We start from the raw sequence: 546,628 nt of genomic DNA, 5'->3' as shown, positions 1-546,628 counted from the left end.
ACCTTCCATCCTGCAGGAGGGACCCCATAAGGCTAAGACCCAGACTCTGAGGCGGGGTTGCTGGCTGGCTCACGCAGGTATATCTGAGGGGTAGCCACAATGTTGATTCTGGGAGTTCAAAAATGCGTATCAGAAGCTGGAGCCAATTGCCAAGGCCGGAACCTACTGCCAGGGGTAGGGTGGGCACCGGGCAGGAGCAGGAAGCTGCCTGGGACAAGGCCCCCTCGCCCAGCCTGCAGCCTCCCTCTCTCCTACTGGCAGAGCCTGTCTTCCTGCTGGCAAAGCAGAAATGTGGCTTGTAGAGTCCCAGCCCAGCGACACCGAGCAGGGCAGAGAAGGGCACCTTGGAAGTGGGGGGGTCAGTAACCTAATAGCCAGCCCAGTCCAGGTGTCTTCCCTTTTGAAATTCTAGAATGCCACTATGTGCCAGGCACTGGGGATAGGCCAGTAAATAAGACAAAATCCCTTTCCTTGTGGCAACCGCATTTTAGTGGGGGAGGGCTGCTTGGACCATGGACAAGCAAACAAATTCAGGAGGTAGAGAATTTAAGAGCCTGAAAACACTCTGAAGCGAATGGTGGCCAGTCGTTGTTTTCTAACCAGCAGGACAGAGCCCTCTCAAGCTCACTGAACAGCTAGTAATAGAACTGCCACTAAGAAGAAAAGGCAGACTCCATGGGGGTCACAGGCTGGGGGCTGTATGTGGATGACCCCGGTCGTGTAACAAACTCATGGCTTTGGTACCATTATGTATTATACCCATTTACAGGTGAGGAAGTGGAGGCTCTGTCAGATTTGGTGATTCTTGCCTGGGGAGGAGGTCAAATCAAAGGGACTGGTGACCGATTATAGGAAAGTCTGGGGCATGGAAGGGAATCAAAAGCCACCAGCAGGTCTAGAAACAGCACAGGAAAGGTATAAAGAGGGTGAAGTCTGGGGAGGGGGACGGTGACAGATTTCTGTCTTGAGGAGAGAAACATACAGCCGGTAGATGCAAATGAAAGTGAGGAACTCAGGAGAGAAGGTAGGCGCTGGAATTCACATAAATAAATGATTTTTGTGGCTGTTCGGGAAGAAAATAAATGTGGCATCCCAGCAGACCCAAAATATTAGCATTTAAATACAGGCTTACACAGGTGGGTAAAAAGGCAATTTCCTAGGAATTAAATCAGATTTTATCTTTCCGCTAAGTCTTGGAAAAATTCGTTCTGCTCCAGGGTGGCCCTCCGGGAGGATTCGCCTTGCTCCTGCGGCACACAGCTCCAAGTTTCTTCTTAACAGGCCTCCCTGTCTTGTCCCCACTATAATTATGAGAAAATGATGCCTAAGAGGTGAGAGAAATTCATCAGCACCTTGGCTGGAGGTGCTCAGGCTCATCTGAGCTGAGGGCAGGGCGCCTGAGGTTGGGAACTTGATGCCCTCTGCGTGCGATGGTGCCAGCAGGTCTACAGTCCCGGCTGGGGGCTGGAAGAACCAATTCCACAGCTGGTTTTGCTACACACTGGCAGGTGGGTGGGTGGGGGGTTGTGCAGCTGCAGGTACTTCCACAGGGAAAAATGGCAAGAGACCGAGTTGATCCTTGAGGCCACCTCTCCTCCCTCTGGTGTCCCCAAATGCTTCCCCATCACTACCCATCGACATGTCCTGCCCAGTGCCATCTTCTGCCCCATTGCACACCATGCTCAGAACTGGACTTAGTCCTGGGGCACCATGGGGCCCCCTTTATTGTGTAATCATGGAACAAGAAGATCCATTTTAAACTGGACACCAAAGGCCATAGGTAGGGTGCTGACTGACCAACAGAAAGCCCTAGAAGACAGACTAATTTATGTCTCATGGCTGCTTCTCCCTCTCCCTCCCAGAGTCACTGCAAGCAGGACACAGCCCCCGAAGGGCAGAGGTTAGGGCTGAAGTCCCAATTCCTAGATTTAATTGACTCTGGAAGCTTTTCGTTCTTTTTTCTTACTTTCCCATCAAAATATACCTGTCTTCTGTCCTGGGTCCTCAGGGCCCCACTCTTTGCAAATGGCACAGCTGGCTTCTCCCATTTTCTCTATCTCAACAAACCACCATATCAGCCTCCCAGGACACCCCTGGGAGTCATTCTTGACTCCCTCCTCCCCCTCTTCCCTTTTGTATTAGTTTCCTGTGGCTGCTGTAACAAATGACCTCAAACTGAGTGGCTTAAAGGAACAAAAATTCAGTCTCTTACAGTTCTGGAGGCCAGAAGTCTGAGATCAGGAAGTTGATAGGGTTGGTTCCTTCCCGAGGCGCTGGGAAGAATGCGTCCCATGTCCCTCTCCTAGCCTCCCATGGCTGCCTGCATTCCTTGGCTTGTAGACACGTTACCCATCTCTGCCTTAATCTTCACGTGGTCTTCCTGAGTCTGTGTCTCTGCTTTCTCTTCTTATGAGGACAACAGTCATTGGAATAGGGCCACCCTAATCCAGCATGACCACAGCTTAATTTTATCTAATTACTTCTGCAAAGACCCTATTTCCAAATAAGGTCACATTCTGAGGTTCCTGGTGGACATGAATTTTGGGGGGCAACTATTCATCCAAGTTTCCCTCTATCCAAGTGATCCCCAGCTCCCGTCACTTCTACTTCCTTAGTATTTATGTCTCAGATCGACCCATTTCTCTCAATAAATCTGCCTGTCACCCCCTCACTTACATTCTACCAAGGACTTCCCACTACCCTCAAAATAATGCCTGAGCTGCTTGGCAGCACTTTTGAGGCCCCTGGTGCTACCACCCAGTTTATCTCTCCCAGCTCATCTCACATAGGACACACAATTGTGTCGATTCCCATATAATAGGGACTCTATTGTGTGTCTGTTTAATGTTGGCCTCTCCCACTGGATAAAAAGTACCCAAGAGAAAAGAACTGGGGAGCTTCTCTTTTGTTTTCTATCCCCAGGCCTGACACACAGGAACAGTGAATGAACCCCACTCCCCCTCAGATCCCAGCACAGTGCTGGACGCAGGGCTTGCTGAGAACTCTGATGATGGGGAGAATGGCCTCTGACCCTGGAGTGATGCTGAGACACAGAGGAAGGGAGACCAAGGCTTTGGCACCCACAGAGGTGAACCGCTCATCGGGTGTGTGCACATAAACCAGTTATTCCAACTCCCTGAGCCTCTGTTTCCTTATCTTTAAAATAAGAATAAGACCCCAACTATCACAATCAATGCTGGCATTAAACAGGCAGGTGACCAGCTGTCCTGGCTTCCCAAAACGGAGGGGATTCCAGGACACTTTCAGTGCTAACATCAGAGCACTGCTGGGTCACTCTACGGGGACAGCACAGACAGAGACTCTCCCCTGCACAGAGCAGCGGCCTCGCCAACAATGATAACGAGGCCAGAGAGCCTGCGTTTTTAACCTACATTCTACGCTACCTTCAGATTCTGGGTCACTTGTATTTTATAGTTTACTACGTATACTTTCACAAATGACCCCAAATCCTTTGTGGCACCAGGAGGGTGTCAGAAATAGTAAAGGAGTGATTAGTCGTGGGGGCTCAGTCCCTTTTGCTTCGATGGTTCCTGATCCTCTCCCACCAGTCAGGGTCTTGTCCCCCAAGACCTGGTCATAGGAGGGCTGATCCTGATGTTCACAGCCATGCCAGACTGACCTGTCCCCTATACCTTTAAGGCCACCCACCAAGAAAAGGGGAGAATGGTCACATAACCAGGGCCAAACCACAGGCAGCTCTGGGTCTAAGTCAGAACAATCATTCTAGAAATCCATCCAGAGACAGTGACAGAGGGAACTTGGAGAGGAAGCGTTTATCAGTTAATAAGAGTCCCTTTAAGCATTTATCCTCATATCAGTAATTACATCAGTGCCTGAGGGGCCGGCAGAGTCCTGGGTGGCTGAAGGGGAAGGGGGGAGACAGTGGGGTGTTTGCATCAGGGTCTGCGATGGGGTGCTGAGTCGTGTGCCCAGTGCCTCCGATGTGAAACCAACTCAACTCGTAGAGGAAATTCAAGTTCAGTGCCAAGCTGGCTTGTTCCAGGAGGAAGGAGGGGCAATAGGCATGCCAGAGGGGACCCTGTGGCTTTTTGGGTAGGTTGTGTCATTTTTCTCCATCTAGCCTGTAAGCTTGCTTCTGGCAGGGACGGCACAGACACCCCCCTGCCCAGGCCCCCTCCCCAGGTGATCTCTGCTTCAGGATGGCAATACCTTTTACTTCCACGTCACCTGAACATTCCTATGAGCAGAGCAGCCACGACCAGACCCCATTGCCTGCCTAAGCCTCAGTTTCCTTGTCTGTGATGTGGCTGTAAATAGCTTCCAGGTTAGGCACATCCACACGAGGAGAGAATGAAATAACACATGAGAACTGGATTCCTACATTTCGAATGGCGAGCGTTAGGTGGTCTGCTGGCTAAGAGGCAGTGCCGAGGGATGGCTCAAAACCCAGTTCCTACACCTCCTAGTGATGTGACTTCAGACAAGGTAAACCTCCTAAGCCTCAGTTTCCCCACCTATAAAATGAGGGCAATGACAGCACATATATCATATATGCCATTAAAAATGGATGTAAGGATCTGGCATAAAACAAGGGCTCAAATAATGGCAGCTATTATTATTTGCAGGGGCTGTTGTTATTGTTATAATGTTGACCACAGAGCCCACTATACAGATGAATAACTTGAGATCCATGACTGGCCCCTCCAGGATGTTCTGATCCCACATGGAATTACCTAGAGCCTGGCATTACTGTGAGTCTCACCCCCTTACCCATAAGCTCCATTCATATCTCTGGTCTCTGTCTCTGGCGAAGAGTCTGAGAGCTGGATGTCCTTGGGCTTCAGAGGTTCTAGAGCAGGGGAACAAAGGACCAGACACAATGGGCCTGGAGGGGTTTCCAGAGTCCCCTCGCTTCTATGGCTTCAGCTTAGGTTGGAAAGGGTATACATCCTGAGTCCTCCAAAGTGTCAATGAACTAAGTCATCCCAGGACAACCTTCATTAGGACTTGCCACGTAGATGGGAAAATGTTTGAGTTTGATTCCCTGACTCCCGGTTGGGGAGCTAAGACACCTCAAAAATCACCGTGTGGAGAACCCTGAGAGGCATGACCCTTGCCGCTGCCTTCAACATCGCCCCCTACGGCAGCATCCCGTATGAAGGGGGGGCCCAGAGATAAATAAAAATGTAGTGGGGAGAAGGAAGCTATTATGCCATCAGCTGACACCTAAACCCTTTAGGAAAGGGATTGTCTTAGTGAGGTATGGGTCCTGAATGTCACCTTGATGGCTGTGGTTGACAGAAGACATAGAAACATCTAAACCTCTGTGTTGTAGGAACAAGCAGAAATTTGGGATTGGAGACTACTGAAGAGGGCTTAGGAAGGGGGAGAGGGAGGCTGGCCTCAGGGTATCAGAAAGAGCCTAAGGACTTAGGAAGATAGATGTCTAATATTCACTTAGGTTGTCTGTGTGGCTAGGAAGTAAAATCCTGTCCCCTCTAACCTCCCATGAGGTTGGCTACACACAAGAGACTTGTCAGATTTTAAAAATAAAAGAGAAAATTAAAAGAAGGGATGGAATCACAAATTCAAATGGATTTGATGAGAATAGGACCAGGACACATAGGAAACCAAGCAGGCCCCTAAACAAGCCTAATTTAGTGCAAGCAGGTGCTCAGAGGGTCCCGTGACAGGGCAAGACGCTAGCCTGCCTCTACCCCTCCCCCCAACATCTACTTACAGCAAAGAGATTGAGGGAGGCAGGGACCACTGCTTGGTGGGGGACATTCTTGCAAAATGTCTTAAAATGTAAGGTATCTCTGCTCACTTCTGGGTTTCAAACCTAATCAAAGTACTACACCAGCATGCACACTACACTTTCCAAAGCGCTTCCCATCTTTTGTGCCTTTTAACCTCAGCATTTTGTTTCAATTTTCAGAAAAGGAGACTACAGCCTTGAGAGGTCATTGGACTGGTTTAGAGTGACACCGGCCAGGGTCTGCTTCCCACTGCTGTTGGGACCTCTGCTGACTCAGCAGAGCTCAGGAAGCTGTTTGCAATGGTTTGCTAATCATAAGTGGCTCAGAAAATACTATGCGGTGGCTTCCCGTACCCCTCAACCTGCTCCCCCATCAGAGAAGAGTCTCAGCAGGACCCACCAACTACACAGTCCCAGGAACCCAGACACAGGGACAGGCGATGGGAGAGGCCCGGCTGCGGCCTTGACAATGAGACCCACCACCTATCAAGGAGGCAGGACAGTGGCGGTCAGACCTGTAGGCTCCGGACGCAGACGATTTGGTTTCCAAATCTCCCCCGCCGAGACGTGATTGCCAGGAGCCCAGGAACCTCGTCTGTCCTGTGGACCACAAAATCCCCGGTGCCTAGAATAGCGCCTGGCCTGCAGAGCGCAGTCAATATTTTATGAATAAACCAGTGGCTCCGACCTCACTGCCTCTTTCACCTTGTGCCAGGTGCTTCATCTGAGTCAGCTCCCTCCTCTGGGACCCGGGACGAAAGCGCACTCACCAGGCAGGGCGGCGGTGAAGCTGGGGGTCGGCACTGCGCCTGGTGCACCGGTACCTGCAGCACCTGCAGCACCTGCAGCGCCTGCAGCACCTGCAGCACCTGCAGCACCTGCAGCTGCCCAGCAGCCACCCCCGCTCCGCGGGCCTCCGCACGGCGCACGTGCGCACGTTTGCGTGCGCGTGCACATGCCTGTGCGTGTGTGCGTGGCGTGCATGTGCTCGCACGAGTACATGTGCATGTCCGTGCACACGTTTACACACAATCTCAGGTTGTCCTTGCAGGAGGACGGCTCCGTGACCGTCTTACTTTTACGGCTGAGGACACTGAGGCACAGAAGCGCTGCAGCGCGTCCAGCGCTGTTTTGCAGCGAACGGTGGGAGAGGCAGGTTTTTTAAGCCCAGTCTGACTCCACAGCTCTGCACGTAAAGCTCAGAAACTGCTTGCTCAGAGCCCCTCTGCAAACAACACGGTGCTGTCTTGGGTCGTTTTCTGCAGAGGACTAGGCAGGTCTCCAGGAATCCTTTTCTGCTTCTGACACGCACCTTGGAAGCCCGTGCCCACTGGCACCCCAGCGAGGATGAACTGAGCTGGCCAAGGAGGCGATGACCAATCCCTGAGTGTGGAGCCTGGAGCCAGCCTTGCATCTTGCTGCCACGAGGAAACAGGATGGGCTCGAGGCGTTTACAGCCCACCCCAGGGGCCCTCAGCCTTCGGTCCCCTGGAATCTTCCAGGCTCCTAGCCCGCAGATGCCAGTGCCCACGCCCAGTAGCAGACGCTGATTCCGTAGGTCTGGGGTGAGGCTTTGGCACATGAACCTTTGACAAGCACCCTGGGTAATTCTGTGCAAGTGCTCTTTCTACTTTGGGAAATTTGTGGAAATAAAAAAAGCTCTTCCAACTAATTATGTTCCCCAGGGTTATCTGTTAACCAGGAGGGAAGGGGAGAGCAGGCCATTTTGGCTTTTCAAGAAAGGGGGAAATGCCAAAGAGTCATCAGTCTATGGGTAAGTCCCCCACCCACCCACTGCCAGTTCCCCACCCCCACTGCCCCTCCACTGTGGCATATCCACCCAGGGAAGTGCTGAGTCAGCTCTGAGGCAGCCACCCAACCCTTTGGGGCACGGAACATTAGCTCACATAAAGGCATGGAGTCAGAAATCTGAGCTCCTTCCTGTGTCCAACTCCTCCACCCCCCCTTTGCTTCCACTGGAAAAAAGAAAATTGCCAACTAATTGCTCCTTGAAAACCCCTGCTGGTCCTCAGTCATTTCTTGCTTGCTGAGATTATAATTAGGGAATCAGTAAATTTAAATAGAAAATCCATGAGCAGCACAGAGCCATCATTTTTCAAACACTGCTCTTTGCACCCTGCCAGTGGCACTCATATGTGGTTGTGAACAGAAGCGGCAGGTGAGGCCCGAGTCAGGTGGGGACCCAACTCCGGGAGAGCACAGCCCTGGGCTCTTCTACGAAGGAGCAGCAGCAACAGTGTGGGTAAGTGTTTGCCACATGCTGGAGGCTTGGACAGGGGGCTTTCTAAGTCCTATTTTATAACATCCATCCTGGTTTTATTCCCATTTAATAGATGGGGAAGTGAAGACTCAGAGAGACATTGGCTTGCCCAAGGTCACACAGTAAATGACAGAAAAGGGGCTTAAAGCTCCAACAGTCTAAGCCCTCAACCTATGCATTTTGTCCTGAAATGTGACTGCTTTCCCAATGTCCCAGATCTGAGAAAATTCCAGGTTGTCTGGTCCCTCTTCTCCCCCCCCCCCCAAGTCTGGATGCAACACAGCCTTGCCTGGGCCTTGCCTGGCCTTGTCTTCTCTCCACAAGTCAAGGTGCAGCTCCTGCTGGGGCTGGGAGAGAGCAAGAAAATTCTGCTCGTCCCTTGAACTGTGGCTTCTCTCTGGACTGATAATACCGCCTCCCTTCCCTGGATCCTCACAATAGAATTCTCTGGGCAGGAGGACACATAGCATCACCTCTGTCTCCACTTTAGAGACAAGGAATTAGAAGAAACTTATTTGTGATTTTTCAAAATTTAAGAACTGTCCCACTTCTTCCTTTCCCTTTATTGTTAAGATTTTTGGTCTCTCTCCTCACTAGTCTCTCTGTCTCTGTCTCTCTGTGTCTTGTTCTGCCTCCCTCTTTCCCTCTGTGCTTCTGTCTTTGTTTCTTGGCTTGGGAACACCTGAGTAGGTTAATCCCAGAAGTCAGGAGACACCTGAGACCCCCTCCTTTCCTCCCCTCCCCCCGCGGAGCCCCTTTGTTCAGAGCTGCACGCTGCCTGGGCCCAGCACCAGCCCAGCACCTCTGCGAGGGCAGCCCTTGCATGTACCACTGTAATTCCCCGGCCTCAGAAGCTCACAGCTAAGCCTCTCTCCGCGTGTCCCTGAATGTAAATAAGCATCATCCCCAGCTGGAAAGGGCGGGATCATAAATTGGCTGTGTTTCTGCGAAGCAAAACTTTTTAACCAGAAAATCGTGCACCCTTACCTTCCGGCCTGGAGTGAGGAGAAATGACAGGGGCCAGAGGACAGGGAGAGTGGGAGGGAGAGGAAAGGAGCTAGCAGAGGGCAGGGGGAGGGCGATGGGCAGGGAGGGGGCTGCAGAGGGCCCGAGAGAGTCAGACCTCTCTCTCGTACCGGTTTTCCATTTTACTGACAGATAAACTGAGGCTGCAGGAAACTCAATAGCAATACTGGGAGTGGGCAGTTTCCTCCATAGTTAACACCAGTGCAGCAAGGGCAGGGAGAGAGGTCCCAGAGCTCCCTGAGCCCCAGGAACTGGAGAACCACATCCTGTGGACGGAACTGACCTGGCCTCCGGGTGCAGACCTGCTGTTCTGCTGATTTAGCTCCATGTGCCAAGTGCACCGGGGCATCTGCAGAGTTCCAGAGAAACAGCAGGTCTCCAAGGACGCCAACACCATCACTGAATGCTTGTTCGTTTCGGTTTCGGGGTCCACCCCATGAACAGCACCCGGACCAGCTTGGCTACAAGAGGAAGGGTTGTTGCAGTAATCTCAGCAGGAATCGGTGGTGTTGCTTACGGGTGTAGGAGGAGCTCGGACCCTTTCCCCAGCCTCACCGTGTAAGGGATGGGGGAACCCTGGGCGAAGAGGGCTCCGGCCCGAGCACATTGCCTGCATCTCCTGGCACAACCCGCAGTGCAGGTTCTCAAAGTAGTAACACCAGGATCTTGCCGGCACCTGGGCCGCCCAGGGCTCAGAAGCTAATGGGGCTTTCAGCTTCGCCTCTGGGGAAAAGCCATCATGGCTGAGGAGCTTTTCTCTAGCCGTGGACCTGGAGGCAGGAAGGGGAGAGCAGAGAGTGATGCTGCTCTGCCCCCTACCGGGGAAACACAGCACGATCTCAGTGCAGCTGAGGGCCCGGGAGCAGGGCCTCAGGTTCCTGGGCTTCAGGTGATACAAGTAGAAACCCTGGTCAGCGCCAAGCCTTGGGAGCGGGGAACTTTCTGAGACATCTCAGCCCGGCGGGTAGAGTGGGAAGCCAGTGACCGGGACTCTGGAGTCAGTGGCCCTGACGTGTGCTCACCCCAGGAGGCATTCTGTAATTGGGTCGTTTTCTGATAGGACCTCGCTACGAGTGTCTGCTTGTCACATGCCGTCTTCTCCTAAAAGTCAGGGGTAGGCGGGCGTCTGCCTCACCCCGGGGTCAGCGGAGTGTCTTGTTTCCTGGTCACCTGGGAGTCTCCCGGCTTGGCTGCCCAGTGTCGTTTTGTGCTGTCCTGTTGGTTGGGATTGATACCCATCCACCTGCCCACCTTGGGTGTCAGTGACCGGCAGAAGCCCTCTGTGCCTGAGATAGGTGCTGGGCCCCTGGGGGTGCTGGACAGGCCCCTCTGGTCATCAGCACGGCCCTGTGGTGGCTTCCATATGGCCCGGGATGGAAGGGCCACAGTCGGAGCTGACCCCCATGGCAGCGCTCACAGTCGGAGCCGTGGCTGCCTTCAGAGCCCATTGGCTTCGCTCGGTTTGTCTCTCTCCTCCCTGTCCTTTCAAGGGTGGCGGGCGGGCTGCAGGTGGATCGCAAGGACAGGACAGTATTTCCAGCTGAGAAAGGAGAGAGAATGGAAGACGCCTGGATCCAGCCTTCCTGGAGACTCCTCCTCCCCATCCTCTGAGGAGCCTTGGGGACACCCCTCGTGGATTCTGGGGAGTCCCGTGCCCAGCGGGCACCTCCCCCTGCTACCATGATGCTCCACGGACAAGAGCCTCTTCCCACTTCTTTGCTTAGTCTGAGCCGATTGGAGGAAAAAAGACAACACTGTGGGAGTGACAGGCCTCACCATGTCCCCAAGGACATGCACCCAGAGGACTAGGCAGAGGGGCTGGCAAGCAGGGCTGGGGCTGTGCCATGGAGTTCTCCTTGATTTTCTCCCCAAATCAGCAGCCCTGGAGGAAAATTTGCAAGTGCCATAACCAGCTTCCCTTCCCCCACCCCTTCCCTCTGCACATAAGTGTGAATACACACACACACACACACACACACACACACACACACACACACACTTTCCTCCCCACCCACTGGGCAGTCCTGGATAGACTGCTCTGAGGAGCCCACACCATTCATATTAGCCCCCATTTCCCACACTCCCCCCCCCCATTCCACAGAGCACCAACCCCCACCCGGGAACACGGAACTTCACAGGAAAAGGGTGCCCTAGCCCCACAGATTGCTGACTGTGCCCTTTGGCAGCCATGGTGCAGACATGGGAATTTCCCTCGAGGCCGGGCCCACATCCCCTTCTCTGCACCCCTTTTAGTTTCCAAGAGCGAGAGGAGGTCCTATCCCCAAAATGAAAGACTTTCTTGTGACTCACCCTGGGCCCTGCTGGGTGAGAAATCAGCTTCCTGGGGTGGGGGTGGGGGTGGAGTCTGGAACTGGGGCCAGGGGATGTGTGTGTGCAAGTGTGCACATGTGTGCACGCGCGCGTGTGTGTGTGTGTTTCACAGCTGGCTTCCTAGTAAAACACGGCAACTTTCTGAACTGAGTTCTCCCAGGACCAGAGCTTTCAGAACATTCACTCCCAAACCATCAATGCCCCTTCCCGATGGTCCTGTGTGGGCAAAAGTCTGTTAGGACATTCTCTAAAGGGGAAAGAAAAAGAAATATGACAACCAAAAGCAATGCAGCCACATGAAACCGAGTTACCTGCTCCCACTGGAAGTCTAGAAAGGAAAGAGTATTTTGTGGGGCACGGACAAGGGGCCTGCACCCCAGTCTGCAGCTCTCCCCTCCTGGCTTTCGACAGCCTTGGAGAGGCCACACGCCTCTGCCCTGGGCCTCTGGTTTTCAGATGCAGTTTTGTTGGGAGTTACAATTGGGATTGTCACTGGATCTTGAGGAAACAAGAAGTGAATCAGTTTCAATTTTTGTTTTGCTTTTGTTTTTTTTTTTTTTTGGTTGTTTGCTATTGTCACAACAGGAAATATCAACTTGGATATAACAAAATGGGGAACCGACACTCACCACATGATCTTGGCCCCGAGTTGAGAACAGGCTGCTTTCTCATAGTACAACTCAACTCTTAGGCGACCAGGCCATTACTTGTTTAATGCGAGAAGGGAATGCAAATAAGGTTTGCAGAAACCTATGATGTCACCAAACTGTCTTATTTATTCTCTCCCCAAACTTTCCACATGTCGTGCTGGGGAAACTGAGGCTGAGAGCTGAAGTGGCTTTTCATACATGTAGCGATGAATGCTAGAGAAAGGATTCGAAATCTGGTCTATTGCCAAGCTTCTGCATTTTCCAGGTCCTCACACTGCCCCCGCTCTCTGGCTCTCACCCTCAGCCCTTGTCTACGGCTTCACTCTTCACCCAGGATCCCTGAGGGATTGGGAGTCAGTCCCGGCCCAGGAGGTAAGGGCTAGCCCTGGGCTGTTTCCAGGCGAGGCGGCTGTCTGTCCCTTCGCCCTGATTCTGAGACAGGGACTGGGGCCAAGGTGGTCGCCTCGGTTTGTCCAATAACAATGCGCAGGAAGATCAGAATAGGAACTGTCTTACCTGACACCAGGCGGTCAGAGGAGAGGACCAGGTAAAGGTGGTGCTGAGGGCTCAGTGCAGATGTGCCACAGACAAACTAAATTCACATCAATGCACACACATTGGGTTTCTGTATTTGCTCACCCCTTCATTCACTAGTCAATTACTTATGCCTGTAATTCACTTTGAATCTCTAGACTTCTTTCCACGGCCTACAGGAGGCTGCATACTCCCATCCCCGTGGGCCTCTCACCTCACCTCCATCCCCCACCCCCAGCTTACTCTGATCTTTTCTGTTTCTTAAATACACAAAGCCCATTCCCACGCCAGGAGTCTCCGCCCCTCTTTCTTTGGCTGTTCCTTTCTTACCATTTGGGTCTCATCACTGATGCCACCTTCTGGTAAGGTGACCTGACCATTCCTTCTAAAATGGCACCCTCTGTGACATCACTCTGGTTAATTTACTTTACAGGACACCGGTCTTGCCTATTTGCTTCGTTTATTTCCATTTCCTATGCCCCCCACTAGAATATAGCATTAGTGAGAACAGGGCTCTCACCTGTCTTGATCTTCTCTGTCTCCACAGAGCCTGGGAAAGTGGCTGGCACACTGAGGACATCCAGAAATATTCACTGAATGGAGGAGTGGATGGGTGGGTGGATGGATGTGCAAATGGATGGATGGATGGATGGATGGGTGGATGGGTGGATGATGGATGGATGCACAGATGGATAGAGGTGCCTACTATGTACCAGGTCCAAGTGGAGATGCAGAGATGAATAAAAAGCTGTCTCTTTGTTCAAAGAGTTCACTGTGAAGTAAGGGAGACCTTCTATAGTCAGGTAGATGTGACCAGGTAGAGCATATGTCCTGGGAGAAGAAAGAAGCACATTTTGGGTAGGAAGGAGAAGGGATCCATTTTCACTGATGGATAGAATCTGGAAATGTTCTGCAAGGAGGTGACACTTTGAGCCATGAAGGATAAATGGCGATTATTCAGGTGATCAACGAATTTAAAAGCCTTTCCTGGAGCCCAGGGAAAGGCAAAGAGACTGAACACAGTCTTATATAGCCTGGAAACTGCAGGCTGTTTGGTGTGATGGGACATGGGGTATGAAAACTCTTGTTTTGTTTGCTGCTATATAGCTCCAGTGTTTTACATCTAGTTACTCTATTATTGGCACTCAATAACAGTACTCAAGAATTATTTGTTGAGGAAAGAAACAAAGGAAAGCATGGTGAGAAGTCAGCCTGGCAAGGTTGACGGGAGTTGGGTGATGCTAGGCTAAGGAATTTAGACCTCAGCGGGAGGCCAATGGGAAGTCAGAGAAGGGTTGATGAGTCGTGCTTCTGATAGTCATCTGCTGCAACATAGAAATGTGTTGGGGAAAGTCTAGGCTGAAGCAGGAAGGGGGAGACTATGCAGAGTTTCAGACGAGAGATGCTGAGGGTCTGAGCCACGTGAAGACGGTTGATAGGAGACACTCCAGAGATTTGAGGAAGAGATGCCAGAAGGCATCCTTGATTCCCTGTGGACGGGAAAAGGAAGGAGGGAATGGAAGGAGAGGAAGGCTCCCAGGTCTTTAGCTAGAGTTACTAGATACTAGTCACTGAAATACACTATTATAGGGTGAGGGAAGGGGTGGGGTACACCATGAAGCTAATGAAGTTTATGTCTCAGGACCCATCACTTTTATGGGCCACTTTTATGACCCTAACCCTGATTTTGTATTCACTCTTATTTTTATTAAAGAGCCCCTTTCTCCCTAATTATAGAAGCTTCAGGCTCCACCAAGCCTGGATCCTCTTCTGGTACCATAGGGGAAAACTGGAGGGAAGAGATCATTTAAGTGTCATTTGGGACGTGTTGAGTTCGAGGGGCATGAAGAACCTCCAGGCGGAGATGTTCTGCGAGGAGCATAGTGTGGTGATTAGAGCAGGGTCCGGGTTTGAACCTCGGCCTCAAGCTGTGTGAACTTGGGCATGTTGTTTGATCTCTCTGTGCTCAGTAAAATGGGATGGTAATAATAGTGCCCTTTCTAGGGTTGTTGTAAAGATCAGATGAGACGATGCATATAAAGTGCTTAAGCGGTGCCTAACGCTTAGTAGGTCCTCCACACAAGTTGCATGTCAGCTGTCAGTATTACGTGGGGAAGTGCAGGTCTGGGCGCCCTCAGAGCCATGGGCCTTCAGAGCTGGACCGTGCAGGAAGCGAGTGCTAGGGCTCGATAAGGCCAGGACAGGGCTCTGAGACTCGCCGGGCGCCAGAGAAAGGGGAACCGGCCAGGGAACTACAAGGGTCAGCTGGGGGGAGCAGGGGGGCCTGGGAGCCAGAGGAGGGGAGAACCGCCCACGGGCACTTGGCGCTTGGGCACCTCGGGGAAATCGCCGTGAGCTGGTCGGGGGCTCCATGCGGAGCTGGGCGCCGAGGAATGAATGGGGGCGCAGGGGGCGCGTGGGGATTGCCCCCCAAGAACCCCGGCCCAGGGGGAGCAGAGGCAGAGAGAGGGCCCGGGGGCCGCCGGGCTTGCCTTTGGAGGACATGGCTCGTGGCTGAAAGTTGAAACCCACATGCCTTGGGGGCTGTGAGGAGGTGTCGGTGGAGGCCAGAGGATGGGGAAGGAAGGGAGGAACTGCTGGGAAAATACGAATGTGCTGGAGGAATGAGGGAGGCGGGGGGCATCGGGAGGAGCCAGCCCCAGGTCGCCGGGGAGTCTGGGAGGAAGGGCTGGGGGGGGGTATAAATAAGCTTGTGGGTGGGAGGACAGGAGGTGGGGGAGTTCTGCTGATGACCTCGGCTGCGTTTTTCACTGACGTGGGAGAAAGGTCATCTGTGGGAAAATGTAAATATCTGACATCTCTCCCACTGTGGGGCATTCAGGAGAAACTGTGATTAAGAAACTTAAAATCTCAAGGGGGAAACCGACATTGATCGTGAAGTTGTTATCCTTTTACATTGTTTTATATGGAGTAATACACAGCTTACCACGTGAGGACAGCCTAGGAGGCCACTTGCATGTCTTTGTTAATACAACACACATCGTTTTAATTTACCTTCCTTTGCTTGCTAGCTGCTTGAAGCATCTCAGGATCTCCCCACCCTGCAGTTTAAACAGAATGCCTACGAATTAATTTTTTTAATTATGAATTAGTTCACACACAACAAAGTGGGAGGCATTTTACAGTGAGCGCTTTGGCTGTGACAGTTCCTTAGACTTTCCTTGGTTTTGATGGCCTTGAGCGTGTGAGGAGTAATGATCAGGCGCGTTGTAGGATGTCCCTCAATTGAGATTTGTCTGATAATTTTCTTTTTAAAAAAATTAATTAATTTTTCCAGCTTTATTGAGGTATGATGGACAGAGCGTACTGTGTAAGTTCAAGGTGTACGGTGTGATGTTTGATTCACTTACATACTGTGAAACAATCACCGTTGTAGTGTTAGGTTAACACCTACATCACCTCAAATAATTATCAGTGTTTTAACGGTGAGAACATTTAAGATCTACTCTGCTAGCAACTTTCAAGTGCACAATACAGTATTGTTAACTATAATCACCATGGTGTACATTAGATTCCCCAGAACTTATTCACCTTATAAATGGAAGTTTTTACCTTTTGACCACCTTCATCATTTCATTGTCCCCCACCCCACCCACCTCTGGAACTGCCATTCTAGTCTCTTTCTGTAAGTAGGGTATTTTTAGATTCTACATATAAGTGAGAACACACAGTATTTGTCTTTCTCTGTCTGACTTATTCCATTTAGCATAATGCCCTCGAGGTCCATCCATGTTGTCACAAATGACAGCACCCCCTGCTTTTTTATGGCTGAGTAATATTCCATTGGATATATATTCCACATCTTCTTTATCCTTCCATCTGTAGACAGTCAGGGCTGTGCCCAGGTCTTATCTATTGTAGACATGATGATTTCTTGAGATTAGACAGGGGCTATAAGATTTTGGAAGAAAGACAACAGAGGTAAAATGCCATTCAGATCGCATCACATGGAGGGACACTGTCACTGTTGACCGTGGATGTTGGTCTCCAGCGCCTGGCTGGGGTGGTTCTCATCAGGTTTCCCCTCTGTACAGGTCTCTCTCTTTTTCCCTTTCCACGTGTACTCACTGAAAGGAAATCCCTTTGCTCAGCCCACATGTAAAGAGTGGGGAGTTAACCTCACCTACTTTAGGACACGCTTTGCCTGCAAACACACTTTTGCCCATGCCCATGGCTTACCACCAGCCAGACTTTCGATTTTATAACTCATGGGCTCCCCAGAGCTTCCCTTTATATAATCAGAAAAACCTCAACTAGCCTCTACCACTTGTTCATTAGTCACTGGACCAGGGAAGCCTATCTCTCTCACCCAGGCTTGATCTTGCTGAGACTTGTAGATAAAGGACAGATGGCCAAGAGCAAGCGGAAGCTTAGAGATCAGCCATCTCAACCAGAGAGGTGAGACCCAGAAGATTCGGCCCCTTGGGCTGACGCATCTAGGACTAGACTGTGGCCTGAGACTCCCCAGAGGTCCTTCCCACTGTGCTGGAGTCTCGCATTTCAGACCATCATGCTTTTGTCTTTTTTAACATCAACCACAGTTACTTCTATTTATTTACTATTTTATTTTAATTGAATTAATTTTTTCACTTCAAAAAGCCTTTTCCTGTTTCTGAGCGGTATCACCTGGATTCACATGTTAAATGGGCTAATCCTACTTTTCTGACACAGGGCCATACGTGTGTGTGCACACACACAATGCTTACAGTTTTAAAAAGTGTGCGTTCGTCTGTGCTCTTACTCAGAGTTTCGCCACACCTGGTGAATTTGCACAATGCCGAGCTGCCATTCTGTGTGGGCCTGAATTTGGCTGCATTAAATTCACAACTCAGGAAATTCTGGTGTGCAGGCCTTAGAGAGGAAACTAAACCAAAGATTATATACTGTTTTTAGATACCAGAGCTCCAGAGCCAGCTTCGCCCAGCCTGGACAGGTATTTGCTGATACATGAATTCTCTAAGAGGGGAGCTTTTTGCTCAAGAACTCTAACCCAGACCTCACCTTCTTTATCTGTAAACGGGTTAATAATCCTTCGAGTCCAAACTAGGCTCTTGGTAGTAAGCAGCAGAAACTACATTAAACAGCAAATGGCCTGCATTCAAGAGCTCTGGGGGCTCAAAGAATTGATGGAGATGCGAACAGGCTTGAAGGTGGACAGGCTTGGAAAGTGGGCAGTGGCCTCGGGATCTCAGAGGGCCAGACTGCAGGACCACCCAGCAGGTTCCCTCCTGGGAGCCAGGTGGTGAATTTGGGTGCCTCCTGCTGCTCCAGCGGGACCCAAGTCTTTCTTTGCATCATGTGTTCAAAGCTGGGACAGAATGTCTGACTGACTGAGTCAACAGAGGGAAAGGGTGGGGGGAAGTCAACTGCTTTGGGTCTACAGTGTAACCCACACTCCTTCCACTGTGATGGCACTGAGGGGCGTGCTCCCCAAGGGAAGGAGGGTGGTGACACAGGCCAGCCAAAAGGGGCAACCGGCCCTTACGTGGACCTTTTCAACTTGTTTTGAGAATTTGAATAATTGGTACAAAGTTCCTGATAGAGTGCCTGGTACCCAAATTATTAATTCTGTGGCCTGGGCAGATATTTGGAAACCTGTAAGGAGAGGGGAAAAGAGGAACTCTTACATGAAATGAAATGAAAAATGAAATGAAATGAAATGAAATGAAATGAAATGAAAGAGCAGTCATCTTTCCCAGAGGACTGGAAAGAACCGGCCCAGGACTATGCATTAATTGCTCCCTCCTTTCCAGGCCAAGCCGCCAGCTACGAGCACATGGCTTTGCAGACAGGCCATGGCCAAAGGACATCAAAATGGGAAAGAGCACACTCCCCCTCACCCCGTGAATAACTGCTGTAGTGCCGGAGACGTTGGTCTAGGATGGAAAGAAAAACATAACATCATAGCAGAAGGTTTACAATGAAGTGTTAACCTTGTCAAAAGACCCAAGACCACGTTCGCTCTGGATAGAGAAGAAATGTTGCTTCAGTTAGTGTTTTGAACATAAAAGAAAAAATTGGCATCATTGTTTCAGGAAATCCCCAAATATCCAGTGTATGGTGACCTTCTGGCATTTCTAAGGCCCGTTTGCAGTCTAGGGAGCAGCTAGCTGGAAGAATTACCTGGGAGTTTGCTGATGGGACAGGCCCCTAGGACCCGCCTGGAGAGCTAAGAGACTTGGTCAGACCCAAGCACCCGCACTTCCCCCAAGCTCCCCAGCCAGGGAGCCTCTGCCCTGGTGGCCGAGGGGAAGGCTTGCTAGGCTAAGCTTTGTGAAAACAGGGCCTGTTAAGCCAAATAAACTTTCACAGGAAATGTAAATAAACACTGAATTACAAAACATAAAATGTAGTAAATATTTAAGGAAATTAACCCATATGAGTCTCTATTCCCATGAGAATAGATGTTAGAAATCATTCTTAGCAGTTTAACAGGCTCTTAAGGACCTCAACTAAACAACTTGTTCTATTGGCTCAAATTATTGTGCCTATTTCATAACAATTCTAGCTACTCTGTGTGAAGGCCCCCTTGATACCCCTGCTATGGGTTTTACACACTTGATTATTACATTTAATTCCCAATAAACCCCATCAGGATGCAATATTATGATTCCATTTCACTGCTGAGAAAACAGGCTCAGCGAGGTCTTGCCCAAGTCAAGGACAGGATTCAAACTCAAGTCTTAGCTACTCCAGAGTTAGTAACCTCCATGCTGTGTTTGATAGGACCATCATAGCATTTCTTTAATCCTTGATTGTTCTAAGTATGAACACTGATGTTCTCATGGGCCATCCCTGGCATAGGCCAGATTCATTGAGGTATCTCTGGGGCTTTTCCAAGGTAGGCATTGGAGCCAACTGCATGGCCTGCCATCCACCATCCTGGTGAAAACAGGTTACGTGAACACAGCCTTGGCAGGAGGAAATGCCACAGAATGACAATACACACCTTGTGCCCGGCTGGCAGGAGCCACGATTGAGGCTCTCTTGGTAGATAGAGGACAGTGGGATGAGATGTAGCAAAATCATTAAAGTTCATATCCTTGACCTAGCAAGTCTGCATCTAGCAATTTATCCTAAAGAAATAATCATGTCTATATACAGCAGTTCAGCTCAAAGAATGGTCATAACAGTGAAATTGTTTATAACAGTGAAATCTGGACTCAAGTTGTTTATAGCAGTGAAATTTGGAGCCAAGTAACCAAATATAGGGAATTATTGACATAAATTCTAGTATCTTCATACCACAGGACACTTACTGCCATTTAAAAAAGCTGCCTTAGGATGATACTAACCACATGGAACGCTGTTCACAATACGTTTCATATATAAAAAAAAGAAGTTCTAAAGAATTGTATGAAGAGTGTGATCCCATTTTGACAGTGTAAAAACTTTTTTAAAAGGAAATAAAATTTTAAGTGTTTAAGTGTTTACTTTTTATTATTGTTGTTTCTTGCTTGTATTTTATTAATATTTCCATAATATTTTTTTGCCTCTGTAGATAGAAAAATACTAACTTTGTTCAAACAAAATAAAGTAGGAAGTTAACAGACAACCTGAAAGGATTTGGGTGGTGCGTGTGAATGAAGCCGCCATCTGGCTGTCCCTCAGACCCCCGCCTTCTGACTGGCTCAGGGCCCTAGACAGTGCCAGGGAGCCACCACGTTCTAAACAGGAGTCTCGGCATAGTCCCTAGAGATGCATAAACCCTCACATGTTGTTTCTGTTATGTCATAGGACTTCTGGTTTCCCTGCCCGCAATAAAAGCGTGTTCTCGACACACGTGCCTTGGGCCTCCAGCCCTGACTGAGCCCATAGGTCCCCCCAGTAGGGCTTTTTAGGAGAAATCAAAGGGGAAGCTGAAGAGTCACCAAATCTGGAAGGATTCCCACTTGCCAGACAGAAATGGAAATGAGCGCATGGTCTGGTTTCCCAGGGTCTAGACGGCAGGGCGGCAGAAGCCTTGAACTTGGGCCAGTTTGGCTTCTTAAGGGTCACTCATTCCTCTGTGCCAGGCACCCCTGTCACTCCTGCCCTCAATGAGACACCTTCCAGTGGGAGAGTTGAGAGGTCACAGGGCCACTCCTGGTTGGTGCTACATGAAGGGTGGGTGTGCCACCCCAGGATGTACTTGGGAAGGACCCTCACCCCCATTTGGAGGCTCAGGTGTGTTCCCAGGGAGGTGATGCTCAGCTCTGACGGGGAGCAGAGTTAGGAGGGGACTTTCCACCTTCTCAGAGCAGAGACAGGATAATGTCCTCAGCCTATATCACGAGCCATGTGAAGGGATTCTACGGTCACTTTCTGGGAAAGTGGGGTCTGGAACTCTGAGTGTGGTTGCAGGGCCCTAGAGCCCTCGTCAGGTGACCAGAAAAGACCTGAGAAGAGCCTGGAGGAGTCATTCCCTAAGCCCAGGGGCGGACAAGGCAACCAAACTCAAAGCCAGGCATTAGGTCTCACCTGGGGAGAGATGAGGTGTGTGTGCAGCTGTTGACAGAGGGGGGGGCATGGGAGGTGGGGAACCAGCTGCTCAGGGAGCAGTGGAGGGGGCAAGGGGTGCAGCTTGGGGAGGGGCCCCCAGGTGGAGCTCTAGGCAGCTGTTTTAGCTGCTGCTACCGGCCCTGTGATTGTGATTTATGGTTCCTCAGCCTTTGGGGTCATAGGAATACCTATAGGGGCCCAACCAGGCACAATGGGAAAAAAGGGAACAGAACAGGGACAAGGGTAGGATAAGAGCTGCTTGATATTAAACCTAAAAGGGGGATGGTAAACTGCTACTTAATAAACTAACAGGGGAGATGGTATATTGCTACTTAATAAACAAGGGCTGGCGATGAGGACCTAAGATGCCTGTACATGGCCTGGTTAAAGAGACCCACACCACCCTGTGACTTTCCCCAAGGTCACCATGCGCCTCCCCACCCTCCTGAGGGCCTCAAGTCCACAGACTCCAAGTCTCCCAGGGAAGTGTTTCCTTCCAGCTGTATTTGGCTTCCATCAGCACGAAGTAACCTGCCCCAGCCACCCACTGGAGAAGACCTTCTCCCCTGAGCTCACTCATGCTGGCTTGTTCCGATGTGTCCACAGCACTTATCCCTGCTGAAAATGGCCTTGGTGTAGCACTTCTCGTTCCTTGTTTTCTCTCCTGCTGTTCTCTAAGGGTGGGACCTGGTCCGCCTTGTTCATCTTGTTCACATAGTACTTAGAATGGTGCCTGGCACATAGTATGGCTTTGATTAAAAAAATTGCTGAATGAATGAATGAATGATGAATGAATGAATGAATGAATGAATGGTGTTTATGTCTGGAGAAAAGGAAACAAGCTCCAGAATCGGACCCAGGGAGACCCTAGGATTGAGCCCAACTCCACCTCTTACCCATGGGGTAATGTTTGAGCCCCATGCCCTGATTTGTAAAATAGACTATGCGAGGATTGCGGATTTGCAAAGTGCCTAATATAAAATAAGTGTTCTAATTTGTAGTTTAAAAATTTTACTATTATAATAAAGAATATGGAGGAGATTTTGCTGTTACACCAGAGATGGGATGGAGTAAGAGTACAGAATGGCCAGTAGGCGAGCTGGAGAAATGCCCCCCAAATGGGTCAGGGAGGGGAGGCGGGAAGGAGAGGCAGGAGGGAGTCTCTCTGCTCTCCAGAGCAGATCCAGTGAGGTTCTTCAGGGCAGTCCCTGGGCAGATACCAGAGCAAACTGCATGACCCCCATTGTCACTCAGTAATACGTATGTTTTGGGCAGGGTGCTCATCTTATCTCACTGTCCCCCCAGCCACAAGCAACACCTTTGCATCTCACTGTGCTCACTGCCCTCACACAGAAACCAGGCTGGGCATCGTGGCTTCCTGTTCCGTTTCTTTCATATGATGCAGATGACTATCCGGATATTGCAGTTGAGCTGGGCCTGCAGAAAAAGGGAAAGTTCAGCCCAACTGAAGAGCTCATTTTGGAGAAAATGGGGAAGAGAATAGAGACATAGCTGGGTCAAGGGAAAGGAGACGATTGAACACAAGGAGCTCCAAGAATAAAGGGGAAACTTACATGAGGTGGTGGGGAGGAGAGGAGAGCATAGGATTGTGGTGGGGAGGCCGAGGCTCCTATACAGGCTCTGACACAGGCTATTGTGTGGCTTTAGGAGAATGACTTCCCCTCTCTGGGCTTCAATGTTCTCAAGTATCACCTGTTTTCCTTCCTTCTCTATATCATTCATTCATTGATTCAAAAATATTTCGCAAGCCCTTGGTTTGTGCTGGGCATTGCTGCAGGTGCTAGGGATTCAGTACTCAATGTTTGTTAATTATCACCATCATTGTCATTACCATCGTCATTATGAGGCTCCATAAGAGTAGGGAGTTTGTCTGTCGTTCACTGGTGAATTCCCATTATCTAGAACATTCTTGGCGCATAGGTGGTGCTCAATAACTATTTGCTGAATGAATGAAATAAGTGAATTAAGTTGAATGTGGGACTTGGATAAGGCTCAGTTGTCACAAACTCAAACTCTTTTGGCGGCTTGGTAGGGAATATCAATGAGTGGAGGGGGTGGGGTAACATAATGGGAAGGAGCAAGCGCTATGACAAACTGAAGAGGACACACCTCAGGTAGGGCTTTTGAAGTCATTTTTCAGCGGTGAGGACAGTGGAGAGGAGCACTGTGGTCCAAACAGGAAGGCCACAGCTAAAGGACACCCATGAGAGCCATCCTGGAGGACTTGTTCAATCCATAATTATAAGTCACTTGTTCTAGTTCCCAGGGGTTCAACTCTCAATACACCACAGTCTCGATCGATAAGCGTCCTTTCTGTGCAAAGCCATCTAGGACCAGGGCTCAGAAAACCATGCCATAGACAGTGCTGAATGAAGACATGTCCGTTCATGTTCCCACTGCGGGCACATCTCTCCAGGGAAACGGAATGGTGTCTCAGAGATTACATGCACTCAAAGAATAAATAAATAAACAGAAACTAAAGAAATAAAATGTGCCTCGCTTGAGAAAGAGGAACATCAGCCTGAGAAGTGGCCAGGGAGTTAACCACCGTGACAGAGAAAGGGCTAAGCACAATGCCCTGTGTCTAGAAGGAAGTTTTTCTTGCCTGGGGTTTGGGTTTTGAAGACAGCACCTGCAGTTCACTTTCTTGAGCTCACTCTGGGCATCAGTTTTTGTCTTGAATAGAGCAGTAGGCAAAACGGCTCCCACCACTTAAATTGCTATACCCTTCTCTCCTCCTGGCCATGTGCAGTTGTGTTTATGTGAGGCATACGTGCTTATGATGTGAATGTCGCGCTGGTGGGGACCTTCCCGACATTAGTTCACCTGCATTGGCCTTCTGCCAATGCCTGGACAGCGGCATTAGTCCTGTTCTCCGAATCAGAGTCCTTAGCATGAGTGACACCTATGTGATTGTGGTTACCTCCCAGCCACTGATTAGGTCATGGGGGTCCTTCCAACTTAAAAAATTGTGTCATTTGATGATCCTAAATTGGAAGTGGCTCACAGGTATTCCACAGCCAACACATGGTAGGTTTGGCTCGCCTGACTTTTTTTAAAGTTATTTGATACATTGGTCTTCTATTGCTGCCGTAACAAATCACCCTAAACTAGTGACGAGGAACAGCACAGAATCATTACCTCACACTTCTGGAGGTTGAAAATCTGACACAGGCCTCACTATACTAAAAGAGAGGGCTGCGTTCCTTCCTGAAGGGTCTAGGAAAGAATCCTGCTCCCTGCCTTTCCCAGCTGCTAGAGGCCGCCCACATTCCTTAGCTCGCAGCCTCCTTCAGACCATCAACATTGCATCTCTCTGAGCCTTTCTTCCATATTCACATCTCCCACTGACTCTTCTGCTTCCCTCTTCCATTTATAAGCACTCTTGTGATTATATTGGGGCCACTCAGATATTCCAGGATGATCTCCCTATTTTAAGGCCAGCACAATAGAAACCTCAATTCGCCTTTGCCATGTAACCAAACATATTCACAGATTCTAGGTTATGACATTGACAGCATTTCCTTTTTTTAAAAACATCAAACCTAGCTTTTTAGCTACTTATAAGCAAAGATCTAGCACTACTGGGCTGATTCTCGCACTAGCAGCCCTCATAATATGGCAACAATCAGCTCGAAGTGAGCGACTCCCTGTTTGCCCAGTCCCCACACCTCCGTAGCATCTTCCTGACTGATGCCCAGGGTAAGTTGCCATTTCTCATCCTATTGGATTGTTTTTCCTACCAGGCTTGCTTTACTCACTTGCATTTCCCCTTGGCCTGATGAGCCTATGAGCTCGCAGTACCTCTTGTTAATTCTTAGGGAAGCTCAGCTCTACCACTTTTGCCATCTGTCTACATCAGAAATGTTACAGAGCAGTATATGCAACTGATTTCCACCCACATGTGACAAGGAAAAGGGGAGCTCGCTGTTACACGCGACCCAGGGAACCCACAGCAATGGAGAACTAACTGTTCCTCTGGGCTGGTCCTTGGGGAAGAGTGAATGGGTCAGATATGTTCACAACAGTGAAAAAATGCCAGAGGATCACCCTCTATGCAGGCCTTCGTGCTTGCACTTTTATTTCACTGAATCCTCACAACCACTCAATGAAGTTGATGCTATATTTAGCCTCCCTCACCCCACTCTGGAAACGGTGACACAGAGAAGTTAACTAAGTTGTCCAAGGTCACACAGCAGGAGTGTAACAGAGTTGGAATTCAAACATGTGATTCTGACTCCAGAGTCTGAGTCTTGACTCCTAGAGGTTCTGTCTTTAGAAAGAGAGAATCGTCTATGGTTTCAAGCTTTTGAGGGGTTGCACTTGGAATGAAAAGCTGGACCAGAAGGATCATTCCAGCAGGCCTCCAGAATGAACCTGAGTTCCTCTGAGCTCCCAGGTTTATACAGGAAACCAGTGAAACAGGAACAAAGGCCCCTCTTAGAGGATGCTGCAGCTCAGGGGAATTCTGGCCTTGAAGTCACCTAAGTGAGACTTCCTAAGTCATGACTCCGGCAGTCTTCGAGGATAGGTGCATGCAGGAGGGCCTGAAACTCCATAACAGATGACAAGGAACAATGGGAGGGGTGAGGAGGAGGGAGAGGAGCTGGTGGTGAGAATCTGCCACTTCTCTTGGCTTTTCACACATTAGATTGAGAGCTGTGAACCTGTGAACCGCCCTGGCTTAAGATAAAGTGGACCCTCCAGTTCTGGTAAGGGCTGGATAAGCTAGCCTCTGAGGAAGCCCATCAGATGGCTGGGAATCAGCAGCCGCTGGGCTCATGGCCGAGTACTCGAATGTGCCCTCCCTGCCACATGCACCCAGTGGGGGATCAAGCTCGAAATGTGGGTATATGCCCTGACCGAGAATTAAACTGGCTACCTTTCAGTGCACAGGACAAATTAAATTAGAGAAAAAACAAGAATCATTATTTTAGAAACACTCAAAGGCAAAATATCCTTTCTTTTATAGCCTAATAATACATATGGCATGACCTGGTCTAGGTAAATACCAGTCACTCACCTAGTAAAATTTCTATCCTTGGAAACTACATCTTCAGTGGAAGGAGTCTTAGCATCAGACAAGTCTGGTTTCAAATAGCACATTCCACCTCTGATTATCTGTGAGGCCTTGGGCATCATTTTTTCTCCCAGGCCTCTCTCTGTAACCTGTAAAATGGGTATGTAGTTTCTATCTCCCTTTCAAAAAGAGCAGTCAGAAGAATCACATGATACAATAGGTGTGAGAATTTAGCATTTATTTTCCCCAAACCCTTGAGGCCCCCTGGAAGGGTTGGGTAGATGTTTTCTAGATGCATCTTCTCCCGAAGCCCCTACCCCACTCCTCCTCGGGGACTCACTGTCCTTGTCTCCCCTCCACATTGCCAGCAACATGTGTGCTCAGGGGAAAGCCCTGACACCTGTGCCCAGTGAGGTACAAGGAACTGGTGAGGCTGAGCCAGGGGCCCCTCCTTCGACAGTGTACTGGGAGATGCACTCTGTCTGGGTCAGAAGTCTACAAGGCCAGGTAAAAACTGGTGGGCAGAGCACTGATATTCTCAAGGCAGGTAATGCAACCAACAGAGGGAGCTCCACAAATAGCGAGGAGGCCACCAGCACCAGGCCACCGGTGGGGCAGGAAACTCCAGACCAACAGTCATCAGCAAAGTGGACAAGCCAAGACTGAAGGGACAAATCATGCAAGTGGAACAGGTGGAAAGGCACCAGTCCTGAGTTGGCATGCCTGCCTGTATTCCCAGCTGTAGGAACTGGGGCAAGTGAATCGCAGTCTCTTGGCATCGGTAAGACTAGAGCGTTGCTGTTACGCGCAGGGCTTTTGTGAGGATCCATCGTGCTAAGAGGCAGAAAGAGCTGGACCCATGCTGGGCTGCTGGGCTTGCTGGTCAAACCTCCACCTCATCTTAGGGGTGCACACACTTCTTGGGCCCACAGCTCTTCCTCGGAGGCGCAGCTCGAAGAGGCCACAGTGGCCTCTGCTGGGCTGCAGGTAAAATGGTTTTGACTTTTCTCGACGCCCCCCCCCCCACCTCTTCCTTGCTCCAGCTTGCCCAGAGAAGGGGGCGAGCTCTTTTCTATGGAGCTGAGGAGCCTCCTTCCCCTCTCCTGACCCCTGCCCATACCCACACCCACCCACCCTTGCGGGCAGCCGGGGAGTTTCCCTTGGAGCAGAGCCGCCGGGGACAGGGTGCCCACGTACAAAATAGGGCAGCGAGGAAGGGAGGCTGGGCAGGAAGCCCAAATAAGCACTTCCGACCACCCACCCTCGAGCTGACGCGCCTCAGCCAACACAGAAGAGACAGAGAGGCAGGGAGAGGGGATGAAAAACATATAGTTTTTGAAAATGATGAAATTGTCAGCTCTGAGGAAATGGAAAATATTGCTCCTTGCAGCCTGGCCTGTGGCAGCTGCTTCAGGCTTTTGTCATGCTTATCCCAGGACAAGGAGGGGAGGACTGTCCCGTCTGGGGAGGGAGGTGGGCCTGTGGCCGTGGGGGACAGCGCAGTGTGGCTTGCACGAGCCCTTCCCCCTGCCCCCACCCCACAGCCTCCAGGAGGCTGGTCAGGAGGGAAGCCGCACAGCGGGCCTGTCCCTCCCCGCACAGGGCTCCGAGGCAGTCACCGACTCTGCGCCTCAGTGCAGGGCTGCCGTGTGTGGAGCTGCCCGGCCAGGGGCACAGTCCGCACCTTCCTGGCTCCCCTCCTGTGCGGGTGGAGCCCTCTGCCATCGGGAGGATGCCACACAGATGGTGCTTCTACTGCCAGCCTCAGAGAATGGAGGTGACAGTCCTTGTTCCCTCTGCAGGCAAACCCACACAGGCCCAGAGGAAGTTCTAATAGCAGTCACCTCACCATAAAATGTTGGTGAAGGCGACCCTGCAGTGCCCCAAGTGGGCCACATGCCACCAGCTTTTCCTCTGCCCTCCAGCCAACACCCTCTTTCAAATTACATCCAAAGCAGCACTCTCCCACCTGCCCCCTAACGCAGGTACCTCTCCTAAGAGGGTCAACAAAGTCCCTCCTTTCCATTCTCTCCTGCTCCCTGCGTGATACTTTCTTCCCCAGCCCACACCCGGCCTAGGCTCCCATGTCCCTTTCAGTGACCTGCTGATTTTCCTCACCTATAAAATTAGCTGTGACTAAGACAGTCATCCACCCCATGGATCTTGAGATTCTGCTGTGGGTTAGCAGGAAACAGAGGGGTCCTCAAGTCTGGATGGGGTGGGGTGGGCAGGGAGGATATTGGGGTGATCCCCCTCTGGGGTGCAGTGTGCCGCACCTGGATCTATTTTTGTCCCTCATATTGAAATATCCAACTCATCACTCCCTGCAAGTATTTCTTTTTTGTCCACAGGCTCTGATGCACTTTTAAGATGCCTGTCCCTGAGCCCTGTCCCTGTGTCCTCGCGTGAGGCTGCTGTTACTGTGTTCAGGGACTATTTGACCTGTCCTAACCCTGAGATATAGATTATAGAGCCTAAGAAGGCCTCTGCTAACCTATCAGTTTGCTCCTTTATGAGTTTTGGGTTTCTTCATCTGGCCGGGGAAGAGAGAGTTAGGGGAAGGTTGCACCGGGAGGGTCCCCCCAGGCCACAGCTTGACATCATGGCACTTAGCTGCTCCCCACTCTGCTCTGCTTCATGTTTGAGGCCGAGACCAATGCTCTTTAGGGAATGGGTGTGAGTTGGCCCAGCCTTCACACTGCAGCATCCCATCTGCTGTGGCCTGCACCGGAGGCTGCGATTGTCCCTGCCCATTTTACAGGTGTGAAGCCTGAGGCTGGGCCAACGAGCAGGCCTGCAAAGGGTCACACTGGTCCTCCTGGCTCCTGAGCCTCTCCAGGGCTAACTGGTCCTGCCCCTGCAGCTTCTGGAACCCTCTGGCCAGAGACAGGAGATGTGAAACTTGTGAGCATTGGGAAATCCCCAGGGACAGGGAAGAGGAGAGGCTCCGGGCCGGAAGCAGCCAGCTTCCTCTGGTGTCACCTGTCGCCACTTGCCCAACCGCCCTTTGAGGAATGGGCCTGCTGCCTTATGGGAGGGGCACCAGAGGCCTACCTCCTGGAAAGGGCTGTATCTTCTTCTTAGCTTAGCCATAGTAACAACCTCACTTGCTCTCCGTGGGAGGCAGAAGGACAGAGTGGAAACGGCGCAGGCTCTGAGACAGAGGTGGGTTTGAATCCCTCCTCCGGCTTAGGCAATTTATGGAACGCCTCAGAGCCTAGGTGGCACAGAGGAAAAGGACAGTGGACTCGGAGGGGCTCGGGGGCAAGTAGCTTTACCTCCCTGGGCCTCAGTTTTCCCTTCTGCAAAGGAGTAGTAATGGCACCAACAATTAAATAAGAGAATTAGTGCCAAGTCCTCAGCCCCTCCGGGCACACAGGAAGGACTCCATGTGTCGTGTCTGTGATGATTCTTAGCGTCATCATCACTGTCACCAGGTTTCTTGATTGCTGTGTCCCTCTTCTGCGTGGGCTCCATGGATTGTCCATCTCGGCCACATTTATTGGTCATTCCTCCCCCAAAGCTTAATATTTAGCTATATCTTAATTCCAACTTTTGTAGCTTTTCACTCTCCTGAGTGGGGGAGTGAACATAATTTTTAAAAAAATGCTTCTACTTCCAGGGATGATCTTGAATGATCCTTTCCACAGGTATGGTGTGTTTTCTGCGCTCATGAAATACACCCCAGCACACACACGCACCACACACACACACAATGCCTTCCCTCTGCTCCGCTTTCCGGGACCCTGCTAAATCCCAGCTAATTCCATGACACCTCCGATCACTCTACTTGGAAGTGAGTTTTCTCTCTCTCCCTCTGTTTTCAAATGGCTTTTTGAAAATCCTGAGCTCTTCTTCTGGTGATTGGGAAAGTGAAGCGGCCTCTCCTGCCAGCCGGGGGGCTTTTGCACAGCACACTCAGTTACGCTGGGAGCTCCCAGGTCCAGGCCCTGCGAGGACTGCTTGGCCTGGGCTGCCTCAATTGATGCCCCAGCTCCCTGTGAGGCGAGGATGACTCCAGCTCAGATGTATGGACCACTTCCATAAAGGTGCCGGGCCTGGGGTTCAGTGCAGATCTCACTGAAGCTCGCTGCCGCTTGGCAAGGCTGGAGCATCATAGTGACAGTGGGGCTCCTTAGATTCTACATGAGATGGAAACGGTGCATGGCCACTGCTACCTTTGGAAAAGCAGGGCATGGAAACCGTCATACGAGAAATCGAGCCTGGTGTGCCCTGTGCAGCCCCTTTCCCAGCCCTGGGTGCCCAGCTCGCTCACTCACTCGCTCGCTCACTCACTCGCTCGCTCACTCACTCACTCGCTCGCTCATTCACTCACTCACTCATTCACTCGCTCGCTCACTCACTCGCTCACTCATTCACTCACTCACTCATTCACTCACTCACTCACTCACTCATTCACTCACTCACTCATTCACTCACTCACTCACTCACTCATTCACTCACTCACTCACTCGCTCGCTCGCTCGCTCACGGAGCATCCTCTGGTAGTCACCCGAGGGAGGCAGCTGAAGGAATCTCAACTTTTTCCTTCGGAGAGAGACTGAGGGGTGGTTGGAAAACATGAAAAGGCCATGCCCCTTCCCCGCACAATTCACTGATGTGGGAGATTGTCTATATTTTAGGTCAACTGTCAAAACAGATTATCATCTGCAAAGACCCAGTCAAGCAGGACTGTGGTGTAGACCTGTGGGTGCCAGGAGCTTTAATAGAAACATACTTGGACTCACACTGGAGTCTAAGTCCGCTTCATCGCCACTCCCACTGGGCTGGGGGGCCTGGACCTGTGGGGAATTACCAAGGCTGTCGCTGTCCCTGCCTCTCCAGTCGCGGTGCTGGGCTTCCTTGTTTACTAATTTAGGGCCCAGCAGAGGAAGTGGTAAAGGAAACTTGCTGAGTCGTTTTCTGAGAAGAGACCATATTTGTTCGCGGAGGAAGCATTGCTTTCTGGGATCTGGCTGCACAGAAAGACGTTGGCCCTACCAGTCTGTCCCAGAGGGGAACGGGGAACGGGAAGAACCCAGGGCACCTCCGCGCTCTGGGTTGGGGTCTCCTTCCATGGGCACCGCGCCCAGGCCCAGCTTGTGAGCCTCCTCCCAGGACAGCAGCCATGGCTTTGAGGAACGTGCCCTTCCGCTCCGAGGTCCTGGCCTGGGACCCCGACAGCCTCGCGGACTATTTCAGGAAGGTGAGCCTTGCTGTTAGTTGGTGGTGGGGCTGGCAGTGCCCTCGGTGGGCTGGACAGAGCTTGACAATGGAACCTGGGCCGAACATGAGAGGCATAAAAGATAGCAGTGAACTTCCAGCTCACGGCAGCCTCCCCAGTTGAGCAAGTGCCATTAGATATGACCTACAGCCCTGAGCGCTCCCACAGTGAGATCTGGGGAGAGGGGAGGCCCTCAAATGAATGTGGACCTGCCATGTGCCAGGGCTTGAGTTTGCGCTCTCTAGGCACTGTCCCATTCCCACTTTCCAGCACTGCTCAATACTGTTTGTCCCCTGCTCAGCTGCAAAATCAGCTCAGGGAGGTCAAATGGCCCAAAGCCCCAGGGACTGCATGTGACAAAGGCAAGATTCAGGTTGCCTGTCTGGTTTCAAAGTCCATGCTCTGAGATGGAGACCTGCTATAACCCCCGGTGAAATCAAGGGGACTTATTAGAAAGGGAGGAATGGAGCCCTGGGGGTGGGGGAAGGGAAGCAGACTAGGCCGGTGAAGGCTGTGCTAAGCAATGCCGAAGGAAGCGTCCGCCAGTCACTGCTCACGACCCTGAACGAAGGCTCCTCAAGCCCTGCGTGGGACAGAGCCTCACTGGAGCTTTCTGAGAGCCTTGAGAGGCAGGGCAGAAAACCGATGTGAGCCCATGTTATAGGTAGGGAAACTGAGGCTCCTGCAGAGGAAGAGGCTGAGCCAGGAGGGTCAGAGGCTGAGCTGCGGCACAGCTGAGACCAGTTGTCCTGCCTCCCCATGCTTGGTATCTGCTGGCGGGGCCATAGGTCACATATCTGATCCCAAGCCACTTGACTCAGTTAGGGACCTCTGTCCCTGTCCAAGGGATACAGTGTCTTGTGAGGGACATATGACCTTCTTACACCCCCATCTGAGGAGGTTGGCACCAAATTCAGACAATACTCCAGCCTGTCATATGAATGAGATTTTAAAGTCAAGGCCTTAAGATCATTAAGCCAACTTTCTGTCATTCCTGGGGTAGAACAGGCTCCCGAGGGCACAGAGGCAAACCTGGGCTCTGTGGGCTCTGTGTGGTACCAAGGTGTTTACCGTCCCAACTGCTGTCCCCCAGCCCGAAGAAGAAAAGCCTAAAACGTTGATTCAGGTGGGGCACGATGGGGGCACAGACCACAGACGCTGCTATTTGCTGCCTTTTGTGTGTCGCCTTTCTGTTCTTTTTCCCTCTAAAAGGTCATAGTCAACTTAGGTTTCAGCATTGTGGGTGCAAAGACGGTTGAGACAATTGACTCTTGAAGGGTATTTCTAAATACTTTTCTTTAAGGTAGACCAAGTGAACCAGGGCAACCAGGGGAATTTGCCAAGATGCTCTCGAGTGGCATGTTAGCTCAATAAAGAAAGGAGAGGATTGGGAACTAGGGAGGGAAACCAGGGGACAGGCTGCGAGGCACAGAGAGGCTCAATCTCCAATGGGAGAGGGAGAATGCACACCCCAGTCCAGCTACAGAAGAATCCCCTCTGCACAGGGAGATGGACGCCAGGTCAGAGATGATTCAGGGGGAAGGGTCTCTGCCTGAGCTGGGGAAAGGGAGAACTTTCTTCTTGGAAATCCCAAACCCTGGGACAAGTCCACAGCAGCCAAATAGGCTTCCCCTCCCAGCATAAAAGAACTGAAGGTGGAAACAAGGAGACTGAAGGGCCTCTGTGATCTGGATGTCGCCCCAGAGACTCAGATAAACACCCTTCAGATCCTGAGCACTTCAGTCCCAAGTGAACTACCACGGAGTTATTTGGGGATGGATCTTAGCCATCAAATCTCCTATTTAAAAGAGTGGCAGGTGTGATTTCTAATGAAGCATTGATATCAGGCCCCCCCTTGGAGACACCTCCCCAGCCAGCTCTGGAGTCAGACATACCTCGGTTTGAATCCTGGTTGTGCTACTTGCCAGCTTGGTGACCTTGCCTTAGTTCCTTGACCACTCTGTGCCTCAGGGTCCTCATCAGTATAACAGAGATACTAACATTAACTACCCTCATGGGATTGTTGGGGGAATTAAAGGCAGTTGGGAGGCATTCAGCAGAGAGAGGGGGCAACTGATGTCTGAACTTCCATTTTTCCTGCCCTAGTCGCTGTACCCTAGCTGGGTGCCCAGGCAGACCATAGCTCACCCTCTGTCTGGAACGCAAGCCTGAGGAGGACTTTGGTCATGTTTTGTATTCCTTTAATCCCTCCGATTCCTTGTGATTGGCAGGCAAGCATCTCTGGGCCATGGAGTGGGGAAGGCACTGGCTCAGAGCCGTGATTTCTAATCCCAGCCGTGTTCCCAGCTCACTGTGGGACTTCAGGCCTCAGACGTAGGCCTCTCTGGGCCCCAGTTTCCCCATGGACAACACCAGGTACCTGCTCTAAACCAGTGCCAACCAACGCTGGGTGCTCATAAAAGTCATCTAAGTGTTTGCTAAAATTATAGATTCTAGCCACCAAGCCCAGGTATTATTGGATCAAAATCAAACTTCTAGGCAGGCTGCAGTCTGCAAAGCTGTCTATCGAGAGTTGAGGTCAGCACTTTGTAAAATCAGGTTCATCTGACAGTGACTACGGTGAAAGCGATGACTCGAGGGCAGTTGACTCTTCCAAGAACCACTTATAGCCCAGAGCACGGAGATAAGAGGGACGCCCGGGGCTCCCCAGATGCTGCTTGCTTTCCACGTTGACCTCTAACTCAGCTTTTTCCAAGCTTTCTAATAGTTTTCCTACCCTTTCAAGCCATGAGGTTATAACTGTGCTTACTTTTTAGTCTCGTTGGCTGTGAGACAAGGCCATGATTTTAAATTCGTACCAAAAGAAGGCTGCCACAAACTGTGACACTCACACTTGTGGGGAGAACCCAGGATCCTCAAGGGCAAACATTTAACCTCACCTACTCCATCCCCAGACATCACACTAGAGACACTTCCAGTGCAGTTCACATGCTGTTGAAGACACGGCGGCTCAGGCACCTGACAGGACTGTCGATTGATGTGACTCTTTAGGAAACCCCAAAAAATGATTATTCCCGTTAACCCTGTAACTCTATTTTGAGAATCTAACTTAAACAATGTCTCTTAAGTAGAAGAAAACAAAACTGGATGTGAAAGAATGTCCGTACTGTCCTATATTTTGATCTGGATGGTGTATTAAGCTGCACTTAAATTCATTCACTTTTGCCCTGGCCAGTTTGCTCAGTGGTTAGAACGTCAGCCCGTGGACTGAATGGTCGTGGGTTCGATTCCCAGTCAATGGCATGTATCTTGGTTGCAGGTTCAATCCCCAGCCCTGGTTGGGGCACGATTGGGAGGCAACTAATCGAGGTGTCTCTCTCACATTGATTCTTCTCTCTCTTTCTCTCTCTCTCTCTCCCTCTCCCCCCTCTTCCCTCCCTTTCACTCTCTTGAAAAAATCAATGGAAAAAAACCCCCCATATCCTCTAGTGAGGATTTTAAAAAAGAATAAATAAATAAATTTATTCACTTCACTTAGCTGTAAGTTATAATGTTATTGACAACTATGGGACCGTTCCTGACAGAGACATTAAAGCCTTTTTCTGAAACCAGATCATCACCTCTGTCACCTACTACCTGTGGCGCTTCTGGCAGGTTCCTTGACCCTCTGTGCCTTTGACTCTCCATCTGGAAAATGTCAGAATTAAATGACTTCGATTGTTTAAATACTTAGAACAGAGCCTGCCGCAGAGCAAGCGCTGGGTAATTTTTAGCAGTTGCTATTATCATTACTGGAGCAGCAGTTTGGTAAACCACCTAGATGTTTAGCAACAAGGGAACAATGAAACTAATGTTTAAAATAAGTTTGCAGCAGCAGGAGGCGGTGCTTATATTATCACTTTAAGGTAATTTTAAGAGAAAAAGGCTCCCAAGATCGGATATAGATTATAAGCTCAATTATGTTTAGCCACACGCTCAGAGTAAGAGCATTGAAGGGAACACACTGCCATGGTCCCCAAGCTAGCTTTGGGCGGCGAGACAACGGATGCGATTTCTTTGCCGCTTTCTGCCCCTCCGCTTGCCTGCGGAGCACGGCGGCCCCCTGTAGCGAGAAGACACCCTCTTTCTAAGGGGTTGGCCCCGAAGCCTCGGACCGAGGCAGGTTCTCCATTTTAGAGGGTCCCTGGAGGTTAGTGAAAGCAGGACTGGGGAGGGGACAGGCCCGTGGGAGGCAGGGGAGGGAGCGGGGAGTCTGGCTAGCCACAAGTACCACAAATTGCTGAGCTTCTGGGGCAGGCAGGGGAGGGGACCCAATGGCATGAGCCAGCTGCACTGACAGCACCTTCCTCTGCTCTGCGCAGCTGAACTACAAAGACTGTGAAAAGGCGGTGAAGAAGCATCACATCGACGGGCCACGGTTTTTGGTGAGTGCCGCCGGTCTGACACACAGGAGCCACGGCTGCTCTGGGCCTTAACCACCCCGGCAGGGGCAGCCGCCTCCTCTGTCCCTGAGGGTGCCCAGGGTCAATGCCTGTCTGCGGGGTCCCCGCACGACCCTTTGCCTTCTTCAGAGGTTCTGCACGGATGCCCCTCTCATCGCCTCTCAGGATCCTTCCAGTTAGGGCACCGCCCAGCTCTTCCACTGATACCAATGTATATCCCAGAGTCAACGTATAAAGAAGAAATCCAAGTATAGTTAAAACCACACACACACCTTGAAAATCTACTCAAACCCCACCCATACTTGGAGAAGTCCAAGTCCAAGGGGCAAAGAGACCAGGTGGGAGAACAGATGGATTCCCTTTTCCCATCTCTCATTCTGGGGAACATGGTCACGGAGTGGGATAAAGAGTGGGATCGCCCTCATTATTTCAGTTACATCTCTCTTTCTCGCTACTAAGTTAGCATGGTTTTGTGCCAGTTAAACACATGGATATGGCTCCCTCCACTCCACTCCACTGCGAGCTGCTGCAAGCGCAGCCTAGGATAGAGCTGTCTATTCGGGCTGAGCCGTCGGATGGAAGGGACGCAGGCCTCATGGTGGGGACAGAGGCACTGGGTGCTGGTTGGGGATGTGATCTGAGCATTTCCCCTGAAATGACACCTGAGCCAATGGGTAAGAGAGACCCTGACTATACAGATACATCTCCAATCTGCTTGAATCCCATCAGTGATGATGGGCTCACTATCACCTAGAGTCATTTGTCCCTTTCTGGGCAGCTCTCAAGTCTCATGCTGAGACCAAACCTATGTCCCTGTGGGTCTGAGTTTTGCTTTCATGTGCCATGTAGGACATGTTTACTCACTGTCCCACATATACCTGTTAGTCACTGACCCATCCATTCACTTGACAAGCATGTTTCTGAGTTCCTTTTAAACACCAGACATTCCATGTGCTGGGAACATAGGGGTGGTTAAGGTGTAACTTCTGCCTTCCAGAAGCTTGTTTTACAGGGGAAAGGGACCTTTAGGCAGCTCCGACCACCTCGTTTGCAATTGAGGAACAATGCACAGCGGTGTGACGGGACTTGTTTTGGGTCACACACCTGGCAACTGGACTCGAGCACACATTTAATGTGATCTAACACTGCAGGAGTTTTTAACAATGCTACTTCTTCATACTGAGCTTTGCCCCAATAGAATTCCTGGAGTTTTGTTGTTGTTGCAAATTGCTGCTAAACCTGAATGTTTCCTTCTGGTGCCTTTAGCACTGAGAACAGAGAAATATTGGGGCTGAGTGGGAAGGGGTGCGACATCTTTGAGGATGGTCCTGGTTGCAGCCCTGAAGCCCTGGCTCACCTTGAATAAGCACTTGCTCTCTATGAGCCTCCCCTGGCCTCCTCCTCTGTTAGCCGAGCACATTGGACTGGGTGATGGTCCCTTCTGGCCCTGAGTCCCCCAACACTCCCCTTGTGAGTTTCAGGCCTGTTAGGACAGGGTTGTTTCCTAGGCTAACAAATGGTATCTGAGCAGATTTGTCTCCTCTGCTCCACTCTCTGGGGCCTGGCAGACATGCTGCATATTCTGATCATTGTATAAATGGAGAAGTAGAAAGAGGGGCACTCGGAGCCAGGAAAGCAGGGGGCAGAACCCAGTGTCTGCCCCAGCAGCTGGGGTATCTAAAGGCAGCTTCTGTTGAAATCGACCCTCCACCCCAGGTGCTTTGGGCACAATGTGAGCTCTGACCTGAGCTCTAATCTCTATCACTCCTTCTGGCTTTATAATGTCCTGGACCACTCTGCTACTGAAGGCAGAAGTGGAAGGCCTTGTCGTTTCCCCTCCCTCTCTCTCTCCCTCCCCCCTCCCTTCCCTCTCCCCTTCCCTCCCCCCTCCCTTCCCTCCCCCCTTCCCCCTTTCCCCCCCTTCTCCCCTTCCCCCTTTCCCCCCTTCCCCCCTTCCCCCCTTCCCCCCTTCCCCCCTTCCCTCCTTCCTTCCTTCCTTCCTTCCTTCCTTCCTTCCTTCCTTCCTTCCTTCCTTCCTTCCTTCCTTCCTTCCTTCCTTCCTTCCTCTCTGTCGGCGGAGGGGGTGGGTCAGTCAGGGCTCCCCGGCCAGGAACAGATGAGCCCCTCAAGCACACTGTAGGGCTAGCCCCTGCCAGCGGGGCTCACGGGTCATGCCAGCCGTGCCCCCTGGGCAGCCACAACCCCCAGGTGTCTCCCATCCCAGGGGGAGGAAAAGCAGGACACTCACTAACCTCTGAGAGCCAGCCAGACCTCAGCTGCTTGCTCCCGGGGGTAGAATTACTCACCTACCTCCCCCTTTTTCACTTATATATGGTGTTCAACGGGGTGTGAAACACACGATATGCATCATCTCCTTCAATCCTCAAGGCCCCTGAAGGGCGGCCCTTATTATTAAAATGATTCCCATTTTACAGGCTCGGCAGCTGAGGCTCAGGGATGCTAAGTGTGTGCTCCATAGCAGACACCTGCTAATGCATGAACCAAAACTCAAGCCCGGCCTGGCTCCCGAGTCCTGCCCAGCATCTGGCCTCAGAAAGTGAAGGGGCCCCTTTGTGAGCTCAGCATCGGTTCTATGGAGAGTGTGCCCACACTCCTTTCTGTTCCCAATATTGGCACCCCCGCCTCTCCTCCCCTCCAGCAAAGGCTACCTGGGGCCTCAAAGGGCTTGGACAGGAGAGAAAACAAGCTTGTAGGAAGAAAATTGACCACCGATGCCGTAGAGCAGGGTTCCAACCCTGGCTCTGACGCCTGCAAGCTGAAATTCCCTTAACGCCCCAGGCCTCAGCTTTCTCATCTGTAAAATGGGAATGCTGGTAGCTCCCCCATCACAGGGTGGGGGTGAAGGCCAATCAAGGTGCTGTGAGGCAGAGGTCCAGTTCTTCACACATGTTACTTCTTCCTTCTGTCCCTTCTCGGCTTCCTCAGGAAAGACACTTTATTGCATCCCCATATCTGGAGAATTCTATCAGTAAGCCTGGTGAAAGAGGCTTGGGGTGTGATGCTGGGATAAGGGCACAGATCCCTTCTCTGGTCTGGCTTCTCACAGCTGCTCAGCTCATACCGAGAGTGAGGGGGCCCTGAAGTCGGGGGCGAGGGTCTCAGGCAGGAGGTGGGCACAACATGCCAGATTCAGCCCACAAAACAAATTCTGTTTGGTCCACAATTTAGCTCTCGCAGTGTTTGTTTAAGTTAAAATTACTGGTCAGTAGAACTCAGGAAATTTCACCTAAAATCCAGATGTGGGTATTCCCTTTGAAAAAGTAGACCTGGCAACACCAGGCCTACAGGCTTATACACAACATCTAGAAGCTGCCCACCTTGAGTGGGTGGGCAGGGGGTACTCTTCAGGGTGCCGCAGTCCCCACCACTCCCTATTGTCATACCTGACTCTACCCCGCTGGCCCAGAGCCCTGTCTGTGTGTTGTAACCTGCTGGTGTCTTCATTTCAGAACCTGACAGAAAATGACATTCAGAAGTTCCCTAAGCTCCGGGTGCCGTAAGTACTCCCCCGATTCCTTGAGTGGTTTGGGGAACAGAGGTCGGAATGGGGAGTAATTCGGGGGGAGCTGAGTTAGCGATCTCTCACTGTTGGTTTGAAACAGGAAAGCGAGGAGGAAGAGTGAAGGCCGGGGGAGGGTGTGGGGAGGAGAAGTTCCACGATGGGCTGGGAAAAGGAACTAGCGGATCAGCCCAGCTGGCATGCTGTCTGCTCTTGCCAAAGACGAGCCCATCTGAGCCATGTTTTTGTTTCCTCTCTCCCCAGAGGGGTGGCTTGGGCCTGTGAAAATACCTCCAGAGTCAAGCGACCCGAGGTTTCGTTGCGGCGTCATCACTGACTCAGGGGTTGCTTAAGTTTTCTGGACCTTGGTTTCGAGCGCAGTAAAATGAGAGAGTTGGGCCGTATGGAGAACTGTGAGGAACACCATTTTGTCTGTCAATACTGACCGCTTGGGAACGGCAGTCAGGGCCCTGGGTGGCAAAGGATCCTGAGGGGGCTGATCCATTCCTGAAGTCTGGTGTGGGTGCTGAAATGGGAAGTTCAGTGTGCCTGTTCTGCCATGTGTGCCCCGTCCCTCTAGTAAAGTCCCATATCCTCAAATACTTCCAGGAACCAGGCAGGTGATATAAATGTGTAAAATGAGCCAGGCTGAAAAATACAAAACCCTATTGATTTTTTTTTTTTTTCCATTTTACCACCTTTGAATAAAATATAGGTGTGGAGAAGTATTTCTCCACTATAAGAAAAATAATAGGACAATTGTGATGATAAAATAGGTAATCAACACAAAGCATCATTGGTGGTGACAAAAGGGAGTGGTGGGGATTGTGGCAAAGCAGAGTTATGTTCTCCACCCACAGAGAGCAGTGACTACTCAGCTCCAGTCAATGTGGAGCCAAGGATGCTCGATCTTTGAATTTACCAAAAATAGCTAGATATATTTGGTCTATGTAATGTATCTCGATTTTTAAATGTTGGCTGAGATATTGTTGAATATTTTGAAAGTCTGAGTAAACATATCTATGAGCTAGATTTAGCCTGGGGAACACTAGTTTGAGACCTGTACTTTGGACATTCTCTGAGGTTTTTTCTCTTGCTCCAACGGTCACAGAGCTCACAATAATAAAAGGGAAGTGGGCCAATGGAGTAGGAGGTCGGGAGGTCTCTGAGTGAGTAGGACTGCTAGAGAGGCCAGTTAAGGAAAATAGGACTCTCAGGTTTCCCTCATCTGAAAGGGTGAAGAAAAACAAGGACAGGGATTTGCTTTTTGTGCTGCCTGTCTCCAGGGGCAAGTGTTGTTAAGGAATGCTTATTCTTCCTAAGGGTGTTCTCTAACTACATATGGCTCTATAAACACAAATGAAATGAGAACTTTAGTTCCTCAGATACTAGCCACATTTCAAGGGCTGATTGCCACCTAAAACTGGCGACTTCCATATTGGTGTGTGCAGAAAGAATGTTTCTATGCTTACAGAAATGTGATGCTCTAGAAAAAAATGCCATAGTTCTGTATAAAAAAACAACAATACACAGGGGTCAGAATTGGTGGCTAGAGCCAGCCTACAGACATGGTAGGTTTGATCCACACAGTATTTTAAAATCAAAGAATGTTTCACAAAATCCAGCCTCCTTAGAAACAAATGGAAGCTTTGCCCAGGGCTCATGTTATACTGTGGGACAGTTAGCTGAATCCCAGTGTCTACTGCCCTGTTTAGATGGGGTATGTGCTCCCCAGTTCACCATTGTCCCCACCAATCTCTAAGGTACTTGAATCATTCCTTTTGTACAAAGGGAGACTTTGAATTTCTGACCAACAAAAAGTAACGAGACCAGATTTAACCTGCAATAACCAGACAAAAGATATGAAGCAGTAGTTTTCTGGGCGTGGGGCATCAGACCATGAGAGATGGAAAGCAAATGTGGTCTCCATGATTGCTCCCTGCTTTGAGGGAGTCTCCAGGCCAAGGCACAGAAGGCAGGGAACACAGGTGGAGTCTATTGAACTCCTCGAGTTGAGGAGACAGGGATGAGGGTCGGAAGTCCAGAGTTCACTGAATGGGTATCAGAGAAGAGAGAGCTGCGCTGAGAAAATGTCCTGGAGAACTGCAGGGGTCCGTCTCCAGCAGAGTTCTGATCTGAGCAGGCATGTAAGGGGACTACCTGAAAAGAACCACCTCACATTAGAGGTAATAGCATCCAGCCCCAGGGTGCCTGTTTCTATCAGCCAGACTGCAAAAACGTCCAATTCATAGTCACTGGGGAGAGTGCACAGAAAGGCCTGCCTCAGTGGCAGGGAATAATTAGCCCTAGTGCAAAAAATGTCTGTCCCTACCTAGTGAATTAAGAGCAAGACTGAGAAAAATAATTAAACTGCCTCCAAGTAATTTAACTGCATCCCGAAACAAAACTCAGAAATACTTATAGAGCCCAGCCAGCATGGCTCAGTGGTTGAGCGCTGACCTATGAACCAGGAGGTCATGGTTTGATTCCCGGTCAGGGCACATGCCCGGGTTGCTGGCTCGATCCCCCACTAAGGGGCTGTGCTGGAGGCAGCCGATCAATGACTCTCTCTCATCATTGCTGTTTCTATCTCCCTTCCTCTCTCTGAAATCAATTAAAAAAATTAAAAAAAAAACAACTTATAGGAATGCAAAAACATCCATCACCCAAATCAGAGATGAGTAGGTGTTCAAATAAGCAGAAAAGTCTGACCTATAATAAGCAGAAGAACCATTGTATCAAAACTGACCCATAACCGACACAGATAGTAGAATTGGCAGACAAGGGCAGTATAACTGTAGTCCATATATTCAGAAAGTTAAGTTGAGGCATGAGAAATACAAAAGGACCCACACAGAACCTTCTAGAGATAAAAACTATAATGTCTGGGATGAGAAATTCATTGCTTGGGATTAATAGCAGATTAGACACCAAAGAAGAAAATATTAGTAAACATGAAGACACAGCAATAGAAACTACCCAAAATGAAACACATTGTTTTATTAAAATAAGTGATGAAAACACATTTATTTATTAAAATAAAACAATGAAAAGAGCATCAGGGAACTGCAGGAAACTTCCAGTAGCCTAACAGATGTGGAATTAAAGTCCAAAGGAGAGGAATGAGTGTGGCGAGAGCCTACCTCAAAGGGTCAGTAGGAAATAATGGGGAAATTATAAAATGCACAGAGAAGGGTTAGCTATTCTAATTATTTTATGCACACTCCCCATGAACACAATATCACATTTGTACTAATTATTCTACGCTGGTAAAGGGGGAGGGTGAAAGAAAAAAAAGGCCTGGGCTTTGGAGCAAGGGAGAGCCAGGTTCCGCAGCGGGCTCTGCCTCCTCCCAGCTGTGGACCCTGGGCCTCCGCTTCCTCATCTGCAGGGGGGCAGCCCACAGAAGCTGCCTGCTGGTGTCCTTGGCACATATCCATAGTCAGTACTTAGTCATTTGAATCCCTTGTATGTAGATTCATTTCCCACGATTACTACCCGAAAGGACTGTGAAGAAGATGCTGTGTTTATGTGCAACAGACCGAAACCAGATTACAGTCCCCTGACTCTATTTCCTGTCCCAAGATGAAAAGAATCAGTATTAAGCAGGTTTTGTCAGAATGTGGATTCTGGTGAGGAGGCTTCCTCTGTCTGCAGATGTGGTCAGTCTCTCAGGACACAGTTTTTCCCAGAGGCTCCTGAATTCTGTAATGGGGGCCGGCTTTGAAATAGGAAAATGGAGCCTCCGCATAGAGGGCCTTGCTCAAAACCAAGCACAGCTGAGCAGGAGCTGGATAAAATGGCAGATTACATGTTGAAGTCTGCCGATGCCCATTGGGAGGTTATTTTTAAAAACCATATTATAAGTTTTATATTTAACTCCATAGGGAGGGCCAAGGCCTTGCCTGAGGTCATAGGGTAGGCTCTGGGTGTAGACTGGCCCTCTGTGCTTCTAACACCACCAGGAGAAGCCTCTGACTGATGGAGAAATCAGACTGGCCCCCACCATGCAGCAAACTGGGGTGCGACTGGGCTGGAACTGGTCACGGCAGGGTTCCACCCACTGCAATGGCCTAGCTTCCTGTTGGAGGGTTCAGCCCCTCTTCCTGAACCAGTTAATCCCTAACATGAGGCAAAGCAGAGAGAACTAGTCTACAGGCTGTCTAGCCCCCTCCACCTCGGTCCCTGGTTCTGAGTGAGGCCTGAGGTTTGTGGGAAGGAGGGGGAATGAGTCACCTCCGGCCACTCACTGTCACTTGGTCCTCTGGGGGTGTGGGAGTGGAGGACAACTTACAAGGTTTGCACACAGAGGAAGCCACCGCCTTCCTGCCCTGTCCCCCAGCCTGGCCACCCTGTCCCCTCGCACCCCAGCACGGTCCCAGCTGGCTAGGAAGGTGTCCTCTGAGGCCTGCCGAAGGAGGGGAACCCTAGGAGCCCAAGTTTTGCTGCAAACCAGGGCGGCAGGCCCTACTCTGCTTTCTCAGCTCTTTGCTTGTCTTCTGCTGGGGCCTGTGGTTTGGCATTTCCTTCCTTAGCCTCTAGCCTGGCTGCTGAAGATACTGGTAAGAAGTGATACCTCGGAGAGCACGAGGTGCCTCCAGGATCAAAGCCACATTGGGGCCCAGCCAGGGTCTGTGGGCTGGGGGCGGTGAGGTGCAGGCCGGCCCCACCTGCTTCAGGTCACTGCTGAAAGGTCACCTCGGGCGAGGCCTGCTCCTTCTCAGCTGCAAAGCACCCTCCCAGGCACCTGTCCCCTCCCCTACTCCCCTCCCCTTCCCCACCATGGCCTGTTTGTATACACAGGTCTTATCTAGAATTTCACTTCCTTAAATGTTCCTTGTGTGTTGTTAGTCTCTCTTCACCCGTGTGATGCTCCTGAAGAGCAGGGAGCTCTGTTTTGTGCACTGAGGTGCCTTGAGCGCCCAGCTGCATTCCTGGCACTTGGAAGGGGTGGCACATGGTTGAATGAAGGGGGGACCGGTAGTGTCTGCAGCAGCCCCTACCTCCAACCTGACAGGACACCAACAAGCCTCCCGTCTGTAGGAATCCCCCAGTCAGAGGAGGGAGGACAGGGCTCCCCTTAGCTTCTCAAAGCAATCACTGAAAGGAAATGAACCATGTCACAGGTGACACATATCACAGGTGACAGTCAGAGGCCACTGGGAAGCCCCAGCTGGTTTTAAGTACCTCCCCTTCTGGGAAGTCAGTGAATGTGAAATTCCAGCGATGACGTGACTGGAGATTAAACACTGCCCTCTCTCCCCGGTCCTCTTAAGTCCCCACTGCCTTGATCACAATTAGTTTAGCTGTCAATCTAATGAGGGAGGAGGGCTTGGGAGCTTGAAGCGGGGGTCTGGGGTCTGGGACGGCCATGGCCACGAGGGAAGCAGGAAGCGGTGGGTGCTAAGGGGGCTGCCTTTCTAAACCGGCAATTGTGTCCTGGGCCAGGCTCGCTCCCCTGAGACACTCAGCAGAGGGCATGTCGATCCTGGTCATGCTCAGATGGGCACGGCTCATAGTGCTCACTGCAAATGGGCACGAACACAGGGTGTGGTGTGTGAAGTGTGCTGGCCTGGAAATTGGGGAGCCCAGCTTCTGTGTTGTGGGGAAAGGGGTGCCCTTTGTCACTTAACCCACAGGTGGGCCCATCCCTTTCTTTATCTGGGCATCTGTAAAATGACATTAGACCAGATCATCTCTGAGGCTCCTCTCCGCCGCCCCAAAGCCCTAGGAAACAGCCTGTTCACTCCCTTGGTCTCAGCAGTGGGAACTAAGGGAGGCTGCCGTCCCGTGTCCTGAGGGTTCGAGACAGCCCAGGAACAGGCGCCTATTTTAGGGCCTGCTTGTGGTGCGGTCCTGCCGGAGGGAGAGGTCCCTCCCTGGCCTGGCGTGTGGGGATTTGCTAGGTCACAGCACCCAGAATCGAGGAGTACCTCCAAGGGTCCTGGCCACGGCTGGCCTCAGAGCATGGGTGACCGAGGGAGTCTCCCACCCCGTAGCCTGTTCCTTGACTGAGAACACTTCTGGTTTTTATAAGGACCCATGTCACTGAGGAGGAGGCAGGCAGGGGAGCCTGGAGGGAGACGCAGGCTAGGGAACGGCCCCCGGAGCTCCTGTCAGGCGTTAGGCAGCGAGCAGTTGATTCTTAGGGGTGACTGGAGGAGTCCTGGAAGCCAGACATCACTGCAAGGCTCCAACCCGAGTCAGGGCGCCTCAGCCCCAGGGATGCCAGCCCGACACAATACAGGGTGGTCTCCACACCACACGGCGGCAGGATGCTAGAGAAGGGGGGGCCGGGTGTGAACCCACAAGTCCTCATGGAGGGCCCGGGGCTAGACTGAGGAGGCTGAGCCAGACACCGCGGGCTTCCTGGGCAGGAGCACGGCTGGCAGGGGCATGACGGTGACAAGTTCTGGGGGGAAGTGAGGAGCAGAGGACCCCCCCACCCCGGACTGGCTGGAGGCCAGAGGAGGGGGCCGGTGTAGGTTGGCCCAGGAGCCTGCCTAAGGTCAAATGGGTCAAGGAAGGGCAGGTGTCAGCGGGAAGGTGGGGCCCGATGGCCCTGCCGCCTGCCTTACCTGTCCCTTCAACTCGCAGGATCCTCAGTAAGCTGAGTCAAGAAATCAACAAGAACGAGGAGAGGAGGAGCATTTTCGCGCCGCGCAGGTGAGCGGCCTGGCCCGTGTAGACAGCGAGCCGCAAGGGCTTTGCAGACCCTTTGGGCCTCAAACGGGTGGTGCGGAACCGGTTCGGCCCAGTTTTCCATCAGTGTCCCTTCAGTCCCGGGGCCTCGAAGCTGGTGCCCAGGAGGGGGCTGTTCCCTCTCCCTACACTGCCCCCGCTCCTGGGTCTAGGACTGGACAGCAAGGCAGTCACAGCTGCCAGCGCCACCACCAGTAGCTTTGGTGGTTTCTAGTATTTGGGGCAGTCTGGCCCTAGTTGCCAAGCAACAAGGACATGAGTCCTGGGTGGTGAGGCATCCTCTCCACTGGGGGAGGTTTGAGGGAAGAGGGAGCCCCCTGAAGTGAGTAAGGCCATTAATGCGACGCTGTTTGCCTTTGCAGGCCCCAGGTCCATCGGTTTCCTGAAGAAACAGGTAAGGGTCTAGGGGTGACAGTGACAGCTTCAGAAGGGGGCAGGTACTTCAGTTCATCTGCTGGTTCCTAGGGCTCCTTGGGTGGCACACAGGTGGCCTTATTCATTTGCCTGTCAGCAGTTCTTACCCAGAAAAGGGCTTGGGTCCCGACTGAGGGGAGGAGAGATGTCACCATGCAAGCACGTGGCTTATGGCCCTTGCCCAGCGGGAACACAGTGAGGAGCTCTGGGCAGGGGCTGGGGGATGGAAGAGCCCAGACTTTGGCTGAGCACCCGAGTGGAGCCAGCCCCATGCTCTGAGTCTTAAGGCAGTTTTTCAGCTGTTACATCACACGAACTTTGAGGCGCTCTTGTGACTCATACGTGGGGAGGGTAAGCCCCGCTCTGCCGTGCGGTCGAGCGAGCCCCTCGGGGAGACGGTCTAGAGCTGACCCTCGGGGCTGCAGGAGGTAGGACGGGGCTGCAGCAGCAGTGACGCGGGAGGCGCCCGGCAGGAGGGCTGCTTTCCTTGCTTTCTAGGGCTTCCTGGGTACTAATGGTGGCATCTCCCCCACAGAAAGCCACATGGAAGACAACGGCGGCTGGTCGTCCTTTGTAAGTCTGGGGGGCTGCTCCCCGGCGGTGCCCGGGGTGCCTTGTAGTAAGGAGCCAGGCCCCTCGCAAGACAGTTTACCCACCATGGGTCAGAAAGCGGGCTGGCGAAGGCCAGAGGGCGCCTACCCGGTGGCCACCCGCGTGGCCTGGCTCACCCACCCGCCTCTGCTCCTCCGGCGCATCAGGTGCTGGGCCTGTGGGTCACAACCTGCAGACCGCACTTACCCACCATTCCCACCGCAGCGGGGGCCCCCCAGCCCCTCCCCTGCATCGAAGTCGCTTGTCTCACGCACACAAGCCCCCCTGGGCCTGGGGAAACAGTGGGAATTAGATTTCAGCATCGACCTTTAGCCCTGACAAGACCCATCCAGTTGGGTTTTATATTTGAGGGGTCACAGTGATCCCGTTGAGATTCTAATGAGCTCTGCACACCCCTGCCCCTTAGGCCCCATAAACAGATCTTGACGAAGGTCCCAAGGTCACAACTTGCTGGAACTGTGAGACTGTCATCCCCATCCTCAGTGTTCTCATCTGTAAAGTGGGCATGACCATCTTGGTGCTGCTTGTTCCCAAGCAAGTGCCACCTTGAAGGTGGGCAGAGGGAGAGTAGACACAGGCACGTTGATGCCGAGGAGCCTCGACCAACTGCCCTGTCCCTGTCCCTGTCCTTGTCCCTGTCTCTGCTGGCAGGAAGAAGATGACTATGAAAGTCCCAATGACGATCAGGATGGGGAGGATGACGGTGACTACGAGTCCCCCAATGAGGGCGACGAGGCGCCCTTGGAAGACGATGCTGACTATGAGCCACCCCCCTCCAATGATGAGGAAGCGCTGCAGAACTCCATCCTGCCCGCCAAGCCGTTCTCCAACTGCAACTCCATGTACATCGGTAAGGGCCCGGCCCCGGCCTCGGCCCCAGTCCCGGCCCCTGGCCCCCGGCCCCCGGCCCCTAGCCCCCAGCCCCCGGCTATACACGGGAGGCCGATGCTCACATAGCAGCAGGCTTTACGTGCTGACGCCAGCTTTGGGCAACTGACTCCACCTCTCTGGGCCTCAGTTTCCTCAGCTGCAAGATGGGATAATAGTACATCCGCATGGGTTTGCTGTGAGGACTACTAATATTGCAGATGAACCACTGCCTGAGATGGCCAATACCAGCATTGAACTGCCTCTTGAGGGTACTTGGCAGCAATAACTCACTTTGTGTGTTCCTTAGGTGCTCAGGAAGACTTTCCTGTTTCTTCCCGTTTTTGACCAACTCATAGTTATGTGGCACAACTACCCACAGACTGTCAGAATGAACATAACCACATTGAGTAGAGCTTGAGCAGAACATCAAATCATTTTAAACAGTATTTAAAATTTTCATTGTCTCTCTACTTCTGTCAGCCCATTTATCATTCATTCATTCATTCAACAAACATCACTGATCTCCTACTAAGAGCCGGGCATCCTTCTAAATGCTGAAAGTTGAGGTTATCAGGAAATAAGACTAGCCCGCTCCTCATGGGGCTTACATTCAGTAGGGGTGGTGACAGAAAACAGGCACGTGCACACTCGCTTAACAGGATGCCAAGGAGTAAGCCTGAAAGTTGATGATCAGTATCACAAAAAATTAACACCACGAATCCTTTAGCTATACAACACTTTGCGATTTTAAAGCCCTTTCATAAACTCTGTGTCAACATTTTATTTTGTGTTTTTAATTACTCTGTGTGATAGGGCACCAACTACCAAGTCTTTTTTTATATCTAGGGAAACTGAAGCCCAGAGACAAAACAGATAACTAAGTTGTTGAGTACCTCGGATGTGTCGATTATGAACATACAGAGTGAACAAGACAGTCCTCACCCTAAATAATTCATAGTCCAGTGGGTGAGACAACATCAAGTGAATGAGTTATGTTGAATTAAAACATGATATATACTCAGGAAGACAAGTGTGGGAGATGAGACTGGGGTGTATGCCTAGTCTGGGCTTGATTCCCTGAGGATGTGATGTTTAAGCTGAATGCTAAAGGATGAGTAGGGGCGGGGCTAGAGTAGATGAGGGAAAGGAAGAGCATTTTAAGCAGTAGAAAGGCCGTGCAAAGGTCCTGAGGTTGGCAGGAGAATGGGGTATCAGAGGAGCTGAAAGGCGGCCAGTGTGGGCGGAGTGGCATGAGGTTAGACCTGGGTTGCCTACATTCTAAGCCCCATCCTCCATAGACAGGTAGTACCTCTCGGGGGCTGGGACTAGGGTGAGGCGAGAGAGACCCCTAGGGCACAAAATGTAAGGAGGCCAGCACTTGCAGTCCTGGCCAGGCCTTTCCTTGTCAAAGGGGTGGAGCCACAGTCAGCCTGAACACCTGCCTCAGGGATACTTCTGTAATGAACAGAAGAATGTGAGTTGCTGCCCAGGGCAAGTCCTAGTTAACCAAAGAGTCTGTGATTTGGTAGCAGGAGCTGAACCAGCTCCTCCCTTTAAGGGAAGAGATGAGTAAAAGGAGGAAGTAGGAGGGGGCAGAACAGCCCAGAGCATTGGTGAGGGGAAGGAGAATGCAGAGCAGGATCTCCAGGAGCCGTGAGTGCCAGTTCAACCCTGCCCAGGCAGCTGGGCTAGCTCGTGTGTGCCAGTTTGACCCTGCCCAGGCAGCTGGCCATGCTCGTGTGTGTATGTGTGTCTGATTCCCCACCGCTTGTAACCCAGGTATGACACGTCCCTGCCACCGCTGAGGCTGGTGCTGGTGCTGGGGGCAGTCTGTGGGATCCAGGGCCCCTGGAGCCCCGAGGTGCATGGAACTGGGTGCACGATCTGCTCCTGGAAACCCCTGAGCATGGCCCACACTTGCCTCGGCTTAGCATTTCTCCTTTCATTTCAATGTGCTTGTGTTTTCCAGACCGGCCCCTCTCGGGGAAATCCCCACAGCAGCCGCCCGTGCCCCCCCAGAGACCGATGGCTGTCCTCCCTCCCCCACCAGCCGGCCGGAGCCACACGGTAGGCCTCCCCACTCTATCCTGGCAATTTTTTGTCCCCTCCAAAGATTTCCTCTGCCAGAGAGAAAACAAGATGATAAACATGTTTATCTAATTCTAACCAGTAAGACAGGATTATATGTAGGCTGGGAAAATGCAAACCCAAGTACTCAGAGTGTTGTGTTTTTGGGGGGAGGGGAAATAATAGTGATTTTTATTCGTGTCATAATGCTTATTTGTATTTTCTTTTTTACCATAAACAATGTAAACTAATTGTATAATAAAAAGTCTCCCACTTTTGAAATAAGTGGAAACTGTAAAATACACTCTAAGAGAACTGAGTTGAGTCAATGGCACCTCCTGGTATTCCAGGTGCCAAGTCACCTTTGCTCTCCTGCAAAAAAAGACGTGTGCCACCTGCTGGCCAATGCCGGAAATTCCGCGGGCAAACACCCGGAGACTAAGGTTTATGATGAACCCAGTGAACCCAGGAAGAAAGAGAGGCAGCAACTCCCTTTCCTCTCTCTCCAAGCTCACAGGCCCAGGTCCTGGGGGCCCAATCGAGCACCCAGAGAGACCCCAAGAAGTTCAGGATCAGGAGTCAGTAGCTGGAAATGTGTTCTCTTCATGCATTACCTGAGCACTCTAACAGCTATGGAAATAGAGAAAAGTGAACAGATTCAGATGTGTTTGGGAGATGAAGACACCGGGACCTGCTGATATGTTGTAAATACTTCCTAACACTTGTTTTTCTCCAAGCAGCCACTCCCCACACCCCAGCCTAACCACGAAGAGCCCAGCAGAAGCAGAACCCCCAAAACAGCAAAGAGTAAGTACCACTTTCTCTGGCCCACAGCGCCCCACCCCCAGCCAAGCACAGTCTTCTTTCAATTGACTTCAGTATTTTCCCTTCCAGTCCCTGCTCCTTCGATAGATAGAAGCACAAAGCCTCCCCTCGATCGCTCGTTGGCTCCATTTGACAGAGAGCCCTTCACACTAGGTTGGTATCGTTCGTCTTTGATGCAGAATAGCAATGGCCAACGTTTATAGAGTGCTTACTGCATGCTTTTCGCACACACCGTCTCATCTAACTAACACCACAGCACTGCAAAGTGGGGGCGTTAGAAACACCCTCATTTTACAGATGAGGAAACAGAGGCATGAAGAGGTAACTTCCCAAGATCACTCAGCTACCACGTAGAGACCCAAACCCAGGTCTGCCTGATGCAGAGCTCCTGCCCTTAGCCCTGGGCTGGGCCTGCTTCTCCACGGGGCCATCTGTGTCCACACCTCTCACTGTCCTCCCGAAGGCAATGCAGGTGGCATCGTGGCGCACCTGGAGGGCCTGGGCTGAGGGGCAAGAGGTTTGGGAGACCTGCCTTCAGCCACCTTGGTTGCTATTCAGCAGCTCACTGGCCATAGGGACCTTGCTTTTTCAGAACTTTCTCCTTACTTGTAAGGTGGGTGTTCCAGGAGGAGAAAATGCTTTATAAAACTCCAATGTGCTACCCAAATGGCAGGGTTACTTTGTTATTGTGCGTGTGCAGCTGACCGGACTGTGGGTATCCGGCGGTCCTTTTCCCCAGAATTGACCTAGAGTATTCTTGGATTGCAGCTACCTCCACGTGAAGCTATTTTCAGTTCAATTCTAAAACTAAGCTACCATTTACTGAGCACCTACTATGGGCCCAGTGAACTACCCACCAAAATGCTTTACCTATATTATCTCTGACCCTCACGCCAATCCAGCACAGGGGTGCGTTACTATTCCCACTTTGCAGGTGATGAAACGGCTCAGAGAGGTTGAGTCATCTCCCCAAATCTGTGTAAGTAGGTACAGGATTGAAACTCATGTCTTTCTGACTTCAGAGTGGGTGCTTGTTCCCACCACAGCCTCCTGCCATTGAAGACACTGGATTTTCCTCCTGTGGACTAGAGGGTCCTGGGGAAGGAGCCCCCTGGAGGGATAAGGAGTCTGCAAGCCCAGCCCTTCCTTAGCTGCACTCTGAGAAAGGCGTTAACCTTCCGTGGCCTCAGTCTCCTCTTCTGTCGGTTCTCGGCTTTGAGGCTGCAGTTTGCTGCTGTTTTCCTGACAGGGCTTCAAGGCTCTGCTGAGTCACGCACGCAGGGCTGTGTCCCTGTTTCCCTTTAGAAAGGCCCACGCAGGGGGTCGTGCAAATTACATGAAAAGGAAGACAGACGTCTGACCTCAGGCTCCAGCCTGCTTACTACTGTGAGCTGAAGCTTCGAAAAACTGGAATACTGACATCAAATCCTCAGTCACCTTCTAAGCTAAAGCCAACCTTTTAAAATATTTTATTTTCCTTTGGTGACCTTTATTGACAATACCAGCTCTTCCCTCAAAGGTACTCCCTCGTCCATGATGTTTTGGGAGAGCTAACCTCTTACAAAGCTCAGACTCCTCACAGGAGACTCCTAATATGCCCAGAGAATTTGCATAAATCAGTGGATTTTTAAAAGAGAAAATCTATTCAGGCCTAAATATACAAATCTAAGTTTTCTGGTCATCCCTTTAAGATAGGGTTTTCATTCCAAACCAGTTTTATGAATGATCAAATTTTTACACTACCATGACCCTCTCCCACTAGGCAGTGGGTTCTTCCCAGTGGGACACGATTCTTAAGCCCTACTCTGAGCCTGGCGTGTCCTCAGTCTTTAGAAAATAAATCACCTCCAGGTGGACATTTCGTCATTCACTGCAGGGTGGTAGCCGCCAGGGGGCGGGAGGGAGGCGAAGGAGCGAGCTCTCTCACACGGCCGCGGGCCGGGCCTCCATGTGAGGCGTCGCCCGATTCTTGCAGCAAACCTGTGCAGTCTTCACCCACAAGCCCATTTTACAGGAGAGGAAACCGAGACTCCAAGGCCTTAAATAACTTGTTCAGGGTCATATAGGATTTGCTTCCAGACCTGCTTGAATCCAGTTAAGTAATACTTGTAATACACTGAAGACATAGGACATATCCACCCTAGGGGACTTGAGACAGAATGAAAAAGAAATGGCTTGAGTAACTTTGCAATGCAGAGTTCTCAGGTGCATCTGATATTTGATCAGGGGAGCCTGCATGTCATCTGCTCCAAGAGGAAAAGTGAAAGCAAGAAAGCAAGGGAGGGAGAAGGGGGAGGGAGGGGGGGAGGGAGGGAAGAAGGAAGGAGGGAGGGAGGGAGGGAGGAAGGAAAGAAGCAGGGAAGGAAGGAGGGAGGGAAGATGGAAGGAGGGAGGGAGGGAGGGAAGGAAGAAGGGAGAAGGGAGGGAGGAGGAAGGAAGGAGGAAGGAATGAGGAAGGAAGGAAGGAAAGAAGGAGGAAGGAAGGAGGAGGGAAGGAGGGAGGGAGGAGGGAGGAAGGAAGGAGGAAGGAAGGAAAGAAGGAGGAAGGAAGGAAGGAAAGAAGGAGGAAGGAAGGAGGAGAGAAGGAGGGAGGAAGGAAGGAGGAAGGAGGGAGGGAGGAGGGAGGAAGGAGGAAGGAAGGAGGAAGGAGGGAGGAAGGAAGGAGGAAGGAAGGAGGGAAGGAAGGAAGGAGGGAGGAAGGGAGGAGGAAGGAGAGAAGGAGGAAGGAGAGAAGGAGGAAGGAAGGAGGAAGGAGGAAGGAAAGAAGGAGGAAGGAAGGAAGGAAAGAAGGAGGAAGGAGGAAGGAAGGAGAGAGGGAGGGAGGGAGGGAGGGAGGGAGGGAGGAAGGAAGGAAGGAAGGAAGGAAGGAAGGAAGGAAGGAAGGAAGGAAGGAAGGAAAGAAGGAGGAAGGAAGGAAGGAAAGAAGGAGGAAGGAAGGAAGGAAAGAAGGAGGAAGGAGGGAGGGAGGGAGGGAGGGAGGGAGGGAGGGAGGAAGGAAGGAAGGAAGGAAGGAAGGAAAGAAGGAGGGAGGAAGGAGGAAGGAAGGAAGGAAAGAAGGAGGAAGGAAGGAAGGAAAGAAGGAGGAAGGAGGAAGGAGGGAGGGAGGGAGGGAGGGAGGGAGGGAGGAAGGAAGGAAGGAAGGAAGGAAAGAAGGAGGAAGGAAGGAGGAAGGAAGGAAGGAAGGAAGGAAGGAAGGAAGGAAAGAAGGAAAGAAGGAGGAAGGAAGGAGGAAGGAAGGAAGGAAAGAAGGAAGGAAGGAAGGAAGGAAGGAAGGAAGGAGGAGGGAAGGAAGAAGGAAGGAAGGAAGGAAGGAAGGAAGGAAGGAAGGAAGGAAGGAAGGAGGAGGGAAGGAAGAAGGAAGGAAGGAGGAGGGAAGGAAAGAAGGAGGAAGAAAGGAGGAAGGAAGGAGGAAGGAAGGAGGGAGGGAGGAAGGAAAGAAGGAAAGAGGGAGGGAGGGAGGAAAGAAGGAAAGAGGGAGGGAGGGAGGGAGGGAGGGAGGCAGGGAAGAAGGGAGGTAGGAGGAGGAAGGAAGGAGGAGAGAAGGAGGGAGGGAGGAGGGAGGAAGGAAGGAGGAAGGAGGGAGGGAGGAGGGAGGAAGGAGGAAGGAAGGAGGAAGGAGGGAGGAAGGAAGGAGGAAGGAAGGAGGGAAGGAAGGAAGGAGGGAGGAAGGGAGGAGGAAGGAGAGAAGGAGGAAGGAAGGAGGAAGGAAGGAAGGAAAGAAGGAGGAAGGAAGGAGGAAGGAAGGAAGGAAAGAAGGAGGAAGGAAGGAAGGAAAGAAGGAGGAAGGAGGAAGGAGGGAGGGAGGGAGGGAGGGAGGGAGGGAGGGAGGAAGGAAGGAAGGAAGGAAGGAAGGAAAGAAGGAGGAAGGAAGGAGGAAGGAAGGAAGGAAAGAAGGAGGAAGGAAGGAAGGAAAGAAGGAGGAAGGAGGAAGGAGGGAGGGAGGGAGGGAGGGAGGGAGGGAGGGAGGGAGGAAGGAAGGAAGGAAGGAAGGAAGGAAGGAAGGAAGGAAGGAGGAGGGAAGGAAGAAGGAAGGAAGGAGGAGGGAAGGAAAGAAGGAGGAAGAAAGGAGGAAGGAAGGAGGAAGGAAGGAGGGAGGGAGGAAGGAAAGAAGGAAAGAGGGAGGGAGGGAGGAAAGAAGGAAAGAGGGAGGGAGGGAGGAAAGAAGGAAAGAGGGAGGGAGGGAGGGAGGGAGGGAGGAAAGAAGGAAAGAGGGAGGGAGGGAGGCAGGGAAGAAGGGAGGTGGGAGGAGGAAGGAAGGAGGAAGGAAGGAGGGAGGAAGGAAGGAGGGAGGGAAGGAGAGAAAGAAAGACCAGCCAACCAAAACCAAAACCAAAACAAAGTGACTTGCGGCCCACTAGCAGAATCTTCTGAAACCCTCTTCCCAAGTTAAATTTTTTTCCAGCAACTTAGTGTAATTAATACTCTATGTAATGTCAAATGTACCAAAGGATTTGAAAAAAATTAACCCCTTCGTGGCGAAGGGGTTTATTTCAGATACAAAGATAAACTTGGGCTTTGCCAAGGACCTCTTGACCAACAAAGAGGGATGAACCCCCCAAAGACATCCAATCCTTTCTATCATCTGTTACCTGAAATGACCTGTGGAAAAGCAGCACAGAATCCGGGATACTATTTGTATGTGCACAATGCTGTGTCACCTTGGGCAAATCACTCAGTTTCTCTGGGCCTGTAAAATCAGGTCTCAAGTCTATGGTACTTCATGGCTCAAACACAATCAGCCCCCAGGGGAACTCGGTTCAGTTTCATCAAACTGAGTTTTAATGCCTGATGCTTAGCTGCTAAAGGCCAGAACTCAGCGCCTGACTGCTGTTTGTCATTTACAGGAAAGAAACCCGTGTTTTCTGACAAGGTGAGCTCTTTTCCTGTCTGGTTGTGTTTGCTTTCATTTCTGTCGTGTCTCATATCTTACACGCCTTCCCTCCTGTCTTGCAGCCCTCGCCCGCCACAGGAAGGTGAGTGCTCCCTTGTCTGTGGGAGGGAACTGGTCTCCCTGGGGCTCTGGTCTGTATCTCACGCATCCTTTCTCTCAACCCTGCAGGCCTCACGGGGAGCATTTACCCAAGATACAAAAGCCTCCTTTACCACCGACCACAGAGAGACACGACAGAAGTAGCCCCCTGCCAGGGAAGAAGCCACCTATGCCAAAGTAACTGTCCTCTGCTGCCTGAGCTTGCCATTGCGTGGATGCCCCCAAGCACCTGCCTAGTGGTAGCTTCACGTAGGAACCGGAATCCTGGGCGATTCCCAGCAGGAGTGGCTCGTTTGCCACCGTGGCTGGAGGACTGTTCAGGCTCCTTAGGCTGAATGTAAAGTCCCATTAGAAGAAAATGGCCATCTGGCCAAGAAAGGAGCGGAGAGATGGTTAATTGGGAGTGTGGGTGTGAGTGCCATTTGTGGAGACCTTGTCCTCAACCAGTCACATTTGTGCTGCATTTTGCTTCCCTCACGGGGCACGGGAGCTGGACCTGGCATTTCAGTTTCCATACAGATGGCAAAGAGGAAATGCTTGAGGGAGGTGTGTAGGTCACCTCCAACCCTGGTTCATAACAGCAGAATCCCAAGGGTTGCTCACTTTGCTAGAAAGTTTTGGGGGCCTACCTACCAAATGGTACAAATGCATTTGGGGTCAGGCCTAACCCCGCCACTTACTAAGGACATAGCCAAGTCTTCAGTTAATCTGAATAATCCGAAGCTGTAACTCTGACCCCGGCTTGGCCAGCTTGAGGATTCAATCCCGGCCAGGGTTAGGTACACCTAAAAGCCTCAGTGATTGAGTTAACATTTTAATGGAATATTTTAAAAGACTGAAACGCATGCAAAAAATATCATGATAAGCAAAATACCAGAATTTTAAATAAACACGGGGTGAGATGGCGTGTGAGGCATCCAGGCCTCCCACTGTCCCCCCCGCATCCCTCTCTGTAAGGACAGGATGCGGGCCCAGGCGTGCAGCCGCCTGCCATTGCTCTAAGGCAGCTGTCACCAAATCTGCTGGACTAGCTCGCGCATCTGGGCAAAGTCCCATTTGCTTGGTTAAACATCTATTCAATGGAATGTAATAGCTACTAAAGAGTTAGTTTGCTGACTAAACCCTTTTTTTGTCTGTAATTACTTGCTCCAGCAGCTGAGCAGAATAAAGGTCTGCCTAGCTCAGCTCCCAATGAAAGAACTGAGTCACCAGACCTCCCCCACTGCCTCTCCTCGACTTTCTGCTGGGCTTGGGGTTTTTTCTTTGCTTCCCACTTTATCATGGCTCAATGGGTTTGATTTCTCATTATTAGATTAAGTGAAACAATCTATATTCTGAGGCCGGCTCTTTGAAACTCTTCATACTCAGTTCTTTCTCTTGGTCCTAATTCATTTCAGGCATGCGTGGGGACCAGACAGAAGAGACGATGTAAGTACACGATGTCACTCGGTGAACACCTAGCACAGGGAAAACCAGTGCGGGCTCCATGGAGGTGGGGGCTCCCTCTGTCCCTGCCTTCTTTGAGGTCCAGCCCCAGAGCCAAGCCTGCACACAGTGGGCTCCCCAATCCTGTGCCTCTTGGGGCCTCCATCTGTCCTGCCTGCCCACCGGGCTGTGTGCGTAGGTCCTGCCCCTCTGAGAGCTCCCAAGGCAGCTGGGTGAATAGCAGTCCTGTCACCAGGTGGCACATAGCAAGGGAGAGACTCAGGGTAGAGTGTCCTCCACGCTGGTTTGTATTAAGGAATCATAGACCACTCAGCGAGTTCTACTGCTTCCTACAATATATTTATTAGGGAGCTGCACACTGCTAAAGCGAAACAGGGACATTTTGATGGTTGAGGAATAGTGTTTTGACGACAGGTTAATATCTTTGTTTTCTTTCCTTTAGCAGGATGAAGATGACGGTATGTTCATCTCCTTACAACTTATATCTCACCCCTTCATCTTTCTGCTCAGGCATTCAAATGAAACTATTTAGTACCAAAACCCCATAAAGCCAATTCTATTTGTTAAATTAGTATTAAATAGACATATATCAGTTGGTATACTCCATAACTATAATAAAATGGCATTGTTTGGCCAGCCCACCAAAGAGAACTATTAAGTTCATGTGAATCAGTGCAAATTACTTAGTAGTATAGCAAATTAAAAATGGCATGTACGATTTGATAGAAACATTTTTTATGCCCTCTCATGCATACAGGTAAAAGAGTCATCAACTACAGAAGAAGGGGAGAGCTTAAAATCTGGCTTTCATAAAACAAAACTTGTGAATCATTTCTGAAATTCATATGGTTTCCAATTGACAATTTTCTGCCAAGTTAGCATTTCAAAAATGAAAAAAATAAATGTGTATTACAGGGAATGACATAGATTATCAGCATTTTAAATGCTTTCTAAGGTGAAAAGTCATCTAGAAAGGCCTTGGGACGTGGGGCTCCATCCTACCACCTCCTAATTACATTTGACCCTTTTTGGATTTTTTGTATCTCTCTTTAGACTAGTTGTTTCTAATGGAGGAGCAGTTCTGGAATGTCCTATGACACTTAGATCCTGACAATCTGCTTTAGTTTTTCTTCTTTCCCACAGTGCATCAAAGACCTTTGCCTCAGCCAACACTGCTCGCCATGAGCTCCAACACTTTCCCTTCAAGATCTGCCAAGCCATCGCCCAAGCACTCCCTCCCATCGTCCCACATGTCCGGAGCATTCTCAGAGAGGTTTGTGGCAATGTCCTTAAGAGCTAACTTAACATCTGGCTCCATGGCTACCGAGCTAATGTCAGGAAGGTTGAAGAAGAAAGAAAGCAGCCAGTAGGGTCAGACATTGACCAAGCTAATCACAAAAGAACCACGTGTCTTAAGCCACTGGTGTCCTCTAAGTCTGTGCTTGGGGTCAGATGGGTACAGAATAGAGTGCCCCACAGTCGCCCCAAAGAATGGATTCTTTGGCAGGAAATGGGGCATATTTTCACTTTGTGAGTTAAAACAACCATTCAAGAAACCCAGTTATTTAAGTACTTGAGAGTTCACCCTGCGTCTTGGGTTAGGAGATGGAGAAAACCTACCTTGCACTTGGCAGATGCTAAGAGTTCACTGCACAGGCTCTACCCCGCAGGTCCTTTGTCCCAATAGCAGTGGCATATCTCAGGGCCCACGACGAGGCTGTCCAGAGGCATGAACAGGAAAAAACTCAGGTCATTTCTCTCTCAACAAGCCCACAGGATGCCTCCTGGTGACCCCCAAGACCTCCAGCCCTTTGGACTTACTCATTCCTTTAATATGCAAAGGGAGAGGCCCAGACCCACCCTAAATACAAGAGGAAACTCAACCACCAGCGTGACCCTTCCGCCCCTGCCAAGCATGTGGAAGGATTCTCAGTTGTTTCCAGCTTCCTTGGGTGGCTCTCGCTCTGATTTTCTGCTGCTGCTTCTCTCCCTTCTAGCTGTTCCTTCCTCTGCCCCGTGTGCCATTTCCCACGCCGCTTCACCCCACGCCGGGCCTCAGCCCTGGCCTTCATTCTTGCACAGTGCCGCTCGCAGGAGACTGCTGAGTGGAGCGGGCTTGAACGGAAGGTTTGGGCTGATGGGTGGGGGCCCTGCGGCTCAGCATGGAGCAGATGGCATTTAGGGGCCCCCGAAGCCATTACCATCTGCTGTCACTCCAGCTGGTCTCTGTCACTCACCCACCCTCTCCTTGTCCATTAGGCCCTGGGGGTTCCCTCCTCCCCAACGCCATGCCCATTGCTGTGTTTGCCTAACCAGAGACAGGTCCTCTCCCCAGAGGACTTCTGCCGCTCGCCAAACTCAAAAGCCCCATACTACAGCCAACTCCATAAAGTGGCTTTTCAATGCCCTTCGCACTCGTTGCTTGTTTTGTTTCTCGGTTTGTGAAGCTTGTGAGGCTTTGGGACGGTAGGTAGTGAGAGGTGGAGCATTTCCAGCCGGGCTTCCCTAATGCAGCCTCCCGCCGGGCTCCTCGCCCCAACTGAAACCTCGCTCTCTGTCTCCGCAGTGGCAGCAGCTTCCCGCAGAGCGCCTCCCTGCCGCCCTCCTTCTCTCAAGGTCTGTATCTGGGACCCAGGGGCCACTGCAGGCCACAGGCCTTCACAGCCGGGTTGCCAACCCCACCCACAGTCTCTTGGCAAAGGTCCTGTTGTTTCCTAAAGGCATCTGACCTCCTCCCCCAGCAGCTGAGTCAGTGTCTGCAGTGAGCCAAGGGCTGCTGGAATGGTAGGGAAGCACACGAAACATCACACACGCACACACACACACACACTCTTCCTCGGGAAGGTGGCCTTGGCCTTAACCTCCCCAAAGAGAGCTATCTGAGCTGCTGTTTTTATACCGTGCTCGGGATAGGGCTTGGCTTTCTCTAGTGTTAGTTTCCACTAGGAATCTGTACTTGAGCCACAAACTGAGGAGCATGTTTAAAATACAGATTCAGAGCACCGACCCCCAAGGTTCCAGTTCGGTAGGTCTGTGAGGACGTGCATTTTAGATACTCTCTCCTCCCGGTGTTCAGTGAGTGAACAGCAGATAGCAAACTCTGCTTCTAAAAGCTAACAACATTCTCAAGGTAATTCCACCTTGTCTTGGGCAACTGACATTTCTTTTTGTGAACAAGGTAAGAATAGAATTATCTTTATTCCTGCCTTGTCACCTCATCGGTGGTTGGGAATCCATCCTGGGGGGTGCTGGAGTCTATGAAAGACCTGTCTCTTGAATATTGTTTCTGATGATCACATTAAAGTGACTGTGACTTTTTCACCAATAGAGCTAGTCACTGTATATTCTGTAACACACACATTGAAGGAACTACTCGAATTTGTGGTATTGCTCTTAAAACCTCAGTGACATGGCTACAGAACAATGCGTGAGCAGCCCTTGTGGTTTTGAACAGGTCCAAATATTCTTGGAGCTATGGCCTCTTGAAATGTTAATCGATGGAAACAATTGCAAGGGCATTTTGGGGGGAAATGTGTTATGACAGAAGTGAGGGCTTACAGTAAGTTAACTTCAAAACGCTATACTCTGAAGGTCCTGGCAGCAGACCGCCTCCCAGAGCGGAAGGCAGGAACTTCTCCCTGCCAGTCCCAAGCAAACCTTGGCCATCCCCGGGCGAAGAAGAGGTAATAGCACATGTGCTTTCATTTAATTTAATTTTCCCCCAGCAAATGAATCATCGTAAACTCCCATTGAATATTCTTTTGTACTTTTATCTTCTATTGGCCTTAATTTTTTTTAAGTGAAAATAATTAAAAGGGAGGGTCCAGGTGAAAAATATGTTCTTTTTCCTTGGTGCTCTCACGGACCTCTCCAGTGGCGAATGTGTGTTGTGCCTTCAACGAGTAACATAATCCTGATTTTACCTGCTTTCTGGCTTATGACCTTGAGTCAGTCCCTTAACTGCTTGTTAATTCAGTCTTTTCATTAAGTATATTATTATATTAAACTGAAGAAATTATTTGATTGGAGGCTCCATTACATAAGGCAGGCTACCTTCCAAACCAGCATCAGGATAAGAAGCATTCACACGAAGGCTCTTCTACTTAGCCCCATCTGAATGACCCTATATTCAAATCAGGAAAACAAATGTTCCAGACTTCATGGAATTGAGGTGGTGATTTATGGAAATGATCACTTGGAGGCTTTTATTTTTACTCACACAAGTAACTGCAAAATTTATTCCGTTTTAAAAAATTTACATTTTCAGAATTCATTAAACCAAGATTGGTACGTTTCTTATGTTACCCGGCCGGAGGCAGAAGCTGCTCTTAGAAGGATAAACCAGGTACTGTGCTCAAGTCTATTTTGAAGTAGTTATAAATATTAACAGATGAGAAAAGGGAACTGGCTTTTACTGAGTACCAGCTGTGGGCTAGGAGTTCTGCTGGGTTCATGCTGTTACCGAGGGTACCCATTAGTGCCACCTTCACACCCACCAGCAGTGGGAGCAAGGGCCCTGGGAAAAAGTCAAATTAAGGCAGCCATTTGGCTGGCAGAATCGCTGATTTTAATATCAATTTTGGCTGGCAGAATTGCAGATTTTATCACCAAAAAGGCCTGTCTTGTCATAGGAATTATACAGTGTCAAAAGAATACTCTCCCCCAAATTTCCAACATCTTACCCGTTCCATCTTCCCCTTAATACTCAGTTGCCATTCACATCGATGTGAAGAGGTCATATCCAGAGAGACAGCAGCAACTTTTTGCCCTTTCCCCTAGAAATAAATGAACCTTGACCTTAAACCTATTATGTCAGAGAGGAGAAAGCGAAGACCCTTCATCTTTCACGTCTCGAGTCTACAACAGTGGTTCTCAACCTTAACTGCACCTTTAAATCACCTGGGAGTTTTTTAAAAATTCTGATTGCTGGATCTCACCTGGAGAGGTTCTAATTGACTTAGTGAGGACGCTGTGGGCTCTGGGAGACTTCAAAACTCTCCAGATCATTCTAAAGTGAAGCCCAGGCTCTGAATCACTGGTCCCTCCGTGTATTTTTCAAAAGAGATGTTCTAGCCGAAATTTACTCATTAACTTGGAATGAAAAGAACAAAGGGAAGCTATTAATGCAGATCGATGGCTATTTAAAGCCATCCTGATTCAATACACAAAGAGAGAGTAGTTTAAGTTCGTCCTTTCTACTTAATTCTATTTTAATATCAGATCTTTACAGTATTAATATTATATAGTAATAACTTACGGAATAAAAATTTGAAGTGTAGGATGAATCACAACACTATTTTAGTAAATATCAGAAAAAAATACAGACGGTCCACATTCAGTTTTGCTAAGGTATGAAACACTTCACCTGGAGATCACAAGGTTTACAAAAGTGCATGAATCTCATAGGCATTTGGGTGTTTTCTGACTTTGACTGTGGAAAAAGGGGCTAGAAAATTAGCGCCCAGGAGTAGGAAGATATATCCCTAGTTACCCAATCAAGTCCTTATTTTATCTGGCCCTTTATCCACTCAGCCACCTACTATTTGTTTTATTTCTGAAAAGGGGATTCCTTTTCATCAAGAGACTCTAGAGGTCGACTTGGAAATTTCTCTGATGATCTTTCTGCTGCCTCCTTTTTGATAACCAGGAAATCCATGACACATGGGATTTTAGCTGTTTGGGGAATTGAATGTCCATTGACTTGTGACTGATAGCTTTCCAGATCCCTAGAGACTTGTTCACTTCTTTTATAGGCAACAGAAGTGTTGGCTTTTATGGCTCCCATCATTACAAGCATTTTTCCTTTTAGGATGGCACTTTTCTGGTTAGAGACAGCTCGAAGAAAACAGTAACCAATCCGTACGTCCTCATGGTGTTATACAAAGATAAGGTTTACAACATCCAGATCCGTTACCTGGAGGAAAGCCAAGTTTACATGTTGGGAACTGGACTCCGAGGGAAGGAGGTAAGGAATTCCAATTGCAATATTGCCCCCAAGTTCTCTCTCTCTTTTATAAAAAATATGTATTTATTGATCTCAGAGAGAAGAAGGGAGAGGGAGAGAGAGATAGAAACATCATTGATGAGAGAGTCATTGGTCGGCTGCCTCCTGCACGCCCCCAATGTGGATAGAGCCTGAAACCCCAGCATGTGTCCTGATCTGGAATTGAACTCTGACCTCCTGGTTCATGGGTTGATGCTCTACCACTGAGCCATGCAGCTGGGATCCTCCAATTCTCTTTTTATGCCTCTCTGCATAGCTACCAACATGGAACTTTGCTGTAATGTTCTTTGAAGGTCCATACTGTATGGCAACTTTAGAGTTAATCACTTTAGTGCAACCCTTTATTTACTGAAAGGAAATAAAACAAAATGTTAACAGTAGCTACCTCTGACATAGGAATCTTTCTTAAATCAAAAATCACATGTAATTTTTGAAATCAGAAAATATATATTTAAACTTTTCAAGAGAGCCAGTTAGATGGTGTCAAAGGCAAGTCCCTTCATCAGTCACCTCTGTGACATAATTTCAATGTAAGACTGCAGTGTATTTATAAGGCTGCACTTTAAATCGACAAATAGAATACTTGTTGTGGTCATTCAGATACTTGGTTCATTTCTTATTAAAAATGGAGGTTTGCCCAGCCGGGCGTGGCTCAGCAGTTGAGCGTCGACCTAGGAACCAGGCGATCGAGGTTCGATTTCCATTCCCAGTCAGGGCACGTGCCAGGGTTGCGGGCTCCATCCCCAGTCAGGAGGCATCTGATTATGACTCTCTCATCATTGATGTTTCTATCTCTCTCTCTCCCTCTCCTTTCCTCTCTCTGTAATCAATAAAGATATATTAAAAAAGAAAAAAATGGAGGTTTGGCTAATCAAAGTGGCCAAACTGCCAAAGACATTTTCCTTTGTTCAGCTGAGATTTATACCAGTCATTTTTTGGGTGGTAATCAGACTGGTATGAAGAAAGCCTTTCAGGGCTGCTTTTTGCAAAGGAAACTAAGAGTTAAAGGTAACGGTGCCTAGCAGAGTAGTCTTAGAGGAAGTGCATGATGCTGTCCAGAGTGCCTAAGAGACTTCTGACCCAGGTCTAGAAGGAAGGATGGGGTTTTTCCCAGTCTGGCCATCAGGAGTAGGATGATCCAGGCAATGAATGCAGACTTAACCACAGAGCCAGGGTGAGTGTGGGGGTAGCAGTGGGAGTGCAGCAGAGAGATCATGAAAGAACTGCTATGCCACGCTACCAATGTCCCCTACAGACACCAGGGACACTGGCCCGATTCCTTTCACTTCCACACACTATTAATGATTGACATACAGAAACCAAAATAAAAAATACCAAGAGAGTAATAATAAGGCATAGGTATCATAATTAGATCCCCTATATATGACCCACTATATGAGGTTAAAAAATATATATATTACAGTCATAAGATATGTATAGTTAACTACATATAGTCATATTTGGTCACATATATATAGTCTTTTATCATCCATAATTTATTGGATGTTGGTGAGGAATTATTTTTTTCAAAGTTCTACAGCAGAAATCATTAAAATATTTGCCATATTTTACAATCTTTAAAATCAAAATCCTCATAACTTCAAGAGGTAGGATATTATGCAGATTTAAAAAAGCAACCGAGGGAGGAATCCATGCTGCCTGCTCGAGTGTTGATTGGCCTGTCTCGGCTCTTCCAGGACTTTCTGTCCGTGTCAGACATTATCGACTACTTCCGGAAGATGCCGCTGCTGCTCATCGACGGGAAGAACCGAGGCTCCAGGTACCAGTGCACGCTGACGCACTCGGCTGGCCACCGCAGCAAGTAGGCTGAGCAGCAAGCCCTCCCCGACCGTCACCAGCGCGGGGACACTGGCCAACCTGTGGCTGGACAAACACTTTGGACTGAATCCAACCCTGCAGCATGAACACGACGGTTTGGCCCTTCCACTTTAAAAAGTGTTTGAAATGAAGACCGTCAAGTGTCCCATAATTTATTTATTCTTCTTCGGTGTTTGTAAAGTGCACAAGTGATAATGGTCACACTTGAACTCTAGTCGTGCACTGTATAATTCATCCAAATAATGTGCATTTTTGATACCCATTTCAAAGCGCAGTTTACATGGCTACGAAAATAATTTGGGGCAAGTTTCAACACACTTAAACAGTAATAGTTTTGATATCATGTAAACATAAAACTAATATTTTGGATAGCCAAACCTTGTCAGTGGCAATCATCAGTTTTATATGTATAATTTGAAACCTACTAAAATTAACTTTCTCAGCAGCAATAATTTAAAAGGCTTCAAAAACATTTCATCTTTTCTTCTTTGGTGTTTCTTTTTGTTGGGGGACTTTTGTATACTTTTTTATGAAAAGGTAAATGCATGTTGGAATAACTTCCCGGGATTAAAATTAATTTGCCTTTTGCTTTACTTTTGGGTTCCTAAAACAACTTTATTGACTTTATTGCTTAGTCCATACTGTTATCTTTTGTTTTCAAGCAAACTTCATCTACAAACGCCAAAAGGAAACATTTTCAATTTAGAGATGGGGTTTTGGTGTCAGATACAGCTGGATTTAAGTACATTAGATCTCAACACCCACATCCCACCTCCTCTACCCCCCACCCAGCCCCAAGAACATGTCAAGTGATGCAGATTTTACCAAAGTCTCCCTGGGTAGATGAAAAAGCAATAGATATATCCAGAAAAACTTGCTCAGAATTTCTGGCTAGATCATCTTTCTTCTACCTCTTTTATCCCCCGACAACTGTCATAAAGCCCCCTCCTCACCCTTCTCAGAAAAGCTTTATAAATCCTGCAAAGCAATGCAGCTCTTCCTTCTTTCTATCTCAGTTAACAACTGGTAGGCATTTTGTAGAACAAAACCCTGGCATTCGGTGGTTCTTCAGGTTTTCCCTTTTGGGCCCTTGGTTGTTATTTCACAGCTTTTATTAAAAATTGTTGGTTTCTCTGTTTAATCTACAAGTTTTCTGAGTGGCAAAGAATTATCTTGCAGCTTCATCTTCATGAGCTAATATTACATGGAAGGGGTCTAGGAAGGCACTGGGTTCAAACGACAATGTGCTGTGATGAGTGTGTGGATACTTTTAACCAATGACGATAAAAAAGATGTTTCACAAAACTTCATCCTTACAAACCAAAGTTCTCAATTTAGGGTCCAGAACTTGGGAGATTTAAAGCTTGGGAGATGAAAAGCCTGCATTTATTTACATGTGTGCTCAGCAAGCGTTTGTTCAGTGCCTGCTGTGTGCTAAACACAGAGGCTGAATCAGAGGGGCTCTTCCCTCTGGGGATCTGTACCCGACGCTGTCTGTACACCCGAGCTGTCCGCTGCTGTCCCTCTACCCCGTCCTGTCTTGTGGAGGAAGCTGGTCCACAACAGGAGAGGATGAGGCCAATGCACAGAAACAGAACCAGGATAGAGACAGTGATCAGTTGGTAGAGTTCCTGACAGCTACTTCATCCGTGGACTTCCACGTCACATGACCCAACACCCGCTTCAGTTAGCTCGAATGCTGGCACCTGCTACCAGGAGAGGTCTTATTAATGCAAACTCATACCACCCATTTATAACTCAGTGACGCTCCTTCAGCCTGAGCCAAATTCAAGCATTAAGGTGAATGGTGAGCAGTGCACATGGCCAGTTTCCTATGTCATACACTTGCCATTAGTGAAGTAAATTAGCCACTGAAATATTAAAACAATACAACAGCCTTCAGGAACATAAACGATTATAACTCAACATATTTTATTCAATATATTAGTAAGCTCAGTTTTCCCAGGTATGTGTTAATTCAACAATACATAGCTATAAATTCACAACAGGTAAGAAGTTAGGGAGAAAACCTGTTAGAAGCAAGGGAGAAGTCTGGTAGTGTCAGCTCTTCGAAGAGGGACTTGTTTCTTTCTGTTCCCCTGAAGTCACCTGCCTTCGCAGGACGATGAAAATATAGGGTAAGGCCACACAGCAGTAACTGGGAGATCTCTGTGTAAAGCAGAACAACAGAAGGATGCTATTGCAGCAAGCATGTCCTAGGCAACCACTGTTACTTTCAGTAGCTATTTCCTAATTCTTGATTTAGTTTTAAGTTTTCTTTTAAGTGATCAAGCCACAATTTAGGTGTGCTCACTGTGACTTCAAGTCAAATGTATATACTACAAAACAAGCATGACAAAAATTTACTAGAAGGGTTCTTCAGCCCAACTTGTCAGCTATCTTACTAAACTGCAACTTGATTTATGAAAATCTGATTTATACTTTTCTAAACTTACCACTTTTATGTTATACATGTACACATTATAAAGAATCACATAGGTCTATAAGGCATGTTACAAAAACTAGCAGTTTTTACCCAGAGGCAACAACTTTTAACTTTTTTAGCTCATTTTGTTTCTATTGTTTTTGTTGTTTTGTGTGTGATGTGGAGTTTCTTGTTTATTTTGAGGTGGGGGCTGGAATTACCTCCATCTCTAAATGACATGCATATTTTATTTTTTCAATTTTAGGTATTACCTATCTGCTTCTGATTACAGAAGCCTAAGATATAACTCTTTTCCCTCACACCCAAAATACTTGAATACAATTTTTGCCAGCTCAATATTTTATGTGTAAAATTTATGATTACATATTCTTCACAGCAGAGTCTTGTGATATGACATTTCCCTTCTTTTAGCTACAGCCCAACCATAGTTAATAATTTCTCTTTTCATTGCTTACCATAAATATATCCAAAATTCCCCCAGTTGGGTAAACCTCCTCTCCATACAGTCACGTGCCTTAGCCACTCTCTAGCTGAACCTCTCTCCTCTCTGAGAGCTTCATGGCCTGCTCTAGACTGTTCTCCAGGACTCTGTGCAGCTCGCATCTCGGGAGCTCCCTTCACCATTACCCTAGGGACTGCTTTCACCCTTCCCTCTAGAGCACCCTTTTTCCGGAACCTCATGTCTTTCTCTTTTTGGTCTGCTGCCATGTTTGGTGGAACACAACCTTAGTAACTTCCTGAGGGGGAAATTATATGTCTGAAAATTTGTCTCTACACCAGTGCTTCATGGATTGATGATGGAAATCTGGGTTGGAAATCATGTTTCTTCAGATTTCCAAGGGCAATGCTGCGCTTTCTTCCAACTTCCAGTGCTGCTATTGAGAATTTTCAAGATTCTAACTCTTAATTGTTGTGTCTCTTCAGAAACTCTGAGATCTGTTGTTCTTTCATCGTTCTGAAGTCTCAGTGTTGTATTTTGGTGTGTGTCTATTTTCACCCATTGTTTGGGCTGTTTCACTGTAAAAACTCATATCCTTCAACGATGGAAGAGTTCCTCAGATTATTTCTTTAATGACTTCCTTCCTGTCCATTGTCTATGTTCTTCTAACACTCCTAGTTGTTGGGCTTCATTGCCTGATTTAACATTTTCCACCCTAAAACTTTTTTTTTGGCTCTATAGGGTATTTTCTTCATTTTTATCTTTAACCCTTCTACAGAGTCTATTATTTATTGCATTTTTAATTTCTAAGAGCTCCCTTCTGTTCTCTAAATATTTTTTATAGTTTCATGTTCCTTTTTCATGGACATAGCATTTTCTCTGTGGATATTAGAGTTTCTTGGGGTGTTCATTTCCCTTCATGGTTAGTGTTTCTTCCTCCTTGATTAAATCTATTTATCGGTTCTGTCTCTGCTTTTTGTATTAGATGCTTTCCTCAAATATCTTGCTGTGCCATAGGTGTTTGTTCAGAATTGAGACCATGGCACTAGAAAGAACACACGAAGCTCTATGCCCGAGGGGGGGAACCTGGGCTATCAGTATTTTTAGGTCTTTTCTCTTACACTGGTTGTATTCCTGAAAGAAAAATCTGTTTGAGGGGGTATAAATCAGGTTGCCAATGTTTTATAACCAAATGGGAAGAGAAAGCTACGGGTAAACTTTATGCCCTCGTTTTTAGTACAGTACTCTGCCCCTCAACTTGTGGCTAGTGGCTCCAGGCCAGAGATCCCTTGTTTTACCTTCTCCAGGCATAAACCTTGCATCTTCTGTCACAGAGAAACAGTTGTCCAGTTAGGTAGAGGGGGAAAGAGTCCTTAGGGGTCTAGAACTTCTTAAAGATTTAACCAGTCCTCCTGTTCTTAGCTCCACCTCCACCCCTACTTCCAGAGGATTCTGGTGCTACCATGCTTCAAGTTTTGGGGGCTATTTCTTGGCTTTACCCAGCTAGCTCACAGTTCAGAGTTTTGGACTTTAGGGTTTCAATTTCCTTCTTTGCTTCCATTTGCTTTCTGTTCTGTTAGTTAACACTTTTCGAGAGCTCTTTTGTCTTATAAATTTTAGTCTGTTTAAAATCACTTTAACTCTCAGGTCTGCCAACGACTAATTGTTTGTGAAAGTTATAAAGTTAGTTAACCTCTCCATATCTGTTTCTGTACCTGTAAATGCCAATGTAATATTTCCTACCACTCAAGGTTGTTCTGACAATTGAGTCCATTTATATAAAGCTCTTTGAAGAATATCTGGATTGTGGTAAATGTATGTGTTATCTATTGACATTATTATTTTGGGGGGAAGTGGGGTAAACAGAGTGTTCATTTAATCTTCTGTGTTTACTAGAAGCCTGCCCTCCTCCAAGTCTACAAAAGTCCCTTGTATCCTAACCGCCTGACCTACCCCATAACTTTTCAGGAACACATATATCATATTTATTATTTCTATTTTATTTCGTGAGAGAATAATCTCCAAACTAGAACAGTTAGATGATCAAGTTTGGGAGGAATTTTTCCAAATGAGTGCAAGCATCCAATACCAATTATTCGCTTAGTAAACATTTCCCAAGAACTATTACATCAAGGCACCATGTTAACTGCCAGGAATACCTTTAAAAAGCTTCCAGTTGAGCAGATAGGACAGGGAAGTAAACATGCAATTACAACATAGTGTGAGAAATGATATGAAAAGGAAGAAGAGATAACATGCTGGCTTAAAGAAAGTTTTCCAACCTCAGTAACCCTGACTAATACAGGATAGTAAGTAGCAGTTAACCTGGTGGCATGGAGGAGGAATGTTGTAGTGGGCATTTCAGGAGATGCACGTGTTAAGGTACAGATGCAAAAAAAGAGCAGCTATGTAGATATACACACAGTTCAGCATGGCTGGAGCATAGGACATGCAGGGGGAAAATAGGACAAGAGATTGGATAGATGGGCTGGGGCCTGGTCTCAAGAGGTCTTATAGTCCATTCAAGGAGGTTCGGACTGTATTTTGAAGACAACAGTGAACCAATGGGAGTTTTCAGCAGGTTTACATTTTAGAAAGCTAAGCCTTGCTATAGAGTTGAGATTGGTTTTAGAGATGATGGATTAAGCAAACCTAACCAGATCTCTATATCAGACTCCTTAGTGCCTTTGCTAACATGTATTGTAAATTTGTGATATACAGAGCATGATACACTTCCAAACTTAATCCCAGAAGAATGCAGGCTCCACTGTTATTGCATCCATCTATTAAGAGCTCTTAAGATGGCAGGGTTCACTGAGCAAAGTCTGGGAAATGCTGCCCTGGGAAGAACAGGTAGAAACAGCTTAACAGGCACTATGTGGTGCCTAACAAACAGCCACCCTGCTCCTCTTCTTGGTGGCACAATCTGACTCCATTTGTGGTGATCCTCTCCTCCCAGCTCCAGCAGTCAGTTCTGACTACTCAACACTGTTCTTGGCAGTCCTCTTGCCCTTGGAAATGGCTACTGCAGACAGTCGCCTTTGATGCATATCTGGCCAATGAAAGGAAAGGGGAAATGTACTGGAGGGATCTGGGAAAGGCTATATAGAGTCACAGGCAGAGACAGTGTCTGTACATGGCCAAGTCTGCAGGTAATGACCAAGAGGAGTGATGAACAGAGTGACCATAACAGAGTAAAAAATACAGAAAGAACCCAGTACCCAACAAAGTCTTTAAAACTCTGACTCAACTTTAGGGCTACCCCACCTTGAGTATTGTTATTTTCCTTACTGTACAAGTCATGTTAAGCTGGTTTTTTTTTTACAGGTCACTGAAGACCTCATAGCTGACACAAAGCCTATTTTCAAATATCCAAGAGTTGTCAAAAGAACTACATAATCAATGAAGTTTTCATGGTTAGAAGTAACACTAGCAGGTAAAAGGAATAGGGGAACAGGTTTCAGCTAGTCCATAAGGAGCAACTGTCTTAAAATGGAATAGGTTGACTGGTGGGATAGGGTGTTCAATCATGGAAATTTTACATGAATATGTCTGTGAGATGAGTAACTAAACATAGTGACCTATGAAGTATAGTACAACTCTATGAATCTGTTTAAAATGAAAAGTCCTTAACTCACAGAATCAAACAAACTTACAATCTTTGTCTTGCAAGGAATCTCAGAGGCTTAGTGAGGATTAATGGATAAAGACACCGAATTTTGCAAAATGTGACATCGTTGTATAATCATTTGTTGAAAGGAAGAAAGGGCAGTAATTTAGAGAGGTTAGTAAGACAACATTGTTGTTAGTGTCAACAACAGCTTGTTTTAATGTCAAGGATCGGAATTCAAATCTGCTAACTCCTAGATAAATCAATGTTCACACATAATTCATCTTTAGAGATCTAGTTCACATCATAATGTAAGCATTTAAGAAACAGAAAATCCTAATTAGTGGGCAAAAGTCACTAATACCCCAGCAGAAGCAAAAAATGGCTCTACTATTTATTTTATAACAATGACATGCAAACATTTTAACTTAGTGATTCCATACTTACCATTTATCTTCTTCAACTCCAAAGAAATTTTATTAATGTTTTTAATTATAGCTTCCACGTTTAGCCTCTGGTCAGAAACATCACTATTCAACATCTGATTTGAAAAGAGAAACAAAAACAATGTATAAATATGAAGTATTTATTCCTATTATTAAAATACTTAAACTTTCAGTACTTATAAAAGGAAAGCCTGTTATTTCAGAACTGAAATAACTGAAATAATAGGCTTTCTAAATCGTTAGAATTCTAACATAAGAAGACCTCAACTTGTTAATATTTTCTCAACTGAAAACACCTCCAACTGGAATTCTTAGAATGAGGTTTCTTCTTTAATGGAACCATTTCTGCAAGATGGGGCCCTTACAGAGGCGATGCAGATGTCCCCTTTTCAGAAAGCCTCAGCACTTTTAAACTACCTTACAACTTAGCCTTCGTATAAGATCTTCTCTAATTTTCTTTACAAGTAAGTCAGTGTCTTTCTCTCACTTATTGAGTGACAGGGTCCACGTCCAATTTCTATAAATAATAAAATTCAAAATAAGATTCAACTGTAATTCATTGACTAAGAGGATGGCAAAATGATCCCTTCTAAGTTAGCTACGGAAATCAGGCCAACCTAATTCCACATTTGAATTTTGGGCCAGTGAAATCCGCAAATCAACACGTGGCTACATTATACAGACTACATATATTTAAACAACTGCGTCAGAAACAAATACGCAGGTGGTTCACTGGAAACTAACCTTAGCCTTTCAAATCTCTCAAAACGACCTGAAAGCTGAACCACCATCAGCACAGGCCACTCCAGCGACCTGCAAGGTGGGCTGTGACGAGGCCACTATGTGACTTGTCCAAAATAATGAAATCAAACTCACCTTGAAGTTATTTCCTTGACTCCGCCTTTTTCCTGAGTCAGAGGGATTGATCCTATTTCTCTCACTCACTTCGGAGCCACTGCGAAGGAAATAAAAACTTTGTTTTCAGGACAATGAATAAAATGCACTTTGCATCCACCCACCGGCCCACAGGGGCCAAAACGGGGAATGGCAGCTCCCTCAGGTGTGCACACCAAAAGGTGCAGGTCCGAGGGGAAAGGAAAGGTCATGCAAAAATAAAGGGGGCCGCTGAGGATGGTGGGACTAACTTTAAAAGGAGCAATGAATGGGGGAAAAAAGAAAAAGAAAAAAAAAGAACAAGCCGGAAGTAGAAACTAAATGGGTAGAGAAATGCCCACGAGAGTTGACCGTCCCACTGGGGTCTGGTTACCCGGGCTCTTAAGCACTCATAGGGGGGTGGCCAGCAGGGCTGGGACTGAACCCCACTTTACTGGACAGAGGCCAGGTCTGCCTCGGCCTCCCCCGCGGCGCGTGGTCAGGACATTCATCCGAGGCAGGAGGTGGGGAGCGGGGACCAGGCTTTGGAGCGCGCTGGGGGGAAGGGTGGGTCACAGGCCCAGACCTACACCCAAGGCGCTAACCCCGCAGCCAGGAGGCCCGCACCTGTCAGCCGTTACTGTCCCTGCGGCCTGCACTGTAACCGTCACCTCCTCCTTCTCCGCCATATTTACACCCGGCACGAGCCCCGGGCCGCGGGGGGCCCGCCCAACCGCCACTTGGGGCCTGAAAATGGCGCCCTGGGCAGCAGCCTCGAAGTTTCCTCAGTCGTCACTCGCAAACCTATGGGGACAATGTAAACCGCCCTCAGTGTGACCCTGTGGAAAACCTCTGGGCCCCCTCCCCTGCCCTCGGCCAGCCAACCGCCCTGCCGCGCCCCACACAACCACCCCCGCGAGGGGCTTGGGCCTCGATGCCCATTAGTTTCAGCGCTCAAGATAGACCCTGAGGTAGGATGGAAATTTCAACAGGCTCACCGTCCAGGCCCCAAGCCGGATTCGGATTACTTAAAACCGAGTAACATGGCGGGGACCCACAGGGCCAACGGTCACCGAAGCTCTGACCCCTAGAGGGGGCCAGCGGACGGAAAAGGGAGACCGGACTTCCTGATTGGCCAGCTGCTCTGCCTGATGCATTCTGGGAATTGTAGTTCCAGACGAGGCCCCGTGGAAAGGTTCTAGGTGATGCGCTGAAAGTGACTGGAGCTGCTGTGCAGAGAGAGAGGGAGGGAAGCAGGAAGGGAAAGGTGCTGACATTCCTCGCCTCCTATGTGCCAGTCACTGTGCTAGATGCTTTACAGGCTTCGTCTGCATTTAATTTTCACAGCATAGGAGTGTGGTTAGGGCCAGACTCTGGACTGAAAGTGCTGGGGTTTGAGTCCTACCGCATCACTTGTTTAGCTATAGAGAGGCTGGGGAGCGCTTTAATCATTCAGGGTCCAAATGTCCCCATCCATCATATGCAGATAATAATAACTGCCTTCTAGTGTTCCTTCGAGGGTTAAGTGAGATAATACATCAACAGCGCTTGGCAGGCGATGTGCACCATAAATGTGAGCTATTATCATTCCTATAAATTTTTATGGATGAGCAATGAGTACAGATGAGCTGAGAGATGTTCACTGGTTTCTTGCCAAAGAGAGACCTTGGGATTCCAGCCATCTTTGCTGGATTCTGAGGGGAATCTCTGCAGCTACCATCTTTGGGGCTGACTCAGACTTTTCTTGGTTCCCCTAGGACATGCCTTAGACTTGATGAGGACCTCACACCTCCAATATCAGCTTCTATACAAGCCTTTGTCTTCTCTGAGCCTCACCTGTAACACACACCAGCCTCCTGAGCCAGTCCCTTCCTGACAGCCCACAGCACAGAGTCTGTCATTTAATTCATATCCAGTTACCTTCAGTTTAACACAAGAATTTGTTGCCTGATGCAGAGTTAGATAGAGGGGAGGGGTACAGGAGAACTGAGCTTCAGTCCTCAGGATAGCTAGCCAGGTAATCTTGGAAAAGAGTACCTTCCTTTCTCTGAACCTGTTTCCTCATCTGTTTTCTTGTGAAAGGGATGGGCTAGATCAATGTTTCCTAAATTTTACTCATATAGGACCTCTGTGTACCAGCTATTTCATTATTATTATAATATTTTAAATTTACTTGCTTTTAAAATTTAAGTCTATTTCAAAAGGTTGATATCACAAATGTAAATGGAAGGAAATATAAACAGAAGGTAATAGGAAAAATAAAGACAATGAATAGATATTCTTGCTTCCCGATAGCTATGATCCTGCAGCCTGATCTTCTTTGTTAAAATGGGTTCTTACTGCACGTTAGAGAAGTGTGAAGGGTAGTTTGGCACAAACCAAGACTTTCTTATTAGGACTACAAGAGTAGGAAGGGGAATAACTCTCACTATGTGATCCCAGGATTTTTAGTGCCTGTGTATCGTATAAAAACATGGCTCATATCCCTAGTGGGATAGGGTCCCACACTTTGCAGAACCTAAGATCAGGTGCTCTCTAATATCCTGTCCCTTTCTAAGACTCCTTCATTCTCCATGCGCTATGGGTGCCTTCCAAAACTCACCTCAATCCTGGAGGGAGTCTTCCCGAATCAACCCTACCCAACTCCTCAGTTTCATAGTCTCTCTGCCAATGCTTCCCTCACTCAACATTCGACCTGTGGATGCTTGCTAGTGTCAGGCTCTTGCATTTTCTTATTTCTGATATGTACACTGAGCATTTTTCATCTAATTCTTCAAGTGCTAAGTAAAGGAGAAAAAAAGAGGCACAGAAGGTCAGAAAATACACATTCTTTGAACACTCGCTGTGTATCATATATTATGCTAGAAGCTTTTGTCTTCTGCCCGGCCGGTGTGGCTCAGCAGTTGAGCATCAACCTATGATCCAGGACACCGGTTAGATTCCCGGTCAGGGCACATGCCCGGGTTGTGGGCTCGATCCCCAGTAGGGGATGTGCAGGAGGCAGCCGATCAGTGACTCTCTGTCATCATTGATGTTTCCATCTCTCTCTCCCTTCTTCTCTCTGAAATTCATAAAGGCATATTAAAAAAAAAAAAAAAAAAAAAGAAGCCACTTTCATCTTCTGACAACTCTCTGAGGTGGCTGTTATAACCGTGGTTATATGGAAAACAAAGCTCAAGCTCAGAGAGCTTAGTGCCTGCTCAGGGGCACAAGAACCAGAATCAGATCCTGTCTGTGCAACTCCAGAGCCGCCTTTTCTTTTCTCTGTGACAGGTGGTCTCCTGGACCAGGATACAATCTGCCAAGACAGTAAACAAGTGCATCCTGGCTCCACAATGTTTGGGGCTTCACAGACCACTGAACTTGAACAGACCAGTGCTGACGCACACACAGGTACAAACACGGAGTGACCAACACTGGGGAAGCAACAATTATTTCATGAACTAGAGACATTAACAAAACAAAAATAACTGCCATCACTGTTTTCTAAAAGCAAGGATAATTTCATAGCAAAAAGGAAGGCAGAAGGAAAAGGAAGGAAGGTCATAGTAATTTCAGAATAAGACAGGCTTAACAGGAATCTTAATGGATGTGGCTTTTATTTACCCCCTTATAGGATGCAGACTAGTTAAAACTTCACCTCAGATCTGCAGGATTCTGGATGTGTTGTTGGAAACTCCCCAGAGATAACAGCAGAAGAAAATAAGATGTTTAAGAGAAGCAGGGTAAACAGCAGTAGGTGGGTGGAGATGGCATTAAGACTGAGAACCCTGAAAATGGGCGATGCTGGGGGCTGGGCTGAGTAGGAGGTGCTGTCCCTGGAGCCCCGTCTTCCCCATCACCTTGAACCCATTCGCAGGGTCCAGCACGTGTTCGCAGGGTCCAGCACGTGTTTGCAGGGCCTGCTTGGGCTCAGCTGCCTGCCTATTAGGATTCTGCTCATGGGACTTCAGATAGATTCTGAAGATCTTTCACCCATCCAGAGCGCTGATTACTTCTTATGAGTAGATTCAAACCACTATAACTTGGGAAAGATCATTATTAAACATTTTTAAAAAGAAGAATCAACTTCGTGTTCATTTAAAATAAGTGTTTTAAGTGTGGGGGGGTCTGAACTCAGAAAAACATACATTGCAATAATGTATAGTATCTTCCTTCATAAAAATGTCTGGGAGCGATGATGACTACTTATTGTGGTGTTTTTCCCCCTCAAGCAATTATAGATTCCTTTTTTCCTCCTAAGAAATTAAAACTTTAAATGCAGGATCTGCTGCTTAACACTTGGGACTGTTACAAATGAGGCCCTAAAAAAAAAATCTATCTCCCTTAATAAGCTTGCAAATACAACACTTTGCTGGAGCCCAGCACAGGTTGTAGCTGTGGATTCTAATGTTAATCAAATAAAGGAAATTAAAAAGCTGGTAAGTTCCCCCATAAAGAGAAAAGCTATTACGGAACAACAAGGAGATTAAGCGTTTTATGGAACCGGGTGTGAGTGCCTCAGCTAGTTTTATTACGAATTCTTGACATTAAAGTCTTCATTTCCAGGAAAACCAATTGAGCAAATTATCTCACTCTTCCACTTGTTAGAGCCCCCATTCCCACCCTCTCCCCGCTCCTTATCAATTAGCAGTGCTGGGCTCTGCGCCTGCACCCCGCTTCCTGCTGGAGGCTCTGACTTTTGCTTCCTCTAACCCTTGGGCACCCAAATTTGGGAGGTAAGGAGCAGTTGCCTGGGTCATTACCTAAGAGCATGACCAGTGTAGGAAAGATCAAGGAAATTCCCTTGTGTCAGAGCAATACCTCCCCCCAGCCCATCACACACAGGGAGCAAGAGAGCATGTGACTTTTGCCACCATGGGCTAAACTGAAAGTTGGATTCCCTGCCCACTGTCATCTTTAAGTAGCTGATGTTACAATGGGCAGAGCCATTTCCTTTTTCCCCTGAAGAAACATTCTGAACTACAGAAAGAGGTTTTTAAGGAAAATCCAAATTGCTTGCTGCAAAAATGTTTTCACTTCTAATTGAGAAAACACGGGAAAGAAGAAAAATCCTGCCATTTGCGACAGTGTGGATGGACCTGGAGGGTGTTACGTTAAGTGACATAAGTCAGAAAAAGACAAAAGTCAAAGAAAGACCCCTTGATCTCACTTATATGTGAAATCTAAAAACCTTGAACTCATAGAAACAGAGAGGAGAGTGTGGGGGAAGTGGGAAGATGCTGGCCAAGGGGTACAAACTTTCAATGTTAAGAGGAGTAAGTTCCAGAAATCTAGTATACAGCATGGTGACTATAGTTTACACTGGATTGTGTACCTGAGAGCTGCTGTGGGAGCAGAGCTTCATGTTCTCTCCACGGCAACAACAGCAACAACAACAAAATGGCAATAGTGTGAAATCAAGGGTGTGTTAGCTAACCCTACTGTGGTTAACACTTCACGATACGTACGCATATCACATCATCACATTACACCTTAAACTTACCCAACCTTATAAGTCAATTGTATCTCGATAAAGCCGGGGGTGGTGGTGGGGAGAAATGACAGCTCTGTACCAACATTTCCCTCTAAACTAGGAAGCCACCCAAGCAGATTTGCCAGATAAAATACAGGACACCCCGTTAAATTTGAATTTGAGGTAAACAACAGATAATTTTTTTTTACTGCAAGCAGTCCTGAATATTGTATGGCACATGCATATATTAAACATGTATGTATTTATCTAAGATTTACATTGAACCGGGAATCTGGTTGTACTGTTATTTGCCGCATCTGGCAACACTACACCCCGAACGCTTCAGCCACGAAAAGAGAAGCGTGTGCTCCGCAGGCTTGTAGGTTCAGGAGGGACCGAAGCCAAAAGAACACCGACGTTTCCCAGCGTGACGTCCAAAATAATAAAACACACACACTCACTGCGCCAGGATGAGGCTCTCCTTCCTTCAGCGTTCCTGTAATGCAAGAAAGGAACAAGTCTCAGAAAACAGATGGACCAGCGCCGGCAATATGCAGCAGGGCGCCGCTTGGACGGCCGCCTGCTGTGCCTGCTCGTCTGAAAACCGTCTCTGCCCGCCCGGCTGTGCGGAGCACGCCTTCAGCCAGCCGGGTGCATTCATAGCACAAGTTGTGTTTGTTTCCAGAGGTCCTCCAATCAGGGAGCACCCTCTGTCCCCAAATAAAATATGTTTCTAATTCTAACGTGTCAGCCCTCCATCCCCCAATACTTCCCCTGTTTATTAAAGACATAGATCCTGATCAGACGTTTCTCCCTCTGGACATGGCCCCCGACTCCCATCCTCACCCTCACCAGTCAGCCATGCAGTGAAAAATGAGCGTGTTTGGGGGAAAAAACATATTATGTTCATGATGTCAACTACAATGGAATATAAGTGTGTGCTCACCTTTTGTAATGAAAGAAATGTATATGTGCATAAAAGCAAGTTTGGAAAAACATTCACCAAGACGTTAACAACGATGGTCTCTGAGTGCTGAGATTTATGGGTCATTTCATTTCTTTGCATTTCTTTATCTAGCCTAGCTGTAACTTTAGTCCCAGCCCTCTTCTCTATGTTTTAATCTCTCCAGGGCATTTCTCAGGGTGGTGCAACATCAACTGCTTTAAAGCAGAGCTTCTCAAACTTTGCAATGCACAGTTTCTTAGGGAGTTTGGGAAAATGCAGATTCTGGGGCCCAGCCCGATGACTCTAATTTAGTGCATCTAAGATAGAGCTCCTGGAATCTGCATTTTAAATTTCTCTTTCATCCATTTTAACCTCTAGGGACTGTGGGCCATGCTTTGAGGAATGCAGTACTGACTTACAGCTTCTACAAGTCTCAAATGGATGACCATAGCGGAAACTTATCTGAACAGCTACTGATGCCAGAATTTAGTCATTTAAAAAAAATTATATACATATATAATATACATATTATGTATAATATACTATATATATCTATATATAATTTTCAAGCATAAATCAGAACCACTTAATTTTCATTTAAGAGAAGAAAGTGTCTCCCCCCCCCACCCCCCTGCCCCCCAGCACAGCAGCAAACAGACTCAATGTCTGCTTGATTCTTGGAGATGGGCACTCCAGCTTCAAGTTCTTCCTAGTTTAGGTCTTCATTTCTCCTGCTTCCTAGCCTTTTTGTTTGCACATAGTAAGTGCTCAGTAAGTCTCAGGAATGGTTGAGTTGGCCTGTTACAGTGGCATCCTGGAAAGTCAAAGGAACTGAGGTGACATCAGCACCTGCGGGCATTCAGCAGGGCTCCACAGCAGGAGCCTCATCCTCCTGGCCTGTGAGCCCCTGGAGGAGGGGCCACCCATGCTGTGTAAGGAGATGCCCATAAGCCACAGCATCCTGAGCGCTGGGTACCCCCTTCTCATTCTGGCACACAGGCCCAAGATCCAAGAAGCGACTTACAGCTGTCCCAGGGCGCAGCCACAAGCCTGCAAGTGCCAAAGCAGCCTGGGCTGTGTGGCCAAGATTATGAAGCTCTGGTCCATGATTTTAAAAAACACACACAAAGAAGCAACTATCTTGGCTGCGGATCATCACTTGAATAAAAATCAAATGACTTAGGATCTGTCCAAATGAAGGATGTTTTAATACTTTGTGTGTAAAAACACTGATATTCTGCTGCTTTTTTATTAGCCAGATTTTATTATTTTTCAGAATCTTGTCGGCATAATCATTTTACGGGTGGATAGAATATTTGGCCCTGCCCCTGCAGGAGTTCTTTCACAGCAATTACCTTGTGGCACTTTTGCTGTAATTAGGTTTTCGCCAAGGATTTTTCCCCGGGTCTGTGTAATAAATGAAATATGACCAGAATTTAAATTTGTCAATTACAAGCAAGCATAGTGCGTAAACACACAACAGAGCCATGAATTCCAAACCACAGGCTTGGAATTGCTGAGGGGCAGATGCTCTGAAAATTAAAATGGAAATCAAACTAGTGACTGGCGAGTGAAAAGTGGCCCCCAAAGAACACAGATCTCCCCAAACACTATGCATGGTTCTCCCCAACAATGCAAGCCCTTGGTTACAAATTCGTCGGCATAAAAAGGACAAATCGCGGAGTAAGCGGTGGATTTGTGGTAATCTACGCAGGGCTCTGATCTCCTGCCCTTTGAATTCCTGTGTTTCTTGAGGCCAGATCAAAAGGATTTTGGCCATGGTGGGCCAGAGCCTCACTGCATTATGTAGTCTGTTGGTGACGTTCTCTCTGAGAGGCTCAGAGACAGACAGATGTGAGCACAGGCCCGCGGTCCCCAAGCAGCTACTGTCTTCGCAGACCTGACTTCAATCATTGCTCCTGTGGGGCCCTCTGCCGGCCATTTCTTGTATAGGGGAAACTTCCAAAAGTCTGCACTGTTGAGGACCCTGACAAATAATTTATTTCATTGAACCGACCACAAAACAAAAGCAAATATTTTGAACTTGCATATATAAGAAGCCCTAGGCAAAAGGAAAGGAACTCACAGTTTTTAAACTGACTGAGTACGTGCATTTATTCATGTGACAAATCTTGATTTTTCTCCGCTTGTCAGTCACCACATTTTAGACAGATAGTGGGGAGCCCATCCAACAGACCTCTCACTATCATGGAGCTCATGGTCTGGGGGAGGAGGTGGGCTGGAACCCATAAATCATCCAAATACATATTAAGTGACTATTTAATTCCACAGTGTCCAGGAAGGGGATATGTCACGGTAGGGCATGCGACTTGGCAGGGGCAACTTTTAGGGAGGGCTTCCCTGAGGCAGGGACATTCTGGTTGAGATCAGGAGAGAAGAGCCTTCCAGTCAGAGGGAGCGGCATGTTCAAGGGCCCTGCAGCAAGCACAGGCTGGCAGGTGGGAAGGCTTTCGAGAACAGCCTGCCAGGCTGGAGTTCAGAGAGAGGGGGGAGCCTAGGGCAAGAGGAGGCTGAAGGAGGGGGCAGGGCCGCACCATGCCAGGGTCATGGAGACCGTGTCGAGGCTTCTGGTGTCTCCTGACACCTGTGGGAAGCCACTAGGGCTCTTGAGTTGGTGAGGGATGGGAATGGTGGTGGTTGATATGCTCATATTGGTGGTTTGGAAAGATGCCACTGGCTTCATGGTGGAGGTCAGATTGAAAGAGGGAATGGACAGGTGCAGGCCATCTAGTCGGGGGGCTAATGCGACAATTGATGTGAGAGATGGCAGTGCCATCTACAATGGTGGCAGAAGAGATGGAAATGAGATGAGAAAGTATTTAGTAGGTGGAACCAGCACAGACTTGGTGGTGGATGACACGTGGCGATTAGGCAAGGCCTACATTATCTCACTTAATTTTTAGAGTCTTAGATAATAGCACTATCCCCATTTCATACATGAGGAAACAGGCTCAGAGAGGCTGAGTTTGGGCTTGAGATCATTCAGCTGGGAAGCGGCCAGTCCATGTGCTTGCTAATCCCCTGTAGTGTCTCTGAGGCCACATGGTATTTACTTAGAAACCGTCTCCCTCACATCCTCTCAATGTACCTTCTACATTCTTTAAACCACCCAAAGTGTTTGCACTATTTGTTTCCCTGCCTTTCTTTCCTGCTAAAGTGTGAGCTTGTTGAGTCTTGGGCTTTACCTGCCCCTGTATTGTCCACACTTAATCCAGCGCCTGGCTCAGAGTGGGAACCTGGGGAGTGTTTGTTGAGTGAATAAGAAACTTTCCCCAGTCTTCCACAGCAGGGAGCCATCTGCAGGGCAAAGTCTGTTTTCAACAACAATCTCACTGGCCTAATTGTCCATTGCCTCGGGACCACAGTTTTGGGATTTTTGCTGGAATGCTCAAAAAGGACTTTCCAAAAGGATCTGGAAGTTTCTAGTAGCCTAGCATAGTTAAATGCCTATAGGCTTTGGAACCCGGTGGCTCTGGATTTAAGTCCTAGCTCCTCAGTTTATAGGCTACGCATCATAAAGTTACGGATCCTCTCTGAGCAGTCAGTGTCCTCGGGTGTAAAATGAGGATAATTTAAGTTTCGCTCAGTAGGGCCGTTGTGGAGATTGCATCTGATTATCTGTGCAAAGGGCCTGGCACATTCATATATCAGTTCCCTGTTTGGGTAGAAAAGGGTTAAGGGCTCATGGCTCCCAAGACCGTGGACGGGGCTGGGGATTTCTCTCCAGGTAGCCTCGAAGTTCCTGTCACTTACTGGCCCCTCTTCCTATGGTTTATTCTGGAATGACAAAAGAGGAGGTTGGCCCTGGGTCTACCTGACAAGCTGACAGATGTTCCCTACAGCAGCTTTCAACAACTTTCATAATCACCATCGTCATCACTATTATATTCTTTATGATCTACGGTGTGAGCCTCCAAGCCTCTGGGCACGATCATGGAGTAAGAATGGAATTAATAAATCGGATCAGGTCCCTGCTCCATTCATGGCTCTGACAAAATTAAAGATGAGACAGGTAGGAGAGCCTGAGCCAACAGTGTCTGGAAGCAGAGGCCCCCGAGGACTCCCAGAAAACACCAAGTCCTTCCATTCCAGTTCAGACCCATTTGAAGTAAGGAACCCAGGACTGTGGGATCGTATGTGCATGGGTTCGAATCCTGGCTGCACTGCTTACTTCTATTAGCTGAGCAAATGGCTCAGGGTCACACAACTGGTTGTTTGCAGAACTGGATTCAGATAAAAATCTGAACCCGCAGCCTGTGGCTTTTAGCCACTGTAGAAGGGGAAACATAATGTTCCCTCTGCTCTTCTAACTTACTGGCTCAGATCCCTGTAGTCAAACACAGATGAACAAAAGACAACCCAAAAGTCGATTAACATTGTTAAAAAATACAACTGAATACAGTTTAAAGTTTTCGTTGGCTGCCTTCAATGACTCATGAATCGGCAGCGTCCAATCCCGCAGACAGAAAGGAGCTCTGAGGGGCTGGACAGAAGGAAAGTCTTGCAGGCAGGGAGCAGGAACAAGGGAGCTGGGCTGGGGGGGTTTGGGGGGGCTGGCTACTGCAAAGCTACTTTTCCTTCAGGGGATGGCGCGGGTCTGCAAGGCAGGTTATCCATCTAGTGCTGACCAAGTGATTCCTGACTGGTTTAAGATTCCATTTCTCAGAAAGCCAAACTGTAATTAAGCCTTGATTTGGTGACGTGAGGCTTAGCATAAGTGACTCCATTTTGGGCCTGTTGTCTTGTTTTTAACAACATGCATACCTCGTGTTTAGGTGGGAGATACCCGAGAAACTGAGTCGTTCCCCAGGATGGCCCAGGCTACCCTTATATACCATCTTCCACTAAACTAAAGCCAAAAGAAAGATGTTGGGGAGGGGAGGGGAGAGGAGGCCAGTTAAGGAGGTAACAGGCACAGTAAACAAGGAGATTTGCTGTGCAGATTTAAGGCAGCACCTCTCTGGGTACAGAGAGGGAGATGCTTACAAGGGGAGGCTTCCTTTATGAATATACATGTCCTTACAAAAGGGTAACCTCTGCTCTATTTTCATAGCTTTTCCTATATCTGCAGCTGCTCAAAAAATAGTCAGCTCAAAATAATTCTTGTGCCAAAAAGGCATATTTTGGAATGGCATGTTCTCTTAGCCTTCACCGTTGTATTATATTGTATATGAACATAGGATGGCATGTTACAGTTGCTTAAATATTTACTGCACAACTATGAGATCCTTAAAACAAATGCCTGGTATAAAGGAGATGCTCAATAGATGCATGCTGGCAAATATACGGATCACAGGAAAAAGCATCTTAGAGAAACAGATCTGAAGACTTTCATGAACCATCAAATTCACTATATAGGAGAAATTTGTGCAGGGCATGGGGCCATCTCTCAAACCTTGTTCCCCCCGAAGCCCTGAGATCCTCGGGGGAAACCCCACATCACACGTGGCTGCTTTTCACGGAGGAGAGTGGTTTTGACCGTAGGAGAGTTTCCCCGAATGTGCTGCAGAGCGACGTGGGGCGAGACGAGGGAGTGGGCAGAGGCGGGGCTCCCCGACTGCGTCCCCCGCCTTGCTCTGCTCATGGCTGACCCCCGGAGACAGCAGGTTCAGAGGCCCCGGGGCCGGGTGGCAACCGGCCGCATGCCACTCGGTAAGCTCTGGGGTGCTTGCCGTGGTCAAAGCCAGAAAATGCCAGGGGACGTGGCGTTGCAAAGCCCCTGTGGCCGCAAACACCCTCTCCAGTGTCGATCCTGCGCTTTCTAACATTTCCAGGCTTAAATCTTATCATGTTCAATTGATTATTTTTAACGTAATTTTTTCCTAGTTGCAAAGCCAAAACCATCGTGGAAGACTCAAGACAAGCACCCAAAAAAAGAACAACAACAAAACAACCCCCGTGATCTCCCCGTGGGGAATATAACATTCACGCAAAAGCCCCCCAGCCTCTCCCCGAATCTCCGTTGCACAGTTTTTAACAAAGGATTATTCCTTCAGATACCCTTATGCTTAAGAAAAGGGGAAGAAAAAAATTCTTTTGTGAACCCTTCCAGAAAGTACCCAAGGAATCCCTGTTATGTAAACTCAGGCCTTCTGTTCAAAACTGTCCGAAGTCATTTGTTGCTATAGCAACGTTTGGCCCCAGAGCCCAATAAACAAGCGTCCTGACTCCAGCCTTCAAGCAGGAGCCCCATTATCTCTCTCAGAGCTCTTCAGGGGGCTCATTCTGCCAAGGCTATTCATTTAAATTAGCAGCTCCCTTCCAATTTCTCTTGCTTCATACTGAGACTCGCCAGGGGCTGAAAAAGCAGTCAGGGCAATAAATTTAGATGCTAAAGGTTGGGGACAGCACTGCTCTGGTTGGCGGCCTTCTGGGGACCCGCTCTCTGTCTTTGCTGGGCACACAGTTTTGCATCTTGGATGCAAAGCAAGGTTAGATTTCAGGCTTAATGGGTACAATCCTATCACAGTGACAATTCAGACACTACCATATTGAACCAACCCCATGGAACTTTTCTGAACTAAAAGTACGGAGAAAATCTCACAGAGAACATTCTGGAAAGCTTTGTAGTGCTAGGGAGAGTTGCAGAATATTATAGCCAAAGGGCTGAGGGAAGACATTCTAAGTGCTTACTATGCATTATTTCACTGGATTCTGACAGCAATCCCATAGGGACAGGCAGCATTTTTCTTCTTTTCCTGTTTTATAAATAAGAGAGCGGAGGCTTGGAGGTTAAGTGACTCGCCAAGGTCCCTGAGCAGAGAGTGGTAGAGCTGGTTTCACATTCACGCTGTGTCTACCTCAGAGCCTGCTCTCTTGACACGGTTGTACAATGCCTTGAAGGACAGGAATAGGCATGTATGGAGTGCTAGGGATTTTATACATGTTGTGTAAATGTCATGATTGGCCTGGGTAGACCTTATCATTTCCATTTGCCAGATAGGAAAGCTGAGACCCAGACTTGGGTGGGCCCAAGGTCGTCCAGTGACCTGCGGTGCAGTGGGATGAACTCATGGCTGCCTGGCTTCAGGCCTGTGGGATCTTCTATACAGCATGGCCTTGTGTCTAAAAACCAGTAAGCACAGTGTCCTCTTTTTATGAGTGAGGAGACAGAGGCCTGGAAATACTGAGTGGCTTACCGAAGGCCGTCTCTCACAATACCTCACTCCAGCCTGACCGGGGACATGGAAGAGAGTTCCTTTGCTCTGAGCTTGGTTTGGCCTTGCCAACAGCCCCTCCTCAAGGGGCAAGTCCTGGGCTGTCTGCAAAGCAGCTTCACTTGAAGGGGGCTTGTTTACTGAGGGGTTACAGTGCAGTCCTGGGCCAGGCTGCTCTGTTGCTGGCCATCTCTTCTCCCTAACCCGGCTTTGTCAAGCCTTACATCCGGGGAACCTCATCATAGAGGGAGCCTCAAAGGGGTTCCTTGGAAGGATATTTCTGATGTTAGGGCCTATTTTTACCTGCTCCCTGGCACTGGGTTACTGAGCTTGGTGGTATCTCTTCCAGAGGTCACAGCTCCTGTCTGTCAGGCTCTCCAATGACCTCTTGTTCCAGGTTCTGGTGACTGCTCTGTCCTCTGGTCCCATCAGACTAGGGCTAGAAAGGGGGCTTTCAGCTGGGGGCCCTGCCCTGTAACTTTCTTCTTTATCCGATCTTGCCCACAGTTTTGTAAACTGTCTCTCCAATAAGCCCTTCTCGAATTATCTACTTAGATTGTTTTTTATTTGTACTCTAACCAAAAATTTAAAAGGCTTGTTTGTCATTGCTTTTGGATCCCCTGGAGGACCATCCAAGGAAAATTGGTTAGTGATATGAACTATTTCCCCACCAGGCCCACCAGGCCCACTAGGCCACCCTGGGGCTCTTGAACCACTCACCCATCTCACCCACGGGTCCCGGGTCTCCCCGACGGGTCCCGGGTCTCCCGTGACCAGTGTGCAGCATGGCTAGAGCTCGTGTGCGTGTGAATTAGTGGAAAGAAGTTCAGGCACTAGGCCCGGACAGGTTTGGGTTGGAATCCTGCGCCTGCCACTCACTTAGGTGTGTGAATTCAGGTGCCCGTGTAAGTGCCCCGAGTCTCAGTTTCTTCATTGTGAATACACTGTGAAAAACACTTGGACTCAGGGCATGGAAATGGAAGGTATTTCAATTATATTTAAGATTTTATTCTTTACCCTAGAGGAGCTTCTACTATGCTCGGGATGATAAAATGCATATTTCTAAAATACCTGTGATTGGGTTTAATAGTTACTAGCAAGTATAGGGCACTCCTACTGATTAAAGTTCTTCAGTGATTACATTTTTGAGCTCTCTAATCAAATTATGGGTGGCTGCCTTTGACTTAAGTATTGATCTAATCAAAAGCTAATTTCTTTTCTTCTTTTTTTTCCTTGGAAGGGACTATGCTGAGGTTGGCAGTCAGATGAGCAAAAAAGAACAGGCCAATTCATGCCAGTGGAGCTGCCCCTGGCTGCTTTATTACACTTAAGAGAGAGCAATGGCCCTGGCAAGTGCTTTTGCCATTCCGGTCTACTCTGTGCAGTTCCTGTGGCTCAATTCTTCACCACAGCTGAGAAAGCCCTTCAAGACCTGGGCCAGCCGGCCAGCCCCACCTCTCACCTCTCCAGCCCATCTGCCCAATAATCTGCCACCCCCAGACATCTCAGGTTGCTGGTCATGGCTCTGTCTTCGCCCTCCATGCCCTCCTCTCCTGCTGTTCCCCCCTTGTCCCCTGGCTGGAAGTTACTCTTGTCTTCCGCTGCAAAGATAACAGCTCCCTGGGGTGCTAAGCAGCGCTTCCCAAAGGGCTGGTCCTTGGCAGGTGCCAGTTTGCAAACTGTTACTGGTCCGCCGTGAGACAAACATAAAAACAGCAATTCAACAGGAATTTATGCCTGTTGAATCTAGTAATAAGCTTGTGCTATTATTTTGTATAACTTTGTTTTTTAATTTTCATTTTTATTACATTTTACAAAAGCACTGGTGTGTGAAGGAGCAGAGAGTTTGAGAAGCACCGCTGCAGGCTGAAGTTCCCGACCCTTCCCTTGGCTTGGTTGCCTGCGGCCCCTCCCCAGGCCCCCTTCCTCCCATGGCTCCTTTTCAAACATTCCCGCTCCCACTCGCTTCCTACCTTGAGCCTTCAGAGGTGCCCTTCCCCCTGCCAGCGTCTCTTTCCATCCTGCCTCCATTTAGCCCCCTGCTCTCAGCTACCTGTGGCGGCTCAAGCGTGACTTCCTCGGCCAGGCCTCCCAGCACGTCCCGGGCCCTGGGCACTGCTGGGATTCCTGTAACACCTGCCCTCCCGCTTCCCTCCCGCACCTGAGCCCAACTGGGGAGTTTGCTGGGAGTGCCACTGTTTAATGCTAGACCTCCCTGATCGCCCCAACTATAAGCTCCATGAAGACAGGTATCATCATACTAGCCTGGTTTCCAGTGAGATGCCCGGCACATAGTAGGTACTCAGTAGACATTTTTTTGGCTCATTGGTTGACTGAGGAAATATATGATCAACAGAACAAAAAAGATCACCAACCATTCTAGCAAACTATCTGCCCTGCTTTGGTCAGAGTTGCTCATTCCATCTTCCTGATCCCTCCTAGGCCTTAATAAACCTTTTTAAAAAATAGCATTTCTGCTAATATATACTCTTAAACAGTAGGGCTTTGGCATCAGGGAGAAATGAGTTTAAATCCCAGCTCCTCCACCAACCAGCTGTACTAACTTAGGCAAGTAATTTGAAGTCTCTGAGGCTCAGTCTTTCTCATCTGTGAACTGGATATATAAACACATACCTCGCAGGACTGATGGAGGGTTAGATGAGACAGTGCAATTTTAAAACACCAAGCAGAGTGGGGCAGAGTAGATGCTCAATTAATATGAGTTCTTTCCTCCTCTTGTTTCCCTCCCTACTCCGTGCGACTCCTGGAGGCGTGGCCTTTCTTATCACGGTACCTCTGGAGCATGAGACACAGCAGGCAGTAAATGCAAGTGTGTTGAGTGAATGAATTAATAATTATGAACTTGCGATTATTAAATTGTTGAATAAAAAATAATTATACCAAGTGATCAGTGTTTTCAGTTTCTAAATCTACAAAATGGGGACAATAACCTTCAGCAAATAAAGTGTATAAGTGCTTAGCACATAAGTGTTCGATTAGTCATTGTTATTATTATTAATAATAATAAATCAGATGGTATCCCCAAATCCTCAGCACCCAGTTCGTCTGCAAACAAACCAACAAGCACACTAATGAAGGCCGTGAACAGCGGTCCGGCTGGATTCTTTCCAGAGCGTGGTGAGGGGTGTAAATGAAACCTCCCGCTGGCTCGGGGTCCAGCTCAGGTTCTAATGCTAAAGCGAGTCGGTCTGTAGTCAGAAGTGACAGCAGGGGGTGCTCTTTCCCTAGTAAAGAGACTGCAGAACTTGAGAAAGTTCAGCGGGGTTGGAGCTTCAGCAAGTTTCTTGGAGCCGAGACTGTGAAGGTTCTGAACAGAAATCTGTTGACCGACACTCCTGAGTCCGGGGCATCAGCCTCTTTTTGTCTTTGGCTGGCTTTGCGACAGTGGGCTAGTCACTTACCCTCTTGTGCATCCTCAGCTTAAAGGGAGGCTGTCAGTTGTGTGGCTGAAGGAGGGCGAGAAGCAGAGAATGGCCCCTGACACCTCAGGGGCCCTTCCCGCCGTATTTGGGCCCAGCTTCCCCACCAGCCCATACTGGGGGCGGGGGCGGAGATCTGCACACCTGTATCACCTCCTCCAGAAGCCTTCCTTAGCCCTGTGGTCGGTTTTAGGTGCCCCACTGCGTGCTCAGTCCTGACATTTTCTACCATCACACTCAACCCACTGAGCTGTCATCAGCTCTTTACCTGCCTGTTTCCTTCTTTGGACTATGCCATAGATTCTCAAGGACAGAGACAGGTTATTCATTTCTGTGCCTTCAGCACAGGGCTTGGCTCAGAAAAGGCGCTCTGGGAATGTGTGATGAATGAATGAATGAATGAAAACAAGGCTTGGGAAAGTAGCTAATATGCTGACTAATAAATAAGGATCTAAAAAATGATGATAGTCAATATCAGGAGTTGTGGAAAGAAACAAAATAAACTGTATTCAGATTCAGTGTAAGTCCTGCTCCCATTCTAAGTCATCAGCTGGACAAGGAAGGGATGAGCCAGCGCTGGCCTGACAGAGCCCGTGTGTGTGTGTGTGTGTGTGTGTGTGTGTGTGTGTTGGGGGCAGCCGGTAGAGACAGACCCAGGATGGAGAGGGGAGGTGTTAGGAGACTAGAAGTGGAATCTTCAACAGAATTAGCAGGAGGACAGTGTCCGCCGGAGCATGGAAGATGCAGCTCTTTCCATAGTCTGCTCTGGTTCGTCACCTCTGGAGTCCAGGGATGTGAGAGGAAGTTACCGTACTGGGCAGGGGCCAGGGTAAGGCGAGAAAGGCGCCCAGGGTGCGGAAGATAAAGAAGCCCTCACACCCAGGCCCCTGCAAGCGCAGGATGGGCACCTGAGACCTGGGGCTTCCTCCGTGTTGCAACCTGGCCCCTCTCCTCTTCACCCTGGTCCTCACCTGGGTCCTTAGAGAAAGCTCCGAGCAGGGAGGAGGGCCGAATGTGCGAGGGATGTTGCCTAGGAGACGAGAAAACTCCGGGTGCTCACTCTTCTCAAATATTTCAATCTTTTTTACCTCCCCAGGGCCTCTGCTTAGTCTGCCTTTCCTGCTCCAATCTGCCTGACAAAATGATACTCATCCATCATGGCTCAATCAAATGTTACCCTCCTTTCTCTTCTGGAAGAATCACTTAAACATGCTCACCTGCCCATTAAAAGTGCCTTTTAATTGTATGGTATTTGATGCCGGTTATTATGATTACTTCTATCTTATTCTATATTTGAACAGCTCCTCATAAAATAAGTTACCTTTAACTTGGCCATAACTGGCCTATCGTTCTTAGAAGCATTCTTACTATTGGAAATGAGATTTCACCTCCTGGCGTAGAGAAAAGCCTGTGTTTCTTTTCGTCTTTATACAGGACTTGAAAGTCAAGGACCTTTGTGGAATCAATTTTAGGGATTTGCCAGAGAGGGCTGCAAACTGTTTATCAAATTCTCATCGATTTCTCCCCCGTAGGAATCGCCAACTACAGAGACAGAACAAAAAGGCTTTGCCTTCTGCCTTCCTCCTGCCCTCCTGGACAGATTATCTTGGAAACAAAAATGCAGAAATAAATACACACGTTTATGGACCCCAAGGCTCTGCGGTTCAATCTATAATTTTCTCTTCTGTTTAGGCTGATCACAAAGTACTGTGATTTCACTTTATTTAATAAACAGTATGAGGCACTGTTTACAAATATCTACTCGTTTAATCTTCTTATGTGAATCTCTGAGGCAGAGACTTTTATGAGCCCCATGCTGCAGATGACAGAACAAAACTGAGGCACAGAGAGGTAAAGAATTTGCTCAAGGCTGTGGGGCTACGGGGCCGGCTCTGAGGGCGTGTGGCTAACCACGGTGTATGTTGCCTCTCCAGACACCGGTCTCTCTAGCGGAAACATTCACACCACAGAACGGAAAACTGTAGCTGGTAGCCCATTTTCTATTGGGAGACTTACCTGGAAAAAGTACTTTCAAGACCCAAGAACTATGTTGCCTGACTCAAGGTTTCAGGCCAAATTTAGCAGAACGCACGTGTCTTGGTTCTGGACACCAGGGGCCCGGAATTTGACATGATGTGCTTTACTTTCCCCTAACCAAGTTTGAGTTTGACAAAGGAAACACAGATCTTGTTTGCAGGGCTAGATTCTGCTGGAGGCAAGACCCCCAGATGCTGCGGTACATCCAACATCTGGATGAAGGGTCAATACACTTCCAGGTGTTTAGGTTTCCAGGGCAGCAGCTGGCTGACTGCCTAGCTAGGATTCCTTTTCTTTTAACATGGCTTTAACAATAATAATCACGATAATAATTATGATAACATAACACATTACAATCATAATGGCTGACATTTGTCCAGTGTTTGCCAAGGTCGGGGAAAGTGCTAAGAGCTCAGTGGTTCCAATGCCTGATGCTCACAATTAAAGTATGAGCCAGAGGCCGTGTTGACCTGCATTTTACAGATGAGGAAACTGAAGGGTAGAGAAGTCAGGCAGCTTGCTCAAAGTCACAGAGAGCTGCAGACCTGAGAGCCAAAGCTAGATAGGCTTGGCCAGGGCCTGAGTTAATTTTCTAATCTTCCTCTCATATTATAGAATAATGGGCTTAACTCAAAGCCCACCCCCCACCCCCCATCCCCCACATATGGAAATTCAGTTTAAGATGACTCTTTCATTCTTCCTGTATTTATTCAGGGACCAAATATTTCCCAAGTCTTTATTCTGTACTAGGCTATAGCCAATAAATGGGGCACAAGACACTGTCCCTGCTTTGTGGGACTAAAAAGACCCTATAAAGGGAGAGAGATGGGCCTTTACAGAGATTAAGGGGGAGCAATACAAAGCTAATACCTTAGTGCCTGGAGACCCAAAGGAGGGGTGCCTACTCTAGTCTAGGATTCCGGGAAGGCTTCCTGGAGGAAGTGATACTGAGGCTGTAACAAGAAGAACAAACCAGAGTTTAGCAGGAAACATTGGAGTTAGAACAAGGGGCATTCTGAGCAGAGGGAAGAGCGTTTGCCCAAATGTCAGGCAAAATCAGACACTTCCAGGGAAATGCAACATCAGATGAGCTGTTGGCCCCAGAGATCAGCTTTTCCCAACCTGTTCATGAAGAGCCGTGGTCTGAGAGTGGACTGGCCACTTGACAGGAGGCCACCCTGGGAAAACCAGAATGCCCGGTAATAGTAAGGACAGCTCCTGGGAAGCTGCCAGTGATTCCTGAATTCCCCCGGGTGCTCAGAAGCCAGCTGGTGTCCAAGGCAGAAAATTATTCATGATCCCTTTCTGAAGATGCTTCTCCAGTAAACAGAGGCTACTGTGCCAGGGCATGAGAGTGGTGCCTGGGACACTGAGTAGAGGTGAGGGAGCCAGGCGGCCTCTGGAGAGAATACAAGCTGCTCTGTTCCCTGGGAGTTAGTGTATTCTCCTGGGAGAGCAAACCGTTTACTTGTTTAAAATCCTGCGTCTTTACAGAAGCGAGGAGCTTGGGCTTTGGACTCAGACGTGCCTCAGTTCAAACCCGGGTTTTGTCGCTCATTTGCTGAGGGACGCAGGGCCAGTAACGACACTCTTTGTGTCCAGGTTTCCCAGTGTCCACGAGGATAGTAAGAGTACCTACCTTTTATGGTGTTTGGGATTACTAGGTTGATTAGCTGAGACAATGCAGAGAAAGCACTTACCACCGTGCCCGGCAGGGAACACTCAATAAACGATGGTATTAACATTTCACACCCAGTCTCTTGAAGATCTGAATGACAAATAACTTAAAAGTATATGCACTTGAGAACTGGACACACAGCTGAAGAAATGAGTTAGTAATGTAGAATTTCAGACAGAGGGAAAGAATTGGGACACAGAAAAAGGACCATCCTTGGAGCAGGACTCAGGAAATGAAGCTCATTATATGACATTTGGCAAGTCTTTCCTCTCATTCCTCTCTCTTTTTAGCTTTTCATTTGGAAATAATTTTAAACTTAAAATTATTTAAATTTAAGTAAATATACTCATTAGAAAAGTAAATATACCCATTAGATTCATTTATTGTTAATATTTTGCCTCATTTGCCTTTCCCTCTCTCACTACACACACACACACACACACACACACACACACACACACACACACACACACACACAGTGTTTTTTTCTGAACCATATGAAGACATTGCATATCTCATGGCCTTTGGTCTCTGAATACTTGACTGTGTTTTCTAAGATGAAGATATTCTCTTACATGATCACAGCAGAGTCGCCAACATCGTAAATTCAAGATGACACAACACTTTTATCTAATCTACCATCCACATTCCAGCTTTGTCAGGTGAAGGACAGAGGCCCCTCCCAGCACTTTCCCCTTCATGCTGGTTTCCAGCTCCAGGTTTCGCATTTACGTGTCCTATCTCTTTGGTCTCTTATAATATGGAGCAGTTTCATCTTTTCCTCTGTCGACATCAGCATCTTTCTGGAAAAAAAAAAAAAAAGAGAAGAGGGCATCAGATATGTCTGGGTTTGAACCCTGGCCTTATCTCTCAGGAGCTGAGTGACCTGGGCAAGCTCCTTCACTGCCTCGAGTCTCTGTTCTCATCTCTAGATGGGAATAGCACTGATATATGCTGAGAATTCAGTGAAATCGTGTGTAACCTTAAGGCATCTAACAAGAAGCCTAGTAAATGATCAATACATTTGGTTAATGTAATTAACATGATGCAATTAGCATGCATTAGTGATTAATATAGTATAATGAATTAGCTCTGGCTCTGCCACTTCTTTGCTGTGTGGCGTTGAGGAAATTGCTTTGCCTCCCAGAGATCCAATGTCCTGGGCTGTAAAAATCAGGGTTTTAATACCTTCCTACTGGGACTGAAGGAGACCGTGCAGATGAAGCATCCAGTTAAAGGCTGGTGTGCAGAGGGCTTCAGTTCCCTTTCCCCTTGTGAACGCCCACTAGCCTCCATCCGCAATAAGGCCTCCTGCCTCCACTTCCCCTATCAGCACCCCTTTCTTGCAGAATTTCCCAAAGGCAGGTGCAGACGCTGTGGAAATTCACTCCAGGGACAAAGCCTTTGCCGCAGGTGTTATCCCGTGGAAGGGCCGAATCCCTGGAGATGACCAACGTTGGAAGGAGAAGCTGGAGACTGCCCCCTCCCCCTGGAGGTTTCCCACCAAGTGTGTTTTGGAAAAATCTTCTCTCTGTTGGTCAAACAAACTGCCATCGTGGGTGCGGTGGGTGTGGTAGGGGTTGGGGGCGTGGGGTGGTGGCGCTTGAAGAGTGACTGTGACTCATTTGTGATTGAAATTAGAGTCTGGGGATCTTTGTGACCTTCATGGAAACTGACCTGGTGACTGTCCCAAACAGAGCTCCCTGGGGCAGCCTGGAGTGCCCAGGTCTTCCTAGGGCTGGCTCCTTCCCTGGCAGTCAGGTCTCAGCTCAGCATCACGCCCTCTGAGAAATCTTCCCTGGCCTCTGCTTCTAACGTTACCCTCCCCGACCCCCAATATCACACCCGTTTTATTGTTTTCTGAGCACTGCGCACTACCTGACAGCTGGTCTGATGTATCTGTTTACCTGTGTCCCCACTAGGATATAAGCCCCAGTTATCAGGGAACAAAGTTACTCTCTGTCCATCCCCAGCTCGTGGCTCGGTGGCCCTGTCATGATTCGTGGGCACATATAGGAGCTCAAGAGGGGACCTGTGATGGATGGACGGATGGGTTAGGACTGAGCTAGGAGGATCACGACATTTGACCCCCGGGAGCAGGGACGAAATGTCCTCTTTTCCTTCTTTGGTCAAAGTCAGTTGTCATGTCCCTCCAGCCCGCCTCGATGAGAAGACCCTGAGGACTGCCAAGAGCTCCTTTCTCAGCCATCTTCTCAAACACAGGTGACATTCCTTGTCCAGATGGGCTGCAAGTAAAAAAAAAGAAAGGAATTTGTGGCTGTGAAATGAAGGTACTGATTTGGTTGCTGAGACTCACCCGAGATGTAGGACTGACGTGGGGTGGTCTGGCAAAGGAGTCACCGCTGCATCTTCAAGCTCTCATCTCCTGCCCACAGGGCTTGGAATCAGGACTTGGGGACAGGATCTCAGTCGACCGACATAGTATTTGTGTGACTCAGGCAAATGCTGTCTCCTCTCTCGTGCGTCAGGCTCTTCATCTGTGAGTCTGAAGCACAGTGCCTTCCTCAGCAGTGAGGATGGAGTGATCGTCCCTTGCCAGGGCCCCAGGCACAGGCCACAGGGGGCTTTCCTGATGGGGTCAGGCAGGTTAGAGGAAAGTTCAGGTTTCCGGCCTCTGGGGTCAGACAGACTTGAATTGGTATCTCTACACCCCCTCTTACAAGCTGGTAACCATGGACAATGCACTTCACTCTGTCAAGCCTCTGTCTTCCCATCTGTAAAATGGCCATAGTCATACCTATATATTTCCTAGGGCTGCTGGGACCATCAGCTAGAATATATATTTTTTACACAAAATATCATTCAGGTAACTATTACTGTTTAAAGTCTCATACATTTAGATCCTTCCCAGATAGAAATGAAACTATCACTGTGACCAGCTCAAATACGACACCCAAATCCCTAAATAAAATCATAGATTTATTATTGTTCAACCAAATCCATGAAAAGAATTGGCCTTGCCTGGCTGGCGTGGCTCAGCAGTTGAGCATCGGCCTAGGATCCAGGAGATCGTGGTCCGATTCCCAGTCAGGGCACATGCCTGGGTTTCGGGCTCCACCCCAGTGGGGCGCTTGCAGAGGCCGCTGATGACTCTCTCATCGCTGATGTTTCTCTCTCTCTCTCCCTCTCTCTTCCTCTCTCTGAAATCAATAAAGACATATTTAAAGAAGAAAAAAAGAATTGGCCTCATTCGTTGCCAAGAATGAGCCTGCAGGACAAAAGAGCTGATGAAATAACCTTTGCCCCGCGGAGGCACAGAGGTGTTGGGGCTGACGATGCAGAGACGGAGAAAAGATGATGTCACTGTCCCCCAAATTGCCTCTGCTGTCTCTCCTCTTCACAGCTTCCCTTCAACCAAAGCAACACCCTTCATGCGCTTCCTCGGCCTCGCCCTCCTGTGCCTTTAGGGAGAGTCTGCGGCACCTTAGACACCTGGTCCTGAGACGCTCTGGTCAGGTGAGGCCCTGACCCTCGGAATAAATCCCTGCTGTCTGGTTTGTTTGTGGACAGAGGTGGGTGGCCCATGGCTCCGAGAGGCAGGCTGCAAGTGACCTCCACGGGTTTGTTTGCGAGAACACAGACACACCGCCACCGCTGACAATATGTGTTCCGACATCATGTAAGGGACGTATTTTGCTCAGAAACATGCCCTGTTAGTTGTTGAAACCTCTTTTGCATTCCCCGAAACAAATGACGGTGGTGTATTTTCTTTTGGGGGGGCAGTAAATAAAAGTCTTTTATGTTGACAATGATAATATTATATTCTACAATCTATTTGCATTTCTCTATTTTGTGGATTTTATTGCTTGGTATAAATCCCCAGGCTGGGGCGAATTAAGCTTCACTCGGGGAGAAACGGTGTGTTTTATCATAAGGCTGGACAGCTACCTGCACCAGATGTCACCTACAGGGGCTGGTTTTTGCCAAGATGTGCCGGGGCGATACACAGGGAGAAAGAAACGCATGCCCGTGTGCATGTTTGGCTGTGCGCACATGAAGGATTTTCCATGGATCCACAGACTGGATTCCCCAGCAGGAGCCAGTCTGAGTACACGGCGCTTCCATGTGCTACATATGGCCCATCCCGCCAGGCAGGTCCCAGGGGAAGGGTCCGCGGCTGCTTCAGCTCGGCCCGGAGCTCGCAGGCCTGTGTTCTGGGCAGAAAATTGAACTGAGACGGAGAAGCATCTAAAGATGGGACATGCAGAGGAGTGCGGCCTTTCTCCACCTTCCTGGGGGTCTTCTGAACACTTGGGAGCATAGGAGCATCTTCTCCTACCAGGCAAGTCAGTAGGTTGCTGAGCTAAATGAGGGCACAGCCTCAGTCAGGGCTAATATTAACCGTGTGTCCACCGAGTGCCGACTCCGTGCGGTGCATCGCACTAGTCACTCATTTAATCCTCACAGCACTCCTGGGAGGCGGGCGCTGCTGTTATCCCCGCACAGATGGGGAAACCAAGGCCCAAAGGTCCACAGCTGCTAACTTGCAGAGTAGGAATCCAACCCCTGCGCGGTCTGGGTCCAGCTGTAGTTACTTGTGGGAGGAGGAAATATGCCGCCAACGTTTGCCTGGTGAAGCTATCCACTGTGTCTACGAAATCACTCCGGTGCCAAATATCAAGAAAGAATGAATGAGTGGTTGTAATGGGGTCATTATATCTGTTTGGTTGTCTGGCATGTGTAAATTTCTATTTCAGTCAAGGCCATCTTCTTCCCCTTTGTCTAGCGAAGTTTCCTAGGTGTAGAAGTTTCCTGGGCAGCCTTTGTGAGCGGGCATGTCTATGAGTTGTCGGCTCTGTTAAAGGGTTTGGTTGTAGTTGCATCCCAAATCCTTTGGAAAAGAGCAGAGTGCCTGCTTCAGATCAGTTGGGAAGAGCAGCTGAGTCTAGCCTGGGCCGGGCAGCTCCATTGGTTAGAGCATCGTCCGATATGCCAAGGTGGCAGGTTCAATCCCCAGTCAGGGCACATACAAGAAGCTACCGATGATGCATGAATCGGTGGAACGACAGGGATGCCTCGCTCCCTCTCTCTTCCTTTTGCTCTTTCTTTAAAAATCAATCTTAAAAAAATTTAAGGATACCCGAGTCACTAGACTGGTTAGGTTAAGGAAATGGATCGTCTAAATATCCAATTTTTTCCCTTTTTATTGAGTTTATTGGGGTGACACTGGTTAACAAAATTATACAGGTTTCAGGTGCATCATCTGCACACTGTATTGTGTGTTCACCACCCCAAGTCAAGTCTCTGCCCGTCACTCGCAATGGGAAAGCTCTGTGGCTTGGATGATTAAAGTCAGAAAGTGCTTTTTTAATTGCATTTCAAGCCCACTTATCTTTTTTTTTTTTGAGTCTGCAGAAGATTCACTCAGTCAGAAGGGGTAGATACAAGAGGGTTAATAAATGATTTCCTTTTTAACTTGGCCTGGGCCTCATTCGGATGCCTGTTTTCAAATTGAGCTTTTAAGTACGGCATTCACGAGTGAAATTGCCCTTGTATTTTCAAGGTAATTGAATCCCATTTTTCACTTTCCATTTCCCTCTAGAAAAATAAAAATGTTTATGGAATTCAGCTTCTCAGTGGGGAAATTTCTAAGGTGGGAACTTCAGTATCGGCAGAGAGACTGGTGTGGCCGTGACCTTCAGGACGGGACTGTCAGGCCTGTGCTCTGAGATGAACTGACCACACCAGCTGGGCTTGGAGAGCAGGTGGACTTCACTGTGTTTTCACTTGAAACACTAAAGGAATGTCCACACCTCGTTCTTGCACCAAGGCTGGGCGATAAGAATAGCTAGAATTCTGGCCAGAATTTTGTCATCCATGGAGTGGCTGCGGGCAGTGCTTGCTGCTCTGTCAAAGCTCAGAACTACATGCTAAATAGGCTTAGATCAGGGTCTCCAAAGCATTGGACAAAAGAGTTGATTTTAGGTGGCACTTGGATGGGACTTTAAATAACACTGAGACACATAGTGATATGTGATTATCTTTCTTTCAATCCCGATTATATGAAGGACAAAGTCTCAGTTTGATGCTCGATCTTTAACATTATTCTTATCTGTGTTTTTTTGTTTTGTTTTAAATAAAGACAGATCGGGCCTGAATGCTGGGCCTTTAGAACCTTATGGTTTCTGGTTTGGATTTATTAACATTGCTCTATTTTTCATTGTGTTGTTTTTATAATGACCTTTGGTTGCTGGCAGTTTTAAAGGAAAGAATGTAAAGTTTCATTTTAAGACAAATGGGTTTAAGATTTTTTTTTACTGTTAAATAAGTGACAGCGTTGGAGGAAGTGTCAAAACTCCCCTTCATGTCACGTGAACCCTCACATTTGCTGTGCACTCCTCTAAGTGCCCAGGGGGACACAAAAGGAAGTGGATTTCTCCCAGACTCACAGATGTGATTTCCAATCTGCTCTCTGCCTTCATGAGCTGTGCCTTGGCCTCCTTGAGCCTCAGTTTTCTCATCTGTAAAGTGGGTATTATGAGCAGTGGGAGGAAAACAGGTGAGTTTCATTTCGTTCGACAGGGTGGGTAATGCAGCTGATAGTCACCTGCGAGGTAAAACAGCACAGACTCCGGTCCCTGGGCTGAGCCTCAGGAAGAGCAGGTTCCCTTCCTCCCAGCTTAGCTGTGCTCTGTTTTCTTATTGCCGGGCTCTGAGTTTGCCTCTAGGTGGGCGGGAAGGTGAGATGTGGTTCACACTCCTGAAACCAGTGAAGACATGGGCTCCAGGGCCCAGAACAGCAAGCAAACGCATCTGGCCGAGATGGCCCAGCAGCATGAAAGGCAAAGTTTTGTTCTCGAACAGGCTTTCCCCTTCTCAGGCTGCAGATCTCCGGCAAGGGAAGGCAGGCTCTGAATTAAGCTTAATTAAAATTCACTCTTAATTGGGCCATTACTTCAAATCAACTCTACGTAATGAAGCTGTGTAATCATAATTAAGCCCCAGAAATAGAATTAGGAAGCACAGAATGAGAAAGCCAAACACTGATGGGCCCGGTGCCAGGGGCGACAGTGATGGGACTCTGGGAATCCCCAGAGCTTTCAGATAGTCAAGGGCCGATGAGTGCGCTGAAGAGAAGAACCCCAGCGGCCAGGCCATCAGGACAATGAACTAATCAGAGGATTTGGGACAAATGGAACCTGAGAGACAAAGCTTGAGTGGCACCAGGCAGAGGGGCCCAAGTGGTGACGAGAACATGGACCTCTCGGGAAGGAGGCCCCAGACCGTGCTCCTAATCTGTGGGTGACAAGGGCAAGCCTGCTCTCTAGAAACTGTCCCCAGCTACGAAATCAAGGTCAAGGGCAGCTGTTTCCCAAACAGGGATGTCTCTTCTCAAACTCATGCAGGGCGCTCTTCAGGGCATTTGCTGGCAGTCGAGTCAGGGCCAACGCCTCTGCTTGTGGTCCCCTCTGCTTGAGGCACAAGTGGCGTTTAGCTTTGCAGTTGTCCGCAGCACTGTGGTGGTGGTAGTTGATTATTTAACTAAAGGAAAGAGGTGGTGAGGTGACATGGGACAGCTACGTGCTCCCACACTGAGAAGCATGAAAAGATTGGGAGCGTGGGTTTCGGAGCGAGGTGATCAGTGTTCAACTCTGGATGTGCCGTGGTCTAGGGCAGCATTTACCTCGCTCCCAGCTTCGCCGTCTGCAATGAGAGGATTATAGTAGAAGATGTCTCAGAGGCTGACTTCACAATTATACACCCAAAGCACTTGGAGCGCAGTGCCTGATGCACAGCACTCACTGTATATGGAGAACTTGCTATGTAGCCAGCAGTGCTGTTTCTTACATATGATCCAAAGTTATTGTCACAGTCACCCTGTGAATAGGTACTATTATTTCCTCTGACTTAAGGATAAGGAGTCTAAAGCTCAGAGAGGTGAAGTAACTTGCTCAAGGTCACACAGCAAGTAAGTGGCAAATAGTAAAAGCTGCACAAAAGGTAATTATTATTATAAAGGTTCTATATGTCTGCCTATGTGTTTGATCTACAGGTCAGAATTAGTAAGACCTACAGACAACGCATGCCCAGAAGTTATTCATAGGTCCCAAGGGAAATCACTCACCCCTGCTTGTCCCCAGATCCCAGGCCTGTGACTCTCACACAGCTAGGCATTTGGGTTCTGAGAGCACGGAGCTGTTGGGTGCGGATTACAGAGCTGTAGAGGTGGAGGGGAAAGAGGCAGTGAGAGAGTGCCCCCCCATCTGTTTTTTGACTTAGCATGTCAGTTGTCCTTGCTCAGGAGACCTTGGGAATTACATTCAGGAGGGCTGAGGGGATGTCTAGGCACCTACAGCCAAAAAACAGCTGCTTCCCCCTTGAACCCCAATTGTTCAGAGCATGCCTCATACATGTTATGCCACCTTTATGAATGCCAACAGTGTCCCTGCAACAGAGTTGTGCTCCACAGTTTGCATCAAAGCCTCACAAGTCAGAAAAGATCATTCCCATTCTGCAGATGAGGAAACTGAGACTCACAGAAGCAATGCTCTTGGCTCATAGGCCAATGTGAAATGCATTCTTTGACCCTCAAATTGGGTTTTTAATTCATTCCACCAAACTCCATCCTGTCCCAGAGATGCTGTCCAGCTGGAATGCCTCCCAGACTGTCTCCCTACTCACCGCCAAGTCAGGCCAGCAGGAAGGACTCCCTACCCTGATTTAGAACCAAATATGCCTTTGGTGCCAGGAGGGTCCTGAAGTTCATGTTTCCTGAAGAGCCTCAGGCCATGCAGTGATTCCCCTTAGTGGCATTCATTCTGCTTGCATGCCTCCAGTGATGGGGACATCACTACTTACTGAGCTAAACCCTTCACTTTTGGATGACAGTGTACAGCAGGAAGGAAATTTGGCCTAGGTCTAATATTCATGAAGGCTTTCCAATTCAGACTTTGAATATCATTTCTACATGAGTTCTATACTTAGTCACTGCATGGAAAGTGTTCATCTGTTAAATGCAAATGATTCAATCATATTTATTACTTTGTTTTTGCAAAGCTGTGTTACTATTTCCTCATATTTTAATGTACCAGGAACCTGAATCGAGAAAGAAAACATGAATTGCCTGGCTCACTCTCCATGGTCTAGGAGGCCCTGAGAATCAGCAAGGACATTCTTGTTGGGCCCCAGTGGGTATATTTGCAAGGGGGACCTGGGGAGGGTCCCCTTGTGCCCCTGCTGTGCTGTGGGAATTGGAGGGAGGTCTTGCTCTGACACGGAAAGGTTCAAGTTTACTGCCCAGTACCAGCTTCAGACAGCCAGGACCCCTGCTGTTTTGGGGCGGAGGGTATTGGTGGGGGTAGGGAGGCTGGGGGCCAACTCAGGTTGCTCAGGATCCTGTAAGGAAGCGTAGCGCCTTCCTGGTGCATGTGCCAGGCCACCCCACGGCCCAGTCCAGGGGGCACCCTTCATGTGGTAGTCTAAGTAAATGCCTCCCTATGGGGTTGTGCTACACGGAGGCCCTCATGCCAACCCCAACCCTTGGAGTACCGCAGAACAAGCTAATGCCACCTCAGGGAACTGAACCCCAAATTGCAAAGGTGTTCGCAGCCCCTGGCTCATGAGGAGGCCAGCTTCCCTCTCCCAGCTGTGACCTCTTTGTTCATCCCGAGAGCCTTGGCCTCTATTTACACTAAATAGATGTAGGCTGTTCGCCGGTTGCTGTATTTTGGGCAAGTACAGCTGGAGGCCCCCGCAGCCAGTCCGAGCAGGATGCCTGCCCCGGGGAGGTCACGAGGAAGGGCCTGCTCTTCCTACAACGTTTAGCAAACAGCTTATCTCCCACAGAGCAGGTGACGCATGTTTATGAAAGATCGCTTTGTCCCTTCCACCGGGCAGGGGTGCTGCTGTGACCCACTCACGCCCAAGGTGGACTCCCTTCAGCCACCCTGCTTCCCCCATGGAAGACCACAGAGCCTCAGTGTCCTCATCTGTAAGTGTGACCCGACTCACATGGGCTTTGAACCCACTTGGCTAACCTCAAAGCCAATGACCTCGCCCCAACCGGCCACTGCGTTTCCCCTCAACACTGAAACTGAATTGGCCCTGGCCAGTGTGGCTCAGTTGGTTGATGACCCTGAGGTCCCCAGTTTGATTCCCAATGAGGGCACATGCCTGGGTTGCAGGCTTGATCCCCGGTGGGGGGCATGCAGGAGGCAGCTGATCAATGTTTCTCTCTCACACTGATGTTTTTTTCTCTCTCTCTCTAAAAAAAAAAAAAAAAAAATCAAGAAAAAAATATTTAAAACCCCCAAAAAACTTAACCTGAATTTTTTCTAAACCTCCCCCTGTGGTCGTGCCAGGAAGAAAAATCTAGCTTTTCATGAAAACAGCCAAGGAGAAATGGACCTGTTTCAAAGAACATCAGAGGAAGGTCGGTGCACCTGTTCATGCAGGGTCTTCAACTTGGGTGCAGGAAATTCCTTCCACAGCCTGTGATGGCGACGTAGCACCCTGGTGACTCCTTCACTGGAAGTGTGATGGAAGGAGCTGGAGGGTCATGAACTGAGAGCAAGAGGAAGCCTCAGGAAGGGTCAAGAGGTCTGGGTGAGCCCCACAGAGCTGGACAGCCAAGGCCAAGAGGTGTGCGCTGGCCGCCCGCAGGCCAAGGTCGGAAGCCTGGGGGAGCCAAGACAGGCAGCGCAGTTCAGCAAGGGAGTGGGAACCGAGGCCGAGGGAAAACGCTGGTCATGGACCTCATGTCACTCAGAAACTGCTAACTCCCCGGGAGAGGCTTCATGCTGGTGGTTTCTCCCTGGCCCTCCGGCCCACTGTCTTTTTCAGGGGCGTATGTAAACCCAGCTATGGCTCATCTTTCCTCACCCTTTCCAGTCAGTTCACCCCACTCTGCCAGGCACAGGGCTAGGCACAGGGAGGGCCGAGAACAACACCGGAGACGGTGCATAGGGATAGGGAAGGAACGAGGTAGACACGTCAGGTGACAAGGGGGCCTTGGAGGCAGGTGCAGCGGGTGAATGGGGCGAGGTGGGCAGAAAAGGCTCCCCAGAGGGGCAGGGGCTGAGCTGGGTCCTCACGACGTTGTGAGCCGCCTCCCAGTGGCTGTGAGGGAGGGAGGCTGTGCCTGCAACATGCCCGGTGGGTGCAGCATCGGGAGGGCACGTGTGCACAGAGAAGACCTGGACAAAAAGGCTACTGTGCAGGTGGGGCGCCCCCAAAAAGGCCTTGGCCGACCTGCTGAGGGACCCGTCATGAGGGTCCTGGCAAGAGGAAGAGCTGGTCTGAGTTGCCCCTGGCAGTTGGTGCCCCGTGGGCTCGGACCTGGGGCCATGTTGGGCAACACGGAGATAGGACCCTGCAATTCTTTGTACCCCGTCTTCAGGGGAAATCCTAAACTAATCATTTACCGGACGACTTTGGAAAAGGGGTTGTCTGGGTGCTGAGAGAATCTGGTCATTCATTCCTTCGTTCCTTCCTTCATTCATGAAAACAGTTTTTGTACATCTGTTTATACTCGGTTCTGCTAAAATTTCTGTGTGGGCTGCACAGATCAGTAACACTTGGTTCTAATCTCAAGAACCTTAGAGCCAGAAAGAGGGAGAGATGAGTCCTAACTCCATCGTATTAACCCACAAATAGAGCTGGTCACATCACCTCCCACCACCACTTAATGGACCTCAATGTACTTCTCTCAGGCAAAGTACAAACTCTTATCCAGGCTGCAGCATCCCTACATGGGCTGCCCCTGCTCACCTCCTGAGACCCATCTCCTACCACTTCCCTTCTCCACCTTCCACTCCAGCCTCACTGTCCTCCGGTCAGCGATCTTCACCGGATTCCTTCAACCGCAGGCCTTTAGCACAAGCTGTTCCCCTGCCGAAGTCATCTCCCTGCCCCGTGTCCACGCATCCTTCTAAAGTCAGGTCAGTGCTGCCCCCTCAGGGAAGGCTTTTCGGGTCTACCTGGATCTCCCTGGCCTTATTACACTCTCTCATGCTCATATAACATCTCTCTTAACTCTTATCCCAGTTACAGTTATTTTGCATCTAGTTATGTGATAACTTTATTAATCTCTGTATTCTCCAGCAAGCTGTAAGCACCAGGAGAGCAAGGACTGTATCTTTCTAGAAAATCAACTTTATTGGGGTATAATTTTTGTACAATAATCACACCAATCTTACATGTCAGTTTTGATGAGTGTTGACAAATTTATACAAAAATTGATGCACTTGGTAACTGCCACCACAATCAAGATGTGGAACATTGCCTCCACCCCACCACGTCCCCTGTGGCTCATGCCAGTCAGTCTCCCTGCCCCAGGCCATCGCGGCTCTGCTTCCTGTCTCACTGTCACTGAGCCTCGTCCCTGCCGTGGTGTGTAGCAGAAGTTTGATCCTATTTTATTGCTGAATGAATTTTATTCTCAGGTTGGTTCATGGGAGTCTCTTCAGGTAAGCCAGCAGTGTTTTGGGGACAGGGGCCACATTCTGTGACACCTCTGACACTCGATGTGGGTCTAGGCACATAAATGCCCCTTGGGAAGAGCACAGCCCACCTTCCCTGTCCCAGAGCCCAGGCTGGCCCTCTGGGCCAGGGGAGCCCAGGGACACCCGCCTCTCTTCAGAGTCAGTCTGGTGCTCCCACGGCCATGGAGAGAAGTTCTGGGCCAGCCACCGCAACTAGGGTCAAGGCTGGGCGATCACGGGCTGATCCCTCCAGCTCTGTAAGTTTTATTTCTTCAGCTGTTGAATAAAGACACTGATACCTACCTCAGGGGTCAGTAAATGGGCACGTGTGTGTGAAAATACTGTGTGAAGTAAAAACAATACTGCACAGTGACAGTTAATTCGATCGCTTAATTTCACCCCACCCTGGACGGACTGCCTGTTACCTGGGACACCTTCCTCCCTCTGGATCTTCGCTTTCCTTGCCCATCAGATGAGGGCTGAGCCAGAGTTCCCTTGGTCCTTCTGCATTGAACCCCCTTGGCTTCTAAGGACCTGATTGTCCAGCACTGAAAAAATTCCTGTGATTTTTTTTTGGACAAAAACTGGCTTCTCTGAAAATTTTCTTCCTGGGTAAAGGATTCAACCTAGTTCCCAGAACAAAGCAGTGTTTCTGCATCAACAGGCTCAGATCTGCCGCGATTTGCAAGCGGGCCGTGGACAATCCCCGTGTCCCTCACTCCCGTGGTGCCAGCTGTGCTCTGCCGCGTGGCTGCACAGGAACAAGGCTCTTTCTGGTCACCTGTCTCCAGCCTGCCGAGTCCGGAGCGAAGGCCAGCGGGCTTCTGGGAACCAGTCAGCAGCGATGGCTTCATAGCTGCCCTTAAAACAGCACAACGCCCTGTCCCTTTCCTGTGACCTCTGGCAGACTCAAGGACAAAGTTCCAAACAGCTGTTGTGTTCTGGGCCCGCAGAGACCCTCACTTCTGCATGGAGACCCAGGGACTCAGGAGCAGCAATTTTCACTTTACTATCAAAGACGCTGCTTATCATTTGGCCCCAAACACACTCTGTTTTGAAAAAGCTTGGCTAGCTGTTATTTTATCTTTGATAATCAACTCCAACTTATTTTTCCCATTCCCTCTCAAATGGAAACTTCAGATTGGCGTGGGATGGCCAGGGCACCGACAGTGATTGGGTGCCCACCACCTGCCAGGGCGTCTGCTGGGCAAGCACGTGATTGTCTATCTTGGCTCCTTGGATCCCCCTGCCAACCCTCGGAGGTCCCTTCTTTCATGATCCCCATTTCACAGGCGCAGGGACCAGTGCTCAGGAAAGCCATCGTGCTAGGGAGAGGAAGAGCTGGCAAGTCTGCGCCCCTGAGCTGGGCTGGGGAGGACCCTCCCCTAGTCTGTGCACCTTACTGAGGCCAGCAGAGCAAGCATCCAGCATCTTGAACCTGGAGCCCTGGACTGCCTCTGAGAGCCTGAGCAGAGTGGGCCTCCTCCAGGCCGGTGCCTTCCAGGGTTTAGGTGGCTGAGGAGCTGTAGAGGGAACCCTGGCCTGGGGCACACAGGGCGCCTCACACCGCGCATGGTGACTGCTCACCCAGGAGGACACAGGCTTTCCACAGGTGGGCAGTTGGGTCAGATGACCCCTGAGGCAAGACAGCAGAGTGGTCAGCACAAGGGTTTACGAACCAGGCAGACAGGGACACAGATCCAGGTTCTCCCATCTAATAGCTCTGGGAACTTGAGCGTGGCTTCCACGTCTTCCAGACTCGGTTTTCTCACCTGTAAATGGTTCAGTACAACTACTTCAGTGTTGCTTCAGGTGATTTGATGAGAGAAGATGTTATCTGATGCTTGGAAAATAGTAGGTACTTAATAATTGGGAGTTGCCATCCTTACTACCTGGCAAGTGATGCTCCAAGAGTCCTCCTTGGTCACAAACTTCAAATACTCTATTTTTGCATCATCTGGAGCCTGGGGCACAGTAAGAAGGGGCTGTGACTCTAGCCCTGGTCACTCCGGGTCCAGAGCAGCCCTCTGAGGTTCATTGCCCCCATTTCACAATCTGGGAGAGGCGTGCCTCCTCCGTGCCAGGACCAAGGTGCTGGAACAGGAGACACTGACAAGCCAATCAATTCAAGGCAACAGAGAACAAAGAAGGACAGAAGAGAAGGCTGGGGAGAGAGATGGGAGAGAGATGCGGAGACGGTACTGGGAGGCAGGTCATTGTGGCAGATGAGGGACACAGGGTCTGGTGTCACACAAGCCTGGGCTGGAAGCCTGTGTAACTTTGCCATGTGTAACTTTGAGCAAATCACCACCTCTCTCTGTGCCTCAGTTTTCTCACGTGTAAAGTGAGGATACTAATGGTTCCTCCTTCAGAAGTTTGTTTTTAGAGAAGCTGCAATGAAGTAACATATGTAAAGTACAGTGCCTGGCTCATAGCGCTCAATAAAACTGAGCATATCATCGCAATAATGATCTCCGGGGCAAGTAATCGTCACATTCTCTCAATGGCCCCTTTTACAGATAGGGAAGCCAAGGGGAGTGGCAGAACCACCCCAATGTGTAGATCCTTTCCCTCGCACCCGCTGCCACCTGGCTGGGCTGATTCCTGGCCTCCTGGCCTCCCTCCGGCCTGGGGCCGCGTGTCCCACACTGAGACTGCCCGGCCTCTTCCCGGCTTGGACAGGGCTCAGCGGCAAGAGCGGCAGGAGCTGGCCTCTAGGGGGCAGCAGGAGCCTTGGAAACCTCGCACGGCCGCAAGGCTGGGCAGCTGGTAGCAGGTTTCAGGGCCCGCAGGAGGCAATGGGGGACCCCGGGGAGGAGGCTGGCCAGCTGAGGCCAGTCTGCCTGCCCTGGGAGCTGGAGTCTGGGCTTGGGCTGCGAGAGAGAGGGAAGCAGAGGGGCACCGAATGAGGGTGCTGGCCCCTTCCTGCAGTCCCCTCTCTCCTGCCAAACATATCCAGTCCCTGTACTCATCTCAGTGCCATGGGGCTTAAATGGGACACAATCGCAGCCCTCTCGTCAGTAAGTGAGGCCAGTGCAGCCTGGGGAGTGGAAGGGCAGGGAGTGGGGGTGGTTGAGGGTGCGTCATGCTGGAGATGATCAGAAAGAGCAATTTCCAAGCCAACAAGGACCACGCAGAGCCCAGGGCATTTCTCAGGACTGCACTTGGACCCCTCTGGTCTCTGCCTGCAGAATTTGCCCACCCCCGTGTGTGCTTCTCGGGTCCAATAAGGGCCAGATTCCTGGGCTTTCCCCAGGCATCCGTGTCAGAAGGTCTGTTGTTTCGGCCAGTGGGCCAGGGGATCTTTGTGCAGACTGACAGCTGACCACCTCTGCTCTGGGATGGCAACAGAAATATCTAACAGAAAGGCACAAGTGACAAATACTGTTGTTCATTGCTCACCCGTGGCCCAGGCCTGAGCTAAGCACTCTGTAGATATTATTCAATGCTTTCCCCCTTTCACAATAGTCCTTCATCTATTCATTACAGATGATGACCTGGACCGAGGCTCAGAGAGGTGAAGTGACCTGCCCAAGAACACACAGCAGTCAGTACTGGAGGCAGCGTGGGAACTCAGGCTGTCTGGTTCCAAAGCAGGAATGCTTCTACTCTCCAGGCAACCGAGCCCGAGGTTGGAGAATAGCACCAGCTGTGCCCATCCTGTGGCCGAGGAAGGGAGCCAGATGCCCCTGGACCTGCAGAGGGGTGCTTGCCTTGGACCCTGTACCGTGGGGCCTGGCATATGTCAAACACTGAAACACTTAGACTCTTTAAAAAACATTTGCTGCTATAGGAGAGCTAAGCCTTCTGTTCTCTCCTCCACATAGGCCTTTGCCCTCCTGATAAACCAGAGTCCATGTGGCTCTGGGCTCAAACCCTGTACATTTTGGTAGGAGGAAAAGTGTCTGGGTCTAAGCCTCCCTGATGATCTGTATTCTGACTTCTGCTTCCCGAAGCTGGGCTCTCCAGCTCTGCTTCCTTTTGCCCTGGGTTTCAACCTCGGTTTCCCCATATGAAACATGGATCTCCTACCTGCCTCTGCCTCCCTGGCAATTTGCAAGGACTCTGAGGTCACGTGGCAGAGGCTGCTCTGGAAACCTGAATGTGCAGTGTAAATCTCGGTCATTACTTCAGACAACTGCTGTGTGCGAAAGTGCTTTGGGATCAGAAACTGGGATCGGTGCGGGGTGATCCTCTGATAACACTGTCTCTCTCCCCCACTAGTCAAATGAGATGCAAATAGTCCACGTGAACGGTCCCCGTGATGACCCTGTAAACATCTTCCAGCTCAGGGGTCTGTCTCATTCCTGTCTCCTCGCCCTGCTCCAGCTCTAATCTCTCTATCTCAGTTTCTTCACTATTCAAATGAATTATTTGAATGACTAGAAGCCAGAGTTTTCTTTCCAGGCCCCATGGCCCAGAACTTGCCGAAGAATTCTCCTTCAGGCTGTTGCCGATTGAGAAATGCCGGGGTTCCACTGTGCTGCGGCCACCTGAGATGCCTGTCAGCTCAACATGGTGGCACTGACGGGTCATCAGCAAAGCATCTACCACCCCCCCGCCCCGCCTGAAAAGATAAGAAAAGAAATAGAGGCATGTGAGCATCCTTCGGTCTTTTACACAGGCGAGTCCCTTCTGTCTTTGCTCAAAAGTGGTGTTCAGCCAGGATGCTGGTGGATCGGTGACATGGAGAACAGACACGGCCTTGGATGACATGGATCGTTCCAGAGCAGAGAGCTGGCCCTCGGAGCTTAGCAGCTGCCCTGCCACCAGACGCCTCTCACTTTGGGGCTCCTTCTGGCCTTCTTGCCCAGACACCTGCTTGTGGCTCAACCCACAGTGGCAACTAGGAGCTGGTGACAGCTCTTTGGCTCCTTGGAGTTGAGGTCTTAGAATCCCCCAGTTTGGGCGAGTACCTTCCTCCCGCTGAGTTCCCATTTCCACATCTGTCTAGTGGGTACCCCCTTTCCCTGCTCCCCCGTTCTAGGATGGGTGGGATTGATGATTATTTATAGAGGTGAGTGCTTAGCGCTTTGTAGATGCAGACCTCACCCTCCTGCCCACTCTCCAGGGTCTCTAGAATGTTGTTTTGTAATCAGCAGATCTCTGATTCATCATGACTGTACAAGAAGTGCTTTCACTCTGGCTGCAAGTTGCACTTGTGGGACTCTAGCCCACTTAGGGACACACAGACATGGACGACCATCGCTATGCCAATTGTATCTGTTGAGAGAGGACTAGAAGGACCCTACAAAAGTAATACACGTCAGTAGGTGAGAGACGGAAGAAACTATGGTATGTTCACAGTATCAGGCTATGAGGCAATGAGCAATAATAATGTTTTTCTCTTTCTTCTGATCTGGAGAGATGGCCATGATGCCTTCAGCAAAAAATATCTGCAGAAAAATGTGTGTAGTATGATCTTCCCTCCCTTCCTGCGGGTGGACATATGTGTTGTTCTGAATCAAATAAGAGACATAGAATGATCCATCCCCACTGCCAACATCACTTATCTGCAGGCGGCATACAGAAGGGACATGCGATGGGAGATGGGAGAGTATATTAAATATATTTCTTCAATCTCTGAATTGTTTGCTCTTTTCTTACACACATTTATCATTTATTTTTGGAATGAAATAAAATTGTTAAAAGGCCACTGCACAAAAGAAGTCCCTGGCTAATGAAATGAGTAGATGGATAAAGTCTAATAATCCTACCATTTCACTCTTTGAAATGGGAAATATTTTCCTGTTTTAGATTCTCTGCCCATATGCAAATCCTCCTATGGGGGCTGATAAAATCAGTCTCATCCCTGATCATTAACTGGAGCCTGTCAGCCTCTGGCCAAGACCAAAATAGGAGTGTGAGTGAGGGTGAGTGAGTATGTGTATGTGTGTGTGTGTGTGCATGTTTGGAGGGAGGAGGTGAGAACTGTGTCATCTGTCAGATGCCCCCTGCGTGGCTAGAGGCATGCTTGGTGCCCTCACTCACACACCTTGTTCATTGACTACAAACACAACCCTGCAGGGCAGCCACCAGCCTCGTTTTTTGAACAAGGAAACTAAGGCCTAAAGGGTCTGTGATGTAGAAGCAAAGACAGGTCACCTGACTCCAAGGCCAAGGCCTCAGTGCTCGGAAACTTCTGCTTTAAAACAATACTAATGACAAGAGTAGAAGTACATTCATGGAGTCTTAGCTCCATTTAACAGATGAGGAAACTGAGCTGCAATGGGCGTAACTAAAATGCAGGACACAAACTCAGAAAGTGGAGAGAAGAAACTTGAACCCCAGCCATGTGATTCCAGAGCCTGTCCGTCCGACCCCTGACCCCCGGGGGACAGAGCATTTCATCGCAGCAGGCCTGGCACTGGAACTCCCCTCCCAGTGCTCTTTGTACTATGCTAGGCTGGCGCCAATCCCCAGGTGCTGCTCAAAAACTCGAACCCAGGTGGGGGGTGGCTGGGAGGTTCCCCTAGCTCTGGTAGTCCTCTCCTTGCTTGACAGGTTCTAGTGAGGCTTCTAGGGGGTAACTGTAGCCTTCTCAGAGTCAGCCTAGGGCGTCTTGGTTCAAACATTTTCTTGGACTTCCTACTGCCGTGACCAGCTCCCATGGAACACCACCCATGTGCCTGGCATGCTCTCAGCCTTAGGGGCATGCTCTTGGCCAGAGGGTCTGTCTTGCACAGTGATGGCCAGGCTGGACACCCTGTCCCTCAGACCACCCAGGGCCCTTGGCCAGCTCATGGGGCTCTTTTGAGAGCCTGTCCAGGAAAAGTTCATGAGGAGGTGACATTACCTTCAATGGTCATATTGTCCCCAAGAAGGGGTGTAAAATTAGTAGAGATAAACTCTATATCTTTTCTGTCATCTGATGATCTTTTTCATATTGAGAAGATATTTATATATTATTTAATAATAATAGTAATGAAGACTTTTCTGAGACAGCCTGGCATCCGGTGCACTGGCCTGTCCAGGGGCAAGGTGTCCTGCTGGGCACCTGGAAGGCAGCTCAGGTGACTGGGAATGAGCAGTGGCTGCTGCCCCTCCATGCGACAGATGATCTCATTCAGCAGCAGGAACCTCAGGGTCAGGACACAGGCTGGGGTTCCAGTCCTCCCAGAGCCAGGGAGACAGTGCGGCTCATCCTAGGTGTCTAATCCAGGCTGGGCACTGCCAACGGGGTGATCTTTGGCAAGATTCTTGACCTCTCTGAGCTTTCTCGAGGATAAGACAATCAATCTACCTTAAAGAGCTGCTATGAAGCTTAACAAGACAGGCCACTGTGGAGCCCCAGTCCACAGCGTGAGTTTGGCGACCTGACGGTCAGTTGCCTGTGCAAATTGGGTAAATCACGGCCCCTCCCTGGACCTCAGTCCTCCCCAGAGCAAATCTAGGCCTAGCTCATCAGAGGCCCCCACGCGGGCACTAGTCAAACCCCATCTGCAGACGTGGTTCTGGAGGCTACATGGTGTTTTCTGATTAGCTGCCAACATTTAAAAACCAGGTGCTCACACACAGAAACGTGGGTTTTGCACGTCTCCTGTATCATCTTCAGAGCTGGCAACATTGGGCCCGTGTGACACATTTGCCGACCGCTAGACCACCTACATGGGCTTTTTAGCCATTAAGTTATTGGGTGTTTAATATTCACAACAGCTGTGATTTAGAGATGAGGAAACTGAGGCACACAGAGGTTAAATAGCTGGACCTATGTCATACAAAGATGAATGAGCTAGGACTCGAACCCATGCAGCTTGGTTTGCATGCACTTATTTGATCATGTTCCCTCTCAGGCAGAGAGCCAAGAGCTGTGCTAGATGCTAGGGAGCCAGGTGAGGCAGTGAGATGCCCAGGGACTGCTCTGCAGGTTCTCTTACTCCGCCCAGTGCTGGGGAAGCAAGGGTTAACCCTGCCCTGCTCATCTCACCTGCTCAGAGGCTGCCAGGATGGAGCATGCAGGAGCCACTGGAGGTGGACAAGCCAAACTGCCTCCTCTAATGACAACTGGTGCAGCCCCTGGCCCGGGCTTGCCCCCAGCTGGCCCTCGGGCCGGGGTACAGGGGGCGCCCTGCACTCCCTCTCTGTTTGGGCTTGGCAGAGGTGCGCACCTACCTCCCCAGCGGCTCCAGCCCTCCTGTTTACCCTGCAAACAGCCGGCTGCCCCACACCATCACTTAGAGGCCAGAGGGCGGCTGCCTGGGGCCCCGGGCGGCCCAGGCCTGTTTGGGCTGTCCAGGGGCCTGCGCCTGCACGCGCCAGGAGCCCATTTGCCTAGGAATTAATGGGCCCCCACACCCCTGCTGGGTGCAGACACGAGCCAGGGAGGCAGCCAGGGCAGGCGGAGGGGAGGGGGAAGGAGGCTGCTGCTGGGCTCGGCCTGACTCAACTCCTCATGGGCCCTGTGACCTTGAGCTGCTGGTGCCGGGTGCCTCAGTTTCCCCATCAACATCTGCACTTCCAGAACTGTAGAGAGCAGTAAGCTCCGGGCTCGGGAGATCCTGGTGATGCATCTGGTGGGCATGGCAGTGGGACAGTGACAGTAACATTTAACTTTTACTGCAGTTAGAAGAGTTCAGCTCCAGGCATCGAACTAAATCTTTGAAAACTTGTCATTGACATATAACCTACTTTCAGAAAGTGTACAAATTATAAACATTTCCCCCAATGAGTTTCCACACACTGAACATAGCTGTGCAATTAGCACCCAGATCAAGAAGCAGAGTATTCCCTGCACTCCAGAAAAAGTCCCCACAGGCCCCACCCTGGTCACTAACCACCCTCATCACAAGCGCATGAGGTGGGTGGCAGGAGATTCTCGTTTTATAAGTAAAGGAACAAGGTTCAGAGTGGTCGATCACACCAGCTGGTACTGAGCTCACATTCGAACCCAGGCCCTTTATCTCCAGAGCCCGCACATTAACCCCGTGCTAGGAAGAGGGGTGGGCACAGGCTGAGGGACAGATGGGTCCTATAACCTACTCTCCTGGTCTTCCAGGCACTTCCCGTGCTGGGATGCTAAGGTGGAAAGTCAACCACTCCTTGGAAGGTGTAAATGTCTTGTTTTATTTCTCACTTTCCTCCCCGGACCATAGGGACAGAGACTGTATTGTGGTTGTTTGCCATGCAAAGCCCTACCTTGTACCTGGTAGATAGCAGGTGATCAATAAATATTTGTCAAGTGACTGATGAATGAGGGAATGAGGGAGTGAATGGAAAGAGAGGAAGAAGGGAGGGAGGGAGAGAATGAGACTAGGAGAGAGAGAGAGGGAGGGAGAGGAAGGGCAAGCTCCCATCCCAAATTCTGGGCCTTTCTCTCTGGCCAGCCTCCCCCTGCTTCTCTTTTCACCAGACCAGGACCTTTGCTCCAAACACCGCTTTCCAAATGTCTCCTCAGGCCAACCCCAGGCCTCCCTAATGCCACCGTGACTACTTAGAGGTGTGGATGAGCAGCCTCAACTCACTTGAGGGTGGGCACAGGCCAGAGAGAGCCAAAGGGGTCAAGCTTACCTCCCACGGCCCCTGGAACCCAGCCCCCTTCCCCCAGGCATCTCTCCCACCCCACCCTGGCGCTCTTCCCCCTTCCCCCTTCCCTAATTATACTTGAAGCTTCCACAGCCCTGGCCTTTGCTCACTTGCTCCTTCTGCCCAGAGGCACCTTCCTTTGGTCAGCCCACCTGGCAGGAATGTGTACTCATCTGATCCTCTGGGATTGGGCTCAAGGGTCAATTCCTGTGTCCTCGGTGATTTCCTTTCATGATTTGCCTTCCCCAGAGGGAGAGAGCCTTGCTCCAGCATTTCTTTCCTCTCGTGTGTTGAACCCAGCTCCAGCCACTCAGGCCTCATGAGTCCTGCCCACTAGAGTGGCTGTGGGCAGGGTAAGGCCCAGCACCTGCCCCGCCGCTCACAGGTGAGCCTGTTCCCCACCAGCCCATGTTGCTCTGCAGCCACCTCACGTGGGACCTGGACTGGTGCGGCCAACGGAAAGCTCCTGCAGGGGTCAGCTGCCCCAGAGTGACCAGACTACGCGTCAGCCATGTCCCTACCCCATGTGAAGATGAGGGAATCTGGTCACCTTGCACATGCACAACATGCCGGGTTCTGTGCCGAGACCCTCATCTTTTGTTTCCTCTGTCCCCCCCATTTTACAGATGAGGAAGTTGAGGCTCAGAGAAGTGAAGGGACTTGCCCAAGGTCACACAGATGGTATGGGGAAAGCTGGAGTTGAAACGCAGTTCTCTCTGACTCTAGACCTGCCCTCTCCGAAGCTGTTGTTGAACTGCCCTGACTGAAAGGCTCTGGGCTCCAATTCAACAGCCTGAGCTGGAGCCTGAATTTGGATTCTGCTGGTATCTTCCTGGCGTAAGGCCAAGCAGGCAGCGCCCTCTTGCCTGGCCTGGCCTGGCCTCAGCTGACCCCTGATCTACTCCTGCCCCCTGGCTGGCTTCTTTGCTCCTGCTACTTACTTTTAGTGTGTGTGTGAGAGATGGGGGGAAGAGAGGGTCACTTCTACCTGCCACCTCCAGGAGCGCCTCTCTGCAGGCAGCTCAGCCCCACAGCTACTCCAAACCCCCCGCTCTGCCCCAGCAGTCCTCAAAGGCGCATGGACAATCAGACCCAATCTGGGAATCGCCGACGTGGAAAATCCAGGGGAACAAATCCTGTTGGCTCTGGGCAGGTGCAGCTGTCACTGTCCCCAGTCCCGAGTTCTGGCCGGCTGGCCCCCTCCCTGGGGCAGGAGAAGGAGGGAGCAAGGTGCCCTGTGGGCTCACAGACACGCCCACTCCAGCCCCAGCAGCCCCTCTGCTAGAACAAACCTGTTCCCCACTCCGGCAGGAGCACCCCCTGGACAGAGTGAGGTTGCACCTGCCAAATAAGCCCAGGTTAGGCCCTCCGATGCCCCCCGATCTCCAGGTCCAGGCTCTTTGGGAAGTGACCCCCTCCTCTAACTACTTCCTGTGAGAAAATTCTGGCTCAAGGGAGAGCTGTCACACACAGCAAGCACCTGCTTCCTCCTGTCCATCTCCCTCCCACACCCCTCTCTGGACCTGAAACACCCTTAGAGGAGGCAAGCTCATCTTCACTGTACCTGGATTCCTCCTGAGGGCGGGAAGTTGGCCACCCACAGAAATTTCTGGAGGCCCTGCCATGGGCTCAGGCTGCCTGCCCCAGCTTGGAGTACTGCACACACCTCGACCACGATCCACCCATCTGCCTGTTCACTCACTGGCTACCCAACAAGCATTTGCTGGGTGCTGGCTGGGTGCCACACTGGGAACGAGGGCGTGAGACCCTGCCTGTGAAGACCTCACCGTGGTGGGAGAGACAGGTCACCGGTGATCCCGATGCAGAAGGCACGTGCCTCAGTGGGGTCCATGCGTGCCTTACTCCGGGGCTCTCAGTTTAACTGGGCTTCGCTTTACTCCAGCTCTTTCGTGAGCAGAGGGTGCTCTCAGGGAACCCAGGCAGGGAGGGATCAGATTTGTGTTTTCAGAAGGTTGTTGTGGACTTGAGAGCATGAGATTGGAGGCTGGGACGCTGACCCACAGGTGGGGGGGGGATGGCAGCCTGAAGCTAGGCAGCTGAGGAGGGAGGAGGGAGGAGGGAGGAGGGAGTGGATGGGATGCATTGGAACACTCTCTGGGAGGCGGTGCCAAAGGACTGGGTGAGAGAGAGGATGGGGGTGGTGAGGGAGAGAGAGGGTCAAGGTGGCTCCCACATTCTTGCCTTTGGTGATTTGGTGGATACTGGGGGTCTTTGCTAATGAGCAAAGGAATGCTTAGAGCAGGAGCTGACCACCAGGTCACCCCCAAGTCGGTGGAGCTGGTGCAGTGCTCAGACTTACTGCCAAGGCACCCATGTCCCTGGAGACGATGGCCTTGGGGTGCCTTGTCGGGAGGGGCCTGCTGTTGGCTTAGGGAAGGGGAAAGGTGCTGTAGCCTCAGAGTGGTGATTTTCAACAGGTTCTCAACCCATTTGTCAAGACATTTGTCAATATCTGGAGACATTTTAGGTTGTCAGAAGTTGGGAGAGGGGTGATGTGCTAATGGCATCTAGTGAGTAGAGGCAGGGATGCTGCTAAACCTCCTATAATGCACAGGGCAGACCCCATAACAAAGAATAATCTGGCCCCAAATGCCAATAGCACTGAGGTCATTACACCTGCCTTAGGGAAGCTGAATAGTGAAGTTCAATTGTGGTGGCTGTGGAGTCAGGTGCTCAGGTTTAAATCTCAGCTCTACCCCTTCGCACTCGCCTGGTCGTGGGCAAGCTACTTAGGAGCTCCGTGCCCACGTTAAAGGAGCTCACGCTTGTCAAGCACTTAGCACAGTGCCTCGTGTACAGGAGATTAGCACTGAGTAAAAGGGGAGCTGTCCCTCAGCCTGTTCGCCATTCAACTCAAAGGGTCACACCCCGGAGAAAGAGGAAGCTGACCTTCACCTGCAGCACCTGCTCAGCTCCGGACACTGGTGAGACACCTTTATGTCCATGGGTTATGAACACAGCCGTCATAATTGCGGTAAGCTGGGCACCATGCAGGGTTTTACAGGCATTAGCCCATGTTACCATCACAAACCTTGTCAAGTAGGAATTTTATTCCCATCTTACGGGTAGGAAAACTGAGACTCAAAGAGGTCCTTTGCTAAGCACTGAGAATACATAGAGGAATAAAGGTTATCTGTGATCTCTAGGACCTCAATCTAGTTATGGAGACAGGGGGGAAAAATCGACAGTAACATAACTGAAAGTGTAATTTCCACTCTGCCTCGTCGGACATGCACTCAGCGAGCAATCGATGAGCATGTACTATGGCCAGGCCCTGTCTCAGTTGCCTGGGTTTCTGCCCCCGGCAGCTCACAGTCTAGTGGGCAAGACTGATTGCAAGATAATGCAAGCTATGCGTATCCACCAGGTCTGTAGTACTTGGCATCTCCCCAGTGCCTGGCACTAACATGCTTTGGCTCATTTAACCTTGAAATTTGTCATGACAAGGTATTATTGCTACCCTTACTTTACAGTTTGGGGAATGAGGTTTTGAAAGATTAAGGAATTTGCCCCAAAGTATCACTTTTGGTTTGTGGTGGAGCCAAGTGGTGGAACTGTGGTCTCTCTCACCCCAGAGTTCAAGGTCTTAACCACTTGGATGGATCCCTGCCCTGTTTTAGTTACCTCCTGCTCATGCCCGGTGCCCGGTTCCTACCACCTGTCTGTTTGCCCCAGAAACCCCTCTGAACCTCACCCTCGGGAAGTGAGCAGCTTGCTCAGCACGTGGCAGAGAACCTGCTGGTGGTTCCAAGCCGGGGGCCCCGGGAGATGGTGGGATGCTGAGGCTGGAGCCAGGAGCTCGTTCCTAGGAGCCTGGATGAGCTATCAACAAAGCAGGGCCTCCTGGGGCATCTCCCAGACCCCAGACAGCCTCCCGAGGGCACTTCTTATTCGTGAGACAGGATCAGGCTCTCCAGGCAAGGATGTGATCAGGAAAATAGAGGTTCCACCTGTTCTCTGGGAGGCTGTGGGCATGTGTGCACCAGGGAGGAAGGGGAAGCCTGGAACGGCAGCTTTACAGGTGCTCCCCGCAGGAGCCCAGGGAGGTTTATTTGCCTTCCCTAGTTTCCTTCCCCAGTTTCCTCCCTGGTTTCCTTCCCCGGTTTCCTTCCCTAGTTACCTTCCCTAGTTTCCTTACCTAGTTTCCTTCAATGCAGCCCAGTCATGGCTCCAAGGAGCTCACATCTTAACAAATTGCAGGCCAGTGTACCAACCGCAGCCCCTCCTGTCCCCTGCATGCTAAACCAGCATGCCTTGCACGTTTATGCCCAAGCCTTTTCCAGTTCCCTTATTTCACAAATATTCATCAAGCATCTTGGAGATGCCAGGCTCTGGTGTCTGAAGGTCATGATGCAAACAGAAGTCAAAACACTGAGCCAGCAGCTACGGTCCCTGCCCTCCAGGGGCACACGGAATGGAAGCTGTTTTCAGGACTGCAGTTATGGCTGGGGGTGGGGGCTTGTCCCTTCAGCAATAGACAACATCTAACCAGGATGTGGAATGTTCTGGAATGAGTGTCAGGCAGCTTCTCAGGGGATTTTCACTAGTGGGCTTGGAGAAATCCTTCAGGAGGAGGGAAAAAATTCTCAGGCATATGCGAAGGTCAGCTGGAAAATGTGCCCTGCTCCCAACCCAGCATGAGCTCCGCCAATCCCAGATGGACAGCAGGGCTTTAAATGGTGCCGGGGCCGAGTTGCCTCCCAATCGTTCATCCTTTCACTGCTTATTCATTCGCAGATATTCACCACATGGCACCGGCTGAGGGCTTTACATGGCTTTTCTCTTTTAGGCTTCATAGCACCTCCATGAAGTAGGTAGTATTAGCGCCCACATTGTACAGGTATGAGCTGGAAGCCCAGGGACGGGAAGGATGCTGCTGAAGGTGACACAGCCAGTACGTAGTACTGAGCAGGCTGAGGTCAAGTCCCAGCTCTGCCACCTGCAGCTGTGCGACCTCAGGAAGTGGTAACTTCCCAAACCTTGGTTTTCTCACGTCCAAAATGGCTATGGTGAGACCCACACCACAGCTGCTGTGGGGCTTAAGTGTTCCCAAAGGTCTAGTCTGAGATGTCCTTAGTATACTTCAATTCTCCTTCCTGTCCTGGGCCCCCGGGGTTCGGGCAGGGCTGGCCCTGTCTCTGAGACTCAGCCCCTTTAGCCCTCAGCCCATTCATTCCTGACCTTCTAGGGCATCCAGACAGCTGAGTCCTGGATCCAGCCCGACCTGAAAACCCTCCTTGGCTGTATGAGCGAATGGTTTTCTGGTTTGTCCTTTTATTTACTTTTCCCCCTAAAGTTAGTTTGCCTGGGGTATCCATCACTTGTAACTAGGAATCCTGACTAATACAGAAGGGGAAGAAGTCACTTGGGCAGAGAAGAGGGAATTAGGGCCGGAGGAGGCTGCAGGTATGGGGAGGTGGGCGGCCTGAAGGCCTGGGAGGTGTGGAGCCAGGATTAGTGGAAGTCTGAGCAGCAGCCCCTGGTGTTTACAGCAAACAGAAAATGGGTGGCCCAGCCTACCCCTGGACCTCAGGGGGAGGGGAAGGGTTGATGGAGAACTCTCTCCAGCCCTTCTGGTTTATTAAACAGGGGTGAGGTGTGACGGGTGGGGACTGGGCAGGCACGGTAGGTGGCAGGGCAGTGTCATAATCCCCAGGTTTTTAGCTCCTCCCTCCTGTAAACTTGGCTTCATTCAGCACTTAGGTTTCCCCTTGCTCCCTCCAGACCCTGTTCTGAGCTCCCTGCTGCCCTCCTTCCCACTGATAGTTATTCAAAGATCTAGATCAAAGATGGGGCTGGGGATCAGGATTTTATCAAACTTCCCTGGTAATTCTCACGATCTTCCAGGTTGGCAACCATGGACCTAAACCAAAACTCTCTCTTAGGATGAGAGAATTTGGACAGAGATGTCATCGCACAGCAAGTCAGTGGCTGAGCCTAAGACGCAGGTCTGCCAAGCAGAGGGAGCAATGCTGCGCTCATGGCTCAGGGCAGGCACTGTCCTCCCAGCAGGGCCTGGGGTGCTGGCTGCAGGGAGCTCAGGAAACTGTCCTCCCAGCAGGACCTGGGGTGCTGGCTGCAGGGAGCTCAGGAAACTGTCCTCGCAGCAGGGCCTGGGGTGCTGGCTGCAGGAGGGAAAGAACACAGGCCTCTCTGTGCCCTTTTATACTTGCAAAACTTGAGGAGCAGGGGAAGGGCTAGAGCCGACCCTCTGTGGTGTGAGGTGGTACAGATTATGTGTCAACTAAGAGTCACCTGGCTCTGAGTGTGTCCCCCACAACAACTGCAAGGGCCATAGAGTGACTGTCAACTTGGTTCCCTCCTCCTTTCCAGGTTCCAGGGAAGCCTGACCTCCAACCAAGATAGTCACTGTATTTTCATTTCTTGTTGCTCCAAGTATGGGCCCTGGATGGTGGCATCCTCAGCAGCCTGTAGGAGAGCAGAATCTCCGGCCACCCCCATCTGTGAATCAGAATCTCTACTCTAACCCTGGGGACTAGGGACGAGTCTTCACACCCTGAGGTTTGAGCTACATACATCTCAAACCCGTAGCATGAAAGACACACAATGCAAATTGGCCTCATTTATGGATTTGGACGGTCTGTGAAATATTTGGTGTCAAATGCATTTTTGCAAATCAGGTCTTGTTGGAAATGCACCAAAGGAACAGCGAGTGAAAACAAAGCAGATGCAGGAGCAGCACAAGCAGGGGAGCCTGGCTTTATAACGCTGAGCCCATGGTTTCCTGTAGGAAGTTTGCTTTATGGTGCTAAATGCACATAAACTGAAGCACCACTGCCCATCCAGCACGCTCACGCCTGGTAAGAGTTTGCATCCGGGCAGCTGTGGGTTGTGCTAGGAGCTGTGCCCAGCATTTACTCACCTGACCTTGTGGAATCCTCCCAACAACCCCTGAGGGGGTGTTACTCCTGTTCCCATTGATCAGATGAGCAAATGAAGGAACGTGCAGGTGAAGATACCGCTCGGTGCATTTCATCTTGCCTCTCTGTTGCAATCCTTTCCCACACCCCCTGTTCCAACTGTTTTCTTAAATTCTGTAGGTCCACTTGGCACCCTATCAGCAAATGTCAACTTTGTTTATGGTGACATTCTTTCAGGGATGTGGGCAAAGATGAAAGGCTTATTTGCTGTTATGATGGAATTGCAGGCTTGTTGTGGAAATTTAAATTATGTTAATGTTGCAAAATATGTTGTATTTTTCATCAAAACAGTCCCTTTCTTCTCCCTCCCTCTCTTCTTTCTTTTCTTCCTTCCTTTCTTCTTATTTCTTAGGAGCAAAGCCCGAAAGTCTGCTCTAAGATGGTGCCGACTTAGGGGAGGGACAAATCCCTTCTGAGCCTGGGGCGATTTTGGGAAGCACTGGGTCCTGGTAGCTTTTCAACCAAGAAAATGAGCTCTTGTCCAGGAGGAAGAAATAGGCCTGAAAGTCTAAATCCAGGCCACACAGAAGTCACAGGCCATGCTCCTCTGCCCAACCCGGGGGACTGAGTCACAGGGTGGGGGCAGTTCCCTGTCTCTGGGCACTGCATTCTGGCCAGGGGAGAGCTGGATGAACTGTCCAATGCAATAGTTGGAGGCTCGGAGTGAAAGTTTAGGGCTGGAAAGTACAGTATAACTCAAGTGGCTAAGAGGCACCAATGAGCAGGCCAAGCCTTAGGGAGCTTGGATGACTTGTCCCAAATCACACGGCCAGGTAGGTGGCAGAACCCAACTCAGCACCACAGCAGGGCCTGGTGGGTAACAGGCATGACATAAGCAAACCTGGTAGAGGACACGTGTCTGTGTGCAGGGAGCAGCTGTTGCTCAGGGGCTCCAAATGCCCCCTAGTGTTTCCAGATCTTTCTCAAACAGGGGCAGGAAATCTGTATTGTGCGAAATCCCTCCAGTTTTGAATGATGGCGACTCATTCAATACATTGAAGGACCCCATGGTTTGAATGCAGTCTGGGGGTCGCCACCACGCCTGCGCACACCTTCTTCTGAAGACTAGGGAGGAGTTTTGGGTTGTGCTGGAGAATAAATGAAAGCTCTGGAGGGTGGCAACGATCCCCGCAACTGCAACGCTCTGGAGTCAAAGCACATGTTGCCCGTTTCTTCTCTCAAGCTAACATTCAAAGACTTGGTTGGAAACAAATTGAGCAACCCTAGGTACACGCAAGTGACATCTTTCAAATGTAGGCTACACACTGGGCTTTGACCTAGACGGAAACGGGAGAGCTGGGGGGCCGCGGCCAGGGCAAGTCAGCAGGGCTGGCCCAAGCGAGACAGGTAAGGATCTCTTCTGAGGATTTTCCTCTCAAACCAAAGTGAAGGGGGTGAGAAATCGCAATCAGAGGCAAGAGGATTTCTGGAAAATGCTGAGTAATGAAGAGCCTGTAGAAACAAACCTATCAAAGCAATTTGGAAATGAAGAGAAGCCGGCTGGTGGCTCCTCTGGTTCAGCCAAGAACATTCCTGCAAAGCTGTCAGGTGGGCGCATCGTGGCTGCAGGGGACCCGGGTGCACACCTCCGCTCCCCACTCACCGGCCGCTGCAGTTTTCGGCAGGATGGGACCGCCTGAGCTTCAGGGCTCTGGTAGATGACATGGGAGCTAAACCACCCGGCCAGACGGCTGTTATGAGGAAGGAGGGAGCGGACACGGCAGCTCTCAGCATCTGGACGCTTCCTCCGAGCTCTGGCTCAACCCCACCGCGCCACATTCCCAGGCGCCCTGCTGCCGGCCTGTGAGAGCCTGGTAGGCGGACGGTGCCGTTTATGTCCAGGAGACACGCACCCCTCACAGGCCAGGCGGGAGGCAGTTCCCCGAATCGTGCCAGTGATGCCCGGAAACCCTTCCGAACCACACAAGACCCCTAACCAGCCCTGCCGCCCAAGAACTGTCCCCGAAGACGGACGCAGGCGTCAGGCTCTAACCCTGGGAAGCAGTAAGGAGTCTGAAATAAAAATAGATGGCCGTTTTTGTAAGCAGGTTTGAAGATTTTTCTTCTACATCTTTTACTAGCTCTGACATTATGATTGCCCAATACTGGGCATGTATTACCGGCTAAATACATTTTGTAAAAAATAAGTTTATTGTTTTTCCCCATTAGAAAAGCAATTTAAGGGAATTGCTTGGATACACTTGGAAACTGTTAGTAGGCTCTCAGGGGCAGTGGGTAATGCCAAGGGCTCTTTGGAAAGGAAAGTGCAAATTCCCACCTGGAGACTGCACGACTGGAGGTGGCTGCTCCCTTGGCCAAACCCCAGCAAGCTCCGGGTCATACATACCTTCCTCAGCTCAGCCTGCGCTGGGCCTAGCACAGCGCCTGGCAGGAGGGAGATGCTTGGTAAAGCTGCGAGCGTGGTACTGCCAACGTCCCTTGCCCAGGGTGCAAGCAGAAATGTTGGGGTTGGGCAGAGAGCTTCTGGCTGTCAGATTGGGACATGGCAAGTCATGTGCGAGAGCTAGAAATGTGAGGGACAGTCCTAATTGGGGACAAGGCACACCCAATGACTGCCAGGGACACAGGGTTTCATGTGCTTGGAAGGGTGGAGTAAGCTAATCGTGGTAACCCTCTTGGCAGCCAAATTGTGGGGGCTTTAGAATTATATATCTTTTATTTGCTCTTTCAGATCTGTATTTTAATTATTTTTCTGCAAAGAACTTATATGATATAAATATAAGGTGGTCCATTAAAATATTAGTGTATTTCCTTTCATATTTTCTCTCCCACAGGTAGGTATTACCTGTAACCAGAGCGGAGAGATTCACAGACCAGAGGAAGAAAGGGCGGGTGGAGCACTTACATTCATAAATTGATGGATTAACCGAGGACACCCGCTTAGGGGCAGTACCCTTACACTGCTCCTCACTCCTGACCTCAGTGGAACCAGGATGGACATAAACAGTCCTTTGTCTTCCCCCCAGGTCCTACCACAATCAGGTGACTGTTCGGCACCTGAGGGGCCGGTGAAATGGAGAAGGCTGCTTATCAGCGGGGCCTTTGCAGATGCTATCACTGAGGCAGAGACCCACACGCGGGCCTCAGCCCGGACTTGTGTTTCTAGCTTGTTCCCCTAAGATTCCCCAGATAACCATCTGATAAGGTGCATTTAGCTTTCTAATTTGCATGATCCTGACAATTTTCATTCAAAACATATGCAAATACTGAGGGCAGGTTTCTGGGGGCAGAGGTTGCAATGCAATGCTTCTCAGCTTTTAACCAAAGGACTCTCAACCTCAAGAAGAGCAGCATTTGGGTTTGGCCTCTATTTACATCCAAAGGATACTCGGGCCCCTGTTCATTCCTTCTCCCACCTGGCGGCTTATCTCATTTCTGGGAGGGCGAAACTGGTAGTGTGACCTCGTGACTTTCCCAAAGTCGCTGGGATCCTGGGTCCCTCTGGCTTCTCCAGCTGGGCCTGGGTGAGACAGGGCCCTGGCGGGCTCCGGGCATGGTCCCAAGCCACTGGGCAGTGGTTGGAGCCAGCACTTACCAGAAGCAGGTTTTTGGGTCCTCGGGGACACCTGCCTGGCGTGTTTGTACAGCGGCAGGTCAGCAGGTTGAGGAGTCAGTGCACAAAGAAACAAGCGCTGCACAAAGAGACAAGCGCTGGTAATTAACGGCCTGAAAACAGTGCCTCTGGAGGGGAAACCCGATATTCTGCTCAGGGAAGGGCTAATCTTCAGCAGGCCAGGAACTTTGCCCAGGCCTTTCCTGCTCCCTTGCCTACGCCCGGTGGGCTCAGCCTACTATCTCCTAACTCTCAGGCAGGACGTCTGTTCAGACCCGCGGCCCTGGGCAGTGCCTGCTTTAGGGGCCCTCAATCCCTGTAGGGACACAGGGCCTGCGCTTACTGCCTTTAGTTTAATGCTTTGCTGTCACTGTTTGGAAATAATTTTTGAACAAGAGGCCCCCAGTTTTAGTTTGCATTGGGCTCTATGAACTATGTAGTTGGTCCTGGGTCTGGGAGTACAGGTCCCTGGGGATTGCCAAGAGTAGCTGCAGCTCCTTAGCTTGGCATTCAAGGCCCTTTCCAGTTCAGTTTCCTGACAAGTTTCCAAGCCTCCCCACACTCCCCACTCCCAGGAACCTGCTGCTTCAGCCAGAGGTTCTGTAGCTCTGCTTCCTGCCTCCGCACTCTGCGTTCCCCATGCCTGGTAAACTCTCACCTCCTCACCTCTCTGCAGACTCTTATTTGCTCGGTAAGACCCTGCAGAGGAAGTTCTTTTTCTTCCTAAGATTTCTTAGAAATCCTGCAGGCAGAGTCCGTGGCTCCCTGAATACAGGCGGAGCACTGAGTGATTTGCAGCATGAGGCTGCACCTGTCTCCCAGGGCTGTTTAAAAATATTTAAGGACTGGCACGGCCAAGGCACCACCAATCAGAGCTGGTGGAAGGAGGCCAGCACAGCCAGGAGCAGGACCCCTGGAGGCCCCTGCAGCACTTGGAGTTAACTCTTCACTTGCTGGATGGTGGAATTCAGGGGGTTTCAGGAGCCCAGGGCAGTGGCTGTTAACCAGCCTTAAGGAGTATTTCAACCCTTTGAAGGCGGGAAGGGCAGACCTGGCGCATCCTGGTTGACCAGCAGCCCTGAGAGCTCCCTACTCAAACACCAGCTGACTGTCAGCAGGGCCATGTGTGACTCCTCTCTCGGTCCAGGTGTACAGGACAGGGCTTGGCCAGGAGTCAGTGCTCAGGAAAGGAGCATGGAAGGGTGGGGAAAGGCAGGATGGCCCACGGTGACCTGAGTTCTGGAATACTTCTCAGGGGACCGGGAATAAAGAAACCGCTCTGAGATCCGGAGACCCAACTCTCCAACTTTCCCCAAAGGCCCCTCTGCAGCTGAGGAGCCCAGCACATTGCAGTGTCCCGCAGGGGCTGGGAAGAAACGTAAGAAAAAAGGAGGCAGCCTCAGGCCCCACGCATCCACACATGACATGGAAACACATACTTACACCCCAGCGTACACACAAGCATGCCCAGTACACGTGCCGACCTATATGTACACCCCACTCACAACACCACCTACTCCAAAATACACCCACACCCCCTAAAGCCAGGAGCGACCCACAGAAGCCAGCCCGTGGCCAGTCAGGCATCTCCGTGGGTTGGGTCACGGGTGGGGGCTGCCAGTGCTCTCCAGGGAGAGTGGCCTGGTACGGGGAGGGTTGGAGAGGCAGAAAGAGGGAGGTAGAGGGCACCCAGGGGGACGGGAACAGAGGATGAGTCTCAGGAGGTCATAGGGAAGGAGGGTGCAGAGGAGAAGGTTGTGGATGGAGGGGTGAGGGGAGGGAGGAGGGTGCTCCCTGTCCCGAGAACCTTCTAAGCACCAGGCATGCTCTGGATACTTTGCAGACATCATCACTATTCCCACGGCCCCCTGTGAGTGGGAATGACGATCTCATTTCACAGGCTCAGATCCCTGAAGTGGCCCCCCTAGGGCTCCCCAGCCCCAGAGAGGATCCCACCGGTCGGTCCGTGTCCGCTGGAGGGCATATCCCTGTCATTCCCGCCTTGCGCCCACTGTGGTAAGGAGCAGTGTCCAGGGCCTTTGCTCCCCACGTCTCCCCTTCCTAAAGGGTGCTGGGGGGCTTCCCCCCTCCCCCCCCCATTACAGCCTCATGAGCTTGAACTGGGAAAATGGGCACTAGCTACGGTGCAAGCGATTTAGGCCAGAGGCAGGCTTTTTCATCCCTGACACTTGTCATTTGTGGGAGTCTGTCTCATGCCTTGTAGCATGTTTAAAAGCATCTTGGGCCAGTATATCCATTCCTTCCCCTGCATCCCCAGTTGTGACAAATGTCCCCTGGGCAGGAGGTTGGGGTGGGGATGGGGCCAAATCCTCCTGTAGCTGAGAACTCCAGGTTGGGCAGACTGCTAGCTTGTGAGGGTCTGGGGCAGTTCTCAAGTTTCCTAGCTCCTCTGCTCAGAGGTTTCAGAGCTCAGACACCTGTCCCTCTGGCCTAGGTGCTGACGAATCAGTCAGGTGAGTGGCAGGAGGATGGACAATGTGACCTCCGGAGGGCCTTGTGGGCAGCCCTGCAGATGTGGGTGGGTGCCAGCCTGCCTTCCCCCATGGGCGACTGGACTCCCATAGAGACACTTTGTCCCGAGGCTCCCTTCCGCCTGTACCCCCAGGACAGCCAGACCCAACGGCCAATTAAGAAAATGAAAAATCCAGGACTCGGCCTCAAATGAGTGTTTTCTTTTGGTGCTTTGATTCTCTTATAATAAGTGCCTGGTCACCACAGAATCTCAGGAATGTGGTCTTGATAATGCGAATAGGCACCTGGCCCAGAGGGGCCCACGCACTGGCACAGGGGCCTCTGCATCATGAGCTGCCCCTCCCCACTGGGCAGGCTCTTGCTGGGATTGCCTGTCCCCTCTGGGCCCTGGCCTGTTTCCACATCCCTGGCTGCAGCACGCCTCCTGAGGAAAGCGAGGCTCCTTATGACTGTTTGGCTTCATATCAGGAAAAACAAAACAAAATACACCCCCACCTCCAACCTAACATCTTCTGAATTATACGATGATCATTCCCATTTTACAGGTGAAGCCACTGAGGCTAAGTTGCTTGCCCCAGGGCTCAGGGCTGGCAAGTGGCGTTGCTGGGATTTGAACTCAAGCAGCTGTTTCCAGAGCTGCTGCTCTAAAAAGAACTGAGCCCCCTCCACTGCACAGGGACCAGTTGTCTGGGGCCCCTAGGGCAGCAACCTGGGTACAGGAGGCCTTGACTCTGAGCTCATCCTATCTGGCCGTGATGGTGAGGAGCTCAGCAGGAGGTATGGGAACTCCTGGTCATTCCCATCTCCCTGGCTCCAGAATTCTCACTGCACATAAACGACAGTAGTGGGGATGACTGCCCACCTTCCTTGGCTCCTCCTGAGACCCTAACTCTTTGATATTGTACCCCAGGAGAGCATGCCCCCAATTAGGATACCAGTCAATGGGGTTTTCCCAGGAGTCAGCATAGGGAGGTGGTTCAGGCACCGGCCTGGATGCCAAGGGGCTCGGGCTACAGGGCCATCTCTGCACCTGACACCTGGGCTCTCATTGCTGCACACCTGGCCTTCCTCACCTGGAGGCTAAGGAGCAAAACCGACTTCATACACTTGTGCCACTTAGTGAGACAGTGAAGTGAAACCCGGCACGTGGGGCTCTCGGAGGTGCTTATTGCTGTTTCGTGGAGTGTGTAGAGGGTCACCTAAGGTCCTTGAGATGCAGTTGACTCACCTGTAAAATATGTGAAATTATTGATAAAATCCCATTTCAGGGCCCATGGCCCTCAGTGGATGAGCTGGGAGTGTCGGGTGGTGGGGATGGCACATGCAGTGGTTCACAGGTGGCACCGTGTGGGCTGGGTCAGGATTCCAGGTAGTTGAGGCTGCTCAGGCAGGGACATGGGGGACATTCTCAAGAGTTGAGCCACAGGGTGCACTGGCTCCGGTTTTGAGGCTGAAATTCTCTCCTGGCTTCTACAGTGAAGGGACTTGGAGCTACAAGAGATGGCAACAAAGCTGAAATGATTGCTGACTGCGATCTCTTGTTCCAAGCACCCCAGGGCCCAGAGCTGGGTGCTTAGAGAAGTGAAGGTCTGAAGCTTGGCTGGGCTGGAGAGGAAGGGAATTCCAGGACATGAGGCCCCGGGGGCAAGTACCTCCTCCCGTGCCCTCATCCCTCCCCGCACACACACCCCATTATGTGGGGCTCACAGTGGGCTGATTGTGGGCACAGAGGACCCGGGGCAGGGGCCGGGCTGGAGCACAATGCTGCTAATAATAGCCACGATATAGCCAGGGCTCCCTGTGAGCCAGACACAAAGCTAAAGCTTCCCAGGCATCATCTCATCTAATCCCCACAGCGCAGGGATTAAGCTCCCTGTGCCATGAGAAAACTAAGGTTCAGAGAGGTGAAGGCTTAGCTCAAGGTCACACAGTTGGCACGCTGTAGAGCCAGGGTTCAGCGGCATGTGGTCCAGTCCCTTCGCCTTAACTAGTGCACTTGGCCTCCCTTTCAGAGGCCCCCTGTTCTTAACAGGTGACGAGGGAATGAAAGTGGGTACCCCTCCCCCAACCTCCCTTACAAACCCCTTTACCACCTTCCCACGGCCTCTCCAGTCAAGTCAGCTCCACCGTGAGCGATTCTACTTGACGCTCCAGGCTCATGGTGCTTAAGATGCACACGGGCTTCGTGACGACTCTCAGGAAGGGAGTATAAAAGAAGAGCTCGTTCGTGTGTGGAGGCCCCAGAGCACGTGTCTGTCTGAAGTCCTGCTCGAGGAGGTGCCGAGTTTGAGTGTGACGTCCTCAGTGCCTGCGCATAGTAGGTGCTGAGGAATGACTGAGTGAATTAATGGATTCCCGTCTCACAGTTACCTCTTATAACCACACTAACCTCTACCCATCCCTGGCCCCACTCAGCACTCTAGATGCCCACCCACGTACCCCAGTTGTGCAGCAAAACACTTATAGGCCTTGGGGTTTGGGGTCAAATCCTGGCCCTGACACTGACTTGCTGTGTGACCTTGGGCAAGGTAGTTAACCTCTCTGAGACTCTGCTCCCGCGTTCCCTAAATGGGGGTAATAATAGTACCTAATTCCCAGTGTGGTGAAGGTTCAGTAAACCAGTGCACACCTCCTGCCCCTAGTGAGCCCTTCCTCGGAAAGGCAGGCGTCGGGGGCTGTACGCCTTCCCTGCCCAGTGTTGGTCCTCCGATGTCACCCACAACAGAACCGAGTTGGCCAGGCTGTGGGATTTGGCATATGAGCTCTCTCCCTCTTGTGTCCAGTATGCCAGGCTGGTATTTCTCCAAAGCTGGAATTAATCTGTAAACCAATCCAAGAGATGAGTCGTGCCCTTGACGACTTCCAAACCTGGCTCAGTTTGTGTTCAAGCCCACGGGGGCTGATTTATTGCCATGTTACCTCAGTGGCCACACCTGCATTGGGAGGGGAGCAGAGGAGCCTCACGGGGGATCAGCTGCAGGTTGTTATTGTCCCATTTCACAGATTAGCACACAGGGCCCATGAAGGTGAAAGGGTAAATATCAGGTCATCTAGCTAAGTGAGAGAAAGTGCTAGAATTCGAACCTTGTCTTCTTCCCAGGCCCAGGCCCCTGAACCTTTATGGCCAACCCTGTGTTCCCCAGAGGGATGCTACCAAACAGCCTGCCTGGGACTGAGATCGGGGTCCTATCTCTGCCCCCCAGGAAGCCTGCAGAGCCCAGGTCGTGGTGAGGGGCTGGGCTTCAGTGGGTCGGGGGCTTCCTTCTGGCAGTCACCAGCTGCCAAGCTCCCCAACACCATAGCGCCCCAAAGCAGGGCTTGAACGGGCCCCAGCCTCAGCCATGGGTGACGTCACTGTGTTTTACTTTTTCACAATCACCACCAGGCTGTCTGGTGCTGAAGCTGTGGTTGGGGTTCCGGGTTGGCCGAGATGCCCAGAAAAAACCACAATTGCTCAGGGCCTTCCACCTACAGGAACCAAGGAGGCCAAGCCAAGGAGCTCTGCCAAGCGTGGCTCCAACTCTGACCACAGGGAGGGACTGGCTCAAACACGGCTCCCTCTGCCTGTCCCTGAGTCCAGACACTCATGCCCGGAGACCTCAGACTGAATCTAGGGGGTCCAGGCCCAGGCCCTTCTTGCATCTGTGTCCTAAAAAGTTCTAGAAGGCCTGCTGGGTAGTGGGCAGAGGAACTGTAGGGATGTAGAGAGAGGGGTCTATTTCTGACAGCCCTGGGCTCTTGTTCTCACAGTATCTCCTCACTGCTCAGGCTGGCTGAAGACTAGGAGACCGGGAGGGGACGGGAGAGGAGAGGAAGTCCCAGGGGAACAGAGGCTGAGAGTAACCAGGATTCCACCCTTAGAAGTCACCTGGAAGGGTTTGGATTTCATCCTGAGACTATGAAGAATTAAAGGTAGATTTAAGCAGGAGTGGGACACCATCCAACTAGTGTTCTAGAAAGATCTCTAGAGCAGTGATACCAAAATATGTATCAGTGAGGGTTCTCTAGAGAAATGAAAGAGAACCAACTGGAGACAGATTATCTATCATCTATCATCTATCATCTATCTATCACCATCTATTTATCTATCTATATCTATATCATCTCCCATCTATGTATCGAGGTCTTAAGGAGCTGGCTCGTGGGATTGTGGAGACTCACAGGCCCGAGCTCTGTAGGGCAGCCAGAAGGCTGGGAGCTCAGGCAGGATTGGGTGCTCAGTCTCGGGGCAGGGAGGCACCGCCTATTTGTTGACTTGCACCCAGAGGCCTCCTGGGCTAGAGTAGGTCACGTCCCTGAGCTGTGGAGCAGTTTCTGCCCAAAGTCAGCCTTGGTCTGGGCTTATCTTCTGCTGCATCCAAACTGCCCTGGTGCCCCTCCCAGCACCCATCAGCGAATCTGGAACCGTGAGCTCCTTGAGGGCACAGGCTGTGTCTTATTTCAGGCTCCCCCGCACTAATACAGTGCCTGTCCCATAGAAGGAGCTCAATAAATATGAAAAAATGAATGACTTTCCATCCATGAGGCCATCCTTGTCTCCTGTGTCTCTCTCATCGCCCCCAACCTCCCCCCCCTCTGGACCTACTGCCCCTCCAGCAGCCCACGCATCCTGCAGAACAGAGGTGCCCACAGGCCGTGAGGCTCAGTATGAAGCAGGTCTGGGCTAAATGGTGGTTTTGATAGTTTCATGCAATCTGTTTACAAATAAATTTTGATTGATTGATTGATTCATTTTTTTTTTTTAAATTTCACATACTTATTCATTAAACTTTCACCAGGTCCCTGTGTAAGCCGGACTTGGGTGCTGCGTTCACCAGTGGAGTCGGGGCTATGATCTCTGATCACCTTCCTCTGGGCAGCAGGGGATTCACTGGGAAAAATAACTAAATAATACTTCTTGAGGACATTGGAGGGAGGGGACAGCTGAGCTCAGCCTGAGCAAAGTGTGAGAGCCAGGCAGTCATGTGAGAGCCCAGCAGAGGGGGTGCTGGGCTCGCAGGGCAAAGGCAGCCCAGGAAAGGGTCTGCCTGGGCACCGCTGAAGCCCAGGACACGGCAGGGGAGAGATTTCCCAATACAGCAATTCCTTGGCACGCCCGCTGGGAATTATCTTTCCCTTCCGGCTTCTCAACATCCAGGCCACCAGCTTGTCTGGTTCTTGCCATAAAGAATTCACCTGGTGCCAAGCTGAAAGGAGGCCTCCCTCCCCACCTCCCACCGGTCTTCCCTTTCAGGGAGTCGGAGCCAGTGGGGAGGGGTCGAGTGTGGGGGCTGACAGAGGAAGGACAGTGGGGACAACCTCAGCAAGCTGGCTGTCGGCAGATGCCAGGTTCTCCTCATGCACAGAAATCCACTCCTGACCAATGTAGGCTCAAATGTTCTGCCTTGCTCTTTCCATCTGTGAAATGGGGGTAGAGAATCACATTTCAATTAAATTCGGCTCATTCCCTACTTATCCCCTTAACCTGGCACAGAACAGACCTAGAGTAGCAGCTAAAACGTATGTGTTGAATACATCAGAGAATTGGGGGAGACGGGTATTAAACATGGGATTACAAGCGGGGGGTTGTACCATCGTCACAGGAAACTTCACGGGGGCTGCTTCCCTTCAGGATCTTTGAGCTTTTGTGTTTACTGATGCTTTTGCTAGTTTCTCCTTCAGGACAGGGACTCGGTCTTAGGGGAGCCAGCAAAGCACCTGGAAGAGCCAATGAGCCCTGACTAAATGCCTGTCCTATGCCAGGCACTGTTCAGGCCCTTCCTGATGGGTCGTCTCTCGGTTTGCACCACAGCCCCATACACAGTGAGGGCATCGAGGCTCTTATATAACTAGTGCTCCATGAACGTTTATAGATCCAATCACTGGGCTTGATTTAGACCAGAGATTAGAAATGGATTTTATTTCATGGGCCAGCATCTCCTGGTGTGGGTCAATTCATTTGAACCCTATGCTGAGAAAGAATCTGTGGTTGTGGAGGGCTGACTGGTGGCCCTACCCTCCAAAAGACAGGGCCACGTCCTAACCCTTGGAGCCTGGGGATGGGATCTGATTGGAAAATAAGGACAGGAACATTTGGAAATTACATTTGTAGATGTAATTAAGTTAAGGGTCTTGAGAGCTTACCCTGGATTCCATGGGCAGGTCCTAACTTTATTGGTACTTACCATGGGAAACAGGAGAGGCCTGGGAAGACAGAAACCAGATTGGAGCTGTGCAGCCGCACGCCAAGTTGCGCCTGGATACGGGAGGAGCTGGAAGAGGCAGGAATGATTCTCCCCTAGAGTTTTTGGAGGGAGGGAGGGTGGCCCTGTTGACACTGTGGTTTGGGGATTCTGGCCTCCAGAACTGTACCAGAATGAATTTCTGCCATTTTAAGCCACCAAGTTTGTGGTATTTAAGGGAGCACAGGAAACGAACACAGTGGCCTTCTCAGGGCTCAGGGGGAAGGAGTGCGGGGATAGATTAATGATGTCTGCATGGGCAAGAGACGGCTAAGTGGAAGGGCGCGTGCTATGTATCACCCACCTTGATTGAGATCAACCAGGGGTCCTGGTTAGGGGCTTCCTCTGTTTGGCAGATACCAGATCTTTCTACAGACCCAACAGCCCCCAGCACACTGTAGGCATGGTGCTTATTTGCTGTGCAAGTAACGATTCAGTGTTTTTCTCAGCTGTTTGACGTTATTAAAAATTGCAAAACCAACTTTGAATTGGTGGGACTACAGTGGGGCCGAGTTGTCCTGGTTTGGAGCAGGGCCCTCCCCTCCCCTGTAGGAACCAGCTGAAAGCAGGGGCTTGATTAGAGCTGGTCTTCATTGGAGGGCTGTTTATGTGAAAGGATTGCTTTCTAGAAAGCAACCTAGAAAGGGTTAAACCTTGGATAGCGATCTGGGCCTTGCCCCATTACCTGCCTCCAGCTGAGATCAGGCCATTAGTTTACTCATAAACAGGTGGCACACTCCACCTGGGCGGCCAAAGATAAAGGCCATTTCCAAGCTGCAGCTCTGCATGCCACTCTCTTCCCCTGCCTGCCCGCCACCCTGGTCCCAGCCGTCCGCCTGCAGTTGTCCTTCAGGCAGCTGCTCTGTCCTTTGGAAAGTCCTATGTTTTTATTAAGATTTGGGGGGGCCCTGGCCAGCTGGCTTAGTTGGTTGGAGCATTGTCCTGTGCACCAAAATGTCACAGGTTTAATTCCCAGTCAGGGCACATACCTGGTTGCAGGTTCGATCACCAGTCAGGGAGCATATGGGAGGCAGCTGATCAATGTTTCTCATGTCGATGTCTCTCTCTCCTTTTCTCTCTCTCTAAAATCAACAGACATATCTTCAGGTGAGGATTTAAAAAAAAGACTTTGGTGGCCGTGATGGCCACACAGAAAGAAATGGAATCCATGACCAGGCCTCCAGAATCGAGGCAGTCTCAGGCCAGAAGAGCACCAGCCAAAGTCCTGCGCACCAGCCAAGTCAGGGGCAGTCTGGAGAACCCTCATCCCAGGCTGGTGTCTCCCCAACTTCAATAACTCCTCATTTCTAGGCCCATCTGATCTCAATGATTTGACCTTGCTCCCAGGTATTTCCCCCCCACTTGTCAGAAGTTAGAGATAATCACATTGACAATCCTGATTATGACAGTTTTACTCGTCATGTGAGGCCGTGACCCTGACCCACCATTTTTTCCCCCCCCAATATGTCTTTATTGATTTCAGAGAGAGGAAGGGAGAGGGAGAGAGAGATAGAAACATCAATGATGAGAGAGTCGTCGATCGCCTGCCTCCTGCTCGCCCCTTGCTGGGGATCGAGCCCGCAAACTGAGCATGTGTCCTGCCGGGGAATCGAACCTTGATCTCTGGGATCATAGATCCAGAGATCAACTGCTGAGCCACGCCCAGCCAGGCCCACCACTTATTTTTGTATGGCCCAGGGATTAAGAATGGTTTTTACATTCCTAAGTGACTGGGAAAAATTAAAAGAAGACTGTCCTATGCTACATAAAAATTACATGGAAGTGAAATTTCAGTTTCCATAAGATTTTATTGGGAACAAGACGGGTGCATTCAGTCACCCACGGTCTGCGGCGGCTCGTGCGGTGCGCAGAGCTGGGCAGTGGGGGTGCTCACAGCCCCCCGCTGCCGCTTCCCGCGCTGCAAATCCCCAGATGCCAGCCGTTTCCCCTTCGGCGTGAGAGGACCCTTTCAACGATGAACTACCCAAGACCCATCACTGATCAGCAGTCGCAGAGGAACACTTGCACTTGATGGGGGACCCTGACCTCGAATTTGAATTACACGGAATGTTATCCCCCAAAACACCCCATCTTCTCATTAGTAGAACAGCATTTCTAAATATTGGAATTTATTATTATTATTATTTTCATTAATAAAAATTTTGGAGAATTTTTTCGATCTCTAGTTCCTTTCATAATAGCCTCTGTTTTGCCTCTTAGCCCACAGAGCAACACATGTTTGCTCTCTGGGCCTTTATAGAGGAAGTTTGCTGGCCTCTGACCCAGACCATTGAACTGTGCCAGAGACTGTCATTACTTTGTCCTTTCAGCTCCATGTCCCAGGTTGTCTTATATCCATACAGAGCCTAGAAATCCTTTGTAGACCATAGTCAAATGTGGGTTCGAATGTTCTCACCACCTAGTGGAGCATGAAAATTTAATGGGAAGGCCTATTAAAACGTATCCCTTGTCCCGGCCTCCTGCGCGGCTCTCTTCTCCCCTCCTGGTGTGCCCAGCGCCCCCTCAGTACGCGCAGGGACACCCCTCTGACTCAACAGGGGCTCATCGACTTTCCCACTTCTGCTCTGACTCCCCAAAGGAGAAACCTAAGCAATCCTGGTTGCTAGATGGATCAGCTGATCCCGAACCAATGGGAAATTATACAAGTATTTATCAAACCTTGTCGTGCTAGTGGCTAGATCCCTGGGAACCCTATTTGGCATAAATCGCAACCCCAGGACCACGGTGGGTGGCTCGAGGGGACGGCATTCCACTGGGAGTCAGGAACCGGGAGCCGAGATTTAGCTGGCGCCACGCCACTTCCTATCTGTGCACCGTTTTCAGTTGCTCTGTCTCTTGAAGTCCACATTTCCTCTCCTGCAAAAAAATGGGGCTCCAAAAAGGGAGTTGCCTGCAGGCTGCATCTGCGGGCACAGCACTGAGGGTTGCCAATGCCCTCCTCCCTCCTGAGCAGTAAAACCCAGTCTTGTGGATTTTCCCAACCCCAGTCTCGGACAAAATGTCTCTTTAGGTATTTGCAGCCCCCCCGGCCCCCACCACATGCCCCCAAGGAGTTCTGGGCCGGCCGGGCTCCCACAGCCCTGGGCGCAGCCAGGCCCCATTTCTTCATCCAGGATCAATGATTTTTCTTCTTCCCGTTAAGAACAATGAGGAAGCGCTGCCAGCCCCGCAGTGCTTTCTGTCAGCCCCTCGCGGCCTTGGGTTTCCTCTTTGGTTGTGCAATTTGGCCTTTACAATATCCTTTCCATGCTAACAGGAATGAAGCTGGGAGGAGGCGACAGGGCGGCTTCGGTGAGGTCCTGAGCCCCACTTCTCCCGCCCTGCCGCCCACCGCATCCCTGGAGCTTCAGCCACCAAGTCCTGCTGCCTCTTTCTCTTAAGAATGGCGTATATTTTCCATGTATATTCCGCTTTGAGGCATACTCCCCTGCCCCTCCCGTAACTTGGACATTCAGACACTCAACTCTCATCCAGGGTTGGGGGGTTGCAGGTAGGTGGTTTGAGGATGAGTCTGTAAGCCAGTGGTTTGGAGACCTCTTTACATTAGTTGACCTCCATGGTCCTTTGGCTCCAGCCTCACCTCCTCCAGGTAGCCTTCCTGGGTTCCCTTTATCAGTCTCCAATGCCGAACTGTGGGAGGCTAACAAATGCACTGTCCACCCACAGCACTGGCCTCGGGATTGACCCCTTAGTGGAGAAGCAGTCCTCTCACCTCCGTGCCTTCCTCCCTCCCTCCCTCTCTCCACCTTTCATTTCTTCTCAGAGGAAGAGAAGCACAAGGGGGGCCAGAGCCAGGCAGCAGCTGACCAGGGAGACCCCTTCTTGAGCTGGTCCTGCCCTCCAGCAGCCCCTCCCTTTCCGGGAGCTCCTGGCGCTGCTACCAGGAACACCGTGCATCACAGACAAGGGCTGGCAGGGTCTTTGTGTCGTTAGCGTGCAGACATTCCTTTTACTGCGAGGTGCTGTGACATTCCAGGCTGAGGAGGAGTGAAGACTGGAGTGTAGTGGACCTTGGCTCTAAATGGCTATCTCCCTCCTGGCGAGGTGGGCCTCTCCCTGGGACCCCTCACACCCGGTCCCCTGCCCAGCCTGCACCCACGGCAGGCCTCCTGTGGCGAAGGAGGGGGCTTCAGGAGCAGGTAGTGATGTTACCAATGGAGACTGTGGGGTTGCAGAGTCAATTTGGGCAAATTTGGTGGCAGTGGTATCTAGTATGACAAGAAAATCCTGGTCCGGGATTCAGGGATCTGCATTTTAACTCAGTCTATGACCTCATGTCCCCGATGACATTTGTGGAGTCCCCTCCTCTCCCACACTCAGGTTTCCTTTCTGCACAGCCAGGCGTCAGCTTATTCCAAGATTTCTAAGGCCTTTTATGGTCTGACTTTGTGTCCCTTCCCTCACCTCCCTCAGCCACCCCTGCACCCACCTCTATGGCCCGGAGAACCTGGCTCCCTGCGGCAAGGGACTCCCCAGGGCAGAATCTGAGAGGGTTCCAGGGAGACCCATGTTTTCTCTTCCCAGTTTTCCTGATTTTGGTCTCCGGGGGTCAGTCCTGATCTCCCAGGGCTCAGTGCAGCTGATAAGAATTTCAGCTGTGGCATCAGTGAATCTGGGTTTGAATCCTGGCTGTGTCTCCTTCATCAAGTTGCAGACTCTCTCTCCAGGCCTGTGTTCTCTCCTATAAAATGGACACAATAGTATTACTTGCATTGGATGGTTTTTAGTATTACATCCTGGGTTCAAGTCCTAATAGTGCCTGGCACACGGTAAACCCACAGTGCATGACTTTATCATCCTCTTATGGTTACTGTTATCACCTCCCCTCGGCTAATCCCAGGAGAGAACCTCCGGAAGTCTGCGGGGGCAGCTTGCATGGCCAGTGCAGGTCAGGGGGCCCTGGCTTGAGCCCTCTGTGTGCACATCTGAGGGAGGCGACCCCAACTAGAAGACCTCCAGCTTCCATGTGCAATTCTCAGCATGCACTGTGCCAGGCACCCCACAAAATTGCTCTTGCACACACTTGTGGGCTGTCGTGAGGACCAAAGAGCTCCCACTGCCCGGCACTTGGCCCGGCACCTGCCCACAGCCTTCAGTGACCTGGAGCCCATAGTGCTGATGTCCTCGCCACCAGCGTTCACCACGTCCTAGGCTGCACGGAGGCATGACATAGTGCGAGAGTCAGAAACTCGGGTAAGAACTGGCTGGGGACTTTAGGCGAGTCTCTCAACCACCCTGACCCTCAGTTTTCCCGTCTGTGTAATGGGCAGTCCCACCCCTTCAAGGAGTTGCTAGGAGGATTAAAGGATCACAGCACAGTTATGAGGCTGCGCGAGCTGTAAAGGTGGGGCGATGCCTGGCCATAGCTTGTGTTCAGTATAGAGGGGCGCCTGTCTCGAACCTACCCCACCCCAGCAAGCTCCCCACTTTTCATCGGGGTCTTCGTCGGGTCTCCACACCAGCGAGAAGTGGGAAAGAGCCTGCACGCATTCTCTCTCTGCCTGTTGTCCCCGAAGCCTTCAGCTCCAGCCTGCACTTGACCCCATGTTGAGTCGACCGGCAGCCCAGGGACAGGAAAACTCACAAGGAAGGGACACACGCAGTTTTCTGTTTATTTGTTTTAATTAAAAAGAATATAAGAAAACAAGAAACACTTCCCAGGGTGTGCTGTGACGAAGGATCACAGGCGTATAAAGTACATACAAAGGCAAGAAAATTCCCGGGAGCCACACTCAGGGACCCTGGGGTGGGAGCCGGCCCCGCCCGGGCTGGTTCTTGGACACTCACTTCTCCGGGCTATGAAAAGGAAGCGCGCCCGGCCTTGTTTCTCTTGGAGGACTCAGCCACCTCCGCTCACTGGTCCATGACGCGCACACAAGAAACTGGTCTTTACAAGGGTTTGCGGGTGGGGAGCACCGGGGTGGGGGGTTTGGGGTGTACCACTCCTGTCCCCGCCCCACTCGAGGTCTCCGGGCTGGGGAAGCGACACCCCTCCGCGGGGAGAGGCTGGGCACACTGTCCTGTAGGGGCATGGCCTGGGCTTCCCGCCTGGAGTGTCCGCAGGTAAGGAGGGGCCGCGGAAGGACTTGAACCGGGATGAGACGTGCCCGGGGCTGGTGCTAAGTTCTGATGGTGGCCAGGAGCAGGGGACACGCTTGTCATAACCAGCTCTCACACTCACCCTCCTTAGCTGCTCAATCGATTCCTCCACCCCCAGCTCCACTGGCCCAAAATACGAGGTCAAACAGGACGTGACTCCTGGCTCTGCCACTCACTAGTTCCTATGACCCTGGGACAGTTATCAACTTTTCCAAGCCCCAATTTTGTCATCTGTTAAGTGAGGATGCTCATAGGAACCCCACAAGGAAACTGTAGGTAGTATGCATAGTCGTGCCTTCAAAGAGCCTAGGATAGCTCCGGGCACATAGTAAGTGCTCCGTAAAAGGGCCACCGTGGTGACTGTTATCTGGGCACCATATTTCCACGGCAAAGCTGGTGTGTGTCCAGGTATGTGTGACAAACAGAGGGTTTCCATTGCGCTCTAGAGACAGGATGGATTGCTCTGAGCCTCCTCTGTCTGTCTGGGCAGTTCAGAGGTGTCGGGGGGCAGGGACGCCGGCCAGGGGGACCTTGGGCATGTCCACCTGGCCGAGGCGCTGCTCAGCCCTAGACCTCGCTGCCCTCCCTGGAGTAGGGGGCGCTGTTCATGTTGATGCTGTTGTAGAAATGGGGGCCGAACTGGTTGAGGGGGGAGCCCCCGTAGCCGAGCGTGCTGGTGGGCACGGGGCCGGCCCACTCGCCGCCCGCCCCATGGCCTCCGAGGCTGGTGAGCTGGGGGTAGGAGCTGAAGTTCACCAGGCTCTGCCCCATCTTGTCGGCGGGCTCCGGGCTCAGTCCTGGGGCGGCCCCAGGGCGGCCCCCGGGGCTCGGCCCGCCCGCGTAGGCGCTCATGCTGGAGAAGAAGCTGGCGAGGCAGGGGGTGCTCATCGGGGCGGGGGCCGGGCGCTGCTCCGCGCCGGTGGCGCTGGGCGAGGCGCTGTCCAGGATGTCCTGGGCGTCTGCGGCCTTGGGGCTGCCGGCCAGGAGGCCGCCCTCCGCCTTCTCCGAGGCCGAGGGGCCCGCGCCCGAGGGGCCATCCGACTTCCTCTTCCTCTTCCTGCGGAAGTTGCCGTTGTCGAACATCTTCTCGCAGTTGGGGTCCAGCGTCCAGTAGTTGCCTTTCCCTGTGCGGAGCGGGGCGCGGTGAGTGCGGAGACGGGCACAGCCTCTGCTCCTTCGCTCCCACCGCCAAGGTTAAAAACAAAGGATAGCAACCCCAGAAAGACAGAGAGCGAAGGTCAGAGACCGAGGAATGAAGAGATGCCACCAACTCCCCCCCGCCCCCCCGCCCCGTCTGTGTTTAAGCCCCCACTGCACCCCCACCGCTGGGCGCTGGGACACAACCACAGGGAGGCAGGAGCAGGGTGTTGCTCAGGCGCAGGTCCGCTTAGACGGTCAAGTGCTGGGGGCGGAGCGGGAGAGGCGCCTCCCTGCACTGCAGACGAGACAGGACCTCAGGGAGATATTCAGGGCTCCCTGAAAGACCTGGGCACGGGTCCAAAGATGGACTTGAGTCCGGTTACGCTCCTCACTGACAGGGACTGTGGGCGAGCCTCAGTTTCCCAGTCGAGAGGTGGGCCCGCTGTACTGTCCCTCCTTCCTCGGCTGAGCGGAAAGGAAAATCCCAGGTGAGGAACTGTGAGGTCCGAGCCGAGCTCTGCCCGCCTGAGGGCGAGGCCGGCTATTGCTGCAGAAGGGACAGACACTCCTGCCTGGAGGCGGGGGGAGCTGGGCTCCCTGCGCCCTCCCTCGCCTCCTGTGGCGGAGCCAGAATGGACTTTAATTCTGGAAGGTGGAGACATGAGTATTGACTATATCACTCTCCGTACACGTCCGCATTGTAGAAATTCACTATTAAAAAGGAAAGCTCCCCAGTCCGGTGTCAGAGAGACCTCACCGATCACATTCCAGCAGGATCCCTTCCTCCTGCCTCACCCGAGGCGGGCTGCATCCCCCTGCCTGTTATTTGCCTTATCTGTGGAATGGGTTTTCCAAAAGCTACCCTGCAGTGCTGGATTAAAGGAGGTGCGGCCGCAGAATGCGGCCCTTAGTGGCTGTTCCACAAACGCCTGATCTCTTCCCAGCAGCCTTGGGACACACTTGGGCTTTCAGTCCAACTTCTCCCCCCCCCGGACTTGCCCTGAGCTGCATGCTGGGGGCCAGGGTCAGTCACAGCCATCGCTGCAGACCGCGGGGTCGCGCGAGCACAACAGCCTCGCGTGCATTACAACCTCGTGGCCCGGCCACAAGCTGCAGGGACGCACGGTTACCATCCCTGTTTCTCAGATGGGGAAACTGAGGCTCGGAGATCTAACTGGCCCGAGGTCACTGACGGGTTGGTGGCCCAGCCAGGATGGAAACCCCAATCCGCCTGCATGGCCCCCACTCTCCCTCACTGCTGACTCCCCTCAGCCCCCCAGTTTTGGGGGACATGGTCATACTGAGAACTTTCTAGAATGGGTGTCAGGAGCCAGGGGCTGGCGGAAGCAGCGGCCTCCGGCCCGCCCTGGCCCCCTCACCTGGGTCGTCCTCGTCGCGGGGCACCTTCTTGAAGCAGTCGTTGAGCGACAGGTTGTGGCGGATGGAGTTCTGCCAGCCCGCCTTGCTCTTGTTGTAGAAAGGGAAGTTGTCGGCCACGTACTGGTAGATCTGGCTGAGCGTGAGGCGCTTGTCGGGCGCCCCGTGGATGGCCATGGCGATGAGGGCCGAGTAGGAGTAGGGGGGCCGCACCAGCTTCATCAGCTCCTCCTGCGACGGGATGGGCAGCCAGCCCAGGTCGCCGCCCCCCATCCCCGACACGCCGGGCAGCAGCTGCCTCTGCACCCCGTAGGCCTGGGGCAGGAAGGGGCTGGCGCTGGGGCCCGGCAGGTAGGGCTGTGGGGTCACGGCCTGCCCGTTGAGCCAGAGGTAGGGGTTGGGGGTGGCCCCGTACTCGCCACCCCCCTCGAAGGAGGGGGGCCGCTGAGGGCTGGGCCCGCCCTGCGGGTGGAAGAAGTTCTCGTAGTACAGGTTCACCTCGGGGGGCTCCTGGCCGATGCTGGGGAACTGGGGGCTGCAGCGAGGGGGCGAGGGCACCGGGAGGTCGAAGGAGCTCATGCTGGGGCTGGGCTCAGGGAGGCGCCTGCCTGGCACCTGCACAGGGGAGCTGTCCCTGCAGGTGCTCAGCCAGCCGGCCTCCCACTTATACCCCTGAGGGCTTGGCCAGGGGCCCCACCCAGGGGCGGCCACCTAGAGCGGGCAGTCCCGCCCCTGTCCTCCAGCAGCCACCCTGCCAACAGCACAGGAACCTGCCTACTGGCCACACCAGGCCCCGCTAGGGACGTGCCCAGACCTGCACCCGCCAGGCGTTTCCTCCTGCTCCATGTCCATCTCTGTCCCCACCGTCTCTCCTCTCCCTGTTTGCCACCTCGCCCTCCTTTGTCCCTTCTCACTTCCCTGCTTCCTCTCCTCTCCTCAGGTCTTTCTCCCCTTCTGCCTCCTGTCCCTCCGCCCTCCTCTGTGCGTGTTTTCCCTCCTTCCTTCCCTTCTCTGTCTCTCCGTGTTCCTCCCTCCCCTGCCCTGTCCTCTGCCCTGCCCATGCCTCTTCCTCGCTCTTTCTCTGAGTCGGTCTCCAGCTCCTCCAGGGCCTGTCCCCTCTCCTTCCTTTGTCTTGCATTTCCCGTGTCTCTTTCCCCATCACTCTGTCCCCAGCCGCTTTCCTTCCAGACCCCTCGTTCTCTGCCTTCGCTTAGACCAGATGAGACACTTCATCAGAAGCTACATTTTGAGGTCTTTTGAAGTGAAGACACACTTTCTGGAGTTTCCAGGAAAGAACCTGGTTCTGGACAATCAGGGGAACAGAGAGGAAAAGGGCTGCCAGTTATACAGGTGACCTCCCGCCACATGCACATGCACTCGTTCATATACACAGATGCGCACACGCATGTGCACACACACTGCGGCAGACAGAGAATGGGGTTGCCCCACAGGAGCAGCTGGGCTCAGGAGAGTGGCAGGAGGAAGAACATGTGAGCCGGGCTCGCACCATCCAGCCTCCTTTCTGGATGCTGGGACAGGCAGGCTCGTGGTCCCTTATCTGATCAAAGTCCTTCATGTACCAGCTTGCAGAGCCCCGGGGAGCCGGGCAGGGAGGGCGCCACTCAGCACCCCGCCCGCAGCCCATCTCCGCCTCAGGCTCCAGAAGCAGGACTCCAGCCCCCACGTCTCCATGCTTTGCGGCCCGGCCTTCCCCTCTCCCAGCCCCATCGCCATCTGGAGCTTGGGCACGACTTGTCCCAGCCACCCCCCATCATCCCAGGCAGGTCCTCAGCTTGGTGAGTGGGGCGTGGGGCCCCTTCCCAGAGGGTGGGCAGCTGATCCCTGAACAGACGCCTCTCAGGTCAGCAGATTGGAAGAAGCTCCCGCCAGCCTCTCTGGTCCCCACCCCCCTCCTGCCCTGGAACCTCGACTTCCTTCTCAAGTGCAGCTTCCTGTCCCTTCCTCCAGACCCCACTTGCCTTTGAGACCAAAGAAGGAGGCCATCTACTGCCCAGCAGGAGGTGCTTTTGCGGGGGGAGGGATTACCCCGCCCGTCTCTCTGTGTCCTCCGCTGTGCCAGGAGCACGTGGAAAGCTGAATGTCACGGAATGAATGAATCTCCTTGGCAGCATCGTGGTCCCCAGAGGATGACTGGGGTGACTGGGCGGGAGGGCTCCTCTCAGGCCCTGAGGAACCACCTGTCCCCACCACGGAACAGCACCTGAAGGGCGACTCTGAAGAGGCCTGATTGCACTTTCATTCCGAAGAGTAAAGCAAAGAGGCCACATTTTTGTTCAGAGGGTCTCTACGAGGCCTGGCTGGCTGCTGTCTTTATAAACAGTCACTGTGGAGCCCACCATACAGACCAAAGCCTTACACTCCACTCTGATCATTCATCCCACAGAATTAAACAGAGCAAGAACTGGCTACAGGGCTGTCCACCACAATATTATTTATAGCTATTCCAAATTGTAACTAACCCGGATGTCCAACAATAGGGGGTTGGTCAAATAAATTCCAAATGATAAAATATTATGCAACAATGAAAAATAGATTATAGAATATTTTGGAGAGATGCTTATGTTCTAATAATATTACCATATTATTAAGATACCATAATTGGCAGGGGTGGGTAAAAGCATATATTCATACATGTATATGAAATATGTAAATGAAAGTACCAAACTGTCAATTATGATTTCTGCATGAAGAACGGGATGCAATTTTCATTGTGTTTTTTTGGCAAGTATTGACAGGGAGGTGGCTCCGGGCAGGAGGTGTCTGTCCTCCAGACAGCGTTCTACCATTTGCTCTGACCTTAGGAAATCCCTTCCATTTGAGGTGATGCCTGGGGAGAGAGGGAAAGCCTGTCATGTTCTAGGTGCCCAACAGTCAGCCGGGTGCACTGCCAGGTCCTGGAGCCCACGCTGGGGTGAACTCCCAGGCCTCCACCCTGACAGCGCCTGGCCAGGGCCACCACCTCTGGCCTTGACCTTCAGGAGGTAGAGGGTTGTGTGGGCAAAAAGGCAGGGAGACGATGAAGAACCAGAGTCAGAGGAAGCAGGCAGAGTCTGAACTAGCCACTGCTGACCGCAGGGCACTCAGGGAGCAGGGAGCATGGGCTCTGAGGCCAAAGTCTCTGATTCCCAATCCTCATTCTGCTCCTTGATATGGCACTCGAGTGCCTCAGACAGCAACCAATTGCCTGGGCCTCAGTTTCCTCATCTGTAAAATAGGGACAAGAAATCACAGGTTTTCTACCTATTGCCTACAAATATTTCTCTGTGAACAGCCATGAACCTCGTGTCCTGCCTGGGTAGTGTTCAGGAGAGCTGTATCAGTACTGTGGGGCCTGTCTTGGGGCTGGAGGCCCGGGAACCCTGGCCTAGCTCTTAGGCTGAAGCCCATGCCGGTGCCATCTCAGCAGCTTTTTGGCTTCTGGTTGAACTGGCGGCTGAAGAAACATAGACCAATACCGCCCTCTGGTGACCATCTCTTTAAAGGCAGGGAGCAGAGCGCAAAGACTGGGAGGCGCTCAGGGCAGCCAAGGGTTCTGGGGAGCCCCTGCAAGGGCAGGTTCCCAGGAGGAGCTCAGCCTCAAGGAGGAAATGCTCCCCTGGAGAGAAACACCTTAGCTCCACCGCATGGACACAGTGGGAACTGGGTTGGCAATGAAGCAAAACGTTTTAGTGTGGTTGGGATCCTCCCGGGGCTGGTTGGAGGATCCAAGGGAAGGCTGCAGAGAGCAAATGACAGCTGTGTTATCATAGGTACCGCTGTTACTACCGGCATTGCCGGCACTGCTGTTACAAGCGAGTGCCCCAGGTCTCTTAACACAGACTTCCTACAACTCAGACTTAATACAAAACTTATAGATATCAATAGTCTCCAGAAAACAAAACTCAAATATTATTACCACACACTGTTCAGTGAGAAGGTCAGAGTTATGGAATTTTTAGGGGTTGAAGCAGATTTTCCCAGGATGTCTCAGAATCTGGCTGTGTTTCGCCCTGGCGGAGGGGTGGGCACTGTCCAGCTGCTTAGCTCCTTGGGGATACTCTCTGCCCAGGTGAACTTTCCTTGCCCCTTTGGTAAATGAATTCAGCCAGATTCCAAGCGTCTGGGAGCTATCGCCTCACCTCAGGGAACCCATTATGCAGCCAAAACCCCAACTGCCACCATAACGGGAGTTTTGGATGGTTAAGGAAAGTGGAAGAAGCTGGACCAGCACCAGGTCTGGGCTTGGTGAGGGGTTGTGGAGGCCACTGGAAGAGGCTGGGTGGACAGAGGCTACAGGGACTCAGGTGTCCTGTGCACAGAGGTGTCAGACATAGCGCAGGGCAGTGGTGAGAAGCCAACTTCCGTCTGGTTGCTGGGTTCAAACCCCAGCTTTTCCACTTACCGAGTATATGATCTAGGTCGCCTTCTGCCTCTGTGCCTCAGTTTCTCCATCTGGGTAACAGTCGTACCTATCTCCTAGGGATGCTATCGAGCGAAATTTAGGGAATTAATCCTGCCATGCCTACAACACTGTGCTGGGGACAGTCAGAACTGAAAAAGCCGCCACTTCTGATCTGGTGACAGATCCAAAGGTGGGGCCGTCCATCCACAGGACCTCAGCCCTCTCTTCTCCTAACTCTTAAGCATTTCGTTGGGTGGTTTTGCCATCTCTTTCCAGAAGTAGAGAAAGGCATATGAAACTATCCACCATGCAGGTCACATTAGGAAGATTCTGGAAGACTATCCTGGCATCCCTGTGCCCCAGTGTTCAACACCTAAGGTCCCAGAGGTAAAGAGGAGATTCCTGGAGGTGGAGGGAATGAGGTGGGTAAATTTGCCAGTAGGACTGGTTGGAGTCAGGTCCCTTCACATCTTGGCAGGCCCTGCGCCTTTCTGCCCTCCCCATGGCCTCTGGGAGCCACTGGCCCAGTCCTGGGCCTCAGAGATTCAGCTGAATTCAGAATTATACAACAGAACCATTTTTATTGCCAGTGAGAAATAGCAACACTTGGAGATATCAGCTAGAAAAAAGGCTGGGTGTTGTGATTAAAAAATGTAAAGTACAAAACTATTAACCAAAAATAAAATAAAGGAATATTTAAAAGGCTCTTCTATTAAGGATTAGACTTCGAAAATGAACTAGGACTACAGCTCCTTACACCTAAGAATCCAGGTTATAAACAGATGTGCCAAAGATGCTGGGAGAGCACAGTGGAGAAGGTGTTCACACTGGTTCCTCGTGCAGCTGAGGGTCCAGGGTGGCCATCTTCACCCACCTCCTGGGTCTGTCACCGTGGAAGTCCTGGGGCAGGATCAGCTGTTTCCTCTGTCTGAGTGAAAGCAGCCGATCGGAGGCCTCCCTGCTCGCTGAGGCATCAGTGTCCACGGTCTCTCTTCTTCGGGAAGCTCCTCTCCCTGGCCCCCCATGCACAGCCCCGGTCAGGCGTGTCTCACATGTCAGGGGACAGGTCGGGGGCATGCTTGCTGTCTTCAGCAGACTTGCTGGCCAGCTGTGTGGAGAAGAGGAAACAGCACAGCCCTGAGATGGGATTCTCACAAGCACCAAAGCGGGGGCCCCCAGTCCCAATCACAGGGCCCCTGAATGGACCCCTGCCCAGAGCCCATTGAGAGTGGGACTCCCTGACCCTGAGTGTGACCAGACCATTGGACCGCACACTGGTTGGAGCACAGACAAACTTTGCTGCTTCATGGACAGAGTGAGCTTGGGCAGGTTGGGAGCCTACGAAACCATCTCAAGGAGTAGAAGGTGGTCAGAGTGGCAAGGGGTCCGCTCACAGTGCCCTTGACATTGTTATAGTACTGAGTTCTGGTTTAAAAGTACCTCAAGGATCAGAAGTGTCAAGGGCTCCTTCTGTATCCTGAGTGAAGACCAATTAAGTAATGATAGCAGACGGCACTCGAATAGCTGGGGCTTGGAAATTAACTTCCAATTACCAGGATTTTGTAATATAAGCTGAATAGAGAAACTCTCCCCCCAAATTAAAAAGCACTTTCAGCTTCCAAAGCCAGCTGCCTGATGGGCACATCCAAGGGCAATCCAGGCAAAGGATGGTTATGGGTTCTGAGAGCCAGAGCCAGGGGCCTGCATGTCCCCTTGGCTCATTCCTGCAGCCAAGCTGGGGTCAGTCCTGCTCAGAGGAGTGGCCAGGGCCCAGGATAGAACTTGGGCCAGTGTCCTGACCCTTGGGGCCAGACCTTGCTTCCTTGGTGACCACATGTGTGCATATACACACACACTCTCCCACACACACACTCATTCACACTCACACTCACACCCACACTCACACGCACACCCATTTCCCCTCTCTGTTGCCCTCTTCCGTCTTCCCCCTGCTCCCTCCCCCCGTCCTCCCACCCATCTGGGTCCTCACCATCGTCTTGAAGAACTGATTTACTTTCTTCCGTTTGAGTGTCTTCTTGTCGCCTTCTGAGAAGGGGAGGAAGGTCTGGCTGAGACGGAGGGACGAGTTGCCATCGTCTGTCCCTGGCATACCTGCCACCGAGAGCGTGAAGGCTGGAAGGGGAGTGGAGAGCAGGCGTGAGCGGGCAGGTGGGGGACAGGCAACACCCCAGGGACAGGAAGGGAGACCTGGGGGAGGCAGATGGGGGGGCGGGGGGACAGAATCCAGGGAGAATGGGTCAAAGAGCCTGGCAGGAGGCAGTGGCTGTGTCCCGATGGGCGGAGCTGTTGAGGCTGTCCTCGGGGCGAGGCTGTCCCTATCCCATGGACAGTGACAGGCCTGCCTCCTGGCCCCATTGAAGCCTCCTCGCAGGGCGTCTGGGCTGTCATTGTGGGTGCTGAGGCCAGGAATGTCCCTGACTTCCTCAGGGGACATGACCTTCACCTTCCAACACCTAGAACCCGGGTGTCTCACTTTCCCCGAAGGCAGGGCTGGTGGGGACAGCTGGTGGTTATGCCCCCAGCTTGGAACCACACAGACCTGAATAATCAGTTACCTCTGACCCTCGGTTTTGACATTGGCCAAATGGGGGGAAGAACACAGACCCCCAGAGCTCTGTGAGGCCCACCTGGAGGACAAGATTGGAGGGCTTGGTGCCCAGGCAGACACCCCTCCTTGCGGGGGCTCATCTGCCGGGTGTGGGGCAGTGCGAGGGGCCTGCTCCAGGGTCTAGGGCCTGAGTCTGAACCCAGCCTCTGCATTACTAGCCGATGACAGGCAGGAGACTGGCATTCTCAGTGCCTGTTTCCTCATTCACACAGAGGAGCTGTTGACACCATGTACCCCATAGGTGGGCATTGGGGCGTAAATGAAATAATGAGGAGAAGCAGTTAGCAGAGGGCTGGGCGCTGGTCAGCACTTGGGAAACAGCAGGCATCTTGGCTGAGGTCCACCTGCCGAGTCCCGGGGACAATACTGGTCTGTCTTGCTCCTCTCTGGCCTACCCCCTGGCACAGACAGCCTGGCACAGAGTGGCAGACTCTAGACACTGCTGCTTGCCAGATGGAGGCTCTTAGGCATGCCACGTCACCAGCTAGGGCTCAGGGTCCCCTCTGTAAACCAGGAAGGGTCGTCTCTATGCTGCTAACGTCAATGCACAGTGAGTGAGTGAGTGACAGGGAGATAGGCAGAATCCATGCATCAAACACTCTGCAACTGTAAGGTGTGGTGGCAATTTTTGTAAGTTCCAGAAATAGCCTTCCAGGTCCCAAAAGAAAACATGGAGCTTAAGGACATATAGGGACCAACTTCCGGCCCCTGGGGAGGCCTGGCTAACTGAGAAAGCAGGGCCACCTGGTGTGAGGAATGCATTTCCAGTGAATCCTGAGGTCCAGGGTGACAATAGACCTCCCCCCAGCTCTGGGTAGAGCTTGCTGGGTGTGAGGACAGCTCAGAGGACAGGGCAGCTCTAAGGAGCCATCTGCCCCCAGGGTGTCTGTCCCACTTTGCTGTCTAGATACCCATCTTCCACCCCCAGGCTGGTGGCCCTGACAACCTCTACGCCTCCGTGTTCATGGTGGCAGGTGCATACCTGGGATGGTGGGCATGGACTGGCTGGCAAAGCTCATCTGAGAGAGGACGGATGCCCTGGGGGGCACTGCCGCATGCTCCGAGAGGTTGGTGTCACTCATGAACTCGTGCTTCCTGGAAAGCTGAATGAACAAACACAACACACACACACACACACACACACACATGCCACAGAGACTTAGCATGAGGCAGCTCTGGACCTGAGAAGTTAGTGAACAGGGCTTGGCAAGGCTCTGTGAACCCCACTCCAAGTTCCCTTACTCTACTTCGTATCATTCCATGCCTGTGCATGATACGCACATGTTGCATACTAGACAACTCCCAGGGCAGGGGTGGGAGTGGTGTGTGGCACTCACTTAGACTATCATGTGAATGATGCCCCTAGAATTGTGAAACATAGAAATCTTATTTGCACCTCCCTGGCAGGAGTCACCTCTGAGGCTGACGGGAAGTCTGTGGAGGATCCTTTCTTCACCGGAGGGCATCTCACCTGGCATCCCTCCTCCTTCCCAGGCTCCCAGAACACCTCCAACAAACCTCTTTCAGGGGGAAGCTAAAATGTGAGCCCAGTGGCACCAAGTCTCACATTAAATTGTTACTAGTTTATAAGATAAAAAGTCTCCAAGTCAGGGCAGTGAGATCTTCACCTCTGCATCCTGGCTGGGCTCTGCGACCCTGGAGAAACCCAGCGGGGTCTGAGATGTCAGTGGTTACAGTGCTGGGGGCCGGGGACAGAGGGCAGGAGAGGTAGAAACACCTGGCCCAGCACCCAGCATGGAAGGGCTGCTCTCCGTTTTAGTGGGTGAAGCAGGTGCATCTCCCTGCCTTACAAAGCCCCTTGTGGTGGCAGAAAAGACGCACAGGCTGTAGCCCGACATCCTGGGTTCAAATCCTGACTCCGCTGTGCCCAGGTTGCATGGGCACCAGCCAGCATTTCGCCCCCCTGTCCTCAGATACCGTCTGGGTAACACTCACCTCCCTGCAAAAGTGAGGCTTGAGTGGGCCCGCGTCTGGGAGCCCTGGGGGCCGTGCCTGGCACACAGTAGGTTTGCTAAGGGTGTTGACAGGCACCCGCCCCTGCTGCTCACCCGCTTCAGGTCCGACTCGGCCGCTGCCTTCTCGTCCGCAAACACCACGCTGCTCCGCTTGGCCCGCTTCTTGGACCTGCGCAGCTTGACCTCCGGCAGAGTGCTCCCGGGGGAGATGGGCTCCTCCGGCTCCGCCTTCTGCATCCTGGGGTGTGCTAATTCCAGGTCGAAGCTGAAGGGCGAGAGGGATAGCAGTGAGGACTGCAGTTAGAGTTCCAGTGGGACCGCCCTGCAGGGACCCAGGCTGACTGAGCTGCTGCCACAGGGCTGGGAGGGAGGACAGCCAACCTGGCAGAGTTTGGGGAGCCACTCGCTTAACTGGAAAACATTCAAAATACAAAGAGAGCCTGGTGGTGAGAAGAGAACATTGACTAAAAATGTGGATCTGGATTCAAATTCAGACTCTTGCCGCTTTTTAATTGAAAGATGTCGGGCAAATCACTGAACCTCTCTGAGCCATTATTTCCTCTTCAGGAAATGGGGGTGTCGGCAGCAACCTTGCAGGGAGACCAGGAGAAGAGGTCTGAGGACCCTTAGTGCACACTCGGCCCGTGGACAGTGTCCCATTCACAGTGTCTGTTATTAGAGTCGCTGAGTAGGGACTGGAGGAGCAGAGGGCCCAGGACAGTGGAAGGGACCCTGATAGAGGTGTGGGTGGGTGCAGGGGGAGGAGCTCTGTGATGGGGAGTTGGACTGGACCCTGGCAGAGCTGAGAAGATTCTAGACTGCAGCAGGCTCCCTGAGGAGCTCTGCGGGCTGTGGAGAATCCTGCAGGGTCCTCAGGAAAAGCCACTGTGCCTCTGGGGCCTTGGATGACCCTCTGATGGTCGCACTAGGACGGCAGCCTCATGGGATGGGAAAGGCTTTCACACAGAAGGGTGGGAGCAGGAGCTTTGCCGGGCTGGGCCAGGACGCGGGGGCTCAGGGGGTGTCGGGGGGAGGCTGACCTCTCCGCGGTGGCCTTGCTGGGGGTGCTGCAGTCGGAGTTCATGGATGCCATGGAGATGATGGACATCTGCCTGTAGGAGCGCAGCATTGACCGGGGCCGGCCCACTCGCCTGTCCTCAAAGTCGGGCTGCGGGCGGAGAGCAGGTGGTTAGCAGCCAGGCCCCAGTGAGGCTAGAGCTTGGGTCCTGTGCCTCCCCCCCTGCTGCCCATCCTCCACCAGGGCACGGAGGAGCTGGGGGCAGAGCAGGGCAGAACAGCATCCTGGCTGGCTGGGGGTGAGAGGCGGGCGGGTTTAATCAGGATTTGGCTGGCCTTGATCCTGGTTCAGGGGAGGTGATCTCAGTCCCAGCCATTTCCCCAATGACAGGAGAGTCTTAGTTATGCAAGGTGGCCCTTTATGCTAATGAGGAGATGCTGGGATGGGGCTGTGCAGGCCAGAAAGACCAAGGATGTGATTACAGGGCTGGGGCTTGGAGCCTGAAACACCCCTCAGCTTCCCTAGAGGGATGGTGGGTGGGCAGGAGATGGATTTCAGTCATGTGACCAATGATTCATTCAATCATATCTGTGTCATGAAGCTGCGATAAAAACTCTGGGCACTGAGGCTCAGTTGAGCTTTCCTGGAAGGTCATCCTGCTTCCGTGTGCCAGTAGGGCAGGCAGTGTGCGTTTGGAACCTTCCCAGACCTCACCTTGTGTGTCTCTTCGTTCGGTAGGCCCTGATTTGGGAGGGGGAGTCTTGAGGACCTGTGAAAGCTGACCTAACTCTGACAGCATCAGCACTGCACTGGGGTGTCGTGCAGGGAGGGCTGGAAGAGGCTGCCTGACTCAAGGAGCAACCCTTGTACCAGAAGACAGGAGACCCGAGTTTGCCTCTACACACTTGCAGTAACTCACTGCCTCTCTCTGGGCCTCAGTTCCCCCATCTGGGCTGACGCTTTATGATTTCACTTTCTGGGGAAAAAGATAAAGAAGACATCCCTCAGAGTACCAGCCCAATGGCCTAATTAGTGGCCGAAAGCACTGGTTTTGGAGGCCACCAGGGCTAGGTGCAAATTCTGACCTGCACTCACTTGCTATGCAGCCTTTGGCAAGTTACTTAACATCTCTGGCCCTCCAGAAGGATCCAAGGGGCTAAAATCATTCCTACCCCACAGGCATGCAGTAAGGACTGAATGACCTAGTAGATGTCATATGCTTAGATCAGACAAGGCACATAGTAGGTGCTTCATCTGTGTAGCTTTTATTATAAGCCCAGTCCCTTGAGTGCTCAGGGCCTGATTTGTAACTGGTGTTTGTCTGAGGGTGACTTTTGAGGGGTTAGGTTTACAGGGAGGTTCTCCTGAATTAACAACGCTGGTCCCTCAGGTCTTTCTCAAGGGCAGGTCCCTTTGTGCTGGTCATCATCCTCCCCTGGCCCGTGGCCCTGTCACACCCGCCCCCCCCCCCAGGGGCCTCCGTACCATCTCTCTGACACCATATTCCTTTTCCACCTTCACTTTCAGGTTCTTGAAACATTCCTCCATCCGGTCGTGGAAGGGCCGCAGGTTTTCCGACACCCTCTTCTCGTGGATCTTAATCCCTGCTCCCAGGAAGGGGATCTGGGGGGGGGGGGGCGCGGTGAGCTGGTGCCTGGCCTCGGCTTGGATCCAGCCCACGGAGAGACGGAGGCCTCTCCCTGCTGAGAATACATCCGGGGCGTTTGGGTCCCCTGAGACCTTTTCACGGGGTCACCGGCCCGGGGAGGCAGGAAAGCTGCAGCCTTGGGGTTTGCTCTGGACGGGGAGAGAGAGCTGCAGCTGCCCTTGCCCAACAGGGGGGCTGGACCCCCCACCAGAGGCCATATGTTTGGAAAGTCTCCGCCACCGGGTGGAATCTGCACGGTGGAGTGCGGGCCAGAGGAGAGGAAACTGCTGCATTGACTCAAAGCCTTGTCCGAGAAGTTCTTGGCGATAAAAAGAGGAGAGTGTGGGTGTCAGAGCTGGGAGGCGGAAGAAGGGAGGGGCTGGGAGGAGATGGGGGAGCGGGCACAGACACATAGTACAACATGGTCACCCAGCTGTACCTTACGTGGCTGCTGGGAATGAACGGAGTCGATATCGTGGACTTAACCAGCCAACGGGATTTAAAGAAATGATGGAGGAGATGAGGGAGGAGGAGATGACTGATGGGAGGGAGTTAAATTCTTGCCTATCAACAAAGCAGGTCAGTGGGCACTGTCTAAAGGGTAGATACCAAGACAGCAGCTGAGCCACACTGGCCACAGAAAGTATCGTGGCCCCGGGAAGCAAAATGAGGGTGTAAAGAGGTAGAATATAGATTATTTTGAAGAAAAAAGGTAACATTTCCATGATTTGTGACATAAAGACATTTCTGCCTCCTCTTGGGGGTCTGCCCAAAACAAGGAGGCAAAGAAGAAACGAAACTTCAGTGGAACTAGGGGATCTGTGAACCTGAGCCCCAGCATGTCAGGGGAGGATGGTCACTGACCCTCCGAGCAGAGGAGGTTGCTGTGCTCAGAAGGGGCCAGTCTCCCTGTGGGAAGCCAGGGGGTGCTCAGGAATTGGAGGCACTGGGTACCTCAGAAAAGCTAAGGGGTCGAGAGACCGAGCACAGAGGGAGGGGTGGAGAGGCTGTGGCAAGAGCAGTTAATCTGACCATCCATAATTAAGAGGCAGCAGGCCCGGTTTTGTCCAGTGCTGTGTTTCTGTGGCCGGCACTCGGGGGGGACTCAGGAATATAAGCTGTAAGAAGGATGGGAATGGGGTGGACCAGGGAGAGCTAATTTGCTGTGGGTGATAATGTAAAAGGGCTGCCTTTCCCAAGAGCAGGATGACATCTTTTGAGTGTAGGTGCCCATAGTAGGGGAGTTAGGTGCCTGGACTCTGGGTGAGAGGGACATGGCCCAGAGCAATCCCGGTTTCCTAGTCGAGTGGGACTCTAGCCTGGTGGCCAGGTGAGGTGGGGGACCAGCTAGGGAGAGGGTGGACACTAGGGGCGCTGTCTGAAGAGGCCTACCTCACCACTTTTTTGGGTTTTTTTAAAGCTAAGGGCTCTTAGAAGCCATCTTCTCTATGCTTCCAAAGTCTCCTTATTCCTTTGCAGTGCCTCTCCATTAGCTAACACGTCCTTAGAAGGCACAGCCTGGCACTAGCTGTAGCTGTGCTGGGAGTCTGCGCTCCAGGCTTCGGGTGCGGTGGACACAGCGCAGAGAATCCATTACCAGGTGTAAATGGTGCCAGGGGAGAGACCCAGGCAGTGATATGGACTGAGAATGACACCCAACAACCAAACAAATTTGTGTGACATGTTAGCTCACCCCGGGGCCCCCCAGGATTATCAGAGGAAGGAAACTAATCAGAGCCTGGCCTTGCTGCTTCCCAAGCTGGGGGAGGGGAGAGAAGGAACATCATTATTTGAGTAAGAAAGGTCATGATGACCTCGGAGGGCTGGGGCCTTGGGGATGTTTGGGTTTCACAGGTGGCACAGATAAGAAGGGAGAGAAAATTCCAGACACACACGATGCATTTAGGGGAGCCCTTCTGAGCAGCTGCCTGGTGTTTGCCCCTTTTCAAGCCCCACTTTGCATAAATCGGCAGAGGCAGAGAAGGACCTGAATTAGGAATCTTATTTTAAGAAAAGAGGCTGAACCCAGTGTTTCTCACTCCCTGATTTCCCTAGAGTAACAAACACTCCCCACCACAGCAGCTGCTTTTCTTTGCACCTTGATTGGTAAGAGGGGGCCGGACAGGCAGCTGCAGACCCTGCCCTGCCCTGGGCTCGCTGTCCTCCAGCTCAGTGCCCTGGGAGCACAGCCCCGCCAGCAGTGTCAGCAGGGTGCTGGGTGCGTGCCGGGTGGCACCTGAGAGCAGAGAGGCGTCTAAGGAGGGGGCTGCAGCGGTCCTGGAGGGGCCTGGTCCTTTAAAACCTCTGGGGGAGGGGTCTGGTGGGTCTTCCTTCTCTAGGGAGTGGGAGAGAAGGGGAGAGAGAAGGAGGGAGAGAAAACACCAGAGAGAGCGCCACAGAAAGGAGGGGAGGAGCAGGGAAGCAGAGAGAGGAGTAGATGGGGTATAGAGGGAGGCGAAAGGCGGAGGGAGCAAGCAGGGGCGGGAGCAAAGAACTTCTGAGGGAGGGAGAAAGGCGGATGCACAGAAGGGTGAGAAGGAAGCAGAGCAGGGAGGGAAGGGATGGGGTGCGAGGAGGGGGCGATGCAGGTGAGGCAAGCGGAATGGGGCCTGAAGTCTTCTCTTATCTGACTGGCGTGTGCCGGGTGTGTGGGGAAGGTGGTGATGGGCGTGTGGGGGCCTGGCTTTCATTTCAGTCCTGCCGGGAGAAGCTGGCTTCTGAATTCAACCACCCATACAGCAGTCTTAGCAAGAGGCTGCACAGCATCGCTGCCTGGCCCGGAGGCAGCACCCCAGGGGTGCAGTGGCCCAAATCCAGGTTTCAGGGTGGGCCTGCTCAGGTGAAATTAAGTGTCAGGAGAAGGGCTAAAGCCAAAGGACAGCAGGACATTGAAATTGGGCCACGGGCAGCCAGAGGCTAGCTGAGGGGAGGTGTATGGGGAGGGAGGTGGGGAAGACAGGAGGGAGTGCAGGGTCCTGGGGCCAGTTCTGCTTTACCTGCCATGCAATCAGGTCCTTGAGGCGGCTCAGCTTGTCTTGGTCCTCAGGGTGGTCCCTGGTGTACTCCTCAGTGAAGAAGGCCTGGGGAGGACAGACGGGTTTTGGGGGTTTTCTGTTCATCTGGCATGGACCCCCTAACCCACCTCTCTGGCACTGAGAAGGGATTCCACTTGAGAGGGGCAACACTGAGGTCACAAGTATTGATGGGCAGGGACATAGTGACCTATACCATTTCCTCTTCTTGGAGGCTCAGATCAGTGCCCACTGGGAATGGGCCACAAAGCCCAAGGGGGTGGTTCTCAAAGCGGGGTCCCCGGATCAGCAGCATCAGCACATCACCTGGGAACTTTGGTCAGAGGTGTGAGCTCTCGGGCCCCACCCACACCTACTGAATCAGAGCCTGGGTGGGGGGCACCTGTGTCAGTTAAAAAGCTCTGCCCGGATTCTGATTTATGTTTAAGTTCGAGAGCATTGCCCCCAGCTCACCACCTCCCTCACTGTGTGCGATCCTGGTGCCCCCAGCTCTTTCCAAAGCTCATGTCCTCAGTGTGTGCACGTATGCAGATATAACAGCCCTTGAGGCTGAACAGGCTTACCAGTGACGCCTACGTGGGATATCTGAGGGTGGCTGGAAGGACTGTTGGGTAAGCACCTGGAATTACTGTGAATTATATTACTGTGTTGTATTCTTAGTTTTACATCAATGGATGGCATAGAAAGGTACTAGGGAGCTTACTGTGAGATTTACTAGGAGGAGGAGTCCACCTTTCCCTCAGTGTCTCCTCTAATGTATGTCTAGGTGAGAACCAAGTGAGCACTTTCATTCCATTTCATTGCCAGGGAAAGCAATGTCCCTCTACTGAGAAATTGGCATTTTCCCCAGCGAATAATGTGACTTATGTATCTGATGGCTTTTCCTTTTTGCCCTGGACACCAGGTGGCTCAAAAACAAAATATGTGGCTCCAATGTGTGGGGATTGCTAGAGGGACCTTTGGCAGGGCTAAATTTCAGAGTTGATCTCTATTCGTCTGTATTGTCACAGATTCTGGGTTTCACTTCTTTCCCTTTTTAGAAGACATTTTGAATCATGGACATGGGTTCACGGTTCCTCTAAGTTAGTGGTCTGGCTTAAGGTAATCCGGTCCTCCTTGTGCCCTTCCTTGGCAGAGGCACCTGGCTGTGTTCAGCGAGCTAAGGGGCCCTGTGAGCCCCAGGCCTTCCAGCCACAGCACCGTGCGGCACTGAGGGTGGGAAGGAGATGAGAAGGAGGCTGCGGAGCCTCTGGAAGGTGAATGAGTCCAACCAGGCTGAGGTGACCTTTAGGGGCAAACAGCCACAGGAGGGTGAGCGACGAGCAGCTCTGTCTGCCTCCAGGTCCCCGGCCACTGCTCTGCGCCCCAGCAGGGCCGGGACAGCAGGATCCCTCACCTTCTCGTACTTGGCGAAGCCGCCCATGACCGCGGGGTCCACGATGCCGTTCAGGAGCATGGACAGAGGGTTGATGGGGAGGCTCTCATCGCTCTGGTACTGGTTGATCATCATGAGGATCTTCTCGTTGGCCGTGGACATGGTTTCGATGGCGTTCTCCAGGGGGCTAATTGTGGTCTGTTGAAAATGAGATCACCAGAAAGAAAGGGCCTTAGCAGGTCGCTTTTAAAAACAGACACTCATCGCTATTGATTTCATTTGGGGCTGGAATTCCAATGAGGCAATGCTCCCCGAGGGGCTGTAGCTGGCTCTTGCAATTAGTGAGCTCTGGGCTGTCTGCTGTCTGGGGAGGCAGGCGGCTTCCTGTGTGGGGAGAAGGGATGTCCCTCGGGAGGTGGAGGCAGGATGTGCCAGGCATTCACTGAGGTTTCAGAGGCTGGGTGTGCTCCAGGGAGGCTCTTCCTTCTTATTACCTGGGTGAAAGATGTGCCAATTCAACCCATCTGGTATTGCTTGTGTACCTACTATGTGTGAGCTGTCAGCAGACAGATCAGCTCAGCTGGAGAGCTGATCCCCCAGCCTGGCCAGAGTCGGTCCTAAAACCGCTTGTTGTATGAGGAGTCACTGTTCCCAGGTAGATTCAGTTTAGTTGGGAAGATAAAACTAAATGCCTCTCCAACACCCCTTAGAAAGCGATATAATCAAGACGCCATCAAATGCTAACTGTATAGTTAGGGTTCTCAAGAGCTGGGAATCTGGAGTAAAAAACTGAACAAGGGTCTGCAAACTTTTTCAGTAAAAGACCTAGACATCTGTGGGCCAGGCATTTGTTGTTGTAACTACTCGACTCTGTTATTGTAGGGAGAGAGCAGCTCCAGGCAACAGGAAAACGAATGAGCATGGCTGTTCCAATAAAACAACTCACAAAAGTGGGTGGCAGGTGGGGTCTGGCCCACAGGCCATAGTGTGCTCACCTCTGGACTAAACTAAACAAAACTGAGTGCAAATCTCAGCTCTGCTGGTTTTCTTCCAGCTGTGTGACCCTGAGCAAGTTTCCTAATCTTTCTGAGCCTCAGCTGACTCGCTGGTAAAATGAGGCTGAGAGAACCTACTCTGAGAATAGCTGGTAGCTACTATGACCCCTCGTAGGTGTGAGGACAGAGGACAGCCATGGTACTAACAAGGGAAGGACGGGGTCACTCCCTGAGTATGTAGCAAGGATTAGTTGAGACAATATGACACTTGACTCAGCAGAATTCTTTTAAAATGTCACTGCTGGATATTATAACTACTGGGTATATGAGAAGGGTGGAGCCAACCTTGAGCCATCTTGACCATCTTTTAAAATAATTTCCTTAAATCCCTGTGAAATCCTAGCCTCCTCTTCTCTTTCTCGTTTGTTGTCCTTTTTAAAGACGGCTCCTCTCTGCAGCAAGGAGGCCCTGGGAGCAGGCTCTCTCTGTCACTGTCACTGTCTCTTTCTGCCACACAAACACACACTCATGCACATGCACGCGCACACACACACACACACACACACACACACATAGACACACTGGAGGGGAGGCTGCGTGGCCTGCCTAGCGAGGGCTGCAACCCTGCAGGGGCTGCAGGAAGCCTGGTCTAGACTGAGCCCTGGTCTAGGCTGATGTCTAAGGAAAATCTATCACGACTGCGTCGGTAGAGCCCAGCACTGCACTCGGATCTCAACAATAACCGGGCACATCTGAAAGATGCAGACTCTAAGGAGAGCTGTAAAAAATAGGAAGTCCTACTGATTGTCTTTCCTCTCCATTTCTGAAGCTACTTTTGAATCCCCCAGTCTTCAACATCATCACAGCCACTGGGAACTGGGAGTGAGAATGACAATTCCTTTGGTTTCTCAACCATGGGCACCTGTGCAGACTGAGTATGCAGTTCTGAGAGCAGAGTAACACGGGGGTGGGCGAAAGTAGGTTTACAACTGTAATACAAATAAATAACGCGATAACTTATGGTGGTGAGTATGTGAAACACAAGGGATAGCGCGTAGGCTACCAGAATGTGTAAGTAAAAGGCCAGCAATGTGAGCACGTATGAGACTGTGCCTGCGTGCGCGGTGCCACTGTGACAGTCTTTCGAGTTAACCAAGCTATTGTAATAACCAGAACTTGCAGTTCTTTTTGCGTACGAACAACTGGAAACCTACTTCTGCCCACCCTGCTGGGAGGGGAAAATGAACTCTCAGGCGAAAACACTTTGGGAACAGTTTTAAAGGGGGAAAAGCATCAGCCAGGAGAGGAAGTGACGTAACTCCCTTGCCACCGGGGCTGTTTCGTCTTCAAAGGCATGTCGCCCACATTACCTTCTTAAGTCACATCCTTTTAGGAGCCCCATGAGCTGCACGAGGCAGGCAGTTACTGCATCTTACTTCTGCCACTGGTCACTCTGGCAGTTTGAATCCCACCTTTGGGCCTCAGTTTCCTCCTATGCAAATCAGTGGGGCTGGACAAGAACCGGGAAGGGACTGCATGCCTGGGGATCTGTAGGCCAGGCTGGGCCTGGCAAGGCCTCCTGTTCAGACCGCACGTGAGTTCGTTTTTAAAACTGACTTCAACTGCAGAGAGTTTGCCTCAGCACCCACCAGCCTCTGTTGTCGGAGTGCGACCGTCTCAGCTACCTGCATGTCCCTCCTGGGCTCCAAAGGTATTTGAACTTATAGCTCTTGGACTAAGTGACCCCTAGGGTGTTCCCGCCCTGACATTCCATAGTTTCTCAGTCTCCATTTCACAGATGATGGAAACTACGGCTCAGAGATGCCTTACATACAACATGCAGCTTGTTAACACCCCACTGCAATTGTGTTGCAGATCCCGGGTCAGGGCTTGTGGCAAAGACACATGTTCTTGGGGCCGAGAGCAAATAAGAGCCCTCAGTAAGCAGAACCCACACTTGAATCCCATCAGAAGACACCTCTTCTTAACAAACAGTCCTGTCGTCATGACGATTCATGGAAGAAACAGCCAACAAGATATAAATTCAAAAAATGCAGGAACCAATGCTGGGAAGTGAACTTGCTCAGAGGCAAGACACTGTGGGGTCTGAGACACCCTGGCACTGAGGGTCACTCAGCTGGGGGCGGCTGTTACAGATACATCCACTCTGCGCAACCCTCTGGAGGTTTCCCAAACCTTCCCTTCAGAAGGCTTCAGGATAAAAGGAGTGAAACAAGAATGCTGAGCATCTCTTTCCTAACCTCAGAATCCTGAGTCCATAAAACAAGGTAACCAGTTCGGACACTACAGGTATCTGCATATTGATTGGTGGGTATAGATTTCCTTAACGAATATTCTTGAGCACCTGTTATGGGCCTGGGACTATTCTTGGTACTCAGCAATGTGGCAGGGAACAAAACAGACAAAAATCTGGCTCCCTGGAGCATATATTATAGTAGCACTTATATCCTAATGTGTCATATCATATCTATTATTCTAGATATTAAAATCAACACGCAGGCACATTAGACAGTCTGTTAAGGGGTGGCAGGTGCTTGGAGGAGAAAGGCTGTGGTGGAGGGGAATGGGGGTGCAGGCCAGACTCCTTGTGTCGCCCACAGTCTCATGGGGACACTGAAGGACAGGGGACACCTTGCTGAGCACCACTGAGAAAAGGGCAGAGTGGGGCCACTGGGTGGCGGCTATAGATTGGTAGACAGTTTCTTGCTCTTAACCTCAAATACGGGATTAATCACAGTACATACTTCAAGGGGTGTTGTATCCAATGGGGTAATGCAGTAAAGCCCTGACAGGGCCTGGGACACTCGTCAAGCTTGGCCTATGTCAATCTGTCCCATGAGGAAGAGCATGGTGTTGGGGTGGAATGGGGACACACTGAGGAGGAGGGGTGAATCCAGTCCAGGAACCTGAGGCTAAAGTCAAACCCTACCTCATTTGTTAACCTTGAACAACCCACCAACTCACTCTGCACCTGTTTCTTCATCTGTAAAATGGGAGCAATGACAGTGTTCATCTCTCAGTGTTGTTGAGGATGAGATCATGCATGAGAAAAGTTGGTACATCCTCAATAAATGTTTGTCAATGTCATCATCATCACTACTTTATTTTCCCCGAGCTCCAGGCTATGCCTGAGAAGAGGAGACTGGAGGGCCACAGGCTGCTGGGCTCACTGGAAGGGAGGGGGCATTGAGGGCTAGAGAGGGTGGTCTTAATGCTGACAATACAAGTAGCTGGAAAACATCAATCAGACCAAGTTCCTCCACTGCTCATGGTTCCTGGTCATTCAGTAGAAAAGCCAAAGTCCTTACAGTGGCCTATAAAGTCCTAGGCATCTGGTATCAGACTCCCCTCAGCCCTCACTGGTGCTGACTCAGACACACGCACGTTCTGGCTCCAGGGCCTTTGCACCTGCTGTTCCCTCCGCTGGAATGCCTTCCTCTTCAATGTCTGCATGGACCACTCCCGACTTCCTCCAGGCCTTCGCTCAAGCACCCTTTTATCGGGGAGGCTTTCTTTGGCAGCCCTATTAAATAGCTGTCCCTCCATCATCTTTCTCTTCCACTTTCCTGCATGAGGTTAACCCCATTTGACAGGATAGACTGACTTTGATGTTTCAATCTGTCTCCTGCACTAAAATGTAAGCTTTGTGGAAAAATCTTCAGGTCTTGGAATAGTGCTTGACATGTGTTAGGTGCTCATTAAATGTTTGTTCAATGAATAAGACATCCTGCGTGTGTCCCTATGCTTCAGGTTTCCTCACAACCACCCTGGCCCTTCCCCTGTAGGAGCTGACAGATCCTTAGCTGTCTGAGGACGTGAACAACCTAAAGTGTGTTGAGAAGTAAACCCCATCCAACTTGTACAAGGGAGTCAAAACATTGGCACTCTAGCCAAAGCTTTGCTCCTGTGGGATTTCTTCTCTCTGAGCCTCATTTTATCCAGCTGGAAAATAGGTTCAAAGCAGGATTCTGCAAATGTCCCCCGAGGGGCTGCTGGGACCAGGAAGCTATGAGGGGTGACTGAGTGGATAGAGTCCCAGGCCCTCCGCCTGCCCCCTGCATCCAACCACAGGAGCTCCCCTTTCATCACCTTTTATTGCATCAGGCTTCATTCGTGAGGAAGGAAAGTTATCTGATGCTTAAAAAATAAAAAATCTGAAAGCAGCTAATTTGGATGCTGCCTCAGGTCCCTTCCTGCACTAGAATTCCAGGACTCCCACGAGGGCTTTAAACAAAAGCTCCTGAGGCTGGGAGAAGTGCTCAAGGATGGGAGAGGGGTGCCATGAGGGCCCAGAGACTCACCTGGGACATGTGGATCACCTCAAACCAGCGCAGGATCCCCGGAAGCTTGTATGCAGTCATGAAGGAGGTTCTTTCGATCCACATCGACTGTACCATGGGCAGGGGTTGACAAGGGAAGGAAAACAACACTTATGAAACCTGGGTACCAGAGATGCTTGGCAGGATCCCAGCTAGACCCCCAGGCTTCCCATCCACCTGCAATCAGAATAAATATTGCAAGACCCAAAACACACTCTCACCTTAGCCTTAAGAATTCTTTCCCAAAGTGAAGTTTAAGTTTTCCCTGGATTTAGGCCCAGTAAGTTTTAACCTGGGTTTCTAAACAGTTTGAATTTTTAGGCAATATCGAATGCATCCACCTGCATTTCCTGGGGGAGGATCCACCATGTGCATTTGATTCTCAAGGGGGCAGTAACTCCCCAAATATGAAGTATCACAGTCTAAGGCAAAGAGCTGAAAGAGGCCTGAAGCCACCTCCTCATGCCAGCCTTGGCCCACGAGACTAGCAGACAGGCACTAGCTTAGGAAACAAACAGGGAACAGTGGGGACTCACATCTCTGTGGCTTGTAATTGGTATTTCCTGCAGAGTTTGACTTCCTCTACACACCTGCCCAGCCTGAGGGGCCCTCCCTTCCAGAAATGTCCAAATGCCCTGTGACTGAAGGCACATCCCACACAGGCCCGGGCCATATCTTGAAACTGGAAAGGCTCAAGAAATGAGAAAACACATCCAATGCAAGAGACCAGGAATGGTTGTTACTGTCTCAGTGGATGTTGGTTTTTACTTTGGCTTTGGATCAAATTCCCTGAGGATCTGCAGTTGGCAGATGCATGGTCGGCTTGGCAAGGGTGGCCCAGGGGAATGATCAGGGCTGCTGTGGGGCAGAGGAGATACTCACGGCAAACTCGTTCTCGGGGTCGACGGTGCCCCTGCGCACCGGCCGGGAGTAGTGGAACCGCTGCACGTAGTTGGATTTGTAAAAGCTGCAAGACAGCAAAAGGCAGAGGCTCCTAGTAGTATGCTGGCTGCTGCCCTGAGCCTGCCCAGGCCGGTCATTACAGCAGGCTTCAGGCCTGGCGGAGTCCTTGTTGTAACGTTTAAAACCAGGTTCCTCTTGCAAGGTGACTTAGAAGGTGGACTGACTGGTGTTATGCCTTCATGAGAACAGGGCGGCCCTTAGGGTCCCCAAGGAGTTGGAATTCTTGCAGTAATGCACAGAGTCCCCTGGGCATCATTTCCTCTCACTTCCATGAAGGGTCTAGACACACCTAGCCAATGTTCCAGGAGTATCTTCCAAGGATCTCTTTAAGAGTCCCAGACACCCCCAGGTCACTTTTCCTGAATCTCCAGTGAGGTTCTGCCATCCGGCCAGCAGGGCACAATGCCAGCTGTACAGATGTTATCCCTGCCCATGGATGCCTGACTGAGGGTGAGCCATACCTGCTCAGCCATGTGGCTGGCATGGGGCTGCTGCGAGGGGCTGCCCCTCCCCGAGGCCACGGGCCCTTCGCCCTATAAGCGGTTCCTGCTCCCCACCGGGTCTCCCAGAGGGGATGCCATTGACTAAAGCACTTGGGGTGCTGTATTGGGTTCCTGGGCCTGGACAGCTGGAAGGGGTGCAGCCTTGTGCCCATAGGTTCAGCAGACCCCATGCCTCATGCCCTTATCACTGACCTTGCAACCTGATACTGAGCAGACTGACACCTGCTTTCACGCTACTCCCTCTGATGTCCCCTTACCATAATCTGAACATGCCCACTGTCAACATACGACCTCAGCAAATGCTGAAAAGATGTCCCTTTGGGAGAACATGCTCAGCATGAGCACTGGCCCTCCCCCTGGACCCCTCCTTCACACACATGCACACACACGCACTGTGGGATCGACCTGAGTGTCAGATTCACATCCAGTTCAGTGAATCTCATCACTGCTCACTGAGGAGCCCCTGTGCCTCAAGCGGAACCACACCCTCATCCCGCCATCCATCTCTGGCTCCAACCTCTTCAGTGGCAGAGCCCAGATGGCCAATTGGGGGTGACTCTCCTCCCAAGAGGAAGGGGACAGGCTGGCTAAGACAGAGAAGGAACCAGAAGGGCACCAGGGCCTTTTGCTACCAGCTCAGCCTGGGGGCCCCATGGGACTTCTCCCATACCCCCTCCTTCCAGGGAGCTGTGGGTCTTACTTTATAATTTGGTCAGGCACTGGCTTGTTCTTGAACCTGGGGTGCTCATCCAGGACGGGCTGGACGGTGAAGCACTGGATGTCTGGGGTCCCCAAGTTAAGGTCCACGACATGTCTGATGGTCCAGGGGCAGTTCCGAGCAGAATGGGTCCCACTGAGACCTTCCAGGCCAGCCCTTCTGGGGTAAGGTTTTTATTGAATGGCCAATCTCAGGTTGCTGGCTGCCAACCAGGTCCTCCTGACTAGTTAGCAGCCCCTGTCCCAGGGCTCAGCCCCTGCTGGCGGCTGGTTAGTTGTGCTTCATCACCATTGTCACTGCAGTATTATCGGTAACAATAACGCCACCTAATGCACTTATAGCTCTCAACCAACTGCAGAGCACATCTCCCCACGGTCTCCTGTCGTCTCTCCAATTCCACAGAGCAGTGCTATTCATGTAAATGGTCCCCGTTTCATAGATGAGGGTATCAAGGTCGAGGAAGCCAGGCAACTTGCTGGAGCTTGCACAGCTTGTGAGGGCAGAGCAGGGATTGGCATTGACGCCATCTAACCCGAGCGTGGGGCTCTTTGGCTCTAGACTGCTACTCAGTGTGGCCCTTGGACCAGCAGCAGCAGCATCACCTGAGAGCTTGTTAGAAACAGCAATTCTCAGGCCCTGCCTCAGACCTGCGGAATCAGGCTCCATATTTTTATAAGATCCTCATATGCATGCTTGCATTTGAGAAACACTGCTCCGGAGCACGCAAATACCTGGCACTTTACACCCTGACTCTGAGTGTGCGAGAGTAGCTGCCTGTGGCAGGATAGGGAGGGCATGGCCAGGCTCGGTGGGAAGAGCTCCAGGATTGATTCGTGATGCCTGCCATGGGCACAGATACACAAGAGGCAATGTGTGTGCTGGGTCTTTGTCACACTTATTCTAGACCTTTTTTCACTTTAAGCGAATGATACGGCAAACTGAGTGAACAAAATCAGCCGTCACTGGGCCTATCCCTGCGCCTGCTCCCTGGTGTCTTCACCCATCTCTCCTCTTCTGCGATCCGAGTCCTCTCAGTGCCCTGTTCTACCAGACGACTGCCATGACTCTGAAAATCCTCCTCCTGGGCCCGACATTTCTGCTGGCTAAGGGATCACAAACTCCTGTGTCGGCATTCTCTTATGCCAATGTCTGAATATGGAGTGTTCAAGTGCTCGACTAGGGCCTTCCTCCCCCCCGCCCCCCCCCCCCCGCCCCCGGTCATCTCTGGGTATGCAGCAGATCCTGCTGTTCCCTTTGCTGGGAATCCTTTCCCACATCCCGGCGCCTCCACAAGCACTCAGCTTGCCCTCAGGGCTCGTTTTCCTGCCTTCTCCACAGCGCTTTGTCTGGACTCGGCTCTGATGTCTCAGCTCCCTGTCTTCTCCCCACACCCCTCCCCACCAGACCGTGAGCTTCCTGAGAGCAGAGGCAATGATTCTCTCACACGTGGAAATGGCTGTAGCGTAATTCCAAGTGAAAGTCAACTGGCCCTCCTCCCACAAACTCACTCCGTACTAACACTGGGCTTGTCCGGTGTTTTCCGAGCATCTTAGCTGTAGACATCTTGGCCCCAAGCATTTTTGTCATAAAAGATAAAATAAATGGTCGACAGTTTGGTTCCATTTCTCCACAGACAAATCAATTTAAATACATTAAACACTTAATGCATTTAAGCTAGCTGTCATGACTTTGGTTTTATTTCATTTCTCCACTGGCAAGCTCTCACACTAATCCCATTTTTATATTATATAAATCTTAGCCCTCATTAGGGTCTACACAGTGACAAGTAGATGGAGTGGTCTGAAAATAGTAGATGATATCAGGTGCCTATATTTACTTGATAGAAAATGCAGTAGTGAAACCACTCCACGGATGACATGGTCACACTACACTAGACAATGATCACATACCTGTTTGCGAGGCCTTCGGTAATATGGCATATACTACATACAGTGACATTTTCCATAGAGCTTTGGAACATCTATCAATGGACATGTGACAATATGCAAATTCAAATCAACAATTAAAAATAAAGTATAGCAATAAAGTTTTTTACATTTTGTTATTCATATCTTCCTGTTGCATTTTGTCCTTTTACAGCAAAAATGCCTTATGGTGAATTAATTCTGCAGCAAAAGTGCTTGTGGCCAAGATGTTTAGTGTGAAAATGCCTAGAACCTAGAAAATCCACCCATGTATTATCCACGGCTGCTCTCTCACCATTAGAGCAGAGCTAAATCACTGTGACAGAGGCCACATGGCTCAGAAGACCAAAATATTTCCTATCTGGTCCTTTATGGAGAAGTTTGCCAATTCCCGTTTTAAAGAAGGTTCTAGGTCATGTCTACTGATCTTAGCAGCTGGCCTTGGTCCAGGAGGATAATCCAAACCTAGCCAGTGACCCACGAGGATGTGTGGCTAGACGCCAACCATGTGCTGAATCTATGCATAGAAGCGTGGCGCCGAGGTCTGGCAGACAGAATGGTAGGGGACAGGAGGCACCCGGCTAAAAGACCTTTGCTTCTAAATGTCTTCCCCCACTTGGACACCTGAGTGGGAAGACAGGATCTGTCACCTTTCTGACCTGCTTGTCAGCTTTTCAACATGCAAAGGCAAGAAAACAGCTCAGATCTGGGTAAAACATGAGTTCAAATCCTAGTTCCATCACTCCCTGTGATCTTGAGCAAGCTGATGACAGCTCTGAGCCTCAGTCTTCTTATTTGTAAGATTCAGAGAGTAACAATACCCATCTCACAGGATTACTACGAGGATAGGAGACAATGCATGAAAAATGCCTACTGCACAAACAGTTAGTTAGTAAAGGACATTCTGTTCATTAATCTTAAACAAAACGATGGCGTTATAGAAAGAATTAGAGACTTTGAGACACATAGATCTTGGAGTTCAGATCTCAACTCCATCACTAATAGCTTTGTAACCTCACCTCCCTGCCTCACACATTCCTTCTCTACAAAATAAAGAAGATAAATGCTAACCTTATGGGACTTTATGGGGATTACAGGGATCACGGTAATAAAACACTCAGTCCCATGCACAGCATGAGGAGGACATTTAGCAAATGTCAGACCATCCCCCCCTCCCCACCCACCTGGTCTGGACACTGCATCAGGTCTACGTGTGATTATCAGGTCTACGTGTGATTATCAGGTCTACGTGTGATTATACGGCCAGGAGCACATGGTTCCTCCACCCGCCCTGAGTTAAAAGGCCACGGAGCTGTTCAACACCATGTGTCCCGTGTCTCATCTATAACTAAACTCATGTTTGTAACCAGCCAGCCCCCCCCAATCGGCTGCATTCCCTCCTGCAAATAACCGTGGTAGAGCAGGCACGAAGGACAGGTGAGCGTCATGACAAGGTTACATGTACCACCCGAGGGGAAATATTTGGATTATAGCTCAGCAATCTTAGCAGACCGGCCATGCAACCTGTCAGCCCCACTTTAAAGGCTATAACTTAATTTGTGTTCAAGGGGGCAAAGGGGGGAGCCAGGCTGGTTTTACACACCTCTGCTCAGCTGTCTGCCTTTTCCTTGGGAGTCGGCTCCTGCCCAGGGGCAGCTCCTGGCCCTGTGAACAGGGCACCCTGCCCCACCTCACTGAGCCATCTCCTGTCACCCGTCCTCTGTGTTTGCCAGTAAGCTGGCTCCCTCTCCCTTTCCTTTTTCTCTCTCTCTTCCTCTTGTTTTCTTTGCCTTCCTGTTAATCAACACGCATTTCCTTAGAGTCAGTTGTGTGCAGGGTGCTAGGGGAACTGGAGGAATTACTGCAGTGACCAAGTCTCTGCCCTTACGGCTCTTCCAGTCTAACTCACATGTACCTTTAAAAAGCACAAAGATAACAACAGACTGAGATCCATTCTCTAAAGAAAACAAACAGTGGCTGAGGTAAGAGCCATGAGGAGTTTAGAGAAGGCCAATTTAGGTGAACAGGGATGGCCTCTTCCAGGAGGTGCCACCAACTTAGGATCTGAAGGTGAGAAAGGAGCTTGGGGAAGAGCATGAGAAGCAGGGGGAACAGAACACATGCAGGCTCAGAGGTGGGAACAAGCTCTGCATGTTTAAGGAACAGAAAAGAGGAAAGAAAGAGGCAGAGTCGGGGGCGATGGAATTGGAGAGGCAGGCAGGAGTCAGAGATGGACAGCTGCAGGCCTCATGCGGGAGCTTTGACTTTATATGAAGGGTGCTGAGGCACCTGCTCTGCTCCTTCGCACTCAGGCCTTTGCACACAATGGGCCTCCCATCCATCTAGGACATTCTGCCAGGCTCTCACTAACCTTTGGCTGGTGACTCAACTTAAACATCACCTTCCCAGCCCTCCTCATTGCAGGGCCCTGCATAGCCTTCTCTTGGCATTGGTCACAATTTTCTAAATACATATTTAATGGTGCAATTAGTTGTTCAATGTCTCTTTTAGTTACTGGACTATGAACTCCTTGAGGTAGAACCACTTTGTGACTATAATCTCCAGCAGTCTGCATAATGCTTGGTGCAGAGTGAGAGCTTGGCAGTATTTGTTTCAAGAATGAGTGAATGAGTCAATGAATGAGTGAGTGAATGAGTGAATTAACCACTGAATGCAACACCTAGAACTTCCCGAGATGGGTTCTTGTAACCCACTACACCAGGCACTAACGTGGGCACCCCAGTAAAGATGCAGGCACAGCCCCGAGCTCCCAGGCGGGACTCTGTGGGCTCCAGCCCCAGCAGGGCTGCCCATGCCGGCACCTGGGCCGGGCCTTCTCCAAGGATACACTGGCCTGGGGCGTTCTTCACATCATCTCCGGGGGCAGAGGTGGTGTTCATCTTCTCCGCGTTGGGGAACTGGCTCATGAGCTGCATCTGGAAATCTTCCCTCCGCTCGTACTCCTTTCCTCGGTAGATGAACACTTTGTTCTGCAGAGAAATGACACCTATCAGAGATCTCAGGGCCCAGGTTGGGAGGATGTGGTCCAAGCACAGCTGGGAGGCTTGTGACATGAGTCCGGGGCTACAGTGACCTCCTATAGATCTTTCTCCACTCTGCTTCCCCACCAAAGAAAGGAGGAGCTCACCCCACTGACCTTCCAGTGGGGCATCACCCCTTTAACAGGAGGTGGGAAAGGAAGTTGTAGATGCCAAAAACCTCTCCTGTGTGGCGCTGTCAGAATAGTTCCTCACCCACCTTCCTCTGTGTTGCCCCTACTCTCCTATTTACATAACCACAGTTTTATGTCTGGCCTTTCATGGGCCATGTGGGCTGGGCCTGTGGGCTGGGAGGGAGCAGCATTTGGGTCCTTCATCATTTGGCCTCTGGTCCTAGCTTCATGGAAACATACTCTTTACCCTTCCTTGACCACATTAGGCTCTTCCAGAGCAATGGTTTTCAATCAGAGGGTGACTTTGCCCTCGATGGGACACTGGTAATGTCTGGAAACATTTTGGTTGTCACTCAGGGGTGGTGATGGGGCCACTGGACTCTAGTGGGTAGAGGCCCTGATGCTGCTAAACATCCTTTGATGCACAGGACAAATGACCTAGTTTAAAGTGTCGGCAGAGCTGAGATTGAGAAACCCTGTTCTAGGCCAGAACTGTATAGCCTCTGATAGCCCCTAAGTTCTGTCCAAATCCACATCTGTCACTTCCACAGATCAGTACTTCCGAACCTGGGGGATCATCCAAGGAGCCCAGAAGGCTTTCAGAAGTTAGGATTCTCGGGCCTCATACCAGACCTACTGAAATGGAGCCTGTGGCAGTGCAGCCTGGGAACATGCATTTTAATCAAGTTCCCCAGGGTTTCTGAGGTACGATCAGGCTTGGGAAGGCACCTCTCTTCCATCAAGGAAACCCTCAGTATGCCCCCTCCTGTAGCCCATGCCCACTCTGACTGGACTGTCAATCAAGTGGGGTTGAGACCAGGTTTACAGTCCCTTTGAGTCTCCCTAAACTCAGAACTGAACCCTAGACTTCCAGGCGGCAAGGAAGCCTATAGTGGACCTAATCCAACTCTCTGAATGATGAATGAATAATCCAAGAAAGCAGCGGTTCAGAATCTGTGCTCCAGGGGTCCCCCAGGATCCCCCAAACCCTTCCCGGGCCACACAGGATCCCAGCAAGCTCTTTTCATAACTGTAAGCTGTCATTTGCCTCCATCACGCTCATTCTCTCGCGAGCGTGCAGCACAATTTTCCAGAGGCTGCGTGATGTATGGACGCAGCAGACAGAATGCAGAGCAGGTGTAAGCACCCAGCTGTCTCCTCTCAATCTGGACACTTATGAGATTTGCAGGAATAGGAAACAACGCACTGTTCGCATTCATTTTTGAATTAGAAAATAATTATTTTTCATAAAGATGCCATTTATGTCAACATGTGATAGCTTTATTATTTTTAAATAAGTTGATAAATATTTTTAATTTTCTTAGTTTTAATCTTAAATGTGGTAAATATAGTTAGAGTCTATAGGTACAGAAGCTTTTGGGGGACCTCAATAATTTTTAAGAGAGAAAAGGGGTACTGAGTCTAAAAAGGTCTGAGAGCTGTTGCTCCACAGGGTCCGCTGGGCAGCAGAGGTCCTCCCTGCAGGGCGAGGAAGTTCACTACCTCTGGAGGCAGCTCTGGCTGCTGCGTATGGGGAGTGAGCGGGGGTGGGACAGCGCTTGAGGGGGGAGAGCAAGGTGTCTGAGCACACACAGATCCTCGAAACACAGAGGGAGGGCTGAGATGCACAGGCCTGGGACCCGGCCTCTCTGAGTCACTGCAAACTCACCCGCAGGAAGGTGGGGAACCCCTGGCCATAGTACCCCACAGCAAAGTAGTCTGGCTTGGGTCTGAGGATTTTCATGATGTTTTCATAGAACTTCGCCTGCTGGACCTGAAAGAGGAAAACTCTCAGCTCGTAACAACCTAGATTTGTGTCAAAGGCACGTTCAGCTAAGAGAGGCCACAGTACAGACACGGTCATCACACTAGGACCAACGTGCCCCACACGCACATTTGCACATCGGCAGGAGAGTAACTGTAACAGCACAGTGGGCCCTCTGTATCTGAGGGTTTCACATCCACAGAGTCAACAAACAACAGATTGAAAGTATTAGAAAAAATTCCCAGAAAGTACCACTCCATCAAAAAAACCCTTGAATTTGCCACCTGCCCAGCACTATGCTGACTCCATGCAAATGAAGTGATGGGCAGGCAGACCCTCCAGTAGCCTATATACAAATAGAGGTTGCATGCAAATCCTGGGCCGTTTTACAAACGGGACCTGAGCTTCTGCTGATTTGTTCCCACTGGGGGTCCCGGAACCCTTCCCTGCAGCAGCTCTATTTAACCGTACACCAGGTACCATGTGACCCACTCCACCGGTACTGTCTCGTTTAGTTGCATCCTACTCACAGCAACCCCACGAGTACTGCATCTCCACTTTGCAGATACAGAAACGTTACTGCCCAGTGCAGCCGGTAAGGAAGCGAAGCTGGCCAGCCGTCACCGCGCATGTTTGTGAGGGTCTGTGGAGATCAATGTCTTCCTGTGCATGCACACGACATATATCATCAATCTAAGAGGTGTGTGATTTCCATATTTTAGCATCTCTGGAAACAGTTTGCATCTAACTTTACATCTGATGGCATCTTACGATTGGTATTAGCTAGACAGAAATCATTAGCCAGGCATGACACATATAAAAGGACAAACTATGACATCTTAAATTTGATACAATATGAAAGATACATGTGCGTGGACCCAGGCATGAGCCTGTGACGTGGGCTTGGTGCCCAGATGTGCACGCACGTCAGCATGTGTGTGAATGTGTACTGTGTGTGCATGTGTGTATGCGCATGAATGTGTACTGAGTGTGTGGGGCGGGGCTGTGTGCTGCCCCATCTGCAAATATCTATGTGGATATATTCGGGGCAGATGCAAGTGTTTTCTGTGCAAGCACATCTCTTAGACACTATCCTCCATGACCAGTCCCCCACCAAAAACCCTATACATCATCTCCCAACGCCTGACTCTCATTAGAGCTAGACTGACTCTAGAATGGGCTGAGATGGGGCCCTGAGGTCCTGGCTCTCAGGTCACCAGGAAGTAGGTGGGGGGTGTGAGTGGGGTGGGGGGAGCAACCAAAAACTTCTGCATTTTCACTGCAGAAGCAGCCTCCTCGCCAAGCCCTGGCCACTGCAGCACAATCAGAATCGCTGGCTTCCCCCCACCTCCCACTTCCTTCACCTAATCACAGGCACCGAGGAGCTAATGGGGAATGGCCAGATGGGGAGCATTTTAATGTGATTTATCTGTTAATCAGAAAGCACAAATTTGCGTTTTTATTTAATTGGCTCAGTGATTTGTGGGAATTTTACTGCAAACGGAGCACAGTGCTGATTGGGTGCAGCAGCAGCAGCCGCCCAGGGCCAAGCAGGTACTTAACACCCCATCCCTGCCACTGCCTGATGAGTTTTCCCAGAATCCCTCCCTTTGGAAATATTCCCAGCAGGGAGGGAGCCTCTCAGTACAGCCTGGCTCAGGTCAGGCCCTACTTCCTTTCTTTATGTAGTGTCCTACCTGTCTGGCCTCCCGCCCTTGCACAGCCTCTCTGGCTAGCCAGGTCCTGAGCACCCAGGCTCCAGCACAGTCAGCTCCTGCAGCAACAGCTTACCAGGTTCTGGCTGAGCAGCTCGTAGTCAAAGATCTCCATCTCGTATTGCTCTGCCAGCTCCTTGCATAGGCTGATGGCCTCTTCCCACATCTGCAGGGAGGTAGTGAAGACAGAGGTTAGGGGTGCTGCCAGGATTGCAGAGCCCCTTGCAGAGGAAGTGGCCTGGCAGCTATGCCTCTGGGAGGACTCAGCTGCAAGCCCAGCCCAGCCCAGCCCAGCCCCAGCCCTAGCCCTAGCCCCAGCCCCAGCCCCAGCCCCAGCCCCAGCCCTAGCCTCAGCCCCAGCCCCACACACAGAGAGCCTGTGCTTCCCAGGAGCACGACCATTCCTTTGCCTCTCAGCCCAGTTTCTTCACAAACAATGGAGCAGCCACAGACTAGGCTGAACACTGTCCTTACAGGCTCTCAGGTCCTTCACAACCCCTCTGAGAGGTGACCAGCAGCATCTGTACTTCCCAGGTGAAAAACAGGTTCACGGGCAGAGCAACTCCCCAGCTCAGATGCCCAACACAAAGCAGGGTCAGGATGCCCACCAGGTGGTGACTGGTGGCCTTGCTTCATTCTCACCTTAGAAGTAAATGAACCCTTGACTCCCCCAGCTTCCCCTGCGCAGGTGAGGCAGGGAGACATTCACCCTATTTTCCAATGAGAAATGGTTCACAGGGAAGTAAGCAGGTGCCCTGGGATTAGAGAGTTTCTGGAGGTAAAGATGGGGCCAGATCCAGTTGTCCTGCCGTTCATGCCTGGGAACCTTCCACTCTGCCAATCCTGACACTTGACATTTTTCCTTTTTTCCCCTCTGGCCATCTCCCCTCCCTTCTTTCTTCCCTCCCTCCCTTGCTCTGGCTCTTTTTGGTGTATGTGTTAAGAACAGAGATCTCCCCTCTTAACAGGAGTTTAAGTTCACAATACAGTATTGCTAAAAAAAAGGCCCGATGCTGTATAGCAGCTCCCTAGAACCCAGTTATCTCGTGTAACTAAAACTTTACGCCAGCCCCTTCTCAGTGGGGTTATTTGAGGGGTTTGAGTGGGAAGGGACAGCATAGAGACAGAGGTGGGAGCGCTACTAGAGTAATAAAAAGACTGAGACTTTTTAAAAAAATAGGTCTTTTCCATCTTTAAAACCAATTCTGAGAAAACAAACCCTGGACATAGGGGATCCTTTTTGTCTGCTTTGTCTGAGGCTGGAGCTGGATCACCCCTCCATCTGTGACCACAGGGGATGGGAACCCCTGCGGAGGGGACTGGGGATGTAGGTTGGGCTGGGAACACCCACAGAGAGCCCTGCGGATGCAGGCTGGGCTGGGGACCCCCCCAGAGAGGCCTGGGGATGCAGGCTAGGCTGGGGGTCTGGCAATCTCAAGGGACACCCATTACATTTCACATGTAGTTTAAAATAGGAAAATGCACCTAAATGGAGAAGCTGGGGGAGGAAGGGAGGAGAGGGGAGGTTGCCAAAATGCAGTGTGTGCTTTGTAGCAAAAGTGCTCTCTCTGCATCCAAGCATAAAAATAAATAAAGCAAGTGCTGAGTGCGGGAGCCGTGGCTGTAAACCCGTGGACAGCTTAGTGAGCAGTGTAAAGATGCTTTATGTGCCAGGAAGATCCAAGTCCCCGGGGGCAGGCTGGCTGGTGCTTCCTCTTCAGCCTCAACAAGGGGTGGTGGTAACACCCTGGGCTGGGCCAGGGGACTGTTTGGCTCAAGCGGAGGTCTTTGCCAACCATAATATGCTGGAAATGCTCTTCCCTTGTGTGTTCAGAGACCACTAAGGGACCAGGAAGGGGGCTAGGCAGGAGTTTGATGCCTCGGATTTCCTCCAGAGTCTGCCCCTGTGGTCACTGGGTCCTCTGACAGTCACTTATCCCCAAGTCTAATATATTACAGTGCCTGCTGGCTTTGAGGCACAGCATGGTATACAGTTATGGGGCAGATACAAAGATGGAACGTAAAGCATACACAAAAACAGATATAATAGTTGGGTTCTGAGGGATGTAGAGGAGTCTACCAAGTGATGACAAATGGATTTATGGGGTAGAAAGCCATTGTGTGTCTGGAGCAATGAGCTTCCATGAGGGGAGGTGTGGGTAAAAAAAGTTGAAGGGATGCTAAGGAATGTGGGCTTCATTCTAGAAGCTTCCACAGCAGTGACTTTCAGAGTGAGCTGTACCCATCTGCTCCCTGCTCTCTGCTCTCAACATACTTATGTTACCACTCTGCTCCCCGCCCGCCCCCACAACTGCACAACACCAAAGGGTAACGTACAAAAAGGATTATGATCGGCACTGCTGTTTGTCAACAGGATGGTAAGGTCTTTAAGATTGGGGATCATGCCTTTTTCCTCCCTGCTCAGCACAGGGTGGGCTGAACTGGATACCTTCAGAGGACAAAGCTCAGCATGCACTTTTGGGGCTCCCCTCCCCCCCTGCCGTGACCGACTTCATAAGCTGATAAACCAACAGTAAGCTGACTCAATGTCCTGCAGGGCAGGAGGTTCCAGAGATGGCAGAGTCTCTGCCCTCAAGAGGCTTATAATTGTAAATTATAAAAACTAGGTTCTTCATTGCCCAACTCCCGGGAATTTATAAGCCCTTGCACAGACATTACCTCATTGTGTCTTTCCAGGGAAGGTGGGGAGATCAGACTAAGACAGATGCAATGAAGACAGACCAAAATTAAGTGTTAAGTTGTATCCTGATGAACTGCAGGAGGCCTTGAGATTCAGAAGAGAGGCGGTAGGTAAACCGAGGACTCGAGAAAGGCTTGGATGAAATGGCCCGTCAACTGGGGACTTGAAGGCCGAGTTGAGGATTAACAGTGACAGTTACAACTCAACAAGATATTATGTACTATGTACTAGGTCATGTGCTAGATGCTCTACACGCAACTTCTCATCTAATTGTCACAATTTTACTAGGAAGTAGGTACCATTAGTACTCTGGGTGGGGAACTGGAGTCTCTGAGAGGCCAAGGGAACTGTGGGTAGAGGAGCAAGATTTGAAACCCAGGCCAGCGGCTCCAGAGCCTGAGAACTTAGCCAGGCCATGTCTCCTACAGGGTGAGTGTTAGCACGAGGTTGAAGCTCCCTAAAGGTGCCCTGGAGACTGGAGGGTGGGCAGCAGTTGGTCTGGCTACTCTCCTAACCAAGCCCAATCAAGCATTCTGTCCTTGCTGCTTAGAGATCAATGATGGCACCATGGTGTCATTCATACATTCGATCTGTTTAGTTATTCAAAGTATATTTGTTGGGCCCTGTGCGTCAGGCTCTGTTCCAGCCACGGGACATTCAGCAGTGGATGGGCCTCCGTCTGCACTGCACTCTAGAGTGAGGGGCCAGGAAAAAGGCAAGTGAAACTGAAATGAACAAGGTGATGCCTGAGAGCGACGGCGACGGGGCTTTGAGGAGGCAATGAGGGTGACTCAGGCTGAGTGCTGCTTTGTCTTGGGTGATCAGGGAAGGCTTCCTTGAGGACATGACGTCTAAGCAAAGCCCTGAGCCATGGAAAGGAGCCAGCCATGAGCTGCTATGGAAGAGGAATGTTCTAAGCTGGGAAAAGCAAGTGCAAAGGCCCTAAGGTAGAAATAAGCATGGCATAGAGTATGTGAGAAAGAGGGAGCCTGGCAGGAATGAAATGAGAAGCATTCAGAGGATAGCGCATGTGGGGCCCCACAGGTGATGGAGAGGATTGTGTAATTTGTTCTAAGTGCAATGGAGGGACCACTAAGGTGTAAGCAGGAGAATGGTGTGATTCAAAATATCTTTTATGATCACCCCGTTTCCCATATGGAGAAACTCTGCGGGGCAATAGAGGAAGCAGGGAGACTGCTTAGGGCTCATGGAATGTCCAGGTGTGCAATACTGGTGCCCTGAATGAAGGTGGTAAGTCTAGAGATGGAGAAAGATGGAGAGGAGTGATCAGATTTAGGATTGGGACAGAGATCTGCAGATGGATCAGGTGTGGAGTATAGGAGAGGAATTGCCCTTCCCAGGAGCAGGGTCCCCACAGAGAGGAAAGGCAGGGACAAATTACCTTTCCTTTGTCAAAGTAGCCTATGATGATCTCATACAGCGTCTCCTTCAGCTGTCGGTGGGTCTGAGGGTGCTGCTGGCCCGTCTGCATGACCTGCGATGCGCACTGCTCATCTGACCACTGTGGAGAGAGGACACATGGAGTCACCAGGGGCTGAGAGGCCACTGAGGACAGAAGTCTCCCCCACTGATGAGGAGTTGCCTCCCTGCAACCCTGGTGTCAGGGTTCAGTCAGAGAGGTGCTGGTCTGCAGGTTCCATTTGGGCAGTGCCTCCTGATTTTTGCCAAGTCCACTTGACTCTCTATTGGCTCATACATGGTTTGTAGGGATTTTCTCTGAACCCCGAGGAGACATGGTCCCAGCTCTTCAAAAGCCAAAGGAAATCCCTTCGACTGTCCAGCTGCTGCAGTGCTTTCAAGAGGAGGAAAATAGCTCACTGGGCATGCTAATAATTTATAGTTGATGTCTGGATGTTATATAAAATAGTCGGATGTTCTATAAAACTGCAAGACCTATCTCGAGGAGTTACTGTTGCTGCTTAATGTGATAATCACCCGAGACCTTCTGTGACCAGGTGATGCAGTGCAGAAAAGGAACCTGCCAGGTCAAGAGTTTTGGAACTCACAACAAAACAAAATTTGGCTTTTTTTTTTTTTTAAACTCTCCAACTTGCTGTGAGGGCCCCGAGGGGATCCCAGCATGAATCCATGTCACTGGAAGGGCAGTACCTTGAGAAGCCAGGTGTGGAGAAGGAGCGTGTAGGCAGCCTCCGTGTAGTTGTCACAGTCTAGGTGAAGATCGCGGAGTTTGTACAGGTACCTGTTTGGGGAAACATGCTGAATTATCAGGTACAGCAATAAGGAGGCAGGTGGCAGGGCCAGGCAGAAGCCAGACAGAACAACTGAGTATCTCTGGGGGTCACCAGGGAGTTCTCTATCCCTGACAGCCAGCCCCTCTGTGTGATCACGAAAACAGCACTTGGCATCTGTGGGGCACTTGAGGCGTGATAGGTACTATGCTAAGTGTTTTAAATCCCTCAGATCATTTAATCCTCATGAATGACAACCCTGTAAAATGGGTCCATTGAGGATACCCATTTTCAGATGAGAAAACTATGGCCTGGAAAAGTTAGGTATGCTTCTAGCCAGTACCATTTACTTCATACTGAGGACTCTAGCCAATGCAATATGACAAGGGAAATCAGGGAAGAAGAGCTAAATAACCTGTCAGAAGTCATGTGCTAATAAACAGAAGAGCTGAAACGTGATCCCAGGCTAGTTGCCCTTAGAGCCCACGCTCTGATCATTGTACTATTCCAGGAGCATGAACAAGCCACAGCACTGTGCCCTCTCTTCAGTGTCCTCTGGGTATAGAGGAAGTGGACTAGGGGCTGGAGACTGGATATTCACTTTGAGCCCTGGAGCTGTCAGCAGGGAGAATCTATTATTCAACAACAATCACATCCCCACCTCCCATCCCTTTACAATGTGATGTTTCAATTCTGACCCCTGGGATGACTCCACAGATGAGAGGTGTTGAGGACAGGATAGAAACAAGGGAAGGGAGCTCTGGTCAATTCTTAGATAACTGATACATAATAGGTATTAAGGGGCAGTTAACTTTTCGGTGCCCTCCTTTGCTCATCTGTAAAATGACAATGCTCACAGAACCTACCTATGGGCATATAAAGAGCCAAGCAGGCCATGTGTGAAGGCTCAGAAACTGACAGCCAGCATTGCTGCTAATACATGTGAGTTTGCACGGAAAGTGATCAGCCACAGCCAGCACTGAGCAATAATGGTTCTTATGCATTATCATTGTGAACTCGGTGCTCTGATCTTGAGGTAGGAACTGGCGAAGATTTTAAGGAGAAAAAGGGTCAGCTAGTGGTTGTTGATAACAAATGAGCCAGGACATCCCCGTGCCCTTTGGCTCATTTGTTTCTTCAATCAGCTAAGTTGCACTACTGAGCACAGGCTGTCCCAGGCAGTAGAGGTGTGTGGAGACCAAAGCAGACACAGCTTTCAGGACTTGGAATTTATAGTCTAGGAAAGGAGGCACAGGTCAACCCAATAATCAAGTAAGTAATTGCCAAAATCCAGCTGTGATCAATGTCCTGAAGGAGAGGCTACGGCACGACGACAGGAGGATTCACCCAGGTGGGGATGCCAGCAAGGTTCCTTAGTGTGACAGCGGGGCTGGGATCTGAAGGTAAGGGCACGAGTGGGGAGCATCTCAGACAGAAAGATTTATTCGTTCACTCATTTGTTTGTTCGTTCATTCATTCATTCACCAAATGGGTGCTTTATATATTATATCAATTCATTCTCCCAACAATCCTTTTATAGATAAGCAGACTGAGACCTGTGTTAAAGTAGACAGAGCTAAAAATAGGTAAAACCAGGTTTTGAAACCAGCTATTTCTGTCTCTACAATCATGGCCTTTCCACCCCCCCCCCCCCTTGACTTTCTGCTGATCAATCAGAGTTATTAGTGAAATTGCACTTGGCCTGCATGCATGGAGTGTTGAGCCTGTGGTCCACCTTTAGAAACCCCTCCATCCATGGCTGAATCCTACTTTGTCTCACCCTGCCTGTCCTCGGTCTCCTGGATCCCTGATGGCTGGGTCTAAAACACTTGGAGGGAGCAGTCAGGGGGAGAGCCTTCCTTCTACTTTCAACTCCTTAATTAGCCAACGCACCCTCTCCTCTCCTTTGTCAATTCCAGAGTTCGGTGATCAACTACAAAGCCCAAAGCAAGACACCCTGACGAGCCCAACTTGGGGCTCAAACTTGAACAACTACAGATGCGAGGTGGGCAGCTGAGTGAAATGCCCTGGTGAGGTTTAATGGTGAGCAGAGACAGTGCTGTGACCAGAGCTCCCATGCCCTGGCCAAAGGGGCTGCCACCACCAGTCCAGGTGACAGTTGTCAGGACAGGATAAGGGCCCTGTGTTGCCATATCTTCTGAGATTTTCAGGAGAAATGGGAATTTTTTTTTTTTTTTTGGTAAAATCTCTAGATTTTAAAAATTGGGCAAACAATTAAAAGTGTTTTAAATACTATGTCTGCCAAACAGAACAGATTTTCAGACTATATCCTACTTCTAACATCTGGTTAAGGCAAATGTGGTTTTCCTAGATTACTATATAGGACTCAGATCGCTAAAGTTTATGGAGATCTGGGAGTCACCATCTGTGTTTCTAAAATGGGAAGGAGAGAAGAGAGATTGGAGGGAGGGGACCGTGTGCTGGGCCCTTTTCCTGTAGCATCTCTTGTAATCCTCAGAACACAAGGTAGAATGAAGACATCCTATGGGGGAAACCTCAGACCAGAGAGACTGTGTGATACAACCAGGGTCACAGAGAAACAAGGGGCAGACCCCAGGCCTCTCAAACCCCACAGCTTTGTGCTACTACAATAAGTCATGTCTAGTGATACTATTAATACTCTCGAAGCTCAGGACAAACTATGGAATTATTCTTTTCCCAAGTGATAGTTCCCGTCTCTGGAATAATGCTAAACTAAGCACGTAAGTATCTGCAGTAATAGAAGAGTGAGATCGGACTTCGAGTCAAAAGCCTTGAAGGAGCCACGCTTGTTAATCTGATGGTCAACTTCAGGTACTTGTCACGTAAAGATGTGCATGAAGATAGAGATGTCCAAGAACTATGTCACTGTGCTGTTTATGACAGAAAAAAGTGTGAAATACCTAAGTGTTCAACAATATAGAATTAGCTATATAAATTATGATACATTCTAGAAAGAGAATTTTATAGTTTCATTAAAAATGATGTTGAAATATATATGTTGACATGGAATTCTTGTCAAGCAAAGAATAAAGTATGATCAATATGAGCCCATTTTTGCAAAAAATATGCATGCACAGAATTCAATCTATATATAAATATAAAAGGGTCAGGGAATATGTATGGATTATGGGATTTTATTTCATTTTTTTGTTTTGCTTATCTGTATTTTATGAGTATTTTTTGTTTTGGTAACTAATATGTATTATTTTTGCAATGAGTAAAAACAATATTTTTTTTTAAGACTTTGCGGGAAAAATACGAGATTCTGAGAAAAACTGGCAAGGGAGTTCTTTGCTCCAGGCTAATGTCCCTCACAAAATCCTTCATGACACACTCAAATAGCTATCTTTTAAATGCCTACAAAAAAGCAGGATTGTGCATTTTTTCCCCTTTGAAACTGGGCTTCCAATGACCTGGCTACATGCCTTATAAATCCAGGACTTGGGCTTCCCAGGCCAGCCTTGCAACAAATTCAAGTGCTATTCACCAGCTCGATCCACAAAGTGAGTTAAGGAGAGTAAGACCTGTGGATGTCACAAAACAGCATGGCAGGTCAGAGGACTCCAGTGGGTCTGGGGGGCTGATTAGAGTCAAATGAAAGGAGCTGAATCTGGGGAGAGTGATGGGAATCAGAACACAGATGGCCTGATACCAAGAAGATACTTTTAAATTCTACCCTGAAGGCAGTAGGGAGCCATTGATGGATAGTGATCAGGAGAGTGACACAGCAAGTCTGGGTTTTAGAAAACAAAAATCTTACCTTATGTACATCTCTTCCCGATTGTTATCTTTGTAGAAATTCTAGGTGGGGAGGAAAACAATGTGATGAGTGTTTTTCTTTGCAGAGTGGCAGGGGTGGAGGGTACAGTGATGGAGACGAGAGGGAGACTGGATGCCCTGAGATGGGAGCAAGAAATTTACTTTCCTGAATGCATCAAACAGCCTCATTAGGAGATTCTGCTTTGAAAGTCACTTCCCTGATCCTTAGACTATAAAGGGATAGAGGAAGTATCTTAGCCATCACAGATCAGGCATGCAGTTGAGCTATTTGCTATGCTGAGAGGTGTGCTGCCAAGGCAGAGACAGTCTGTGCTGATAGTCTACTATGAGACACAGCCCAGTGTGACCTTTAAATGCTCAGACCCTGTACTCTGTTGGACCTGAGTTAAAATAAGAGTAATAGCAATAATCAGAGTAATAGTAATAATCATGATAGATCCCAGTGATGATAACAGACCATAACTCCTGAGAGTGCAGAACTATAGGGGCTTATGATGAGATTCCACAGCCAAAGGCGTTTAAATCTGCCTCTACCTATCTGAGCTCAGGGGTCATTCAGACGTGTAGTCGTTCTGGGCTCACCACCAGAGATCCTAACCCCATGCATTTTTAAACAAGTTCTTACAGATTTTGAGCCCGGAGGTCATGATCTGATCTGTGAGCCATGCTTGGAGAAAACCCAGATTTAATCCAATGCAACCATGTGCACTTGAGGCTCAGAGAGGGGCAGACGTTGTGTTCCAGGCACACAGTCAGTGGGTGGCAGAGCCGTACTACACCTCAGCTCTCCTGACACCCCTACCGCCACCCTGTCCTCCTCCTGGAAACCACACTGACACCAGAAACTAGCAGCATCTATTTGCTTCTAGAACAGTCTGTCCAAAGCTTTCTCCCTAGTCAGTCTGACTGTGGAAGGTCGATTTCTTCTACCAACTTCTGCGTCTTCACAAACTGCTAAACTCCTGGAAACCCCTCTTCGTGCTCGTATGTAAACTGGGCCTCATGGAGCTATTAGCAATGAATTCCCTTCTGCTATAATCAGGGTTTGTAAACTCCCTTTAGCATTTTGGGAAATCAATAGCAATATCCAGGCTGTTAAAAAGGAAAGGAAGGCCACACGACAGAACTCTGGGGACAGGACTTGTGCAGTGTTTCTAGAACGCTCGGAATGGCAGGGGGCTCGTCGTGATGGCTGCCACGTGGTCTTTGGCCAACTTTATGCATTTAAACTACTTGAGGTGGGCTGAAGGGTGGGTGTGAGGGACTGTGGCTGCCACTCCCTGTCTCATGACTGTATCACAGGACACAGGAAGGGCAACCTTTTGGGAGCTGGCCCATGGCAGGAGCTGCCCTGGCTAGCCTGTGTCCCATAGTCATTTTCTATAAATTCTACTTACTAGAATTACTTCATTCCATAAGAGAGGGAAACTACCACACAGTGAGCATTTAACCACAGGCCAGGCTGCACAGCCTCTGAAACGGGCACTATGCTTTTCTCCATGGAACAGATAAGCACACTGAACCTTCGGAAAGCTTCCTTGACTTATCCATTCCATTTATTATCAGAGGGAGCGTGAGAACTGTGGGCTGTGTCTCTGAAGCTCATCCCCTTAACCACTGTCTGCCGCTGCCTTCCTTCCAGGCGATGGGCTAGTGCTCAAGGTAATACTCAGCCCCCTTTCAGATATGAGGAAACTGAGGCACAGGAAAGTGAAGCGACTGGCCTTGAGACACAGAGCTAGCAGGTGGCAAAGCAGGGGTTCACCCCACATCTGTCTGATCCCCAAGGCCCTCAGTGCCGCATTCTGATCAAGAAGAGTGAACTCCAGAGCCAGGCCTGGCGCCAGGACTCCAGTCCCACTTGGACCCGGGGGTCGCTGCCAGCCCACCTACCAGCAGGTTCACGGTGCAGCTCATGCGGTTGTCCTTGCTCTCGTCCGTCATCACGCCCCGGTAATCCAGCAGCTTCTCCAGGAGGCCTTTCACCAGATTCACGAAGCTCTCCACGGACTTGGCAATGGTCGGGTGCTCGGCGGAGCACTCCATCAGGCTGCGGGCACAGACAGGAGGGCAGTGGGTGCCAGGCAGGCCAGGCAGGTGTGCTGGGGCAAGGGTACGGCAGGTGGGGGAGCACAAGCCAAATGATATGGTGACTCCGAGTTCCCCTGGTTCACTGGCTCATTTTGTTCACTTATTTGACCCCTGATTTGTTTATACACTTATTTGCACATATACAGCAGTTCAATGGACCACAGTTCAATTAACCTGTGCATTTCAAACCTGCGGCATTCGAGGGTCAACTATCATCTTCCCCCCACCATCAAAATAGGAAAAAATAAAAATAAATGTGTGGGCAATGGGGTGCAGAAACAGTCACTTTTATGCACATGCATTGTGAGTAAATCACTACAACTTTGGGGGCAGAAATTTTCACAATATCAAAATTGCAAATGTACGTGTTGTTTGACCCAACAAGTCTACTTCAGGGAATCTATTCTACAGAAATATTCTCAGAAGGATGCAAGAATGTATTTATAATACTTATAAACTATGTCTAATAGTGAAATAGTTGGAACAATTCTACATTTCCATCAACAGTCAAATGGTTCAGTAAATTAAACCATATTCACACAATGTAATTCTATTAAGCCATTAGAAAGTATGAGAGATCAATGTGTTTTGACACAAAATCTCTACAAAACATATAGGTGAGAAAAGTAAGTCTCTGAATAATATTTTTTATTTAACCAACTCACATAGAGCCACATCCCAGGCATTATTCTGATCATCTTATAAATTTTAACTCATTTAAATTCCCATCACACAGTCTTATGAAATGGAACATTCGCAGATGGGGACACTAAGTCACAGAGAGGTCAACTAACTTGTCCAAGGTCTCACAGGTGACAAATACCAACGGTCTGGCTTTTTGTGTCTGAGCTGTCAACCTCCAAGCACTATGTGTGAGTGCAAACGTGTGCCTGCCTCATGAGTCTCTGTGTTTATAAATCTGCAGGGTATGGTCAGGAAGGGGTAACCCCAAACTCTTCATAGTGGTTGCTTCTGAACAAGGGTCCAGGTGGGGGAATACAGGAAGACAGTGTCCACTTTTCAATTTAAATGCACATTTATTACTGAAAATGTTACATTTGTTATAATATTAATATTTTACATTTTAGAAACAAATATAAAAAAGTGACATTCTTTAAGCACATGGTGGTTGCTAGGCACTGTGCTAGGCATTGCTTGGGGCGGGGATGGGAGAAAGATATAAAATAAAAGAGAAATATCAAAAAGAATCATATCTACCCTTAGTTGACCCGTAGGCAAGTTTGGAAGAGATGGATTGAAATTTTGATTAATGATTACTTCTTATTAATCACTTATTCTGCACCAGATCTTGCACTAATCACTTTTTCTTAAGAAATCATCATGGAAATTCTGATTAATAAAAAATATTCCCCTCATTTTACAACTCACGAAAGTGAGGCTCAGAAAGGTTAAATGACCTTCCCAATATCAAGCAGGTAGTAAGCGGTGACCTTGGGAATCAAGACAATCACCATTAAATGTCTCCCCGCAGAGAAGCATTGGGTATGTTCTCAGGCACCTGAGTAGCTGTAGACGAACATCACCCAGACCATTTGTTTCTGCCTGCTCTCCTGCGGCAGTTTAAGACCGGAGAGCTCCTAGGAGGGGACAGATGAGAAAGGTGAGGATTCAGAGTATGTGTGGGGGGGTCATTTCCTACCAGAAGCCAAACCTGGCTGCAAGGAGGGAACGACATCACAAACTGTGGCTGTGACTGGACAAATCCATCTTCTCAGTGGGAGAAGCACCTGTTTCCAGCTCTCAGACAGAGATGCAAATTGCCCTTTGATTTTGGCCTGTCTGGCTCAGTCATAGCTGTGCCTGACTCCATCCAGGACGGTCAGGTCCAGCCCTGCTTCCCACCCTAAACACATGCAATCCGGAGTTGAGCGTGTGAATTCTCTCAGCCTTCGGGAGCAGAAGGCATCTCAGAGCCTGAGCACAGCCAGACCAGTGGTCTCTGCCCTGGCCACGTGTTAGAGTCACCAGGGGGAGCTTTTATAAAGCGCAGTGCCCACACTGGTTAAATGACTTTGCATTTTTAGGGGTGGGGGCCAGGCAGAATTTTACTGTTTAAGTTCTCCAGGTGATTCTGATGTGCAGTCAACATTAAGAACCACTGGCTTAGTCCACTGCTTTGCAAACTTCTATGTGCGAGGGCACGTCTGGGCACTGTGTGAATCGAGGCTGATTCAACAGATCTGCTAGGGCTTGAGTTTCTGCGTTTCTAACAAGCTCCCAGGCGAGGCTAATGCTGTTGGTCATTTGAGAAGCCAGGGTTAAGAAGAACAAAGTCTTGGCTTTCTTAGTTCCTCTATTCTCTAGGAAAGAGGTAAGAAAGCTGCTCACATGGCCTAGGATTGTGAGATGAATGGGCAGGTTGGTTTGAAATCATCCATCCATCCTCCCACTATCCATCTATCCACCACTCATATATCCACTAAACATGACTATTCTAGAAACTAGGAAGTCTCTGACCTCCGGAATATCACAGTCTAGCAATGTAGAAATATAGGAAGCAGACAGAGAAATAAAAAGTTACCATAATAAATAACGGCACTGCCACTTATTGAGTACTTCCTGCGTCCCAGAGGCTTTGCTAAGCCCGTTTTATTGAGCATCTTGTTTAACACTCACATCTCCCTGAGGTAGGCATATGAAAACCCTGAATTTACAGATGAGGCCCGAGGTCCCTGGGCTGGGCTCTGATCTTGGTCCTACCAAGGTCACACAGCTGTTCCTTTCCTTCGAGGCGCAGAGTGGCGTGTAAGTGACAATGAGAAAGGGCCGTGGAAACCTCCAGGTGATGCAGATAATTCCTCCTTCTGTGGAAGGAGGGGTGGCGAGTCTATGATCCGCCTTGGGGAGCTGGAGGAAGCTCACACTTGGACTGATCTGCATGCAGCATGGGGTGCCTTCAGAAGCAGGAACCCAGGCCTATGCTTTCCAACCGTGCCAACAGAACCAAACTGTCACTGATTCCTTTAAAAACTATGCATGGAGCACCTCTTTCACATATGGAACTAGTTGGGTGAGACCCAGGCCCAGAACACACATTCTCTGTCCCCTTTAGCCTTCCAGGCCTCTCCCTTCTTCTAGAAATATTCCCAAGCAGATGGGATACAGGAAAGTAGAGAACATCTCATCTCTCTATTCACAGGGACCTTCACTTTGAGACAGATGTGAAGGGCTGGAGGAACTGAGGATGACTACCCTGGGGGAGAAAAGACAGGTGGGCGCATGCTTCAAAGGACCGCATTTCTATCAAACTGGAGATTAATAATCATCACAGTTAATATCACTGGCTTACCTACGAGGTGTCAGAAACTGTGCTAAGCATTTTACATGATCTTTTTTGGTTATCTCAGCAAAAACTCTAAGGGCTGTATGGTATTTTTATCCCCACTATGCAGATAAGGACACTGAGGCCCAGAGAGTTCAAAGGAATAAGCAGGGACTTGGCCACTGGATGTTCCATGGGGTCCTGGCTCCTGGTTCCTGGCTCCTGGGGTTGGGCTTGATTAGTTTTGTAAAAATCACTCACACCTCTAGCTCAGGAGAAAAATAATGAGCTGTTTTTCATTTCCTCCACTTCTGAGGGTTCCTTTTATAAATAATCACTCAGGAAGGATTTGAAGATCCCGCTGACCATCTAAAGACTGCCACAGGGCCCATCCGCTTATAAAAATGGAAATTGCCAGCAGTGTACATGGTTTCACTTCTGGTCAATATTTAGATTTTCCTTTTCAGACCTTTAAGCTAAACATTGACTCAGACAAAATGTCACTGTTTCCCCTGGACAACCAGCCTCAGTATCCATCGAGGAGCAGGTTTCTCCTTCAACAGAGCAGCCTTTGTGTTCTAGGTGTTTAGTGAGGGCTGTGCAGGGACAGGGAGGGGTGGGGACCAGCTGGGATGCTGCTACCTGGGACTCCACTCTGCCTGCTGGGCAGGGCCAGAAGGGTCCTTGTGAGACTCAGAGCAAGGCCTTGAGCTTGCTTTTGTTGTTAAAGTTAAAATACTCAAAGAAGATTAGAGTAAGCATCCAAAATCAGAGTTATATCAGAGAGTTAACCAAATCAAGGAAATCTACAATTAGGAGGAAATTTGGGGTGTCTGAGCCACATTCCTAAACCAGGGGAGAAGTCTTGGGGGTGGGGGGTTGGAAGGCAGCAATTACCATGACAGACACTGAGAGTCCATTTACTGAGCTTTTACCTGTTGTGTGCCAGGTGCTTTAGGTATTCCATCTTTAAAATAACCACCGAGGGCCTCTTGTCCCCATCGAACAAGCCAAAGGTGTTCATGGTGGGCCCGATGCTGTGCAGCTGCCTAGTGGTGGAACCAGGAACAAAACCCAGTGCCTTTCTCCAAAGATACATAAACGGACAATATGCCCACGAAAAGATGCTCAACAGCATTAGCCATGAAGGAAATGCAAGTCCAACCACAGTGACACACCATTTCACCCTCACTAGGGCGGCTATAACTAGTAAGGCTGACACTAGCAAGCGCTGAGGAAGGTGTGGAGAAACGGAAGCCGCCTGTCACTATCGAAGACACAGACATCCAGAGAGAGATGTGAGGTTTCTTCCAAAAACAGTTTCCTCAACACCCACGAGCACCCAGACTGGTCTCCAGGGAGGACACAGCCCTGGAGCCCCCGGGGCCTGGGCCCCCCAGCCCCTGGCACTGAACTCACATGGACTCCAACAGCTGCATGTATTGCTCGTCCCCTCGGCCACCTTCCACCTCGTGGTCCAGCTTGAGGATGATTTCGTTTTCAAACTGAAGAAGTCAGAGATGAAAATCAGCGACAGCAACATTAGATGGATGGATGTTGAAATTAGTCACTTCACCATTTTAACCAACTGAAACCTGATGCCATCTTCAAGCCCCTGGATCTGGTCATACCCAAAGCCATCCTGTTTACATGAGCTGATGCCTCAGAGAGTCAAGACGGGTGACACTGGGATGATCAGAAACCGGACTAGCTAAGTGACCTGAAAGTAAGTCTGCACTATCAGCTCTCCCAAATCTTGTAACGCTGAGGTTGGAGAGTGTTCTGTCTCCCTACTTTCAATGTCAAGAAGCATTTCACCCAGTTGAGTGTGTGGCTCACTCAATATTTTGAAGGTCCACGAGGTCTCCCTTTTACAGGGCTGTAAGGCGAAATGGTCTAGACTACTTTAGTATCACACCCTGATGTGTCCATCCAAGTCATACAGTCCACTTTTCTCCCAGTTTACCACAAAATTAGATGGTTACCAAGGTCAAGGGAGCCCTTGGGTACTCCTGGCTCCTAACCCAGTCTTTTTGTCCAAGCCTTCACAATAATGCGTGAAAAGAAGCCAGCCCTGCTTGGCACCCCCTCAGTAAGTGTCAGTCATTGTCACAGATGAAGAAGTAGAGGCTCGGAGTTTAACTGGCCCGTCTACAGACTCAGATGAAGGGCAGAGGCCTTTGGGCAGGCGCTTTCCAGTACACAAGGCCCAGACCTGGTCCAGGGAGCCGGGATCTTTAGGTGATGGATGGCAGGGACCAGATTCACTGCCCCCTGCTCACATGGCATCCACAGTGCCACTGTTGCCTCATTTTGGTGTGCTAAGGACCAACAGAAAGGACCAGAAGCTTGTGCTGATGCAGAGTAGAGAGAATTTCCTGTGAGATTCCACTGGAGAAAGGTTTATGGAAGGAGATGAGCGAGGCCTAGAAGGGTGGTAGGGCTGATGCATATGAGAAGGAGGGGCACCAGGTGGGGGCATGGAGTGAGCAAAGGGTGGAGGTGGGAATGAGGGGAAATGAGGAGAGCAGTTCAGTTGGAGCAGGCAGTTCAAGAAAGAAAGCAAGAAAGAATGGGAGGGGGCGCGGCCAGGCATGGCTCAGGGGTTGAGCGTCGACCTAGGATCCAGGCGATCAGGGTTCGATTCCCGATCAGAGCACATGCCCGGGTTGCGGGCTCGATCCCCAGCAGGGGGCCTGCAGGGGGCAGCCAATCAATGACTCTCATCATTGGTGTTTCTATCTCTCTCTCTCCCTCTCCCTCTCCTTTCCTCTCTCTGAAATCAATAAAGATATATTTAATAAAAAAAAAAAAAAATGGGAGGGAGGAAGGAAAGGAGGGAGGGAGGGAAAGGAAATAAGAGCAAGGCCCATGTGAGGCCGGTCTGGTGAGGGGCTGGGCTGCCTGTTGGCACATGGACACGTCCCTTACAGTAAGACGCATTTTGTTCAGCATTTTTATCATCACATATTCTCCAAAGTCGGGGAGTGGGGCTATCCTGATAGAGATGTCAACTGTGCTGAGCTTGGGGCAGGGAGAAATATAGCCGAGGGACTACAAGAGTGGGCTCTGAGGTCAGGCTGTCTGACTTTAAATGTCTCCCCCATTCCTTCCACCACTGGAGGAAACGAGTAGGTCTTTCTAACCCTCGGTTTCACAGTTTACATCAGGGCTCAGCAAACATCCTCTACAAAGGGCCAGAGAGTAAATATTTCAGGCTTTGCAGGTCAGTCTGCCGCAACTGTTCACCTCTGCTGTTGTCACAAAAGCAGCCTCGGATGGCACATAAGGAGCCAGCATGGCTGGGTTCCAGTACGACTTGGTTTAGGAAAGTAGGCGGCAGGGTGGCTGTGGCCTGTGGGCCCTCAGGTGTCTATGCCCTGTCCGTATACTCTGTGGGTATACTGCCGCCTGGGCCGTCAGGGGACCAGAGGGGTGCCGGACATACAGTGCTAGGGCGTGCACGAGCCCAGGTGCGCACAGGGCTGGCCGCCCTCCTGTGATGACTGCTGGCGCTATTGTTATTGCATGACTGCCCAGTGGTCCTGGAAAGCAGCTTTGGGGGAGAAAGCAGCAGTTTTCCTTGTCTGCGTTGTTCAGTGGTGCATGCTGGCACAGTTCCTCGTGAGATGAGCTTTCCTTTGGAGCCAAGAAGTGGGGCAAATAAGCACTTGTCTCAGGGGCACAAAAGACCCTGTGGGGAGGGAAATTGCAGGGTGCCAGGGGATGTGCAGAGCTGATGACACCCCACCCACCAAGCCTGAGCCCTCCAGAGCAGGCTGGGGAGTGAAGGTCTTAGTCAAGCACATCCCAGGGCAGGCCGGCTCCTCCTGCTTCCAGCGCGGGCTGTGCTTTCGCATGGCGATGACCATGGCTTTTGGCATCAAACAGACTTGATTTGAGTCTCGCTTTGACTTTTTTCTCTGTCATGTGACCCTGGGCAAGTTGATAAACCTTCCTGCGGCTTAGTTTTCTCATCTATTAAGTGGAGATTTAGAACAACACCTACTTCATAGTGGCAGCTGGAAGAAGTTAATGGGAAAACACATGTGAAAGGCCAGCTTGGAACGTGCACATAGTAGGCACTCAGAGCTTGTTAGCAGTTATCATTGTGACATTGTGGACACTGTCCTCATCGTTAGCACTGTAATCTCACTTATCCTTTCCAACGGGCATGCCAGTGGTCAGCATCTCCACCCGACATTACAGAAACATTCGCTGTAGTGCTCCTCCCTGCACTGAGGCTCATTCTCTGAAATGTGGTGGGATGTGGTCTAAATGCTTCCACTCCTCCAGGGAACACTGACGTGGTCCTCGCCACATTCGTGTCTGGCACATGGCAGGTGCTGGGAGTTCAGGGCAGAGAGACCAGCCTTTGCCTTCTATGAGCTCAGTCTTGTGATGGAGACAGACCTATGAGCAGATCGTCTTGCTATGAACCCAGGTGAAATGCCCAAGCCCCATGTGGGAGGGCGAGAGGCATGTCCCCCTGGCAGGGACACAGTCACGCCAGCCACAGTGTGGCTAACCCAAGGCCATGCTTGCTGAATCCTCCCTGTCTACAGTGGTTTGGGGTAAAGTGCTGCACTCATGGGGGGTCAAGGTTATCAGTCTCACGCATCAGCTATCTAATTTGGACCAGAGAGGGAGGCAGGAAAATCTGGCAATGATGTTGGAAAGAAACTCAGAGCAGAAAGCATGACTGCCCTGGAGCGTCCTCCCCAGCCTCACCCCGAGCTCTCAGAGGCTAACTCCTGATTGAGCCAATCTACGTGTCTTGCACCCAGTGAACCATGGCCTCAGGAGGCAGGGGGGCTTTCCCAAAATGCGAGGCCTCAGCAGGAGGACTAGGATCTCTGCAGGTGCAGAAATCAAAGGGAGAGCCGAACACACGCAGGCAACCTGAGAACAAGACTCAGGAATCAGGCCCCACACCGGGTGAGCTGGGAGCAAAGGCCCTGGCAGGGTTTCTTCTGGGCTCTGCTAGTTCCTTTAAGAAACTGAGATTTGAGAAAGGGAACCCTGCCATCTTCCGGCCAGCTGGGTCTTCTCTTATCTGATTATTTTGGCGTCATGCATGAAGGCCAGTTTCTAGACAAGGCCTCTGGACTTCAGACCTCAGTTATGGGGTTATCTCTGAATCGAGCTTGGGGCCACTTGGGGCTCACGGGGGCCTTGCCTTCATCCTTTCCTGGGCCACTCTCCATGGCTGCTTATTCTGAATCAAACAGCCAGGCCTGGGTCTGCTCATCCCACAGCTGAGCAACCAACCACCAAGCATGCCAGCTGGTTTCCACCCAGGAAGCCACCCCATTAGTCAGCCTGATTGTCCTGTCTCTTTTGATAAGGGAGAAATGGAGAGAAGCAATTGGGAAGCATGCTTAGAATGAACACGTGCCCGGAGTGAGCAGCCCGAGGCTGACCCGGTTCATGGAAAACAGGTGGGTGCACGTCAGGGGAATGTCACAATTAAGGAAATACTTTAGGGCAGGACATTCACATTACAGGCAAGCCTCTGAGGACATGAGGGCACCAGGCAGCTCTCAGGATCTGACCCAGAAATGACTGGAGCTCACTTCTCCTTAGGACCATCGGGCACATCGAGTGTTTCTTTTGCACACCTGGCCCCAGGACACCTTCCGAGCCAGCTGGTGCTCACACCTTTGGAGGGAATGTGTGAAGTGCACACGACTCAAGAAGTGGCTGGGAAGTGACTGAAGGCAGAGCAAGGAGGGCCCTGAATGCAGGCAGAAGGGTTTGGACCCTACAGAGGGAAGATTAGAACCAATGAGTGAGGGAGGGGCCAGATACCCAAGGAATTTTAGGGAAGGTCTTTGGAATCTGCTGCCCTGTAAGTACCTGGTTTAGGAAAAATTATGCGGTGGCAAGATATGGTGTAGAATGAGGCAGACATTCTGGGGGAGGAGCCCAGTTAGGGGTAAATGCAGGAGAGAAGGCGGGGCGGACAGGGCAGGACAAGAGGGCATGATCTGAGGGGACCACTAAGGCCAACCTTCCTCACCGGCTCAACCTGCGTGACCACTGTGGAAGTGGGTGTTTATTCCATGTCAGAAGCTTCTAGAGTGACTGGGTGCAGAAAATGGTCCTTGTCCTTCAAGTTTGACAGGACTGTCAATGAAAATACTGGGCCAATGACCTGGCCTTACACAGCTGCTCACTCCCTGCATGCTGGGGAAGCTGCCTATTTCCATGGAAGATCCACAGGTTCCCCCCGGGGTGATGGGCCTCTGACCCCACTTATTGTCACCGCTGGGGCATGGCTGAGTGTGACACTGGGCAGGGTGGGTGCTTTCCAGACAACACAGATCTTCTAAGTCATCCCAGAAGGAGAGGCGCCAGACAGAGGCAGGTGTGAGGAGGCAGGGGTGGGGCAGGCCCTCAGGTACACCTTGGGGAGCACTTAGGCAGGGAAGCAGGATTCTCACACTATTGAGAAAGGGACCCAGTGGATACACGGCAAGAAAGCACGTTTTAATCTTGGCCTCAGGCAGGAGAGCGTGATAAAACACTGACCAAATCCGATCTGCCAGCTCATTCTGAGCCTTCGAATGGAGCCCGGCAGATGGAAGCGAGATAGCATTATGAGGAAGCGGGCTGGGGATTAGGGGTGCTGGCGCGGGTCTCCAGCCTCATTTTTTACCTTTTTGAAATCCCCACTCTTTTGATATTCGCACAGCATCATGTCGAAGAAGATGGGGATGGTGGCTTTCCGGAGCTCGGCCTCGGGGATAAGTGTCATCTCTAATATAGGTCCCACCATGCCCGGGATGAAGCAGATTTTGTTCTGGCCTGAAAGAGAAGAGAGCAGGGACACGTCAGGCAGTTTCCAAGATGCACGTCCTCTTCAGACCAAGCCCGGGGAAAAAAGACAAAAAAAAGCAAGCGGTAAAAACAATAGTTAGCGCTCCTACAGTTGTTTACGTGGCGCCAGGCACCGTTTTGAACACTTTGCATATATTAACTCCGGCAGGAGCCGCGTGTGTCATCCCAAATGAGCTCCGTTATTCAGGGTAATGACACAGCTGTGTGTAAAGCATGTCACTGTTTATGAGGGCTTTCACCTGCGCGGTCTCCTCTGCAAACAGGGCCCTGATGGAATACGTCAGCGACAGTAAATCACAGGGCTATTAGAAATTATGTCTGTCTGCAACTCAAGCCGTGTTTCTGAGGTTTGGACAACACGCTTTTATCAACTGTTTCATGAAACAAGCAAAGCAAAATTTGCTGCTAACAATCAGCTGGAATAGTGCAGTCAGTGGAGTAGCCGGGCTCAAACGTTGCTTTAGGGTCAGGTGGACTACGGTTTCTCACTTCTTCTGCCTCATTTCCAGGCCTTCCTGCACCCTCTCCCCTCGCCCTGGGCATTCTAGCCCCAGGGACTTGGTTCTGGTAACACAAACTCCCCCTGCTTTCCCCACTGCCAGGCTTGTGCACACACTGCTCCTTGGTTGATAATGTTTTTCCTGCCACACCCCAAGCCCCCCATTACCACCTGGCTTCGCATGGATGGGTCCCACTGGATGGATGTGTTGAGAACAGCCTCCACCACATGCCCACCCACCCCCAGCTGCTCAGACACCCTGCACTGGCTTCTTGTGTTCTGTCGCCTCACCCAACTTTGCAATGAGGTCTTTAACTGTGACATCATTTGATAAACGCCTGCCTCCCCCACCGAGAGCTTCATGATAATAGAGACCATGTCTTCTCACCACTGTATCTGTGGCACCGATCACAAGACATATTAAGTATTCAATAAGTGCCTGTTGAAGGAATAAATAAATGTGTCTAGCTCCTGTACTCTCTAGCTATGTGAACTGCAAACACGTCTTACAGAAAGGCAATAGCAACGACCTGTTCAGAAGACCATGGGAAAATATGTGCGTGTGTGCTCAGAACAGAACCTGGAAGAATCGGTGCCCAGCACCCAGGTAGTGTGGCCCATTGCTTAAGGGCACTGGTTCAGGAGCTAGGTTGCCTGACTCTGTGAACTGACTCCACCATTAACCAGCTATGTGAGGTTGGTCTAGTTGATCTCACCCCCTGGGGCCTCAGTGTCCTCATCTGTAACATGGGAGAATAGTAGTATTTATTTCATGGGGCTGTTCCAAAGAATAAATAAATTATTATGTATCAAGCGTCCGGGACAGTGCTTGGCAGGTGGCATACTTTATATAGAGTAAGCTACTCTTGTGATGTTTGGTGAAAATGAACTACAAAGGGTGGCCTCACTGAGCAGAACCGGGCAGGCTCCTCAGAACACACACATCAGACATGGCAGGGACGGGGAAGGCAGAGGGGCACTTAGGGAACGCAGGGTTTCCTGGGGAGCGAGGCTAAGCACATGCGCCAAGCCCATCACTGACACTGACACTGACACTGACACCCAGTTTCACCAGCAGCTGCCTCTTTTCCTCCCTAGTTTCAGAAGCCAAGAGGCCCATTTTCTCCAGCGTCAGGACAAACACAGGTGGCCTCCGCCTGGGGCCGAGGGCTCCCGGGCGCAGAGACTCAGGTGGTGTGGCACAGAGCCTGGTGCGACTGCTTTCAATTAAAGCGGAGAAAAGGAGACAAGAGGGAAGGCAGCAGGAAAGTGAATTTCCATTCTGCCTAAATGAGGCTTAATATTGGAGTATTTCCCCAGACTTCAGATAAAAAAGGCATCATCCTAGGAACATATCCAGTTAGTGAGAAGGAAATGGTAAAGCCAGGCAGAGAGCTGAGTGAAAGATAAAGACACTTTCCCAGGATATCCGCTTCATTCTAGGGTGCATTTGGATTACACCTGAGCCTTGAGTCTTGACTTTGGCCCAAATAGAAAAAAAAAAAAATCTTACTTTCTTGCAGCTTTATAGCAATTGTTAATCTAGGTTTCTGATTTCGTCCTTCAGGATCCTTTAAACCCACGGAGGTTTTAAAATTCCAAGTCGAGGGCAGTAATAAGCAGAAGGTAAATGGGAAACTGTCAGATAAGCCACCATGGAACAGAGAAATTGCTTATGCAACAAAGGCCTTTAGAATACTGGAGGGTATATTTAAGGTGGTTTAAAATAAAGAGCAGACGTGCCGTGGACCAGGGATTTCTCAGATACACTTGACCTGCATTCTTTGCAGCCAGTTGATGTTTGGAAGAAGGCAAGGAGGAGAGAGAGAGATGCTCACCTCTAAATACGGTGTGATCTCAGTGGCCCTTACAATGCCCCACAGAGAAATTTTATTCCTTTATATCAGAAGTGGACTTTTAGCACATTAGATTCTGTGTTTAGTTAACCCAAATGTGTACATGTCTTCATCTAAATAAATGCACATGTGTGCACACACTCACACACACAATATATTTGTGGCTAATGGAGTGCAGACTCATTTGGAAAAAAATAATCCTCATTCAAGAGACACACCTCCTGCTGTATTTGAAAGAGGAAAGGAAGGGAATTGGTGAGAGGGTCTTGTTCATCTAATGGAAGCTAAATCTCACTGGGAACACACACTGATTAGAAAAGGCTTTGAAAGTGCCAATGAGCCAGCAGGAAAAACCTGAATGCCCAGCTGCAGAGGCTGTGGGAAAGGACACAGAGGTGATGAAGCCCAGAGAGGAGTTTGGGTGAGGGTGGAAGGCAGTCCTGTGTTCTCGGGCCTCGGGTCCAATCTCTGCGGTCACCTCCTCTGTCACTCCTCTCAGGAGGTGACAGTGAGAATGAATGGGGAGGGTCTGAGGGCACTAACATGACCTGGCAAAATAGGAAGAGACAAAGAAGCCTAGAAGGAAGAAAGGCAGGGAAGGAGGAAGGAAGGAAGGAGACCATCAGGACCTAGGCTGAGAAAGAAGTTGGGTGAATGACTGGCCTTATGAGATACGGGACAAAAGGGGCACTCTGGCAGAGAGTACAGGGCTCTCTAACCCTGGCACAGGCTCTGAAATGAACAGAAAGGAGGACCAGTTAGAATCCCCTGGATTTCTGAGTCCTGCCAGCCTCCTAGGGACTCTGGAATAAAGCTGGGCTGATCAGCAAAGGTCACTCATTCAGTTCCTTGTTTCCCGCTGGCACTGCTCTGACACAGGCAGTCAGCTCTCTCCCCGTCACCCAGAATGTGCTCGCCCCAGCTTCCCTCCAGGCTCTGCAGAATCTGAGCCCACAACCTGGGTCAGGTCCCACGACTGGGCTCTGTGGCTGTGTGGCTTTGTGCCTGTCGGTTACCTCACCCAAGCCTCTGTTATCTCATCTGTAAAATGCAGATACTACTAATCCCTGCCTGGTGGACTTATTGGGAAGCTTAACAGACTTCATATAAATAAGGGCTTTGCATAGTGTCTGGCTCATTAGAGAGGCTCAGGAAGTGTTGACACTGGTTGTGATGATGATCTTGATGATTGTTGGTACACAGAGCTCAGCCTGTGCTGGGTTCTGGGAAAGGCAACATGAGAGACATGGTCCAACCTCACGGGGCCCGCCAGAGCAGTTCATGAGCTTTCCAAGCCACTCAGTTTATTTGCTCCCCTTTGGGGCAAAGAGCTGGCCTGGGGAGAGGGTCAGCATAGACTTATCTTGTCCTTCATGGCTGACAGTCACACCCCTCCAGATTCTTCTCTGTTCCGCCTAAATACTTTGTAATCTGTCCTGAAAAGCTTGTGAAAAGCCCCAATCTGATGATGTTGACCCACAGTTTACAATCCTTCCATGGCTTTGAGCTCTGCAGGATGGTTTGGTCTGACGCTCCCTCTCCATAGCCTATCTCGTCCGCTCACCTGCCTGCCCTCCCAACATTAGCCTGCCTCCCACTCCTCTGGCAACACCCCTGCCTTTTCCTAGGGTCTGCACACATGCCCTCCTCTGCCCACCATGCTCGTCCCTCTCTCCCTGACCCCATCCCCTCTGGGAACTTATCCCCACAGCCCTCCCCTCCCCACAGGTAAATCCTTCTCATTGTCTAAGGTCGTTCTAGCTAATACGAAAGCTACTGGCCACACGTGTCCTTTGAGCACTTGAAATATGGCTGGTCCAAGTTGAGATGTGCTGTAAGTATATAAAACCCACTAGATTTCAAAAAACTAGTACTGGGGGGAAAAGGCAACATCTCAATAATGTCCTGATTGATTACATGTTAAAATGATAACATGTATGGGGTTAAATAAAACATGTTGTTAACATTAATTTCACTCTTTCTCTTTTGCTTTTTTAAAAATGAGGATACTAGATGTCTGGCTGGCATGGCTCAGTGGTTGAGCATCAACCTATGAACCAGGACATCACAGTTCAATTCCCGCTCAGCGCACATGCCCGGGTTGGGAGCTTGATCCCCTGTAAGGCGCATGCAGGAGGCAGCCGATCAATGGCTCTCTCTCATCATTGATGTTTCTCTCTCTCTCTCTCTCTCTCTCTCTCTCTCTCTCTCTCCCTTCCTCTCTCTGAAATCAATAAAAAACATATTTAAAAATATATAAAATAAATAAAAATAAATGTAAGGACACTAGAGTATTTAAATGTAGATGGTGGCTCACATTCTAGTTCCACGGGCGGGACAGCACCAGTCTGCAGCGCAGGGCTCGCCTCCTCCTCAGTGAGACCATCTTCAGCCCACTCACTGGGCAGGAGTCCTTTAGAGAGTCTCTGGGTGCCCCAAGCTTCTGCTCTACAGTTAGTTAGTTCCCTTTTGCAACCATAATTTGATAGCTCTGCAATGAGTGTGTCACTATCCAGTGCGACAATCATGTTTTCAGTAGTAGCCCCCGCCACTGGCACAGTTCCTGGCATTTAGAGGTACTTGTATTCATTTCCCGTGGCTGCTGTGATGACTCACCACGAACTTAGTGGCTTAACATAACACACATTTATTACCCTACACTTCTGGAGGTAGAAGTCTGAAATGAGTTTCACTAGGTTAAAATCAAAGTGTGATCAGGGCTGAGTTCCTTATGGAGGGTCTAAGGAAGGAGCTGTTTCCTTCCCCGTTTTCCAGCGTCTGGAGGCCACCCACATTCCTTGGCTTATGGCCCCTTCCTCTATCTTCAAAGCCAACAATGTAGCTTCTTAAAATCTCTCCCTGACTCCCCTGTCTCCCTTTTTCACTTATAAAGGCCCTGTAACTGTATCGGCTGCACCTAGATAGTCTAGGATATCCTTACCATCAAGATCCTTCACTTAATCATGCCTGGAGCATCTACTTTGCCACATACGGTAATATATGTACAGGTTCTGAGGATTAGGACGGGGGCATCTTTGGGGAAGCTATTATTCTGCCTACCACAGTGCTCAATTTTTGTTGTTAAGTGAATAAATGAATAAATGAATGAATGAATGGATGGATGGATGGATAGATGCTTCTCTAATCCCATTTCCTATTTCTTCCCAGCAGTTTCTCCCCACCCTGAAGAAGTCTGCTTCCTTAGGCTGGTTGCTCTCCTGAAATACCTGCCCTTTCTCCCTTTCTTTCAGCCCTGACAATGCCCCCTAAGGGTCTAACTAGAGCCCTTTACCTTGCTGGAGCCATCCTTTTTGTCCTCATGTATCTCCCATTTGCTTGAACGCCTGAGTTTCTACCATGTATTTCACCATAAAGAACATACTCTTGGTTTGTTCTTTAATTCTTAGTTTGTTCTACTTGTTGATCTAGATGGTGGCTCTTCCTGGCAGAGCAGGGACAGTGCCTCATGCTTTCCCAGCTCTCCCACCCTTCCCCAGAGTTTAGGGCCAAGCCGGACGCTCTGTGGATGCTTAAAAAGTAATCATCCAGTTGCTCTCACCGCTCTAGCCCTGAGCGACCTCCCCACAAGTGTGGTCATGATGTCAGCTGCTGGAGTTTGTCTTTCTTTCCTGCAAAGACTTAACATGGCTGCCTGATGTTAACCTAAGTGAATGTGGGGTGTTTAAGGGCAAAGTCATTTTGACAAAATGTGCATTGCTTCGCTCAAGGCAGAAACAAATGTTAGGATGCTACACTATCACAGAAAATATATCACATTTGGCATCTTCCCAGGATCAAAAAACACAAATGGTACTAACCCTTTAGTGGCAGGATCCCAGGACAACATGCACTCCTCCTCCCCATCAAGACTCCCTGCACCTACCCTCTCACTAAAGTGCTCTCTCTCTCTCTCTCTCTCTCTCTCTCACACACACACACACACACACACACACACACACACACACGCACACGCACACGCACACACACGCTTAGTCTAGACTTTCCCCTGAAGAATGTTAAATAATCTTCGAGCCTGAGATCATCATCTTTGCAATTAGCTATCTCATAATCACAGGGTTGTTCACATCCCCCCTGATGAGAGGAAGAAGATGCTGCTGCTGCTGATCATGGTGATGATGCCCTGATTGCTTCGGATATTAAAACAAAATGGAAAACTGAACACGCGCTATGATCTACTCATTACCAGGAGTCTTTGAAAAACATAGTCAGATCACTATTTCACAGCCTTTGAAGATAATCTGCATATTCTGAAAAAAGAAACTATTAGAACGTTGAACTTGGGGGCCAAGGGACAGGTCCTTTCTCCTCAGCCGAGTCGCTGATTTGCCGTTGACCTTGGGAGTGTCCTTGTGCCTGTCTGGGCCTCAGTGACCTCACCTAGAAAATCAGGGGGTTGAGTTAGATGACGTATCAGTTTTGCATGAATAGAAATCTGAGTGCCATGGCCAAGTGGGGTAAGCTCTGCTTTGGTTTTCTTCCTCTAGAGCGGCTCCTCCATCCTTACCACGTGACTCTGGTCTTCACGGCTCTAAGGGGGACGCTGCACATTGAGGCCTCTCGCTGTTTCAAGGAAGGAAGAGGGGGAGGGATTATGGGCAAAAAGCCGTGTTGTTCTTATTGAATTTGTCCCACTCTCTTTAGTTTTAACTGAAAAAAAAAATGTTTTCCTGAAGCCCCAGCAGGTTTGTTGCTGCTGATTCTCGTCAGACAGAGCTGGGTCACACGGCCGTTGCCTATGGAAGACACTGTTAACTGAACAAACTGTGACTGTGAAAAATTTGGGCTTAGTTAGCCAGGAAGAAGGGAGAATGGCTACGGTGTGGGCACCGGCCATGTTGGCCAGACAGCTGCTAAGCTCCACTCTGTCTTGGCTCCTCTGGAACCGCACTTGGAAACCTGTCATTGCCCAATGCAGCGTTCTCACTGCACCTGCCCCAGTGTACATGGGGATTTGTCCTGGTTTGGATTAGCAGGTTCAGCTCATGAGCATGCTGGGGGGAAGATGCTAATGCCAGCATCTGCTGGAAGGCAGGATGGGGTGGGCGTGGGGAGCCATCCTTTCACTTGGCTGGCCTCCCCTTTCTGCTCTCTTACCCCTGAGGGAAACAGGCAAGGAAGAGCAGCCAGGTACCTAATGAACAGGAAAACCCCTTTGGGCTGATGATATGCTTTCCTCTTCCTGGGAGTCCAGGCCAGGAGGGGAGGGGAGGTGAGGTGAGGTGGGTGGCCCTGTTTGCAAAAGCATCCTGGGCTGGTGCTTTCTGCAATGGACATTCGTGACTTTGTCTGACTTCTCATAAGTCCGTAAACATTTTATTTTGGGAAACTCTGGCTCCCTCAATATATGTGGGTTTGGGGGGAATAGCAATGGAGAGGCCATCCAGGAAGGCCACTAGAATGGTGTCCCCTGCACACTGGATCTTAAGCAGAGTGGTGCAGGAATGGGCCATCCTGAGGGCAAAGTTGCACTGCCTGCCCTTTCCTTCATCGCCTGGTTCTCCTTGTCCTTCCCGTGAGTAAGGATCCAGGCAGCCACAGCCAGCGTCTGGTTCTTGCAACCCCCGAGTCCCGACAAGTACATCTTCTAATTGCATCAATTCATCCTACAGGTGTCCGAATACTTCAGGAGTCTGTGATACTTCAGGACAAACACTAGGGTCAGAGAGCTTGTCCCGAATCTCCTCTAATCCACTCTGAGAACTGGTACACACCTCTCCCCTCTCTGAGCCTCAGTCTCCTCATTGGTGAAATGCTGAGTTAGACCAGAACTGTAGCTTCAAACCATGATCTGAAGTGCTTCAGGATTTCTCCCCAGACAATCCTCGGGGGTCCACGTGGGGAGCTCAGGAGCAGCCTATTATAACAGGCCATGAGGCCTGAGCCCACATCAATGACAATAGCTCAGCTGACATCCAATTTATGTATCGAGTATGACATTTTTAAAAATTGGTCTTCAGCTAAGAATAAACATTTGAAAAATGCTGGACAGTATGATCTCTAAAGGGCCCATCCAGCTCTGATGGTCTGTGATTCTGAGCAGGTGGAATATTTGGTAACGTCTTTTCATTCATCAGCATAATTGGGAGCACAGGAAAGCCTGCCAAAACACAATCTATATCTAAATAAAATCTTGTGTGTACAAAATGACAAGGAAGGACATCCAGGGAAGAGCCGGCTGTGAGAAGAGCTGGGGAAGAACAAAGTGTGGGTCCCTGTTCTGCAGTTCTGGCAACGTGGGGAGTGTGGGTCTGGGTATGGAAGCCCACCAGGGCTTCACCTCATCTTGGCTGTTGTCAAGCAAACAATGCAAACTCATATGCAAACCAAATCGGGGCCCTGTGTTTCACTGGACACATTCAAGGTTTCAAAGACTTTCAATTAGTTATCAATATTCATAAACTGGAAAATGCATTTTAAAATCCTGTTTCCTGGCTTCTTTTGACAAACTAGAAGCTGTGACATCAGCCTGGCATTCTAATAGGACAGCAATCGGCAGAGCCCAGCGGCGACTGTCCCTTTCAGCTGGTGCGTCTGCTTCACTCTGGCTGTGCCCAGCTGCTCCTTCCCTTTCGCCTGACCCCGAGGCCAGGTGCCGGAGACCAGGTAGGCCTGCACTCGTATATGCTTTTTTGTTGTTTTTTCGTATTGCAGAATAAATGGTAAATACAACATAAAATACTTCTTATATCCCTGTCTTTATCCAGGAGAAACAAAAGGTAGGTTGAGAAAGGCATGCTCTTCTAGAAAAACAGGGCAGAGATGGTATTTCTTTATGACAGTGTTTTTCAAATAGGGGTCGCTTTGCACACACACATCCCCCACCCCAATACCCCCAGCCCCCCCAGGGAAATTCGGCAATGTCTAGAGACTTTTGTGGTTGTTGCAACTAGAGAGAATGCTGTTGGGATCTAGTGGGTAGAGGTCAAAGATGCTATTAAATATCCTACAGTGCACAGGGCAGCCCCTATGACCAAGATTTTTCCAACCCCCAATGCTGACAGCACCCTATTTTATGGATTTCCGCTGGTTTAACATACCCCAGCCCCTTCACTTCTTTGAGTCACGTGCTGGGGCCCTGCCCTTCAGTGCCTGGTGAGACAGGCCTGGCATTGATGATGAAGGAGCCAGAACAGGAAAATCATTTCTGTCCTGATGGGGCAAGGGTAGAAATAATGATAAAAATTCGGGCATAGGTGTGGCCTCCATGTTTTTATTTTCTCCTTTTTGCTCTTATGAGCCTCACAAGCACCCTGGGAGGAGGAGCTATTCCCCTAGCTGAGGGCCAGGGTGGCTCAGTCCCCTTGTTTTGGGCCTCATAGCTTGCAAATGACAGGGCAGGGCCCAAGGCAGAGATATGACAGTCTGTTCTGGGCCCCGTTCCCAGCTCTCCCTTTGATCTTGTGAGCCAATCCACAGCTCTCCTGTTCCCAGTATGTGCTCTTAGCCTGAGTCCAGTGCTGCCAGCAAGCACAGATCCCATACGGATGGTCTGGTCTGTCCCCTGTGCTCTCAGCCCAAGTCTACTACTGCCAGCAAGTGCAGAACCCAGACCGATCATCTGTCCCCTGTGCTTCCCCTGCAAAATTGGACCTGCTGTCTAGGAAACAGATGGGGATTGCAGAGGTCTGGGAAAGCAAGAAGCAGGGCCAGAGAGGTAATTGAAGTTGAATCCAAGACATGGGCACAGTCTCCGCAAGTGTCTCAGCCTAAGAGGGTCAACATCCAAACCTCGAGCAGAGCAATTCAGCAGCAGAGAGTCAAGGAGGCTCCAAACATCAGGGATAGAAATACCTCATTCCTCATTACTATTCATCTACTCATTCACCCATCCATCCATCCATCCATCCATCCATCCATTCGCTCACCCTTTCAGTACATACAGGGTGTCCCCCAAAAATGTATACACACTTTAATAGCTGATAGTCCAATTTTGAAAATGAAATGTATTTTAATAAACACTGCCTTTAAAATTATTCCAGGTGTGTATATATGTTTTTTTTGGAACACCCTGTATTTATTGAGCAGGGTTCAGGCCTCGAGCAAGGTTTGTGGCCCATCCCCGTGAAGCAATGCCAAGCTCTGGGGTTTGCAGCTGCTTGATGTCCAGCAAGTTACTTCCCGCTCTGGGTTCTCTGGTCAATAAAAGGAGGGGGAGGTTTTCCATCTTGCAGGAGGTTTTGCGAAGATTAAAAGGGATCTCCTCAGCACAGGCCTGATTCAGACTCTCAATAAATGTCTCTCTGATTCTATCTCCCTTCCTTCCTCCCTCCCATGGGTACCACTCAGCTCATACATGAGTCCTGTAGCTCACCAAGGCAGGGACAGCTTCTGGGGCTACCTTCCAGCTCAAGTCATATCACAAAAGGTCCTGCTCCTCCATAGAACCAACTCTCCCCCATGAGGTTGGAGAGTCCTCTGTAGATCACAATATCACATAAGAAGTGGACGCAGGACGGCCCACCAATCAGCAGGAAGCATGCATGTGATGTACAGGATGTGAGTTCCCACAGCAGTCCTGCCCTTCCTTCTGCTTATAAGTCCCAATTTGTCATCTTAACCCCTCAGGGGCACCAAGCAGAAGCAGATCCACAGCTGTTTGGGGGTGGGAGGTGGGGAGGGGCACCCTCTGTCATCAGACACTCCTGAAGGACCTGGGGCGCAGACAGTGATAAACTGTCATCTCAAGTTCCCACTGCTGGAACCCCCGTGGCCCTCTAACAGATGGCCTTCAAGAAGGCACTCGGCGGGTGCAGATGCGTCTGCCTGGATGCGCGGGCCTACTCACCAAGCTTGTACCACATATCGCGGATGGAGAAGCCAATTAGCCGTCGCATGTCCCCGTACCTAAGAGGAACAAAAAAAGTCTGCTTCACGCACCGTCTCAGTGGTTCCCATGAAAACCCCCTTTGGGAGATCCAAACATGCAACCTACTTATTCAGGATTTTGTTGTACTTGGCGTGCGAGAACTGCTCCAGCTGCAGGGAATCCTGGGTGATGAAAGCCACGGCCAGATGAAAATAGTTATTCCACAGCTGTAAATGAAAGAGCAAGGAGCTGTCACGGAGAGGGTCTGGAGTGGGAAGGCATAGTAAATGCTGGGTAATGTGAATAATTTATAAGGATGGCAGAAGACAGGAGAAGGACTAGTTTAATTCTGTGCACTGCAATTTTCTAACTGGCATGGGCTCTGAAATGAACATCCCAGCCAAAGCTAGGACAATAGATGGATTTCTCTAGGCGCTGACCGTGTCCCCTCTCACAACAGGATTTGGGCAAGGAGAAGGATTTTAGGGATGCTTTTGGTTTGGTTTTGCTTTGCCTCATTTTGGTTTCTTGGGGGGGCAAATAACTCACCCCAGCTGGGTGTCTTTGGTGAGCTGGCTCCTCTGCCTTAGCATTCCAGGGGTGAGGGGCAAGTATCTCGGGGACTCCAAGCCTCTCTGGAAGTCCTCCCGAAATTAACCAGACAGTTCACAGGACCAGCCAGCAACCCATTCTGTCTTAGAATATTTTGTCTTCTCCTTACCCTTAGTTCAATGTTTTCAAAACATGGCCCAGACCAGCAGCATCACCTGGAAACTTGCTAGAAATGCAAATTCTCTGGCCCTGCCCCAGACCTGCTGAATCAGACCCTGAAAGCTGTGTGTTTACAAGCATCTGGGTGATCACGATGCTCATTTGAGTTCAAGAACCACTGAGGACCCAGCTTAGATGTAGGCTTGTCATAATTTTAACATTCACCCTATCTGTTGGTGCTAAATGCAAGGACTGATACTAGTAGCCACTCCACCAGCTCGTGGTGAAAGAGACACGGCCAAGGGTTCAGCACATGACAAGTGCCCCAAAGGGTCAGCCATAGTCACAGCAGTATCCACACAGGCTACAGAACCTGAGAGATGGAGATCCGAACCAAGGCGCTGCTGAGCCTCAGTGAGCCCGTCTGCAAAAGGGGTACCCTCTGCAGTAAAGATGACAACCAGATGATGTGTTTAAAGGGCATGAATCCCAGAAAGAGCCAAAAGCACTGCTAGGCTTACTGTTCTTTTAATTATTTTAGTGATTCCTTTGGTACCAAAGCCCACAGCACAGCCTGGCTCCGGGATACTCAAGGGCAATTGACACAAGATGCCAAGGCCCTGCCTGCACGGAGCAGGTGGAGGACGGCTTTGCTGGGCAAAGCCCGCCCACTTTCAGCCCCCTGTCAACACTGCACAGCAAGAGAAGGGATAACTGGCTAGAGAAATCGCCTGCCATTAAAACCTTCATCCTTAATTCAAAGACGTTCAGCATAGGTTTCAGATGCCAAGACTAAGTAAAAGGCAGCTCTACCCTCAACAACAGCAATATTGCTGCCCAGGGTGTTGCTTTCAAATGGGCATGTGGCTCCAGCTTCAGCAAGAAGCAAAATTAACAGTCCATTTTTACCCAACTTTCCCATGCCTCCCTCCTTCCAGCTCTCAATACTGGGTAGCTATTATTAGTCCCATTTTACAGATGAGGAGACAGGCAGAGCTGGGATTTGAACCCAGGCCTTCTGGCTGAGATCCAGGGCTCTCTCCACACGTCAGGGTCAGTGTTTGGCGGGGGACGCATTAATGCATATTTACTGGACACCTGTGTGCCAGGTGTTGTCACCACATGAGGCTGGGGCAGTGGTTACACGGACAGCAGTCCCTTGCCTCATGCTGCTAATATTCGGTTGAGGGAACATGCTTTCTCTACTTGAAAGCTTATCTTCCAGAGTCCAAAAGACCAAGCCACTCCTGGGGTGCAGTGAGGTGACTTCCTAGCTTGTTGCTCCCATAAAATCAACTCTCCACAAAGAGACCAGAGGACCTTTTGAAAGAAGTTGGATCTTAACACTCCCTTCCTCAAAGTCCTGCAAATGCTTCCCATAACCCGTAGAAGCAGATCCCAGGCCCTGTGTTTCCACAGTAACCTGGCTTATCCAAGCCCCGCAGTGCAGGTCGGGTCTCTCGGGGCCACTCAGACTGTCTTTCCTCCCAGTGCCCCGTGACTTGCAGGTTTTGAAAATGTGCTGATTTGGTCTGCTAAGCCCAGAGCTCACACTTCCTCCCATTTAAGACCAGGATATGAAACAGAAAGCCAGGAAAGGGAAAACCTGGTCACAGGACATGGAAGGGTCATTTTTAAGGTGAGGAATTTCTGATTTTAGGGAATTTTATCAGAATAATCAGGATACAATAAGAAACAGATAGATGACCAAGTAAGTCGAATGGCTATGGCTTTTGAGAATAAGTCCAGAAATGTCCCCCCAACATATCTGGCAATACAGACAAGTCAGATTTGGATGAGCCTTTTGCTCTCCTCTCTTCCATCTGACTTAGTCCTTCAGAAATGTGTTCTGGTCCCCATTCCTGACTGCCTTTTTAAAAACTGAGTTATAATTCACACGATAGCATTCACTTTTTAAAGTGTATAATTTAGTGGGTTTAATATATTCACCAGGTAGTACAACTACCACCACCGTCCAATTTTAGAACATTTTCATTGCCCCAAAAAGATACCTTTGCCCAGCAGCAGTCACTCCCCATTGCTCCCCCCTCCCCTCAGGCCCTGGCAACCAGGGATCTACTTCGGGTCTCTGCCTAGTGCAGTATTTCACAGACGCATTATCATAAACACACGGCCTTCCGCTCGGCCTGATGTTCTCAAGGCTCACCACGGGGTCACATGCATCGGTACTTCATTTCTCCTTACTGCTGAATACTCTTCTGTCACACGGATGTACCGCGGTTTTGTTTATCTGCTCACCCACTGACGGGCACTGGGTTGTTTCCACCTCTTGGCTGTTGTGAATAGTGCTGCTATGAACATCTACATGTACGCTTTTGTGTAGATACGTTTTCAGTTCTCGTGGGTATGTACTTAGGAGCGGGTCTGGTTATCTTCTGGCATTCCTCCTTGAAGATCTCTGTGAACCATGAGCCCATAGGTCCAGGACTTCCTTTGGGCACCTCACCCCAGCCCCTGCCTAGGGCTCTGTGGGACCGACTCTGGAGCCGAGGAAGGTGGTGGCGGTCAGTGGCTCTGTGCAATGCCTGAGTGGCGAGCAGCAGCCACAGCTAGATGCTGCTGGGCACTTGTAGGGCGCCCTCAGCCCTGCACCTTCCTCAATTTTGCTCCTGAAAACAGGATGGAGTGCACTGACCTGGCTTTTCAGGGCTTCTACATTTTCCAGTGTTTCTGCCCTCAACAAACTGCCTGTTCTGGAGGGCTGGTCTGCTCGGACTCCACTGACACAACACGAGCATCTTGGCCTCCTTGGCTTTGCTCACTGTGCCTCTCATATCCACAGTATGGCAGCATCTAAGCCCCATTCTTTCACTGACGTCCAGTTCAAGGCCCACTTCCTTCAGGAAGTCTTCCTGGATGGCAGAGTGTACCTGTGTGCCCCATCCCTTCTGAGCTGAGCAGCACTTAGTAGGTGCAACCACAGACTGGAGTCCACTGGTCTGCACCTGGCCTCGGGATCCCCTCACCTCCCGCGACAGTATCATCCAGCGGTTAAGAGCACAAGCATCAGCATCTCCCAGACAAGGGCGTGGGTACCAGGTCTAGCTCTCACTGGCGGGGTTGTCTTTGTTGTACTTGACCTTCCTGAGCCTCAATTTCCGCACATATAAAATGGGAAAAACAATGGTAACTACCATGAAGGATTGTTAAAAGTGCTGATGAGATAATATGAGCATGAAGGTATCAGCACAGGCTTGGCGTGTGGCAAACACTCAGCAAATGGAATGGTGGTGGTGGCACTGGCCGGAGAGTATTTATTTGTATGTCTCTGTCTTTTCCAACTGTAAGCTCCACAAGTACCAAGGGCCCTGTCTTCCAGTTGTTTTTACCCCAGTGACATATCAGCACAATAGTTTGGATACAGCTTGGTTCCAGAAAATATGTATTTACTGATCACCGTATTGTCAGAGAAATTCTCCAGTTGTTTCAAAAGGCCTCAGATTTTTCTTTCCTCCTTGCCCCAAGCTACCTGGTGGCATTTCTACTAAGTACCCAGCTCAGCTGCTCAGAGAAGCCAGAGGGGCTTTCGCAAAACACACGGCTCCCTTCTCCCAGGGAAGGAGAGAGGTGGTTTTTAATTGGGAATTTAATATTTTGGAATCATAGGACAACAGAAGGATAGAGCCAGAATAAATGTAAGGGTAATCTGATCCAATGCCCTTATTTCACAGATGTAAACAGTAAATCCAAGCCCAAATCATACTGCTATTGGGCGTAACCCGAATTTAGTTATTTTTAATTAACTCTCAAAAATTATAAAAGTAATATACACATGCTAAAAAAATTAATTGGTAGAAAAGATTAAACAATAATTATTTCTATCCTACCTTGCTTGGACCCTTGTCTAATTTCCAGGAAGAAAATCTTAACAGTTTCCTGGCTATCGTTCCCCCAAATTATTTATATATAAACAAATATGTGTATAGATATCTTTTTAAATAGCCTGCTGTACTTTGCTATTTTCTCATAAATCTGTCTTGCAGATGTTTCCACATTAGATACACAGATCTGCTCCGTCCTGTTACTGCCGCGTGGCGTTCTGTCACAAGGAAGCACTTCCATTTTAACGGGGCCCTCATTTGCAGGCACTGAGCTTGGCTCCAGCTTTCCCTTTAGCATCAGAGCTGTGGCTGGGGTCCTCCTTCATACCTCTCTGTGGAGGAGAGACCAGAGTGTATCCAGCGCTGGAGTTGCAACTGTGAAGACATAGGCTCTATGCAGATTTTGCCGTTGCCTTTTGCTGCTCTTATTGTTTGTTTTCATAGATACTCTCAGGGTGCCCTCCAGATTCCAACCTGACTCCCAGCTCCATTAGCACGGGCAAGTTACCCTGTGTCTCAGGGTCTCAGTTTCCTCACCTGCAACATGAGGCTAATAGTACCTAAAGGGGGTGGTTATAAGCACTAAATGAGGACATCTCTGCCTGGTAAATCCCTCTCAGCCTCCTGATCTCAGGACAGACATCACTTCCTGGGAGCCTTGCTCTCCAGACCGAAGGAGGTCCACCCACTAGCCACCCGCATCGCACCCTGTTCACAGGACTGACGACATATTTTACGTGGAGCTGTTTCCTGTCGCTTCTGCTGGATGTAGGCGTCGTGCAGCAAGGGCCTCCTTTCTGTTCACTCTTCCACGCCCAGCGTCTCGTGTTGTGTCTGACCTAGCGCGGGCTCAGGAGGCGCATGCTGAATGAGCTCATTCATGAGCCCCGCACTCTGCAGCCGCGGTTGGTGAAGCCTTTGGAGGAACTCTGAGATTCGTATTCTTGTTCCTCTCATTTTAGAGATCAGGGCCACACAGCTACAGAACGGTGGAGCTGCCATCTGAATCCAAGTCCATCTCATCCAGCACAGGGATTCTTCAAACCACTTGGTTCTGCTAAAATCACACTATCTTCTCCTCTCTGCTTCCTTCAGCCTCTGTTGTTGGTTAAGGTTTTACTGGTTCATCTGATGTTTTAGAGCCTTTACAGCAGAGAGATCAAGTATTGTTGACTCTTTAAGATTCTTTCTAATGGCTTTGAATTACCCCAAATTTCGATTGGGATAAAAGAAATGGCCGGCACATGGTGTTGCTGAAATGAGATCTATGTGCCCTCCTCCAAGCTATAAAGTCACAGCTGCTGTGACCATTCTGGGGACACTGTGGATTCTGGGAGTGGAAGTTGCCAGACATGGACTCAGGTTAGGGACATCAGGCCAGAGGTTTTCTGGGGCCCTCAAGCTGAAGCAGATAGGGCCCAAGAAGCCATCCCAAGCCTGTGACCATCTTTCTGCCTGGTGGAGCCATCCCATGGGCCTCCCAGCAGGCGATGCTGTGGTCTTTTCAAGGCTTTGGTGAGTGCTCCCTCTATGTATGTGCTCCCTCTTGTTTTTTTTTTAACCATTACTGGTTATATTTCCATTATAAAGACAAAGCCTGCCCTTCTTCCTTCTGTAATGGCTGGGAGTATCCTGGAAGTGTCATTTCATGGCTTCTCCAGTGCAGGTTCAAAAATGATCCCAAGGTGATCTGGTGCTCAGAAGTGAATCGAGAAATGCTCCAAGGCCAAGGCCAGAATTACCTAACACAGAGCCAATTAGAGTTTCCCAAATAGAGAGAAGGATCTTCCTGGCATTCAGACAGCTGCCTAAGGCAGAAACAATTTTCCTGGAACCAAAGAGCACATCCAAGGTGTAACTACTGATTGCTGGGCCAATCAGAGCCTCCTCCATGGAGGGTCTAATCCTTCAGCTAATGGTCACATAGCTATCTGTCCCAGGGCCAGCCAGAGTTAACAAGGGCAGACACGTTTCTGGGGCTAAATAGAGCTGTCTTGTAGACTCAAAGGTACCCTGCTCCTTAGAGACAGCACAGAAAAGTGAAAGAGCTTGGGCTTCACAGACAGGCCTGAATCCCAGACACCCCACTCAGTAGTCAGATGACCTTAACAGAAAAGCCAACCACTTTTCTGAAGCTCAGTTTATTCACCAATAAAATGGGAATATCCCAACTTAACAGGGTTATAATGAGCATCCAAATGTCCTGAGTAGAGGCCTAATAAAGGTGAGTCACCTACTTGGAAGGCTTGGCTGCTAGAAGATGGATTTATAGTCTACTATCAAGAATCCACGGTCCCTGTGCTCCACTTTGCTTCTGAATCCCTCAGAGCATGTTGCACTAGCCTGGCCCCATGGAAATTACTCCTAAACAAAGATCTGTGCCAAACCAAATTAGAAATCCTCTCTTGGTCTGCCCTGACCACACTGATGGATGTGACTGCCAGGGCCCGGAATCCTGAACAGAGCCTGGACATGCAAATTATTTTAGCCCCTGCAATAAACATTGTTTTTGTCATTTCCAGTTCTTGCCACCTACAGAACGGCACCACAGAGCTTCTTGCTTTTTGCCCTTTGAATCACGAAGCCACAGTTTGGGAACAGACATTAGGAATCATCTCCTTGCACCTGCCCCTCCTCCGGACAGCGGCTGCTCGGGCTGGCAGGGCCCCGTGATGGATGCTGCTCCTGCCCACATTAAATGCATAATTAATGAAACCCGAAGAGGGACACCAGGCGTGTTCCAGGCAGGGTACCGAGAACAAATCCATCCTTGCGCAGGGGGAGGAGAACACGGGCTGAGGGGGACAGAGATAAGGCTGAAAAATGAGCCTGTTCTTGAGTACTTTTCAATAAATATCTACGAACGTCTCATTAGAAAAAGAGACATTTCATTTCGTAATGTTGGCTACTTTCCTGTGTTATGAAATCCTGTGGATTTGACAGCCCTGGGCAATGTGGTGGTGACCAGAAAGATGCCTCCCTACGGTCCTGTTTGCCAAGAGCAGACACATGAGTTCCTAGGCCTGAGGCATTTAGGACCATCCTCATCATCACCGTCAAAATGATGGTAATTATTACGATTATAATGAGCTAATGTTTATTAAATGGTTACCATTTCCTGGCACTGTTCTAAGAGCTTAGTTAACTTAAATCACTTAATTCTCTCGATAATCCAATGAGGTAGCTACTATTAATGTCATGATTTGATGTTGAGGCAACTTAGGCACAGAGAGCTCAAGTAATTTGCCTAAAGTTACACAGCTCAAAAGCTCAAATAATCCATGTATGAAGCCCCCACTTCTCTGAGCATCTCTCAGATGCAGATTTTCTTTCTGGAAAACAGGATAAATCTGTCTGTGAGGCGGTCTCGGTGCTCACACAGCTTATTGTCTACTGGGGGAAAGAGAGAAAGCCTGCCTGCGGACAGTTAGAAAGGTGACACTTGTGCTTTGAAGAGACTGCAGCAGGCAGGTGGGAATACGTAATGACCGTCGGGTTGGTGGGGACCTCAGAGAGGAGTCAGGCAGAGGAGCTCTTTGAGAAGGTAGCTGAGAAGAAACTGATGGACCTCACAGTGAGTGCCCTTGGCAAGCCCCCGGGCACCTCAATTCTGGATAAACCCTCTGAAGGAGCAAGGGGGGTTGCTGTAGGCATTTTACAGAGGAGTCCGCTGAGGTGGGGTGCAGTCCAGGCCTTGCCTGAGGGGTGCAGCTGCTTAGAGGCCAACATCAGGTAGGGACTGAATACCCCAGATCAGCAGGCAGAGAATGCCATCTCCCCAGGTCACTGGCAAGACATGCTGGCCATAGGGACTTCCCCAGAGGGGATCCCCCTGGGGCTCTTTCTCTCACATCTCCAGCCAGAGGCAGCAACCTGGACTTTTCCACAGGCTTTGAAGAGTTGATTCTTCTTGCCTAGGTTTTGAGCAGATGTCACTGTGTTTGCCCCAGGGACATGCTCTAAGGCCCTGTGTCTCAGTGGCCAGGTCCTGTCTGAGCACTAAGAGTGACTTCTGGGGGAAGCAGGAAGCCACAGAGATGCGCTGAGAGCTTTATTTTTCAGTGTCTATGAGTGAACAGAAAAGTAAGAAAATGTGACCCATTTTTAAAAGGTGGTGCCACTCTGACAATGAGTACAAGTCTCCTCATCAGAGCAAGATCCATTACGCAGTCATGTTTGCGTATGTTGCTCAGTTTATGACCATTTAATCAAGGGCCCAATTCCAAACCCTGAGTACTTCCCTCCCTGCCCACACCCCTCTGTGGAAGCCTCCAGAGACCCTGGAATACCTGTGTGTACATTGGGGTGTGTCTGATACTGCAACCAGCCCAAGATTCTACCTCGGGTGCCTCACACTCACCTGGAACTCAAAGTTCGTGTGTTCTAGAAACTTCTGGTTCATGATCTCTGCAAACTTGTTGATAGCTCTCAGGAAGACCCTGGAAGAGGAGAGAAGGCCACAAGGTCACTGAGTACTCTATCCCAGGCACCACCCTGCCATGCTCCAGACCAAAGAGCCCTCAGAAAGGGTCCCAAAGACCCAAGGGAGAGGTTGGCTGATCTACCTTAACACCTGCTCACACTGGAGACCTGGGGCCACGTTTGCCTTGTGAGAACTCAAAGACCATCTGTTTGATTTCCTCTAGCGAATCTGTATTGCCTTTTGTTTCAACTATGTCATGCTTAGGGCAGAAAATTTATGCCATCCAGAAAGATGGGAAGAGAAACTGCCCCCTCCCAAAACAAACAGAAGCACACCACTGAATCCTATCATCTTGAGTAAACCATCATTGACATTTTGATTAATGTAATTTCAAAGGTCTCCCCAGATGTATATGCACAGCTGATATTTCACAGATAGCATTTTGCTGAATGGGGTTAAATGATAAATGCTCTTTCCCAGCTTGTCTTTTTTACTCAACAATACGTTGTGTGTTGCTTTCATGCCGGTGGACTCCGATATACATCCTCCCTTCTAATCACTGAAAAGCATTCCATGGTATGGATGTGCCGTGGCTTATTTAATCAGTCTTTCATTGTCGGACCTTTGTGCTGTTCCACAGCCTTCTCTGCTACAAGCAGTGTCCCTGGTCACTTTTCCCGGCACGCCTGGCCACTCTAATACACACGCCCTTCTCCCGTCTTCTCCTCAGGGTGCTGATCCTGATCAAGTATTATGCACAGTGAACATTCGGGCACCTATGGTCAAATCATGTTTCTTCTCACATGTCTTCCTGCCTGTCCCTTCCTCTCCTTCCTCCCGCCGAGCCCCACTAACTGGCCCTGCGGCCCCCTGTCTCCTTCCCCTTCATCCTCAGGAGCACCTTGCCCTACCGGACAGCTCCAGTCCTGTCACTCACCCACGCCATGGCTCCTGCTGCCCGCAGGGTAGGTCCAAACCCATGTCCGGACCCCACCCTTCTTTTCTAGACTTATTTCTCACCATTCCCCTGGTGCTTCTGATTGTTTCGGAGTTCAAGGCCACACTCCTCCTCTGTGTAGGTACCCTCCCCTTCTAATCTCCTTAGAGCAGGGCCTGCTGCATCCTGTGTCCCCCAAAGGACACTCACTGCAACTTCCTTTCCCAGTATTCATCGTAGTCTGGGATGATGTATTTGTGTGACTCAGTGATGTGCCGCCTCCACTGTACTTTCTCTGAAATCAGAGGCTCCCTCCATGAGCTCATCTACTCTCCAGTCTGCATCCCTGCATCACCCCTGGCCTCTCCCGAAGCTCCAGCTTGCATTCCAGCCCTCTGCTCTGCATCCTCGCTTGGGTGACTAAGAGGCATCTCAGGCTCAACTCCGATTGCCTGTACCCTTCCTGTAATCCTCCCACCCAAGTTAAGGACATATCCATTCTTCCCACTGCTCGTGGGGGGGGGGGGAGCTTTAGTAGCATCCTTGACTTTTCTCTTTCTGTCACATCTTTCACTTGGCCTGTCAGCAAAATCTCTTAACATTATTTTCAAAACATACCCAGAACGTGACTACTTCTCATAACCCCACTGCCTCTGCCCTGACCAAGCCACCATCATTTCTCCTGGGCGTCTGCAGTCGCCTCCCAATTGCTACATGCCCGGCTCTGGCCAAGTCTCCGCTGTGTGTGGATGTGCTTGTAAAACCTTAGCGGGCAGCGGCCAGATCTTGCCTGTACTGTTTTCTATAACTGTTGATTGACACTGGACAATCAATAATTTCTCCATTGAGTGGCTGATCCAGGGAACATGCCTATTTGGCCTACCTGAGACTCCACGTGAAGACAGTAAAAGAAGTATTTATTTGAAGGTAATTGCTTTGGGTAATAGTTGGAACTCAATGCTGCTAGGAACCTCTGGGAGACTGTACAGAGCAGACCTGCACATCACATGTGTCCCCTCTCCGGGCGTGAGGGAGCCGGGCTCCTTTCCATTAACGCCAGCCCCTCCCTGGCTGAAAGCTCTGCTTGGGGACATTAAGTGCCCAGCACTTCTGGCCTGCCCTGCAGGGGGCGCTTCACTCTCTCCTGCAGCCACAGAAAGCCCAGAGAATGGAAGCAGCTGGAAGCTCTCAGGGTGTACGAGAAATGTCCAACAAAGCTTCGGGTATTTTTCGGGTGGGCCAAGAGTGTGGGCAGGGCAGCTATAGCAACCGCTACATCAGACACTGCTTGTGAGGACCCCTGGGCTAGGTGTTCATTAAACACTTAAATGTTTGTTGAACAAAGAACGCAACGCATTGGGATAGCAAGAACTGCACACACACACACGCACACACAATTTAATATATATAATTTCTGGCTTCACCACTTCCACTCTGCGTGGGTTTGGGACATGTGGATGTCACCTCTGATGGCTCAGTTTCCTTGCTTGTGAAATAGCAGTGATGTCACACAAGGTGGCAAGGATACTGCGGGGCTCAATGGCGGATGCACGGTGAGTGCTGAGCACAGTGCCTGATACACACACAGTGCCTGGGGACAGCTGTGGCCCCATCAGAACCCTCTGGGTTGCTGCATTCTTCTGCAGGCAGGGACTGACATCAAATGAACAGACAGAGGACAAGGAGTGGCTGGCCACCAGTTCTGAGGCAGGCAGGACCACATAAAGGCATGAAACAAAAGTCCCACAAAATCCGCCACCTGTCAGGCTGCCAAAACGTGACATTTCTTTGGTTCTACTCTTCTGTCATTTCCTAATATGCCTTCGGAGAAACATCTATATTTCCTCCTTAAAGATTAGAATCTGATCCCCCAGACAGAAATGCATTGAGTGGCTGTCACATCATGTAGAAACATTTCAGACTCTAATACGATACCAACACGAGGAGTTTGACACGTTCTCAGCAGCAGCAAAGTTATCAGGAGTTTCTGTAACAGTCATTAGTCTGATTGTCCTAAACCTGTTCCCAGCTCCCAAAAACCAGTGAAACACCCAGAAATCGACCAGCCCTTGTGCTGACGGTGGGGACTGGTGGCAGATAGGGTCTAGGGGATGTAAGTCTACTTTTCTCTCTCTCTGGATTCTTCTTCAGGCAGTCTATAGAAGTCAGAATATCCCCTAACTTTGGTTTTCCATGTTTGCGTTTGGAAACATAGGTCTTTTGTCTTCTCTATTTTCTTCATTTTAAAAAATAGTTGTACTTAAAGCCTAAGCTCTAAATGGGGAAGTGGGATAGAATGAAAACACACTGAACTCTTTCTGTGACTTTCAACGGTGAACTTGACTTGTTGAAAACAAAGTTCAGGGTCAGTTCTCAGCCCGACACTTCCTGTCTCTCGGCTGTGATGCGGAGCAGCCCTGTAAGGTCGATGACAATCACAGCCACAGTTGCCAAAGCTCAGTGCTTCGCATGGATTCCTTCTTTTTTGGTTTCTTTTTTAATTCTCACAGTGACTTCCTGAGTTAGATATTGTTTCCATATTAGAGATGGGAGTTTAGGTAACTTTCCCAACAACCCAATCAGTCAAGTGGAACGAGGGTTTGCTGCTGTGGCTGGTGGCATGTGCACGGGATTCTCTGGGTCAAACGGGTCAAAACTTGGAAGGTGGAGACAGAAGAGCTGGGAGAGGAGCTCTAATTCCTCCCCTGGAGGCAGAGAGAAATGCATTCCCCCAGAGCCTTGAAGCTGCTTCCCGCACGCACGAAAGCCCAAGCACCAAGCGGTTGGAGTGGATCAGCAGGTCCCACTCGGCGCCCAGCAGGCACGCTCACCCCCGGAGCCCCAGACACTTCTGTAGCTTGGGATTCCAGTGAGGGCGCAGCAGGCCCTGGAGCTGAGGTCCTGTGGCCAGCTGGATATCAGGACTAGGTAAACTGTGCTGTAAAAAACCCACGAGACCTTTTGGGCAACCATGGATTGAGGGGGTGGGGTCTACAGAAGGGGCAGGCACACAGATGAACATGGGTAGAGGAAGGGAAGTGGGCATCTGTGATTTGTCAGCAAACCGCTGGACAGCACAGGACTGCTGGGTCTTGCCTTACTCAACCTCTACAGCTAACTCCTGGGGCCCTACTCCGGGGCCTATTGTATGCTTGAGATAATGTCAGACCTTGAAATATGTCACCGATAAAGGTAGACAAGAGCCAGCCCAAATTTGCCTCTTCTGTGAAATACCTTGGGCATTCCCAGACCATAGGAATATGAAAATAAAAATAACAGCTAATACTTATGAAATGCTTGCTATGTGTCACGCTGTGTCTAACTAGTTTATATGTATTAGGTCATTTCATTTCGGTCCTCACAGAAATCCTCTGTGATGGGCACTATTATTAGCCCCATTTAACAGGGAGAAAAGCTGAGTCATAGCGACTAAGTAACTTTGCCCAAGGTCACATAACTATTACATGGTGGAGGCAGGCCTTGAATCCTGGCATTCTGAAATCCCAACTTCTCTGGCCATTCTCCATGCTCTGAACTCACTACAGTGACTGGGGCACTTGGTCATAGTTCCCTGGGCATGTTGCTGTCTCACCAAGTAGAGGGTGAGCCCCCTGCCTTCTGGGACCAGAGCGTAAATAGGTCTCTCCACTCCCTAGAGCCCTGGACGGCCAGGATGCTTGATGCATATGTGTTGGCTGGCTCCACTTAGAGCAGCTTTAGGGATGTGTGTAAATCCTCAAGCCTCCTCAAATTGTTGGATTTCCCAACTGAGGTGCAGACAGAAGAGAAAAGAGGTTCATGGGCATAATTTTGTTAATTGACAATATTATAAAGAACTCAATCATTTAAAAATTAAACATGTCGTGTAAATCAGATCTTTCTGAATGCTGCTTCTTACCAAAAAGAAAAACGCTCTGACAGGCGGTGTTTCTCGCAGTAGACATGTGACTGTGTCTGCATACACAAGCGGCTCACAGCCGCCCCGACGCTCAAACCTGGAGCGTGCCATTCCCTCCCCAGCGAGCAGACCCATTAGATGTGACTGACGCGAGCACGGGTGTACAGATCAGAAGCGGTAACAGAGAAGTTATAAAAATATATACATTGTAACAAATATACGTGGAAGGAAGGAAGGGAGGGAGGGAGGGAGGGAGGGAGGGAGGGAGGGAGGGAGGGAGGGAGGGAGGGAGGAAGGAAGGAAGGAAGGAAGGAAGGAAGGAAGGAAGGAAGGAAGGAAGGAAGGAAGGAAGGAAGGAAGGAAGGAAGGAAGGAAAGATGGCATCTGCTTGAGAATGAAGCCAACAGAGAAAAGAGCAGAGGTGGAGACACAGATTTTCTACAACATTATTTGAGCACCTAGATACAGCCATGCCTAAAGCCATAACTCTAGGATCTGTCAGTTGTCTGAGAGATCCTCTCAGACAATAAATTCTCTTTCTCTTAGGCAAATTGGATCGAATTTCTTTAAAAATCCTAATCAGTAAGTACCGATTAGGTACACAGATTCATTATACATATTTATGAATGACAGGGCTCTGTGAAAAGAGAGATAGAATGGACATAGTGCTTTCCCTCAAGAAGCCCATTCTCTAGAGGCAGAAGCAGCCGTTTAAAGAGAGAATTCCAGTACCGTGGAGTATGTTCTGCAATAGGGGTGTGTATGGAAACACAGGGGAGGGGCCATGTTCTCTTATCCTAAGGGAGTCCTAAAAGGCTCCACAAAGGAGACATGATATGGCCAAGAATTTGAAGGATGCTTTCATGCTGCGTTTGGTCTAGAAGGGAGGAGAGAGTCATAGTTTATGCAAAGTCATAGATATGTGAAACTGTAGATAACAGTGAATAGTTGAAAGTATCTGAAGTATACGGTGAGTCATGGCTGACTCACCCAGGTGCTTCATATAATTTGGCAGAACCCCCAGACATTACTGACCAGCTGGCAGCCAGTGAAGGGATCCGCACGCAGTTTAGGAGCTGGCTACCACCCCAACACAAGATGACTGAGCACTGGTGTAAGGGAGACAAGCTACACACTTTGCTGAGCTCACTGCACAATGAAAGTGAGTCTCCGTGTTGGAAAGTTATTAAGAATTTCAAGGTGGTGACAGCAGGGCATTAAACCAGGCATGGGGCCCCTTAGAGTAGAGTCCTATGCAACTGCACAGTCTGCATTCCCAGGAAGCTGGCCCTGACACAGGGCTAGGGAGGGATCTGCCTCTGATCCATGATGTGGCCTGGACCCAATTTCCACCAACACTTTAATCATTGCAAAGCCAGCCTCCCACCTGTGTGATGGGAGCAGGAGAATCAGGTCAAGGTCAGCCCAGACTGAGAATTCTGACATTTTGTTGCCGGGCTGGTTTTCCTCCTTCTACCATAAACTGGAATACACAGAGAGATACTTCTTTTGTCCTGGATTAACCTCTCCTCCCCTCCACCAGCCCCTAAAGCTGGCCCCAAGGGCACTGTGGGCAGGTGTGTTTCTCAAGTCACATGGTGAGGCACCGAGGCATCCAGATGGAGGAAGAGCAGCTTTTCAGAGGACAGAAAAGTAAGGGACAGAGGCCAGCTGGGACTCAGCTCTCAAGCATACATGAGAGAGAAATTCTCACACTATATCCAACAATAGAACTATTAATATATTAAAATGTTCATAGCTTTCTCTCTCTGCCTCCTGCTAAAGAGAACTCTGCTTTTGCCTCTTCAGTTTCCCCTCTTCCACCCTGTCTGGATATTTCTGTCTTTGCAGCCAATTCTGGACTTTTGAGATCCAGAACAAGAGTAATCAGCAGAGAGAGACAAAACTCCTAGCTAGTGTAGAGAAAAGGGCTTTCCCTGGGAGGACCTAAAACAATTATAAGAAGCCAAAGGAAAGCAAGAGAGACAGGAAGGAGAGGAGCCGAGAAGACCCAGTTCTATAGGAATCAGTGAATACGAGTTGAAAATAAGGTTCTGGAGAGACTTGAGTAAATCATGACATCTGAGAAATACTGAGAGTCAGAGGACTGGAGAAAGGCAATATTACAAAATACTGCAGAGTGTTATGATTTGGATTTCATTTGGTTGAAATAATGTTACTTGAGAGAAAGCATTAAAGATTGAAATTGCTTATAATTACTTTTACCAAATGTTGTGCTGGGCCATGTGGGATCCAAGTTACATTTGAGCCACAATGGTGTTCTGAGATGCTAATAGGTATTATACAGACACACATACGGACACCAAATGGTGCCACGGGCAAATTAAACTGTGAAATGTTATATCCTAAATCCTCAACTAGAGAATCACATTAGCATATTAAAGGCTCTGAGAAGTCTGCAGCATAAAAATCCGTTCAAAGCTGCTTAATCCAATGCTTCCTAAACTTATTTTACCATATGCCACAAAATGTATTTTGTTGTTTTGAAAAAATTAAAATAATATAATTTTAAGGCTGACCTTAAGCTTTCCTGTCCCAAGAGTTTAGAGAAGGCTTCACAAAGTATATTTTAACTGGTATTTGGGCCCTGGCCAGGTAGCTCAGTGGGTTAGAGCATCATCTCAATACACGAAGGCTGCAGGTTCAATGCCCGGTCAGGGAACATACAGGAATCAACCAATGATGCATCGATCAGTGAAACAAAAATCGATGTTTCTCTCTCCTTCTCTCAAATCAATAAAAAAATAAAAAATAAAATTAAATAACTGGTATTTGAAGAATGGAGAAGGTGGGGAGTAGCCAGTTCAGTATATAAAAAGGCATGAGGAGTAAAACATTAAGAAAAATGACAGATCCAGACTGATGAGGAGTTTCCTGGGGGTTAAAAATCGGAAGGGAGGAGCAGTTACACTTCAGCAGCGAGGAACTAGCCCCATCGTATCTCTTCCAGCTCCCTTTAAGGTGACCACTGGGTGCTGTGGCTGCTCCAAGCTGGACGGGAGCTCACCTGTTCTGAACCATGCTCATGGCCATCCAGTCTGAGGGATACACATTCTTTCCAATGAGGTCCTTGAACATGATGAATGTCTCCATCAGGAAGTCCTGAAATAGTAAAAAACAAAAACAAAATCACACCTGTCCTCTTGTTTTATAGGGACAGGCTCAAAGTGCCCAGATCCTGTTGGCTGTTTATATTTTTCCTTTGAAATTCTTTGGAGGGGCAGAAAGGAGGGGGGCGCAGCCTTTCATGAATTACAGCCAATGAAGCCCATGGCAGTGGATTTTCAAATGGAAGCTTGAAGCTTGTGTCTGAGATACCATTTCACCAATATAAGCGGAATAGGAACATGAGATGCGATAACGCTCTCAAAACAGAGCACGATGAATTCTGTCTCCGGGAGTAAAGAAGTAAGTGCATCCATTGATGTGGAGATTTTATAATCATCTTCCTGAATATGTATTTGAGGAGGAAATAATCTACACTATAGGAAAGCATCGCAGGTCATTGAGCAAACAAACTATTAGTAAAATGAACACTGAATTAGCAGTACTGTAAACACAGCTAATTCATGTGTCATAGACACGTGCCTGGGCCGGCTAGAGGAAGCACACAGGGACCCTCTTCCTCTCCTTGGCAGAGGTTCCGAGTGGACCCCCACATATCCCGTCAGGTTTTGCAGGGGACCAAACCTGCTCTCCATCTTCGGTGAACACAAAATCAAGACAAATGCAAGTAGCAGAGAGCAGACCCATGGCCAGTGGGGCCCTCCTGGTCTGGGGGAAATGAAGTCCTATAGCCTTTACCTGTGCACTTCAGGTAAAATTGAAAATCCCTGGGAAACCCATTCAGAGCTTCCCTTAAGCCAGCCGTTTTCAAATTATTTCAACAGCAGAATTCTTTGTTCAAAGAAAATCTTACCTGGAACCTAATATATAACATAGATAAAAGAAGAGGAGCTTGGTTGAAAGTGTGTGTGTGTGTGTGTGTGTGTGTGTGTTTATGGAGAGGTAGTGAGGCTGGGAGGAATATAATTCGAAAATCTCTGCTTTATACTAAATTGCAAAATTCTGGAAATAAGATTGGTTCCTTTCCAGTAATCTTGGCTTCTAGGGAAAATTACCTCCATGCATTAGGCCCCAGGTTCTGCATCAGCAGCATGGGGACAGCATCTACCTCAACGGGCTACTATTAGAATGGCTTTAACACTGTCTGGAGGATGCTTTGCACAGAGCCCAGCCCATTATAAGTGCTAAGTACCCAGTGATGATGGTGGCCAGTGTTACTATTCCTCCTTGATGTCATCTGGAGAGGTGTGGATGTCCTTACAGGCACGTCCCCTTCCTGTGGGAATGGAGGAGGCCTCTGGCTCATCCAGGGGAAACCTGGCTTCTGAGTGAGATGATGAAACATGGAATGGAGTGAGGGCTGGAGCAGAGGTTCATATCCTGTCTCTGCCCCATATTAGCGACGCGACCTTGCACAAGCAGGCTGCAGACCTGGAAGGCGAGCAGTGACACCCGTGTTGTGCTGCTGTGAGGATTATGTTCAATAACTAAAAATTCCCTTCCCCTCCTTCCTTCCTGCCTTATGAATCTAGTCTTTTTATTTTCATGTCCCAAGACATAGAGGACTTGAGTGGGGGAATGAGCTTTTAAGCTTTACTTTTATTTTTTTTTATCGAGAAAGAGGTTCCATTCCCTGCCCATCCCACTCCAATAAGGAGAGTCTCTTCCCTGCCTGAATGAAAGGGTAGCCATTGGCTTCCTAACGAGTCCCTTTTTATGGGCCATTCTCTGAGGTTTGCACAATTCTGGTGCCTTTGGTCTCTTCAAGAAGAGTTGAAAATGAGTCCCTGGGGGCAGAACCCCTGAATAGAGGGTAGTAAGGAGGTAATAAAAAGGTGACCACACTGAGGGCAAAGGGACTACTGTACCCCTGGGACAGCCCAGGCTGGGCACTACACTGAAGTCATCCCATAGCAAATGAGTGTGGGGAGGCGGGAGAAAGGGCTCAGAGGCCAACGTCCTCCATGAGTTTATGGTAACGTCACATTCGCTGTCTTTCACTGAGCACTTAACCCCTCAGAGCTCCTGTGCTCTCACTTCACCCCTTCACAGCCTGGGACGTGCAGGATATCATCTGCACTTTACAGATGAGGAAACTAGAACTGAAGGGAGGCAACCCTGCCCATGGTCTCACAGCTGACCAGTGACAAAGCCTGGATTCAAACCCAGGACTGTGACTCAAACATTCATGCCCTTATGCCCCCCAGTGTCCATGATTCATCAACAAATATCTGTTACGCCTCATCTAGACTAGACATCCAGCTCTCACCTCTGACGTGGACTGAGGGCATGTCAGAAGATGGGCATAAGCCTAAATGGGAGTGAGAAATAAGAAACCACACGGTCACGTTTGTCAACTTGGACACATACACGCCCAAGGCCATGGTGGAGCCCTCCTTGCCCTCAACTCTTGAGGACCAAGAGTGTAACTTGTCTCCCCCACACTGCCCCGCCCCCAGCATCCTATGGACTCACCACAAGTTCCGAGCTGGACTGAAAGGTCTCAATATAAAAGGAGTAGTGCTGGTCGCCCATCTGGTTTAAAATAGCTGTCATACATGCCACAAAGTGACTCTGCAAGAAATAAAGAAAACGCCATGAGATAGTGGAAAGAGGACTGTGAGGTTCATCTTCCCCATTTCCTTGACCTCAGATACTCCAACCATCCCAGGCGAGTATGAAAATGCCCCCCATGGATGGAGAATATCTCCTTACCAGATCATCATACGAAACTGCCCTATGATGAAATGTCTCTTTATGGTTCATTCATCAGCTCATTCATCCAAAAAGCATTCACTAAACACCTGTTATGTGCCTGGGACTGTAATAGGAGCTCCAGGCACAGAATATAAAGCTTGGTCCATTACCCCTTCAGCTGTGTGGACACTGGGAAAAGAGCCCTGCATTGGTGTCAGGAGAACCAGCCTATATCAAGATCCTGGAGACAGTTTAATTTTCTTGTAAACAATTTCACATATCTAAGCCCCAAATTTTTCATCTGTAAAGTGGGACAATAGTCCACCCGTATCTGCTCCAAGAGGTATATAGAAGAATCAAATGGCCCCTGGAGCACCTGGAATGCACTGACACTCTCTGTGGGAGGATTGTGGTTCAGCCACCATGAGGGGGCCAGTGAGAGGCCAGCAGCCACTGAGTGCCACGGGTTAAGGGCCATGGGGGGTAAAATGAATGGGAAGAGGTTGTCCTTGCTCCTCAGCAGCTCATGATCTAGTTGGGAAGGTAAGATTGACATCCAAGAGGGGAAAAGTACACGACCCCCGATCTGGGGAGCAGACCAAGTGCTGAGGGATTCAAACGAGAGGGAAATCCATGCAAAAGCTTGGAGACTGGGTGGGTCAAGAAGGACCTGCGGGATCAGGGGAGAGAGGACCACATGCTTTCACACACCAGAGTCCATTGTCTCACCCATTCCTGCTTTGCCCCTTCCAGACTGTGTGAGCCTGTCTCAGGGTGAGTTTTGTTTGGGCTAGTGTCTGCAAGCAGGATTTAGGGAGATCTGCTCTGGAAACCTGGCACAGGAAGTACCAACCACAAATCCCAGGCAGCGGGCAGGGAGGGAGGAAGCCACTCGAGATGGCCTCCTGCAAGACTCCACTGGGACCGCTATCTCAGCCTAAGAAGCTCCACGAGGCCCGGTCAAGAACAAGATTGCAGAAGACAGTTGGCTTGGTGAGATGCAGGCGTCCGCAGGAAGCCCCGCTGTTAAAGGGTGCCAGGCATAGCACACACCAGAGGGGGGCTCTGAGTATTATGTCTGAACCAGGAAAACTGCTGTCTTTGTTAAACAACAACAACAAAACACACACCACATACACACAAAATAAAAAGAACTCCCAATTCTTCCTTTGTTAAAAAAAAAAAAAAAGAAGTAAAAATATTCCCCCAGATGGCAGGTTTATGGTTTAGCTGGTGGTGGAACAGCCTCGATGTCCGCAGGAAGCCCCTTCCCTACTCCTCCACAGGAAGGCTTTTGGGAAATGGATGTCCCTCAAGTTCACGTTCCCAAAAGTAGCTCCCAAAGACAGGGATTCTCATTTGCTTCCAGGTTCCTTCCAATTAGGACGTTGGAGAGGGAGTGCTTTCCCCGTCAGCAGGGCCAGCTATGTAATCAGTGGGGCTCAGACGAAATGAAAATGCAGAATCCTTGTTAAAAATTATCCACATTTCAAGACAGCCATGGGGCCCTCTGAGCACCAGGCCAGGCCACACATCCATGAAGCCAGTCTGCCCACTGGTGGCCACCACACACACCACCATAATGTTCAGAAAACATGAGAGCTGGCGGACAGCACAAGGCTGACACACTCAGGGGCAGCAGAACTGACACTGTGCTTGGTCAAGGGGACCTGAGCCTCTCTGCGTGGGAGGGGTGCGACTGCCTTCCTAGGCCATCCAGGGAGTAATCCTCTCTCCTGCTCAGGCACCCAGGGGTGGAGGGGAGTTTGTGACATTACCAGTCCCTTGCAAACCGGGCAGAGCATCACTATCACTGTCCACTTAACCAGATCCCACTTAAACCAGGAAACAGGCTTTATTACTGTGCATCCCTCCAGCCAGGCTGGAAGCAGGAAAGGAGAAATCTTAGAGTTTGGGAGGTGCTGTGTATATATGTGTGTGTGTGTGTGTGTTTGTGTGTGTGTGTGTGTGAGAGAGAGAGAGAGAGAGAGACAGAGACAGAGACAGAGACAGAGACAGAGAGGGAGGGAGGGGGAGAGAGAGAGAGGGAGAGAGAGAGAGAGAGCGAGCCCCAGCACACACTCCTGTCTCCTCTACTCCCTCCACCTCCTCTCTCCCTTCCTCAAAGAATTCAGCCGGCGGCCACTAGAGGTCTTTTCCTTTCACATTTCACATGGTAGCTGCCGTGCAGTTTGTTCGGCTTTTTATTTATTCCTACGTGAGCAGACCCACTACACTTCTTGCATATCAACAGTGAAAATTACAATATGAAGGACTGATTATTCCTTCTCGTGGAGTAATTCTCCTGCTGGCCAAAGCCTGGCTCCTGCTGCAAGGGAAGGGAGACCTCCTCTGCAGGTAATTCCACTGCTTCAAGGTAAGAGCTCTGGGCAGGTCTTATTTTTTGTGATGGATGATCCTGTAGGAGAAAATGCGATCGTCTCGTGGACAATAGTTTACTTTTAAAGCTCTGGCGTAGAAGAGTCCTGGGGTCGTGGGCTGTGTGTGTGTGTGGCATGCGGTGGGAAATCCACCATTGTGAGAACCGCAGGCTGCCCCAAATGCACAGACAGGGAATGCTTGTCAGACCCAAGGGCTTGATTTGAATTTGAAGGGGGCAAAAAAGCCAAAAACAAACCTCAGCCAGAGCTCAAGTTCAAGGGAATTACCTTGAAAGGGCTGCATTGTCTTCAGCCTTGTTTAGAGAAACTTCATTGCTTCATTTTAGAAAAAAAATTAAAAGGGAGAGGGGGTCCTGGTGCCCATCGAGAGAGAGTGACCATTTTATGAAAGAAACCATTATCTTTTTATAAGGACTGGCTCGGGGTGTTATAGTCCACCCATCAATCAACATTACTTTTACCGGCGTGTTCCTTTCTTCGCTGTAACTGCCACAGAGAAAAACCGGCTGAGTGCCTCTCAGTGGTGCGATGTGACTGAAGTTTGGACAAGTTACCTGCATTTGGCCGCTGGTGAGAAATGACAGTGTTTCACTTCCGCCTGGGAGCACCCCTTTTTTCTACTACAGTGTCTAGCCCACCATAGTAGCAAATCTGTCGGAAATCACACCAGTGTGGCTGACTGATTTGTGAAATGGCATGAGATGCCAGCAGCAGGCTCGTATTTAGAAAAGGATCCTCCAGTCACTTAAATTAAAAAAAATAAAAAAGTCTCGTGCACGGATGGAGAGATGGAATAACATTAGGCTCCTCTGACGTGTACCCCTTTGCCAGCAGTGTCCTCGCCATGGCGCGCCACCTTTTTATTCCTGCCCCCCTTCCTGTCTTACAAGTTTGAGATCTACACCCACCATGTTGTAAATGTTTAGAAAGAGATAGAGGAATGGGGAGCGGGGGGCGGGGGTGATGATTGCTAGGGCAAATGCAACTCAGATACTCCTAACGTTGGCATAGCTCAAACTTTATAGTGCAGGAGCCCAAGCTCCCAGCCCCATCGGCAGCATGGAACAGCCTTTGGGTACCGCTTGGGGAATGGTGGGGTGGAGGGGTCCCCTGCAGTCCAGGCTGGGGAGAACCGCCCGCCTCCCAGCCCTGGCGGAGATTTTGTAGTGGACAGGTATTTACTACCGAGGCATGAGGCGGCCACTCATCCATACCCAAGCAGCATGCCAGCGCCTGGATGGGAAGGGAAATTGCTTCCTAAAACAGAATGCCAGGGGACCTGCATATTCAGTTCCGGAGAGAAATTGTATCCGAGATGCTGGCATGAGCCAGGCAGAGTCACCTCGACTTCTTTCAGGGTGGTTTAAAATGTAGCTAATGAATCACAGCAGGAAGAGACGCGGTTTGAAACTAGGTCAAACGTGTAAAAATCAGTGCAGTCCTCGCAGGCACTCAGCTGATGAGGGGCTGCTTAGCACCTTGTGTGGTAGGGCTCATTTCCCCCACCCCCCGTGGAAGCCTCTTCAGCCACCCAGACGATCAGTCCTCTTAATTAATTCAGCCCAGCAGTGTGGGGGGAGGTCTTGCACACCTGGGAGAGAGCCGAGGCTCCAAAGGCAAACATTCACCGTGTAATGGCAAGAGAGAAAAAGAAAAACCCAGTATCGTGTGATTAATATTAATTAGCTGGGATACTAGGTGATTGTGATCCTCCCCATATCATTCTCCTTCGCATAAAACAGCACCATCAGCACCATCATCATATTGATAGTTTCGGTGCACAGCACTCAACTTAAACACATCTGTTTCACCAGCTCTAATGCAAACACACCTTGGGCAGTGAGGACCCCTGCAGTGTCCCATGAACCGGGAAGAGGCTCCCGGTTTGCCCAGCCTTGAAAAACAAACAAAGTGGGGGGGGGCATGGCTGCTGCCCATGAATTCCCCCCTCACCTGGGGTTAGTGGGAGTGACGAGATCGCAGAGGGAGGAAAACAGCCAACTTCAGGAGGGAGCTTGCTACCTAAAATGCCAACATTACTATGCGATACCAGCTGGTGACACGTTGCTATAGTAACTTCAAATAATGTGCACGACCAAAATAAAATAAAGTATTGAAAACAGCAAGGAAAGGCAAAGAAGGAAAGTTTGCACGTCGAGGGAGGCTCATAGGGAGATGAAAAGTTCCGTCTATTGGACCATCCATTTCCCTCGGAGATTAGAAGTGGCCAAGTCCACAGTTCGGCTGCTTCTCCACTTCCCGCTATGTCTGCCATGTGGTTATATAACAGATTTTATTCTTGGATGGAATTGGTGCTGGCTGCGTGGTGGATCAGGACCGGAGGTTGGAGGCTGTGGTGTCAGGAAAAACTGGGACCCTGCACCCCCTTCCTTCATCTGAGAGCTTGGTCAGGCGGCTCAGGGTGGTAGTTTGCAGTGATGTTTGGGGAAACTAGAGTGTGCGTTCCCTTTCAGCAGCCATCAAGTTCTGGGCACTGTTCTAGGTTCTGGGGTGCAGCATGGAGCAGGTGGCGAGAACCAGAGTGGGGGCCTAGGAGTCAGGCGGCCTGAGCTCAAACCCCAACTCTACCCCCTTACTAGCTCTGTGACCTTGGGAACGGTCTGGTGTCTCAGCATCCTCCCCTGTAAAAGGGGACAGAAATTTTCCCTGTGTCATACAGTTACGGTGAGAATTAAATCAATTTGTGTAAAGCTCTTAGAACATAGAAAGGCCTAATAATTACCAGCTATTACTACTATTGTCATGGTTGCTGGCTCTGGGCCAGAGAAACTGCAGATCAGTGAACTGAAATCCTGACCCAGGCAGAGGAAGTGATGCCTCCACCCACCTGTGACTGTCTGTGGACACATCAAGGGCTACCGTCACAGCCTGAGACAAACAGCTAAGCGCCCTTTGACTCTGATGTTGGTTAACAACGTGCCCAACATCCAGCTGTTTAGTAAATCGAGTGTGTGCCTCTTGGAACAGAGCATGCTGGGAGGTTTCTTTTATTTGGGAATAGTTGCTGGTAGGTAGGAAGAATGACAACAGCGTCCAAAAGCATGAAATATCGAAAACGTAGTCCCCCCAGCTGTTTGCTTTAGGGGTGCCTGTCTCTGCACCCGGTGACGTTCTTTGGTTACCCAGGGATCCTGCTGTGATAGAGATAACCAAGCCATCTTCCTTCAGGGGAAGCTTCTGGATGGGCACAGGTCCAGGGGTTTCCTGTGACCTGCTCCATGTCAAAGGCCCAACATCACAGGAAAACAGAAAGGTGCTGCTTGAATGCCGTGTACTCTGGATGTCCCCTGACACACTCACGTGTACAACATGGCAGCTCTAGTAGAGTTAGCTGGGTGCAGCCCCACCTAGTGCTGTAGGTATTAATGATGGGCCAGCTGTCCAGCACTGCTGGGGCCAGAACTGCAGCCACGCTGTCTCTTCAGAGAGCTGTCCTCACTGACAAGGAGCAGGAGGGGAGGGGTCCCAAGGCTGCTCTGAATCCAGGCTGCAAGAGGAGCCTGAATTGGTCACACATTCTTCCTTTGAAACTGATACCTTCTGATACTGGTTGGAGCCTGAGCACATGGCTCTGTAGTGTGGGGTGACTTTAAATCTTCCAAAGAAAACAATTGGATGGGATATTTAATCCAAGGGGAGGTAGAAGGCCGGCAAATTCCATTCATCATCATCTCACTGAATCATCTCAACAATCTCCTGAGGTCAGCTTTATGCCCATTTTACAGATGAGGAAAGTGAGATGCACAGAGGTAAAGCAGTTTGCCTAGAGAGACGCTTAGTATATGATGGGGCAGGAATTAAAATCTGGGTCTTTCTGATTCCAACACCTGTGTTCTTTTCATAAATCTACCAGGTCTCCCATGTCAGCTCTGGTAGCTCCACCTGGACATAAATTTCTGTCCATTTATTCATTGCTGTACTGCCAGAATCTAGAATTGAACTTGCACATAGTATGGGATCAGTAAATATTGGCTAGCTGAGAGAGTGAATTTATTATAACATTCCCCATCTCTGAAAGAATGTTATAGGAACCACTCTCCTCACAAACTATGAAAAGCTAGGGTCACGTGTTAACTTAGAAATGAAATGAAATGATTTTGTTCTAATCTGAGCACATTCCATCTTACATTATATTTGATCAAGCCAGAGTGAGATCATTCTTCCACACATTCTTTAACTTAACAAGTATTCCTTAAGCACCTACTATGCTCCAGAAGAGTGTACACACTTCCAGGTGCTGGGGTACAGTCATGAATGAGATTCACAAGGGATTTCTTCTTAAGGAGCTCATATTCCCATCGGGCAGAGGGCCAGGGCCAGGGAACCATACCATAAACAAGTAAATACACACATAAGATCATTTTAGACAGTGATATCTACTACAAATAAAATATTACAAAGCAAAGAGGTAGATTGGAGTGGGAAGGGACCCGTTTTCAGTAGGGGAGACAAAGGTGGCCTCTTAGAGACCTGATATTTCAGTGGAGATCTGAATGATGAGCGTTGGCCATGCCAGAGTCTGGCAGAACAGCATTCTGGGGCAACTGAAGAGCAGGTGCAAAGGCCCTGAGGTGGGATGTGCTTAGAGTTCTGGAGGAGTCCAAAGATGGCCAGCATGGCTGGAAGGTACGAAATGAGTGCAGGCATGGCGTAAGATGAGGTCAGAGAGTCAGGCGGGGGTCAGAGGCAAGAGTTTGGATTTTCACCCAAGTGCAAAGGGAGACCATTGATTTGGGTTTTAAGAAGCTTGCTCTGGCTGCTGTGTGTTTCAAGAATCCCTCTTTAAAGAGGTGTTTTCCATGTCTTACCACTTGAGCCCATCTCCAAGACACTATACTACGTTGTTCCTGGGGTCATGGTCCATGGAAAACACAAGCTATGTTTTAATGTTGCCTCTTCCTCATTCGTGGTAGCGTCACGGCTCCACAGCAAAGTGTCTCTCACTAACTGATTGGTTTAAAGCAGACTCAGGCCCTCCTTTGGTGGGCCTGGACGTGGACTCCAGTTTCACTTGGGCTCGTCTCCCTGTTTTCAGAGCTGAATGAAAGGGGACTTCTCTGGCCACTCCCAGTCTCTGGTTAAATCCATTCAAATCCCTGGACCTGCGAGGCCTGCTTGCCAGAGGAGGGGCTATCATTCAGGACACCCCAGGTTTCAACTGAACAGATGATTGTTCTAAATGTTTCTAATTGCGTCGGTGGAGGTGTGGGTGGGGAAGTTCACAAATGTGATTGCAAAAGGAATAGTCTCAGAAACAAGAACTTATTCTTGGTACATACGCCAGGGATGGCCTTCCATGCTCTCACTGAACGCTTCGGGGAAGGCTGCATAAAAGCCTGCTCTGAGTCCCAGACAGCATCATGCTGCCCTCAGCTCGCATCTCCCCGGGGAAATCAGAGCCAGGGGCATCGGGAGGCTGTGGGCTCTGGATGAGACCCCTAAGGAGCCCCTCACCTCCTCTCTCCTGCAGCTTTTGCATCCAGGTTATAGATGACACCAAGGTCAACCTTCAATAGAAAAAGGTGCTGCAAAAGGACATTACGTCTCAGGTAGGAGGCGCTGTGAGCTAAAGGAACCAACAATAGCTGACATTTAAAGGGCGGAGTGTGTGTCCGGCAGAGTGCTAAGCCCTCTTATTTATCCATCAGTGAGGACTTTCCGTGGGGTTGTGGCAAGGGAAGAAAAGAACTGGAAGAAGGAGAGCTAATATTAGTTGGGCATTTATGCATCAGACACTGTGCTAATGAAGTATGCTGATGGCCACGGCAGCCAGCAGCTATTGAGCACTTGCTAGGGGCCAAGTGCTATCGATGGCGTAGCTCATCTCCTCCTCCCAACACCCCGTCGGCACTGGCAAAGCCACGCGCGCTTTACAGACGAGGGACAGAGAGGTAGGGCCTGGCCGCAAGCTGCGTGACTCCAGAAGGCTTTTGTTTTCTTTAGAAAAATCAAAAAGACTATTGTTTTGTAAACATGATATAATTTTAATATGAAAATTAAGCAATCACATGAAGGAAAGTGTGTAATATTTCACTTTCTCATGCCCCCTGCCTAAACTTGAATATTAAGAATATTCAATGCAATGCAATAGACCTCTAAAATATTAAGAAATACTCTAGACATTTCTTGTGCCTATATAGAGATAAAAAGACGGATGGCGAAACGATGGGCACATGGATGGATGGATGGATGGATGGATGGATGGATGGATGGATGAAAGAATGGAGCTAGTTTGGAGCTGTGGCCCTAACCTCAGACCAACGGCTAAGGCTAGACACACAGCTACCTAGATAAGACCAGCCACTTACTAACCATGCTCTAGGGCTTATCAGTCTCCCACAATCTTACACTTAGCTGAGGATAACCCTCCGTTTTCGGCACTGCTTGGGGGCTTTGAAGGTTAAGAAGGGTTCAGTGTGAGACACCAACACCACAAACCAGGAAGCATATCTGGTTTCCCGTAGACACAGCATTTCCAGAAGGCCCCAGACAGCCATACCAAGTCCTGGGATCAAATCCCGGCTCTCTCCGACATGCTCTAAAACTTTGGGCAAGTGGCTTTCCTTCTCTGAGCCTCAGCTCTCTCACCTCTGAAGCAGGGTAACAGTGCTTGTTGCCGACAGCACTGCTGTGAGGATGGAGTGGAAGTGGGTCCGTGGGGACCCTGGCTCCCCAGAGGCACTCACACAGCCTTCCTGCCACCCAGCCTCAGCCCCCCTGCCGGTTCACAGGAAGTTTGCCGATCAATGGAGGAAGCGTAGAGTGGGCTTTAGGGTGACTCGTGGGGGCTGATTTACACCTCCCTGCGGACCTGGGGAGCTACGTTGCGGGTGGGGATTGGTTCAAGCTCTATCTGCCCTTTGTCTCCCTTGGGGGGCTTCCACGCTGGAAGGAGAGGAGGGGTACGCAGACAAACACATTCGTGGGCAACCAGGTAGCCAGGCAAGAGATTTCAGGAGAGGCAATTACTTTGTGGGTAAAAGTTTACCCCTCTTGAGGAATAAAGAATGAAGGTCTCTCACATCACGTTCTAAACTTGAGCCCAACTTTTCAACCAGGCCTCTCCTAGCACTTCCCCTCCCCCTATAGCTCTAGCTGTTCCTGCAAGTGGCCGGCCGGTCCAGCACACCCAGGTGCCAGGGTCGGGCGGCTCATTGGAGGGGTGCGCAGGTGCAGCGGCAGCTTAGGGGAGATCGCGACGGATGCGTGGACGGCAGAGGGGAAGGGTCCTGAGTGTCAGGCTGAGGGCTTCGAACCTCAACCGGTGGGGAACGGGGAGCCGTGCAGGCACCTGCCTACTGGGCTGCCTTCGGGCCAGCTCTGCTCACAAGGTCTTGAGAACTAAAGAAAGCTACCAAAGTCCTTGCTCTTCATTTCTACAAAGGGCGCACTGTTTCATCTATTCTAGTAAAACTGGAAGAACCCTCACACTCCGGTTTTTATGAAGCTGGTCCCACTGATAAAAAAAAAAAAAAATCCCATGAAGCTGAACTTGGAGGTCACTGTTTGCAAAGCGGACTCCAAGGCTTCACAGTAAGGACCCCCCTATAAGGCCCTTTTGGACAGAGCATTGCTTCCAATGCAAAAACCAACCCTCCCCTCCCCCAGAGGCCCACGGAGGAAGAGGCAGAAGGCAGCGCAAGTCCATTCCTGGGGCTCATGTTCAGCTGACCCCTGGCGAGAACACCGATCTTGTGCTTCCTGTCAGCCCCAGCTCCCGACAGGCTGGCTCCTCCGTAGGCAGTTTCCTCTCTGACCTGACCCAGGAATGACACCTCATTGATTTATTGGTTTGCAATTTTCCCAATGACATCATACTCCCCCCCCCCCATTCTTTCCCTCTGCTCACCTCCCTCCTCCTAAATTCCCATTTGTCCCACTTTCGCTTCCCTGTCCTCTGGAATGGTAACAACACCTTCCAATTACGATCCGCTGCAGTCCGCATTAGCTGCCTGCTGACTCCCTCTCCCGTCATCATTAATAAAGGTGACACTGCAGCTTGGCATGAACACAGGTCCTCCCCTACCTGCCCCACCCTCCCCTCTCCCAGAGCAGAAGGCTCCCTGGTCAGAGAGCCCTGCCTTTGATGCTTTTTTCCTGCACCCACCTCCCACCACTGTGCTGTGATGGGACCCAATTAAAGAAAAACCAAGCGACACAAAGAAAAATGCCATCCAGAGAGCTGGCCTGGTGGCTCCCAGATAGATCAACTTACTACAGCCCCTATCTACTAATTCTATCTAGAAAAGAAAAAAAGATGTTACTATTGTCTGGACTGATCTGTTCTTTAAAACCCCTGCTGACTCTCTCACCCTGGCAGGCCAGGAGAAATCCCAGCAGAAGTCTAATCAAAGTTAAAGCTTAGAATTAGAGAGTTGATGAGAAGAGTGATTCTTGGGAATCCTTGGAAGCCAGCCTCTTTGCAGCACAAATTGGGGAGCCATGGACCAGAGAGGATCAGTGGTTTCCCCATGGTCACACAGCCTCTGAAAGCGGCAGAACTGGTACTAGAACCCAACCATTCTGTCCACAACGTTAAAACGATACAATTCTCCATGGCTTCCTCACGTTGTGAGCCTCCAAGTTCCCCACAAACAAAATGACTGTTCTTTCCTAACCCTGGCTCAGCCAGGTGGCTGCCCTGCTGCCCAGGGGAAATGGGCCTCGGCTGCCCACGGAGGCTGGTGCTTGAGATGCACGTCCCTCTTCATCTTCCTCGTCACACAGGTTCCAGATTCGGGAAGAACAAGCCCCCAAACATGAACTTCATCTCTCAAGGAAACTGAACGGGTGTCTATTCCCACTACATCCCTGCTCTGCTCTATTACATTCTGTCCCCAGCATCCAAACCTGGTTAAGGACATCAAATTAGGAATCACACGACTGATCACTGAAGTCACTCTGCATAATGAAAATCTTCTGAATGTGCGTTTAAGGGGCCTCAGGGCAGGAACAGGGGGGCATGTGGGAGGCTTTGCTTTTGTCCCTTTGCCCGGAGATCCTCACACTGGCGGCCCCTGGGCCTCCCAAAGCCCACGGAAATGCTTTGTTTGCCCAACACGGTGTTTATGAAACATTTGACTTTTTTGGTTAACATTTAAACACCAGAAGCTATTGCATAAAATTATGGATTTTCAACTCCTTTTGGATATTGGGAGGATCCAAGATAGCATTCTGCATTCCCATATGGCAGTGCTGTGAGCTAGCTGCCTCTTGGGAGGCCAGGGTTCAGGGGCTGGACATGCACTTTCCAGGCAGCCAAGGCCTGGTCTCCGTCTTCGGTGACCAACTCGTTCTGGTTTGCTCAGGACTTTCCTGCTTTTAGTCCTGAAAGGCCTGTGTCCCAGAAAACCCTCTGCAAACTGAGACAGTTGGTCAACCGAGTAGTTTTATCTTTATGTCCCTGCCTGGTCCCCATGGGCATTTGCACATATGGCCTCTTCCCCACTGCTTCCTTTGTGCCCACATGTCTCCCCTGAAGGACATTCAAGGCTGCCCACCTTCTGAATCCTGCTTCTCCCCCCAGCCATGCCATCTACTCTAAACTTCTCTTCACTCCCTTGGCATTTGCATAAGCTAAGAATGCCTTCTTTTACACACCATGAAGTCCAATTCATTCATAAAGACCCATACACATGCCATTCCCACCTCCAGGAAGCCTTCTCTGATTCCAGCTGATGTTCTTCTGCCCCAGACAGAGGTAGGCACTCCCTCCCTCTCCTCCAAAAACACTCAATTCTTTCTCCTCTCAATGTCTTCATCACCATCAACACAACACAGCGTCAAGTGAGTAGACGTTGGGGGTGGCCTTCCTAAGGACTTGGAGGGAGTCAGAATTGTGATAACATTGAAAAATGTAAAAATAATGAAACTTAATTTGGAGGCCCAGTCTATCTGCAGCTGTGAATTCTGAACAATTTACAAAAGTAAAAACTGAAAACCAGCCTACGAGTACCCACACCTCCTCCATGGCGATATTTAGCATTCCAAAGTCTAAGAACATCTGGGTCTCCTGAATAGTGACATCCAACTCTCCTTCTGCCTATAACGTGGACTCCTAATCCTATGTCCACGTGTCTGTGCTCTCCACTAGCCCTGGAGACACTCAAGGGCAGGGACCTTCTTCTGCATCCTGTATCCTCAATGTCTGGCACATGGCAAGTGCTCAGTAAAAGGTTACCCAATGAGTAAGTGAGTGAACTCCCATTAAAGAGACTGAGAGGATGGTATTATTTTCTGTGAATTTAAAGAGAAAGGTCTTAGCTGTCCCCCAGGCCCCTCAGAGCCTCTGTGATCTCCCTGAGCCACATCATGAGATAGAACAAGCAGTCTAGGATTGGGATCAAGCTGTCATTCTTTTGGTCCTTTCTCATAAGATCATGAGATTACAGAATGCTGACAGCTTTAAGGTCTCTTCTGATAAATAAAGAGCATCTCAGGAGTCCAACTTCCTACTGGACATGTCCCCTGGGACACCCCGTAGGTAGCTCATAATAAACATGTCAACATCAGCCGGAATTCCCCTCCAGAACCCTCTTCCTCCTCCCCACACTCCTCAGAACCACCCACTAGCTCAAGACAAGAGTCCAGCCATAGTCCTTGATTCTGTTCCCTCTCTCCCTCCCTCTTTCTCTCTCTCCTTTCATATCCCATAAATCACCAGGCCCTGGAGCTTCAGGAATCTGTCTTAAATGTGTTCATTTCTCTGCCCCCACTCTCACTGCCCTAATAGAAGCCACCACCATCGCGACCTGGATTATGGCGACAACCTCCTAAGAGGTCCCCTGTCTCCAACTCTGCCCCCTCTTATCTCCTTATTGCAGTAAGAATTTGACCTTAGCAAATTGGAATGAGACTAAGTCTCATTCCTGCTTAAAATCTTCCATGGATCCCACTGACTCTTAGAGAAAAGTCCAAGCCACTCAGCAGAGGGTATGAGTCCTGCATGATCTGGCCCCTTTGCAATTGCAGTTCTTGCTCCTTCAAACTCTATCATCAGGCCACATGGAATTGGTCCTAATTCTCTCCAGCTCACTCACCCAGATCACACTCTGATCACCTCTGACAGCCTGTCCATGTGGCATTCCCAGCCTCAGCAGTGCATGCACGTACACACACACACACACACACACACACACCCCTTTAAAGAATTTGCCTCATCACTTCTACTGAAGTTCAGGTCTCATATTTGACATCACTTCCTCCAGAAAGGCCTCTGGGAGTCTCTCCACCCCCAGCTGGTTGGGGGCCCTTCTCTGAGCTCTTGTGTCCTGGAATCATCCCTGACGGCACTAATCACTTCTCAGGAGCCCTCTCCTTATCTATCTCTGCCTTAGGACTGTGAAGGCTGAGATGGGGGTAGAGTCCTAGTTTCTTCTTTCTTCATCTGCAATATGGTACCTGCTTCATAGTAGGTACTCAACAAATACTTGCTCCATGAACAGACATATGGTCTCAGATGGAAGAGAAAATGGGGAACAGGTTGGGAAGGGACCTAAAGGGCATGTACTGATGTGGGTCTGCTTGGAGGGGACACACAGGTCAGTAAAGGGCTCTCTTCTAATTAGTTTCCTCGGGGAATTGGACTGAAGTCTGAGCTGTCAGGGAAAGTGACTTCCTCAGTGTCATGGCTGGAGCCTAAGTGGGACGGGGAACAGCTTTTGGAGTCCTGGTCATTCCTTCTGGTCTCATGTCCCATGGATATAGTAGGAAACAACACTGGGCCCGGAGTTAGGAGACCTTGGTCTCGGCTCCAGTCCTGCCACTTGCTTCTTGTGTGTCCCAGGGCAGGTTGCTTTCCCTTTCTGGTCTTCACCTATAAAACAAGGCTAAGAAGCCAGCTCCTTCTACTCTGAGGGTGGGGACTTGGCGTCACCCCAGCTGAATTTGCATCCTGGCTCCCCAGTTCCTCGCTGTGTAGGCCTTTGGAAGTAATGCTTACTTTGTGGGGTGTTAGGTGAATTAAATGTGGTCACATTCCTTTAAGTGGATAATTTAGTTCCACTCACAGAATAAGTGCCCAATTAATGGTTACAATTAAGAGTATAGGCATATGGCTAAGTTATCAATGGTTATAAGTTAAAGCTACACAGAAGCAGCTGAGGTCTGGGCTCTTCAACTCAGAGTCATGCCGACAATACCCCCTCCCCAAAATGAGTTGAGAGATCTTGGATGAGTCTCTTAATCTCTGTTGGCCTCAATGTCCTCGTCTGTAAAATAATAAAGGAAACATTAGCTGCAAATACTGAAAGCCTATGCTTGGTACCTGAAATTGGAGAGATTGCAAATTAGGCCCCTTCCTTTCTTGTTCCTTGGATGAGTCTGCGCTTAGAACCTATGGCTCCCAAACATTACTGCACCTTAGAATGATTTGCCATCCAATTCCCCAGACATGGGGATTCTCAACACTCCCTGGGCGGTTCTAATGTGCAGCAGACTTTGGGGACCACGGCTCTTAGTGAGTCAGTGTAGGTAAACAGACAAAATGAGGCAGGCTGCTCAGACTCCAGACAGGCCAGCTGTCATAAACAAGCCACTCACTCCCAGGAATCGACTTCCCCTCATCCCTGATGCATAGGGCGTTATAAACAGTACGCGAGACAATGCGCCGGCACCTAGTGCATTGTGACTTAAAGTGTGGTCCCTGGACCACCAGCAGCAGGGTGGCCTGGGAATTGTCAGACATGAAGAGTCTCACTCAGGCCCCAGACCAGACTTGACGAAACAGAATTTGATTCTGTGGAGATCCCCAGACGGGCAGCAGGCCACTCGAGTTTGAGAAGAGCAACTCTGACACTTGGTGCTGTTTAATAAAAGGTGCCTTTTGTAACCTCCCCAGTCCTCCCTTTTCATTCATTAACCACTCACCAACACTTGCACACCAGGGGCAGGGCTGAATGCTGGGCCCCCAGCACAGGGACCAGCACGTAGTAGGACTTCGACAGAGGTTTGATTATGGAATGAATGGATACAAAAGGCAATCAGACCTGGATCCTGCCTTTAGAAGCTCCTGGTCCAGGAGGAAAATTAAGACGTGAACTCCAATATCCAAAGAAGAGTAGTGGTGATGAGTGACAAAGACTCCCCTTCCTTTGCACACTTGCAATGTGGCAGGTACATGCTAAGCAACGAACACACATTGTCTCTTTGAGTCCTCACAATAACATTAGGGGTAGATGCTGTGATCACCTGCCTTTAAAAACACGGACACTTTGGCACAGAGAGGTAACCCAGCTCGTCTGGAACTACACTCAGCAAGTACATGCACTGAGATTGGAAGGCAGGGCGGTCCCAGCCTGACCACCCTTCAGCCCTGCCACTGGGAGATGAAGCACTAGGGGCATTTCCACTTAACTCTGACTTTCAAGGGCAGCCCCATCCCCGGGTGCTGCGGGAGAGGCAGCAGGAGGCCCTGCAGGCGGGGACACCTCCGGGTTTCCATTTCCAGCAGAGGCGCTGGCCAGAGGGCTGACAGCTACCACGGGCTGCGGGGCTGACAATTCACCACAGCTCGCTGCCCCTCTGCCTGCCCTCTCTCCTGCCACTGGGACATTTTACTTGCAAATACATTCCACAGACGGCGCCAGGCTTCTCAATGACAAGTCCAGGCAACAGAAAGAAAAATCATTATCTGAACCTGGGGGTAGGAGAGGAGCAACTTTCTGAAAATCGCCTGACCAGGAGCAGAGGCCAGGGGTCCCAATTCAGGGGTCTTGAGCTCCAGGCTAAAGAGGAACTGCAGACGAGGACAGGTCTGTGTCACCTGGGAGAAAACATACAATGTAACCCCCTGAGACCTCCTCAGCAAACATAAGAGTTCCTGAAAATCTGTGTCTGAATCATGTGTTGGTCAATATAATTTTATCATTCAACCTGAGATGGTCGATGGTGTGGCGATTAACTAAAATATTTATTTCTGTGTCCACTTTCCTGTGGCATCCCTCTCTCTGCCAGTTCCAAAGGAGGAACAGGACTTTTATACCCTCCCCTTGGAGTGGGGTTCTTACGCCTGGACCAGCAGCATAGGCATCATCTGGATTTTGTTTGAAATGCACATTCTCGGGCCCCTCCTCAGACCTGCTGAATCAGAGCCCGGTGCCGGCTCAGGGATCTGCATTTAACAAGCCTTCCAAGGGCTCTAAAGGGAGGAATGTTGGGGCCCTGCTGCCTTAGAGAGCTTTCAGGCAAAGCAACTTCAGTGAGCCACTGATGCCCAGAGGGAGCAAAAGGGACACAGGATGCTGAGAGGGAGGGGGAGGCAGAAACTGAGGGGGGTAAAAAAGGGTATAGCAAAGATCAGTAGCTCCTGCCCTTGGCGTGCCCCAGAGGGAACTGTGCCCCTAGGAGACCTGGCCCCTGGCCCCAGTGGTACCAAACCAGCACAGCCCCACTATTAGGGACATGCATGACCATGCACTGGCTAAACCAGCAGTGACCAGGGTGCACCTAAGCCTGGGGATCTCCATGCATGCCTGGCCAGGAACTTTTCTGTGACTCTCTGGTTGGGACGGGAGGAAGCTGAGATTGAGTCCTTGCCAAAGCCAGCTGAGTCAGGTCAGGGCTGCTCTGGGTTAGATCTGATTTAGAGAAAATCGGGGCTCTGTCATCTTCTATCTCACAATAGTTCCTGGACACAAATTTATACCCACGACACCTGGACTACTTGAAAGAGGCTCTTCTTCTGAGAACATTCTCAGCCCCTCACAAACTGTCTTTAGCCAAAGACAACCGTGCCTTAGGAACACAGAACAAAGGCGTGGGGTGTTTTGTTGCCCAGTACAGATGCTCCAGGGGCAGAGGCGGGGGCCACAGAGACGGCCCAAAGCTCTGCTCCTGCCCTCCTCACCTCTAGAAAGGAGGAGTGTCAGTTTCTCTAGAGCAAACCTGGCCAATGTCCCTCTGTTTCTTGGCTTCTCAAGGTGCACAGGTTCCTCCCAGGCCCTCATTTTAACCATCAAAATGTCCATTCTCACAGCCTGGTTTGGCCCAGCTGGGGCTGAGAAGCGAGTCCGCCCTCCCTGGCCCAGTCCACCCTGTCAGGCGGGCACAGGCGCCAGCGCCCGGTTCTGGGCAGCGAGGGTCCTGCCCCCACTGGAGTCCGGCCTCCAGGCCCTCTCCCCTCACTCTGACGTCTACCTTGCTGTCCACCTGCCATCATCTCAGCGGGAAGGACTTTCCTTGTCTTTTCAACTCATGTAGCCCTATTTCTTCCTTTGTCTTTCTAACAGTTTTTGAAAAAACCTTTCCCACCTTTTATTGCAATGTTTGTCATCTTAAGCAATGGGCATTAAGGTCCTGGAGGCCAGGGATGAGGTCTGACATGCATCTTTGTATTGCACCCGCCCCAGCACCTGACGTGGGTGAGGTTTTCAGTAAATATTTATAGAAGGGCTCTGTGTTCTATACATGACTCCATTTGAAAACTCCAGGTGGGTATTTCTCAGGCATCTCAAACTCAAGATGATCCGCTGGAATTCTTTACTCATCTCAAATCTGATCCCCTTGCTCATCTCAGTAAGAGCACCTCCACCTCCCAGCCGTCCATATGAAAAGCTTCCGGCACCTCTGACGCCCTCTCTTCCTGGCCACATCCAACTGTCGACCAAGCTCTTTCCAACTCTACCTTCGGAACATGGCCACAGGCTCTCCATTGCTCTACTCCGGTTCAATCAACCACTGTCTCTCTCTTGCTCTACAGCAATCGCCTCCTGACTGGCATCTGCTTCCAATCTTGCTTCCTCCCCGCCAGGGAGTAACCACAGTTGATTTTTAAAAGCCCAACTCGCGTTACTCACAACTCCACTTAGCTACAGTAAAATCTGAAGTCCTTCCTTTGGTTTTATCTCCCACTACTCTGCTCAGACACAGCGGCTTTCTCTAAGTTGGATACTTTAGCTTATTCTAATAGGTACCTCATGTTATTCTTTTACAAAACTTTCCATTTTCCCACTTGTCACAATTCTAAATTAGCTATTTATTTATGCATTGACTTGTTCAGTGCCCATTTCCTTTCCTCACTGGGCCTCCTTAAAGGCCGGGGCAATGCCTGTCTGCCTTGTCCACTGTTAGCTTCCCAGCACCCAGTGGAGGGTCTGAATAAAAAAGGTGCCCAGTGAGTATTTTTGATTGAACACATGTTTAAATTATAAGCACCATGCTCAGCATGCTCTGCTTACAATGCTCTGTTGTTAGAGTTGATTAGCTAACAAAGGTGAGACATTCCCCTGATGTAAAGGGGAGACTAGCAATTCAATTTGATTCCGTTCAGTGCAGTTCAAATTATTTCAATCATATTCAATTCTTTTAATTTAATTAAAGAAACCTTCACAGACAGGAGAAACCTGGCAGCCTTTATGCTAGGTTGGAAGAAATCTGTGATAAAAACTATGACTCCCTGTCCCCAAGGTGCTTCCCATTTACTGCTCCTCACCTTATGGCTGATGACAATTATTGGACATACAACTGAACTTACCTAATCTCAGGAAATTGCAAACAGACAACTGGTTGACCTGAACTGGCTCTCACTGCCATCACTTACCCATGTGTAGGGTGTCTAATGACAGTTATAGAGGTTTAAATATTGCACAAGAACAGTGGGAGAGAGTAATGACGGCATGACCAAGAATGCTGGCGTCTAATGACTCACCTCCCATCGCTGGTCATCTCCTGTGACCGAAATTCTTCAGTCCACACTGAACACCTATCCCAGGGCCTCATGTTCCTTCCCAATCAATTATTTCCCCTTTATTCTATTTTGTCTTGAGGATATGAGATTACAGCCTACTCACTTCCCAAAAGATGTGAGATGAACAACAGGTTAAAACACAAGCCATATGATCAGTGTCCTGAAGTGGGTTCATCTATCCCATGAAGCAGAAATGGTGACTTTCAGGCACCACCACAGAGCAGGCGTAAGTAGCCAAGGACCTGGTCTGAGCTCTCTGGCGGCGAAGGCAGAAAGCAAGGAAATGTACCAATTTACCCAGTTTTAACTTTCTGATATGGAAGAAGAGTGCAGCTTTCTGCAGGGACCACATTATTTGCCCTCCTGTAGCTACACACTGGCAGGAAGTTACCACGAGTCCTTTATTAAAAGACTTAGAGAAGAAGCAGGGTAGACTCTGCCTTAATCAGTCTCACAAGAGCGAGGACTGCAGCTCAGCCTGTTCTCACGCCCACCCTCAGTAGTGGCGATTCTTGGAGAGTGATAGCACCGGATCCAACACTCTGCATCCCGATGGCCCAGTGTTATACTGACTTGATTTAATTTCACCCCATTTACTCTAACCTGGACCTCAATCGAAATCAAACTACTGTTTGCCCTCATTAGCAGGCTCTGCTCTCGGACAGGCTTCTGTCTCCTCTCTTCCAGGCCCATCTCTTTCCCATCTGTCATCATCTCTCCTTTTTCCGCCCTGAGCATTCTACTTGGTCTCCGCACCACGTTTTCTTGATCTTTCTAGGGTCTACGATGAGTCTTAAGACGTGGGAGGCACAACGAGGACAGCGGTTATTAGTGAAACAGCTGCCGAGAAAGACAAAGTCAGAGGACCTCAGAACTGGAAGGCCTCTCCAGGGTTATTTAGTCCAGTGCACGCTGCCCCCTGTAGCATCCCCAATCAAAGGTCCAGTGACCTCTGCTTGAGTAACTCCAGGAAGAGAACCACCCACCTGGTCAGGAATTCCCTCCCCCTGTGGAGAGTTAGAATTGTTGGAAAGTTCTTTCTTATATTGGGCTCCAAACTTCTTTCTCGTAGCATCAGAACGTGGAATCAGCTCTGCTTCTGGAGAATGGTCTTCTGATTCCCTAAAATATGCACTTTATATACACCCACTCCCCCTAACCAGAATACTGTGAAGCTACCTACATCTCCACATGTTCTTTATGCCCAGTCCTAGGCTTAAATACTTTGGAAGTCAACAATTTATGAATGGAATCTATTTGATCTGGATTCTGGGAAGGTGGGCCATTCCTTACCAAACCTACCACTAGCTAGTCATGCTGATAAAAACAATCATTTGAGGTACACAAAGAAGACTATATATTTTCCTCACTGTCTTAAGTATTTTTGGCAAAATAGAGAAGTGTGAAAGGTGAGGGCCTTTTACCTCCAGTCAGTGATGAGGGTGACTGGGTGGCTGACAAATGACAGAGCCTGCTGCATGAATGGCCTCGCTACTGCTGGGCATTGCTGGCACACCAGCTCTTTTCCTGGCCATAATACTTACTGAAGGATCTTTAAGAGAGCTCTGTGCCCTATGTTGAGTCTTGGAATGTAACATTATTCTTATAAAATGAATGTTTAAACCACACACAGCAAATTCTCACCAAAAAAGGGGAGCCCTGGCTGGTGTAGCTGAGTTGGTTGGGCATTGACCATGCTCCAAAGGGTTACTGGTTTAATTCCCAGTCAGGGAACATGCCCAGGTGAAGGCTCCATCCCCAATGGGGATCAAGCAGGAGGCAGCAGATAGATGTTCTGCTCTCACATCGAGGTTTCTCTTTATCTCGCTCTCCCTCTCTTTCTGAAAATCAGTAAAAATATTTTTTTAAAAAGGGAAAAATATCCCCTTTGTCCTCGGTTTTAATAATAATAAGAAGGGGGGGTGGCTGGGATGAGAGAAGGGCCAGCCTGTATGTCTGCGGAAGCTGTATTTAAATGCGCACACCAGGGTTTCAGGGAGAACATTCTATACCTCCAGCCCTGTGCTCAGATGACAGATTTTTCAGATTTTGTTTGCGCTGCTCTTGTTGGCTCACCTCTGGGGCTTCTCATTGTCCCCAGAATCCAAGCTTAGACCAGGGGAAGGAAGGCAAAGATGGTCTCTAACAGTCTCATAAGCTCCTGATTAACAATAGCACAGTCAGGTGCAATTGGGGAGGTTCCTTCTCCTGAAAAGCAGGTTCCAGATCATCTGTGTGTCCATTTAGTCAGGCCCCACCATGAGGCAGGGAGTCGAGTTGACTGAAGGCCATGCTTTGTTGGACTGTGCCTGTGGATGTCTTGTTTCCATGTACTCACTGTTCGGGAAAACTATCCCGTGGGCGAATTTTAAAAGTGTCTGCACTGCTTAATTTTCCAGAGCATAACACTTCAGTGTCAGGGCAAGGGGGCCTGGCAGGCCCTCTCGCAGCGCCGTGCTCGCTCAGGGTGGACTTGCAGTAAAAGCCCCCCTGCCCTGCGCCGCCTGGCTCAGCGTGTCTCTGCAGGCAGGCTTGTTTAAGAAAGTAATAAATGCCCACAGGCAGGGGGAGCTCAGGGGCAAGGACAGCAGCACTAACTGGAGCTCAACCCGCCCTGAAGCCAGCAGGGCGAAAGACAGGTGAGGAACCTGAGACGAATCGAAGCCAGTCCCCCTGCGAGGCCAGGGCACCGGGCAAGCCGGGAAGACCTGGGAGGATCTCCGTGTGTTCCCAGGCCACCCTAACACGTCACCTCTGCTGTTCCATTAGTGGGAACGAGGTCGTTCTGCAGTTTCCTTCTGTTGGCTGTTCAGCAGTGGAAAAAGTCCCAGTTCCATCTGTGACCTTGGGCAGGCACCTGACACCTCTGAGCCTCAGTTTTCTCATCTGCTCAGTGGGAATGGGGATGTGTACTCATCTCCCAGGGCTGTGGAAGGACAGAGTAAATACTAGCAGCTAGCACTGGTTGAGCACTTATTGTATGTCAGGCAATGTGTTAAGTGCTTTATACATTTTGTCTCATTTAATCCTCACAGCAATCTCAGCAGGTAGAGACATGGATGCAGAAACTGGAGCTCAGAGCAGTTAAGCAACTGGTTAAAGGTCACACAGCCAACTACACTGACGGTGCCCATGTTTACTCATTCATTCACCGCTACTTGTCGAGGGCTTGCTCCGCACTGGGCGCTGGGAATCAAAACGACACGCAGTCCCTGCCGTCAGGGCTGGGATGTTACTGGAAGGCACAAAGTCCAGAATGAATGGAAGTGGACTAGAATTCCAAATTCTACTCAGCCCCCAGTGGGCCCCAGCCTGAACCCTCTGGAACAAGCCCTGCCTGGTGCTGTCAATTGAGACACGCTCGGGGAGACAGAAAGCAGGCGTGTTGGCCCAGGCAGCAAGGTCTTGCAGGCTTTCCTTCTGTTTGACACATTCCCAGACTTATGGGTCTGGACAGAACCTTGAGAATGAACTGAATCCATTTTTCAGTCTCTGAGAAAGACTGCATTTGTACTTTGCTTTGCTGGAGAGAGTCAGCCAGGGAAACTGACTTTAAAAACCTGGTTAAACAGAGTCTGTATTTACAAACAAGTAAATTGAAGGGCCTTCCAGTCCCTTTAAACAGCCAGGGTTCCTGGTGCATTTGAAATAGGATTGGTTCAATGCATTTTCATAGCATACAGCTCTTCAGGAATGCAAAAAGTACCCGTGCCCAGCACCTTACAGCTCCTAAAAGGTAGACGATGCCTTTCTCCCTGTTTGGTTACCTGTTCATCCCTCTAAAAGCATTTGTATGGAAGTCTTTCCTTAAATCGAACTGAATCCCACCTGAGATGCTTAAGGTCACTCCAGGGATCTTTCTAATACAGCCCGAGAGAGAGGGACTTGAGGGAAGAGGGAGGACTGGGTAGATTACAGCTGTGTGCTGAGGACTCTGTGAGATCTGGGACAGCCTCTTGGGTCAATAGCATACTGTGGCTGAATCTTGGCACAATTTCTCTAACCCTGTTCTAGCTGCTTCCAGACACTCAGTCCATCTCTGAAAATCCTTTCCTTGGAGACACTTCAAGCAGAATCAGTAATTTGTGCCATGCGGCTTAGCACTCACTCAAACAGGATGGTCTTAGAGATCCAGTCCTGCCCTCGCAGGACAGAGGAGGAAGCCGAGGCCCTGGGAACCAGCGTGGCTGGACCAAGGACACACAGCAAATCTGTGCAAAACAGAGAAGACCATCAGACTGGTGCTCTTTCCTTTACTAATCTGAGTCCCCTCTGCCTCATCTGACTCTTGGTTTCCCTTTATTTCCCCCCACCACACATACACAAGCACACAGAGCCCAAGTTTAGGCATAGTAGTTGCCCAGAGCACATTTGACTTGCTTTGAGCTGAGCAGATTCGGAGAATAACCCCTTGGCCATGAGACATGACAGGAGCTGAATCTGTGGAGCCTCCATGCCCATCTGTAAATGAAGATTGTGTAACCAGGCTCTTAAAGGGAGGCTCCCCGGCTGAGTCTCCAGTGAAGATGGGCACAAATGCTCTGGACCTCCCTTCCCCTTGCTTCCTCACGCACTGACTGAACATGCTCAGTAGGTGTCTGAGCCTGGAACCTTCCTACTGCACAGAAAGACTCATCACTCCTAAGCATGCCTGGCTCTATCCAGCTGACCTTCCGCCCCCAGTGGGTGGGCAGGGGCATCCCCCTGCCTCTCCTGTAGGACCAGCTACTATGAGCCCTATTTAGATGGCAGAAGCCTGGTGCTCTCACACTCTCCCGAATGGTCAGGCAGCTCCTCAATTTCCGATTATTCCCAATCTCTCCAAGGCAATGAGTGGCCTGGCTCAGGAGGGCACAGATTTATGCTCTTGGCAGGTGGGGTCCCGAGTCTGTTCTTCCTCTCCCTCGAGCCCTCCTCTTGGAGGTTTGCCAAGTCACAGGAGGTGGGTCCTCTGCAAGTCACAGGAGGTGGGGTCCTCGATTGATTCCCAATGCCCTGCTACATTTAACAATTGGTGAAAATTCCTGCTTGTATTTCATGGATACTCCCTGGCCAGAGGTTCAAATCACTATTGATTTAGTCATTGAGTTGCAAACATGTGCAGCCCAGGTAGACCCACCTGAGCCTTCCCTGGCATTGGTGACCTTGACCACTTACGATGTCACTCACCTTGACTTTGGGAGCCACCCCTTGAAAAAGTGTAAAAAAATAACTTTGGGAAAGCCCAGGACTCTGTATTTGGCAATCAAACTATCTTTTGGGCAAGTCACTCTCTTCCTTGGGCCTGAGATTCCCCAGGCATCAAACAGGAGGACAGGGAAGAATAAGCTTTGGGTCTCCTCTAGTCCACATACCACCTTCCTGCTGACTGCTGGGGGAGGGAGGCTGAAGGGGTCTTCTGGCTGCTAGCTGGCAGTCTCAGAATTACCTTGCCTGAGGGCTGAAAAAAACATTTTTTTCCCTGCTCCAAAATACAAAAAAAGAGAACTGCAGAATCGAAATGAACAAATATTTAATTAAATGCCTACACAATGTAACATTATGTAAATTATATTAATTATTAAATTTAATACCCATAAAAATTTCATTCCATTTAAAAACAATTTGTTCCTTAGAATTTCTCACTTGGAAAAAATTATCAAATATGCCCGGTAATTGCTGAGGTTTTATAGCCATGAGTTACTCATAGACAAGTGGTTTCAACAGCCAAATTATATTTTTAAAAAAATAACACCTTTTAAAAATTTTCCACCAAAAAATATCAATGTCAACTGTGGGTAACTTTTAATGTGTTTGATAAGATGTAAAGTGAAATCTCCAAAAGCAAGAATGCCAAGTGCCTTTAAAATCTTAAAACTGTCCTAAACCAGGGTGTGTAATACTAAGAGTTAATGTTTATTACACACTTATTCTGTGCGAGGCATGTGTTACTGGCTCATTTAGTCCTTGAGAGCACCTTTAGGGTAAAAACTGCTCCCATTTTACAGGTGAGGAAACCGACACAGAGGGGAGTAACCTTCCCAAGGACACTGGATAGCCATGAGCACCGCTGGGGTGGGGAACCGTTTCCGGGCTCATGGTCTTAGCCACTCTACCGTGCAGACTGTCCCGTGTCCTGGACATTTCCAGAGCAGGAAGCAGTGCTGGTGGGGTGAGAAGAAAGGGATGCACATCTCTACAAATGAGGAGTGTCATTTCCACTACCTCACACCCAGTCCCCACCTTGCTTGGTCCTGCTGCCACCACCTTCTTCTGCCCACCTAGTCTCCTCTCTAGGTGACTGTTAGCCCCACATACATGCATTAATAATGCAAAAATAATTTTAGAGAAAGAGCTGATGACCGTTGACATTTCCATCAGTATTTTATACAGTACTTAATCTCATCCAATCCTCAGACAAACCCCATCTTATAAACAAGGGATTTGGGGTTTAGAGACGTGAAGTAATTTGCTCCTGGTCCCATGGCTCTCAGAAGTGGTGGAAGCTAGGACTTACACTCTGGTCTTACTCGAAAGCCTGAACTCTCTTTTACATTAGGAATATATGTGTATTGTTTAGCAATCCGATTAATAAGAAATTGAATAAAAAAGTGAAGCCCTCCCACTCCCACAGTTCACCTACTTTTCTCCCCTGACCCACTTCCCTCCCTGTGTGTCTACTGTTAACAGTTTGGTGGGCATCCTTCTAGACTTTTGCTATATATTTACATGTCTGTCTAGGTAGCTGTCAATCTATCCATTCCTTCCTCACTTATTTATTCTGGTGGCTTCACTCCCTACTTGTGGCTGCTCCCAGGATGGAAAAGGCAATGGCAGCCCCTCACCCAAGATGTTGAAGGTCCAAGGGCGAGGCTGACCAGAGTCCTGACATGGGGTCAGGAAGAGCAGGTGGGGGCTTCCCACCCCTTCCATCTCCATACCCCTCTGTAAGGTTTCTCTGGCTAATGAACACACCAGTTTTGTCAACTCCTGCGTGGTCTCATGTGCCAAAAGGGCATGCTACGTTCTCTGCCTGGGAGGTCTCTCAGCTTAACTGGCTCAGATCCCACATGTGGGTGCTTTGAGTGGAACAGGAAACCTGCAGAAGACTAGTAGCAAAGATTGGACTCACCGCTGCTTCTCTGTCCTTTGCTGAAAGGGGAATCATAATTAGAATGATCGAGGAGAGCTGGGCAGTAGACTAAAATGCTTGGGGACAGGGCCATGCTGCTTTGATGTCTGCATCCCCGATACCAGCAGAGCATCCAGGACACAGCAGGCATTCAATAAATTGTCAATGAATAAGGTGCTGGAATAAGGCGGCATCTCCTCCTAATGTCACAGGTGGAAAAGCTCTGTTACAGTAGGTTTTTTACTTGTAAAGATGAGAGATTTTTAGTCCTCTGGTGGATTTTTTTCCCCTTTTATTTTCATAGTCACAGTTCAGGGACAAAGAAAAGCTGCTGTCTCTCTGGAAAAGTAGGAAAAACCCACAGGGTGTGGGTGACTTAAACTACAAGGCTCTCTCTTTTACATGTTGCAAGGATAGGAATATTTAATAGCACCCACAATGTTATCAGAGTTAAAGGAGCGACTTTCTGGCTGAGAGATGGTCAAGGCAACACTGTGCCTAAGAGTGGAGGCCAGGCAGTCTGCAAGCTCAGGGCTCTGATTCTGGTGCCTGCTTATGAGCTGAGTGACCTTGGGCAAGTTACTTGACCTTTCTTTCTGTTTCTCAGTTTCACTGTCTGTAAAATGGTGATAATAGTAGCACCTGCCCCAATAGGTAAAATACTGAGCACATGCTTGGTATGTATATGTGTGTGTGTGTGTGTGTGTGTGTGTGTACATAATAAAAGCTCAGAAGTATGCTATAATTATTAATAGTAAACTCTGCACCCTCGTCATAATGCTATATCAAAATCTAAGAACTTGGTTTCTACTGACAACTCTTGGTTGAATGAATGAATGAGTGAATGAATGAATGCACTATATTGACCAGGGTGAGATGCTGAGGCAGTTGTCCCACTGAATCCATCTCCGAATCCCCAGATTTGAGCAGGTGACACATAGCAGCCTTTCTAGGTGAGTTAGCTGAAAATTCAAAATTCAGAAGACTAAGTGGGGAAGGGAGCAAGAGATTTGAGTTTTTATCCAAAAGATCTGGATTCAAGTCCCAAGTCTGCCATTTGCCATCATATGTGGAAGGATTAAGAGCTCTTCTCTCTGTCTGGGGCGTCTAGGGAATGTCACGGAACAAACAAGAGACTCAAAGAATGTGAGCCAGAAGGAGATCTAATACTCTCCATGTTAGGGGTAGTAAGACCCAAAGTCTTCCCATTTTTACAAAGAAATGGGTATAATAAACAGTCCCTTTTCCTCTTATTTCTCGTCTATCTGTGCAAGAGTGACAATAAATGAGAGAAGTTGGGGAGGTGAGAGGGAATGGTGGGGACTGTGCCCATCAAAAGCAGGTAGCTCCCATCGGCTGTGGCTATGAAAATAAAATCACCACCATGGAGGAAGGCAGGCCCCAGACAAGCCAGCTAGTGTGACTTCCGAGCAGCAGGAAATCTGGACAATCATGTGAAATGCACCAAATTTTATGTTCCCATCTAACTCAAAATTTTATAATATTGAGTGGGCACCATGAGGGACAAACAAAACACTGCAGGTCAGATTCACCTTGTGGGCTGCCAGCGTCTGACCTCTAACCCAAGCTCAGCCTATGAAGTCTGACCGTGTAGCCCAGATCACATAGGAGCTGGGCTACGCTGGTGGTTAGTTATACAGAGCCAGGGATGGACCTGGTCCTGATGCTCCAGTCAACCTTGAGAGATCCAATAATGCTGTGACAGGATGTGGCTGTTATAGGGAATGATGACAGAATGCCCAGAAAAACATGACGCTAGACAAAATAGTTCCTAGGTGCAAACAGCACACCCAAGGCTTCCTGTCCTATAGAAGATCCACAGCAGAGTCCAGGTGTGTGAACCAAACCCAAACAGAAGCTTGCACACCTCTCTGTGAACAAGCCCTCTGCTTCAAGACGTGCCGGGTGCCCCCAATGCAGCCTCTCGACCCTGACCACACAGCGATCCCCACTCCGGTTTACCCAGATTTGTCTTCTGAAAGCTTGTTGTTTGAAGGTCTGAAAAGGCTGTTGTGCTGAGATTATACTAATATTTATTGAGCTCTTAGTACATGCCAGACACCGCCTAAGCTCTTTGCATGTATCGGTGCACTTAATCCTCAAAAAGCCCCTACGAGGAAGGCTTACCGGTTTCCCTATGAGGAAATTGAGGCCCAGAAAGGTTAATCACATCTGTGAGGGCTCAGAGCTAGAAAATAGCAGCTCTGGGGTTTGTACCCAGACAGGCCGGCTCCAGTGTCCAAGCCTTCAGCCAGCGCCCACAATGGTTCCTGCCTGATCATATATATTTTTTAAGTTTATTTTTTATTGCTGACATTATTATAGATGGCCCCTATTTTCCCCACATTTACCCCTCCACTCAGCCCCCACGCCCCCTCCAAGCCTCCTGCACTATTGTCTGTGTCCATGAGTTATGCATATATGCACATAAATTCTTTGGTAAATTTCTTCCCCTCCCCTCCCCACCCCTCCTCTCCCCTCTGAGATCTGTCAGTCTGTTCCATGCATCCATGCCTATGGACCTATTTTGTTCCTCAGTTTATTTTATTCATTAGATTCTGCATATAAGTGAGATCTCACTTCTGGGAATATATCCTAAGAATCCCAAAACACCAATCAGAAAGAATATATGCACCCCTATGTTCATAGCAGTGCTTTTTACAATAGCTAAGAGCTGGAAACAGCCCAAATGCCCATCAGTAGATGAGTGGATAAGAAAGCTGTGGGACATTTACACCATGAAATACTATACGGCTATAAAAAAGGATTCTCTTACCCTTTGAGACAGCATGGATGGACCTGGAGAGTATTATGCTAAGTTCCTGCCTAATCTTACGATACCAGAGCAAAGAGAGGGCGAGAGGGCATCACCATCGACTGAGAACATTGCATCAAGGGCTGCAGGGTTCAGTGTGGTCCCAGCCTGGGCATTCTTCAGAACAGAGGGCAGCAGCTCCCTTAGTGAACAGTATCTGAGATCCCCAAAGGGCCAGCCCTTTGACTTTTACTCCACCATGACTTTTACTTCCCCTTGTGAATGTGAATTCTACCAGAGGATCATCTAAACCAGTTTTCAGTCTAAAAAAATATCCAAAAAGGAGGCTATTAGCTAACTGATGTGAGGACAGATGTACGTGCAGGAGCCTGTTTGCATTCCCTGCTTCAAAATGAAGGCCTCCCCTCTTCTATCAAGAAGTCTTAAATGACAGGGTGATAGCCTGCACCATCGTTCCTTTAATTAAATGATCTCCACAACATTACACCTCTGTGTACACCCAGAAACTCTTCTACGGTTCCCTTTTGATCTCTGTAATTTATTTTAAAGATCACAGTGAACATGTTATTTGCTCTGTGAGCCACGGCCCAAAGAAATCAAATTTTAACCTGATCACAGCATCCATTCCATGCTGACCCAGTCATTAAAAAGCTGCTGTGCCCTGCCACCCACCTCACGCCCAGTTATCATTGCCTCTGGACTACGTCTGAATCCAGTCTGGAGTTCCAGGCTCCAGCCATCTTTCCAAGTTACTTTCCACTTTTCACTGATTAATTCTCCTCCCCTTCAGCTAAATCTGGCTGTTGGTTGTTATCTCCTTCAAAGGACAGTTCCGACCCTCCCTTCATGCAGCCCATGGGGTCTCCATGAAGCTTCCCCAGTGCCTGTTGTTATGGTTCTGCCCGTGTTGGAATCTGCATTGTCATGACCTCCCTCCAGGGAAGCGAAAGCAACAGGAGGGTGTGGATGTGTCTTCACTGGGTCCCTATCACATTTTACACACAGAGGGTATTCAGCAAATGTTTCCAAAGTCGAAATGATCACCTAGGGAACCGATGCAAGAATGGAGCATTCTTGGGATTTTGTGTTTTCATTGAAAACAATGGCGAGGAAGCTTTAAGGCGGGGCTGTCTGCCGTTATGTGCGTGCTCTGATTTTTACCGAGTGACGGTCCCCTCTGTTAGAAAACACAGTCATTCTGAGGTAGAAGGGGCGCTCAGTGGCTTCTATTACACCTCTGGAGCTGGATGCATGTAAGAATAGTATGGGTAGCCTTTCAATCTGGTAACGTAACCAACGCTTGTAGTGCCTGCTTCTGCTGAATAGTGTGTTCAGTGTGGAAGAGCCAGGCGCTGGGCATCGAGCAGCTCCCGGTCCCCAGAGGAAAGACAAACTGCCCTGAGTGCTGGCCCTGAGTGCTGAGGAAGGAGGGGATAAGCTAGGGAAGAAAGGCGGGAAGGAGGGGGAGAGAGAGGAATGGAAAGAATATACAAAAGTATGTGTCTGCGTGTGCGTACAGGTAGGTGACAGACAGATGACAGGTGATGGACAGACGGCTAAGGAAAGAAAGAAAGGTGCAAAAATAAACTTTCTCCCCCACCCTCGTCGGTCTATGTGATGTTACCCTATTCTTTTCTATGCACTTATCACAATCTGAAATTAATTTATTTACATGTTTATTTGCTTGCCCTTCATTTATTTATTTAAATATATCTTTATTGATTTCAGAGAGAGGAAGGGAGAGGGAGAGATATAGAAACATCAGTGGTGAGAGTCATTGATCGGCTGCCTCCTGCACACCCCCAACTGGGGGTCGAGCCTGCAACCCGGGCATGTGCCCTGACCGGGAATCAAATTGAGGTCTCCTGGATCCTAAGTCGATGCACAACCACTGACCCACGCCCGGCAGGCTGTTTGCCCTTTATTTAAAAAACACATTCTGAATCCCCCTACTAAAATGCAAGCTCTGTGAGACCAGGGGTCTCTTGTGAACGATTCCTCACAGTCCCCTCAGGGCCCAGGAAACAGTAGACAAATGACTATTTGTTAAGTGAATGAATGAAAGCAGCTGTCAGATGGAGTTTTCACACCTAGAATTTAGACTGGGAAGTAAGGAAGGTGTGTGTGGAATGAGGGCCTGGCTCCTCTTTTGGTGCCTTAGAGGAAGAACTTTCTGGGGCTTGCCGAGAGTGGGGTCAGACCCAAGGGGAATGGATTGAGGGAAACGAGAATGGTGACAGCTGACAGGCTTCTAGCAGTCGCGAGGACATCCCCTGGCCCCGGGCATAGCCTTTCAGAAGGCTGCACGGTCTGGCATTTATTTCTTATTTATGAGTTGTGCATGTGCTCATGCCAGTGCAGCAGCAGGCGGGTTCAGCAAACCTGACCATGGCAGGAGGACCCGTTCCTGTCCCTCTCCTCCAGATAACAGGCACGTTGAAGAACAACCTTGCATGCTGACAGCCGGCTGTTCCCTCCTCCCCTAGACAAATGCACTTACTGTTCAGGATTTATCACTGCTGAGGATTTTTATATCCATTTTTAGGTGGGGGGAGAATAAGAAATAATGAAAAATGAGGCAGTTTAATGGGGGGTAGGAAAAGCCCACGGTCAGGTTTGTCTGAGAGACAGACCTGAATCCTAACCAGGACAACCTTGGATTAGCTGAGCGGCTCTGGTCAGACCACCACCTCTCTGAGTGCCTTTCACAGCTGTAACAGGGGCTGATGGAGTCTGCCTTGGGGGGTTGTGGGGAGGATGGTGGGTGAGAAAGTGTGTAGCCCAGTGCCTGCCAGCGGGTGCCCATTCCCTCGCCATTCCTCTTGGAAAGTGCTCCATCTTATCCGACAATTCATCTCCTTTTCCTAGTCCTGGCTCACTGTGTTAATTCAAGTGGGCCCACAGTGACTGTCTAATGTGCTGGTTGAAAGTATGGGTTCCACGCTCAGGCGGCCCAGGCTCAGATCATGGCTCTATCACTCATGTGGTGCAGGACCTTGGAAGGTTGGGTGGACTCGCTTAAAGCCAGGGGCTGCAGCTCTGAGTGGGAATGACAGGGACTTGTTGAGCTGGATGAGGAATGAATGGATGCTGCAGAGAAGATGTGGAACTGGCCAGGACATCGGAAACGCTGTCCAGTGTGAGGGCACTCATTGCTCCCTGCAGCGCCTCTCGCCTTTGCTCTGTCCCACCAATGTCGCAAACTCCTTCCCATGCTGTTCCCTCTGCCTGGAACACCACTCCCCGATCTTCTCGTAGCTGGCTCCACGTCAATATCAGGGTCCCAGCCTAGAGGCCCTCTCCATGTGAGGTCTTTGCTGCCCACTCAGTCTCAACCAGCCTCCCTAAATCCTGACATTCTCTAATGTAAGTCCCTTTTGTATGACTTTTCAGATCACTTCTTACCACATAAAATTAATTTTCCTATTTGACTTGCTCATTTATCGTCCCTCCCACCTCACTGGAATGTAGATCCACCAGCAGAAACCAACCTTTCTCATTCTTTGAAACAGCGAGTCCTCAGTAGATTTGTGGAATGAAGAAGTGAACGGGTGAATGAATGAGTGAATGAATGACCATGTCTCCAGGGGAGAAACAGAGTTGAAGCACCTTCTTCTTGGCAGTGTTTGGCTGGGATTCTGCCCACCTGATGCCCTGCCTGGGAGCGTGGTCAAGGCCTATTACCACTTCTCCTGCCCTTTCCTTCAAATCTGAAAACCAGCTGATGATCCACTTGATAAAGCCTAAAGGTAGCTCCTGGGAGAGCTTGCTGGGACTTCCTAGGACTAACCACCCTCAATCACCCAGTTAGAGGAGCTAACACACCTCATCCCTCAGGTCCCTGCCTCCTGATGCATGAGGCTGGGCTGGGTGTGGGGGCTGGAACACCACTCTCTCCATTGCTACTTTCCAGAATGGTCACATGAGGCTAGAGGCCTGCTCTTCTCTTCAAGGGACCAGAGCTTGGGTCCATCTCTCCCTCACGGGCAGAAAGACTCTTAAATTAGGCCTTGCTCACATGTACTACTGCTGAGATTACCTATAGAATGATCTGGGTCCTCTTGGGTAAACAGGGCTTTGGCTCTGAAGAGCCTCACTTAGTGGATGGCTAGTTAATAGACGGTGGGCAGCAAGGAGGAGGGGAGGGCAGTGGGGGTGTTGCACCAGGGCTGGAGCCTGCCTGGCCTGGCCTGTGTGGCTGCCTGGAGTCAGCAATATTGGGAGATGTTCACTTTTCTGGAAAAGAACCACATCAATATTCTGGGAGACTCTTACACAAATAAGGACAAGTCTTAGGGCCCAAAGCCAAGAAAAAAATCAGGCTGCACAAAGGAGTGAGGCCATGGACAAATCAAAATAATCAGCAACCCCCAGAGGTGCTGGCTGCTGGAGAAAGGCTTGGGGCTAATACTTCCAGAGGGAAGGGTTCTGCAGGCTGGAGGAATGAGTGATTTTCAAGGGGAGGAGCACACCCAGTATCCTTTCTAGTCCTCCTTAGTGTACAAGTAAAATGGCTGCTGCAAACCTGCAACACAGCCCAGTCAGTTATTTACTGAGGGCCCTGGGCAACCTACTTCACTTTTCTGAGCCTCGATTGTTCACCTTTGAAACTCCGTGCTGGGCAGAGTAATTGCTCAATTAATGAAACTGGTTATTATCATTGCAGTTGAATTTGCTCTTACTGGTTTTTCATGCTAAGGCCCAAAGAGTTCAGATGTGTTCTACTCTATCCTCGTGATCTTTTGCACAACTTGGGGTGGCCACCGCTCATTACGCACCTGGTATAGCATTGCTGACCTACAGTATGGGTGAAACCACAGTCCCAGGGAGGGGAAGTGACATTCCCAAGGCCACGCAGCTAGTATGTGGGAGAGCCAGGGCTGTTTGGTTTTAAATCTACACTCTTTGAGCCATGCCAAAGGGTTCTTCCTGGGTCAGGGGGAAGGGCAGGGAAGCACACTGTGGCCCCTAATCTGTAAATGGAGCGTCCCCATGGGTATGAATGCTCTTTTGTCCAGGTCATGTCAAGAAGGTAACTCTGAAGTTGTCGTAAGACTCTTTAAGTCCTCCTTGCCATTTGCCAGCCAGACCCCAGAGGGAAGTTCTTAAAGGGAAGAAGACAGGACATCTGGCAACAGGGACAGGGTGACGAGATAGGCATCTGGGAAGTGAAGCTTCCCAAGCGAATGGAGCCCACTGGGCTAATTAAGGAGACGGCTTCTCCCTGCCTTCAGAGATCGCTCAGCTCCTCCATTGCTACTGCGGACACCGCAAGGTGCTTCCTTCCCGAGCTGCTCACAAAGGGCAAGGATGCTAGTGGTGCTGATAGCCATCCAGTGCCTTGTATAAACCTGCTTGCTCATTTAATCCTCTCTACCATTGTGGAGAGGGCACTGCTGTGCCCATCTCACAGACAAGGAACCCGAGGCTCTGGGTGGCAAAATGCTGCCCCAAGGTCATGCATTCCAAGGGATGGAGTTGGGATTCCACGGAGGGTTGGGGGGCTCCAAAGCCTGGCTGGTACTCGCTACGCAGAGGGGTTTGCTCTCCCTCCCTCCCAACCTCGCGCTCCCTCTAGCATCACTCCTGGTGGCACTGCAGGCTCCTTGTAACTGGGGCAGGGGACAGCCACTGCTGCCACGTTCTATTTTTGACCCTCCTCCTTGCTTGGCAGAATGTGCCTCTGACTGTTTGGAGAGCCAGACAGCTCCGCTCTGAGTGCTGGCCCTGTAGCTGTCACCACCTTTCAGACACCTCTGTACACCGGCAGACCGCAGGAGGCAGATATGGGAGTCAAGGGCTCACCAGCTCTTAGGTTGTATCACATCAGGGCAGGCACTCTGGCACGCCAGCTTACCACTTTTTAAAAAAATAAATTATTTTTCAATTACAGTTTGCATTTGATATTATTTTATATTAGTTTCAGGTGTACAGCATAGTGGTTACACAATCATATACTTCATCTCACCTCTTTGTGCCTTGTATTTTCCTCTGTAAAACAGGGACAGTCAGAACAGTCAGGGCTAAAGGACATCACCCAGGTAAATGCTCAATTTTAGTCCACAGACCTGAAGGATATAGACTCACATTGTGCTAAGGCCCAAAGGCCCTTAGAAACCAATTAGCCTCCAGCCCTCTTCCTTTACAAAGAAGGTAAATAAGGCCCCCTAAAGCACAGCGACTTTTCTGTTTTCACAGCAAGTGGCAAAGGTGACACTGAAACCACATCTCGCATTCCCAAGCATTACCCCAGGGCAGGGCTCTCAAACATGACCACCATCACAGCCATCTGGAGTGGGGGTTGAAATCGGAGCCTGGGCCCTGCCCCAGAGGGTTAGGTTCTGGAGTTCCTGGTGGGACCAGACACTGTGTGCATTTCTATCAAGCTCCCAGGGGGTGCTGATTTGTGGGTTCCAGGACCCTACCTTGAAAACCACTGCCATAGAGTATGAAAACTCTACTGCCTCGTAGGTGAACTAGGATCTGAGAGTCACTGGAGAACATGCCAGGTCTTCTGGGAACAGCTGCTACTGCTCAGTACTGGGTCTCAATATACACAGATGGGGGGTCCTGTGTTGCCAGGCCCTCTGTTTTCTCAAAAGAAGCCATAAGTCAGTCTTTTCATGCCAAAACTCCTACAATTAAATGTTAGCAACTAATTCACTTTTTTTTAAAAAAAGTGTCTGGACCAGTAAAACACATCCATGTGTTGAACTTGGCCCATAGACCACACATTTGGGGCCTTGGCATTGCCTGTTCACATGCCTGGATCTAAGGATGAGACCAACCCTACACAGAGCTGCTGCTTGACCCCCAGGAGAAATCTAATCCAGAAATTAAGGGTTTTCCCCAAAAGAGAATCAATCAATATTTTAAAATCAATTCCTAATGCCTTCTCCAAAGCTGAAACTCAGCTTCCTGCGGCCACATTACGAAGCGGGGACATTTGACCTGGGTGTGGGGAAAACTCAATGTTACACTTCAGTCAGTGTGACAGAGGGGCTGCAGGGGGTACTACCAGAGCCCCAAAGCTGTGCTAGCTAGCCCAGCCCACCCTGGAACAATCCTATATTTAGGATTTGGCTACTGGTATCAACATCTGTTGTATTTCTATGATTGGCCAGGTATTTTACAGACAGCGGCTCATTTAATCCTACAGTGCTGTGAAGAAAGTGTTATTACCTTGGGCTGCAGCTGAGAAAGCAAACCTGCGCTCAGAGATAGTTCCCCCAGTGGTCAGGGGTGGCTGAGCTCACATGGGGCTCTGGAGCAACGGAGCCTGTCACCTCCCAGCTGACTAACTGGCTGGTGGTTTAACCGGTTCCCGAGCCCATAGGGTCCCCCTGGTGCTGAGGGCAGGGACTATGCCCTCTGTTTCCCTGTCCCCCTTCCCTGCCAAGGTCAGACCCTTCCTGCCTCGCACCCTCAGGGTACAAGTGCAGCAGCCCATGGACCTGGTGCCATCTTGGTGCCTCCTCCTCACCAGAGAGGGAACTTGAAAGGAAAAATTATAGTTTTCTGAGAAATATGGAAATAGATGCTTGCAAATGATTTCAAATTTATGATCATTTCTCAATACACCAGACATCCCACTTGAACATCTGTGTGGCTCATGGACTAGTGAGCAAACGTTGCAAATCAGGAATGAATGGCGCCGGCTCTGCAGACCTGTGTGCCCTGCGTTTTTAGATACCCCCCCCCCCCCCACACACACACGCCAGTCTCTCTCTAAGCTGATTAGACCATGGGAAAGGTGTGGATACTCTCCCCTGATTCAGGGTAGCCAGGGAAGAGAGAACAGACCAAAGGAAAGAATATTTCTCTTGTCCTGACAGTTGATTTTCTTAACTCCTTTTTCCAGCACCCATACACACACCGCCATAAATAAGATATGCCACAGACTTTCTCAGGTGTCAACATCTTAATGAGAGAATCTGCTTTCTGACACCTTGAAAAAGGTCAAGAAAGAAAAAAGAAATTAGAGACAGGCCCACATCCTCTGATGTTGAACTTCCCCCATTCACGCTAAGGGCGGCAGTGGGATTGTTTTTTTGCAACCGTGGAACAGATGTGAAGCCTAAATGATACAGTAGGGTTTATGTTTGAATGGTGCAGATTTTTAAATTGGAGGAAAGAATGGGGCTGACATTTATGGGCGACAGTTCCTGCTGCACAGCGACCTTGCTCATCAGCACACGCAGGAATAGGCAGCCCAGAGAATGGAGGGACCTATCCCAGTACCACCCTCCGCTAGGGGAAAAGTCATGATACCGAAGGCCTGCTGTTTCTTGTGGCCACTCTTGACCCCTCCGGTCTGTTTTTACACACAACAGTCAGAGAGATCTTTTCCCACCGGATGGGATCATGCCATGCCCCTCTGAAGACTCCTCAGTGGTACCCACAGCTCTTAGGATCAAGTCCAGAATCCTTAAGAGGGCCAAGGGTTCTGCCTGGTCTGGGTCTTCCTTCCCTCGCCATGCACTGCGTCCCTGGCACTCTCCACTCTATCCCTCGGGCCTTCAAACAGCCGCTCACTCTCACTCCATAGGACCTTTGTACCTACAGTGACCTGAACTGGGGCACTCTGGCTCTGCTGCTCTCTGAAGCCTGCAGACCTCAGCCTCCCGGACCTCCCAGAGGAGGGCTCCTTGTCACCTCTTCTCCTTGCACCACACTCTGTCCCTTCAGAGCTCTTCTTTAGTTTGTAAAGAAAGACTCAATTATGGGTGAGCTGGTTAATATCTAGCCACCCCATGGACCCCACCCCATGAACCACACCCCATGAGGGCAGGCTCTCTGCTTTTGATCACCTCTGAAAGTCTGAGACTTAGCACGAGCAGGCTTCCTCAGTCTTGGGACTGACACTTTGGGTCAGATAATCCTTTGTTGGGGGGAGGGAGGGCTGCCTTGTGCATTGTAGGGTCAGCATCCTTGGCCTCTCCCCAAGAGAGGCCAGTAGGAACCCCCAAGTGGTGGAAATCAAGAATGTCTCCAGACATCGTTAAGTGTCCCCAGGTGGCAAAGTTACCCTGGTTGAGAATCACTGGTAGGGTCTGGCACATATTGGCACTCAATACAGGCCCACTCACTTTCCGAAGCCCCCTTTACTTCCTTTTTTAAAGCAGCAGATCCCTTTTTAAAATTCGTAGAATTCTAAGACAGAGAACAGTGGAACAGGGTGGGGCTCCAGTGGACGGATGGGGAGCTCAGGACCCACCTGCTCACCCCTCTCCCCATCCACAGCTGTCTCCAGGGCTCTGGAGAACAGAGGTAGAAATATTCTAGAGGGAATGTGAATGTATACATTTGGGGGTAAAAAGTAAAACTTTGTACTACTCTGACAAGAGAAGAATGGTAGACACCCCGATACCTGCTGGGTCCAGGCCCTATAGGTGCAGGGATAACGCACATCGGAGTCTTGCCCCTGAGCAGGTCACCATCAGTAGAGTGCTACTGCTGGGCACAAGTGTCATGTAAAAGAGGCAAGAGTAAGAATACAGAAGGAGAAAGAAAAGAAATAAAAGAATTTCTTCATCTACAAAATTAAAATAATTATAATATCTACCTCATAGGCTTGTTGCGGGCATTAAATGAGTTGATATAGTTAAAGTGCCTAGAACAGGCTCTGCCACATAGTAAGTGCTCACCACATGTCACTGTTATCATTACTGTTATCATCAGCATTTTACTGAACATTTGCTATGTGCTAAACAGATATGCATGTGCTATCTCACCTCCTTCTCACAGGCCCAGGAGATGCACTTTGTAGCGTCTCCATTGGACATTTAAGGAGACCATCCATAGACCAAGTTAGGTGAGAAGTATCCAAAGTCACACCCTGGGAACATAGATCCAGAAAGCAAACCTGAGGCCGGAGCTTGGCAAACATTTTCTTAAAGGGTCAGGTAATAGATGTTTAGGCTTTGTAGGCCGTTAGATCTGTGCTACAACTGTTCAACTCTCCCACTGTTGTGTGAAGCAGCCAGACAATATGCAAACAAATGGACATGTTTGCGTTTCAATAAAACTTTATTTACAAAAGAGGCAGGTGGCTGCCCAGCAGTTAGCTGGCTCCTCTAAACCACATACAGTCTTCTGAAAGATATCTTCCAGATGAAGATGTCAGCAAGAGCTGTCAAGACTGTGCCTTAAGTCAAAGAATGTGGGCTGGCACAGCCTTAGAGAAGTCATCTAACCAACCCTCTGCCCTCAAGCTGGGCAGCCCCTGCCTAGTCTCCGAGTGCCACACCTCTCTTCCTAGAGCATCCACGTAGCTGTGTTTGCAAAGCAGCATCAGAGGAGGACAAGGTGGTGGGAGACCTAATCCATGGAGAAGCTTTGTTTGATCTTTTCCAAAGTATGTTTGAATTATTAAGTGTCTTGGCTCATTAAGTGAAGGGTGCTGTTATAATTCTATCGCCAGGGACAAAATTGCTATTTAAATTGAGTTTTGCCAATCTAGCTAATTTACTAAGTGGGCATTGCCATGTCTTAATTATTATCCTCAGATCACAGATTATCCACGGGGACAAAGGGGTGTTGGTGCCCCAGATCTATACAAGCTTTGGCTCACCGCCCTCAGAGGTGTGTGCACTCGGGGGGATGTGCCATCCTGTAGCACAGTGGGAGCAGACTGGTTTGTGCAATCATGCTTATATGTTTGCTAATTTATAAAGAAAAGAAGGCCAATGTATCACACAATAAAGACCTGCTGACTCTCCCTGCCCCCCACCAAAACATCATTCATTGTGATTGATTATCTTGTGACCAGCTGCATTTCCTCCCTGGGCACTGGGTCTGCTGTTGACTAGCAGTGAGACCTTTAGTGAGTCACTTTACTTCCCAGTGCCTCGCTCTCCTTCTGTAAAATTGCCCTGCTCATTGAGGGTTTTCAAGCAGGCCAGGACTACAGTGCACAGGACAGGTGCCCTGAGCTTGCAGGAGCCTCCTTTATGTTGCCTTTTTAAAATGTCACACTCTCGGCCCCTCCCTTACCACACCCTAGCTCCACCTCTGTCGCCACCGAGACACAGACATTCCCTTCACTGCAAAATGATGGCTGACGGCGTTATCAGTCTTAGGTCTCTTAAAAAATTCTGTGCTTCTATGGATTAATTCTGTGTGTACAGTCAAGATGTGGATTTTGTTGATTTTGTCTTCCATCTCCTGAAGGGACGACAGGTGGTTTAGGAATATTTTCAGACAACTGGAGAACTATTTTGTTCTTATTTGCAAAAAAATACTTAGGAAACAGAAAATACTTCCTTAAAGTCGGTTTCCTCGCAGCCCCCGCCCCAAGAAGAAATTCCTGCTAGCCTCTTAAAAGCTGTCTGCTTGGCCTTTTATTAGTGGTGTTCTGAGGCGTGAAACTGGGACTATTTAAGGATGTAGCTCATAGAGGATGCTGTTTTCTGTCTGCTCTGCTGAGTAAATGTCATTCCTAATTATTATTTATCTGCAGGACTTTTGAGTTATATTGTCTCGTTCTACCGGAAATGTCTGATTTTTTATATTTTCAGAGAACCGGTTTCTCTGCTATGAAGTCAGTGTACTGTGCACGATCTGACAAGTTTTAAGACGTAATGTAGCGGTTAGCACTCTAAGCAAAATAACACAGAGGTGAGGGATGACTCCCCACACCTGCAGTGTTCATCACTGCCTCCCTGGAGGACCGTCACCTCACTGCAGAATCTGTAGGATGTGATGAAGCGCTCACTTCTCCACTGGCACATATATTAGCATTTGCTTCTTAATACGGTCTTTCAGGCCTTGACCCGATATTCCAATGACCGCTGTCCAGAGTTGCCAGTGGTTCGAGAGTTGGGTTCTCAATCTAAACTTCTCTGTTCAGTTGCCCCCTTCAGCACGTCAGGCAGGGGTGACTTAGCGCAAGAGGAGGCAGGGAGCTGGCGTGATCCAGTCCTTGTGATGGCTCAGCAGGGTCAGGAGGACACACCTGACGTTCAGTTTCCTATATTGGCATGTGAGCTTGAGGCCTTCTCCTTTGCTGATTTGATATTTTGATCCAGTGATGTGTCAGAGAGAGGATCTTGGCTGTGGCTGTGGCTGCGGAGTATAAGATCTTGTACTCACAGATCTTGACTCTTGCAGACTGCGTACAGATTCACTCAGACATGGTACGGGCATGGGGAACTGCAGCCCATCCTTGTACGCTGCCGCTGTCCCCTGATTAAGAGTCGTACCTGATGGGTTCCCCTCTCCACTGCTCTCTCTGTTAAGTGTCAGACTTCCTGAGATCGAACTCCCATCTCAGGGGCCCAACCAGTACGCCAGCAGCACAGGCTCCCAGCTAAGAGTGGGTCAGCTTCCCCCCACATAGCGCTTTCACTGCACAAGCCACTTCCTCAGGTTGTTGTTTTTTAAATCAGAATTAATATCAAGGACAAATGGTTAAGGTTATTTTGGTGACATTATCGTACCTTATTTGCTGATTTGCAGAGGATGTTAAAATTAACTTATCACACATAGAATAATGAAACCAAGGCTAATAACAATGACACAATAACTGACATTTATCAGGTCCTGACCCTGAGAGTGGCACTGTGCTGACACTTCGATTACAGGATCATGTTTAATACCTATTCGGGTAGGACCCCACCACTTGCTCCATTCTAGAAACGAGAGAGATGAGGCTTAGCAAGCGAAATGTCATGACCAAGGTCAGGCAAGCTGGAAGTAAAGAGCAGGATTCAGGTCTAGGCCGTATGAACCTACTGTGTGCACTTAGGATGGAGGAAATGTGGAAGCTAACAGCATCCCATTCCTAGTGCGTGCATACATCCCTCACTGAGGGACAGGTGCTGGACCAGGCACTGGGGATACCCTGCCCCTGGGGTCTGTGTTTAGTGGACATTTCCCCTGAGGACAGGGAAGTCGGGGGAACAACCCAGGGTGGTATCAGCTATGATGCACTTCGGGGACAACCACCAGAGTGCTTAGGAGGGGATATAAATCAGCCCATACCAAAAAAGTCTTCCCCAGGGAAGATGGAAGGAGGGACTTATCCAAGGAATTCACAATTCTATTTCATTTCTGCTAAAGGAAAAATAAGGCAGGTGACACAGGCTCTGTCACAGTTCCCAGTTACTGTCCCCTGCTCCCCCCGCCAGCTGGCACCCACCCGGTCCCCTGCCTCAGCATTACTCAGCCTCAGGGATTCCACCCACAGGCACAAGGTGAGCTACCAATGCCAACACTGCCTGGCGTGCATACAGGGAAGACTGGCGCTCTCTGACCTGAGGGTCACACCCAACACCAGCCGCAGACTCTGGCCAAGCTGAATGAGGAAAATCAGAAGAGCAAGTGAGGTGCCTAAGTCAGTATCGCTAAAGATGACACGGGAAGTATGTGCAAGAAGTGGGCACAATTTGTTCATTCTTACGGGTGATTACACTGAGTCCGGACCCGGGCCACTCCCATCAGTTCCCCATCTCATAAATACGTGTGCCAAAGGAAATCCAAGATGGGAACCCAAAGGTTGGCAAGTGCCTGGCAGTTAGAATAGTGGGCGGTTGACCCCCACAATGCTTGAAGACTGATGCACACGGAGCTCTCCTAGAGTGGCCATATTTCCAGAACAGAGGCCAGCGATGTCCCTTAAGGCCACAGGCACTGCTCCTTCTCGCCAGGAGGAAGACTGAATCAGAGAAGGGAATGAGTTGGACTAGAGATTCATTGCTCCTGAAAGGTGCACAAATGAGTAGACTGCTCTCCCCACGGAGTGGGATCTCAATGTTAAAATAAAACGAAACACTGAATTCACTTATGCTGACCTTTGACACTCAGGATGGTGGCTAATTTGCTAGAACATGAAGAGCTGACCTACAGCAGCAGCTGAACCTTGGCCTGAGCGTTAGAACTACTTGGGGATGCCAAGGCTGTGGCACCAACTAATGAAACAAAATTGTTTGGAGGGGGGGCACGAGTGTCAGTATTTGCATAGCCCTCAGGTGATTTCCAATGTGCAGCCAAGGCTGAGAACCACCTTCCCACAGGCTCACCTGCTACACTCCAACAGAGGAAGCCACTAGTAAACAGAACCTGATTTCCATGGCAACCCGTGGCTCAGCTCCTCTCCCTTTCAGAGCACAAGGAGAGGTGAATTATTTAGTTTTCTTGTCCCTACCCTGCTTCAGGTTACAGAGTCTAGGGTGGCAGGGGATCACTTGTACTTAAGGACTGAAGGATGGGCTGGGGGCCGTGATATAATCTTGCCTATAAATACCCCTTTCTCTGCAGTGAATGCTGGCAGGTAGGGAGTGTGCTGAGCTGGTGGGAGCCAGAGGGAGGCTTTCTATGAGAGCTGCTGTGGTGTGAGGATGCAGCACCAATACTAGAATATTCTGCTCTTCTTTCTTGGGATTTGGTCCCTGGGAAACTACGACACCAGATCTCTCTAAAAAAAGAGAAGGAAACCACTGTTTATTTCTAAACACTATGTATGTGTGGGTGTTTATATATTTGAAGGAAAAGACCAGAAAGGAGACACATTCACTCTCAAATTAGTCACTTTTGGAGTCTGGAATTTGGGGAGCAGGGAAAAGGACTGGGGCTCTTTATTTTACACGTGTTTATAATGTTTGGTATTTAAAAGAAGAAGTACATAAATAGTGGCTCCTCGGGCCAGCCCAGCTCTTATCCAGTGGTCAGTTCCATAGGTCCCAGATCTAAGCATCCCCAAAATTATCTGCAAGAGCACTAGCAAGTCATGCATATTTTGGCTGAGGGCTTCGAGAGGAGGCCCAGGTGTGTCGCATCCACGGGAAGTCTCTGGCGCCTTCCCTCGCTCTTTTCCCACACCTCTCCATGTGGCAGTCATCATCTCCTCTCCCACTGCTCTCCCTACTCCACACCCCCAATCTCCATCTTCTCCGTCTCTCCTCAACTGCCCGCTCACTCCACTCATTCCCCCTCCTACATTCCCCCATCTCACCTCTTGATGCCCTTTGTCCGACTCTCCATAACAGAGTGATCCACCCTCCTCACTGTGTGTGTGCAGCTAGTCTTAGATCACACACTAGCTGTTCAAATTAAACAGGCTGCCATCATCTCCCTCAAATCCCTTCACCTGACTATCTTCCCATTGGCACTGATCACCATCTGACATCATCTTCATCTGAAGAGTCCATCCATGTCTACTCCCCACTAAAATGTAAGCATCACTGGGGCAGGATTTCTGTTCACTGCTGTATCCTAGCACCGTTTCTGGCAGGCAGGAGGCTCTCAGAGGTGTTTATTGACTGTTCGAATGAATGAGTGAATGAGTTAATGACTGAATGAGTTAATGACTAAATGAGAGAATGAATGAATGAATGAATGAGTGAATGAGAGAATGAATGAGTGAATGAGAGAATGACTGAGTCAGTGAATGAGTTAATGACTGAATGAGTGAATGAGTGAGTGAGTGAGTGAATGAATGAGTGAATGAATCGTATTTCCCTGACTCACAATAAGAGGAACAAAGCAAAGGGCAGAAAGGAAAGGAAAGACAGGTTCCCCGGAGGATGGTTTCACACCGTTTCTGGGGCTGGCTGGGGACTGTTTTTTGGATTTCTTGGCTGTGTCTACACAGAACCACAGCACGAGCCTCCTTACCACAGGTAAGGCGTTGTACTAGAAACCTCACGTTCCCATTTATAACCCTCAGCACCGCCCCACAGCGCAGCATTAGCCCAGTTTCACAGATGAGGGAACAGGCTCAGATACGTTTTCTTTCACTTCACTAGTCAAACAGCCAGTAAGAGACACAAGCGCGATTAAAACTCCAGTGTGTCTGACCCCAAAGCACTTTCCATGAGACCCATACCATCTCATAAAACAGCCAAATCTCACTTTATAGACTAAGAGCTCAGTGCACTTGGATAAGTGGGAAGGGTTTCTTCAAAGAGGCCTGAATGCTCAGGTGAGAATCCTCCAGTTGCTGAGAGATGGAAACATGCAGCCAAGTCCAGCGAACAGCTCGGAGGTGGGTGTCCTTCCCACTGACCCACTGGTGGGTAGCGGGGCATGCACATCAATGGCTTTTGTTAGCAATTGAGCTGCAGTGAGCCAAGCCATCCTCACTCTCTCTGGGTCTTCCTGGGGATGCACATGTATTTGTCAGATGGCTTCCCAGGGCTGGGCTCTGTACGAAGGGGTCACGATCGAAAGCATCCCACACAAAACTTAATCCTGCGGTCAGGGACATCAGTAGCACAGTGACTTCACCAAATGAGCTGACCAGCCAAAGTCCTATTATCTATCCCAGGAGGCAAATGGCCTTCTGCTAACTCACTTTTCCCTCAATGTGCTCCCCTCTCGGGCACACACCTGAGTACCTGCCACAGCTGTGCAGGGACAGTTCCCAAGAGAGACCTGCCCAGGAAATCTAATAAGGAGGCTTTCTCCTTTGTTGTTTTTTAACACTTTTTTAAGCAGCTAAAACATGGCAAATGTAGGAGGAAAAAGAAAGAGAGACAGTGATGAAGAGCTGAGAGCAGGAGAAAAGAGAACAAGACAGAAGGTTGTTCAACAATCTGGAAAGAGGGGCTCATCCTTAGAGTGCCCTCCTCCTGGCACTCGGAGGGGGAGAAGATGGAGATTTAAAAGCAGAAACAACCCTTCTTGAAATTCATAATTCAAGGCAAAATCACGAAACGTAATTGTTCCCTGTCAGCCACAGCTCATCTCCGTCTCCCATGATCTTGCACAAATTGGCCTGGCAGCATTAAACAGCCACCGCATTCATTTTTAAAGGGCTTTCCTCTTATCTATAGCCTGTTAATATGTCCATCTTTCACCGGCTTAAGTAATGCCAGGCAGATTTTTACTCATTTGAAGCAAATGAGGCTCTCGTTTGATAGGAGGGGGAAAACTGTCCAAGATGAGATGTCGTCCTGGAGGACACACATCACCCTCACAGGCTCTGAGGCCCTCAGGCCCAGACAGGTGCCCTGGGAGCTGAGGGCACAGGGAAGATGCAAAGCTGGGGTGTCCTCTTAAGCTGTGCTCTAACCACAGCCCATATGTGGCTATTGACACTTAAGTTAATTAAAATGCCATACAACTGAAAGTTCTATGCATCAGTCACATTAGCCCCATTCTAAGGGCTAGAAGGACACATGCCCAGAGGCCAACATACTGGTAGCACAAGATCTGACTTCTATCATCACAGCAGGTTCCATTGGACAGGGCTGGCTCAAAGCTCTCAGACTCCAGTAGAGTGGCTTCTTACTGTCTTGTCTCGTCCCATGTAAGGTCAGCCAGCTGTTCTGCATCCACTTTGCCACGATCCACTTTGTAGAAAATCCAGATGTGAAAAGCTATGGGCTTTGTCTCTGTTCTTACCTGTGCAGTGTCAGTAGAGTGAGGAATGGGGAATGTTCATCATGTGGCCCAGGATGGATGAATCAAAGAGAAGAGAATGCTGGTCCTTGGACAGTTTTCCTCCTGTCAAATTCTGATCCTGGCTGATGAATGTCTTCTGCATAAAACCTGAGGATACCTTTGACCCCCAGTGTGTCTACGTGCCATTTGCACACACACTGCAGGTGCCCTGCGAGCCTGCATGAGCTTACTGCACAGGGACTCTGGTTTCCCTTCCAAGGCAAAGCGTGGCAGCCCTTCAGGCTACTGAGCCAGTTGTGGACTCCAATTGACCTCGAGCATTCCATCTGCTCTTCTCAGGGTACAAAGATAAAAGGTAGGCATGGATACCCCTCATCCTACGTGTTTGGCCTTTAGCCTATCTCCAAGCAAGCCTCAGCATAATTAATAATGCAGTTTTCTGCTAATTATTCCATTATTCAAGCAGGACTAGAAGTACCCGGGGCATAGAGTCAGCATCAAGTGCACGATTAATAACTGTCACCCCTCAATTGCTTGTGTAGTATTTACCTAATCACGTTGGCTGTGCATTACTGGGCTTTGATTGCTGTTTTCTTCCATCCGCCCACTCTCGTATATGTTCCCTATAAAGTTATGATTTGTTGACAAATCATGATTTGTTCTCTAATTTCTTACACTTTTCAACAGTTTGGACATATCCAGGTCTCTCTGCTTCCTGTAAAACTTTTCTTTCCTTTGGCCTCTGTGAAGCTCTTCTTGTGGGTGGACCATGCTAAGTCACTCACCCAGCCCAGCAAAGCTGCCCTCCTGACTCAGATTTGCTCTCAGCAGCCCACGCTGATGGAGAGGAGAGGAAGCTGTGCTCTGGTGGAAGTGAGGCCTAGAAACTTGACTGACCTCAGGAAACCAGTTGAGCATTCTGGGTCGGGGCAGAGCAAATGCAGACCTGGCCTATTCAGGTGAAGAAAGAGTGTCCCTGGTCATTACCATTGGTTGGGAGAATTGGATTTTTTCACCCTAGGATGTAGGAAGTAGATGCAAGAGAAAGGGAATGGCAAGAGTAAGCCGGCCCACCTGCTGGTGCAGTGAGGCTGCTACCAATATTGGTTTGGCCTTGGGCAGGGTGAGCCAGAGATGTGACTGGAGCAGGGGTGTCTGGGAGGGCATGGAGAAACCTCAGGTTAGCAGTATTGCATTCCTGCTTCTGTCTGCTCCTTCCCCTCCATTTATACCCCCCTCTACCATCCATCTGTGAAGGGGGTGTGGATCTGTGAATTCCCACATCCACTGAAACCCATGGAAGATTCCTGCTGGCCAAACCATCTCATCACCCAGCCCCAACTAAAGAATCTTCCCTGCATGTTCTACCTCCTGATCACATGGGGTTGTGCCTTTGGGATTATCCTTGATGCCTTTCCCTCTTGAACCCCATCCTTGGTCACCGAATGCCAGTTCTATTAAACATCTTTCAGGGAGGCTTCTTGCTGCCTCAGAGCACTGGCCCTCAAACTAGCCTCTGCACCAGGAGCAGCACCACCCAGGAATATGTCAGAAACACAAATCCCCAGGGCCCACTGTCAGAATCAGAAACTAGGCGTGGGGACCAGCAACTTAGATCTAAAGAGCCCTCCCTGTGATTCTGACTCCTACTCCAGTTTGAAACGACCACCTGCATCACAATTCAAACCCCTTTTGGTGGCCTCCAGGGCTCTAGATGACCTGGTCCCTCCCTCCCTCTCCGAAGCTGCCCTGCCCTCAGGACTCCCCTGCCACAGGGGTCCTCTTCCAAGTCCTGGGCAGGCCCAGCATCTTCCCGCCTCAAGCCTTTGCGAATGCCAGCTCCTTCTCGGGAGTGCTCTGTGCTCTGTGCTCCTCTTCTCACTGCACGGCAAGCTCCTCATAATCTCCCACCCTTGGCATAAATGTCAGGGGTCATGCTCGGCCCCTACCTGAGCCTGACGTGCCCACCTCAGCCTTCACCTTTAGCTCTTCCCTCTCTGCTCCTTGGTTATCTGTTTTGCACTACAATTTACAACTTTTTGCTGTTCACTGGCCTTTTTTTTAAGACTTAAAGGTAGGAACATTATCTGTCTTGTTCACCGTGTGTTTCCAGCATGGGTCTGAGGTACAGTGAAAGCTCAGTAAATAACTAGCAGCTGAATGAACGTATCCAACCCACCTTCCCCTCTATTTGCAGAGCTACAAGCCCTGGAGGCCTTGCTTATTTATCTTCAGATGGTCTCTGTGGTCCCCTCCCCCCGGGGCCATGGTATGCTGGGTGGTATGCGATGTACCATGATGCAGCTGAGCGTTGGTGGCTCTGATTCAATCCTAGTCTGCCCTGCCTCGGCCAGCCTGTGAGCCAGGTCACGGCTCCCAGTTTTCCGCCTCATGCAGCCGCCAGGTTCACCTTCCTCAGTCATCATTTTCACCACCCCTCTTTGGACTTGGCCATCGGAACTCAAAGAAGATCGATGCAGACCCCTCCCATTCTGAGGCCCACGCAATTAGGAGAAAGGTCCTATTTGTTAATGGTAATGCCGAGGCTTGTACAGCAGTTCAACAAAAGGAACCCAGGACCTGCTGGCAGGGGTATCACCTCCTCGGAGAACCAGAACATGCAAAATTCCAGGAACAATGACCACGTCCACAGATAATATTTGTGGAAGGCTGACTATTGGTCTGAAAACCTGTGAAGCACAAGAATGGTCCCTTTTAACCCTCCCAACACAACGTTACAAAATGAGTGCTATTACTACTGTGCTACCCAGATGAGGAAGCTGAAGGACAGAGGTCCCCACGGTCATATGGCCAGTCAATGGCAGGGCCGGGATTCCACCCAGGACAGTGCTCCTAACCCTGACCCATTCTCCCAGCGTCCGCATCAGCTCTCCCAGGGGCAGGTATGACTTGCGCACTTTACAGATAAGGAATCTGAGGCTCAGCTAGGGCTGCTCGGCCGGACCAGGCCCTCAGCTCCCCACTACAAGGTCCACTTTCCCTCTTTACTGTATGTTAAACTTGTTGGCCTCCCACAGAAAGAACAGACAGATGGACGGCAGGGGAGGGTAGTGAAAAAAACACATCATAGAGAAAAATCATAAGAAAATATAAAAGGCAGGCGGAGTCTAAATTCAATTCCTTGGGGGAAACAGTTTGAGACAGAGCTGAGAGCTGCCCAGGAGGACTGGATAGAGACTGTTTGTTTTTAGTTCTAGAAGCTTCTAGAGGAAACAGTTACTAGCAAAGTCTCAAATTGAGGAACTACAGCTTAGCCTTCAACAATATATCTACCCACCCTTGTGCCAGAATCCTCAAAATTGAAAGGAAAAAACAAAGGTCAGGAAAGGTGATTTTGTTAATCACTGTGTCCAGCCCCCCCTTTCCAGAGAAGGACGTCAGGTCTGCTGGGATGGCAGAGGGGAGGCCCCCCATACCCCATCCTTTAAGCAGGATGGAGTTGCTAATAAGTTTCATTCCCTTCAGATGAACTTCGCTGTGATTCAATGGAGCCAAAGAGATGAAATGGGTGTTCAGTGAGAGTCTAAATTGCTATCCAAGAAGAAGCTGGATGATCATTAAGATTTTAGGGTCCTAATTCTTCCCCAGAACAAATGAATGACCAAAGTCCACCCTATTCGAAAGAGCACAAGGGGTAGTCTGACTGGCCAAAGGGATGGTTGGGGGAAGCAGAAATGGGTCATCGGGCTCCAAGAAACTGATGAGGCTGAAGTTGAGCTTTGGGGGAGAAAAGGTGAGAGTGAAAGAAGGGCGCAAAGAATTCCTGTTTGTATTATAACTGTTCCCTGCCGGAAGCCTGATGTCTCCCAGGCCTGACCCCATTCCCTACTGGCCCAGGATGGCAGGACCAGAGCACACTGTATGGTGGTATAACTCTCACCTGGTACCGACTCCTCGGATGGCAGTGGCCTGCTGGGGCCTTCCAGACACCCTGTAGGAGCAACACAGTGAGAGGATGCAGGTGCCTCTGCCTCTAAATTCACTAGGGGCCCAGCAGGCAGGAGGAAGGGGGGATGGCAGGAGGAGGCAGGCATGGGAGTGGGGGTCAACTATTTACCAATTACCAAGCCCTCTGAGAACACAAAAGCTCCACCTGCATGATAAATTTTACTCCAGCTCTGTTTTGCAGACTGGAGGTTCTGACTTGCAAATTTGGAGAACTCTCCAGGGGAGTAGCAGATTGCTTACCCTACAAAATGTGCACCTTAGCTCACACCCTGAGCCGCTCAGGGCTGCGGGGTAAAATTCTTCCTAGCAAACCTTCCAAACCACCAGCTGTGTAACATCCATGCGAATAAGAGAGAATGAAACTTCCAAACACATGCCATGCACCTCGTTACCCGGACAGTCATTTACATTTTTGTAGCACTTCAAACTTACCGAGTCTGTGTACAGCCAGTGTTTCATTTAGTCCCTCTCATCATCTATGGGGTGGTATTAGTTTCCATTTATCAGATGAGAAAGCAGCTCAAAGAAGTGCAGAGTGAGGCCCAAGGTCACAAAAGGCATTCACAAAAAGGGTCAAATAGGGGCCTAAAGACAGTTGCCTGGCTCAAAATGCCCTCTCTGACTGTGTGCACTCATGTGTGTTTGCCAATGTGTCTCTCAGCACCAAGATAAAGGCAGCAACCCGATACCAGAATAATGTTTTCTGTATATGCCCTTTCTTATTACGAAAGGAACACACAAATACTGTAGAAAATTTAGAATATATATGGAAGCATGACTAACAAAGTAAAAGCCACCCATGTAAGTTTACCACCTAGACATGCCATATTCAGAACAACAACAAAAATCTCCCAATCTGAATCTCCCTCCACCTGACTTTTGTTCTCAGCCCCACACTTGCATGAATAGAGTGGGTAAGGAGAGGGGTATGGTGTGGAGGTGAAGACCACGGACTCGAGCCAGAGACCCACCTGCAAATCCTAGTTCTCGTAGGTGGTGGCTCAGTGTCCTCAGGTGAGTGATTTAGCCTCTCTGGTCTTAGTTTCCATGTCTACAATATTATATTTGCACAGTAGGACTGATGAGAGGAATCCACAACGTGGTATTTACAAAGTGCTAGAAACCTGCTCCGGCATTAAGCACTGTCCAGGTTATCTGTTAAATAAAGGGGTTACCAACCTCAACATACAAATTCCAAACTCCCTTCCAAATGATTCCCTTGGAAAACCCAGTAGAATTTATCAGACACCCAGAAGAGGTGTGTTATATCCAATCCAACCACCTGCCTGAGGAGCTCTATGGAAGGAGACAGTACAGTTGAAGGTGGAAACAGTAGGTTAGGTTCTGTTTCCAACTCTGCTATGTATTAGCTATGTGCCAACACACAAGCAATCCAACCTCTCTGAGTCCTGCAAATCTGTAAACTGAGTAACTCCACCATGGATAATGTAGGGGATACTCTGAACACTGCAAAATCCTCAATTATTAAGGGTTGTTTTTGTCATTCCTGTTAGTACTATAAAGGGAATGGCCAATATCTACTTTATATCTGCCAATATCTAGCTTGAGATAATTTAACACGTCAGGCCTGGTTCCAAGCGTAACACTAAGGGCATTAGGGAAGCTCAGACCTGACCAGATGAACCAGCTCCAGATCACCCAGCTAAGAACTTCAGTTTGTTGACATTATTGACATTATTTTTATTTATTAACATTGTTTCCTGGTATTCCAGGTGACTATTACCATGGTTCCATCTGCAAAAATTAGGGCTCACCTGCTCCGAGGCTCTACCTTTTCATACATGAAGTGGGAGGAAGCAATGAGCACTGTAGGCAATGCAGACACGTTATTGGAATTCTTTCCAGAAAGCTTCCTCCCAAAGATGTACTCAGCTATGCAAACACTGAAGAGTGACAGTATTGAAATTTGTGTTAACACTCTCTCTCCAAAGTAGAATGGCATTAAAGCTGAACAAATGAGTGAACTACATAGAAAGTTCATTTGAGTTACAGCAAAGCTCTTAAATAATATTTGCCCAGTCCCAGGATGCACATTGCATTCCAATAGACTCAGGAAAATTCTAACCTTTTTTTTTTTTTCCTAAGATTATCCTTCCATTTTCAAAGAAGCAACATTTTGTAGCTGTGCACTATTCAACTGAGGAACTTAAACGTTCAGTTAAAATCCTAGGCAAAGATTGTTTGTCACGAATGCTGTCTGCAACCTGTTCTGAACAGTGGACCCTCATCCTCAGTGGAAGCAATGATCTCAATGTACTGAGACGAGATCCCGTCTGAAAGCTGCCTCTGCGGAGCACTCCCTCCCCTATGGAAGGGCTATGGGAGGGCTCTGAGGAAGTGAGTTTGGAAAACACTGAGTTAAACAAAGTTTAACAGACATCATTACTGGATGTGGGCATTCTCCATGCTTTTAATGTAAGAGGCACATTCCTAAGAGGATAAAAGAGGCAGAGTCCCCCATGTAAATTTGGCCACAAAACTGTTGCTATGGGCCTGGGCGTCCAAGGAATGTGTTTGGGAAAGTCTGATTTGACTATAATTTTCATCTTTAAAAAATATTGAAACAGTCCTCAATTACTTAAAAAGCCAGGGTCATTGATTTGCTTCTGGATAGCCTCTTGAAAGCTGATGCTAAGAGAGCAAACGGATATGAATAAAAAAAGAGCAGGGTGCTAATAACACCAAGATTATACAGTGTTTCTTGTTAGAAAAGGACGATCTTGAATGTTATCAAAGTCTCACATTAGGCGCAATATGGATTTAGTTCAGATCAGACACTATTCCTGAGCCCCTCCCCGTTCCAGACACCCGTCTAGGTTTGCATGGCATCACTCCCATTGACCATTACCCTACATGCTTTTCCTTTATGGTGTAAGACACCGGTGTGGGGGCTCTTCCTTTACGCATTTGTAGAAGGGACTGAAGAACAGCAAAGAGGGATAAATAGTATACCTGCAAAGGTAATTGAGAAAGTGCTTCTATGGACTGATAAAGAGCCAACAAAATGAATCTTAGTTCACTTAGCAATCGTATTTTGTCAAGAAGAGCTGCCAAACTTCAGGAGAAGGGCTTTGTGCTCCTGGGCTGGGAGGAGCTCCGGGCGTCCTTGGATGGAGGTCAGCAAGCTGAGAAGACCTTCCACATAGATCATGGTGAGCTCAGCCATTCGGCCCTTTGACTTTCCTGTAAGTCCAAAGGAAGGGCCAAGTCCCAGCCATAAATTCAGAGGAAACGGGTCGAGCACAGAGCTGTGTGCTCTCTGGGGTTGCGCCATCTATCACCTGCCTTGGGCTGGGCTATCACTTCTTATGAATCCCAAGGAACCCTTCAGCTGAGTTAGGGCCATGCCTTCGTACCACACCCATCACTCTGTCACTCAGGAAGGGATGTGTGTGCTCCCTGAGTGCTGAACAGTAAGATCTGAAGTTGCATCCATCTCCCAAGTGTGAGTGCCGGCCAGCCAACCGCCACACCAAGAGAGAAGCTTTTAAACTTCTCCCAGCCTGGCCGGGCGTGGCTCAGCGGTTGAGCATCGACCTAGGATCCAGGCGATCAGGGTTCGATTCCCATCAGGGCACATGCCTGGGTTGGGGGCTCAATCCCCAGTCGGGGGCGTGCAGGAGGCAGCCAATCAATGACTCTCTCATCATTGATGCTTCTATCTCTCTTTCTCCTTTCCTCTCTCTGAAATCAATCAAGATATATTTAAATAAATAAATAAATAAATAAACAAACAAACTTCTCCCAAACCCACCCAGTTTCTGGAATTCCACTAACAACTCTCAGAAAAGTGTTTTCCCCACCAAATGTTTCTGGAATCAAAGTATGCAAATGAGTCCCCACATAGCTAATTGCATATACTGATATCTCACATAATATTCTATCTTATTGTATTATGCTCTGTTCTGTGGAATCATAATAATTACACAGTCATTACTATGGTGGAGCAATAGGGATTAGTGGTTCAAACCCAGCTCTGTCTCCTCCCGTATGACCTCTCCATACTGCTAAATTTTAAGAAGCCAATCCTTTTCTTGGTGTTTGTCTACTCAGTAGAGATAAAATAATCTCTCATAAAGGTGTTTTGTATATCCAGTAACATAATTCACATAAGGTACTGGGTTCTAAATTCAACCACATCGATGGCAGTTATTGCTAGGATGTGTATTAATGACTAACAGAAAGTGTAGTTGTTTGGTATAACTTCAGGAAAATTAGGCAGGCAAAAATAAAGTTCAATAAAATCCTTTGCACGAATCCCTTCACTGATACTAATCTGCTGGGCAATGCCTAAGCTCCTACCTTTAAGGCACCATCAGCCCTGGCCAGTGTAGTTAAGTGGTTAGAGCAGCAGCCCACGCACCTAAGGGTCTCAGGTTTGATTCCCAGCTAAGGGCACATACTGGGTTGCAGGTTCGAGCCCTGGCCCTGGTCAGGGAACATGCAGGAGGCAACCAATTGATGTGCCTCTCTCGCATCAATGTTTCTCTCCCTCTCCCTCCCTCTATCTCTCCTTTCTCACCCCCTCCCTCCTTCCCTTCCACTCTCTAAAAATCAATGGAAAAAATATCCTCGGGTGAGGATTAACAAAATAAAATAAAATAAAATAAAATAAAATAAAATAAAATAAAATAAAATAAAATAAAATAATAAAATAAAATAAAATAAAATAAAATAAAATAAAGCTCCATCAAATCTAGCTTCAGGTCCTGGTCTCCATTAACATGCAGACAGTCCAGGGGAGAATCAGGTTTTAGCTATTTTCAGGTGCCTACACATTAGCAGGTTCCACTGGAGCTCAAAGAATGGCTGGGGAGGAAAAGGCCATGGGCAGACTGCTTCTACGAGGAAAGACAGTGACACAGACCAGGGCAGGTGGCCTCAGGATCACTGCAGTAAGAACATGTCAGAAAAATCCTACTCTCCACACATTTGCCATTCTTCAAGCCACCAGTGACAGCCTTCATGCCCACATCAAATTAGCAGGCTCTGGGAATTAGGGTCCAACCAAACCAGACAGCAGGCACCAGAAGGTGTCAGGTGGCTGCCAGTCTGGGGTATACCAATGGGCTCAGCAGCCCCGGCTGTTATTTAGTCCGGGGTTTAGAGGAAGTAAAATTTCACAAGCATAGTTAAGTTTGTAGCCAGCCATTCATTTTCATGGAGTTGAGTGAACTTAAATCTTCATAAACAGTGGAGGAGAGCACTGTCCAGTCACAGAATAAGAAACAGATGTCAGAAGGCTCACTTGGGCCTCTGTTCTGCCACATAGTCATGATGTGACCCTAGAAAATTTAAGTGGCTCCTCTGGGCCCCAATTACCTCCATTCCAAATAATGGGCTGAGTGACATCACCTCTTAAACACTGTTTCAAATTTAAAATTATATTTTAAATCAACGATCAACTCCACAAGCAACATGAGATTACAGTGTCCTTGTGAAACAGCTGAAATGTGACAGTTAATGTCACCCTTGACCACTGGGTCAGATTCCAACCCACCGCTTTTACCCAGCGTCACCCCGTTGATAGCTTGGTGAATGCGCTTTCATTCTTCTACCCTCACGAATTCATTCAGGTGGCCCCAACTATATATTTTAAATTAGCTTGCATTTTTTAAGTAAGCTAAACATTTTCATATTGGACAGTATTCTGAGCATTGTTTGTTTCCCTTGAGACCTGCCCAGGAGATTTATTCATTTCAGTGCATACGAACGCACCACATGCTTTTCATTACAGATGGTGCTCTGAGGATGAGTGCTCTGCGGCTCGCTAGGCCATTCTCCTGGGGGGCACTCATGTGGTCTTCTGTGTTGTGATACTACAAACACAGCTGCAATAAGCTCTTTGTGCATGTGTGAAGACTTTTCTAGGTTAGATACTGAGCAGTGGGATCACGGCCCAGTAGATAGAGTATTATTTACTGTCCAAACAAGGACACTTTTAAAAGATATTAATAATTATACTGGTACGACAGGCATAAGCTGGAACTACCCCGGGCAAACAAGGATGGATGGTCTGCCTAGTCAAGAAGCATGTTTTGTTGTTTTTTAAATAGTGACAAATACCATTCATAGCAAATTGAATGGGAAGCTTCCAAATTCTACTACCTCAAGTTTGACTTTGCCCTGCAAAATGAAGGATAGAATGTCAAACGCTCAGACACCAGCTAAATACCTTTCCTGGCTGAAAGGCACAATTCACTCACAGAGGGCACACGTTAGCTCAGAGTTTCATCCAATCCTAGTTTTGTAGTTTATAAGTCTCCCTCCCTGGGGCTACAGCACCATTCTTTATTGAATGTCCCATTGCAGTTTCCAGAATAAAGTGCCAGTGGAAGGGGAAGGCCAGCTTTGGTGCAACTCCTCCTTAAGTACCAGTCTATCTCTCCACTGCAAGATCATCGTTTGCTACATTGTGTGGCCAGAAAAGGGCCCTGTGGCTCCTGTCATCGTCAGTTACTCTATGTGGGCCTACCCTATGAACACGATCTCTTTTCTGCTGCTCTTTTTTAACATATCTGGTTCCTCTGGGAATGTCTCATGTTTCACAACCACTGAAAAACAGTAAACAATCCATTAAACAATCAAGAGCAAACAACATTCAATTTTTATTTTATCCTGTAAGCCTCTTGATCGGAAATCAAAGATTATCAGCAGAGCCCCACTTCAGTAAGGAGCTTTCTTTGCATACATAAAGAGACATGAGAGTGTATCACTAACATTCACAGGAATTACAGAGCCACACAGCCCCAACTTTGCACCAGAGGAAACTCTAGCACTCCTGCCTTTAGTGAAGAAATCAGTAAGCCATGAGGATTGCTGCTATCAGGTGCAAAATAGGTGGAATCAATCAACTCACTGGTATTTATTGAACCTTAGAGTGTCCAACACTCATCATGGACGCCGGTGTCATGGAAGATAAGTAGTTGTATAAACAGGCCTAGTTTACCAAGAATTTATAATCTAGTTGGGGAGCCAACACTGGCGAGAGCAATGGAAAACAAGGTAGCAAGAGGCACCGGAAATCCCCAGCCAGATTGGTTGCTAGGGATTTTTCGTCATTAAAAAGGCTGCGTCTTTTGTCCCAGGAAATACTATGACCCAATGGCTTGATTGTATCAGCTTCTCTGGCTTTAAACTTTGGTAATAAGGGAGCAATACATGTGCCCATCTCCTTCTGTCCCAGGTTCCTAGCATATTGACAGTGAACAAATCCAATCCTGGACTTCGAAAATGATGAACAGGTTCTTTCATCTCTTTGTAGCAGAGTGGTCAAGGCCATGGGTTCTAAAGGCTGATGCCTGCTTTCAAGTTTTGGCTCCACTGCTTCCTAGCTGTGTGACTGGGCATATTACTAACATTTCTAGGTCTCAGTTTTGTCAACTAAAAATAGAGATATCTATGGTAAGTGTGGTTCAGTGGTTGGAGCATTGGCCCATGCACTGAAGGGTCTCAGTTCGATTCCCGGTCAAGGGCACATACCTGGGTTGCAGGTTCAGTCCCCAGCCCCAGTCAGAGGAGAGGAGGGCCTGTGGGAGGCAACCAATCAACATGTCTCTCTCACATGGATGTCTCTCTCTCTCTCCCCCTCCTTCCCTCCCTCCCACTCTGTCTAAAAAATCAATGGAAAAAATATCCTCAGGTGAGGATTCACAACAACATGAAAAAAGAGAGATAAAGTAGTATTATTTTGTATATTTTGTACAGATACCTCGTATATTCTGAAGATTAAATGACTTAATATGTTCTAAGTTCTTGGACTGGTGCCTGGCACATAAAAGGTCTCCAAATCCTGGCTGTTGTTAGTAAAAGCAGTATCTTACACTCAGAAATGTTATTTAACAACCTCTAACCAAATTTAACCCAATATGCACCAGGTACTATCCTAAGCACTTTAAATATATCAATTTGTTTGATCCTCTAACTATCCTATGAGAGAGGTAGTGTCATGGTCCTCAGAACACAGATGAGAGAACTTAGATACAGAAAGGTGTCCCATGGATCACCAGTGGCGGAGCCATGGTTTAGACCTAATGCTCTTAACCACTCTCCTAGCTGCTCTCACCACTCAAATCCTGTGTCCCCACAGGGGGACAAGGAAGGTTTCTTCAGTTCCAGAGCAGGGGTAAGCAGGAGGGCCAGGAAGAAAGTGTGACCAAGGAGACGCTGACAAAAGGGCCCCTGCTAAGTGGCTGGTCCCTAGTTCCACACATGTGCAGACACGGGGCATAAATAACAGGCGCCTGTTTTGACCAACACAGAATCACTCTGTCCCACACTGAGGCACAGACAGCTCGCTTACAGGTTCTCTGTGAATCTTACACTCTAAGAGGACCCTACGCAGAATTTCAGCAGCTGGGTAGAGTAACACTCAGGGGTCAGGTAGACCTCAGATCCAGCTCGACTTTTCATTGACTGCCTGGGTGACCCCCTGTGCTGCTGTAAGAGTTCCTGTTCTATATTTGAGTACAAACATAAGAAAATGAGAAAGGGAGAACCAAGGGGCTTTGAAATATTTCTGGTCTAGTGTGAAATATTTCTTATAACCTTACAGAATTCAGCATGATTTTTTTTTTTGAAAGAGACGATTGTCCCTGATACATTGTTTTTCTAAACAAAATTATATTCTTTAATCAGAATTACCATGGGGATGAAATCTCACACCTGCATGTCCTCTGTTTCTTTTTTAAATTACTTTATTATTTATTTATTTAATTATTTCATTGTTGACTTGTATGTATTTATAACTTGCTTCTGGTGTACAATCTCAGTTTTCCTGTGTGGACTCTAGTAAAACACCCTGATCATTGCTCTTGATGGTTTAATATGGCTGAGTTGAGCATAGCGAAGATTCCCTTTGAAATTTTCTAGATCTGTTGAAAATAGATGCAGCTAATGAATGTCAGTGGCTAAAAAGTCTGCTCCATCCCTGACAATGGAGTTTTTGCCTTTTTTTGCAGAAGTTTTACACTAAGTGGCAGTGTGTGTGACCTCTGTCAATCCCCTAAATCATCTCTTCTCATGGTCAGGCAAATTGAGAAATGAGCAAAAATCATTAAAACATTTGAGTGATTGAATACATTAGTTAGATGACCTCAGACAAGTGACTTAATCTCCTTGGGTCTCATTTTCTCACCTCTGTTAGATGAGAGCAGAGGGTTAAATTCTGGGAGATGGGCCTGTTAGCTGCTGTTGCTTCTGCTGCTGATTTTGAGTCAAGGTTTTGAAAATACCAAAACCAACTTTAAGAATACTAATAATCAGCATTAGTTCCCCCAAATATCATGCAGCCTTTATTTGCTTTTGCTCAACAGTTCATTCCATATTCACTAATTCACTTGGCTCTTACTAGAAATCATTTCTAAATTTCTGGCTTTGTTGGTTTTATTAACTTGCACTAAATCTCCTGAAAAGTTCAAGCAAGGAACTGGACATCAAGGCCGGAAATGGATAGTAAATGGGGCACATTGGGGTGGGGGGGTGAGAACAGCTGGTCGCTGTCCAGGGACTGAACGTGCTCTGCTTTGCCCTGTGATGATCCAGGCTCCTCTGGGTCCATACAGATTCTCTTTGGCTGCCTGTTGGCTCTGGTCCAGGCACCATCTGTGGGAGAGACCACTGTGGTTCCATGGGAAGCCAGATAACCACAGCTGTGCAGGATGTGAAGGGACTTTACAGAGTACTTACTCAAGGGGTTGCAAAATCCAAAATGTCTACAAGGGTCAGCAGGTCATGTGAATAAGTCTAGCTGGCTGAGCATAAGGTGTGAATGTGACCCCACCCTATTCAAAGGGTATACAACTGTTCATACCACAGGGATTGTAGACTGGTGCCTTATGGGGTGTGGGTCCAGGTCACCACTGAGATGCCAGAAATCCAGATGGTTTTCCATGGGGAATCTCTTCATTTTAAAATATTACCAATTAATTCAATTTCTTAGACACTGTATAGGCCAAATTAAAAATAACCATTTACCACATCTGCTAGCTTTGACATTCTGATTTAGCCTTGGTCTGTTGAATCTACACTTTGTTCTTTCCAATAATCCTTCCACCCCGAAGTGTAAGACCCTTAAACAGGAGCCAGATAGCCTGGCTCACAGATATACCCCAGTGCAACTGCTGACTCAAAGGAGGCATTCAATAGTGTTTTCTTTACAGAATGAAGGAATCGGTGAGACTAACCTAAGAAAGGCTGAGGAAGAGAAAGTTACTGATATGGGTTATAAAAGACTCGTGAGGGTGGAGTAACACTACTTGGGCTGTAGGACATAGCATGAGGGAAGTATCAAAATGCAAATCAACAAATTGTGGGGGTTGGAGGAAAGCAGATCAAAGAGAATAAAGGAGCTTGGTGGGAGCTTCAAAGAGCTATCTTCAGGATGTGAAATCCAGGAGACATTCATACCACAGAGCTCCCGATGAATAAGGGTAGATTTGGGGTAATGAATGCTGATTATTTGTTCCCTCATTCAAAAGCTTCATCTGAAGGGGCATCCTCAGTAAACCTGGGTGTCAGTCCAAGCCTGCCACCAGCCTGCTGTGTGATATGGGTCAAGACACTTGAGTTTTCTGAACCTTTTTTCTTATTTGTAGAAATGGACCTGATCCTACCTAACTGATCAGTCTGGCAGCCAGAAGTGAGGGTTAAAAGAGAGAATGTTCTCAGAACCTCTTGCTGAATACACAAAAAAATTCTTAAATGGAACCAACCTTGCTGTTGTTATTATATAAGCATCTAGTCTCTCACTGATGATTTAAGAGGGTTAAAGCAGTGAGATCATTTTTTAAATTGATTTTGGCTACAAAATTTCTAGGCAAAAGCCATGGTAAGACCACACTATCCCCACTGACTTCTATATAGCAAAGTTTGAAATACTTTCGCTCATAAACTACTCACTTCCAGAAAGCCAAAAACTGCACAAATACCATAGGCAAGTTTAGCATGCTTGTCTGTTTTTATCTTATTTCACATTTTCTTGTGCTCCTTTTAAGTAATACGTTTAAGTACCATCTTCTAAAGAGTCAAAACTCCGGTTAAAATACAGCCTAAGTATACTCTACAGTCAGCGAGTTTCCTTGGCAATGAGCTTGCTCTATTCCCAGGACATTCTTGGAGAAAGAGGAGGGCAGGGGAACTGTAAACAGGTTCTAGTGAGGCTCTCTATTGCCCCAGCCATATATCAAGCTGATAAATAAGACTCAGGCACAGTAAAGCTTAAATGAAGCAACTTTGTGGGCAAAGAGAAAGGTTATCTTACTATTGGGATGAGTACAGCCAAACAGCTTCCATTGGGAACCACAAAGCTCTATAAACTTCTACGGCACATTCCGACTTTCCTCGCACACTAATGAAACAGTAAAGAATAGTTGTCTTTTAAAAGCCTGTGCTTGAAGTTATGACCTGTTTCAAATGACAGGAAACTAGAGACAGCATTTCAATAGTTATGAATGCATTTAAAAAGAAGCCTTGGTGTCTAATGAGAGTTGAGGAGGCACTACAATTGAGGAACAATTTACTTCCAAGAAATCAATTGGAAAATTCTATCCCAGCTTATCACCCACTAAATTGTCTTTCTTTAAAATTGCAGGCCCTAAAACATTACTTCTGGACAAGGAATTTTACAAACAATAAATGCTAATTAAGTAATCTATTTAAATGAGTTGATTGAAAGAAGAAAAATGGAGTCACCTCCTATAGAAAAAAAACTCAACATTCTGGTTAAAAAGCTCAACATTGCTGCTGCTGCTGCTAATTTTGGTTTTCCTTTCTTTACTGAAAATTAGTGGCACTGGGCAATGAACTAGGCCACTCATACATTGTGCATACAATGCAATATACATGAGTGTTCACACACCACACACGTTCTACTACACGGCGAATGGTGCTATATAAAGGATTCTGTTTCTGATGTAATGAATTTAAGTAGACAGAGTTCGTGATGTATTATTGCAGGAGTTGTAAGGGTAGAGGAGAAGGGGCATGTCTGAATGAGATCCTAAGAAAAAACATATGTGCACACATACACACACATGCATGCTCATCACACAGCAAAGGATGAATCTGTCTGTGTACACCTAAAACCCTTTGAAAACAGAGCAACAATCCTGAAAGCAATAGAAAACTAGAGAGGGCAGGCAAATAGGAGCTCCCTTCAGCCAAGGAAGCCAGTATCTTTTCTTTCTTCTTTTTTTTTTTTTTTTTTTAGCAGCTAAATAGGTAGAAGTTTATTTCTCTCTTACAAAACAGTCTGGCCCATCTTTTCTGGTACCACGACTTTTTTCCAAGGGCTCATTCAGAGACCCTGGGTCCATCCATCTTCAAGTCTAGAGCAAAGGTCAACACATTTGTGTGCGTGTAAAAAGGCCAATATATTTTCTAGCCAAAAGTAAGGAATGGTCTGGCCTACAGCTGAAAGATAAAACAAAAGACAAGGAACCAGAAGAAAACATAAGGCTTTTCTCCTCTCCTACCCAGAGTCCCTCACATCATCAAGTCTTTCAGGAGACGCCCCCCCTCTAAAGAAGCAAGGTGCTTCAGTTGTGCCTGAGGAGCCCCGTACCCAGGTAGCCCACACCCTCTGGACTCAGAGGTCCTGGGTGAAAACACCACGCTGGAGAAGGAACACCAATTTTGACCCAGCAAACAGCATGCTAATGAAAGCACAAAGACGTGCGATAGCCCTGTGGCACTTGGGAAGCTAACGATAGGACAATATCTTCCCAACAGTTGATTAGGAAACACACCCCTCTATTTCTTTTCCTGGTGCGTAGGCTTTCCATGTGCTTGTTGATATGAGTTGCTGACTCTAAACTTCTGTGTTGTGTGGGTTTTGCACAGTTAGGCAAAGGGCATGGAGTCAGCTTTTCCCATTTATGTGGCATGTACTTCTTGGCTAATTATGGGAGACTTTAATATCGTGCCCTTTCACTCAAACACAGACAGGAAAGTATTGGATTCGAGCATTGATTTAATATCACGCGGAATTAAGCCTGAAGGACATTATGTCCTCATAAAGCATAATTACTCCTAAAGTTTTATCTGAAATTGTCTCGGAGGAACTCTCACCAGTAGGTAATAAACAGACTTGGAAAAATGTCACTGACCACATTAAACGTCCCCTGGTCGGAACACAACGGGTGATTTTATGGACTAAGCACAGTGGGAGCAACCCTTGGCCCTAACGACTTGTGAATATCACAACACGAAGAAAGAAGCGAAGAGAGCATTCTCTGATAAACAGCAGTTTGTACAAGATCTGTGTGTATGTAGAATGCGACGCAGCCTTAGTAACGACTTGAGAAAGCCATAAAACTTAAATTAATAATAATCTTTCTTTTCTAATTCCCTGCCTCTAAGCATAACACACACCCGACCTGTTAAATAAATTAACTGAATAGGGGCCATTTTGTCAGCATAAAATAAAATGAAATAAAAGTGCTAATGAAGGAATAAACCCAGGAAAGAAATGAAATCGGTGAGGTATTATTAGCAGCCAGAACCACAGCCACCTGCAAGTTTACTAATGAGCAGCAACAAAAGTAGAAACATTTTTCCAGGGGACCTCGGGGGGACCCAAGGGGTTTGCTTGTCGCTCTCATCTCCAGGTGACTCGAAATCCAAAAAATAGGCGGAGGGTTCAGAGATTGTGTCTTGTCCAAGAGAGTGCCCGGGGCAGAGGGTGAGCCCACTCGGAATGATAAACCAAGTGGGTGTGCTGGAGACCAGAACTGGTGACCTCGCCAGTGGCAGAGGGACACCTGCCATGTTTGCAGGAAAACTGAGCCCTGAAAAGTTCATGGTCATCAGTACAAATGCGTCCAGGATCCCACTTGAAATTGCTTCTTTGCTTCCCTTAGTCTTCTATCTGGAGGCGTAATGGCTTATTTAAGGGACTTCACTGCCATGCCCCCTTCCAGGTCATCTGCTGAGAATGTGGCATCATGTTCTCACTTAGAGCTAAACACTTAGTGCCATAGACCTCGGAGAAGCTCCCCAGCACAGAGGGGAATCATTGAAAACAGGTCAGTGACGTTTCATGAATCAGACCCGAGAAAAAGTAAGCACGTCTCCAACTATAGGCAGCACAATCAATCTGCTGATCTTTTTAAAAAGTTAAAAGAGTAAGCAATAAATCAGCGGTGAGGTCCTTTGCCATCGAACTGTCTGGAGGCGCAATTTTAAATGACTTTGCAGTGGCCTTGCCTATGTAATTTCGGGGCTCGAAAGAAATTCTCCTTACATATTCCATGGGGCGGCTCCCTTGGGAAAATGCCCTGCTTCTCACAGACGGCCACTTCTAGCAATTAGGGGCCTGTCTGATGACTCTCTTCTCTCTTGCAAGTGGGCAGACGTGGGATCTGGATTCCTGCTTCTAATTGTCTGAAGCTGAGCAAGCCATCTGGGCCAGGAAGATGTGTCATAAGAACATATGGTTCGGCTAACACGGGGCCACAGACATGCAGGCAGCCTGGCTCTGGTGCCATTAAGAATAAACTTTAGTGTCATCACTGCCATTCCATGTGAGCCTGTTCCGAGAGCTGGGAGAAAGGCAGCCTGGCAACTTGCAGAGTTATAAGGAAACAAGGCTGGTCCAGGACTCAGTGGCATTTTGTAACTCAAGCTGTGCAACAGGTGACTGTGTGGCAGGAAAGAGATGAGGATTTGGCCCCAGGAAAGGACTCTGATATTTCGCGTAAAGTATGTCTTGTGAGATTCTGCTGTTGTTTATCCACTCAAATCCTTTCAAAAGCTCCAAGCTGATAGCAATAATCCTTGTAAGTGATGATCTTGGAATGTATTTTATTAAAAAAGATATCAACTTAGGGGCACAATCAAAGCTCTTATTTTTTTTGAGGATTCAAGGTGTAAAATGAAGAGGCTGTATGGGTGTGGGGAGCAGATTTAATGCTTTGCTACTCAGAAGATACACATGTTGGTCAAGTGACTAGACCTCAGATTTTTCATCCATAAAAGGGGGATAGTATCCACCTCACAGGACTGTCCTAAAGATGAGCTCCAGGAAAGTATCCCCTGCTTGATACCTACTCAGAGAGTGGGTTCGCAACTAACATTTAAACCTTCTTCCTTAAAAAGCAACAACTTTTTTAAAAAGGCCATTGCAAATTGCATAACACCTTTTTGAAATACTATATATCCCATGAGTTTTATTTCCTTACTTCTATTACTCTGATCCAGTGTCAGTCAATGAAGGGAAATGTTCTGCACCCTTCAATCTGGTAGCTACTAGCAACACGTGGCTATTGGCGCTGGAAATGTAGAGAGTGTGACCAAGGAATTGAACTTCTTATTTTATTTAATTTTCATTAATTTAAATGTAAATTTCTTCCTGAGGTCAGTGGCTCCTCTAGTATCAGAATGTACATCAGGTCTGAGCCCTGGTAGATGAAAGAGAAAGGATTTGGGGATGTAGACATAGCAAAGGGGAAGAAATCAGCCACAGGCTCTTCCCACTGGCAGCGGCCACTGCAGGCAGGCTGACTGGCTCGGCCTTTCCTAGTCACTTTAGGGACAGCGGCTCTCTCTGCCGGGGCCACGCTCCGTGACCTTAGAATAGCTTCCCAATTTTCTGAACCTGTTTTCCCACCTATCGAGTGAGGACAATGCCTCAAGGTTGCTTTCCAGGTGAAATGCAATAAGAGGTGTCAGAATGTACTGGATCCTGTAAAATGTGGGACAACTGCAAATGTGGTTCCCCGTAGCCTTAGTTTTGTAACACTGGTCATGATTTAGTTTCTTTTCCCCCCAGCCTTATTGAAGTATAAGTGGCAAATAAAATTGTACGATATTTAAAGTGTACAGTGTGATGATTTGATACATGTATACAATATGAAAGGATCTGCCCCCACCACATCTAGTTAATGAGCACATCCATCGCCTCGTATTTGCTTTTTTTGGAGGGGGATGAGAATTCTTAAGTGCTACTCCCTTAGCAAATTTCCATTATTATCAGCAATACAATATTACCAACCAACTATGGTCACCATGCTACAAATTAGATCCTCAGACCTTATTTATCTTATAGCTGAATATTTGAATCTTTTTTTATCAACCTCTCCTTATTTCCCCCGCCACCTAGCTCCGGACAACCACTTTCCTACTCTCTGTTTATATGAATTTGGTATTTTTGAGATTCCCCATAGAAGTAATATCATTCAGTCTCTCTCTGTGTGATTTATTTCACTCAGCATAATGCTCTGTAGAGTCATTCATGTTGTTGCAAATGATGGGGTTTTCTTCTTTTTAAAGGCTGTGTAATATTCCCTTGTATGGATATACCAATTTATTTATCCATTCATCTGTCAACACACACTTAAGTTGTTTCCATACCTTGGCTACTTTGAATACTGCTGCTATGCACATGAGAGTACCGGTATCTCTCTGACATGATTTATACCCAGCTATATACCTTCAGCTATATATCCAGAAGAGGGATTGCTGGATCATAGAACCTCTGTACTGTTTTCCATATTGACTGTACCAGTTTACATTCCCACCAACAGTGCACAAGGGTATTTTGATCTATGTGTCTATTTTTATGACAATATCATACTGCTTTGATTACTACAGTTTTCTAATATAGTTTGAAATCAGGATGTATGATGCATCCAGCTTTTTTCCTTTGCTTAAGACTGCTTTAGCTATTTGAAGTCTTTTGTGGTTCCATACAAATTTTAGAATTGTTTTTTTCTATTTCTATGAGAAATGTCATTGTAATTTTGACAGAGATTGCAAGGAATCTATAGATCCTTTTGGATAGTATGGACATTTTAATAATTTATTTTTCCAATCCATGAACATGAAATATCTTTCCATTTATTTGTGTCCTGTTTAATTTTCTTCATCAATGTTGATAGTTTTCAGTGTACAAATCATTTACCTCAGTTATATTTACTAAGTATTTTATTATTTTTGATGTTATTGTAAATAGGATTGTTTCCTTTTTTTTTTTTTTTAATATATCTTTATTGATTTCAGAGAGAGGAAAGGAGAGGGGGATAGAGAGAGAGAAACATCAATGCAATCTGGGCATGTGCCCTGACCGGGAATCGAACCCCGATTGCCTGGATCCTAGGTTGATGCTCAACCACTGAGCCACGCCCGGCAGGGCAGGATTGTTTTCTTAACTTCTCTTTCTGATAGTTTATTGTTGATTTATAGAAACACAACTGATTTTTGAGTATTGCTTCTGTATCCTGCAAATTTACTGAAATTGTTTAATTCTAACGTTTTTTTTTGTAGTCTTTAGGGTTTTCTATCTATAATATCATTCCATCTGCAAACAGAGACAATTTAATTCTTCTTTTATGATTTAGATGGCTTTAAGTTTTCTTTCTTGCCGAAGTGCTCTGGCTAGGACTTCCAAAACTATGTTGAATAAAAGTCATGAGAGTGGGTATGTTTGTCTTGTTCTTAGAGAAAAAGCTTTCTATGTTTTACCATTAAGTATGATGTTAACTATGGATCTGTCATATATGATCTTTATTCTGTTGAAGTACATTCCCTCTATATCCAGTTTGTGAGAGTTTTTAATTTGAAAGGATGTTGAATTTTGCCAAATGCTTTTTCTCCATTTATGGAGACGACCATGTGATTTTATCCCTCACTCTGTTAGTGTGGTTTATCACACTGATTAATTCGTGTACGCTGAATCATTCTTATATCCCTGGAATAAATCCCACTTGATCATGGTGTATTATTAACCGTTCAATGTATTTTTAAATTTGGTTTGCTAATATATTATTGGGAATTTTTGCATCTATATTGATCAGGGATATTGACCTATAGTTTTGTTTTGTTTTTTTCTTGTGGTGTCCTTGTCTGGATGTGGTATCAGGTCAACTCTGGCCTTATAAAATGAGTTTGGAAGTTTCTCTGCTCTTCCATTTTTTTGGAAGACTTTGAGAAGGATTGGTATTAGTTTTTCTTTAAATGTTGGTATAGTCCAGCTGGGCGTGGCTCAGCGGTTGAGCGTCAACCTGGGATCCAGCGCGACAGGGGTTCAATTCCGGGTCAGGGCACATGCCCAGGTTGCGGGCTTGAGGCAGCCAATCGGTGACTCTCTCATTATTGATGTTTCTATCTCTCCCTCTCCTTTCCTCTCTCTGAGATCAATAAAGATATATTTAAATGTTGGTATAATTTACCCGCAAAGCCACCTGATACTGGAATTTTGTTGTTGTTGGGAGGTTTTTGATTACTGACTCAATTTCCTTGTGAGTAACTGGTCTGTTCAGATTTTCCATTTCTTCATGACTCAGTATTGGTAGGTTGTACATTTCTAGGACTTTACCCATTTCTTCTAGATTGTCCAATCTGTTAGTATATAATTGTTTATAGTAGTCTTTTATGATCCTTTTTATCTGTGTATTCAGTTGTAATGCCTCCTTTCATTTATAGTTTCATTGATTTAAGCCCTCTCTCTTTTTTGGGGGGAAGTCTAGCTAATGCTTTGTCTATTTTGTTCATTGTTACCAAAAAAACAGCTCTTAGTTTCATTGATTTTTTTTCTATTGTCTTTTGATTCTCTATTTCATTTATTTCTGCTCTGGTCTTTGTTATTTCCTTCCTTCTTCTAACTTTGGGCTTAGTTTGTTCTTCTTTTTCTAGTTCCTTATGGTATAAAGTTAAATTGTTTATTTAAGACCTTTCTTTTTTCTTAATGTAGGCATTTATTACTATAAACTTCCCTCTTAGAACTGTTTTTGCTGCATCCTAGCAAGCACCGAATGAGACATTGTGTTAAGTACTTCCTACTCATCTCACTTATTACTCCTTACAGTACTTTGAGGTGCTTTATTATTTTTATTATTTTACAGATGAGAGGACTCTCTGAAAGGGGTTTAATAACTTGCCCCGGGTCACAGAGCTAATGATCTGTGGAGTCAGGATACAAACTCAGGGATGTCTCACTCCTAAATCTGTGTTACTAACCAGTCTTCTATATAGAATCAATAAAATAAATTGGGAGTAGAAAAAAACACAAGAATCCCGTAAGTTTTGGTATACTGTGTTTCCAGTTTCATGCCCCAAGATAGTTTTGATCACTCTTTTGAGTTCTCCATGCCTCTTTGGTTGTTCAGAAGAATGTTGTTTAATATCTACAGAATTATGTATTTTCCAGTTTTATTCTTGAGATTAATTCCTAGTTTCACATCACTGTGGTTGGAAATGATGCTTGATATGATTTTAGTCTTCTTAAATGTATTTACTAAGACTTTTTTGTGGCCTAACACACCATCTATCCTGGAGAGTATCCCTGTGCACTCGAGAAGACTGTGTACCTGCTGCTGTTGGTGGAAAGTGTCTGTATATTTCTGTTTGGTCCATCTGGTCTCATGTGTAGTTTAAGTCCAACCATGATTCCATCTTGCAGTAAGTTATTTGTCTTCATGGGTAAGCAAAGGTGCCATCCAAGACCCTTATACTTTGAGGAATTTCTTCCCCTAGCAGGTGGGAATTTATTTCTGTTTGTTCCTATATTCATTCCAACTTTGGCCCATCACATAACTAGGGGACCACCTTTAGAAGACCAAATGTCCTGGTTTGAAAGTCAGTTTAAAACATAGAGCAGAGAGAAGAGTATTCTTAGAGCATAAACAAATATGCCTATAGTATATGAGGAGTCAGAAATATAGTCACAAATAGTCCAAGAATCACATGCACTTGTGGACTTTATTATTTTCCTCAGCTGTTAAAAATGTCTTAATAAATCGAGCTGCTGCCAAAGGACAAGCTGTAAAAATAAAGCCCGGCTTGAATTAAAGGTGAAGCTATTAACATTGTGCTGCAGCCTATAAGGCTCTAATGAGTTCCTTTCAGGCATTAGTGAACTTGAACCTTAGCTGAAATGGAGCTGTAAAACCCATTGGGGTTTTCCTTGTTCTGCTGTTCAGTAAGAGCTTTTCCTGGGAATGGCTTGGTCTAAATCGTTCCATCGCAAGCTCTTAGATAAAAAGAGAGCAAAAGTGAGGATGTAAACACAGCACTTCATCACAGATTGGGAATATTTTATGAAATGCAAAATGGTCCAACAAGAAGTGCCTGCACAAGAGAGGATTAGTGATGGGACAGGGCAATGGTAAGCACTGGGGCTCTATGGGAGAGGTTCTCCACTACAGCTCCAATGACATTTACAGCAGATGATTCTTCATTGTAGGGCTGTCCTGTGTATTGTAAGATGGTTTACATATCCCTGGCCTCTATCCACTAGATGCCAGTGCCAACCTCCTCCCAGTTGTAACAACCAGCAATGTCTCCAGACTTTTCCAATGTCCCCTGCAGGTCACAGCTGCCCCTGGATGAGAACCACAGCTCTAGAGAAAGTCAGACCTGGTTCAGTTCCCTCTCTGCCATTTCCCAGCTGTGGGACCTTGAACATGGGTTTGACCCCGCTGAGCCCTAACTTCCTCATGCGTAAAATAGGAATAATTGCACTTCCAATTGTACTGGGTTGTTTGTGAGGATTAAATTAGATAATGTGTGTAAAGCACTTATCACGGCTGGCAAACAGTCTCCACTAAGTGGTCATTACCATTCTCATGAACTAGTTTGGTTTTTTAAAATGTTCCGGCAAACAAGCCGCAGACTCTGGCTCCTTCTCTGCATGAGCCCAATTATCAGGCACTTGGTCTAAACAAGAGTAAACAGAGAAACAGAAATGGCCAAAAGAATCTTCCCTCCTGGAAACACACTGTTAGTACCTCCAGATGAGAGCAGGCTCTTCTCCAAGGACCAGGCTTGCTGATATGACCCGGTACCCTAATCTCTCTTCAGGAGCCCTAACAATGGATGCACACCCAATGCAAAATCAAGCTGCTTGCTGATAATCACGAGACCATTTCATTGGTGACCAAACACCTCAGTGGCCATCAGATATGGGTCCCCAATGCACTTCTGGCCACATCTTTTTGCTTCGTTTTGATTCGGGTGTCTGAACCCTCACATTTACAGCTGCACGTCTTTTCATCCATGGGACGGTGACAGACTAAACGCTCCATGAGGGACACAGCTCTGCTCTGTTCACTGCTGTGTCCCCAGGGACAAGGACGTTGCCAGGCTCAGAGAAAGATGTAATAAATACTTACTGAATGATAGCATTTCCCTGTAAAGGGCATTTGTGTTCTCGGCACCCTGAGCATTACTCTCCCCACGCTTCCAGCAGGAGAGAGCTGGCTGGTGTCTTCATACCTTAGCCCTAAATCTGCTGTAGTCTTCACGGAGCTCAAACTTAGGACTCAAGCTAATTCTCTCTCAGTAAAGTAGCGAGGCCAGGATGGGGTGCCCCTGGCAGGGTAATGTGGTATAAAGACAATGGGCTTTGGTGACTGGCTCATCCCAGCTCTGACACTTGTTAGGTGTGTGACTTTGGACAAGTTAATTCATCGCTTGAAAACTCGGTCCCCCTCTATTAGAAGTGGGAATAGCAGGAGCAACCCCGATGGCTGTGGTGGCCAGATGAATGATCACTTGGTGGGCAGGAGTTACTGAACGCTAGCCGTGAGCACATGCTGCCTCGTGTAATCCTTAACTATCAAGTGACTCAGCTGCACTACCACCCCCATTTTACATATGAGAAAACTGAAGCTCCCCTAGCAAGCAGCAAAGCCTGTACTTGATCTCAAAACTTTCTGACTTGTCTGAGCCCCTCGCACAAAGCCTGGTGTGTGGCAGACATGCAGTATTTATTGAATGATTACTGAATTAATGAAAAGGTCAAACTCAATACTGCTTAATAATTCTCAGGGTGAGAAAATGTCTTCGTATTCATTAGCAATTAGTACCTATCTAGTTCCTAACTCCTAATTAGTACCCGACGACTCAGCACTAGCTGAGACAGTAAATTTAGTCCAAGAGACATTTTGGGTAAAGGGAACAGAGACTTACTGAAGGCAGTGGGCATTTCAGACATAGTCGGGTCCAAGAAAATTGATTTTAGGAAACTACTTTGACTCTGCAAATACCTGTTTAGACATCTTCTTGTCAGAGAGTAAGAATTCCCTGGCACCATAGTTACCCCTGAGTGATCTCACTTTGCTCAAGTCTGAACAGGGCAGAGGAGCCAAACTGCAGCAGTGGTGAGCACAGCACACGTGAGCAATTCAGACACCTGGATGTAGATGCCACCATTTTGCTGGTCACCTCCTGGGGTGACCTCTGCCACAGCATATGACACAGTGCATGTGTCCAATCCCTGCCCTACCTCTCTGTTTCCATACACAGGACCTGATGACAAGCTACAACACTGGGAGGAGTGGGCCTCTCATTGCTTCCTCCCTGCCACAGAGAGTTCCCTCCTGGCATGGTCTGTTCCCAGCAGCCTGGAGCAAGTTATATTTAGGACCCAGTCTTCAATCAGTTCTTGCAGAAAAAACAAACCAGAGGTTGCAAAGGGGCAGCTTTCTCAGATGTGTTTCGTTTGTGCTCCCACTCCCCAAAATTATTTAAAAATTTTAAATCCTTCACCAACAATTGAAAGCTGGGATATTTAACACTAAATTCTGGCTGTTCCTGAAAACATTGCTGGCTGTAATAACACTGGGCCCGGATCTCATTTAATAATGTGGGCTGTGGCTAAGCAGCAATGGTCCCCTTGATGGCACTCTTCTCTTTGCCAGTCTTCCCAGCCTGCTTCACCTATATTATCCTGCAGGCTTCTGGGTTTGCAACCCTTACTAAACCCACTCTAAAGATAATGGTAATGATGGTACCTTGTATTTATTGAATACTCCACATAGCCTCAAATAATTCTGACCACAGTCCAGTGAGAGGGTGATGACCAGTATCTCTGCTTTGTAAATGAGTAACTGAGGCTCAGAGAGGTTCACTCACTTGCTCAGGCTCACACAGCTGGAAAGCAGAAGAGCAGAGATTCAACCTGGGCTCTCCCTGGTTCCAGAGGCTGGTTCCTTCCCTAATTCTGAACTGCTCTGGTTGGGGAGCAATTGCAACGGTGCCCCTAGTGCCCTGCAGGCACTCCCACATGGAGATGGGTCCTTATTGGGAGTGATTTGGGGGTTAATAAGCCCACAAATGAGCTCCATAAGGTGTTCCTGATGGAAATTCCTACATGGCTAATACAGTTACTGCTCGATGAGCTGTCGCCACCCGTGGTGTTTGCATCAGACTGTCACTGCCCGTTTAAATGATGGGGGCCTTCGTAATTGACCATGGAGCACTCACTAAGGGAGGAATCGATTGGAAGGTCTCCATGTGGCTGAGAAAGGATGAGATGAGGGGGCTCCTGAGGTCGCCAGCATCCCAATGGCCCATGATCCCTGCCAGCCTCTTCCCTCCTTGCTCCCCCAGGCCCTTCTCCTGACCACCTGCTTCTCTCCCCCTCACTCCCATTATGGAGGAGCTGCTCAGAAATGAGGCCTTGGAGGTGTCTGAAGGCACTGGTAGAATCCCACAGACAGGTGGATGTATAGAGGGAACAAATTGCTCTTCAAAAAAATAAAACACATCTTAGGTACTTGGCAAGCCCGACGTGGAAAGGAGGGGGAATAGCTTCCATTAAGGCTCAGAGGGAAGCCCTCCTTAGAGCCAAACAGAACCACTTCCCAGGGCCCAGACCATCAGGCTTCTTGCCAAAGACTCCATCAGCACATCTCTTCAACCCAGGAAATGTACCAATGATCCAGACTGCCCCGGAGACCGTGTTACCTTGTCTGCCCCTCAACCCATGGGAAACTTTTCACTGCCCTCAGTGCGAAGTCCAAACTCCCTGACACATGTGATCTAGTCCCTGCAGACTTTCCTCCTTTGGGGGAGATGCTATCACATGCCCGGACTAATCTGTTATTACTGTCCTGCACTTTTCCTGGTCTTTTAATGTTTCTGTGGTGTTTGCCCTGGTAGATGGCATAATCCCTGCAGGTCAAGCTGCAGTCTCACTTGTATCATGGCCCTGTAGGAACCGCGCACAGAGAGTTGGAGAACCAAACGGTTTAGCCAACTGGGCATCTGGGTGGTCTTCTCATCTGAAGGGTGGAATTTTAGATGGTATGGTGTACAACACTCATGCTCTAAACACAGGAAAGGGGAGTACATCACTGCCTCCAGAGCCATATGCTCTTGCAGGTTGGCCACTGCACAGAAAAGGGGGTGAGTTCCTTACCAAAAGATGTAAGCAAACACGGTGGTCACATCTCAGCCCATGGCTGAGAGGATCCAGAAAGCCCCTCCAGGCAGCCCTGGCAAACCCCAGATGAAGCCATCAGTCTAGGTGACTCAAAAATCTTGATTTCCAAGTCCAGTCAGCTCAAACTGATTTCCTCACTCTACATCTTCCCCCCTCACTGACACCCCGACTCATCTATTACCATGTTTACCCAAAATATTTTTTGAATTTACCCAATTCACTATTACCACCATGTCCAACTGCTGCAATTTCACACCCAATGACTGTAATAGTCACCTGTCTGGTCACCTGCTTTTACTTTTGTCCCATCCAACACTCTTAAAGTCATCCTGTTGTTTTCAGAACCAGCCTAAAGACTTATCATGGCCTTCAGGACCAACTTTGTGGCTCCGGTCCATCTCCCCAGGGCCAACTTTGTGGGGTTCCCTGGGCTCCAGCCACAGTGGCCTTTGCTTAGCTAAGGCCAAGCACCTTCCTGACTCTGGGCCAGTGTGCACAGCATTCTTTTGCCTAGAAAACCCTCTTTCCATGCCCATTCCTTCACCTAGATAATGCTCGGCATCCCCTCCAAACTTGAAGCTGAACTTAAGTTGAACCCCCCAGAAAGCACTTTCCTTAGCTCTGATGCAAACTCCATTGCCCCATTATTTCCTCACAGGACCCCATTTTCCTCACAACACTTTGCACATTTTATAATTACATATGTATCTGTATATTTATTTGCTTAATATTGACCTTTCCTACCCATATCTGAGTTCCCAAATGAGCAGGACCATGATTGTTGAATATACCAATTGTACCCCAGGGTGACCCATAGTGATAGGCATATAGTGAGCTCCTAATCAATTATTTGCTCGCTTTTGTTGATCAGTTTACTTACATTCAACTCTAGAACACTTTTTGCATGCATCTTGGTAATAGGATAAAATACTTTTCAGTTTTTTCACCCTCAAGAGCCCTTTTGCTGCTCTTCCATCCCCACAGCCTTGGGTACTGAAAGTTAGTGGGCGGCCGACTCTATATAATGTCATAATTAACCTGTTTTATCACCTTATTCATCAAAGGCATGTATCGCTGCTAATCAAAGCTTCTAATTAGTAGCAGTGGACCAAGGAGACATACTCTTGGCATAATTACGGCCAAAACAGAGAAACTGACATTTAAGTTTGCTTCGTAAATGTACAGTTTGCCGAAGTTTTCAGAAAGTGTTTGGCCTAAGACGTCCTTCGCACCCTGCCTCCTGCTAGCCAGTATTCTCCAGACACCTGCCACCTGCCTCCTTCCTGCCACAATGACCAAGTTCAGGTGGAAGTTCAGCTTTGATTTCCTCGTCTAGACTAGGCTCTCTGCTGAGTCTGCTGCTTCCTCCTTCAGCTCCCTGAACTCCTACACATCCCGGCTCAGGTGGCCCGGCCACTAGGAAGCATCTCCTGGCTACACAACAGGTTCAAGGCCCTGAAGGTAGACTTCACAGGACCTGACCTTGCTTGGAGCTTGCCTCTCACCGCCCTGTCTGTAACCTACCCGTCTCATCCTCTACACTTGAAGTACTCCTGATGCCCAACACAAGGTCCGGCACATGTGGGTGATTAACAGAAGTACGTTGGAAGGGAGAAAGGAGAGAAGGAAGGAAGGTGGAGGAGAAGAGGAGAGGGAAGAAGAAGAGGGGGTAAGGTGGAGAAAAAGAAAGGAAAAGAGAGTTTGAGGTTTCCAGTGTTGGGAAAAAGTAGGGTATTTTGTGAGAATCCCATAACTTTGTGCAGAGAGATGACAAAATTAAGAATCGATACCAGTTAGTATGTGAACTAGGGCTGAGATGCCTGGATAGCATTAATTTGGGCAATAAGAGTCCACTTATGTTTTTTCTGGGAAACCCGAATCAAAGAAAGTAAGGAATGAAAACTCGATTTAAAATAAAAGCACAATATGAACACTGGAGAGTCCCATTTGTTAGACACTCTTCCCACATCAACACGAGTGGGAAGGAACAGTGAGCCTCACCTTTGACAGCAATATCTTCCCTGAACAAATGTGATCTGCAGAGAGGCGCATTTCCAGGACACTAATATCAAACAAAAGCAATCCAAAGCCAAGGGCCTTCCCAGAATTGCTCCAAACCCGAGTCTCCAAGTGGCTCTGCACAGCCCAGACAGAAACTCATATTCTCCATGGCTGATCTTTTGGCCCCGCCGGCCTCAGATCCACCTGAGGAGGGCAAAGCTGAAAGGCCCAGACTCATTACTGACAGACACGGGGACTGCAGTCGTTGATTCTGGTGCTGAAGTGGCAGCATATTTCCAGGCAGGTGGTAGGCAGGCTGTCCCTCCATGGTCTCATTAGAGCTGCCACCATCGGGAAAAAGCCATGAGCACTGGCCCCATTTACAGCTAGGGAAATAGAAGGCTCAAGGCAGGGCGCCGGGCACTCTCAGAATCAAAAGCCCTTGCTTTGCCTAATGAGCCGCACCATCCAGGCAAACTGGAGGTACGGGGAGGCCGTGGTTCCGTTTGGTTCAGTTCAGTTCAGCAGCCGCTGTCATCACCCTTCTCATTTGCCAACATTTATTGGGCTCCTACTAGATGCCTGGTGCTGTGTCTCTTTATCTCGCAATCCACACATCAGCCTTGGAGACAGGTCCCTTCTTCTTGCCATGTTGCATTTTACATATAGGAAACCAAGGCTCAAAGAGCATTCACCATTCACCCAACAGCCTGAAACCCAGGCCTATCTGACTTTCCAGCCCTTACCCTCTCGGCGCTACTGTTGAAACCACCATTGTGCCCCGTTTTGTTTCTTCCCTTTAGCCTCTGGTCGCTGAAACTTCCCACCTAGTCATCTCACTTGCTGCTTCATATGGTTACAGGGATCAGCAAACTATGCCTGTGTCTTGCCCACAGGCTGTATAAATAGGGTTATTGGAATAGCACCATCCACCATGCACCATGCACATTTAGGTATGCATTATCTACAGTGCTTTCATGCTACAATGGCGGAACTGAATAGTAGTAACAGAGACCACATGGCCTGCAAAGCTGCAAATATTTACTATCTGACCGTTGAGGGAAATAGCTTTCCAACCCTTAATATAATAGACAAGGCAACCAGTATGCTAAAAGCTTAATTTCTATTATTTAATTTAACTTCTATTATAATTGTATATGTGTGTGTAGAGGCTACTTTTATCAATCCCATTTTCCCAATATGGAAACTGAATCTCAAAGAACTCAGAGCCAGTAAATGATAGATCCAGGATTCAAACCCAAACTGTGAGGCTCTAGAGCCCATGCTCCTAACCATAGACTACAGCTGTCCACTATGGGGCAGGCTCTCTGTGGACACTGATCATATGATGCTAAGTGAGATATGGCCTTCCCCAAAAGGAGCCCAGGTGATAAGAATCTGGAGGAGATGGAGGAGAACTGGGGCAGGGCTGTGGGATTTTGGGGGTTAAACACTTGTTTGTGCTGGTGGAAACTGGGGCACAGAGGAGTTGGTGGCAGGTGACAGTCACTCTGACAAGGGGAATGTTTCCCCAAATCTGCTGACCATTGCTTGGCCAAATGATTTCCTAAGAGTCTTTATCTTGAATAATGATTTTAAAAAGTAATTTGGTTTTTCTCAGCCTGCCCCCTAATTTCTAAGTGAGTAGCCTTGTAGGGAATGGTTTTTGTTAGCTGTTAATCCACATTCAAGGAAGAAGAGTTGGTCTCTTCCTTGGAGAATCCGCTCCTGTATTACATAGACCTGGGGAATGTGAAAGTGGCCGGGTTGCAAGAGTCATCTCTATGCTCCCTGAGAGCACAATGGACCTCCCCATGTGGCCCGGAAAGTTCGCCATCCACACAAACATCAGCTTGAACAGGGACCTCACAATTTCATGGGCCAGTTCACCACATTGTTGGATTACTTCAGTTTGGGCGAATTTCTGTCTTTAGTGGAAACTCAATTTGCCTCCTTGAGGGATTTGACCATGGAGTCCTGGTTCTGCTTTCAGAAACATCACAGAACAACACTACTCGGCACTTGATGTTGTAGTGAAGTCTTCAAAAGGATTATCATGCTCTCCCTCCCATTTCCCTTTTCTGGGTCAAAGAACTCACATTCCTTCAACCATTCTTACTGTGATACTTTTCAAATGTCATCAGAATTCTCTTTTCTCTTAGAGTTTGGGCCTGAAATTTTAGATTTGCTAACAAATTCATAATGAATATTCTTCTAAGTTTTTCTTAGAGCTAAAGTCTCTAGTGATGAAATAATATACCTCCTAGCACTAAGTAATGATAATGATGTCCCATCAGGTTTCCCTTTTTGCCATGGTTTACTAGGAAGCTCACATCAAAGTTTATGTTCAGTTTTCTCTTCTATTGTAACTTTACTCTTTGCCTCCTATCTTCCATAGTTACTACTGCCTTTGGTTTTATTGTTTTTTTATTGTAACTAGCTCATACATCCACTTCTACTTTACCAGTCCTCACACCCACTCTGTGCAGTAGCTAGATGAATGATAAATACTAGTGCTTCCCTGATGAGAGTCTGAGTGGCACAACTGCTGAGTGATAGGAGCCTTCGTTGTTGGTTCTCACACTTTGATGATGATGATGATGCCAATAGTAATGATACCAGTAACGATAAAAGGAGCCAACATTTACCAAGTGCCTCTGGCCTGCCTGGTACCTTTCTGAATGCTATGATGTGTGACTTCATTTAAATCTTACGACTTATGAAGTAATATTATTAGCCACATATTACAGGTGGGGAAGCCAAAGCACAAAGAAGTTAAATGCTTTAATCTACTTCATAGATTCAGAAAATGGCAGAGCCAGCTAGAAACCTAGGCTGTCTGCCTTCAGAAGGTATGCCTTCGCCCACAGTGCCATACCACCTAAGTGATTAGACCACCTCTAGCCTCTCCACGTGGGGTTAGGGGTCCTGGTGCCGCAGGTGAAGAGAGCCCTCATGGCAGCTCTGGACCTCATCCTGGGGAACGATGATATGGCTTTGGGGGGTTGCTTTGGGGGTAGCTCACCATTGCCCCCAGCAGCCGTGGTTTCTGGCCCCCTCATCATCTACCCACATGGTCTGGGTGCTCCTCTCCCAATCCTGCTCTGTCCAGCAGGCCAGGTTCAAACACGGGACTGAGATACAGTCATAGGCCCAACAGCATCATGGAGGGCGGCCAGGGCTCAGCTTGAGACCATGTTCGAGCAAGACAAGGGTGGAGAGGGAGAATCAGGGGCCAGTGTCCAGCCAGAAAATAGGAAAGAAGGAAGGAAGCCAAGAGGTCTGCTGGCTGAGTCTTACTATACCTGTTACGTGCCAGACACTTCATGACATAAGCTAAATAGGCTCATTCTCAAATGAGGAAACTGAGCTCACAGAGGTTAGCTGACTTGTTCTAGGTCATCCAGCAAGTAGAGGTGTAAACATGGAAACAACTCTTTGTAGGAAAAAGGCCCCACCAAGTAATCATAAGTATTTCATTGCAGGATGTAGAATACCACCTCTGCTCTTGGGGGCTGTGGTCAGAGCTGGGTACATGGAGAGAGGGCAAGATCCCCAGTGGCTGGAGTCCAGGAATGCATGGGGCACCACGGGAGCTCCAGGAGTGGGAACCTCCTCTCAGCAAGAGAGGAAAAATGAATGCCCTGCCTCTCTCCAGGATCTGGGCAGGAAGGAGACTCGGGTGAGTGCAGGTAGCTAAGAGTGAGGACCCCCAGAGCCCTAGTAATGCGGTCTACCCAGCTCAGGGCCTTTCTCTATCCCTACCCTGGGAGATGAGAGGGGAGCTGCGGCTGTGTGCAGGCTGGGCTGCTGCTGGAGATTTGCCGCAACCCCTGCAGGGACTCCCAAGTCCTGGGATGTTGTCCTGTATCTGTGTGACTGTGGCGCTCAATGCACAGTGGTAATCACGGTAGAAATAGAAGAGTGGCAACCACTGTTCATTGAGCGCCTACTATGTGCCGCACAAGATATACTACTGGCTGGGCACACCATTTGCTGGTCTCGGAAATGAGGGATGGACTCACGAACAGCACTGGAGGCCTGCGCTCCTGCAAACTGCTGGCCGCCACCCAGTTCTCCGTTCATCTGTGATTAGATCAGACCATCAGCTCCCCCCTCTCTTCTCCTTGTGAAAACTCTGCAGTGTAGGCAGGGATCCAGAAGCGGGGAAGCTTCACTGCAGCTGCCTGCCAATGCTTTGCGGTACTGGGGTGGACGGAGCACTGCGGAGTCCAGGGCTTGACAGCTGTCCCTGGCGGGTGTGATGTGTGTGTGTTGCTGTGGGAGGCTTCTGCTGGCCCTCACCCCAGGCACCGCTGATGAGGACTGGACTTCCTCCGGGCCCCAAGGAAGCTCCTGATCTAATAAGTTTTGAGGTCCTTCTGGTCCTGTCAGACCACGCTCATCTTGGGCAAACCTTCCCCTCCCTTCCACAGTCCCTTCATCTGCAGAATGGGAGTGACAATGCCTGGTCCTGGCAGAACTAGGCCAAAATGGGCGAGTCAGTGTAAAAACACTCTGAAGACCTTAGTGTTGCAATTAAAGAGCAAAGGGTCCCTGGAGTCATTCTTTTGAGTATAAGTTCTAGTGTTTCAATCAACCAAATATGTCTGATTGGTTTACACAGGAGCATAGATTTCTTCAGAGCGGGAAGGCGTTTCCAATGTTATTCATAACAGCTTTAGCTGCAGGATGAGATTACCAAGTGTGACCTCGACTAAACAGAGGTGCCACAAAACCAGAGAAGGTGGTGCTGAGATGGAGGCCCCGCCTTCCTCCACTGCACTGGACCCTCCCCCATATCGAAACAGGAAGTGTCAACACCTTGACATTGAAAAAGAGCCGGGCAGTGGCCCGAGCCCACGCCATACCCTAGTAATGAATCTGTTTCTAGCGATGCAAATCACTGGCTGCCGAGCATCTTGCTGGCTATTCTGACTTGAGCTGATGGAGAAGGAAGTGAGACAGAATCTCTCATTGCTGTGTCCCTGCTCCCATCTGACGCACAGTCATTGCTCTGATGATAAAGCCAAAAGATTCTTCCCTGGTCTGAGCAGGCAGCTCCCCTAGTGTCTGACCCCGGGAAGAGTGAATCAGATTCTTTGAAGTCAAAAAAGCATAAGCTAAAAAAAAAAAGGTAAGATAATGTCCCAAGCAATGTAGTGAAACAGAAATGCAGTAAGGGGTATCAGAGAAACCTTCTGGAAAGAAGTCAAAGTGCTGAGTCAAACACAGAGCTCTCTCAGTCTCCCGCTCTCTCTTCTATGAGAAGCTGGGCAAGCTGGCCAGTGATTGCATTGGATGGTGGTAGAATGTTTGCCCCGGAGAGAGCAAGCTGAAGGTGAACTTTTAGAAGTAGCAACAGGGGCATCCAGTGCCTCTAGCTGGGGAACATGTGACCCAGAGCACTGTCCTCACAGGGCAGGTCCCCGGAGGTTTGTAGGAGAGGCAATTCAATGAGATACTGAGTTCCCATCTTGACACTGAACAGCTAAAGGAATGAATCTCTGACCCACAAGCACTTTTTAAACATGCAGGAGAGGCGAAGGCAAGAGAGGAGTCAGAGAGGAAGAAAAGAGAGAGAGAGGGAAAGGGAGAGGGGACGAGGGGATGAGGGTGTGAGGGCAGGGGTGTGACAAAGGGGGCGAGAGAGGTGGTGGGGAAGGGCTGGGGAGGAGATGGAAGATGGGGTCAGGGGGAGACAAAGTGCAGGAGAGAACAGAACAGCAGGAGGGGGGCACGAGGAGGAACTAAAGGAGAGAGCCGTGGAGGAAGGCTCTGCTGAATGTGAACATTTTCTCTCTGAAGCTAGACTGTGGGTTCCCAGTGTCTATTATGCTCACTGGTCTCTCCTCGATGCTGGTTTTCATGCCTGAAACACTTTATGATTTTTTAATAAAAGGAAGAGAGAACAACATGAATGAAAATTAAGAGGAGGTCAAGGAAGATGGTGATCGTGTCCCCTCTGGCTTTGTGACAAAGGTGTTCAGAGGGCTGGAGTGGTAGCAAAAAGACAATAGCGTTGGTGGCCTGCATGTCCTCAGGAAAGGCCTCTGGGGCAGGAAGGCAGCCTCCCCCATGAGGTCTGGCTCCACAGGAAGCACCTGAGCCTGAACCTGAACCTGAACCAGGGGGAAGCCATGGTCCCTCCGCCACCTCACTGCTGCCCGGAGGACAGAGGCCCTAGGCATGGTGTTGTGTTCCACTAATGCCTTCAACTCAGCAGGTCACCTGACAGTCCAGCAAATGTTCCCTGAGCTCCTACCCTGCCAGGGACCATGCTGGGGGCTGGGATACAAGCCAGTGTCCCTGCTCTTCTTGAGGGCTTCACAGGTAGAGGAGAGCTGCTTAAAGCCTCAGTTTACCCATGTGTAGAATGAGAGGGCTCGTCACAGCTTGCATAGAGCCCTGGGATTCCAGGGTGCAGCTTGGTGCCTGGGTGAGCACCCCACTTTTTCTAGAACACCTCACTTTATCCTGTGTCAGATATTAGGATTGGGATCAGGCTTGGATTTAGAAATGTGATTCCACTGCTAAAGAGGACCTGGAACCCCCAAGGTGTAAAGTTTTGAAGTTCTCTGTTCTATTTCTAAGGATGTATGATTCCCTGAAGACTCCAACTATAAGAATTCATTCATTCATTCTTTCAACAAATGCTTATTGAGGTTCCTCAATGAATGGGACAGAGAGAGCCAATCAATAGATACACAAACGAGCTAACAGAACAAAGGGACATGGGAGGGAGGGGAGGCTAGGGAGGGCCTCCTGGAGGGGACATCCTTGGAGCTGAGGCTTCCTGGGGAAAGAGACCAGCCTGGGAAAGGGGGAAGAGCAGTTGAGACAAGAGGAACAGCCAGCAAGGAGGGCAAATAACGAGAATGAATGTGGCATGTCCAGGGTCGGGGAGCCAGGTGACAGATCAGAAGGGGGAAGTGGAAAGTGGTATGAGATGAGGTGGGTCTTAGATGATGCAGGTTCTTGAAGATATTGTCAAGACCTTGGATTTTAATTTGATGGGATGCTTTTGAAGGGTTTCAGAAAGGGACCTGACATGATCTGGTTAAATTTTGTAAAGATCACCTCTCTGTTGCTACAAATGAGAGATGATGGAGACTTGGGTACAAAAAGCAGAAACTGAGAAAAGGGTAAACAAGTCATGTTTAAAAATGAGAAGACGATTTCACGACCACTATATTTTTCCAGACTCCAAATATATGAGTTTTGATCTTAACTTCACCTTTTGGTGCCTAATTCTGCCCCAAGTACATCTATGCTTAGTAATTCCAGGATGTCAAAAAAAAAAAAACAAACAAAAAAACACACAAACCAACACACAAAAAAACACCCAGTTCCCTTTGCCTTCCTGACCATTTGGGGGAAAGTAGATTCAGACAGACCCTCCAAAATTTATCAGCCCCTCTGTTCCTTATTGAGAAAGATGCTGGGGCAACTTTCAAATTGAAAGACAAAGTCTTGGACCACAAACATTAACTCTTTGAGTTCATATGGGTATGCAGTGCTGCCTGCCACCAGAGCTGACCAAGCAGTCAGCTGAATACAAATGGAAGTGAAGGGAAACTTGATGTGACCCAGGAGTAAGCGATCAGTAGTTATTTTTAAAGTGCCTCCCACAAACTTATACTGTGGAAGGTATAAAAAGAGTATAAGACCTATTCCTACCCTTTAAGAACACACTCTCTAAAAATAAGAGAGGAATAAAAAAGAATGCACCCTCTGGCTTGGGAAACAAGAGCAACACATTAAACCGTTAGATGCCTGGCAGGCGAAATGCAGGGGAGACATCTGATGGGCTAAATGGAGTGGGGGGACTTGGAATCTCCACTGTAGTCCCGAGGCTGGCATCAGGGGGTTTGGTTCCAGGTCCACCTCTGTGACCTAGGACAAGCCATCTAACTCTTCTGGGTCGGATTCCGCTACTTAAAAATTGGGGTAATGCTTCCCAACATGCTTAGTAGGGATTCCACAGGATCTGAAAGTGCTTTGTAAGTTGTAGAGTGTGGTATAAATAGTCAGGGTTATTGTTACTGACTCGAGGTACAGAAGAAGGCAGATAGCAATGTGTCAGCAAATACAGCCTTCTCTGGAAAACAAAAACCTAATCAGGTTCCTCCTGCTCCACAACCACCCACGACTCCCCACTGCCCACAGCAGGGATTGGCGAACTGTGCCTCACCTCATCCCCCAGGCTAGAGCTGGTCCGTTGCCTGCTTTATAGAGGAAGCTTTACTGGAATACAGTCACGGCCATTTGTGACATATTGTCTATGGTGGTTTTCTCGCCGCACAGCAGAGCTGAATAGTTGCAGCAGAGACTGTGTGGCTGGCAAAGCTGAAAATATTTACTATCTGGCCCTTTAAATAAAAAAAATTGCTGACTCCTGGAGTAAAGGAGAAAGCATAAATCCCATTTAAAATGTAAGCACTGCTAATGCTTAAACAGGATCTGAATGCACGAAATGAATCGTGTGGCTTCCTCCATCCATATCATCGCAGCTCTGAACAGCATTCTGTACGACCTCCCAGGGACTGATTCCATGAGGGGGCATTTCAAGGTCCCTTCTCAGTGCTACAATAGGGACCAGGTCTTATTCCTTTTTGTAAACTCCACCATGTTTATCAGGTTGTAGCAGGTTCTCAATAAGGTTTCACCAAATGCAATATGAGTCATGGAGAGAGCAAGCATGATACACTAAAGGACAAAGTTCATTCATTTGAGACCTAGTGATATATCTTTGAAAGGGAAAGCAAGTTGGAAGTGAATTAATTTGCTCTTAATTAATTAGTCGCACAAATATTTATTCCATGCCAACTATAACTATTCCATGCCATAGAAACTAATAGTAATATGGGATTATAGTCATTCCTTTGACAAGCTGTCACTTAACACAGGCTCTGTATCAGGCTGGGCACTGGGCCAGGGATTCAGAGTGGACTGTGGCCAGCTTCTGCTCTCAGAGAGCTTGCAATCTAGTTGAGGAGGCTGAAGGTCAGCATATAATCACCATACAGGGAGACAGGTGGGATGTCCAAGGGGTACATGTAGTATGGAGGTGGCAGGGCAAAGGGCAGGATTCCTGGGAACACCATCCTTGCACTGCTTCCTGAAAATGTACCCCTAATTTACTCTCCTGAGGGAAAGTAGAAGGGACAAGACACTCTCATGAGCATCTCACGGTGGGTCTCCAGTTGGGTTCTATCAGATGAGCTAACCTGGGCCATGCCACCATGTTATGTAGATGATCTGATTTAATCCTCACAACAACTTTATGTGGCTTTATAAAGGCCAAGGCTCTTGTCCTAGGTCAATAGTCAGAAAGTAGAAGGTTCTATTCCAAGTCAACCATGAGCTAAAGCCTATGTGCTCAATCCTTCATTGTAGAGCCTAAAACCCACAGAAGAGAGCTGAGAGTCTGTTCCAGAGAAAGTCCAAATTTTGTGACCTACAGAGATAGTGCTGAATGTTTCTGCACCTACCAAATGGACACTGATGGCAAGAGGACCATCCAACGTGGACCAGACGTGGTTCATGGTGGGAACATAAACAGTAGGTTAGTGTTCAATAAGTCAACAATCAAGGGAGGCAAGAATAAAACGTAGCAAAGGTCAGCAATAACTCCCAGCCTCTGGGTGTACGTTGGGCTGTGGCAACTACCCCTGGGAAGCAGTTCTGGACTCTGAGCAGGATATTAGTTAAGCCCTAACCACCAGGGCCCAGGAAACTCTCTATCCATCAATGGCGAGCTGGGAGACTGTGAGATCTGAGGCCTACAGAAGGTCATTACCTTTAGCCAGGTGTACTCCCCAGAACTTGTCTGTGCAAAGATCTTGGAGGGCATTGGGGGCAGAAGAATTGGAATATAACTATGCAATTTTTTAAAATAAAAATGTTTACATTATATTTACTATGCTTCCTAGGTTATGTTTAAGACATAAGAGTTTCCACATTAGCCTACATGTTTAAATGATCACTTTCAACTTTTCATTCTTTACCTATACCAAATGTTGTGTAAATCCAACAAACATATGGAAAAAGCCCCAAACTTAAATAAATTTCATAGTAAGAAGTATCAGGGACAATTGTTCTCATATTTTATCTGCAATGATGAAAAAAGTCACCAGAAACTGACCAGACACAGTGACAGAGTGGCACTGATGAAAAGGTCTTCTCACACAGTAATAGTGGGGTTGGTTGCATGTTAGAATTTTCTGTAAGGAAAAGTGATCATATCAACAAAATGTAAAATGTATGGGTACTTTCACCCACTAATTCTTCTAGGAATTTACTCCAAAGAAATAAGTAACAAGTGCTCCAAGCTTTACCAAAAAAACCAAATGTTACTTACAGGATTATTAATACCAAATATTTAGAAACAATCTAAATATCCACAAAAGGATACTATTTAAATAAATCATGGTTTAACTAGACAACAGAGTCCTATTAGCTTACTTAAAAGGATGGTGTGAACCTATCAGCAATAATATGAAACATTCTCCATGTTGTTCAGTTGTTTTTTAATAAAAAGGCTTCCCATGAGCCTGCATGGGTGTGCAGTATGCATGGAATGCACATGCAAGTATTGCACAGTGAGATGTCTAGTGAATGTCACTGAATTGCATACATGCAGAGTGGCTCTTTCTGGGTGGTGAGGCTTCAGATGATTTTTTTCTTCTTCCCTTTTTGTTTATCTTCATTTGAATTTTTACAATGAACATGTAATGTCTTTAAAAACAGAAAACCAACTGTTTTTGAAGATCAAAAGAAAACATCTCAAGGGTACATAAATTCCTGGAGAAAAAAGCAGGGCTAAAATAAGAATAATGGCTGACTTTCAAAGGAAAGTGTGGAGAGACTTTGAAATCTGCCTGACAGCCTTGCATGAGAAGTCTTTTCCCAGTCCTGGAGAAGGCAGGGAGTTCCAGTGGTCAGGAGCCTGTGCTCCAGGGTCAGTCCTTGAGTTCAAGTGTGAGCTCTGCCACTTACTAGGTGAGCAACTTGGGGTAAATTATTTAACCTCCCGTGTCTCAGATTCCTTGTTTATAAAAAGAGATGCTGAAAGTACCTGACTCTAAGATTGTCACCAGGATTAAAGAAGAGAGTAAATGAAAAACAGCTATCACAATGCCTAGCACATAATCAGTGTTCACTAAACACTAGCTCTTATGAAAACCAGCTTCAGACCTCTGCAGTCTGAGTGAGTTAACTTTACCTGAGTGAAGCACTAATGAACAGTTAGGGAGAGGAAGAACGCTTAAGCTTCACCCACAACATGGGTGCCCCAACACAGCAGAATGAAGAATGTTTGGGGAGCAAAGCACCCATGCTTAGAGAAGCCAGAGGTTTCAACCTTTTCAATAAGGCTGAGCACCATACACAGAACGTGCACTATGTTATCACGTTTTCTTTTAAAATCCTTTGGTCAACCCAGGCATACTTCCAAATTTTCTCACCCCAGTGTGACCCTTTGCACTTGTAGCAAACAGGTTCACGTTGCCACATCAGTGCAAGGGGATAGTACCCTGCATCTCTCTAGGCCTGCAGGGGTCTTCAAACTCTTTTCTCAAATCACTGGTATCATCTGTCTGTACTCAGGGCAGGTAGATCCCAAGGGGACAGAGTCATAACCCCACGGCTAAGAACCCAGACTTTGGAATCGCAGACACCGGGTTCACATCTCAGTTCCCCCACTGAGTACATACTCTCTCTGAGCCTCAGTTTTCCCATCAGTCCCATAAGAATCCTGACAATGAGATAACGCAATATTGGAAAGGTGGTGGAGAGTAGAGGGTAAGAGTCTAGGCTGTGGTGCCAGACTGTTTAAGCTCAGATCCCAACCCTATCACTAGCTGTGTGTCCTTGGGCAAGCTACTTTGCCTTTCTGGGCCTCAATTTCTCTGTAAAATGGGGATGCTGAGCGATGATAGTTTCCCACTCTAAAGAGTAGGGAATGAATGAGTTCCAGCTTAGAACAGCACCTGGCATATTAGTGAGTTCTCAGTAAATGAGGTGCTATGATTAATGCATGTAAAGCCCTCAGCACAGTAAAAATGAGTGTTCAATAAATGGTAACTGTTATTGTTACAAGGTACACTTCCCACAGAGAATTTGATGCACATTTATCTCCTGGAAAGCAATTAAAAAATGAAGACATTTGGGAAGATCTTGTCCTCAAGTAAACGTTACAGTTGTAGCAGAGAGAACTCACTGTCCTGTTGCCCTGGCAGGGCACCCTAGGAACCCTGTGCCCAGGCTCTCAATCGCTTCCAAAGGACCTTCACCCAGCCATCCACTTTATGAGCAAATGCTCATCAAGCTCCCACAATGAGCCCAAAGGAGGGCTGGGAATATCCAGCCATCCTGGAGCTTACAGGGGTAGGCGGGGGGTGGGGTGGGGGGGGGGTTGCACACCAAATAAATACACACACGAGTAATTATTTGAGGAGAGCTGCAATTGGTGTTAGGAAGTATGTGATGAGAAGGTATAATGGGGGTGCTGACATGGTCTAACACTGGAGGTCTACATGAGGGAGGGGTCATTGGAAAGCCTCCCTGAGGGAGTAACATTTAAGCTGGGACACCATGGATGAAAGGAGCTGGCTGGTGATGCAGAGGAGGAAATGATCCAGGCAGGCAGGCATTTAGCTCCGAGGCCCTGCAGCCATAGGTGACTGGCTCACAGGTGAACATAAGGCAGGACAGACACTGAAGTTGACTTGTTCCCAGACCATCCACACAGCAGCGCTCAGCTGGGTGGTTGGAATTTGGAGAGAAACCTAGGTCCTAGGGAACTGCATTCTCAGTCACGACTATTGTCTTTTCCCTTTCAGACTCTCCTTGACTGCTGGCAAAGACTGCCAAGCCTCAGACCAGAGTTCCAAGGCCAAGGCCAGCTGTTCTCCACTTAGATTCCCAGACGCTACAGCCAAGGATCACTTGCCCACATGTGAACTCGAGCCAAGTGTGAACACGACAGGGACTCTGCCCTCTGCATGCCTTCAGATGCCTTGCACCTGTCCTGGTCATACCCCACTGAGTTTTGTGAGGCTATTTAGGAAAATAAGTGTTCCTCGCTGAAGAAAAGGGACAGAGCATGAGAGAAAACCATGGCTCTGAGGGAGGGATCTGTGATTGACCGAAACGGGGTGGTTCCCTCAGGACCATTATGTATCATCAAAGACGCCAACCCTCAGGTCACTGATTTCTCTGCCTGTTTACATGGTAAGGAAAGAAGATGTGTTTAAGTTTCCTGTAGTTTTACACTGAAGATTGATGCTCCAGGAAAGGAAGCTGCCTGTTCCAGACCTAGCAGGTTGCTTTCGGAATTCACACATTGCAAGCCTGGCACTATCCCCTAAATGGTACTTTTGTTGTCTTTTTGTTCAAGACAGCAAGCTTTTCCACGATCAGAGCCTCCTGCCAGCCTCTCTTGATAAACAGCCCGCCAGCTCTCTTGGTAGATCAGATGTTATTAGCCTAACTCATTGTTTATCTAAGTGGCAATTATCACTGCAATGAAATAATATTGTAACTGCAGGGGAGGCATTACGGGTAGCTCCCAAGCAGACACTCCAGGCCGGGGATGGCCCACACAGCTTCCTATACCCAGAGGAAAGGGCCACTCCATCTTGGCTGGCAGATCTCCGTGTCTGAAATGCCATCACCAGAGGCGGCTCCAAAGACCTAAGGACATGCACCCAGGAGAAGTGTGTGGTCCCGATCCTTTCAACTGAGGCTCAATGGCCCAGCAAAATATGAAAGTGCGACCCGTGCTTCTGAAGCGCAACAGTCTAGAGTCGGTGGAGTTTGTGAAGCAACCACACCACCGCAGGAGCAAGTCCCAGCAGGTGCGATTCAAAGAGGATGGGACCAGTAAGACTCCGCCGGGCCTAACAGAGGTCGATGTCCACACTGCTGAAGACCCGCCTGTGATGGGCAAGACGCAAGCACCCAGACACCATCACCTCCCCACCTACTCGCTCTCCTTCCCCAGGTCCCAGAAGGCCGGGGGCTTCCGGAACATCGCGATCCAAACCTCCCCCAGTCTCAGGAAGCATTTCCCAATCTTCAAAAGGAAGAGACTCACGGCCAGTAAGTCCCTGGTGGAAATGCCAACAGCACCCCAAAGTGCCATCCAGGTCAACGGCAACCTCTCGGAACAGGACATTGTGCCTTCTGACCTGGCCTACCTAAGGCTGGCTCGGCATCTGGAGGAGGGGCCTCGGAGGATCAAGGTGTCGCACCCACTGCTCTCTCGGACGCCCCAGGTGCAGAGCAATGGGCCTGTCAGCATATGCTTGGAAGCAGGGGCTTGGAGAGCCTCAGAGAAAGCAACGGCTGCCATTCAGGTCCCTGATGATATTTATCACAGTCCTACCTGGGCATCTAGAGGGCCCGCTTTAGGCCAAGACCGGTCTGCGGAGATAAGCAACCCGGCCCACCCTGCGGCTGACCTGTGGCCGGGGGACGGGAGGAGGATGCTGCCCGCAGACTCGGAGAGAGCTTCCTCCTGCTTCAACGCCACCAGCGGTGCCAACCACATGCCAGGCACAGGGAAGCTTACTCCCGAATTGCTTTTGCCCAAAGACAACTCTGATGACAAAGACTGTGGCCCACTGTCTTCTCTGTCAAAGGAAAGGTGTGCTCCCTCACCTCCACGGACTCACAGCTCCCCCTCGCCAGGCTCCCACGGCCAGCCTGCCCAACCAGGAGCGGCTTCAGACTGCTCCTCACCGAGCAACAACCACGGGGACCTGCCGCCACTCACACCTAACAACGCATCCAAATCTGCCCCCGAGTGTCAGGAGCGGACGGCGAAGAACCCCACCCAGTCGGACACCCTGGAGCCTCGGAACTGTCCAGGAAACGATCACCTCCTGTCCCCTCTTCCAGGGAGGGAGCATGAACTTCAGAGCAGCAGGGAGATTGGTGAGGTTAATCAGGTTCGCCTGGCACGGGGCGAACTCTGCGACCTCCAAGGCAGGCTGCAATCCGTGGAGGAATCTCTGCACTCGAACCAAGAGAAAATCAAAGTCCTTTTGAATGTAATTCAAGACCTGGAGAAAGCTCGGGCTCTCACTGAAGGGTAAGGTGAATTTTTTATATTAAGAACTAGTAGGATAAGTCATTTTCCAGGAGAGGAGCAGAGAGAAAGCACTGGTTTACATTAGTGAAATGTCTCCAAAATGTTTGCATTTCTGTTGTTTTCCTACATTGTAAGCAATGGTCTCCCTTTATTCCAACTGAGTTCCATTAAATTCTCAGCTTTGGTGGATTTCCAGGGCTATTTGTTTTTGTTCCCAAATGTCAACAGACTGGAGAAAGAGGGCAATGAAGCAGCAGGGTCAAAAGGATTTTAAGATGGGGGTCCAGCTGGTAAGCCATGGGGAGAAATGATAGCACACAGGCACTTCCGCCACCCCATCCTCGAAGCAAGTGGCCACACTTGCATAGGAGTTTGGTTGTGCATTTGTCACAAAGGACTCAAGATGACCATGAAGCTTCCTGTTGACCTTCCCCCCACTGGCCACTCTCAGGGCGTGGGCCAGTCCTTCGCTGACCAACTCAGTCGAAACTGCAGTGAGATCACAATTCTGTAGAGAGAAAAAAATCACAGGATGCTTTCCTGGGTGACTCAGCACCAGTCTAGGGAGGGGAAGGCAGTTACTTATTTAGGTGTGCAGTGTTCGTCCCTAGAAATTGTGCTCCCTAAAGACTGGGAAGAAGGAATGGCGAAAGCTCCTCAACAAAAGGGTAGGAGAGGGGAGAGGAAATTAAGTGACATTTGCTGATACGAATCAGAAACAACATTGCCTTATAGGAGAGCAGCACTGGTGTGGTACAGAAGGAGACGCACTGGACTAAGGGGTCAGGAGTTTTAACAACCCCCCTTCCACTCATTGGCAAAGTCCCTCAGTTTCCCCTCTATCACAAGAGGTTAAGAAGAGCTGACTCATCTCCCAGGATTGTTGCCAGCATGAGGAAACCCTGAGATTTAAAAGTGCATAAATATTTATAAGATCTCTAGAAATGTGAGGCCCTATTATCATGGTTCCTTGTTTATTTGTAATGGTCCCATAGCTTCAGAGCATGGCTCCTGATGGGAGGGGTAGTGCCATGCTGCAGGAAGGACTCAGTAGGATGCGTGCATCCTGTGGGACTTTTGCCCAAAGATTTATCCAGCGAATGCTCTATCTTGCAGGCGCAACTTTTATCGAACTGGCCAAGATCTCAACAACTGCAGTACCTGCCAGAACACGGCGTGCATCATATACAGGTACCTGGCCACAACGGAGACCGGCTCTGTGGAGCACAGAAGCTGCGGGTCCACAGAACACTCCCGTAAACCCCCTTAGAGGCAGAGAGCAAGGCAGAGACAGAAGGCCTTTCAATCCCTGAGGCTTAAACATCAAGGTGTTTAACTGTGAGATGATAACATCTGGGTCTAAGGCAGGCATCGCATTGTTTTCTTACCATAGGGTCTAGGAGCACATGCTTTTGATAATGACACTACACTGACTGAACACTGAGCACAGGCATCTTACAGAGCTCTGCATGCACATTCGAATCTCCTTTCAAATTCTACCTTCTGAGGTGGGCGTTCATGTCCTCGGGGAGGTTAAACTACATGGTCCAGTGCACATAATGCATTTTCAGAGAAGGGGCCAGGCTCAAGACTCAAGTCCAGACCTTTCTGACCCGAACGCTGTGATCCTGATGATTCCACCTCAATGCCCCTTCCCCAACAGTAGTTGTCACATGCCAAGCACTCACTATGTGTCAAGAAACATGCTAAGCACTTTGCCTTCCTTTCCAAGTTCATCATTTCCTCCCAGCAGGGGGTAAGGCTGCAGCGATAATGTGGATTTTTATGAGTAATAGAAGGAAAACACTATATAGTAGTGAGAGCACTGAACTTGGGATAGTTCAAAACCCCCAAGTCAGATGTCTGCTGACACTTTTGGGGCTCAGTTTCCGCATCCGTAGGGTGGGGACTATTATCCCCATACAGAGCTGCTGCCAGGAGCGAATGAGATAATGTATGTGAATGCCTTTGTAACTGCAGAGCTCTGTACAAATCCCAGGGCTTATTACTGTTATTACTAGGAAGATCGATGCCCCCTTAGCTGGAAGCCCATTTCGGTGGCCTGGTGGAAATGCGGTCAAAAGCAGTCATTTCAGCTGATAGCATCTAATTTTGGCAAAAGTGTATGGTTGTGCTTTCTCTATTACATTTCTCCCTCGGATGAAAAGGCTCAGGCAACTGGGTTGCTGCGTCTTCTTTTAAATTTTTCTCATTGTCTCCAGCAGAATCCCGAGATTTCATCCTAACAAGGGACGGGGGGCCTGGAGGTTAGAAGGCCCCCACACACAGGCAGGGCCTTGGGCTTTTTTTTTTTTTTTTTTTTCGTTAAAATATCAATTCCTTACACCTAGAAGCCACAGAACTACATATTGTCACCAAATGACAGAAGCTTCAGGACTGAGTACAGAAAATGCCCTTTGTCTTGGTGTAAAAGATCCCCTCAAAAAAATCCCCTGTAAAAGGCTTGTGACATTGGAAAATACAAGCAGGCAGTCTCATCCACTGCTACCTTTTGCCCCTTTTTCTTACATCTATCTTAAGCAAATTGTCTAAGCTCTAGGAAGAAATTATTAAAAGTCTAGACAGCTAGAGAGGACCAAAACTGTTCATTTAAACAATTATACTAATCTCTATTCAAACTTCCCACAGTCTCTTTTCTTCATCAGCCAGATGACATACTTTCTATTACCTTAAGGTAACTTTCTATTTAGCTTATAAAAATGAAAAGGACAAGTGGCTGTTTCCCAGGCTACTGTGAGTTTATGGCCCGACCCCGAGCAGATCATTTCTGGCCTCTGAGTTTCCTCATCTGAACAATGAGGGTCCCTCTGGTCCCTTTCAGCTCTGACACCCAGGTATTCTATGCTCAATTAAAAGTGGCAATATTTGGCTACACTATGACCTTCCTACACATCTGAGAATGTTCGCATATGTTTGTATTTTTCCCGTAGCTACTTCAAACATCCCAAGCAAACAGTCTAAATTAATTTACACCCCTGGAAAGGTTAGTAAACCTTCGTGCACACATCCCTTTCCAGCTTTCCAAGAGAGGCAGCGATTGTGTACATCCACTCCTCATTACCATTCAAAGCCAGACTGATCTCGCAGACAGTATCTGTATCCTTGTATCTGAGCCATTGCGAAGGAATAGGCAATTAATCTGATGAAAGCAGAGAGATCAGAAAAACATCCCCATCATAGTAACAGTGGGGAGATGAGAGTAGTCTTTTTTTTTTTTTTTTTTTTAACATTTCAAACGACTGCAAACTCTGTGTTGTGTCCTAGAAAGTCAGATCTTACAATCTAATGAATAAGCAATGTGAAATACCCATCCTCTGGCCTTGTTGGGTGCAGTCCCCCACCCTGATGACAGACGGGCCCAGTACACGTCACTGTACATAAAGTGCAGGGGCTCAGGATGAACTGCCTGCCGGGTGTTCTTCTCTGAAGATTCTGCTGCTAAGTTAGCAACACATAAGGTTTCCTAAGTGGCCCCATCAGCCGAAGGCTATGACTAATGCTGCTTGCCTCCACCGAGACATGTGAGGTCATCCGTTCTGTCCAACTCAGTCTCTCTGTTCCAAGAAGAGCCTTTGTGTCCCACCCACCCAGTCCCCAGTCTCCTTGACTTTCTTCTTACTATAGACAACCTCCCTAGATCCCGTCTCACCAACAAGCACAGCGCCACACAGATGCCTAAGGACTCCATGTATGGCTCCCGGGGGCTCTCAAGGGATTTCTTACACCAGGGAGAATGGACTCCTCTGAGTTCTGAATACCATAGGCTCCAAGGGGAGGGGGCAAAAATTGGCTCTATGCCTAAGCTGGTTCCAGGCTGTTTAGTCCCCAGTCACAATCCTCACCGATCCTTAGCATTGATTCTAGAGCAGATTTCTCAAAGCGTTGGGTGAATGCCACCTATAGCACCTAAGATTAAATAATATTGGATAACTGAGTGAGAAGGCTGTTCTCTTTCCAAATTTATTTCAATCCTGTGATTACCTGGAGGGGAAAATTGGTTTTTGGTGCTGGAATGTCTTCAAACCCTTTCCTATGCTTATGTAGCTACTTCTTTGCCAAGAGACAGCAGCTCTCAGGTTCATAGCTATAGGCAAGCAACGGTACCTAGCCAGAATGTAATCATCTTAAATTTTTTTATTGATGGTTTTAAATTCTAAAACTAGTCCCCCTAAATATTCATTGTAAATCATGCAGGTCTCCACTTTCGAAAGTGGTATTGACTATTTTGTACACGTTTTTAAGTTAAAAAGAAAATTGATTTAGAGAGGAAAAACATTAAGTAAATATTTGATGTGGGGAGTTTCACAAAAACCATGAAGATGCTGAACAAATGATTGAAGTTTAAGAAATGGAGCCCTGAGGAATCAGCTTCCTTTCCTCTTCTCAAGGGCACGAGGCCTCCCCCAAGCCGCATCTTCCGTCCTTCCCCACTCCTCTCCCTGCTCCTCCAGCCATGTCTCCCTGTACCTCATCTTCGAGTTCACTCTGAAAACCATCGCTGAGCTCTTTGGAGGACTTTGACTACTCCACCCGCACATTTGTTTTCTGGACATAGCTCCCAGGAAAAAAATCTTCTTGGGTTACGTTGTAAAATACATGAAGTGTTTTGAGGGAAGAGAATAGGAAGTGTTTCTCAGAATAAATTTTCATCTACCATCCCAGCATGTTGCTTAGGAAATGGAAATAAAGAGCACGCTGCAAACTTAGCATTTTTCATGGCTGAAGGGAGAGGTTGGTGCTGTGAGATTTGAAAGGTGCTAGAGAGGAGAGAAATAGAAGAGCTGTTGTTTTGTCTAAGGGTGCACCTGGATAGGTGGTCTCCTCTTCTCATTCTTAGCCTTTCCATGGTTTCAACTGTATTCATGGATTTTAAGTTGATGTCTTATGGCACTACCGTCTTTCCCCACCTCTTTCTTCTCTCTCTCCTAACCATATCTATAAACTAGATATTTCCAACTAACTATCTCAAAGGCATCTCAGATTCACCAATTTTGATATTCAGAACTCTCTGGAACGCAGGCCTAAGCCTTATAGTTGAGAGCCCTGCAGGAGAAAAGCCAGGCCTTCACCCTCCTGAGAGCTACATGAGTCACCTGGAGTCACGTGGTTGGTGGCGTCGTGAGCCTTCCATGAGTTTCTTTCTATGGTTAAGCTTTTCGGACACTGGTTCTTGGCCTTGCCTGCCCCTTAAAGCTATTAGCTAACCAGAGAACAAGGTATTTCACTAGAAATGTAATATGCACCCAGGCCTGTGGGTTTAGTAACCAACTTTCTGCTTCAGTTATTTAGTATTTTCCTTGGGTCTGTTTAGGACGCTCTCCCACCATGGAGCCAGGTGACTGCGAGAGCCATGTCTTCCAGCCACAGTTCTCTCTCTGGCCAAGAGTGAAGTCTCCAGTGAAAAATACCTACAAAGGACACAGCCTATCTGTTCTTTCCAGTAATCACAGACACATTTGCAGCTCTCCACATTTCAACGTAGACTGAGCAGCACTCATTTCAAATGCTGGACCATACATGTCATAGCAATACCAACCAGCCTCCCCCAAACAACCACCACCAAACATAGCTCAGGCTGCCTCTTTCAGAAATAGGCATAAAAGTTTGGGGTATGTGTGGAAATTCCTCTGAGCCCTGATAGTTTGATCCCAAGACATCTTCCTCTACTCTCTGTTTTTCTCAGTAGTGCATTATCCTTCCCTTCTCCTCAGAGTGTAAGGGAAAAGAAGGAGGGTTTAGAGCATCAGCAATTTATCTGCAATAAAGATGAAATCTATTTTAATGCATTAATAGCTAAAGAGGCTGAAACATGCCATAAATATAAAATCAAGTGAGCTGGGAATTTCCCAGGAATAACAAACAAATGGCTGCTGGCACAGAGGCCACCACTGACCACAGAATGACCCAATCTTTATTTCTCCGTAAAGTCAATGTAACAATCATTACCACTTGTACCAGGCACTGGGCCAGGCGTTTTGCTAAATACTGTACATGCAGCATCTCATCTCTGACTCCCAACAACCCTAACATATGAGTATGGTTTTTATTCCCATTTTACAGATGAGGAAACTGAGACCCAGAGAGGTTAGGTGACTTGTCCAAGATCCAACAGAGCCAGGGCTTAAACAGGTCCTGCTTTGGGGAGATTTTCCTGTCCCATCCCCTCTTGCATTTGACCTTGTATAATCTGAATACATGTGTTCAAGTCTCCTGAGGTGACCTGTCCTTTCTGAGGGCTGGGTGTGAAGGCCTTCTTGCCCCAGAGCACCAGTTTCTCTCACAGCTAGTGATTAGCAGTGACGGTTCCCGCAGCTCTGTCCTGCTTGTTCAAGTGCCCAGAGGAGAACCTGCGGTTCCCTGAGGACTTGTCAGCAGATAGATGCCCTAGGGGAAGGGGTGCCCTTGCCAACTTGAGATGCCTGTGAGTTGTGAAGCTTAAAATGACACCCTATAAATAACCAGCAAACTGGTTATTAGGAGAAAGTTTCAGGAATGGGGGGCAGAGAGTAACTAAAGCTCCTACTTTCCCAGACTGGAATCCTTCTCCAAAGACACTTTCCAAAGTGATGTGGTTTATACAAGTGGGCAGGGACCAAACTGCCCTTGCTGACTCCATGGGTGCTGACAGCTAATTCTGTAGAGGAGAAAGTTGTAGGGGTAAGTCTGTGGCACCCCTGGGTTCTATGGTGAGGGCCACAGAAACACTCGTAGAGGTAAGGAGGTAGAGAGGGACCTGGAAGATGTTCTGTCTTTGGAGGGGTGCCATGGGTCATTAATTTCTCAGCCAACTGCTTGGAGTACATGGTTTGTGCCAGTGGCTTGTCCGTTTCTCTTTATAAAAGACCAAGCCCCCTGCTGAGAAGGAAGGGCAGGGGCCCACCGCAGACCTCAGCACCCACCACACTCAAGATGGCTGAGCTCCCATATTACTTTGAGTCCACTGCCTGCTAAGGGGGTGCTCATCTCTTCTGGTTATGCAGCCTCCTGCCAGCATTGCCCTGCCATCTGGAAATACCATTGCAGGTGGGCTGGTCCATGGGGTCATAAAGAGTCCTCCATGGAGCCCAGTTCCACAGTGGGTCTGGTTTCACAAGGGACTGGGAGGTCATTTCAGTGCACCAGGCCTCGGTCACCACCACCTCGGCACCCCCACCCCACACACATCTGGCAGCCAGGATCTTGCACAGACACAGACTACTGTGCTCTTCATCGCGGTCTGCCTTAGTGCACCAGCTTTGGGCCCAGACAATCTTGGCTCAAATCCCATCCCTGTGCCTTACTAGTGTGTGCCCCTAACCTGCCCTTGCCTCAGTTTCCTCATTTATGGAACGAAGATAGCATCTATCTAACGGGGCTGTGAGAATTACATGAGACATGTAGCAATTATTGAACTTGCAGCCCGGTGTCTACAATATAGATTTCACCCCATGAATGACAGCCCTCCTCCCTCTCCCCCCTCCTCTTCTCCCTCCTCCCATCCCCCCTCATTATTATTATTATTATTATTATTATTATTACTTTAAACTGGCATGCATCACCTAACAGGGTGCCCTAGATCAAGGCCCTGGAAGAGACGGGCCCTGTGCTAAAACATGCCACCCACTTCAGGGAAACAGAGGACGAAGAGCCTGGCAACCAGGCTCAGATTCCAATCATAATGCACAGAGTGACATCTCTTTGCCATCTCATTTGTCAGTCAAGTGGGGACAACAACCTCCCCATCTTCCTGGGCCATCATGAGGGTAAAATGGAAACGCAGATCTGAGGTGTTTGCGGTTTGAAAGTGCTATATAAAAATAAGGGGTTTCTAGTGTTCCTTTGTTTCTATATAAGCTTTCTCTCTCTCTGGCATATGCAACTTTGTTCTGCCCAGCCAAGCTACCGCCCCCGGAACCAGCTTCTGTCCTTTGCTTATGTACTAATGTATTTATCTACTTTTGGCTTCTCACTATTTCTTCTCCCAGACAAACCATGACTTAGGCATCCCACTGCATCCAGTTCCCTCTCACCTGGCGCAATGGCTGGAGAATTGACCTGTCTGCAGGATTAGTAGGTGCCCCTGAGAGGTACCCCTGAAAGCTCTCTTCCATGCCTGGCTTGCACACAGCTCGCCTTCCATAGGCAGTACGGTACCTCGCACAGACACCTCACATGGGAGGGCTCTAAGGCTCCCTTAGACAGTGAGTGGGCAGCCCGGAACCAGGTGTCAACCTCACAGGACCAACCTCACACACCTTGAAGGCTCCACACTCCCTAAGTGGCTCTGTGCCTGGATCCTGTATTGTAACAATTTCTTGACCACCATTTGCCCCCACTGTGAGCCAGAGCTCTACAAACCAAGTCCTCTTCATCCACAGGAAATACGGGTGGCAGCAGATGGTAAGGGTGGGAGGTAGGGTAGGGAGATTAAGAGGAAGGAGAGAAAGGGAGGGGAGGTGAAAAAAGTTACTGGTGTTTATTCGCCTTGAAACCAAACCCAAGGCAGACGGCCATCCCCCAGAATCCACAAACAACCCTCTCCTTGAATTCTCACCATGTAGGCAACGTGTCCCCCTCTTCGAGAGGCTGCTGAATATAGTGTGGGTTGGCTAAGAAGGAAGTTGAGGGGTATCTCCTCTTCTCAACCCAGCTTCAAGATGAAAAGGTGAGAGCCTCTCCTCTCCTCCAAACTGAACAGTAGTTAGTCAAACACAAGAGGAAAGTGGCAATTTTCCTTTGTGTTAATATATTGCTTTGGCCTAAAAAACATTCATCAATTTCTTTCCTAAGTGCACACACTTCTCTATACTCTGCTTTTTGCCTGGCCTTGAAAAGAAAGTCACTTTCAATCCCTTTTCCATTGTCAAGATCAGTGGGGGCAGTTGCAAGAGGGGTGAGGGGAATCTCTAAGTCGCACTGACTATAATGGAACCCTGTGGGGTTTCCATGGAAACATAGACTGTATCCTTTCCTGAATGTATGTGGAGGGGAGGGGTGAAGAGGGATGCTGCTGGCAAGGTATACAATTACTGAAGAGCTTCAGGTATGACGAGGAGGGGAGACACTCAGCCCATAACACAGGAAGACAAAAGACTTCGTGAGGAGTGAGTGGGCAGACACCATATCCTACGTGAGGACATTTCACCTGTCATTGTGTCCCATCTGCGCAACTACCCAGTGTGACAGGGCTTTACAAGCTCCACTCTCAACTGAGTCCCTGAAAGAGTCCCCAAGGCCACGCAGCCAGTGAGTGGTGCGGCCTTGCTTCAAACCCAGGAGCATTCCACTCGAGAGCCCTTGCTCTATCCTCTATACTGGGCTGCACTTTAAATTATGATGATGGGACAGTTTCATTCTGTCTCCTGGCTCTTCTTCCCCCAGGCCTGCCAGTTCTGTACACATTCTAGATTCACCCACACCATTATTTTCTAATTGGTATTAGGACACTGTTGTGAGTCTTGACAAACTCAGGTGGTTTGTTGTCTTTTGTTTATTTGAATTATGAAGTCAGAGAGATGTCACATATAAGGAGAAAAAGAAAGCGGTTTTTGTGTATGTTCATATAATTTGGCAGAGGTGGATGGATGAAGGGCTGGAAAGTAGCTAAAGTTGAGATAAATACAAACCATATTTTTAAAGCAATTGTTAGTTTAGTCACCTGTCTCACACACTGAGAAGTAAGATCCACAAGAGCAGTATCCATGTCTCTCTGTCTTCTTGTTGTATGCCACAACTGAGCACAGTGTGAAGCCATGAGATAGATGGATGAATGGATTGGATGGATGGGTGGATGGATGGATGGATGGATGGATGAGTGGACGGATGGATGAGTGATGGATGGATGGATGGATGGATGGTTGGACTGGATGGATGGATGGGTGAGTGGAAAGATGGATGAATGATGGATTGATGGATGGATGGATGGATGAATAATGGATGATGGATGGATGATGGATGGATGATAGATGGATGATGGGTGGGTGGATGGATAGATGGATGGACGGATAGATGGATGGGTGAGTGGACAGATGGATGAATGATGGATGGATGGATGGATGGATGGATGGATAAATAATAGATGACAGATGGATGGATGGATGGATGGATGGATGGATGGATGGATGGATGGATGAATAATAGATGGATGATGGATGAATAATGGATGGATGGATGGATGGATGGATGGATGGATGGATGGATGGATAGATAGATAGATGATAGATAGATAGATAGATAGATAGATAGATAGATAGATAGATAGATAGATAGGAGAGGTGGCACAATTTTTCCAAGGTCACATAGCCAGAAGGTACCTAAGCATCTGGGACCGGATGTCAAAGCTCATGCTCTTCCATATCAGTTGGGCCCTTGATGATGCTAAATTCATATGTGCTGATTTGAATTTACTTTCCTTCTTCGCTCTGTGTGTTTCAGTGTAGAATATGATTTTCGGCAGCAGGAAGGCAGGTTCCATGAAGTTCTACAGAGTCTGGAGGAAGCAGAACCAGTTGAGGAGCCACCTCCCCCACCAAGGTCGACAGCAGAACCCCCTGTTCCAGAGAAACAGGACTTACGGAGGAAAACCAAGAAGGTGAAGAAGAAATGCTTCTGGTGGATCTGAGTGTGTTGAGACCATGCCCTATCCCCTCCCCAAATGCCTCTCCAAGGTGGGGAGACCACTGCCCTCAGGCCTTCTCTACTTCTTAGCAAAGGCCCCAGGCTGCAAGATACCTGGCCTGTGAAACAGGAAAGACTCAGGGCTGGTTTAGCCACTGGGGGGCACCTGACCACCAACCTCACCTGAGTGAGTGCCACTGCTTACTGAGGACTTCACGGACCCTAGAGTGACCCCTTGCCTAGTTCAGTTCCCTGCCACACATGCCCAGGACACATCCTGGTTTGCGAGTCTAGATTCCCACCCCGAGCTAAGCCCCCATCAACTTCCCAAGATCTCCATGATGCTAAGCACTTCCTCTCATCCTTGGCTTGTCATCCGAAAAGAAGAAAAAAATGCTGTGCAGAGCAGGAAGACAGAAGAGGGTTAGAAACTGAGCCACCAGAAAAGATCAGATGCATAAACTTGTAGTGTTCTAAGATACTGGTCAGCTAAGCATGACAGAAAAGCGCAGGCCAAAAAATTCGAGATCGCCTGGTAGGTTGGGTCATTTTTATTTAAAAATAGCCCCTTGACCCCAAATCCAGGATTTGTCATCTCATGCTGTGTGGGCCTGCCAGTCTGTGGCAGAGCAAGGTCGCTGCAGGGGATAAGGCACTCGGTGTGGCTACCCCGCAGGTGTAGCTCCAGAGCCCACCTTTAGAGCATCATGCTTCTCAGCCTGGGGCCTGGGGCCTGAGACCGCTTGGCAAATGCGTGGGATCTGGTTTGGGTTTGAACTTTAAGATTCCACAGCTAATTTCCCTGCAACATTTAAGATCATGCGATCAGCAGCCTGTCTGTTTCATCTTACCAATAACATAAATAAGACTAAGATAAAACACACCGGTTCTCATCCATTCATCCCTGCAGTAGCTTTATAGATAGGTTCAAAAGTATATTAATCTACATAATCTCCCCTGCTGGTGACCAGGCCATGGTCACCTGATTGAAGAACCAGCAGGACTAGGGATGAGAATAGATTTTTTCCCCCCATTTTAGTATTAAAGACCTTTCATTCCCAAAGTCTGAATTCTTTTAAAGTCTGGCTCATTCTTTTGACAAGACCTCTTTACATGTGGGTCCAGTCAAACTTGCATGGCTGAACAAACCACTAACATAATACAATTAAGTAACTGCTACATACTTTGGGGGATGAGGGGGGGTTGGTAAGGCTCCTGTTCCTTCTCATTAAATTCTCTACCAGCCTGTGGTTGGACTGATGCTGCTTAGAAAGGGAGCCTAAAGCTCAACATGGCAGTCAATGAAGAAGGTATTGCATAGCCCCCTTTGCTCAAGACCAGATGTCTGAGGTAGAGTCTGCAGAGAGCAGCATCCTGGGCGAACGTGGGATGAACGTACCCCACTGCAAATTGAGACGAACTGAGCAAAGCACTCCGACAGTCGCACCTGCTCCCGCCACGCGCTGCAGTGCGCAAGCTATTTCAGTGAGAGCGAGAGGGGAATTTGGCAAGGAGTCTCAGCCTGCTCTATTTAAGTCTTGGGATGTCATTCAAGATGTTCTTGTTCTGTTTCTAGTGTAATGTTTAAACCCACAAAATGAGACCGGCATCCATAATGTTAAGTGGGAATTAAGATAAATACACTTGTCATACTGAGGAAGCCACATTTCAATAAGATATGCTACCACTGGCTGAAAGCCAGGGATCTTTCTGTATCCACACAATCAGCTCTCAGTTGGCCCGACAGTGGAAAAGAACAGCAGAGAAGATAATCCAAAAACGCAAAATCATGCGGGATCTTTTATGCAATATTATCTTGTAGTAGAGCTTCCATCTTAATTCGCTTTCCTTAGACTAATTTTCAAATTAATTTATAATCTTGGGCAGCATGCTAGAATGAAAATAACCCTGTTTCAGGAATGAAGAGACCCAGGCAACAGAACAGCCTCGTCCACTCTCTTTGACAAATTGTTTAAACTTTCAGGGCCTGTCGGTCCATTCTCAAACTGAGATAGAAACACCTATTCTGCCCACTTTATAAGCTCTGTGCACGGTCCAACATCACACGTGCAGGGCGATCCAGAGCTGAGCTGGCCCATCGCCAGACTTCGCCTGGAATAATGAGGAGGTGTCTGAGGTCACGCTCACAAGAGGTATAACCCGACCCTTGGGTAATTAAAAAGTGCATGTTTTTATACACTTATGTTAAGCTGGGGGCCTCAGATAAACCCTCAACTGAAAAATGATATCAGGGTAGAAAATGCTGACATTTCTAGAGATACAACCAAACGAGACTGTACTGATTCTATACCAAAGCACAACACGACTTTACTAGGGCCACCAACCTGAAACTGGGAAGGAGGGCTCTTCTGGAAATTGAACATTTAAAATCATTATGAGGGAAAAGGATGCAGTAAACACCTTCCTGCTAACAAAAATGATCATCTCTGTTTAAAAGAAAACAAAACCCACATATATACACGTACCAAAACCTTATATTCATCTACTCATGTGGAAATCACTTCTTTGTAAAATATTATGTAACATCTACCATGATAATCTACATAAATGCCGTACTTGGTTTCATGGAGAGACACTAATTTAGCAAAGATTACTTTTATAAAATTGAAGGAAAAAAGACTGATTTGTCAACTTAAATTGCAGGAGATTATGTAGCTGCTTTCTCTGTAGTTAAGAAAAAAATTGTACTCACTATACTTGGAACTTAATACCAGCTCACCTGTAGAGCATCTTCTTAAAATCTATGTATAATGTAAGGTTTTGTAAATTTCTAAACTGTTTTAAATGGGATATTATCTTTTGCAATAAACTTACATATTTTTCCTAGGTTTTAAGACTCCATTACTAAGCTTGGGTGGATTTGGGTTATAAAATTTAAACTTAAGAAGGACAATATCTCAATGGTCCTAATGACAGGGATAGTTTTCATTAAAATCTTTTCTATACGTCTCCCAGGAAAACAAACAAAAGAACAGATTCAGAACTTGGGGCTGCAATGATCACATGAAGCACGCATGTCCCGGGAGCAAGGGAGACAGTGTGAAGGAAGGGAACAGTTCCCAGCTCATTCGGATGAATATACATTCACATTATAATTATCATTGTGCCCATACGCCAGACCTATAATTTATTCAGTATTTTTATTTAATTTTTCCTGTAATTTTCTTCCTTAAAAGGCAACTTTAAGCCGGCCAGCGTGCCTCAGTGGCTGAGCATCGACCTAGGATCCAGGAAATCACAGTTCGATTCCCAGTCAGGGCACATGCCTGGGTTGCGGCTCAATCCCCAGCAGGGGGCGCGCAGGGGGCAGCCAGTCAATGACTCTCTGCCATAACTGATGTTTCTGTCTCTCTCTCCCTCTCCCTTTCTCTCTCTGAAATCAATGAAAAAATAAATTTTTTAAAAAGGAAACTTTATATCACCACCACAGGGAAAACAATGAGATACTCCAAATATAGAAGATGAAATCAAAATAATTTTATTACATTCTTGCTAGAGACTATGAGTGTTGAAGGTGCAGAGCCTGAAGCCAGCTCTCTCTCTCTCTGGTAACGAGGGAGTTAGCAAACATTAAACACATGCCAAAGCCACGTTGACACCAAACACGTTTCCTACTTGATTGATCAGAGTGTTTGAGAAAGAATTGAAAAGAAAAAAACTTTCCCATCATGCAATTCCATTTTCCTCCCCTGTATTGTTCACAAGCTGTCTAAAACCAGCTTATTTACCAATATAGCGGGCAAAACTGGACATAGAATTTAAAGCCTTGGGTTTGATATTCTGCTACCTTCTCTTTGCCAGGTGACCTAGGGAAAGTTAACTTCAGTGAGCCTCTGATTCTTATAATACTCAACATAACCCTTGCCTTACAAGGGTATCTGACAAGTAAGTGGGTGAAAGCCCTGTGCACAATAAGTGCGCATTCACTCATTTGTTAATCGAAGTAAATTAAGAGAGAGAGGATGGGAGATGCCTTCATGGGGCTGCAGTGGATTTTCAGAAACAGGCTTCAGAGTTTCTCAGGGCAAGAAGTGGTACTGATAAGGAATGAACTCTTCCTGGCCTGAGTAAGATGAGAAACCATGACAGTGAACATTACCGAAGTCTTCAGTGATCCAACATATCAACCCCAGCACAGCACTCAGGAATGAAAGCCCGCTGACTGGAATCAAATGTACTGAAGGATAAAGGTACCGCAGGGGTTGGGACCCTGCCTATTTGGCACTGGCCAACTGAGTGAGGCTAGATGACTGGCCCTGGGACTCGCAGCAATCACGCGGGGAGGTCAGTGTTCGGAAGTCAGGAGGTGGAATTCGGAAGGGTCTACCAGACACTAGAGCCGGGCAGCTCCGGAAACCACTGACACTAGGCTTGAGACCCTTGTGCTCTACGATCTCCAGTCACACCGAGTCACCTTGAGTTCCTCAGACCCAGCATGCAACACCTCCTCAGGGGTCTGTGTGCACTTGTCCTTTCCCCGGACTAATCCCCACCATGCCACCCTCCCCGCCCAGCCCAGCGCTAAGGCAGCTTCCTGGGCAAGGCCTTCCATGCCTACCAGCACCACTGTCCGACCACAGTGAACACCCCTCTTACACATTCACCTGGCACCACAGACCCTCCATTGAAGTTGTTGTCAGGGCTGTCCTTGTACATACATTTGTACCATCCTTTGATGAATATATTTTTCCTCACTAGCCTATAACCTTCCTAAGATGGGAATCCTGCTTATTTTTGCTCACCTTTGTATCCCCAGCACCTGCACAATGGGAATCAAATATTTGTTGCAGGAATAAATGAATTAATGAATTGGATCCAGTGGAGAGACATGAAATCAGTCCTCGCATGGGGATGGGACATTGGTGTGCAAGGGCTCTTCCTGTGCTCCCAGGAGCACCGGGCCTCCCACTGATGTGCACAGAGCTTCTGATTCCACTGTGGTCCGCATGGTATTAAGGACCCAGGAACGCCAAGCTACTAGCATCCTCCCCCGCTGCCAAGCCTCCGACACCTTTATCCAGAATACTGACAACCCAGTTAGCCTTGCTTCAGAACAAATTGCCGTCATAATTAAATCCCAATGCATGCTGCACATTTTACCAAGATACTGCCTGGCCGTATGAAGGGGAAAATTGGTTTTGAAATTAAAGCAGATTGTTAACTATTTTTGCTGTAATGTTTCCATTAAAATGCCAGAATTTATTACATGTGACCTAGTCCATTTCAGATGAAATGCAATTTAAAGGAGACAGGGTCTGTCTAACTGGAGAAGCATTTGGGCAGCGCATTTTGCCTTGGCTTAAACCATGACTACAATGAAAAGACAATAAACATCACGCCAAAGGACTATTTGCTCCAAAGCAAATAAAAGCTTTATTATCATGAATGGCTTTCACAAATTCTCAGAGTCCATAGCTCTCTTACATTAAATTTCACTCCAATGAAACCCGTTGTGTTTTTTTTTTTCCTGGCAAAAGATCAATACATATATTTTAAATCATCAGCTAAACACAGTGACCTCTCATCGGTACTTGGGCTGGTTTCCCAGGTAGCAGAAGCAATGCTGTGATACCCTGGTGATGCTGACAAAAAAGTCTTTTTTCTCCGGAGCCAAATGGACTGAGTTACTTTAATTGTTGGAACCAGGAGGGGTTCACACAGCTTTTCCACCCTGCACACCAAGCCCGCCTGCACTCAATCCTATGTGCAAACCCCGTATGGGGGGTGGCGGAGAAGAGAAGTTATGTATTGTTTTTCGTTTGCTTGTTTGTTTCCAGATAAAAAAACAAACAAACACCCAACATGCCTTCTGGAGTTGGGGATCAAAGGGAGCAAAACCAAAGCCACAGGAAGCATCCACATTCACAAACTCAGCCCTCTGACCTGCTGGGGTTTCCTGAAATGGGTCCCTCCCTCTTCTCCACTCTATTCATCCACCAGCTCCAAGGAAACATCTCAGATGAACCTCCATCCACAATCACTTATTTCCCTTCTCTATGCCAGGCAAGTAAACTACAGACGCTGCCCTTGCTCATTATGGTCCATTGCCGGTAGGGAGCCTGAAAATAAGCACATGTCCTTTTCTGATCCGCCCACCTGGATGTCACATCCCCTCCTTTTGACCCTCTCAATGCTTTCCTCAATTCTCTTGTGATGATTATCTGTCTTAAAGTATGGCTATTTCTGGTTTCCTCTCCCTTTCTCCACTATACATTATATCCTGAGAATAGGAACTGTTTCCCTTATCTTGTGAAGTCTTAAGTCCAAAAGGTCTTTGATTGAAACAAAATACTTCATCACAAGCCCTTGTCTGCTCCATGTGGCCCACTGTACCGACCTTCAAAGTCTACTTTCCCTTATAGTTTTCCAGCTCCCTGGGATCCAGCCTCCTCCCAGCTGCCTTGGGAACTCTCTAAGACATGCATTTGGCCATGCCATTCCCTGGCTTTTTTTCTTCTTTTATCTCTAATTGCACCCCATCATCATTCTAGAGCATAAAATTCCTCCCACAGCAAACAAGGCTCCTTGCAATCTGACTCCAACCCAATATATATAGTTTAACTTCCTACTATTCCACTTCCTCCTGTACCCATCTGCCACTTTCCAAAATGTCAGGCTATTACATCAGTGGCTTAGGACATTCTGTTCCCTCTACCTGGAACACTGTTCCATTACCTATTTACCATGGGAAATAATTTTCATTTTGGTAGAATAAATGAACAATAGCAATATTACTACTAATTGTGATTTTAAAAAACAAGGCTCAAAGTTACAGTGAGCTATTATTGAATGGTTTGCTTCCTTTACCTTATTTATTCCTGAAAAAAATTATTATGAGGTTGCTTATGATTACTCCCATTTTCCAGAATAATTGAGGCTTGGAGGGAGATAAATAATCTGTCAAAGTCCACAAGTATGAGGCTGTGAAGGCTGAAGTTCTTTCAAGGTCTGCCAAATTTGGAAGCTTCGGCTCTTAACTCCTGTGCCAGACAGCAAGTTGCAATTTAAATGCCACCTCCTCCCTGTAACTTTTTCTGATCATCCCCACCCTTGCCATGGGATTAGTCACTCCATCCTCCCAGTACTCACAGCGCTCTGTACAGGCTGCTGATTTATTGTCTTGACATTTCTCCTGTCAATCTCTCACACTCATTTCTACCAGGGAGCAGAGTCCTAGGGGACAGGAATTGTCACCTACATCCTGGGACCCTCCGAGTGTTTATCGCATTATTGGAAATGCTATAAATGCTTCATATAGGTTTGTTGAATGAGCCTGAAGAAAATATGGAGGACTTCCCTGGCCAGAGTGCCTCAGTTGGTTCAGCATCATCCCATGCGTCAAAAGGTTGCCAGTTTGATTCCTGGTCAGAGCACAAACCCACATTGTGTGCTCAATCCCTAGTAGGGAGCACGCAAGGAGGCAGCCAATCGATGTTTCACTCTCTCTCAACAATGTTTCTCTCTCTCTCCCTCTCCCTTCCTCTCTCTAAAAATCAACTTAAAAATCTTTTTTAAAAAGAAAAGAAAATATGGAGATAAAACATCCAGGGTAGAGAGACAGATCAGAACAAGACCAGGAGTCCTCATTTCGGCCCTTGACTTTCTGCACAATTTTAAACAAGTACTTTCACCTCCATCCCCCACCTCTGGAGGAGCCATCTGGCTTCACAGGCTGGTTAGAAGAAAAGTAAAATTATATACATGAAAATGCTTGACTCTCTCATTAATTCTTATTTTTAAAAAAATAGTGTTTAAGTTTTGTTTTTTCTTGATTATAAAAGGAAAGCAAAATCACTTTAGAAAGAGTGAAACTACAGAAATGTGCAAATCATGTGTCCTTTAAGCAGAAGATGCCAATATAATTTTAGCTTCAGCACATGGTCCCCAGGTCTGACTTCTGAGAGATCCATGGCCTCTGGTGAGGGAGCACATTTCTCCCCTCCCCTGACCTGCAAGGTCTTGGATGAACTTCTTATTGTTGTTAGAGTCCTATAATCCTTTCTCTGTATTTAAGCCACAGAATTTCCTCACGCTGTTAAAAAACAATCATGGATATTTAATGGCTGCACAAAGGCCTCACTATGTGACAGCAGTGTTGATCTAGAACAATGGTTCTGGTTTTGAAGGAGCATTTCATAGAGCTGATTCCTTTGAGTCACTTAAGACCAGCTTCCCACGCAGGGACAGTGTGGACCGGAGACTTGCGGGGAGTCCTGCTCATTTGCAGTTGTCCCCCCAGGGCTCCTCCTTGGGCAGCTCCAATTCCCCAGCAACACTCCCAGGGAAGGACACCATTATGGGGCCCCTCCTTCCAGCCTGGATTTCAAGCCTTTGTGGCAGACATACGGTGGTTGATTTCATCTCAAGGGGGCTTTATTCACAGCACACTGCAGTGACAGCTTGATAATACTTCCTAAGTTCAGGAGATCCCATGTTGAAGCCATGAAATAGTCTGCGACCTGATTCATCACACTTGCATCAAAGTAGGGAGAAGACTTTAGGCAGAAGGAGGGTAGTGACAGCTCTTATTTACTGAGGGCCTGCTATGCGTGAAGCCCTGGGCTGCGAGCTTTATGCGTAAGTTGTGATTCAATCCTCACCACAGGTTGACAGGGAATAACCATTAGCCCCATTTTGCAGGTGAGGGAACTGAGGAGCAAGACTATGCAGAGACTCCCAAGCTGTGAAATGAGGCCTCCTCTCTCCTCTTGAGGAAAGGGGGACCAGTTCCCAGATAGTAAAAGCCTTTCCAACTCCAGACCTTACACCCCAATGCCATGGCCCTCGGAAGCAATGCTGAGCATGAGGGTGCAGCATCAATGCCCAGGCAGCAGACATTCCAAAGTGTCTAAATTCTCCAAGGACAAGAAAGGCAGCCTCTCTTCCAGTTCCAGGAAGCAGGACAGGAGCTACAGGGGAGTCTTGCCTTTAAAACCACACTTAAAACGACTTGTTCCAAATCAGATCTGCCAGCTCCACTAACAGGAGCCAAGAGGCCCTGAGATATTCCAGGTAATTTCATTAGGACGATGATGTACTGGCCGTGCATTTCCTAGTACTCACTGTTCAGCTCCCAGACTCAGTCTCTACCCCTCCCTCTCTGGGTGCTGGCCACAGGGGCCCCCAGGTGGCTCATGGAGGCTCTGGCCCAGGGACCAGCTTCTCTAGGGCCTGAACCCACCTCCCCACCCCTGGCAGAACCTCAAGGCATGTGTTACTGAGCCACAAGTGACAATGTCAGGGTGGCAACTATAAGAGAATGTTCATCTCTGAGCACTCTCTCCTCCTGTCCAAGGCCTGCTCGATTGGAGAAGGCAGTGGCTGTTTCAACAAATTTTGGAACCTGTATCTCCTCTTAATTCCCTTATTTGTGGTTCATCATAGAACAGAAGAAAGGTTTGGAGGATGCAACTGCCTCCGATGCCTCAGCTCTCAAACTTTAATTTGTCTGCAAGAATTATAACACACAAGGCTAGTAAAGTATCTGGGACTTTTATATTTAAAAGGTCCTTGAGGGAAAGCCTGGCCTGAAACAAATCTTTTCTCATCTTATTTTTTAAATCAGAATTCTTTTAAAGCTAGACATTCATTTGGACTTTCAATTAGTTTGTTCTTTTCACTCATTTGCTCCCATAGCTACTCGCCCGGCCCTGGGCCCATAGACAGGAACCTCAATAATAATAGGGCACAGTCCTTTCTGCAAGGACCTTAGTCTAGTAGGGAACACAGATAGGTAGAGAGATGATTCCATTATGATATGGCAACGCTGTAATAGAAAAATGAACAAACAAGGAGGTCACTGCAGAAAAATGACCTGGAGAAACGAGAGGAGGCTTCACGGAGCAGGAGATAAGGCAGGGAATGCGCTTCCTCGCAGGACCCCTAGTCCTGCCTCTCCACCTGTTCAAAGTGTTCACGTCATTCAAGGGATAGACCCAGTTCCACGGGACGGGGCTGGGTGGAGTCAAACTCACTGTCTTGCTGTGGCCCCTTAATGGGCTTCCTGGAGTCTGTGGTCCCACAGGGTGGCAGAGAGGGTCATGCAGGTGGCCCATTTGCCCGTTGGAAAGTGAAGGCAGACCTTTGAAGCCCTGGTTCTCTGATGACTCGGGTGTTTTCTGGAGTCTTTGGTGCTCTTGCAGGATGAAGCAGTGACAATGAGGTGATTTCCGCTTTTTTTTTCCCATTTATAACAAACTACTCTGGATTTCTGGAGCTGGCTTGATGCCAGCTGTATTTACCTTTACTTAACTGCTCAATAGACTCTGTGAAAACAAGGGTAATTAGGCCCAAAATATATCACCCAGAGGTTTATTTTAACTACCCGAAATAAGAGCTAGATCCCAATTTCAACAAAATTACCAGATCATTTCCCTTCCAAGAACTTCTGGCAGGATTTCTGTTCCCTGGCAGATTCTTCCAGTGAGTTTGTCTGTCCACAGCACTAAGAAGGCTGCAGGCAGGGTTCAGCCTTCTCTAGAGCAGCCAGCAGTGAGATGGAGGCACTGGCCAGGAGGGGTGCCCTGAGACCCCCCCCACCTGCACACACAAGCATGGAATTTCTCATGCTGCTCCGAGACCCATGGAACAACACAACACATGCTCCTGGGTTCCCGTCCCTGGGTTCATGTCCCACCGTGCTACTAGCTGTGACTTTGGCCACGATGCTCAGTCTATCCTCCTGAGCAATGAGAGATGATGACAGATACCTGTGACAGCTCAAAGATGTGCTCTGTTACATGGTAGGAATTTCCAGTCAAACTTTCTTTTTTGTATTTTAACATCTCCGGAGATTATAGTCGATGCAGTAATAAACCACCGTGTCACAGTTTAATGGGTAGCATGTTCACTTCCTCTGATCACATAAAATCGTGGTGCATCTTACATCAGATAAAATATGACCTGTGGTATGTAGACGCCATTTCCTGGCAAAATGTCAACTCTCTGGTCATTGGTTTTTTTCCATTATCTCCTGCTTTTAAACCACAGCCTTCTTAAAGGAGCCGACACTGTGTGGGAGAGAATATTGGTTATACAAGACCTGGACTGGGCCAGAAGAACACCAAGGATTTCAGTCTACACATAATACTTGCAAGTGTCCTGCACACACCAGGGTTCTCCGATCTCGTGCTCATGGCAGACTAGTCAGTGCAGCGCTTCTCCCACTGAGCCAGATGCAGCCCCTGCACCTTTCTCAATGCAGTACCGCAGGCGGTTGGTCCAACCCACCAGTGTCGGCGCATGAAGCAATATCTATTTTCCATCCTCGACTCAGGAGCTTGGGAGATAGGGAAAGAGAATGGGCACTGGCCATGCCAAAGAACTCAGATGTATGAAAAATATCTCAAAAACGACTGAGTCCATTGCTCAGAAGAAATCAAGGTCTAGAGCCCTGCAATCAACATAAAGTCACAGAGCCAACTCTCTGCCAAACGAGTATGAAGGCTTTCCCCTTTTCTCCCTCATCCAAGATATGCCCTCTGCCGACCCATGCTGCCTTTCTCAGCATCAAGGGCAAACTCCTTGGTTATGTAAGTAAACAAGCAGGTCAGACTCTGGCAGAGACAGGAAGATGGGCCAGCAGCCATGTAAAAGTCTTCTGCTTTCTGCTTTTGTAAAATTTCCTTCTGCTCATTTGTTACCATAAACACCTCATCGTTCAGGCAGGCAATCCATAGAACAGAGCAGGAACGGTTATTTCCAGCAAATGATAATTACAATGTGCTCCGCGCGAGAAGCAATCATCCTAGCCCTGTGGTTCCTGTAAGTTTAATAGCCAACACCTTTTATCACAATGTGCCCACTCCTACATATAAGGAAACGCGTCACCATTTAATCCCATAATAACATGAGAGAACCAGCCGCCCCATGCCCACTTGAGGCCTTCTTGGGATTTCAGAAGTACTAGATGTGTGGGGTGTTTGCCACAAATATAGGTTGTTTAATATTCCCAAGCAATGGAAGGAGACCAATAAAAATCATATCTGGAAAATTAAAAGTGATGGTTGGAATGGGGATCTCTCCTCCTTGTTGAATTTCAATTTGAAGTTAAATTGGGGCTCTCCGTGCTAAGACAGGGACCCTTGACCTCTGAGTAATTACTTTCCAACATCATTTTCTTTAATTTGGAGCAGCTAGTTCTATTCTAAGAATTGCTGGATATGCCCGTTTTGTGAACATGAAGCTACAGCTTAGGAAAAGCCGGCTGTTCCTTCCTCTTTGTCCAGGCACACCCCTGCCCCAGTGAGGTGCCTGCTGAGCTCTCCTCACTCAGCACTCTCAGTGTTGTAACGACAAGAGCGAACCCAAGGGTCATGGAGACAAATGGCACCGCTTCAGCTTAGAACCTTTGCAAGGTTCCCAGAATCAGCCCGGTGGGCAGGGGAGGTCTGAGCAGGCGATTCCTTCCACTGCTGCCCCCTCCCGAGACGTGGGCTGGCTCCCCACATGTAGAAAAAGCATTCGCTGAAGAAGGAAAAACAATCTGAACTGAGGGGGGAGCACATAGGACAATGTGAAGGTCTGATACAGCATAGCATTTGGGGGCAGTATTTCACCCATTCATTGCTCCAACAAACATTACTGAGCACCCAGTGTGCTGAGGATGAAAGAATGAACCAAACGTGCTCCTGGCCCTCCAGGGAGTCTACAGAAGGTAAGGGCATGAATCACCAAAACAGAGTCACCTGCAATGGACCAAGCACAATGAGCCCAGTGACTGAGGTCACAGGGGCTCTGCAAGCCAGCGGGAGAGCCAGGTGGGCAGAGGCTGGGGCCAGAAGTGCTGAAAACAGCAGTACCTAGTGGGCAATTAGAAGTGGCAGGTGAGTGAGAGGAAGGGCCAAGAGGAGATCCATAAACTGGTAACATGAGCAAAGGGAGAGTGTCGAGTGCTCTCCGGGCTCTAGTCATGGATTGGCTTTGGGACAGTGGACTTGAGGCACTTGAGAGACTTCCCATTGGAGGAGGCCATGGTTTTCTCCAAGGCACAGACCATACCTCATTCATTTCTGAGTCCTTGTGCTGAGTATATAAGAAGTTCTCACAAAATACGAAGTGGATAAGTAAAGGAATATTGTGCGTAAAAAACACCTCTGCAGATGCTTCTCACATATCATTTCATTTAATTTTCACAGCAACTCTATGAAAAAGGTATAGTATTATCCCACTCTATAGATAATAATATAGGCCTCAAAAGTCTGAGGTATAAGAGAGGAACCATGTAGGGCAAGTTCACAGACTAAAATGACTTAGAAAAAGAGGCAGAGAATATGGGAACATGCTCAAAATCATTAGTCACCAGGGAAATGCAAATTAAAACCACAGTGAGATACAACCAGAATTGTTATAAACCCACTAGAATTGTTATAATCCACAGGACTGACAATAGTACATGTAGATAATGTAGGTAATTTAGATAATCTAGAACCCCAAACATTGCTGGTGGGACTGCAAAATGACACAGATACTATGGAAAAGTCTGGCATTTTCTCATAAAGTTAGACATGCACTCTCCACATGCCCCAACAATTCCATGCCTAAGTTTCCACCCAAGAGAAATTAAAATATGTTCATACAAAATCTGTGTGTGAATGTTCACAGCAACATCATATATAACAGCCAAAAGTTGGAAACAATTCAAATGTTTATCAGCTAGTGAATGGATGAACGAAATAGTCATACGATGTACTACTATTCAGCAATAAAAAGGAATTCAGTACTTACACATCCTAAAATATAAATGAACCTCAAAATACTATTCCACGAAAAAAAAGTCAGACACAAAAGCCCTCAAATGTGTGATTTCACAGATATGAAATTTCCAGAAAAGGCAAATCCAAAGAGCCAGACAGTAGGTGAGCAGTTACTTGGGGCTGGGGGTGGAGGGTTGGAGTGGTGGGAAGTGACTGCAAATCAAGCTCCCAGGGATAAAGAAATGTTCTAACCTGAATTACGGTGGTGGCTGCACAACTGAATGTATTTCCTGAGATCATCATTCAGTTTTAAACTCTGTAAATTATACTTTATACGTCAATTAAACTTTTCTACAAAGGGAAGAGAGAGCTGTGTGGTTTAGAAGAAGGGGAAGAGGGATGTCCCAACAGGTTGGTGAGGTATCTGAGGTAGCCGCATGAAGGAAACACACATTTGTGCTGGACCTGGAAGACTAGGTAGGATTTCAACAGAGGGAAACATTGCATGAAGAAATTCCAGACAAAGAAAGCAGCATGAAGGCAAATGTGCCAGGCATGTTTGGGAAATTTCCAGACATCCATTGTGGCTGGATATTTGGATGGAGAGAAATAAATGAAAGTAGAAAACTTGGTTGCTACCAGAGGACAGAAGCAGAGAATGGAGCAGACATATTCATTTACGACTTAATTTGGTAGACAGTGGGGAGCCACTGAATATTCTAGAGGAGGGCAGTGTCCTGGCAGAGATGAATGGGGCAGCAGGGAGACGTATGTGTTGGAAGGGTGAGCAGCCAGGGCAGAGCATCAAATAAAAAGCTCAGAGAACTGGATCTAGTGAACTGTGGCCACCTGCCTGTGTCGTTCATGCAAAGGGACAGAGAAACACACTGTACCCGATAGAAAGAAAACAATAATAGGCACCAGTTATTTGGTGCCTTCTCTGATTCAGGCACTGTTTTAAAGAATCCTTTCTAAAGGAGAGAGAAAGTGAAGAGTCTGTGATGTATGAAATGAACCAAATGGATTGATGAGCATCTTTACGTCTGGCTCTAAAGAAAAGGAATGGAGATTAGAGGAGACATAAGATGCTTAACTAAGGTGTGTTATGGGAACCACAGATATGGAAGCTTGTAGCTGAATAAGAAATGGCGATACTGCTAAAGTGGAAGGGCAGTGAGTGAAACAAACAACAGAGACCAATTCACTGGCTCTCTGGCCCAGGAAGGCGGGCATTCCTGGCTCTGCTGGTGCCCTCTACGATGTCCCCATGCCCTGAAAAGTGCATTAATATAAACTAAGGACACATGTGTTGACATGAGTGGACAGAACCAAGGGTATAAAGAAGATTGTTACACTCTATTGCCTCCGGGGAACAAGTCCTTGCCCACCTAATGTCCTATGTCCATGAAGAAGGACCATAGTGGATCCACAATCAGCATCCACTTTTAATTATTTGCCAAACTTAAGTATCAGGACATTGCACATAAAGTAAATGGATTTTCAGCTTCTCTTGAGAAGTTGGGAGTTGTGGAAACTGTAGGACCTAATCCCACATGGTGTCATCAGAGCCAAGTAACACTTGTCCTGTTTAAGCATAAAGGTCCCTGCCTGAAACACTTCATTTATTCACTCATTCATTCAACAAGTATTTACCCAGCACCCACTATATGCCAGGCACTGGAGATACAAATGAACAAATCAGACAAAATCCCTTATGTTCCTGGAGCTCCTATTCTCACAAGGAGAGCCAGACAATAACCAAACACATAAAGGGACACGTACACTTCCGGTGGAGACAGTATAAGAAACTTAAAGAAGAAAGGTATAGAGTGAAAGAAGATGGAGACGAGAGGCGGCAGGTACTGCAGACAGGGCAGCTGGGGCAAGGAAGCCTCTCTGGTTAGGTGACGCCGAGCTGAAGTCTGATTAACAAGATGGAGCAAGCCCTCAGGCCTGAGGGACAGACAGACCAAGCCAAAGAAACGGCGACTAGAATCCTGCTCTATTTGTGGGAGAAGCACGTAAAGGAATGAGTGAGGGGCAGAGGGCATTTCAGGTGCCAGCGACGGTTTACATGTCGTTCTGAGTGAGATGGGAAACCACTGGTGAGTTTGAGCAGGAGAGCAACACGGTGGGCCATGCTCATCTATGTTGGTGACTGGCCCACGTAAGCATTAGTTTTTGGTCCTTGGCTTAGGGCAAAGGTTAAAGGGTTAGGGATAGGCTCTGTGCCTGGAGAGAAAAAATAATCAGACTATGGGGCAGGAATCTCCTGATCTATTGAATATAGTGTTTGTGTAGAATCACTCAAAACTTAGCAGCAACCTGGAATTAACTGGCATCTACAGGAAGAGTGAACACACAATGAAGCCACTTAGAAAACCAAGCTCACAGGACCTGAGATGGGGCACTGCTTGACTCTAGGCCAGAAGAGTAAAGGTTTCTGGTGGACGTGAGCGTGGAGCAGTCTGCTAGGCCTGCTCGCAAAGAGCTTCTCTCACTTCTCCATCTGTACCAGTGACATTCCATCTCCAATGGTACAGTCAACTTGGTTGACAAGCCCTAATCTTCTTTTATTTCAGCAACTTGAGTTAACTCACATGTTCTCCCAGCTCAGGTAGGAACAAATCTGACCCTCACACTCCAAAACAAAGCAGTGGGCAGTGCTTGGTGCTCAATACAATCTGATGTTCCAGAAAATCCATTCCTTGGCCATGAACAATTGCAAATGTTTGACAAGAGGAAGAGATTTACTCACAATCAGGTTGTGATCCCGCCCCATCGTGATGACTGTCCGGTTCACCGTGCGAAGCAGTTGGACCATGATCTCTTGGATGTGGTGGTAGGTGAAAGCCTGTAACACAGTCAGAGACATCTGTGTGACCATCAAGACACTATATCTGTACACCTCTTCCAAAGGATTTAACAGTGGTCAAACGTGACCACCAAGATCACCACCACCACCACCACCACCAGCACCACCATCATCATCATTTCTCTATCACCATCACCACCAGGCACTAAACACCAGGAATTCCACTAACCAACCTGAATATAAGTTAGTGATGAAGAGTTAAGCCCTGGAATCAGAAACGTCGGATTTGGAATACTAAATCAAGAATCACTGTGCCAACAGGACTGAGTTACTTCTCTGTACCTTGGTTTCCTTACCTGTGTGACAGTCAGGATCTAGCCTGGAATGGGGAGGGAGTGTAATGCACGGGGTTGGTTATATGGGTGATGCAGAAACTGAGACACCAAACAAGAGTACCAAGAGATCAGCAACAGAGGGAAACCACTATACCCCTGAGGCCGAAAGGACAACTAGAGGAGCCAGTGTTTCTGGAGCCTGGGCCTGGGGTTATGTGACAGAAACTGTAACCATGGGGTGCTGGTGAAGTAGAAGCTGCATGATCCACCTTGGGGGAAATTCAGGGTGAGCCAGGCTGTGACAGTTATGGACTTCTGCCTACTTTAAATATAAGTCCCTGACTCTCAAGTAGAACTTGTTGATGCTTTTTGAGCATTTGCTGTGGTAGGCAAGGGTTTCTTGCATTTTCACCTGCATTCTCAGCTCCTGTACAATTTCATCCATGCATACCTGGGAGGGTGGTCATGGCCAAGTGGAAAGGCCCTGGGATTTAAATTCAGCAGCTCTGGGTCTGACTGCCAATTCTGCACTTGCACTGTGTGACCTTGCTTATCCCTTAACCTCTCTGAGCCTCAACTTCTCCATCTATAAAATGCAGAAAGGTTTCTCACCAGTCTTTCATGGTTGACATGAACATAAAAGTAGCACGTGCGATTCTGGGAAAATGCACATGCCTCATTCCACGGCAGGAGATTCTGTGGGTCTGAGACAGAGTCTGGCCTTAGTAATTCATGAAATTTATGCAGCTTATTCTGATGGCTGAGAATCATGACACAACACACTGGGGGGCCCTGGAGACAGAGAATCGGGATTGGGAACAGCCTGTGACTCTAGGGCCTCGCCAGAGCCTGACATAAAGAAAGTGCTAAATCAATGGTGGCTGAAGAGTGGATGGCCACTCATACTTATTCATAAGCACCTTATTAAACTCAGCTGCTTTCAACTTAACTGCGGTTTGTCTCTTAATGTAACCCATGAAAGGAAAATGGATTTGTAGCAAGAAAACGAAAAAAGATGTGCTTATTAAAAACTGTCCTCCCTTCCCAACCTGCTGTCAATGACTATCGGCATCCAAAGATGAGCAGCCAGAGATTCCTTTCCCCCTCTCTGCCCAGACTCATTTCAACTTTGGCTAACCCCCAACCGCCTGTGGAGCTCCCCAGCAGAACCTCTGCCACCAGACCCTCCATCAAAGCATATATTTTACAGAAACAAGTTCTCGTGCTCCACCAGGCCTCAGTCTCTTGCTGGATTTGAGCCACTACCCCACCCCGCCCTTTCCTCACATCTGCCGTTTGCCTCCTGATGCTCAGGATCAGGGGAGAGAACATCTACCTTTAATTCTTGGCTGCAGGTAAGCCTCTCTCCTGACTTCCTTCTAGCCTTTATTTCTTTGAGCCTCTTTACTGACCTACAATCTTCAGTGTTGTATATTATGTGGATGAGATGCTCATGCTAATAACACAAATCACTAACATGGTCTGAGTGCTTACTGAATACCCACGAAACACGACCCCATCTCACAATGAGATGGGCAATATTATGATCTTCATTGTTCAGATGAGAACACTGAAGCCCAGAGAGGTTAAGTAACTTGTCCAGGGTCACCCAGCTAACAGTCAAAGAAAAAAGATTCAAACCCAGTGGTCTGGCTACAGAGCCTGCTCCTTGCCCAAACTCACCCAGATCTCTGGTTGTTATTTTGGGGCCTCGTCAGCCTCTTTGCACCTGTGAGGATGGGTAGACCCCTCACCCCAATCGGGCCAACTTCTACCTGCCTTCAGGAACTCCTGATCTTTTCCTTCCCATTTGGAACATCTTTGGTAGTATGTCTTCATTACTCCCTCATCTCCTCCGCAATTTCATCAATCTAAGCCCACTGCCAGTTCATGTAATGGTTTCCATTTGATGTTTCTCCCCCCAGGATTACATCTCTCTTACTTTACCAATAGAGATAAGAAACCCCTTTCTCTTGCTTCTTTTAAACAGCCATTTCTTCATCCAAAGAGCAGCAATTAGGGCTGCACAGAAAACCTGCTATTCAGAAGCGGAAAACTGTCCAATTTAACTCATTTCCCTTTCAAGGTACCAATATGAGAGTGGGTGTAGCAGAGTGTTCTGGGGTCAGACAGTCTTGACTTTGAATCTCATTTCCGCTCATTTGAGCTGGGTAACCTGGGACAAGTTGCTTTTCTTCCCTGAATTTCAGTTTCTGTGTTTATAAAGGTGGCAAACACTAGCAGCCTGAAGTGCTGGTTTAAAGAATAAGCAAAGAAATGCAGGGAAAGCCCTCGATGCCAAGGGTGGGCACACAGTAGGCCCTCAATAAGCTGTGGCTGCAACCTGTTTCCCTCGGTCTGCAGCAGCGCTCCGGCCATGCTTGCAGATTCCCCGCACATAGCAGAGTGCAGTAAAAGGCAACACGTGATCTAAACTCTGGATCGTACCAAGCTGTCGCCCAAAGAATGTATACCGAGTATGCAAACGGAAAACTTTCAAGATGATGAACCTGTGCTGAGCAGTGCAAGTGCAGCCACAAATCACCCACTGCTAATTGCTCTGCTGCCAGGCGAGTGGGGGGCATCTTGAGGAACGGGTCTTCTGGGCTCCAGCTAAATGGTGGCTTGTAATTGGAATGACAAAGTCGGTCTTCCCATTACGATGGCAAAGAAATGAATCCATCCAACCTAAACACCCCGCAAATTGTAGTGATTTTTCTTTCTTTTAATAATCATAGGCTGTGTGTGAGATCTGGAAGGAACTCAAAGTCCTTTCTTTTAATGCAATCTTACGCACAAGCCCAACACGTAGCACAGTAGAGAGAGAGACGAAATGAGTTGTTTGGGGAAAGCTGAGAGCCCTATGATTTCGCTCCCATGTGGGATATAAAACTGAAACTTATAGACACAGACAACAGTATGGTGGTTACCAGAGGGAAGGGGGTGGGGGGGGAGGGTGTAAAGGGGACCAGATATTTTTTTTAAAAAAGTAGAAAGAAAGAGCTGAAAGTAGGGTAGGCAGTGGGGGGCAACCCCTGTCTTCTTGGCTTACCCTAGGCATTAGGCCAGCCCTTGGACTTGGTAGAATGTAATTAAAAATTACTAATTTCCCACAGTATTTCCAGAATACTAACAGAGCGTATCACAGATGAGATAATTTTACATAATAAGACACAGACACAGCGTTTCACAATATTGAACCAAGTTGTGTAAAATGTGTCCCGTATTTTCATTTTTCTTTCAACCCTTCTGATGAAACCAAGTAGAACCTCCCCACCCCCACCCCTTTGGCGCTAATATGTCAACACCTCTGTAGTCCATGCAATACCCCTTTTCACCACAAGGGGAGTCCTCAGGTCAGAGCAGAGAGACACGAGAGTCAAGAACTTAATAACATTGTTTTACTGTGTCTATTTTTAAAAGTTTTTGTGTGTGTATACATGTATATATATATATATATATATATATATACACACCCCAAGTGTTCAAGATAAGATCTAAAACTTGGAAATAAAGCAAAATAAGGATTGTGTGACTTTTTAATTGCACATTTCCGGTAAGCCCAAATGGGGGAGTCCTCTTACTCTCTGAGGAAATGTAATTTTGTTTCAGCATCTACAACTGAGTAGGAAGCAGAAATATCAGAGTCCTGTAATGTCAGGGGTTCACTTGTAGAAAAGAGATAAAGTGTAATATTTGCTGGCTTGCTGAAGGTTATAGTTCTATTGCTCTGTAAAAATGTTATGTGTCTTACATCTGAGGACGATTTGATATAAGCATCTCCTCTCCTAAAGTTCAAGAGTTCTAGATACTTTTGAGCCAGTTCTTTCTTTGGTCAGCTTTTCCCTGTTTAATAAATAAAACTTTGAATTGTGTTCACTATCTAATTACATAAGATGATATTCTTAACCATTTGAGAATTTTACTTTTACACAAGTGATGCTGACTACTTACTGGTAGTGTCCTTAAATTTTGTGTGTGTGTTTTAATCAAAGTTACAAATGTGTACAATTTAGAAACCCTGTCCAACGTTCATTAAAAAAATAAAACATCAAGAAAACACCAGTCTCTCATGTTCCCACACCACTGGAACTTCTTTATTGGAGCTTATTTCTTTAAGCGTATTAGTTGTTACTTTGTTATTTGTACTCATGTGGCCAAAAACATGTTTGTATTACCTCTTCTTTAAACAAATTTGTTCAGTCTCTGGCATTATCTATTAACTTTCCAGCATAGAAGACAAGACAAGGACCTCACTCTTGTTGCCACCCCCACACCCCATAACACACTTGTATTCTTTCCATTTTCGCTTCCTTCTATAAAGTTATAGTATAATTTTGGCTTGATCAATATTTAGTGTAAAATAGTTTGATATGTAAATGTCATTCCTATCCCAGTTGTAAACAAATTCCCATTCCTTGTACAACTTTTCACTCCCCCAACGGAAGGAAGCGACCTAGAACGGGCTTCAGATTCCTTTTAGCCCTCTGTCTTTTACGCCACCTTTTCCATATCTGTGACGGCCTCTTCTATTTTACAAAATCCTCTCTGCGCATTTTAAAAGTGTGCTCTGCCTGGCAGAGTCTCTGTCCTCCAAGTCGCTGCTCTTCGGCCTGCTTGCCTTGCACTCCCCCCACATGGCCGAGTTTTTTCCTTAGTTCTCTGTAGCGCACGGTGGTATATTCGCATCTCAGCATCGGGGACTCGCGGGCTGGTGACCAGCTAGGAGCATGCGAGTGGAGCCTGTGGTCCGCAAGCCTCTCTGCTGGGTGATCTGGATGGGACAGTTAGTTGGAGAGACTCAGATGCCCATATACACCAGGCTTTCTTCTGGGGCCAGTTGCATCCTCAGACAAGAATTCTCTGATCTCTTGCCTGAAGGCTCGGAGCCTGGCTGCCAGCATTCTGGAGCCGAGTGGGAGGAAAGCGCCAGAGGCCTCGGCTTCTAAGACGGGCACTGTGATTGAAACCTTGTTTTGAGTGTGGTGTCGCTGCCCTCAGCTGAGCCTGGTGTCTCCTAGTCCAGGCACCCTATGCTGTTTCCTCTTCATGGAATAAACCTCCAGTGCTGCACAGACAGGTAGTTTCTTACAGACTCGCAACCCATCCTCCCTTCCTGACCTCCTCTCCTTCACCCCCACCTCCAGGGGCTCTGCTACCATTTCCTATAACTTAGGGGAAATCTTTGCTTTAGTTAGATTAGATGAGATGTCAGCTTTCCCTGCTGCTGCTGGCTTATGAGTCACTCTTCTTGGGTCTGCTAAATCAGTTAGTACTTTTCCATATGATATCTACCTTCCTTTTACAAAACTTCCTTTAGCTTTTTTTTTTTTTTTCTGGTAGGTTTTCCAGAGGGAGTGAAATATGTGACTGTGTTTCATCTATCATCTTTACAGGGATTTCTACCCTAAATGTCCATGTTTAAATGTTCATAAGTGAAGCTCACTGAATTAGAAATGTCAAAAGTACTTATGATAATGTTAAATGACAAAAATGTGACTGTGTTATGCTGAAGTCAGATTCTGAAAAGAGTTCTAGTGTAACCCTTATTTTACAAAAAGCCAAACATCAGCTTTGAGGAGGGGGTTTGCGCAGGTCATGTGACCCGTGACGTCATCAGAGCTAGAATAAAAAACTCACTCTGCTGGGCCATGCTCTCTGACTGCTCCCTGCACCCAGCACCCAGTACCTGGGCAGCCTTGGTCCTTGTGTTCACACCAAGGACAATCCCAGCCCTCTGCCTGCTTTGTGTTTAGGCCTTTTTAGTACCAACATGAAGATCACAAGGTCACGGCTACAGAGTTGAATCCAAAGACCTTTTCTTTCTAACAAGAGACGTAATGGCATAGTCTGACCATGAAAACAGCTGCTACCCAGAGCTGCCACTGTTTTTCTCTGCTCTGTGTTCCTACATAAGAGGTTTTTCAGCTTCTTTTTTATTTCAAAAGCACCATAAATACTCACCTACAAAAAAAATATCCAAAAGATAGCAACAATTACCATCTAAGAGACACCCTCTCTCTCTTTCGCCCGTGAGGTCATGGGATTTTCTCACGAGTTCTAGGTTTGACACCGTTTTCCTTCCTCCTCTGTGAACTGGCTCCCGTCGGGAAAGACCTGACCTGACTTCACAACAGCTCATTGTGTAAAGCAGGCAACAGAGGCAGCAAGGGTTCAAAGAAGCGGAGTGGGGGTCAGTGGAGTTGGGTGACAGCTTTGCTGTACCCCAACATCTCTACCTCTCCTGCCCACTGGGCAGCCCCCACTTCCCAGGCATGATGTGGGTGATGCCTTCATGTGGTCATGAGTATCTGAGCCACAGGTTAGCCTTCTGTAGGAGGGAGAATGCATCAGTGGTAGAAGACAATAGAAGGAAAGAAGAGCAGCGTTCTCATTCTCACACTGCTGTTACCTAACAATCTTGAGGTCGTACTATATGCTAAGAACTATGCATATAGACTTGACAACTACAATCTCATTTAATTATTTAAAACCCCTATTCAAGCCCCAGATGTGAAAAATGAAAATCGGAGAGAGGTTGAGTAACTTGCACAGGATTCATCCACTCATGGGTGGCCGAGCCTGAACCCAAGCTCAATTCTGTCTAATCCTGTGCTCTTTCCATGACACAAAGTATGGGGGTGGTGCCAAGAGTGGGGATACTTTAGGCTCTCCGCAACCTCTGTTGCAACGATTCACAGTACTATGAAAACAGAGCCTCTCCTCGCAGAGATTATGGAGCTACCACTAACTATGCTCCTTCCCTTGGCTTACTTCTCTGAGCCTCAGCTTCTTCATACTGGGCACAATGGCACCCACAATGTCAAAACTGTTTTGAGAATCTGTAGCTAGTTCCGACATCGATAGCTAATATTTTCTCAACTTTTACTATATGTTAAGTATATGTCTAAGTACTTTTGCATATGTTAATTTAAGGAATTCTGCGTGCACCTATGAAACGAAGGAAATGCTTCTATAATCCCAGATTTGCAGATGGAGAAGACTGAGGCTCTGGTTGGGGTCACGCACTGTGTGTCAGTACTGATCCGAGTCCCAGCCCAGGCCTGTCTGACTCCTGGGTCTAGGCACATAGCTGCCCCTGCCTCGGTGTTTCAGGACCACAGAGATGAATGCATGTGGCAGGACTTTGCAGATGATAAATCTTTCTGCAAATTTTCCCAAAGTAAACAACAAGGCAAACATTTGTGTGCGCAGCTGTGTATAGCATACTGTATTATTTATAATATCCAAATGCAGCAGGCAAGACAAATGTCCCCCAATAAGGATCCTATTATATAAATGACAGCTTACCCACACAATGGAGTAGACAAGACAGATATGTCTTGATCTCAAAAGATACCCTTAATATATTCAGTAAAAGAGACCACAGGCTACCATATGTAATGTAATCCCATTTTGTTTTTGAAAAATATTTTCTTACATCCAAAAGTCGGGAACAATGCATGGCAAACCATTGACAACGGTATCCCTGAGCAGGGGGAAGAGGTGGAGATGTGAGGTTAAAGGGGTAATTTTACTTGCTATGGTTTGTTGGAAATTTTCACAGTAATCACTTATGTTAATAAAGAAAATAGAACTACTTTCCAATTGGAAAAAACAGTCAGTCAATACATCTAAGGAACCACTCTCTCAGGGCACTGGATGGACACATTCCGGGGGCTGCGTCAGTGCACTGTGGGCAGCCCTGTGTGTAGGGTGAGGGTGTTTGTGCCCCGTGCTGGGGGCCATGGACCCTTGGTGGTCACAAGAAGAGTTCTGTAGTCAACTGAGAGGAGCATTACAAAGTAACGTGGTTTCACACCTTTATTAAAAGGCATGGCTATGAAATATTTTATTCCATTTATCAAATGCTTTTTAAGTTCCATTGGCAAGTGGAAAAAAAACCTACTTAAAGCAACCAGGTAAAGAACATAACAGAACTATTGCCTCCAACAAAAAATATCCGATTGTGCTTAAGTCAGATGTTTCTTTTATTCAGACCCCATTAAGTTGCTTTGCGGGGTTTTTAGTAAAATACACTGGAACCTCCAACCTGCAGCTGAGAGCAGAAAAAATTAAACCTCCCAAGGTCTGCAAGTCTAACATCTTAATGCAGATGAATGGAGACTGACTGGAACCATTTAGGAGATGTGCCCCAGAGGTGCCCACTTTTGTGTTTTGTTCTTCGAAATGGGAAGAGTCCATGGGACTGTGTAAGGAGAAACAGACAGACAGCATGGCTAACACTGGCTAAATTCTTAGGATGTGCTGGCAACGGGCTGTGTGCCTTGTATTCGTTATCTCAGTGGATCTTGGGAAAACCCAGGGGATAAGTATCATCCCATTTTAAGATGTAAAATAAGATCCGTTCTAATTGTTATTACCACTCAATATTTTTAAGCACTTAATATATGACAGATGCTAAACTAAAGGCTTTCCACGCACCATCTCATTTAACTCCCAGAATAATCTTATCCATCTGCTACACTGCTGCTCCCCAGGCTACAAAGGAGGAAATTCCAAGGTTTACATAACTTGTCCAAAGTCACAGAGCCATAGGGGATGGAGCTGGACTGGATCCATGTCTGCTTGTTTGCAGGGCTCATGCACTGTGTATATAGCTTTTTACAGCAATTTTGAATCCTCTGTAATATCCAAATGTAACAAACAAGATAAATGTCCAAATGGCCCAGCAGCAATGGGCCCCCTTAAGGTTTCCACTGTAGAAATGGAGCTCTGTGAACTCTTTGTAGTATTTCAAAGAGCTTAACAGAAATTGTATACTCCTCTTCAGTATCACCGCATTGGCTAATTACAACATCAAGATTCCTTGTTTGAATGAAAACAAGATAGATAGGCACCCTATTTAACTCTGCTGGTCAGAAAATTATGAGTGGTACTTACATATTATTACTTTTTTAAACATGTAAACAAATTAATGTTTAATACATGCTGCTTGTTTGGGAGACAATATATTTTAAGACATGCATCCATGGGCATATAAGAAATGGTGGTAAAAAGTCCCTAGTGGTAAAACCCTTTGCTACTCTTTATCCAGAGAGTCATTCAATGTATGGCTTCCATCCCTCCTGCCCAATTTCCCAGTGACCTTCCTCCAGCCCCCCATCACTGCCCTCTTCTCTCCCCCATTCCCCTGCTGGGCTAGTTTTTCCTCTTTTTCCTCAAACTTTATGCCTCTACTTGATCACCAGCCTTCAACCCCAGTCACCACAGGCAGAGAAGGTGCCTCTAAGATCAGCATGATTTTCCGCCACCCCAAATTATTTCCCAAATATACCTCCAACTGTTTATTGATATTTAAGGTTCCATGATGGAGTGTCATTCTTTGCCTTAAGGTCAGTTCCCTAGAGATGCTGAGATGAGGGGATGGACTCAGAATGGAGAATGTGGAAACTTCTGGCAGAGGTTTCCTCAACTGTGCTGCCAACAGAGCTTGACCCCACATACATGACTAAGGCCTTCTTAGACAGGGGAAGAGAGAAATTAAAAAAAAAATCACAATCTTCTACCCTCTTTCTCCTTCTACCCTCTTTCTCCTTCTCACTAATCATCCAACCATACTCCAGAGAAAGAACATAGACTTTGGACAGCTCGTTGAATGATGACTGACCTGGATTCCTCATCAGGGTCTCCCCATCTCAAATCTCTATTATCTTTTTTTTTTTAATGGACTCTTTCCCCACAAATCCCTTCCAAGTCAGGCAGGCACAAATCTGTGTTCAGAGAAGGTCTCAGGAAATATCCTAGGATCTGCGTCTCAGACAGAATTCAGAGCCTGCTCTCACTCGTAAGTCTTAGGCATAAATTATACCAAAAACTTTAGAAAAGTTATCACCAACAGGAGCCATTGAGATAACACCCTCAAACCTCTTTTTCTTTGCTGGGAAGGGATGGAGAGAGTAGGCCAATCTTAAATGCTGGAAAATTGGCCAGGAAAGAGCAATAAATCTGGGGCATGAATGTGTAACCCCTGATCTACTGTGAGTTACACAGACACCAGTGTTGTTTTTCCAGATCAGACTGGATATAATTAAACCCTCCCCAGAAACTCATCACTATAAAGAAAAGCAATGGGGAATGTGGGCCCCTTCCCACGTGCTGACAAAATCACTGCTTCCTAGACCAAGAGTCCGTGTCCTCATTGTGCAAAGTATGGACTCTCTCTCTTTCTCTCTCTCCATCAACCCCCACTGTGTGCGCCTCTGCTTTAAACAATATGTTTTCGATTATTTTTTAGAGAGAGAAGAAAGGAGAGGGAGAAAGAGATAGAAACATTCATCGACTGCTTCCTGCGCGCCCTTTACTGGGGATTGAGCCCACAACCCGGACATGTGCTCTGACCTGGAATCAAACTGGGGACCTCCTGGTGCGTGGGGCATGCTCAACCAACTGCGCCACACTGGCTGGGCTGTGTGTCTCTGCTTTAATGTTGATAAAGCATGTGTGATTTTCTCCACCATTCCCTAATTATAATGATGATTTCAACATATTTTTAAAGTCTTACCTCATGTCTAATATTGACTATCATCCCTACCTCACTCTTTTTGGAAAGTTTAAGTTGTGGGATCCCTCCTCCCCAAACCTCTCTCTCTCTGACCAACCTATATATCTAGAATAAATTTGGGAGAGGGAGAACTAGTTTATTTTTCTGATTTATTCCAAATTGTCCAAGTTGACGTGTGGTTTCTGGTGACCTTTCTAGATGAAAAGAATACAGCCAGTTTATTTCCCAGTGTCCATAACACACTCAGAGCCCTGACTCCGAACCCCTGGCTCTGATCCTTCCCTACTCAGCTGCAAGCAGGAAAGTCTCTCCTCTGAGTGTTCAGCCCCTTCATGCTCTCAGCCAGAGAAAATCCAACCTCGTGGATTAGTGTAACCAACTCACCTTGAACCACATCTACATGTTTATGCCTAGACGTACACTGATCTTCTGCTTTCAGTGTTCCTAGGTCCTGGGTAAATTTAGAGACTTGGGAAGCTGCCTACACAGCAGGTTGCTGCTCCTCCCCAAACCCCTGCCCTACCCAAAATGAGATGACCAGGCTAGTGTTCATCACAGATCAACATCTCCAGAAACATCCTCTGAGCACCTGCTCCAGTGGTTCATAACCGTGGCTGTACTTTTAGAATTACCTAGGGACTTTTTAAATGTATCAATATACCCATGCCCAGGTTCCACCCCAGACTAAATCTCTGGGGCTGAGGCCCAGGCACTGTTATTTGCAAGATGTTCTCCATGTAATTCTATATGTGGCCCAGGTAAGATATTCACTGTGTGCCTGCAGTGTGCTGTCCTGAGTGCTGGGGATTCAGGGGCAGAGAGAGCCCAGGCCCTGCTGGCAGTGTTGACTGGAGGAGAGCCACACAGTAAGGAAAGGGCCACCTAGTGTTATCACAGAGTGCTGAGGAAGCTCAGAAAAGAGACAAAGAACCCAGCTGGGGGAATCTGGGAAGATGTCCTAAGAAAGGTACTGTCAGAACTACCTGGGAGAAATGTGCACCTGCTACGTCCTTTGCTGTAATAACAGAGTGTTTTCTTTAATAAGAGTACTGGCCATTAACACCTAACAGCCTTATGTGTTCCTCCGACCAAGCCCTTTCCCTCGACCTGTGTCGGTCTCGCCCTGCTCACACCTAGTCTTGGATTCCCACCTGCTCCCTAGAATTCCGATTATGACCTTCCCACGGTCATGACGTCTTCATAACGCAGAATTCACTGCCCCTTGGACTACAGTCAGCTCATTGAGGGAGTTCAATTCTTCCGGTCTGGTGAGGTTTTGTTTCTCCCAGGCCCTAACCCAGCCAGTCTTGGTCAGCTCATCCTTCCCACAGAAAGCAACCAGAATGCCTTTGAAAGCAGGTTTTCACCTCTGTCCGAGATGCCTTTTCCCCCCATCACCTGTCAATCTCTTATTCAGCAGTAAAAAACGGCTCAGTCATCACATTTGGGAGGCCATTTCTGACTCAATCACTCAAAACCTCACCTCACCTTAGGCAGGGCTGGCCATTCTTTTTGAGTTTCCACCAAATTTTATTCATACTTTTTGGAAGTAGGGGGCCGCATCTTTTAATTTTGAATGTCCAAAGGGTATCATCTGCTTGACAGAGAATAAGGACTAGCACATGAATAAATATGTGAAATGAATGTGTCCATGGATGGATGGATGGATGGATGCATGGATGGATGGATGCATGGATGCATGGATGCATGGATGCATGGATGGATGAAAGAATGGATGGATGAAGGGATGGATGGATGCATGGATGGATGCATGGATGGATGGATGCACGGATGAGTGGATGGACGGATGGACGGACGGACAAATGAATGGATAAATGGATGGATGGATGGATGGATGGATGGATGGATGGATGGATGGATGGATGGAAGGATAGATGGGCAAATGATACGGCCTAAATTAACTTTACATCTTATCAATTCAGAGTCTGAAGCAAAATAAAAAAATATGCTAAGTTATCTATTCTCAAAAGCAAAGATGCTGGTGATACTCCACTTTTTCATATGTATACCATAAGCTTCTCTTCTTTTACACTGTAACCAAGAAGATGAAGTGCGTGACTTGTCTTTCAGAATACTGTTCAAGAAGATATGTCATTAACCCTGGGAAGAGGGCTCAGGAAGACTGTAACCATTCCTCTCCAGCCTTGCCTAAATCATGTCAATCCTTGCTCCCAGATATGAAAGCATCCCTTCTGTTCCCTAAAGACTGGCTCTATTCACAGAAAAACACTCTGCACTATCCACAGAGGTGCCTTTCAGACTCTGCTCATTGGGTTTCTAGTGCCTCTCCTTCAGGTTCTTTGAGGGATATTTGTCCTTTGTTACCCACCTACCTACCACAGCCACAGTGATGCTTGTCAAGCCAGAGGGGGCCATAAAAAAATACTAGCTTTGCCTTCATTTTCACATTTCTGATCCCTTATAAAAATGCATAGTATAAATTATAATATCTAACAAAATCAACTATCTCTTATCTATTCAGATTATATATTTAAATTATACAGAGCATCCTTTTAAAACATCCATTATTTATTGCACAAACACTACCAGAAACAAAAATGACATACTATACCCAGAAGTCCAACCCTGCAACATATCTGACTTCTCATTCATCTGTGATGTCAGGCAGCATGCGGACAATTCGTGTTCTGCTTTCTCCAGTTAGCATGGCATAGGCATTTTGGGGAAGTCTCTGTTTTTGTATATCCTTTGAGGAGGTGTAGGAGAAAGGTTTAGATTTAAACAGATTTAATTCTGGCCCTACCACTAATTTTCTGTGTAGCCTAAACCTATTTATTTAAACTCCTGTAAACCTCAGTTTGTTCATAGATAACATGAGCATGATAACAGTTTATTCCCTGGATTGCAGTAAAAATTAATGGACTTCTGTAGAGAAGGTGCTTTACAGAGTGTTTGACTTATAGCAGGTGTTCAGTAATGTGTGACTCACAAATAACAGGAATATTTTTTAAACCCTGATCTGTCATGAATTAGAATATCAAGTATGCATGAATAATTAAGATAAAATATAAAACTGAATTCAATTTGGGCTCCGCCTCCAGAACACTGAGAGTTTATAGTCACTCACCTGAAGTGGGTGATATTTAGGCAAAAAAGCTTGAAAATAACTGAAACCCAGCATCACTCTTTCACAGATACCTCTGAGTGACCTGCCTCAGATCACACAGACTGTCAGGATGAGAGCTGGAAATAGAGGTCACATGTCCTCTGAAGCTGCTAAAAAGGCTCTCATACCAAATATCACCTTCCCTGTCACCACCACCTCAACCAATACAGCACAAAAAGCAGACATCATTAATTAATCAAATACTTGTTATGGGGTTACACTGGGGCAAGAGGGAAGGAAAGAAGAAACATAAGTATCAACATGACAGCCATGCCTAAAAATACTATGCAAAGATAGGCTGAGGCTCAGAGAGGCCATGTCATTTCCCCAGTCACACAGCTAATTAAAGGTGAAGGTGGAATCTGAATCCATATCTCTGTGTCTCCAAAGTTCATAATCTTTCCATTTAACTCGATGAAAGTCAACAGATATTGTTTGTGCCAGGTGCTGTTAGAATATGGCCATGAGAAAAAGAGATGCAGTCCCTGCATTCATGAGGCTTATGGTCTAGATGAGAAAACAGACAGTTTGAAGATGAGCAAAGTCTAATGAGTGTCAAGTAAAGTGAAGGACCTACAGTGTCTGCAAAGTATTCATGAAATGAGGACAGGGAAACGTGAGCCTCTGCTCTCTGTCCCAGGGTTCTGCTACACTATGGGTTTAACATACTCACAGAGGCTGATCACCGTCATTGTTTGGCATTATTTCTGTAGGAAAATGCACGCTGAATTCTAAATCAATGTAGAAACAATTTTGGGAGCACAACAATACTCCAGGTTGGTACCTGCTTTGTATATGATGTTTAATGCAACAGCAACAGATCTGCCTTTCTCATTAGGGTCTGCTGAGTATAAAAAATAAAATTAGTGTCAGCATGTATTCAAGAAAGTAGAATAATTGAAGATGAGAGGATCAATCAAACCACAAAGATTAATTATTGAGCATCTGCTCAGAGTTCGGCACTGTGCCCAGGCAGTGTAGAAGTAGAGGAGAGATATAGGACTGGGTCAGCCCCATTCTTAGAGAGTCTGTAAACTAGATGTAGGATACCCATATAGGAGCACGTCTAGTAAATGATAGGCTGGGACAAAACTCCAGGAGGCTGGGTGGATACATGTCCATGTAATGAGCTGGGTCGGTAAGAGATAAGGGGAATTGACCCAGGCTTCAAAAGGGTGATGATTTGGATGTTCAGAGAGAATTCACAGTGGCAATGGGGGGAGTGTTAACTGTGGAGAAAGTCACAGGGCTAGGTGGGCCCTGAGAAATGAATGGACCCCTGAGGCCAAACACCAAGAGTTGGGGAACACTGAGAAACAAGGTCTCAGACATAGTTCTGAATGAAAGAGCATTTTGTCTTTATCACCTTTGCATCCCAGATACCCAGAATGGATTGACAAACAGTGGGTGCCCAGTTACTGTTTTGTGAGATGGATTTCTTAGTGGAAGGGAAAGTTGGGTTGGGCCTATCAGGAAGGGCAAGGTTTGGCTCTCAGGAGCCATAATCCAGATGTTTATGGGGTGAGGCAGACACCATAAACCTGTGACTGCAGTCACCTAGAAAACACCTAGAAAACAAAAGGAAGTAATGGGAGTGACTTCATTAAATAATTTGGCAAGTGAAATGAAACAGATCAGTGGGCTAGATTCCAGTTATGAACCACTAATTGGAGGCCCTCAGGCCAAGCAAAAAAGAATGCCTTCCAGATGGAGGAAGCAGGTAAAAGACAAAGAAAGAGGGAAGGACATGAGGGTTTGGTGGGACAGAGAGATGGGTCGCCTTGGCAAGCAGCCTACCGACTAAAACAGTAGGAAAGGTGGTTGGAGAGGAAAGCTAAGCTGAGTTGGAATTCCAGGTAGAAGAAAAGGTGTTAATTAAAAAGTCAAAGATAGCTTTAGCATCTCACGTTGCTTGGAGAAACTGGGATGAAATTAAACATTGCATTTTCTAACCTGCGCCGCCACGCTAATTGTTTCTCTCTACGGCTAATGTTATCTGAACTCTCCCTGGGACAATGTCCATTCAAGACCTCTTGAGTTGTTTTCTGGAAACTTCTCTGAGTTGCCCTGGGTTGTATGGGACAGCTGAGGCACTACAGACAGAGCTGTGGATCAAAAAGGCATCTTAAAAAACAAAGCACTCCCTTTCTCGCTCACCACACTTCCCTTAAGGATTTACATTGAGACCAGTTGGGCAAATCAAAGTTACAGTTCCCTCAGTAACTGTAACCTGGACCAAACACAGCTATATTTCTCTGCTGCTGAGAGGGCTTTTAACTCACACTCCCAGCTGTGAAGAGGAGATTTAACTCAGACATTATGTAGAGAACGGTTTTTGGAAAGCAAGTGGCTGGCCCAGTCAAGGTTCCGTGTAAATGGCTGTTCCTTTCAACTCAGGCTTTTATGAGGGTTCCCTGCAGACGGAAACTGTCCTCAGCATCCTTGTGGGGTGAAGAGAAAGGTGCGTTCTCCACTCCTGCTAGCTGCCACGCTCGCTCATGCGTGCGTCAGAGCCCAGCTTTGCTACTGCAGATAGCTGGTGTTGACGGAAAACACTACAGGGAGGCAGAACTGAGGTGAGAGACTGAGGGGACAAAATTGGAGAGGTGTCAAAAAACTCAATAATCGAGATGAATCAAATTTAATGCCACGGTTTAAAAAATAAAAATTAATGCAAAAAAAAATACATGATGAGCAAAATATCAAACTATTGGTTATTTAAACCACACTGCATGGAAATATTATTTTTCTTGATTACAGCATTTTTGGTGCCCCGGTCACCTTGTCCCCACCCCCAGGCAAATACCTCGCTTGCCTTAGCCTGCTCCTGGCCTGGGGGGGGGGGGGCAGTCAAGGCGGGCGTGGAATAGAGGACAGAAGGGAGCGCAGAGAGAAGTCATTGTGGGTTTGGCAGCGGGCAAACTCCTTTAAACTTTGGTCCTGGCAGATAAAGAAATACTGAAGACTACCTCAGAAGTACTTCTAATTGGTATTGATGCAACAGAACATGTTGGATTATTAATTTTACTGGGGGGCAGTTCCAGTCAACCATCAACAAAAACTGTCATTTAATTTTCCAGGTGGATCCCCTAAGAATAAACAACCCAAGGGCCATCTGGGAAGTTATGCCAAATCACCCATTTCCCAAGCCTGCCAAGCAAAGATCAGGTGACATCCAAGCCCCAAAACATGGCCTAGGAATCACCACATGGACAGGGCTGTTCAAGAGCCCCAGTAAAATGCTGTAGCCCTGAAGGTCACACTAATGGTTTAGTCAAATAATGGCCAAATTACTCATTCAGTAGGTGACAGTCACCTCTTGATAGTTTGGAGCAGTTAATAGTATGGAATCGTCTAGTAAGACTAGTCATTTGTCTGTGATTTTACAGTTTTAACTGAAAAAGCAGAGAAAACCCCTCATCTATCAGCATCCATCCCTTCACGCTGGAACAGGTGTACTTTAGGGAACTGCTAATCCTCAAAATGCATTCTAAGTGAGCAAGCATCCCTTACATGCTTCAAAAATAATCTTTAAAAATGTTTTATTTTGAAATGTTAGACTTAAAGAGAAGTTGCAAAAGTAGTAGAGCAAGTTCCTATGTACCCTTCATTCAGCTTTTCTGAATGTTAGCATAACCAGAATACAATGCTCAAATGAGGAATTTCACAATGGTACAAAACTATTAACTACACAACAGACCTTATTCTAATTTAGCCAGTGCCTTCTAATGTTCATTTTCTGGTCCATGATCCCATTCAGGATCCTACTTTGAATTTAGCTGTCATGGTTCCTAAGTCCTCTCCAATATGTGACGGGACCTCGGTCTTTCCTCGTCTTTCCTTGACTTTTGAGGAGTACTAGTCTGTTATTTTGTAGAATATTCCTTATGAGATTCAGTTGTGCCTTTATGGCACAATTCCCCACATGAGTGGTACCGTGTCCTTCTCAGTACATCTTATCAAGAGGCAAACGATGCAGATTCATGTCCTTCCTGGGGCTGCTCCCTTTCATCACGTGGTGAAGGCAGTGCGTGTCAGGTTTATCCACTGAAAAGTCCCTATCTTTCTTTGTGTCATTAATAAGTGGATACTTTGGGAACATACTTTGAGACCATGCAGATACCCTGGTTCTCATCACACTTTTGCCCAATAAGTTTGGTATCCATGGATGGCTCTTCCTTATAACAATGATTACTGTGGTATATGCTAAATAAATGAATTCTTAATCATCTTTAAACCCTATTTAAGGCCAAAAGGCCAGAGCCCACTAGGGGAAAGAGAATGATGTCCCTGTAAAGTGTGCCTCTCCCACTGCTGTGTGGACTGAACACCTGGTTCAGGCAGAGCAAACCCACAGCCCCGAGCCACCTCCACCCCTCACCTGTGTGGGAATCCGGGCTCTTTCTCACTGGCCTATGTAAGCCCCCCACATTCTCAACACTGCTAGGAAACAAGCCACTGCCAGTCAGTAAGAATTGTCATAGCAACTGAAACATATTTCTATATCTCGGCTCCGGGTTGAGTGTTTAGTCTGAAAAACTACTGCCTCCCTGGAGCCTTTTCTCTTGGTCCAGTCCCATGAGAGCCTTTTGACAGTGGCAGATCCAGGGCCGCTGGGAGGCAGGGACGTGTGCAGCTCCCCTGGGCTTTCCTTGTTTTCTGCAATTCCACTGAGTCCCAGCAGTGATGTGTCGACAGGTGTTTACCAGCTGGCTCTCGAGAAAGGAGAAAATACAAGTCTGGATACATAGCGTTTGCCAGCTCTGTGTACAAATCCTCCCTGATGGTTGGTTTCAAGCTACCAATGAGACATCACTGAACATGGAGCTGAGAGGAGATGGGCAGCCACACAGCATTATGTAGTATTCCCGGCAATCGAAACCAAGAGATGTGAGACTAAAGTGTAGTGAGATAATTAGGAAGTGATGCATTTGAATATCTATTTGTTACCTCTGATTTTAATTTAGTTTACTGAATTATATTTATATAAGTTTTTAATGGTGGTAGTGATTTAACAAATAACTCGCAAGATTCCTACAATTTAGCACTTGGTTCTCAGAAGCTGATGTGGGTCAGCTACAGCACCCCACCCCCTGCAGTGATCTGGGACCCCAGGAGCCCCTAAAAAGGAAGGATGACTCTTTACTCCAGTCCCTCTGGGAACGCTTAGGAGGCCCAGCTGCCCTGCAGGGACAGCGGCAGCATCTGCTTTTCCTTGGCCAACCTCCCCCAAGCAGCTGGTGCCACAGGCTGGTGCGCAGGCTGCCTCCAATGGGAAGGGGACAGTACCTGTTTGCCTGTACTGTTCTTGAATTACAGGGATGTCTTAGAGGCAGCCTGGAACAGTGGAAGACACATAGGAAGGAAGAGCAGTGAGGGAAGAAAGGAAGCCACATGTACGGAGCGTGGATTATATGCCAGGTGGGTGCTGCCTGTTTTCACAGGTGTTCTCATTCACTGTTATCCTGACCACCTGGGGGAATAGCATCCCCATTTCACAGAGATTGCATGACTTCCCAAGGTTCCCAGCTAGAAAGAGGAGGGGCTGGGATGTGGTCCTTCTCTGTTCCCCACCATTGCCCCAGCACGTAGTGCAGGGTCCAGGTCAGGTGCCAGGTGTCTGCCGGATGAACGCATGAATGCAGCCTGACTCCAGAGCTTGTGCTCACCCCTCCACCAGGGAAATGACACTGGGTGAGTGAAGTGCAAAGTGGCGGGAGGCATGGCATGTGGGAGGTGACTCACTTTGGAGTGGGATGGGGTGACTTCCTCCCAGCTCTGCCCTTTACCAACTCTCTAACCTCAGTCAGGAGGGTCGCTGGCCTCTCTCTGAGGCTCAGCTTCCTCATTCATGAAGTGGGGGATAGTAAACCCTACCTTGCCATTGGGTGGCCAGAAACAAATGATTATGATCTATGAGGAAAGACTCTGCAGGCTCAAAGGTGCTGGAAAAGAAAGTGTATCAGATGTCACCATCCGTGGCCTCATAATGTCATTCCATTGGGCTAGCAAAGGCACATGTACCGCCATGGAAGCAGAGAGTGAGCAAGGGGTATAAAGAAAATAGCCTTGGATACAACGAGAGGGTTTGAGCTATTTCAACTTCAAGTTGGGGGATTAATTAGCAGCTCTCTGCTTGGAATGCACCCCAGACAAAGGATTCCAGCAAGCTCGTCTCCCTGCCTTTTATTTGAGATACGAGGGAGCAGATAGGTTAGAAGAAACCCTGCTGTTTTTGCTTGGTGGTATTGATTCCTGGGAATTAAATGGTAATGCAAAGAGGAGGCATCAGCCTCCCTTTAGCCCTGCACCAGGCAGGCTGCCAAGGATTATGGGAGAGCCCAGAGCTCAGGGTGGCCAAGGGGCTGCACTTCAGAAGGCGCCCAAGCACAGAGCTGCGGAGTCTGCTTTCACACGAGGCAGGTCAGGAGCTGGACCAAGAATGCCCTCCAGCCAGCTGACGCCCCGTGCACAACACAGCCCTTTCCCCTCCCCACCATCTGGACCCTAACAGAGCTAAAGATGCCAATGCCCTCTTGCTGTCAATGCCTGGTCCTCTTTAAGGGAGGGGCAGGTCTGGGAGTGGGAGTGGGTGTGTTTGTGTGTTAAAAAATACATACACCAAGCATCAGACATGCAAATTCAACATATTGACAAATCCCCCATAGGTGGGGGAGGTAGAGGAGTGGGAGCAGGAGATAGGGATGAAAGATAAGAAACACACACACACACACTCACACCACACACAGGAAATAAGGGAGGGCTTGTACAGACCAATGCGGATAATGCGTCATAAACAGAGCGTGGTTAGTTCAGCCGGTCCCTGACACCCAAGGAAGGCAAAACAAGGAAAAGGCTTATCTATCCTCCTAGGCTCAGAGCAGGAGGCCCAAGGGAGAAATCGGGCCCCACCACTGATGTGGGCAAATCATATTCGTGCATCTATTCATTCTTTCAGCGGATAACTTTGTGCACCTGCCATTTGGGTGAGTGGGGGAGGGGGGCAGAGCTGCAGGGCAGGTGATGTTGAGCTCTCTTCATCAGGGCACTCCCAGTTCCACAGGCAGGTACATCCATGGAGGATGACACACAGGTGCTACACGGAACTGGCAAAAGCTGCCCCTGGGACCACAAGAGAGGAGCACTAAGAGGCCTAGAGGAGGCTTCCTGGGGAGAGACGCTTCATCTGACTTCGACGTTAGGTGGGATTTAGATGGGCAAAGAGTGGAGGTGATGGGTTCTGGCAGTGCCGACAGCATGCACACCACCCACGGCAAGGGGGCACCGTGCAAGTGAGGCACTGAAAGAATTTTAATGGAGCAGGGGGATGGAGAGAAAAGGTGGATTGGCAAGAGGCCAGGCTGGAAGTGTAAGTCTGAGAAGCTGGGGAGTGAGGCTTGAACTCCGAGAGGCTGGACTCAAGGCTTGGCAGGGGACACACACCAGGAAGTGTAACAAAGCAATTGGCGCTGTCCTATCAGTCTGAACACATAGTTATGACCACCCAGAGAGGGAATTCTTAAACCTTCCTGGGGTGGGGAGGGCACTGAGAGGAAGAGGGCATGAATGGAGAGGATTTCGGAGGAGAAGTGTTATCTGAGCTGAACCTAAAAGGAGTTTAGCATCTTACTTGCATAGAAAGAATGGGCCCTGGGAAGGCCATTCTAAGCAAGAGAAAAGACAGGAGCAAAAGCCCTCCCTGCCTAGTGTCTAAGCTGATGAGTCCAAGTGTCAGACGCCCCAGACCAGTCATGACCATAAGAGGGCATTGGGAAAACCGCAGGTTTAGTTGACAGACTTCAGGGTTTATTTTTCAAAGTGGATTCCGCACTCCCTCTACATCTGCAATGCAGATACAACCAACGCCATCTCCTCTTCAGGATGGCGAGCCATCTTTACCTACCTTATGATTGGTAAGCGGGGAACTAAGGGATGACCCCACTTTTCATCAGGAATGAAACAAACACAAAAAGCCTGTTTGAAGAGGGGAAAACTCAACTCCCTCCTGGCCTGGCGCAAAATTAAATTTTATGAGTGACTCAGCAGCCAGACGGCAAGGCACAGGATGACGCTAGTGGGAAACTGCATTTCAAAGGAACGGAAGTTGACAACTAAACTGGGCCAGTGACAGGGAGGAAAGGAGCTAACAGAGGCAGAAGTCAGGCCTTTCATCCTTCCCCTGAGTTGGTCTCTTTCATAGGCTGAGTGCAACTCAAGTAGCTGGGGCAGGAAATTTAACACCATTAAAAAATACCAACACCCAGGCTCAGATGAACATCTGTCCTGAGTCATATGCCAGCCAGGGTCACAATGATAATGTAATAGCAGGAAATCATAGCTTCCTCATGCCAGGCCTGCTGCGCTGGGGTGTAATTATGGATACGATGACCTACTGAAGACTAGTGTTCTTGCCCATCCCCCAAACACACAATGTCCCCCAAAAGGAAGCTTGGCATCCTGCACTGTGGCTGTGAAGTTTCCACCCGCGGTTCTGCCCCTGGGCCCTGGTTCCGGCAGACAGACATAGTCAATGCTTGGGGTGAGGAGATGGGCTGGTCCATGTTGCCCACAAAGAGCCAGTAAAAAAAAAAAGTATGGCTATGCTGTCATCAGCAGAGAGGATTCTAACACCCAGAAAAAAAATCCAGGACAGTCACCCTGGGAGCCATTTTTATTTTTCTTCCTAATTTCCAATTTTAAGAAGTTGGTGCCTGTGGAAACCAAACAGCACAGCTGATGGGCCAGGTTTTCAAAGTTAGATCTTTGCACAGGCTGTGTCCCCGCTGCCACATGAAAATGAATTTATGAGTACAAATGAATGGGCTTGGAGATTTTGCCATTTTACGGTTTATTAAATGCCATATTGGAAGATGCGAGGTTTTATAGACTGGAAAGGGCTCTTCAATTAGGAAGGCAGAGGACTGAGCATGAGCCCAACTGTTCTTCTATTTCCAGGAGATACTGAAGATGAAAAAAAAGAATTAGGTCATATTAGAGTAGTGGTTCTTAAAGTGTGGTCCCTGTACCAGCAGCATCCATGTCACCTGGGAACTTGTTAGAAAAATAAGTGAGCAGGCCCCATCCTTAGACTTAATGAATGGAGACCTGTTTTAATAGCTCCTCCAAGGCGCGTGGATTCATGCTCAAGTTCCAGACCTCCTGCAAAAAGACCTGTGGTTCCTTGCCCTGGCTGACTGTTGTAATCACCTGGTAATCTTGTCATGGAGATGCCCCCGCCAAACCCTGACCAATGACATCAGAATACCTAGGACTGAAGCCTAGACAGTTAGTTATTTACTTACTTTTATTTTTTTGTTAATCCTCACTAGAGGATATTTTTCCCATTGATTTTTAGAGAGAGTGGAAGGAAGGGATGGAGAGAAAAAGATTGATGTGAGAAAGACACATTAATTGGTTGCCTTGCTTCCCACAGGCAGCCCCGGGGGGATCGAACCTGCAACCCAGGTATGTGTCCTTGACTGGGAATCAAACCTGCAATCCTTTGGTGCATGGGGCAGCGCTCTAACCACTGAGCACACAGCCAGGGCTAGGCACAGCTGCTTTTACAAAGCAACTTGGGTGATATAAATGCACAGCCAGAGTTGAAAGCCACTATATACAACAGTAAGAGAGATTTAGATTAGACACTTGGGATTTCTGATTTTCACAGTAAGTCAAAGTAATCATGGCTACTGAATGAACCTCCATCAAAGAAAAAGCATCTGAGAAGTGGAGAGGTTTCCATCTTCAAGAGCTGGAGAGCATCAGAATCTTGTACCAAACCCAATTGTAGTAACAGTATTTGATAACTCATCCAGCAGACAGCCCCCCTGCCCCCTGGGAAAGGGCTGGGCCAGCCACCAGTAAGAAGTCATCATGGAAGCAGGACACTCTAAGGCAGCAGAGAGCAACACCACGCCTCCCACACACCTCCAGTCCAGATGCCACAGTCCCCAAGGGGAGCTCTGAGCCTCCCATTCACCTCTCTGCTTTGAAGCCCAAGCACCCAGGATGTGTGAGAGAGTAGCCTCTTTTCACCAGGGTCTGATATCACCCAATGTGCAAACTGATGACAACCTGTCAGGACAGAACTCTAGGGGGCCACTCCCATGGGATGGGGGGAATCTCAGCATCACTGCTTAATAAATGAACAGTGAGTTGGGGCTGTCCTACCCAAATTGGAAAATAGGCAGTTAGCCCATTAAAGTGTGTTCCTCAAACTGGGGTCCACTGGCATAGTCCCAAGGATCCCAGGCTATTTTTTCCCCAGGAAAAGGGATCCGAGCATTACTGAAATGTAAGGAACATTGCAAAATTATTTTCAATAGGAAGAGGCGAATGTTTCTGGAGAAATGATGGGCCTTCCTTCATGGGTCTACACTGTGAGAATAAGATCAACTATCCCTTTAACAAGTTTTTTTAAAGATCGAATAGCAAAGACTAGAGCTAATTCAACAACCAGCTCCTGACTGACTGTATGTATGAAAGCACCACCATCATCATATTATCGCAGAGTGACTCTTGAATATCCAAGCTTTTGTGTATTATACTCCCTCTCCCCAAGAAAAAAGGTGAGGATAGAAAGAACCCAAGAAAGAAAAGACCAAGCTTTTGTATCCCCAATGCCAATGATCATGCAGACTTTGGAGTCTGATCGACCTAGGTTTGAATTTTGACCATGCAATTTATTTGCTGTCTGGAGTTGCATGTTAAGCTTATGTATTTCAGGCTTTTCATCTGTAAAGTGGGAATAATAATCCTTAGCACCGACTAGAAGGAGCAGAGTGAAAGCATGGATTGCATTCCACACAGTGCCTAGAAACAGTAAATAAAATAACAGCTGTGATCATTAATTACTCACCCTCGAACACCCAGCTGAAGCTGCACTTCTTTTGTGTAGGTTTCCTTGACAAAAATGCCCTCTCTCTTTCTCTCTCTCACACACAGACACACACACACACACACACACAATCTTTGTAGCTCCAGACTCCTTGTATGCATCTAGATTTTAACCACTATATTATATTGCAATTGCTTATTTATATGTCCGGAAAGATTTTCTTAAGAGAGCATCCATGCCTTTGTGTCCCCAATGCCTGGCAAGCACCTGGTGCATCATATGTACAAATGAATGAATGAATGAATGAATGAATAAATGAAGCAAACAAGCTACTGCATCTTCCTAGTAATGAGATAAGAAAAAGCTTAATAAGGGTGGTAAGAATGAAAAGGATGACACAGAAGAGAGACACACAAAGAAATTGACAATAATGGTTGACTAAGGGATATGAGCAGTGAAGGACTATTGTTCCAAAGAGTTTTCTAATTATAGTCAGTCACAGATACAGTTCATCCAGAAAGCCCTTCTCTAAGGACTTTCTGGGGGTGGGGATTGGGGAGGGAGGAGGAGGAATGCTCACACAAACACTCAGAAAACACTTATTGGTTGTTTGGTTCTACCCTGTCCTCTGAAACCAGCCTGTCTAGGGGCAGATACCTCCTAGACGTAACTACTAAGCAATCTGCTCATATGGAATGAGTCTTAATCATTTTCACCATCACAGGAGACAACTGGAGAAACAAAACCAAATTAAATCAGCTAAGAAAGCAGTAAGAGGGTTTTCTCTTGGCCATGTAGGCATAGGAAACTCCTCCTCCTGCCCCTGCAAGCCATGCTTAGAAATAGACAAGTCATCTAAAAAGCCTGCAATATGTCTGATCCACACCACAAAAAGGGCTGTCCCACAAGAAATACGCCGACAAAATGCTACACGTTCAACTCCAGTCTCCAAGCCATCTTTCACAGCCATGGGGCTTAGTCATTGGAAAGGTAGGCCCACAGAGGAAGCCATTGACATGCATCTTTACACTTCAATGTCCATTCGTCAGCATCAATATTTTAGAGCTTCATCAGCTCAGCCCCAGTCCGAGTCCAGGATGTCTACATCCTCATGAGCACTCACCGCATCCTGACAGCTGAGCACCTCCAGGATGCTATTGAGCAGCTCCACACAGTACTTCTTCTCCAAGGCCTGGTGCTGCACCTCATCCTGCTCCAGCAGCTCCTTCAGTTCTTTGGTGATGACGGGAAGCAGGATGTCCCGGCATTCTGCAAGGAAGGCAGTTCAGAGGCACTTGAGCTTCCTCATTTTTTTTTTTTAATAAAAATATGTTTTTATTGATTTTAGAGAGGAAGGGAGAGGGAGAGAGAGAGAGAAACATCGATAAGAGAGAAACATCGGTTGGCTGCCTCCCACACACCCCCTACTGGGGGTTGAGCTCGAAACCCCGGCATGTGCCCTGACCAGGAATCCAACCAGCAGCCTCTTGGTTCATGTGTCAACCCTCAACCACTGAGCCACACCGTGCGGGCTCCTCATTTTTTTAGTTTCTTTTCTTTCTTATTTTTAGATAACTTTTCATTAAATAAGTAATTCACAAATGTATTCTCCTTGTAAAAATTTAAATGTTAAAGATTAGGTTAAGATTTCCATAGAACGTCATTCACAAGTCTGGTCCCTCCCCCAACCTGTTTGGACTGGCCATAAAAACAGCTATGGAATAATTAAGATCAGATTTTTTTCTTAAGAGTTCATTCTGTTGATATTCTAGTTGTGATACCTCAGTTATATTCCATTACAAAGATATGAATCCCAGAGAAAAGGCCAGTTTTGAGATTTTTAGGTATTAACAAAGATCTCCTTGAGAAGTTATTAGACTTTAAATTCTATTTAAAATTGAGCTAGATTAGTAAATCCTCATGGAAAGGTATAGTAGTGAGCTCTCCATCCTAGAAGTATTTAAGCACCTGGTAGCTGCCTATGCATGGGGGTGATAAGGAGGCATTTAAAGTATCAGATAAAGGGTTGAACTGAATGACTGCTAAACCCCATCAAATATTCTGATTCTGTAAAATACAGATCCAGAGGAAGGGGGAAGAAGAAGGATACATTTGTGGGGGGAGAGACAGTGGATGGGTTTACATTGTTTACAAGCACTGTTGTGGCAGCCACAGACCAGGCCCCAGCAGAAGCAGTGGTTTATCAATTTGAAAGTCAGCTGCTGTACAGATGATCAAAACCAGCATCCTCGAAAGACCAAGACTCCTGGTGCCGAGAGTCAGCAAGATTCTAGCTGAGGAAGCCATTAATCAGGTGGCCTGTCTTTCAGGAAGTACTTTTGTCTTCTTGTGAGCCATGATTTCTCAGAAACGTCTGGCTCCTCTGTTTTGAGATGAAATAATTTTTCTCATTTGTAATTGGGGCTGTGAAATTATATTAGTCTGTGAAGCTTCAGGAAGCAGCGTCTCTAAATTGCGGCTTGATTGTCAAGCAAACAAACAGGAATGATTTAGAAGATAAATATTACGGAGCCTTAGATCAATCTTTAGAGGCGGAGGCAGTGAGTATTAGAGACATGCAGACCCAGCCTGGGGACCCAGTGCCTGACAAAGGCTGGGAGATCTGCCATCGGTGACAAGTCCAAATTGCAATTCAGACCAGGCTCTGGGGAACCCGCGGAGCTACTCAACTCTGTATTTTCACAGGAGAGAGTCTTCTTGTATCAAAGTGGCTGTAGGGAGGAAAAGGCAGCGTTTCTGGGCTTGAGTTTCTTCCTTCTCCAAGGAAGCTTTGTCCTGTGGTAGAAGGTGCTGCTACCTAAATGCATGGCTGCCCTGAAGTGTGACATGCTTTGCCAATCATTTCATGACCCAGGAACACTGCAAATAAGGTCCTTTTCCTCATCTCCTCTTCCCCATTAACGGCCCCTCAGAAAGAATGAAACGGAGATACTCTGTCTGCTTTGGAAAACACCTTGAGGGTGGTTAAAATGCACTTGTGACCAGAGCCATGGCCACAGCCGCAGCCCTAGGAGGGAAGCTCTCCCAAGAACCACCTCCAAACGTCCCGTATTGCGCACAGGTCCACTCCTGCTCCTTGGCTCACTCTCAGGGTGAAGACATCCCCGTAACACAGTCAACAAGGCAAATTTGACTCCTCCTCGCTCTCTCCAACATCCACTCCACCATGAGGTCATATGCACCGTGTCCCCAAGCCAACCTCCTCCATCATCTGTACCAGGTCTCCCACACTGACTGCCCGCTTCCAGTCTCAGGAGTGGAAATTTCCCTAACCCCCAGCCTGACCGCAGGACCCCCTCCTGGGCGTTTCTCAGGCCTTTCCTATTGCCCTGAGGGTGAGATTGATGAGCTGTGACCAAGCCCTTTAGCCTCTCCAGCCCCTACCTCCCACACCACCCAGCCAGGGTCTCTCCTCCTGCTGAACTTCTGCAGGTTATCTCCTTGCCTGTAATGCTCTTATCCTGCCCATCTTCTCCTCACTACCTCCTCCTTGCTGCCTAGAGCTTCACTTAGATGCCAAATCCCCTAGGACAACATTCCTGACACCCCGTCTCTGGTTGGGGTGACAGTGTGCTGCGCTCCTGTAGTGCCCAGACCTTGCTTTTGTCTCACCATTTGTCGCCCTCTGTGGTCACTGTCTATGTTAAGAGGACAACCAGTGAGATTCCTGTCATCATCCCAGAAATAAAGCTGACAGCAAAAGGTAGAACTGCCCCACAGTCTAAATTCATACTGGTTCTGGAGGCTGGGGTTCCCCGTCACCCCTTAAGGTGATTTGAGAGGTACTGGTTTAGTACGAGCCCTCCACCAGCCTGCACGCAGCCCACCCGGAACTGAGGGAGGGTCCGCAGAGGCCTGTGCACGGAATACGATATGCACACAGAAAAGCCCCTCCCTGGAGCTGAGGTGGCAGGAGGGAGAAGAGCACTCTCACAAACTGTACAGAGATGAGACTGGCACCTCACATCCCCACTCGGGAAGTGTTTGCAGGCCTGCAATCCCAGGCACACACCCGGGTTCCACCCACAGAAGGAAAAGACCTGAGAACATTCTGGAGCACCTCTCCCACTATGGGAGGAAGGCCAGACACAGTCACATCCTCACTGTGGTTACCCTGTTTCTAAGCCTGCCTGCAGTGGCCTGCACTTAAAATTTCACTCTACTCATAACCAGCCTGACTTTGTCACCAGCTCAGGTTAATCCGCAGTTAATCCACTCTTCACCCCAGTTCGATTTTTCATAGGGCTTGAAGGTGAAACTCATTCTGCTCTGGCCAAGTTCCTATTGACTGAAAGGTGAATTCAGCTCGGCTCAACCCTCTTGGGGGATATGAGGAACTCGGGGCTATCTGGGATCACCATGCCCTCACCCTGGGTCTTTTGGCAAGCAAGTAATTGAAACCTCAAATTCTCCTGGGTAACATCTGAGTAGCGTGAGCCCAGCTCTGTTCGCCTGCTTGTCTTCCATTGGCTTGAAAAGCAGGTGTCAGAGGCCACTTGGTTTGATCGGCTAGACACGCAGGGGGACCTCCGCAGACACCACTTCAGACTGACAGGTAGTAATTTGTTCTCACAACCTCCCCGCTCCAGCCACTGTGTCAGGAAGAAAAGTAATTCCACCCACCAGGAAATCAATAACCATCCGCAAACTTCATATTCCAGATCCAGTTACAAGCCTCTTACAACTCTACTAGTATTTCCCCAACGCACAATTCACGACTCACCTCCTGGAAAACACGCCTAATTACAATGCCCAGAACCATCCTCGCTCCCTCCCGCCCGCCTTCACATGGTGGACGTCTTCACTTTATGAACCCAGAGGGCCAAAACACATCTCCACAGGCAAACAAACGGGGCCTATTTAGAGATCGCAGAACTCAGCAGCTGGGAAAATCCTCTTCAGGCATCTCAGGGCGTAAAACCCTAAGGAAGAAATGGATGTCCAGATCTTTGTTGTAGATACCCACTTAAAGTCCAGACCAAGCTACTGGGTTCAGCACATGTCTATTACTCTTAACATAAAACATGCTGCTGTATTAAAAATTATGAGCAAACATCCTGTAATAAATAAGTTGGTGTTTGCCATTCAGATACACAGTGACAGCAGGAAGGGGAAATTGATAACTACTGGAATCTTTAAGAAGATACATGTTTATGTCTAAAAATGTCACATTGGTTACCAATATAATGTATAAGTTCTGATAGTCTATATGTGATGTATTTATATCAGTGAATAGTCATTTTAACAGATGCTGTTCTCAGGGATATGATATGCTAGTGGGGTATTGGAAATAATTTAAGGAGATAATAACTGTCTTGGGTTGGATTCCCAGAAGCAAGCTCCAAGATGGGGTCTGGGCAAAGGTGACTTACTTATTAGGAGGTGTTACAGAAACCACTGGGAGGGGAATGGGGCGAAGGAGGCCAGGCAGAGCGCAAAAGCAGGCAAGTCTCACATCTCTCACATCAGGGGAGCTTGGGAGACAGCGTGGGCCACAGGGGAAAAGCAGCGGGAGGACTGAGACCCTGGGGATAGACAGTCCCAGGCACTGTGGGTGCTCTCGGTGCACAGGCAAAGCAGGCCCCAACGGCCTGAGGGCAGCCCTGGGAGGCTGGTGCTGGCTGCTAAGGGAGAAAGCCCTCCTGGAGCAATGCACAGAAATGAGATCATGTATCCCAAGAGACATGGGCAGATCCTTTAGAACTGATGCTACAGCAACCAATACTGATAGCTTCCAGGAAAATAATTAATGGTTTAACATGAGACACAGAGTCTGAGGTGGGCAAGGAAGACTGCTCCACATGGGCAGTTCAGAAGACCTCTCTGAGCTGGAAGCACTTGAGCTGAGACCTGAGGGTAAGAAGGGAACTAGATCTTTAGGATAAGCATTCCAAGCAGAAGAAGGAATATACAAAGACCCTGGGGTGGAAATCTGCTTAACTTAATGGAGCAATCATGTGGAGATGAATGTGGCTGGACTATAGGAAATGGGGAACATAATATAAGACAATGAAGTTGGAGAGCTTGGCTGGGGCCAGGTCTCATCAGGCCCCATGACCCATGTTACAAAATTTGATTATTGGGTGGAGATAAATATGTTTTGTTTTTGTGTTTTTAATGAGGAGGAGGAGGAGGGCCTAGAAAGAGAGGCATGAGAACGCTGAGGAGGCTTTTTGTAGAGGGAAAGAAGAGGTTTAATATTTATTGAGCCTTCACCCTCTACCAGGCCTTCTCTCTATGAAGTATATCATTCTACCCACTTTATGGATGAGGAAAGCTCTGAGAGACTCAGTGACTTACCTAAGATCACACACCTAGTGAGTGGCAGAGCTGGGATTTAAACCCTGGATTCCAGAGAATCATGTTCACATCTACTAAATTATCCTGCCTCCTGCCTGTGACAGTGAGGGGAGAGAAGGTGAAAGCTTAACTGGTCTGAAGCAGGAGAGGCAGACAAAAGTGGACTGACTTGGGACACAGTCTGAAGGCAACGCTGACACAGCTTGCTGCTGGGTGAGACGCGCTGTACAGACGTGTACGTGTGTGCATTTCGAGCATGAGAGCTAGAGAATAGATTCATTGTAGGACTTATCAAATTAGGGTCTAATCATGGGGCTCATTCCACCGCTTTGGCTAGCAAGTGATGAGAGGCTCCCACTGGCGTTTCTCTGATGATGTGCAGTGGCTGCAGAGGTGGCCTGTCATCACACTGTACGAAGCTATCAGGGCGGAGCTGGCGTGCTGACAGCTACCTGTACCCGCAGTTACCCCTTGGCCTGCCGTGAGATCATTTACCCTGCCAGTGTGCTCATTAAACCACAATCCAGCTCCACAGGGAGTGCTTCTAGGAAAACAAAGGTGCAGATATGGCCAATTGAGTCTTGACCCCAAATCTGATTTGCTCCCTAATGCTCAGGATGATTGCATTGGCGATGCCACACCAGATGAGTGTTGCTCAGCCTGTTCGAACCCTGCCTCCCCTGCCTCCTTACTCTGCCTAACAGGAGGAAAAGCAAATGAGAAACCTTGGAACTGAACCGAGTAGCCTCTACTGGATAATCTTGGCAGTTTTGAAAAGAGGATTCCCAGCAAATGTGCTCCATTTCATATTCACACAACAGGGGAAATGAGTCATGGCAGCTTTTTGACTGCAAAGAGCTGTCTTTTACCCTTGCCCCATTTGGTTCCAATTCAGTGACATCTGGAATTCAAATCAGTTTATAAGCACTTAGGACACCTGTGATAACAGTCTTACCACCCTCACCCCTGCAGGGCTCATCACTGCCGATCCACTGCCCCTCTCCTGCACCCTGCTACACAGAATCCCTTAATCCCTCCACTCCAGCCCCTGTCCCCTTTGGAGACTCATACAGCTGCCTGACTCCATGAATTTCAATCTTTACTTAAGCAGGAACTCTTCCACCTTGAAGCCTGTCTGAGCTAGTCCATGGTCACATGCATACATACACGAGTTTTCTCATCGGTAGGAGATAACAGATATATTTTCATAAAGGACAGAAACCATTTGTCTGGAAAGCCATCTGAAGTGGACGCACATGGGGGAGTGGAATGTTGAGCATGAGAGAAATGTAACATATGCTGATCTTCTGCTGGGTTCTAGGCATCACACTGGAGATGTATTTAATCTTTATCAAAACCTGTTTTGTACACTGTGCAGTCCCCACTTTACAGAAACAAAAATAGGAGCTCGAAGGGCTTGCCCAGGGCCTCTGCGTGACCTACTTAACTAGTGTGATCACAAGAGAGGCAAGATTCCCACGCAGACCTCTTACTCCAGGGCCAATGTGAATCCAATGTCACTCACAGGCTCATGGGTGCAGACAATGAGTCCTAACTCCTGGGCTCTGCAGGCTGGAGGCAGCCACCCCTTGAATCTTCTAGCTCCCCTAAGCTCTTTAAATAGAAAATTCAAGTCTCTGATTGGGTGACTGGTTGGTAGAACGGATGGCTGTCTTGTTCTTTCAGTAAGGGTCACAGTCCTAGGGAAATACAAACAAAAAACCCCAATCCTAAAATTAAACCATAATGAGCACTCATCAACTCCATGATTTAGTCTTCAGTCCAGCCACTCATTTCTTTCATTGTTTTAAATTTAACCAACCATCTATTCAGCTACTCATGTCACTGAAGCTGATTAGCAAACGGCAACCATGACTGTCAAACCTTTCATTACCTTTTCCTCAGAAGACAGTGCGAGCCTGGGCTGAGGTATCTAATCTCTGTCAAGTCACGTCTCCCACAGTCCCGAGCACAATGCCAATCACGCAGGAGGATCCTAACAAGCGTTAGATGAACAAATGTCTGCTCATTTCAGAGAGTGGGCCCTGTCTGCTTACACTTAGAGCAACTCTCAGAATTAGAACTAATTTAGTGTTGAGTTATTTCAAACTTTATTCTTCTGCACTATCCTTGAAGAATCAAGACTGTGTTTCTTTACCCTCACCCCTCCCCTGAGCACCCATTCTGGCAATATCTTCCCCTTCTTCGCTTTACCCCACACAGAGGCAGGTGCAGGGGAGCGGATAACACTCTGGATTGAGGGTCTGGAGACCTAGGTTTGAATCCCAGACTTCCCCCTGCCAGGCTGTGTGACCTCAGATAGGCCATTTTACTTCCCTTCCTCCAAAAATGGGGATTAGAAAGCCTTTTTCATAAGAGGTTCCAAATAAAACATTACACAAATTCAGCTGAAGTTGCTACGTGTGATGTGGCACGGGATCTGTGCTATCTCAGAAGTTTCTGAGTGCAGAGCAGAGCACGTTGGAACTGCAGCTTCCTTTAGCTGTGGCTGACATACACACTCGACAAAACACCTGGTCTGGGCTAGAATGAAATGGACTCGGAGCTATTATCTGTATCATTCACACAAAGTGTGCTTTGTCCAAAACACCAAACTCGGAGAACTGAGTTTAAAGAGGCAGGTATAAACTGAAATAATTGGGATATATGCCTCGGATTTTCATATTCCCTTTGTGTGTGGATAGACTAAAGGAGAGCTCAGGCAAGTGTTTCTCTGCACATCCTTTCACATTTCTGTTTGCAGTTTAGAATAACAATGCACTTACCGGCAATCCTCAAGCACTCCAACAATCCTACATCGCTGCCATGGCAAAACTTACAAACACCGAAGAGAACAAAAAACCAACAGCAGTGTTGAGCAGGTGGAATTCCATTTCTGGGGAAAGTGCACATTAAAAGCCTCTTGCTTACATTTTAAGGCTAACAGTGGGGCTCTTCATTTCAGAGAATTAAATGAGAAAATTCCCCTGGATTCGAACATTAGCAAAATGGAATGGTTGTGCAATTGTTTCCAATCTTCCTTCCCTCACCTTCCCCGTAACAGCTCCAAGGAGAGGAGGCTGGGGTCCCTCTCACGTAGAGCCCCACACATTTAAAATCTAGTCTTGTTTGTTACAAGGGGAAAATTGAGAAACGTAATATATTTCAAACCAGCTGAAGAACTGGAAACACACTTCAAAGACGCAGGGGGAAAATCATTGTCATTTACCCCCGCCTTTAAGTGAAACCGTAAACGGGGAGAATTTCTCCTCTTGGCCTGGTTTTCTTTTCTAACAGGACTCGGCTTAGAAGCTGGAGGATGGCTGAGGCCCTAAAGGGGCAGGGGCTTCCCCTGCTTCATTTCTCCTTCCTGCCAATGCCAACGAGCCAACAGAGCCCTCCCCTGAAGGCCCAGAGCACAAATGATTTAAGAAAAGAATCACATACTTAGGCCCACTAGTGAAATGAAAGGATCAAAGAGATTCCATTCGGCCTCTAAAGCTAATGAAGAGGAAACTGGGCAAAGTATGAGAAGGGAGGAAATAAAGAGAATAAATACCAGTCAATGACCTGTAATGAGCTTTCTCACAAAGAGGGGACAATATGTGGTCCTGGCCCCTGGGCAGTCCAAGTGTAATAAAGAACCAGTCAACTGATGGGAATGGTATAAAAAAACACATAAAATGAAACATACTGGGTTTGCTAATATGTTCAGTCCCTGCTGATAAATCTCAAATTGTCCTTTTATGAAACTGGCATTAATATTTTACTTGGGGCATGACACGTTGGTATATTTATCGTTGGTTAGGCGTATTATTCTTACATTATCTTAGTCCATAAATACTAAAAGGAGGAGGAAGGTGACACGCCAGTGCAAAAGTTAACCTGAGGCTCCGGTTGCCCAGGAAATGTGGCTCCTCGCTCACATGACATCAGCGCAAGAAAGGGAATCATCCAAGTTTTCCAGTTTGCTGGGCACTGAAGCCGAGAAGAACCAATTCCTTTCGAGAAACACAGCTTTCCGTGGCATGGAATTCTTAAAGAAATGTTTCATTGTGCATGCTAATGATAATGTTCTACATTAAGTTTAGTACTGATTAGCTGCTTTTGACATCAAATCATGGAATTTTCACTCTGAAGAGACCCTGAGAAAAGCTAATGGTTTTGATTCATTTGTGTCATGCGGTCATGCAAAACAGTAAAACAAGACATGGAGGAGAGAGAGCTCACGGCTGCCTGCTTGTCCTCACAGGATGCCTTTGTTTATTTTTTAAGTGACTAAATATTTATTGAGTGCCTGGCATCACATTTGGCACAGGGGTGTATAGTGAGGCAAGTTAGTAAGAAACTAGAACAATACCCTGGCAAATGGAATGAGGAAACTGAGCCAAATGGCTGAACAAATGGTGGGAAAGGCCAAACAATGAACAGCCAACTGGTAAGAGAAGATGCCTAAGGGCAGAGGGTTCCAATGACCAGTCAGGGAGACAGACACCAAAACCCAGTCAGATCCAGGCTAATCTAAGATGGAGGTGAAACTAACCAGAGAAGGACCCCATTTAACCCAGCATGCTACATACTCCTGGAAATCTAATAAATACTCTGTGGAGATGCCCCCTGGGACCCACCTCAGGACAAAGGATGCCCGTGTGCACGCTCCTTTGAGGCTGAGCATGAATTCAACTCTACGGAAGACACGCTGAGCATGGCTGCCTCCCACGAAGAACCGACAGCGGGCAAGCACGGGGCTTTCAGCAGCGAGAGAGTGGCTGGTTTGTGTGGTGACCACCATGAAGACCATGATGAAGTGAAAAGAAGAAGAAAAAGGGGGGAGGAAGACAAGACGAAGAGGAGGAAACGAAGGGAAGAAGGAAACACAGCAAGCGTGGGGTCCGAGGGGGCGGACAGGGAGGCTTGGACACTGGGAACCTGGGACGAGGGGGCGGAAGGGGCTTGGAAACAGGACAAATTTCCACTTGAAATGTTTCGATCCCCCCAGGACAAGGTTTAGATAGAGTCCCAAGGTGGTTAAGCAGCCAGAACTGCCCAGGTGACCTAACCAATGAGTGTGTCCACACTGTCACCTTGCCAAGTAGTGCCGGCTGAGTGGGAGCTGGGGCAGGGTTTTGGGGGAACAGTGGAGGACTGTGAGCAGCTACAACACCCCTGACTGCTGAAGCTGGGAAGGAGCCTTAGCTGAAGCCTGGCCTTTTCCCTCAAGGGCTCTCCGATGAGCGCGTCACACATGACCTACTAGCCCAAGACAAGGAGGGAAGGACTGAAAGGAAAGGTCAGCATTAAGGAGGCTCCACTCTCATTCATCTGATGCACTTAATAAGTAGGTAAGTACCAGGCTACACGGCCAGTGTCATAGAGTCCACAATGGAGTGCAGACATTGAAAGCAGGAGTCTTAGTTACTGTCCTTGTATCCTTGGGCAAGTCACTTAATCCCCTTTTATTTTTGTGGAGATAGTAAGAGCACCTCCCTTCACAAGGCTGTGAGAATGAAATAAGATGACATATGGAAAACACTTAGAGAGAGTAGCACATCTGGCCCATGATAAGCACTATAAAAGTGTAAGCTACTATTATTTATTTTTTAAAATATTCCATATGTGACATTCTGGGCAATAGAAATAAGCTATATCTTGACATGTGTGGTGGTTGCATGGGTGTATACAGATGTAAAAAATTCACTGAGCTGTGCATTTAGGATGGGTACATTTCACTATATGTAAATTCTACCAAAATTAAAAATACAAGTTGCTATCAGGTAGAGATTATTACTTTCCCTGTTGAACAAGTGTACACAGTGAGGCTTGAGGAAATCAAGCCAATTGCTTGAGATATTGCCCTGGGCCTCCCACTCAGGAATTTACACTCCAAAGCCTGTGTGTGCTTAAAGACTGGAAATGGTTCCTATGGCATCTGAGCTTTGGTCTTCGATAGGACTCAAGGATCAGTAACCCAAAGATGCTGTCCCCAACTCTACTTGGGGAACCTTCTGCATAAAGAGAGAGCAGCTCTTCCCTCTTCTCTCCCATTCTCTTTCCCACCTCCCACCCTCTTCTCAGCTCAGCTCAGTTCCACTGTCTCATCAACTATTAAAACCAAAATCCCTGACAAACAACAACCTGGCTGATGATAAGGTACACACAGCCCATCAGAGAAACACCCAGCAGGGGACAGGTGGTGATTAAGGACTGAAGGGAACAACCCCCCGCCCAACTCATCAAACTCCCCAGGTCCAAAGATGCCCTACGACACACTGATGTGTACCCACTCTAAGTACCTTTAAGTAACAGGCAGCTCCTACCGAGACAAAGAGCAGCTGCCAGAGAAGAGTGAGTGATCATAATTTAGGAGGTGCTGTAGAAATAAATTTTGCATGCTTCCTCCATTAGCAGTGTGTCTGAATTGACTTGAATATGCAACTTATCCTGTTAATCTTTGAGACTAAAAAAGGATGTATCATCATTAACCTTCCCAGCCCTGGATTTAGCGATGCAGTCTTTTTACTAGCCGCGATAGGAGTGGCATTATTTCTTGGCGTTTCAGCACTCTGCCCATCTGTATGCAACTCCACCGGTCACTCTGTAACTTCTCTGCTGATTCAAAAGCCCATTTTTCAAACATTTGACTCCAACTGCCCATAAATGACCAGAAGTTGACTCCGCCTTCCTTTTCTTTTTTTTTTTTTTTTTGATTCCTCTAAATAAATTTCCCACTGAAGGAGCATTCTAGAAAAAAAAAAACACAAAAAACATGTAATGGCCTAAAGCACAGAGAGACGTGAATGAGTGCTATGTGATGTTGATGACCGACCAGCTCTTGCCAGGCTCACAGTAACTGGTCCTTGGAGCTCCAGAATCTCAGGGTAGCTAAGTTATAGGTAAGCAGGGACTTTTGCTTCAAGGAGCAGGAAAATAAATTAAACCGTATTAAATAATGGTAAAGATCATGGAAAAACCACCCAAATAGTGTAATATAGTATATCTTTCTTTCCATGTATTCACCTGATATACTGATATATGTAAGTTACAGGAAAAAGAAAGTTACCTATACCTAACTATACCCCCATTTTTGAATAACTTTAATATCCCCCTTCCATTCATCCATACATTCTAATCGTTAAGACGTGATAATGGGAAATGTTTGGTAAGTTACATTCTGCCACTTTTTCCTTCCATTCGCACCCTCTCAATGAACAGCAAAAGAATCAGAAATTAAAGTAATTCGTAGAAGGGGAGCACAAGACAAGAATGGGGCCTAAAAGAGAGCATTAGTCCCTGAAACATAAAACCAGATTCTGTCCTCGATAAATGCAATGGCGTGCAGCTTATCGTTGAAAAGATACACAAAAGTATCTACAAAACTAAACTGCCTACCGAACCATCTGTTTAGCTTGTAGGAAAGTTACCAATAACGAGATTGTCGATATTTCTGAATTCATCTCTGGTATATAGATAGTTTTTATGTTTTCCTCTTAGATCTAATAATGTTTTTCTGGCTGCTACATTAAAAAGGCATGACATGAATAAGAGAGAAAGTTGGATTCAGCTACATCTATTCTCAAAGGGCTTAGAGCATTCAAAAGAGCAGAATCAAATATTTTCTAAGCTTTAGTTAACCATTATTTTTGCCAATGTGAAGCTCACCATGTATTCCTCATAATTTACAGCATGCACTATTATTTACTTAATATTTTTCATAAAGTAGATTCATTCTACTCTGTTTACATGTATTTTAAATAAAAAATATGCTACTTGAAAACCTGTATCCTTGCCATAGATGGCAAGGTAAGTGTAACAATCAATACTATGGAAACAGCCCTGGACAGTGTGGCTCAGTTGGTTGGAGCGTCATCCATCCCATGCACCAAAAGGTAGTGGGTTCAATTCCCAGTCAGGGTGCATACCCAGGTTGTGGGTTTAATCCCTGGTTGGGGCATGTGCAGAGAGAACCAATTGATGTTTCTTTCTCACACTGATGTTTCTCCTTCTCTCTTTTTCTCTCCCTTCCTCTAAGAAAAAAAAAAAAATCAATACAATTGTATCTATGTATGTTAACACTATGAAAACAAAACCCTTTTATTATATGCTAGGAGGAGCTTAAGCCTTAGGTCTGCTCCCTCTTTGTTATCAGGGACATTAGCAGAGGATGACTCAAGACAAAATAGGAAAGGGGTATAATCTCTGACACAGAAAGACTGAAAGGGAGTTGAAAGAAAATAAACCATCTGCTTCTAAGATACAGTATTCTATCTGTGCACACCTAAAATTATCCTTCAGCCTGGCCGGGTGTGGCTCAGCGGTTGAGCGTCGACCTGGGATCCAGGCGATCGGGGTTCGATTCCCGGTCGGGGCACATGCCTGGGTTGCGGGCTGCAGCCAATCAATGACTCTCTCATCATTGATGTTTCTAGCTCTCTCTCTCCCTCTCCTTTCCTCTCGCTGAAATCAATAAAGATATATTTTAAAAAATAAATAAATAAATAAATAAATAAATAAATAAATAAATAAATAAAATTATCCTTCATGCCAAGGAAGATAATTTTGCATATGGTGGTACATATCCACACTTGAGAAACACAAGTTAAAAGAAAGAAATCAAAAGTGGGATTCCTGGCTTCCCATCTCCGCGACAAAATTTGCGGTATGATCTTGGGCAGGACATCATGTCCACTCTTTGGACCGGTGTCCTCGGCTGTCAAATGAGGAGGTTAGATTAGGTGATCTCTCCAAGGATTCACTGAACTATGTGTCTGCATTCTGTGAAACCTTTAAATATGTTCTAGAATATCTCATTGTCACCTAAAGTATGTGATTGTTAGTTGTATTTACCCTGTTATCTGAAAGTCTTACCAGAAGAAAATAGCAAAGATTTTAAAAGATCAGCTACTTTGGGGCAAAAGAACTTTTTGAAACTGTTGTGTTGGAAAAAAAAAAAAAATCAATAAAATCGACTGTACTCCAGGCAAAACAGCAGCTGACTGTCCAGGAAACATGCCCACGCATCCCTCGGCTCTGAGAGCCAGTGGGCAAAGCAGGGCCTCCAAACAGGCCTTATAAACCACCTGGCCACTGGCCAGGGTCAAGTGCAGTTTATGCAGGTGAGTGACAGAGGGTGCTGATTCAAACTACCAGTCTCATCTCCCCCTCCTATGAGAGGAACAGACAGACTGAGGGAAAACACAGCACCCAGATCAGTAGTTAAAAACAGCTAAGTAGCTGTAAGCTTGCTCATTTGCAAGATCTGGTGCAGTTAAGCAAATTTCTCCATATGCAAAAGAATGACAGCAAACTACACGGTTTCTATAAAAATTATAAAAAGTAGCTATTATTGTAATTATGGTAGTATATACGTATATCCTCTTACACAGGCTTTTTTCCCTATCTTAATATCCTAAGAGTCAATTTAGGCAACTTTTTATTTTTAATGCTCTGCATTGGCTCCAACTCTGAACTGATAATAATGAAAATGAATATAATAATTAAGAATAAATAATTTATGAAAATAATAATTATACTTATATTCATTTTAAGCTCCCTCTTATGGAGCATTTTTTACCATCCAGGGGCTATGCTAAGTGTGGTTTCATTTCATATTCTCAACAACATGATTATTATCCTCATTTTACAGATAAAGAAGCTGGGGAGCAATGAAGCGACATGACTTTGCTAAAGTCACCAATGGACAGAACTCAGAGACTGTAAAACAAAATGAATAAACCCATAGTGGGTCTCCGGAACTCAGCAAGTCTTTGCTAAAAGATCATCCAAGAAACCCTCTTTATACACTTGAGGCCAAAGTCAAGATTATGAGGAAAAGAAACTCAAAGGTTACCAAAACCTAGTTCAATATATTGAGAAAAAAATGAATATTCACACTTCTGAAACTCTCTTACGTTTCTTGTGTTTTTTTTAAAGATAGTATTTTGATGTTATAAACAAGAAGAAGGACCTAAAAGTTCCCAGTCTTCTCAAGTCCTAAGGCACTTTGCTCATATTTCTATGTAGAATACTCAGCCTGCATTTTAATAAAGAGTGCTTCGTTTTGCAAATGAAGGCAAGCTCCTTCAGGACTTCATCGTGTTTTTGCCAACTTTTTATTTTCTGAATGGCCACTCAATGCTTTGTGTATAGCAAGGAATCAATAGACATTTATGGAATTGAAAAACCTGTTTTAAATATTCTCTCTTCATTACAAAGGTGGCTCCACCTATCCTGTATGGAATTTGAGACATCAGAGAGGCAGTTAAAGATACAGGTCTTGAGGTGAAAGCAAAGACATACCAGAGCTTAAGTCCAGGGACTGTGAGCTTCGTGATGGCACTTAGCCACCAGAGGGGATGTACACCCGTACGCAAGAGCAGGCAGAGCAAGGCTGGAAGAGGGCTGACAACGGGAGCCCTGAATGGCTGCTGAGTGAACTGGATTTGCTCCTAGGCAGATTCCTCCTGTCTCTGTATCCCTCACTTCTGGCCTTCAGGCATAGAGAGAAGCACAGGAAGCTACAGCCACCCAGCAGTGCGCTCTGAGGGTGCCCCACTCCCCAGGACCAACTAGGAAAGAGACACTGGGGAGGGCTTCCCAGTGTATCCCTGAGGTTGGCAAGTGAGGAAAAAGGAGCGTCTGGGCAGACCTAGGCCTGGGGAGCAAAAAGCTGCCAGAAGGCAGGCCACAGGGAGGAGCAGAATGTCAGAGCTGCTCCTCTGTGGACAGAGAGCAGGAAAGCCATCTCTCCACTCCACCCACAAGCCCCAGGGCTGTGTCTTGATGTATGTGGCCAGAGAGCCCATGATGAACTAGGAAGTGGGAACAACATATCTTGTGCTCTGAGAATTATCTCTCCTTTTCCTTCGAAGCACAGTACAAGATACTCTGCTGTTCACTGATAGCAGGTCCCACCATCTATCAAGATTTGCAACTCACCGCAGGCCCCTGAAACACCACAAATATTCCTGGGAGGCAATGGGGACTTGTGTGATTTCTTAGCACAGGCCTCAGGCAAACAGTGGAGCATTGTAGTGACCCTCTTGCTACCTGGACTGTAATTGATTTTAAAACCTGCCGCTGCCACCAGGGGAGCCCAGAATCCCCATAAACCAAACCAAACCAAGCATCTTGCTACACACATAGGTCCTGGCAAATCTGGGACGTTGGCAGGGCTGAGCCTGGTGAAAAGCAATTTTTTGAGGCTCACAGAAATATGTGTATGAAGAGAAAAATCCACCTGCAAGTGTGGGCCCTACTGTCCTGACCACTGCCCTCTTTTCAGGTCCCCCGTGCCAGGAAACACAGGCCCTGTCCGTGCAAATGTCTCAATGACACAGCATGGATTAGGCTGTGGTCTATGTGGACAATACACTGCCCAGGATACAGCTGAACACAATGCGTCTGTCCTCCGTGTCTTCGTGTCCAGCTGACACTAGTGCTCTCCAAGCCCCAGGATGACAAAACACTTTTCAAGCAGTTTTAATTGTACGTGAAGTTGCTGCCTCCTTTTCTGTGATGTTCTTGCGGTACAGACTCAGTGACTATCAAAAGTGGACAGGACTTCAGATCTCCAACTCTCTGATGATGCACATGGAGAATGGAGCCCAGAGAGGTTAAGTGCTTCGTCCAAGGTCACGTAGCTGGTTAGCAGCTTTCCTGGATGAGAGTTTAACTCTCCTAACTCTTAGCATGGTGCTTTCTCCAATACACTGTTGATCTCCCTTCAATGAAGGTAAGTATTCCTCGTCCTTAAACACTTATTGAGCACTATTCAGTGCCCAGAATACCGAGAAAATGCTCTTTGCCTGAAATAAAGAAGGTGGGTTGTGCAAATATAGTGAAAATGTGAGGGTAGCATCAGAGGAGCAGCCCCCTCCCCGATCCAGGCTACCTAGATTCTCACTGCATTTGTCTGACTTATGATAAACCAAATGTAAACCAAGGAACCCACTGCATGGCCAGAAGCTGTCAGCATAAGAGGCCCAGAGGTACTACACTGGGTGCCAACTTTTAACTCATCATGGAAGGAGGAGTTGACAACTTTCCCAGCTTCCTAAGTCTCAACTCTAGCTTCTGCAAAACGGAGTTAATAGTGGCACCTATAAGACAGGGCTGACGTGAGGCTCCACGAGAGAGTGAGCGGTAGTCCTCGGCGCGTGGAGGTCCACACACCTGCTGTAGCCCCTAATCCAAGCATCTCATTTGAGAGACAAAAAAAGAAGAAGAAGAAATGAGACTCAGAGATCCATTCACTTCCCAGTTGGAATTAAAAGAAAACTGCAGGGCTTAGAATCTCCATCTCTCGAGGTCCAGTTACACATTCTGCTCCACTACCAGCCAATGACAAATATTAATAACAGTTATTGATGATGATGATAATCATTGATGAGCCATTTCTGGGTACCAGACCCCACTATGCCTCATGTAGGCATTGTCCCATTTACTGCTCGCAGTAAACCAAGGAGGTGAGTATCCCACAGTGCTCCATTTGAAAAGTCAGGAATCGGATGCTCCTGGGGTGAAGTGTCCTGGTTAAGGCCACAGAATCGGGACCAGAGCCAAGTCCTGGTTCTCAGCAACTGCCCTGGGCTGGGCCTACTTCAGAAATGGGGTATCTCTCCTCTGGTAATTTTACCCTCTTCAGCTCAAGCCACAGTTAAGGCCTCGTTTGCCTTTGGGTAATTGGCTTCCCCCTTGGCTCCGGCGCCTGGTTCCACTTGGGGAGTCGCTCCCGCCTAGAGGATGTCACACTCAGCAAATCTACTCTGGCTGCCCAGAGCTAATAAGGGCTCTCAGTGTGGTTGTGTTTAAGTGCCTGGTAGTGCGGAGAATATCCACACACAGACACACCCCTACCACTGGGGATGAAGGTCCAGTTGTGAAAACACGTTCCCTCTCAAATTAGATTATGCCACCAGCTCCACATGAGAGGACAACAGGGTCTGCTTTATGCTGCATCTATTGCACTAGGAAGAAGCAAAGTACTGTGTGTGGGGGGGGGGGAAGGAGGGAGGGAGAAAGGGGAGGAAGAAGAGAGAGTCAAAACCCTGGGCAAACACTGGGGAAGCAGGGTGAGAGTCCTGCCCAAGAATAAAGAAATCATGAGCAAAGAGAACAATGGGTTGTCTACTAAGCTATGGACTCCAGTAACTTTTTCTATCATAAAATTAAATGAACTCAAATTTCCCTAAAAGGGAAAATAGTGAAATCGGTTATAGCCCATCTATACAACAGAGTCCCACAAAGTCCTTAAAAATAGCCTGGGAAAATGTTCCCAAGAATTCTCAATGCCGATCATGAGCCTGGTGAAACATTATGACAATTACATACAATAACATGGTACAAAAGAGAGGAAGAGTAAATGAAGGTTACCTCTAAATCAGGAGGCCATGGGTGCTCCTCTATATTTCCAAATGCTCTATGAAACTCAAGATGTTTTGATAATACTAATTTCTATAAACAATAAATGTCATTTTTCCAACACTGGACCAGTATTCCCAGGAGTAGGCCTGGTAGAGCCTACGGTGCAGGCTGAGGCCCCCATTAGCAAGGGAGTGTGTCAGGCAAAGGTGAACCCAAGTCCTCCTGAGGTTTAAACAGCAGTGGTCTGCAGCCAGACACGCTCCAGCTGGAACAAGCCACGGTCTCCCTGCAGACTCGTCCAGAGAAGGCCTTTATCAAACTCACTATTCTCTAATGTTCACTCACTTCCCGCCTCCTCCATGAACCTGTCCCCAGCCTTCCAAAAGCATTGTTTTCACTGAATTCTGCTGATAGTCATCCTTAAAGGGCTATTTATAAATAAATCTATATGTTTATTAAATCTTTTAAGCTACAAACTTACACCAGAGGCTATTGCCCTGGGTCCACAGGTAGGTTTTATTCAACCTGCATGTTGTTTTTAAAAAAATCAGATTTCACATAAAAATCCATTTGGGCATTGATTCAGCCATCATATATACCCAGGGCACACTCTGCCCCAGTCCTCACTACTCCCTATCACTCCCTACCCTAAGCTGAGCGGCCACTGATCATTTCTACCCTTGCTTCCTTAGTAGTAGAGAAACACTTGCATACTTGTCTCTGTCAAAGGTGGGGATATGAATCACAGACCAAAGGGCACTGTGTTTTAAGAAAAAATGAGAGGGGTCACTCTTCTTTGTGAAGTGTAAAGTTCTCACGTTAATGGGCAAGTGGAAAATCTGTTGTCAAGAGTTAGCTGAAGATGACATTAGAAATGTGTATTTGATAAGGTCATCTTATTAAAAGGCATAACAACTGCCTTTCAGGCAGTTATTCCTATTACTTTCACGGCCTATGTGGGCTCAAGTGTGAAGACCTTTGGGGTAAATATTTTCTCTCCCAACTGCAAGCTCCCTAAGGGGACAGAAACCCTTCTGTTCCAGATGCCATTCTGCACAGCAATCCAGAAAGTGCACCTTGGAATCAGAGAGACATCAGCTGGATTCTGGGCTCTCACAAGCTACTTGGTATGTGACTGATGGCAAGTTTCCCAACCTCTCTAACCTCCAGTTTCCTCATCTGGAAGGTGGGGATATGAACACCTACACTTTCCAGGGATGTCATGATAATGAAATGAGATAATGTGTGGGAAAGCTGAGCATAGCACCTTCAAAATATAAGGTGCAAAATATAAGTTAAATAAATGGTGGCCATAAAATTATTCATTACTATATTTCCTTCATATTCCCTGTAGGGCAGTGCTGCTACATTTTTATATTTTCAATAAATATTACCTGAATTGAGATGGCTCTGTAGCTGGTTTTCAATTTAACTGTGTCATGGTCTTAAGGAAACTTCCTTCTATTCTAGGAAGGTGTTGGGGGAAGATATCAGCAAAATAAAACGTGAACAGATCCACATAAAAGCCTCAGAACATTCTAAAACCTTCCTTACTACAATTCAAGCCATCCATGCCTATAATTTCACAATGAAAACAACAAAGAAAAAATTGGAGTAAACATACAACCTTTTAGAGGTTTACATAAATTTCCTCATTACATGTGTTTGCACTTGTACAAAGAATCGTTCCCAAACTGGAAAAGAACCCCCTGGAACATGGACTGAAAGGTGGGAGGGCAGCGTGATTTTGCTGTTCTCTAGCTTTAATGAGGTAAGTTATTATTTTTTTAATTCAGAAGATTTGATTTGGATTGGCATTAAAGAAGTGATCCAGGAGCCTCCTCCCCTGCCCAATTAAACTGTACTTCATAATGTCATTAAAAGCTGCTATTCTAAGTATTTTTGGAGGTTCAAAAGGGATTCTTTTCTTTGATTGTATGCCCCTTTTTCCCTTAACTTCAGCCAAAAAAAAGAGGGGGGCACTTTCATAAATCTCTCTTGGATTTGTCTGCAGCTTATTAAATCACTGTCTTCTCTGATTCCGGATCTGAAGGCTTCTCTCTGAGAGTGAATTCTGTGATCAGCCACACTGAAAGGGGATGGATGTGAAGGACAGCCCCTTCTCAGATCTCTGGGGTGCAAAGGGGTGCCCTGGAACTGGATGTGGCTTTATAGCACTGTGGCTGAGAGGACCAAACCCCTATTTGAAGATCCTTGATGCCTCTAAATGCTCTGACGAGAAAGAAAAGTAGGTCCTCAAAACTCAACAGCTCTTTATGGAGGAAATAAATTGACTCCAGCATGTAACCTTTTCCAGGATTCTGAGCCTGGCTCTGTGACTGTGAGGTCACCGTGCTATTCCTCTTAATCTGCATGACCTTCTATAAAATGGCCTCGTCTCCTGTCCCCAGCTCAGGTGAACATTTAGAAGAGTTGAGGGCAGTGCCTGGGAGGAGGGTTCTTAGGCGCTAAATGGCATTAGGAAGCTTCAGCAATATCATTGCGAATCAGAGAATGACTTTTGAAATCAGATTATCATCGTGGATAGGTCTCCAAAAAATCACATGATTTTATGGTTCTTCTGCAGCGGTTCTGTGGCTTGCCCAAGGTCACATGGCTGTGCAGCAGATGAGATCATGGGCAGTAGCATTTAGCACGGTGCCTGGTACACAGTAAGTGCTCAATAAACATCATCTGCTGTCTCCACCGCTGATACCGTCGTTGCTGGTGTTCAGGTCTCCTTGCTCTCAGGTCAGTAATTATCATTAAGTGTCTTGTTTTTGTTTTGGGTGGTGAGTACATGGATGTTTAATTTATTAAAATAACTAATGGAATATGCAAATAAATAAAAGCAGGCACCTGTGTGGACCAATGATGAGGCATATTTATGAGTCAGTTACTGTGACAACTCCAGTTTTGTACAACTGAGGTCCTTGCTTCCCTTTTCCTTGTGTTAAGGGACACTGGCCAATAACAATGATGTATTTTACTGCCACAGTCCACAGGCTCGTTTCTGAGAGCCGATATTAGTAAGACCCTAAGCAGACTAAGCACATAAAGAAATAAAACGTATCCCTTATCCGTAAGAGTTCACTTCATCAGCATGGACAGTCACATAAACAGACAAATGAGGGAATAAAATCTCAGGTATCATGATGTAAGTTTGCCCTGTGTGCTGTGGGAGCCATGTCTCTGCCCACACTGCTTTCCTCCCCACTCCCCCACCCCCAGTCCCTAGGAGCTGTGCTTCCATCTAGAGAGGGGTCAGGCAAGGGGCCACCTGCATCAGAATCTCTGTGGAGGGCTGTCACCATGCACATCCCTGGCCCCTCCCTAGATCTTCAGTGTCAGAATCTTTGGGATAGGGCCCAGGATTCAGCAGAGGTTTGAGAGATCTACACCTTGTTTTATCCCCTTTGTGAATCCAAGATAATATTCTGAACCTACTAAGTAAATTCTTTACTGTCACACCTTCTTGCATTAGTCAGGTACCCTGGCAACTGGTCCATTTTTATAACCCCAGGGAAGAGAGATGAGGAAGGCTTCCTCAGAAAAGAATATCACAGGATGGAAGGGAAGGGCTAGAGGCCTCTTTGTCTGTTACTGAGACCTGAAGCCACAAGACATGTGTGTCCCAACATCTCCTCTTGAGCTAAAGTCCCAAAGAGAGCCATTTAGGTAAGTTATAGAAAAAGCCAAAGGCAGAGTCCTCCTTCCCTTTCCTAATTGGGTCCCTGGGACCCAGTCCCAGAAGCTGTTTTGGAGAGGGGGAGGGGACTGTTTGAATTAGAAAGACTGGTTAAATCTGAAGCCATAAAATATCTTGAATTAAAAATTTCAAGCTGTGACAGTATACAATGATGTGGAGACTCAACAAGATTAGATCAGATTATAGACAAACAAACAAAAACAAGAAGCTGCATCAGCCTGGCGCATTGAGTGGGGTGCAGAAATTTGTCAGCTTGCAGCAGCTGTATCCTCACTACTTTCAGGGCCTGGCCTGCAGTGGGGACTGAGTAAGGGTTAAACAGGACTGAGCTGAAATGCTGAGACATCAGGGAGGACATACTTCAGACTGGACGTCTGGCCGGGGTCTTAAAGGATGAGTAGGGATTAGTAGTTAGTGTGTCTGGGATGGGGAGGCAGTGGAAGGTATTCCAGGCAGGATTTTCAAAGACAGGAATTGTGGAAGGGCATGTATGGTGCCAGGAGATGAGAAGCCAGCCACAGGCTGCAGCATGTCCTGGGAGGAAGAGGCCTTGCTCCCTCACTGCCTTTTCCTTCAGAATAGTCTAGCACTGAGCCTGACCTGGACATCCCAGGTCTCAGGCAGCCTGCTTACAGGGCTGCTCGCTACAGGAAAGGTGTGCTCTGAAAAGCTACAGGGACATAGCAACCACTGGCATCAAGAGTCCTACCTCCTGCCCAGGCTAAGGCCCTGAACTCAGTTGCCCAGGACTTAGAACAGGGTGGGGAGTGAGGAATAGAAGGGAAAAATCCCACAGAAGGAACAGTACGGCACTTTTTCTAATATGGAGAAGGGAGCAGTTCCGACAAGAAAATAGACACTATCTTCTTTTTATTCATTACGAAGACAAAGCATGATGTAGTGGAAAGATGGGTTTCGTTACTCATATGGTTTGTGCTCTGAATCTAGCTTTAACACTTATTACCTGTGAGTGACAGAGAGGATGCTCATCAAATATTCCATATGTGTTCCTGTGCTTCTCAGACTCCCTTGCAGCTAGGTTGGAAACATGTGATGGGTTCTGGCCAGTGGACTGTGGATAGAGTCGGTAGGTGTCTCTCTCAGGCTGAGGTGGTTGAGAGTGATTGTGCTTACTCCCTCCCTCTGTGCCCTGCTACAGGGAGGCCATGGGTACCAGGTGGCATAGCTTCCAGAAGGGACAAATTGTATAAGGCCTTCACTAGACTTTATACAAGAGAAAAATAAACTTATACACTGTTAACTCATTGAGATTTCAGGATCAATTTGTTACCCCAGCATCACACAGCCCAATACACTAGTACTCGAACATATTGTGTAACCTTTGATCTCATTGGGATGACAGTTACTTGACCCTCTAGGCATTGTTTCCCCATCTATAAAATGGGGATAATAGTACCCATGTAACTGAGTTGTTGTAAGAACTTAACACATACGTTTGTCCCATTTAGCACCCATATAGTTGACATTTAATAAATATGTCTCTTCCTTCAAGAAACTGATGTCATTATCATTCTTGTGGTCATTATTATAGCACAATAGATGCCTTTGAAAATGCCGCAACTGTGTCAAGCACCATGCTAGTTCTTTTGCACATACTATCCCATTTTTGTAGCTAAAGAGACCAAGAGCTCAAAGAGGTTACTTGTTTAAAGGAACACAGCTAGTAAGTGACGAAGCCAGGATCATAAACGAGCACAGCCTAAGTCAAAAGTCCATATTCTAACGGTAACATCCCTACTCACATTTTCTAGAGGTGGAATCCTGGAGGCTCAAAGGTGTTACATAAGCTCACCAAGCAAAGTAATGAGTGCTGGAGTCAGCAGACTTTTCTCTAGTCCCAGCCCCATGTTGCAGTGATGTGATGATTAGAAACAGGAAACCCCTGTAGTGCTGGACCTCTCCCCCGCAGCTGCCCAGCCCATTGTGAACTGAGGGCCCAGTGGCTCCAGGTACTGCAGGCAACAGATAAGGTGAGAAAGAAGGAAACTGCATCTTGAAAAAGGGAAAACTATTTACTTTGTGTTCAGAGGACTGCCCGATAAAGTTTCCAAAAGAAAACCCACTGACTAAAAATAAACATTGAAAGAGTTTCCAAATCTCTTCCAGGTTTCTGTCTCTGTCTCTGTCCGTGTGTATGTGTATGCCTCCCTCCCTCCCTCCCCCTCCCCCTCCCCCTCCCCCTCTCCCTCTCCCTCTCTGTTTGTTTTGAAAGTGGAGAAAAGTGAGCAATGTGGATCCTAAAGCAGTTTACACTGAACCAGATGGCATATCTGATTAGCATCAAACTAAAAAGACACATTACTTAGAGATTAGGTTCTCACAGGGACAAATCTGTTCCAAAGGACCAGAAGGCTTGGTTTCCTTGCAGACTCTCCTCAGAGCTTTCCCAGGGCCTATGTATTCCTCCTTCCTCCTGTCCTCACCACCAGGCAAGCCTGAGCTTGGGCTGGAGAAGACAGTGGATGAGTCTGCACAGGTATCCCAGCTCTCCTCTCACTGACCCTGCAGCTATTCACACAGGACCAGCCAGCCACTCCTGCGGGACCTCGGCTGCTGTGCCTCCTGATGCCCTCATACCCCAGACTAACAAGCCCTGTTATGCCACTGGATCTGGACCACAATCACTGAGACCCATGCTGCAGTGATCCCCACTTCACAGAGGAGGAAGTTGAAACTCACAGGGATCAAGTACTGTATTCAAGATCACAGGCCAAAGAAAAGTTGAGGCTGGTTGCCTCCAAAAGAGACAAAGGGGGAAGTGCGCGTGCGTGTGTGCGCACGTGCATGTGCGTGTGTGTGTGCGCATGCATGTGTATTTTAAAAGAGCCCCAAGGAGCACATCGTGATAGAGGATGGCTGTCAGGTGTCCCAAACTCTGTAACTATGTTGAGGCTGCAGCACGGTAAACAACGAAGTGAGAAACCGTAAGCACCTCACCCTGGCCTATACCTCTCCTTCCAGACAGACCTGGCATGGGCCCTCTGTAAAATATCCCAGGGAAGTGAAATAAAAATCGGAGAGAGCCTTCAAAGCCACAGTGGGAAGCACATACAGACCAGGCCCTTTTATTCATTCAATCCTGTTTCTCAGACCCTGAGAGAAACAACGCAGTTCCCAGAGAAACAAAGAAGCTTGGCTTGGGGTTACATGCAACTGTCAAACACAAAGGGACCGCCTTACTGGAAGAAACCTAAAGGTCAGGATGGACGTTGGGAAAATGAAAGGGGTGGCAGACGTAATAACCACGAAGCCAGTAATAACAGTGACTGCTCAAAGTGGGACGTTATGCCTCGATAAGCCCTTTAAATGCACTATCCATCTCATTGGCCCACACAACCATCTTCTGAGACAGACATTGGTATTATTTTTCCCATTTTATAGATGGGCTTACTGAGGATCAGAGAGGTTAAGTAAACTGCCCATAGACCCACAGCTGACAAGGAGCTGAATCAAGAATCCAACTCAGGCCTGGTGAGACCCAAGGATGAATAGCCTTAACCAGTCAACTTCTCCCCTTCTCCACAGGATCCTACTGAAGACAGGCCAGTGCGATAGTCGGCCAACTTTCAGAAGGTGCCCGAGAGCCTTCTGGCCTTTGCTTGATGCCAACGTTCAATGCTGTGAGTATAAGCTTGTGTCACTGACAGTACTTCAGGCAATTGGCACACCAGGCAGTTAAATGAGTGCAGGCTCAAAGCAAATCATGTCCCTGAGGCTCAGGACACTTCTCAGGGAGAGGAGGGATTTCAGCACAGCTCAGACTTGGCCAAGGGATCAAATATGGAAGGGTATGAAGAGAGCGCTCACCCAAGAGCCACAGACACCCAGAAAGCATGCGTGGACTTGGATTATATTTATTAAGAAGGGGGATGAGCTGAAGTTTCCCTCTGGGGTTATTTTGGGAAGAGGGTTCATTTAGCAGATAAATAGTGGGAAAGGTGTCACTAAGCATAGAGCATCCTGCTTTCACGTGTGAGCCAAAGACAGAGACAATGAGTACACATCGCCTCCTCTTTAAAATGGGTCCCCAAAGGGCTTTCTGTTCGCCTAATCCTAGTGTCTGTATGTTTTCAAGGTAATAATTTTGCATTTCTTTTGTAGCTGTGCACAACGCTGGGGACAGCCTTCTGTCTGTTGATTTTAATCAGAGGGTTTTTACTGAATCTGAAACTCAGAAACACAGCAGGATTGGTGAGCAGCAGCTGTCCAGCTGGCCCTGTGACTATGCTAAGCCTCAGGGGCCTCTACCCAGCCCAGGATATGTGGCTCTAGGAAAGGAACTACTCCGACTTCCCCCAGGTGGGAACCGACACCACATGCCCTGCCCAGGACTGTACTCGAGCTCCATCTGGCCTTGATGCTGAGCAGGGCCCCTGACAATGACAGCAGCTCTGAACAATGGAGGACAGCCAAGCAACCCTGCTCTCTGATGCTTGTGTAGCATCACATGTAGCCACAGTCATCCTCGTCACATGCCTGGGAAGGGACTCAATTCATCTCTGCAGTGACACCACTGGAAATCCAGGAAGGGCCTGCCAGGGCAGGAAGGGGCAGGCAAGTCTCAGAGCTTTTGGAGCAAGGGCAGTTCATTCTGATGTGGAGTCAGAACTTGGAAACCACGGATGCTCACTTAAAAAAAGCGAGCAATACAAGGAATGCAACACAATTTACCAGAGTTCATTTCCAATCACCTTGCACAAGCCACCTTGCACAAACCAACCATATATGTATTGCACGAATCGGTTGTCACATGCCCGTCTAAATAGTCAGAAATCCACAGGTGTGACTATAAAGTCACAAGAGCACTTTCTTCCTTGCCCTCCTATCTGCACTCCAGGGATTCCAACAGCAATTCCAGATGCACGTGTTAACCACACACTGGGAAAGAAATATTCACAGCGAAGTGGTTCCTGGGTATTTCTGTGATTACCAGGCAATTTACATAAATATCCCAGCTCCACGCTCTGACAAATTCCAGGTGGGTGGCGACTGAGCCTGTGCTCGCTAAGCCCTCTTCCTCTGCCCAGTGTGCTCATCTTCTCACTCACCAGTGTGGAGAGAGAGGAATTTCACCTTGGAGAGGAGAGGGCTGATCTTAGGCTACAGAGAATTCCACTCACCCCTGAGAGTCACTGCTTCCACCCTCACAAACAGGAGTGATGTCAGGAAGGCCGAGTGTGGCTGGAGAGGAGGTGGACAGTGAACAATGACTTCTAAGTCCTGTCTGGTCATATCCACAGGAGGTGTGGCCAACTAGCTCTCTGACCTCAAAAACAGGGAGGCCCTTGACAGTGGGGTACTGGTCAGGGCTGGTGGTTACCAGTCAGTTTGGGTAAGCAGGAGCTTGACCAGGAAATACCATTAAGTGAGGGGAGGAGAGTACAGGGCAATTGTATAATATGCTCCTATTTGAGTATTAATAATGAAAGACGAGGGGAAAGTGTGTAGTATGCAGCTGACACTTGAATATGAGCATGAAGTGCATAGGTCCACTTAAGCATGATTTTTTTCAATTGACCTGTGCAGGGGCCCAGAGAGCCAGTGAGACCAGTGTCTCCCACCTCCCAACCTGCAGTCAATTGACCCTCAAAGCTCAAACAAAGTGTTGGTAAAGGGTCAACTCCATAGTTGGGAATCTATGTATCCGGAGGCCTGGAGCATCCCTGGAAGCCAACACAAGAGACTGGGACCACTGGTTGCATCTAGGGCAGGGTCCAAGGGGCTATGCAGAGGTCTGGGGGGAACCTCTTGCATGCATTGCCCCCTTACACCCTGGCATTTTGATCCATGTAAATGTATTACCTAGTTTAAAATAATTCACATTAAAAAAAAACTAAAAAAGAAAACTAATTTTGTACTTGATCAGAATCTCTGAGATGGGTCTCAGAAATCCACATTTCAACAAGCTCTCCAGTTCATTCTTATACTCTGGAAATTTTGAGAACTTCTCCATTACAGGTTCTTTCTACCTAAAGGAGCTTCACCCACTTCCTCTCGAGCTCAGGAAAGCAATCATAACCCTAATAGGGAAACACCATATAGTAGAAAAACCGAGGCATCTGGCTCCAAATTACCACCTCATTCAACTTTCTCAGGAGAGACCAACGCTGAAACCTAAGCTTTCCCAAAGTCAGTTTAGACTCTGATGTCTATGTCGTCAGCTAGTTTTCTCATTTATCCAGACTAAGGGACTGGTTAGAGAACAGTTCTAGTAACTGGGCAGGTTGCTCTGACCCACCAAGCATGTCAGGAGCAGGATCACATGAAGAGCACGTGGGGCCCGTTGCCCAGCCCAGCCAGCCCAGACACTTTGCACTCACCTTGCTTTTTAAAGAGGTTGCTCTGGACTATCTCATTCATGGACTGGACTTTCTGCTTCTGGAGTTTCACAGGGGGGATGCAGGTATAGAACTCGTACAGGAGTTGGCTGAGGGCAGGAAACAGGAGACAGAGAGCCAGTGAGACCAGGGTCTCTCACCTCATGGCACCTGTAGCCCATCCCCAGACTGCCAGCTTCCTTGGCCCCCCAACTCCTGGCAGGGCATCAGGTGCTTAGTAAGCCTTCAGTAAATATGTGCACTTGGTCTTGATGTTGACCACTAATAGCATTCAAAGGGACGTGAAACTCTGAAAAACAATACCCATAACCCTGAGACTGACTGTGTATCGGGCACAGGCTTTGCCCTTTATATCCATTATGCCCTTTAAACCTCACAACTCTCTGAGAGAGACCCAACACTTACCCCAACTTTACAAGGGGGATAAATATTTACAAGGCTGAGAAGGTTAACTAAGTTTCCCAAGGCTATACAGCTAAGGGGTTAAAGAAACAGGGGTTTAAAACCAGGTTCTCACTTCACTAACATATCACTTTACTTATTAATGTCTTATGCTCAGTAATGCTTTATGATAAGTCTTAAGATCAAACAAGGTCCTTGATTTTTAAAAATATATAAAAAGTTGTCGGCTATAACCCATTTGGGACAAGAAAAGGAAGATAGCTCCTCCAAATAGATTAAAAATAAAAAAACCACTGAAACAAAACTATAGCCCCTGCTATAGGAGCTTGCTGTGTTCATGCATTCTTTCAAGTACTTAGTAAGCATCCACATAACGTGACCAACCAGCAATGTGCAGAGCAGTGGAGACACAGGGGACAGGCTTGGTCCCAGTGGCATGGGACTTGTATTCTAATGGAGGCCCACATACAACACAGAAGCACATAAATCAATGCAAGATGATATGTGCAATGAAGAAAATAAGTAAGAAGTTGTGCCAGAAAGTAATGGTGCAGGGGCTGGGGAACTATTTATTTACAGAGGTAATTTCTCTGAGAATATAAAAAGGACAACAGTAAAACAAAAGAAAACAAAACAAAAAGCTGGTGAGATGCAAATGAAGTATGAAGTCCAGTGAGTAGACCGTAGCAAGGTGAATTGAGTCTCGGGTTTGATAAATATGCCATAGCTAACGTGAAAAGTGGACATTAAGGGAAGCCGAGAGAAGGGCATGTGGGAACTCTATACTGTCTTTGCAACTCTTTTCAAAATCTAAAAGTATTTCGATATGGAAAGTTTAAAAAATCTTCTCTATGCTATCCTGGAACTTAAGTGGAAATAGGAAGAAAAACAAAAGGGCACATCTGGCTCAGATGGCCCCATTCTAACAGCCCAGTCACATTAAAATAACGTGTCCATCTCATGAGAAGAGTGAGAAAGCAAAAGGGCATTCGGGGCACAGACAGAAACCCCAAACCACCTTCAAGCCCAGGTGAAATGGAGACATTTACACCAAACATCAGTCTTTCAACCTACATGTCCGCGTTCTGCAGCATCTGCATCATCAAAGGAGGATGCTTATTGTAGAGCTGGTTCTCACCAAAGTCTGACACAACAAAACGATCTTGTACAAAGCCCACACTGTAGGAGGCCCCTGCCATGTGTCCTCTCTGTCCCCGAGTGGCATGCCCGTCTAGAATTCCCCACAGGAGCCCTCCTCTCCCTCTGAGCCCAGGAGAGAACAGCATAAGCTCTCACCTGAGTAGCTTCGCATCAAAGACCGTTTCCACATCATGGAGGACAGACGGGATGTATTTCAAAGCCGCCACCTAGGTGGGAAGTGAAATAAACATGAGCGATGCCCACATCTAACAACTCCGAGCTGTGAGGAGGACACTTTGTCACTTGACACAGATCGAGGGAGCATCACGTGATCCTGCATCCTGGGCACTGTATGGAGAGTACAGTGTTGGTATGGACTCTGCATAAAAAGTCAGTCACATCTGCCTCTGTCTTCAAGGAGGCAATAATGGATAGGAAGATCACAGGCTGTGAAGTTATACAGATCTGCAAATCCTGGTTCTATTTAGCAGCCATGTGGCTTTGGACAAAACACTTAACCTCTCTGACATCTCCACTTCCTCAGCCGTAAAACTGAGGTAATAATACCTATTCTGCTGGATTATGAAGATTAAAAATGATGTAAGTGAGACATCCAGCAGAGAGCCAGGCTTACTTTAGGGATTCAACCAACGGTAACTTCGATCATTATTGGAAGACAGTGCACTTGAATTGTTTTGTTGGTGTCAAGGATGGCTTGTGCTGAGTTGTGCATATTTTCTCTCCCTGGCCGATGTGTGAACAATTGTGGGAACCTCTTGATCTACTAGCTGGCTTAGGGAAACTGGATATCATGGTGGGTTGTTCTTTCCTCTGTGCACCTAACTGGTGCACCCAGAGGTAGGAGGCAAACCTACCCTCTTGCAGAGCAGCACCATTTGCTGAGCAGCAGAGGAAGCTGCCATTTCCCTAGAAGGAGTTGTAAGTCACATGGCTGGAAAATAATGTTTAAGAATCCAGTGGAAGTACGCATTTTTAATTTTATTTTTATTTTTCTGTATATTCTAAGTATTCTACAGTCAACAAGTTTCACCCCTTTACAGTGAGACCAAAATAAAAAATAGCGAAAATTCCTTTCTTAAAGAAAATATTATCCTAGCCAGATACAATTGGGCTTCTAAGTTAGCATAGATGATTATGACTAGTCTCTGAGAACTTGCAGTGGGGCAGAAACCATGCTGAACACTGTCGTTAGATTTCCTTGTTAAACATTTGTGAACAATGACATAAGCAGGGCCATGCAAAATAGAGCTGGAGTAGCCATTCTGAGGACCTGCCCAGCACCTCTTACATCTTCAACCACTGGAATGTCTGAACTGGAAAATAACCCTTAGACTGGGCCTAACCAACATCATCTTACCAACGACTGTTTGCAAAGTTAACAGGAAAAGCACAAGGACTGACCACAAGGATTCACAATTGTAGACTCTCTAAAGATTGAATCAGTAACCAACTGTGTATGGCTAAATAGTAACTCGGTTTGTCAACCCCAATAGAAATTCCTTTCTTCTATGCACGTAACCATTTCCCTTCCCTTTTCTCATAAAAACCCTCTGCCTTCTGCGCTCTGTATTTGGGACACTATTTTGGCTTCTGCCTCAATCTGTGTTCCAAGAACTGCAATTTTTTTGATCCCAAATAAATGCTTGTTGCCTCTCATTTTGGCTTCTTATTTTAAGTTAAAACCTTATTTCTGCCCTACAAGGGAAATACTTTTTTCATCGATAAGGAACCTCTAGTACATCAAGATTCAATAATCAGTCCAACGTCACAACGTTAGTGCGTGGGAGAGTCAGGACTCAGATTCAGGCAGGTGGCTTGTAGAACCACTTCTAACCTTGGAGCTACATGCCCACCTCACTCAGATAGCAACCATCTCTCTCTATGCCTACATCCTTTTATTTATTGTTCTTTATGATTTTTAAAAGTCAACAATATTTAATGTAAAAAATGCACATAAGTTAAAGCAATAGGGGAAAAATTGTCCCTGAAGTTCCACAGCCCCATCTCAGCCCCAATCCCTACTCCCCAGAAAAGACCACTGTCAGCACTGTGGTGAATTCCCTTCCACACTGCTTTCTATGCATGGGTGCGTGCTTGTGTGTGTGCGTATGTGCATATGCACATGTATGTGTAATTTTTATAGTTCTGAAACTTGCTTTTTGCCGCTAACCATATACCACTGGCATTTTCGCACATTAACCCATAGAGTGCACCCCCTTCACTTCTAACCACTATCCTGTGATGCGCGTGTGGGGGCACCATCTCTTTTGAAGCCCTCCTCTGCTGAGAGGCTCCCTGCTACCTTTAGGTTTTATTATGAAATCTGTGGTAAGAAAATATTTGACATATGCATTTGTATATGTGTAAGACTGTCTGCAGGATGGATGGACTGCTCCAAGAAGAATTAGTGTTTAGAAATGTATATACATAGATAGGGGATAGTGTCATATTACTTTGGCGAGAACTGGTGGCCAATTTCCTTTAACTCCTTTCCCTATAACCTTGCTAACCCTAGTATACGAATCTTTTTAATTCTGTCAATCTGATATGTAATTTGCAACTCTGTGGTTTCTAGTGCAGGTAGGCACCGTTTCTATAGTTATTGAGTATCTCCATTCACTGAATTGCTTGTCCATACTCTTTCCCCATTTTTGGGGGTGATATCTTACTGGTCTGTGGAATTCTCTGCGTATCATTAATATTAACCCTTTTTGCAGTGAGACACACTGCCAAACGTTTCTCTTGATTGTCATGTAGTTTGAGTGTTGCTGTCTTTCAGCTTTGTTTATCGTATCTTTCACACAGGAGGACTTTAATTGTATCTGGTCAGATTTGTCAGGCTTCTTTACAGTTATTGGATTTTCTGTCTAGAGATTTATTCTTTTTTCTTTCATATCAAGATGACAAGAGATAACAAGATTCAGAAGCCGATGTTTCTAAAACCACATTCTACTGGGACCCCTTTTTCCCACAGGATGGTGTTAGGTATTCTGTGGGGGAAAAGGAATTTGCATTCTAATAATTTGGGGAAAGTTTGGTTTAAGCAAAGATAAGTCAGTGAGTTCATTTTTATTGCAGAGCTTTTCAGAATTCAATATGCCAGGACGCATCGTGATATCCCCCAGACAGCTATAGTACACCTAGTTGGTCAGGCCTTCTTTGCCAGGAAACACAAAGCAGGTAGAGCTAACCACAGGTGCCCACAGGGCTGGGCAGGAACAGAAGAAGGGGAATGAGATGCGCAGAGGCCAGTAGGAAGAGACACACCGTGTGGAACACATGCTCTGTCCACAGGATGAGTCCCTCTTGTTCACTGTGCTAACATCGTGCCAGCCAGATCAGACATGCCTGCAGGCTGCACTTCTCCACGGGCTGCCAGTTCACTCAGTTCCCAGAGACACTGGAGGCTGAGGCACATGCTATGACAAAGGCTGGTCCGAGCACCTCTACCTTTACTAATACTCAGGTCAGTGACCATGGAGTTCTGGGCCCACAGGGACATAGGCTGGAACCCCAGTCCCCCAGCCGCACCAGCATGTGCTGGGCCCAGTTCTCCTCCTGGGGCCTCAGCATCTCCATGTGGGATACAGAGGAATGACGTGGAACAAAGCTCATCTTGCAGCTACTGCAATGCCCAGCAGTGCATTCCCCAAAAGTGAGTGTGCTGGATCTCTCCTTATGTCACCACTCAAGCACCTGTCCTCAGTCCCCAGGACCTGGACAACTATAATATGTACTCATCATATTCAAGACCCAAGTGAGAGAACTAAAGCAGGAGGAAACCCTCAGCAGGTTGGGGCAAGCTGATGACTTTCAAGGGCCACGCATCATTTTGGGCTTGGGGATGAGGCTGTGGGGGGCACGCACTAGGAGTCTGAGTTGGCCTCACCATTCAATGCTCCAGGTCTTAGGAGGAGTGGGCCAGGCTGGGAAAAGGACTGCTTCAGGGGAAACCCCCCTCCCAGCTTCCCAGTTCTGGGCTGGCAGTAAAGCAAAACAGACTGAAAGCTGTCACCCGAGACTCAGAGGGTATTATCAGCTCAGCTGGAGAGTATTAAACTTCCATCTCATCCAGACAGCCTCACAGAGAAGTAGAAGACTGTAGTTTTCTTTTCCAACAGGGATGGCCCATCTCTGACACACGAAGTTCCCCCAGTCTGTTGTCACGGCCACACTATCACGGCACGGCACTGGCCGCAGGGCTCCTGTCCGCATTCTCCCCTTCACACGGCCCTGACACACCCGAGCGGAGTAAGAGCAGGTAGGCTGCCAGAAGGCAGAGCAGCTCAGCCATTGGACCCACTGGAGACACCCACTGTTTGCATGTTTCTAAGGCCTGAGAACTAGAAACAGCTCCTTTCTAGACCTGTTGGCCTCCTGGGCACCATGTTGCTTTACTGTTGCTATGATTTTTATTCTCATTAATCCTACTACTCTACATAAAACAACATTGTCATGTTGTTGCTTTCACTCCATAGTATACATTCCTATATTATATGTAATATTTAAGGAAACCACAGACAGATGTTTCTGTTTCTGTATGAATATATCTGTGTGTATATATAATAGGAAAATACATACATATATAATAGGATTATTAACCATAGGGTTTCAAAATAGCAGGTATTATTAGAAACATCATGTGCATCAAATACTTTACATGCATGATCTTGTTTCATTCTCACATCTACATTGCACGTAGACACTGTCCTCTCATTTTACCAGTGAGGAAACCATGGCATGGAAGCTAAATGCTTTGCCAGAAGCCATATAGCTAGTAAGCAGCACAGCAAGGATATGTGCCTGACTCTGCTACTGCATGTCCTGGGTTAGAGAAAACCTCCGTCGTGCTAGGTGGGGGAATTTCAATATCAGAGAGAGAGGAGCCTGGTTTGGAGGAGGCAGATAAAGTGACTCCCTCTCTTTATGACGATAGTTTCTGAAAGGTGGCAGTTTTCCTGACATCCCTTCAGTTAAGGATCCTCCTCACGCCTCACCCCGTACATGGAACTGCAAGAATAGCCGCCAGGAAAACATTAGCCAGGTCATTAATCGGTTTATCACATGACGCCAAGTGGATTTCCTAGGTTATTCACCAGTTCTGGACCCCTCTGCCTGAGGCCAGGGAGAGAAAGCCCTCAAGAAGAGAGGTGGGTGCAAACCAAGCAACCGTGGTTTTAGTGGCCCCGAGCAAAGTCAAAGGAGGACACGGAAGATGACTGCTGTCCAGATGGCCTTCACCAGAGCTGATCAACCTGGGCTGCTAGCAAACAAATGTTTAAAAATAACAACATAAAAACAAACCACTGGCACTCTCTCAAACTCGAAGGGGACTTGTCATCTGAGTGTTTCCAGGCTCTCTCTCTTGTGAAAACAGGGAGTACTCAGCCTCGGTGCCAGCAGACACAGGCTGCCAGCCAGAGAGAGCACGTTGTGCCATGATGCAAGATGACACAGGGAGCTAGACATCTTCCTCATCCAAGAGCTCAGACGACAGTCCCATCCCACCAATTGCCAATTCTTTCATTTTAGCCAAGTGATGGGCGGTCAAGGTCCATGGAAACGGGACAAACGGCGTCACAGAAATCCACCACAGCGTGTTGAGAGGAAGGCATGCAACTCTCTTGGGGTATTCAGCCTCGTCGCTCATCTTCCATGCGTCCCCGTGCCCCAGAGGCTTGGCAGGAGGCAGTAGTGGCTAAAGAGGCGGGCTGTCTGAGTTCAAGTCCAGCTGGATCACTTGTATCTACGCGTCCTTGGGGAAATTAACACTATGTGCTCTAGTTTCTTTGTCAGGGGAATGCAGGGAATAAAGGTACCTGCTTTGAAGAGTTGATGTGAAGATGAACTGAAAAAATGTGAGCAGTCTGTGTAACCACAGCAGCCTCACTGGAACAAAAGCTCATCATTTTCAAATACTAACCCTAAGTGTGGGCTATGTGGGTGAGAAGGGGACAAGATTAAAGAATCACTTAAAGATCTGAGGTGCCACTCCAGGGTGTGCTGTGAAGTATTACATCTTACCTCTCCTGGCTCTGAGGATTCAGTGTACAGTCCACGGGCCACTTCTCGAGAATGGACCCCTTTCCTCGCTTAGCCTGTACACTGAACATTTTACACCAATGGACAATGAGGGGAGAGGAGAAAGTGGCACCCTTCATTAGCTCGCCTTCACAACTATGGAGCAAACACCTGCCCATCTTGACTGTTGCAGAGCGTGCATCCACCTGGCATTTTGCCAGGAGACTTCGGTCTGTCAGGAAACACTCTTTTGTCTTGCTGTGATTAGGAACTCAGACTCTGGACTCTCATGGTCTGGATTCGAATCGAAGACCCGCCCCTTCCTAGCTGTGGTTAAGTTGCTCAACCTCTCCGAGCCTCCATGCCCTCTTCTGTAAGGTAAGATAGGAGAGTACTTGCCTAGTAAGGTGGTTGCTACAAAAATCGAATGAGCTAACAATATACATAAAGTTTCAAGCTCGATGTGTGGCACATAATAAATGCTAAAACATAAAATGGTGGGATCTGGTATTCATTCAGCCAAAATATATCTGAGTAACTACTATGTGATTCAAATATTGAAGATATAAAAGAGAAAGCCTCCTGCCCACCTGGACATTCTAGTGGCCTCATTAGCATGAGTGGTCATCATAGTGACCAAGGGAGCATGTGATACAACGTGAGCTGTTCATTTATTTCACTCGTTCCACCAAATTGGAGCATGATAATGAATCACAGACCTATGGGAGAAAGGGTCAAATGGGTCTGCACAATGTCTCCAAATGCCCTCTACTCCCACTTGAGCTATACTCAATTCACAAGTGTCTGGTGTTGACTGTCTCACCTGCCATCAGCTTTACCAACAATGCTTACAGCCTGGCGCACACACGGGGACTGCTAGCATATGGCCCATTATTGAAAACACATGGAGCCCCCTGGCTTAACTCATTTCTTTCGACTTAGAGAAGGATATTAACTTTGGAGTTAAGAGACCTAGGTGGATTGAAATCCTAGCTCCACCACTATAAATAGGTCTAATTTGGGATTAATTATTTAACTTTATGAGCCTCCTGTGGAAACTGAAGACTGATTCTTAGCAGATCCTCTGTTAGGATTAAAAGCACTGTGTGTGAAAGTCCGGCTTCATGTTGGGCCCATGATAGGTACTCAGTCAACAGAAGATGTTTTTCACACTGTTTCTGCCCTCTTTGAATGGCTGGTTTCAAATTCTTCATCGTTTTGGGTTAGCTGCTGCTGTGACAATGCTGAACAATGAGGAAAAGTACAGAAAGCCATTCACAAAAGTTAGATGAGCCTTAGAAACGAGAAGTAACTGGTTTAGGTCCTGCAACTCACAGTGGACAAAGCTGAGATTGAACCAGATCAGCTCCACTCTGAACTGAGGCATGAATTAACATTTCCACCATAAGCCACTCACCAGCTGGAAGTGTAAGATCTGAGCCATGAATGTCAATCACTGGCATTTTTACTCTAAGCTCTCTCTCAAAACGTACAACAGACATTACTAATAGATCACAGCACCCTTTCCTATTCTACCCCACACAGGCCCAGAATCAAGACTCCAGTGGCCTGGTAGCACTTCACTAGGTAAAACTTTGTCTTCCTCTACATATACAGTCAGTTTCTGTGGGGTTAGTCTCCCTGAACTTGGAACCTATGATTCTTAATCTAACTGAATCTTTTTTTTTTTTTTAATATATCTTTATTGATTTCAGAGAGAGGAAAGGAGAGGGGGAGAGAGAGACAGAAACATTAATGATGAGAGAGTCATTGATCGGCTGCCTCCTGCATGCCCCCCGACTGGTGATCGAGCCCACAACCTGGGCATGTGCCCTGACCTGGAATCGAACCCCGATCGCCTGGATCCTAGGTCGATGCTCAACCGCTGAGCCACGCCCAGCCGAGCTAACTGAATCTTGAATGTCCTAACACTGCTTGGCTTCATGGGACAGGGTTAGGAACACGAAATCCCCTTCCAAATTCCACTCTAGGAAAACGCCTGCCAAGCTTCTGTTTTATGGTAAGGTTAAGGTGGGAAAGAGATAAATGACTAAAACGTATTGAAATGGAATTATGTAACAGGGTCTATACATCATGATTTAAACACATCACTTTAATCCTCTAAGTGAGACATTAGGCTTCCCATTTTATGGAAGGATAAGTGGAGGCCCAGGAAATGAAAATGATTTGCCCAGCGATATGCTCCCAAGTATGGATGCCCAGCTTCCCACCCAAGTCTCTCTGGCTCAAAATCCTAAGCTCCTTCTCCTGTAGCCAATGTCAATGTCTGAGAAGATTCCTTGTGTGGGGTTTGCTAACATCACATGGTGACCTATCTCCCCTCATCAGCTCATTCCTCATACCCCAAAACAGCACTAAATTATCTTCAAATGGCACTGCTCTCCATGTTTGAATATGACTTTAAGTTCCTCTTTGATAACTTTTTGACAACCATACAGATAGGTAGAAAGCATCATAGGTTTTATGCAAATCCCTGAAGCTACATTTGGCCTTTAGAGCAAGTTAAAAAAGAGATGGTGCCCCTTTCCACGGCTCTGGGTGGAGAAATTCATGTGGAGAAACCAGCACAAACTTGGCCAAATCCCAGGGAGAATGATGCATTCCTACATAGCTACCCAGACAATGAGAACCTGGGTAAAGAGGCTCATGCCAAAACCATAACGATCATATTAGTTCGCCATATTTGCATAGCATTTTATAATTTGCTCTTTTTCAGACCATGTTTATTTACTCCTCCCCCAAACAGTAAATTTCACAGATGAGGAACGTGAGACACTGAGCGGTTCAATGACCCGTGTAAGGTCACATAGCTGACAAAGAAGAACGCTCTTGCTGACCCAGGTCTCAGGACTGTGAGTGCTCACTGGCTCATCTGGCTTCCTTTCTTCTTTCCTTCCCTACCTTCTTACCCCCTCTATCCCTTTGTTCCTTCCCCCAAGACTCGTGTACTTATGACATCTTCCTGAGACAGTCCCCTCAGTCAAAGAGGGGCCTGAGTTTACGGTGCTGAGAATGAAAAATGGACCATTTCGAGAGACTGCACCTTAACTACTCCCAACATTAGAAACGGGTCAGGGTTGACCTACTTCCTTCGGGATAGGGAAAGCTTCAGAGCTATTTTTTAAGAGGCACTGCTACCTTCATGGGAAATAAACCATAAAAATGCTCTCTCCTGCCCTAAGCAGCCCTTGGTCTTCAGGATCCTTGAGCCATGTGGCCTCCCCAGGCCTTTGGTCAACAAAGGGATGCGTGTTCAAGCAAAAGTACACATTATCTCACCGTGCGGCTGTTTACCAAGTGACCGAGGGGGAAGACGGATTATTCTCGCTGTGTAAACCAACCTGCAAAAGGATGGTGGTTTTGTATTGACTTTTCATCAGGTTGTTGATGGATTCAAAGAGCCGTCTCATGGATTCTTCAAACTCCATCTGTTCTTTGCCTTCGTAAAGCCTGAAAGAAGACACATCTGGGTCACTTCTCGAGCCAGCAGGCAAAAGCTTTGAAAGTGTGTGCCAGCCGCCAGCTTCATTTAAAATTGAGAAGAGAAAGGGGTGGGATGTGGGGACTCGGGGGGAGGGAGTGTGCTCAGCAGTCCCTGCATGCGGAATCCACTCGGTAAAAACCTCCATCCACCACACTGAACAGAGGTGCTCTGGCTCCCAATGGCTCACGCAGCAAGTCCTCTCTCACCGTCTTTTATCAAACCCCAGAGAACCTCAAAGGAATAACACACGTCCAAGCTGAGCAGACACTGATAATCTCACCCTTCTTCAAGAACCAGAGGGGAGACTGTAGTCACCAGATTTTCAAAGTATGGTGCAAACATGAAGGAGAAATATTTTCAAACACACGACAGCCCTTCCATTTGTCAGATGATTAGGGACATGCTTGCTCCATGTCGGGGCCTTGCTTTCACTGCCCTGTCACTCAGGAGCATGCTTATTACCCATTTTAACCTGTTGTTCCCCTGACTATAAAGACCCTATGCTGTCATTCTGTACACAAGCCAGAAATGCGTTACTTACCACCTGAGACAACTCATTAACCCCACCCCGAGATCAGTGATGGTTAACGCTCTGACGGGTGGCCTCACTGAGATTCTCAGACCCTGTGCTAACACACACACGCCTGACTTTTCATGGAAACTGTCCTCCGATATAAATCAGCCTCCAGAACCCTGAGTCTTATCGCCCTCTCGGCCGGCCTTGGAGCGCTGTTCAGCCCAAGGCCTCTCTCGGAACAAGCCTTTATCGCAAACCGTGCAACACCCACAGCCTAATCTGCGGCAACCCGCGCACAACACAGAGAGGGCCCCTTCTGTCCCCGTTCAGAGAAAGAGCGGCTGCTGTCAGCGCCCCGCACGGCCGCCACCCGGGCGCCAGCCGCGGGAACGGCGCGCTCCCCAGAGGAAGGGCCGACACTCAGCAGGCGGGTCGGCCTCTCCTCCGCCGCCTTTCTCTGCGCGTCTCCGCGCTCACCTTCTGAGCACCCTGCGCTCTGTCTCTCTGTGGGGCCCGATGTTTACCTCTGCTTTTCTCTCTCTCTGTCCTCAGTCCCTCTGTCCCTCTTCCTGCCTCTGTCCTAACTGACTCCTTCCTGAAGCCCCCCAGATGTATGGAGTTTGAGGGCGAGCCAGTGCCGTCGGCTCCGGCCCGTTGCACAGATGGAGCAGCCGAGACCAGGGTGGGGAAGTCACCGCTGTCTGAAATGTCATCTGGCTGAGGTGGGGAGGAAAAGACACTCCTAGGCTGTAGGAAATGGAGTTTAATTTCTACCAGCATGATGGGTGACTGCTCCAGGTCACAGTTCCTGCGGGACAGCTCGAGCCAGGATCAGCACCCTTCTCCTCCTGCCAGCGGGCAGGTGGCGCAGGCCTCGCGAGGACAAGACGGGGGCGCCTACCTCAGGGGGAACCCAAGCTGCTCCCTGCTACGTCACAAGTAGGTCCCTTAACACCGCACTCCGGGCCGGGGCGGGAACTGTGTTCGACATCAGCCGGTCTCACGGAGGATGGAGAACAGTTCCATGGCGGACGGAGGGCTCGCGTTTTACCCAGGCTACAAAACAGATGCAGTCCTAGCAACCGCGCATGTGTATGCGTGCGTGCATGTGCGTGTGCGTGTGCGCGCGTGTGTGTGTTCGAGCTGCAGGAAACGGAGTTTAATTTCTACCAGCATGACAGGTGACTGCTCCAGGTCACAGTTCCGGTGTGCGTGCGCCTGCGCGGGTGTGTGCGCATGTGTGCATGCGTGCGCATATGTGCGTGCGTGCGTGCATGCGTGTGCATGCGCATGCGTGCGTGCGTGCGTGCGTGTGTACGTGCAATTGTAAGCCTGGGGTGTTTCCGGGCAGGAGGAGGAAGAGTTGGAGAAAATGCCCGCGGCCGGGAGAACAACGGGAAGGCGCTGTTTCGCCGCGAGCTCTCTGCTGTCCGCCCGCCTCCCCCACACTGACTGTGGCTTCGGACAAACTCTGTCTCTGCGTCTCACCTTCATTAGTGCGAAAACGGAGATGTGATGCTCAAGCGTTATTTTAAGGTGGAAAAAAATAAAATAAATGAGAGAACGCCTTTCGAGGGTTTAACACTGAGCTGGCGGTTAGTAAGTGTTCAGTCAGTGTTAGCGATTCGGACGGCGGTGTTGATTGCGGAACACAGAGCGGACCCCGTTGGCAAACTCTCTGATCTGAGTGTTCATAAATGAAAGGAATATTTTGAGGAAAAGGCGACTGAGGAAAAAGTAGGTAAGGGCTTTAGGTTACACGGAAGGAGTAACGGGACGGTGCCGGGCGTCAGCACCGCGGGGCCGCCCCTGCGGAGCCCGCCGCGCGGGGAGCGGCAGCGGCCAGCCGCCCGCAAGGCCCCAGAGGACGCCTTGGAGTCCAGGGCAGGGCGGGTGCAGCCTCGGGGTCCTGGGCGAGCCCCTGGTCTCTGTTGGAGCTTCGGCAGGGAGACCTTTGCTCGGCTCCGGAGTGCCTAGAAAGCTGCTGCAGAGACCCGCTGGTTCTGCCGGGGGCCGAATTCCTGGAGGGCCCGAGGGCCCTGCCACAGGAAGACTGGGTCAGCCTGGGGGCGCTGCCCTGGAGGCGCGAGTCCCACCGCAGGGGCCCCCCACACACAGGGGGCGCTCGGGCCCCAGGGCGCGGGGAGCCCGCGCTGCGCAGCCTGCGGGCGGATCCTTAAGGAGACCCTGCGCCGCTGAGCCCGCGGCAGCTGCAAATGCGGCCCCGTGGGGTGTGTACAGAGCTTTGCACCACCTCTTCCACGCAGGTACGGAAAGCCTCAGCCTAAAAAACAGATGCCAGCCTCAGGCCGGCGGTCTGGGGAGCAGAACCCAACCCGGGCATCCTCGGGCTGGGAAAGCCAGCGGGTGGGTTCACTGTAGAATCCGGGGGGGGTCTCCTGGCACCCGGCCCCGTTCCATTGTCCACACCTCAGCCTCTCCCCGCTCCTCCGAGCCACGTCCACAGGCATCCCCCTGACTTCTTCCCTGCCTCTTAGAGGCAATATAGACATTTCCGCAAGACTGCGCAGCTTCCATGCCCTGCTCTGCGGCTTATTAGTTGGGTGACCTTGGCTAAGTTTCCTAATTCTAAGGCTCAGTTTTACCATTAGAAAAATGGCAGTTGCCCCATAAGGTGATCTTACAATCAGATAATGCATGTAAAGCAATCAGCACAGTGCCTAGCGGGTAGCAAACACTCAATAAATAGTAGCTATTGTTAAATTGTATCATGCTTTTTCTCTTCCAGAGCCACCCATTTTTGTTTCCTAAACCTTAAGGAGAAAGGAATCAGCATCGTAATAAAGACAATCATGGTACCACTTACTGAGCACCTACTGTGTGCCAGGCACCATGGTGGAGATGGACATAAGACTGTCCCTGAACCTAGAGAAATCACAAGGGCAGCTGAGGGATACATCCTGTCAATGCTTTAGGGCTGGGGCAGGTTCATGAATGAGAGGGTCTCCTTCCTGAGTCACACCTTCCCTCCATGGTCACTGTCACCATCTCACCCCTTGCAATGTTAATACAATTTTAATATTGTTGTTGAGCGCTTTCTAAGGGTTAGGTACTCTTAAGTTTTTCATGTGGATTAACTCATTAGGTAGAAGATATTATCTACATTTTATGCATGAGAAAAGGGGGAAAGGGGTTTAAAGAGGCACTAATAAGGGGGCTGGAAGTGCAGAGAAAGCAGGGGCTCTGGCTGACACTGACCACCTCTCTGATCACACCCCTCTGCCCTCAGCATCCCGTTCCCATGCCACCAACACAGCCTGGTCTCCCTCTTTTCTCCCCTTCCTCTTCCTTCCTCCCCTCCCCCTTCCTTCCTCCCTTCCTTCCCAGCAGCCATGGAAATGCCCCCAGTATTAGCCCCAGGCCCCAGCTTTCCTCTGTCTCCCACACCCAGTCACATCTTTGCCTAAATATGCTCTTGGCAAGACACATCCTTGACTCATTTCCCAAGTGCCTGGGAGCAAGACCAGATTAATTGGAATGTTTCTAAAGTGAAATCTCTGTTTTAAGTGTCTCCATGATCTTATACGGAACTGAGGAAAACTGCTCAAATGATGATGTCACACCACACTGTTTTGCTACTTTGCCATACAAGTCAAGCTACCTTTTTGCCCCAAATATGCTAGCCACTGGAGAGATACTGTGGAAGGGGGCCACTTAGTGCCCTTCCTTAGATGAAGGACGTGCACCACACACAGTATTTAACTCAGACTGTCACAGTGACGGAGGCCTCCCTATCCGAATACTTCATTCTTTATCATCTTCACTACTTGCCTGTCTTCTCCACTAGGCACCAGGTGGGTAAGAAAGTGTTAGTTCCCCAGGGGATGATGTTATGGGACTGCCAAGGGAAGCTAAATGACTGGCTCCAACCATTTTCTGTTCAAGCTCTAAATTCAAGGTGACTGGACTAGTGTTTCTACCCCTGAGCCAATCATTCCCTCTATTAGAGTAGGTGTAAATTAGTGACTTTACAAGAAGAATCATTAAGTCATTCAAGGCTTCAGAAGAGTAATTACTCTGGAAAATTCACAAGACTCTTAAGATTAGAACCTACCTACCACTCCGCTTCTCTCTCTCCCTCTCCCCCACCCCGCAGTCTAGGGTAAAGAATAATTACAGCCAAGGCAGGGCGGAGTCTTTCCGAGAATCGTCCTTGCATTTATTGTCCTACTTACAGTATTATAGAAAAGAGCCATTCCGTGCACTCAGCAGGCACGTTTAAGTCAAAGCAATAGGGCCGGAAAAGATTCATGAATGAATGACAGGTCTTCCTGACTCCCCTTCCCTGCATGGTCACTGTCACCATCCCCACCCCTTCCCGGACCGCCAAGGTCTGTGTACCTTTGGTACAATGAGACTGGAGTGAGCTGTCCAGCTCACCTGTGGCCAGAGACATTCCCTGCGTGGTAACAAAGTTGAAATGTAAAGCACAACCGTGTTAGAAGAGAAAGGGTATAAAGTATGGGAAAGGGACTATGAAAGGAAGGGCTAGGACAGCTGCAGTGCTGCCAGTGTGAACTGTCAAGGAGCCTCCGTAGACAAGAGAACTCCTGCAGGCTGCATGTAATTGAACTCCGCCAGCAGCCAACAGGCAGGGCACAGACCGGCCCCTGGTACCAGTCCTCTCATCAATGACAGAATTATTTCTACTGGAGCTGTTACTTTTCCAGATTCTGACATTTGAGGAGGGATCACCCCTTAGGGCAAAGAAGTTTTGCTAAAACAGTCTTCTTCCTATAAATCACTCCAGGTAAGAATGACTGCTAGACGAAAGGGAAAAAAGACAAACCACATGTGAAGATCCTGTTTGGAAAAATGTCTAGAATGCACACACAGAGAAATGAACACAATCACCAAAGAAAAACTGCCTCAGCTGGAAGTGTAAATAGCCTAAATTAAAAAAAAAAAAAAGAAGTTAACAATATGGAAGAAATTAAAGAAAAGCAATCCCTCTAAAACACTCACTTTACTTTTAAAATAGGGCAAGCCTGTGTAATAAATTAGTAGTAAGTAGGTAATAAGATGTAGGCAAAAGCCTTGACAAGAACTCTCAGTTATGAACAGAGTGCGATGTGTGCCCTGTGCCGTCCTTCAGCCTACTGCGAGGGGCTGCAGCCTTTACATAATTTGGCAAGAACTAAGTTGCATAATTCTGCACATAAGTAAATTTCCCCATTAGCATGAAAAATTGTATTCAGGGGTTTTCCCCTCAATATAATTGGAAATTGAGTGTTCTCAAAACAATGTCCCTAAGGATAGAAACACACACACACACTTCCATGGTTCAAAGACATGTAGAGCATAGCATAGCATAATATTATCATCGTCCATTTAAAAGAGAAGCTAATATTCAGCAGGGTCTTCCAGCTCTTTCTCTTTAGGCCCAGTGTGGTCTAAAAGTTTGGGTACCGAGAATAAATTAGGTTTTGACTGATTTTCTTACCATCTCTTCCTTCATCATTTTAATCACCTGGGAAGTGTCCATGATATCTCAAGTGATAACAAAAAATCAAGTTGTAGAATAATTACACACATACACATACCGAGTAAAATCTGAAAGTCTGCATATTAAGTTAATAATTACATTACCTCTTAGAAAAAGGATTATATATGCCAACAGTCCCCTTATACACTTTTATGTTATAATCTGATTGTACACAAGTAAATGTTACATTTCACTTTAAAAAGAGATATGTACTCTCTCTTTGGGGTGAATGTTTCTTGCCCTCTAGCTCCTCTTTCAACAATCTTTCCCCTCTCACACCACCCCTCCCCCGAAGTCTTTCCTGAATTCTCTCATCCTCGAAGGGGAACTTGGGCTGCAGGCAGGGGATCTCGCTCAGGGTCACACAATTGGAGGCAGATTTCCTCCGCAGTTAACAGAACAGAGATGCTGATTTTTAGCCTACCGCCTGGTTCCTGGCATGGACTAGGCTAGAGAGGCAATTGCCTAAAAAACATCAAGCTATTATTACCCTAAACAGCGGTGGTGCCCAGAGCACCTGAACTCTGTCCTTTCAGTCTGTGGCTTCCTGAGAAGATAATTTACCCCAGGCTTCCTGCTCTGCTCCACTGAGAGCCTTGACACTTGGTGTGAGGAGTTAAATGGAATTTTTAACATTTTTCTTACTAATGGTGGTGGTTTCAAAAATACATGTGCAGTAAGACTCTTTGTTTTAAAATCTGGGAACACCTGGGGAAGTGTCGCGTTCAGACGTGCCAAGGTCTGCATTACTGGAGACCTCACTGGAGCAGAAGCATGGCTGAGGGCCAGGCCAGCTGCCAGCAGAGGGCAGTGTGGCAGAAAGAGCAGTGGCCCGGCCGCCCAGAGCTGAGTTCTACACCAGACTCCAGCATGAGTGTGGCGACCTTAGCAGGTCCCCTCATCCCTAAGAGAACCGCTTTTCCCTTGAGGGAACTTTCCGGATTCGTAACTGGCTTCTGTTGTCAGAGAGTCAGAGAGGACATGCCAATCACCCAAGACCGAGCCTGCCCACCTGCAGAGGTCCCCAGTGCCGTGTGTATGACCCATCACGGGCCCCCAAGTCAGGGCGTGGGATAGACAGAGGTAAATCCTGAAGAGCCTGCATGTCATTCAGTCATCAAGCCCCATTAATCCCACCTCCCAGCACCATTTTCCTCCAGCTCTATCTATTGAGATAGGATTGACTGTAACATTGTGTAAGTTTAAGGTGCATGTCATGAAGATTTGATGCAAGTATATAGTCCACAGTGATGACCACAGCAGGTTAGTGAGCACAGCCATCACCTCATATAGTTACCTCGTGTGTGTGTGTGTGTGTGTGTGTGTGTGTGTGTGTGTGTGTGTGATGAGAGCATTTAAGATCTCTCTTAGCAACTCTCAAGTGTATGATACAGTGTTATGAACTATTGTCACCAAAGCCCTTTACTAGACTCCATCTTCATCAGCACTGCCTTCAACCATATCCCCATCACCTCTCACCTGCAGGGGTTCGAGTCCACATCCTTCCTCCACTCTTACCCCCTTTCAATCTATTTTCTACACAATGATCAGAGGGACCATTTTCCAAACACAAAGAGATCACAACATTCTTCTGTTCAGAATCCTTTAACAGCTGCCCATCTCCCTCAGGATAAGGTCCAGACACCATGGCCTGACCTCTGAGGATCACCAAGGTCTGCCCCTTCCTATCCATCCTGGTGATCTCCTGCTACTCTATCCCCCTGGTACTAAATTCCGGCCACCTTGGCCTTCCCAACGGAAGTCAACGGAGTCAAGCTCCCTCCTAGGTCAGGGGCCGCCTTTCTGCTTTATTCTCATTGACCGCACCCTCCTCTTCACCTGCCAACTCACAGCTTAGTGGCTCTTCCTCCAGGACACCTCCTGACCCATGGTGACATTTGATCCCCTTAGATGTGCTCCCAGGGCACCTCACACACTTCCCCTTGATTTCACTGGCACACACATGACCATCTGCTTAATGACTCCCTTCCCAGCCAAACGAAAAAGCCCAGGAGACTAGACCTGAGGCTGTTCATATCACTGTCGTATTCCCAGTGCCCAGCAGAGTGGCCTAGTGGCTGCTCAATAAATATTCATTGGATAAACACTTGGTTGTTAATGCAAACCAAACCTCTACCCTTAGAGAAGTATTTCAACTAGATGGAAACTTTCATTATCAACTCAAGGGGTAAAAGGGGAACCAAGTCTTAGGGCCCAGCATGCGTGGGACACGTAATGTGTTAGAAGCCGAATGTAAGGGACAAGAAATGCTGAGCTAAGGGCCTTTTAGAGGTTGTAGACTCTAAGGGCAATTCTAAAAATGTTGACAGCCACATACGGAAAAACTGTTCACCATCTTGAGGTTTACAGGCCCTGAGACAACCTGTGAATTAGTTACAAGGTGCACATCCCTCCTGTCCCACCGACGCATTCAAAAACGGGGGAAATGGCAGAGTCCCAGGCCCAGGAAAGGAGGTACACGATGCATGCGCAGACAAGGGCTGCAGTGTGAGCCGGTGCAGGGCCCTCACCACGCTCTGAGCTGGCTTCTCGGGGTCCGGAGCAGCCACATCCCCAAATTCTCAGCAATGGAGCGTGGGGCACTAGATTATTACGTATGCACCTCACAACTAAGTCCTTTTAAGTTTCCTGTCCACCTCAAAGACACAATAAGCAGCAAACCCAACAACCGAGCAACACACTGTTTCCTAATCAAGGAAACAAAATCTGCTTTGGGGGGACACCCGCCTGAAGTACCTTTGACGTGGATCACCAAGTACAGCCACAGTCCTGACCTGGCTCCGAGTCCCTGACAATCACATTAGCTGGTGAGTGTCACCCTCTGGCCAGCTGGACCCTTTCCTGTCCTGCATGCTCATATTTGGCTACCGAGGATTTGCAAACACATTTCCTAAACCTATACATTGATTCAGGAAATTGATCTCCCACCCACACCAGTCTCTGAGGCGCTGTCGGCGTGGGCATTGGTCAGAAACAGCCCTTCCTGCGCCAGGCGAGGATTCTGGCAGCAGACCTGTGTCCAGACTCCAAACGAGGAGTAAAGGAGGGAAGGGATCAGCTGCTGCTTCAGCCTGAAGTATGAGTATCTGAGTCCTCCACAGCTTTTCCCTTAACTAGCTACAGCACAGACAGTCTTGTTCTGCAGAATTAAGCCATTTAAAGGGACAATGGGAGCAGACAAGATGAATGTCTTACACTCTGCTATGAGCGGAGTATGAGATGGGTGCCAAATAGGAGCGAGTTTGCCCAGCCTCTGAGGGATCCTCAGGGGATGCCAGGCTACGATCACACAGCAAAGGACAACCCGAAATGTCCCTAATTCACATGCAGATGATGGGTGATCAACTGCACCTGATCCTTCTGCTCCCTGAAGGCCTCCTGACTGGATACTAGGAAAATGCTAAACTCTGGGAAAGGATTGGTTCATTTGCCAAAGGCTCCTAATTGCAAAATACCTTGCCTCTAGTCAGTTTTCAGGCCCCATGACCTCACTGTAGCAGTTATATTGCTGCTACACCTCCTCCTTGATATGCACCCTTTCCTGGCTCCTGGAATCCAAGCCTCCCTGGGCTCTCTCCTCACCTGTCCCTCGTCCCTTTGACATGCTAATCTCCTGCATTTCATCCTGAGTTTCAGAGTATTGCTCACCTTATGCTGTAGCTTCAAATGCCAATTTGGATGGATTTGTAACAAAACTGTACCTGCATCTAACTCTCCCGAACTGCAAATCTGTATCTAACTGTCTGCTGTACATTTCCATCTGGCTATGCCAAGAAGCACCTCAACTTAACATGACCCACACCAAGCATGCCCCACCCTGAAGCCTGCCCCTCCCCTGCACTCATGCTGGTGAGCAAGGCCTGATCCCATGGGCCCCGCCCTTCAGCCTCAGAGCAGCCTCTCCTTCAATGCCACTCCCACGTTCAATTAAGACTGGCAATCCCGTCCCCTGAGAACCCTTTCCTTCTTCCTTTCCCTCTTCTCCAGCCCCCCTGTGACCACCTCAGTTCAAGTCTCTTGCCTGGGTTATTGCAACAGCTTTGTTATTGATCAGCTGCCTCCCCTCCTCTACACCAGGTTCCACCTACTAGCGTTAGTTCTGCGGTCATATTTCTAAAACATGGATGCGATCGTGCTAATCTCCTGCTTTAGAATGTCAGTGGCTCCCTACTGCCCAAAGCAGGGGTTTCCAAACTGCTATGACAAAAAACTTTAAGCATGATTCTCAATAGATGCTTATCTATTTATAAATTATATCCACGGGCTATTCTAAGTCAAATGTTTACATAGTTCAATTTCTTCATCTTGAACAAAATAAAGAAACTTTAATATGTTTACCTTATCACAATGGATGAGTCTGTGCACCAGCTGGAGTACTCGCTCTGTGCTCCCAGGACAGAGGGTAACATCTATGCCAGTATCCCCGGCAGAGAGGCTGAGGTCGAACTCCTTGGCCTGGCATTCCAGGTGCTCCTCAATCTAGCTGGAACCCACGTCTTCGGCACGTCAGCCCACTCCTCCACCCGCAGGGCTTCACCCTCTAGCTGCTCTTCTCCGCAAACGCGCTCTTCACGGTGGGCACGGGACAGCGCAAAACACCTAGGCTTTGCGGTCACATCCCTGCCTGCCAACATCTAGCTGTGTGACCCAGAGTCACTTCCCGCACCTTTCTGGGCCTCCACTTCCCCTCCTGTGAAATGAATGTGATAAAGCCTATACTTTGCAGAGTCGTGTGAAGTGAGGTCAAGGGAACAGTGATGCAGGGCCAAGCGCAGAGGAGAGGCTTCATAAGGGGAACCTCAGAGGAGCGGGAGTAATGGGAAGTTCTATTTCACGTGCTGTTCCCTCCACAGATGCTCCCAGCTCACAATGGGATTACGTCCCAATAAACCACGGTTAGTTAAAAATATAATTCGAAATGCACTCCATACACTAACCTAACCAAGCCTCCTAGCTCAGCCCGGCCTACCTTGAACGTGCTCAGAACACTCACATTAGCCTACAGTTGGGCAAAGTCACCGAGCACAGTGGACACAGAGTGTCATTTGCCTCATAAACAATCGTGGGGCTGACTGGGAGCTGCGCTCCTGCGCTCCCTCGCCCGCTGCCCAGCATCACCAGAGAGCATCGTACAAAGTATCACTAGCCCAAGGGCAGAAAATGCCTTTCAATGTCTAGTTTAGAACATCACCTCCCCTGAGAAGAATTACCTATCCTCCCGAGGCAGGGTTTGTCACTCAAACCTCTCTGTCCCCCGGGAACCATTTGCAGGCCTCCATTGCGTCATACCACCGATCATTGCTTATTCCAGGGAGCTGGGATTTGATTGCTGGTCTGCACGTCTGTCTTCCCCACTAGACTGTTGCCACTTGAGGAAGTCTGACATTAATTTCAGAGTTCCCGGCTCTTAACAAAGTCCCTAGCACAAAATAGGTGCCCAATAAAAGTTTATAAATATTTTCACGTGCAAAGGCAAAAGAGGACTGCTTAAAAACGCAGGCATATGCACATTTCATGTTATAATAACAACGGCGACTTAATGAAATACAAAGCCCTTTCGTGTGTTTATAAGAAACGGGCTGTTAGCTCCCCCTCTGCACTGTAGCAACTCATAAAGCAGATAATAAATTAAAGGGAAGTGACTGTTTGACAATATCCTTTGATGACAGTTTACTCTTCCATCCCGATCCGATGCCAAGTTAATGTTATCATGAAATAATTCCATTAGCTGCAATTGCACAGCTCACTGAGCCATTACTGGCATCCAAAAGTGAAATTGTATTCAAAACCGAAAACAGAGGCTGCCATAGGAATAAATGGCATTAACATGCAAACGAATTATATGCAGGAGAAACAGGGATAGCACTTTGACCGGCATTCCGGCCCAGGCTCGGCACAGACAAATGACTACATTTTAATACTTAGTCATACTTGAACAATGAAAACAGATCATCCTGGCCAAGTACCTTCGAGGTAAATTCATTTTTGTTTAAGAAGGCAGAGGCTTCGGTATCCCCTCCACCTGGTATCCCCTGCTCCGACATGGAGCAGGCCTGAGCTTTATTCAGACAGTCTTGCGGCCTAACGGATTCATGACCCGGTGGATAAAGTAGCCCATGATATTTTCATAAGAAGAGGCTGAACTGGTGGCTGAGGTGGAGGCTGGGAGTGGGCGGAATGAAGCAAGAGGCAGCGAAATGTAAAGGCAAGAGAGCATCCCATCACCTGGCGCTGACGGCAATTAGAGAGGGCAACTATGCCTGGCCCTGGAAGGGAGCCAGACTGGGGCTGTCCACGGGAGGCATGCGCCCTGCTCCCGCGAAGCCTGTGCTAATGGAGCTGCAGCTCCCGTGCAGGCAAATGGCACTGCACAGGCCCTGGGCAGCCTCGCAGCTCCCAGGTGAGGCTGGGGAGCAGGACCACGCCTGGAGGTGCTGCTGCTCCCAACAGGATGCTGAGTACCTTCCTCTTTCCCTGACCAGTGACCCTTTTCCAAAGCGTGTGAGCTCCCCTGGGCTGGCCTTTTGTCAGCTTATCTTGACTCATTCCTTGGGAGGGTACAGGGATAAAGTCACGGTCGCCTGGGCCGCTTCGCCCTAATGGTGAGGACACCCTTCCCGAAACTCCTCCTAATCTTCATTTCCTTTATTGAAATCCCCTGTGCTTGGAGATGGTCGCACCTGAGCCCGTGCACGCAGCCTTGTGCCCCTCAGCAGCCCTGACAACATCCAGGGAGCCCACACCCCGAGGCAGTGCTGTTTTCTCTCAGGACAGCCCCTCCTCTGGGCCAACCATACTTCACACTGACACGGCCCGGAAAAGGTTCGGTTCTCAAATTGTCTTCATCACACGAGGTGGGATGTGAAACCTCGCTCTGCTGATTCTTAGCTGTGTGACCTCTGAGCTTGAATCTAAGCCTTGGTTTCCTAATCAATGAAAGGGGACCAGAGGTGGTGCCCATTTCACATGTAATGAGTGCCAACCATGTGCGGGTGTGGTTCTCAGTGCTTGGGATACAGTAGGAAACAAAGATCCTTCCCCCCGAGCTGCCATTCTAGCAGGCAGAGGGCATAAACAGAGGCATCACTAATCGTTACATGGTGTGCTCACATGTGCTAGTTCTATGGGGAGGAGAAATGAGACAGAAAGCAGAGGGAAAGGGAGGGGAAGCAGCAGCGCTGGGGGCAGGGCTCGCATTGTTAGCAGGGCAGTGAAGGCGACATGTGGGCGAAGATGTGGAAGAGGCCAGGGAGAGGGAGTGAGCAGGCAGGTGTCTGGGGAAGGTGCAAAGGCCCGAAGTCAGGAGTCTGAGCCACAGCGAGGAAGGCCTGCGTGGCTGGACGGAGCGAGTGAGGGGCAGGAGGAGGTGCAGTCAGGACATGAGATCCTCCATAGGATCTTTGTGAAGACTGACGGAGATAAAGGCTGAAGTGCACTTAGCCGATAATAATAACCGTGGGCACTTGCTGTGTGACAGGCGCTGGGCTAAGTGCCTGACACCCATTAGCTGTTTAGTCTGCAGGACAGCCCTGCGAGGGTTTTTACATGCCTGTTTCACATATGAGAAAACTGATCTGTGGGCAGACTGAGTAATTCGCCCAAGGTGGTGCACACAGTAAGTAGTGGTGGTAGAACTCAAATGTAGAATTCAAACCAGAGTAGCCTAGCTCTGGAGACTGGCGTTAACCACTGAGCTGACCGCCTCTCCGAGGCAAAGGGGACGGGGCTGAGGGTGGAGAGGGCGTTTGCGGTCACAGAGCCGCCCTGGAGACTGGGATCACGGGGAGGAAGCTAGAGCTGAATGAGCAGGTCTGCAGCAGAGCAGAAGGTGCGAAGCAGAGGACCGGCAGAGCAAGCAGGGCCCAAAGAGCTGCTTGGGCCCGAGGGGCCTGAGCGCAGGCGCTCGCGTGCGCACACACACACACACACACACACACACACACACACACACGGGGAAGTGGAAGCAGCAGACGTAAGCAGGGCCCACGCAACACGCCAGCGACAGACCAAGGTGGATTCTACGTTGTGGACCTCAGAAAGCACAGACCCCGGGTAAAGGTATCCCCTCCTCCTAAAAATAACCAGCAAGAAATGTTTCGGGCAGCACGATCCCTAAGCCAGACCTTGAGAACAAATCAAGACACCAGAACTCCCTCCGCTAACTGAAACCTGAGATCCTGGACCCGGCACCCTGCTCTCTGTCCTGGGTGAGCACATGAGCACAGCTGACATTCATTACGCCTGTGGAGTAAGTACCAGATACTGCATGGGGAACTCTGTACATGATCTCATCCCATCATGAAAACACTGCGAGCTGGTTGATCCCCATTTATGGGTGAGGAAACTGAGGCTCGGAGAAGCTGGGTTCCTCTGTAAGACAGGCACCTACAGGGACAGAAATGAGACCCCTCTAAAGCCTGTCCGATGTGAGCGCTGACTATCGCTGAGCCAACAGCGACGAGCGCAACACTAACCACCACCCCACACTACCTCCTGTACCCTAGCCCAGGGCGGCATTAGGATTTCTAAGCTGGATCTTGCCTGTTTTAGAGTCACCCTGACAGAAGCGCTGGCTGTGGTCTCATCCCTGTGAGCCTGGCCGGCAGGAAGAGCTGCTGCAGACTCCGAGTAATTCCACAGCTCGGAAGCCTTGGGGATCAGCTCAGCCGGCTGTCTGAGCTCTAGGATAAAAGGCACTGCAAGGAGTTTTGTAAAAAAGCTCAATGCCTGCAAGATAATCATTTCAGCTCTTTCTGAATGCTCCTCGCTCTGCTCTGTATCTCCCAGGGGCTCAGTCATTCTAGAGAAGCTTAGTAGATGTTGGTCATACTTATGACCGCCCCACATCTTTGGGACACACTTCCTAAGATTTAGGAATTTCCCGTATTTTTAAGCCTGCCTCCCTATGGCAGAAGCTCGAATCGGCTCTGCAGGTTCCTTTGCAGCCAAGGGCTCAGGCATATGCCCAGAGACACTTGCCCCAGACTTGGACTCGAGCTAGGGGCACAAGGAGTGGGGCCAGGAAAATCACTTTCTTTGGCTATTTGATAGAAATGAATAATCCTAAAAACATTCCCATCCCTGTCAACATCTCTTTCTCCCTTACCCAGTGCATCGATCCAGGAAAACCCCTGGCCCTCGCCACGTGCGTGTGCAGTGCGTGCAAAGACAAAATGCAAGGGAGTGGCTAATGGAGCTGGAGCAGCTGGAGCTCCGCACGTGAGGAGAGAGTACAGAGGAATGGCAGGAAACCAACACAATACCGGGCACAATACGCCCCCAAAGCGATGGCTCTATCACAACTTTCCACCAGCTGGCTTAGAAATCGCAAAGCGCTGAACCTTTTCTTTTCCGGTTTCCTAAGTGAAGTGCCCTCTGAGCACAGGAAAGAAATACCCCCATCCCTTCCCAGTGTCCTTGAGGATCCACCGGAGAGCAAACCAACTGCTGAAGATTCGAAAATGAACGGGACACAGGAAATCTCCCTCCCGTCAGCATGAGGTGCTGGGCCCTCCCTGCAGGTCCGCCTGCATTTACGGTCATGGGAAAGGATTCAAGACTAGGCCTCCGTTACCTCGGAGACATCCCTTCTCACCAAATGCCTTCTCTTAGCCCCCACGGTGGACTTCGGCCGGCAGGCAGTTCTGAGTGTCCATGGTGCTTTGTATTCCATGCGGGGGATACAGTAAGAAGTAACAGCCCACCCACTCCTGAGGACGCCAAAGGCCACTGCAAGTGCCAGCAGCGCTGAATGTACACAAAATGAAGAGCCAGGGGCTCTGCAAGACGGCAGCCTTGAGGCGGAGAGGAGGGAAGGTACTAATGTCCCGCTCCTATGGAGGGAAGAGACAAAATCTAAGAGGGAAGGGAAAGACGGACCACGAAAGAAATAAACCAAAAGGAAAAACTGGGCAGAAGATACGATCAATGAAAAGAATATGTTCCTGTCGCAAATCTGAAGATCTCACTCGCAAGATGAAATGAGGACTCCTTGCCTATTAGCCCGGAATTACAATGTTTGAATCCTCGAGCTCCTCCAAGAAACTCGGCCTTTACAAAGACCCACTGTTGTCTCCTATTGGATTTCAAATAATTGACAAGTACCCCTCCAGCTCGGAAGAAGACCCCCGAGCCTGGAATGCAGTCTCTGCCTTGACTAACTGACAAACCAGAGGAAATGAAACAGGCACTTCATTTTTAGAATAGCCTAAATGACATCACGTTTTGTGACATGGTGCAGAACACTCATCTCTATGTATCACCTGAAACCTCAATGAATACTTCAGGCGAATCTTGAATGATTACCCATTTCAGGTGCCCTGTCGAGTATGAAGCCATCATAGCCCATCCAGCCTCATGGTCAAAACAATGATGACAGACTTCTGCTTTCTCTTGTCCAACTAAACAAGTGTATACCGGAAGTCACTGACCCAACCCACGGCTCCAGAGAGGCACGTGTGACCACTGCTGCACAATCTGCATATTCATTGCCCTGGTCACATGGTTTAAGACCTTAGCATGTGACCCGACACAGTTCTTGGCATAGGATTTTGCTGGAATGACAAAGAATCTAGGGTTGCTTCAACTAATAGAGTATGAACCTGAGTTTTCAAATGTTTTCAGCTTTGGGAAACTTGCCTCAGAAGGCAACCAGCAAAAGAGAAGCAGAGCCAGCATCTAGAGAGATATAGGTTAACCCAATGGCATTAAGCATCTAGATCCAGCCATGCCTGAGGCCAATAACCCCCCTGGATTTTTCAATAATGTAAAATATAATAAAGTCCCATTTCTCTGTGAGTCAGTTTGAGTTGAGTGTCCTTCATTTGAACTGATAAGAATCTGGACAATACATTCCCAGCATGTTTTTTTCTCATTTCCCATCACACACAGCCAACCTGACCATACATACACACATAAGCAACCCCCAGCCTAACTTTGCCTCGATTGCCAGGAATAGAAATTGTTCCCTTGAGGGTTGCGTTGGAATGCCTCCATCTCCAAAGCCCTTTAAGAGGGCTAACCTCAGTGATACTGACCGTCAAGAATCGTATCTTTTAAGTACTCTCGCTTGTCGGCTTACTTTTTGGCCACTAGGATCTCAAGGACAGGCAGGCCAACAACAAATGCCAGCTTATCTGTCATGCACAATCTCCAAGAGCCAAATAAATATCACACTCTCTGAGTTCTGCTCTCTCCACCCCCGTGGAATATAGATTCCTGGAGAGTTTCCACCATATCGCAAATCAAATGAAGAGCAGATGAAACCCTGCAGAGCCTCAGCTCACAAATCACGGTCACTGGATGAAGTGTGACTCGATAACACGTTATGATTTCCTTCTTTCCCCCAAAAACTTACAAGGAACAATTACTCCCTATTTCTAACCCTCTAAGTTGGATTTTTAAGTTGCTTTTGATCGACGCCTGATTATCATTTTTGTAAGAGAGTTTCTCCAATGGCGCAAACACTGTCGTACCCAAAGGAATTGCAGAGCTAATCGACCCCCCCTGTAGAATGAGCACTCACTGTGAAAATAACGTCCTGGACCGAACGATGAACTTGAACACGTACTCCAAAGCTTTCAGAGTTCTCAGGATCGGCTCACATTGCTCCCCCCGGCTGGAGGTATCCAAGTAAGTCTTCAGCACCGTCATCAGTTTCCTGAGCAAGGGGTGATATTTTCAAAATACATCTCTTCCCAGCCCACGGCAGGGTAATTCGTTTGCTCAGTAAATTATAAGGCTTTCAATCAGAGGTTAAAGGTGGTGGTAGAGCCAAGCCTACTCACTCATCTACAACCATAAAAATAACTCTGCTTAAAAATTGTACTTCAGGGTGAATGATTATTTCCTGCCTGTAACAAGCCAGCAAAGAAAAGAACTAGTGAAGAAAGAAAACCTTATGACTAGGAAAGCTAGTCGCAATCGGAATATGATGGGGACAGTGGTGGCAATGATGTCTCCCTCAGCCTTTTCTCCCTACTGAAAACGTTCCTGTGGCATCTCGGAACACCCTTGCTTAGGGACTCTCCACGATTCCTCATGCCCAGCAAGGCAGACTTTACATGACTCGACCTCCTTTCAAGGCCCCTTCACAGACTGGCTCCCACCACCCTTCCCGGCGTCACCTCCCACCTCTAACCCTCAGCTCCTTACCCCCGAGCTATAGTGAGCCACCTAGCACGAGCCTGTCTTCTCTGTAGCCTCTGAATCCCAGTGTTTATCACAAGTAGTTACTCAATAGTAATAGCTGACTGACTGATTGAATGAACAAATGAATGAATGAATGAATGAATGAGTGAATGAAAACTTCCATGTACCTCTGTTACCATCAAGTATTCATCTCCACCTACGGGGTTTACATATTTTTATTTAATGCAGATAGCCCAGGCACAGATTAGATTTTGTCAGAAAAGGGAGAACTCACACAGGCTAGGGACAGAGCTCCTTGTGCCCTGGGCATCCTGGCAGGCAAGCAGGAGGGACGGTCACTTACTTGTAAGCCAGGGTGGCGCTGAAATGCTGTTGGATGTAGGCCTCCAGGACCGTGTTGAAGTGCTGGAATTTCCGGTCAGCAATGAGGCCTATTATGTAGATCTGAGGAAGAGGCAGGGAATCAGTGTTTTGAGGACAGCCCTAGGGCAGGGAGCCATATTCACATGGCATCACTGAACCCCTATCAACATTTTTTACCCAGGAATTAGCTCACTAATATGTCTTCAGTCCTTTTCATTAAGGGAGTGTCTCTCCTAAAAAGTGTTTCACGTAGTATGCTACAAAGCATTGTAAGGTATAAGGGTTTCATGGTCAGACATGTCTGAGAAATCTCAGGTTGCCATCTTTATTGCAGGACTTATCAGGGCCTTTAGTATACCCATGTGCATCATGACTCTCCAATGTTCATCGTGCAATGCCCAGCGCTTCCCTAAGTGCTTGAATCAAAGGCTCTTCCTGTTGGGAGCATCTTTCCTTAGGGCTAGCTTTCCAGACCCCCTTGGGAAGCACTAGACTCAGTCACAGTTGTCTCCAGGCGACCTCTTTGTAAACGTAAATGTCACCGACACAAGGAGTTAACACGTTAACACTCTGCTGGTCACGGATGCCCTAACGCAAGTGTTTGTTATTTTTATTTTAACATGACAGAGAGAACGTAAGTTGGGACAGTGAGAGAAGGAAGAGACCATTTGGGAATACGGAAAGGAGACCTGGGTGGCATACAAGGTCCTGGGTAGGCAGAGGGACCATAATGACTCTGGGGAGTTGGAGACTTTGAAGAAGGTAAAGGAACAAGAGGACTCCCTGTGGGTGCTTCACAACCTGCCGGAGACTGGCTCCCGGCGTTCGTGGCAAGCAGACGCGGTTGGCCAGCTTCACAATAGCCAGCTGCATGTACCAGTGCCACTGTGACATCAGCACCTGAGGTCCCCCCCTCACCCATTCTGCCCATGCATCCAACTGAACTCCAGACTAACGCAGCTCGTTCACTGGGCTGGTGGCCTAACGTGACAACTCCTCCCAAAGATTCATGAGAAGGGCCGCGGGGGCCACACGTTCTCAGGGTTCTCTCGGTGCGACGCACACGAATGTCTGTTATCATAAACACCTGTCCCCTCTCTTACCAAAGCATCGAAGACAAGGATGTCATACTCGTTGCTCTGAGAATGCTCCATCATGATGTTGAAGAGGGCATCCAGAGTGTCTTGGAGGAACTGGGCAAAACAATGAAGGGTGCATTAAGACCGAGCGCGGGTGACCCAGAAACCCACTGCTCAGCTAGGCCCAAGGGAATGAGAGCACACACTCAACATGCACCAGAGCAAGGGGCCCACATTCACAAGAACCAGAACTCGGAGCACCCCAACTGTCCGCCGACAGCACCGTGGGTGAACACATGGCGGCATTTTCACATTTTCACACCACAGGAAAATGCACAGCAATCAAAAGGCGCAAACTGCTTCTCCATGCAAGGATGCGGGTGGCCCTCAGGAGCACGGTGTGCGGGGAGAGGAGTCACACACAAGCATGTACATCCTTTATTACTCTCTTTTTATGAAATTTAAGAATAGGCAAAAACCCATCAGCGATGATGGTAGTCCGCTTGGTGGTTACTCCTGGTGGGTTATTGGCGGAGAAGGGTATGAACGGGGGAACCTACAGCAGTGCTCAGTGTTCTGTATCTTGAGCCAGGTAGTGGGTACACGAGTGTGCACATGGGTAAAAATACAGGGCGGGGCACAAGTAGGTTTACAGTTATTCGTATGGAAAATAATACAGTAATTAATAAGTAACATTACAAGAGTAAACTCTGTTTTGTGCACTCACAACTGTAAACCTGCTTTTTCCCCACCCTGTACACTGAATTGTACTTTTAAATTAAATGCTCTGTATATATTTTACTGCCTATATATTATACATCAACAACAAACTTTTTTTAAAAAAAAAGGAAAAAAATGCAAAAAAGGAGACAATGGAATTCACTCCCAGATGTTTTCTCTAAGCTGCTCACAGGTGACAGACCTCATGACAGACTGTTTGGGGAACCTTCCTGCCATTGCTGAGCCAGGAGGTGGGCCAACAGTGCACAGATGTGATACCCCTCCCTCCTAAGGGGTGGGCCAATATTTTCTAGGGTGTCTCAAAACACAGGGATACCAGATAAAGATGTTTAATCTCGGAGCTTCCAGCTGCACCGCGTTCCTGCTGGAAACAAGATCAGCGGGGCCTCTGGGAAACACTCGTCCCAATTCGTAGTGCTGGAGAGGAGGGCGGCTTGAACTAGATCTGAACCTCAGATGCTGTGCTCTCCACCACCACGCGGGCAGGACAACACATCTGACGTCTGCATTGTCTTCTGCTTGTTTCGCTTAAAATGGGAGCCCTGGTATCCTCCCCTTTCTCGTGTTTAAAGCGTAATGCTCTCCAAGCAGCGGAGACCAACAATGCTTTGTTATTTGTAATAGTAACGTGTAGGCAATGCTAAGGGGTCATACTACCATAGCGATTCATAACAACAAAAGCAATAGTTAGCTGTTAATGCACTTTGCGTATGTTGCACGCTTTTGCTTGGGCACTCTGCATGAGGGACTGCGCTGAGTGATTTTTAAATATCATTACCTTGAATGCTCAAAACAACCCTGAGACTATGTCGTATTCATAATATTATCACATAGAGTCGGCAAGCAGGTGGGCTGGGATCCACACCCAAACTCATCTATGTCCAGAAACTGAGCACAGCCCTACTTTTCTGCAGCTCCACTTTCCGTGTCACTGGACCAGATCGCCCCCAGACTTCCCAGATTCGGCTTCTCTCAGCAGCCCGGCACACTGTGTCCCACCATCAGAGAAAAAGTTGTCCCACCTCCCACTCGTGATTCAAAGTTCTGTCACTGGTGGGTGAATACTGACCTTCACCACTTCCTCTCCATCCACAATCTTCAATTTCTCTAAATTCTCCTGAAGTAGCTGAGGCTTCATTCGCCACTTCAGCAAACCCAGCAGGCCCACTGAAAAAGAGCCCAGACAAGTACAATTACTATTAGCGGCCTAAGCTGTCCATGTCGGGACCCCCTGTGTTTGCACAGATACACACACACGCGCACACACACGCAGACACCTCGATGGTTCCATTACCGTTCTGGGTGAGCTTTGTGGAGCACACCAGGGTAGAAATGGAGAACACATCCCGGGAGCTGACAGAGAGCCCCCCCACACTGCTGGAGCTTCGACTCAGAGTGGCTCCCTTGTTTTCCATGTGGTGTCGATACGAAGGAAGAGTCAGGTACGCGCTGGCATCTTCCATCTTCTTACTGTCCCCCTGGAAACAACACCTTGGTTACTTCCCCGAGCCAGCGCTACACAGAGCTTGCAGTGGCCACATCACACACTGTAAGGCGGGGAGGGTGAGAAATAGTGAGGAAAACGCCAGTGAAGTAATAAACATCAGCAGGTAAGGCAGAGCTGGTTTTCCACAAAATAGGCAGGAACCCAAGGTTTCATTCATGGAAAGGGGGTTGATCCAGCGAAAGGCTCTGTGGACCTCATTAATGGCAAAAGGAAATTGAAGATTCCCAGATAGGGCATTTTCATTCATCCTAAATTTTTTGAGATCTTAATACACATGTGCGCCAGCAAGGTAAGAAATCAGCTTAAGGAAGTTAATAATAGCAAAGACAGTCCTGGGATCTAGACCCTGTTCTACCATTCACAAGTCTGTGTCATCTGGGAGACATTCCTTGGTCTCTCTGTGTCACATTTTCTCAGGATTAAACTGAGGATTAATCATATTACCTGCTTCCCAGAGATTCTGAGCAGACTAAATGGCAGTAACGGACACAGCACACTCAGAGTGTTACACGCGCGAGTCCCTCGGCATGTGAAATGAACAAGCAGACGTAAGCATGACAAGAGTTAGCATGCACGGAGCCCTTACCTGCCTACGTTCATTTCATTCAAGCCTCACAACAATTGTAACTGTCGTGGACACTATTATCCTCATTTCACAGATGAGGAAACTGAGGCTTAAGGAAGGTAAGTTGAAAACTGACTGCAATGGGGCCTCTACCCACAATGAGTTTGCAGTCTGTCGAGAAAGAAGGGCTTTTAAGCCAAGAACTACCTTGATAATGTCCCAAACGACAAAACATATCAGTTTATTACTGATGAAGCTGTATTTGCCATGCAGACCTCAGACCAAAAAGCCATTCCAGCCTCCGAGGGTGAGACAGCCAAGAGCCAGGGTCTGACGCCTGCGCCCACCGCCTGCCCTTGCCCTGTTTCGCAGCTGCAATGCTGCTTCCAGCCAGGAGCTAACAGAGGCACCCTGCTGTCACCAGAGGGGTCATGGGAAAGCACGCAGATATGATCAAGGTGAACACTTCCCACTTCTCAAAAACAGTCTAAGTCTCGTGATGCAAAAATAACGATGGCTGACATCTGCACCCTTTATGCATGGCCCTTTCACGGGGATGATCTCCTTGGCTTGTCGTGAATATTACCATCGTCACTTAGGAAACGGAAACTAAGACTCGGGGAGACACGTGAGATGGGTCCAGGTTTAGTCAACAGTGGGATCGGGACCCCAAATCCTGCTATTTTCCCATTGGCTACAGTGAGGCATCTGTCGAATGTCGTGCTGGTCTCCTACACATCCCAGAGGTCCTTTCAGAGGCGGCAGTCCTTTCTGTGTGTAATAACAGTCTTTTCTATTTATGGAGTGTTCCATGTACCCACCCTTGTCATGTTTATATAAACTGCTTCATGTCATCCTCACAAGTATTCACTGAGGGCTCACAGGTGGGGAAACAGAGGCGCAGAGAAGCTAAGATCTTATACAAGGCCACCCATCTGGTAAGCCGTGATGTGCGTGATCCTAGGGTCCCTGTTGTTGACAACTAAGTGATCTCACCATATCCCTTTTGTTTCCTGTGGACCCCCCTCGCTGCAGAGTTACTTCCAACTCATGGTACCTTTAGGACAACCAGGTCATGGCACCCGTCCTGCAGAGTTGTCCCATCTTCCTTCATCAACTTCACGTAGGACATGGCGAAGTTCTTCTCTCCTTTATCTTTAGCTGGAAATGGCACCATGAGGTCAGAAGAGGAGACGGCACTTGGGCCACCCTGCCACCCCCCACCACCACCTTAGGAGAGCCGGAGAGATGCCACTCAGTCGGTACTCACATTCCAGGGACGACCGATGTCGAAACATGAATCGCAGATGGATCCTCTGCATGTCTTCGATGGGGACAGCCACCTCCACAGGCAGAAACCAGAGCTCAGGAGACCATGCATTACACAGCCCTCCCCATTCCCCCAGCCCCCAGAAGGCAGCCTGGCCATTTAACCGAGAGGGCTCCTTACTGATTTATTACCCACCCATCAAGGCTGATGAACTGTAAATAAATTACCTAAGAACTAGCGATGAAGAGAAAATAAAGTACCAAGTGTAATCCATTTGGCAAATTGCAATCCCAGCCAATGAAAAGAAGTCTGTAAATTATAGCAAGGGGAAATGAATCTCCCCAGATTGATATAAAAGTCACATAACTTTAGCACAGGATGCGATGCGCTGCAAACCGCACAATGCACACCTTCCTCGCATGCTGCCGGAGTTTGGGCGGCGGCTACAGGGCTTAGCGAGTTAGCAATGGGCGTTGGGGGTACAGTGGAACATCTGCATTTATGAAAATTCATAAAAGTGCTGGACCCACTACTATCTGAGTAAATCCTGGGGCTTGTCACTGTCCTTGTTTGGACACACGTCCAGGTGCTTTGGTCCCTGAGAACACCGAGCCAAGACCATCACTCGTCAGTCACTGCAGTCTCACTGTCCAGGGGGTGGTCTGCTGCTCCCCTGAGTGAGCTACATCGGGCCTGGCTCTGGACTGCACCCCCTTGCCCAAAACCTACAGCTCTCTCTGTAATGTGCAATTCAGGCCGAGGCAGAGAAGCTCAGCTTCCTGAGAGAAACCACTTTGGTTTTTAAAAGGGACACGTTTACATTGTACAGATGACTATTAAAACCCAAACAGATGCATAATTTGGGGTGCTTTCTGCTCCAGAAAATGAAAATTGAGCCTGAAATGGTCCACATTTGTGTGTTTCAAACAGAACAAAAGAACCGAGGGCCTCATGGGCAGCTGCAGTCCAATCCATTCTTTCCCTGCGTACTGAATGGTGACTCTAAGCTACAATCATGCGAGGAGCTGGCCATACTGATGAAGTCCCTGCAATTCAAAGAGCTCATGGTCCACATGGGGTGACACGTAATTATACCAACCATGGGACAAGGGCTAACAAAGAGATATAACTGGGGTGTAAGAGAACACAGAGAAAACACCACCCCGGTTCAATGGCTTTCTGAGCCCAAAGCTGGGCAGGCCATCATTGTGAAGAGAGCACGTACAGGGAGACCCACCACCAAGGGAAACAGGGAGACAGTGAGGAGGCAGGAACCTCAGGTCTGAGCAGCTACCCCTGAAAAGTAAGTCATGTGAACATCTTAAGTTCGGGTTCAGAGCACAGGGTAAGTCAAGATGCTACTAGGTGAAGGGCAGAGATATTCGAGGCTGTGATCGAGCTTCACTGTTCACTGAATTAATCCAGACTCTTCCAGTGCACGATAGTCCCTTCTGCTTAGTGCGACAATCTGGTGATGTGGATATTTGCGATTAATGCCACTTCCGCCTGAGGCACCCTCCCAGTAGGTCATCTTTCAGGTGTTAAGTGGCCTTTTATAGCCTCAAATTGGCTCACAAGCTCTGTCACTCCTCACTGCTAATGTCACAACATAGCTCAATGGGTTGGGTACCACCCACGACAGGACCATCTGACAATTGCAAGGAGGCTAGGACCTGGGCCAGTGAAGAGAGATCATGAAAACCAGAGGGCTCACCCACTGGGCCACCGTGTCCACTGCCTGACACACCACTAGACACTTGCTGAGGTACTGCTTCAGCTCCCAGGGAGGTGGCTCAGAGCCCCGGGATCCATGGTTGCTGCTATTATTGTAATTTATTATTATCATTACCTTGACAGTTTCCATCCACCGTGGCTGTTTTACTTGATAGTACACGACAGACCGATATTCATTCATGGGCTTGTCCCCTGCTCCCACGCAAATGGCATTCTGACCGAAGGGGGGAAAAACAACAGAGAGAAAAAAATGCTACAGAACTGCCATTTTCTGTGCTTGGGTAATTTTGGTCCCCAGGTCTAGGTTGGCCTCAGGACCTGGGAAAACCCTGCCTCTCCCAACCCTTCTGCCAGGTACCCACATGGCCCTTCTACATTACAGATTTATACATGAATGTCCCCAGGCCCTAGAGCGACAGCTGCTTAACTACAGAAATTCTATTACTTGCATTCTGGAAGCCGCTGGAGCGCGCCGGGCCGATGCGGCGGCCTCATTGTGAATGGTAACGGGTCCTGGAGTTACTGCATGCTGCCAGGCTGATTAATCCTATTTGTTTCCTAAGTCTGACTGTGCACAAAGTTTACAAACAGGCTCAGATCAGTTGGGCAGTAGTAGTGCTGATGGATTTCTGATGCTATCTCACCAAAGTGCCAGCGGGAGCTGGGGAAGTGGAGGGAGGAGCTCAGGCTTCAGACAGACACTGGCAGAGGGGGCCAAGGGAGCCCACGATTACACAGCATTTTCCAGGCACCAGACCTGTGCTCAGCTCTGGGTTACGGGCATGAGTCAGATATTGAACCCGACATGAGAGTTCAGTCTGGTGGAGGGATCATTAGATGAGGAGACAGGTCACTAAGCAATGTGATGTGATGACAGACATATGTATTTACTACTATGGGGCAGAGAGAAGAGACACTTAAGCTCCAGCTGAGGACTCAGGGAAGATTTCTCAGAGGCGATGACAGCTGAGGATCTTGAAGAAACATCCCAAGTAGGCTCTGAGCAGAAATGCAGGAAGGACATTCTGAGCAGGGTGAGCAGAGAGCGAGCATACTTGCATAGGATATTTATTCCTTGCCATAAAAGTCATGCTCCAAGTAACAGGAATTGCCTTCTAATGGAGTATGCCGGCCCCTAATTCTCTCTGTGTGTGTTCATTCTAGTTATTTGGCCACCAAAATAGATCTAAGCTAGGATCACCCAAAAGAGGCCTGAGTATGGTTTTTATACCAGATCAGTAGCTTTTAACCTCAAGTCTGCAGAGACTCGGGCATGTGAGGATTGGTGATGCAGGTCTAAGTCCCCAAATTGTAAAACCGTGCCTCTCGGCATTTCTGTGGTGAGAGAGTCCATGCTTCTCACCAGGTTGTATCAGATTCTCTCCGAGATCCTTGACACCAACCCCTCCTTCCCTTTAGGTTGAATGACCAAAGCCGGCCACCTGTGGGCGCTCTGGGCCCCGTGGTGAAGCAAGCTGACCTGTGGGGAGGAGACTCCTGCCCCTCTCCTGGGAAAGCTCCCTCTTTACTTCTGAGCTACAGGGAAAGGATGAGCTCAGTTTAATATTGACTGATGGTCCTTGCAGCCAAACTGAATCCATTTGAAAGTAAGGATATAGTGTCCTTTCAGAACTCATCTCTTAAAAAAGCAAGGATAACCAGTGAACTGGAAATAAGGAGATATGCACAGCTCTCCTGGTTTTCACTGGGAGGAGGCCTTTCAGAAATTCTTGGGGCAGCAAATTAAGAACATGCTTCCAAGGTTTATCTAGCCATTCAGAGAGTTCTTTTTGTCTAGCGTCATGCTAAGCCCTTTACACACCCTACCTCACTTAATTCAATCCCCATAACCACCTCTGATGATTACTGTCATTATCCCCACTTCACAGCTGAGTAAACTGAGGCCCTGAGAGATTAAGTCACTTGCCCAAAAAGTAGCAGAGCTGGTACTAACTATATCTCAGACCCTCGACTCTTTGTCCAGTGTTCCTTCTAGAACACCTTAGATGCCTTCCAGCCTTCCAAGATTTATATCTAGTGACATTTATAGGTTTGGAGTTTCTGTAGCGCCAGTGAATTCCATCTAGCTCATAAAATCTGAAAATACACATCTATCTCTGTTGAAAGTAAAATTGCTGTATGGCAGGCAACTGAATTGCACAAAACTGTCCTGGTGATGAAAAAACATTTTTAAAGTTTTATTATTTACTGATTTTTTTGAGAGAGAGAGAGGGAGAGATCGATCGATTTGTTGTTCCACTTATTTATGCATTCATCAGCTACTTCTTGCACGTGCCCTGACTGGGGATTGAACCCGCAACCTTGGTATATTGGGATGACTCCCTAACCTACTGAGGTATCCAGTGAGGGCCTCTGATGATGAAAATGTTTGATTGCGTAAAGCTGGAGAAAAGTCTCAGTGTTATTCTGAGAAAGGCCTGAGACCGTCAACACTTCAGAGGTGAATTAAACACGGCCAGATGTATCTAGAGAATATCATGATCAGGGACTGAGGGCAGTTTTAGGGAAAATGTATATATTATATGTCTCAACTAAGCCTGTTCAATAATTTCCCCCGGTGCCTGCCCCTACGGCCCCCAATTAACAGTTAGGAGCTCCTAGCTGGCTTTCAGTCAGTTGAAGAAAACCTGAGCAGGAATCGAGAAGCCTGGAGGCTTCAATGCTGACTTGGCCTTGGCAGACACACCTCAGCAGGCGGAAAATCAGGCTCCTAACACAGGCCCTGTTTCCCTGGTAGAGATCACCTGAGGAACAATGACACCGTGACACCAAGGGTGTGAACGCACTTTGAAAGTCGGAAAGCGTTCTGCGCTGACAAGGCAGCCTCATGGGGAGATGCCTATTAGCATCCACGAGGCGGAAATCAGGCCTGGAGACCCCTATACCCCCCCAGTAAAGACGGTTGACTGTAATGAACACCTATGATGAAGATTACCTCATTTGACAGCCACAAGGGTAAGGTGCCACTGCCAGTCTCACTTTCAGACGGAGAATCTCAGGCATTAGAGAGATTACATAACTTGTTCAAGGCCCTCCTGCTAACCTGGGCTGAGCTGGGCTTTGAGCCTGGCTGTCTGGCCCCAGAGGACATGGCCTGCACCCCTACACCACACTGCCCCCCACACCCCACCTCCACCACCTTAAGCTAGCTGGTCTCAGAGCAGCAGAGGTTCTTCCTCCCTGTTACCAAGTATCCGCTGCATACCAGGGGCCTTCCACCTACCAGTTGTTTAACCTGCAACCCCACGAGAAAGAGATGCTTATTTCTCTTTTAGAGACGAATACGCTTGCCCAAGATCCCACAGCTAATAGGAGAGACTTGGACCTGAGCCCTGTCTGTTAGATCCCAGAGCCCACCCCGTTAGCTTCTCTGCTTTGGCCCTTCCTGAGCAAGGTCGTTGAGGCCCCAAAGTGAGCCAAGGACAAATACACCCTGCTCCGTCCTCGGGCCCCGCCCCGCCAAGGGCACAGTGCACCTGGAGCAGGAGGAGAGGTCAGTACCCCTAAAGGGGCCTGTTTCCACAGGAGCCCACAGTCTCAGACAGGAGTGTCCGCGAGTGCCACCTGACACTTAATTAGGCAGCAATATTTATTTCTGCAAAGAGAGAAAGGAGAGCTTCCCACAGGCTTCCTTAGCAATTTTCAATAGTCAGTCAACCGAACTCCCCCATAACTTCCCTAGCAGATGAAACTGCAAATTATCGCCACGGCCCGCAGCGCCTCTGCCCCTCAGCCCCAGCACAGCTGCTTATATACTCACCTGGGATGAGTGCGGCTGCTGGGGCATGACTCGAAAGGGTAGCAGGGACGGGAGCAAGAACGGTTCAGACACAAGATACGACTCCTGCTTTCCTGTTACCTGTTTCCTCTAATATGTTGTTTGGCAACATTGGAGGCAAGCACATCAGTGGCTTAAAAACTGAAGCTGAGCCCTAGGTGGTTTGTCTCAGTGGTTAGAGCATCAGCCCTCACACTGAAGGGTCCCGGGTTCGATTCCTGCCTCGGGCACGTACCTCTGTGGCAGGCTCGATCCCTGGCCCTAGTCAGGGCACAGGCGGGAGGCAACCAACCAATGTGTCTCTCTCACATCGATGTTTCTCTCTCTCTCTCCCCCCTTCCACTCTCTCTGGAAAAGCAACGGAGGAAATAACCTCAGGTGAGAATTTAAAAAACACACACACAAAAGAAACTGAAGCTGAGGTTGAAAAGTTCTCTAACAGGTAGCCGGATAAAAATAACTTCAAGGCAATGGTCCACAGATCCGGGAAATGCAAATCCCCTTTCAGATAAAAACCCTCTATTCTTCCTTCGTGCTCCTTTGAGCAGAGTGTCTCTCAGTTATTTTACTTTTCAGAAAAGTTTCAGAATCCAACAAAAAGAGGATGAGTGAAATGCCCAGATTTTGCTCAATTAGATATTAATTAACGAGGCCAGTCTTTATGAACAAAAAGGCAACTGTGGGGATTCCTTTAAAGTTAAAAAAAGAAGTTGATAGGCTTGGTTACCAGCCTCACTTTAAAATGAGAAGGGAATTGGGTAATGTTTTAGGTGTATGTGCATCACAGTGAAGTGTTTAAAGAGGGCCAGAAACCTGGAATCAAAGCGCCCCTCTGCCTGTACCAACCTCCTGACCTTGGGCAAGTCGTTAGCTTCCCCCTCTGTGACATCGGGGGTAACAAGCGTGACGCGTCGTCCTTACCGTGGTAGCTGGCACACCGGAATGCCCCGATAATGCTAGTTATTCTTAGGCGGAGGGAAGCAAAACCTGCCGAGCTCCAGGCCCCGGGCCAGAGCCGATGACTGATCAATGCTCACACCCCCATCCTGCTGGGCTCTCTGATCACCGACTGCGGCCTACGGGGAACCTTGGCCCGCATCGCAGCTCCCACCGAGAGCAATTTTACTCTCAGCTAAGTGTCCCGAAAGGAGACACTGAGACGCAAAACCCTCCCGCACACCGGGCACAACCGCTGACAACCTTAAAGGAACTATAAGTGGGTAGATGTGAACACACACGGCCGATACCGTGCGGGACGTATGCCTCGTGAACACTCAGAGCAGCGCGCTTCGCATTCTTGAACACACGCGGCTGCCCGAGACCCAGGCAGAGGGAGGCTTTCCGCCCGCCCCCGGCCCCGGCGAGCACGGCCTTGGAGCAGGTGCCGGGAGCGCCTCTTCCGAGCACAGCCTGAGCTCCCCCAGCCCAGGGCTCTGTATTCTTGATCCCGTTTCTTGCCGTGAATTTTGCCTGAATAAACCAGCTCGTGTTTCAACGAGAACAAACACCTTAACTGCAAAAGGCTAAACTACAGGGTGAGGCCAAGCGAACGTAGGAAAAAGAGGAAGAGGGGTCAGGAGAGGAAAGGAGCAGGCCCTGGCATCTGCTGGGTGGAGAAGTAGCAGCACGAGGCCCCATCATGAGGCCCCATGGTGGCCGCGGCCTAACCAAGCCCTACGGTGTAGGTCACGCCACTCAGCGCCATCCGGAGGCAGCTGGCGTTCAGGGGGCAGAACCGGGGGGTGGGCGAAGCAGCGGCGCCCGAGGGGGCCTCGTCCCCCAGCGGGACAGCAGGGCTCCTTACGGACAAAGTCTTGCCATCCTCCGTGCACACACACATGATCACTTCCATGTTCCTCTGCGTGGTCTTGTTGTACTTGTCGAAGTCGCCCTGCAGGAGCGTGATGTAGATGTCGTTTCTGACGTCCCCTGGAGAGAGAAGGGCGCTGGAGCCTGCGCAGCTGGAGAGACACGGACTAGAGGGCGAGGGGAGCGAGCGGGAGAGGGAGGGGGTGCCCCACCGCGGTGTCTGCTACCGGAACTGAAATCAGAACTGCTTGGAACAGGCATTTTACCTCATCGGGGAGGCTGGAGAGGTAGGTAACAAGGGGATGGGGGGACGCTAGGCCGCCGGGTGCTGAGAGGGAGGTAGGATGGCCCAGATTGACCCCACGGTTCTCTCCATTAAAATCATTTAATTTCCATCCTCTAGCGACACCTTCTGGGAAGGCGACGGAAAGCTCCTATTGAACTGATCTCGGCCCACTAATAACCGTGGACACTCACAGATCCTTTACTCTGCAGAATGTTGTTCGCGTGTCCAAGGAACACAGGGTCAGGGACAAGGTGCACAGAGCCTTCAGGGATGGGGGGCAAGAAGAATTGAAAATCCCAAGGGGGATCACAAGAAACTGAGGTCTCGGGTAAAGCAGGCAGGAAGAAATTACGACACGGGCCCCAGTGGGCACCAGGTAACGGTGGAAGGAAGGGGGAAAGTCAGTGAGAGCAACTGTGGACACGAGTCAGAGACACAGGCGTAAGATAAAAAGGGCAGTTTCAAGAGAATCTCATATAAACTCAGTGATCTTCCCTTTATCACGTACACATTGGGAAAGTGTTAACAGTAGTGGTTACTTCTGAAGACAAGGACTTGAGGGAGCTTTTAATGTTTCACTTTATACTTTTTCAAGCTTTTTGAACATTTTACAACAGGCATGAAGTCCTTTGGTAATTAAAAAAAATAGTTTAGGCCCGGCCGGGCGTGGCTCAGCGGTTGAGCGTTGACCTAGGATCCAGGTGATCGGGGTTCGATTCCCGGTCAGGGCAAGTGCCCAGTTGTGGGATTGATCAATGACTCTCTCATCATTGATGTTTCTCTCTCTCTCTCCCTCTCTTTCCTCTCTCTGAAATCAATAAAGTTATATTTTTTAAAAATAGTTTAAAATTTTAAGAGAATGATAATATTCTCCCCAAAAGAATGGACTTACTCTATGTGCAGTAAACTAGTAAGGATGCCAGGATGAGTAATTAAGTGATGAGCAAGTTGCTGAACCCTATATAAAGTCTATAGAGTAATGGTGTATGAAGCACATAAAATACAACCCCATTTGTGGGTGGAAATGCATGTGTATCTTTGTGTGTGTGTGTGTGTGTGTGTGTGTGTGTGTTTATTATGAGAATGCATAGGGGATTTCTGTAGCTACAAAAATTGTTTTCAGTGGTTACCTTCAGGGAGAATTTAAAGAAAAGCCATAGAAAAGGAAGCAGCTGATTCTGTAAAAAGAAACGATTACAACCAGCTGGACCACGGCCCGCCCCGGGGGAAGCCAGACCTGGCATGATGATCTCCGGGAAGCCCAGCTTCCTGGCCACCACGGTGGTCCTGTCCACCAGGTGTGGGTAGTCCTTGCGGATCTGAATGATGTCACCCACGAGCATCTTCATGGTCACCCAGAGGCCTGCAAGGGAAGGCTCACCGTGAAGAGCCAGCTTCTTCAAGGTCTTCGAGGTGTTCTCTCAGCCTCAACCCCTCCCCCACACCGGCTCTCCCTTGGGCTCCTTCTGAAGGAGACCCCCGGGAAGCAGACATCTGGAACCTGACATTCCAGGTTTGCATCCCACCGGTTACTTCTAGCAGGGTCAGCGTCTGTCAGGTGGTCCCGCCTCTCTGAGCCCAGCCTTTGCAAAGTGGGGGTGATGACCACCTATCTCACAAGGGCGAAATCACATAAAGATACCTACTGAAGTGCCTGACCTACAGGAGACAGTGGGACGTCTGCCTCCCCTTCCTTTGGGCACCGGGCCAGGCCTCCCGGCGTCAGGAGGCGCGCCCCATTCCTTGCAATGGTCTGCCTGGGCCGAGGGCCGTCTCCCCCAGGGCTCGGGGGTCCGACCTGTTTGCTGAGGAGTCAGGGCTCCTAAGCTAGGAGCCCGCTCTCAGTTGGCACTGTACCTTGCCCTCCGCTGTCTCCCTTGAAGGTCGTGACTTTGCCCAACATGCTGTGCAGGAAGTCACTCTCGGCCGTCACCCTGGGGAGGAGAAGAGCACACAGCACTCACAGGGGGCCCTCGCGCGGGCCCCAGGGGAAGGGCCGGGCTCCCAGGGCGGAGATGAACAGAAAGTCTCTCACGGGTGGAACGGGATGAAGTGCTGCTTTTCCTCGTCGCTCTCGGCTTTCCCCTTGACCACGTCTGTGATGTCCATCACTAGGCAGAGCAGAGAAACCAACAGCCTCAGCGCTCCTGCCCCAGGGAGGGTGGCGACGGGCCGAGGCTGTAGGGCACCAGGCTGGGTCGGGAAAGACTAAGAGGGCAAGCCAGCCCGCGCCGGGCGATGCACGTCGCCCGTGCCCATGCCCGTGCCACACAGCAGCTGGCACACCTCCGGGCAAAGTGGGCTCGGGGGTGGGCTGCGAGCTCTGCAGGCCATGGCACCACCTGCGAGAATGCGGCTCAGCAGGAGCCAAGGAGAAAGGGTCGGGTGGTGACTATGGAACTGAGCAGTTGGTTCTAGATTCGACCTCTAGGTATCGCGCGTCTACTGTGCTTGCTGTGGGATCTGAAAATCCAATGAGATCTATTCACCCTCTTTTCATAAACACGCTCACAGCACAGACATGTAACTGTAGGAGCCCTGAACCCCGTGGTTCCAGAGGGACCCTGCATCCTCAGAAACTTCTCCTTAACTCAGCCGCTAAAGGTCCACAGAACCAAGGTGGACCGCATTAGAGCAGGGATAGAGAAGTGATGGGGGTGAGGGGGCACTGAGAACAGCTAGTCAAGTAGAGCTAAATACCCTACTCACATGATATACCTCAATCACCCCAGGCCCTGTCAGGGCGCCCCTGGAATTGCTCGAGTAATAACCAGTGACTAAATTTTGCTCAAGAGGGGAGTTAGGGAGCCAAGAGAAGGGGGGAAAGTGTTATTTGAACCTGACTGACCTCTACTCTCTCTCATTAACAGACCTCCCCCCCCCCCCATTTTCAGTGAGAATGGTTTGGGTGAAGCAATCTCCCTCTGCCTCCAGAGTTGTTTATAGGACCTGGGTGATCAGAGGACCACATCCCCTTGCCCAGAGTAAGGGCCCTGGGGATGACCACATGACTGTGTTTAAGCTCCTGGGGTTTCTGCTGAAATTAACAGGAAAGAGGTGCCTTCTCCCCCTGGATTGCTAAGCTGGTAGGATGCAAGCTTGGAGCAGCTAGCCAATACTTTGCCAACTAATTGGAAAGCCATCTTCAGAATAAGAGGATACAGGAGCTGAGAGATAGAGAGATGTAAATTTATTTGAGTTCCTGGACCCAGCTATGCCTGAAGCAATCTTTCAGTTATACCAGATTGCTGTCACCTGAAACCAAAAGAGAGCTCGGACTGCAGCAGAGGGACAAAGACACATTTTGAGGGAAGGTGAAAGAGCCCTCACCACCTTACCAGGAACACTGTGAGGTCAGGAGTGTTCCTCATACAGAACCAGAGCATTTTAAAGCAGATCAGGGACCAACCAGGCCTAAGTCTCTCATTTTTCAGATAATGAAACTAAGAGGAAAATCCTTGCCCAAGATCCCCTAGCTAGCTGGCAACAGTGCCAGGTTAAAAAAAAAAAGATACAAAACAGCTCAGCATAAGCTAAATTCTTCCCCTCCGCCACTTTGCAAGCAGTGCAGGGGACCAGCTGAGAGCTGCTGGTTTGTGATTACGCGAGATCAGAGTATTCTGACGTGAGGAACCAGAAACCCTGGGTTTAGATGTGGCACGCGGGGAGTGTAAATGGTACATGACTAGAAATGTATATTTTAATAAAAAGAAAGAGCATATCCAATTGCTGTTTCCATAGGTATTTAAATTGTGTTTTAAGGGGGAAAAAAACCCCACGCTTTAGTTTAAATAAGGTGGGTTAATTAAAAGAAAATACATTAGGTAAATAACAGTACAAGTGATAGTCCACTATAACAAAAACCACAAGTGTGGGACAACCGTAACAAGGCCTTGGAAAGCCGGGGAGAGAGGCGCGGAGGGCAAGGGAGTCGGTGCGGGCCTCCCAGCGCCCGCTTCCACCTGGGATTCAGACGTGTGGCGGGTGGGGACTCACTCCGTGTTACCGCATTTCCAGGCCTGAGTATTTTTTAAAATGATTTGCTCTGTGTAATTAGATCCCACCCGTGCTGGGGAGCCCAGCGCCCACGGCTCAGACGGCGCCCTGCTCCCGGCGCTCTGCCCCAGACGCGAGGATCCCGTTCCTCTCTGCCGCCACCATGCGTCTGCACTGAGTCACCAATCATTTCCATTTAGTCACCGGAAATGTAGGTATTACGGGCTGTGTGACATAGCTTATGGGGGGAGGGGGCGCAGCGCAGAGCAAGGAGGAGAGGGAAAGAAACCGTCTTTAAAACGCAACCACATGAAACGTGCACTCCAGGGAAAGTCAGTGGCGTGTCGTGTGTCATTCATTACCTGCCACCCCGAAGGGCCGCCTCAGTCCCTGCGTGCACTTCTTTGTGTTAGTGTCCTTGAGATCCATCTTCCCAACTCGGACTATTTGACAAATCAGGTAGATCTTATCCCTGTTGAGGTCTTTGTTTCCGAGATCCTGGGGGGCAGGAAATTGAACAGTTACACATCCAGTGTCTGAAGGAAAAGGGGGGAAAAGGCGACCGAGTGGCAGTGAGTTCTGAGGACGTGCTGAGCACTCAGCACACGTGGACTAATCATACAATTGGTCCTGGCGGAGGCAGGAAACCCAGCATCGCACCCACCCCGCAGGCGAGAGCGGTGAGCATCGGGAAGGACACTGGGTGGCGGGATTCTGGTGCCCAGTCCCAGTGCTTCCACCTCAAACCGACAGGAAGGGAAGGTCAGCGGTACAACATCCGTCACGTGGGCGGGATCCCTGCATGCCAGCTGATGGACCTAAAAAATAGCATTTTCTTCGCACGGCTGCATCCGTTCCATCATTGCGCAGCTCCTCCCAAGGAAGGGGCAAAGGAGGAGAGTGAAATCCGGGGTTCCCATTTCCCGGGCACCTAACGTGAGCCTATCACGCTGTTGTGACACCAAACATCCCCTTCTGTTGTGTTATATCTCAGAGCTTATAACACAACAGAAGTTTCCTCTGGCTCAGGCCACGGGCCCAGTGCAGATGGACAGGGCTCTGCTCCGCTCCGTTCTTTACTCTGGGCCCCTGGCTGATGGATGATCTCGTCACACAGGTGCTCCCACTGTCCCCTCAGCAGGGGACGGAAGCATGGCAGATCACTGAACAGATGCACACCACCTCAGCTTGCATTTCATTGGCCCAAGAAAAGTGTGGGGGAGCGCTAACTTCAAGGGGGACATGGACACGCGCGCTCACTCTGTGCCCAGAAAGAGGACACTTGAGCTGGTCAACTACACCAATGTCTCATTCACACGCTAAGTGGTTCATGTCATCGTCTTATTTGATCCTTGACAATTTTCAGAAGTAAATGCTATTGTTGCATTCCCATTTTACAGATGGGGAAACTGAGACATGAGGAAGTTAAGGGGCTTCCCCAAGGTCATGCCCTTAGTCCATGGAGACACTGCCCAGTCCCTCTGACACCAAAGTCTGTAAGCCTAACCACCACCGCCGTACATCTTCTCACCATCAGAAGGGCATGTGGGAGGAAAATGTACCTGGGCGACCTCGGCATCTGACTACCCTGCTCAAACCTAAAGCTGCAGTGTTCCCAGGACCCCCTTCCAGCTGGAGTTGGCAGGAGAAGGGACATCAAGCATGGTGTTGGCAGCAGAGCAGAGAACCCTGGGTAGGGCCTCACTGGGGAACAGCTGCTTCTCCTCCGAGTTAAGCCTCTTGCTGGCACATGCACTGGGTACAGCCTCCCTGCTCACATCAGAGCCAGGGTTGGGCTAAAGCAGCCATCCCCGGCCTCTCACTGGGGCTGGTGTGGGAGGAGAGCGAGGGAGGGGTGCAGAGTCCCTGGGAGCAAGACACAGCCCCACATGGTCCCCACCTCCCTGCTTGGGGGCTGTGACGGTTAAATTTTATGCCTCAACGTGGCTGGGCTGTGGTGCCTGGTTGCTAGGTCGCACGCTAGTCTAGACATTGCTGTGAAGGTATTTTATAGGTCCCATTAGCCTCTACAGTCAATTGACTTCAGGTAAAAAAGAGTTCCTTCCATAGTGTAGGTGGGCCTCTTCCAATCAGTGGAAGCTCTTAAGAACAAAAACTGAGGTTCCTCAGAGAAGTGGGAATTCTGCCTCAAGTCTGTAGTATAGGAATCCTGCCTGAGTTTCCAGCCTGCTGGCCAGACTTACAGATTTCAAATTTGCCAGCCCTCATAATCGCATGAGCCAAATCCTTAAAATAAATCTATCTGCCCATATGTCTTATTAGTTCAGTTTCTCTGGAGAACACTGACTGATACAAAGGCTGTCCTTGCACCGGCTAGAGGAGTAGACAACTGCTTTCTCACTTCTCCAAAGCCTCCCGGCTGGGCAGGGAGGGAAGGAAGGCAGGGGAGGAGGGGACTTTCAGACTAAGGATGGCCCGCCACTCATTTGCATTCCCTGCCTTGCTACATAGGCCACTGAGGTTGAGATCCCAGTTATCTTACATCCACACGGTTGGATAGCATCTTCCCTGGCCTGCCTGACTCCTCCCTCCAGCCCACCCTGACATCCCCTATGAGCCCATCTTTAGAAGCCACATTTATTATTTTATTTCTCTCCCCCAACACTGTTAATAGCTCCCTATGTCCTATCTTATTAGTGCTAATCTTCCCCGGCTGACGTGAAAAGTCCTAGACATAATATGTTTCCAGCTGTCCTATCCAGCTGATTCCCCACTATTCACTGCAGGTAAGTACTCTATTTTTGTCACAAAGATTTCTTTATTGCTCCACAAACACACAATGCTCACTTTCAACTCTGAGCCTTTCTTCCTAAGCCCCCCGTCCGTACCTCTGCCACAAATGCTTATGGCTTATTCCTCTATGTAGCCAAAGCCTTTCCATCCTCAAAAGCTCAAATCTTGCTTCCTTTATAATGACCTTCACCTCTAATTACTTCTCTTCTTCCATTGGGATTTTTCACAGCTTTGAATTGGTATCTTTCAGAGGCAACACAGAGCCACTGAGGCCCTGGCACCTGAAAGGTTTCTCCTTAGATGGTATGGGCTAAATTATGCCCCCCCCCAATTCATAGTTGGAGTTCTAAGCCCCCCAGTACCCAGAACGTAACAGTATTTGAAAATAGGCAATTAATTCACCCAATAAATATAATAGAAAAGAATCAGTCCTTATAAAAAAAGAGGTGATTAAACTGATATGAGGTTATTAGGGTAGGCCCTAATCCATTTTATCCTTATAAGAAGAGATTAGGACCCAGGCACAGAGAAGGAAGGTCATGTGAAGACACAGGGAGTAGGTGGCCATCTGCAAGCAAAGGAGAGATGCCTCCAAAGGAACCAACCCTGAAGACACCTTGACCTTGGACTTCCAGCCTCCAGAGCTGTGAGAAAATAAGTTTCTGCTATTTAAGCCATCCTGTCTGTCCTTTGTAACGGCAGCTCTAGCAATTAATAACCTAGATAAGCCTATAAGGTTCCTGGGTAAGCCCCATTCCACCCCTCTTCCCTTTGCTCAAAGAAAGACCTCGGATCTCTAAGAGCTGCCCATCAGACACCCTTGGCACTACAGAATCTGACATGTTATGTAAGCACAGCAAAAGGCCTGAGCACAGGTTATTCCCTAAGGGTTTATAAACGAGCAACCTTTGCTCAGAGCTGTGTTCCAATCTGTGGTGTCTCTCAATCATTTTACTTTGGCCTTAAAAACTCAGATGTGCTGGGGAAGCTGAGGCAGGGCAATGAAACTCAAAACCTGCATCACCTGATTTAATAATTAGTGTTCGGTCTTGTTTCCCACATGTTGGCAGCGACCCCCAACCTGGGCAAGGTCTTTGGGAACCTCATGGTCTCTGCTGCTCTCCCCCTCCAAGGCCAAGGGAGGTGAATGCTTGTGAAGCAGACAGAGGGGAAGTCCACCATCGGCCCGACCCATGTGCCAGCTCCTCAGGCTCTGCTCCCAAAGAGGAAACTAGAAAGAGCTAATATCCAGAGACAAAATAAATAAGGAGCACGCCTGCCAAGTCTTATCTCATCTCTAACTTAAACATCACCTCAATGCCCAACAGAAAGCAACTCCCAGTCAGACGTCATCACGTCACCCTGTTCTAATTATCTACATGGCACAAACTGCTTTGTGACATTCCCCTTGTTTATTTATTTCCTTACTTTCTGAATTGCCCACATCAGGCCACGAGAGCAGCGGCCTATCAGCTTACTTGGTGCTGTATCCCCAGCAACGAGCACAGCCCTGACCCACAGCAGATGCTCACGGAGCAGCCCTGAGTCAATAAGAGAAGCTAGAGAACCATGACCTTCCTTGCCCCGAAGTGAAGGCTCCCACCATTTCAAGAGAGGGAGGTGCTGGCCTTTGGAACCAGTCAACCAAGGTTCTCAAGTTCATTTGCTGTGGGAAGGAGAGCTGGTGGCACAGGCAGAATTCCATGAAGGCAGGATCCCATTGCCATTAATACTGAGCGACACAAATTTACGGATGCCCTTTCCCGTGTGTTTACATCATGAGTTGGTTCTCTGCGAAATGAACCACTGATTGATTCCCTGTCCTTCTCCCTCTTGTGAAACATCTGTCTCCTGGTTTAATCAGGAAGCCCCAGGGGACTCTCCTATTTATCAGGAAAATAAATAGGCTCCTCCTTCTGACTAAGAATAGATAAGCAGGATTGAGGCACATTTATATAAGACAAGGAAACTTTGTCCAGGCCATTAGGACCTATGATCTTGTTCCTCTGGCCCATTTTTTAGGAAATGACAAACAAAATAAATCAGCTGCACTCCTGTCTAATTGTGACATAACATAAGACATTGCATTTAATGGGCTGGAACTGGAAAATTATTGTAGAGCAAGGTAGGTTAATCTAGCATGTCGGACACTCCTGGATCAAACTCATCAGTATGGCCGACGCCCAAATCCCTCCTGGCTCCCCCTCTGTAACCTCCCCGCTAACGCAGGCAACCCAGGGAAAAATACCATAAACATTCTCCTCCCCAAAGGAGCTTGCAGACAACACCAACATCCTTAGGTGCGTTAAGGTCACATCCTTAACACGACCTTGTAGAAACAGAACAAGAGAGGGGACCCTGCTGGAAATAACCCTTATCTCCTTATTTCACTGCTTCTCCTTTCCAAAGCTAAAAAGCCTGACCACTCTCAAAAAGAAATCATCCAAATGACAACTGATTTCAACATTCCTCCATATGTCTTGCTCAGTGAGCTCTGGTATTTAGAAGCATGACCTGTAAGATCTTCAGTCATCCACGACTTCATTATGTTCAGCATATCCAACTTACCAAGGCAGTTATTGTTCTAGGAAGGCCTTTTTTTTTTTTCTTGAGATATTTGAGAAAGGTTTTTAGGTCTAAACCAAAGAAAGGTACTCAGGTTAACCATGAATTAACCAGCAGATCGCCATAGCTGCTATACCCAGTTGACCCAGCTGACGGCTGGAAGAGGTGGGTGCTTGGTTTTGTTTGCATAGCGCTCTGCGTGTGTTCTCTGTGCGGGTGAGTGAGGAAGAGATAGGGAGGGGGGAAGGGAGGGGGGAAGAGAGGGGGGAGGAGAGGATCCAGCTTCCCAACAGCTTCCACGGGGCACACAGTGCCCTTCCCGGCTCTGAAGCTCTGCCGAGAGCACGGAACACGGCTCTGCATTGAAGCCAAGCCCCCTCTGGACCAACTGCCCAGCCTCATTTCCAGGATCCTGTCCCTGTGAGTGTGGAGCGTGGTAATGAGAAGCAGCGCACACCCACCGTGAAGACCACCTTCAGGTTGTTGAGCATCTCGATCTCCTTCGGGAAGCCCCTGCTGCCCCATCGCACCAGGTAGTTCTCACTGTGGGAAGAGAGGTGGCAACTCGTTACTGCCAGGGGCTCAACATCAATTCAGGAAAAACATTCGCCAGGCCACTGCTTCGGGCCCCACACCATGCAGGCTGCTGGGGACACCGTAGCATCTGACACAGGCCTGGTCCTTCCCTGCAAAAGACCACTGTCCCATCAGGGAGACAGACGTTAGACCAGCAGGACAGAGAATTATTAACATGTGTATTCACAACCTCTATCCCTCCACATCTGCCAAGCAAATTCTGGCCCAGCTGCCTAATATTTTTGAAGAGCAGCAGCATTCTCTGTGAGATAGAAACGAGGGGGAAAGGTTTGGGTACAATTTGCTGGGTATTAATAATGCATTTGGCTGTTTTCACTGCTGTGCTATATCACAATATCACAATTGAGCTGTTTTGCATGAAATAAGTTTCCTTTTTTACTGTACCCCCCCAAAAAAATGATGCCTCCTTCCTTTCCATTCCACTCTCCCTTTAAGACTGAGTAAAGATTTGAATTATTTTAAATTATCCCTTGGCGGCAGGACTGTTCCCTCGAGTGGAACATCACACGGTGATGGACCGTGGAGGGCCTTAGTCATCTCTGAGATACACTTAAGGAACTACTGAAATAGGGTCATAACAACTGTTTAAATGCAACCGTGCTATGAAAGAAAAGTTCAGGAAGCTGTGAGAATGCATTAGAGGAGCCTGGCCAAGTCTGGCTGGTCAAGGAAGTCTTTGTTGGGGACATGACATGAAAATAAATTTAGTTGGTTAAGAAAAGAGAGTGGGGAGGAAGGGGGAATTTTTCAGGCAAAGCAAACAGGAGTGTAAGCGACCCAAAGCAGGATGAAACCTATGCTTCTATGAAACAGATCCCAGGGAACAGTGGTAGGAGAGAAGTAAGAGAGAGAGGCCAGACCATGGAGTCCTTATAGGCATTTAAGAATTTTGGCTTGCCCGGCCGGGTGTGGCTCAGCGGTTGAGCGTCAACCTGGGATCCAGGCGATCAGAGTTCGATTCCTGGTCGGGGCACATGCCCGAGTTGCAGGCTAGCCAATCAATGACTCTCTCATCATTGGTGTTTCTCTCTCTCTCTCCCTCTCCTTTCCCCTCTCTGAAGTCAATAAAGATATATTTTTTAAAAAAAAGAATTTTGGCTTGATCCCATGGCTAACTAAAACCCACTTAAGGGTCTCGTGAGAGGCAGTCACATGGTTCTGACATGTGATCATTAACCATTTCACATCTTCAAGCGACCACACACCACCCTGTAAGGTTCATGCTGGCGAGTCCAGCTAGCACTTCTTTAACTTAGGAGAAGTTGAGTCCAGTTAGCTGAGTGAACTCGGCATTAGGTTTCCCATGCCATCCAGGAGCATGTAGTGGGTGCTAAATAAATGCTCATTATCTTGAATAAGAACAAAAGTAAAGTAAAGCTCAAAAACCAAGTCACCCCAAGAAGGCCTAATGAGAATTCAGCAGAGTCAAGGGCGATTGCCTTCTTTACAGAGACTTGTCCTATCTGACTTCCTGTCTCTCTCTCCACGCACCACAACAAGAGTAATGAGAGTGATCCAAGCGAAGTTCAAGGGGGAATGGAACTGCCAACAGGCGAACACAGCTCCAGGTTACCCAGTGGTTAAAACTCAATCAAGTAAAATTCACCATTTTTTTCAGTAAGATTTTAAAATTTTAGTGAAATTTGCAGCAAACTAACCAGGAAGACTCCATTTCCCACCCCCCACCCCCCCCCACACACACACAATTTTTAAGTTATTTCCCATTCATTATTTCTGAACTGTCATAGTGAAATATGGGGGTATTTCCTAGAACCTTTCATTACATGTAGCAAGCCCCATCAAGAACCACCCCGCTAGGTTGAAACAGCAGGCCTAGCAATTTTCTTCTAGGGGAAATAGAATCATAAATAAGAAAAGCAATTTAGAGGGCTGAGCTGGCCCCATCCATCCTTGCCCAGGAAGACCTGAAGGCCCACCTGGCACTACGACAGGTGAGACCTCCTCCACGTGACGCCCTCCTCAGAGGAAGGGTGAGGACCATTCCAACTCCTCCTCGAGCTCTTTTTAGAAATTAGCCTTGCCACTGGCCTGACGCCTGACCTGCTGCTGCTGCTTCATTTTATTTTTTTTTTTGTCCTACAAAAATTTGCCTTAAATCTCCCAAACCAGATCTCTTCACACACGCACTGGAACCTGACCATGACTCGTCCCAACGTTGAAAGGTCAGTATGAGCCGAATTCTCCCCAGTCCGTATCTGGGCCGCACTGAGGACGCCTTGACTTGCCTGCGGCTCATTCTATGTCAACCCTGATGGGGCAGGCGAGTGAGAGTGGGGACGATTGGTCTCTTAGGGACAGAGCGGCCAAGTTCCCCTGCGCTCTCCTGTATCGGCCTCTTCTCTTCTCCTTCGTTCTTGACTTTTTTGGCTTCTCCCATTTTCTCCCCTTCATCTCTCACTGTCCCGAGGGCGCCCTGTGTCCCTGGCATTCCAAGGCATCTCTCAGGCAGGCCCCAGTGAGCACATCTTCGGGGTGACGGGTCAGGGAAGAGGGCTGCTGTCACTCTGATCCGTCCCCTCTCCCCAGGGCCGGCTCAGGCTGTCCATCACTTAGGCCAGTGGGCAGGCGCCCCTGCCAGTTCAGCCATGAGGAGGCCTCATGTTTTCTAAGGGCCAGGGAGGGTCTGATTGGTGCTTTCAGGATCTTTGTCACAGGTGCCTTGGGAGCAGCTGGCAGAGCAGCGAGGAGACTGACATGCAGACCATCGCAAGGCAGGTTCTCAAGGAGCAGGAACACTCGTTTGCAGTGTCCACTGAGGCCTCGCCAGGTGAACTGGGCTGGCTCTCCAACATGAGGGATTTAGGTTGGCTATCAAGAATAACTTTCCACCGTAACAGCGCTGAAACCCTGGTGAGAACCATTCAGGCATTTGATGTTACTCTTAGGGAGAAGTACCTTGGTGACACTAAAGTGGGGACTCCCTTGTCTTTGGAGCCAGATGGACCTGGGAAGAAATCTTAGAAATCTCAGCTTTGCCACCTAGAAAAATGTGTGACTTTGGGAAAGTCCCTTGACTTCCTTAAGCCTTAGGTTCTCACCCAAATGGCACAGAGTAATGAGAATTAAATGAGGTCATGTGTGGACCTCAGTTCAGTCTTCGTAGATGGAGAGCCCCTCCATGTTTCACAAATATCTCCAAGAGAGCCACCGTTTTCTAAAGCCCCATATTCACCAGGCACTGTACATTTATCTCATTTCATCTTCATGACATCCAAGCTAGAAAGACATCATTTTCTCCATGAAGGTGGAAGATCATGCTCCAGCTCTGTTCTAATGCATAAACCAGGATCTCAAACATAGGACCATTTGTTGACCCAAAACCCTATTGAGGGTGTGGTCACCTGGGAGGAAGAATGGTCTGAGCCACAGCAGATGCCAGGGGAACAGCAATGGGGACCAGAAGTGTGCCAAAGTCTTTTCCTGGAGATTCCCAAAGGTGTTTTCCCTTCCTTGAGCGGAGGCACCTAGAAGTCCCCTCACCTCCTCCATTCTCATGAACAGTTAATTAAAGTAGTAACGATCAGAGCCACCACCACTTGGAGCGCAGGTAGCATTTGCCAGGCCCTGGGCTTCATGTGATTTTTCTCATTCACAGCTTGAAAGAAATGATCCTGGGAGGTTGGTATTCATATTTTGTATATGAAAAACTCAGAGTTAAGAACAATTAACAACCTGGCCAAGGTTAAGAAAGAATAAGTGGTGATGCCAGGATATGAACCCAGAGCCCATAGGCCATTGCTGCCATGGAGGATTCAGAGTTTTCACCATTCATTTCTCAATTCCCATTTTAAAATAGTTATTTTTATTCTGTCCAAAGGTACTTCTCTGAATCTTATTTCTGGTTGCTTTCCATAAATCAAAACTACTTATAAAACCATAACACAACTCTGGAAAAATGTGGTGGTAACACTTCTATCTGACTTCCACTCCCTAAAAAAGTTATTTCATATTCTCAGTTGGGCTTAGTTTCTCTTCTGGGTGGGAATTTCTCCACAACTGACGATGGGAAGAGAAGATGCTCTGTGCTCCACCAACTCCAACCTTCCATATGTAGAGACATCAGGCACTACAGACCACACCTACCTTATGACTGTTTGTTTGTTGGGGTCATAGAGAGACATGAAGAGCTCAGCATCTTCCCCAATTCTGCACACAAAGTTTCTCACAAAAACATAGAGGCTGTGGGTGGGGGATGAGGAGATCCGGGAATACATTGCATAATCCGGCTGGTCTTTTGACTGAGAGAGGAAAAGAGAAGAGAGGCAGATAGAGAAATTAGCCCAGCACCACTCAGGACAACAGAAAGATGGCCCAGGATATTAGAATCACCTAGGTTTTGAGCCCAAAGATTTCAGCATTATTCCCAGCTCTACCACCAAAAGTTTCTGCAACCTAAGCCAAGTGACTTGGACTCTCTTGGCCTTGATTTTCCCCTTGTGGTTTCCCACCACTGACCCAGCCTTCCTCATGAAATTAGTGTCATAAAAAGCACAAACTATAAAAGAAAAAAAATTACTTAAATAACCTTCGCCAAAACTAAAAACTCTTGCTTTTGAAAAGGTACATTTAAGCAAGTGAAAAGGCCAGGCACAGACTGGGAGAAAACATATTTGCAAAATATATATCTGATAAAGATTTGTATCCAGAATAAACAAAAAATTCTTACAACTCAAGGATCAGAAGACCAGCCTAATTAAAATGGGCAAAATATTTGAACAGAAACTTCACACACACAAAAAAATACAAATGGCAATGGCCAGTAAACACATAAAGTGATGCTCAACATCACTAGTCATCCAGAGAACTGCAAATTAAACCACAATGAGATACCACTACAAAATCATTAGAATGGCTAAAGTTAAAAGACTGACAATACCACGTGTTAGCAAGAATATAGAGCTGGAACTGTCACATATTGCTCATGGGAATGCAAAATTGGATAGCCCTTTTGGGAAACAGTATGGCAGTGCCTTAAAAAGTTAAACATACACTTATATGCTCCAGCAATCCTACTGCTAGGTTTTACCCGAAAACAATGAAACATATGTCCACACAAAGATTTGTGTACAAAGGCTTATAGCAGTATTAATTCTAATAACCCCAGCCTGGAAAATGTCCAATAAGAGGTCAATAATATGTACCATGGGCAATTGGTCAGTGGCATAGCTATTAGCAATAAAAAGGACAGAAAGATTAGTATATACATAGTGTATACAACATAAACCTCAAAAATATCGTGCTGAGCCCGGCCGGGCGTGGCTCAGCGGTTGAGCGTCGACCTAGGATCCAGGCGATCGGGGTTCGATTCCCGGTCAGGGCACATGCCCTGGTTGCGGGCTCGATCAATGACTCTCTCATCATTGATGTTTCTATCTCTCTCTCTCTCCCTCTCCTTTCCTCTCTCTGACATCAATAAAGATATATTTAAAAAAAAAAAAATATCGTGCTGAGTAAGAGCAGTCAAACAGATAAACCATATGATTCCATTTATACAAAACTCTAGAAAAGGCAAAAACAGTCATGAAAGCAAATTAGAAATTGCCTGGGACTGGAGGGGTGGGAGGGGCATCAACTGTAAATGAACTCAAAGAAACTTTTAGGGTGATGGAACCATTCTATATCTTGATCATGGTAGAGTTTACCCAGCACTATATGTTAATAAGATGCATTAGATTATAGTTTAAATAAATTAATTTTATTCTGAAAATTATATTCAATAAATCTAAAAATAAGGGTGCTTTCAAATACTGTGGTTAAAATCATGAATCAGATTATGTTAACCTTGCAAAGATTATGTTTCCTTGAAATCTTTTGTTGGCTTCCTACCACACCTAGAATAACATCTTAAGCCTTTCCCATGACTCCTCAGGTTCTATGAGACCTGGCTCTGGCTGCCCACTTCTCGAAATCACTGCCTACACTCTCACACTGCTCACCATGCCCCATCCATACTGGTCTTTCCACTCCTTAAACATTCAGAACTCAGTCCTCCATCAGGGCCTTTGTACTTGCTGTTCCCTCTGCATAGAACACTTTGTCCCTAGATCTTCCCAGGCCTGATGCCTTCACATTATTCAAGTGTCATCTCACATGTCACTCCTGAGAGAGGCCTTTTCTTCCTGGTGACTTTTGAAATAGCTCCTGATTCACTCTGACTCACATAACCCTAGTTTATTGCCTCTTAGAAACTTATCACCACCTGGAATTAATTTCTCCATTTATTTATTTACTTTTTTACTGCCTTTCTTCTTTTCTCCACTCTGGGCTATAAAAGCTCTGTGAGAGCAGGGAACTTGCTGGCATTAAACTACCTGTGGGACGGATGCAGAATGAATTACAGATCTGAGTACAAAAACGCAATAAAATGTGTGTGGTTACTGATCATCTCTGTCCAGAGGACAGTTGTCACCTTGAATGACACACAGTCTGGTTAGTTAGCCCTATTTCAAGTTTATGGTGTGCTAAACGCCGCCTCACTTGGCCAGGCCTGTTCCACAAAGCTTACCATTTCTTCCTTGATACGCTCCGTGATTTTCTCAGTTGCTTCCTGGTGTGCATGGAACAAGCTGATGACACTGGTGTTATCAGGGTCCAAGATATTTCCATCTTCATCTCTGACAATCAGATCAAGCTCAAGGATTCTGAAAAGCAAAATGGGAGGTAAGGGTAGATCGCAAGAGGCTGAAGTCTTTGGGACATTGGAGAGGAGTTTCTACCAGAAAGTTCACCTGACTGCTGAGGATCATAGACTCCGATAGAACAGCTCTGCGCTGATAGCTTTGTAGTATTGGTGCAGTGCAGCCTCCGTGACGAATGTGTACTAAACATTTTTATGTATATTTCCTGAGATACTGAACCTAGGGAAACACCTTACACTTGAGTGAGGATGTAAGTTGCAGCATTATTTGCATCAACAAAGTGTTGAAAAGGTGTCTTTAAAAAGGGGAATGGCTAAGTCATCTGTGATCTGCAATGGAATTTCATGAAGCAGGGTTTAAAAAATATAATGTTGGTTTGATATCTTTAATGATACGTCTCAATGGAAAAAAGTATGGACAGATGCATACAGTGTGTTTTATATAAAACAAATAACCAACCAAACAAACAAAGCCAGATATGTTATCTGGGTGCAAGTACATGAGTGACAATGAAGAGAGAGAAAAGTCTGGACAAAAAACACCAAACTACCAATACTACAGACAAGGAACCCGTGAGGAGAGGTGGGGCCCTAGGACTAGGAAAGATGAAGGGGGTCAAAGGAGACATGTACCTTATCTCAATTTGTTTAATGTTTTAATATGATATGATACATGAAGTGATGCGATGTGATGATGTGATGTGATGTCACGTAAGTGCAGAGAAGGGATTTGCATATCATTTATTTAATAACAATCTGAACACAGTTGTAGGGGGCAAATCTCTCTTGAGCTCTTTGACTTCCAGACCACAAGCTTCCCCTTTGGTATTGATTTGTTTCAACTTCATCTGCCATTCTGTTTGGCTCCGATGATTCCTAGTAACAGCAAAGACTCACACAGCAGACTTGCAATAAGCTCACATCTGTTAAATGTTTTATGTGTATTAATGCATTAAACCTTTATAACAACACTATGAGGGGGATACTATTAATATCCTCATTTTACTGGTGAAGAAAGACAAGGATTTGGGGACTAATTAATGCGCTCGAGACCACGCAGTTCGTAAAAAGTAATACAGCATCCTAGTCTGCACTCTTAACCTCTACAGTATGCTTTATAGATAGGAGGCGCTTAGGAGCAGTACTGGGTTGGGGGACCAGCGGTAGGTTTGCAAAGGCCTGCATCTGAAGCTGCCTTTGGGCTTGAGGCCGAGATGGAGCACCTCGGTTGTCCATACAAAGAAGGCAGGCGGAGGGGGGCTGATGGAGACTCCGAGAAGGCCGGAGTGGTCCCGCCCAGGCACCACGCCTGAGTACCAGACTGGGGAAGGGCAGCAAAGACAAATGAAGGAGACTCAGTTTCCATCTCTTATTTGGGAATTGAACTGAGAGGCACATCTCTCTTCTCATCCAAATGCAAACAGAAGGGAGCCAAGGTTCACCCGTTTGTCCACATTCATTAGGAAATTAACTTCCAGCCAGATATGACTCAATGTTGCTCAGCCACGCTGCGGAATGGGCCACGCTCGGGGGAACAAAGGCATTCGCCTAACGCCAAGCAGAGGCTCCTGTGGCCTCAGAAAAGATGGAGCGTTGCTGATACATAATTTAATGCCAAGATCTCTTTTGCTCTTGCTCTTCAACGTTTATCAGAGTGGATTCAGTTCTAAAATGTATGAGTAAGGCATTCTCCTGGGTGCGGCCACCATGGGAGTTGGAGGAGTCCTTTGAGGATTCCTGCCTCACTCTTTGGATACCGGAGAGCCTGTCCATCGCCAGTCTCACTTGAAACTGGGAGCGTGAGCAGTCAAGGGGCAGGGCTGTCGGGACTCCCATGACCCAGCATCAGGAGCGGCTGCCCCCAAAAGGACCGCAGACCATTCATTTTGGAGAACTGGCCACTTTGCCATTTTCTCCTCTGGAGGTCGCCCCACTGCTCCTTTCTGTTCAAGAAAGTGATCAAATGAACCCGAGATGAGGGTGCAGGAAGAAGCCCCCACTGGATGCATTTTCCTTCAATTTTTTTTTTTTTTTTTTTTTTTAAGATAAAGAAAACAGAAATGGGTCCTTCTGTGGCTCCAGACTGCCCTCTAGACAAATCCAAGCTCCACTTGGCTCACAGGCCCCCAAAGTTCTGGCCATCTGCCTTCCTCTCCATGGTCATGTTCACCTCTCGGCAACTCCCACGGTCTCTCTCTCTGTCTTTTTTCTGCTATTCTCCCCTAATAATTCCTGCTAGACTTCGATTCAGAGGTGTCATGCCCTGCCTGCCTCCCACGCCCAGCCTCCTCCCACCTTCTGGTTCATGCTTCCTCCTCTCAAGAAATGCATGATTTCCTACTCAGATGTCTGCTTACCTGTCTCTCTCTCTCTCTCTCTCTCTCTCTCTCTCTCTCAGCCCCATGGTCCTCGGGAAGCAGCAGGATGCAGTGGTTAAGCGCTGAACCCTGGAGTCAAGCTACCTGGTTCAAACACCAGTGCTCCTTGGGCAAAAAAATCACTGTTTCTTCATCTGAGCAATTAGGGAGCTGTCATGAGACGTAACTGGGTTAATACAGGGAAAGTGCTTAAAACAGTACCTGGCAGATAGTAAGCACGCAGTGTCATTATTAGTTCTCCTTGCTGGCTTTTTGTTGCTGTGAAATATGTATAGAGGCTGCGTTTAGTAAATGTCCTCGGGGCCACTCTGGTGCTCAGCAAAACCGTGCCGTCTCAGTGCAGGAGCGGAGTGAATGGGGGGAAGAAATGGGCTGATTCTGATCACTCCTTCGAGCCGGGCCGGAGCTCCCGACACTGCCCAGAGGCCTTGCCTCTGACTTTCAGGAAGCCGCCTGCCGCACCCCAGATCAGAGCTCCGAGCCAGCGTTAGTTTACGGCGCCCCAATCTCTCTCACTTCCAGCTGAAGTCATCAGGGAAGGGAGGCAAGAAGCGAGGGGCCCCTTACCTCAGGGCCTCAGTCTCTGAGGAGGGCGTCTCACTTCCCCAAAAGGAACTGCCTGAAACTGAAAGCACAGGGCTGGGCTGGGCCATGTGGCAGAGGGGAGGCTGACCGAGGGAGGGCCTGCTCTCTCCCCTTTCTCCCATTACCGTCACTCATGCTCTCATTCGGTGACCACTTACTGAGCACCTACTATGTGCAGCCCTGTTCCTGGCACAGGGCGATGAGTTACAGTCACTGTGTTGGAGGAGCTTCCAGCACAGTGGGGGCGACAGGCCAGTGAGGAGGCAACTGCTGTTCGGGGTGCCCAGGGCCTGTAAGAGCCCCCAACCCAGGGAAGCTTCCCATGAGCCGTGACCATTTCTTCCATCGCTGGCCCTCTTTCTCAGGAGCCCCCGCGAGGACACGACATCTGAAGGTCACAGACGCCATTAGTGTAAAGCAGCAAAACCCCCTCAATTCCCACACTCCCAGCTGTGGCTGTGCTCAAATGCCACTGCCCCAATCGCGGCGGCAGCTGTGCCACAAACTCGTCCTGTCGCTTTGGGACCATGTGCCTTATAAGCAGGTTTGGACACGCTCGACAGCTGCCGGCGGAGGAACCGGCAGAAGGACTGTGCTCCTGGGCAGGAGCAGCTGTAAGCTGGACCCATTGGCTTTTGTTTGTGCATCCGACAAAAGCAGGAAAGCCCGGCTGCTGGGAAATTTTCTTCTTATTTTCACTGAACAGGCTCTTTCTACTTCTGCCTCGGGGAAGTTCCAGACTTGTGGCCCACTTTGCAGCCTTCTGAACAGGCCATGTTTTCTCATGCACTCCTACCCACTTCTTGAACTTTCAAAATTCAGCTTGGAGTCACCTCTTCCAGAAGCCTTCCTCGACTTCCTTCTCCATATCGAATTAAGAACATCTTGCTTCCTAAGCCATCAAACTGACAACACATATCAACAGTTTATCTGTAGCTCAGTCCTAAATGAGCTGTGGTCCCTAGTGGACAGGAACTTTTATTCCTATAGTCCCAGCAGTTAGCAGGAAATCAGGCCAATCATAAGTGCTCCACACATGTTTGTTTTGGGGATGAATAAACAAATGAGTAGGATGTTTGGGGGGCATTCATATAACCAGGAGGGGGGCAGGCCTTACAGTTCTCAGCTGCTATCTGAGTCACACTGTGGTGAGGCCCATGGACCCTGGAGCCAGACAGTCTGGATTTAAATTCTGGTTCTGCCATTTACTAGCTGTGTGACTGCAAACAAGTTACTTAACCTCTTTATGAGCCTCAGTTTCTTTATCTGAAAAAAAAATGAGGACACTAGAACTGCAGGCCCCAGAGAGTTGTTAAGAGAATGAAATGAGACAGTGCATGTAGAGCTCTTAGCATCAAGCCTGGTGCACAATAAGCCTAGATTAAATGCGAGTTAAAATATTATTCCCGCTATTATTATTATCAGTGGGTTGTCCTGCCTCAAAAAATTGTTTCATGTTCTCCTTAACTTCACAACATTCAAACTCCAACCAATTTCTGCTATTCCTTTTGGAGGAACCGCTTTTGTAACTGTGCATGACTTAGCTGATGGCACGTGGCTTGGGTAATTTAGGATGGGGGAGGGATGTTAAATCTCACGCTGGGATTTAAGGGCAAGCTTTGGAAATGCAGGAGTAAAATGACAACTAAGCCGAAAGCGAGCCAGCATGACTGTGCTCCCCGGCCCCTCAGAAGTAGGTTAAATGAGTGTCCTAAATCTCTCAGCCCCGTAATAACTACTGCATAAGCAAGCCTGCTCTCAGCTTGCATGTCCCCGGGTCCCAGGGGGGCGATAACAAAGGCACACAAGCACGGCCTTGGTAACAGCCTTTTCCCAAATAGAAAGCGGCAAACTCGTATCTAAAAATGAAACCGAGCTTCTCAGGAGGGAGAGAGGAAAGAAGGGGATGGGTGGGGGAAGAAAGCAGCATCTTTTCAGAGAGAAGAGAGCTTACTTGTTGCCATAGTCAATTTTGGACGTGACTTTCTGCTTCAGCTCCTTCAGCTCGTCCTTGGGCAGAGTTCCCGAGAGGAGCTGGGACCGCCACTCCATCAGGTCGTACATCATGGACTGCACCTGGAGGAAGCGCTCCTTTTTGCTGGCCTAGGAGACAGGAAACAATCCCCAGTGACCTGTGTCAGAGGTGCTTGGGCATCTATTTGGCAAATCGTGCCCAAATCAGGGGAGCGTGTAGAGGGCCAAGGCTGAACATCCTTCCTGGCCCCTACCCAGCTATAAAAGGATTGGGTCTTAGTCACTGACATATCCCCTCCTCTGTCCCCAGGCCCACAAGGGTTCCCCAAAAGCAAAGGTGATAATCCCAGGCCCTTCTTGGTTAAAGAAAGAGTGATTTTTGACTCTTATCCAAAAAGATACTGGAGCAGGAACACCACGAACATCTGCTGTGAAGGGGGTAGATCTTTGCCACCCCAAAATATGTCTCTTTGGCATGAGTACTATTTTGAGCTAAAGACAATCAAAAGCCAACGGATTCAGGAAAAGCTCTTTGCCTGCCCCTTAACTGCCTACGTTTACATTGGAAAGAGGGCCTGCACCAGGAAGGGAATATTACCAGACAAACCTTCTTACCTAGGCAACCTCTCTGCAGAATGGGGCAAACTTTGTTTTCCAGACACCTCCTCTGCCTTCCTCCCTTCGTACTCCCAGACCCCACCTGGCTCCTGAGCTCAGGATGTTTTGTAAGCCTCGGTCACCTGGCTGCCTTTTGAGTCTCATGCCTCTGGGTCTCCCACAGGTATGAAATCAGATTTGTTTTTTTCTCCTATTAGCTGCCTTATGTCAATTTAATTACTAGATCTGCCAAAGAACCTAGAAGAAAAGAGGGAAACTTTTCCCACCCCTACAGTTGTAATCAGGTCCTAGAGCTCAGGCCCCTCTAAGGCTGGGACCAGGGCCATTTCTCTGGTGATAAAGGCCCATTTCTTAGGACAGTGTTTCTCCAAGTGCAACATGCATGCAACCTGTGAGGCACAATATGGCTTTTGGTGGTACAAGGACACAGCGCCAAATATTGTGGGTCTATGTGGTGATTCTCCTCTGCTCTCCTTGCCCTTCGGTTTAAGGGAAGGAGAAAGTTGCAGTTTCTTGGTAATATGTCTCTAACCCCTCTCTCACATTTGTTAATTTTTTTATTTTTTTTTTTAACAAAGGGAGAAAGAAGGTCTCAGGCTCAGAGCTTTTGACAGGTACTATAGCAAACATTAAATAGCATTGTTTTCAATGTATTTATTTGAATGGTGTCCTAACTGTGCCAAGTACTTTTAGCTTTCCATTTAGTATAATGAAATATAGTTTTGGTCTTTGTCCCAGTTCTTGGCACTGCTCCTAACATACTTAGCATTTCCTGAGTGATAGATAGGAGTACCTTTTCTCATTCATAATGAGTCCCTTTGGACCAGACCTGAGTTTATGCTAACGACATGACCCTTGGTAGTCCCCTAGATAACCTCTGGATGGGGGCTGGATGCCACGGGAACCCACTATGGGATTAGAGAATTGGAATGTTCAGCCCCACTCCTGTCACCTTCCCCAGCCCCAACCTCCAGGGAGCTGAGAGGGGCTGGAGATTGAGCTCAATCACCAATGGCCAATGATTTAATCAATCATAACTCTATAAGGAGACTCTGGTTAAAATTCTTCACAACAAGGTTCAAGGAGCTTCCCAGATGGTGAACAGGAGAGTGTGCTGGGATGGTGGCACACCTGGGGAAGGCACAGAAGCTCTGTGCCCAGCCCCACTCCAATTCCTGTCCTGTGCATCTCTTCCATTTGGTGGTTCCTGCCTTGCATCCTTTCTAATAAAACAGTAACCATACATACAGCTCCTTCCAGAGCTTTATGAGTTGTTCTAGGGAATTGTGGAACCTGAGGTGGGGGTAGGGAGGAATCATGAGAACCCCTCGAATTTGCACCAAGTTTGGACAGAAGTGTGGGTAGCCTGGGAACCCAGGACTTGTGACTGGCATCTGAAGTGACAGAAATCTTGCAGCGTTGAACCCTTAAACCTATGGAGTCTGACACTAACTCTGGACTCTGGGACATCAGTGTTAAATTGAACTGAATTGTACGGCGTCCAGTTGGTGTCAAAGAATCAGAAAATTGTTGTTAGAATGAAATACCTTGCTATGCAGTTCCTAATGGAGATTATTTCAGTTTACCAAAAAGGGAGCCAATTTATGTAAGTAAATATTACATAGATGGTGCACAGATAAGGCAAGAATCACAAAGGCGATACTGGAATATTGGACTTTAAGGACCTCTTTACTAGGGTCAGGGGCATGCTGGACGTGCCGCGAAAGGTTTCTCAAGGGGAAGCGCCAGGCTTCCACGGTGCGTGTGTGCGGGACGTTTTAGAAAGGGCAGCGGATATGAATAACTAACCACGTGAGCCTCAAGTCTACTGGTTTGCCTCCCAAACTTTCCTAAGAACTTTTGGGGAGCTTAGGGGATTGGCGCTATCAATGACCATGGATTATGAAATATTCACGTGGGAGTCAACACTGATAACCGTGAAAGCAAGTCTGCAAACAGCGCGTGCACAGCAGCAGGTGTGCGAGGTGCTGTAACAGATCTGCAGCAGGCCGTGGCTGACATTTTCACTCGCGGCTTAATGGTTTTCTCAGCTAATTGCTTTCATTAGAACTTCAGAAACATCAGAAGAAGACTTAAAATTAGATTCACTTCGATACAGGGAAAACATGCAAAATGTGCTCTTTGTTTTTCCAGGGTCAGAGCTTCCCGGTAGATCTGAGGAAGGCCTACATTAGTTAATTTACATATGAGAACAGTATTTCTGAAGGTGTTATAAGCAGACCAGGAAATCAGAATCCCCTGAGTTTATTAAAATGCAGAAGCCCATTGAAGTGAGCTTTATTTTTTAACAGCAATCAAGGTGATTTTTTAAAATACTCAAATTTGAAAATGTTTGCACTAGTTTTAAAAAAAGATCACAGCAGACCCCCATTTATTATGGCTCTGTCACCAGCTCACTGTGTGGCCTTGAGAAAGTCACCTAACCTCTCTGGGCTTTGATGTCCTCATATACTTTGTTCTACTGTGTCAATGAAGCCACCTTGGCCTGCCCTGTTCAAGGCTAAATTCCAAATTTAAACCAAACCAAAGACTGAAAGAGGCTTCCATCCCAGGGGACAGGGTTTTGAGTCTCACCACGTAGAGCTGTTTCCAGATGCTGCCCCATTCCCAAAGTGTCGTTGTCACTTCTTGTGCCAGAGGAATCTCTGCAGGAATGATGTTCTCAATATTTCTATTTAAGGTGGAAGAGAAAATGGTGTGAAATTGGGACCCAGGTGCTAACAAGACAAAACACTTTCGAATTTGCATTAAGCTGCAGCTGCTGAGAGGGTCCTAGCTGTCAAGAGACCAAACTGCCTCCAACAGCCACAACAATTACATTATGCAAATGCAAGGGACTTCCTTTTCAAAGTCTTCCTTCACTGGGACGGGCCCTTCAAGCTCATTATTCAGGATTAATCTAATTAGTACAGTTCTAAAGCAGTTGCCAGTGAAAAGTTTGATTCTCCAAACTTACTGATACCCACTAAGAGTCAGATCTGGCACAAATCAATCTGGATTCGGTGAGGGAAAGGAGACACACAGATAAACACAGGCACGAATGAGGTGGATCCCATCTGCCAAGTCATGTTTTCAAAGCAGACGGGACAGTGACATCCCATAAGCCGCCGAGGGGTCAAGTCTAGTGAAGAAAGGCAAACACTGTACCTTCTTTTTTCGATGGTCACTTCCTTGATGTGGATAAAGGATCTAGGGAAAATGCCCTATTGGAAATAAGATAACATAGCATAATATATAATACAGCATCAAATGCAATAGAATGACACATCCCTACAGTAATAACTGACCCCGGGTCTTCACGACTTTTCCAAAAGCTACTGACTGGTAAAACTCTCAAACTTTGAGGGAAAAATCCCAGAGTCGGCAGAGCAGGGGCTGGATTCTAAACCCACCTGTATGGGTCTAGGTCCCCTCCAGTTCTCCATCAGTCGTTCTAGATCCCACAGCAGCCCTAGATTTCAAAGGCTGCTCCAACTCCATGGCGGACGCTCATCTCATCGCGTTCGCACAACAGGAGTGCTGGGAGGACCCACTCTCAGTGAGACAGGACACCCCGCCTGGCCCCGCAGCTGCCCGGCTCTGGGGGAGCAGTCACCCTCACAGTTATGAAGAGTCGGGGAGGTCAGGTCCTGAGCAACAGCATCCCCGGATGCATGTGGACTAGTTTGATTTGAGGCCCCTTTCTCCCTGGATTTATTTTATGGTTCCTTAGAGAGCAAAGTAGGGTCGTGCCTCCCAGCCCATCATGTCAGGCGGAAGGAAGAAGCATCTAATGTGGGGCTGAAACAAGGGGACCCCTGAGCGCCGAGGCTGGACCCGCCCTTTCTCTGCCGTGGGGGACACATAGCGATGAATGCCCCACACCACTCTACGGGAAGGCCGTAGAAGGTGAATTTCAAATAAAAACTGCACGGTGCCATGGGGGCTCGGGGACGGGAAATCAGATGCGACCGGCATACTGGGAAAAGTTTCAGGGAGGAGAGAGCGCGGCAGGTCGGCCTTGAAGAATGAATGGAACAGGGAGCTGAGGCCCGGTGGGCAGAGGGTGCGCAGGCGGGGAAGCAGGACCCCGACGGGAGGGTGGGGCCAGTCTGACAGTAAGGATACCCGGGATTTTCCCAAATACAAACAAATGTATCTTACCTGTAACATTTTGTGCTTTATGAGGTATCCCCTATACCAGTCTGCAAAGAGGAAACAAAACAAAGAAATGGGTCTCTCGTCTGTTCTCGAAAGCCTGTTGCTGGTTTTGTTTGTTTGTTTTTAACGAGCAAAGGACCTACTACAAACTGCTGTAGACCTTAGATACAGATCAAAGCCTGGGAGCCCCTGGGCTTCCACAAGCTGTTGAATTGGTTGCCAACATCTCCAAAAAGCATCTAAAAATACAGGAATTTCACATAAAAATGCAAATCTCCTCCTTCTTTTGAAATAGCAGGAGGTTCGGTGGTGGCGGTGGCGGCCAGCGGTCCCCCATGGCCACAGCTGGCTGGTGGAGAGGAGCAGCTGGTCCCTCAGACAGAGCAGGTGCCTCCGGCTCAGCAGCCCCTACCAGCCCCTCACCGAGTCCCATCACCTGCCTGGATCCCGTGTCCCCGGGCCTGTTCCCACCTCCGCCTCAAGGACACAGAAAGGCTAAGGGAGTTTGGCGAACATCCTGAAATAATATCCCAGCTCTCGCAGCAGCAAATGATGCGCAAAACCAGATTTGCGCAAGTTAGGTTCAGGGATGGGTAAAGGGACAGGAATTGTAAAAGAGTGTTCTTTTTTTTGCAGGAATATACATTCATTTTTCAGGACACAATTAACACAAATCCAAACTGCACACAGTCCTCAGACAAAACGAACCCCGATGTAGCAGGTATTGACGACTATAAGGAGCCCGCCAGCCTTTGAAATGATTCAAGCACAGCCAAGCAGTGGCATTTGTCATCCCTGTAAATAAGAAGTGTCTGGTGGGAGCCTCATTAGCAAACCCTCATTACCAGGCTGACAGATTGTAGCTGAAATATGTTCTCCACAGACATGAGAGCAAGGCCCCCAAACTAACAACTGAAAATGCAAAGTCACCCCTCCCTGTCATGAGACAGCTTGAGGGGTCAGGTCCTAAAGAAAGTCCTAAAGCAGCAGGACCCTCAGTGGCTCCTATTTTGAGAGACAGAAGGAAAGGAATGGCGGTTGGAGTGAAAGGTGCTTGGGCTGGGAATGAAGTACCATTCTAAGTACCGCTCATATATCAAGCCTTTTAATCTTCAGAACAACCACATGAGATAGCACTGCTCTAGTCATCCCACTGTACAGAGCAGCGGTCTACCTGAGGCACAGAGAAGTTAAGTAACTTGCCCAGGGCCACACAGCTAGTGACAGTGTCAGGGTGGGAGTGGAAGCGGCCGTCATACCCTGCTCCCCAGTTCGTGGAGGAAGGAGCACAGTAGTTGTCTAAGGCTTTCATTCTCCCAGCACCGGAACCCCCCAAACTACATTCCCACTCAGCTACCTTCCAGCTGGCCACTTCTGGCGGTGAAAGCTTGCCACACAGTAGGACACTACTGTCACAATCCTAGTCACCTCCGCATAACTACTGGTAACAATCTGCCAGGAACAACAGCACATGTCTTTTCTGAGCGCTTGCTGTGTGCTGGCAACTTGGCACACACAGCCAGATCCATGACAGTGGACCTTGATGGAAAGCAGGCCCAGGATAACGGGGCGCTCACCCTACCCCAGGACTTGCCCCAGGGCTCAACATTATTTCCAGATAAATAGCAAGGGCTTTTGTGTTAAACCCACAAGTTCATCCCTGGGGAAGATAAGAAAAGGGAATTTTTTTACCATTCTTCTGGACAATTATGAAATGCTGAAATACTCCAATTGTCCTCTCTTCCCACACCCCAAATACCAAAATGAAATGTACTTAAATTCTCTAATTACCTAGGAGCTGCAGGTGGTGGGAGAGGGAGGAGAGATTAAAAATATCCCAGGACACCAAAAAAAGAATCATGGCCTAGAGATCCAGGCCTCTCTCTACCACCTCCCGGAAGCATGATCTTCAGTTATGTCACCTAAGCCTCAGTATTTTCATCTGTAAAATGCGGGAAATAACACCTACCCCACAGAGGTGTTGAAAAAACTTTTTTTTTAAAACAGGATTATGAAAGTAAACATATCTGGCAATGGTACAGAACCTTGAGGTGGCAGAAAACATCTGTTTCAGGATGTGTTACCTATAATGTGGACAAAAACACAAGACTGGAATAAGGGAGGGGTAGACGGGGAGTTTCAACTGCATCTAAAATTTTTGTTTCTTTAAAAAAATGTCTGAAGTAAACGTGGAAAATATTGATATTTATTTACCTAGCGGTGAGCGCCTGGGTGTATTTTACTTTTCTGAATGATTGAAATAGCTAATAATATTAAGCTAGTACCTATCAGTGGTTGAGTGTGAGTTCTGGAATCAAAGCCTGGGTTTGAATAAAGACCTACAGCTTATTGTCTATGTGATCTTCGGCAAGTTCCTGCATTCCTCTGAGCCTCAGTTGCCTTATCTATAAAATGGGAATGACAGTGCCTGTCTCACAAAGCTGACATTAGATAAGGAGTTCAGAGTTTGCCCGGTGGCTGGCATATGGTAAGCGTTCAAAAGTTAGTAAATGCCATTCTCTTTTAAAAATCAATCATTATCATCAACCAGAGAAAACGGCATATTTCCTATTTTATTTCCAGAACCTACAGGGTTTTTGTTTTTGTTTTTAATATAACTTTATTGATTTCAGAGAGAGGAAAGGAGAGGGAGGGAGGGAGAGAGAGAGAGAGAGAGGGAGAGAGAGGGAGAGAAACATCAATGATGAGAGAGTCATTGATCGAGCCCGAAACCCGGGCATGTGCCCTGACCGGGAATGGAACCCCGATCGCCTGGATCCTAGGTGGACACTCCTCTGAGCCACGCCCGGCCGGGCCAGAACCTACAGTTTTTTAATATGGTTTTGTTTGTTGTTTTTTTAGTGAAATCATTTTAACGTATTTTCGTAACAACAACGTAAATGCGACATGTTTCGAATTCAACATAATGGAAGCTTTCTGATGTTTTAGCCTTGCCTGCATTCAGAGGAGGAAATGTTACTTGCAAGCGCCCCATAATGGCACAGCTTTACCGAAGGAAACGGAGTTCCTTCCTGAAGACCTGTCTCCAGGCTAGGCCTGAGCAAAGGACCATCTTCCCACAAAGTGGCACTTTAAAAGACACTCTGCTAAGTGCTCATAACGTCCCCCTTTTACTCTAAAAGCCGAGAACTTAGACGGGTCAAGATCACTCTGGAGGGAGCTGTTAGCGCAGAAGCTGCTGCGCGGCTCGGGGTGTGTCGCCCTGCAAGGGGCAGCTCAGACTGCGGGGCTCGAGCTGCGCCCCGAGGACGCGGCGCACAGGCGCTGGCTTAGGGAGAAGCCCGGGTGTTTTTAAGTGAGTAGAGCAAGCCTCAGAACGGGGGCCCAGCGTTGCCCACTTCTAGAAAACAACAAAAGCTATGCCTTACCTTAAAAAACAAAAGACCTGCGTCAACCTCCTGCACCCCTTCCCCTTGTTTCATTTACCAGGAAGGGAAATCCGAGAGCTCCTTGGGGACCACTGCCCAGAAGCCCCACCTCTGCCCCACCCGGGCGGCACCCGTGGCTAGGAGAGCCCGTGGGTCAGGAGATGGAGCGGGACTTGCTCTGTTGCCAGAAAGAGACTCAGGTGGCAGTCACCGAGGGCGGAGCAGCCGCCCCTCCCAAGGGCTTACCGAGGAGTGGAGCAAGCTGGGCCACCCGGGACAGCCCACTCCCACAGTCTGCGTAATCAGAAGAGGCAGACAGGGATCTTTGGAGGCGGCCACCCGAGGAGGGCGTGGTATAGCTCCCTCACACCCCGAACCCAGCCCACGCGTGGGGGTGCCGTCCAGGAGCCGCCCGCAGAGCGCTGCGGGCGGCTGGCAGCTCGTTCCCCAGCCACGCGGCTCCCGGTGCAGGGGACAGGCTGACCCCGGGCTCACTGCATCGGGGAGACAGAGAGCGGGAGGGAGGCGCCCCAAGGCCCGCCCAGCCTGGGGGAAGCTGGAGAAAGGGCAGGACGCGAACACTAAACTGGACACGGGACCGAAGTCTTCTGAGGTGTCACTAAGGATCAGGAAAGATACTTAGTGATACCAAATGTGGCCGAAGGAGCGAGTGGGGGGAGTAACACTGCGTTTTCACATCCCCCCCCCCCCAGGAGCTCTGACTGCTCGTGCTCAGGAAACACACGTTTCCCACACTTGCAGTCGGGGCGCAGGACGTTCATGAAGAGGCAGCCGAGGGACGTAGCAGGGACAAGGCGACAAGCGCCAGGATGTCCAAGGCTTAGCAACAGGCATCCTTCTGAACTGTTTAAATTTTTATCGTGACAAATATTATCTTCTTGATAAAAAGTTAATCCAAATGCTTGAGCTCTAGTGAAAGGAAATTCATTCATGGCTCAGGTTCCAGGTCAGGGGTTTGCCCTCCGCGCCCCCCGGCTGAGTTAATTTATTACGTGTGCGGGGCAGGGCTCCTCTGCCCATCCCAGGCCAGGGGAGGGACCAGTGTCGGGTTCCCTGGGCATCCCGCAAAGTCTCAGTGTAACTCTCTAGGACGGGAAAGAGAGGGAATCAGACACACAGAGCACCCCGGAGACAGGCTTGGTACTAGACAGCTTCTCGGCTTTCTCGCCTTTATCCTAAGAAGCCCAGGAGCAAGGTGGTGAAAACCCATTTCACCAGCGAGAAAACTGAAGCCTCCCTACATAAGACCACTCGGCTGGTGGGGAGTGGAGCAGAGAATAACTTTCTGATTTAAGAGCCCATGCTCTTTCCACTTTTGGGATAGGGGGTAGGGAGGGGAGACTTGAAAACAATTGAAAAGTACAAAAATAAAATTAAAAAAACCTGTTATTCACATTCCTATCACCTAAAATTAATCATTGCTAATATCTAGAGGTGTGTGCTCCAAGTCATCAAGACTATATTATTGTCTAAAATTGACATGTGCTATCATAAAGAATTTAAACTAGATGGAAAAGTAGAAATGTAAAAGCTAAAAGAACCATCCTGAATCTCATTACCCAGAAAAAGAAAAACAGTTAATACCATTCCAGTCAACTTTCATTTATATTTAACACTCAATGACAGAGGGTTAAATAGATGAAATACAATTTTTAAATACTCTCATAAAATCAGTAAAGATACTATGTAAATACAAGCCTCAAACTCAATCTTATCTGTATTTAACAGAAGAAAAAGAAATAAAATGAAATTGAAAAAAATGTTAAAACTTCAATTAAATTAAAATTTCTTCTTCACAAAAAAGATCTCCTAAAAACTCCTCTAAAATAAAAATAGTTACGAAAAGCATTAAAAGACTGGAGTGGTTATGGTTTTATTAGTTACATGTTTTATTTCTAATTAATACCGAACGACCCTCTGTTATGAAAGTGATATCATGGGGGTAATCTACCCTCTTTCATTGCTCTCCACACTTCACAACTGTATTAGTTGTTTTAATTGTCCAATTTCCTGACAATTACATTTTTTTTGGCTGCTATAAATATTGTGACTTTTACTACTAATTTTTATAAATTGATTCATTTGGACTCAACATTCACCACTATTTCCTCTTCACAGCCTTGTAATTCCCGTATTTTACAATTTTGACTCATTCCCTCAGTTGGCTGGATTTTACTTTTCAAGTAGTGTGTACAAAAAAAGGAGTTATATGGAAAGTAACTTCACAGGGTGATCTGATCATAAATTCCTAACTGGGCAGGTCGTGGAGGCCAGCCACAGCCCAGACATACAACTTTTTAGTAAAAGGTTTACCTTTGCCTTGAGCAAGCCCTGTTCATTGTTTCTGTGCATCTAGGTTAACAGGCCTTTGAAATAAGCTGTAACCACCCCCAAGAAAGTACATAATCTTGTTAACTATCCTGTAAGCCATGACCACCTTGCCTTTCCCAGCTCCATACCAATCCTCCTTACGTCCCTGCTCCCTTAATTTCAAATGCAGAAAAGAAATTGCAAAACTGTTGTTCTCGGGAGCATTTGAGGTCTTGCTCCCGGCATATATGGTCAGATTGACTCAAATAAACTGGTAACGATTCTCTACCGGTCTGGACATTTCTTACGTCAGCAGCAGGTTTCTATAAAAGGATTTTATGACCACACCCATGTTCTTTCTGCTACACCGTTTTGACTAATTTTTGACTAACACCGTGGTTTTCACTCTTTTAGTACTTGTGGAAGAACCGTTTTTCAAAATCCGAATCATAGGTAGAATGCCCCATCTGCGGAGCAGACAACACCAGGCCTGACCTCAGAGCACGCAGCTGTCGGAGGCCCTTCGGGAAAACTTAGGGTTCCGAAAGATCCAGTTTGAAAATCTGTATGGGTGCCAGTGTGTGGGTGTGAGTCCTCAGGCATGTAGAATCATTCTAACAGAATCCAGAACATTGTATTTTCAAAGTATTCATGAACTGGCAATCACTTGCTAAATAAATATGCCCAGCTCTTTCGAGAAAGGTATAATGACTGCTTATTTCAAGGACACATTAAAATAAGACTAATAAAATAGAATCAAAAGTGGAAAACTAGTACCAAGGAGGTTAGAGGCAAGGATGCTAAGCCCAAAGACAAATAAGAGTGTCCTGAGTCAGCAATCGTAGCCTTTCTGAAGGCCGGCTCCACGCCAGGCTAGTCAGGGAAGACCGGCTACGTGTAGCCTGTGTGTCCAGTGCACTGCCCCGAGCTCGCTCTTCAGGGAAATTGCATGAAAAGGAGAGGAAAACACTTGTCTGAAGTTCAAAATGTAAGACAGGAAGCCTTACTACCGAGGCTTTTTCACTGCCGTGGTAGGATGGGTTGGAGGAAAGAGCGTGGGTTACGGGCATGGGGCGGAGACAATGGCCGCTGGCTCGTGTGACGCTAGGCCAGCCATTTCTCCCCCCTGAGCCTTGGTTCCTCCCCTGCAAATGTGAGGTCTCACACCTGTTTCTAGCAGGAGCATTCAGCGGCACCTAAAAGACACTGAGGACAGTTGTCTTGCTGTCTTTATTTTCAATCTTTTATTTCATCCTTGGTAGACCCCCAGAGTTTGCATATCTGCCACTGGACAGAGCCAGGTTTGTTAGAGAGGCTGCAGCAGGGCCAGGGGGCGGGCTGTCTGGAGTCCCGGGCCTGCGTCTTTAGGAAAGCATCCCCTCTCCAGCCTCCTCCCCAGTGCATTCTCTCTGTGTACAAAAGGTCCTCATAAGGCCAGACTGGGATCTTCAGGGGCCTGGAAAGTCCGTGGTATCCTCTCCTATATAACACAACATAACAGTAACACTAAAGCTTAAGATAAATGTAAAGAAGGTGAACAAAGTTCTCATTTTCTCCAAGATGACTCCTTAAAGGTGTTTTGAAATCTCAAATTCTTCCCACGACCTCCAAAAAAAAAGGTTTTCTGTTTGCTTTCTGTGTATGTGTGTGTGTACATACATGTATGTGTGTGTGCGCATGCACCCCTGCAACAACCTGAAGAGCTGCCTTGGAAGCTGCACATAGTAATCCAGCATTGGAGATGGTACCTGTCCCTGTGAGGAGCCACTGGACTAATGTGCTATAGAGAACTTAGCACAGCTCCCCCGCCCCCCCAAAGTGGTAAGAACCCAAGATGGCTAGTCCTGTAGGCAACACCTCCCCTCCGTTTCCCCCTAAGAGTAGCACACCTGCCTCCTGCCTGCTCCTCACTCCCACCCCAGGGCAGGAGGAGGGTCTCTCTGGGGGATTAACTGGGGGGCAGGGGCAGGGTGCTCAGCGTACTCCACTTTTCTTTCTTCTAGCTCTGTTGGGCCACAGGAAGAACACACTCTATGCCCCCCCCCCCACAAAATTGGATTATAAGCAGCCTAGAGGTGGTGCAGCTGGGGGAGCCTGCCTGATTGTGGCCCACACGTGAGCAAGCTCATTTGGCTTCTACACCCAAGCCATGTTCCCATCATCAATTTTATCAGTGACATGGGTGAGATAAATTGATTTCTTTTTTTAATTTTTAAATATGTTTTCATTGATTTTAGACAGAGAGGAAGGGAGAGGGAGAGAGAGAGAGAGAGAGAGAGAGAGAGAGAGAGAGAGAGAGAGAGAGAGAGAGAGAGAGAGGAATATTGATGAGAGAGAAATATCAATCGGCTGCTTCTTGCACACTCTCTACTAGGGATGAAGCCCACAATCCAGGCATGTGCCCTGACCCAGAATTGAACCAGCGACCCCTTGGTGCATGGGCTGATGTTCAATCCACTGAGTCACGCTGGCCAGGCAGATATATTGATTTCTAACTGCCTGACTCATGAGTCCAAGGCCATTAGCCTTTGTGCAGATTCTAAAAAGAACCCCCATCACCATCACCATCGCCACCATGGGTGGGCACAGCCCAACAGACACTTGGCTTCATAAGAGGATGGCACCTCTGTGAGAAGAAAAATATGCCGCTTTGCCCAAGACAGGGCTCCCAGCTTGATGAAGGGAGTAAGCACTGCTCCCTGGACCAGGTGCAGAGCCCAAACCACACAGCTGTACACAGCAGTACTCCTGGAATCAGGGGTATAATTTACTGGGCCCTTCATAACCCTAATAATGCTGATTTTCCTTTATAATGGTACCAATACTAATAAAGAATTGGATCTAGAAGGTGTCACAGGCCCAAACCACCCAGTCAAATCACCCAGTCAGGCCTTTGCTTTTGAGCATGAATTCCTAAAATAACAAAGTGTTATTTTCAGTACATTCTAATTACTAATATTAGTAAAATATATTTAAATAGAGCACACAAAGTTGTATGTTCTGATAGAGGGCTGGAAGTGCTGTGCATGTGCTGGGGGCATCCCAGCACCATCAGGCAAGGGTCCTGGCCCCCGAGGGTCACCTAGACCAGTGACTCACCTCCGCATGTCTCCTGTATTCGTACCATGTCGCCAATCTGCAGGGAGAGCTGGGGGGCTCCGCTCCCTTGGAAGTTGTATATGGCTGTGAAATGGAAGAGAGAAGCAACCTGGTGAGAACTCTAGGTACCGAGAATCTCTGCTCCTTCCTGCTCTCCCTGCCTTGAGTTTATCTGATGCCCCTGCAGCCCACATCATCTAAACAAAACCAACCCACCATCAACCACAGGCGTCAGCTCAGGTCCAGCCTGGCCCCTAAAGGCCTCCGTTCATTAACTCTACAGTCCAAGTGACCAGGAGTGTGTTTATACCATCTCCTGTGGGTTGACCTCTTACCGTGTGCCCGGCATGTGCTCAGAGCATCTCTCATCCCATTCTCACAGCAACCTTGTGAGATATAAACTGTGATCACATTTTACAGATGAGGAAACAAAGGCTCTGAGAGGTTAAACAATTTGGGTGAAGTCATCAGGTTAGGAAATGACAGGAAAATCAGTATCTAATGATATTTTCAACAGCTATGATGGGGTTTCTTGTTGCTCCCCAATTACTCCATCTTGGTGACAACAGCCTAAAATGCCAGTCTCTCCACTACTCAAAGGCCACACAATCTTCATTGTCCAAGGAAGCCTTCTCTTTCCTCCACCCAGGTCTAGCAAACCTTTGTTCCTCTACCTAAAGATGCCAGATCCTCGGCCTTTACCAAAACAAATCCTTCAGAACAGAGTCCTGCTTTCTCCATGAGGCCCTCCTTGGCTTGCCCAGGTCAAAATGACCCCCATTTTCTAATGGTTGGTAGGACTCATATGAGTATCTAATATTCAATGGTGTTCTCTGCTCTCACATGCCTTTACACTGTCAGTTCCTGGGGACCAGTAGTCTATGAACAGAGTCCCCTTTGTGTTGTCAGAAACTTGGGTGATCCCTTGGGACGTGAGATCACGCCATACCATTGCAGTACTCAGGCCCTGCTCAGCATTACTTGCTAAGTGAGGACCAGGCCACACTGTTAACCTAGATTAGGAATGCAACCTGTTTTCCAAGGACTAAAATGAAACCACCAGCTTGAGAGTTCTTCAAGAACAATGTATATGGTTTGATTTAAGAAAAGACCCTCAGGAGGATGGACAGTATGATCCTGTAATGTTGTCATCATTCATTTATATAGCAGATATTCAGTAAGCAATCATGATGTGCCAGGAACATGCTAGGCATTGATTTTGCTCGTTTGGTGAACACACACATAAATATAAGGTTACAAAATGCTTTGCAGAACAAGAGCTTTGAAGAATACCTACATATACTAGGGGATCTAGAAGGTCATGCATGGGTTTGAATGCATGATGAAAACAGATGTAAGAAAGCCCTAAGCTCTTAACTCTGGTTGACCTTCAAGCTCCATGCAGGTAGGAAATGCAGGCGAAGGCAGAGTTGTAAATGGCCTGGCTAGGTCTTGAAGGTATTCCTCAATACATATGCCCAGAGTCCGGATGAAAAGACCAGATTTTTTTCTTTCAAGTCCAGACATTTAGAGACTTCAGTGACCACAGACAACAAATAATATAATCTTCCCAAAAACACTAGAGAAAAGTCACAAAATAAACGACTGAAACTTATATCAAGCAGTGACAACAAGCCCTAGCAAGAAGGGAGCATCCGATGTCCAACTTAGCACATTGTAATATTCAAGATATCCAGTTTTCAACACAAAACTATAAGGCATGTAAAGAAACAAAAAAGCATGTCCCATTCACAGGAAAAAAATAAATTAATAGAAACTGTCCCTAAAGAAGGAAAGATATTAGACTTACACAACAGACTTTAAATCAAATGTCCTAAATATGCTCAAATAGCTAAAGAAAAACTATGGACAAAAAAATGAAAAGAAACCAGAATAATGTCTCAGACAATAAATAATATCATTAAAGAGATAGAAATTATAAAAAAGAATCAAGTTGAAATCCTGGACCCCAAAAGTACAATAACAAATGTGAAAAATTCATTAGAGAGATTCAACAGTAAATTTGAGCAGGCAGAAGAAAGAATCAATGACCTTGGAAATATGTCAGTTCAGATCAGCCAGAGTCTAAGTGACATGTGGAACACAATCAGACATACCAATATTCACATAATGGGAGATTCATAATGAGAGGAGAGAGAGAGAAAATGGTCAAAAGAGTATTTGAAGAAATAATGGCCAGAAATTTTGATTTGCTAAATAAATGAATCTACACACCCAAGGAGCTCAATGAAATCCAAGCAGGATAAACTCAAAGAGATTCACACTGAGGCATAACAGTCAAATCATCAAAAACAAAAAGATAGGGCCTTAAAAACAGCAAGAGAGAAGGCAATTCATCATGTACAAAGAATCCTCAATAAAATTATCAAATTATTTCTCTTCAGAAACCACAGAAGCTAGAAGGCAGTGGAATAACATATTTAAAATGCTGAAAGAACAAAACTGTCAACCAAGAATTCTATATCTTTCAAAAATGAAGGAGAAATTAAGAGACAAAACAGGGAACCCAGTACTAATAGATAATTGAAAAAAACAAATGCATAAAATATTAACTATAAATCTATGAATATGGGAACACACTGGATAAAGATGTGATAACAACACAAAAGGGGAGGGACAGACTTGTTTAGAAGCAGATATTTTGTATACTATTGAAGCTAAATTGGTATTATCTGAAACTAAGATGTTAATTGTAACCCCCAGGTTAATCACTAAGACAATAACTAAAAATATAGAGAAAAATAAATGAGAAGGGGTATTCAAAACAGCAAACTAAACAAACAACAACAACAAAAGTTAAACACAAAAGGAGTGATCAAGACTTGAGAAACAAAAAATAATATGCAAGATATATAGAAATAAAATAGCAAAATGGAAGAAGTAAGCCATTCCTTATCAATATTTACTTTAAATGTAAATGGATTATAAACACTCCTGTCAGAAGTTAGAGATTGACAGAAAGAATTAAAAAACAAAATATACCATAAACCAACCATATTTATAGATGAGATTCACTTTAGATCCAAAGGTAAAAAAAGAATCAAAGTGAAAGAATAAAAAAAAGTTCGACACACACAATAATGAAATGAAAGCTGTGGTGTGTGTTCTAATATTAAACAGAACAGACTTTAAGTAAAAAGTAATCACAGGAGACAAAGAAGGACATTACATATTGGCAAAAGAGCCAATATACAAAGAAGATATAGCAATTATAAACATACACATACCTAATAAAAGAACACTAAAATATATGAAGCAAACACTGACAAATTAAAGGGGAAAATAGACAGTTCTACATTAGTAATTGAAGACTTCAATACTTCATTACCAATAATGGATACAACTAGGCATACAAGTCAATAACGAAAGAGAGGACTTGACCAATATTATAAATAAGCAGACCTCACAGACATATACAGAGCACTCCATCTTACAACAGCAGAATACACATTCTTCGCAAGTGTGCAAGAACATTCTTCAGAATAAACCCTATGTTAGGCCACAAAACAAGTCTTAAGAAAATTTTTTTAAATGAAATTATACAAAGCATCTTTTCCACCCACAAAAGAATACAGCTAGAAATGAATACTAGAAAGAAAACTGGAAGATTCATAAATATTTGTAAATTAAACAACATACTCTTAAACAACCAATGGGTCAAAGAACTTGCACGGAAAATTGGAAAAAGTTCTGAGACAAGTGAAAATGAAAACATAACCTACCAAAATGGATCCAGTGAAATCAGTGATCACATCAGTGAAGAGGCCTTGGAGAAGAAACGAGATCAGAACCCTTCTCAAACAAAAACAAGGGGCATTTATAATGTGTTACAATGTGCCTCACTGTGTCTCAATTGCCCTTCCATGTTGCCATTGCATGAGATAGGTACTATTCCCATTTTACAGATGAGGAAACTGAGGTTTGGGGTTTGAGTGGATTATCCAAGATCCCCCTCCACCCACCTGGTGGTAAATCGCAGAGCCAGAACTCAAGCCCAGCCCTGTGCCTTGTTTGTTCTCTGCACCCATTGCCTCCCCGCAGCACCTGGATGCCAGGTGTTCACCAGATGCCTCTTCCTGCTTCAGTCTTGCCACATTCTCTGAGCTGCATTCCCTGAGGGAAAAGAGAGAAACCTGCAGGATACGTAGTTGGAAGAACTATACAAATCAACCCTTTTGCCAACAGACCATCCATCGTTGTGGGCATTCACATGGATGGAAAGTCTCAATCCTGAGAGACGATAAAGCTTGGGAGTTGAGAGCCAGTGTCTCTGGAGTCAGACTGTTGTGGTTCTTAAGCCCAATTCTGCTGTTTACCAGCTCTGGCCTCAAGCCCACAGCTGCAATGAGTGATTGTGCAGGTTTGTCCTACATAAGGCCACCCAGCCAAGAGAGCAGTGGAGGCTGGCACCCAACTGGTGATATGCTTGCCAAGGCTTGTGCCCTACCCAGGTACTTTGTCCACCAGGGGCAGGGTATCATTTTGTAAGCCACATGAGGCACTGTAGGGGCCAGTGGCAGCCTGCTTGAATAGCAACTTCACCTCCCTGAGCCTCAGTTTCCCTAACTGTAGAATGGAGGAGATGACAGTCCCTACCTGAAAGGGATTCCTAGGAAGCTCAGCTAAGATTAGCACACAGAAAGGGCCTGGCTCTGTGCCTGGCCATAGTAAGTGCTCCACAAATGATGGTCACTTTTCTTTTTATTAGCATTGTAAAACCTCCTAAAGCAATCCATTCACATCTTTCAGAGCTTGTCTTTATGTCACCTTTAAATCTGCTTCCCTGCCATTTGCAACCAATGGTGCTGTGGGCTAACACTGAATAAAATTAATCCTTGGTCCAAAAAGAGAACCTTGACAGGGCCTCAGGGGACTCAGAATTCTTTTCTCCTGCATAAACATGACCTGTGGCTTCATTCCCTTCACACTTGGCCTGGTTTCAAACCCTGTCCCCACAAAGGCTGCTGGAAATTGGACACGCTCCAGATTGCTGGTGCCCTAAGTCTACAGACTCTCTGCTCACTGCTCCCTCCAGCCCCAGAGGTCTGGCTGAGGCCTGAGGACTTGCCTGCCACAAAGCTGGGCCGGGCCACAGAGGCAACTGAGGTTTCCAACAGAAGAAGACCGTCCACAACATGGGTTTTCTCTGGAGCACTAGCAAATCAGGCCTGTCCATCAGATATTTGAAGGGAGGGGCAAGACCGTGTTGATCCCTGTCTCAGCCCTGGCTTTCCCTTGGAATCTCCCTCATCCCCTGCCCAGCTCTGTTGGGTGAGGGGGTTCCAATCAGTCAGCTTAAGAAGATGCCTTGGCCCAGCCAGGTGTGGCTCAGCGGTTGAGCGTCGACCTGGGATCCAGGCGATCGGGGTTCGATTCCCGGTCAGGGCACATGCCCAGGCTGTGGGCTCGATCAATGACTCTCTCATCATTGATGTTTCTATCTCTCTCTCTCCCTCTCCTTTCCTCTCTCTGAAATCAATAAAGATATATTAAAAAAAAAAAAAAAAGAAGATGATGCCTTGAACGGGTCATGAAACTTGGCGTTCAATGTGAAGATCTGCACTCATTCCAAGGACTCTCACCTTATGAAAATAAAAGTAACTGGTGTTGCCCTTTAATTTATAAATGTACTTCTGCTTGCATAAGGTCCTCTGTTCTCAATGCTCTTTTGGGGAAAAGTAGACATTACTGACAAAGGAAGTGGCTTTGCTTACCAATACCCAATTCTGTTAAGTTTTCTAAATGACTAACAGGAAACTTTGAACCAGAATGCCACTCTTTGCTGAAGTCTGACTGCTTATCTCTGATCCTCACTTGAGTTGTTTCTGGCCAGTGTAAGGACAGGTCACCCTTCTTCCCCATTCCCTGTAGGCCTAGCTCCGCTCCGCTCAACTTTTGAGTGAGGGATGAAAAGGGAGGAAAAGCATGAGGAAGATATAGGACAGAGATTAAGTAAAAACTGTTGAAATTATAACTGGCCCCGCCCCAGCCCCGCCCACCCATGGAAGATTGACAAGTGGGGAAAGGATTCCCACGCACACCCTCCCAGCTTCCCCTTTCACAAAAGGTCTCCAGTCCTGGAGAAAATGGACACTTCCCCAAGGGGGATTTGACCTGTATCAAGATACTATACTCAGGAACCAAGGCAGCAGCTACTTACTGACAAGCCCACCCAGACCAAAATACTCATGGCCAAGGATAGAAGGGATGTTTTAAGTACCAGGGCCATTGGGGGTCATCGAACCCAATAGGACCCCCATGTTGTAAATCCTGGTTGACAAGTCAGTGGGAGTAGCTCCTTTGAGACAGGTGGGACTTCCAACAATCCTGGAAATTGGATCCACTAATTAGCCACCAATTCTGCTTAACAAACAGAAGTACCCTGCTCACCAAAAGCCCAGATTGAGAAAAATAAGAAAAAAGTAAATACCATTGTTACATCACATGGCTCATAGAAACAACTAAGGTGAGGTCTCTGTGCTTTGTGCAATGTTAGGAGATAATTATGATGTTTATTTTGGATTTATAGGTGAGGAAACTGAGGCACAGGGAAGGTAAACAACTTATCTATCGGGTGGATAGAAAGATAGGCAGACAGATGGAGCGATTCAGCAATCTAGATTCTAACTTCTGCACACACTGCTTCCCCCCAAAACGGTAAGCAGATTGAGCACATACTGTGTACCAAACACATAAGATTTTTCAACAGATATTCACTTGGGCACCTACTGTGTGCTAGGTACTGTTCTGGTTACTGAGGTTACAGTGATAGGTAAGACAGGCAAAATCCCTAGCATTTTTCTTGTATGAACTCATTTAATCTTCACAGTAGTCCTCCAAGGTATTACCTTCCACATAACAAGTGAGAAGCTCAGACATTAAGTGGTAGTAAGTGGGTTCAACCTCAGATCAGTGTCCAAAGTTCTTGCTTCCCTGACTAGCCCATTGCTGATTTCATAACTGTGTGTGTGTGTGTGTGTGTGTGTGTGTGTGTGTATGTGCAGGACTTGTTCATTTTCTGTCTTCTCCAGCCTCAGTGCAGGTGGAGACTGAGTCTGCCTTGTTGACCACTGAATTCCCAGTACCTGGCCACAGAACTTCCCAGTAGAAGTTCCATCAGTATTTACTCAGCTTTAATAAACGCTTGTTGAGCTGTAGGGATATGAACATGGAGGGCACGTGTGTCCCTTCTTCTGGCTCTTTCTTGCACTTCTTGAGTTTACTTCAAGAGATGCTGACCCAGCTTGGCTGTCAATTGTGATTACAGTCATCTAGCACCCTGTGACCCTTCAGGATGAATCTCTATCTCATCTGGGGCCCTGCCATTTGCTGACATGTTTGAAAACAAAAACCTCAGCAAACACGGAGTGTTAATAGAGTTTGGGCAAGTACCGGCAGTAAGAAGAACAAAACAATAACGGAGGAAAAGTATGCAACTGCCTGACACTCGCGTTGCTAGTCCCTGAGTTGGGCTTTGGGGGGGTCTCCACTCCGGGAGAAACAGAACTGGCGGGCAGGCCCACTTTGGAAGCACGGCCATTGAAATGGACAAGCAGTTGGCCTGTGTCCACAGCCCCCACACCGAGGCAGCACCCCTGGTTGCGTCAGAGACCCTGAATGACATGACCCAGCAGGAGCTTCGGGCAGGCAGCAAGGCCAGAGCTGAAAAGTGGAGCAAGTCAGCAGTGAAAGAGGCGGGAGAGTCACAGCCAGAGGAAACCAAGGAGGAGGTGATGTTCCTCCATCAACCAAGAGAGGACAGAGAAACTCCAGCCTCTACTGGGCCCTTTCTATGGCCCTGGCACTCTCCCAAAGGATTCACCCACAGCCACCTACTTAATCCTTGCCACAGTTCTTGTGGTGGGTACAACTGTTACAAGCTCCATTTTACAGATGAGGAAACTGAGGCAGTGTAAGATCAAGTGAGTAGCCCAGAGTGACAGCTAGGAAGGAGCCGAGCCAGGATTTCACCCCAGGCAGGCCAGCTCCAGAGCACACCCCCTCCAGCATTGCACCATACTGCCCCTCACTAGGGGGCATGTATTTAGCACCTGCTCTCTGCCAGGTGCTTATTGGACCCCTATTGGGTCCACACAATGACCTATGGGTTGCATATCACTGTGCTCAGTTTTTAATGGACCAAAGTGGCATTCCCAGGCAACAAGAGGAAAGTTGGGATTCCTAGGAGTTCTTTAAAACAGTGATCCTCAACTAGGGACAATTTCACCCCCAAGGAAACATCTGTCAACATCTAGAGGCATTTTGTCACAACCTGGGGGATGGGGGAGTGGAAGAGCTTCTAGCATCCAGCTGGTAGAGGTCAGGGATGCTGATAAACACCTGCAAGGCCCAGGGCAGTCCATAACAAAGAATTCTCTGCCCCTAAGTGTCAATAAAGTTAAGGTTGATAAGTCCTGCTCTAAAACATCATTCGCTGTCTCCTTCCCATACTCCTATAGGCACATGCTCATGCACATGCATGCACAAACATGCACATGCACACACACTCTCTCTTGCATTCACACGCTCCCACACCAGAGCTGGATGAGAGGCTGATTTCTCAACCTGTGGCCTTCAGTCCAGGCTGCTGGATCCTGCAGGTTAAAAGAGTCGGGTGACAGGGGATGGCCCCTGCTCTCCAGGAACTTTTGTAAAATCTAGGTGAAGAGAGAAAATAAGCACATAAGAAACAAGAAGCTGTCTTCAAAACACAGGGCTAAGCCGTAGGCCACAGCAGCTGTGGGCTCAGAGGAAAGAGATCAAGAGAGACCTCATGAAGGAAGTGAGACTGGAGGGAGAGGGAAGGGCAGAAGGCGGGCAAGGGGAAGAATTGGAGTGAGAGTCCCGAAGGAGGTGGGTGGGGGCGAAGGCAGTAGGGCGGGGGGGGGAGAGGAAATTAGCTTGATGCGTGAGGGACAGAAGGGCCGTCAGAATGGAGTCCCAGGGTGAGGACAGTGGGCTTGATGCAGTGGCCAGCTACAGGGGCCAGGTATCTGGAAATGAGTTGAAGAACACCGCATGTATTGCTGTGCTGTTCTCATGGGACCCAGCCTCCTGACAGGGAAGGAGGTAGGGGTGAGGTCGTTAAGGCAAGAAGGGGCAACTCCATCCATCTCAACTTTATGAGGGAACAGAAAGTGAAAAACCTCCAACCCCTGGCCCCTCTCCATCCCCCACCCCTACCCATTTATCCATCTACTCACTTACCTATCCACCCACCCATCTACCCACCATCCATCCCTCTCCACATCAATCCATCCATTTATCTATCCACCCATCGTCCACCCATCACCCACCCAACAGCTACTGAACCAGCGGCTGCTTTGAGCCAGGCGCTCTGCTGGAGAAGGCCGAGAACCAGCCTTGCTGGCGCGGGCATGGAGCTTCCATCCTGCGGAGAAGCCAGATGGCTCTACACAGGCTGCAACGAAATATGATGGCGGTGATGGCAGGGGCCACAGGAACATGAAGTAAGAGGTACACCCATCCCCGGCCTGTGAAATGGGGACACTAGTACTAGTAACACTGGTGTTCTTCTCTGCCTCAAGCAAAAAGAAGAAAGAAATTCCTGCTGGACTGTGAGCTTCCTGAGGCAGAGCCTGTTCCTTTTCCAACTCCAGGCCCCAATACCCAGCTCAGGACCATCATTTGGCACAGGCTTATTGAACTTAATTAATGTGAACAGACTATAAACATATAGTCTTATTCTTGGCAGCTCCTAGCTTCACCCCTGACTCCTTTCTTTCATCCCCACATCCCATCCATGAGGAAAATCGCATTTGCTTCACCTACAACATGCCCACCCAGAATGTCAGCACCTCTCACCTCCTCCCCTGCCGCCCCCAGATGTGGGCCACCAGCAACTCTTGCCTGGTTATTATGGTGGCTGCCTCACTGGCCTCCCTGCCTCCACATTTAATTCCCCTCTATCTAGAGGGGAAAACTGCTAGAATGATTCTTCCAAACCAAGACAGAACATTCTACAATTCCACTCAAAACCCTAAAATGCCCCACCCCTTCCATTCAGAGTTAAAACCAAAGTCCTTACAACATGCACCAGGCACTACTCAGTGCAGCTCGTGCCCTCGGAGAATTCATTTCCTCCTGTCCTGCCCCTTTCTCACCTTTCTCCAGCCACACGGGCCTCCCACGCGGCAGAGAGCCTCCCTCCGCCGGGCCTTTGCATTGACTGAATACTCTTTCCTGAAACACCTCCCTTCCTGCCTCCACCAGTGAGCTAAGCAGCAAAATCCTGGTTCCGGGCAAACCCCCAGGGTTCAGCTGGCACCAGGTATGCTCGTCCCCACAGCCCACCTTGCCAGTCACGATGTCTCAGGCCTGGCATTGCCTCCCCTTAACCCAGCCCAACAAACGTCCGCTCAGCATTCTCCCCATTCAGACCCCGTGTTGGATCCCGGGGCCCGTATGCAAGTCACAAGTTCCACCTAGTTTAGGCTTTGACCAGGGGGTCACATGTTGTCAGGGGAACTCTGAGAGCCCTGGAGCAGTGTCTGGAGAAGGGTCTGGACAAGTGCCCACATTGTTAGTCACATCCCCCTGCAGCCCCAGCTTCTGGGCCTGAGGCTTTAAACAATGCAGAAGCTGACAGTGTCCTAGAGGGATCAGAAGGGCAAGGGATGACTTTCTCCAAGGAGAACTCAAAACTGAGTGAGGCTTACGAAGCTCACAAACTCAGCCTGACTGCTCTTCGGCTCATGGCAATTAAAGGAATTGGGAAGGAAGGAGAAAGTGCCCATTAGAGGGAACATTTGTGGTGTGTTCACCCATATCCCTCTGGAGCTGGGTGGCGAGGAGCATTATCATTCCCCAGTTGCAGAACATTTGCTGCGAAACACAGACCATGGCACCCATGTGTAATTAACTATGAAATGAAAGGCCTGCAAGCTTTTAAAAAAACAAAAACCAGAAAGAAGTGCAAGGATCCAGAAATTAGCAGAATATTAGCAGACAGGCTACAGTGCCTGTCTCAGAATACAGCAGCAACATAAGGATGCTGGTCTCAGGAGGAAGCAGTTTAGCAAACACAGTCCAAGGCTCATTCAAGCAGACACGCTATGATTGGGAGCAAGATGCCCACTGACTAATGAGGCTCCCATGAGCCTAGGGATTGGGACAATCTCCGTATGTGGACTCAAACGCCCCGCCCAGTGGGCACTCCTAAACAATCCCAAGTTGCTGAAGCTTTGGAAAGGAGGAGTCCCAGGCATCTGAAAACTGATGGTAGGGAGGAATTAGATTTCCAATCCATGTGTTTTTGTTGCACCAGACTAATTTCTGGGACCAGTTCAAAGATATAATTGGCCCCATAGCAAAGATACACGTACTAAGATCCGTCCAAGCCTTTCTTTTGGAACTCTTTTCCCCATTGCTCCTATTTAAGACCCCTCCCTCCAATATTTTCATTCATGGAATGATGCTCCTTTATTCCCCACAGACTATAAGCTCCGCAGAGTAGGAACCAAATTGGCCTAATTCTAGTTATCTCAGTGTCTAGCATAGTGCCTAACACATAGGAAATGCACAGCAAACATTTAAGAAATAAATGAAGAAAGATTGAGTGAGTGAAGAAGTTAGTGCATAAATGATGCTCTCTGTCCCTCCTCTTTAAATGTTGTCTTTGGCAACAAGAGCAGTAGAAACCGGTCCCTCTGTAGCAGAGTCCTGCCCTGATGTGTTTGGGATGTATGTTCCACTCATGCTTCCTACTCAAAGGGTCTGTCCCCACCCGTGGCTCATGCTAGGTGAGGAGCCAGCCTCCCCACCCCTCCCCATAGCCACAGTGTATTGGACCAGGCTGGGGCAGGACCCTGATCAGAGTGGGGCCTATTCTTAGGAGGGCAATGATCTCCAACTTGGGTGGCCTTTCTTAAAAAGGTGAGGCAGTCAGATATTCTCTCCTACGACTCTGACAAATAGACACAGAAGATTCAGTAGATGCTTCAACTGTGAAGTCCCGCAGAGTTGGGGTAGGTGGCACGCTGGGACCACCGTCATGGTATTATTAGAATATCAAAGTTAGGAAGGAGTGAAGGAATTAGTATTTGGTAAGGAGAGAAAGAAAATGGAAGCTGATTTGTTTAGAGAACGTGGAAAGCCATGGAAACGGAGGCAGAGGTTTCCAGAACTCCTCAGTTCAGGCCCTTCAGGAGGCCTGCGCTCTTGTTTCCTGGATTTGTTTGATTTTTCTGACCCTTAAAATATGCCACTTCCCTCCTACATACACATACACACCACCCATTTTTTATCAAACTAGTCTGAGTGGATTTTGTTCCTTGTAATAAAAGCCTGTGCTGCAAAGGACTCAAGCACCCATTGCCAACTCCATAGCTGCCCATCTCCACATGGCGTAGCTCTGTCCAGGGTCCTGGCTACAACAGCATCGCCTGCATCCCTGGACCGGAGAGGGTCCTCTCTGGAACACTAATGGATTGCATGTTAAGGCTCCATGAAGATAGGAAAAATAACCTGCCAGGGGTCTACATGAGGGTCACCCTGGCTGCCCACCAGACAGCAAGGTGAGCCAGAAGGCAAGTGGTTCTGGTGATGAAGCAGCCTCCTGTAAAGCCCGCCTCCCAGACAGACACGAGCAGCCCTCATCAATTAGGCCAGAGGAAGGAATGGCTAGATTTCACCCACACTGAAGGGGAAACCACATGGGAAAGCAAAGCTCAGGTTCTCCTGGCATTAGACCTGGCTGGGACTCCAGAGATTTTCCAAGAACCCCCTAATCCTTTCCATGGCTCTACTCTTGTCTTCCTTTAAGCCTCCACACTCATCACCTCAAATGCTCTTCATAAGAGAGCACTTTGAAGGAGAAAAGTATTAGCACCTAGACTTACAACGAGAAAAGTAGAACACAGGTCTGTCTTCAAACAGGGATAGTGTCAGAGCTCGAACCCAGACTCCTTACTCTCAGGGCACTGTTCTCTCTGTTGGATGACGCCAGTCTCCCATCTCATCATGACCTAAACCTTGCCTTTTCCTTCCATCTACTCAGAGCCTGCAGATGAGAGTCGAAGGTTACGTTCCTTAGTTCTGACATTTATCTGCAGAGAAAAGGGATCCCTTTGATGAGCAAGCAACTAGCAAGTACGCTCTAGCTCCCTAGAGGGCCACAGACCCTCTGAGCTCTCATACAGTAGAATTTTCGTAAATAGGCATGAAAATGTCTATGCCATCAGGTCAAGAAGCCTCCAGGTCTGGGGCCTAACCAAGTTGCCGAGCACTTAGGTAGGATTTCCTGTTAGGGATGGTGAGAAGCCTTCTCCACCCTGTAGCCCCACCCCATCCTGTGATGTCATGCCTTCAACGGGGCCCCCATGCAGAGGGCAAAGTCTAAAAATAACAGCTCATAACACTTAGTGAGGAATGCTTTATGCGATTGTCATTCTGGGACCTTTATGTGGATTAGCTCAGTTAGCCCTCCCAACCCTGGGAAGCAGGTGCTGCTATTATTCCCACTATACAGATAAGGAGACTGAGGCCGGGAGAGAGTGAGTCCAGGTCACAGGGCTGGGAACTGCTGGAGCCTGGAATCCAAGGACAGGCAGTCTGGCTCCAGAGCCCACGATCGCACAGGGCTGACACAGCAGGAACGTGCTACAGCCCTTGGGACAGAGGGTGGGACTTCTCTACCACACCCAGTCTTCCCCATGAACTGCCCTAGTTGCCCTGGACCACCAATACTGCCGCTTGTCTGCCACCCAGACACCTTTGCTCTTCTGTCCATTCAGCCTCCCTCCACACTGGCGCCAGCACAAATATGTTCCTGTCCCTCCCCTGCTCAGAAGCCCTCTATGGCTCCCCATTGCCTAACTGGAAAAAAGTATCAGCTTCTTAGCCTTGCATTCATAGCCTTCCAAAATGTAACTCCCACCTAGTTTGAGCATAATCATTCCCTTCAATGCACCCTCCCCACAAGGCAGAAGGAGTTTTCCTTCCCTGGATATGAAAGCCCTTCACGCCCAGCCTTCAAGTGCTAAACCACATCAATCCCCCCACTACAATGACCTGCCCCATTTAATAGTTCCCATCTTCCCCTGAGAAGCATTTCAGTGTGATATCCCCAGCAAGAAGGGCCGGAGTTAGAGAATCTTTGAAGATACAAATGGCCCTTAGTGAGTCTAGTTCGAACTTTCCATTTGATAGGTGGAGTGACTGAGCCTCCTGGAGGGTTTGGATTATTTGTTCTCTGGATGGGAACTACTTATCTTAAAACAGCATCTAGAATCAAGTAGAGGGAGAAATGCTGAGTTCTCCAAGGCGGTGTTTCTCCAACAGTGGCCTTGGGACCCCCAGCCCCTAACCACTCTGGCGCTTGGGTCCCTCCAACATCTGACCTGCTCGCTCCACCCCCATCTCTGGGAGTGGTGTCTGGTATCTGCGTGTGCAGCGAGCCACAGAGCAGTTTTTAAATTCACACTCAAATTTGAAAACCACGGTGGGTGAGTCTACAGGGATTGCACCACAGATGCCACTTAGCATAGAGAGTCCCAGTACCTGAGCCTCCCCTCCCCCGCCACCACTTCCGCCCATGAGCCCCAAGCAGCGGCCTCTGGAAGCTTAGATGGCTGAGCTGATGAGGCCTGCTCCTTGGACATCCCCAGATAACCTGGTAGGAGCCATTCTCCCCAGAGGCTTTCTAGGGCTGAGTGAAGGATCCCCCCTCCAGCCCCCAGCCCCCAGCCCACACAGCCCTCTGGACCAACACTCAGCCAAATCAGAGGTCGCCTGACCCGGAGGAACAGGCGAGGGAAGCAGGCAGATGGGTGTTGCTTTGGAGGGAGGTGGAGGGAAGCAGGCTGGACCAGGCGCGGGCAGTCCAGTAAAGAGAGCGGTGCTCCCTCCAGAGAGCCAAGCTTCCAGACAGGGCATCCAGGCCCACGCCTTGGACCACAGCCTGGCACAGAGAACCGAGTCGCCAAGGGCAGGCTGGATGCCTTGCCGCATGGGAAACGCACAAGCGTTGGGGAGAGGGGGCAGCCTGGGGCGGGAGGGGGGCGAGAGGGTGCGGGTGCAGACGGGGTGCCCACCTTCCTCTCCCCCGTCCCCTCCTCCCCGCCCAGCTGGCCGGGCAGCAGGCTGAAGCGGCCACTGAGCGCCCTGGGACCTTGAGTCAACGCGCCCGGGCCGCGCCCCAGCCCTGGGCTCTCGCAGCATCTTTGTGTGCAGCGCACTGCGGCCGCCTGCCCCTTGGCCAGCTGCGGCCCCCACGCCCGCACCTACCCACGCCTTGCCGCTCCTTGTCAGTTTTGCGCCAGGGAGCCATGGCTGGGCCGGGGGCCTGTGGGCCCCTGGAGTCGTCCCGCGGGGAAGCAGCCAGGGGGTGGCAAGGCCCGGGCCCCACTTCCTTCCTCTTTTCAAACTCCCTCTCAGGGCCCGCCCTCCCCTCCCCTCCTCCCTGGGGCGCCCTGCGCCTCTTCCTCCCTCCGGCTGAGTTGGGGCACATTAGAAGGCTAGTGGCTAGAAGGCCCCCCTGAAAAGCTGGGGCCACTCCCAGTTTGTCACCTCCCCAGGCAGGCGAGTGGTCAGAGGCCAAGCAGGTGTTTGGGGCCACCCAGGCTACCACCAAGAAAGTGCAGGAAGTTCCCAGATAACTGGGCCTAGTGATTGAACAGAACCCCTCCCACCCCAGCACAAGCTGTGCTGTCAGATGTGGGCTCACATCTGCATGTGTCTGATCACTGTGAACTAGGACAAATGACTGCATTTTTCTAAGCTTCAGTGTTCTCATCTGTAAAATGGGATACTAGTACCTATTTCATAAGATTACTGTGACTGTCAGAGAAGACAATGCATGCATCGGGTGACTCATGAGTTACTGTGAGAATTAAAGGAAGAGCGTATGCAGTAGGTGACACATGGAGTTAATACCCACTGGAGGGGAGGTCATTTGGGTTGTTATCCTTTTGGTGCCACAGACCCATTTGAACATCTGATAAAAGCGCAAGAACCTCTTGTCTGAAAATACACAAGAGCAGGGTTTACCAACAGTGACAAGAGGTCAAGGGCTCTAACAGCCAGTAACTGGCTTCAGGAAAAGATTCCCAGACTTAGGCTAATGGAGACGTTTCTTGGGGGAGAAAACAAACTCGTTTTTGCTCTGGGAACAGATTCTATCAAGAAACAAAAACATATCTAGTTGACCCACAGAGATAAGGCTCAATTAATATCTCCTTGGACTTTCTTGTTTATTCGTGACTTGCTCCCCCTGCACCATAGCATCAATAAGATAGATTAGGCAACATCAGAGCTGACCTGCAGCTATGGCAAAGTATTAACTTTCATTTTCTTAAGTTATTTCCCTTTCAGTTTTTGAGTAGCACAAATTGAGGAGTTTACAGTGAGCAGTTGAATCAGTCAGGATTCCAATATATATATATATATATATATATATATATATATATATATATATATATATATATATATATATATATAGAGAGAGAGAGAGAGAGAGAGAGAGAGAGAGAGAGAGGGAGAGGGATTTATTTGCAAGGAATTGGCTTATGTGAACATGGGGCTGGCTAGGCAAGTCCAAAATCCATAGCACGGGCCAACAGGAAGAAGTCTGGGAATTCTCAGGCAGAAGCAGAAGCTGCTGTCCACAGACAGAATTTCTTCATTTTCAAAGGAAGCTCAGTTATGGCCTTACAACTGATTGGATCAGGTCTACTCAGGTTATTGAGGATAATCTCCTTCACATAAATTCAACTGTTATAGATGTTAATTATATCTACAAAATACTGACAAAAAACCCCCACCCAGATTGGTGTTTGATTGAATAATTAATTAGGGTCCATAGTCACAACAAGTTAACTCCTAAAACTAACCATCACAGAAGTATTACAAACTGAACTATACATCAAAGGTTGGTGAACTTTTTCTATAAGAAATCAGATAGTAAATATTTCAGTCTTTTCGGGCCAAGAGGCATAATCGAGGATGTACTTACATAACAAAACAGAAATCAAGTTTCCACAATTTTTATTGGTAAAATTCAAAATTTGACACTAATAATTGAGTATATGCTTTTGTGATATTGATCTAGTGATAAAAAAAATTTTTTTTGAGATCACATTTCATTTCATTGGAGTTCGAAGTTAGTGTTCCTTTTCATCAGAATTGACTGCAAATGCTGATCTGTAATGAAATTTTACATGTTTATGTTTTATCTTTGACAATGTCTTTTCCCACAGGTGGTACAAAATGAAGAATTAACCTTCATTTAACCTTGGCCAAAAAAGGTAACTTGTGTTTGGCCTTAGCTAGTAGGAGGTGATCTCTAGGCCCTTGTAATGTTTGCCTGGGAAGCTTGGGTCACACTGGACAGCCTAAAAATATGATTTAGGGTAGGGATTAACCAAGCCAGAAAGACCACTGGTATGATATATGTATACAGACATGAGCATTGGGACACACAATATCACTTGACCTGGAGGCTGAGATCAATCATGTGGGCAATCAATCAAGCAAGCCTGTGTGATAGATCCCCAATAAAAACTCCCGACACCAAGGTCTGGGTTAGCTTTCCTGATCGGCAGTACTCCATACATATTGTCACACATCAATGCTGGGAAAGTAACACATCCTGACTCCATGTGGAGAGGACAACAGAAATGTTTGGCACTTCCCTGGACTCTGCTCCAATCCAATTCTTCCCTTAGCTCGATTAAATCTGTATCCTTTCCAGTGACCAATGGTAACTCAGCATAACAGCTTTCAGTGACTTCTAGGAGCCCTTCTAGTGAGTTGTTGACCCTGAAGGTGGTTTGGGGACTCCCCCAAACTTGCTATTGGTGTCAGAAATGAGGATAGTCTTCTGTTGACTGCATGCCCTCTAAACTTTGTAGTTGGCTAACTTTAACAGTTGGCTAAAACTCTCAAAGGAAGGTACTGCCAAATACTGATATCAATCCATGAGCATAAGATTTTATTAAGCATTTTCATTGCTTGGAAGGCATTTATAGAGTTCTATTAAATCTCTTCTTGATGTTTGCCTTTTAGCACGCCATTATATTGCAGATTAATCAATTCCAGTTGAAGGTTAGATGGAAGGAAGCTCCTCAATTGGAGTTAAATAGATTTTGAAATTTAAAAATTTCATTTGCGCTTGTATTGAGGTCTGAAGAACACTGTGAAACTATTGTTTGAGCCTGGAAAATGTGTTCACTGAAAATTTGTGTAGAAATGGAGATCTCACTTTTTGTTTTAATTTTTGACAACATACTGAGTTTTTAAAGCAGCTTGATATTACTGGTTTAAGCATAAATTGTCATAAAAATGACTTTACCACAGTATTCTGCATTTAGCTATCGTTTTGCTTTTTAATTTTGGTTGAATCCATTAGGAAATACCATGAAGTATTCAGCAAAAGCTAATTTCCAAAGTTATCCAGTGTTCAATAATAGTGGTTGAAGGAGGTTCTTGTCAAGAAAAAATTCTGGCTGGACCCTGAGCTAAAAACATCATAGATGACTTATTACTGATAAGCCAGCTGTTAAGTGATTCGTAGGGCAAGTCAGGATATTCAGCTTCTATTTTTGACAAAAGTTCACAAAACAGACAATGGTTTGGACCAGAAGAACTAATGCAGTTCACCTTTGACACAATTGGTCTGATAACACATAATAAATGCAAATATTTTCCACAAAGTACCTTCTGATGAATAATACAATAAATTAGTATAGGTTCTAAACACTTTATATTTTCATAGCTTTCTAAATTTGTCCAAAAAGCTTTTTTCTGCTCTACACATGCATTTACTACCAACAGTTGCAGCACATTTTAGCATATTCTACTTCAGGTTGTACTGAATTGGTATTTCCTCATTTTCTTTGAAAATGTTTTTGTCCATAGTTTTTTCACATGAACAATTCTTAGAAGCTAATTCTTCACTCACTTCAAAGTCAGCATGGACTCCTCAAATAAACAGCTGAGCTATATTGGTAACATCCGTCAACTTATCAAAAGCCAAGAAAAACCACCAGAAATCACTTCCCTTGTTTGTAAATTGATTATTGATGTTTCTCCCAATGTCTTCAGCTCTTCGAGCAACCACTGTCAGCCAAAGGCAGATAGCCCTAAACTGCTTTATTTTCTCTGGACACGTTTTATCTGCTGCTGCAATCAAACATAATTTAATTAATTCACCATCAATAAATGTCTTTCCCTGGGTGGTTAATAAATGAGCTGCTTGGAGACTTCCTTTAGTTGCAGTCTTATTTTTACTTTTTAAATATATATATATATATTTATTGACTTTTAGAGAGAGAGAAACATCTATGTGAGAGTGTAACATCGATCTGCTGCCTCCTGCATGCCCCCTGCCGGGGACTGAGCTCTCAACCCAGGCAAGTGCCCTGACCAGGAATCGAACCAGCAACCCTTTGGTGCCTGGGATGACACCCAACCAGGACTTATTTTTATAAAGAAATTCTGCTGTGATGAGATGTTTTGTTTCAATGTACTAATTTTTCTGGCCATTCCTTTCTTGCAGTTGGGAATGTTGTGATGTGTGCTGACTCTCTCTTTTAGCACAGCTGCAGTATCGTGGCTTAACAAACACAAGGCTTTCCCGTCTGACTCTCTAACAAAACCACCCATATTCTGCTGTGCCTTAAAAGCGTAACATTCGGATCCCGCTATATGTTCTTCTTTTGTTTTGTTTTGACACGATGGCTATTGCACAGGAAATTAAAGGAGGCGATGTGCATGACACCTGAAACACTGGAGTTTGAATCACATTCCTGAGGTTTGCAGGTTGCTGGACAGCACCGCAGAGCAGTAAGAGCACCATGCAAGCAGGCAGCTCTGTCACTGTAGTTTGAAAGCAGCTACAGATGATAGTTCATGAATGAACATGGCTGAATTCTAATAAAACTATTCATTTATGGATGATGAAAATATATTTCATGATTTTCACTCTATGAAATATTCTTCTTTTCATTTCTCCTCAACTATTTAAAAGTGTAAGAATTATTCTTAGTTCTTGGTCCACACAGAAACGCCTGGTGAGTCAGCTGTGGCCGATGAACCACAGCTTGTCGTGCCTTGCTATACACGATTCTATTGTCTTTATAAACCCCTGGTGACCTGAGGTGCTTGCTTTTTAATCGTAGGTCTCTGACATACACACAGACAAGCTCACATCAACAGTGTGGTAAATAAAGTACTGGGGGGGGGAGGTCAAGGCTGGGTGGTAATGCCAGAAGGTAAATAAAGTTGTAACTTAAAGAGCACTGAAGATTTTTCCTCCATTCATCTTGTAACCCAATCTAAAGTAGGAATGTTTTTTAAAATAACGTTAAACAAACAAATTATTCAACATATTAAAAGAGTTGAAAAATTGCTTATAGTCAAGGGAGATGAAGTTTCGAAAGTTATTTTGACTGAAGGTTAATTAACCTCTTAATAGAGTGGTTTTTAATATAGAAATCTTTAAACCATACTGATCAGGATATGGCTTTTATATTTCTGAAATATAAGCATTTCATTATAGTTAATGATTCCATAGCATCATGAAAAGTTTTGGCAAGAGAAGTTGATGGTCAAATATAAAAATCTGACTAAGATCACTTAAGGAATGTACAGTTACCTTCATCATACAACTTTATTAGACACTATCTGATAGCTGGCTATTAGGTAGTGTAGTATCGATGTCTCTAATTTCCCATAGACTCTGAGAGATGGTTGTGGGAACACGGACTGCTCTGGCCAAGATCTCTCCTTAGGTCCAGATCCATGTGCCCAGCTGCACCCTGGAACTCCCTTCCCCACCCCACCCCACCCCACATTAATGTCTCCATTTCCAAAACCAAGCTCATCCCCATAGCCACACTCTAGGCCTAGCCGACTTCTGATTATATCTATCCTATGTAACAGGTGAAGTGACCAGACCCTGTGCTCCAATTGATGTGCCGGAACCCACACTCCACCACTTAGCTAGCTGTGTAGTTTAGAGCTAATTATTTCACCTTTCTAAGCCTCAATTTCCTGAAGAAAAAAACTACTAACACTTATTGAGCACTTACTGCATGCCTGTCTCTGATTTAACATTTTACCTACATTATGTAATTTAATCCTTAAATTAGCCCTATCAGGTTGGTACCATTATTATTCCCATTTTGCCAATAAGGAAATGGAGGCCAGAAGGGTGCGACCCCTTATGACGGCCATCAAGCACTGCGACTGCCTATGAGGGGTATCGTCGCCCCTACTTTACTCGGGTCAGAAGCGGCTCATCTTAACCTCCCTTTCACTTCAAACGATTCTCTCAGAAACAGCTCTTGGATGTGGCCTCTCCCCCGTGTCATTACCTTGCCAGGACCCTCCTCATCTGAAACGTGGACTTGAGCTCCCTGCCTCCAGTCTTGCCTCCTTCCAGTCCCTTCATGTTATTTCCCGGGAGCTTTGCACAAGCAGTTGTGCTCTCCTTAAACCTCCAAAATAAGCTAGAAAAGATCAACAAAGTAGGTTTGTGGCAACCTGGGGAGATTTTACTACCTTTGTGAAATCAAGACATTCCACAGAAAACTGCCATGCCAGGCCTCCAGTGCAAGTCAAAGATTCGTCTAGACCCATGTTTCGGTAAATCACAGAAATCCCTTTCTCTAAGGCGCAGCCGCAGGAGATAGTTGTAAGGTCCATCTTTCTCAGAATCATAGATTTTGCTATAATCAATAGTATGGCTATAACAATTATTAAATATTGAAATATTTCCATATACGTTGCTAAAAAGTCTCTGTCTCCAGCCCTGGAAGTGCCGTCTTCCAATTCCTGCCTTAGGAAGCCCTCACAGGGCCCCAAGTTTGTCCCCTATAGTTTACTGAGGTGGACCCCCTTTCCTATGTGTCTCCTCAACTCTCAGCTAGAGAACAGCTCACCCAGGGTAGCTAGGAGACGTCTTTCTGGCATGCCAATAGTTAAATGCCCAGGGCTTCTGGTCCATCTTCCTCTGGTGCCTGTGACGTGGCTCTTTAGGAATTGCAGCTTTCACAGTATTGTTCAGCATTTTCATCATGTTTTCTTGTGTCACCCCTAAGAGTCGATTCGAATAGCTTCTATGAGCATGTTCTGAGCAGTTCAAATAGCCTGCAGCTAACACTTGTATTAATCTAACTTACACTTATCAGAGGAAACTCCAGGTGCCTGTGAGGACCAGAAAAGGCTCTAGGTACGAGCACCTGAGCGCTCAGAAGTCTTCACCTGCACTACAGGAAGCAGCAGCGGCCACAGCGAAGACCCTACGCAGATACGGATCATTTAAATTAGCCTGCCTTCGGGTAACAGCCAGGCCTCTAGAGGTGAGTGTGCGGGGGGGGGGGGGGGGGGGGGGGGAATCAAAATCTTTGCTGCTTAATAGGGTTGACTCTACTCCACTAAATGTTAATAGCCTCAAACCTTAAGTAACTAACGCTCCACACGCCTGGCTGCCCGGGATCTGCCTAAATGGCAAAACCAAGATGGCAAGGCCCTGGTTAACGTACCTCAGTGCAGCCTCCAACCCTGAGGGTGCTAGTTAGACTCCCAAGAACTCGGAGCAGGGCCCTCGTGGCTGGATCCTAGCTGACCTCTCCGGCTCCGTTTCCTGCCTCCTCCGCACCGCGCCGCCCCTTCTCACGGCCCCACTGCCCTGCACCAAACGCACGCACTCCACACCACGTCACGCCGCGCGACGGGTGGTGTCTTGCCACATGGTCCTGTTTGAAGTCTCCTAAAAGTACCACAGGCTCTCACATCTCTGTGTTCTCGCCCTTCCTTCACCAAGGACGCCTCTTCCTCTGGGAAGCCTCCCGTGCTGAACCTCCCAGCTCCTTCTCAAGTCACTCAGCCCCCCTGGGTCCCCACAGCAGCCTGTCCTCATGAACTGCTATTCTTAGTCTTTAACTGCCTCATCTGTCCAGAAGCTCTAGGCAAAGCCGCCAAGGCTCACATTGTGTGTACGGTGACACTAACCTTGTTTCTTTTCTTTTCTTTTTTAAGTTTCTTTATCTTTATTGTTGAAAATATTACAGATGTCTCCTTTTTATCCCCACTGGTCCCCTCCACCCCACATCTATCCCACCCCCAGGCTTTCCCCGTACCAATGTCTGTGTCCATGGGTTATGCTTATAAACATATAAGTTCTTTGATTAATCTCTCCCCACCCACACCCCCGTCCCCGCCTTCCCTCTGAGATCCCTCAGTCTGTTCCATGCTTCTATGTCTCTGGATCCATTTTGCTCATCAGTTTATTTTATTATATTCCACATATAAGTGCGATCATGTGGTATTTATCTTTCTCTGACTGGCTTATTTCACTTAGCAAAATACTTTCTAGTTCCTGCCATGCTGTGCCAAAAGATAAAAGATCCTTCTTTTTTATAGCCACATAGTATTCCATGGTGTAAACGTGCCACAGCTATTTTATCCACTCATCTCCTGATGGGCCCCTGCGCTGTTTCCAGATCTTAGCTATTGTAAATTGTGCTGCTACGAACATAGGGGTGCATAAGTTCTTTGTGATTGGTGTTTCTGGTTCCTTAGGATATATTCCTAGAAGTAGGATCACTGGGTCAAATGGCAGGTCAATTTTTAATCTTTTGAGGAAACTCCATACTGTTTTCCATAGTGGCTGCACCAGTCTGCACTCCCACCAGCAGTGTACTAGGGTGACCTTTTCTCCACACCCTCGCCAGCACTTGTAGTTCATTGATTTGTTGATGGAGCCATTCTGACAGGTGTGAAGTGACACCTCATTGTGGTTTTAATTTGCATCTCTGATGATTAGGGATGTTGAGCATTTTTTCATATGTCTCTTAGCCATTTCTACATCCTCTTTGGAGAAGTGTCTGTTTAGGTCCTTTGCCCGTTTTTTAATTGGATTGTTTGTCTTCCTTTTATTAACTTGTATAAGTTCCTTATATATTTTGGATATTAACCCTTTATCCGATGTGTCGTTGACAAACATGTTCTCCCATACACTGGGCTCCCTTTTCGTTTTGTTGATTGTTTCCTTTGCTGTGCAGAAGCTTTTTATTTTGATGCAGTCCCACTTGTTTATTTTCTCCTTCGTTTCTCTTGTCCTAGGAGATGTATCAGCAAACATATTGCTATGAGAGATGTCTGAGATTTTACTGCCTATGTTTTCCTCTAGGATTTTTATTGTTTCATGTCTTAGATGTAAGTCTTTTATCCATTTTGAATTTACTTTTGTGTATGGTGTAAGTTGGTGATCTAGTTTCATTTTTTTGCATGTACCTGTCCAATTTTCCCAACATCGTTTATTAAAAAGACTGTCTTTACTCCATTGTATGTTGTTGCCTCCTTTGTCAAATATTAATTGGCCATAACAGCATGGGTCAATTTCTGGGTTCTCTGTTCTGTTCCACTGATCAGTATGTCTGTTCTTGTGCCAGTACCAGGCTGTTTTGATTACAGTGGCTTTGTAGTATAACCTGATACCTGGTATTGTGATCCCTCCAACTTTGTTCTTCTTTCTCAAGATTGCCGTGGCTATTCAGGGTGTTTTTTGGTTCCACAGAAATTTTCAAAGTATTTGTTCTAGATCTGTGAAATATGCTGTTGGTATCTTAATAGAGATTGCATTGAATGTATAGATTGCTTTGGGTAATATGGACATTTTAATGATGTTAATTCTTCCAATCCATGAACATGGTATATTTTCCCACTTGTTTATATCTTCCTCTATTTCTTTGTTCAGTGTCCTGTAGTTTTCCGAGTAAAGGTCTTCTACATCTTTGGTTAAGTTTATTCCTAGGTATCTTATTTTTTTAGTTGCAGTGGTAAATGGGATTGATTTTTTAGTTTCTCTTTCTGAGAGTTCATTATTGGTGTATAAAAATGCCATTGATTTCTGGGTGTTAATTTTGTATCCTGTTACCTTGCTGAATTCATTTATTAAGTCTAGTAGTTTTTTGGTGGAGTCTTTAGGATTCTCTATGTACGATATCATGTCATCTGCAAATAATGACAGTTTTGTTTCCTCCTTTCCAATTTGGATGCCTTTTATGTTTTCTTCTTGTCTGATCGCTGTGGCTAGAACTTCCAGTACCATGTTGAATAAGAGTGGTGAAAGTAGACACCCATGTCTTATTTCCGTTCTTAGGGGAAATGGGTTTAGTTTTTGCCCATTGAGTATGATGTTGGCTGTAGGTTTGTCAAACAGGTTCTCTAACCCCTGCTTACTTTCAACTTCCTCTGGCACTCCTATTTTATGAATTTTTTTACATTTAATGCTGTCCAACAGCTCCCTTAGACTGTCTTCCTGTTTTTCAATTGTTTTTTTTTTTGGGTCTTTGAGTGATTATTTTCTACCCTGTCTTCTAATTCACTGATCCGATCCTCAGTTTCCTCTAATCTGCTGTTTATTCCTTTCAATGTATTCTTTATATCTGCTATGTCATTCTTCATTTCTGACTGGTCATTTTTCATAGTTTCCATATCTTTTTTCATGCTGTGGAGCATCCTTACGATCAGTATTCTGAACTCTATATCTGAGAGATTGCTTATCTCCATTTCATTTGGCTCTTTTTCTGAAGACTTCTCTTGTTCTTTCATTCGGGGTTTGTTTTTTTGTCTCCCCATTTTGGCTACTTTTTTGGGTTTGTTTTTAAGTGTTAGCTAGATCTTCTAGGACTCTCAGTCTTTTTGGAGGGTCTCTGGTACAGGCCACTGTCAGACGCAGTTTGTGACTGGCACTGAGTACCCTGTTTGGAGTTATCAACAACCCCAGGCTTGAGGTCTCTCTCCACTGCTGGGGCTGGGTGCATTTGGACAGGAACAAGATGCACACCAAAGTGTGCTTTTTTAAGGCCCGGGTCTCAAAGCAGATCAGGTAGAGACTCAAAGCACCCTGAAGTCTGCCTCTGCCTGAAGACTGATTAATCTGATTCTCTTAATGAGCCTCAGGCTGTAGAGGCTCCACAGGGCGGGGCGGCTGGTTGTTATCAGTCTCTTAACAAGCTCAGGCTGTAGAAACTCTGGGCAAGGCGAGAGGCTTTCCAGCAGGGTGGGGCAATTGCTTCCCCCCCTCAGGCAAAAGCCGAAAATTCCCACCCGAGATAGATGTCCTCCACAGTCTGGGGGAATGACAAGGCACAGGAATCCAGACTGACGTCCCCTGATCTCACTCTCCAGAGGCCACAACCCCAGACTCTCCCCACACAGCTCCAGTCCACTCCACTCCCCCTCCGCCGGAGCCTAAGGCGAGTGGCTGCACATGACACGTTGTGAGTTGGCTCTTTAAGAGGGGGCCTGCATTTCCAGCCACCTCTCCCTGGCAGACAGAACCCCGGCTGCTTTTCACAGCCAGATGTTCTGTGGGCACCTTTCTCAGGTCTGATGCTCTGGGCTGGGAAGCCCACCCTGGGGTGTAGGCCCCAGAGTCCTCAGTGGGAAACCCCGCAGCTGAGGTCTCCCTCCAGGCCCTCAGCTGCTGCCTGTGGGAGCCCAGGCGGCCCTCTCGCGTCCACACTTCCTACCTGTCTCTGTGCAGTCTCCCCTTTTCCTCCTTGGTTGTGAGGGTGCTCTCCAGCTCATCTGCGATTGGTTTTCAGGATGGTTCTTCTGTGTTTTAGTTGTAAATCCAGATTGCTCCCGGGAGAGTCAGTGTAGCTTCCGCTCAGTCCGCCGCCATCGTGGGTCTCCCCAACCGTTTCTTACCCATGTCTGATCGGCACTGGGTGACTCCTCACCTGGAGACACCTAAACATGAACAGGTCCAGCACCTGCCGTCCAAAGGCCAAATTTGAAAGACGGCCTATTTGTTTAACAAGCACATTTGATTCTCACAGGTGTTCAGTTTTTTAGTTTGTTTTTTATGTCAACAATTAACAATCAAAGGATTTCACCTAAACTTCTAGATTTCTAGTTTTCCTCAAATTAAATATGAAGGTCTGGCAATCGAGGGTCTGCATTTCCACTGGGCAGAAATCAGCGGGAGGCAGCTTTCCTCGCCCTCTACTTTGCCACAGTCCCCAGCACTCCTTCATCCCTGCCCCCCCACCCACAGTACTGAGGCCAGGTCTTGATCCTAATTTATCATTAAACTATTGTTTTTCTTAAAGACAAAAATGAAAAACTGCTTGAGCTCACGTTCCGTGAGACGTGGGAACACGAGAGGATGACAGGATACGCGCTTCAGGAAGCATGGGAGACGGGTGTACGCTTGTAGATAGGAAGACTAGTCCTAGATGGAGATCTGTGTCAGAAGAGTGCTTCTTAAGTGGCCACAATAAAGCAAACCCAGTTTACTTCATTCATTTAAGGTGCCTGCTGAGTCCTTGTAGACATCTGAGATGTGACCCATGGTAGGGGTATGGGAAACGAGGTGGGCCACCACTTTTTGGTCAATAGGGGAGCTTTGTATTGGGTGATAATGAACCAAACCAGTCAGGAATACAAACAGTAGGTGTTCCTGGAGAAAGCAAATTACTAGAGCCAAGGATGCCTCTTGGACAATCCCAGTCTAGAGAAATCAAGATCAGGGCAAGTACATGGCTAACAGGAGACATAAGCTCTTGCCTTCTGACAATAAGCCCCCAACAGTTTGGATGCGCCTCTTCCCTAAGAAGTCCAGTGCACATCTGCACAGCATCCTGTGACTGTCGACTTAGTTGGCTTCCGCCCATCCCCAGAGGCTAAGGGCTCCTTTACTCCACAAACATGTATTGAGAGCCCATCATGTGAAAAGCAGTGTGATAGGCACTGAGGATATACCTTGGCAAACAACACACACACGACTCCTTCTCTCATGGATCTTGTAGCCTAGCAGGAAGGGCAGAAAATCAAGTATACAATAAGGTTTGATGAAGAAACCATTAAAATGATGTAAAGAGTGTCTTGGGGAGCAGAGTGGGAGAGAGTCAGAGAAGGACTCCCTGAGGAAGTAATACTTAAGAAGTGACACCTACAAAAAAAGAGTATTCCAGGGTGGACTAACCACAGATGGTAAGGTCCTATAGGGAGCAAAAGCTTGGATCATTCAAGAAACCAGGAAAGGACAACTGTTGTGGGAATATAGTGACGGTGTGGAAGGAGATGAGTTTGGAAGTTAGGTAGGAACTAGGCCATGTAGGACCTTGAAGGCTATGGCAAGGAGTTTGAATTTTACTCTAAGTGCACTGGGAAGTGATAAAGAGACAAGCAGCCCCCCGACAGCCAGGTGCTGGCCTAGCACTTAGATCTGGGCTGTGGTGTGCTTCTGTTGCACATCAACAATTTCTCAGAACATTAACATCAGACAAGGCTAATTCGTGGCCATGATGGATAAAGGTAAAAATTAGACTGCTCTGCGATCATGAAGAAACACAGAAATAAAATGAACGTTGTATAAACTACAAAAACTACCAAACATCTTCCTTTCATGGCTAATATGAGTGACTGGTGCTTTTATCTTTTAATCTGTTTCAGCTTTGGTTTCATTCTAATCTTAAATCCTTCTTTCTACATGAGATTTATTAATATATCTAATTTTAGAACTAACTCTGCTTCCATAAACAGTAACCAAAATCACCAACACAAGCCCAAATCCTGTAATAAAATCCTTTCTAACACCCTCTTACTGATACACCCTGTGGCTCCCCATGGCAATAAACCCAACGTGTTCTACTTTAGGCTTGTTGTTGGTGGTCCTGTGTGTGTTCTGTGTGTGTGTGTATGTGTGTGTGTATGTGTATGTGTGAAAGAGAGAGAGAGAGAGAAACATCTATGGGAGAGAAGCATCCATCGGCTGCCTCCTGCACGCCCCCTACCGGGGACCAGGCCTGCAACCCGGGCAGGTGCCCTGACTGGGAATTAAACTGGGGACCTCCCAGTGCATGGAACAATGCTCCAACCAACTGAGCCACACTGGCCAGGGCGTTGCTGGTGGTCTTTTGATGGAGGGCATCAACAAATGTCATTAGAGGATTTTAAGTAGGAGGTGATATAATCTTTTTAAAAAATTATTCTCATTGGAAAATAAACTCTATGGGTTAATAATAAAAGCAGTAAGACCAGTCTGAGGCTGTTCTAGCATCCAGGGAAAGATGACGATTGGATCAAAGTGGTGGGGGCAGAGCAGTCAAATTCAAGATATATTTCAGAGGTGATGTCAGCAAGACTTGCCTATAAAGTATATGGATACAAAGATAGAGATAAGTACACAGCCAAAGCCAGGGACCTAAAATAAAATCAGCTTAAGCAAGATAAAAGCCTGTTTTCTATTTCTTTTTCCCATAAAGTCCTAGTTGGCGTTGCAGCTCTATGAAATTATCAGGAGTGTGGGCTCCGTCTTTTTTCGTATTCCACCACCCATCCCTCAGGTTTACAAACATGAAGGACATGATCCACGGCAGATCCACCCCACATTCCCATTCCAGCCAGCAGCAAGTAACAGAGGAAGAAGAGGCATGGCTGAGAGGAAGCACTCATCACTCCCGCTCACATTCCTTTGTCCAGGACCTGGTCCTATGGCCACACCTAACTGGAAGGAAATTTGGGAAATACAGCCTTTATTCTGGGTGGCCATATGTCCAACTAAATGGCCTACTACTATGGAAGGATAGGAAAACAGTTATTGAGGGGCAAGGCAAAGCTGGCTGGAGTTAGTTAAGGAGATAATATAAGAAAAGAAAATAGAAGCAGTGAGTATAAGCAACTCTGCTAAAGCGTTTTTGCTGGAAAGGAGGGCAGATAAATGGGTGGTAGCTGGAGGAAACCATGGAATGAAGAAGAAATTACAAGAAGTGTGGTGACCATAGAAATGTGCTTTCCAATCTGCTGTAAAGAACATACTTGCCAATGGTCCAAAGTGGTATGTTCTGAAAATCTTTCCTCCTCAATCACACCAAGACTCCACTTCCCATGGGCTGCTTACAGCCAGTGACTCGGGGTGAGAGGGTGACCAAGGCAGGCATGCAACTCATATATAGGGTGTCCCCAAAATTGCATATACGTGCTTTGAATAATTATAAAGGTGCTGCTTGTTAAAATAGGTTTCTTTTTCAAAATTGAGCTATCAGCTGTTAAAAGCGTGTATACAATTTTTGGGGGGGACACCCTGTACTATTCACACATAAGTTTATCCTATGTTCCCCAACTTTGTGGGCTATTTGCATAGTAAAAATGGCTCAGCCCAACTCTCTTCTCTTGACTTTGTAATGTACAGCAGCTAAATGAAGTTATTTTAAAAAACTAGAGGAAATGTGAATAACAGATTGATCATGGTAAAGAATTCATTCATTGTAACCGGACAGGAAAAACATTGCTTCAAAGGGCCATATGTTCAGTTAGAAAGAATCCCTTTTTTCGGTTTTAAATTTCAGTATTCTTACTCTTTTTTGAACTAGTCCTTGCCTGTGCTGCTTTTATAGTTTCTTTGGAGACTTTTGTCGTCTTTTTCTATATAAGGTACAGTTCTCTCTCAAGGCTCATAGGATGTACCATTATTAAAAAGAGCACTAGTTTTGCAATCAGGTTTTCTGGATTTAAGTCTGGGCTCTAACAGAAAATTATCTTGCCTTACATTTACACCCGCAATGCATTTAGAATTGGTATTTGTGTTAGGTGGAGAGAGGGAGGAACATGTTCCCCTCCCACCCCCATAGGTTATACAAATTGGCCCAGCATTATTTTTCAAAAAGACCACCCATTCCACCCCTGCGTTTGTAGTCATTTTTTGGTTACAAGTCAGATGAGCATATGTGTTTGGCTCTGTTTATAGATTCTCTATTCTCTTCCTTTGATATATTTCTCAGTGTTTGCATTTATATTACACTGAATTAATTATCATCTTATAACAAGCCTCTATCTGTTAGTGTAACTTCTCCACGTTTGTTCCTCTTCAAGGTTTCCTCGGATATTCTTGGCCTTTTCCATTTGCAAATGAATTTTAGAATCAACTTGTCATGTTTCAGAAAAAAACACACACAAAACACTTGCAAGGCACTATATTGGAATTGTGTTGAATCTTTAGATCATCTGGAGAGAAGGGATGTCTTTATATGATACATTCCACCATTTATTTAGAACTTATACTTATCTCGACAATGTTTTGTAGTTTTCAGTGTAGAGGTTTTGTGCATCTTTTTGTTGGCTTTATCCCAAGGCATATTATATGATTTATGCTATTGTAAATAGTGTAATTAAAAAATTCATTTCTACTCATTTTTAAATGGCATAATTAATTTTTAAGAACTGACCCTGTATTCAATAAGAACCCTTAGTAAAGTTAGTTCGTAATTTTAATAGTTTATAAAGCGTTTTAGGTCTTCTACAAATACTGTCATCACCTGCAAATAATGGCATTTTAAAACTTTCAATTTTAGCATAATTTCAGACTTACAGAAAAGTTTTAATAGTTAAAAAATATCTGTAAGCTCTTTACCCAGATTCTCCAAATGTTAACATCTCGCCACATTTGCTTAATGATGCCCCTTCCAATGCGTGTGTGTGTTTTTCTGAACCATCTGAGAATCAGATGCAGACACGATGCCCTTTTCCCCCTAAATACTTCCTAGGGTATTTCTTAAAATCAGTAATCGAACTCAGGAAATTATCACTGACACTATCCTATCAGCTAATCAAAGGCCTCATTCATCTCTCTGGTTGCCCCCCTGTGTTTTCTATTGCCAAAGAAAATGACATGTCACAAGTTGCATCCACGTGCTATATGCCTCTCTAGTCTCCTTTAATCAGGACCAGCTCCTCCACCTTTACTTGTCACTCACAATCTTGGCATTTTGAAGAGCACAGGCCAGATACTGAATAGAATGGCCCTCAGCTAGGGTTTCGGGACATTTGTCGTGCTTAGATGCAAGTTATGCATTTTATGGCAGGAATACCACATAAGTGATGTAATGTTTCCTCACTACTTTATATCAGGACGTGCACACTATCAATTTGTCCCGTTACTGTGATGTTAATTAACTTTGACAGTGAGTAGGGTCATGTCTTCCAGGTTCCTCCATGTGAAGTTTGCTAGGTTTCCCACTGTCATTAATATGTATTTGTGGAGAGATACTATGAGATGGCACAACTAGTTTATAATTCATCATATTTTTATTTTATTATTATCCTTTTAAAATTCTTACCCAAGGACATGTTTATTGACTTTAGAGAGAGGAAGGGGGAGGAGAGAGAGAGAGAGAAAAAGAGAGACAGAGAGAGAGAAATATTGATTGGTTGCCTCCTGTTCGTGCCCCAACTAGAGGACAGAACCCACAGCCCTTTGGTGCACGGGATGACACTCCAACCAATGGGGCCACACTGGCCAGGGCTCGCCATATTTTACCCCACTAGTTTCAGCATCTACTGATGATTCTCTTCTGAATCACTTATCAAGTAGAAATTTTTGAATTCTATCATTCTTTCTACACTTATAAAATGAGAGTCTACTGTGAAAAAAGCTTTCCCTTCTTTATTAATTTTTTAATGTATTTATATAAAACAATGGGTTCATGTTTTCATATTTTGCTCAATATAATCCAATACTATCATTTACTTAGAAGCTCAAATGGTCCTAGATTTGGACGGTGGGAGCTACTTCAAGCTGGCTCCCTTGTCATTTTGACATGCCCCCATCATTCGAGTACTTTCTTACTTTTGGGGACAAGATGTTCAGGGCTCATCTCATCCATTCCCAGCCTAGTTCTGAAAGTAGCCCTCTCTCAAAGAAACGGTTCACTGCGTAGAGAATGACATCATGAAACCAAGGTCTGGGTGCTAGATGTGCCGGCTGAGCGCGCTGCTACTGAGATGCTATTGTTTCTAGGGATCAGCAGATAGAGCTAGCAACTGTGTGTGTGTGTGTCTCTGTGTCTGTATGTCTGTGTGTATATTTGTACATCTGTGTATCTATTGAATTTTTTAAACTATCTCAAAAACCATGAGTTCACATTGATTCCTATGGAATCTAACAGCACAGTATTCACTTTTAGCTTCCTTCATTCACTTAGCCTTCCCCCCTGGTTTAATTTTACTTCCTTCTCCAACGGGGAGAAATCTGGTGCCAATTATCCACAACATATTTACTTCTTTGTTCAGCCCTTCATTCCGTCTGTAAAAGTTTCCCTAGTCACCTTTTGTCAGAATGATTCCTCTTAGGAGATTACTCAAGGAGGTTCCCGGCTACAAAAATCCCTGACTTTTAGCATTTTTAAAAGGTTTTTCTATAGCCTTGATGCCTAACGAATATCTTCAATGTGATAAAATCCTTGATTTACAATTTCTTAAAAGGTTTTTTAAAGTCTGCATGATTCATGCCTTCTTCTGAATACTGTTCTGGGGAAGTCTGGTGTCAGACGAATTCTCTTGCCCCTGTGATTTTTTTTTTTGCTGGTGTTCTTCAGGATTTTTCTTTATTTAATAGTTTTGAGTATTCTAGATCCATCTCCCCAGTTTAGAGCGTTCTATTTCACTTCTCCTGCATATGGCTTTTGGGAGAGGGCTGAGTGGTGGTGGTGGGGTCATCTGTTCACGAGGTGGTCTCGTTTTCTGTTTCCTTCCTGTAAAAGCTCTGGCTAGGTTTAGTCAGTTTTGCCTATTTGTCATGGAAATTTTGGGGTGTTTTTACAAGGTTCCTAGTCAAAGGGCGCCCCCTTCTGTCATCACGGTAAAGTACAGCCTGTGATGAAGAGCGTCTGTTGTCAGCCTTGGGTTCGAGTTCCGAGCCCTCCGATCCTGTGGGTCCTGTGTCTTATAAGCCCCTCATTTTCTCTCTTGCTTCTTCCCCCCTCAGTTTTCAATCTACAAAGGGAGCCCCTCCCCGTCTTGTGATGGAAGTTACATACTGATTTCTATTTTTGAAGCTCATGAACTTTTAGGGTTATACATATTGCTGTGCCTGATAGCGCCCCTCAGGCCTCTCAGGCTCTGCTCATTCTTCGTGATCCTTCGTCTGCTCTGCAGCCTGAATGATCTCAGTCGCCGGTCTTCCAAGGCCACTGCTTCTTCTACCTGCTTTTCAAATCCGCCGTTGAACGTGAGCTTCTCGCTCCTACTCTTCAGCTCGTTTCCAGCTGGTTCCTTTGGTGCTTTCTTTATTGGTAGCCTCTGATTGGCACTGTTCTCACGGTTTCCTTTAGGTCTCTGTCCACTAGCTAGCTCTTTAAGCATATTTAAAATTGTTGATTTAAAGTTTTGTCTACTAAGTCCAATGTCCGGGACAGTTCAATTTACTTTTTCCTATGTGTGAATCATACTTTCCTATTTCTAGCCTTGTAATTTTTGTTGAAAATTGGACACTCCGCGGTTTATAATGTGCCAACTTTAGAAATCAGGTTCCTCCCCTCCCCAGAGTTTGCTGTTGCTGGTGGTAGTAGTTGCTGTAATTTGTAAATGATTTTTCTGTACTAATTCTGTAAAGTCTGTTTCCTTGTTGTTGTTGTTGTGTGGGGCCACTGGAACCTCCATTCCATTAGCTTAGTGGTCAGCTAGTGATTTATCGGATATTTCCTGAAATGCCAAGACTTGGCTGATTTTTCTTGACTGTTTACTTGTTTGCTGTAAGCCCTTGATTAATTTTCCAGTGTCCAATAAAGTTGCTTCTGGCACTCATTGTGTTTATTGGCTGACTTTGTGGAAGAATAGGCTTTTGGAGTTTCCTACCCAGTTTTGCTGATATCACTCACTGTTACACTTTTCTCTAAAAAAGAGAATAGATCCTAACTACCTACCTGTCTACATTTGTAATATAAAGAAAAAAATACACCGTAAAATTTAAATGACACCTGGTAGGAGAAGGAGGGGCTCAGGATAGAAGCTAGATTTCTTTAAATACATCTGCTTTGTAAATTTTACTTTGGATCCACATATTTTAGATAATTATAAAAAAATTAACATATTTAAAGAAAATATTACCTAAACAAACTACTCCTACAGTCATAGACTTGCCCAGGTCTAGCATTTATTTGGAGATTTGAATTTCAGAATAGTTTAACCACAGATGCTATAGTAGCAGCTATTATGCTAAATTCTGCAATATTAAGAGATGTAACATAGGTAAAGCACCTAGCAAATCAATAAACACCAGCTGCCTTCCACCAATACCTTACCCAAGGAGACAAACGTAATTATTTTGCCATCTTTGTTCTAGGTCCATACACAGGGCTCATGTTTACTCATGAAACCTAAATAAATCAAAGCTACGGTTCTAGATACCTGATCACAAGGTGACGTAAAAAAGTTCCTACTAGCACAGAGTTTTGTTAGTCCTACATTTGCCTTACAAATGTAAAGTTTTGGTAAACAGAATTATTTTTGCTTACATAAAGAATCAGACACATCCCTTGCCTCCAACGACACCTCGCAGTTGCCTGAATAAAAGTGCTCATTAAACAGAAATATCTTCCACCCCTGTTTTGTTAACACCGCCACTTACCCACATATAGCAAATGCACCCCTTCCCTAGAGCCCCACATCATAAACTGCCAACAGCTCTTGACCGCTTGGCTTCTCTAAACACATAGCTTAAATCCAACCACCACTCTACAACATTCCCGCTGCCACGGCCTTGGTTCGTGCCTGTATTTCCCAGCTGGACTACCAACTGGCTAGTCTTTTCTGCCTCCCTTCTAATCTTTTTCTAAATCCATTTTTCCATTATGTCTGTAGAGTGTTTTTACTAAAAATAAGTTGAATTTATTCAACCTTTAAAATGTATTCAACAATTGCTTTGCTTATATCAATTATTCAGTCCCTTCCCGTCTTCTACAGCGGTGAATTTTCAAAATATATTCCTAAAAGACTCGAGACTTAACAGACGTGGCTCAGTCCCCAAGGGGTGGTAAGGCAGAAGCTGGCTGGATAAGGGTCTCTTGTCCCTGTTCTTCAGCCTTTAATCAGTTGCTCAATTTGTTTATAGATCCATATAAGTTTTTGCTTATAAAAGATTTCCCTAACTCAAGCTCTTCATGATTTTGCTTCTAGCTCTCTCTTCAGGCTCAACTTACTATCACTGCCTTTCACAAGCCCTATACTTCCAGTCATTTTGAAGTCGTCAGTTTACCAAACTAGAGCTGTTTTTTACCTTTACTCTTTGGACAGCTATTTCTTCTACCTGTAATGCTATTCTCTCCTTGTCTTAGGAAACCTTGGAAGGAATCTCAGCTTAGAGATTTAAATAATAATAAATAATAATAAAAGTAAAAAGCCCCCAGGCAGTTTCTTGTTTCCTTCTCTGTTCCTTTAGCACTTTGGACCTTCTATTACAACCTCTACCACTCTTTAATTTTTTCACCACTTACTAACACCTGTGCCCTTGGACAAGTAACTTACCCTCTCTGAGGCCTTGGTTTCCTCATCTGTAAAATGAGGATAAGTACAATATCCAGCTCACAGAGATGTTGAGAGGGTTCAATGTGGCAATACATGAAAGGGTTGGAAACAGTCATTCAAATGTTAGACATAACTATTATTACTAATTAATACCAACCACTACCACTATTCATCTATGTGGGTCTACTAACCTGCAAGCTAGGAAGGATTTCTGCACCCCTAGCACACAGCTCACAGTAAAAACTCAATGTTGGAAGAAACTGATCTACGTTCTATAATATGTAATGAATACGCTCATTCATTTGTTATTATTCTCAGGTTAAAATTGCTTTCTAGTGCCTTCAGCTACTTCTTTTGGCAAGAGAGGTTATTTACTGTGCAATTGCTAATTTCCTGAGGGTATGCTTTTTGTAGCAAATTAAAAGTTTATTATTTGATTTATTTATGAGAGGCAATTTCTTTTTACCCAAATTATTTCAATAGATTTATCTAATTAACCCACTGTGATGGTTAATTGTGTGTGTCCACTTGGTTGGGCTATATGTGGCTAAGCATTATTCTGGATGTTTCTGTGAGTGTTTTTAGGTGAGACTAACATTTAAATTTGTGGACTTTGACTAAAGCAGACTTTCCTCCATAATGTGGGTGAGCCTATGCATGCGATTAGTTGAAACAGTAGACAGAACAAAGACTGACCTCCCCCAATAGAGTAGAATTCTGTAGCAACGGCCTTCAAACTTAAAACTGTGACACTGGCTCTATCTTGGGTCTCCAGCCTGACAGCTTTGGACTACCAATTTTGGACTTGCCAGCTTCCATATGCACATAAGCCAATTCCTTAAATAGATCTCTCTGTCTCTACATAGTATAGACCAGCGATTTTCAAAAGGTGTGCCACAAGAATTTTTAAAACATGCAATACCTGACTATTTAGTCAGGGGAACTGACCTCCTTTCCCTTAGATTGTCAAATAAAAAAATGGTAACAGCCAATACAACAGCAGCCGTCCCATGTGAATCAATCAAAATTATACCTTTTTTTTCCCCGTTAGATCAGCAAAATATACATTTTTTGGTGTGCCACAGAATTTTAGTAATTAGTTTATGTGTGCCATGAGATGAAGAAGGTTGAAAATCGCTGGTATAGACTATAACACCCACCTATAGTATATATGAAATTAAGCTATAGACCAGTCTATAATCATTTAAAGGCAAAAAAATCTTTATTTAGAAAGTTCAGAATTAAAAATACAAAGATGAACATAGGTGCTTTAAACATTGACAAAATCTACTTACAATATAATATATGGCTCTGACGGTATGTTTATATCACTTAAAAAACCTATATACAATGCAACAAATAGATTTATAACAACACCTTCCTTCAGTTAATAGTTTATTCACATAGAAGCTCCATAAAGGGCCATCACTTAAGGAATCTCCTGGTTAGTCACAACCAAATTTAGAACACTTGGTCAAAACAATATGAACATGCCAGGTCCTGGCACATTGAGTAAAAAGAAATAACCTACAAGGTGGTATACTTCAGATGAAGATAATCTTAATTAACCTCCAAAGCAACCTTTTGGATGAGTGGTACCTACTCTTGTTAAAGATCAGTCTTTACTGCTGAGGGCACTGGGCCTCTGGAGTTGATTTAGAGGACACGTATAGAATAGGGTGTGATTTCTTACAAGTTTTCTTCTCCAATTTGCTTGCAGTTTCTTTCCCTTCTTTAACTTCTGTTTGAAGCTTTGATTCAGCAGCTAACCTACAGGCATTAAAGCATCCACTCTGAATTCAAGTGTGGTTAAGAAAAATGAAAGAAGAGATAATTCTCTAGTATAATGAGCCTCTAATAAGACATGGTGATTTTTTTTTATGTATAGAAGGAAAAAAATTACAGTTGACTCCAATACCATTAAGAAAACTAAGTCACTGAGTCTCTAAAAGAATCTTTTTATGTAAACAGATTCACTTTTTTAAATGTCTAAAGAAATATCTTTAAGGTTGATAAAAAGTCATGGCAAAGCCTAAATTAAAGAACTAAAATATAATGAAGGTGCCTATCATAATAAGCACACATAGCGAAAAAATATAAAATACTGTAGCACTAGCTTAATGTTATATAACATGACATACAAAAGGTAAAATGCAAGATAAAAATAACGAGATCCTGGGCTGCATAAATAGATGTCTATTTGTCACATAAAAGAACTCAAATTGAGTTTCAACTAGCAGAATAATAATTTAAGAAAAAATAAACAATGAAGAGATATTTCCCACTCACTTTCTCTTACCTTTTGACCTCTATTATTTTAATTTTTTTAAAGGCTAAGCCTCTTAAAACGTGAATTCCTATAGGCATACACATCTTGACACTTTCTATTTTAGTCACAAACTCACATATGCAGAAACTAGAGGTTCTGAAGTTTTGTTATGAAACAAAAATGAACTTACCTTCGATATTTAAAAATGTCAAAATAGGTATCAAAGCCCATTCTTAAAGGCTTAGGATAAACAATTTTAAAAGCCACATAAAAATATTTTACCGAACAGTTTTCTAAAAGGCTGAAGTTTCTTAGACTATTAGAAAGCCATTCTAGGAGGTAAGTTGATTTTCCTTTCATGGCCACTCTTGAACCAGGGAAACAATAACCGTATGCTTGTCCAAATCGACAAGACCATCACAGAGGTATTACACTGTGATATTTCTGTTTCATGAAACAGGAAAGTGTAATTCTGAAAAACAATTCCCTTATTCAGAAGTCCTTTTCCCTTGCAATCACTTTAGTCCTTCTTAAGGTTTTAAAAGTGCTGAAGGTAGAGAGAAGAAATTATACTGCATGCAACACTGAGAAAACAGATGAAGAAACAGCACAGTTCATACAGTCAGAGAAGGGATGGGGAGAAGTCTGCTGGTTGCCTGAAAAGAGGACACTGACCTGGGAGAGTCAGGGGAGTTTCCGCTTCTTTCACTCATGGCTGGAACGTCTACAAGTTTCACACATTTCTTTTCCTTCGTTGGTTGAAAAGTCACGGGCATATTTTTGTGAGTAGAGAGAGTGACTCCTGGTGTGTTTACAGAAACTGTCGTTTCTAACTGCAAGTTGTTATCTCCTAAGTTGCTAGCACAGGACTGTGCCTCCTCTTTCTGAGGTGATCCAGAAACTCCTTCCCCAGTAGCAGCACTGCTGGTGCATATGCTGTTAGGGGGGTTTACATCCACAGGCAGTACCTCACGCCTCTTTTTGAGTACAGGCACTTCAATTTTCTCTGAGAACAAAAATCATTAAAAATACATCCAGTCAAAATAAATCAAAGACACAATCCACATAGAGAGGTGGAACTAGCTACATATTTTTCCTTTCCTTTCCCTATTCTTTAAAACACACTCCTTTCCTTATTTTATTATTTTTTTATTTTATTTTTGTTTAAAATATTACAGATTCCCTTTTTCTCCCCAATGACCCGTTCCACCCAGTCCCATCCCCCTCCCCCAGTCCCTCTCCCCACCATTGTCCGTGTCCTAGGGTTGTGCATATATGCATGTAAATTCTTTGGTTACTCTCTCCCCCTCCACCCACCCACCTTCCTCCATCCCTCTGACATTCGTCAGTCTCATCTATGCTTCCATGTCATTGAATCTATTCTGTTCATAAGTTTATTAAGTTCTTTAGATTCCACGTATAAGCGAGATCATGTGATGTTTGTCTTTCGCTGCCTGGCTTATTTCACTTAGCATAATTTTCTCCAGGTCCATCCATACTGTCCCAAAGGGTACGAGATTCTTCTTCTTTACAGCTGCGTAGTATTCCATGGTGTGAATGTCCCACAGCTTTTTTATCCACTCATCTACTGATGGGCACTTGGGCTGTTTCCAGATCTTAGCTATTGTAAACTGTGCTGCAGTGAACATTGGGGTGCATATATTCTTTCTGATTAATGTTTCAGGATTCTTAGGATACATTCCTAGGAGTGGAATCACTGGGTCAAAAGGCAGCTCCATTTTTAATTTTTTGAGGAACCTCCATACTGTTTTTCATTTCCTTATTAAAACATTGTTTCGGTCCTTTCTTTTTCATGGACTCCATTAACTTTGTCTTTTAAAGGTGATGTGCCTGAAAATTTTTTCTTGGGGAACTCAATATATTTGGCTATAGGAATAACACTTAAATATTCTTTTCTGGTGTTGTGATAAAAGTTGCATGAGGCTCCATAATATCACAGTGTGGAGATGAGGAAGGAGACAGTGGCTGAGTCAAGGAATCCAGGTACAAATCCTAGTGTATAAGCACTTTGCAGCTGGATGACCTTGGGGAAGTACTTAACCTCTCTGAGATTGTCTTTATCTTTAAAATGGAAATTAAAAGTACCTACTTCATTCAATATTATGTTTTATGAGGATGAAATGAAAAAAAAAAAGAAAAAAAAAACAGGTAAAATTTTCTGAATATGGTAATTTGTGCCTATTAGCCCCACCTGCAAAATATATTTGAACCTGAGTACTTCTACTGTGAATAACTCCCCAATTCAAACCGTATTACTGAAACAGTCTCACTGCAGACTACTGCAATAGCCTTCTACCCCTATTGCTTAACACAGCATCACTCCATCCCCTAAGCAGGTCCATATCTAGTCACTGAATTAATCGCTCTAAATACATCTTCCCTATCCCCATACCAACATGTCTTTCATTTTCAAGATCAAAATTTCAGTGAAGTTGGAAAAACCGTGGTTGAGTGTGGGGTTGGTGTTCCTGCTCTACACTGATGTTTTAAAATCATTATTTTCCCCCTTATCTTTCCCTACTTTAAAATCCACATCATCTAGATTCACTATACTGCCTCAAGTCTCTGGGCCATGTTCAATTCGGCAACCTTTGAAATTCAAAATGTATAATTCTTAATTAGGAGAGCCCATGAGAATGGGGAAGAGGTAAAGGATGAGACAAAGAGAAGCCTTTCAGCTAAAAACATCTTACTATTGCTAACAACCTCCCACTATCATTACTGAGACAGTAATGAACAGTGTAGGAGCAAAAACCGCTGAAAATCTATAACCTAAAACATGTAACAATACTTTTATTCTTTTATAAGAATCATCACATTCTTAGACTTTTTTACTTCTGGCCTTTTACTTTTTAATTTACATACAGTAAAATCACTCTTTTTAGAGTGTAAGACAGGTATTTTCTATCTGCGTGATTGTACTTGCTAGTTGCCCTCTAACATTTGTTCTACTACTCTTTCTTCACAACAGAGTCCCCAAGATTTCAGCTGGGAACACAGACCCTGAGAATCAAGACTGCACATCTCAAGCTTTTCTTGAAGGCAGATGAGGCCATGACTAAATTCTGCTCAAGATGTATACTGACTCTGCACAGTCCAGGAATGCCTCCTCCAGACTTTTATCAGGGGAGGAATAACTAACTACCTGTCTTGTTAAAGTCTCCATTATTTTAGGTTTACTATAAACAGCATTAACTGACATAGCTACCAAATATCAGTTGCCTCAACAAAACTAATTCTTTGGTATTACATAAGATGCTGCAATCTTAAGTGGAAAAGTCTCAACTGTCAAGATTCTACTATACAGATATCCAAAAAGAATACCTATTATATTCATGCATACCTAGTACCCAGTTCTCTTGGAATTTTCCTCCACATTTTATAGCAGTAAATTTGTTTTACTAAATATAGATACAATTAGTTTGTAATGGGATTTGCATAAATGAACTGTAGTAAGAATATTTGGTATATCTCTCAAAGCTTCTCATGATTAAAAGACAAAATATATGAGACATACATACCTTCAGGTTCATACTTCAGTTTTAACTCATCTATTTTAGCTCTCAGTTTCATATTTTCACTTTGGGAAAACTGGAGGCATCTTTCATTGGCAAAAAGTTTTCGCTCAATATCCAGAGCCCGCTGGCTCTCAAATAATGCTTTCATTCGCTGTATGGACAATTCCCCTTTAGTGCTTTCATTTTCTTTGCTATATTAATAAAAAAGGGGAACCATGAAATACTAAAATAACACAATATAAATAAGTGTAGCTGTTAGTGCAAATCTTTTATTATATATTTGAACCCTTAGTCAAAAAGTATATTTTAAGCTTTAACGATGGCACTTTTAAATAAAATAAAAACCTCATGCATTCTTTAAAGGAAATGGACAAAGGAGGGAAATATTCTTTCCACATTTATTCATGTGTTAATAAACCCCTTTAAATTTAAAATTACGATATTCTTGAAAAATTTAGATTATAAGAACATTTTCTATGTTAAAGTTCTTTTCATTTACCAATCTAAAAGCTAAAAGGCTAAAATAAAGAAATAAAAACATTTAATTATTCATTAAAAGTATTTTTTCTTCAATAATCAGCACTAATTAAGTCTTGACTAAGTCTTGCATAATGCCCAGAGATATTTTTGTTGCCTTTCCTTTTTGGAATTTTCTTTTGGCAATATTAAACAACAACGTGTAGTCACTAATACTACTTACTATAAATAAGTCAAGGGTCTCCATCTTTCTATCCAACCAACACTTACTTTGAGTTGTCAAGCTTTATCTGAAGTAAATCCGTGTAATAGGTGGTATCATTCGGAACACCAGAGTTGTCTGAAGGCTTAGATTCCATACTTTCATATAAACTCTAAATAAAGCAACAAGTCTTATTATTTAAAATAAATAACAAATTAGGTTAGTATATGTTTATTATTAATAGTATCAGCTACCACTTACTGAATGCTTATCACATAGCAGGCACTGTGCTAACAAGCACTATCCACTTAACTCATTTACCTCCTGAACTAGGCACAAGAATGGTACCCCTCATACACATAAGGGAGCTGGGAAGAATCTGAACCCAGATCTGTCTCCAAAGTGGAAGTGCCTGACCACATCTGTATCCTCTGGTTTCCCTCTCCTTTTAAAATGGAAGAAATAAATACTGAGTTTAATTCTCGACTTTATGATAAAGCCATAAATTAGAAAAATATGAAAAAGAGTGGAGATCCTTGAAGTTATTTTTGGTGCCCACTCTTCTGAGATTTTGATGGAATCCCTGTAAAATTTCTATAGGGTAAAAAATTATAAAATTGCTTAAAAACTTGCAAACAATTTTAAAGATGGCAGGTTAAAGCCTCCTGGTTAAAGTCATATTTTTCATAGTATAGTGCTAAGCCCAGTGGTGGGCCACATAAGCCTGCCAATTGATGTACTGCAAATTTGTAGTCCTTTCAACAGTTCTTATAAGAGAAAGAAAAAAGGTTACATACATTTAAAATTTTATAATACACTACTGGCTACAATTTAAAATGCCTAAGAGGTTAACATTTTTAAAAATTGTCATTTATAAACTTTAATTAGTTATTTAGATATCTGTGCTCCCAAAGTTAATTTATAAATTTAATGTAATTCTAATAAAAAATACCAATTAGCTTTTTTGGGAGCTATACAAGATGATCACAGAGAAAAACAAACATGCAGGAGTAGCCAGGAAAACATTGAGACAGAAAAGCTATTCCTGTCAAAAATACATATCCTGCCCTGGCCAGGGTGGCTCAGTTGGTTGGAGTGTCATCTCAGACACTGAAAGATGGCGGGTTCGATCTCCAGTTGGGGCACATACGGGAGGCACTGATCGATGTTTCTCTCTGACATCAATGTTTCTCACTCTCTCTCTCTCTCCTTTCCTCTCTCTAAAATCAATGAAAAACATATCCTCAGGTGAGAATTAAAAAACAAAAACAACATATCCTTATTCTAATCACTTCACACAAACCAAAACGAGGAATAAACTACAAAGTGACTAGCATATGCTTCAAAACTATAAGGTGATGACTGATAAAGATTGAAGAATTGTTCCAGATTAAGGGAGACTAAAGAGACTTGATAATTCAATACAATGTGATCATGGACTGGACCCAAGGAAAGGAAACGATCTGGTGTATTTTTGTTTTGCTGTAAAGGACCTTAGTAGTAATTAGCAAAGTATAAGAGGTAGCTTTGCTAATGCTATGTGTCAATGTTAATTTCCTGATTTTGATCACTATTGTGGTTATGTAAGAGGATGAACTTCAATAGCACTGAGGTACAATTTACAGGAAAAGGAATATCTGGTTTGCAACTTACTCTAAAATGCTTAAGAAAAAATAAATGGAGAGAAAGAGAAAGACAGAGAAAATAATAAAGCAAATGTGGTAAAACTGACAACTGGGGAATCTGGGTGAAAAGTATACAGGAATAACTTTACAACTTTTCCAAGAATCTGAATTTATTTCAAAAAATTTTTAAGAAGTAGTTTATTAAAGACGCCTATGAATTCCAACTGCCACACAATGTTGGACAATGTGACAAAAGCACCTCCTGTGCATCCATTAAAAAATGGAGCTGGACAGCACTGAAAAATGATCACTTACTGATAACATGCAACATGAGAACAAATCTCACTGGCTGAACGTTGAAGACAAACAAAAGAGTATATAATGAATGATTCCATTTCTCTGAAGCTCAAGAGTATTTGTACATTTAATGCTGATTTAAAAAGAGACATTAAAACTCATTGAATTACACACTAAAGATGTGGACACTTTAAGTTATAACTCACACATAACAAGTATGAGGGAGGTTAGTTTATTCTGGCCCTACTAAAAGAAGCAACAGTCAAAACCAGTGAAAAGGAAAAAGAAACTAGAAGAAAAAAATTAAAATATTGGTCAATCTCAACTGAAGCTATAAATTATTATGTAAAGAAACCTATTCAAGTAAAGAGTATTAAGATATTCAACCTAAAATTTGGCTGTGTTTTTAAAAGGTGTTAAACATACCTTAAATTTCTCCAGATTTCTAATTTCACCTAAGAGATGCTTGATTTCACCATTCTTCTGCTCCAACATGGCAAACAACCGTTCCTGCTGCTCAAATTCAGTTTGAGACCCTTTCATTTGTATCAATGTGGCGATTTGTAACTAGAGGGGAAAAAATCACCCCCCCATAAAATTGAGTGTGGGGGAGAAAGATTCTGATAACCATATTTTTGATAAAATTCATATGTTGTACTATATTAGCTTGAATTCATTTTGGAAATTAAACTAATTAGCTATTTCTAGTCTAATAATCTAATAACTTGGAAACATTTATATCAGTAAGTTTAGTTACTTATTTTGACTTATGAGTGGTATCTGAAGTCCTAACAATTATTTGCACTTCTGTGAAACATTACTGAGCTGCATGGCTATGTTCCGGAAGCAACTTAACAGGTAAATAAGCCTGGACTAAGGCTGTACTCTACTCATCATATGCACTCTCATTAGGGTCTCATGAGGTTTCTCCCAAAATTTTAATTAACTTCAATAGTATTAAGTGGGGGAAATTATTAAGGTACTCACATTCATAAATGTGAGATTCAGAAAGCACAAGGAAGGAAAGGAAAGGATAAAAGGCAGTCTAAGGATAATAAGGAAATATTCAAAATAAATATAATTTTTTAAGAGCAATTAACTTACCTAATTATGACCCCACTTAAACCTAGAGTTGCATAGCAATAAAAAGGAAATTAGCTAAAATCTATACTAGCATTTCTTTCTGCCTTCAGAAATTTCTGGAGTTCTATGAAGTGTCAATTAGTTTAAATATAATACTGAGTAAAGCAAGCAATGATATGGGGGGTGGGTATGGTTATAAGGAAGAAAGAAAGATGACTCCTAACACTTTACAGGATCCATTTTTGTTCCTGCTTCAGACTAGAGGCTAGACACACTTAGCCTAAGAAGATCCAGAACGCTACTTGTGCCTCAAGATAGTTTGGGATATCATGAGAACGCTGGGAGATTAATAGGAGGAGCCCAACAAATACTGAATGAAAACAAAGAGCAAATGTGAGAAAATTTACAAAGAAATCCTTTCCCAAAAGGGGAGAGCCTCAGTAAACCTGGCAGCACAGTCAAAATTCTTAGAAGAGCCATGGCTATTGGTTATTAAGTAGCACTTTCTTATTTGCCAAGCACCATGTAAGCATTTCTCTATGCTTTCGCTTAACTCCAGGACAATTCTAAGAGGCAGGTTCTATTACCTCTCCTTTACAGATGAGGTGACTGATGCTCTGAAAAGTAAAAATACTTGCCCAAGATCACACAGCTAGCAAGTGACAGCATGAGGATTGAATCCCAAGTTCATCTAACACCAAGGTTTAATCACTGGCCTTTCCTACTTCTTTGGTCGATCTCATTAGCCTGCCAGGCTGAGTTACCCCCTTAGGAGAGTCAGGCACAACAGATCTGGGATTGGAATTCTAAGGATGGTATAACAGTGAAATCTTTCCGAGTTTCACGTTTTTCTGTTACCACTTAATTGCCTAAAATGACCAACAAACCCTTAAAATGAAAAGGGCCTGTATGCTTGACTTGAGAAATTGCAAGGAAAAGTAATCCAAATATTACTCTATATATAAGCTTTTGGGGGAGAACTGAAGAATGATGAGAGAGCTATTTTAGTTGAAGTAGATACCTTAGGGCTATGCTAAAAAGACACCAAGCCAACAGCAAGAAATAAAAACATATAATTCTTTTTGTTCCTATTCCACAAAGAAAGATTTATACCTCTGTGGCAAGGCTAGTGAGTAACCATTAAAAAATCAATCAACCAATGAGTATGAAATACAATACAACTAAATCTTTACAAAGGATTTAAAAATATATAACTGGATCTTTTGCTCAATTTAAAAATATTGATTTTCTAAAATCATGCAGTTCTAGAAATAACCTTGTTAAGTACACTCCTTGACGGAAAAGATGCTTTTTCTTTGATATATCTGTACAAGTAATGGTGATAAAAAATGGGTTTAGTAAACCTTTGATGGTGATAATTCTATACCTTCATTCTTTGCATCTGTTCTCTATTAAATGCATTTTGCTTCTTTAGTGACTGATACTTGACTTTCATACTGATAAGCTGACGTTCCATTGCTGCCCTTCGATCTTCCACCTAGAAAATATTAACATGTTTAATTATGCTTGTATTAAGTGAAATGTCAATTTAATCAATGGAATGTTTGTAAGTACCTCTGCAAACAAAGAGTTGCCTTTACTATTGGGATCCAGGGCTTGCTGGAGTGCCTGGTCTAATTGCACTTGAAGATCTTGATTTGCTACACGAGCTTTCTAAATTCAAAAGAAAACAATTTAGCTTATAGATTACCAAAAAAACAACTTATTATAAACTGGAAAAGATGATGATACTGCAATAATACCTCTAAGGCATTATAGTAAGACACTGCTTCTTTCTCTCTCTCCTCTTTTTCTTCTGTAAGCCGGTCGACCTGGCGCATTAAATTAGTATTAAGGAGTTCTAGTTGTTCTTGTCTGTACTGTAGTTCATTCACTTCTTCTTTGAGGGTGGTCTATTCAACAGAAATTAAAAAAGAGGAAACTCTTGAATAATTCTGTATTTAGCAGCTGCTCAGTTTATCTATCAGCAATGATTCACACCTAAAACTAAAGAACTAAAGGTTTTAAGGTGCATAATGAAGTAATAAAAATTACTAAATTTTTCAGCAGGTGACAAAAAAAAGGGTATAGAGACTGTCCTTCTTTCCTATGAATTTAAGGCTTTAATTTTTAATTAACCTTAGCCTGCAATGAAAAAAAAATACATTTCTATTAATTTCCAAGGGACCAACATTTTATATTGGGCTTTTGAAAAAAAATGATACAAACCAGAATCAGAGTAAACATTTCTAAATTCTTCCAGAGGTTTCATTAATCTAAAGATAAAGTCTGTCTTACACAATCATGTAATTTAAAGCTTTACTATGCATGAAGTAATCTACCTAAAAACTTGGTAAAACACTTTTTTAGTTAGATCAAAGTCTGGCCAAAAAATAATTCAGCCTTACAACTAGCTCATAAGGATTATTATAAAAACATGTAAAACATATGCAAGAAAAAAAGAAAGAAAACCTGGGGACACATGTGCTATAAAAATTACCTTCATACTTTCCATTTCGGTCAGTTCCACTTGAAGAGCCAGCACCTCTGAAGACATGCTTTCATGTACACGCTCAGACATTATCCGCATTTCCTCTGATTTACAAGAGAGGAGTTCCTTCTGATAATCCACTTTGTGCTTCAGCTGCTTTTCACTAAGCCTAGCTTCATCTAATTCCGCTTTCAGTTTTTCTAACTAAAGTTAAAAAATAAAAGGACAACTTTATTAATCAAGAGGTAACTGAAGGTCATCAGAACATACAGTTGCAGTACAAATTGTCTTGGTACCTCTGGGATAACTATTTTGGAAGACAGTCAACCTGAACAAAACTATTTAATAACTTTCTAAAATGTCACATAGTTTTAAATCTTGGAAAACTAAGAATACACAACTTTACAGGGAACAAACTTATAGCAAAAGGGTGAAACTTTAGGGTCAGGCCTAGATGTAATCTGTGTCAGTTTCATTCCTCATATGTAAAACTAGTAAATGACTGTACCTACCATCACAACTCTCAACGTAGGCTCTCAACTGAGATTGCGTGGGTAAAACCTCAGCACCATGCCTGGCATTCACTAAGTGGCTCCTGTTATCAATAAAAAGCTTTTGCTTGTTGTTCAGGGTTATGATTATCTATATTGAATTATCTTCAATAGGGTTTCAACATTCTTAGAATATATCCTGAATTTTATTTATTTATTTTTACACTTTATTAAATTTATTGGGGTGACACTGGTTAATGTGATCATATAGGTTTCAGGTATTGATTTTTATGTTACAATATCTGTATATTGCATTGATTTTATTTTCATTAAAAAAAAATCAGAGCCCGGCCAGTGTAGCTGAGCTGTTGAGCATCGACCTATGATCCAGGAGATTGCAGTTCAATTCCCAGTCAGGGCACATGTCCGGGTTGTGGGCTCAATCCCCAGTAGGAGGTGTGCAGGAGGCAGCCAGTCTATGACTCTCTCATCATTGATGTTTTGTTCTCTCTCTGAAGTCAGTAAACACATATTAAAAAAAAAAAAAAAAATCAAAGCCTCTTAGCTTGATTTGTTTTCCCTTTCTATTTTCATAATGTGAAATAAAAATATCACCTGAATAATTTATGTGGAAACATGCCATCTTTCTGAAATATATCACTGACTGACTCAAACTTACTGCATGATGAGACTATTGGGGTTTCATATTTGGCCAAGGTTAGGCATCTTTTAAGATAGTGACACGCCTTGTTTTATAAATATACAAATAGTCCATAGAAGTAATCAGGGTAGGTCTGGATTCCTGACACGTTGGGTTTCTGTGTAAAGAATGAATGGTATAAACAGCAGTGATAGAAGCAGGCTACCACAGGAATCTAGGAGAGAGATAATGGTGATCTGAACTGGAGTGGCATAGGTATGGGTGGATGTTTTGTAGGTCAAATTCTTAGAACTTACTGATGGGTTAAATGTGAGAATTAAGTAAAAGGTAGCAAATAAAGCTCCAAATTTTGGGCAAAAATAATTTGAGAACATCAATAAGACTGAAAATACTTTTTGACTGATTTAGTATTTGTTCCACCAAAAAGCCATGTCTATAATTAGCCTTGCCTCAGTCTCTGAATATTTCCTAGATTACTCTTTTTTGTTTAGGTAATGAAAGCTACTTCGAAAATGAAAATAATACCTGCAGCGAGGGAAGCACCATTATCAGTCATTGGTGTCTCAACTAAGACTAGTTTCAGACAAGCTGGATTACTATTTGGCAGAGTGGTATGTGAGATAATTCCAGGTATGATGCAAAAGTATATTTTGATAGGTATGTTTGTACTGCATATTAGATAAAATATGCCATTTCATAGATGGTACTAAGAAAATCTTCATCACCTAAAGTTTGCAGATTGCTGCATAAGCATGTAACATTTTGTTCTGAAATACATAGATATCCAAACCTTATTTTTCAGTTCATTCACTTCCTGTCCATGGGTTCTGCTCAGCTGCTCTTCTAATTTCTCCAGATGCATCTTTTGATCTTGTTTAATAGCTTCGCATTCAGAGCTCAAACTTTCTAACATTCGACTCTTGAGCTCAACTTCTCTCTGAAGAGTGTATTTTTCTTGTTCATAATTCTGAAATCAGATTAAATTATAATTCAATTGCATAAAAAAAACTTAAAGCCATCACATATAAGCAGTTCTCACCTTCAACTGTTTCATTTCTGCTTTATACATTTTCTGCTTTCTAAGTAACAACCACGTTAAACTGCGAATAACTTTGTAGCTAATCAGTCTTAAAAAATTGAAAACCTCCTAAGAAGTATTTTGAGACTATATTCGAGTACATTCTAGGGATATGGAAACTGCTTCTTTACCCTGGTCAAGGAAGTACAAAGTATACCATGGCATGTCAATGTGTCCAGTAATCTCTGCTAGAAAAGTAAAAAATTAATAGCACTGAAGGTTTCCTAGTTGAGAATTACTTGTTTTGATAATGATATGCTATTTGTAGCTATAAACAAAATGAAGAAACATTGGACTAGGGATACAGTGAAATACTAAGTCAGCCCTCACTTTTAGAATGTAGTCATCTAAGAAATGTTCACAAACGACTCTCTGAATGAATACAGTGCTGAGAGAAAAGGAGTATTTAATAGGACTTTTGCTTACTGACTAGAAAGCTTAAAGATAAAAGGGGTATCAGTTCAAACTTCTTCAGCAAGCTTTAAAAAATAAGATAAAATAAAACTAGATTAAATAAAAGAGATAAATTTAAAAGAACTGCCATTAGTTTATTAGTTATTTTTACCCACAACATTTAAATTTTGAGATCAAAGTTTACATATATTACCGAGCATTTATAAAATAAAACGGATTTATTCATTCTTTCAATAAATGTGTGCCAGACACTGAGGATACAACAGTGAACAAGACAGACAAAATGGCTTCTCTCATGGTGCTTATAATCTGGAGATAACTGGCACTGCAGAGAATTGAGAGAGTGAATGATGGAAGCTTTACAATATAGTCAGGGAAAGGCCTCTCTGCTAAGGTGACATCTAACAGAAACCAGAAGGTAGAGAACTCAATCCATGCAAGTGGGGTATGAACAACTCAGATGGAGGCAAAGGCTCATGTAAAGCCCGTAAGGCGGGACTAGTACAGCTAAGAACAAGGGAAAGTAAGGTAAGGTTAAAGGTTTGAGGTAAGGTCAAAGGTTGGCAGGGTTCAGATCACACAGGGAGCTGCAAACCCAGATAAGGAGTTCGGATTTTGTTGTAAATATAATTGGAAGGCAGTGTTTTTTCAGTGGGGCTGTCACATGATCTTTTGTACATTCTTCAATGACCAGTTGCCTGCTATGTAAAGAATAAATGGTATGAACAGAAATGAGGGAAGCAGGCAACCTGGTTAGAAGGCTACAGTAGTAGTTTAGAGAGAGAATGGTGGTCTGCACTACCCGTGGCAGTAGTATAACTGAATGTTTTCTACATCAAGTTCTTAGAACTTACTAATGGATTAAATACGAGAAAGAAGGGACAAAAAGGTATTGAGTAAGACTACTGCATTTCTGGCTCAAGCAACAGGGTGAATGTCATTACATTTACTAAATAAATAAGCTAAAGAAAATTGCAAGAGAATATTTGGATGTTTGGTTAGTGGGCAGGGAATCAACTCTTCTGTTTATATTAAGTTTGAGATGTCCATTAGCGGGCAACTGAATACACAGTCTAGACTTCAGTGAAGAACTAAGGACTTGGTGTAGAGTCACGGAGCACTTAGATGTTATCTAAAGCTATGAAACAAGTGAGGTCACCTAGGAAGAGTACAGACAAAACAAAACCTACAATCTAATATGTGGTGAAGAGAGCAATCATAGCTTGACTTTCCAAACTCAGAACACCCTGGGTCAGAAAGAACATCAGGAATTCATTTAGTTCATTCCTCTTTATTGGGGATAGGGGTGGGTGGGAACTAGATCTAAAATCTTCAGAAAGGAATAAAAATAATATTAACAATAATTGCTAGACAGCACAAATCTTCAATAGCTAAGCACACCCTTGTAAACAGAAGAGTTTAGAGTCTTACCTCAGTTATGGTCATCATTTCATTACGACATTTATCTAATTGTGTCTGCAATTCGTTTTGGCTCTCCACTAGCTGTAAACCATACTGTGCAGCTTTTAGTCGTTCTTCTTCAACCTCTTTGAGCTTGCATCGAAGGTCTGCAATTATATCAGCCTCCATAATTTTTTCCTGTTTTTAGTCTACTGTAAAAGAAAATAAAAGTGCTTAAGCTTAAACAGAAAATTCCATATAATATCAATTAAAAATATATACTTGCATATGTAATTCAATACCACTGCCTTATAAAAACATGGTATTAAAGATTTTCTTCCTGACTTTTAAGTGGTCACATTTATATTCTTGTTCTAAGACTGTCTGATGATTTTATCACCTGATTTGAGGCCAAATCAAACAGAGCAAAAAATGAATATATTTAAGTTTGCTTCTGAGAAATGCAGTTATCAGGAAACTTTATTTGTTGTGTGCTAAGTTTCCTCAAATGCTAAGGAAGGGCGGGTCTCATAACTTTATTATTATACAGATAATCAAGGTAAAACAATGAAAGAAATCAAGAAACTTTATAGTAGTGTGATTGCTACTTAACATATAAAGAGGCAATGCAAGAACTATCATGTCCACAATTTTTTCAAAACAGTGTTAACTTCCTGCACAAATTAGATTTGCCACATTAAATATGCTTTATTGAAAATAGACTCACTAGTATTTTCCTATTCATAAGAGGGCACAGAAAACAGAAACCATGTTCAGAGGAATTAAAGAACATTGCTGTCATTTTAGATTTGCAAGCAAGGACTTTATATAGAAACATCTCACTTTAACTCAACCTTACTTAACATCCTTTCCAGATTGGTGTCGGCCTCTTAGGCCAGACTCAACTCAGCTTTGCCTTCAAAGAGCAACATGCCATTATTAAGGTGTTCCCTGATGCCCCCAGTCAATGTAGTCAGGTATTTCATGAATCCCTTATATGCTGGGCTCCACTCTGGCCACTTCAGATACATCAGAGGTCAAACAGACCACAAAGAAAAATGTTCTTCTTTTCATGAACTTACCTTCCAGTGGGAGATAATAGCATAATAATTAGAATATAATAAGTAATTAGAAAGCAAAAATGGGGAAAAAAAAAGAACAGGATAAGGGAAAAGAGGTGAAGGTATTATTACTAGGATGAAATTTAAAATAAGTATTAGAGTGGGAGGAGGCCCTCAGGAGACTTCTGAGCAAAATCTTGCAGAGAATTGTCCATGTACCTATTTAGGGAAAGAATGTTCCAGACAGAGGGGTAGTACTAACATAGAAGGAAGCCCAAAGAACGAACAAGATACAGTTTAGATCAGAAGACTAAATAGCGGAAAATAGGCAGGATCCAGGCCATTGTAAGGTCTTGGGCTTCTATTCTGGGTGAAATGGGGAATGATTGAAAAGTCTGGAATAGAGATCTGGTATATTTAAAAGGATCATTTGGCTGCTATGTTGAACAGTTTGGAGGGGAGTAAGTTGGATGCAGAAAGACCAGGTGAGATGACTGCTCACACGAGGGTGACTGCATAGGTGAAAAATGGTCAAATTCTGCATATATTTTTAAGGTAAAGCCAACATGATTTTCTGACAAATGGAATGTGGGATGTGTGCAAAAGTAAAAAAATGCCTCCAGGGCTTCTGGCCTGAGCAACTAGTAGAATAGATTTGCCATCACCTGAGGCATCAAAAACTGAATAAAGATTGTTTTGGAAAGAAAATCAGGGACTTAAGAGTTAGATGTGAAGTATGTCAAGTAAGCAGTTGGCTATATGAGTAGAAGGGTCTGGGCTGAAGATATACATTTGGGAGTTATTAGCACAAATCCTTGAGCCTTGATATCACCAGAGTATGAGCATAATTAAAGAGAAGGCAGCCAAGGAGTGAGCCCTGATAAGAGAAAAAAGAAGACAGAAAAGTATACTCAGGTATGACCACTGAGGTAAGAATAAACCCAACAGCATGTGTTGTCCTGGAAGCCAATAAACAAAAGTGCAATAAGGAGGTACATGTGATCAATTGTACCAAACGCTAAGTCAAATAAGAACTGAGAACTGGCCATTGGATTTGAATTCACGGAGGTCATCCTGACGCTGAGAGCAGTTTTGGTAGAGAGATGGAGACAAAACCCTGACTGGAATGAGTTGAACAAAGAATGGTAGAAAAATAGAAGACAGCATATACGGTTTTGCTGCAAAGGAGAGCAGATAAATGGGGCAGTAGCTGGAAGGGAAGTAGAGTCAAAGATATTTTGTTTTATTTTTAAGACAAAAAATTTAAGAAAAAATTATTAAAATAAAAATTTTGAGAAAAAATTAAATTATGCATGTATGCTGGACAGATCCAGGAGAGAAGAAAAACTGATGATACAAGAGATACAGAGAACTGCTGGAGTGATGAATAAAGAGGACAAGGTCTAATGTACCGGAGCTGATTTTAGACAGAAGAATCTAAAGGAAGGGAAGCAAAGTCTGTCAGCACAGACATTGATAAGTGCCTTTCTAACTACTTCAAATTTATCTGTGAAGTAGGAAGCAAGGTCTTTAACTCAGAATGAAGACAAAACACTTTAACTGAGAATGAAGATAAAAGAAGAGATATAGGGTTTTATGAGAGAGAGAGAAAGAGAGAGAAAAGATTCTACATTATCCAAGACTGGCAGCTACTACTCTAAAATGCAAGACCTTTCCAAAGCATGTACATGATGGGGCCACCTGCTAATTTTTGTTGCACTGTTAAAATAACAAACTTGTTGAGGATTTACCATTTGCCAGGCACAGTACTTCAAATGTATGATCTCATTAACTCTCTTGAGAGGCCTGAGTTACCAACATTTACCAAAGAAAAAATGGAGCTAGCCTCAAGACATCCCAGCCAGCGACGGACGTCCAAGGAAACCAAAAAATTATCTCGTTCATTCAAAGGATTTGCTGGAATTCCGATTATGTGGCAAGTACTGTGCTATTGCTAACACAGTGGTGACCCCAAAACTAGACAATATCCCTGCCTTCCTGAATTCCACAGACTATGAGTAGGAAGGTGTTAAATAACTGAACTGTAAAGTTACAAGTGTGATTAAGTGCAATAGGGAGAACTGCATGGTGCTATGTGAGCCTGTAACACAGGGAAGCTGTCCCATTCCTGGTAGTGTGTGGTGGGTGGGATGGGGGGAATTGGACAATAGAGATTTCCCTGAGGAAGTGACTTTTCAGCAGAGGTCTAATGGATGAGCGAAGAGTTAATCTTTCAATCTGCAAAGAAGTAGCCAGGGTTGAAAAACAACCACAGCTAACATGTGCCAGATATTGTGCTTTGCATACTTTATTTTGTTTAAACCACTCAACCACCCCAAGAAATAGAAGGTATTTCCCCCTTTCACACATGTGCAAACTGAGGCATGGAAAGGTTAACTAATTTGCCCAAAGTTTCTCGGCTAGTAGGTGGCTAAGGGAGACTGGAACCAGGGTCTAGCTCTGCAGGCTGGGTCCGGCTCCTAACCAGTTTCTGTTCTGCCTCTCACAAGCATGGCATGCACAAAGCGTTTAGGAGACTGGAAGCTCTGGGGATCAGGCTGCTCGAGTTCTTACCCCACCATCCACTACCCAGTGGCTGCGTGAACCTGGACATCTTATTAATTGTCTTGTTTTGTCATCCATAAAATAAGGGCAATAACATCTACCTACCTACCAGGGCTTTTGAGATTAAACCAGCCGACGGGTGAAGAGCAGTTAGGGCGGAATCCCACACACAGCTGTCTGGGGCAGCGCGGTCCAACAGAAGAAGAAAGCGAGCCACTTACGTGATTTTTAATTTTCAAGCAGACACATTAAAAAAGGTAAACACCACTGAAATTCATTTGAATGATGTTTTACTTAATCCAATACATCCAGAATATTATCATTTCAAAGTGTAATCATTTATAAAAATTATTAGGGAAATATTTCTCTTTTATATAGTCTTCGAAATCCGCTGTGTAGTTTACATCTATAGCATTTCTCATACTGGAGAGCGCAGCCGTGGCGTCTTTCGGAGGCCCAGGCGGCCCCCGGCCTCGGCCGTCCATTTTCATGCAGAATCCCCGGGGCCGGCGCGGCGGCCCAACGGCAAACTGAAACCGACTCGGAACCTGGACAAGAACTCAGGGTTCCGCAGAGGCTGCTGCTCCGGCGAAAGGCCCCAGGTTTCCTCAGGCCCTCTCCCTCCCCTCCCCCGCCCCGAGGCCCTTCCTACGCCGCTCCCCACCGCACCTTCCGCCAGGCCCTGTGCCCCTACCTCTGCCACTCCTCTCCCCTGCCGCTGCTGCGGGCCGCGGCTGCACCGAGAGCTCACTGCGCCCAGGTGTGCGAGGGGCACCCAGCGCGCCACAGAGACCTCAGCCGGTTCGCGCAGCCGGCTCCCGGTAAGCGCCAAGGCTGTTTGAATGCAGTTCCCGCGGGAACACTCACTTCTCACGAGAAGTTCCGCTCAAGCCGCACGTAAGGAAAAAAAAAAAACTACAGCGTCCCACGGAGTGCTCCGCCCACTTGCTGCGACTGCGCAGGTGCGAGCAGGAGCTGAGAGCGCGGTGTGGGTGCAGGTGTAACTGCTCGTCCCCTCAACTTTACTCAGCGTTGGTTTCCTGGGTGTCTTCCAGGTCTCTGCCTCTCTTTGCTGGGGGAAGTGTGTGTGAGTGTGTGTGTGTGAGTGTGCGTGTGTTTACTCAGCATTGGTTTCCTGGGTGTCTTCCAGGTGTCCGCTTCTATTTACTGAGGGGGAGTGTGAGTGTGTTTTAAACGACGGTACCTTCTGGAGAGACAGTGTCGCTAGAAGGTGAGGCAGTGGGCAGGTGTGTGTGAGTGTGTGTGTGTGAGTGTGTGTGTGCTTATTCAGCATTGGTTTCCTGGGTGTCTTCCAGGTGTCCGCTTGTATTTACTGAGGGGGAGTGTGTGTGTATTTTAAACGACGGTACCTTCTGGAGAGACAGTGTCGCTAGAAGGTGAGGCAGTGGGCAGGTGTGTGTGTGTGAGTGTGTGTTTTAAACCACAGCCCCTCCTGAAGAGAGAGCGTCACTGGAAGGTGAGGCGCGGGCAGCTCCGAGGGTGCCGCCTCACACCCCGGCTCGCTCCCAGGGCTCTTCCCTCCGGCGCCGACCACGTGGTTCCATGACCCCGACTCGGCGTGAACCGGCCTAGACGCGTCGCAGGGCAGCGCCGCGCCACCCGTACGGGGCAGCCTGGTGGTTACTGTCATGGTTGATACTTGATGCTTCCCCAGGGGCCAGGACAGGGCTGCAGCTTACACGGGCTACCTCAGTTAAGCCTGGTGAGGTACGCGTCGTTATCCCCTCTGCCTACAGAGGAAAGCAAAGCCCAGAAGAGAAGTGTCTAGGCCCAGTGGTAGAATCAGAACTGCAACGAATGCAGTCGGCTGCCAGGGTCCAAGCTCTTGCGTGTGTGTTGAAATAATGGGTTTGTCTTTTGTAAGCCTGATGCCCATTCATTATTCAGAAATTTAAGGAATCAGAAATAATGGCTAGCATCTGATGAGCACTTCCGAGTCCTAGCAGCTGTTCCGTGGATCACGTGGCGGGTTTGAGACCACGTGGACATGGGACAGAGGTGATGGCTCTGGTTGAGTCGCCCCGTAGGCCTTGGGGTGCCTCACCCTCCTTGCTTTCTCCTTCTCAGTTTCCTTTGCAGGCTTCTGTTTCTGATTGAGCTAAGCCAGACCATAAAGGATTGATCTGGGTTCACTGAGTGCATTCAAGGGGTAGTTACCAAAATCAAAGAAGCTACTCATGTCATAATTAAGGTCATTTTTAAGGAACTGTCTGGATGGAGTACACCCACTACCACCACTGGACACTAGATGTCACAAGTGAAATGAATTCTTGATGGTCCCTGCTTGTCTGGATAAATTGCGTTAAGATTTCACTGTACACCTGAAACTAGTATAACATTGAATGCCAACTGTAATTGAAAACATAAAAGGACAAACAAGCAATTAGTCTATATTCAAAAAAAAAAAAAAAGCCACAGTTCCAGATGCAGGTCCACATACCACGCACTAAATGTCAAAAATCAGGGGGGAAAAACATGTATCTGTCATTATCAGTTTACATAATGAGAGATGTGATTTTTGTCTCCTCACACAGAATGGTGGATTCACCAAGCAGAGCAAGGGAATTTTGATGCTGGGAAACAACACCTCACACACACCCCACAATACAATTCCCAATGGTATAGCTGTTCAAAACCAATTGACTGCTGTTGTAAACTGGCCAACATTTCTTCACTGTGACTGCTTTAGTGCAATGAGAGCATTGGTAGGGAATGTTGCCTTATACTGAAAGCTGTGTATATTTTGACATGAAGTTGTTGATTAAGTTTGGTTTTGCTGACTAGGTTTGGTTTTGGTACCACAACTGACTAGTCTCTGTCCTCAGGCAACTTAGAATTTAGTGCAAGGGGCATTTACCAAACAATAAACCTTTACTCAGAATGTGGCTTAGACTTTCTTGTTCCTTCATATTATCAAGTAAAGCTCCAAGCTAGTCTGTTTGGGGTCAAGCAAGAACAAGCCAAGGGCTGTGAGACACAACGTTTGCAAATAAGAACTGGGTTCATTTGCAAATTTTCATGATGCATAGGATGGGCTAGGATATGAAGTGTGTGGTACGTGAAACCTGGAGAATGGCTGAGATAAAGAAAAGAGGTGAGGGGACAAGAAGGGGAGGGGGAGAAGGGGGCAGGGGAAGGGAGGGAAAGAGAGGAGAGGAGACGAGGAGAGGACACTATGTGCAGGACTTCAGTGACTGTACTAATTCACGGAACAGGAGAAGGATCTGACAAAAGAAACAGAAGAGCCATGTGAAAGGCCATTAGGAAATTGAATTGTCACAGCTGCCTATGTGATAATGTGATACCAAAATGAATAATTATACCAGGAGACAGATTTGACCATTTAATAGTAGTAATGACAATGACAGCCCAGTCTGCAGTCTCTCCTGGCCCTGCTACCTATAGCACCAGCTTTAAGAATTCGTGGGCCCTGTTGCTATGCTCCTTTTCACCTGCTAGCTACAGTCCTCACTCAGAGGTGCACCATTCCAATATTGTGGATCTTTATTGGTTAAATTCCCAGCATCAACTCCCTCCTCCTTTTTCTGCCAAAATCATGCTTTTTTTCCTTCTTTCTTCCAGCTTCATTGAGGTATAATTGACAAATAGAATTGTATATATTTAAACTATACAGTGTGCCAATTTGCTAGATGTGTATATTGTGAAATTATTACCCCACATCGTTGCCTTTTTTCTTTTTGCTACCTTTGAGAATGCTTAAGATCTACTCACGTGCGCAATACAATATTATTAACTATCAAAAGCATACTGATTATTCTTTGGGTAATTCATCTTTCCCTCCATTTTTGGCCATGTGGATTGTTTAAAATTGATCCCACCCTTCAGCTTTAGGGTATTCCTGTCACTCTGGTTATACTAATCGATTCAGAGATGTGCATGTGACTGAATCCATGTCAATGAAATAAAATGAGATATTCACCAGGACTGCTGGGAAAATAGACTTTTTTAACCCCTTCTGTACTTAAACTTTTCAGCCCAGAGTTGCCCACTGCCATCTTGGGTCCATGAAACTTAAGTCTGCTTGAAATAGTATCAAAAGCAGAGCTGATAAATAGACAGGAAGAAAAGGGCTCTGGTCCTGTTGTTTGGGCCCTACGTGAGGCTCCTCTTGAAGCTCGAGTTATCTCTAAACTGTTTCATTTTTACTCAAGTGGATTCAATTTGAGTTTTTGTGTTACTTGCAACTTAAAGAGTTTTAAGCAATGCAATCAATAATACTTATGTCTGGTCTTTAGAGGACTGATTAACCTGTCAAGTACTTACTCTACATTTAGGATTTTATGAGGCTAACACTGAAAGTTGCTAACTTCAGTTAGGATCTAGTGATGGCTCCTCTGAGAATAATGTCTTGGTTGAACCAGAAGGAAGGTTTATCCTAAATGAGGGCACCTAATGTATATAGTGGAGGAAAGTAAGGATCCAAACAGCTTGTATGTAATCCCTCTCTTGGCACCACATCCCATTCTTCCCATTACCATTATGTCCCTGTTAAGCTGACTTCTTCAGGTGATTTTACCACCTAAGCCATTTAGAGTTAAGACTGCATATTTATATCAGTTATGATTTTACTTGCCAAGAATAGTACCCATTCTAGTTAATTTGATATATATGCATATAAAAATGCTGGCATCCTAATTTTTTCAGCTATTCAGAAGACTGTAGTTGCTATTTATGACTTTCCTGTCTTCCAGTACCCATTACACTTTCCTTTTATTTTCTGACATTACCTCAACTAATTGAGGCTCTTTATCCAGTACAGTGACCCATATCTACACTGCTGAATAGAACATATTCACTGATGGTTTATATTACTTACTCTTCTGTTGGCCCCAATTTATGTGCTATGACTCAAAGTGGGATGGGATTAAATTTAGGCTCCTGCTCTTTCTCTGAGAGCTTGGTACTGTCATACTACTTTTCTGTGTGTGTGTGTGTGTGTATGTATGAATGAATTCAGTAGGAAGAAGTATAACTGACTTGATGTTGTAATGTTTAGTTTAATGTATTTTATTCCTAGGAAAAACAACTTGGGAGCATACAAGTAAAAGGGGAAATTGATAAATCAGCACCTCCAGGTAAGCAGCTGAATATACCTGTTCAGTAATACTCGCCTATAAGCTATCTCCTGCTTGTTACCACTAGGTGACAGTATGTGCAAATATTTTATCTGAAGGGAGGGTCTTTCTGTTAAAGAAATTAGATTCTGTTGGTAAAGATGGTTACCTTCCTAGTTTCAGCTAGAAGAGTAGCCAAACACACACATCTGTTACAACCTTAGTCATTTGATAGCATCGTTATTTCCTATCTGAAACACTCTTCTCCTCCTACTTAGTAGTTTACTCCATGCTATAGACAGAATCGTTCCCCCCCCAATTCATATGGTGAAGCCCTAACCCCCAATATAACTGTATTTGGAGATAAAGGCTTTAAGAGGTAATTACAGTTAAATAAGGTGGTAAGATTAGAGCCCTAATTCAATAGGATTGGTAACCTTATAAGAAATGGGGGGAAAAGAGACACCTCCCTTTCTCTTTCTGTGCATCACGGAAGAAAGGCCATGTGAGCACACAGTGAGATGCTGGCATGTGCAAGCCAGGAAGAGAGCCCTCGCCAGAAACTGACTTCCCAGCCTCCAGAACTGAGGAATCAGTTTCATGTTGTTTAAGTATTTTGTTTCTGCATCCTGAGCAGACTACTATACTTCGGCTCATCCTTTTCTTTGGAGAGGCCCTATGACTGATGGTTAAGGATACAATATGCTTTCTGGGGTTAGCATCTGGCTTCCATTGCAGGCTCTGTTATTTCCCAGTTGTGGTTATCTTTTATAAACTACTTAGCCTCAGTTTTCTCAAGTACAAAATTAGATAAAGTATCTAATTCAACAGGCCATTGTGTGGTTTAAATGAGCTAATACTTTTAAGTGTCAGTAAATGGTGGCTATTGTTAAGAGCATTGTCTCAGCTCAAATATCTCTCCCTCTGGGACCCCTTTTCTGAAGCCTTAGCCTAGGGCAGGTCCTCTATGTACAGCTCATAGCACCTTGTTCTTAGCCTTTGGAACACTTATAATAGATTGTAGTAATTTGTGTAATTTATGTCTGCCTCCCTCCCTCCCCCATAGGCTCTTTAAGAATAGAAAAGGCATATATATGTCTTACTCACTGTGGTTTCTCCCAGCAAAGTGTCATAGTGCTTGGGACATGCCAAGTCTAAAGTCAAGTTTGATGAATGAATGAAAATTGCAGCTCATTGATTTATATGGGGATTCAATAAACTTTCTTTGAGAGATCAAAGTCAAGTAACTTGTAAAAGAATTACTATTCTTAATCTTGAGAGGAAAACGCTGAAAATTTATTAATCAGTTTACATGAAACAAATTAAATGTCCCAAAGACAGTACACCAAATAGGTAGTTTAGGGTATTTGATACCCTCTGAAATTTGAATTGCTTCCTTCACCTACAGCAATATGTGTCTGTCACTTGAACCAATATTTCTTCACTGGGAATTTATGTATTGATGTAGTTTCTGTAATTTAGCATTTTAAACTGTACTAGAGAACATGGTATATAAATAACCCTAATTGGAGAAGCCTGTAAAGCAGAGAATCCTTGGCTAAAGTAAATGTTCACATTTGTGTAAATGCAGACTTTCATATATTAAGTTCTGTTAAAGGAAGAGTCACTCTGGATGAACTTAAAGTTTTAAAACTTGTTATCCTAATATTTTATGATGTTTTGACTAGTTTATTTACTTCCTGTAAAACAAATATGGCACATGTTGCCCTATTAATTTTCCCCAACTAGAAAATATTAAAAAGGGTGTACAATTTCAGTAATCCTTGAAGTCCTTTGGTTATGAAGTGATCAACTACACGAGTAAGGCTCAAAAAGCACAGTAATGAGAAATGTTAGTTATTTGTATTTGAAAGATAATTTTGTTTCCAATTTTTTTTAAAATATGAGAAAGTGTTTTGTGGGCATTACCTTAGGCAGTAAAATCTCCCTTTTTTTCTTATCGTAGTGGTAAAACTTTAGGCACCCCTGGTACTAGATGTGATCCTTTCTTTGTATTAATTATTGCTTTACCATTTTACTTGCCTTTGCATTATCAGGCAGGATGCTCAGACTCTGGCTTTATCACATATGAACCCATCAACTCCCCCATGACACTCTGTATGCTGGCAGTATTTGGCTACTTTTGATAAATTGGTCAGTCTTGTGAAATACTTCCCTGAGCTGAAGTTCTGGAACTTGTCAGGTGTCCTCCCTGACAGTCATGTCTTCCTTTGGCTCTCAAATTTCCCAACCAGCTGGGGTAAAGCCCATATACTCCCACAAAGCATGCTTCATTGGAAATTTAGATCTATTGGGTTTTGGCACTAACAAGTCATGCTCTTGCACTTTCTGTCAGATCAGGGCTGAATAATTTCTTGGGGGTGAGTAACCTTTTAAATGTTGGAGGGCTAACAGTTCCAGGGATCACTGTGTATTCAGCAGTTTGTAAGAAAGATCACAGGAATGTAGCGTGTGTTTTTTTTGACTGCATTTGAACGTAGCAAGGCCCAGATTATATTTTTACTTCTTGTGAATTAGTCAAGAGGTTGGCATCACACTCTTCCCCACAAGTCAGTCCATCCATTTGTGCGTAGAGCAAATTTCTGTGCACAAGAGAAGCATGGCTTCTGAATTATATCAGCATGTACTCATTATTATTATATATGATTGAAAGCAGGGAATTACAGAAGGGTCTTGGGTGACCCTTATCCTCCCACCTATAAAACTCCTGGCAAAGGGATTAATAGGTGTTCTATAAAGAGGCAGAGTTAAGTTCTTAAAAACAGCCCCCTATTAGGTTAAATCTGCCAGCCAACATGGAACAAATAAGTAACATCTAAATTTATTCTTAAATATGGTTGGAAGGTCTGATTTCAATCCTGCCCTCACAAAAGTAATTAGTGCTGATGTCATCCTAAAAAGTAGAAGTATGTAAGTTTCAAAGAGTGGTTTCCAAACTTTGTTCTACATTAAAACACCTGAGGAACTTTACAATGCCTGATCCCCAATCTCTACCCAACACTGATTAAATAGGAATGCCTGAGGGTGGGTGTCAGGCAACAATAATGTCTAAAGCTTCCCAGGAGAAGGTAATGTGCTGCGAAGTTTGGGATCCTGGGTTAAAGTAGTCATGCATTCTCTGTCACATTTCATCTTTTCTTTATTGCTTTGTTAGCACACTGGTTCTCAGCCTGACTGTTCCTTAGAATCACAGGGCAACATTAAAAATCCCATTCTGATTCACTTCGTCTAGGGCAGGGTGTAAGCATCATGGTGATTCTGATGTGCAGCCATGGTGGAGAATCACGGGCTAGCTTATCCTACAAAGAGGTAGGATAAGGTGGGTCCTTCAGCCTTTTTCTGGCCATTAAGGGCCTTCTACATTTTAAAATTACTGTTCATTAGTTTTGTTAAATGAATTATCTTCTTTAGTTTACTGGGCTCTAAAGTGCAACCATATTTCTTAACCCATTGGTAGTAGGATTATTGGATAAAATACAGAACAGCCAATTAAATTTGATTTCAATTAAATAATGGATATTTTTTAGTACAAATATGTTTATGCAGTATTTTGGAATGTATTATAAAAAAGGATTTACTGTTTCTCTGAAATTCAAATTTAACTGGTGCCCTGTATTTTTATCTGCTGTATTTGACAGTGCTAATTGGTGGGAAAGCATGGCTCCTTCTTGGGAAAATCAGCAGCTGAATTTGGAGAGTGTTCCATTCTTTGACTCTTCAGGGTTTATGGCCTGTTAGCTCTTACCCTTTCTAGCTGCTGAGGTAGTAGATAAAAAGGCATGAGTAATTTTGGAATTAAAAACTACTTAAAATTTCTCGGTGAAGAAGACCCATATTTTTCATTTACATAGGACATAATTGGGTGACCAGCAGGGGAGGGGTATAGGAGAGGAGGAATGTCACCATGCAAGAACCCAGAATATGGAGAAAGGTAAAGACCTGAATCTTGAATATAAGCTTTGGTTTCAGGAACCCTAGTTCTGTGCTCTCAAAAGTTTGCCATTTGGAGCCTTTTCTATGACTTTCAAGTACTTGAGACTTGCTTTTTTTCCAAAAGTTTTTAAAATGTCTATCTGAATATCAGATGTTTGCTGCTTTGGCTAGAGTTGAGATAGTTTCCAGGTGAAACTGTTCTCATAGCTTACTGAGTCTGAACTAATGGAAGCTTCGGAAGTCTCCAGCAATCTTGTAAGAACTCCCTACTCTCAAGAGGCTTCCCAAGCAGCTTGGATGCCCTTCAGCCTCATCCTCTAACGACCATTCATCACTAGCTGATTCCTGAAATTTCCTTCCTCCTCATCATCCCAAATAGGCCTTGAACTGTAAATAAAAGTCGTGGATGGGTGTATTTCTTGGCCAATAGCAGGCTCTATACAAAGGGAAAAGGAGTGAGATTTCATGATAATTCCCAGAAAGCAGGTGTTGTAATGATTTTACCAAATTGGAGTCTGACATTTTGATGAACAACTCTTGAGCACCCCTCATAATTTCCTCCATGGAGGAGATAAGCAAACAGGTAATATGTCAAATCTCCCTTTGCTGGTCCAAGTTTACTAATGGAAGGAGGTGAAACAGGTTAAGCACATTAACTTTTAACCTGTTAACATTGATTTTTTTTTTCACTAAGCATTAGCTGTTTAAAAGGGAAATGCATGCTGGCAGAAAGGAGAAAAGACAAAGGGTGCTAGGAAGGGGGCTGAATGCTGGCCTGCATCATGAAGCATATTTGCAAGCCAGCTGGGCCCACTTTGCACAGATGTTTTTATAGGAACAAGAGGGAGAGACAAGTGTCATGTTTGGCGCATTAGCAAAGCAGTGGATTATCTCTTTCCATGATGCTCCTCCTTTCTCATGGCTGGAGGTTGGGGTTGGGGGGAGTGGTCAGAGGCTTTGGGATAATTTTATTGTTCAGACTGAACTCAAGGAAATTGCATACATTGACAATAGGCTTTTTTCCAAGTTCATTTAAAAGGGTTCATTTATACTTTAGGATGCCAAGTCTGAGAACCAAAAAGGTGCGTGTTTATCCGCCTATGGATAAAACAATCCATTCATCATCAGCTTTCCATGTAGCTGTTTGGGGACAATACTTTCAGCATTGATGCCCTTGGGCCTAAGTGTTGATTTGTTTTAGGGCCATGTAAATGAAATCCTGCCTCCCAGGGGGCTGGGCTTTGCCCGAATGCTCGGGTAGATGTCTGTGTAGCATGCATTTCAGAAAATGGGGGAATTCAATTTTTCTGTATAATAGCTGGAGGTTTGGAGGCCCACCATTGTGCTCTTTAGCCCACAGAGTGAAGAAAAAAAACTTTGCGTCAAAATTAGAAACTTGGGAATTTGCACACACGTGCACACATACCTGGATTGCTAGCTTCTCCTGAAAAATCAGACTTGGCTATGCTGTGACTTCACTCCTCATGCCAGCGACTGGTGGATCTTTGTATTTGGTACTGGGCACATGTTTTCCATTTCATCACAGCCCCTGTCACTTTATAATTGGGTTTAAAATGTGTCAGGTATAAGAGATACATTACCTATATGTATGGTTCCTATATGCATTTGAATTGGCCATTCAAAATATGAAGCAAGAGTAGATTATTAATTCAGCGTCCTCTGAACTGATTCTATGAGTCTTCTCTTTTATACAAATGGAGTTCTTGATATTGTTATGGATTATCTGATACTTTGCTTGAGGAAGGAACTTGACTATATTGTGAACGTCATTTCTGCCTTATTTCAATTTAGTCTGCTTAAGAGTGTGAATGAACTTATGACTAGCAGAATAACTCTTCAGTTGATTTTCTTCTTTGGCTGTGTTTTCCTTGGTGGGGAATTAAACTGATTATCTGACTAAGCTCATGTATAAATGAAATAGAAATTAGTAACTTGAATATTCAAAAGTACTTTTCTCTACAGGTAAAATCTAGCTCAACTGTTGACTTTACTCCACCTAGTATCAGACAACTTTAACCCAAGAAGGGACCTTAGGAATAACATTTGACCTTCCTTTTTTTTTTTTTTTTTTTTTTTAATAGATAAAACTGAACTTAGGAGAGGAAAAGTGACTTATTCCTAATCACGCTGTAGGTTAGTGTCAAAACTGGGACCCAAACCCATCTTTCTTGACTTTAACCAAGGCTGATATTATTTCCATTATCCTTTGCCTCTAATTATCTAGGTACAGTTTCAGGTTTATTTATGTTTCCATTGTTGCTTATTGTGTATTGCAATAAGCATAATTTACAATAAAAATGATGATAACGTTGTCATAATGACTTATTTATAATTATCAGAATTATGTATGATGAAATTATAAATCATTTCATAGGTACTTCTCTTGAATATATAAGGATGATCCTTAATAATAAAATATTTATAATTTATATTTTAATTAAAAAGGCTTCCAAACGGCAGTAAATACTAACAGTAGTTGTTTTTGAATGACTTTAGATGGCCTCCCCCACTTCTTTTCTTGTGTTCCAAATCTTCCATCATGAATCTACATCACTTTTATAATTGTTAGAATTCTTAAACACTTATATAAAAGAAACAAAGGCAAATCCAGTCTGATAAAGACATGAAGCATTTATGTGAAATTAAAATGTTCTCACACCTCATTCATTCCTGTGAGTGGAATGTAAAGACCATTTCCTGTGATTCAAATACGCACACACAAAGAGAAAAGATCTGACACGTTCCCACAGTGAAAGAAAAATGGTGGCCATGATTGCAAAGGGCATGTGCTAGGGCTATGACCTAGAGCGCATTCCAGACTGAGTAACACTGACTTTAAAATTAAAAATCCAGCAGTTCCAGCTCTCTCAGTTATGATCTCTTCACAGCATCTGGCTAATTGGCTTAGTCCAATTTTCTGATATGGACTTTTATTTTCTCAGAATTTCTAAAAGCTAAGGAGAATTCGAATTTTAATTTACCTTTGTCTAGTGTTAGGGAACTTAAAGAATGGAAAGTTAGCATGTGACCTCTCTCCCAAAGACTACTGCAACAGCTGTGTGGTTACCAGGGGAAGAGTTTACTTGGATGGGGAGAGAATACTTCATTATAAATAATCTGTTTTTACTACTCCTGTTTCTGGGAAACCTGATCATACAATGCACCTAAGTGTATTGGAGGTCAAGTTCCAACTGTGTTTTTATTAAATATTTGACTGTTTTATGTGTTATTGTAATTGACTCAGTTTGAGACCTGGGTGATTAAGGAGCTTGTCTGTAAGAAGCTTGCCTCTCTGTCTCCTCTCTGTCTCTTTGTCTCTGTCACTTCTCTCTTCTGTCTCTCTCTATATTTTTCAAATATCAAAGTTTTAAAATATGGCTAAGTCTACTTTCTCATGCTTCTTAATTTTTATTTCTTAA

At 47.5% G+C, this 546,628-nt stretch overlaps 5 protein-coding genes and 1 long non-coding RNA gene across 10 annotated transcripts; 3 read left to right on the top strand and 3 right to left on the bottom strand.

Moving 5' to 3' along the window:
* The first annotated feature begins 31,164 nt into the window (after positions 1 to 31,164).
* LCP2 (lymphocyte cytosolic protein 2) lies at positions 31,165 to 66,165 on the top strand. Its single transcript, XM_081135756.1, has 21 exons — positions 31,165 to 31,311; positions 35,652 to 35,714; positions 39,203 to 39,249; positions 45,850 to 45,918; positions 46,317 to 46,348; positions 46,904 to 46,941; positions 47,632 to 47,830; positions 49,820 to 49,917; positions 50,658 to 50,724; positions 50,812 to 50,895; positions 55,587 to 55,612; positions 55,696 to 55,715; positions 55,802 to 55,909; positions 57,130 to 57,160; positions 57,621 to 57,636; positions 58,322 to 58,451; positions 59,745 to 59,794; positions 60,770 to 60,861; positions 61,446 to 61,523; positions 62,988 to 63,143; positions 64,880 to 66,165. The coding sequence occupies exons 1-21, from the start codon at positions 31,234 to 31,236 to the stop codon at positions 65,006 to 65,008; spliced, it is 1,611 nt and encodes a 536-aa protein (XP_080991882.1). The 5' UTR covers positions 31,165 to 31,233; the 3' UTR covers positions 65,009 to 66,165.
* A 31,264-nt stretch (positions 66,166 to 97,429) lies between these two features.
* Positions 97,430 to 111,596, top strand: LOC308556494. Of its 2 annotated transcripts, none has more exons than XR_013998710.1 (4): positions 97,430 to 97,872; positions 109,502 to 110,898; positions 111,115 to 111,285; positions 111,378 to 111,596. It is a non-coding gene; the product is annotated as an uncharacterized lncRNA (long non-coding RNA). The 2 variants fall into 2 exon arrangements; XR_013998711.1 differs by lacking the exon at positions 97,430 to 97,872 and adding an exon at positions 105,398 to 105,469.
* Positions 111,597 to 140,394: 28,798 nt separating this feature from the next.
* FOXI1 (forkhead box I1) lies at positions 140,395 to 144,051 on the bottom strand. The gene is made up of 2 exons (XM_081135813.1): positions 143,424 to 144,051; positions 140,395 to 142,028 (listed from the first exon to the last, which is right to left on the bottom strand). Exons 1-2 carry the CDS (start codon positions 143,998 to 144,000, stop codon positions 141,472 to 141,474), a joined length of 1,134 nt encoding a protein of 377 aa, XP_080991939.1. The 5' UTR covers positions 144,001 to 144,051; the 3' UTR covers positions 140,395 to 141,471.
* A 4,335-nt stretch (positions 144,052 to 148,386) lies between these two features.
* DOCK2 (dedicator of cytokinesis 2) lies at positions 148,387 to 493,546 on the bottom strand. Its single transcript, XM_081135683.1, has 52 exons — positions 493,455 to 493,546; positions 478,188 to 478,271; positions 469,372 to 469,412; positions 468,376 to 468,431; positions 467,803 to 467,899; positions 464,570 to 464,718; positions 459,521 to 459,656; positions 457,099 to 457,253; positions 452,859 to 452,940; positions 447,441 to 447,576; positions 445,118 to 445,193; positions 444,940 to 445,016; positions 444,320 to 444,445; positions 442,792 to 442,916; positions 437,304 to 437,402; positions 435,455 to 435,527; positions 435,242 to 435,345; positions 433,407 to 433,590; positions 433,182 to 433,279; positions 431,396 to 431,485; positions 430,273 to 430,373; positions 429,304 to 429,438; positions 411,593 to 411,701; positions 402,345 to 402,415; positions 400,629 to 400,735; positions 372,019 to 372,164; positions 345,991 to 346,086; positions 227,064 to 227,162; positions 224,530 to 224,624; positions 216,604 to 216,682; positions 207,817 to 207,917; positions 207,670 to 207,728; positions 196,327 to 196,475; positions 191,085 to 191,170; positions 186,185 to 186,341; positions 184,272 to 184,312; positions 180,429 to 180,519; positions 179,701 to 179,820; positions 175,674 to 175,763; positions 173,787 to 173,891; positions 171,794 to 171,935; positions 167,003 to 167,084; positions 165,719 to 165,803; positions 164,819 to 164,905; positions 159,523 to 159,699; positions 158,091 to 158,174; positions 154,932 to 155,069; positions 153,469 to 153,596; positions 152,522 to 152,693; positions 151,435 to 151,555; positions 149,814 to 149,956; positions 148,387 to 148,931 (listed from the first exon to the last, which is right to left on the bottom strand). Exons 1-52 carry the CDS (start codon positions 493,495 to 493,497, stop codon positions 148,872 to 148,874), a joined length of 5,487 nt encoding a protein of 1,828 aa, XP_080991809.1. The 5' UTR covers positions 493,498 to 493,546; the 3' UTR covers positions 148,387 to 148,871.
* On the top strand, positions 229,528 to 332,363 carry INSYN2B (inhibitory synaptic factor family member 2B). Of its 2 annotated transcripts, XM_081135684.1 has the most exons (4): positions 229,528 to 229,662; positions 316,646 to 318,900; positions 320,017 to 320,091; positions 329,335 to 332,363. In XM_081135684.1, the coding sequence occupies exons 2-4, from the start codon at positions 317,555 to 317,557 to the stop codon at positions 329,519 to 329,521; spliced, it is 1,608 nt and encodes a 535-aa protein (XP_080991810.1). In that variant the 5' UTR covers positions 229,528 to 229,662; positions 316,646 to 317,554; the 3' UTR covers positions 329,522 to 332,363. The 2 variants fall into 2 exon arrangements, with proteins under 2 accessions (XP_080991810.1, XP_080991811.1); XM_081135685.1 differs by lacking the exon at positions 229,528 to 229,662 and having other exon boundaries at positions 317,471 to 318,900; positions 329,340 to 329,420.
* A 22,135-nt stretch (positions 493,547 to 515,681) lies between the features above and the next one.
* SPDL1 (spindle apparatus coiled-coil protein 1) lies at positions 515,682 to 535,033 on the bottom strand. 3 transcript variants are annotated; one of them, XM_081136491.1, is made up of 12 exons: positions 534,833 to 535,033; positions 530,543 to 530,724; positions 528,410 to 528,586; positions 526,477 to 526,671; positions 525,740 to 525,889; positions 525,552 to 525,650; positions 525,364 to 525,474; positions 523,320 to 523,460; positions 521,040 to 521,143; positions 520,296 to 520,483; positions 517,429 to 517,759; positions 515,682 to 516,254 (listed from the first exon to the last, which is right to left on the bottom strand). In XM_081136491.1, exons 2-12 carry the CDS (start codon positions 530,699 to 530,701, stop codon positions 516,107 to 516,109), a joined length of 1,803 nt encoding a protein of 600 aa, XP_080992617.1. In that variant the 5' UTR covers positions 530,702 to 530,724; positions 534,833 to 535,033; the 3' UTR covers positions 515,682 to 516,106. The 3 variants fall into 3 exon arrangements, with proteins under 3 accessions (XP_080992617.1, XP_080992619.1, XP_080992618.1); XM_081136493.1 differs by having other exon boundaries at positions 516,160 to 516,249; XM_081136492.1 differs by having other exon boundaries at positions 516,190 to 516,277.
* Between the last annotated feature and the right edge of the window lie 11,595 nt (positions 535,034 to 546,628).

Source organism: Miniopterus schreibersii (genome assembly GCF_964146895.1).
Source record: "Miniopterus schreibersii genome assembly, chromosome: 4".
Classification (NCBI taxonomy): domain Eukaryota; kingdom Metazoa; phylum Chordata; class Mammalia; order Chiroptera; family Miniopteridae; genus Miniopterus; species Miniopterus schreibersii.
This window is presented reverse-complemented; position numbering and strand designations above follow the sequence as displayed.

Bases quoted from the DNA above. Each gene is read 5' to 3' on its own strand.
- LCP2 (XM_081135756.1), top strand. From the start codon at position 31,234: ATGGCTTTGAGGAACGTGCCCTTCCGCTCCGAGGTCCTGGCCTGGGAC. The intron at 47,831-49,819 runs GTAAGGGCCCGG...TGTGTTTTCCAG, and splicing joins CTGCAACTCCATGTACATCG to ACCGGCCCCTCTCGGGGAAA. The intron at 58,452-59,744 runs GTTTGTGGCAAT...CTGTCTCCGCAG, and splicing joins TCCGGAGCATTCTCAGAGAG to TGGCAGCAGCTTCCCGCAGA.
- FOXI1 (XM_081135813.1), bottom strand. From the start codon at position 144,000: ATGAGCTCCTTCGACCTCCCGGTGCCCTCGCCCCCTCGCTGCAGCCCC. The intron at 142,029-143,423 runs GTGAGGGGGCCA...CGCTCCGCACAG, and splicing joins CCGCGACGAGGACGACCCAG to GGAAAGGCAACTACTGGACG.
- INSYN2B (XM_081135684.1), top strand. From the start codon at position 317,555: ATGGCCCAGCAAAATATGAAAGTGCGACCCGTGCTTCTGAAGCGCAAC. The intron at 318,901-320,016 runs GTAAGGTGAATT...TCTATCTTGCAG, and splicing joins GCTCGGGCTCTCACTGAAGG to GCGCAACTTTTATCGAACTG. The intron at 320,092-329,334 runs GTACCTGGCCAC...TGTGTGTTTCAG, and splicing joins ACGGCGTGCATCATATACAG to TGTAGAATATGATTTTCGGC.
- DOCK2 (XM_081135683.1), bottom strand. From the start codon at position 493,497: ATGGCTCCCTGGCGCAAAACTGACAAGGAGCGGCAAGGCGTGG. The intron at 411,702-429,303 runs GTGAGTGCTCAT...GTCTTCTTTCAG, and splicing joins TCCAGGACGTTATTTTCACA to GCTTTACGAAGGCAAAGAAC. The intron at 175,764-179,700 runs GTAATTTGTCCC...ACCTCCCTGCAG, and splicing joins GCTACTTTGACAAAGGAAAG to ATGTGGGAAGAGGCCATCAG.
- SPDL1 (XM_081136491.1), bottom strand. From the start codon at position 530,701: ATGGAGGCTGATATAATTGCAGACCTTCGATGCAAGCTCAAAGAGGTT. The intron at 525,651-525,739 runs GTATTATTGCAG...TTTTGAATTTAG, and splicing joins CTTACTATAATGCCTTAGAG to AAAGCTCGTGTAGCAAATCA. The intron at 521,144-523,319 runs GTATGTTTAACA...TGCTTTATTTAG, and splicing joins GAAATCTGGAGAAATTTAAG to AGTTTATATGAAAGTATGGA.